Here is a 538,142-nt window from a genome sequence, read left to right on the forward strand (position 1 = left end):
TGGTGACAGCAACCTAATTTGCAGTCCTGGGGCTTAGGGGAAATTAGCCAGTCTTAATAGAGCTTGCCTTATGAGCTCAGACCAACTTGGTTGTAAGTCAATGCCACAGAAACCTTAACTGTCAAAATCGTGGAGTCATTGAACAGCAATGGTGATTTTGCATCTTTGATATCCAGATTATGCAAAAAATTCAGAATAAGAATCTTGCTAGTAACATTGCATCTAACATCTTTATAGAGCATTTTAAACTTGCAACTGCTATTTTCTTCTGTGAATTAGGAAGGAGGGAGGTTTTGGTGACACCACATTAATCAAAGTTAATTCTACTGTGGTCAGAGCTCAGTTGCCCACTCTCACAGGATATGAGGCAAATCATGTAGGTTTTTGTTTGTTTGTTTGTTTGTTTGTTTTTTGTTTTTGGTACAGGGGATCAAACTCAGGACCTTGTGCTTCCCAGGCAGGTGTGGTGCCACTGAGCTACAGTCCCGGCCCCTAGGTTTTGTTTTAGTATGAGGTTTTATCCTTATGTGTGAATGTGGCCTACCAGAGGATCTGAGCATTCCCTTGGAACAGTTTAAGGATACAAAATTATAAAGATAAGGAAGCTGCCCTTTCTGCCCAGGCCACCCTCCTGCAGTGCAATCCAGGGGGAATGATTGAAAAGTTTGTGCCCTCTCTCATCTTTCCTATAAAAGTGATAGCGGCTGTACCATATATTGCTTTTCCATATGCAAAAATATATAATTGAAGTGAACCAGTGGAAACACATAATTTTGGCATAAAAATAAATGTGTTCACACAAGATGTGCAAAGCATAAAGTCATGTTAAGGTCTGGGGTCCTGTTCCATTTCAAAGCACATGATTTGGCTGAGAGTCTGACCTGCTAAACAGCAAGAAACAATCCACTGCAGTTTATAACAAAGAGGTAAGCTGGTACAGTGCGTAAGGCTGTAAAAATCCAGAAGAACTAGAGAGCAAGGAGGCCTGGAAAAGTCAGGAAATCCAGAAAGGAGGGAACCCTTAAGGTGGGCCTTGAAAAGTGTATGGGAAAAGGAGAACGTTCAAGCTAAGCAGAATGAGAGCACTGTGGAACACACAGAGACATCAAGGCCCAGTGCATCTTTATCCCTGAGTATCATTAAGCAGCTTGGGTTTTCCCAGAGAAAGTGAGGGAGACGTTAACAAAACAAGCTCCTTAGGAGAAAAGGTGTTAACTGTTTATAAAGTTAAGAATAAGCTGACTTTGCCATGAAAGATAATTTGGCAAGTTCAGCCACCATTAACCATAGTCAATGTGGCTCAGACTGTGATTCAGAAATTATATTCCTTGGCAAATCAGCATCCACATATATTCAGAGAAAAAAATCCTTCTGATATTTTCACCTCATGATCAAAGTGGATTATGCTCAATTGACTTGGTTTATTATATAGTCAATTCTGTCATTAAGATGACCACAAAAGAAACTAGACATTGATAAATTCGTGATTTAAAGGTATGGCTTCTACGTAGCAGATATTTCGGTTCAAAGGACGCAAAAGTAATGAAAATGTAGAAGCATTACGTATTTTTAGGGGTTTACGTCTAGAGGCAGCTCTGATAAATGACAGACAATGGCTAACATAGTGGCCTAAGACACATCACTGTGGCAGAACTCCATGATTTCCATCAAGTTAATCCCCAGTTTTCCCTTTTAGGAAGTGGGATGACCAAAAGTTCTGGATCGTTCTAACACAGTGTGCCGGTTTAAAGAGATTGAGCCTCCTCATATATGGAGACAGCCTGATATTTCTGTCCCTCCCTCACCAAAAAGGTCTTTAAGGTGCTGGGCCCCAGAGAAGGAAGTCATTTGCCCTAGAACTGCATTGAGGGAGACAAGAGGAGTGTCTTAGGAAGAGTACGATGCCAGATAGTTCATCAAATCAAGTAGAAAAAAAGAGAGAAATCTCAATGTGTACAAATATCAGACAGGGTACCTCATCACAGATAGGTTCTACTATCCATGAGAAAATTAAGCAAGCCACAGAAGGAAGGTAAGGAATCTCCTTCCCTAAATATTAAGGATTTTTGAAACATTTGGTGCTGGGAATTGAACACAGATATGTAGGTGTTAGGCAAGTGCTCTACCACCAAGCTAACTCCCCAAACTCAGGAATTTTTAATGGAGTATTTACCTAGAAACAAATAGATGGAAATAATTATCCCTCTCTGCTTGGTGTGTACTAAACTTTTGCTCCCAACTGTCTTTCTATGAGATAAAAAATTTTTAAATCTTACTGGAAAAATGGAAATATCCAAAGTGATCAAGTAAAAACTTTACAATTGAGTGAAACTAGAAAGAAAAAGAAGAGTTTTAATGCATGTTGGGAATCTTGGTTGCAAACAACAAAGACTCTATCAGGTCACCTTGGAAAACTGGGAGATGTGCCAGGAGAATTTGTGCGGCCTGGGAGCAGATAGATATATTAGCCTCTCAGAGCAGGGGCAGCTCTGGGTCCGGCTGGTCCCCCATCTTGCCCTGTTGGGCCTCCTGAACCCACCCTCCTCTCTCCTGACCAGATTTTTGTTCCCTTATACTCAGCTTGCACATGGCCTTAAGGCCCCTCTGACCCCTCTCTAATAAAGACCCTTCCTTTTCAGCTCCCTCCTACTCACTAGTACATTTTTGCTGCACTTTAAATTCTCCAGAGTAAGATTAGGTTGTCCCAGTTCACCTGTTGGGGCCAAGTCACAAATATAGATCACTGTCCAGCCAATGCAACGGCTGCCCTTAGGTCAGTTGCCTGAAATGATCCAGTTCCTCAAAGCAGATTAGAGTGGCAAGTAAAATGGCGAGGTCCAGGCATTTCTCAGAGAGCTCTGATCGCTGCCTCTATTAAATTGCAATGATAACCAGTAAAAGTGTTCTTAAGCTATAGTTTAAGGGCATGTTTTATTATTTTATTCATGCAATCATTTATTCATTCTGGCCTATCTCCTATTACAGAAGATTTGAGGTGGCTTATAAATCCATATACATGGGAGGCAGGAGGACTGCTGTGAGTTTGAGGTTAGCCTGGGCTACATAGTGAGTTAAGGTCAGCCTGAACTACCTAGCAAGACATTGTCTCAAAACAAAAAAACAAAATTCCATATATAATATGTAAGGATCAAGTAGTTGGGAAAATATTAGCAAACAGACCAAAAAAAAAAAAAAAAAAAAAGGAGAGAAAAAAATCCAGAGGCAAAATTAACACCACATAGCACATTAACACTCAACCCTGGAAAATTGGAAAATTGCTTAAGGTGAGTGTTATGGTCTGAAGGTTTGTACCCCACCCCCAGTTCATATGGTGAAATCTTATTCCCAATACAATGGTACTGAGAAGTGGAGCCTTGAGGAGGTGATAGATCATGGGATTTACACCATTAAAAAAAGAGTCCTGAGGGAACTTGAGGACACAGCAAGAAGCTGCTGTCTGAAGGAGAGAGGGAGCCCTCACCAGACACTGAAACTATCAGCACCTTGTGTTTGGACTTCTCAGCTCTTGGGGCTTGTATCTAGATAACCCCCAAAGCCTCGCACTCATAGGTAGGGCTTTTCAGAGGTGGCTGGATCATGGGAATGTGAAGATAGATTAAGGGTGTGTGAAAACTAAATTAGTTCACTGATTGGTTTAGCATAGCTCTGGTTGTGAATAAGTCTTGTAGCCTGGATGGTATAAAAGTCCAGAAGGCTCACTGTTTGTGGCTTCCCTCCTGCTCTGCCATAGCCTGCTTCTCCTCAGCCCTGCCCCTCTGCCTTGGAGCTAGCCAGCTATGGACTGACACCTCTACAAACTGTGAGCCAAATAAATCTTTCCTCCTTTAACTTGTGAGTGCCAGGTATTTTGTCTCAGCAATGAGAACATAAGACAGCAGCCTCTACAATTGTGAGCAATAAGTTTATGTCGTTTATAAATTATCTAGTATAAACTACTTTCCTGTAGTAGTGGGGGTGGACTAAGACAGTAGGCCTTGAATTTGTCTCTAAATCTGAGACCCACCAAATTTAATGGCAAATGGCCACATACAGTGGAAAAGTCCTGGCAGAAAATGTCATTATAGTAGCACAGGTCACTACCCAAGCCTCTGAAAACCCATCCCTCCAAAGAGACAGATTTTCTTTTTATCTGTTGCGTTGTGGGCCACCTTGATAGGAAAGGAGACTAGATTATATCTCAAGGCTGCTTCCTGCCTTGATTTCACTAGGATGGCTGAGATTTTATTGACCAGGCTAGAAAACCAGTCATTAAGAAGGCAAGAATTTATGTAGCTAAAACCAACTTCCAACACAACTTCATTCCACGGAAGTCTTACCCCCAGTCCTCTCTAAAATTGGAGACATAGGATGGAAGTTGAAAAGACAGATCATAAATTTCTTATTTCTTTTTTATTTTGCATTGTAAGGCAAGAAGTACAAAGAAAGCTTGATTTTTTTCACTCAATTTTTGTTTTTGCTTTTTTGCCTGTAGCATTTCTGATATCCTAAGATCTTCTGAGGCTCTTTATTTACTTTTTGTTTTTTCTTGCTTTTGATGAAAGAGCAGCAAAAAGTCCTAGAAAGCTTGGTACTGGTGTGGGGTAATAGGGAGCTCTTCCTGAGAACAGCCAGTGTGCCACATGAGATGAGCTGCACTAGAAAATGAAATGGGACGTTGCTGCCCAGACTAGAACTGAGGATCATTCTATTAAAAGGACAGCCATCATTTAATATTCATGAGAAGCCGCCATGTTCTCAGTGCCATATAAAACATATATGTCCCATGGCTTTTGGAAAGAATGATGCTTGTTTGTGCAGGAACCAGTTACTACTGATATGTGATTTGATGATGCTGTACAAAGTGGTAGAAAGGATTCTTGGTGCTTTAACTTTTGCTCACTGAAAAGAATACAATGAGGCTTGCCAAGATGGTGATCCTGAAAACCATTTACACTATTCAATTAACAATAATTAAGGCACTCAGTGGGAAGCTCCTCAATGACTTGCTAAATAGCAAAAATTGGTACTTGGCATTCCCAGTGGATAAGAGAAAAGATAATAAGTACCCCAAATGTAAAGACAATCAAAATGAAACCAATTATGACCAAATTACATTACACAAATAGAAGCACAAGTTGAATCAAGAATATTTAAGTTTTTGACAAGAAATATTAAAAAGAGATATGATAACATTTTAGCCATTAATTGATCATCTAATCTAGTTTAGTTCCAGAAAGAAGCTGGTTAATAAACCTTTAAGTTTTACATAGGTTGATAAGGGACCACAGCCTATTAAAACAACCTCATATTTTTAGGAGCTAGTAAAGTCTAATTTTCTGTTAATACAGTTAATAATGAACCATAATTGATTCTATTGCCATTGGTCTTATTAAAAAGACAGCTAGTCATTTAGCCCATCTTTTCACAATCACATACTCAGAAAATATTAATGCTAATTTGATTTACTATATTTGACTTCGGTAATTTTAAACTATCCTCCACCAATTGTCTATAGCATTAAAAAATATTTTTATTTCTTTATAGTTTTTTTTTTTTTGGTGCCAGGGATTGAACTCAGATCCCTGTGCTTGCGAGGCAGGTGGTGGAATCTTTGTAGTTTTATTTCACTTTGTCTCTCACTCTCCCTGACTTCTCCATCAGTTTCTCCTCCCCCATATACTTCATATTGCAGTCAACTCTAAACTTAGAACAATTCCCCAGGGTCCAATGCAAGTGTAAGTCAAGTGTTCCCTGTACAGGAGTATACATACTTGTAATGCAGTCAGTCTAAAGCATAAACTTGCTAAATTTCACCTTATCCACCTTCCTCATTAGTGTGTGAGTATATGCATATCCATATTTCAAATGCACTAATGTTTATGTTTAAAGGTCTATTCCAGGCTAATTTCTGGCAAGAAAAAAACAATTAATGCATTTATCATTATTCATGCAATCACCAGTAAAAGTTCCCTTTCAAATCCTTTCGTTTATTCTTCTACATGTCCAAATCTCTGTCTGCTCCATTACGTTGTTTTTTTTTAAAGTTTTATAAATATGGTTTGAACAAAACCTTCATTTTTATTTAAAAAAGCTAAGTTCAATTAGTACTTTTATATGATAACGACTGCAAAAGGCCAGGGATTTAGCTCAGTGGTGCCGCGCCTACCTGGCAAGCACAAGGTGCTGAGTTCAATTCCCGGTACTGGGGGGCGGGGAGAGAAAGAGAGTGAAAACAACCTCAGAAAGACAAAGATCAAATGTAAATACATATATGTATGTGTATGGAGATATGTAAATATATATGTATACATATACAAGGCACACTTTTTTTCAAAAATGATCATACATTAATTTAATGGCTGCATAACAATGTGGATATGGTTCACTTCATTTGATTAAGCTTCTGTTCTTCAAGATTAGGCTCTATCCAGTTTGCTTGTACATACATCTCCGGATTGTACCCTTGGGCTGAGGTTCTGCAAGTCTCATGCTTAAGTCTTAAACACACACATACACAGTTTTCCCTTAAGAAAGGTGAGATCCTTTTGCATTGCCATGGACAATGTATAAAACTGTCAAATAACTACTCAGACCACTGTTTTTCTTGTCTAACAGATGAAAGAGATGTTTGGCTGACATTTGTATTTTTGTAAGGTGAAAATGCCTTTGTATGTTAACCATTCCTTCTTTTGTAAATTCCCAGGTTATTTTCTTTGCCCACTTTTACTGTATATAGTAACAATGTGCTTGTTATATATACACCATCACAAATGGTTTTCCAGGTCTGTATTTGTTTGCAGAGCTGAGCATGGTATACACACCTATAATCCCAGCATCTGGGAGGTTGAAGCAGGAGGATCATGAATTTGACTCCAGCCTGGACTACATAGTGAGATCTTGTTGTAAAAGAAACAGAACAAAGGAAAAAAATCCATTTAGAGTATTTTTGCTGGCCATTATTGCATGCTTTAAAAAGAAACATTAGAATTAATTTTGATAAATTTCAAAAAACAAATTCATTTGGGAGACTGAGAGTGTTTGGTCAATCTTTAATAACCATTTTTAATTGGCTATAATTTTCCATATGAGCTCTGGAAGATCTACATCTTTGCAAAGATCTATATCTTTGCAGTTTTTTCATTTACTGGAAAGCTCTAAGTTAGCTGTTGTGGGCTACTGCATTCAAGCCTGTGAAAAGCAAACAAAACAACTGTGCAAAGCAGAATGTGAGTGAACATCAGAGGACAGGCAAGTGGTAAGTTTCAAAACGCGGTTGTTGAGTGGGACTTGTGGGCAGATGTGTCTGTCGGTGAGCTGGTTGGTTTGCTTTGGTGGCATGACTGGTTTAACTTGAGGATTAGATTAATGTGCCACCTCCAATTACTTTCCTGTGTCTCCTCTAGGGCATATATCTATTCGGATCCAGTAATGGACTAGGTTTGGAGCAGAGTACTGACTCAGTTCTACTAACTCTGCCCATGGAGATAATTTCTCCACTCAAATAAAAGCAATGACCTGAGCTAACATACTTTACTAGGGAGAGCGTCTGCCGACCTCTAAGATTTCCATCAAAATTATAGTTTGCCAAGGTATAAGCTGACCGCATCCTTTATAGGCAGTGTGTAGATCAGCCAGCTGGCAAGCCCTGGCTACCACTCTCCCCAGGCAATCAGCCAATAACCTAGCACTCCGAGCAAGATTCATCTCACTGCAACACTTTCTTTATTTTTTGAGGAGGTAGCCACATTCTGTTAATTGGGAACTTTTGCAAAGACTTCTACGCCTTTTGAAGTACCTGCTCTCCTGTCAATTTCTAGTGAAAATGCATAGCCTTGTCACATGTGTTTTCAGTGAGAAATCTGTAAAATGACTGAAGTCGATTTTTTTCTTTCACTAGATGTAGCAGAAACGAGGCAGGGAAACTGTCAATCATTTCTAAGGATTACAATCTGAGATATAAAATTCCAGCTATTTGCTGATATGCCTGTGTACGGCCCGTCCCCCAGATATGATGCTATGCATTGAAACAGAGAGTTTAGGGTCCTTTGCTTAGGCATGATGATTTAGGGAAATAGCTCATCCAAATTGGCTGGGTGCCCTGTTTTCATATTATCCAGACAGAAGTCACTGAACCACAACTTCACTGCTTAGAAACAGGGATAAAAGAGTGGGGTGAAAAAGGGTGAATAGTGAGCCAGTTACCTGTGTTCAGTCATGAAGCATACTTTACACTCAAAGATAAACTGGTACATGTTAAATTATGCCAGAAGAAATGTCTGGAATGCCTAAAAATGTCTAAATTGTCAAGAGATCTGTTGACTGAACTCTGCTCATCCAAAGACCATAAGACTCTAGAGACAAAAGGTTCTTCACCTGTAGAAGATCGACCAGATAACTTCCAGTTCTAAAGCTCCATGTTCTGAAGACCTGGTTGAAGAGCCACAATGATCATTTCCATGCTTAAGTACTCCCTACTTCAAAAAATCCTTCTTCAAAAATTTCAATTTAGCCAGCATGTTGTGCACAATTGAAATCTTACTTACCCGGGAGGCTAAGGCAGGAAGATTCCAAGTACAAGGCCAACCTGGACAACTTAGTAAGATCTTGTCTCAAAATAAAATAAAAAGGGCTGGGGTGTAGCTCAGTGGCAGAGTACTTTCCTAGGATGCATGAGCCCTGACCAAAAAAAAAAAAAAGCCAGGTAAACAAAACTTCCAGCTCATTAAGCACTTACTGTCTGTTAGGCAACATACTTTGCTCACCAGAATGTGGCCTCTGTTGTAGCTGAAGAAGTTCACATTCTCAAAATGTGTGAATAGTCAGGGTACAAATATCTACTGGGTAAGGTTATTGAGACCCAAAGTGAAGTGGGGTTTGGAACACTAGACAGTCCTTTCTAGCTCCTTTGTTCAAAGACTTCAACTCTGATATCTGGATGGACACAGCACCCTGAGTTTCATAGAGAAATTGGCCTTTGATGATAACTTTGAATGAATGGTGAGATTTCCAAAGACAGAGATGAAATAGAGGAAATCCTAGGCAGAGAGAGCAGAATAAACAGAAATGTAAGCACAGGAACTTTAGACATTTAAGGAATTCCTGAACCAAAGCTCCTCCTAGAGACAACAAATCTGTCTGCAACCCAGATTAGGGTATTAATTTATCTATTTCATAAATATTCATTGAACACCTATTCTGCACAGAACACCATGCTTGTTGATACTGGCCACCCAAGAAAATAGCTCTATATTCTCATATGGATTTAAACTATCTATTTTAAATAAGAAAAAATATATGCACATTTTACATAAAATATGGAAGTCATAGAAGAGAGCAAAAAATTAAAAACATATTCCTTGTTTAAATGTATAGACTTTGAAGGTAATGTCTCACCCAGCACACAGGATGAAAGATATAAATTTGGATGTATACAGAAGCAGTCACTGATTAGCTCAAAGCAACATTTAAATTGATCTTTCCAGTGAAAAGGCATTAGAAAAAGCAATCTAAGGAACACCTGTTTAGACTCAGTAGAATCAACAATTAGGTTCTTCAGGGAATGAGGAATTTTCAGCAGCCTTCCCTCCACTAAGAGGCAATAGAGCTTCATATTTTTATTACTGTAATTGAGAACATTTAAGGGGGCCAGAGGAAAATATTCACACCCAGCTGTTAATTTCGAATAGGAGGCCACTCCCTTAAGTCACTCACTTAATTAGTGTAGGCTGGGGCTGGCGACCTCCTCAGGATTCTCTGCATGACATTCTTTCTCTTTAAGGAATCTGGGCCCTTGGACCATTTAGTAAAAGAAAAAAGATTCAGTCTCAACCACGTGACCCAAGAAGGAGCAGGTGATTTATCTCAGTGGCACAGAGGTGAGTGCTATGAGCTTTGGTCCCCACGTGGTCTTTAGTTGAGAGTGGTTAATGCTACCCATGGTGGCTTGGGCTGAAACCACTAAGGCTGGCAATGCTCATCTCCAGGGTGTTATCATACACAGAAACCCAGGTGAGAATGGAAGTGAGAAAGGCTGGCTTTACTCTTTGCTGCCCCCTCTCTGGATGCCTTTCTATATGCCAGATGCCACGCATGTTATGTATAAAATCTCATTGGTCCTTGAACCCAGTCTATGACCTTAGTAATAGTAAAATCCCCATTCGATAGACAGCTGAGTCACCATACAATAAATTTATCATCTCAATTAGGGCCTTTTTGAGAAATAAATGAGGTGCTGTTATTGTGACACTGGTCCGACTCTGGCAAGCCAGACCATGTGGTCACCTTACACAGATAAAGGCACTTGGGTGCAGGGTGCTTGCACAAGACCAAAGGAGTAGTGGAGCCAACATGCCCCACAATGCAGATGCAGACACACCCACAGCATGTTTCCACTGAACAGCTTTCATCTGTGCTTCATGCCTTTCTGTGCCTGTATTTCCATCTGTAAAATGGTGGTGGTGAGATCTATGTCATATAACTATGTGAGGATGAAATGGGGCAAAGTGCATATATTACAGGGAGGAGCTCAGAGTGGAAGTCATTGGATAAACCCCAGTTCCTGCCCCCAGCTTCGCTAGTACAAATCCTCCTCTCTGTGGGATGTCAGCACACCCTTCCCTTTGCTGGTATTCAGTCAGCTCATTCATGTAAGAATGGAGTTAAAGGGAAGCATTCCTTCCAACAAGCCTTCTTTCATCTCTGGTTCTGGTGTGTTCACTCACACACAGCAGGAGGTTTTAGATCTTTGAGAGAAATGGGTCCTTCTCCTTCTTTTGTACCTACTGATGTGGTCAGGGTTTGCAAGGGAAATAGATTTAATACAGGACACATAATTTATAGGATTATTCTATAAAAGTCATCCAAAAAGTCAAATCCAGAAGAGTGCAAGAGATCTAACCACACACTAACAACCCAAAGAATCCAGCGAAGGGCCTGGATCCCACAGCAATGTCCCACGCAAGTCCATGTGAAGGCCTTAAGTCCAAGCCAGTGTCCTCCATGAGTCCATCCAGTGGCCTAGAGCCCACGGCAGTGTCTCATTCTTGTCTGTATTGAGGATCTGCACCTGGAAGTCCCAAAGCCAGAGAGCCTGCACCAGCGGGGGTGAAGGATTTGTGCCACCAGGCTGAGGAATCTACATTGGAGCCATGAAGTGATGCTCACGGTAAAGATCAGAGCTCCCCTAAGGAGAACAGCAGTCATCCCCAGTGACAAGGAGGACTTGATCTCCTCCTCTGAGGAGAACAGCCAAGTTCACATAAGGAAAACCAAATGCAGTAAGCTTCTCCTAGAAAACCAACAGACCATGATCTTCCCCTCCAGATCTCTTTTTATGCCATTGGCAACAATCCTCAGGTGGGTCTCCCACACCCAAACCATGCTGATTCAGTTCAGCTGTACATTCCAAGCTGACTATTAGTTAATCCACCACACTTTCATTTTTCGTGCTTTATCCAGGAGATTGAAAATGGTGGCTGTGAGAAGGCTTTTCTTCTGCCCATTCTCTTCTTTCCTTTGACTTCTGCTTGCCCTGGAGCTCCTCATGGAGCTCTCTCCCCAATCTGGGGCAGAAATACCAGGGAGCAAGCTGGTCTGCTGGCCAAGGAATCCCCTTTGGGTTTGACCAAGTGGATATTTCTCCCCTGTAACTTCACGAGTATCATCGTGTCACTTCTTGGGATCATAAAATGTCTGTACAAGGCAAAAAAAAAAAAGGCATAAACTGCATTGCAAGGTCATTCCAGAATGGCAATGTAAGGACCATTTTTCTTAAGAATAAACATGGGAAGCGAATAGAGAATTAAATATCTAAATGAATCAAAGGCAGCAGGAAGTGAGCTTCTGGTGTGAAGTGGTTCTTTGTGCCTGTCACAGATCCTCACAGCAGCATGGCCTCCAGAATAACAAGGACACTGGGCATGCATTTTCCTTCTCTCCCTCTCTGCCTTCCTTATTTCAGAGGTATTCACTGAGCACCTACCATGTTATATCCATTAGAAATGGTGCTAGGTTCTGAGGGCTGGAATGAATCAAAACTAGCCAAAGTCCCTGTCTTCATGAGCTTCTACCGTAACAGTGAGAGAGGGCAGTCTAAACCATACCAACATGTGTCAGATCACAACTCTGAGTTGCGCCAGAAGTACTTGGTTGGGCAGCGTCTCTCTGAGGAAGCAATGAGACTCCAGCCCAGACGGGAAGGATGAGTTGGCAAGTTCCGGGCAGAGGAAGCAGCTTGTGCAAAAGCCCAAGGTGGAGGGAAGCTCCCCAAGTTTGAAGAACTGAAAGTCAGAGAGTCTGGAGCCCTGAGAACAGGGGAGAGGGCGCAAGGTGGTGCTGGAGAGGAAGGCTAGGCCAGGCCAAGCCTGGCCTTGTTCATCTGGTTAAGGACTTTCCCCAAAAGGGAAAAGTTGCCACAGGCAATGTTTTGCAAATCTTTCCAGCAGGAGGATGTTTTGCTCAAATTTGATTTAAAGATGATCACTCCAGGGCCTGGGATTTAGCTCAGTTGTTCCGCCACCTGCCTCACAAGTGCAAGGTTCCAAGTTTGATCCCTGGTAACAAACAAAAAAAGAAAAAGAAAAGATAATCACTCAGGAAAATGGATTCAAATGAGGCAAGAAAGGAATACAGGAGGTATACATTTATAATCTTAGCTACTTGGGAGGCTGAGGTAGGAGGATCACAAGTTTGAGGCCAGCCTGGGCAATTTATCATCTCAAAATGAAATATAAAGGGTTGTAGCTGTAGCTCAGTGTTCCCTGGGTTCCGTCCCCATCACTGCAGAAAGAAAGCATGACATTGATACAGTGAACCAAGTATTGATTCGTGAGCTTTGCACACATTATCCTATTTAATCCTCAACCAGCTCTGTGGACGGGGTGCTGTTGTCCTCCCTCCACAGGAGACTGAGACACAACAACGGAACAACGTTGGTTGGCTGGTAAGTGCTAGAACCAAGCTATGATGCCAGAATGTTTTGTCACCAATTCATAGATGTTCCTTTCTGCCCAAGGCAAGGCCACAAACTGTCGGGCTTACACCAGGGGGGTGGCCATGGACAGATCCAGGAGCTGTTAAATGAAAGAATTGACAAAACCCAGCTGAGTGGTGGAGGCATGAGAAGTCTGGGTTTCTGTGTGTGAGAGGGAGGTTTGAGGGAGGTAGGACCAGCTATGAGGTGCAGGACACCCAAGATGTGGGTGCTTCCTCACAGCGCTGGAGCTGGAGCTAGGAAGCATTCACCTCCTCTTCTTTCTCTCTCTCTCTCTTTTCTTTCTTTCTTTCTTTCTTTTGCAATGATGGGGATGAACCCATGCTCCATGCATGCTAGGAAAATGCTTGCACACTAAGCTATGCTTTTTCTTACTGGGAATTCCATGATATGTACTCTGCTTGGCTCACTGTAGTTCTCTCCCTTTAAAAACCAGATCCATGCCATTTTTATCCTGTTTTATGTGTTTATTCAAATTTTTATTTCACTTTCTTAGTTTCTAAAAGGTTTGCTTCCAGTCTGACTGCATTCCTAAAAATTCTGGCTGAAGATTGCTTGGATTCTCATGCTCACTGCACCCCAGCCCAATAGTCTGAGCAGATAACCATATAGTGTGGCTCTCAAATACTTCCTCTTCTTCCAACTAACATCCTTCATTCTGATACTGGTCAGCCTTGACCTTTGGAATGTATATATCACTTTACTTCTACAATGCACTTCAGGTATCTACACATGAAAATTTCTTAAGCAATACACAATGTACCTGTCTATAGCTGCTACTAAAAATAGTTACACTACACATTAAGTACCTGACTTATGAACATTTGAGTTGGTGTACTGTATATGACTCACTCTGTCTGCTTATTAACAATTCTGATTTACAAACAATTCTCCTGGAATGGAACTCAGGGGACTTACTGTATTTAAAAATAGTTATACTTAGGGCTGGGGATTTAGCTCAGTGGTGCCTCACCAAGTGCAAGGTCCTGAATTTGATCACCAGTACCAAAAAAGAAGTTATACTCTATTTTTGTTTCAAGATAAATATTTGGAAAGCTTGTTAAAGAACCATCTTCGAACAGATTTCTAGTTCAAACTACTAGATTACCAAGATCAATTTGGCAGGGTCATTTCTGACACACTCATAAAAAGGTGAACACCCACACAGTCATAGAAAGGAAGGTGAGAGCTGGGAGTGTGATTGAATGGGAAGGCACATGCTTAGCATGTGCAAGGCCCTGGGCTCAGTCTGTAGCACACTTGTACACACACACACACACACCCATAAGCCACGTGCTGTGGTACTTGCCTGAAGTCCCAGCTACCCAGGAGGCTGAGGCAAGAAAATCTCTTTAGTACAGAGGTTTGACACAGCCTGGGCAACAGAGTGAGATCTTGTCTCTAAAAATGATAAAAAAAGAATCCAGCACGCTAGGAGGCTGAGGCAGGATGGCAAGTTCAAGCCCAGCCTGGGCAACTTAGCAACTTAGCACTTTAGCAAGACCCCATCTCAAATTTAAAAAAGACAAAAAAAGGTTGAAAATGTCACTTCGTGTGAAGGCCCTGGGTTCAATGGCCAGTACCCACCCTTTAAAAAAAAAAAAAAGAAATAATAAGAGGACGATGAAGACATGCATTATTGCAAACTTTTAAAAAATTCTAAAATATATTAAGTATATTAGAAAAGTTATAACGTATTTAGTCAGAATTACAATTTTACCTTTGTTACCTTGGTTAAGATGCATTGTGAAATAGGAGTTGGTCATGCATTAATCAGTTCAGACAGTGGTTATGTGACATCTCCTATGTCCCCGGGACCACAGTGGATGGCACAGTGATGTTCCAGGAGGAGATATGCTCCATCTTCGATTTCAATCTTGTGGGGAAATCAGAACTGAAGAAGCAATTCATTAGGACAACAGGGTGCCATGGAAGCTGTGGGAGAAACGCCCATCTCCAGGATCAAGCCAGTGATTCTGAAGAAAGAGAGATTTAAGCTAATATGGGAAGGGTGGGGAGAAGCCATCCAGGAGAAGAAAAGATGAGGCACTTGCAGGCAGTGGGAGCAGTGTGTTCAAAGATGCAGATAAGCAAGAATATGAGCTACAGTATTGAAAAGCTGAAAGAAGCTCAGTAGGCTGGAGCTTAGGATGCAAAGGATTGTTGGTGAATAAGACCAGATCATGCAGGGCCTTGTAACCATGTTAAAGAACTTGGGATTTATACTGATGGTGGGAGAGCATTGAAAGGGGCAAGGAAGGCTGGAAGCAGAGCAATCAGTTCGGGAGCGGGAGTAAAGACACGGAGAAAATGCTAGCCAGAGCTAGTATAGTAGCTGCAGGATCAGGTTCATAAGGCAAAAGAGGGCAAGTGGCAGACAAGAGGACAACTCCCAAGTCTTTGGTTTGGCCAAGGAGGTGGATTACAGAGTCATCCACTGAGAGAGAGAGCACTGGGCAAACACACTTTTGCTTGGTAAGCTTGTGGGAAGCCCAAAGTAGATGATTAGCATACAGTAAGTTAGGGAGTCTCAATTGAAATATACACATGATAACTGAAGCTCTGGAAAGGAGTAGAAGAGAGAGCATCCAGCGATTTTAGTGACATGGAGGTCACTCATGATTTTGGAGAAGTATTTGGGAGATGGAGGGTGGAGATGAAACACAGATTGCAAAATAAGCCCAGGGAAAGGAGTGGGTAGTAGGTAGTAGGTGAAAGCAGGGTGAGGGCTAGGGGTGCAGTGCAGTGATAGGGCACTTGCCTAGCAGGCCTACAGCCCTGGGTTCCATCCTCAGTGCTGGGGAAGAAGTAACTACAAAGGGGAAAAATGTTAGGGGAAGCCGCTGGGCAGCCGAAGTGTCTTGGAGACACTGGTAGATTGAAATATAGATGATATAAATCCAAGAGGCAGGGAGAGGCTGAGGATTCAAAGAAAAGGCAAGGTCCTCAGGGAGGCTGGGAGTGGCATCCAGGGACCAAAGATGAAATGAGGGAAGGGTGGGCATTGTCCAAGTAGTAGTATAGGTCCTCTGCCAGAGTGAGTTCAAGACAATCCCAGTGAGGATGTTATTCTCTCTGTCTGTGGAAGGCAAGATAATCTGTTACGAATGAGGGGAAATAGGATAGGGATGCTGCTCAGTGGTAGGGTGAGGCCCTGGGTTTGATCCCTGGCACCTCAAAAACAAAAGAAAACAAGCACCTGCCTCACAAGCACAAGGTCCCGAGTTCGATCCCTGGTACCAAAAAAAACCAAAAACCAAAAACCAAAAAACCCCCCCCAAAACCCAAAAGAAAACAGCAATGAGGGGACAAGAGGGTAGAAAAACATTTTTTCAAGAATAATAGTACTTTTATAAAAAAGAAAGAAAGAAATGCATGCCTATGGCTTTGAAAAAAAAAAAAAAAAGTAGGGCCGGGGATGTAGCCCAGCGGTGCAGCACCTACCTGGAAAGTGTGAGGCCCTGAGTTCTATTCCCAGTACCAAAATAGAAAAGAAAGAAAGGAAGGAAGAAAGAAAGAACACAGTGTACACTCTACACTCCACTTCGGCAGCCTAGCCCTCCAGCTTTCTCTTGAAAACAACCGAAGTGGCCTATTTCTTGTGTCACCCTTCAGAGATATTCTGTGCCCTGCTCAGAACCACACTCATGCATGTAACATTGTGTCTGGGAGACAGGGTCACATTAGCACAAGTCAATCTACCCCATCATCAACCATCCTTCCTTTAACCAGTTCCTTGTACATACATCCTGGCTCACATTGTGAGTGTCAGTGTAGAGAAATTGTATAGTTCTGGAATTGCCCTCTAATGAGGTTGTATAAAATTATATCCTCCTTATATTGTGGGCAATTCGACTTATTAGTATATATTTTTATTTTAGCCAATCTGATTGGTGAAAAATGGAATCTCATTTTGCTTTGGATTGTTTTAATTGTGGGAAAGAGATCCACTTCAATATTAAAAATTAATTTGGTTTCCTGTCCATTTGTGTCCTTGTCTATTTTTCTATCCCTTTTATTTTATTTCAAGGCAGGGTCTCACTAAGTTACTCAGGCTGGCTTTGAACTTGTGATACTCCTGCCTCAGCCTTGGGAGCAGTTGGAATCACAGGTCTGGCTGGTCTTTCCTATTGATTTTGAAGCGTGGAAAAGGTTTGAAGGCAACTTGATAGAGAGAGGAAAAGCCAAAGAGGGGTGGGGCTCCAACAGCCACAGGCTCTGAAGGTGACCTCTCCTCCATGGAAGAGAGCTTAGCTGAGTTGTGTCCTTCCGCCCTGTGATTTCTTTCTTCAAAAGGTTTACAGTTTCATGAAGGCATTGCTGACCAACAGGCCCAGGGGATAGCTGGAAGGATGGAAACTCCCATTCTTTGTGTTCCCACTGTCAACCTGGGGTGGGGGCAGCAGCTTGTGGAGGAGCAGGTGGTTAAACAGAAGCAGTTGCTGGCAGTGAGTGAAGTTGCCTGAGTCCCTGTGTCAGCCTGAGCCCTGACACCTGACTGAGCTAGGGGAGGGATTTGGGGGCCGCCTTGCTGACCCTTTACTCATGAGCTCCAGTTCCCCTACTTAAACTAGACAGAGTGGCTTCCAGGGTGAACCACCCACCTAGTCTGCCACAGCCCATGCTTCCATCCTGTGATACCGTCCCCCTGGTGGGCACCTTCACACATAGACTGTCACTGCGGGACTCACCCTGCCAGCTGCTCGCCTTCACCAGAGGCCAGGAGGGTGATGGAGGCTGAGGATGCAGCGGGGGCCGAGGCGGCTCTGTCCTCAGTAGGTTTTGGCTCAAGTTCCATAGTCCCACACAGGAGACCCAGGGCCATCTCATGCCTCAGACTCCTCAATGGGAAATGAAGAAAGTACCTTTTCCCAGGACAGAACTTGAGCTTCCTGTCCCCCATGAAACCTCAAATAGATGAGAGTAGTTTTATCATAACGTGCAAACCATAACGCTAAAAATGACTTAAGAAATACACACATTGTAAGTATCTGCTTAGCCCCTTTCACATGCCAGGTACTGAACTAAAGGACTTTGTATCATTTGGTTCTTACAATAGCCCTTGAAGACAGTGACCATTATTATCTCCATTTCACCCATGTTATCGCCAGTGAGATGAGAGAAGTCAGGCTCAGGGCAGGGAAGTCACTTTCTCTAACTCAGCTGCTATGTGGCAAGGCAGACATGAGAACCCAGGACTGTCTGGTACTGCAATCTGTGCACTTTGCAGCACCTCAAGCACCCCTGTTTACTTCTACCTCACCGATGCAGGGGTGGCCAAGAGCCCCTTTCCATGCTTGCAAATCTCTGTGTTACTCAATGTTTTGCTGATTCCTCTTTCTGTGACAAAGAGACCTGCTCATGGATTTAAACCCATAATACTTAACACACATCATAAGTTACCCAAAACAGCCCCACCTTTCTTATTAGACAGGGACTTCCTGAATCCATGTGAGCTTCTCTTCTAGTGATCAGATGAAGGACTTTCAGTGGGTTGATGACTGCTTATCCTACTGAAATAATTATTACACAATTGAAATGATTATTAAAAGCACTAGAATCCTGGTGTTCAAAGACATTCAAATTAAAATGCATTCAGGATCCAAACTCTGATATTCTAGCATTTTCCAGCTAAATGTTCATAACCTTTGCTTTTCGATTCCACTTGAAAGATAATTTCTTGTCTTCATCTCCTACCGAACGCCCTCATTTGTGAGTGGAGGTTTGGCTTTAAGAGGTGCTTTGATGCAGGACCATAATTCAAATTCCGAAGGGTAGATTATTTTCTCTTTCAACCCTCTTGGTGGCAGAAGGCGCTAAACATGTCACTATGTAACCGCTGAAAAGGAAATCAAACACAAAGAAAAAAATAACAAAGCCACTAACTCATCACTTAAAAGGACAAACTATTCAGAGAAAATGGATGGTGAAAATTATTCTTTGAACTTTTTACTTCATAAAGTCTATTTTTGAGGTCTCATTGAAATTTTTAAAAGAGTTTTAACTTTTTGTGTTTAGGTTGATGCTGACCTCAACTTTCTGCCTTTCTTTACAATCCACACTATTATCTGTGATATTTATCAAGAGAGAGCCCTGTAGAAACGAGAACATTCCTACAGGTAAAAATTACTGGAGGAAGTTAAATCCTCACAAAAATCAGCAATTTTGTAAAACTGTTCCAATATCTGTTTTCCCTTGGACTGTAAAATCCAACTTCTAGAAAAATCTCAAAAACTTTCTTAAGCTACACTAGTGCAAGGCTTCTCAAATTCTGAAAATGCCCAAACCGTGCTTTGTCTCTCCCTCCGAGCCCTTATTCCCCTCAGGGCTCCTAGGTCTTCACGATGATTGTCTCAGGGAGATCAGGAAGAATAAAAGGTTTCTTTCACGGGGGTAGTAGAGCCGACCCCAATCATAATAATTTTTAGTTCCTAATAATGAAAAGTACAGCCAATTGAGATAGCCTAAAACTAATTACTGCTATACCGCATCTGCCTCACAAGCACAAGGTCCTGAGTTCGATCTCCGTTACCAAAAAGCAAAACAAAACAAAACTAATTACTGCTGAAACCAACACATATTTTTTCTCTATATAGTTGGAATCTACATACATTAATGTATGAATGGCAAGACATAGAGGAAGCTAAAGCTGACCTCGCCTTCCATGTTGGCTCAAGGGGCACAACTCTCGACCACCCCATCTTGTCAGTTCCCCATTGAGCAAGAGGACAATAGTGACTTCTCAAGTGGAGCTCCTGTGTCTGGGAAGCATACTCCCCAAAGCCAGAGTCGGGGGTGGGGAGTGTGTGGGCATATTTGCTTTTTGTTTTCCTTACAGGAGGTGGGTGCACAGGGACTAACCAGAAGGGGACAGGGGGAGAGGAAAATACGTTCCAAGTCAGAGACAAGCTGGGACATAATGTCTCAATGAATGTGAATTAAACTTCTCTGACTGCACCCATAGTAGCTAAAAATGTCACTCTAAGAGGAACATTCCAGTTTTGGAAGGCCAGTTTCTATGGTCACTGCTGAGCCCCTGGAGGCTCTCGGAGCTGCTCCCACAGCTCTCCTCCCTCCCAGGCTTTGCCCACTCGTGGGCAGCCCTGTCCTGTGAGGTTATGAAAGCCATGTCTCTAAGAAAAAAGGCATCACCTATTGGAGACAGGCCTATGTATGAATTTTGGCTCTCTCACTTACCGTACAAGCTGTGGGATAGTCAAATTGCTTAACTTCTCTGATTTTCAGTGCCAATTTTCCCCCAACTATTTTCCAGCTATATGATTTCATGTAACTAATTTATATATGCATCATATAAGTATATTCATTGGTAAAAATGACAATACCTCATTTACTTGTTTTTGTTTTGTTTCGTTGCTAGTGCCAGAGATTGAACCTAGGGGCTTATATGCATGGTAGGCAAGTGCTCTGACCCTGAGCTACATCCCCAGCCCCCACTTTTTGAAAATTTTGAGACAAGGTCTTTCCAAGTTGTCTCTGTTGACCTTGAACAAGCAATCCTCCTGCCTCAGCCTCCCAAGTAGCTAGAATTATAGACATTCATCACCACATCCTCATTTAGTCTTTTAAAGATTAAAGGAGCCAGTGGGTACACCCCTTGCACATAGTAATTGTTTAATAAATGTCCCTATTATTGTTATTAAATAACAAGTGCTCAGAACCTATGAAAAAGGTATAGTTAGATAAGGTATAAACAGTTACACTCATTAGTTTGAAAGCTGTAACTTATTATATTTTGACAAGTCTTCAACTGTTCAAGCTAAACATACAGATACACAAAACTATAACTTTATAACATATGCAACAAAGTAAAGCATCTTAAGCTATAAATTTAACTATGTATCACCCTATTTTTAGGTGACTGAAAAAGCAAGACACTTTCTCTAGTGAGGGTCAATTAAAAGAAAGCAGATTCATTAATTTTATTAAAAGTTTTATTCATTGAGAACAAAAGGAAACAAAACCTTAAATATGTACAACTTTTGGCAACAAGCATTATGCATTTTATTCATGTAATTACCCATCTTCAGTCACATTGTAAAAATTCCTTGGAATCAACAGACAGTGGCAGTTTTTGCAAAGCAGAGGGGACACTTTCACAAAAGCATCTCTGAGATTGACCTCTTTAACACCCCTCAGAAGAAATCTTAACATTTTTGTCCTTAATTGATTACCTCTTACAGGAAGTACCACTGCTTTTTTTTGAAGAAGGCTGACAGACAGTGTTTTACATCTGAGTGAAGCACAAACACCAACATCTCTTGACTTTGAAAATCTTTTATTCCAAAGCTTTGGCTGAATTCATCTGTTGCAGCAAATGACAATTACTTTTAGCAACTTCTCTAACTAACAATTGGCGTGTTTATTTTGGCAATGATTGTAAAGCTCCTTCTGATTTTCAAAACATTCAAATGTGAAAAGCAGGTGTCTTAGAATGGAGGAAACCTTGTTTTAATACTTTGCAGCAAACATTTAACCACAACCAGTATAGATTGGCTATCCGTAAAGGAATTGGATGTTGCAATTATAACTTTCTATTGAATTGATACATTGGGAGACAAGTTGTAATAGTGGCTGGAGATTTGAAGTGAGGGGTCTTGATATTTCTCCAATGTAAATATTACTTCAAGTAACATATCTTTCATAGAGTTAGTATCACTCTATGCTGAGCACTGTGCTATGCACATTAACTCTTTTAATCTTTTAAAACAATTCTATAAAATGGATAGTTTTATCTATTTTAAATTTTTTTGGAGGTTAAGAAAGTTTTACTACAAAAAAGGAGAATAATTCTTGGATTTCCAGGAAGAGTCCTGAACGATGGCCCCATTTTTATAGATAGAGAAATGAACTCTGAGATCATTGTTTCTAGCTAAATCATTTGTGTAAAAGATTGTGAATTTTAACCCAAGCCAACGCTTAGACTCTTTCAACTACACACAATAACTTTTTTCAGTTGTGCCATCTTAAGTATATTGAGTGTACCCAGAACACAAAAAAATGACTCCAAGGATCTGTTGGGGATGTCACAAACACACACACACACACACACACACACACACACATGCATACTCACACTCACAACTCATTAGGAAATTTCCTTTTGCTAAAGTTGTATAAAGCATAAAACCTCACTGATGTAGACTACTGGAAGAAAGGTGATACAGAATCAGTGGAAAGTATGAATTTCAAACTCACTTTACATAAAATAGGTTTTCCTACTGCCTTTTAAAATGGATTCCCACCCATTCTTCCGTTTCATGCTCATAACAGCCCCTCAAATTAGGAGAGCTGGCATTATCAGCCTAATTTTACTGGTAAGAAAAGTCAAGCCTGCAAAGTTAAATGCTTTGCCTATGGTCATAGAGCTATTTAGTGACAAACCCATACTACCCTACTCTGCAGGATGACCTAACAAATTCCTCCTGAATTACCAGATAATTATTGGGTAAGAATAATATGTATGCTTATATTAATTATTCATATATAAGGGATTGCCTGAAGTGTTCCAAGATGTATTTCAAGCATTCCCCTTATAATCTCATTTACATTATTCTTCTACATTACTTAGCCAGACAGGGCTTGGTAAATGAAGGAAAATTTGTGCCCAGATCCCAATCAAGTTATTATAAATTCCAAATTAATAGGGTCTAAATAAATAAGAGCTTATTATGGAGCTAAAAGCTGATAATGTTATTTGTTTCTGATATCTTTTTTCATTTGCTTCAGTCCCGGTTTGAGCATTTTATCTGCTGCATATTTTTTTCCAGTTTCCTCATTAGAGCAAAAGGGCCAGAGAGGCAGACAAGGAAATACTTGCATGTGAGTAAAATTAATAACTTGAAATTATAGAAAGGGGTAGAGAGGAATCTTTTTGGTAATTTATCATAATGTTTGGTAACAGCAATTTGCAGTAATGAAATAACTAATCTTTACTTCTCCTGGGTATGCATTGTATTTATCAGTTTGTGCTTTACTTACATTTTTTTTTATTACTCCATTTGTTAAATTATTTAAACTTACAAGCCAACCTCTAACTTATTAATGGTAAGGCAGGCTTCTGAAATGGGAGGAATGTAAATAATTATTGCATTTTTTATCCGTATTTTTAAGAGACAGAGCAAGATATCTCAAATGAGACGTCTCTGGGCTTCACAGGGACTAGGAAGCTTGAGACTATTCACCACCTAGGAGAGGGGATCCCGCTTGAACTACAAGGACTGTGAGGCCTCTTTATAAAATAAACTTAATATAAAAATCATCTAGGTGGAAATTCGGTTTTCCTGATGTTGAGTTTCCTCGTGCTTTTAAAAGTGTCCTAAGGGATCAAGATGAGTGAGAGAGAGGCCGGTGGCAGGAAAGGCCCAATGCTCTTGGAGATATTTCTTCCATGATTAAAAAATAATGATTTTTTTGTTTGCCAGGTGCAAGGAATAAACACTCTAGGATTCTCTCTGTTCTGTCGCCTTCCCTCTAATCTACAAACACACCACAAAGGCCTCTCTGTTCCTTCTTCCCTCGCTCCCATTTCTCATTCAGACGTCCTTCCTGTTTGGGGTTCTATTTCTTACTTCCATTTGGCTCTCTGCTTTCCTGTAAGGGCTTCTGAGTTTGTTTGTTTTCAGGTTTCTCACATTTTTCTATTTTCGAATTGTTTCTTTTTGCAAGAAAATCTCTGTCTCGCTCCTTTTTCATGTTGCTCCCTGTCTATTCTGTACCTGGCATCATTCATCGTCTGCGTTTCTATTTATTTCCCTTCTCCTAGCTCCTTTTTCTTTATCTCTGGCCCCTCATTTCCTCTCCTGGATTCTCTTGTTCCCATCTCGATGCCCTTTGACCAAACATCCTCTCTGCACCCTGCTTCAGGCGACTGAAGCAACGCTCCTCCCGGGCCTGGAGAGGAGGATGGGGCTGCGAGTGGCTGGCTAACAACTTCCCCATCACATGTGGGCCCCGTGTCCCAGCAAGGGAAGGAGGCCACACAAAGGGAAGGAAGGAGGAGGAAATAAAGGTGAGGAACCAGGGCGGCGACTGTGAAGCTGCTCTTTAATTACCACCCAGTCGGGCGTTTGTCTCAGAGACTGCACTGCAAGCTCGCGTTGAAAGCACTGAGCCACTGAGACCAGCCTGGCTGCAGCCTCGGCCCGGACTCCCTGGAATCCGAAGCGGCAGGGCAGTGACGGCAGAGCGTTTCCACTTGACCCCAAATCACTCTGCAGCTCCCCGGGGGAGGTGCCGGGGCCGCCTCCCCGTAAACATCCCGCTTCTCACCACTGGGCGGTGACCCGGCCTGGCCCTGGGCATTTTTTATTTTAAAAATATTTCCAGATATATTTATAAATAAATCAAGTCCTTTAGAATCACCTTCTTGCTACTCTGATTGTACTGCTGAAGAAAAATTCCTGACAGTCAACCCTGTGGACGTTTTGCTTTTCTCTGGGGGCAGGGGAGGCAGAATAATAAGTATTTAAAGGCCAGACGAACAAGAAACTATCAGAAAACAATTTTACCAGGCAGATTTTAGAAAAATGACCAAATAAATGGGCCTTTTGGTGCCCCCCCATACCTGGGGGTATTACGGGCCAGCAGCCTCTGAAGCATCCCGCAGTCACTATTTGAGGACAGCAGGGACCAAGGAACCTATCCTGTCACTTGGCCTGCTGCTCTGCTGAGGAAGAGTGATGACATAGATGACTCCATTTTTCCTTTTTCAGGCAGATGTGGGTTTGTTGATTTCGAAACCAAGTCGCAGAGGAAAGACCTAGTGGTTCCAACTCCTCAAAACAACCAGCCTGACCTTCTCACACGTATTCTATTTGGACAAAAGAAGTCCCTTTTTGGCAGGTGAGGTAAACAGGAGATGACCCCAAGTTGGCCGCACTGCTTTCTGGGCTCCTGCCTGACATCAGCTCCCTGGCTCCCACCTGGCCTACTCCTCAGACAGGTGCCGCCCTGGGCGCTGGGTCTCAAGACTGCCAAATGGTGAAGGACAACAGACTCCAGCCTCGGCTAGCCTTTGTCTGCCCCGCGCAAGTGAGGTTGAGGCGGGGCGGGGCGGGGCGGGGCGGGGCCCCAGGGGGGCAACCAGAGGTCCTTCCTGGGAAGGCAGCTTTTAGACCTGGGGGCCACCAAGCAGAGCTACTAGTGCGGGGACTTCTTGGTCCAGGAGCCTCTATTTTACCCACATGTGCAGATTTTTGCCTTTAATTCCTGGCTTCCAAGAGATAATGAAAGGAAGAGCTAAGAACTGACTCTGCACAATAGAACAATACACACACAGAGTTAGGAATCGATTATAGGCTCACAAATATACATATGAAAATTATGCTTGGGGGGGGTGTTCCAGTTTGTGTTAATTTTTCCTTCTAAGGAAGGCTTAAAATTTAAAAGAGAAACAAGAAACAGAAATAAAAAATAAGAACAACAACAATAAAAATCCTTGCCTAGGCTTGAGTGTTTCAGGTTGTGTGTGAAGCCTCGTGCCTCTGATTCCTCTCTCACTTAGTCTCTACACTGGAGACTTCCTCCAAGGTGGTCTGGCTCGGCTGTCTTTGTCTCCAGTTTGGTCTCGAGCAGCCTCGTACACAGTTCTATAGCTTTGGGACAGGATCCAGCAATGCCCAGCTTGGCAGGGCCCTCTCCTCTGCCCCGTCGCAGAGGGCGGGTTTGACTGGCTCTCTGCAATCCACAGGAAAGGAACTACCACAGTTCTGGTGTTCTCAGAAAAACCCACTGCCTCCATGGAGAAACCACATACCCCTGTTACTTATTTTGTCATACAAACATCCCATACTGGAATCAGCTGAGATTTCACTCTTCCTTTGCTTTTTGTGACTTCAGTGGATATATTCATTTCCTAGAGCTGTCGTAACAAAGTATCCCAAGCCGGGCTGTATCTGTTTAATAAATAGAAAGTATTGTCTCACAATTTCTCATGTAGAAGTGTGAAATCAGGGTGTGGTCAGAGCCTTGCTCGCTCTGAAGCCTTCAGTCTCCCTCTTTCTCACCTCGGAGACTCATCATTCCAATTCCCCACCTCTCCGTGTCTTCACCTTTGTGTGTCTGGCTCTGTGGCCACATTTCCTTTTTCATAAGCACACCAGTTATCCTGGATCAGGTCCACCCTAATGATCTCGTTTTAACTTGGTTAATTCTGCAAAGACCCCTATTTCCAGCAAAGGTCACATCTGAGGCACGAGGGTTAAGACTAAGATGTATTTGGGGCGGGCACAATTCAGGTAATAAGAGTGGTCAACTTTGTCATTTGAATATTTTTTTCAACTTTCAAGAAAGTCTAATCCTCCTTGTTTTCTGGGTCGGCATGTGAAGTAATAAGATTCAAACAAATGGCAAAGGAGAATTGCTCCATAGGATGAACACAGTTAACAGCTTGGACTTTAGATCTTCTTCCTCGCCACTTCCCCATGTGTGCACCTGCTCAGATGTCTTTCGGTTTCCCTCAGCAAAGTAGGAATCGGATTTGTACTTTAAACTGAAGTTTCTTGTTCCAAAGCTCTCCTCCAGCACTGGGACACATCCAAGAAGCCTTGTCTTACTGCCAGTGTCTCTCACCAGTAATAAAACACTTTGCTCTTTCATTCGTTTTTTCATTCATTCATTCATTGGCAGTGCTGAGCGCCAAATTATGGTACTGCACATCCTAGGCAAGCCCTCAATCACTGAGCTGTACCCCTTACTCTTTTTTTTGGTACTGGGAATCCAACTCAAGACCTTGCACTTGCAAGGCAGGCAGTGGAACCACTGAGCTAAATCCTGGCCCTACCCTTATTATTGATGGGGAGGGAGAGGTGCTGGGAAATATATCAGCACAGGTAATGTTGGTTGCCCAAGAGAAATCATACCTATTATTATATGGTCATAATATAAGACTTAAAGTGATATTGAAGTGTTTTCGAGGTCCTGAGATGAAAAGTAATTGAAAAGAGCAATTGTTGGGGTTGAGTAGTCACAGTGTCTTTTACATAATATTGGAGCATGTTAGGGTTAATGAACATCTTGGGTTCTCCTCATTTTCTAGGAAATATTCATAAGAAACCCACAATACAAGCCTTACTTACCCTCCAGGGCTTACATGTGGGTGAGCCACCTTTTCCCCGTAGCTCTCCTCCCCCTACCAGATTCTCGCAGCGGCCTCCAAGGTTGGGGAAATAGCTACCATGTGTGGGTGAGAAAAACAAGAGGATCCAAGAGTGGCGGGAGGAGTGGTCTTTGGAAACAGGCCTGAGCTCTGGCTGTGCTCCTTTTAGTTCAGCTGGCTGCCACCAGCCACTAAAATTCATTGATTTCATTTACAGGTTAGGCTAGTTTTGAGAGTCTTGTTTGAACATTCTGTTTTGGATTTTTTATTTCCAGTTTTTCTAGTTGGGTAAGAGTGAGGTAGATAAGTTGGATCCAAGGTGAGATTTCTCACCTATCCTACTCTGACTACAAAGGCTTCAATTCCCTGCAGGTGGGATTTAAAAGGGAAATAGGAGAGAGCAAGCTTAGAAGAGCTAGGTGAGAGACAGAGCCAAACCCATGCTTTTTCATGGAGCAGATTGAAAGCTTCATGCAGAAGGAGTGGGAGGGTCAGACAGTCCTTCTTTTTTCGCTTTTTCTTCCAGAAAGATAATGTTTGTCTCTTTGATAATTCACTACTGCTGCACAAAATTAAACAGTACAGAGAAAGTAGAAGTTTCTGCAATCTCAACGCATCATCTCTGTCTAGGGGACCACCACACTGATAGTTCAGGTCGATCTTTCCAGGCTTGTTTTGTTTTTCTATTTGTTTTCTGAGGTACAGGGAATTGAAGGAGACTCACTGCTCAGCTACATACCCAGCAATTTTCCTGCCTCCCAACTGACCTGGAACCTTCGATCTTCTTGCCTCAGCCTCCTCAGTAGCTGGGATCACAGGTATGCACCACTGTACCAGCTCCTTCCAGGCTTCTTACTACAAACACTGACTGTAGCTGTATTTCTATATAAATAGAATCATTAGCATAATGGAATGTCATTCTTTACCAGCTCATTGTCATGTTATACAATGGATTTTTTTTTAATGTTAAACCATGAAGAAGTAACCTACACTCAAAATAAAAAAGATGTGTTTTAAGCTGGACACGGTGCACACCTGCATTCTCAGTTATTATAGAGGCTGAGTATTTCAAATTAAGGGCACTCTGGGCAACTTAAAGAGACCTGATCTCAAAGTAAAATTAAAAAAGGCTGGGGATGTGCAGCACCTGTGGTTCAATCCTCAATACCAAAATAATTCATATTTTAAAATTAAAGCAATTTTTTTTTGCACAGAATCAAATCAAACAGAAAGGCATAAAAGGAAAAGTAAAAATTTCCATCCTTTACCCCTAATCCTTTCTCCAAAAGTAACCACTGCTGCAACAGTTTCTCATATATTCATCCAGAAAACATGATTCTTAATATCTCCATATATGTATGTATGCATGCATAACTTTTCTCTGCTTTGTATCTCACTTTGTGTAATGCATCTTGAGATTTTAAGGAGTCAGTATTTACAGATAGACATCATTCTTTTAAATAGATGTGTAGAATTCCTTTACATGACTACACCTTTATTTAATTAAACTGTTCTCTATTAATGGACATTTAAATTATTTTAAAATTTTGTGCTAGAACAGTGCTAGAGTCAATATCCTTTCATATATATCCAAGTCAGGATAAAACATTAATGTTTATTTCTCTGAATTTCCCTGGGCATGAGCATTTTATTCACTTATATTTTTACAAAAGTGTTTGCTGCTTTGACAGGTGACACCTTGCTTTTACCTTCATGTATTTAATTATTAAGGAATCTGTTTTATATGATAATTGCCTGTTCATGACTTTTTGACCTGGGTGTGTATTGCAATGCTTATCTTTTCTCATTGGTTTATAAGAGAAAGATTACATTCTTATGTGGAAACACATACAGAACCTGAGTGGTAGCTCTGAAGAGAGTTTTTAAAGCATTTTTCCCCTACATTTTCATAATTCTATAATGAACTCCAGAGGGACCAGGCTAAAAGTTTGCATTTGTCAAAGCAAAATCTCCTGGTGAAGAGTACAGTAGTCTTCTCTTATCCCTAATTTTGTTTTCCAGTTTCATTTAACTTTGGTCAGTGGAGGTCTGAAAATATTATGTAGAAAATTTCAGAAATAATTTGTAAGTTCCAAAGTGCACACCATTCTGAGTGGGGTAATGAAATCTCACACTATCCTGTTTTGTCCTGCCTAGGAATTGAATCATCCCTTCATCCAGTGTATCCACTCTGTATTTGGTACCCATCTGTTAGTCATTCAGCAGCTGTGTTAGACAGCTTTGCCTCACTGTGACAAAATACCGGAGATAAACAACTTAAAACAAAGAAAGATTTCTTTTGGCTTACTGTTTCTGAGGTTTCAGACCATGATCACTTGGCCCCATCACTTTCTAGGCCTGTGATGAAGTAGAACATCATGGTGTGGAGCATGCGATGTAGTGAACCTGCTCACTTCTTGCTGGCCAGGTAGGAGAGGGGAGGGGTCCAGGGACAGAAGGATCATGCCCCACCCCCCATGACATGTTTCCTCCAACTAGGCCCCACCTCCTAAAGTTTCCACCACCTCCCAACAGCCCACTAAGCTATGATCCATAAGTGGATGAATCCAGGCATAAAGTCAGAGTCTTCATGATTCAATTGCATACCAGAGGCTCCATCCTTGAACACTGCTGCACAGAGGACCCAGCCTCCAGCAGATGAGATTTGGGGGACACTGAAGATTCCAACTGTAATCGCTTCTCGGCCTTTTGGCTAAGATCAAGTGACGATTCCAACTGTAACAGTGCCCTTTCAGTTATCAGAACCACTGGCATGGCATGGCATGGTATGGTAGTGCTTGTGGTCCAGGGACCCTTATTTTACTCACTAATGGCCCACGGTGCAAAGGGAGTGATGCTGGCAATTTGAATGTTCCCAAGAGAGGCTGTAAGGTGCTTCCTTCAAAGGAAAAGGTGAAGGTTCTCAACTTTCTAAAGTTGCTAAAATCTTCAGTAAGTTCTTCTTAACGTCTTACTCTTTCTAGTTTATAAACTTGATCACAGACGTGTACGCATAGGGAAGAACATAGCGTACATGGTTGGTACTATCTGTGAATTTCAGGTATCCACAGGCACCTTTGAACATATCCTCCCGGGCTTCAGGGGATGAAAGTTGGAAAAAAGAAAGATGGGGGAAAAGAACAGCTCATTTTCCAGTGTTTCTTGCCATCTAAAGAACACTTTTAGGGAGACAGTAAATATACTAAGGAAAGCAATCATCCATTTAATGCCCAGTCCTTATAAGCAACTCTTTGCTATCTTCTTTGAACATATAAGTGAAAGTAATAGAAATTGGATCTTTTACATGACAGACTTTCACTCATTCAGACTGATTCCTCCTCATCCAAATTACTGTAGTTTTCTTACAGTGCTTAAAAACAAGCCCGCTTCCAGAGTCAGTGACATCACGACAATCATAACTGCACTCATTTTCTCCCTGAGACATTTTCCTACTGGATGAGTGGCCTCCTTGTTTAAATATGGAATTTACTGGTCATAAAGTGGATTTCATCCAGACACAAAACATGAAAAAATGAACTCATAGGAAATGACCCTTGCAATCCATACCACCCTCAAGGCTGAAAAGGATTTTCTATTTCATCAACTTTAGATGGGCCATAATAATAAAATATAAAACACCATACAAAGATTCAAATATCAGGAGAAGCATATCTCAGAGATCCTCCCAAGTCTTGTTTTCCTAACCTAACCCTTATCTGGGTGTGGTGCCACAGGCCTCTAATCCTACCAGCCTGGGGGGTTGAGGCAGGGTCGCAAGTTAGAGCCCAGCCTGAGCAATTTAGTGAGACCCTGTCTCAAAATAAATTTAAAAAATAAAAAATTTAACTCAATGTGACGATAACACCAGACAGGTACTTACTGAGAGACTGGAGGGACCAGTACTGTGAGAGGTGGCAGGTACACAAAGATGAGCAAGGTGTGGTCCTCACACTGCAGGGTTGGCAATCGAGGTGCAGAGAAGACGCAGCCCATACACGTCAACGTTGCACTGTGGGTGAGCAGAGGAGACAATCACAGTGTCCCACACACAGAGAGAAGGAACTAACTTTTGACTCAGTTGAGCTAACTCTTAGTTTAATTGAATATTTGAACTCTATGAAGAATCATTTTGTCCTCATGTTTGCTCACAGCTGGCTGCTTGCCTAACAGCCATCAACGCCCCTGCCCCTTCATCCCCGCTGGTGAACTCTTGCCTTTGTTTGAAGGCCATGTGTTCAGAAAGCAACTCTCCTTGACTCAGTGGGGCTGAACATGACACATGAATGGCCCAGAAGCCTTGGAGGTCATTACCCTGGCCTGGGGTACAGGTCCTGCCAATGAGGCCTGAGGGAGAGCTGTCTGGGAAGCATTAACAAAGGCTTTTCTTACAGGACAGAGGGACTCATGGGCAGAGACTGGGCATCATTGTATTGCATGAGATGTCTAGCACGACTGCAGACATTTCACAATGAGGAGGACCCGCTAAAGAGCACAGGGAGGTGTCTTGGGTTGGTTTTTTTCAGTGCTGGGAATTGAACCCAGGGTTTGTGCATGCCAGGCAAGCACTCTACCACTGAGCAACACGTCCAGCCCTGCAGAGAGCTTGGTGGTTCTGTCAGGCTGAGGCCGCTTGGGACTGTGAGGGACAAATAACCCTCGATCTCATCCTAACACTGTGTTAGTACACTTAATAGAGAAGATGGGGAGGAAGCAGAAGGGAGTCAAGAATTCACTTTTGGGGGAAATTGAGTCAAAATAGAAGGTTACAAGCAATCGGAGGTTTAGCTTGGTACAGAGAGAAGGCTATGGATGAATTCCATTCCTGTTTGCAAGTTCATGGAGGGTTTTACAGATGCCACAGTTACTCTCTGTGACTTCTGAAGATCTAAGTGAAAAAAGAAATGGAATTAAAGCAGGAAGAACTGTGGCTGGATTTAAGGGAGGACTGGCCTGAGGGTGAGAGTTTGTCCCTTTGGGAAGAACAGGAATGGACAAGCATGAGCCTTTGAAAGAGTTTATTATTCACTTACTGAAATGCAATGGGAATAAACAAACGACTACTTGAAGTTTTCAGTTTTATGCTAAACTGGAAAAGAGAGGCTGCTGAAATTTAGATGAGGAGTCAGCCACAGACCTTCAAAAGTACTCATTAGGCCACAAGTTTGATCTTTCTAAAGCTAGAAATACCTGTTTCAGCCCTATCAGGTCACAGTGTCACCCTGTCATGCAGTTTATAATTTATGTTGAACACACAACTTTATCAGAGCTTTGTGATTAGGCACATGCCAAGAACAAGGACATTGAATGAGAAATGTAGCCTCAGGGATGGTGGCTGGTTATTTTCGGGGTGCTTATTAGAAGGACTGATGCTAATCTGAATCCACTTTTCCATGGAGGAATGTGTGAATGAGTCCTGGATTTGGTCAGTCCTTCTGCCCATGTGAATACACTAAAATGTACACATTACGCAGCTCAGCAGGCATCCCGATAGGGACTTACTTCTGCTGGGCCCCCCAGTTCCTGGGTCCAAGACTTGGTCTAAAGAGCTACTTAAACAAATGGTATTACAGGTCAATTTACTAGCCGTGAAATATGGTGCTGGATCATAATTAACCTGAGACAATAACTACTGCCCTCACAACCAATTTTATATAAAAGCTATTGTTAGCTAGTCTTTTGCATTACTTCAGAAACTAATGTAAATACAATAAAAGATAGTAAAACTGGTGTAAAAGGTCCACTTTTCATTTGCTAGTGTACATACCACTTCATTTTGCTGAGATCGTAACTGAGGATTTCTTTTACTTCTAAAATTTATAAGATGGGTTTGTGTGTGTGTGTGGTACTGGGAATTGAGACCAGAGATGCTCTACCATGGAGCTACATCTGCAGTCCTCTTTATTTTTTATTTTTAGACAAAGTCTTGCTAAGTGCCAAGGCTGGACTTGAACTTTCCATCCTCCTGCCTCAGCTTCCTGAATAGCTGGGATTCTAGGCATGTGCCCCTGCACCTAGCTGTAAGACAAGTTTTAGAGTGCAGATTCTGCATATGGATTTGTAGCATTCTTTCACAAATCAACATATCCTTTTTCAGGTCATGAGAGGCTTTTACTGAAATAACAAGCATAGACACAGATGCTGGCAGCTGAGAAGTGCCCCCAGCTCCCTGCTCCTCTCCACAGATTCTCCAGCTCTTCTCCTCCTTTCTTCTTTCCTCTCAATTTCTTCCCACCCTGCCCAGTCCTCTGCAGCAGGAAGCACACACACCCTTCCCAACAGCACAGGGAGCCCAGAAAGCACCTCTGGGTCTGTAAAGACCTTCATGACATCGGAAGAGTCTGTCAGTGGGTGCTGGAGGAGCTCATCTGGGGCCACTGTGGTCCTCCGCTTCCCTTCCCACCTCCTGCCACCTGCCAATGCTTGCAGTATTAAGGAAGTCTATAAACTGAATTAATGCCAACCAGGCTGTGTTGTTTGGGTCCTAGCTCTTTCCCTCCAGCGCATGAAGTCAAAGCATGGAACAATCCATCAAACAGGCTGCTGGCACTGATATATTACTCAGTGTCATTACAAGGAACCAAATGTCCCTATACATAGTGATAAGGGACTTCTAAATGTCTGCACACAGAACACAGCAATAGGTAGCATTTGCCATCTGCACCAGAAACATTTCCTTTAAAAGGACCTAGGACACAGCAAAATCACTGCAGAGCTGAAGGTGCTCCACGTGGGGTGCACAGGACTGAGTACCTGCTTGTGGAGCAGCATCCTAAGGAGCACTTGCCTCATCAGACACCAGGAAGGTTAACGATATAACATCTAGAACCAGAAGTGCTGAGTGCTGAGCGTGCTATTAGCAGGTTGTAATTACCCTGATGCCGCAGCAAGAGCTCTTTTGTCCAGCTTCTGTAAGTCCACACATCTCTGAAAGAGAAAGGACATCAGGTGAGATGTGGCCTAGCAAGCCAAACACACCCCATCTGCAGGCACTGCTTTCCAGACTCTGCTTTTCAGCAGTGTTGGGAGCCACAAACAGGGCAAGGACAACAGCCACTACGGTGCTGCCACAAAACTATTTGAGGTTCTAGGTTTAGAGTGAGACTATTTGAGGTTCTGGGTTTAGGTCTGTAGTATCCTCAGGCAATGTCCGACTGCACAGTGGCAGAGGGGCCCTTCTCCAGCTGTGTGATCTGCAATGAAGGCACCACCTCCCTGAGCCTCCATTCTTTGCCTGGAAAATGGAGATAATAACCCCTATGTATCTCACACAATTCTGAGGCTCTGGGGCAAAAGAGCTGGAGAAATTGTCCACATTAATGTGAACTATTTGGTGCTACTCTATATACTCTTGTTTCTTATCTGACCACAACTGATGTTAAAAAATAAAAGGCTTCTGATTCTACTTGCAAGCTACCAATCATGGTCCATGGCAAAGTCTAGTGGAGTTTCCAGCAGGCTGAATTATGGATTAGGAGCATCAAAAAAAGATGTGGTTGTTGGCTCTGCATTTAGAGACCAGCTTATCCAATGCTCAGTGCTACAGTGTGTTGATCCACTAAGCCACATTATTCCATAGGAACAGTATTAGCTTTTATTTATGTAGCACTTGGAATTTTTAAATAACTTCTATACATACTATCCCATGGTACCATTTAGTGACTTTGTTTTGGTCTCTGTCCCCCCTAGATCATTCTTTTGGGATTTGCGCTTTCTCCTTGCTCTCTTTCAGCACTTTGCCCCTAGAAGAGGCCAAAACCATGGGGTTCCAGGAAGTAGCTGGATGGGGCCTCAGTGGGAGCAGTCATGGAGGAAATGAAGACAGTCTTGAGCCACTGAGCAGGTGGGTGGAGCAGACACAGATGACCCTGGTCACAAGGAGGTGAGTGTCTCTCCGTGACCCCTGCCAATGTGCAGCCTCAGGAAAGATTCTTGCTTTCCCAGAACCCTTGCTGAGGCTCACTGACAAACCAGCCCCTCAATAATCTTATTGTATGCTTTCAAAATAATTCTCAGTAATGCCTCAAGAATGTCTGAACTGCTCTGTGAACTCGCTGGTTTGCATATTTTTCAGCTTATTAGTGGGAACTCAGATGGACAAGGCCCATGACCTTGCTTTTCCGCAGACCTCTGGGCCAGGCACGAGGGCAGTCTCTCCTGTTAGTGAACTTCCAGTGGCCTCCTATTTTGCTCAGATTCTCCCTGGCACTGATGCCAGCCACTTAATTCCTCCACCCTCTGTGTAGCCAGTGTGAAGAAAGAAATAGCTTTGCTCTGAGCATAGGTTGTGCATTAGAGAATGCCACGAGATTCTGGGTCTGAATTTTCATGAAGCAAAATTCTGGAAAAAGAAGGCAGGATCAGGGACAGTGCTGCTCTCGATGACCCATGTGCCCAACCTCAGTGCTGCTGGGAAGGGAGCACTGGGCTTCTGGTTTCAGGATGACTGCTCACGACCCCGCTCTTGTACAGCTTGTCATTCATAAATCCCCGAGACATCACAGGCCCTGGCAGATGCCACACAGCCTGGCCTAATCCTTCCATGGAGATGCAAGGGAGGGAGGAAGTTAGGCTTTCATTAAAGATGAGATCTGCTACTGGAAAATGAAGGTGTTCAAATTGCTTTGAGTGGATGCAATGAAAAGTGTTCTCAAGTTTTTGGAAATGTACATACAGGAGACACTGTTATTGTGCAGCTAATTATGTAGAGTCATAAAGAGGATAAATAATCAAACTTTATACTATAGGACAAGGTGCTTCCCAATTCCTTCCCAACCCTGACTGCACATAGCTTTGAGTGTCAGGCACTTATGAAACAGTGTCACACTGAAAAATAAATTTGATAATAATTCCTGATTCTTTGTTTAAATCACCCAGTCATTTATAATTTACTCATTTTTTTAAAGAAAACTTTTCTAAAAGAAAAAATAAAACTAAAGAAACCTTTTCGGATTACTATTGAAGTTGAGTCTTTTCTCTGAAACCCCTTTCAGATCCATGTAGGATCTTATCAACTCTAAGTTTGTTGGCTTTCCTTTCATACTTTTCATCTCTTTGTCTCTCTATCATACCTTTTGAATAATTTCTTCCAGGTTATAGACTATGCCTAACCTGCTTTACCAATCCATTTGAGTTCTTATTTCAATTGTAACATTTTTATTTTTAGAAATTGTATTTGTTTTGCAAATTAGGAGATTATTACTTTTGGTCCTTTTTCTTTATATAATTTTAATCCCTTCTATTAATACTATTTTTGGCCAGTTAAATATACCTATTTTATGTGTGGTGAATAATTATATCTAATGTCCTTTTGGGTGTGATTCTTCTACTTTGTTTCCTGGGCATCCCCCATGGTGTCTTGAGTGCTTGTGCATTTTGTTGGTTTTGATGCTTAGGCCATATTCTTTTTTTTTTTTTTTTTTTTTTGGTACTGGGGATTAAACTCAGGACCTTTCATTTTCAAGGCAGGCACCTGAACCACTGAGCTAAATCCCCGGCCCTAGGCCACATTCTTTGGTGCTATTGTGGAAAGTTTCTGAGGGCTCATTTGATGTATTTCTCTCAGACAAGATCACATTTGTTGAAGCAACCAAAACTTGAAATCAGCTTAAACATTTTTTTTTTTAGCTTGAAGATTTTTTGGTCCTCACAGATAGTTATAAACTGGACCATAAAGCCCTGTGCAGGTTTTCTTATGGCTATGAATTCTCAGGGACATTCTTTACCCTTAAAACCACCTACCATAATGATCAGGATAAGCAAATTTCCTTGCTGTCTGTAGGTGGGCTTGTGTCTAGTTCACCCTTATCCTGAAGGGTTGCCCTTTGAGGTCCTACCTAGTGCTTTCCATGGGGCTCCCCTATTAAACTTCACTTCGGTTGGCCCTGAGCTTGGTCTCCTGTCTCCTTCATCTCATGCCATCATCAAAAGCTAAGATCAATGCCAGCAGGGTTCTACCCATTACTCCATAAAGAATGCTGCATTTACTCACCCTTCAAAATTCCTGCTGCCATATTGTTCACCTCTGATATCTTACACTCTCCTTCCAACTAACTCAGTGATGCATTTTATAATAATTTTTAGTTCTGATATTTTATTTAGTGTTGTCAGTTGTTTTCAATGGAGGAATGATCAGATTACCTAACTTGCCACACTGAAGCAAATAGGAGTCTATTGATTGTGCTGGGGATCAAACTCAGGGCCTTGCACAAACCTGACAAATATTCTATTACTGAGCGACACTCCCCAACCCTATTTATTGTAATTTTGTGTATTTCATATTTAAAAGAATAATAATTTTAAGAAAAACTCCTGGAAGAAAATAGAAGTCCAGTCTATTGATATGTTAAGTTAGGATGGTTCTTTACCCCAATTTTTCTATATTATAAATGGAAAAACTTTAAAGTTGATAATTATGTGTTAAATTAGGATGGTCAGATTATTGGTGAATGTTCTTTACCCTAATTTTTCTGTATTATACATGGAAAAATTATGAAGTTGATAGTTAATCAAATGAGTCTTTAGGGTCATATCTTAAATAACAGTGCATTTCCATAAATGGAACTGCCAAGTAATGCTTAACTTACTTCAATCAAGTGAATTTAGATTGAGAGTGCACCTTCCCCTTGAAAGAGACCCAAGAAGTGAGTAACACCAAGTACTATTAAATGTAGAAAACAGCTGTCTAACTTTAAGGTACGTAAGATGATCTTATCTAGAACTTGTTCTGGAAGAGCTGAATACTAACTTTCTCCCTAAAATACAGTAAGTAGGAGCTTGGGGATGTAGGATAGCTGAGACCTTGGGTTCAGTCCCAAGCAACACAAACGCAAAGTAACAAAATCTCAGTGATATTCCCAGGAAAAACATCTGAGGAAATTTAAATAACTTTAATATTTGTTCATTAAGCCCAGTGTGGTGATGGATGCCTGTAATCCCAAACTCAAGGAGGAGGAGGAGGCGGGAAGACTGCAAGTTCAAGCCCAGCAGCCTGGGCAATTTGTCAATTTAGCAAGACTCTGCCTAAACAAAGAAAGAAACGAAGAAACAAACCAACAAACAAATAAGGCTGGGGTGTAGCTTGGTACAAAGGCTCTGGTTCAATCCTCAGTACTGAAAAACTTTTGTTCATTAAGAATGCTTTAAGTCTCTTTTTAATCTCTTAAATATATAGAATGACTTTTTGTAAGTAAATAATTCAAGTTCATATCAGATTGAGGATAACATCTTAATTTCTTGAATATTTGTGTAAAAACTATAGGGTGTTTTATAGCCCTCAGTCATACGTCTCCTTGTCTCTATTCCACATTCATCAAAAAGAGACTATCAAACTTTCAAACTGTTGTTCATGGTATGGGTCAAAAATAGTATCTCATCGTACTTCTTTAGCTACTGCTTTATCCTTTTTAACAGCAGTGTAATATTTCTTTGCAGGATAGTAATATATTATTTTTATTTTAAAATTTCCCTATTCATGGTGTTTTATGTTCTTTCCATGTTTTTGTTCTTGTGAACAATGGTGCAATAAACTTTTTATATACATCTTTACAAAATTAAATTCAATATTTTGCTACAGTTAGTTACACTGCCTTAGAAAAATGCTACCCCTGTGTCCTGGTGTATTGACCAATGGTGCTACAAAGTCCAACTTTTGGATAAGCACAAAATCTTACTTTAGAGAAAATTTATTTTAAAAAATTCTAAATTCTTAGAATAAATTGTTAAAACTATTTTAGTTCATATTTTATAGTTTTACATTTTATTAGTAATAAAGTCTTACTGCTTGCTTTTATCTATATAGATAACTTGATTTTGGAAACAAATATGTAAACACAAAAGCCCAAACTTACAAAACAAATAAGTTAGGGAGTAACTATTTGCATTACAAAATAATTATTTGCTTTCCAAAATGGTACCAATTTAAATTTAAAAGACATTGACAATATTTAAAATACAGCCGGATTTGCAAAAATTCAACTTACAACATTTTCCAGAATATATCAAGCACACATAGTGAGATATATCCAGTTGGACTTGATTTTATGAGTCTGAGGAGGTCAATTTAATCTGCTGCTGTTTTTCTCCAAGAGGCATATTGTGCACAGCGTAAGGAATTGCAAACGATTAACATAACTGTAATTATGTGATTTTTCTGTCTAAAACTCTTGCTTTAAAAAAATCATTATTAAAATCTACTTCAAAAGTGGAAGGACTATCCATTTTCCTTCCCTTGCTTTTCAGGCTTCCCATGCATGCCAGCCAGCAGAGTGGCATATGGCACATAACATGCATAGTCAACCTCCCACCAGCATATTTGCAGAACCAACAGTACATATTGAACCAAGCCACACCTCATGTAAGAGACTTGTAATCATCCTTTACTCTTTGGAGTAGGAGAGTGGTGGTAGGTGGGGGTGGAGGAGGAAGACTTGATTGTTGGCAAGATAGCTGAAGGGAATGGAAATACAGCATTACCGAGGGTGTGGGGGGGGGTAGGGTGGCTTTCTTATTCATTGGCTCTAATTCCCTTGCTAGACACATGAAATGACAATGCTGTAGGGCTTAGAAAAATTGGGGCAACTGTGGGGCAGTGGGCGGCGGAGAATGTATTAATGACAGCCTGCCTCGGCCTTTGAGTGGCAGATAAAGCACACAGATACACACTCCTCACACTGTACCAGCCTGGTCCTGTCGAACAGAATTTCTCAGTCTTTTGTCCCAATCGCTCATCCTTTTTGAGCCCAATTCTAAATATGCAATATGCCATTTTAAAATACTTTCTTTTTTTTGTAAGAGGTATCTGTCCACCATAGGAGCTTGAAAGGAGAGTCTGGCGTTCGGCCAGCACGTTTGGGAATCCCTGCCTGCACTCTGACCATAATTAGCATGTTGCTTTCAGAATACTGTACTGGCCCAGGGAGAAGGCGGTGCAGACCAGGCCCCTTTGGCACTTCCCTTTTTCCTTTCCTCTCTCACCAGCCCTTACCCCCAGCTGCCTGCAGGATCAGGTCCTCTGAGCACCCTGGCTGCACCAGGGGCCTGTTTGGCACTTTCTGAGTGTATGGCCTCCTTCTAGAAAAGGATCAAACTATCTTGTTTTATGAGGTCAGTGGGAAATTAAAGTAATGAAGTGGGAAAAGGATGGGATCAAGCAACAGAAGACCTGGGTTTACTTTCAGCTGGGCCACTACTTAACCGTGTGACCTTGGGCAGGCAACTGAATCCAACTAGACCCAAGTTTTCTCACCAGATCAATGAGGGTTGAATAAAGTGATCCAGGGAGTGAAACCGAAATAAGTGACCAGTTTGGGGAAGGATTGTACATGTGTGTGTGGTGGCTATGTGCAGTATGGAAAGATAAATCCAAAGGAAGAATAGGTAAAAGCAACCACAGCATGCAGGCCCAAAAGTGAAAGCAAGCAGCTGGAATGCTGGGAGGTCCAGGAGAGAAAATCCTTTCCTACTGACACTGTATAGCAGATTACTCCAAAGCTTAGAGGTGTAAACCAAAAGCTAATTTGCTAATGTTTTTAGAAATGATTCTGTGGGCCAAGAACTCAAGAAGGACTTGGCTGCCACTTGGACACTGGGTTTCAATGAGGTTACAGGGAAATAAGGTTGGGGAGTGCCACCATCTGAAGCCTTGGATGGGCTGTGTGCCCAGAGTCCCTCCCCAGTCTGCCAGGGGAAGCAGGCTGTTGCTGCAAGGTCGGCAGGTGTGACCAGAAGGCCTGCCCAACAGGCAGGGGATTGGGCTCTTATGGAGTAGCTGGCCTCACCCGCAGCAAGTGTCCCAGGAGAGCCCCATGGCCTTCTCTGACCCAGCCTGAGGTCTTGAGGTGAGACTTCTACCCCTCTGAGTTGAGGTGTCCTTAGCCCATCCTGATCGCAACAGGGGATGGGGCCCTTATCTTGATGGGACGATCTTGGAGAAGGTTGGGGCCATGGTTTAAAAGTTCCCCAGGCACCTTCCAAGAGCACTCTGGTTTCCTCAGTATCTTTGAAATAAATGTCTTGATAATGTATATAATTTAATCAGCTCCTGAGACAAGAGGCTCCCTGAATAATCTGGTTTGCTGAGTCCTTAGGAGGTAAGTGTACTTAAAGAGTCACTGCATTTTCGAGTAAATTATATGGCTCCACACTGGAGATAACTTTAACCTCTGCAGCTGTTTGAAGTGAGTAAAGTTAGCTACATAATTCCTCAGTGCAGGGAAAAGGTAAAGAGCTGTAAAACAATCAGATAACCAGACTATGATTTCTAGGCTGATTTGAAAGCTTCAGAAATAGGCTTCTGTTGTTGGGAAGCTGACAGCACCGAAGTGCTGCAAAATATGGGGGAAAGAGACCCTGTTACCCGGAGTGCTTGGGGCCGGCAGTGCCCAGGGACAGCGTTCCACCAGCTCTCAGGTGTAGCTGTCACTGCTCGGGCCCTAATTGCTCAGGCCCGTGGTGGAACAAACACATTCCACGTGCTCTTCCTTGGGTCTCATTTCAGTGATTATTTCTTCCCATTTTATGCAGCAGCCATCACATGGATTTTAGTTTCTGGGGATTAAGCAGTTTCTGAAGGTTGTTATCACTCCCCTTCAGTGGAGCAGATCTTCAAACACCTTCCTGGATAATTACTGTGGCCCAGTGATTAGGGAATCACCACAGAATGATTTTAAACACACACACACACACACACACACTCAAGTGAGTCTCTTTGTGTTTGTTTTCCGTATTTCCAAAGCCCAGTGGTTCATGAGAGACAGTAGAAGGACAAAATAAGGAGACATATGGTAGTGCTTAAATCATTCCCCAAAAGGGAAAGTGTCCAATATTAAATTATTCAGTCTTTCTACTATTCTGAGGTAGAGAAGAGGCATTTCAACCAAGAAAATCATAGTGTACCCACAATGCCCAAAGGAGACTGAATTATATTATCAACATCCAAATACAGTCAGCAATATTTCACCAGAAAAGCTGCTTTGCAAAAATGAAACCTCTAATGTTTACACTGGGAAATACCTCCAGTCCTTCTCTACCATCTCCCCAGATCTCCCCCCCCACACACACACATGTACACACACACGCGCGCGTGTACACACACACGCGCGCGTGCACACACACACACACATCTTCCCAGAATCCTGTTTGTTTTGCTCACCTCTTTTCTCTTCATACATACACAGGTAATTCTGTACTGAGATGCTCACCATGTCTCCAAAAGGAAAAGCTACATAAAGTAGAATTACTTTAAAAAAAAATTCTAAAAACCTATAGTTTCATCTGATATAGGCCATGGAAAATGGCAGGAGAAAAGAGATCAACTAGACAATTTCTGGAGATCTCTTTTCCCCTAAATTGATAACTAGAGAAGCTAGTGGGGTCTGGGGTTCAACTTCTTCTTATTTATTTATTTATTTATTTATTTTTGGTACCACGGATCAAACTTGTGTCCTTGCATTTGCAAGGCAGGCGGTGGAACCACTGAGCTAAATCCTCGGCGTCTTCTTCTTATTTTTACTTGGTTAATGCAACTGTGCTTCAATCCACTCAACCCAGGCCTAGGCTTGTTATATAAAGGTGTCATAGAAAGAGAGAAATTTTGAGGAACATTTTTAATTCTAAAGATAGGCAATACATTCACATAATATAACACAAAAATATAAAAGTGTGTTGAGAAGCCTGTGCTCATCAATCCAATTCCCTCACTGCCCCTCTATAAGCGAATGTGTTGTTAGTTTCCTGTGCATCCCCCAGGTTTGTGCTGATCTAAGCAAACACATACATTCCTCTACCACTATTTTTGAAAAAGAATTTAGGAGTCAAGGATATGGTCTCACGTATCCTAGAGGAGGGTATGTGGGCAGAGAAAACACCTCGGCTTCTCAGTGGCTTGTAAGAGTAGATGTGATTTCTCAGTTACTTGAATAGGACGTTCACTGTTTTGATTTTGATTCCTTGGTTAAACCTATTCTTTGGGCCTCTTCATTCTTTAAACTTCCAAAATCTTTGTTGTCTATACAAGAAAAATGTTAGAAAATTTAGTCATTTTCTTTGTCTAACAGCAAAAACACATGTACCCCACTTGTCAGAAAAGAACAAAAAGCATACCAGCAGCGTGGTGTGGGCACCTGTTTTGGAGAGTGTCATCCCAGGTCCAAGTGTTCATGAACCTGTATGTTCTTACAGCCTGTGTGCTGGCCTTGGCTCACAGGGAGAAGACATTCCATCCATAGTCTTGTCTCTTGCTGTTTTTTATTTTATACCTACAAATAGAGAAAAAGTGGGCTGAGAAATATAGTTACGCATCACCGAAAGATGGAGGGGTTGAAAAATGCATTGGTAGACAGTTTTGTCCTTGTGCAGATACTGTAGAGGGAACTCACCCAAACTTAGATGGAATCACCAGTGACACGCCCAGGCTCTGTGCTGCATGTATATAGTATACAGGAGCCTAGGGCCATGTGGGACAAACCAGCACCAGCTTAAGCACAAGAAAAATAACATAATCAAGGATGTAGTGAACATGAGATGATATTGTTTTACAGTCAACTTTTTTCTTATACATAGGAGAATACTCTAAATAATGATGAAAGTATAATACAGTAAATATATAACCAGGAAACAAAGTTGTTTACTGTCACCATCAAATATTACACACTGTACATAATTATCTGTGCTGTACAAAAGTACAACTGGCAGCTCAGATATTTGTTTCCCCCAGCACTGCCATGAAGGAAATGTCATCGAAATGCATCGTACAATGAGTAATGGACTGTGCTAAAGTATTACAAGTGCTATGCTGAACGTCACCAGGGAATAAAAATTTTCCAGCACAATTATAATCTCATGGGACCACTGTCATACACATGTGTGGTCTCTCGTAGACTAGAACATCATTATGCACGGCATGACTGTTATTCTTCTGACAATGAGAACTCTCACATAGGCTAATTTTGTAGATTTCAGAAACTGCAGGAATGTGATGCAGGTAGACAATTGAAGCTGGGGACTGTGTGGGACTATGCCAGAACCCAAAAACAATGAAGTAATTTTAAAACTCATATTTCAAATACATTAAAACACAGTAACAATGCAATTTGTTGTCATTTTTTGGTGTAGTGTTCCATGCCAAATGAATAAAAGATGAATTAAATTGTAAATGACATATAGAATAAACTATTACATGAGTGCATATTGTAGCAATTGTTTTACATTGTAGTGCTTTCCTAAAGCATTATATGATAGGTGAGTTTGTAAAAATCAAATAAAATTTGATTAAATATTTAAAGAAATCCCTAAGGTAATTCATTTTTTAATATTATATTTTAACTACCTTTTTTATTAAAAAGGAAATACATTTCCTTGAATATTGTAAGATTTTTTTCTTTCTTCCTTTCCCTTTCTTCTCTCTCTCTCTTTTTCTCTTTTTGTGGAACGGGGATGGAACCCAGGGTCTCATGCATGCTAGGTAAGTGCTTTACCCACTGAGCTACATCCTCAGCCCTTTCATTTATTTTGAGACAGGGTCTCATTAAGTCACTAAATTGCCTGGGCTGGCCTGGAACTTTTGAACCTCCTGCCTCAGCCTCCAGAGAAGCTGAGATTATAGCGGGTGCCAATACACATCGCAAAATTTTAGTGGTACAAAAAGTATATAGTAGACACAATCTTCCCTACACCCATTCTAGCTTGTTAGGCTTGTTCTTCAGAGACAACTAATGTGCCACAGAAATTTCTGATTTTTCCTACAGATATATTCTGCATATTAAAATATGCCAATATCTTTATTTCAAAAACAGAAAAGGGAGCAGGTAGCAAACTCACCCTCTGCTTGGAGTCAATCCAAAGCAGTAGCATCTACATCCTTCTCTGACCCTTCCCTGTGCTGCCCAGTGTTGCACTGAAAGCAAGGTCAGTCTTGGGCTATTCAGCCCTTTCTGTGTGAGACTTTTCAGTGAAATGAATACAAATCCTTTGCAGAATAAAATACCTTCCAGTAATCTCTATTTACAAATTGCTTTTGTCATATCACTGAGTGCTGTCCAGCTCTCCCTTTCTGGCATCTGCCCTGTGACTCTTGGACATCTTGCCCTCCCAGAATCCGGGCCCCTCTGGCTGCATCACAGCTACAGCTCCCTAGGTTCACCTCTCTTGTTCCTCGTCAAGGGTGAGGCCTTGTGTTTCCCGATCTCCCCTGGTGTGGAAGCTGTTCAGACTCTTGCCCAGTACTGCAGTTGCTTCCAGCAGAAAGACAAATGCAGTCCCTGCTACTCCATCTCAGCCAGAAGCAGAAGTGCCATATTTTTTAAACACCAAAGTATTTCCTAAACTTGGATGTGTACAATCATTTGAGAAACTCATTTAAAAAACTCATCAAAAATAAAGATTCCTGGGCTCCCACCCAGAAATTCTGATTCAGCTGGTGTGCCTGGGAATCTGTATTTTTAATGAGAGCCTTAAGCAAAATTGATCCAGCCCTGCCACAGACTGACCTGTTATTTGGCTTAAAGGGTGATTATGTTTATTTGTCAGCTATTCTCAAGTGATACTACCATATGGGCATCTTGTTATCCAGATGAACAAAATAAAAATAAATGGTAGGAACAATTCCTTGCCAGACTTGGATTGTTGAGCTTTTGGAACTGTGTTTCCACCTCTGATAGGCAGAGGCTGGAGCTCTGCTGTAGACACAGCTCCGCTCAGCATGTGACTGCGCAGCTGCCACGTGCAGGTTGGGATGGGGCTGGAAGGTGCACATTTACTTGTCTGTAAAGAGAGGGCACACATCCCGGCAGCTTCAGCTTAGTTAAACTCATTTTTGAAAAATATTTTTGGCTCATGTGGTTTCATGCTTTTAGAGTTCCATTTTTAAGCACTGGGTCCATCCAAACCCACCAAGGCTGAGCTGCAGCATCCAAGGAAGATGCTGAATTTCACACAGATCTCTGCTGAGTCTGTAAAAATTTTGCAGATTTGTTGAAACTGCCTTGTTGAGAAACCAAAACAAAAATCACTAATCCCAGTGGCCATTTGTAGGGTCCTGTGGTTTTTATCCAAAACTATGGCAAAAGCAGTGGTCAGTCATGTGACTTACAAGCCTAAAGGTTTCATTTTGAAACCTGAAAGAAACCCACAAGCTTAGTCTTAAAATACACTCACTCCCAAGAGACAAACCAGAAAAAAAATGTTAAAAAAATCATCTGAGTTTTAGCCTTGGAAACACAGACTAAGGAAACTGGTCCAAACCAAATGTTGTCAGGGCTCACTACATTTTGAAGCCAAAGCTGAGTTTTATTCCACTGAGGTGACACTGTTTATTAACACTGTCTGTGGCACTCTGATTGCCTCGAAAATTTCAGGAGAAATGGAGGCCCTCTCTTGTTTGTGCTTTGAACAGAAGACTGCTGTCCAATGAAATGAGTACCAACAACATAAATGATGAGATTTTGTTTTACCATATCTTCCTTCCTGTAGGACATGTAGACAACACACCATGAAATAAATTACGCTTCCTATATTTTAAAATTAAATTTTACTTATTAAATGTCAGTTTCATTTACAACAATAACTCTTACACTGTAGGACATGTAAATATGATCTGGAGAATTTGTGGTATCTGCATATTCTTGTTTGTCATTATGTAACAAATTGCCCCAAAATGTAGGGGCTTTAAAGTAGCCCTTTTATTACATTTCTTGACTTTGTGGGTCAGATATTCTGGCAGGCCTCTGGTGAGTGATTCTTCTGCTCCATATGATTGACTGAGGTCACCCACTAGTATGCAGCTGGTGGCTGGTCCCATCTTGGTGGAATGAAGACACCTTTGCCTACATGCCTGGCAAATTGGAGGGGTGACTATGAAGCTGGCTCAGCTGGGCTTCCTTTAGGATCTCTCTACATTGCCTTGATGGCCCAAGGGTCTCAAGAGACCAAGACTAAGCCTGGAACTGGCTAGAGCATCATTCAGCAGTCAGAGCAGCTGTGAGCCAGTTTCAAGAGGCAGAGAAAGAGACCCCCACCTCTCGATGGGAGAGTGTCAAAAATTTGTGACCATCTTTCATTCACCACAAGGTAAACTCCAGAGTTCTACTCCCAGAAGTTCTAATTTACTAAGTGTGTGGTAGAGTCCACGATCTGCATTTTAGAAGACACCCAATAAGATTCTGGTGCAAGAGGGATTATAGCAGTCTTTGTAAAACAGTACTTTATAAAATGTGCTTTCAATCAGTCAGTCCTTCAATTACCCAACATTGACTGACTGTAACATGTCCCCAGAGTTATATCTGGTGCTGTGGAGCACAGAAGAAAGCATAAAGACCTCTGCCCTGGGGAGACAGCCTGGACACCAGGATCACCTTGTGGGGAGGGGCACAAGGGAAGGGCCAGTACAGCTGAGGCAACTAAGACAAGCACTTGAGGCTGAGCTACAGGAATCAGATCAAGACATATGCTGGCCTGAGTAGGTGGCCAGAATGAATTGCTGGAGGAAAGGGAAGTGAGTGGTCTCTTCAAATCTTCCCAAAGAAGTGGGGCTAGACACAAAGGAACAGGATGCATGGTAGACTCAGCACATTTCACAAAGTATAATCTTTTCTCCCAGGCTTTTGACAAGATCATCTCTCCTAGCATCTTAGTCAGCTTGGGCTGTCATAACAAAATACCATAGACTGGTGATTTAAATGGTAAATATTTGTTTTCTCATAGTTTTAGAGTTTGGAAAGTCCAAGGTCAGGGATACAGCAGGGTACAAGAGAGGGCCATCTCTAAAGAGGGGTGGGTACAACATGCCAAGTGGATCAGGTCTGGGTGCCTAAAGGTGTCTTATTGGGTTGGATAGAGGCATTCTCCCCACAGAAAGCAATCCTCCTTGTCCAGATCAGAGGTTGCTGTTAGTTGCCTTCAAATTTTAAAGCCAAATCTCAAGACTGAATACTTGGACCAGTTGCATTCAGTGATGGTCTCAGCAACCAGGCAGGAGCCTAGGCACAAACAAATGGAAGTTCAGGACTAAGCTGTTAGCCAGGAAACAGCCAGGCAAGGAGCCAGAGAGCAGATGGAGAGCAGGCTGAGCAGCTAGCCACGGCCCCAGTAAACAGGGTGATCAGTGGGTCAGAGGATGCTTGGCAGACAGACAGCAACCAGGAAGATGTTGATAGTCATGAGCAAGGCTTGGAGGACAGACCAGGAAGATAGGTCAGGATCCCAGCCCTTCTACAGGAACTGGATCAAGGAGGACAAAGCATCTCCTATGGTCTCACTGCCAGTAAGAAAGCCTCTGGCGCATTTCCTTTTGAGGCAAGAACAATCTCAGATCTGTCCAAGGCGTTTAGGTCCATCCTACAGACCGGAATGGGGGCAATACTGGACTTTCTGTGCCAGTTAGATGAAGGGACTGCTCTGAGTAGGTTCAGACCTGGCTTGGCAAGCTAGGTGCCTCCATGAGAAGAAAATGGCCCCTCCTGCAGGCAGATGCAGGATGTAACCCCACTCCCAAGCCTGGTGAGCAGAGTACAGATTGGATGCAGCCCCCTCCCCAGCCAGAGCCTTTGTGTAATGCACAAGTTCACATCTGCATGTGGTCACTGTGGAATGAAGGCTGGAATGAGGGCCAATTTTGGTCCTGAAACAATCTGGATACACTGGTCAGATCTTAGGATTTTAACTGTAAGTCAGGAATAATTTGAGTTTCTCTGAATTTCCTGCTCTTTCTCAGACACAGGGCCATAAGTGAGTCATCACCAGAGGGATATGAGACACTAGCACTAGGCTAATCTCTTAAACAGGGGCAAATGGGGGAGCCCCAGGGCACTGGTGCATGAGCTCTGAGGTGCCACTCAGCCCATCCAGTACTGGCTTGAGAGGAAGGCAAGCTGGAAAGGCTACTGAAAGGCACTGCTGCCAAAAATCTGATTCCAGTTGGATGGCAAGGCATTCACTACCAGAAAACAAAACCTTCTGCTGTGCTTATAAGATAGAGCACATACCATCTCACTACAGAGGTACCTCTGAGGATGCCAGGGCCTTTTCATTAGAAGCCAGTGGCATCCATAACCAATCACCTCAGCTCACTTCCTCAGGGGAGGTCCTTGCACCTGGCCAGCAAGCTTTTGTTTTGCCATTCAGACCAGCCCCTACCTCTACTTCCTAGTTTCCATCTATCATTTCCTTATCTGTTCATACCAGGGAACATGTTGGGGCTGGTAAGAAGCTCTGCTATTTTACTTATTTTTTATTTTTTGTACTGAGGATTGAACCCAGGGCCTTTAACTGAGCTACATCCCCACCCAGTTTTGTTTTTTTTTTTTTGGTACCGGGGATTGAACTCCAGTCCTTGCACTTGCGCAGCAGGCGGCAAAACCACTGAGCTAAATCCCTGGCCCATCCCCACCCAGTTTTTTAAAAAAATTTAAATTTTGAGAGAAGGCCTCACTACGTTGCCTAGGGTTGAACTTTTGATCTTCCTGCCCTAGCCTCCCAGGGTGCTGGGATTACAGGCATGTCCCCCCTCCATGAGTTCTTCATTATGCTTATCTTTTGTTCATTATTTTTTGCATGCTTGAGATGTGGCAGACACCTTACTGTGAGAATGCACAGGATTGCGATGTGGTCCCTTCCTCTCAAGGAGTCAGCAGTGAGCTAGAAGAGACAAAAGCATGAAGCAGCAGGAGTGGACAGTGGCTGTGTACCTGGTGCCCATTCCCTCCTTCTTCCTCTCCTACATGGAAGTCAACACACACACAGAGTCTGCTTTGGGAGTGGGGTCCAAAGACAATTTGGTCGATGGAGCCAGAAGCAGGATGAGTCAGAACCTGAGTTTAAGAGGAAAGAGATGGGGCTGTCCTGGAGCCCACACATTCCAGGACTGAGTGGCTGTCTCCAGGGTGGCACTGAGCCACATGATGTGCCAGACATGAGGAACCCAGGCCTGTGGTAAGACTGGACAGAAAGCCAGTGTGTGTCTGTGGATCATTCATTTCCCCTATTGTAAGATACAGAGTCCACCAAAAATATGTATACACACTTCAGGAAAAGAAAAAGAGTATGTTTCTTCAATAGATAGTGTTACCCTCATATGGAGGACCCTAGACGATGTCATATATCACAGAAAACCCACTACACTGCCGGGCCTTAGAGAAGAAATTGAAAATACGTGGTGGCCAGGGATTTAGCTCAATGGTTTTGCCGCCTGCTGCGCAAGCACAAGGACCCAAGTTCGATCCCCAGTACCAAAAAAAAAAAGAAAAGAAAAGAAAAGAAAAAATATACGTGCAGCAATCTCAATAACCAAGGTTACCCAAGTAGCAATTCCCCATGGTAAGGAATGTCTGGGAGCTCATGGCCACCACTTTGAGCACCTCTTGTAATTGTAGAGGCCAAAGGTAACTTGTACTAATCTCATGATGTCTCAATAAATTTAGTATCAAAATATTTATACAAATTTTTCTTTTCCTGAAGTGTGTATACACTTTTTTGGCAGACTCTGTATATTGTGTGAATATTCTACATATGTCCATCATATTAATAATAATAAATATAATTTATTTATTCTTACAAATCCACTCATTTATTTTATCAATGGACATGAGTTATTTTTAGCTTCTTAAAATTATGTTGCTTTGAGAAAGTGGTTTAATTTTTGTTACTGCAAACAATGCTGCTATCAATATTCTTACACAAGTCTTCTGATGCATGTATGAAGGGTCACCATTAGAGGAAAATACCTCATTGCTCTCTCCAAGAATGGTACAATCACATTTCTAGCCACAGTATGTGAGTGTCTGTTTGCTCCACATCCTCACTCATTCTTTTTTCATGATATTTCTGAATTAAAAAAAAAATCTAGTAATTTACATTTCATGCTTAATCTCATTAGTACCCAAATTTGAATTTTTTTTATTACTACCAAGATCAAGCATATTATAGAATGCTGGTCATTTATGTTTCTATTTCTGTGAAAGCTTGCTCAAGCTTTTGGTCCATTTTCATTTTGGGATAAATCATATTATTCAAACTTTCAGGACTTTGTCATATATTCTAGATAATAATCATTTGCCAGTTTTGTTTGTTTCAAATATCTTTCTCTATTTTGTGGTGTTTCTTTTCATGTTCCTTATAATGTTCCTTTTAAACATTTTTCATACAGGCATGTAACATTTTTATTATATTCATCCCCCTATTTCCCTCCCATACATCACCCTTTATAGAATCTCTAAATGAATAAAAATTTTTCATTTTCATTTGGACAGATTTATCAGTGTTTTCTTTATGGTTAGCATTTTTTGTCTTTTGGTAAGTCCCTCCTTACCTCAAAGTCATGAAGATATGTTCTTCCATTTTCTGCTTAAACTCTTAAAGTTTTGCTGTTTAATTTACTGGGAATTGGGTATGGTATGCGTTAAGGATCCATTTTATTTTTTTCTCTGTGGATAACCAATTGAACATGATTTACTGAATATCCTTCCTTGTACCTCTAGTGATTATAAAACTACCTCCACCTTATATTGTTTTCATATTTGTAGGTCGGTTTCTGGGTTTTCTGTTTTGTTTTTACTGTTAATTTGCTTAGTCCTATTTTAATACTGTCTTAATTACATAACTTATGAAAAAGTGTTGATATCTGGAAGTCCAGATTCTCTTGCCTTATTTTTCTTTACAAGAGCTATCCTTAGGTTGTGCTCTTCAATATACATTACATTCAAATTGTCAAGTTCTTTGAAAAACTCTGTTGGGATTTTTATTGATCAGTTGGAGAGAATTGATATTTTTATGATACTGCATTTTCCATACTTGTAAAACAGTATGCCTCCATTAATTATGCCATTTTAATGTTTTATTCATTCATATGTCTGACATTACCCCAAAGTGCAAAGTCCTTGCACTCATGGAACACACATTCTGGTAGGGAGAAAACACTAAACAAAATATATAAGTAAAATAGTAAATAGGTAAAATAAATAAATGAAAAAACAAATAAGTAAAAGGTGTAAAGGCAAAGAGGAAACCAGTTATATGCCTATCTAGGGAAAAGTATGTCAGGCAGAAGGATGAAAAGTGTGCATAGGCTCATTGAGGCCTATCTGAAAAACTTTGAGGAGTCCAGAGTTGAGAGAGGAGACAACAAAGGGAGGAGGTGTAGATTCAGTCATGGGGGAGACAAGGTCCCCATTCACATGGATCACAGCAAGGCCTCTGCTCGGCCTCGGAGTGATGGGTCCTGATTGTGTGCAACAGGACTTCACTGACTCCGGTGTTGAAAACTGATGATGGAGGCATGGGAGGGGGAAGAGGGGCCTTCTATGAGGCCCCTACAATAATCCAGATGAGACTGACAGTGGCTTGCACCAGAGTTGTAGCAATAGGGTGGTAAGAAGTGGTCAATGGAAAGCAGCACCAATAGGATTTTTTGACAAACTTGGTGTGAAGTGAGAAAGAAGGGAAAGGCTGCTTAGTCCAGGAGGTTCCTTGCCAACAGGAAGATGCTGCTGCTGTTCACCAAGATGGGAAGGATGAGGGAGGAAGAGGCTGCAGGGACAATGCCAGGAGCTCTGTACTGGAGATCAGGATGAAATTTCTATTAAATATCTCAAAGGTGATGTTCTACAGTCAGTGGATAGCTGGATAAAGACAGGTTCGGAAGCAAGACTCTCAATGAAGCTGAATATTTGGAAGTTATCTGCATTGTGTCATTCAGGAGCCTAACAGAAAGCAATGGAATATTCAAATTAGGAACATTTGAGGAGGGATTATTTACAAAAAGACTATTTTTAGAGATGGAAGGTACAGGAAAACACAAAAGCCTGTAGAATCCTGGAGTTCTGCCTTAAATATCAAAGTACAGGGAAAAAAACTATTAGTGAAACTTGGAAGCGGAAAATTCAGCGAAGAAGGAGGCCTTGGGAAGAATCATCATTGGTGAAGTGTTCTCTCGCAGAAGGAAACAAAAGCCCAATGTCACTCTTTTCTTTCAGTATCTTTACCCCCACTTATCACTGGACACAGTAAACGAGAAGCCAGAAGGTACACAAGCCTGTTGATAAAGCACACAGAATCCAAGTTCCTAAGTAGAAACCAGGTGGAGAAAAGTGGAGAATAACTCTGGAAGGAAAGAGAAGATACCTGGACCAAGCAGATAAGATGGTAGCTAGAGCCATGACTGGATGATGTGACACAGGAATGTATACAGAGAAAAGATCATCTAAGGTCCAGGACTATACTCTGAAACATTTTTGTTCCTAGAGGATGGACAGCTGAGGTAGAGTCAGCAAAGGAGACTATGAAGAAGCCACCAGAAAGAAACACCAGAGAGTGTGTGTCTGAGAGGTCACTGAAGAAATGGTTCTACACAGTGGTTGTTAAACACACCACCTGCTGTGGGTGAGACTAATAGGATGCAGCCTCTCCACTGACAAGGGAGGTAGCAAGTCACAGGTCACAGCTGACAGCAGTGAGAACAATGGTAGTGCAAAAGGGACTGTAGGTATGACAGAGGAGTTAAACAGTTGAGAATGGGCAAGACTTTCAAGGAATTTTGCTATAAATTATATATAAAGGGATGGAGGGAACTGTGTAGTCACTGAAAGGAAAAGTAGATATTGCATATTGTTATTGTTTTCAAGATCAGTACATGTTTGTGTACTGATAGGAATGGCTCAGTACTGTATAAAGGGAGGAAATGGATGAAGCAGGAGAGACAAATTGGTGGGCAATGTCCTGGAACAAGCAAGGAGGGAGAGTGCTGGTGCCAGCAGAGGGGGCTCAGTTGAGTTTGAGGGTTCATCTCCAAGAACAGGAGGGCTATAGGAGGATGTGTACAGGTGCTAATGGGTGGACAGATTTGTGGGGGATTTTCTTGATTGCTTTAATTATCTCAGTGTAATAGAAAGCAAGATCATCTGCTGATGGAAGAAATCCAGAAGAAATTGGTGATTGAGAAGGAAAGGAAAAAACATGAAACCCTCAACTAGCTCAACAATTTTTTTGCTTGGACGTTTTCTAAAATAATTATGAAAAATGACATCTACTCATATATTATAAGAGGACATCTAAACTTTTTCATTATAAATTTAAATCATTATAAAGGATGGACTTTCACTTAATTAACTGATTTGGGAAAAGAGTTTTGCTAAAGCAAAGTTATGAAATTTAAAAAAATTCTTTGGAGCTATTCATTAAAAAAATCACAAATGAGATTGGGGTTGTAGCTCAGTGGTAAAGTGTTTTCCTAGCATGTGCCAAGCCCTGGATTCTGTGTTGGATCACCACTACTCTCCCCCTAAATTTAGCTGACAACTTATTTAGTCCTGGTTTACTTTAAAAGCAAAGAACTGAAAACTGAGCTGCAATAGTTTATATATTACCCAATAATGAGTCATTCATTTTCTCAACATTTTGAGTTGTTTCTTTATCTGATTTCCTATGCATTGGGGCCATGATACATACTAAGATTCATAGCAGATGAGACACGTAACTTTTATTTTGGTCTTTTTTCATAAAGAAGAGGACAATTGTGAGAGGAGACTCCTGAATTCCAGAGATTCTCTGGCAATTTTGGGAAAGTGTATGTAACGTTTCTCCCTTAAAAGTAGCTTTGCCAACATGTCTCTTTGGAAGTCTTCATGTATTCATTTTTTAAAATTGTATTAAGAAGCCTAGCATGTACCAGGCCCTGGGTTCAATCCTCAGCACTGCCAAAAACAAAAACAAAACCAACCAACTACCACACCTACTTGCATTTGAGCTCCCATAGTAGTGCATGCCTGTAGTCTTGGTACTCAGGAGACTGTGGTGGGAGGATCCCTCAAGCCCAGGAGTTCAAGGCCAGCCTGGCTAAGGCAACATACTGAGGCAACATACTGTCAAAAAAAAAAAAAAAAAAACAGTAGTGAAAAACAGGGGACATAAAACTTAACAGTGTAACCATTTTTCCATTTTTAAGTATACAATTTAGTAACATTAAGACATTCACATTGTGGTGCAACCATTACTATCAGAACTTTTTCATTATCCCAAACTGAAACTCTGTACCTATTAAATAGTAACTTTCCATTTCTCCTTCCTCAGCTACTAACCAATACCTTTCTACTTTTGTCCCTATGAATTTGATTAGTTTTTAGTACCTCATGTAAATGGAATCACATAGTATTTGTACCTGGTGACTTGATTATTTCACTTAGCATAAAGTTCTCTAGGTTCATTAATGCTATAATATATGTATCAGAATTCTACTTTTATTTTAAAAAATGAACAAATTACACACACACATACGTGTACATACACACACAGTACATTTTGTTTATCCATTCATCTATTGGTAGACAGTTGAGTTTTTCCCAATTTTTGGCAATTGTGAATTAATGTTGCTCTGAGTATGGCTATACAAATATATCTTTAAATCCCCGCTTTTAATTTTTAAGGTATATACTGTACTAAGAAGTGAAATTGCTAGATCATATGATGATTCTATGTTCATGTACTCATTTGGAAGTCTCTGGTAAAAGGGAATGGGAACAAGAATAGACCAGAAAAATACAGTATAATTGCAGGGAATTAGTAGAGCTGAGTTGAGACTAGCAATCTTGAATTTAAAATAAAACCAGTCAACATGTTTGTGTTATTTTTTCCAGCTATATTCAGTTGTACAGGTGCAGGTATGGGTTAGAAGAAATGTTAGATATGATTTTGGTGTAGCTATGCTAGTGTATTAAACTAAAAAATGCAAATGAGTTGAGGATATGCGAATAATTCTGAGTGATTATAGTTACTGACTATGGATTACAAGCTGGGTAAGGACTTCAAATGCATTTTATAAATTTTTCTAAACTGGCCTGGCAAATACTTTGTTAATTTCTAGTTTCTTTATAAATGAAAATCTTCAGAAATATGTTTTCCAGTTGTTAGAATGTACAAATAAAATTGGTTTTGTAAATTAATTATATATGAAACAAGGCTAAAAATATCTCTTATTAATCTCAATGCTTTGTATATAAATCGTTTTGGGTTCTGTTCATATTCTCCATAAACATCATCAGTGATGTTTCTTGATTTTCAACTCTGATGCTTTTCTTTCTTTTTCATGTCTTGCCATGTTGGCTAATAACTTCAGTATAATGTTAAATATAAAAGTGGTGCTAAATGACTACTATCATCTGAAGACTCCTTCTAACATATTATCATTAATACAAATGTTAAGTCTGCATTTTTGGTAGGCACTCTATCAAGTAAAGGAAGTTTATAAAAGTTGGCTAAAAGATATTTCATAGTGCTCACTCAAGAATCTGTGTTGAGCAAATACTGATTATGTGCTTCAGTATTTACTCCTGATTAAATATTGAAGTTTTTCAAATGCATCTTCTGAACCTGCTGAGAATGTTGAGATGAGGTGTTACGGTTTGGATCTATACTGTCACCCAAAGGCTCATGTGTTGCAGCAATGTGCAGAGGTGGGTCTAGAGAGGGAACTGGATTGCGAGGACACTAACTTCATCAATAGGTTAATCTATGATGAGTTCACAGCTAAATGGGCTATTAGGAGGTGGGGCCTAGTTGGAGGAAGTAGCCCACTGGGGCATGCCTTTGAAGGCTCTCTCTCTCTCTCTCTCTCTCTCTCTCTCTCTCTCTCTGCTCTCTCTCTCTCTCCAGCTACCAGGAGGTGAACAGTTTTGTTCTGCCACACCCTTTCACTATAATGTATTTCTTACCACAGCCTCAGAAAACATGGGGTGAACGAACCATGGACAGAAACCTTGGAAATCATGAGCCAAAATAAACCTTTTCTTTTGTAAGTTCTGTATGTTAGGTATTTTTGTCACAGTGATAGAAAGCTGACTGACTATATGGTTTTTCTCTAATAATTGGTTAATGGGTAGGTTAAATTTATGAATTTTAAAAATATCAAAGGACTCATTCCTTATATATAGTAATCTCAACTTGGTCATGATATAATATATATTTTAATGTTACTAATAGTCATAACAGTCAGAGATATATGGAATGTATGTAAGGTTTACACCCAGCAGTAGCAGGACAAGGCTTCAAAGCCTAATCTATCTGATTGAAAACTTGTGCCCTTTCCATCAACCATTCTCCTTGAAGTCAGAGACCAAGTCTTTCTTACACATCTCAAACACCCCAGGGGAGTGGAATATTCATAGTGCACATTCAAGAATCCCTGTTGAACAAATACTGTATGCTTCAAGACCCTGGATTCTTTAAAACTTCCTTAGTTACAAAACAAAACAAAACAAAAACAAAAATGCCCAGCCTGGGCAACACTCTGTCTCAGAATATTTAAAATTTTTAAAATAGCTGGGAATGTAGCTTTTGAAAGCCCTAGGTTTGGTCATCAGTATTAAAACAGTGGTATTTTCTAAGCAGACACATTATAAACAGATTGGGAAGAATTCTCTCCACTTAGAGAAAGAAGCAACACATACAAAGACACATTTGAACATGGACAGACCAGAAGACCAGGTCCCCAAAGCTCGGTAAAGAGGAATCCTCTCTACGGCACAAGACCCTTGGACGGGGCCCTAGGCATGAACAAGGGTAGGAGATTGTACACAAAACTTTTGCCAAAATGGAATGAAGGAAACAACAGTCATAGCCAAAATAATATTTCATTGCAAGTAGAAAAACAGGGAGAAGAAACTACATTGTCACCTCTTATGAGAAAAGCAAAAATAAAGTTGTAGTTCATCCTTAATTTTCTACCTTGTGGGCAAAAATAAAAGGAAAATTACTTCTGGGCAATTCTGCACGTATTATAGAATAATGAGGTATCTTTGGCAGTTGAACAAGAAGCAGAACAACAAATGTTCTCTCCAGAAAAGGATAAGACAATCTTATTGTTCCCAGAAGTGAATCTTACAAAAAAATCAGAAGGACAGACAGTGAGATGCACCATCATGACCAATCACACAGCGTGAGAGGAGAGACAGAGCAACACTCGGGAGTTTAGCACTTAGGAGGCTGATCTGATCTACACACGACTCCCTCACTGCTGCCCCCAGGCCCTCTCTACTTGCAGCACCAAATCGAGTCATTTCACATTAGCTTTCTTTTCTCTCTCTCCCCCCACCCTCCGTCTGCAGCTGGTCATTGAACAATCCAACAAATTATCTCATGAAGCCAGGTTGATCCTAAACTCTCAAACACCATTAAACCAACTGACTTTCAAGGTTGGCTTCCAATTGCAGGTGTGGTCACTCTGTATTTCTGTGTTGGCAAAGTCCTATGGTGACCCCCAAGATCCTTTCCTCTCACCTTCTATAATCCCCTCCCTTTGAGTGTGAAAGGAACCTGGGAATATAATGAAGTACCATTTTCATAATTATGTCATATGGCAGAAGGGATTTACAGATGTAATTGAGAACCCTAATTAGTTGATTTTTTTTCTAATTAGTTGATTTTTAGTTAATCAAAAGGTAGATTATCCTGGATGGTCCTGACCTAATCAGGGGAGCCCTTACAAGAAGCAGAAATTTGAAGTTGGTGTTACAGAAGCAAGTAACCATGTGGTGAGTTGCTTATAGAGGAGGACATGTGCCAACAACCTGATGGCAGCTCCTGGAAACTGAGACTGATATCCAACCATGAGCTAGCAAGAGGCTGGAGAGTTTAGCTCAATGACCTCAATGAACTGAATTCTGCCAACAGCCACCAAGGTTGGGAGGAGTCCCAGTCTCAGATAAGACAGCAGCTCTGGATGACATCTTGCCTTCAGCTGGGTGAAACCCTGAGCAGAAGACCAGCTCACTCCTACCCAGGCTGGTGGTCCATAGAAATTGTGTGATAATAATGTTTTAAGCCACTAAGTTTGTGAAACTTTTTAAATGTAGCAAAAGAACACAGCTATCCTTCAGCTGTGAAGTTTGATGAATATCCCTAGTCTGAGGTTTTGAGATGTAGTGAAGACTTATTAGATAATATGGCAGAAGAAGCTAATGGACTTCTGTATAAGTTGGGGGAAAGAGTCTCATTTCAGTTGATGGAATGTAGCCAGGATTCATGCTGTTCACCAAGTAGTTCTGGTTCTTCCCCACTCTAGCCCTGCACTGTCTGATGTCTTAGTGTGGCCCTTGTTGGATAGAGAACGTGTATCATGCTGGTTAGTGCAGTGGAAGCAGAGAGCTCTCATCCCTTCTGCTATGGTGTAGAGCAATGTTCCTGATAGCCTGGTTCTTAGGGGAAAGGCACATACAGTGGGTCCCATCTTCTGACTTGTGATGGATCTCTACTGTGAGTAAAAAATAAATCTGTTATTTTAATGCACTACAGTTTTTATGGTTGTTGGCCTAACTTCAACCATGCTGATTTAAATGGGTGAATTACTGTGCCACACAACTCAAAAGCACAGCCAGAGCCACAGAAATGAGAAGGTAGGAGGACATACACCTTTCTTGTTTTTGTATATCTAAGTTATTTTCACTCATTGTAAAAAATAAACCAAACCCTCAAGCAAGTGCAAACAGAAGAGAAGAACATGAGAATGCCAACCATCACCCATCTACACTGAAAAGCATGACAATCCCAAGAGCCGCTAATGTCTCAGTTAGAACCAGAGGAGTGGTCGACTCAGTCTTCAGGAGAAAAGAGCAGGAAGCTGCTCACTGACAACTCTTCTCAGAACAAATGCTATTACTAGCCATTGGGATTTCCATACTCTCTTGCAAGACCCTAGAAAGGCAGAGTCTTCATCTCTCTCCTGAGAAAGATTGTGAGGGATCATTGAAAGGGAGTGTGTCTGCTCAGCAAAGACAGACAACACAACCAAGGGTTCTGATGAAAAACAAATATTATCATAGGAGAAAAGAGATGAGTAGTAAAGCCCTGATTTTAAAGGGGAGTGAAGAAGCACCAGGTTAAGAGGAAGATCATGTTAAGTGATCATTTGGATCAGTTTTAAGATCCTTTAAAAAAGCATTCAGATGGATTATGGGGTAAACACTAAACTTAGATCTTTAAAATGGAGGTTCTGGTAAAATGATCTTTGAGAAATTAACAGAACTTCCATTTTAGCAGGTTTGGATTTTGAAGATAAAAATAGCACTGGCTCTGTGAATGGTGGAAGACTTAGAGCAGTCATGTATAAATTAAGCTAACCCTAAGTATATCTTCCCAAAGTGTTATTCTGTTCAGACATGTCAATCCTGTATAGCCAAGGAGATGGACTGAGGAGGAAAAAAGTTCTTCTGACTCTAGCTTCTGGTAATTCTTGACCAATTATAATAGAACTTACTGAATTCTACTCAGAGATTAAAATTTGATCAACAAGATACATGACCAAGACCTAGCCCATGTTTCCTTATGGAACAATTTTCATTTTGAATATATTGGCTATTCTCGTGATAAGAGGAAATGGAATACTGAAGCAATGACTTAGTCATTTGGGCAATAAGCTTGTATTTACAATGAAAACATAAAGTAATTGTGACAAAATAGATTGTTAAATTGAACCACCTAAGGTAATTGCTTCAATTCCCTCACCCCACCTTTTTCTATAGATGTGTACTCACAGCCTTTAGGAATGGCAAGGACATTGTGCATGCCTGGGTGTTGTCCCAAGGGACATACTCCTAGTGACAGTCTAAACCATTCTAGTTTCAAAATAATATCCCATTATTCACGTACTCTTCTCACTCCAACGCTAGGAGACACAAGCAGCTTATGGTTTTTATGTGTAGGCTGTTTACTATATTTTTCAGGTTTTATCTTAAGTTTTTCCAGACTTGTGTGATTAAGTTATCTGGATGACAAGAACAAAGTACAGCATTCTTTAAAGGAATATCATTTTGCTCCCACAATCAGTAAACAGAGAGAGGTAACAACTTAGGATGTATTTTAATATAACTTACTGTGTCATATTTAACAAATTAATTATCAAAGAGATATTAAAAGTAGGCACATGATGACTTTCACGCACCACCAAAATTGTAAACAGAGATAGCTTGTGTTTTCTGAAAGAATCACTTCCCCTTAAGAACCAGTTATCCCCCTTGGTTTCTCAGCTTTTCTTCTAAATAGCAAAGCTGACGCTTTATTAGTTAATCAATAAGACATGATACAGAGTATGGTTATCATAAAATAATCATGCCCTGGAGCATTTTGAGTCATGAGCCACTTGCCTCTAATCAGATTGGGTTGAGATTACCTTTGGATAACCACACTCTTGGGAACTGTCTCATTTCTATTATCAGTACATTTTATAATAGGGAAAAATGTACATTTCTGCAGGGGGAAAATGAAGTTGGCAGTGTATACCTAGCAATCATTTCAGTTGAGCTGAGAAACATTCCTCTTTTGAACAAAGTCAAACTCGGCTTCGTCTATTCAGGCAATGTCATAGAAAAGAGGCACCGCACAGGCAGGGTGGGTAATATAATACAATGGAAACTGTATTTTACTTTGGTGCTACAAGCTTCAAATTATATGCAAACACTCAAAGAGAGCATTTGAAACTTGGCATGCATGTTTATAAAAGGCACACTTTGAATCTGGAGTGGGCTTAGGTGTCTAGGTTACAATACCAGATGATCTCCTGTGTAAAAATGGAACAAAGCCTTGTTCTAACTTCCTACAGAGAAAGATGTTCATTTCTGCTTCAATTATAATCCTAGGCACACTGGAGATTCCATGAAGAGCAATTTCCATCTCTTCCCCTTATCCTGACCAGCTAGAATTTTAATCAAATTACATATATTGAAAAGTTAAAGACAGAAAAACCTGGTGAGCCATGAAATATACTTTACAACAATGTATATAGCACTTTCCTGACTGGTTTAGAATGAGGGAAAAATCCATTTAAAATGTCAGATGAACACACTGCAGGCTGAAGAACTATAGGTTTTATTCTCAATTTTTCTTCACATAGCATTTATATACAGGAATTTTTAACATGAGATAAATTATAAAGAAAAAAGATTGTGAAATTACATGCACTAATTGTTCTGTGATGGAAGTAATATTCATAAACTAATAATGAAAGTAGGAGACAAGAAAGCTGAACAGTATTGTTGCCATATTGCTAGAACTAGATGCCCACTATGCTTTGTGTTATTCTTATTAACTACATAGCTCTCATAATAAAACAAATAAATTCAAGTTGGTTTTTTGGATAAGAGAGATAGGATAAAAGGAAACAGCCTAATTTTATTGATTTATCACATTAGAATTAAATTTAGCTTCTATATGGCAATATCATATTTGATTAATGATACCCCTTTCAGTGATGGTTATTTCAAGAGCCCCAGAATGTCTGTCTTGGGTCTAACAATTGCTTAGTCCTTCCTACTATTTCAGTGTCTCATAATTCTACTTGATCTTTGCAAAACTGGGCAGCTGGGCTCCTGGCTTGACAGAAATGAAATTTGCCCAGAAAGAAACCAAGTGAAGATTTGTACTGATCATTAAAAATTGAAATCACACAGCTAGATGGGAGAGCACATTTTTAATGATTCAGTGAGCAGAAAGGCTCCCTACCTCAGATTTCCCCTAAGCTGGGAGATTGCTCATGCATTGTGCTAAAAGTCTCATTTTTGGCTTGCCCAGAAGAGCCTTAAGACAGCTCCAGTGAAAACTGTGGGAATCACATTTCCCAGGTTGGAAGACATCAAGGTATCTACACCTGTGTAGGTAAAGCTGGGGTGAAAAGGGTGAGGGAAAGCACACTGTCTTGGAGAAGTAGTGAGGGACCTCGCTGGTCCTGCCCTTGACTAACTGGGGCTCTTAGAGGCCTCTTGCCACTATCTTAATATCCCTGCCCCACTCATTTCCAATGTCTCCCACTATAACATCACTACTCCACCAAATAGCATTTCCTAGGGCCGGGGATTTGGCTCAGTGGTGCAGCCGCCTGCCACGCAAGCCCAAGGTCCCGAGGTCCATCCCCACTACCAAAAAAAAGCCACTGCCTAGTCAAATGAGTTGTCCTTGCCAACGCCCTCCCTGACTGCTACCACATCTGTTTATCACCCTGTGCTTGAAATTCCTTCTTGGTTACATGATGTTCATTATTAGTTTCTCTCTTACATTCTGCTGATAGGTCTCTACTTTTCTAGGTCCTTTGGCTTTCCTAATATTAAATATGAGTGAGTGTCTTTTGCCTTTTGCATTCCTCTCTGGGTAAAATACACTCTCTTATAGCAACAACTGAGAGTCAGTTGTTGAAACCAGTCAAAACCAACTGTCAAAAGTCCATCTTTGACTTTTCACCTGTACCTAGGTTATTATTTTCACTAACACTTAAACCTGACAAATACTGAGCTGACTTACTGAGGTATGCAGAATCCTAAGGTGGCACCCTTTATCACCTCCCCCTGGTTTCTACACTTTTAAGTAATCCTCTTTCCTAAAATGTGAGCAAAACCTGTGACTTGCCTCTAAGCAACAGCAAAGGAAAAGGGATTCAGCAGACATAGCTATGGTCCCTCAGTGGCTGACTTTGAATTAATCAAAAGGAGACTCACCTGGGTGGGTCTGACCTACTTCGAGGAGTCCTTTGAAACTGGGTACAGGCCTTCCCTAAAAGAAGAGACTTGAAGCAAGAAAGACACTCTCCTATTGATCTTGAAGAAACAAATGAACATGTTGTGAACTGCATATGGAGAAGATAGCCCTGTAGGAGCTGAGGGCCACGGTCCTATAATTTCAAGGAACTGAGTTCTGCGAACAATCTCAATGGGCTTAGAAGACCCCAAGCTCCAGAGGAGAGCATCAGCGCTGGCTGATTCTTCCTTGCAGCTTGAGGGAGCCTGAGCAGTGGATGTAGCGTAGCTGGGCCTGGACTCCTGACCCACAGCATGAGTAGTTTTAACATGTGATGGTAATTTGTTTTGCAACAATAGAAGACTCACTCTTCCGACTTCTTTATTATTATCCAATTTGGGTCAATTTTTTTTTGGTACCAGGGATCGAATTCCAGTCCTTGTGCTTCTGCAGCAGGTGGCAAAACCACTGAGCTAAATCCCCGGCTCCCTGGGCTCAATGTTTTAAAGTTACCTATGGCTCATTCTCTTCTTCAGATATCAAGATTTGTCAATTATTTTCAACGAATATCTACTGATTTCAACTGTATTGCTCTGTTTTACTCAAATTCTTCATTTATTTAGCAAAGATGTGCAGAACGCTGTGTCCACTCTGGGTATGCAATGGTGAATGAGGTCAGAATAATTCCTGCCCTTGTGCAAAGTATAGTTTAGTAGATAAAATGAGCATTGAACATGTAATTATAAGGGGCTCTGAAAAAGTTCTGTAAGAGAGTCTAACCTTGTCTGCATGGAGGGGAGGCAATACCTCAAGCATGAGCTATTGTGCCAGTCTTCCAGCTTGTCTCCTTGTTTCTCATTCCTTCAGGCACAGAGTTGGGTTCATCTTTCCCAAATACACCTTTTAACCTGAGGAAATTTGCTCTATTTGAGGACTTTCAATGGCTCCCTGTTACCCCACAGACATAATAAGCAAAATAGTAATAAGTCTGTGTCACTTGTGCCTCCTATAAGGACCTGAAAAGTTAGAAGACTGGGCTGTAGCCACAGAAATAGTAGAAACAGGATTCAATTCCCTGTGAGCTAACTCTGGATTGAATTCTCTTTTTTACAACATTGCTACCTCTTTGAAATTGTAAAGTGTGTGTAAAATTTTTTTCTAATAATAAACAATTTGCAAATGTTATAGATAAAGTGTAGTCCCCAAAAGAAATGTATTTAACCCATTTTTGGCCTTTATCTCAGGAGCATTTTGATTAATCTACATGCTTAAAGCTAATGTAAGATAAACATTTGATTTATATATCTGATCTCACAAGCCTGTCACTAGGAGATGAAGGTAAATTTATATCTAAATTACAATAACTCTGAACCTCCACTGACAAAACAGAAATACAGCAGTAGTTCATGTCTGTTGATGCTCTACCCAGGTCCCTTTTGTAGGCCATACATTCACTACTATGGCTTGGATTTTAACAAGGGACATCTTTCCTTTTCTCCCAAAAATTGCACTGAGAAGCCCCTTTATTAGGATGCTGTTGTGACCTGCACACTTGGGAAAAACTGGCTGACATATGGAGTACAGAGGATCAACCTTTCTGCTGTGAGGTAGGACCAGTTCTGTGTGTAGTCTACTCTCTAGAGCTTGTGTGGGATCCAACAGAAGCTAAGCTCCTGCTGAGACCTCATTCTTGGCTGGCTTTCTTACATCTCCTATCCTGCTTCCCTCACACCCTTCTCCTCAGAACAGTCTTCCAATCAATCAGTTGAATAGGAATTTCCATCTTAGGCTCTGCTCTTCCCATGTGTAAACAATAAACATACTCAAAGATTCCCTCATTTGTTTGTATAAAACACTTAAAGGTCTTACATGAGCTTATTGCCAATCTGTTGGGCAGCCTCATGGGGCATCCACCACTTTTTCCTCTCCTATTCCAATGTCCATGCCATTGCCCTAGAATCTGATCAAATGAATCTACGGTGGTGTCTGCTGAAGGCTCCCATTTTTTAGCAACAATCCTGTCCATGCAAGGACGGTGTTTTTTGGATGTTCCTCAAGCTGCCAGTCTTCAGGATGCCACACTTGACAACCTGACTTCGGTGCAAAGTTTGAAACATGGTCCCTCCATTTTCTGGACACTTGGTCACATAGGTTTTGCAACATACTTAGGCCCAAAGTTTCTGGAGGTCTGCTTTCTGGACTTTATTTCTCTAATCTTGAGAAATCTAGCCTATTTCTAGGAACAAGTGGCTAAGCTGACATCAACCCTTTAAAATTTTCTTGCAGGGCCTGGGATTTAGCTCAGCGGTTCTGCTGTCTGCCTCGCAAGTGCAAGGTCCAGGGTTCGATCCCAGATACTCCCCCCCCCCAATTTCTTGCAGCCCACACCCCCAAGCCAAAATGTCCCTCCTGTTCCAGACCAAAAACCAAGAGGCTGCAGAATGCAACGGAGTGTGGGGAGGAAGTGCTGCCTATACCAGCATCTTCTGGCACTCAGTTCAGCCAGCCAGACTTTTGTTTTTTAATTTGGCTTTTATTTTAAGCCTGTATTTTAGCCTAAAACTATTTTGGATAGAGAACTTCCGTAAAGAAGAACAGATACAACCTGTTTTTGAGAAACTCTAATTTCATGAAAGTTATTTAAAAAAGCTTAGATACACATGAAGAAACTTTCAAAATATAATTCTTCTATAGGTTACAAAGTTTGTTTGATTTTAAACAAGGAACTTCTAGAATGAAATCCAAGGTGATATTCATTTCTCTTCCATAGAGATTTAAAGCTTACTGTGATACTTTATCTAATATTTTATTATAGCCATTTTCGAGCATATAGCAAGGTTTAAGAAATTTTGCAGCAAACATCTATATACCCATTAGACTCTATCATTAACATTGTACTATATTAGCTTTATCATGTACATGTATGTCTACCCATCCACTCATCAGTAATGGCTTTGTAATTATTTTTTAAAAAGACATCTTATACTTTGATCTAGAACCAAAAAATTCTATGTTTGGAAGTCCATGTGAATATAAATTTTATTGGGTATTATCCCTTCAACAATAAAAATATCAGAGGTATAATCTGTTATAGTCTTTAAAAACTACTCTTGACAGCATGCCCTGGGAAAGGGACCTTTAATTATCTTTAAAAAACATGTGAACCACCCAGAACTAGGGTTAGTACTGTTTTAATTGTGATGGGTAAAGCAGTCATGAATTAAATCACGTGGAAAACTAAGTAGAGTGCTAGGCAAAGGTTTAAGTAATATGTCTCTAAATACCTGGTCTGTTCAATCATCAATGTGGGGAGCTATTTTTCCTTAATTAGTAGATAAATATGTCTATTCATTAACACGTTAGCATAAAGTCAGAAACCCAACTTGTTATAATAGTGATGTACAAATTAGAACCATATATTTTAATGCAATGATTTACAAAGATCTCAATCACCTTCCTGATTGTTTGATCTAATCACTGAAAAAGTCTTGAGCTACAAACAATATACTACTCTACTCTGTGATGTTATTTTTGATAGGACACCAAGAAAGAAACTCACTGGTTCTTTGAAAGAATAAACCAAATTGACAAATCCTTAGCCAACCTTATCAGAAAAAGGAAAGAAAAGGCCCAAATCCATGCAATTAGGAATGAAAAGGATGAAATTACAATGGACCCAGCAGAAATCCAGAGGATCATCAATACCTACTTCCAGAACCTATACCCCAATAAGATGGAAAACACAGAAGAAATGGACAGATTCCTAGATAAGTATGAATTACCAAAGGTGAACGAGGAAGACCTAAAAATTCTAAACAACCCAATATCAATCAATAAAATTGAAAACATAATTAAAAACTTACCAACTAAGAAAAGCCCTGGCCCTGATGGCTTCACTGCTGAATTCTACAAGACATTTAGAGAACTATTGCCACTACTGCTTAAACTCCTCAATGAAATTGAAAGGGAAGCAGTACTCCCAAATTCATTCCTGGAAGCAAGCATCACCTTGATCCCAAAAGCAGACAAAGACCCAACTGAAAAAGAGAACAATAGGCCAATCTCACTAAAGAATATTGATGCAACAATCCTTAATAAGATACTGGCAAATAGAATGCAGAAGATCATCAAGAAGATCATACACCCTGATCAACTGGGATTCATCCCAGGGTTGCAGGGATGGTTCAACATACATAAATCAATAAACATAACACATTATAATATTAGAGCCAAGGACAAAAACCATATGATCATCTCAATAGATGCAGAAAAAGCATTTGCCAAACTCCAGCACGCATTTATGATAAAAACCCTACAAAAAATTGGAATAGATGGTCTCTACCTCAATCTGATAAAAGTCATCTATGAAAAACCAACAGTCAGTATCATACTAAATGGTCAAAAACTGAAATCCTTCACACTAAAATCACAAACAAGCCAAGGATGTCCACTGTCACCACTCCTGTTCAATATAGTCTTGGAAATATTACCCACAGCAATTAGAGAAGAGAAAGAAATAAAAGAAATAAAGATAGGAAATGAAGAAGTCAATTTGTCATTATCTGCAGATGACATGATACTCTATATTGAAGACCCTAAGAACTCCACCAAAAATCTTCTAGAATCAATAACCAAATTCAGTAAAGTAAGCGGATACAAGGTCAACACACAAAAATCAATAGCTTTCTTCTACATGAACAACAGACTCACTGAGAGAGAAATAGGACAATTTCTTTCACAATAGCATCCAAAAAACTGAAATACCTAGGAATCAACCTAACAAAAGAAATCAAAGACCTCTTCTCTGAAAACTATAGCACTCTAAAAAGAGAGAATGAAGATGATATCAGAAAATAGAAAGACATCCCTTGCTCCTGGGTAGAAAGGATCAACATAGTGAAAATGGCCATACTTCCAAAACAGTTATATAGATTCAATGCAATCCGAATTGAAATTCCACCAGCATACTTAGGACATTGAGAAAATAATCCAAAAATTCATTTGGAACGTGAAGAGACCTAGAATAGCAAAAGCAATTCTAGGCAACAGAGACATGGCAGGGGGTATCACAACCCCCAACTTGAAACTATACTACAAAACTACTATGATAAAAACAGCATGGTACTGGCCAAGAAACAGGCCTGAGGACCAGTGGAACATATTAGAAGATGCCGAAACAACTCCAGACACACTCAACCAACTAATCTTCCAGAAAGGAGCCAAACAGCCTCACTGGAGGAAAGATAGCCTCTTTAATAAATGGTGCTGGAAAAATTGGGTTTCAACTTGCCAAAGATTAAAATGAAACCTATATTTCTCACCCTGCACTAAACTAAAATTGAAATGGATTAAAGATCTAAATATTAAAACAGAAATGCTGAACCGGCTGGAACGGAGGTTAGGTAGAACTCTTGAAGACACTGGTGTAGGAAAAGATTTTATAAACAAAACCTCAGTTGCCCGTGAACTAGCACAAACAATCAACAAGTGGGATCGTTTCTTATTAAAAAGCTTCTGAGGCCAGGGATTCAGCTCAGTGGTTCTGCCGCCTGCCCTGCAAGCGCAAGGACCCAAGTTCAATCCCTGGTACCTAAATAAATAAATGAATAGCTTCTGCACAGCAAGAGAAACCACCAACAGCATGAAGGGACAATGTGGGAAAAAATCTTCACCTGCTGGTCCTCAGACAAAGGTCTACTATCTAGAATCTATAAAGAACTTTAAAAAAAAATCAGACCTCCCAAATTTAAAGACCCAATCTAAAAATGGGCATCTGAAATGAACAGACATTTCTCACACAAAGAAGTAGAAATAGAAAATAAACATATGAAAGAATGTTCAACATCACTGGTCACTGGAGAGATGCAAATGAAAACAATGCTGAGATTCCACCTCACCCCAGAAAGAATGGCTGCTATCATGAAATCAACGAATAAAAAATGCTGGCAGGGTTGTGGGGAAAGAGGAATCCTTCTCCACTGCTGGTGGGAGTGTAGACTGGTGCAACCACTGTGGAAATCAGTATGGAGATACCTCAAAGAACTAGGACTGGAAGTACCATTTGACCCAGCTATTCCCCTGCTGGGTATCTTCCCCCAAAGAATTAAAAGAATCATACCACAGGGATATATGTGTGCCCATGTTCATAGCAGCACAGTTTGTAATAGCTAAAACTTGGAAGCAGCCCAAATACCCATCAACTGGAGACTGGATAAAGAAGATGTGGTTTGGTTTTGTTTTTTATAAAATGGAGTACTACTCGGCCATAAAAAATGAGAAATTAGAGACATTTATAGCTAAATGGACACACATTGAGCTGATACTCTTAAGTGAAAATATATAGGACACGCATGTGTAAATACCAAATAGTTTCTCTAGTGTTAGAAACTGAAAGTGTAAATAAGGACTAAAAGGTATAATAGATAATGTGAAATAGGAAGAAAAGGGGCAAAGTTGAAGGGAAAGTGGGAAGGGTAGGGGAAAGGAAAGAAGGGAATGGAATTACTACAAGAAAATGAAAACATGGAAACAAAGTCTTTGTAAATAGGGAGGGATGGAGGGGTTGAAGGGAGGGCAGGGGAATGGGGAAAAATAAGAACCTAGAGAAATTACGTAAAGGTGCACATTTCCAATGATTAATGTCATTATATTGTATACCTAAAATGTACCTATAAAATTAATTAGAAAACAAGAAGAAAAGCAACACAGAAGTTTGAGCTAGCAGAAAGCAAACATTTTGTTTCACTCTTATAAAAGTGAAATTTGATCATGTTGATACATACACCTTATTTTTATCTTTTTAACAGATAGTTCATGAAGAGAAAGATTTGGATGATTTATTTATTGTCTGAAGTGTCCAGTTCCTTGAGAATACCGTAGGAGGATAGAGTGGTAATAAAAATCAAATCCCTGCTTGAAAACAGAGTAAATACTCAAACCCAAAAGCCATGGGCTACATTCACAATCAAACTTGGTGACAAGGTATCTCCATGAACTTCAGAAACAAGTAGGTGGGGACAATCCATCATGAGCCACAAGATCTGCCTAGAATAAGTATCTTTGTAGGGTGAAGCTGAGGAAAGTAACAGGGATCTGCCAGATGGAAGAACAGGAGATAGACCTCAAAATTGCCTATGCAAATTCACTGAAAGCAGAACAGGCCAACTGGAAGGCAGCAGCTGAACTTGGTAGGATTTTATCTACTCTCATAGTGGGCAAGTGCCAGGTGCACAGTACAGTCCACAGGGCTTAATTCTGTGACCTTTTAAAATGAACCACCAGGACTCCCTTCCAGCCCAGGGCCCCATGCTATAACAAAATGACCAACAGTGAATCAAATTTGAGAAAGACATGGACCATAGAAAGAAACCACAGAAAGAGATGTCCAGATAAAAGTGGGGGAAAAAACCCCAGGAAACATAGGAACTCAAGTCACCATATTATGTTAACATTACATAAAAACAAGAGAGGGCTCAGTGAAGTTAGACAAGTTATGCAAGTCAAGCCTCCTTCTAAAACTGAAGGAAAATTAATTTCATATTAAAATAAGCAACATAAAAGTACTGAAATCATACACTACTAGCTAATTGTTTCCAAAAAATGACATTAGGAACAGAGTAATATCATGAGTCAATGAGAGAATATCAGAAAGACATGCCCATCAAATAGATAGACCTTAGCTTACTGTTTCAGAATGGTCAAAAAGATGTTAAGAAAAGTAAACAGAATAACATAAATCAAAATTAGAGAAAGGAGATGATAGAACTCAATAAAGAATCAGAAATGAAAGGAAAAATCATTCTAGAGATGAGGGCTAAACTAGAAGGAACATAGAAAGATAAATAGAAAGTGAATGGGGAAGATATTTTAATAGAAAGGAAGAAAAAGTGTTTGAGAGGAGTCTCACCTTGAATTGGACATTGCCACAAAATAGTAGACACCAGAAGACAAACACACAGAAATCACTCGCTCTCTCTCTCTTTTTTTCTTTGCTATTGGTCTTTTTAAAAACTTTTGTTCATTTGGGTTCTTTACTGATTTTTTTTTTTTTTTTTTTGGTGAGTGTGAACATTATTTTTAGGCGCTTTTTTTTCCTGTTTTATTCTTGTTTTGTTTTCTCCTTCTTTCCTTCCCTCCTGTCTTCTTCACCAGTTTCCTGAGGCTTGGGTAATCTTCCTTTGTCCTTCAACCTTGCTTCTAATCTTTTTTTCTTCTCTAGTTTTACCTCTTCTCCCTTTTAAACTTTCTCCCCTTATAGTAAAATTGCTCTATTGAGTGAATATTTACAGTATATAATTTTCTAATTTGTCTTAGATTTTGTTATATAATTATAAATCTTATGCCTACAGTTAAGGGGCAAATTATTAGTTATCACAGTTTGTCATTTTCCAGTGTGTATTTGATGCCACTGCTATTAACGATTGTACTACTTTGGCCAAGATGACATAGCTGTTGTAAAAAACTGATATTCCTTGAATGCCAATAACTAGATTGTCTGGAGTTTATAAATAATTCTATAGCCTTGTACCAAAGAATTAGATGCTAGTCAAACAGGCTGTAACTTTTCATCCTAATAAACAGAAAAGACAGGATTCTGGGACAGACTCAAAGTTCAAAAGCCAGCTATACCTGGATGACATCTCTGAAAAGTAGTGATTTCTTTAAGAGATCTCAGTACTAGTAATAAAGCTACCTACTGTAAGCAATTCACAAGCCACTACACAGACAACAAATCCACAACAACAACAAAATAGAAAATGAGAAAACATGGAAGCAAGATACAACCCAACTTCTTCAACTCAGCCAAGGCAAATCCAGGAGTACTGAGGTGGAAGAAACCAAAAGCCACCCAGCTGAACTTTCTGAAATGGTAGTAGAAGAAGTAACAAAACAGATGAGAATCTCTTGACTAAACCAAAACAAATAATTACATAGGTAATTAAAGAGATGATGACCATAATGAAGAAAATGTTTAGTGAAACTAGAGTAAAGTACAGATTAAAAAATACAGCAGCTTAGAAAAAGACAGGGAAACCATAAGTGACCAACATATGATGCCATAAAACAGATTCAAACAGATATCTAGGAGATTAAAAACTCTATTGAAAGTATACTCAGCAGAATCAAACAACGTAAAGATAGAATATCTGATCTAGAAGACAAGGTTGTGGTTAATGATCATCAAGAGAAAGACTTTTGGGCCAGGGATTTAGCTCAGTGGTTCTGCTGCTTGCCTCACAAGCGGAAGGACCCAAGTTCGATCCCCAGTACCAAAAAAAAAAGAGAGAGAGAGAGAGAGACTTTTTAAATACAGCAAGGCATGATGAAAAATCAATCCAACAACTGCTAGATGATGCAAAGAAGAATAACTAAGATTGGTTGGAGTCAAAGAAAAAGCAGGAGACAGTGCAAATGACATGAAAAACATGTTCACAGAAGCAATGGCAGAAAACTTCCTAAGCATGAAAAAAGGATTTGACATAGAGATAAGTGAGGCATATAGAACTGCAATTAGCCACAATCAAAAAAATCTACAGCAAGGCATATAATAGTTAAGATTCCAGAAATTCAACACAAAAACAGAATATTAAAAGCTGTTAGAGAAAAGAACAAATCAGCTAGAAGGAAAACCCATCATAATCCAGCAGACTTATTAACACAAACCCAAAGTCAAGGAGAGCTTGGAGTAAAGTATTTCAAGCCTTAAAACAACCTTCAACCCAGATTTATGAACCTTGTAAAACTATCTTTCAAAATTGATGGAGAAATAAGATACTTCCATGACAAAGAACACTTGAAGAAATTCATGACCACCAAACCAACCCTCCAAAATGTTCTGAAGGGCATTCTAGAAAAAGATAAGGAAGACTACAGCTCCATGAACTCCAATAGAATTAATCCACCAGGCAAGGCAAACAATTAAACAGAGGGGAAAGAAAGAGAACCAAGAACAGGAAAATACAAGAAAAGGATAAGTCAATACATATAAGTTATAACCATCAGTGTTAATGGTCTCAATTCACCAATCAAAAGAAACAGAATGGCAGAATGGATCAAGAAGCAAGATCCAACAATATGGTGCATACAAGAAGCACACTGAACTCAAAAAGAAATTCATAAAAAAGTCAAAGAATGGAAAACAATACCCCATGTGACAAGAACCTGGAAAAAAGCAGGGATAGCTATTCTATTTGCAGACAAAGTGGATTTTGAGCCAAGACTGATCAAGAGAGACAAATAAGGTCACTACATCCTTGTTAAGGGAACAATCCAAGAGGAAGAGATAATAATCATAAATATATATGCACCAAATACCAACACACCCAACTACATAAAACAAATATTAACAGACCTAAAAAATAAGATAAGCACTAATACAATTGTAATGGAGGACCTCACTACCCCGTTGTCACAGATCAACTAGACAAAAAAAAAAAATTGACACAAAAATATCAGAACCAAACCAAACTTTTGAATAAATGGACTTAGATCTCTACAGAGTGTTTCACCCAATAATATAAGAATAAAAATTCTCAAGTGCACATGGGACATTCTCCAAAATAGATCGATCACATACTAGTTCATAAAACATGCTTAAGAAAATGCAAAGGAATTGAAATTATCCCATGCATATTATCAGACCATAGTGCAATGAAATTAAAAATCAATGGCAAAAGAAACCACAAGAAGTTCATAAACACATAGAAATTAAATAACACACTCCTGAACAACCAATGGGTCACAGATGAAATTAAAGAAGAAAAGGGACAGTTTCTACAGTTAAAAAATAACATATTGGAACTTATGGAATGCAAGGAAAGCAGTTCTATGAGGGAAATTTATAGCGGTGAACTCCCATATCAGAAAAACAGAGTGAGCTCAAATAAATAACCTAATGTTGAACCTCAACCTTCTAGAAAAAGAAGAGCAAGTCAAGCCCAAAGCTCATACAAGGGAGGAATTTATAAAGATCAGAGCTGAAATTAATGCAATGGAGATAAGAAAACAATGCAAAAAAATCAATGAATTGAACAATTGGTTCTTTGAAAGATTAAATAAAATAGACAAACCCTTAGCAAACTTACTAAAAAAAAAACAAAACGGAAAGAACAGACTCAAATCCATGAAATTAGGAAAGGGTGAAATCATAACAGATCCCGCAGAAATCCAGAATATCATCAATACCTACTTTGAGAACATGTATTCTAATAAGACGGAAAACACAGAAGAAATGGACAGATTCCTAGATAAATATGAATTACCAAAGCTGAATCAAGAAGATATAAAAATTCTAAACAATGCAATATCAATCAATTAAACTGAAGGTGTAATTAAAAACCTACCCAAGAAAGGCCCAGGTTCTAATGGATTCATTGCTGAATTCTAAAGGAAATTTAGAGAAGATCTAATGTCAATACTCCTCAAACCCTTTAATGAAATTTAAAGGGAAGCAATATTCCCAAGCTCAGTCCTGGAAGCAAGCATTACTCTGATACCAAAACCAGGGAAGGATTCAACCAAAAAAGAGAACTGCAGGCCAATCTCTCTAATGACCATAGATGCAAAAATCCTAAATAAGATACTGGCAAACAAAATGCAGCAAATGATCGAGAAGATTATATACCATGACCAAATAGCATTCATCCCAAGGATGCAACATATACATATCAATAAATACAATACACCATATTAAAAGAACCAATGAAAAAAACCACATCTTTTGTTATCTCAATAAACACAAAACAAACATATGACAAAGTACAACATTCATTCATGATAAAAACCTTACAGAAAATTGGAATAGATGGTCTTTATCTCAATCTGATAAAAGCCACCTATGACAAACCAACATCCAACATCATACTAAATGGTCAAAAACTGATAGCTTTCACTCTAAAATAAGGAACAAGACCTGGATATCTACTATCACCACTCTTATTAAATATAACGTTGGAAACATTAGCCAAAATAATTAGACAAGAGAAAGAAATAAAAGGAATAGGATAGAAAAGAAAGAAGTTAAATTATCATTACTTTCGGATGACATGATACTCTACATAGGAGACCCCAAAAACTCCACCAAAAGACATCTAGATTTAATAACCAAATTTAGAAGTGTAGTGGGATACAATGTCAAGACTCAGAAATCAATAGCATTCCTGTACACAAATAACAAACTCACTGATATAGAAATTAGTGAAATCACACCTTTCATAATAGCATCCAAAAAATGAAATACTTAAGAATCAATATAATGAAGAAAGTAAAAGACCTTTACATTGAAAATTACAGTACTCTGAAAAAGGAGATTGAAGGGGATATCAGAAAATGGAAAGATATCCCTTGTTCTTGGGTAGGAAGAACTGGTATAGTGAAAAAGGACGTATTTCCAAAATTGTTATACAGATTTAATGCAATCCTGATCAAATACTAATAGCATATGCCATGGAGTTAGAGAAAACAATCCTAAAATTCATTTGGAACCTGAAGAGACCTAGAAGAGCAAAAGCAGTTCTGAGCAACGAAGTTAAGGCAGGGGGAATCACAATCTCTCACTTGAAATTATACTTCAAATCTACCATGATAAAAACAGCACAATACTGGCAAAAACAAAAAATAAAAAACAAAACCAAAAAACAGATACAAGGATCAATGAAACAGATTGGAAGATGCACAAAAAACTCCAAACATACTAAGCCACCTTATCTTTGACAATGGGGCCAAATACCTTCACTGGAAGAAAAATACCCTCTTTACCAAATGGTGCTGGAAAAACTGGCTTTCCATATGCCAAAGAATAAAACTAGACCCATGTCTCTCATCATGCACTAAACTAAAATCAAACTAAATCAACCAAAATCAAAATGGATCAAAGATCTAAATGTTAATACAGAAACACTAAATCTGCTGGATTATAGAATAGGTAGAAATATTGAAGACATTTTGTTCATAGACTTTATGAACAAAATCCTGATTGCGCAGGACATATTACAAAGAATCAACAACTGGGATCTCATCTTATTAAAAAGCTTTTGCAGAGCAAAAGAAACCCTGAATAGAGTGAAGAGAGAACCCATAGAGTGGGAAAAAAATCATTGCCAACTTTCCCTCAGGCAAAGGACTAATACCTAGAATATATAAAGAATGCAAAATATCAGACCCCCTAAATTTAAAGACTCAGTCCAAAAAATGGGCATCTGAAATGAATGGACATTTGTCAGATGAAGAAGTAGAAATCGTAATTAAATACATGAAAACATTTTCGACATCATTGGTCATTCAAGCGATGCAAATTAAAACAACACTGAGATTCCATCTCACTCCAGAAAGAATAGCTGCTATCAAGAAATCAACCAATAACTAATGCTGGTGGGGTTGTGTTGGAAAAGAAATCCTTCTTCACTGTTGGTGGGAGTGTAGACTGGTGCAACCACTGTGGAAATTAATGCGGAGATTCCTCAAAAAACTAAAACTACAGGTTCTATTTGACCCAGTTATTCCCATTCTGGATATCTTCTTCACTTCATCTTAGCCCAAAGGCTGAGAAGCGATCTAGATATATTCTTGAAAGAATTAAAAGCAACCTACCACAGCGATATATGCATCCTCATGTTTATAGTAGCAGTTTGTAATAATTAAATATTGGAAACAGCCCAAATGCCCATCAACTGATAAATGGATGAAGATGTGGGTTTTATTTTTTTAATACAATGGAGTAGTACTCTGCCATAAAGATAAACAAGATATTTCTAGTAAATGGATGCACCTTGAGACCATACTCTTAAGTGAAATAAATCAGACACATATTTAAATATTGCATTGTTTCCCTGATGTGAGAAACTTAAAGGGTAAATAAGGACCAAAATATACAATAGATATTGTGATTCTTTTTTCTTTTCTTTTTTTTTTTTTGGTACCAGGGATTGAACTCAGGACATTGCGCTTGCGAGGCAGGTGGTGGCACCACTGAGCTGAATCCCCAGCCCTAGATATTGTGAAACAGGAAGAAAATGTTCAAATGGGAAGGGGAAAAAGGAAGCAGGGAGGGGGAAAAGAAGGAAGGAAAAGGGGGAAAAAAAGAGAATACAAGGAAAAAATAGAAACAACACTTTTGTAAATAAAGAGGGAAAGAGGAGTTGAAGGGAGGGGAGGAGAATGAAGAAAAAAAAGGAAAATCATCCATCAAAAGATGAATGGTAAAGAAAATGTGGTATTTACATACATTGGAGTACTACTCTGCCATAAAGAAGGACAAACTTGAATCATTTTTAGGTAAATGGATGCACCTCAAGACCATAATATTAAGTAAAATAAATTAGAGACATAACTTTCATTATTGCACTGTTTCTCTTATGTGAGAAATACAAAGGGTAAATAAGGAATGAAATGGAGGATAGATATCAGGAAGTAGGAAGTACATGATCATATGGGAAGGTGAACAAGTCAGGAGCAGGGGGGAAAGGAAGGAAGGGATTTTATAAAGAAAGAGAATGGACTGTTTCCAAGCTTTAGCTATTACAAACTGTGCCACTATAAACATAGGTGCAAGTGCCCATCAACTGGAAACTGGATAAAGAAGATGTGGGTTTTTTTATAAAATGGAGTACTACTCAGCCATAAAGAATGAGAAACTAGAGACATTTATAGCTAAATGGATGCATATTGAGGCCATACTCTTAAGTGAAATAAATAGGACACACATGTATAAATACTGAATAGTTTCTCTAGTGTGAGAAATTGAAAATGTAAATAAGGATTAAAATGATTAAAATGAATAATTGATAATTTGAAATAGGAAAAGTTCCAAAGGTGTAGGGGTGCTGGGAGGGGAAGGAGAAAGGGAAGAAGGGAAAGGAAAAATTATGAGAAAAAAAAAATGGAAACAAAATCTATGTAAATAGGGAAGGGTGGAGGGGGTGAAGGGTGCACAGGTAATGTGGGAAAGAATAAGAACTAAGATACATCATGTACAGGTACAAACACCCAATGATAAATGTAAACGTATTGTATTCCTAAAATGTACCAATAAAAGAATTGAAAAGAAAGAGAATGGAAGGGAAAAAAATGGAAACAAAGCTTTTGTAAATGGGAAGGGGAAGAAGGGTTGAAGAGTGAGGCAGGGAATGGGAAAGAAAAGAATTAAGATATATTATGTATAGGTACAAATCTCCTATGATGAACATGATCATTATGTATGGCAAATATGTACTAATTAAAATAATTGTAAAATGCTTTGGCATAAAAAAGAAAAAATATTTGAGAAAAAAATGACAAATACTGAAAATAAGCAAAGAAAATTCAAGATCTGGATAATAAAAGTTCTTGAAAAACAAAAACAAAGCAAGAAAATATTAAATAGTATAATTTAGGAAATACTTTCCTGAAATAAAGAATTATTTGAAACTACATTTAAAACAATAGTCTTTAAAGAAAAAGAAAAAATTATGTGGGCACCTAGCTCAAAAAAAAAACCAAACAACCCCATTACATAAGACATTTTGACAGCAATGCTTTATGGCAAGGGAAAATGGAGTAACATATTTGAAGCACTCAAGAAAACCAAATATGGGGCTTGTCAGTGATAGAGTGCTTTCCTAGAAAGAGTAAGGCCTTGTGTTCAATCCCTAGCACTGGAAAGAAAAAGATTCGCATTTAGTAAAATATTTCTTTACCTATAAACTATTATCAATATGTGAAACTGAAGGAATGCCATTCCTATGAGTATTTCTTCAGGAGCTTACTAGAGAATAAGCTTCAGACAACAAATTAACTCAGAGATATTTCCATAAGGATTAATAATGGGTGTTAAATATATAATTACTTGTAGAACTGAGACTAATGATTAAAAAGCAAGAATTATATGCTTTGACAATGTAGATCTGGTACAGCATAAAATGAGGGAAAATAGGGAAAGCATATGCAAAAACCAAAAACAAATTTGAACTTTTAGTAAAAATAATTGCTGGTGGTAATATTAGAATTGTTACTCTGAGATTACTGCTTGTGCAACTGGGATAAAACAAATGAATTATTACAGGATACTCTCACTCTTTGCATCTTTTCTCTTTTCTTTGTGGCACTAAGGATTGAACCCAGGGACTTCCCACTGAGGTACATCCCCATCCCTTTTTATTTCAAGACAGGGACTCATTAAGTTGCTCAGGTGGGACTCGAACTTGCGATCTTCCTTCCTCAGCTTTTCAAGTGCTGGGATTAGAGGTATATGTCACCATATCTCACTTCCTCGTGTATTGTTGAGAACCAAGATTCATGGTGCAGAAGAAAGGATATATGGACATAACATGGAAGAGGCTAAAGGAAAGCCCTATAGACATGAATCTGAATTGAACATAGCAATATGAATTCAAGAAATATTTTATCTTTAAATAAATATATGTATTTTTTCCCGCTTCCCCCAAAAGCCTAAAAACAATGACCAATCCCTCAGATTTTAGTCTTAAAATATCATTCCCCACTGAAGGAAACTAGAGTTTCTAGGAGAAATGGCTGACTCCAGGTCTGGGGCAGGAAACAGTTAAGATAAACTAGGAATATGTTGTCATATCAGAGTAAGTATACTAACAAAAGTTGCTAAGATTATGTCTAAGGGATTTAGGAGGCAATTTAAAAAGGCTCTCATTGTCCACATGGAACGTTTTGAACCTCAATAAAAAAAAAAGAATTACAATGGGTTGAAACTTACCAAATGTGTGTCAAGTCACTTGTCTATAATGATAATTTTTGAAAAATTATATACTTCAGAAGATGACAAAGAACCAATTCATCATCTGGAAAATGAATAGATTAAAGAAAAATGGAGGATTAATCTTGTTATAATCTTGTTTTACCTACATGAACTGTACTACTGAGTATCAAATTATAGACGAAATAAAAAGCATCTCTTGAAAAGTATTCCAGCTAATAAATAAAAAGAAATGACTGAAGTATTTCAGTATTTCATCATTTTTAAACCCCATGGATTAATACATCTAGACAATAATGACATTATAAAAGACAGATGGGCCAATCACCTGCCATCTTACTGAAGGGAGCTAACTTGGGTAGTATGGATGCAATTTGCAGGAAATGCAGAAGACAAAGGAGTACACTGAACTGAGCCACAAAGAAAATCTAGATTTATGGGAACACTACAAAGTTGTCTAGGTCCTTCAACAGATTAACTGTGCAGTAAGTTAAAAGACATATTGGGCCGGGGATTTAGCTCAGTGGTTTCGCTGCCTGCTACGCAAGCAAAAAAAAAAAAAAAAAAATACATTGAAAAACTGAGCAAGACTAAACTATCGAGTCTAAGAATGCACATCTGGGTAATAACACCATAAAGAAATAAGCAGTAGTTAATTCTGGGGGTATAGGAAGGTTAAAGGAGCACATGGTGGAGTTTCAGGGCTATTTCTTGACCTGGATGATAATTACAGGGGTATCTGCTTTATAATAATTCCATAACCTATGAGATGAAAGTACATTAGAGGTTGAGATTAGGATGAGTTTGTAATAAAAATAAATTGAGGATGAGGAAGAAGGGAAATGAAAGAAAACAAAATAAGTAGATGATAGACAGTATACTACTGTACTTTAGTAAATAGAAAGGCGGGATTGGGAATGTAGATGATGATAATGATGATAACAATGATTAGCATATACTGAGCATTAATCGTGAGTCAGGCACTGCTCAGTACTTTATCTCCATTATCTCATTTATCTGCCCTCAGGAATACCTGGTTATATAAGAACAACAAAATATTGGATACCTTTCAAAATTTAATTTTTTCAGTTTCCTTGTTTTGCATCTTTTTCAATAGAAGTGATCTTTAAAGAATAGTCCAATGTTTGTTTTACATGTTTAAAAAAATTTCCACATTTTATTCCCTTGAATATTTATGAACTAGGTGCAACAACCCAATTAAAAAAGGCAGAAGGTCTTTACTTTCATGGAGTTTACAGTTGAGTTGAACAGAATCAGTAAACAAGAAAAATGTCAGACAGTGCTAAGTGTTAAGAAGATAAATAATGTAGGTGACACAATAGACACCAGGTGACTATTTTCATTTGTTTGTGCAGGGAAGGATTCTTCAAGTAGTACACTCCAGCTCAGATTTTAACTATAAGGAGATAGCCATGCAAAAATATGGGGAAAGGACTATCTAGGTGCCATTATCTCTAAGTTTGACAAGGTTGAGGAACAGAGAGGCGGCCACTTAGTGGAAAGGGGCATCATATAGAGCTTAGTCGGGTAAGTAAGGAGTTTGGAAACCTAAGGAGAGCAGGTGAGTGCTAACTCCTCGCTTAGTAACTCTGGATGCTTTGTAGGAAGAATGAAGTGTTAGGAGGCAAGACAACAAGAAAACAGGAAACTATCACAGTGTCAAGTGAAAGCTGATAGCTTGGGCTGGGCAGTGGTAATGCAGATGGGGTGAACAGGAGGATGTGGCTTATAGGATGTATACACAAGACTTGCTGATACGTGGAGGAAGGGAACAGAGGAATAAGGGATGCTTACTAAATTTGGGGTTGAACCTTCCTAAGTACTGAGGGTAGAGAAAATTTTAGGTGGTGGTGGCAGCAGAGATGGTGGGGAAATAAGGAGTCTATTTTGGACTCTGTCCAGCTTGAAATGTGTCTTAAACTTTAGCTGGATATCTATCAAGCAGACCATTAGACATACAAATCTAGAGTTCTATAAAGGGGTGAGGGCTAGATTTGGGAGTCAAATAGTTGATATTTACATCCATCAGGATTAATGAGGTCTCCTGCCAGTCTGATTATATTTTAAAAAGAGAAATGGTTCTAAAACAGCCATTGGAAATGCACAAGTGAAGCAGATCCATCAGCAAAAAGGACTGCTGGGTGCTTGATAAGTGTGGTATCAGGAAACTTGTGACCCCTTTAAATTCATCTCAGCCCCAAATTTTATTCCAGTCACAGCTGCAATGCCAGGTCCCAACAGCTTTATGCAGGTGCAACTGGTCAGTGCCTGCCTCAGGAGAAACCAGGTACCTCCCGCTTCCTGCCCTCAGGCTTCTCTGACTCTGGGAGCAGCAATGTTCAGGAATCTACTGACACTTCTGCATAAGTTGGGAAGATAACACTGGGGCAAGCCCTGAGATATGAGGGATGAGATCATTAGATACATGCTTTATCACCTGGGAAGATAGTTTCTAAGTGTCATTTTATAAGATTCTTCAGAGTATCATGAATTAAGCACAGGTTGCCCCAGTCACCTGCAGCTGTGGCCAACTCCATAATACAACCTTGTGTTGGTTTTCTGTCCTTCTCTGTGATTGTGCACTTTGGTTCCCTGGAAGCTTTATCCAAATAAATCATCTGCACACAATTCTTTGTTTCAGGCTCTGCTTTTGAGGGAGAAACATTTCAAGAAAAGAGGATATAACTGTGTTGAATGTTGAATGCCAAGAGTTCCCAGGCCCATAGGACCTGGTTACGTGAGATTACTGGGGCCCCTGACAGAGGAGTTTCAGTGGAGTGACGGGGACAGAAGCTCCACCAGAGGAGGCTGGAGAGAACAGGAGATGAGAATGGAGGCAGAAAACTGAATGATCTTTCAAGGGTCCAAATTCCATGGACCCTTGACCCCTCAGCTAGTCTCCTTTTAAAAATATATCACATTTGCCAGAGATTGGGGAGAAAAAAATATAAGCCAATAGCTAGAATGCCATGTAGGGTGAATAAAAGGCTTTTTAAGGCCAAGGACCATGGGAATGATGAGTGTCCAGAAGAGAGGGAGAAACTCGTGCAAGCTGGGTGAGGATGGTCACATCTTGATTCTGTGTAGGGTTGGCTTTTGGTCAGCAGGGACCTTTCATTTACAGAATCTGAAGGAAGGCAGGATACAAACAGATATGAATGTAGGTAGGTTTGGTGATTTAGATGGCTGGAAAATAACAGAATTAATAATTGGTTGCTTCCATATTTTCATTTAATTATATTGTCAGGTCAAAGCTGAGTGAGGAACAGTACAAGGGACAGCAAGTTTGAGGAAAGAGGGGGAGTGAAATGATTTTGGAAATTAAGAATATAAACACATTGAACAGTGATTGCTAAGACTGTTAAGTGCCCATTTACTTACCTCAGTATAAAAATGGCTAATTTCAGTCCCATTTTGAGGGAGTGGCTTTTACATACAGGTAGTTTATTTCTAAAAACTCACTGTTACCAATTTGATGGAACTGGAAGGATTACAATGAAGAAGAGCAAGATAGGGAACTAGCCATTCAGATCAAAAGCAAAGTGGTAGTGAAGGCCAGATGAAGGATGCCTGCTCAGTGGAATATGGCCCAATGGGGAACACTTAATTTAAGTCATATAAATTGGCTCAGTGTTGTCACTGCACATCAAAAAACTGTTTCACTAGTGTGAGAAACTGATAGTGTAAACAAGGGTTAAAATGATTAAAATGAATAATTGATAATTTGAAATAGGAAAAAAGGTCCAAAGATGAAGGAGTGAAGGGAGGGGAAGGGGAAAGGAAAAGAGAAAAAGGAAAAACTATGAGAAAAGAAAAAAAAAACGGAAATGAAATCTATGTAAATAGGGAAGGGTGGAGGGGGTGAAGGGCCCACAGGTAACGGGGAAAAAAATAAGAACCAAGATATATCATGTACAGGTACAAACACCCAATGATAAATGTAAATGAATTGTGTACCTAAAATGTACCAATAAATGAACTAAAAAAAATTAAAACTGCTTGGGTTCGGCAGGTAGTTCAGTGGTAGAGCACATGCTTTGCATGAACAAGGTTCTGTGTGCAGTCCCTAAAAATAAATAAATAAAACACCAAACAAACAAAATCCTGCTGCAAATGCACAGATGCCTTTTTAGAGACAGAAATCGTACACTTAAGAATGTATGTGGTATGATCTAAAAGTATGGTGAATGTTTAAATTTTAAAAATATACCACAGAAAAAGACATATTACCATTAATCCTTCTCAAAATACTTCCTCTCGCTTTTAACATATTCATTCCATTTTTCCTGCCACTTTCTGAAGCAGTTCTGGAGGTTCTTTTTTTTTGAGTGTCTTTAGTTGCACTATTCTGGCTGACTCTCTGTCCTGAACTGATTAAAAATGTTTACCTTTCATGGTAATTTTGACTTTGGGAAAGAGCCACCAGTCACACAATGCCAGATACAGTGAATAAAGTAGGTGAGGACACACTATTTGACAGAAATTGTTGCAAACATTTGATCAATGGGGTGTGATCAATAAATACAGTGAATGTTTAATTTTAAAATTATTACAATAAAAGACATTGCCGTTAATTTCCCTCAAAATACTCCATCTTGCTTTGAACACACTTATCATTCCTGGCAATGTCTTTTACTGTAATAAGCTTTTTTTTTTTTTTAGTTGTTCACTATATTTTTTGATCACCTCATATATATTTTCCTCAACAATTTACTAAACAGTATGATACTATTTTCTCTACCAAAGACAAAATAAAAATTCTGAGTTTATTACAGAGGTAGAGGTAAGGCTTACTTAATAAATGTAAGCTTCCCAAACCACAATCAAACCACAACCACTAAGTTGCAAGATTTTTAAGTATAACACTGAGAAGTGACCGAATTGTTTCCCTAGTTACCCAATGAGGAGACAGAAATGAATAAACTAGATATAAATGCAACATCTAATGGGGTGGGAGTGTTCTAACTTTTTATGGCCATGAGATCTGCAATCCCTGTAACTCAAAATGTGGTCACTCAAAACATATAAACAAAAATGTTATAGGGCCTATCAAATCATTTGCTTATGGCACTGGCAAAATATGTTCTCCTTTCATTTATTTTGGCAGGAGCTGAATGTGGCTGGTTCACTGGCTATACCAAAACTCCCAAACTGGGGTTTTGTGTGTATGTTAACGCAAAAATATATACATGTCTTTGTATTTTACATAGACCTAGTAGATAACAAGTGTCCAGTAAATATCACAACGTTTTAAAACACGTGTGTACTTATTTATATAATACACTTGGTTCATTCTTTTAGCTAAATGATAACGCACTCTGCAGATACTCTGAAAAGCTGAGACAATCTTGTTCCTACCTCAATATGAAACCCAACTTCACTTTTTCTTTGGGCTTATTGTAGTATGTAACCACCAAGTAGTCTTTTTAAAATTTGTGTGTGTGTGTGTGTATCCATGTGTGGTATTGCAGATCAAATTCAGGGTCTTTGCACTGAGCTACATCCCTAGCTGTTTTAAAATTTTGAGGCAGGGTCTTACTAGGTTGCTAAATTGTCCGGGCTGGGCTTGAATTTGCAATCCTCCTACTTCTTGTCCCAGAGTTCTGGGATTACAGGCATGATCTACCATGACTGGCTTTAAAAAAAACTTTTAAATGGCTCTCTTTGACAATCATTGTAACTTCTTTTTGAAGCAACTGTAATAGGTACACCAGAGCGATTATTCTCATTTTAGAGTTGGTAAAACTAAAGAATAATCCCACCACTCTAGGAATCTGAGGCAGGTTGATAAACAGTTTGAGCCTAACCTGGGCAAATTCACAATTTAGGGAGACGCTGTCTCAAAAAAAGGATGGGGGAAGGGGTGCTGGGGATGTAGCTTAGTGCAAAGACCCTGGGTTCGATCCCCAGTACCATACAAACAAAAAACTCTAAAGAATATAAAGTTTTAATGTTCTCTCAAACTCAGATTTTATAGTTGTATAAATTTTTGTTTCACATTGGATACAAGAAGCAGGCAGCTCTGACCCATGCCTCACACTCACATCTAGGATGTGGAGAGTTGTATTTATCTGAGAGGCAAGATTGATATACAAGTAGAAGATAAAACATACTATTGATGGCTAATAGACTTAGTACCAAAAGTGAAGCCTAGGAAACCACTCATTCAGGCTGAACAAAAAGGGTTTTTCTACCAGAAGTGTAGAATAGGATTTGTTTTTGCAATTTTGCAAAAATCCTCATTGTTTCTAAAGTGTTTAACAATGTCACATCATTTGGACAATAATTTTCTAGTGTTTTGTTTATGTAGTTTTTCAATTAGTTTTATGGAGCTTTTCTCCTTAATGACAACAATATCTTAGCTGTCTTTTCAGTTCATGATTCCCAAATAAAAATTTAACCTCTTTTCAAAATTGTAGGACTATGCACTGTAGCCTTCAACTAATTTAAAAAAGAAAAGCTCTGTATATAAACACGTATACATTTCTCAGCTTTTTTAAAAAACTAAAAATGGCAAAGAAATTAGCTGAAAATCACCTAGTTGAGATAATATAACAATTAATGGGATAAGTTTTAGGCAAATTATCTTCAGGCATGAGTTTCTATTATTTTCTACTATGTTTCTTTTATTTTTAGTTATTTCTTATAACATCTTTAAAAATAACTTGTAATTTTTAGTTTTCCTAAGTTTACAAATTTTAAAGGGTCAAACAGCTTTAAAAACCACACAAAAAGCATGCTTATAATCCTAGCACTCTGAAGCTGTGGCAGGAGGATTGCTATGAGTTTGTGGCAAGCCTAGGCTACATAGTAAGTTCAAGCCCAGCCTGAACTACGTAGTGACACCTTTCCTCAAAACAAAACAAAACAAAACAAATAATATACTATGCAGTATATTTGCCAGTTTTTACAATGAGATCATGAAGGGCTAATCATAGGAGTAAAGAGTGAACTAGAAGTGGACTAGCTCTCACAGACTCTAAAGCCCACCTGAAATGTCCTCAGTCCTTTAGCAGATGATTCAAGATGATTCAATATTCCTTGTCCTCTTAGTAGTCTATAGGAATCATACTTAAATATTCCCTAGAGTAAGATGACCTCTTCTTAGATTTCAAATTATCCTACAAGATTTCATATGAAATGCATGCCATTTGATCAGAGACAAGTATATGACAACATGATTTTTTGGGGGGGTACTTGGGATCAAACTCAGGACCTTGTGCTTTCAAGGCAGGCAGCAGCACCACTGAGCTACATCCCTAGCCCATGACAACATGATTTTAAAAACATAGATAATATAAAGATAATGGAGTCATCAGATATAAACTTTAAAATAATTATTTTTACTGTCTTCAAAGAAATAATAGTCAAGAAGGAGAATTTTGGTAGAGAAGTGAAAGCTATAAAAAAGAACAGAAAAAAATACTAAAACTTTAAAAAAATAACATATCAAGATCTCCAGAAAAGTCCAAAAATAGATTAAACACAGTTGGAAGGAGAATTAATGAACTGAAAGTTATTTGGATAAAAACATCCTAAATGAAAAAAGAAAAAGAAGAATATTTTTCTGTAATTTTTATAGCGTTTTTAAAAAAAGACACAAGAGAATAAAGGAAGGAGACAGAAAACTGGGGAGAAGCAATATTTGACAAGGTAATGATTTAAGTTTTTCTAAAAATGATTAAATATACAAAGTTAGAGATTCAAGATACATGCAAATATGATAAGTGTGTGTGTGCACATGCATGCGTGTGTGTGCACATGCATGTGTGCACACACACACTCATGCAGGCCTAAACACATGGTAATATAACTACTAAACACCAAGGACAAAGAAAAAGAGAGAAAAACAGAAAAAAGGCACACTGCCTTTAAAGAAGCATAAATCTGAATCCAGAATTCTAGTCCCAGCAAAAACAATGCTAAACAATGCTTTAAAAATGTTGAATATGAACCTTCAGAGAATGACTAAGAACTAAAGGATGTTCAACAAGCAGAAGGAAAATTACTCCAGATGGAAATATAAAAAGGAACTTGGGGTGGGGGGAGAGAAGAGGGAGAGAAGATAAACACATGGGTAAAAGAAGTCAACAGTCATTTTGGAAAACAAGGGAAATAATGTTTTATAGAATTAAAACAGAAAATCAAAATACATGACAACAATAGTAAATAAGTAACAGGAGTAAAAAGGGGAATTTAAGTCTTTGAGTTGTCCTAAAAGAGATAAAAATACTAATTCACTGCTGGGCATAGTGGTGTTTGCCTATAACCCCAGCTACTTGGGAGACTGAGGCAGGAGAACCAGTGGAGCCCAGGAGCTCAAGACTGCAGGTTGGAGTTTTGAGACTTTTGTCTTAGAAAAGAAAAAAGAAAAAAAAAAAACCCAGACACAAAACCAAACACAACTGTAATTTACATTAGGCTTTATTACTTCAAGGATGCAAGTTATAATCTCTAGGATAGCTACAGTAAGAAGAATAATACATAGTAAAGTAAAAGGATTTTTAAAAATTGTTTCATATTTTATATAAAGTACAACATGCTATGTATAGTATTTTGGATTTACTCTTTTCAATTATGATAAAATTGCTAAGATTTACTCATTCATTATTTCTTTGGATTGCTACAAACTATCCCAGTTTATTTATCCACACTTCACTGATGAGTAGCTTTTGGGTTCCTTCCACATTTTTGCTGAACAGTGTTGCTAAGAATCCTCTCATACATGTCTCTCATTATCTATATTTAAAACTTTTTATTTTTACATAAAAAAGATTGCTGAGTTATAAAGTATATTTTTCTTCTGTGCAAGGTAATGACAAGACATTTAAAAATTTTAAATCCATCCAGAAACACATGAAATTTTCTGAATATATATTTTATCCATTATTTGGTATTATTAGCCTTTAAATTTTTACCAATGAAAATAGCTACATCATTGTGGCCTTGATTTGCATTTTACTGATCATCAGAGTTGAGCTGTTATGGCTTGACTATGTCCTCCAATGGTTCATGTTGCAGATGTGTGAGCCTCTGGGTAGTGATTTTGAGAGGTGATGGAACCTTTAAGAGATGAGGTCTAGTGGATGATTAGGTCACTGATCCCCTGGAAGGGATAAATGCAGTTCTCATGAGATTCTGCTTAGCTCCCATCAAAAGAATGTGTTGTTATAAAGAGTGATCCAGGGACAGGGGTATAGCTCAGCAGTGGAACACTTGCTTAGCATATGCAAGGCCCTGGGTTCAATCTCCAGCAGCACACGCAACAACAAGAACAACAACAAAGAGTGAGCCTGGCTCTAAATCTCACTAGCTTTCTGTCTCACCACAATCTGTTTCCCATGTGCTAACTCCATTGTGATGCCATTTACCCATGAGGACCTCACCAGACACTGAACAGATGGGGATGCCTGAACTTGGAATTTCAATCTCCAAAACTTAGCTAAATAAACCTTTTTTTCTTATAAAGTACACAGCCTTAGGTATTTTTACAGCAACAGGAAATAGACTAGGAAAATTTTTTTTATGTTCATTGGCTATGTGCAATTTCCTCCTCTGTGAAATATGCCATTTTCTCTTTCTTTTTTCTTATGCTGGAGGAAGCTGGGAAATAAACTCTGACCCTTGTTCATCCTGAGCACATACTTTACCACCAACCTATACTTCCAGCCCTGTAAAATAACCCTTCATGTCTCTTACCTATTTTTTCATTTGTGGTCTTTTTATTAATTTCTAGAGTTCATCATATATAGATATTGTCATTTATGTGTATTCTGAAAATCTCCTTCAAGTTTCTAATTTGTGTATCATTTGTTTAAAGTGTCTTTTGGACAAATAAAAGTTCTCAATAAGCCATGGTCAACTTTTTAGATTTCTCAGGTGTCAATGGTCTTCTTATATATTTGTTTAATTTTGGAGAAGCCTGAGGGACCAGAGTGGTGTGGGTGCAGGCAGGTCCCAGACAGGGCCCAGTCCCAACTCAGCAGCTTGGATCCATAGGCCCCAGCCAAAGGCCTGTCTAGAAAAGAGCTGCACAAGTGCATAAGCAACAGCAAGAGGCCTGCCCTGATACCATTGGTAAATGCGTGCAGACCCCAGCCAGAAGCCGACTCAGACACCAGCAACTGGGGTGCATAGCCCCCATCCAAAGGCCCTTCCAGACAACAGCTATGTAGGGGGGCAGGCCCCAGCCAGAGGCATGCCCAGATACTATCCCAAGTGTGAAGAGGCCCCATCCAGAACCCCGGCCAGACAATAGGGCAGTGCAGGGATCCAGAAGGCCCCATTTTGAACCCAGAAAATGGTGCAGTGGTGAGCAGTACAGAAAAGGCCACCTTGTGGCTTGTTGAGAAATGAAGACCACTGGGTGAGCAAAAAGTTGCCTCAACAAAGGCGTAGCAGGCTGCATCTGCTGAAATGAGAAGACATGTAAACAAATCTCAAAACCAGACTTTCAGATCATCTAAGGCAACCCCAAAGGGAAATGAGATAGAACAATCTGATACTCAACTACCTGGACTCCCTGAAATGAGAACAAAAGAGGATCTGGAAAAAATAAAATCAGGAGTCGGTCAATGCAGTCCAGCATGAGGTTAATCATTGCTTAGGAGGATGGGAGGGGAAAAAAAATCACATGAAAAACTACTAAAAGTGGCCGCCCCTTCAGCGCAGAGTAATGGAGGTCTTGAGCAGTGTGAGGGCCAGCCAGTGGCCCCACCCTTTAAGTGCAGAACAGTAGAGCTAAGTGAGTTCCAATGCAGTACCCCTGCTGCCTCTGGCCACTGGGCCAAGTTAGCATTTGGATCCATACCACAGAGGGGCAGTGGGTCAGAAAGGACATGGATATGAGTTCCTGAAGATAAAACAGAAGTGAACAAAAGAAAGAGGGCCTCTCTGTGGCTTCTAGATGAAAACTGAAGCCCATTGGAAAAGTGAAAAAAATCTCTGCAATAAAGGCACACCAGACCACCATAGTTGGTAAGTTGGAGGAATCACCACCTCCCATTGCAACCTGGACTATCTTCAGGGGAAGGGTAGCTGGAAACTGCAATAGAACCTTGCAGAGTTCAACCCAGCAGGAGGTCAGAGATCTCAACTTGGGCCTTGTAGGCAGAAATCAGCCTGAACCTCAGGGGACAGCTGCTGGCTTGCTGAGACTAATTGACTTACACTTGCACACTGCTGCCCATGTTGTCTACAGTGACAGTAGAGACAACACTGAAGGAGGCCCTTCATTTTTATTTTTTTAAATTTTATTTATTTTTATTTTATTTTTCAAAGTAATTTTTCTCTCATTTTTAATATTTTTTTCTAATTTTTATCTATCCTTTTCTTTTCAAAAGTTTTTCCTTTTCTTTCTCTTTCTCTATTGCTCACACCCTCCCACCTTGTTCTTCATTTCTCTGCCTTTTTATTGCTGTTCCTGCCCTAATTTGAATTTCTTTTTTTCTTCCTTTTTCTTTTCTTGTCTTTTTCCTACTCTCGATTGTCAGTTTTAAAACAAAAGTGAATACAGTTTCTAGCCTCCCTATTGTTGTTATGTTGTTCTGTTCTTGTGTTTGTTCTTTCATTCTGTCTTCTCCTCTTCTCTTCAACAGCTTCCTAGAGTTTGTGTGATCATCCTGTGCCCTCTGGCCTCACTTCTAACCTTTCCCTATCATAACTATCTATCCCTCCCTCCCCAACTCCTTCTAAGTCCCCATTCCAAAGGGTAAAGTTGCTATATTGAAGAGTTTCACTATAGACATATTTTGGGCTTGTCCTCGACTTTGATTTAATTCACAGGTTTAAAAGTGATAGATTAATAACTACCACTAATTGTCATTTTCTAAACAGTGCTTGATGCTATTGTTGTTGCTGATTGTATCACTTAGGCTTAGGTGTTGTGATTGATCTAATCAGTTGTCCCTTCTGGTATACTGAAAACGAGATAGCCTAAGTCATTAGAGACTCAAAACTTAAAGCCCAGATATCTCTGGAAGCCACTTCTGAGAAATAATCATTCCATAAAGTTCTAAATACAAGCAACAAAGATACTTACAATAAGCAATATTGAAGTATCAATCCAGGAATTGAACCAAAAATAGTACCAACACCAAAAACAGAAATGACAAGACAGCTAAGAAAGGCACAAAATCAGGCTACCAGCTCACCAAAGGCAAATTCTGGGGGAAATGAGGTGGTAAAGTCTGATAAGCAATTACCTGGACACCCTGCACTGATGGCACAGAAGTAACAAAACACATGAGTGAAGATGTAGAAAAATTGAAAACAATTTCCCAGATAACCACGGAGATGGTGAACAGAATGAAAGACATGATTAGAGACTCTAGAACAGAAACAGATAAAAAACAGATGAGCTCAGGGCCATGATGGAAACCATGATTGCCCAGCATAGGAAAGAATTGGAAACCATGAAAGCCCAACATAGGACAGAAATAGAATCCATGCAACAGATTCAAAAGATATCTAGGAGATTAAAAACTCTATTGAAAGCATTTGCAGCAGAATGAGTGATTGTGAAGACAGAATATCAGATATAGAAGACAGGATTGTAGTTAGTGACCATGAAAAGAGAGATCTCTTAAAAATAATAAGGGACCATAAGAAATTGGTCCAGCAGCTCCTAGATGATCCAAAGAAGAATAATATAAGACTGATAGGAATCATGAAAAATCATGAGACAGTACAAATGATGCAAAAAAAAAAAGTTCACAGAATTAATGACAGAAAACTTCCCAAACACAGCGAAAGAATTTGACATACAGATGAGTGAGGCATGTAGGACTCCAACTAGCCATGATCAAAAACAATCTACACCTAGATATATAATGATCAAGATCCCTGTAACCCAACAGAAGAACAAAATACAACAAGCAGTTAGAGAAAAGAAACAAATCGCATACAAAGGAAAGCCCACCAGAATCACAGCAGACTTTTCAACACAAACCCTGAAGTTCAGAAGAGGCTGAAGTGAGGTATTTCAAGCCCTAAAAGAAAACAATCTCCAACCTAGACTGACATATCCTGCAAAACTATCTTTGAAAATTGATGGAGAAATAAGATACTTCCACAACAAAGAACACCTGAGAAAACAAACCAGCACTCCAAACAATTCTAAACAATATCCTGGAAAAAGAAAATGAAAGTCACAACTCCATAAGGCCCAACAGAGCAAATCTACCAGGCAAGGCAAGAAATTACAGGGAGAGGGGGAAAATAAAAAATAAAAGAGCCAACAACAGGAAAATAACATGACAAGGATAAGCCAATACATATTAGTTATAACCATCAATGTTAATGGCCTCAACTCACCAATCAAAAGAAATAGTCTGGCAGAACGGATTAAGAAACAAAATCCAACAATATGCTGTATATAAGAAACCCACTTAGTTCACAAAGAAATTCACAGACTGAAAGTAAAAGGATGGAAAACAGTTCTCCATGAAATAGGAGCCCAGAAAAAAGCAGGGATAGCTATCTTATTTGCAGATAAAGTAGATTTCAAACCAAAACTAATTAAGAGAGACAAAGAAGGCCAAGGCCACTATGTCCTTGTAAAGGGAACAATCCAAGAGGAAGAGATGATAATCATAAATATATATGCACGAAATACAAATGACCCTAACTATACAAAACAAATATTAATGGACATGAAAAACCAAATGAGCACTAATACAATTACAGTGGGGGACCTCAATACCCCACTGTCAAAAACAGACAGACAGATCATCTACACAAAGAATCAACAATGAAATAATAGAAGTGAACAAATCTTTTGAAGAAATAGACTTAATAGATGTCTGCAGAGTGTTCCAGGCCACAAAATCAGAATATACATTCTTTTCAGCTGCACACAGGTCATTCTCCAAAATAGACCACATGCTAGCTCACAGAATATGTTTAAGTAAATGCAAAGGAACTGAAATTATCCCCTGTATATTATCATACCATAGTGCAATTAAACTGGAGATCAATAGCATAAGAAACCACAAAACCTGCACAAACACATGGAAATTGAATAACACTCTCCTGAACAACCAATGGGTCACAGAGGAAATTAAAGAAGAAATTAGACAGTTTCTACAAGTAAATGATAATGACAGGATAACATGCAGAAATCTAAGGGACACAACGAAAGCAGTTTTACGAGGGAAATTCATAGCAGTAAATGCCCATATCAGGAAAACAGAGCGAGATCAAATAAACAACCTAATGCTGAACCTTAAATTCTTAGAAAAAGAAGAGCAAGACAAACCCAAAGTTCATACAAGGGAGGAAATTATAAATATCAGAGCAGAAGTCAATGGAATGGAGACTAAGAGAATGATACAAAAAAATCAATGAATCAAACAACTGGTTTTTCAAAAGAATAAATAAAATCAATAAACCATTAGCCAAACTTATCCAAAAAGAAAAAGGAAAGAAAAGGCTCAAATTCATGCAATTAGGAATGAAAATGGTGAAGTCACAACAGATTCAGCAGAAATCCAGAGAATCATCAATACCTACTTCCAGAAACTGTACTCTTAATAAAATGGAAAACACAGAAGAAATGGAAAGATTCCTAGATACATACGAATTACTAAAGTTAAACAAATAAGATACAAAAAGTCTAAACACCCCAATTATAATCAGTGAATTGAAAATGTAATTAAAGTCCCACACAGCCATCCCAAGCTCCTAGGGCAGAGAAGCTCAGCCGATCCCAGCACCCGGAAGGAAGCTCCCTGCCTCTATCCCAGGCTCCTAGGGCAGAGAAGTTGAGCCGGTCCCAGAACCCGGAAGGAAGCTCCCCCGCTGCCATCCCAAGAGCCTAGGGCAGAGAAGGTGAGCCGCGTGGGTGCCAGAAGCACCCCCACACCCCGTGGAAATGAGAAGACACATAAACAAGCCTCAAAAACAGACTTCCAGATCACCTACAGCAACCCCAAAGGGAAACAAGATGGAAAACTCTGATACTCAACCACCTGGACTCTCTGAACTGGTAACAAAAGAGGATCTGGGAAAAATGAAATCAGAAATAATTACTCAGATAACAGCAAAGATTTTGCTCATGGTGCAAGACATGATTAATAAATCTAGAGAGGACACAGATTAAAAAAATAGAGGATCTGAGGAATATGATGGGATCCCAACATAGGAAACAAATGGAATCCATAAAACAGATGCAAACAGATTTCCAGGAGATTAAAAACTCCATCGAAAGTCTGCACAGCAGAATGAACCAATGTGAGGATAGAATTTCACATATAGAAGATAAGATTGCAATTAGTGAGGAGGAAAAGAAAAATTGCTTTAAAATTGTAAGGGAACATGAGAAATCAATCCAGCAGCTGCTAGACGATGCAAAGAAGAATAACATAAGACTGATTGGAGTCAATGAAGAAAGAGGAGAGAGTGCAGATGACATAAAAAACTGTTCACAGAAGTGATGGCAGAAAACTTCCCAAGCAGGGGAAAAGAACTTGACATACAGATAAGTGAAGCATATAGGACTCCAGCAAGCCTTAATCAAAAAAAATCTACACATAGGCATATAATAGTTAGGATTCCAGAAATCCAACAGAAGAATAACATTCTACAAGCAGTGAGAGAAAAGAAACAAATCACATACAAAGGAAAACCCATCAGAATCACAGCAGACTTCTCAATGCAAACCCTCAAGGCAAGAAGAACTTGGAGTGATGTATTTCAAGCCCTAAAGGAAAACAGACTCCAACCCAGATTGATGTACCCTGCAAAACTATCTTTCAAAATGGATGGAGAAATAAGATACTTTCATGACAAAGAGCACCTCAGGAACTTCATGAATACCAAACCAGCACTCCAAAAAATTTTAGACAATACCCTAGGAAAAGACAATGAGAATCACAACCCCAGGAAACCCAGCAGAATGAATCCATTGGGCGTGACAAATTAAACGCAAAGGGGGAGAAGCCAACAAAAAGAAAAAGTCATGACGAGGCTTTTAAAACTTTTAACTTGTTCTGTCTAATGAGTGTATAATTCAGTCTTGTTATTGTACTGATTAGTATTTTTCTGATTCTAGAGTTGCACACCTTTCCTTGTGCTATACTGGCTATTTATCATCTTATGTCTACATTTTAATTGGGTTGTCTGTTAATGAGCTCTAAGAATTCTTTATATATTCTGATCATAGGTTATATGCATTGTAAATATGGTCTGTTTAAGGACTACTTTTCATTTTAATGATGTCATTTAAAGTTCTAAATTTTGATGGAATCTCATTTATTTTTTTCTTTTATACACCTTGTTTTTCGTATCCTAGATAGTTCTTGCCTACCCTGAATTCATAAATATTTTCCCTTATAATTTTTTTGTAAAGTTTTACACTTTTAGGCTTTCTTATTTAGGTTCATAGATACCTTCAAGTTATTTTCATGTACGGAAAAAAAGGGTTGAGGTTAATTTTTTATATATGGATACCAGGTGCTCTAGTGCCATTTGCTGAAGACACTATCTCTTCCTCGGCTCTTGAATTGAGTTTATATTCTTTAAAATGCTGTTAAATAACTTTTCAAAACTCAGTGAACCATATATGTGTGGTTCTATTTCTAGATTCTCTGTTTTATTCAAATGATCTATATGTCTTTCCTTACACCAACACTGCCTTGATTACTGTAGCTTTAGAAGAAGTCTTAAAATTGGGTGCTAAACGTCTTCCAACACTGTTTTTGTTTTTGTTTTTGTTTTTTGGCTTTTCTGGGTCCTTTGTACTCCTACATAACTTTTAAATTTCAATATCCAGTTCTTCATTTATAGCAAAAATACACAGACCTGAATTTTTATATATATCTTGTGTTTTCTAATCCTGCTAAATTCAAATACAAGTTCTAGGGGCTCCTAGAGATTTCTTAGTATTTTCTCTGTAGATGGTCATTTCATCTACATATAAAGATTTTGCTCCTGCCGTGCCAATCCTATCCTAACTGTGTCATTTTATTGCCAGACTATTTTGGTGGGGCCTAAGTTTCAAAGTTTAATGGACAGATAAAGAGTAAGCATATCTGCCCTTATTCCCCACCTTAAGGAGAAAGCAGTGTATCTTCTCCATTCATACAAGGCATTCTCACTGGAAGTATGGATTACATGTCTTTAATTTGTTGAGAAGGTTCTCTTCTACTTCTAGTCTCCTGATAGCTTTTACCATGAACAGCTGTAGAATTTGGTCCAATACTTTTTCTCCAACTAGTAACAGGATCATATGGCCTTTTCCTTTCCTCTGTTAAAATGATGACTTTTAGGGGTGGATCTCCCAAAGCTGAACCAACACTGCCATCCCTATAACAAAACCACTTTCTACATCCTGCCAGATCTGACTTCTAATAGTTTGTTTTGTTAAACAAATTTCTATCTATGTTCATACTTTTTTCTTCTATTATCTTTATCCAATTTTAGGATTAGCACAATGTTGAGTTCCTAAAATGAGGGAAGAAGTGTTCCTTTTTTCTGCTTTGTTTGATATAATTTATCAGTTAAAATGTTTATGAGCCTGCTGTTGTCATATAGGTGGGTTTTCAAGCTAGGAATATACTTTCTTTAATAGATGCTATTCAAATTTTACATTTCCTCCAGACTTTCATTAATTTGTTTTCTAAATTTCTTCTTAGAAGTTGTCAAATTTATTTCAAAAAAGATTTTTGTAGTATGCTATTTCATTTTAAATTCTGTAAAATCTGTGGTAATGTCTCCTAGATCTTAATATTGTAATTTAAAAAATGTATAATTGATATTGTGTAACAGGAAGAAAAGGTCTAAAAGAGCAGGGGGATTGGGAGGGGTAGGGGAAGGGAAAAAAGAGAAAGGAAAAAATATGAGAAGAGGAAAAAAATGGAAACAAGGTCTTTGCAAATAGGGAAGGGTGGAGGGGGTGAAGGGAGGGCAAGGGAAGGGGAAAAAAAATAAGAACCAAGATACTCATGTAATGGTACAAGATCCCAATGATGAATGTAACTGTATTGTATACCTAAAATGTACCAATAAAGTTAATGGGAAAGAAAAAAAAAAGAAACTTAAAAAAAAAAAAGAAAGAAAATATAATTAAAACTTTACCAACAAAGAAAAGCCCAGGTCCTGATAGCTTCACTGTAGAATTCTACAAGACATTTAAAGAAGAACTATTTATATTATTATATACTGCTTAAACTTTTCAAAATTGAAATTGAAAGGGAAGCAATACCTCCAAATCAATTGCTGGAGGCAAGTGTTGCTTTGATTCCAAAACCAGGGACAGACCCAATCAAAAAAGAGAACTACAGGCCAATCTCCCTCATGAACATAAGATACAAAAATCCTCAATAAGGTATGGGCAAACAGAATACAGAGGGTTATCAAGAAGATCATAAACCCTGACCGAGTTGGATTTATCCCAGGGATGCGAGGATGGTTCAACATACATAAATCAATAAATATAATACACAATATTAACAGAGTCAAGGACAAAAACCATATGATCATCTCAGATGCAGAAAAAATTTGACAAAATCCAACACCCATTCATGATTAAAAACTCTGCAGAAAATTGTAATAGATGGTCTTTACCTCAAGCTAATAAAGGCTATCTATGGAAAACCAAGAGCCAATATCATACTAAATGGTAAAAAACTGAAAATTTTCATGCTAAAATCAGGAAGAAGATAAGGATGTCCACTATCACCACTCCTATTCAATAGAGTTTTGGAAACATTAGCTACTGCAATTGGAAAAGAGAAAGAAATAAAAGGAATAAAGATAGGGAAGGAAGAAGTTAAACTGTCATTATTTACCGATGATATGATACTTTGCATAGAGGACCCAAAAAACTTGGCCAAAAGACTTCTAGACTTGATTGACAGATTAGTAGAGTAGCTGGATTCAAGGTCAACACTTTAGAAACAATAGCCTTCTTGTACACAAATAACAGACTCACTGAGAGTGACATAAGGCAAACAACTCCTTTTACAATAGGATCCAAAAAAAATGAAATATCTAGGAATCGATCTAACAAAGGAAGCAAAAGACCTCTACACTGAAAATTACAGCACTCTGAAAATAGAGATCAAAGAAGATATAAGAAAATGGAAAGACATCCTTTGCTCCTGGGTAGGAAGAAACAACATCGTGAAAATGGCCATACTTTCAAAACTACTATACAGATTCAATGCAATCCTAATTGAAATCCCAACAATACATTTCACAGAACTACAGAAAACAATCCAAAAATTCATTTGGAACCAGAAGAGACCTAGAATAGCACAAAAAACTTGTAGGCAACAGACACATGACCGGGTATCACAACCCCCAACTTGAAACTATGCTACAAAGCCACTGTGATAAAAAACAGCATGGTACTGGCAAAGAAACAGACCTGAGGATCAGTGGAATAGATTAGAAGATGCAGAAACAACTCCAGACATACTCAGCCATCTCATCTTCGACAAAGGAGCCAACCATCTGCATTGGAAGATAGCCTCTTTAATAAACGGTGTTGGAAAAACTGGATTTCAACATGACAAATATTAAAACTAGACCCCAATCTTTAACCAACTATTAAACTAAAATCGAAGTGGATTAAAGATCTAAATATTAAAACAGAAACACTAAACTTTCTGGAAGATAAGTTAGGTAGAACTCTTGAAAACATTGGCATAGGAAAAGATTTTATGAACAAATCCTCAGGACCATGGGAACTAGCACAAAGAATCAACAATTGGGATCTCTTCTTATTAAAAAGCTTCTGCACTGCAAGAGAAACCACCAACAGAGCTAAGAGACAACCTACAATGTGGAAAAAAATTTTTACCAGCTGTTCCTCAGACAAAGGTCTACTATCTAGAATATATGAAGAACTCAAAAAAATCAGACCCCTCCAAATGTAAAGACCCAATTCAAAAATGGGCATCTGAAATGAACAGACATTTCTCAGACAAAGAAGTAAAAGCAGCAAATAAACATACGAAAAAATGTTCAACATCACTGGTCATTCAAGAGATGCAGATGAGAACAACAGTGAGATTCCACCTCATCCCAGAAAGACTGGATGCTATTGAGAAATCAACCAATAACAAATGTTGGCGGGGCTGTGGGGAAAAAGGAACCCTTCTCCATTGTTGGTGGAAGAGCAAGCACTGTGGAAATCAATATGGAGATACCTCAAAAAACTAGAATTAGAGGTACCATTTGACCCAGCTATCACTCTCCTGGGTGTCTTTCCAAAAGAATTAAAAGAATCATACCACAGTGATATATGCACACCCATGTTTATAGCAGCACAGTTTTTAATAGCTAAATCTTCAAAACAGCCCAAATGCCCATCAACTGAAGACTGGAATAAGAAGATGTGGGTTTTTTATAAAATGGAGTACTACTCAGCCATAAAGAATGAAAAGCTAGAGACATTTATAGCTAAATGGATCCACATTGAGGCCATATTCTTAAGTGAAATAAATAGGACACACATGTAAATATCAAATAGTTTCTCTGGGGTGAAAAACTAAAAGTGTAAATAAGGTTCAAATGGTATAACTGATAAGTGAAATAGGAAGTAAAAGTCTAAAAGAGAAAGGGAAATGGGAAGGGTAGGGGAAAGGAGAGAAGGGAAACTATATGAGAAAAGGAAAAATGGAAACAAAGTCTCTGTAAAGAGGGAAGGGTGGAGGGGGTGAAGGGAGGGCAGGGAAATGGGGAAAAAATAAAAACTAAGATACACCATGTAAAGGTACAAGATCCCAACGAGGAATGTAATTGTATTTTATACCTGAAATGTACCAATAAACTTAATGAAAGTTAAAAATAATCAGAAATAATTTCTCATATAACAACAGAGATTGTCTCCATAGTAAAAGACATGATTAATAAATCTAGAGCAGACACACAGAAAAATAGAGAAGCTGAGGAACACGATGGAATCCCAACATAGGAAACAAATGGAATCCATAAAAAAGATGCAAACAGAGATTAAAAACTCCATGGACAGTTTACCCAGCAGAATGAGCCAATGTGAGGACAGAATTTCAGATATAGAAGACAGGATTGTAAATAGTGTTCAGGAAAAGAAAAATTGCTTAAAAATAGTAAAGGACCACAGGAAATCAATCCAGTAGCTACTAGATGATGCAAAGAATAATAATATAGGCCTGATCAGAGTCAATGAAGAAACAGAAGAGAGTGCAAATGACATAAAAAGACAGTTCATAGACGTGATGGCAGAAAACTTCCCAAGCAGGGCAACAGAACTTGACATATAGATAAGGGATGCATATAGGATTCCAAACAGCCACAATAAAAAAAAATTAAATCTAGGCAAAAAATAGTTCAGATTCCAGAAATCCAACAGAAGAATAAAATTCTACAAGCACTTAGAGAAAAGAAACAGATCACATACAAAGGAAAGCCTATCAGAATCACAGAAGACTTCTCAACACAAACCCTCAAGCCAAGAAGAGCATGGACTGACATATTTCAAGCCCTAAAGGAAAACAACCTCCAACCCAGATTGATGTACCTGCAAAACTATCTTTCAATATAGATGGAGAAATAAGACACCTTCATGACAAAGAGCACCTAAGGAACTTCATGAGTAGCAAACCAGCACTCCAAAAAATTTTAAACAATACCCTAGGAAAAGACAATGAGAATCACAACCCCAGGATTCCCAACAGAATGAATCCATTGGGCATGACAAGAAATTAAAGCAAAGGGGGAGATTCCAACAAAAAGAAAAAGTCATGACAAGGATAAGTCAACACATGTCAGTTATAACCATCAATGTTAATGGTCTCAATTCACTAATCAAAAGAAACAGACTGGCAGAATGGGTCAAGAAGCAAGGTCGAACAATATGCTGCATACAAGAAACACACTAAATTCAAAAGGAAACTCATAGACTGAAAGTTAAAGGGTGGAAAACAATACTCCATGTGACAGGAACCCGAAAAAAACCAGGAGTAGCTATCCTCACAGACCATGACAAAACAATCCAAGAATTCATTTGGAAGAAGAAGACAAAAGCAAACGAAGCAAAAGCAATTCTACGCAACACAGACAAGGTAGGGGGTATCACAACCCCCAACTTGAAACTATACTACAAAGATTTTGTGATAAAAACAGCATGGTACTGGCAAAGAAACAGATCAGAGCACCAGTGGAACATATTAGAAGATGCAGAAACAACTCCAGAAGTGGCAGTAGTTCCTCTCTAAATGTCCTGTAGAATTTGGCAATGAAGCCATCAGGACCCAGGGTTTTCCTAGTTGATAAGTTTGAAATTACGTTTTCAATTTCATTGATTGATATTGAGTGTGTCTGTGAAGTATGCTGCTGGAATTTCAATTGGGATTGTATTGTATCTATATAGCTGTTTGGGATGTATGGCCATTTTTATTATGTTGATTCTTCCTACTCAGAATCAAGTGATGTCTTTTCATTTTCTGATATCATCTTCAGTCTCTCTTTTCAGAGTGTTATAGTTTTCAGAGAAGAGGTCTTTGATTTCGTTAGGTGATTCCTAGGTATTTCAGTTTTTTGGATGCTATTGTGAAAGGAACTGTTTGCCCTATTTCTCTCTCAGTGAGTCCACTGTTCGTGTAGAGGAAAGCTATTGATTTTTGTGTGTTGACCTTGTATCCAGCTACTTTACTTAATTTGGTTATTAAGTCTAGAAGACTTTTGGTGGAGTTCTTGGGGTCTTCTATATAGAGTATCATGTAATCTGCAAATAGTAACAATTTGGTTTCTTCATTTCCTATCTTTATTCCTTTTACTTCTTTCTCTTGTCTAATTGCCGTGGCTAATGTTTCCAAAACTATATCAAATAGGCATCATGGCAGTGGCATCCTTGTCTTGTTCGTGATTTTAGTGTGAAGGATTTCAGTTTTTGACCATTTAGTATGATACTGGCTGTTGGTTTTTCATAGATGGCTTTTATCAGATTGAGGTAGAGACTGCCTATTCCAATTTTTCATAGGGTTTTTATTGTGAATATGCTTTGGATTTTGTCAAATGCCTTTTCTGCATCTATTGAGATGATCATATGGTTTTTGTCCTTGGCTCTATTATTATAATGTATTATGTTTGTCGATTTATGTATGTTGAACCATCCCTGCATCCCTGGGATGAATTCCACTTGGTCAGTGTGTATGATATTTTTGATGATCTTCTGCATTCTGTTTGCCAGTATCTCATTAAGGATTGTTGTATCTATGTTCATTAGTGAGATTGGCCTATCATTCTTTTTTTCAGTTGGGTCTTTCTGTGCTTTGGGGATCAAGGTGATGCTTGCTTCCAGGAATGAATTTGGGACAATTGCTTCCCTTTCAATTTCATTAAAGAGTTTAAACAGAAGTGGCAGTAGTTCCTCTCTAAATGTCCTGTAGAATTCGGCAATGAAGCCATCAGGACCCAGGGTTTTCCTAGTTGATAAGTTTGAAATTATGTTTTCAATTTCATTGATTGATATTGAGTTGTTTAGAATTTTTAGGTCTTCTTCATTCCACTTTGGTGATTCCTAGGTATCTAGGAGTCTGTCCATTTCTTCTGTTTTTTCCATCTTATTGGCATGTAGGTTCTGGAAGTAGGTATTGATGATCCTCTGGATTTCTGCTGGGTCTGTTGTAATTTCACCCTTTTCATTCCTAATTGCATGGATTTGGGCCTTTTCTTTCCTTTTTCTGATAAGGTTGGCTAAGGGTTTGTCAATTTGTTTTATTCTTTTGAAGATCTAACTCTTGGCTTCATTGATTTTTTTGGTATCATTCTCTTAGTCTCCATTGCATTGATTTCTGCTCTGATCTTTATAATTTCCCACCTTGTGTGCGCTTTGGGTATGTCCTGCTCTTCTTTTTCTAGAAGCTTGCGGTTCAACATCAGGTTGTTTAACTGGGCTCGCTCTGTTTTCCTAATATGAGTATTCACTGCTATCAATTTCCCTTGTAAGACTGCTTTCATTGTGTCCCATAGATTCCATTATGTTGTATTGTCATCGTCATTTGATTGTAGGAACTCTCTGATTTCTTCTTTAATTTCCTCTATGACCCATTGGTCATTCAGAAGTGTGTTCTTCAGTTTCCATGTGTTTATGAAATTCTTGCAGTTTCTTTTGCTATTGATCTCCAATTTCATTGCACTATGGTCTGATAATATACAGGGGATAACTTCAATTCTTTTGCATTTACTTAAACATGTTCTATGAGCAAGTATGTGGTACATTTTGGAGAATGACCCATGTGCAGCTGAAAAGAATGTGTGTTCTGATTTTGTGGTGTAGAACACTAAACATCAGTGAAGTTCATTTGTTCAAGAGTTTGACTGTGTTCTAGTATTTTGTTTCTTACTTTTTGTCTAGTTGACCTATTTGTGACAGTGGGGTATTGAATTCCCCCACTAGTATTGTATTGGTGCTTATTTGATTTTTCCTGTCCATTAGTATTTGTTTTATATAGTTGGGTGCAGTAGTATTTGGTGCATATATATATTTATGATTGTCATCGCTTCCTCTTGGATTGTTCCCTTTACAAGGATGTAGTGTCCTTCTTTGTCTCTCTTAGTTGGTTTCAAATCCACTTGACATGTAAAGAGGATAGCTACTCTTGTTTTTTTCAGTTTCCTGTCATATGGCATATTGTTTTCCATCCTTAAACTTTCAGTCTATGAGTTTATTTTTGAATTAAGTGTGTTTCTTTTATGCAGCGTATTGTTCGGTCTTGCTTCTTGACCCATTCTGCCAATCTATTTCTTTTGATTAGTGAATTGAGACCATTAACATTGATGGTTACAACTGACATGTATTGACTTATCCTTGTCAAGACTTTTTCTTTTTGTTGGATTCTCCCCCTTTGCTTTAATTTCTTGTCATGCCCAATGGATTCATTCTGTTGGGAATCCTGGGGTTGTGATCCTCATTGTCTTTTCCTAGGATATTGTCTAAAATTTTTTGGAGTGCCAGTTTGGTATTCATGAAGTTCCTTAGGTGGTCTTTGCCATGAAAGTATCTTATTTCTCTATCAATTTTGAAAGACAAGTTTTGCAGGTACATCAATCTGGGTTGGAGGCTGTTTTCCTTTAGGGTTTGAAATATGTCAGTCCATGCTCTTCTTGGCTTGAGGGTTTGTGTTGAGAAGTCTTCTGTGATTCTGATAGGCTTTCCTTTGTATGTGATGTTTGTTTTTTTGTTTGTTTGTTTTTTCTAACTGCTTGTAGAATTTTGTCATTCTGTTAGGTTTCTAGAATCTTAACTATTATATGCCTATATGTAGATTTTTTTTTTTTTTGATCAAGGGTAGCTGGAGTCCTATATGCCTCAGTTATCTATTTGTCAAGTTCTTTTGCCCTGCTTGGGAAGTTTTCTGCCAGCTCTTCTGTGAACAGTCTTTTTATGTCTTTTGTACTCTCTTCTGTTTCATTGATTCTGATCAGTCTTATGTTATTCTTCTTTGCATCTTCTAGCAGTTGCTGTAGTGATTTCTCACCATCCCTTTGTATTTTAAAGAAATTTTTCTTTTCCTGGTCATTAATTGCAATCTTATCCTCTATATCTGAAATTCTGTCCTCATATTGATTCATTATGCTGTGTAAACTTTCAATGGAGTTTTTAATCTCCTGGAAATCTGTTTGCATATATTTTATGGATTCTATTTTTTTCCTATGTTGGGATTCCATCATGTTCCTCAGCTCCTCTATTTTTTATCTGTGTCTTCTCTAGATTTATTAATCATGTCTTGCACTATGGCACAATCTCTGCTGTCATCTGAGAAATTATTTCTGATTTCGTTTTTTCCAGGTCCTCTTTTGTAGCCAGTTCAGGGAGTCCATGTTGTTAAGTATCAGATTGTTCCATTTTGTTTCCCTCTGGGGTTGCTTTAGATGATCTCGAAGTCTGGTTTTGAGATGTGTTTGCACGTCTCCTTATTTCAGTGGGCCTCGGGGGGAGGGTGTGCTGCTTGTGCCCACGAGGCTCACCTCCTCAGCACTGTGGGCAGTGGTACAGTGGCCAGGAAGGGTCCTCCTCAGTGCTGGGGATAGCTCTGCTATGTGGTGCTGGGGGTGGTGGTATGGTGGCCTGGAAGGCTTACCTCCTCCTTGGTGCTGGGGGCGGTGGTATGGCGGCCTGGAAGGCTCATCTCCCTCTCGGCACTGGGGGCTGCTCTGCTTCTATGTCCTGGGGGTGGTGGTACAGTGGCCCAGAAGGCTCCTTCTCAGCACTCTCAAATTAGTTTTCTGATCAATTTCATCTTGCTGAAGAAATCCTTTGGGAGCCTCTGACCTGTTCTCTCCCCTACATGGTCTCTAGGTATTGCTGTCACATGAAGATCTTTTTTCTACACATACTGGAGACTTCCCTTGACTTTCTATGTCTTGGATCCTAGGTCTTCCTCTTTCTTGCCTTCCTTGTTTTGGCAGAGCATGTCTTCCTGTAGCTTCCTGAGAAAGGTGCAAGGAAGATAGATTTTTATATTTTAACCTCACAGCTTTGGATCAGCCTGGAATTGAATCCAAAGTGAGTTTTCTTCAGAAATTTCAAAGCCTTGTTTAGTTGTCCTAGAGCTTGTATGGTTACATGTCAAGGAATTTGTTGCTATTCTCATTCTAGATCCTATCACAAAACTCATTTCCCTATTTCTCTAGATATTATAGGTTTATCTCTTTGTCTGTAGTGCTTTCAAATGTCCTCTCATATGATACAATGTGGATCTATTTTTGACCACTGTGCTAGCTAAATATGCCTTTTACTTCAGAGACATCTTCTTGAATGACTTTACTTTCTTCTCCTCTATTTTCTCAGTCCCTTTTCTTCTGAAATACTTGTTATTTAGGTAGTAAATCTTCTGGGTTGGTTTTCTGGTTTTTCTTATCATTTCTCTACTACTTTTCATATATATTTCTTTCTTAGTTGCCTGCTAAATTTTAACTTCTGTATCTATCTTCTACTTTACCTCAGTCCCTTTCATAGTCACTATCATAGCACTATGTTCTTCTGTTAAGAAATAAGAGAACTTCTCTTATGTTCTTTGAACATACTAATTGCAGTTGGCATCTCCCTAATGCATGTTTCCTCCAGTCTGTTTGGGTCTCAGTAATACCAGAGGCTTTCTGTGCTCTTCTGATGAATACCTGGCTGTTTTTCTCAACCTCAAAACTGTCTACTATAAGGCATATTGGAAACTGCACATGTACATGTGGTCTGCTGACTGTGGCCTCCATTGTGGGGGAATCAGGCTGGGTCCATGCTTTGGGGATTTCCAATGTCAAGATGTTAGCTCGAGCACTTAGGAGTTCCTAATGTCAGGATCTTACTGGTTTTCTCTCCCACAGAGAAGGTTTCTATTTTTCTTCCAGGAGCACATTAACTTGACAGCTAGCAGCCTGGGAGCTGAGAGGGTAAGGGGCAGTTGCTGTGCAAAGTGGGAGAGGGACAAAAAAAATAGCTTAACCTACCTTAACCTCATCTTCACCCTTACTTTCCAGAGATATGTGGGTCTTGGTGGATTTTGTAATGTAAATTGAGTTTCCATTCAGCTTTCCTCACTGCCAGCTTTGGATTCTGCACTCTCCTGTCTGCTGTCAATATCCACATGCTTTGTAGCCTCCACAATTTTGAGGTGTTATCTTCTCTCCTATTCTTCATTTTGTTTTACTTTTATGTCCCTAACTTGAAATTCAAATTAAGCTCTTTAAAAGATTGTCAGATCAATTCAACAAGCATGTATTAAGCATCTATTATATGCCCAGTTCTCTGCCTCATCCCAACATTAATGGTTCTGTGGGCTTTTGGCTATTTTTAAAATGTTGAACAGGAATGACAGACATGTCTCAAGATTCTATTGTTCTCCTCCCAACCACGGGCTATTTTCTTCAACCCCAATGTCCTTTATTTATTATTTTATCCCCATGGTACCATTCTTTTTCTCATTTTCTATTAACTGAAAATATCTTTTCATTTTATATATAAAAGTACATAACCTACTTCTGAGTCTTTGTCTATTTTTATATAAGTATCTCTTTTGCCAATCTGAAATAGAGAGGTCTTTATACTTCAGCTAGTAAGGAAAATTATAATCAGTTTGTATTCAATCTAACGATGCATCATCCTCCCAGGTTGACTGAGCAGTGTGATGATCCTTCTTGTGTCACAGACCTGGAAATAGTGACTCAAAGTTATTGGTTATTATTTACTGGAGTCCACTATGTAGCAAGTGCTGTATTAGGAATTTTCATAGTACATGTTGCTTTCTGGAGGCAAGTGTCTGGATTCCAACTCCACCAGTTATTAGCTCTGACCTCAGATGAACTATTTCTTTGTGCTTGTTTCCTCGTCTGTAAAATGAGTAAGATAATGGCATCTACCTCAAATGACAGCTTTCTCTTCTGTAAGATGAAAATAATAATAGTATGCCTTCCAAAACACCATTTTGAATATCATATGATTTAATATAGGTCAAGTTCTTAGGATAGCACCTGGTGCACAGTAGGCATCCTGTCTTATCTATCTGCATTATTATATTATCATTATTTTTATCTCCATCCCACTTAAATTGTGAGTACATAGAGGTTCAAAGAAGTTATTTTACTGTGTCCATGGCTGGGCAGCTAGTTACTCAATATCAGAGGCAGAATGCAAACTCAGACAATTCTGATAACAGTATTTTCAGAGTGTCAATATAGCACATGTCTATGTAAAAATATACGATTTCTAAAGTCTTATTGATTAAATATCTACTAGTTGCCAATTATGCATGAATAACATGGAGTTTAAATTGAATAAAAGATACTAAGTTGGCAGAAACAGTTCTATAAATGGATGAGAAGAGAAAGAGGGGAGGGTGTCCACACAACAGTGCAGTCTGGCACAGGTGTCGTCTGCATGGGGTGAGGGCACAGATGGGGAATAGAGGGAAAAGGAGCAGTTGCAACAGAGCCAGGGAGGACACAGAGGACATTTATGCAGGCAAGGGGACAGGAGTGGCAAAGGAATACTAATTACCTACAGGGACATTCATCAAATAAAGTGCATGAGAGATAATGGGAGACAGGATTCCATTTTCAGCATTACAAATACAAAAAGGATGAAAACTGCAATAAATGTTTTTGGTATTAGATTGGAGTTGAGGGTTTGGTATGAACTATCTTTTTTTTGGTACCGGGGATCGAACTCGAGTCCTTGCACTTGCGCAGCAGGCAGCGAAACCACTGAGCTAAATCCCCAGCCCAAACTATCTATCTTTTTTAAAAATGGTAGTTTATAACTTTCCCAGAAAGAATTCCAAGCCAGATGACCTCAGGGCAAAGTTAGTGAAAAAAATAATAACAATTCTATTCAATTCTAAAAAAAAATTGAAGAGTAAATACTTTGCAATTCATTCTCTAAGGTCAATATTAGGATGATACCAAAAATCAGACAAAGATATAGAAACAAAGGAACAGAAGCCAATATTTCTCATGAATATAAGTATAAAATTCTAAATAAAAATTTACCTTATCAAATATAACAATATTTTAAAAGCATTCTACATTGGAACCAAGTGAAGTTTATCCCAGAAATCCAGTTGGCTTAGAAAATCAATCAATGGAATTCATCATGCTAACAAATGAAAAGAGAAAATCTTATGACATCTCAAAAAGATGCAGAAAAGGCCATTGCCAAAATCCAGTTGAGATTCTGCTCCACTCCATCCAGGGCAACCTCCGTTGAGAATCACTGTTTTGGAGGGAAGGCCCCAGACAACTGTCTATTTATCCTTGGAGATACTAAAAACTGGGACTTCACAGCCATTCTTTTTACATGCTGCTCAAGCATATATTCTAATTTTCACGAACTTTTACCCAAACATATCAGGCTATTACTTAACTCAGTGTTTTCCAAATTCTGTTCCTTGGAACACTAGGGATCCTTGGAACATAAGGTCCTTCTTGGAACTTCAAGATGCATAATAACATATGAAGGGTTGTAACTCCAGGGAAGAAACCATGTGCAAGATCTTTTTGTTTCAAGTGAATTTCAACCTTGTCAGGGAAAACTATCCTATTCTTGGTTCTCAAAGCATTTTATTTCCACTCATTCATCCATTTTGGATTACATATTTATAGTATGTATAGGAGCCTGGAAAATAGCATGGCAAGAGCAGTACGGCAAAACATCATAGAAGTATAGATGTCTCTGGCTCTGGTCTGACATCAGTATAATTTTCTTTAGACACCACTTTTATGATGATGAGACTCTTCTGCCAGAGTAACTTCTCCCTCCACCATGGAAACTGGCAACTTTTTAGAGATATTTTTCTAATTTTTTTCTTTTAACATCTTCTAAGATCATAAAAGAAATCTACAATGTTCACCCTAGATTAATAAAAACAAGTTGTCAAGAAAATTATTTTAAAACCATAGAGGACGCCAGTCAAAAAGAGACTCAGTTGATTACAGAAACACTTTAGAGGCTTCTCTCCATATACCAAGTGAAGGTCATGTGGTGAAAAGGAGATTTATTCTGGTGTTTGCTAACAATGTTTCTTTCTATAAGCATGGAAAACATATTAAATAGAATTGTGTCTTGTGATAGGTGAGTCTATAAAGAAGCTGAGCACTGGGTCATAAAGCTATTACAGAAAAACAAAATAAAGGGGAAATCTAGCAAAGCATTTTCCTTTTTTGTGTACAGGGCATTAGGGACTTAGGCTCTGTGCAAAACACTGCACATCTGAGAAGTGCATAGTTTAAATAAGGTAGTAATATATTTAAGAGTACCTTTTGAAAGTTACAATCCCCAAGGAAAATAAACCATAAGAATCTTTTCGCTGCAAAAAAGAATTCAAACACTTCTTACAATAAAAGCGCAAATAAACCGTGTGGCTAATATGATGAATTCACAAAAGGAGTGTTCTCCCCTAGCCTGATCCTACATAAATAATTCTTTAATTAAAGTGTCTTTTCCTCAACACTTGAAAGAGTTCTTGGATGAGTTGTAAAGTACTCATGTTAACTGCATTAGGCCCATGGTCATTTTGTGTAAACAGGAACAAGACAACTAACCCAGAATAGTGTGACAAACAATATCTTGATTCTTCCTGGGAAGCTAAGAACAAAGCCCATAAAAACAGGAAGACACTGACATCAATTTACCGTGATCTGGCCTTACCTGGCAAATCAGGCCACTCCTTAAAATACATATGTTGTGAAGTACACACAGCTCCATGAGAAATGATAAACTTTGCCTTAGTCTACAATCTGCCTTTCACGTTCAAACAAAAAGGTCAAGTTATCATTTACGTAAGCCTCATAAATATCCTAATGTTACCTCTTCCTAGGACGTGAAGAGAGGTGTAAGAAAAGTTGAGGAGAAAAGAGAGACTACCAATATACATCATCCAAACTATTAATTTCTATCTTTCAGGAAAGAGGCTTTCCAAACAGAACAAATTTTAACTTAAACTAAATCATTCCTGCTACTACTTTAAGACAAAGAAATAAAGTTTGCATATCTGGGAAATTATACCCATTTGTAAAAATAATTTTACTTAAAAGTATCAAAAAACAGCATTTTGTTGGGACTTAACAGCTGACAAACATCACCATGGTCACTGTGAAGTACAGAAAAGAAATGGAAGAGATAGCCCTCTAACAATTTTTCTGTTAATTGTAAAATTCCAGAAATAATACTAGAGATGGTATAGAAGTAAATGTGTATTTTATATTCTTGAGGAAACATACTTGTAGACATTAATTTTAAGTAAAGGTAAAATTTTGAACACTCTCCTTTTTATTTGCATGTATGGAAATGGCTATCTCTATGTCCACACAGCACCAGGCATCTTAGGATAACCAAAACAACAGCTGTTTTCCTCTTTAGACTACAGGCTCACTACATTTTCATTTAGAAAAGGACAGTTTCATTGACTTGTGTTATACTTTAATGTTATTAACACTGCCAAACAGAAACGCAATCCCTTGTGCAACAAGAGGTACCATAAGAATATTCATAGCATCATTACCTGTTGCAAACCTATTACAAACCTAGGGTTGAATGAATAAACACGTTGCAGTATATTTATATAACAGAATACTACATAGCAACCAAAATGAACAAACTGCTTTTATATTCAATATAGATAACCAGTGGCCATGTGTGGTGGCGCGTACCTGTAATACCAGCACTTGGGAGGCAGAGGCAGGATGATTTCTGTGAGTTTGAGGACAGCCTGGGCTACATAGTAAGTTCAAGAACATCTGGAATTACACAGTGAAACATAAAGTAGGGATTCCATTTAACTAAAGGTCCAAGACACAGAACACTAAACTATATGGATGTACTGTATATGGTGCACATACATGCATACTCAAGTGGTAAAACAGTAAAGAAAAGCAAAAAAAGATTACTTTAAAAAATTAGAGGTTTTCTTTTCTCATAATGTTTTCTTTCAAAAAAAATTAGAGCTTATTCAGGAAATAGGGGACATGCGTGGAGGGATGACTGGGATTGGGAAGAGATTCACAAGACTTCTGACACGTTGGTCAAACTTCTTGCTCCTCTCCTTTCCCCCTTTTTTTTTTCTTCCTCCTCCGTCTTCTCTTCCTCTTCGTAGCACGAGTGGCAGTTACAAGGGATATTTACTCTTACAACTGTACATATCATATGTTATCACTTTCTTGTATGTTATTCCTCTCAGTAAAACACCTTTAAAAACTTTAAGGTTACTATACTAAATATCTCATACCTATATACATTACATGTATAACATATGCACATACATATGTGTATAGCATGCATATGCACAAAATCAAATTGGCTTCCAAGAGAAATAAAGAACAGTGATTCTATGTTATACTTGTCTTGTTCTCCTCTTTGAGCATATATTAATTGCTCAAATACACTTAAAAATTAAGAGACAAAGTTTATGAGTGCATCAAAAGGACTATTCTGTGTCATGCATATTATTTGAGTCTCAAAGACATGTGGCATGTTGGCTGATGGTGGAATTGTATATACGTACAACCATTCTTTTTGTCTATTCCTATAACTGCTGATATAATAATGCAGAAGCAGTACTCAAGGCAAACTGGCTTCTGTTCTTACACCTGACACACAGAAGCAGCTCTGCTTTGATCTTATACCTAATGGCCTGCTTCTAAGTTTCCTGCTTCCACAGTATTGTTGATTTTAATTTTAGAAAGCCTGCTTATTGGAGGAAAAAAAAATGGAACTAACCAAGTCTGATTCTCTTACAAGTTTACCTGAGTTAAGCTTTATTCAACCTATTTTTTCTTCATGTTCCTGAATTCATTGGGTACTAGATTATCATATCACCAAATTTTCTACCTTCTATCTGTCCTGGATGAAATTTATAACAATATCTAATTACTGGCAATACAATATCCTTAAAACCTCTTTTGGCAATGATCCCAACCAATATAAATCTTGGTTAACAGGCTGACAATATCAAACTCTGATATTTACACCAGAAACTGAGTTGACCAACTGTCTATCTCTTTGCTCCTTTAGATTTTCTAAAGGAGCACAGAAAATCTGCACAGCAACTTTATTCTCCCTTCTGTGGTCACTGTTCTTCTCTAGCTCCTGGGCAAGTCAAAATTGACTTAACATTTTAAAATACCTGTACCTGATCTGTGCTCTTAGAAAGTTAAATTTTATTTTTTAATTTATACTATCAAATAATGTCCTAATACAAACAATGTACAGGTAAATACAGTTCACTCTTGATTATCCAAAGGTCTTACCAACAACGCAGATTATTCAAGCACACCAAAGCTTGACAAAATAACCAACAATACTACTTAAGTCATACGTTGTTAACACTCACTGTACTTAATCTAACATCCAGAAATAATTACTACTTGGCTCATGTAATCTTATGGCTGCCCTCACTTATAACAAAATTAAAAATTGACATAAAATATGTAACTTTTTCTATGGAGAATAAACAAATGTACTCCAAAACAAAAATGCAAACTTTCTATATTTAAAAAACGTTTTAACAAAAGTGGGGTTAAAGTAATACCATTTTATAAGTAACTGGCAAACCCAGCTTCTCCTTTTCTATGTCTGGTGTGCTTTCAACATACCACAGCTGTTAGTCTTGTCAATAGTGATTTATATAAAATCTTCATATTAAAAAAAGTGATTTTAGTTAGTAACAGAACATTTCAGAAAAGAATTTGAGAAAAGGGACAAGATGTGATATGTATATGTACAAATTCCCCAAAATGAATGTATTTAACATGTATCATATATATATATATAAAAGATTTTCAGTAAGATAGATGTGCATTCTTATTTGCTTCTACCCTGCTATGGTTTGAATATACTTTGTGTCCCCCTAAAGGTGCCTTTGTCCCCAGGGAAGAGCTTTGAGAAGATGGTAAAAACTTTAAGGGGCAGATCACAGAGGGTAGTTCTCAGAACCCTTGAGTTCTGGTGTGGTTGTTATAAAAAGGAGCAAGCTTGGCCTTTCCCATTCTCTCTGCTTCTGGTTCAAGATGTAATGCTGGCTCCCTCAGCACTCCTGCCATCGCTTTCCACACACTGCCAAGAGGTGATACAGCCCAGGGGCAGCCAAGGCACAGAGCCTGCACTGTGGCATGTGGACGTTCAGTCTCCAAAACTGTGAGCTAAAGAAGCCTTTTTCAACCATCCTATGTCAGGTAATTCATTTTAGTGAGGAAAAGCTAACACAACCTCTCAGCCCCCAACTATTACTTATAGAATAAAATCTGAGTAAAATCAGCCAAATCATGCATAGGTGCAAAAATGCAATTATGCATTTTTCCAACCAAACTTTCTCCCTGAAGGCTTTCCCTGACAAATACTATGAGGAATTAGATGTGCTCTTTTTCCACTCCTCAGTGATAGTGACCAGCAAGAAAGAATCAAAGTATGAACCTGATCTACTACAGATCTTGTGCATATCAGTATCAATGATTTTAAGGGAACACTAGATCAGAAATTAAATATAAATGGATTCTAAGTCAAATGTGGTTCAAAATTAGTGAAATACTTATTATAAGCTTACTTATTAATTCATTAAGGTCAAGATCACAACAGTTCAGACAATTACAACAATCCAGCAGCTCCAACTCTAATTTTATGTCCTTTATCTCTCTTAAGATACATATCACAGAATCATTAGTTTATTCGTTTACATTACTAATTTTAAATTTTTATGGTGATTTGCATACTTGAGTTCTAATACCGTTCTGAGAAACCATGTAAATTCACCACCTTTGAGTAAACAATTGGTGCTATATTTAGAATCATACTTCATTGTCTGGACAGCCAATGGTCGCTTACATAAAAAAGTAATACATTGTGTATACACAGAAAATAAAATTTTAAATACTTATCTTTGTTCAAATAGTGTTTAAGGAAGGCAAATTGATAATTATTTCACATATGACACCCCTACATTAGATATTTTAAAGCTGTGCTTGACTAACTCAAAGAGGGAATTCTGCAGCAATTGCCAAAGCATGAAAAAAAAAAATCATTCTGGTAGATCATAGCTTCATAAAACTGTGTAAGAAACTCTTGTTGTCTAAAATATGAGTAAAAAAATCTTATATATCAAACTTTTGCTATCAGAAAAAAGTATAAAAATAATAAAATTTTATAGCTATTTCTTTTATATCCATCTCTGGTCTTTGATGTTGTTTTTCAGCAATGGAATTCCCTCTCGTTCAGTGGTCTCTACTAGTCAAGGGGAGGAAGATGATAGAGAAGCTGGACAACCAGGAGCATCCCACCAAGGACAGGGCTGGGTAGTGAGGAAAACAAGCCCCAACTGTGCTCTTGCAATTGGGAAGCACCTGCCTTGCCCAGATCAGTAGTCTGCAAGCATGTCTGTACACAGGAGTCACCTGGGAGTTAAAACACTCCTGCTACCTGTTATCCAGTCCCAGAAATAGTGATAATCAGTCTGGAATATGGCCTGGGATTTGGAATGGTAGAGGCCCAGGTGATTCTAATGTGCATGCAAGTCTGGAACAGCAGATTTATATTGTTTCTACTTTTGACAAATTAGGTTCATATCAACTTTAGCATGCTTCCTATACCAGTTACATCCCATTCTTGGAAATCTAAGGAAGGACTGTTCTGGAATAGTCCCAAAAGTGTAAATCCATGAAGGTAAACCAAGATCCAAAAGCAAAATTACAACAAAATCAAATTATTTATCATCATCAAAAGGAGACTGACAGCAGGAATAAAGGCAGGAATAGACTCAATTTCACAGTTTCTTCATGACCAGAATAGCTAATGTGTGGATCTTTATTTTCAAAGCCATGTCATTCTAAACCAGACAGAAGAATTAGAGAATACTGACTACAACAAACTGGGTTTGTAAACCTAGTCCAGCTTCCCACCTCGTCAGATGGGGCAAGGCAGTGGCTGGAAGGAGGAATAAAGAGTTGGGTGCTATACATGAATAAACCTGTGGAGATGATACGTTCATTTATGTTCTTGTTGGCAGTAATGAAAATGACTTAGAGGCTGCCAAGTTGAATTACAGGTTTGATTTACTTAACAGATACAAGTAATGCGGACATCAGCATTTTTTTCTTACACCTGCCTCAAGGCTTGATGTTGAGATCTTGTAATCCTTTTTACAGTAAGATTCAGTTGTTTCCCTTTGACTCCTCCTCCTTTTGTGCTGGCTATGAGATATACAGACTGAAGGAGATAGAAAATAGTTTTAAAAGGCCACAGGTGTTATTTTCTCAAAAGCAAATAATGGGAGTAGTAGATGTCTTCTCCCCTTAGAAAAGAAAAGCCCCACCCACAATAGGTGAAAAGAATGAAACCGAGAAGCATACATTTCCATGTCAAGGATGCACAAGATAAACATGCAACTTTACTCTGACACATGGGGTTAACATGTCTTAGACTACAGTACTGTCCTGAATGTACTGCTTATTTGAAATTAAAACCAGATCATAACGAAGATAGGTGGATGTCACCACCTAAACCCCATCCCATCTCATAACATAATGTGATATCAGTTCAAAATTCTACCAATTGATAGATCAAAGGCTTTATTCACTTAAGTGGGGCAAAGGTGCCTAAAAGAGTGTACTGTGAGTGAATTGTATGCAGCCAGTGGACAAAAATAGTGAAGAACATCATCTGTGGTTCAACTTTAAAGGTTTCTTTGATTTTATGAAACAGCGTATGTTCTAAAAGCCAGTACAGCTCTTAAGATTTTTTTTTTCCCCCATTAAGTTTATTGGTACATTTTAGGTATAAAATACAGTTACAATCATTATTGGGATCTTGTACCATTACATGAGTATCTTGGTTCTTATTTTTTTTCCCCTTCCCTTGCCCACCCTTCACCCCCTCCACCCTTCCCTATTTGCAAAGACTTTGTTTCCATTTTTTTTCCTTTTCTCATATTTTTTCTTTTCCCTTCTTTCCTTTCCTCTACCCCTCCCACTTCCCCTGCTCCTTTAGACCTTTTCTTCCTGTTACACAATATCAATTATACATTTTTAAAATTACAATATCAAGATCTAGGAGACATTACCACAGATTTTTACAGAATTTAAAAGGATATAGAAAACATATCACAAAAACCTTTTTTGAAATAAATTTGACAACTTCTAAGAAGTACCTTGGAAGACAAATTAATGAAACTAACTCTGAGGAAATATAAAATTTGAATAGCACCTATTAAAGAAAGTATATTCCTAGCTTGAAAACCTACCTATATGACAACAGCAGGCTCATATACATTTTAACTGATAAATTATATCAAACAATTAAAGCAGAAAAAAGAAGGAACACTTCTCCCCTCATTTTAGGAACTCAACATTGTGCTAATCCTAAAACTGGATAAAGATAATAGAAGAAAAAAGTATGAACATAGATAGAAATTTGTTTAACAAAACAAACTATTAGAAGTCAGATCTGGCAGGATGTAGAAAGTGGTTTTGTTATAGGGATGGCAGTGTTGGTTCAGCATTGGAAGATCTACCCCCAAAAGTCACCATTTTAACAGAGGAAAAGAAAAAGCCATATGATCCTGTCACTAGTTGTTGAAAAAGTATTGGACTAAATTCTACAGCTGTTCATGGTAAAAGCTATCAGGAGACTAGAAGTAGAAGAGAACCTTCTCAACAGATTAAAGCTATGTAATCCATACTTCCAGTGAGAATGCCTTATATGAAGGGAGAAGATACACTGCTTTCTCCTTAAGGTGGGGAATAAGGGCAGATATGCTTACTCTTTATCTGTCCATTAAACTTTGAAAACTAGGCCCAACCAAAATAGTCTGGCAATAAAATGACACAGTTAGGATAGGATTGGCACGGCAGGAGCAAAATCTTTATATGTAGATGAAATGATCATCTACAGAGAAAATACTAAGAAATCTCTAGGAGCCCCTAGAACTTGTATTTGAATTTAGCAGGATTAGAAAACACAAGATATATATAAAAATTCAGGTCTGTATATACTTGCTATAAGTGAAGAATTGGATATTGAAATTTAAAAGTTATGTAGGAGTACAAAGGTCCGAGAAAAGGTAAAAAACAAAGCAAAACAAAAACAGTGTTGGAAGATGTTTAGTACCTAATTTTAAGACTTCTTCTAAAGCTACAGTAATCAAGGCAGTGTTGGTGTAAGGAAAGACATATAGATCATTTGAATAAAACAGAGAATCTAGAAATAGAACCACTCATATATGGTCCACTGAGTTTTGAAAGATTATTTAACGTTAGCATTTTATAGAATATAAACTCAATTCAAGAGCTGAGGAAGAGACAGTGTTTTCAGCAACGGCACTAGAACACCTGGTATCTATATATAAAAAATTAACCTCAACTCTTTTTTTCCATACATGAAAATAACTTGAAGGGATCTATGAACCTAAATATGAAAGCCTAAAAGTGTAAAACTTAAAGACGAAATTATAAGGGAAAATGTTTATGAATTCAAGTTAGGCAAGAACTACCTAGGATACAAAAAACAGGATGTATAAAAGAAAAAAATTAATAAATGAGATTCCATCAAAATTTAGAACTTTAAATGACATCATTAAAATGAAAAGTAGTCCTTAAACAGACCATATTTACAATGCATATAACCTATGATCAGAATATATAAAGAATTCTTAGAGCTCATTAACAGACAACCCAATTAAAATGTAGACATAAGATGATAAATAGCCAGTATAGCACAAGGAATGGTGTGCAACTCTAGAATCAGAAAAATACTAATCAGTACAATAACAAGACTGAATTATACACTCATTAGACAGAACAAGTTAAAAGTTTTAAAAGCCTCGTCATGACTTTTTCTTTTCGTTGGCTTCTCCCCCTTTGTGTTTAATTTGTCACGCCCAATGGATTCATTCTGCTGGGTTTCCTGGGGTTGTGATCCTCATTATCTTTTCCTAGGGTACTGTCTAAAATTTTTTGGAGTGCTGGTTTGGTATTCATGAAGTTGCTGAGGTGCTCTTTGTCATGAAAGTATCTTATTTCTCCATCCATTTTGAAAGATAGTTTTGCAGGGTACATCAATCTGGGTTGGAGGCTGTTTTCCTTTAGGGCTTGAAATATGTCATTCCAAGCTCTTCTTGCCTTGAGGGTTTGCATTGAGAAGTCTGCTGTGATTCTGATGGGCTTTCCTTTGTGTGTGATTTGTTTTTCTCTTACTGCTTGTAGAATTTTGTTCTTCTGTTGGATTTCTGGAATCCTAACTATTATATGCCTATGTGTAGATTTTTTTTGATTAAGGCTTGCTGGAGCCCTATATGCCTCACTTATCTGTATGTCAAGTTCTTTTCCCTTGCATGGGAAGTTTTCTGCCATCACTTCTGTGAACAGTTTTTTTATGTCATCTGCACTCTCTCCTCTTTCTTCATTGACTCCAATCAGTCTTATGTTATTCTTCTTTGCATCGTCTAGCAGCTGCTGGATTGATTTCTCATGTTCCCTTACAATTTTAAAGTAATGTTTCTTTTCCTGGTCACTAATTGCACTTGTATCTTTTATATCTGAAATTCTATCCTCACATTGGTTCATTCTGCTGTGCAGACTTTCGATGGAGTTTTTAATCTCCTGGAAATCTGTTTGCATCTGTTTTATGGATTCCATTTGTTTCCTATGTTGGGATTCCATCATGTTCCTCAGATCCTCTATTTTTTAAAATCTGTGTCCTCTCTAGATTTATTAATCATGTCTTGCACTATGAGCACAATCTTTGCTGTTATCTGAGTAATTATTTCTGATTTCAATTTTCCCAGATCCTCTTTTGTTGCCAGTTCAGAGAGTCCAGGTGGTTGAGTATCAAATTGTTCCATCTCGTTTCCCTTTGAGATTGCTGTAGGTGATCTGGAAGTCTGTTTTTGAGGCTTGTTTACATGTCTTCTCATTTCCACGGGGTGTGGGGGTGCTTCTCGCACCCACTTGGCTCAGCTCCTCTGCCCTAGGAGCATGGGATGGCGGCGGGGGAGCTTCCTTTTGGGTGCCTCTTAACATTTTCTAGTCCTATCAAAAGCCAACTACATATTATCTAAATACATGAAGAAAATCAGAAGCTATATTTTTAATTATTTCTAAATACTACATGAAAGCATCTGCAAAGATGTGCTCTTTCAGCAAGTCACATGGAAATTTTGTTATCATTTCAAGTGCTAATGGCAATTAGTTATTTATTCTGAGGCTTTAAACTTAAGTCAGAAACTGAACATTGTGTTTCTGTCTTCAGCTTCCCTCCTATTTGCTGCCAGTTACAGGCTTCTACCTATATAATCACAAAGCCAGAACCTGGGAGCCACGTGTTCTATCCTTACACATCCTGAACAGCACATCAATCTGCCCACTGACTCTTCACCTCCTCTGCCACCACTCTTAGTCGTGTCCTCATCTATCATGCCTAGAGTGCTGAAATAACTGCCTGGTTGGTTTCTGTATCCCTAATTTTGTGTACTTCCAACACTCCTTCTATCCTGCTGGAGGTTTTCTGTGCTCAATTGGTCAAGTAAGAACATCTGATCTCCTTGGTTGTTCTCTAACAACTATGTGCCTGAACTCTTGTTATTCCCTCACTTGAAATGCTTATTTCATTGTTTTTTCTCCTCAGGACCTGGGATTAAACCCAGGGCCTCACTCATGCTAGCCAAGTACTGTAGTGTTAAGCTACATCTCCAGCCCTTTTTAAAAATTTGAGACCATTGCCTTATGATGGACTCAGCCTCCCAAGTAACTAGGATTACAGGTGTAGTGGCTGACTAGCTTTTATATTTAGTTTAAGACTTGACATAGCATTGATTTTATCAGGTTGCCTTGGGGAAAGAGTTCCTTTTCTGTGCTCATATCACCTTGTAATTCTATTGGAGCTTTTGTCACATTTTTTAAAAAACATGTTGGTCTTTTCTCTTTAAGTATGAGTGCAGGGCAAGCTCCATGTCCTGTTCAGTGTTATACTATCTATATATAGCACTCAGAAAGGGCTTATCACATTGATCTTGTGCTAAATCTGTGATTCTTCATTGACAGTATCCACTGGAATTATCTAGAGAACTTTAAAAATATTGAGGTCCAGATCCCATACTAGACCAATTCAGGTCACTCATGTGATTAGTAGCAGAATTCATTTTCTGTCTACTGGCCTAAAGCCTTTCACAAATCCCCGATCTTTCATGAGGGCAGCTCATAGTTTGGCCACTGGCTTCTCAAAAAATTGAGCATTTCATAAAAACAAGGGTGAGCAAGATGGGAGTGAGTTTTCCTGTAAATTAATCTTGGAAATGATATCCCATCACCTTCACTATGCTCTGTTCATCAAAGGCACATATTTAGAACTAGTCCACACTTGCAGTGAGATAATACAAAGGCACAAATACCAGGAAGGAGGTATCACTGGGAATTGTCATGGAAGCAGCCTACCACAGATATTTAGTGGTACTAGGCTCAGAAACTACGGGACGTCTTAACATTAGAAACAGGCACATGAGTGTTTTCCTTATAAATCTGATGCAATAAGCTTTGATAGAGATGAACTGAAAATGTACTGCCAGGTGTTCTTACTACTAATAAATTAATGTTCTTGTTATCTAACTATACATGCACTGATTTAAGGCTGTTTAGACAGCATAATACAAAGACAAGTCAGTTTATAGCTTTCACATGGCCTATGAATTAGGTCAATGTGCTTTTCAAAGATTAAAAGTGATCTTCCTTCATTTCCCTAACATTTTCTTAGTTATAGATAGAAAATAGGCCAAACACTTTGACTCCACACAAAATTTGTTTTTAGAAAAGAACAGGTAGTAGTAAATTTGTTAAAAAATCGAGTTAAATAGGGAGGTTAACATACTATTATTAAATTGACAAAAGTAATCAATTATAAATTTACTTATTTTACAAATGAAAGCCAATATATTGGACAATACTGAATACTGATGTTAACAATGATAATTTAAGCCTTCCTCAAAGATCCTATCAATACAAAAGGATTCATTCATCTTTGGATTGCTTACCGTTACTAACATTGCAAGTTAAAATTGCTTAGCAATATTTAGCAAAATTATATAAAGTATTAAAGGGAAAATAAATGATAATAAAGGGACTTGACTTCAACTCTAGAAGCTTGATGTTGACAGCACATTACACAAAATCCAAAACTCTGAACTTCTATTCCATCTATAAAATATCTTCTAAAGATCAATTCATTTTTGGTGCAGAGAAAGAGCTCCAGCCTTCCATATTCAGAATACTGCCTTTGATTACCCTTTTCCATGGATCATTTCCTAAATATTTGTTCAAAAATATTTGTAGCTTGAAAAGCCTGATAGGATTTTTGAAAGAATGTGTTCATAATATAAGGTTATAAGAAGATTTATCTGAGACTAGTGTTTCAGGTACTTTGTGGAAGGGTAGAAATGACTAATGAACAATTTATTACACTTTGCTTTTAAAAGATTAAACAGCACCATTGGGGAAAAATCTGCCCTTTCAGCTGAGGTGGTAGCTCTTAGTGACATGATTATAATCACTAAGATCTGAAAGATAGTTATGATCCACTGTTACCCAATATAAACAATTCTATGTCAGATGCTGCTAGTTACAGTAGACATGAGACTGTTGAATTTTGTTGCCTGTAACAAGCCCCTGAGCCATCCACTGTTCATGGCCTACCCATGGTTATTTGGGGGTTTAGTATGAATTTATTAATTTTAACAGATGGCATTTTAGCTGCTAAACTGAGACAACTGGAAACAGACAAGTCACCTAAGAATTTTTAAAGTTTTCTTTCCACAGTAGAATGAGTTAGCAATTTTAAAATTACTGTGTATTTCAGCCTATGAACAAATATATTGAAGCTGCGAGCAGCCAGGTTTCTTTCTCTTGAGGGAGTTACAAATATGGCAAAAGGGAAGACGAGAAAGTTGTATGAAAGTAGAATTGAAGATATCAGTACAAATTTTAGTTAATAGATTGGTAAGTATAGGTATTTGTGTATGTATCTTTTTTTTTTCGGTACTGCGGATCGAACTCAGGACCTTGCACTTGTGAGGTAGGCAGCAGCACCACTGAGCTAAATCCCTGGCCCCGTGAATGTATCTTCAGCTGAGGATTACAAGGCAATGATACACTAGTAGCAATGAGCAACCCTGGCACTTAGGTCATGGTTTCTGAACACCATTTTTCATGGAAAGGAAAAAGGGTTCCTTAGAGAAATGGCTGATTCTTGGGCTGGGCAGAGAAAGCATAAGATGAGGCCGTAATTTCTTGTACCAGAAACTAAGATATGTCTCAAAGAATGATGAAGACACAAGGAAACAGACATCCTGGGCCTCCCACTGTTTAACTCTAGGACAATTAGAATATCAAAATGAATAACCATAACAAATTTTAATGTCTAAGAATCTGAGTCTCTTCTGTTATAAATGTAAAAACGAACATGGAAGGGAAAATGTTTCAGTAGAATGTCAACTAATAAATATTGCTGGAATAATGGAGTTAGAAAGTCACTCTCAAGTACTGTGAAAAGGAGAAGGTTCACATGTCCCATGGTCAAGTGTTCTGTCTATAAAAGCCCCACATGGCAACAGCTGTCTCAACTGAGATGCAATTCTCTGCTGTAGATGCCATCATCCTGCTCCAGAATCCTGGAGGCCTGTGTTGTGATTCTTCCACTGAACTTGCCCTGAATTCTGTACATCTTTCCCCTCCATGGGTGCTCTGGAGTCTGGGGTCATACGATCCAAGAATCAGGGCTGACTGCACTAAAGCCTGGAACTGTTGCAGAGCTCTTCTATTCTGGGCTCCAAAGCTGCCAGCCTTCCGTGTCACTTCACATGTGAGCTGGAGCATTACTCCTAGTTGTGGAATGCACTGCCTTCAGAACCAAAAGGGGGCTACCTATCTTTACACTCCCCTGAGCACTGGGCCTCTAAAAACTTTACTGCAGAGTCTGAATCTTTTACTATTTATCTAGCTTTATCTGATGTGCTTGTATCTTACCATAAACACAGAAGCCATCTTTTGCTCATTCTGTCTCATCAGTATGAGGATGCCAATAAAATGGATCAGTGTGGTAAGATATATTGAGATGGTTCAGATTTCATCATATTCTGATTGAGTTTATATAGCACTGTGTCAAATTTTAGTCTAAATGAATATGTTCTATGTGACGGTGGACTATTTCTGATTCTTTTTTCAAATCAAAATGGAAGAAAATAATTTGCCACATCAATGATTGCATTCTTTGTATCTGAAGCTTTAATCTGCTCTAGCATGAGTTCAGCACAAAGGCTGAGATAAGCGTTATTACTTGGTTAAGTCGGCAATAGTCTGTAGTCATTCTCCAGGTTCTAACCACTTTATGAGCCAGCTTGGTTAATTAAGGAGATAGGATTGGAACTACCCTTTCATCCCTCAGGTCTTAAATGGCGGCACTAATCTGTCTCCCCTCCAAGATACAATTTTGTGTCTGATTTATTATCTTGGCAGGAGCGAGAGGCATTTCAGTGTTCCATTTGGCTTTACCCACTATGATTGCTTTTAATCCAGAGACCCAAACACCCTTAAAATTCAACCCCAGGAGTACTCTTGTGGTTCCTGCCAGTACATATCAGCATGTCTCAATCAGGCCATGCTGGGATTTAGTCCTAGTTATTGGCTTGGCAGTGAGCACAGGAAATGGGCTATTTAGGAAGGAGGGAGAAAGCACTATTGCCTTGTGGCAAGAGGCTTCTTCATCTTACAGCACAGCAGACATGTTAATTAGACCAGAGGGTCCAACTGAGTAGGAGTATCCATCCAGATGATCCTACTCCATGCTCCTATGTTTCTCCTCCTTCACATTAACAGATATACTTGGGCTAAATATTCAATGTCCATTTGTTTCTAGAGTTGTGGTTTTTAACAATTAGCTCATAGGCCACAGTTCAACTGGATCTGTCGTTCCACTACAAATGATAAAGACCTTATAAAAGTTACCACAGAGCCTCTCATACTTAGCAATTAACTGGTTAACACTGTTTCTCCTTTGCATTCTGCAGCAAGTTAGGGGCAACCAGTCAACTCCTGGTCTTTGTGAACATTATTCCCCGATAGTCTTCAAATACTGTACCTGTATCATCACTCCATTTCCTTTCACTGGGACACTGTCTCAGGTCAACACTGGTGAAATTAAGCTGCAACCTATGTCAAGGACTATGAGTACCTCATCTACCAACACGGAAGCATTTCCTTGATCTGGCAGGTAATGAACTGTCTTGAGCAAATTTTATCACCCTAGAAGTATAGGATTAAACATACAAGATTTTTCTGAGTCATGGGGACACAGCCAGGAAAAACTGGTGGACTGTCACCTAACAATGCCAATCTGATCTCAAGTGTAAGAAGGAAGGAAGCTCTGTGGAAGTTTCCTAGACGGCCATGTAAAGGCCTGGCAAAACGAAGGGGGGTCTTTGAGCCTAAAGCCGGCTATCAGAGGAATCTTCCATGTCTTCTAGAAACAGGTCTGGATGGGTATCTCTGTCATGTTTAGTTACTGGGCTGTTAAGAGAACCAGTCTTGACACAAATACAGTGAGATTTCATAGAACAGTAGCTAGGGCCATTGGTCAACTAATCGTCCATTAGTTGGGGGAGGGGGTGTGGGGTGTCTCTGAAGTACATTCTTATAGTAGCCTCATCGGTCTAGAAGCAGCAGAGTGTGATTCAAATCAGTTTGGTTCCAGGATCCATACTTTGAACCAGTGTACTTTGAACCACTAACCACTAAGCTAGTTCTTAGAATTGCAGAGATCTGAAATAAAATGTCCTTTATCATGCTGAGGATGTATGTAGAGGGTAGGTCAGACTAGTAAGAGACATTAAGTTCCTCTAAGGAGTCTGTACTTCATTCTCAAGAAAATAAAGTGACAAAAGGAGGGACACATCACAGATTAATAAATATGAATATATTCCATATGAATTATATACATACATGAATAATTTATAGACCCATATGAGTTTCCTATGATATGAAAGAGTTCAGCAGATTTGAAGACAGATGCAACAAAAAGTGATTCCTGGACTGCATATATGGTAAGACAGTCAGAAAACATTGACAAAGCATTCATACTTTCTATAGTATAAAAATTTGAAAAAAAAGAAAGAAAAAAAAAGGATCCAGACAAATCTATTTTCCATCATACTCTATTCAATCTTATGGTGGTATAAGGCAATCAAAAATTCACTTAATTATTGCTATTTTCTTACTGGTATTTTCTCTCATTTTTATTCAAAGGCATTCTTTCCACTTAAGACTGTATATTAATATGCATTTATAGGCTGAATGAGGAACTTAGCCACTACTAAGAACATTAATTCCAGGAGAATCTGCGTAAGTTCCCAACAATCAATTTACAAATAAATTTTACAGATTACTACCTTGTTGTTAATAAAAGGAAGCAACATGTTTATTCATTAATTGGTTAGTGTTACAAGAAACAGGTATTAATATTATTATATATATATACAACTCTGGTACAGAAATCTTAAGTGAGTTCCTCGGTCAGTCCACTTGAGATCAAATATGAACCTAGGATATGATTAAATCAGATTCTTGTACATTTATGTTCATTAAAAGTACAAATCAACAACTGCAACAAATCATTAAAACCTAGAGATGAAAAAAACCTGGAGAACATTGGTCCATCTTTTTGTCTAAAAGCAAGTGCTATCCACTTGCTACAGAGTTGGAAAATTAGCTGATCAAGGTAAAATCTAAAAATTTAGTAGAACTCCAAATTCACAGCCTCCAAAAATTCATCACACTTACTGCTCTTACTATTTTTCATAAGGACATATGTGAATTAGAATGAAGTTTTTGAATTTCAGATTGTTTCACTTCCTAAGTCAGGATGCCTAAAAACATAAACTGTGAATTCAGCAAAAAGAATCTGGGACCAGGATATGTCTGTAAGTGATGGTTTAAGGAACTATATTTATAGCCTGGCACCAGTAAAGTTTTGTTCACTTTTTGAACTAGATTCCAAATATACACATTATATTCTGAGGGATATTAAGAAAACAGATTAGATTTTAGAATCAGACACTGGGATGCAGTTCCAAATGATTTCCTGTGTTCCCTAGTTCTGAATGAGAACTAATGTTTCTGGATGGTTAAAAGATTTTAAAATAAATTAGGATCAGTGGAAGAAATTTACTACCCAATAACCACTTTTAGAGTCAGAGGTTTCTGCAAAACTCTGTGTTTCTAATACTTTAATACTTTCACAAAGAACTTAAGAGTGTCTTCCTACATAGACAAAATACAAATGATATAGGATACCTGTTCTAGGAAAAATATATTTAAAAAGAAATTCAGGGGATGGAGGTATAGCTCAGCATAGCATGTATAAAACCTGTGTTCAAGCTTTAGGACTTAAAAAATAAAGCAGGTAAGCAAGTTAGCATGGATAGTAAACAAGCATTTCAAACTTGGCTCCTAGGCTTACTGACAGTCAATCAGAGTTAAAAGTAGGTTTTTAAAATTTTCTTAGCATCACATTCTAAAGTATCTTACATGGGACTTTATACATAGGGCATTGTATGACACAGAAGACAATATCCTTGATAATATCATATAGATACACAGTTTTAGGTCCATTACAACGTTAACTTCTAAAGCTTCAGAAGAATTTCTTAGATCATTTTAATCCCTCTACCTAAAGGGAATCTGTTTGCTGCAGCCCTATTTAAAACATTTTATCATGGAAAATAATATAGTACAGTACAGTGCATTCTGGAGATGAAGCACTGTAAACAGTTAAAAAAAAAAAAAGCAGACACCCAACTTGCAATACTATGTAGTTCTACAAGCTACTGAAAGCAGCAGTATATAACCACCTGTACTGACTGAGCTCAAAAAACACATGGAATTGGTTCTAAACTATATGGAAAAAGACTTGGGCAGCAAGGAATCATTAAGGAGAGGCACCTGCTGCCTTACCCCAAGTAGTTCTCCTGCAATCTGCAATGGGAATTAAAAGGCTGGTAAATATCTTTGAGTATCTAATCTACCTATACACTCATCCCATTTTCAAAGATCTCTATGTAGATCTCTAGTCTGGCTCACTCTTATCTTAAATCTTAGCACCTACAGTCTAGGACTAATTCCTTTTATTTTATCAATGAAGATGATGAATCACTACTTTCTTGAATCACTTCTCTCCTGTAAATAATTATACATACTTGGAAAGTAACTAGACTTCTTTCATTAAAAACCATGTTTATTTAAAAATTTCCCCTAACATCTCACTGAATTTTAGACCTTTTTTTCCTGGGAGATCTCTGATCACTTTCAAAATATCTTCCAACAATTTGTACTTTAAATATGAGCTTTGCAAATACCCAGGATCTAAATTATTTCATTTTTCAAACTTTAATAGTTTTACTCATAATGAACAATACACTAATGGAAGCCAATTATTTAAAACAATGGTCTACTTATTGAGATAACTGATCTCAATGTATATTCTAGTGGGAAAACAGTCAATAAGCCAGTAAACAAGATCTCAGATCAAAGTAAGTGGTGAGGAAAAAAAAAGTGGCGGGTAGGAAGCCCTTTTGAGCGCTTGACCTGAAACCTCTAGAAGGCAAGCAGGCTCACAAAGACATGAAAAGAATATCCCAAGCAATTTTAGGCCAGAGGTTTAACAAGTTATTCTGCTATATATTGATAAACGTTCCTTGTGAATTATGCAACTCTGCACTGTTCCCTACTGAATCTTGTTTCTATTTTGAAAATTCTTTTTTAAAAGCTTTTCATTACCCCCTTAATTACACATAAATGTAATGCATCCATTAATATACATAAATATAAAGCACATCTTCTAATTTAAACAAGTATTTCCTAGTAATATTAGCTAAAATAGTTTAGGTGTTTCTAACAAATACTACTAGTTAAAAAAAAATTGAGAAAATCTTTTATTGGATAGGCCTGAATGAGTTTTCTAGAAAACAATTTGGTAGATACTTCACAGTAAAACTGGCTGAAAGGCAGTGTGACCCTCTCAGAAGACAATGGGAATAGCAGGATGCACCACTGTAGTAGTAAAAGAGCCCAGCAGAAAAGCTGATAGGTCACATATGTGGAATGGAGACACAAACTAGCTAGCAAAGCTGGCAAACCTTCCTAGCAGACTAGCTCTTTGAGACATACTGCCACCACCTGGGCAATAGGCAATTTTGAAGTACAAAGGTATTTTAGTTATTTTCAGTTAACAATTATAGAGTCAAAAACATACTTTCATTTTATGAAATCAACATGTTTGCCAAATCTTTGAACATTAGAAGAGCAGGGAGTTTTCCTTAGAATTCTGAAGTACTTTTAAAGCCTCTAGCTCCCTATTGTAAAATGGGTCCAGCAATATCCTGTAAGGTGGTTTAGTCTTAGAATTAGTGATAACAGATGAGAAGCACTCAGTACAGTACCTGGTACATAGCAAGTACTCAATAAATTACTTTAAAGAATTTTTTTAAATGACCTTTCAAATACAGTGGACCTTTGACTTACGAAGTTGATCAGTTCCTGAGAGCTGGTTGTAACTCAAGTGGGTTGTAAGTCACTAAGGATGAGATCTGGATGTTTACCTGGTACATGCTATAGATAACAACAGGCAGATGAATCTTCCATTAACATATTTAACCCAAGTTGTTTGTGTGTCAGGCCAGTTGTAACTTGAGGATCCACTGTATCACTAAAACCTGATTACTTCTCAAAGTTACATAAATATGCTTATTAATAAATGTATCTGCATCATGTTTCAATGGAAGGAAAAAATTTCATGAACTAAAACTAAGGAAGAAATCAATTCCATCAAAATAAGTCAAAAATAGGAATAGTTACTGCAGGGAAAGAAGCACATGTACAGGCAAAAGAATTCTGTCTTCTAATCTAGAGTAAATAATTATATTATTACAACAGTAACTTATTCAGATTTCACTCATACACAATTTTAACATGAGTTAAAGAGGAATGTATTTGTATCTACAAACAGAAAAGAATTTTAAAACAAATGGTACAAGACTGCCAGGCTTTACCTTCTCAAGCAAAAAAACCTTAGAATTTGTAATGCTCCATTTATAAAATATAATTGCAATAGAGTACACTTGTGCTAATCAGGCCAGTGGCTTAATAGGCTACACAGAAATTACTCTTATGCAAAGTCAGAACCTACTTAGTTAACAATGTAAGGTTTAGTTAATTTGGTTAAATTTGCAAAAGATTTAAAAATAAAGCAGAATTTATTTTCTTGTCATTATAAATGGTATTCTGAAAGTCATTTCAGAGAATAAATAACAGGTTAAGGATCTTTTTGAATAAATAAGACTTTAAGAAAACCATCAATGATGTGCCTACTAAATATACTTTACTATAATGCTGTTTTTTGAAGTTTCAGTTGGACAAATGGTCCAATTCAGTCTACTTTAGATGTTTAAAGACGAAAAGATGCTAGGGAGGTCACTTAGCATGCTTTCTACACAGAAAAGAGGGAATAGGCTCCCAGAGATTTATCAGAGTACTGTATATAGAGATCAGTATTGAGACTCACAAGCTGAGACTCTTCAATATAGAACGGAGTCCACAGTATCATAACCAATCTTAACAACACCTTTTGTTAAGGTAATATAGACTGCAATAAGGAGCTCAGCCATGGCAACTCCTAAGCTACTGCTGGGCTTGCCACTTGACTGAAAAGGAGACCACGAAGACATGGTCTACTAGATTATAGCCAACGAGCTACAGAGAGATGTTCTCTTTTTACGCCTTTAATCAGAAATACAGCAGAGGAACTAACTACTAGGAGGTAGTACATGGGAGAGTATCCAAGATCAAAAGAAAAACCTACACACTGGCCTCTGGAGTGAGGGACATTAAAATAATAAAATTCTGACAACATCCTGGAGTCACCGTTTGGGGAACTTTTATCAGTTTATCCTAGCAAGCAGTTTTCAGCGACACAATCCAGTGACTGGGTCTGCTTTTTTTGACTACCATGGACATAGGCTAGATCTAAACTATCATCTGGATTTGCAAACAAGAATAAGAAAACAACTGCTGGTAATACAACATACAAACATTAACATATGTCCAACGATTCTTAGATTATCTGCCAAGGCCTGTTCCTTGGTAAACAATAGTTACTGTTGTTATACCTAGTTATACATGTTGCAACTTGCTCCTCAAAGAGAACATTCTATAGTCTTTCAGAATTAAAAACCTGCTTTATTTGGCACACAACAGTGAAGAGGTTTTGCAACATTTGTCAGAGGCTGTCAAACAGAGCAAGCAGTTCAGTGTAAGCAATCGCAAAATTTGAGCACCAACCAACTAGAACTAATCTTTTAGTTCCTGTAGAAGACATTATTCCCTCACCCTTTCTGTTTGTTGACTTTTGCATCCTTTTATTTGTGTAATGAAAAGAACAAGTATCTCTGTGGGAACTCTATGGCCTGCCAGTTTAATTATTTATCGAGTTTACTTTGGGCAAGTATCGACCATTCTTTTGTGAAATGAGTTAGACCCTTAAATCAAAAACAAACAACAAAAAACCGACACCCCCCCCCCCCGGGCAGCATTTCCCCCTAGTAATCAGGTTCAGCGGATTCACCCCGATTCTGCTGCTGCTTCGCCTCCCACGCAGGACGATTTAACTTATCCAACTACAAGAGACGTAGGACGTGGGTGTGAACCACAGTGAACTCCCCAGAGTCCTTCAGGAACCGTTCTGTGAGCCTCGCCCTGACTTCGGGTGGTACGCGGGTGCCACCTCCTTGCCGCGCCAACCCCAACCACCGACGCCCGGCTTCAGCGGGGTGCTTCCCTCGGACTGGGGCAAGGGCGGAGCTTCGAGCAGATTCGGCCGCAACGGGCCCCCTCGTCCACCCTTTAGCCCCACTGGAGGCACGGGCCTCCGACTCAAGCCCCGGACCCCGGCGCCGCTGCTCGCTCCGCGCGGCCTCACCTGCCGCTCCCCGGAGGTCTCCGCACCGCCCTCCCCGCGCCCCCACACCCCTGTCCAGAGCGTCGCGGACCCAGGGCCCACCCAGAGACAGCGCAGCCGGAAACTGGCCCCGTGACTTCCTCACGCCAGTCTCCTAGAGGGCCCGCTCGTGGGCGGGGCGCGAGGACAGCGACTTCCGCTTTCCTGCTTCCGGTGTGTGGTGAGTTGGGAGTGGGAGTCGGATCCTGTGGGCTGCGATGTCGGGGGGCTGCTGGTCGCTGCGCTTGGCCGAGGCGCAGTTGTGGCGGCCCGGTCCGCCTTTTCAGGGGCCCTTATTCTGGGAATCTTCCCTGGCCCGCGGCCACGAGGGCTGAGCCTGCCGGGACGAGGGACAGGGGCGAACGTGGCCTCTGCGCTCGCAGCTCTGTCTGGGGAAGGGAAGAAGAGTGAGCGAGGTGGGGTGGGTGGGGTGAGAAAGGGGGGAAGGATGAAGTGGCTGGCCGTCTAGGACCACTGGCGGCTGCTTTAGGCTCCTCGCGGGGCTGGTGGGTAGATGAGCACTGTGGAGCTTTTTGGGAGGAAGAGCAGTATTTATTCCCAAAAGTGTGGGAGGCACGGGGGTCTGGGTTCGAAGCAACGAAAGTGTGGAGTGTGGACTGTAATTATTTCTAGTAATGCTTAAAACAGCAAACCAGTTCCTGCGGTCCCGCTTTACTTTTTTGCAAAGTTGTTTTGCTTCTTTCTGAAACTTGTATTAGTTCTTACTGAGCTGGAGAAGAGTGATCGATCTCAGCGTTACCTGGTTCCAGCTGTGGGTGGGAGCTTTATGAAGTCGGGGGCTAGGATGTTTAACGTCTTAGGCATTTCGGTGAGTCTTCAGTTGAAAGCAGGGCATGCTTTTTAAAAAACTTTATTTTTTTATGTGAAGAAACGGAAAAGATGTTAAAAACTAGTGAGTTTTCTTGAGGTGATGGGATTGTAGATAATTTAAAATTTGTTTTGTTTATAAAGGACACGAATTTTATACTAGACAAACCTTCAAGGAGTAAAACCAAGTGTTTGATTTTGTAATGATATACCTAATCCAATAAATACATGAATGAATGTCAGGGTTTTTTAGGATAGGAAATTCAAGCTCTGCTGATGTATATGATGTGTAATATGTGAGCCACCATATCTTTTTATGTCAGGGAATTTGATAAATTTATTATCGAAATAAGTAATATAGAAAATACCTTTCAATAATTAATTATTTTCTTACAGGACGCTTGCAGTTCTGGTAAACTCAAGTTAGAAATAGGTATTAGAAGCTTGTAATAACCAATTTTACATGTCATTTATAGATTCCATATATTGAATTTAGAAATTTCCTTTTTAAAAATTTCTTAGTTATCCTCAAAGTTGTGAATTAATGGTCTTTTATCCTTTCCCACTCGTCCACTATGTAGAATTTGAACTTCTCAAGAGTGTTTTAGAACTAAAGAATAGGGGTCATCTGAAATTTATTGGCTCCCAGGACAAAGTTGGAGATTACTGCTCAAGCATAAGGTAAGTGATTTTTTTTTTTTTTGTAATCCCAGCTGAAATTTTAAGTGGTTGTATCTACACCCACTCCCTATCCAAGTATTCTTATTCTCTCTTTTGAATGGAGGCTGATACAAACATGAAAGGTAAGGAAGCCTTTCCAGCAAAATAGGAAATGTCACTCAAGTCCACACTATTCTTTTGCAAGACAGCCCTCCCACACCAACTCAAAAAAAAAAAAACATAACTCGTGGCACTTGTAATGGCTACTTCTTTTCATTTATTAAAATTATGTTTATTTCAGTACATGTCCTCAAAGCGGAAAGGGCATAAAGTAACACATCGCTTTTTGCTTATACCTCTTGGCATATAAATACAGATATCGTCATGAGTCCCTTTCCCTTCTCTTTCATTACTGGAAATAGCTACCTGTTTTCTCCCTTTTTCTGAGAGCATTTCTCATGTTCTGTGACTTGTCTTTTTACAACTTGAAATTTGATTTTTACTTTTGTTAATTAGTACTTAGTAATTATAAGGATATATCAACAAATGGCAAACAGGATTCAGCTGTTTCCTGAAATGAGTGTGTGTGGAATTCAAAGTTCTTGAAGTCTGTTGCTACAGTCTTGCATTTAGGAAGCCTGTGAGAAAGCATAGTCCTTATGATAGAGTCTAAATGGCTTTTACTTTTATCTTCTGTAAATTTACATTTTTTTAAGTGTCACTATTCTGTTTTCCTAGTTGAATTATTTTTTCCTTAGTGGAGATACTAGTCCTTATTAAAATGGTACTAATTAATATTTTTTAAAAAACCACTAATGAGTGATAATGGAATTCTGAGTTAACTGGTATATGATATAACTTTTTCATAATTTGATTAACCATATGATTTCCCTCCCTCTTCCCCCCTTCCCTATCCCAGTTTTCCTAAGACTGCTACAGAGATGTTTGATGTAAAGGCTTGGGCTGAATATGTTGTGGAATGGGCTGCAAAGGACCCATATGGTTTCCTTACGACAGTTATTTTGGCTCTTACTCCACTGTTCCTAGCAAGTGCCGTCCTGTCTTGGAAATTGGCCAAGATGATTGAAGCCCGGGAGAAGGAGCAAAAGAAGAAACAAAAACGTCAAGAAAATATTGCAAAAGCTAAACGACTGAAAAAAGATTGAAGGGATGAACAGGCTCTGCAAACAGAAAGAAGTCATTTGGAAAATTAGGCAGCTTTGGAAGGACCCCTGAGGTTTCTTTGGATTTCACGGAAGTTATTACTGTCCATACAGAAGAATCATTCTGGAATGTGACCTCAATACTGTACTAACTTTCAGGCCTGGGCACAGATGTTTGTTGGTGACCATTGGCAGTTATTATAAATTAGTATTTGATTATATTGGTTGAGTATCACTGATGCCTAACCCAGAATACTCCAAAATCCAAAACTTTATATGCACAGATGTGATGCCACAAGTGGACAATTCCCCAGCTGACCTCTCATGGGTCTTAGTCAAAATACAGATGCACTAAAAATGTATAAAATTTCTTCCAGCCTATATGAAACAAATGAATTTCCTAAAGATGTCTCATTATGTATATGCAAGTATTCCAAAATCTGAAAACATCTAAAACATTTCTGGTTCCAGGCATTTCAGAGAAGGAACATTCAACCTGTAGTACGAATTCTTTATCATTGACTTAGTAATTTGCCATTTTGTAGCTATGTTCTGAAATAAAAACATCCTGTGGAAACAAATGACTTTACATTATGAACTCTATTCAAACTGATTTAAAACAGGGACCTGTTCTCTACAAAGGATATTAAGAATGTTAAAGTCAGGCCGGGGATTTAGGTCAGTGGTTCTGCTGCTTGCCTTGTAAGTGCAAGGTCCTGAGTTTGCTCCCTGGTACCAAAAAAAAAGTTAAAGTCAAACTTGTCCTCCTTGAGGTGAAAGTTTGCTTGGGCTTAAAAGATACAGTATATTAATCACATCTTTTATCATTATTGCTTATTTCTTAGAATCATTCTGGCTTTTTCAAAGTGAAATAATATTAACAAGTACATCTATTCTGTATTTTTCTGATTTTAGCCTTTGAGACAGTAATTATCAAGACATTCTGCATTTTTAAAAATTTTTAAAAGAATTTTCTTATTTTGACTATGTACAGTACCACCTACTAGATATAATGATTTTTGTACCCAGAAACACTGCCACTGTCTTAGTGATGAGTTGTGGAGTAACACTATGATTTAAAACTTGCAGTAAAAATGCCAAACACTGCATTACCTTGGAAGCTGTTTTTGCTTGTGCTAAAACTGAAATAGTTAAAATATCACATAATTTGCTCATTATATAGGTAATGCTTTTGTTTTTATTCCATTTGTTTTATTTACGTGGTAATGATGTCCTGTACTTTTTGGTCAAACAGTTCGAGGTGAAAATTAAAACTTTTTTTTTTTTGGTACTGGGGATCGAACTCTGGTCCTTGGGCTTGCGCAGCAGGTGGCGAAACCACTGAGCTAAATCCCAGGCAACTAAAACATTTTTTTTTAAAGGAGCTCTTAAAGAGTTAACATTTAAGTCATACTTCATAAGTGGTAAAGGCCCAACATTTGGAAAAATTTGGTTGGGCATTGTAATTGCACAACAGGATAAATTATGTCAAAATAAGAATGTGCTACGGTTAGGTCCAGAACTAAAAGATCTTTCGATTAAGTAGTATAACCAGAACTTTTTACTATTAAACATGGCTTTTCTAAATGCATGGTCCAGTAATTTTATTTACTGCAGTATTTAATACCTTATTAATGTTTTCTGCACCTCTGATGATGAATTTTAAGTTACTGTGATTGTCCAACAGCTCTAATTTAAAAATGAAACTAGGTAGGAAATAAATTTGATACTTTTTTATAAGGAGGTCCTGAGTTTTTGTCTTTTTTGGGAGAGTAAGATGTGTAAATTAGACTTTTCAAAAGGTGGTGAATCTCAGTTGTAGCTAAACAATTCTAGAAGTTTGGGACAGTGTTTCAAACTTAAGAATTTAAGGCCTCTTGGGATGTTTACGGGTCAGTTTGAACAACAGTTTCTGCTATTATTGTTAGGTTCTGAGTTCTTACTTGATGGCAGTGCAGTCAACATACTGCAACTCTAGACACTGAAATAATGCAATTTTTAGTTACGAGTTATTCAGGTGATCTAGAATATGCTTTCATATTATTATTTAAATTAAAACTTGCTTATATAGAACTACTGGCCCCCATGGGTCTGCAGAGCTCATTTTAAGAAACTGGATTAAAATATATCAAATATATTTGAGTGTTTGTAGTCAAGCTATTCATGGAAAGAACTTATGTTTTGCTTTTCACATTTTAGAGTAAAAGTGTAGCAGAAGATAGTTATAATTTAGTTACTAAAGCAGAACCAATAAAAATTGGTTGTGATAATCTGAGTCTACAATTTGTGTTGTCTTAACACGTCCCAATTTTGTACTTTCTTGAAATAAGCTATTATCCAGCTTTTCTCAGCATTTTTTGAGCTTATACACATGAGATCAACAAAGTTTTACAATATTTGTATTTTTGTGTATGTTGGGGTATATAAAGTGCAGAATGCTGTGAGGTTTCGAATTCTTCAGAAAAATCCATCTTCTCACTGTAACACTGCAGTAATATTGTTGAAAGAATCCTGTTTATTATACAGAATACTTCTATCAAAAAAATGCCAACCTACTTAAGTATGCAGAAGTTCTAAGAACTAAATACAATTACATTTTATGGCTGGTTTTAGATTAAAAAAAGAAGCTATTCCAAGATCACTGTAACAAACATTTTCCAAAAAATAGAGGTTTGTGTGTAACATTTTGACCCATAGTGTCCATGTGAAACTTTAGCGTGACACTACTACCACATTGGATATGCTGTAAGGGCATTTTTTAAAAACTTACATTTTTTACAATGAGAAGCTAACTGAAAATAAGCTTAGGAAGCTGTGAGCTGGAAACCCAGTGCTGAAATAACAGTTCCTCGCCCCTTCCTTCCTTACACATGAAGTAAAGGAAAATGGCAAGGGGTACTTTACATCTACTCTAGTTCTCAATCAGGAAATCTGATCCTATTTAGGAATGATTGCTTTTATGTTTGCATTGGGTTATAGGGTCACTCTGACATATCTGGAATAAATAATAAGTTCTGCATTTCTCAAACATATTAAAAGAGTCCATGGTCTGATACTAAAATTTTTGGAAACAAGTGGAATTTACATCCAAGTTTCTTCCTGCAGCATTTTTTGGAGTCTTAATTTGATCACCATAGACTCCTTTATCCCCCCCTCCCCACAAAGAACATAAACACAGTTTGAAAAAGCCTGGTCTAAATAAATGCACGTTATATTTTAAAACAGTGTAGTTATTGAGATAGCATTTTAAAAAATTAATGTAGTTGTACTGATTCAAGGTTAATTACATCAAGAAATGACAAATCTATTAGTAAAAGTTGGAATTTAAAAAGATTACTTTCTCTGGTTTTGTTGGTTTTTCAGATGTCTAGGGCATAGCTAATTGGCTAGATTAAACCCAGAAGTCAGCAACATTTTTTGCACTTTAGAGTTTGTGTAATGGTAAGCCCATTATAGTAAAAATGAGAAGTGCGTTATGCATGAATGACAGAGGCAGAGAACTCCAGGAAGGATTTAGCTCAAGAAAGTATTTGAGGGTGTATGTGTCTTTCTTTTCTCCCCTCTTCCTCTCCCCCTCACCCTATACTCACTCCCTCCTCTTCCCCGCCTCTCCCCCTCTTCCCCGCCTCTCCCTCTCTTTTTGTGCTGCAGATTGAATCCAGGGCCCTTCAGAAGCTGGGCAGTGTTCTACCACTGAGCTACATCCTTAGCCATTGAGATTCTTTAATTAAGTTAACAGGAATATTTTTACTTTTAGACTAAAAATTTAAAAAAAAAATATGCTTGAAGTCTATCTTGAAAAAGACCTTTTCATAGTAAGAAACTTTAAATGTCCCAACATAGGGATTTTTCAGATGAAATATGTTGGAAAAGCTAATATTTAATATTTTAATTCTACTTAGCATGTGTCTGGCCTAAAAGCTAGATATTTTTTAAAAAGTTGTTTAGAAAGGCAAATCTTAATTAGGCTAAGATTATAGTTCAACCACTGAGCTAAATCCCTGGCCCCAAAACTTCTTGAGTACAAATTTTTTTTTGGTACCGGAGATCTAACTCGGGTCCTTGCGCTTGCACAGCGGGCGACGAAACCACTGAGCTAAATCCCCGGCCCCTATAGTTCATTTTTTATGCAGGACATTTAAGTCTGTTCCAACACCACCTAATAGCATCATTAGTCATCCTACATACACTGGTCTGGAGGAAAGGAGTATGGATGAATTATTACAAACTTCATTCCCACCTCGCAAAATCACTTTGATAGTACACACTCTACTACATGATGAGCCGATACCATCATCCTACTTTAACATAAAGCATGTTCCCACAAGGATTCTGGGCTGATTTTCTTTTGCTACTTATATAGAACAGGTATTTTAAAATGAAAACTAAAAATTAAAATTAATGTAAATCATGTCATGCTAATGCTTAAAAACAAACTACATGGGAAATATTTGCAGAAGATGTATATAGAATGCAATTAATAAGCTAATAGGAATTTGGCAGTAGAAACACTAATGTGTTAAAACAAATTTCCCTTGCAATCCAGGATTTAAGAATATCTTTCTCTCAATTCACAACTCAATTGTACTATAAATTACAGTCCATTTTATATTATTTATATTACTTAGTGACTAGTTCCTTTTTTGCCCCTATGGTAAAATGTAATATTACCTTCTATAACAAGGTAGCAAGATGAAATGTTTAACCTGGTATTAGCAGGACTGCTGGAACACTGGAATTATCACTTAGGGACTTTTTTTGGTCATGCAGTAAGTATGTTATGGTGATTTGATCATTCAATTGCTTGTTTAAGTATAAATACCTTATAAAACAACTGTTTTTCTGAAGTGTATTTTTTAGGAAATTATAATTTTTACCTGATATTAAGTAAAAATTCTAACCCACAAGTTTTAAGAATCCATTGTTAATACTTAATCTAAGGATTTCCTCATTTTATTCAGAGCAAAAAAACGTGGTGAATATTTATTCATTTAGTGAATACTGAACACCTACTGTACGTCAAAGACTATTGTATCCCAAACACACTATATTAAAATAAAATCAAAACCTTACTTGTGTACTCCAGGAAACTTATGAGTTCTTTACAAGAACTTTTGTGTACAATCAATGACATCTGTCCACATTTTTCTTCAGTATACAAACCAGAGTCCCAACTATCAGTGAAATTGCCTTCTACTTTGAGAACTCTTCCCTGTTTTCTTCTTCAAACTTTCATACTGATGGAACGCTCTAGTTCTTCCATTTCTCTCTCTTTATTGTCCTTTCAGATATTTCTGATGGATTGTGTCATAAATCTTAATTTGTGTCTTCAAACTTCAGCCACAGTTCTACCATATTAGCTGTTGTCCCATATTATCATCAAGGTCTTTATAGTTTCTTTTATTAGTGAAGTTTTCTTTGCATTGACATGTTTTATCCAAGCTAATGTTTTTGTTTTGTTTTGTTTTGTTTTGTTTTGAGACAGGGTCTCACTATGGAGTTCAGGTTGGCCTCAAACTTGTGATCTTCCTGGCTCAGTCTCCTGGGTGCTAGGATTACAGGTGTGCACCACCATGCCCAGCCCAAGCTTTTATATATATATTGATTAGTTCTCTGAGATCTCAACAATAGTTCTCCAGAAATAAAAATCTTATTTTTTCATTTATTTTGTATATGTCATTTGGGAGAGCTCACTGCCCTTATTCTACCAAGATGTATTTGTGGGTGGTTCCTAAAGGATCCAAAGGATCCTACATGTACTGAGCATTTACAACTCCATGACATTCCTCCAGGTAGTAAACCAAGGAGGGAGATGGTGATTACTAAATTAAGTGTAGGATTTAAGTCTAAAAGAATTTAGGCTTCTGTAGTTCATAATCTCATGTTTCTTATGCAAACTAAAATGAGCTCTTAAGCTTAATAGGAATACAGGGCTATTATAAGTTCAGTAACTATAACTCATTTTTAACATTTTATTTGTTAAAATAGTCCTATCTGTATAAGTGAAATGATTTTTACCATCGCACAATTCATTGATTGTGGCTCTTGCCATCTTGTGGCACCCAGGACCCTGGCTGGAAGGTTTTCCCAGTGCTGGTGGGTGTTGCTGAGGGTTCTTCTTTTCTGAAGTATGGAGCAGAGGCGTGCCCTTTAACTTGAATTTGCACTGGTGGAGGCAAGTGTCCCTCGTTGGCCTCTTTACTGAGGAACTTTTCTTCTTTGTAAAAATTTTTGCTTTTTATCTCCATTTCTTCTCTGTGCTTTTCATTCTTTAGTATTTCCTGCACATAGACAAACATGGAAAAATTATTAAATTTCTAATTTAAAAACCTAAAAACAAAGTTTTAAAAACAAGCCAATAAAAATAAAATGGTAGGGCCAGGTGTGGTGGTATGTGCCTGTAATCCCAGCACTCAGAAGGCTGAGGGAGGAGGAGCTCCACAAGCTCAAGGCCAGCCTGGGCTATACAGCGAGTTCCAGGACAGCCTGAACTGCCTAGCAAGACCCTGTTTCAACACACACACACACACACACACACACACACACACACACACACACGTGTATATACTTGATACTTGCTTTGGATTTAAATGTATAGATATGTGCACAAGTTTGAAAAAGCTATGATACATTACCATTAAAGTGTCCTTCATTTTATATTACAAAATAGAAAGGCATAAGGGACCACAGAATAGAAATATTTATTACCCAAAAGTAAAACAAACTATTTAACATGAGCAGAAGAGTGTAAGTTACTCTACCAAAGATTTTCTAAGCTTAACAGGTATTTTCTGCCTTAAAAGCCATCATCAGTGACTACTTTTCCACTGCACAGGAAGAGACATTGGAATGATCCTAGAAAGGGTCTCCCATGGGAACTAAAGCCTGAATGTTAAGGCCACCCTCTCCAGTGCCAGAGTTCACACACCCTACACAGGAGTTCCAGAGAGGAACTTTGCTGTTGGAAATGCTTCCTCAAATCACTGCAGCAACTGCTGTTCCTCAGGTTAGCTATTCTATCTAGAAAGAACTATACCAAAAATATAATAAATCTATTTTACTACTGAATTTTAATGAATATAAGATGGTCACATTTAAGAAGCATCATTATTATATGCACCACTAAAAAAAGACAAGCAGTTAAACTTTATACATATCTTTGATTTCAGTAATGTTAAAATTTGAAAAGATGTGCATGTTAAAATCATGTCCTTTATCTTTATCGAGACTTTGGTATTAATATTATTTTTCAATGAATGAAAAATTGCAGTGTTCTTTTTGCTTATCTGTATTTCCTGTCATTCCCTGAAGAAAAATGTGAAAAAATTAGAATGTTAATGTAACTTAGTACTTACAATATTGACAAAAGCAAGTTATCACATGATTTTTGAACTTCAACACTGTAAAAAAATGACACTTAAATAGCAACATCTGGGGCTGGGGATTTACCTCAGTGGTTCTGGCGCCTGCCTCGCAAGCACAAGTTCCCGAGTTCGATCCCTGGTTACCCCCCCAAAAAGCAATATCTTCCTATCTAAATGTATGATGCAACCTCTGTTTCTAAAGTGGATTTCAAACAGTACAGTCCTTTACAAAGGTAAGCATTGATATTTAAAATAACATAAAATAATAATTTGAAGTTAAAAGGAAAAAACTCTTGTGGTTATAGTGTTACAGACACTGAGTTTTAAATGTGAAGATCAGCCCATCTACTGAAATTTCCTCCTGAAATACATATTTCTTTCTTGGAATTTTTACAATTTTTAGAGCAATTCTCTATGAGTAGTTTATTTAATAACCACAGTAACTATAAGTCTAGGGGTAGTTGTTACAGATGAGGGTGAAAGTAGAGAAATCAGGCTTTGCCTTTCCTACATCATACAGAATTTTTCAACGAGGCCATTTTACACAAAGGAAATCCTTCATTATATTAATGGAAATAATGGAAGTAAACAAAAATACTTTTTTTGTATTTCCATAGACAAGTTTCTGGGTCTTTTTGGGAACATGATCCTTTTTTTTTGGTACTGGGGATTGAACTCAGGAGCTTGCGCTTGCAGGGCAGGCGGCGGAACCACTGAGCTAAATCCTAGGCCCCTGGAACATGATCTTTTGAGAAGAATGTTAAGGTTCAGGACCAGGTCAAATCTATACTAGTACCTGGTCTCAAGTACCAAAAAGCTACTCTGAAGTTGGTAAAGAGCTTGCTTGGTTTTAGGATAGTATCAGACACATCACCTGAAGCTGCACCAATGCCTACTTTATTTACTTCACCTCTGTTCACGCAGTCATACAGTTGATATACACTGATAACTTCAGAGTGAAAGGAAATAGAGCTTGGGGATGTGGCTCAGTGATAGAGCACTTGTCTGTCACACGCAAGGCCCTGGGTTCAATCCCTAGCACCTCAAAAAAGAAAAAGAAAAAAACAAGCAGAGATCTATTCTCTTGCCTTCATATATTTTTTAACATTAACTCTTCCAAGTCAGTCTCTTATAACAGCTATTTAGGCCAATGAAAAGCCAGTCTGAATAAGTTAATTATTTTGGCATGATGATGGATTAAACATTGCTGAGTTGAATAACATGGAGAGTATAATTTTTCCTAGAAAAATTATTTTACATTTTTAACTAATTGTTACCAGGCAGATCCCTGCTAACAACTTCCAGAAAAATTATACAGAATACAAATCTAGTTTTGTGAATACCTGGAATTTAAATTAAGAATTTAAGTAGGAATTTCAGACTCTTAAACTATCTCTTAAGAAAGTACTGTATTGTGGAAATTACCAATTTTTTTGTCCTGATATGATCATCAATTAACAGTATATTCCAGTGCATGTGTAGGGACAAACTAAAAGCAAGGTCTTTCTTCATAGTTTATATTTTAAAAACACATTCTTATTTATTATCTTACTTGCTATTTTTCTTCTTGTCAAATATTTTTCTCTATCTATAAAAAGATGATTCTGTGTTATTTTATCCCTTGCACTATGATTTACTTAACAAGTACCCCGACCATTTTTAATATTTCACTTCTTTACTTAAAAACTAACATTGTAATCAATCATCCATGTAGATAATTCTTAGACTCAGGATTCCAATCCCAAATCAACCTTTTTTCTAGCTGTGTGTCACCAAAGATGCCACGTCATGTTTTCAGTCTTAGTTTCATTATATGAAAAGGGAAATAAAGTTAATTCATTAATAGTTTTATATTTCTTAAGATTGCTGACTATGTGCTGCAAGATGATTATGCTTTTATAAAATTATGGCACCAAACGAAGTAACATTTTGCTCCATAGGTTGATAGATCTATATACATTACAGATTCTTGCATCTTCTAATGTAAGCCAAACATTACCATTGGTGTAATATATGAAAATATTAATCTTTTTATTTGTGACTGTGTATATATAAATATTAACACCTCAAATACTCATAACTATACTCTTAACATTGTTAGATCCTCTGAAACCTTCTCAATAGTGGTTAGGTACATGGGCTCTGAAGCCAGATGACTACTTATAAATCCCAGATTTTTTTTGGGGGGGGTACCAGGGATCAAACTTGGGACCTTGTGTTTGTGAGGCAGACAGCAGAACCACTGAACTAAATCCCCGGCCCTATAAATCCCAGTTTTGTCATTCACCAGCTGTGTGACCCAGGGAATGTTACTTAACCTCTCTATGTCTCAGTTTCCGGATGTGTAAAATGGAGATAACAACACTGTCTCAATGGGCATCTGTAAGTGTAAGTACAACAGAAGAAGCAATAGGTATATTTCAAAGTAGTAATTCATTATTCCATTCCATTAAAAAATAAGCATACCAAACTTCTACTCATTCTGCTTTGAAATGAGGAGAAGTGTCAATAAAATGTCATCTACTAGTTTTAGGCCAAGATGGAATAACCAGTATCAAACTAGTACTGCTTTCATAAAACAACTAGAGAACTGGGCAAAATGTATTAAACTTTTCAATGGGTACGGCAGGACTGTGATCCCTGAGAGGAAAGAAAAAAGATGGGATAAGCCCTAGGTCACCTCAGCTTTCTGTGTGGAGGTATATTATGGGCTGCTGCACAAGGTGGGGGAAACCAAGCAGAGGATGGGGGTCCCACGAACCTGAAGTAATAGAGATGGTTGTTTACAAAGGCTGAGGAAGATGAAATATGTTGGGTAGAATGCCAGAATACACCCAGAAAGTTCTAGAAATCTGCATTCAGGTCCACTTGAGTATTCTAGCTGAATATTAAGCTGTACATGTGTAAGGTGAGGTTACTTACACAAGGCCAGGAAGGACAACTTCTGGCTAAAGAATACTGGTGAGCTATAAGCTGAACAGCTCCTGGAGTTTGCACTGGACTAAGAGATGTTCAAGTTCTAGTCAGCCAGAGATCTCACTAAACACCAGGGGCATTCAGTATAAAGACCTCAGAAAGGTCATTCTGTAAGAGTAGGCTGGCATAAGAGAGTTCACTGTATACCTATGTTGTCCCCATATTGGAGCCACAAGCCTGATATTATTTAACTTCTTTAAAATAAAAATTAAAAATACAGTTTCTCTATTGTATTAGCCATATTTGAAGTATTTAACAGCCAACTATTGTAAAGCATAGAAACAACACTTTTCTATCGCTGTAGAAACTTCTACTGGACTGCACTGTCTTACATCCACCCTAACAAAAAATAAGCTTCCAAGTTTGAGTTGATTCACCTATCAATTAATGATCCTCTAGATCAAAACTCAATCAATACAGACCCAGAAATGACTGAAATGAGTGAATTAATAAATAAGAACTTTAACATAGCTACTATAAAAGTGTTCAAAGATCTAAAGGAAAAATGATCATAAAGAAGAAAGAAATGAAAATTATTGAAAAGAACCAAGTGGAACTTCAGAGGTGAAAAACGATTAATGGTGTGCTTAACAGCAGATTAGACACTGCAGAAGAAAAGAAGTGAATCTGAAAACAAGGCAACGGAAAATATACAAACTGAAGCAAGAGTTGTTTTTTTTTAAGCTTAAAAAGTGAACAGTTTCAGTGAGCTGTGGTACAATATCGAGTAGTCTAACATACAGGTGACTGGAGTCACAAAAGAATAAATAATAACTAAAAATATCCAAACAGGTAAAAATAAAAATCTGCATATATAAGAAGCTCAACAGACCCTAAACAGGATAATCTTAAAACCAAATTACATCAAAATCAAACTGATAAAAACTAATGATAAAGAGAAAATTTGAAAATAAAAAAACTCCACACAGAAAAACTACATATTTATGTAAATCAAAGATAAAAAATAGCACATAGTTCACATTAGAAACAGTGCAAACTATAAGACATTGGAATGACTTTAAAGTGCTTAAAGAAAAGAAACACTGCCAACTTAGAATCACATATCCAGTGAAAATATCCTTCAAAAATTAATGCATAGAAAAGAATATTTTCAGACAAACAAAAGCTGAATTTGTCACAAGCAAACCTGTGCTACAAGAAACATTAAAGAAGTACTTCAGTTCATGAAAAATGATACAGATGGCAACTTGACAATACTCAATAGAGCAGCACCGAAGATTATCAAAACAAAGGACATAATTGCAGAGAAACACACCAGTCTTTTGGGTACTCTGCTGTGTAATGGACGCCATAGAACTCCGCCCATCCACTCGAAGTTCCCTGAATACATAAGGGGCATGACACTATTGCCAAGGATTTTGAAGCTCACTGTCACTGTCTCCTCCCAAGAGGAGTTCTCAAGCTCTGCTAGCCTGGTTCAGGAACAACACAGCCTGAAAGGTAAGAGGTCAGTTATTTCTATATGCAACCTTCAAATGGATAGCAGTCTGCCTTGTTACCTCCCATCTAACAAATAGCTTCTTTTTACCAAAATGTCCATATGTAGACTTACATCACTGTCCTGTCTCCCCTGACTTGAGATTTCAAATAATATATCAACAGTGGTCCTTCTTATCCTTCTGAAGCTGACTGAGCCTCATGGAGTTGACAAAAAGTGATGTAGAAGATCATCCTCATTCTAGGAAAATCACATAAAGAGTCCCCTATAGTGAAGTATTGAAAGATATGATTCTCCGCTGATCTCATGGAAGAAGAGAAAGAAACCATAGTAACAAGGGAAAAAAGTATGAGCTGTATCAAAATCTTTGTCAAAACATTCGCTACATGTGTTTATGAATGGCTAGCGTTTCATAATTGTTTTCATTTCAATAGGCAGTACAGGTGTTCAGTTGGAGCCAATCAGTTTAGTTCTGAGTTATTTACAGAGCCTTGATACTGGAAACCAGACAGATTCATCAGTATGTACTGTTCAAATATATACATTTTCTATGTCAAAATTATAACATTAGTAATTACTGTGAAGGACTGAAAAGAGATTTTTTTTTAAAAGAAGTTCTGAATGCCTTCAACAAATTCATTACTTTTTTCATAACACAGACATGTTAATGGCTATTTATTATGTATTATTATGGATGGTATATAAAATGCCCCTCCAAAAGTCTCATTATGTAAGCCTTGATTGCTAATGGGCTTCTGGATAATGAGGTCTCTAACTTCATCAGTGGATCATAATTTGATGGCATTGTTGTGGGTGGTAATAGAAACTTAGGAGTTGGGGCCTACTTGGAGGAAGTAGGTCACTAGGGGTATGTGCCTTTCCAGAGTGTATCTTTTCTTGGGCTTTTTCTTTTTCTTTCTCTGCTTCCTCACTGCTATTAGGTGAACAGCTTTGCTCTACCAAGCCCTTCCACTATGATGTTCTCAGGCCCACAGCAATGGAACCAGCCTATCATGGACTGAAATCTCTGGAAGTGTGAGCCAAAATAAATCTTTCCTCCTTTAAGTTGTGGATGTCAGATACATTTTCCCAGCAACAGAAAGGTGACTGATACATTATTCAGTGATGTGAAGTACAGCCCTCAAAAGATTGTAGTTCAAGTCTTTTCCAATGCCATTACTTTTCTAAGACCCCTATGTAAATTTTTTTGGTAGATGTACAGTTGTTGCAAATTTCTATGTGTGGCAATGCCAAAAAGCTTTTAAAGTTTTTTTTTTTAATAAAAAGTTTCAAATGTGTAATCTAATATGCTGATTTACAGCTCACTCACAGACATCAGGCATAATATAATTAGCACAGTTATCCCACTCCTATCATATAGTCCCTTATGTGAATTCCTAGTACATCTGAATTTACCACAGTGGTAATGAATTCTGCTTTCATATGCAGTAATGGCTGTGGGAGATGTTAGACAACAGAAATGGATATTTAGACTATAAAAGGAAGTAAAATAAATGGCAGATTAGAAGTGTAGGTCTCTGCAATAATACACTGGAAGACAGAAAGGATAATAAAGCAATGCAAACTGGGTCTAGAAACTGCACTCCAAAATCTGAGTAAACGGTGAGAACTGACAACTTCTCATTGATAAAGCTATCATGACCAGATGAAAGTTCAGATTACTTCATGAATTCTGGGGAAAGGGAAGGGCTGAGAAAAGTTATCTTAAGAGTTTTCTATTTCAAGTAACCAAGTTGTTCTGTGACTCTGGGGTTAAATTGGACCAAACTTGTAGGAATGACCTACTGGAATTGAATACTTAGATGTAGGCCTAAGTATATATTTTAGGACATTATTCAGTAAACATTTTAGGAATATTATTCCTTATTACACATACACCTAGTAAACAAGCAAAATAAAAATTATGAAAATTATACATTATCATTATTATTAATTTATGTAAAATATCATTAATATTTTTATTTTGTGTGTTTGTGTAGGAGGGGTATATAAATAAAACTGAATAACTGTTTTCACGATGTCATGCAAGGTCCCAATTCTCTAATCAAATTTTTATTTTAAAAAGACTCAAATGCCCAGTGTAGTGGTACATCCCAGCACTTGAGAGGCTGAGACACAAAGATCATTATGATTTTGAGGCACAAAGATCATTATGATTTTGAGGCACAAAGATCATTATGATTTTGAGGCCAGCCTGGGCTACATAGTAAGTTCAAGGCAAGCCTGAACTACATAGCAAGATGTTGTTTCAAAAAAAACCCAAAACCAACCAACCAAATGAAAACATTCAACCTACCCAATTGAGAATGATCATGTCAAGGAGTGTTTCAGTAATGCTTTATATATACATGCATATGATGATGGTGTTGTGATATTCATGTTAGATATAAATTTCCATGATAATAGATTTCAAAATTATTACCTTTTAGTGCTGGGGATTGAACCCACGGTCTCATACATGCTAAGTACATGCTCACTATCACTAACCTATATTCCTAACCATATAGTTTTTATATTGATAGACAAAGAAATGGAATAAAACTAATAATGTTCAGCACTTTATTAGGGAATTTTAAAGATTACTTTGAAAGTGCTATGAATCTAGAGAAAAATTCAAACCTATAAGGCTGAATACATAAATAAAGATCATATTCTTATTCTTCTTTGATGTTTGGCTCCTCTGTAGTTTAGTAATTATAAACAGTCTCCATTTAGCTTCAAGTACTTGAGAATTCTAAGTATATCATATATAAGTATATTTGAACAAGTTCAAAACACATTATACTTCTCTATTTCGGTTTTGATTAAAATTTCTATAAAAGTAATAAAGAAGTAAAAAATAAAGTATAATAAAAATACCAGAAATCTAAATATGGTTTAAAATAAATTCAACAGTTTTTCATTGTTAGAAAGTTCACTATATAAAAAAGCAAGTAAAACTAAGGAGTTAGTTTTAGGCTAATATCACTGATCTTCTATGGGAACAAAAGTGTGGTTCATTTTATAAAATTCAAATTATATTACACATGAAAAATGGGAACCTGAATTTATAAAATGTTATAATTTAAAATAATATCTTTGATATATAGAAGCTAGATATATGCTTTCAAAATGCACATATGATAAAGATACAATGAAACTTTGTTCTTAGAGAAACAGATCGACTTTCTACAATAAATTTCTAAATGAATTCTCCCAAATCTGTAGTCTTACTTACCAGACAAATGCTAAATATAGGATAAGTTTGAGCTTGACGGTTCCATTAATTTCTTTCCATAATTTATACATTCTATTAAATAATTTTTATTTTCATGAATAGTTACCATTTAAAAGATTCATTATATACCAGCGACCAGCTGGCAGAAGGTGAGGACCTCAGCCTGCCACGTGGAGCCCCTCTCCATCCCACCCTCACCCCACCCCCAGCCACTAGCTTAGCCAGGCCGGTGGAGAAGGATCTTGGCCACCAGCAGCACCTGCCCTCACCCTTGCCTCTGGCCTCCTGGCTGTGCCTCGACCTGGTTCCACACTACAGAGGTACGGGGGCTCATAAAGGGCATTGTCCTGAGCTCCAGAAGATAGAGCAGAAATGAACAACAGAAAGAGGGCCTCTCTCAGGCTCCTTGATGAAAACTGAAGCCTACTGGAAAAGTGAAGAGAATCTCTGCAATAAAGGCACACCATTAGTTACTGGTTGATTTCTTGATAGCAGCCATTCTTTGTGGGGTGAGGTGGAATCTCAGTGTTGTTTTCATCTGCATCTCTCGAATGACCAGTGATGTTGAACATTTTTTCATATATTTATTTGCTGTTTTTACTTCTTTGTCTGAGAGATGTCTGTTCATATCGGATGCCCATTTTTGAACTGGGTGTTTGAATTTGGGGGATCTGATTTTTTTCAATTCTTTACATATTCTAGATGGTAGACCTTTGTCTGAGGTACAGCTGCTAAAAATTTCTTCCCATATTGTAGGTTGTCTCTTAGCTCTGTTGGTGGTTTCTCTTGCAGTGAAGAAGCTTTTTAATACGATGAGATCCCAACTGACGATTGTTTGTGTTAGCTCCCGTGCTACTGAAGATTTGTTCATAAAGTCTTTTCCTATGCCAATGTCATTGAGCGTTCTACCTAACTTATCTTCCAGCAAGTTTAGTGTTTCTGTCTTGATATTTAGCTCTTTAATCCACTTCGATCTTAGTTTAGCGAACGATGATTGGTATGGGTCTAGTTTTAATCTTTGGCAGGTTGAGATCAAGTTTTTCCAACACCATTTATTAAATAGGCTATCTTTCCTCCAATGAGGGTGGTTGGCTCCTTTGTCAAAGATGAGGTGGCTGAGTATGTCTGGAGTTGTTTCTGCATCTTCTAATCTATTCCATTGATCTTTGGGTCTGGTTCTTTGCCAGTACCATGCTTTTATCACAGTAGCCTTGTAGTATAGTTTCAAGTTGGGGATTGTGATACCTCCAGCCATGTCTCTGCTGCCTAGAATTGCTTTTGCTATTCTAGGTTTCTTCTGGTTCCAAATGAATTTTTGGATTGTTTTCTCTAGTTCTATGAAGTATACTGTTGGAATTTCAATCGGTATTGCATTAAATCTATATAGCAGTTTTGGAAATATGGCCATTTTCACTATATTGATTCTTTCTACCCAGGAACAAGGGATATCTTTCCATTTTCTTATATCCTCTTTGATCTCCTTCTTCAGAGTGCTGTAGTTTTCAGTGTAGAGGTCTTTTGCTTCCTTTGTTAGGTTGATTCCTAGATATTTCTTTTTTTTAGGTGCTATTGTAAAAGGAATTATTTCCCAAATTTCTCTCTCAGTGGGTCTGCTATTTGCATATAAGAAGGCTATTGTTTTTTGAGTGTTGACTTTATATCCAGCTACTCTACTGAATCTGTTATTTAGGTCTAGAAGACCTTTGACCGAGTTTTTTGGGTCTTCTATGTAAAGTATCATATCATCAGCAAATAATGACAGTTTAACTTCTTCCTTTCCTATCTTTATTCCTATAAAGTGTGGAGAGAAAGGAACCCTTCTCCATTGTTGGTGGGAGTGTAGACTGGTGCAACTACTGTGGAAATCAGTATGGAGATACCTCAAAGAACTAGAACAAGAGGTCCCATTTGACCCAGCTATTCCCCTGCTGGGTATCTTCCCAAAAGAATTAAAAGAATCATACCATAGCGATATATGTGCACCCATGTTTATAGCGGCACAGTTTATAATAGCAAAAGCTTAGAAACAGCCCAAGTGCCCATCAACTGGAAACTGGATAAAGAAGATGTGGTTTTTTTATAAAATGGAGTAGTTCTCAGCCATAAAGAATGAGAAACTAGAGTCATTTTATAGCTAAATGGATGCATACTGAGGCCATACTCTTAAGTGAAATAAATAGGACACACGTGTAAATACCGAATAGTTTCTCCAGTGTGAGAAACTGAAAGTTTAAATAAGGATGAAAACGATTAAAATGAGTAACTGATAATTTGAAATAGGAAAAGGTCCAAAGGTGTACGGGTGGCGGGAGGGGAAGGGGAAAGGGAAGAAGGGAAAGGAAAAATTATGAGAAAGAAAAAAAAATGGAAACAAAATCTATGTACGTGGGGAAGGGTGGTGGGGGTTAAGGGCGCATAAGTAATGGGGGAAAAAATAGGAACTAAGATACATCATGTTCAGGTACAAACATCCAATGATAAATGTAAATGTATTGTATACCGAAAATGTACTAATTAATATATAAATTAAAAAAAAAATTTAAGCAGAGAAGTTAAAGAAGAAATGGTAGTCAACCTACATAATAACATATTATTAAATCATTAAAATGCTTTAAAATAAATATGCTTAAAATAAATGCTTAATAAATGGTTAATAAATATGCTTAAAATAAATATGTAGAAATATTTATGATTCAAGATCATGATTTATATCATGATTCAAGATTCAAGCAAATAGTACCCACCACTAATATTTAGTAAATATTTCTATAAGCTAAATTCTGTGATAGATGAGTTACATGTATTTTTTAATTTTCACACCAGTACTATACGTAAGATACAAAGCTTTCCATTTTATGGATATGGATACTGAATCTGAGAGTTTAAGTAGCTTTTTCAGGGTTACATGTATAGCAAATGTCAGAGAAACTATCCAAATTCAGGTAAATCTGACACTAACAGCCCCCTCTTAACCATTTACATACTAAGATTCTAGATAGATTCTCCCCAACCTCCTCTATTAGGTAGACCCAAAGGCCATCTGATTTCCATGGTGTATCAAATATTTCCATTTATAATAACTGCTTGTTAATCATGTCACTTCCCATTAAAATGTGGGCTTCCTAAAGAGAGACATTGTGTGTACATATTGATAGTACTGTCTCAAAAATTGAGTATTTAATAGGAGTAATTACTTTTTGAATGATAAATGTCAAATGGGAAAATGAATAGGGATATATATTTTTTAGTCTTGTGGTTCACAGGCATAAGGAGAACCATATTAAATGAACTACTTTCTTGTGAGATAAAGGAAAGGCAAATGCACATTACTATCTTCATGACACTTTCCTCATGCTTCTGAATACAACACAAGATAGCAGGATCTGGTGTCACTAAGCAAACAGAGACTACTTGGGAGACTGCTGTATCTTACAGAACTAGGTTTAGGGCACAAAGTAAAAGTGATTCAATTATAACAAGAATGTCATAAATGTTCTCTCTATTGAAAGGGTGCTATCTCAACTAAGCCCTAAATCAACTAGCCAATGCCAGAGAGTAAGAGAAAAAAATTCTGGGCTAAAAAAAAATAGCACATGCAATTTTCCTGAGGTATGAAAGAATGTGATAAACTTGAGATAGTGAGGAAAGAGAACAAATGGGAAAAGATAAACAAGATTCTAAGAAGAAATGGTTTGCAAGGCCTCACAGAGTCATTACAGGACATTTAAAGGATTTTGGATTTGCTCATAAAGTGAATAAAAAGGCACTCAGTGGGTTTAAGTAGAGAATGGCTATATTTAGAATTGTTTTGGAGAAGAACACTCTATCCACCTGTGAGAAGTCTTGGAATTAGAATATCACTGTAGGAGTCTGGAGGATACAGCAATGGCCAAGGCACAAAGAGATGGTCCCATGTCCTGGGGCAAGAGAAAAATGGGATTTTTAGGACAAACAATTGCCAGGATTCAGTGGTTCATTGGACAGAGGTACTGAGGGCAATGGGGGAATTAAGAATGACACAATCCTCCTGATTCCTAGTTTTGCAGTAGTTGCTACTGAGTTACATTTTGAAACTCCCTTAGTCACTCTCTATTTCTCTATGAGTATTTATTCCAATACAATGAATGTTTAATTTTACCAACTTGATTTTCAATCAAAGCAACTCTATGGATTTCCACAACAACCTTTAATATTTATTGAATTCTAAATTCATGACAGCACTCCTCCAAGTTGTCTTATAAAAGCTCTTGGTCCCCATTTTACATATGAAAAGTCTGAGACAAAGAATTTAGTTAACTTTCTATGACGTTCATACACAATGAGTATTTAAAATAAAATAATACACTAAAATGTAAAAAAATAAAGGCACACCAGACCACCATACTTGGTAAGTTAGAGAGATCATCACCTCCCATCGGAACCTGGACTATCTTCATGGGAAGGGCAGGGGAACCTGCAGTAGAAACTTGCAGAGTTCAACCCTGAAGGAGGACAGGGAGCTCAACTTGGGACTTGAAGTCAGAAATCTGCCTGAATCTCACGGGTCTGCTGGCTTGCTGAGACTCATTGACTTGTATCTGCACACTGCTGCCCACGTTGTCTACTGTGACAGCAGAGACATACCCTGAAGGAGGCCCTTCATTTTTATTTTTTATTTGTTATTTTCAAAATTATTATTTTTTGCTCTTTTTAATTTTAATTTTTTTCCTACTCTTTGTAAATTTTTATTTTTCTCTTCTTTTTTTTTCTTTCTTTTCTCTTTTCTTTCCCTCTTTCTCTCACTTACTCTCTCACTGTCCCATATTGTTCTTCATCTCCCTTTTTGTTTCTGTTCTGGCCCTAATTCAGATTTTTCCTTTATTTCTCTTCCTTCTCTTTTTCCTTCTCTTGATTGTCATTAGTTTTAAAGGAAAGTAAATAGTTTCTAGCCTCCCTATTGCTGTTGTTCTGTCCTTGTCTTTGTTCTTTCACTCTGTCTTTTCCTCTTGTCTTTAGCAGTTTCTTAGAATTTGTGTGATCATCCTGTGTCCTCTGGCCTCACTGCTAACCTTCCCCTATCCTTCTATCTAACTATCCCTCACTCCCCAACTCCTTCTAACTCCCTATCCCTAAGGGTAAGGTTGCTATATGAAGACTTTATTCACTACAAACATGTTGGGTACTTCCTCGATTTTGATTAAATTCACACAGTTAAAGGCAAAAGATTAATAACTGCCACAAATAGTCATTTTCTAAGCTGTGCTTGATGCTATGGTGTTGCTTATTTTATCACTTGGGCTAAGATGTTCTGATTGATCTAATCAGTGGTCCTTCCTGGTATAATGAAAATGAGATAGCCTCAGAGTTATTAGAGACTCAAAACCTAAAGACTAGCTGTATCTGAAAGACACCTCTGAGTAGCAATCATTCCATAAGGGTTCTAAATACAAGCAACAAAGATACTTACAATAAGCAATTTTGAAGTATCAACCCAGGAATTAAACCAAGGACAGTACCAAAAACAAAAATAAGAAGACATTTAAGCAAGGCACAAACTCAGACTTCCACCCCACCAAAAGCAAATTCTGAGGGAGATGAGGTGGAAAAGTCTGATAATCAACCACCTGGATACCCTGAACTAATAGCACAGGAAGAAACAAAACAGATGAATGAGGCTCTAGAAAAATTCAAAAGAGAAATAATTTCCCAGATAACTACAGAGATAGTGAGCAGAGTGAAAGACCTGATTAGAGGCTCTAGAACGGAAACATAAAAAAATAGATGAGCTCAGAACCATGCTGGAAGCTATGAATGCCCAGCATAAGAAAGAAATGGAAACCATGATTGCCCAACATAAGAAATGGAATCCATGAAACAGATTCAAACAGATACCCAGCAGATTAAAAACCCTATGGAAAGTATACACAACAAACTGAGCCAATCTGAAGACAGAATATCAGATATAGAAGAGAGGATTGTGGTTAAGGACCATGAAAACAGAGATTTTTTAAAAAGAGTAAACAGAGGCTGGAGATTTAACTCAGTGGTTTCGCCGCCTGCTGTGCAAGCACAAGGACCCGAGTTCGATCCCTGGTACCAAAAAAGAAAAAAAAAATAGTAAACAGATCTCTTCAAAATAGTAAGGGACCATGAGAAATCAATCCAGCAGCTGGTAGATGATGCAAAGTATAACATAAGACTGATAGGAGTCCATGAAAAAACAGGAGAAAGTACAATTGACATAAAAAAAAAAACCTGTTCACAGAAGTAATAGTAGAAAACTTCCCAGACAGAGGAAAAGAATTGGACATACAGATAAGTGAGGCATATAGAACTCCAACTAGCCTTGATCAAAAAAAACTACCCCTAGACATATAATAGTCAAGATCCCAGAAACTCAACAGAAGAACAAAATCCTACAGGCACTTAGAGAAAAGAAGCAAATCACCTACAAAGGAAAGCCCATCAGAATCATGGCAGACTTCTCACCACAAACACTCAAGTCAAGGAGAGCCTGGAGTGAAGTATTTCAAGCCCTAAAAGAAAATAACTTCCAACTAGACTGCTGTACCCTGCAAAATTATCTTTCAAAATTGATGGGGAAATTAGATACATCCACAACAAAGAACACATGAGAAATTTCATGAACACCAAACCAGCACTCCAAACACTTCTAAACAATATCCTAGAAAAAGACAATGAAGGTCACAACTCCAGCAGGCCCAACAGAGCAAACCCACCAGGCAAGGAAACAAATTAAAGGGAAAAGGGTAAAAATAAAAAAATAAAAGAGCCAACAACAGCAAAACATCACGACAAGGATGAATCAATATCTATTAATTATAACTATCAATGTTAATGGCCTCATTTCACCAATCAAAAGAAACAGACTGACAGAATGGATTAAGAAGCAAAATCCAACAATATGCTATACACAAGAAAAACACCTAACTCAAAAAGAAATTCATAGACTGAAAGTAAAAGGATGGAAAAGAGTTCTCCATGCAACAGGAATCCAGAAAAAAGCAGGTAGCAATCTTATTTGCAGACAAAGTAGATTTCAAACCAAAACTAATTAAGAGAGACAAAGATGGTCACTACATCCTTGTGAAGAGAACAATCCAAGAGGAAGAGGTGACAATCATAAATATATATGCACCAAATACGAATGCCCCCAACTATACAAAATAAATATTAATGGAGATGAAAAACCAAATAAGCACTAATACAATTGTAGTGGGGGACTTCAATACCCCACTATCACAAATAGGCAGATCATCTAGACAAAAAATTAATAGCAAAATTCTAGAACTGAACCAAGCTATTGAACAAATGGACTTAATGGATGTTTACAGAGTGTTCCACCCCACAAAATCAGAATACACATTCTTTTAAGCTGCACATGAGTCATTCTCCAAAATAGACCACATGCTAGCTCACAGGACATGTCTAAGTAAATGCAAAAGAAATGAATTTACCCCCTGTATATTATCAGACCATAGTGCAATAATATTGGAGGTCAATAACATAAGAAACCGCAAAACTCCCACAAACACATGGAAATTGAATAACACCCTCCTGAACAACCGATGGGTCCCAGAGGAAATTAAAGAAGAAATTAGACAGTTTCTACAAGTAAATGGTAATGTCAGTACAATATACAGGAATTTGTGGGACACAATGAAAGCAGTTCTATGAGGGAAATTCATAGCAGTGAATGCCTATATTAGGAAAACAGAGAGAACGCAGATAAATAACCTAATGCAGAACCTCAAGCTCCTAGAAAAAGAAGAACATAACAAACCCAAAGCTCATAGAAGAAAGGAAATTATAAAGATCAGAGCAGAAATCAATGCAATGGAGACTAAGAGAACAATACAAAAAATCAATGAATCAAAGAGTTGGTTTTTTGAAACAATAAATAAAATCGATAAACGTTTAGCCAACCTTATCAAAAAAAGGAAAGAAAATGCTCAAATCCATGCAATTAAGAATGAAAAAGGTGAAGTCACAACAGACCCAGCAGAAATCCAGAGGATCATCAATACCTACTTTGAGAACCTGTACTCTAATAAAATGGAAAACACAGAAGAAATGGAAAAATTCCTAGGTACATAGGAATTGCCAAAGTTAAATGAAGAAGATATAGAAATTTTAAACACCCCAATAACAATGAGTGTAATTGAAAATGTAATAAAAAATTTACCAACAAAGAAAAGCCCATGTCCTGATGGCTTCACTGCTGAATTCTACAAGACATTTAAAGAAGAACAATCGCTATTACTCTTTAAACTCATCAAGGAAATTGAAAGGGAAGCAAGGCTCCCAAATTCATTCCTGGAAGCAAGTGCTACTTTTGATTCCAAAACCAGGGAAAGACCCAACCAAAAAAGAGAACTTCAGGCCAATCTCCCTAATGAACACAGATGCAAAAATCCTCAACAAGATACTGGCAAACAGAATACAGAGGATCGTCAAGAAGATCATAAACCCCGACCAAGTCAGATTTATCCCAGGGATGCAAGGATGGTTCAACATAGGCAAATCAATAAATGTAATAGACTATATTGATAGAGCCAAGGAAAAAAACGATATGATCCTCTCAATAGATGCAGAAAAAGCATCTGACAATATCCAACACGCATTCATGATGAAAACCCTACAGAAAATTGGAATAGATGGTCTTTACCTCAAGCTAATAAAGGCTATCTATGAAAAACCAACAGCCAACATCATAGTAAATGGCCCCAAACTGAAAACTTTCATGCTAAAATCAGGAAGAAGAAAAGGATGCCCACTATCACCACTCCTGTTCAACAGAATTCTGGAAACGGCCACTGCAATTGGACAAGAGAAAGAAATAAAAGGAATAAATATAGGGAAGGAAGAAGTTAAACTGTCATTATTTGCTGACAATATGATACTTTACATAGAAGACCCAAAAAACTCGGCCAAAAGACTTCTAGACTTAATTGACAGATTCAGTAGAGTACCTGGATGCATGGTCAACACTTAAGAAACAATAGCCTTCTTGTACACAAATAACAGACTCATTGAGAGAGAAATTAGGCAAACAATTCCTTTTACAATAGTATCCAAAAAAAAAATGAAATATCTAGGAATCAATCTAACGAAGGAAGCAAAATACCTGTACACTAAAAACTACAGGACTCTGAAAATAGAGATCAAAGAGCATATAAGAAAATGGAAAGACATGCTTTGTTCCTGGGTAGGAAGAACCAATATAGTGAAAATGGCCATATTTCCAAAACTGCTATATAGATTTAATGCAATGCTGAGTGAAATTCCAACAATATACTTCACAGAACTAGAGAAAACAATCCAAAAATTGATTTGGAACCAAAAGAGACCTAGAATAGGAAAAGCAATTCTAGGCAACAACGACATGGCAGGAGGTATCACAATCCCCAACTTGAAACTGTACTACAAAGCTAATGTGATAAAACAGCATGGTACTGGCAAAGAAAAAGACCCGAGGATCAGTGGAATAAATTAGAAGATGCAGAAACAACTCCAGACGTACTCAGCCACCTCATCTTTAACAAAGGAGCCAACTACCCTCACTGGAGGAAAGATAGCCTATTTAATAAATGGTGTTGGAAAAACTGGATTTCAACCTGCCAAAGATTAAAACTAGACCCATATCATCTATCAGCATGCACCAAACTAAGATAAAAATTGATTAAAGATCTAAATATTAAAACGGAAATACTAAACTTGCTGGAAAACAAGTTAGGTAGAACTCTTGAAGACATTGGCATAGGAAAAGACTTTATGAACAAAACCTCAGAAACACGGTATCTAGCACAAAGAATCAACTACTGGGATCTCATCTTATTTAAAAACTTCTGCACTGCAAGAGTAACCACCAACAGAGCGAAGAGACAACCTACAATATCGGAAAAAAATTTTAGTAGCTGTACCTCAGACAAAGGACTACTATGTAGAATATACAAAGAACTGAAAAAAATCAGACCCCCCAAATTCAAAGACCCATTTCAAAAATAGGCATCTGAAATGAACAGATATTTCTTAGAGAAACAAGTAAAAGCAGCAAATAAACACATGAAAAAATGTTCAACATCACTGGTCATTCGAGAGATGCAGATGAAAACAACACTGAGATTCCACCTCACCCCAGAAAGAATGGTTGCTATCAAGAAATCAACCACTAACAAATGTTGGTGGGGATGTGGGGAGAAAGGAACCCTTCTCCATTGTTGGTGTGAGTGCAGGCTGGTGCAATTATTGTGGAAATCAGTATGGAGATACCTCAAGGAACTAGAACTAGACATCCCATTTGATCCAGCTATTCCCTTGCTGGGTATCTTCCCAAAAGAATTAAAAGAATCATACCACAGTGATATATGTGCACCCATGTTTATAGTGACACAGTTTATAATAGCGAAAGCTTGGAAACAGCCCAAGTGCCCATCAACTGGAAACTGGATAAAGATGTGGTTTTTTAATAAAATGGGAGTACAACTCATCCATAAAGAATGAGAAACTAGAGACATTTACAGCTAAATGGATGCATATTGAGGCCATACTTTTTTTTTTCTTAAATTCTTTTATTGGTACATTTTAGGTATACAACACAACTACATTTCTCATTGGGAACTTGTACCTTTACATGATGCATCTTGGTTCTTATTTTTTCCCCATTCCTAGCCCTCCCTTCACCCCCTCCACCCTTCCCTATTGACAAAGACTTTATTTCCATTTTTTCCATTTCTCAGCATTTTTCCTTTCCCTTCTTTCCTTTCCCCTGCCCCTCCCACTACCCCTACCCCTTTGGACCTTTTCTTCCTATTTTGCATTATCGATTATTCATTCTAATCATTGGTACATTTTAGGTATACAATATAATGACATTCATCATTGGAAATTGGCACCTTTACATAATTTCTCTTGTTCTTATTTTTCACCCTTGCCCAGCCCTCCCTTCAACCCCTCCAGTCCTCCCTATTTACAAAGATTTTGTTCCTATTTTTCCATTTTCTCATATTAATTTCATTCCCTTCTTTCCTTTCCCCTACCTCTCCCACTTCCTTCCCCTTTGCCCCTTTTCTTCCTATTTCACATTACCTACTATACATTTTAGTCCTTATTTACACTTTCAGTTTCTCACACCAGAGAAACTATTCGGTATTTATACATGTGTGTCCTATTTATTTCACTTAAGAGTATCACCTCAATGTGCATCCACTTAGCTATAAATATCTCTAATTTCTCATTGTTTATACCTGAGTTGTACTCCATTTTATAAAAAAACATACAAACCACATCTTCTTTATCCAGTCTCCAGTTGATGGGCATTTGGGCTGTTTCCAAGTTTTAGCTATCACAAACTGTGCTGCTATGAACATGGGTGCACATATATCACTGTGGTATGATTCTTGTAATTCTTTGGGGAAGATCCCCAGCAGTGGAATAGCGGGGTCAAATGGGATTTCCAGTCCTAGTTCTTTGAGGTATCTCCATACTGATTTCCATAGTGGTTGCAACAGTCTACACTCCCACTAGCAGTGGAGCAGGGTTCCTCTTTCCCCACAGCCCCACCAGCATTTGTTATTGGTTGATTTTATGACAGCAGCCATTCTTTCTGGAGTGAGGTGGAATCTCAGCATTGTTTTCATTTGCATCTCTTGAAAGACCAGTGATGTTGAACATTTTTTCATGTATTTATTTGCTATTTCTACTTCTTTGTCAGAAATGTCTGTTCATTTCAGATGCCCATTTTTGGATTGGGTCCTTAAATTTGGGAGATCTGATCTTTTTAAGTTCTTTATAGATTCGAGATAGTAGACCTTTGTCTGAGGAAAAGCAGGTGAAGATTTTTTCCCACATTGTGGGTTGTCTCTTCACACTGCTGCTGGTTTCTCTTGATGTGCAGAAGCTTTTTCAAAAGAAGAGATCCCATTTGTTGATTGTTTGTGCTAATTCATGGGCAACTGAGGTTTTGTTCATAAAATCTTTTCCTACACCAATGTCTTCAAGAGTTCTCTAACTAACCTCTGTTCCAACTGGGTCAGCATTTCTATTTTAATATTCAGATCTTCAATCCATTTGGATTTTAGTTTAGTGTATGGTGAGAGATAAAGGTCTAGTTTTAATCTTTGGCAAATTGAAACCCAATTTTTCCAGCACCACTTATTAAAGAGGCTATCTTTCCTCCAATGAGGGTGTTTGCTCCTTTATCGAACATGAGATGGCTGAGTGTGTCTGGCGGTGTTTCTGCATCTTCTAATCTGTTCCACTGGTCCTCAAGTCTGTTTCTTTGCCAGTACCATGCTGTTTTTATCACAGTAGCTTTGTAGTATAGTTGCAGGTTGGGGACTGTGATACCTCCTGCCATGTCTCTATTACCTAGAATTGCTTTTGCTATTCTGGGTCTCTTCTTGTTCCAAATGAATTTTTCGATTGTTTTCTCAAGGTCCGTGAAGTATGCTGCTGGGATCTCAATTGGAATTGCATTGAATCTATGCAGCAGTTTTGGAAGTATGAGGCCATACTCTTAAGTGAAATAAATAGGACATGTGTAAATACCGAATCGTTTCTCTAGTGTGAGAAACTGAAAGTGTAAGTAAATAAGGATTAAAATGATTAAAAGGAGTGATTGATAATTTGAAATAGGAAGAAAAGGTCTAAAGGGGTAGGGAAAGTGGGAGGGAAAGGGGAAAGGAAAGAAGGGAAAGGAAACAGTATAAGAAAAGGAAAAAAGGGAAACAAAGTCTTTGTAAATATGGAAGGGTGGAGGGTGTGAATGGAACAGAGGGAATGGGAAAAAAAATAAGAACCAAGATATATCACACACAGGTACAAGTACCCGATGATAAATATATACCTAATGTATTGTATACCTAAAATATACCAATAAAAGTATTTAAGAGAAAAAAATATTAAAAAATATTATATTGCCTTTGAGTCAGTTAAATTTTTTTGAAGAATACAAAACGATTTAATAAATAGGAAATTTGGCATGAAGTATGATTCTAAACTCCATACTATAGATATTCAGAGAAATGTGACCATTTAACAGTTTATATAAGAATAAACCTTATGGCCCCCAAACCTTACCATTAAATTATAAGGGGAATTTGATGTTCTAAAATGTTGTAAGTTGAATTCAATTAAATTCTGGGTTTTTTTTTTTGAGGGGTGCTGGGTATCAAACCCAGGGCCTCATGCATGCAAGGTTCACATTAGCACTAAGCTATACCCACTGTCCCCAGATATTCTTTTTTTACAGTCAATTTTGTAACACAGTAAGAAACTCAGGCAGAGCAACTGCTACAGTAATTTCTAATCTTGAAAATATTGCCAATTTGTTTAATTAAACTACATTTTCTAGTTCTATAAGTTAAACTGCCAGGATGAAATAGTAAGTTATTAAATCATCTTTTTCAGTGTAGAGAAGAGAAAAAAGGGGGGAATTACATAGATCCCCAAAGGGTATTTTTGTGTGCAAACTCAGGGCAGGGCCTGATAGATTAGTAATCAAAAATGGATTTAACCTGGCCCAGATGGGAGGGTAAATCCAAAGGGTAAATAATTGCCAGTGCTTAAACTAGTATGCTAGCATTGGGTTGCTAAGAAATCCATTAGAATGAAACAACAGCCCAGTGAGTTATGCTTTAGCAGATGATACTCCTGCTAAGTGTTCTTGCCAATCACTAGTGTGCGTCTGCCAAGTCAATGTCACATTTACTTTATTCACATTCAAATCTATTGCAAACATCCTTTGATCAATTACAATAATGAAAATGTATACTGAATTTTGTTGTTTTGACATAATTCTTGAACTTTCTGCCTGCATTTTTTCCAAAACATTTCTAATTGCAAGAAGTTGATCTCAATAGTTCTTGTTATTTGAGGGGACAATTGTAAGGTTTGTTTATATTCTTTGGTGGCTAGAAATTTCTGGCATTGAGTTTTTTTCCTTTGAACTTGAGCCAGATTATTAAATCTCTAAATGTCACTAAAATGAACTAATCACACAGCTCAAGTCATTAGTTTTGCAGGTGGTATTTCCTTTAATAAAATGAACTTACACATATAGGAAAAAAGGACCTCTGAGCATAAGGACACAATTACTTAATTCAGAAAGAAATTTAGCAGTTAAACATTAATAAAAAATAATTAGAGTCACTTAACTTTTAATTGAACTACCCTGGTGGGAGACAATGAAAACCTTGCTCCCTTATGTGAGAAAAGGAAAGACCAGTGAAAAGGCAGTGTCAGATCTCCATGGCTTTTGGGGCTTGGCCTCTGAGAGAAGGAAAGAAATGGCAGCAGCAAGAGCCTTGGTAGAAAGAGAAGGCTCCATCAGTGAGTTATTGCTGACATTTATTGAGCTGTTTGTGTCAACTAGTAGGGAGAAAAGAGTTCTTTCCTAGGTTGAGAGGGAAGAAGAAGGTTTGGGAAAGAAGAAGAGAGATACAGTTAGGGGAGCTGCAGTTCAGGCTTTAGAGAGCCTGCCCAAGAGAATCAAAATGTCATGGCTGGAGATGACATTCCTCAGGACCTGATGCAGGGACAACAAGGGCTGTTACCCTCATTCATTCATGCATTTTATTCTTTTATTCATTCAATAAATACATACTAAGCATCTACATTTCAAGGCTTCTGTTCTTGAGGGACAAAGAGGAGGATAAGCAAAGGAGATAACGTGCTATAATGTAGACTTAGGAAGGAGTCAAGATAGGGAAAAGCTGGATAAGCACCAGTGACTATCATGTAGCTAATGCATGAGTTCTTTCTATATTATCATTCATTTATTTATTGGTTCATTCATATATTCACTGAAAGGCCCCATGTGCCAGAGATAGCACTACAAAACACAACTTTTAGCCTGTGCTCAAGGAAGTCATAATTTACATGTGAGGTCCAGGGATTTAGCTCAGTGGTTCCACTGCCTGTCTTGCAAGCGCAAGGACCAGAGTTTGATCCCTGGTACCAAAAAAAAAAAAAACATGTGAGAGAGATAAAAAAGTAACTACATTATAATAGGATAAGACCTGTGATAATATTAAGCAAAAGATATTATGAAAATACAGAAGAAAAGCCATGGTTTTGATTATTATCCACAGAGTGGGGATTAGAGGCTAGACATGACTTCCTATAAGGAGGTGATGCTTGATTCCTACATAACCTACAGGAATTAAGCAAAGAATAAGAAGACAGAGGGTATTCTAGGAAGATGTAAGCATGAATTCAGAGCTGGAGGACAGGGCAGCACAATAAATTCAGGACACTATGAGTGGTTCATGTAGTAGGCAGGGGTCAGAATGTATTGACTTTTATAATGCAATCTTAGAATATTCAGATTTTATCCTGAAAGCAACAGTGAAATGTTTTGTTCAGTGAAATAACAGTAAGACTTCTACATAAAACACAGAATGTGAATTTCAGATAAAGAATAACTGCATAGTATTTGTGTTCTAAATATTGCATGGGACATACACTTAAAATTAATGATTTAAATTTTGAAATTAAAATTTAATGGGGGCACTGTATTTCTATTTGCTCAATCTGACAATCATAAATAGGGGACTTAAAATGTTTGTACTTTATTTTTAAAAAGATTAATCTGGCAACTGTAGAAAATGGATTAGAAGGAGGCAGGACTAGAATAGAGACATCAGACAAGAGGTTACTACAGAAATGCAAGTAGAAATCATGAGGACAGAAACCACAGCAGTGATAGGGAGATGGAGAGGAAAAGACAGAACATTAAGATTTTCAAAAGAAGAAAGGTCTTGGTCACCAAGCATGTGGAGGTAAAGGAGACCAGGATGGGCCCCATTTCTATGAATGATAACAGAAAGAGAGAAAAAGAGGAGGAGGTCCATTTTAAACACACCAAATTTGAGATAACTGTAAAATATCCAAGTACTTATATCAAACTGATAGCTCCTTCTTCTTGACCCAATCTCTGAACACTTGAGTACTCAAGAAGTGCTTTTTAGACTCAATTCTAGGCCCTCTTCTTTTTCTATGCTCTCTCCTTGAGTAATTGTTTCTATTCTACAAGTTTAAACACTGTTTCCATTTGCAGAAGAATCACAAATTCATACTTTCAGGCCTGACTAATCCCTAAGCTTCAGAGTAAAAAATGCAAGTATTGAATTGATTAGACTAGGGAGGCTAACAGACATTTTCATTAAATATGACCAAACACCATTGAGGCTCAGAAGCCTAGTTTAAGTTTACACAATTCACTTATAGTTGAAACTGGTTTCTGCCAGCTTCTATACTACTCATTGCTCTCTTGTACAGTTTTCAGCAAGCCACACATGTGGCTCAGCATACAGCTGGGCCCAGTGTAGTGTTACCTGACTCCAGTTTTCCTTTGGCCCCTAGTAGCTTTGCTCTGTTTCAATTAGGCCTCACCTCCCTTTCCTCACATGCTAAGACACAGATATACTTGAAGGCAATGCTCCACTTCACTAACATAGCCAAGGGCCTTCCAGCTAACTGGCAGCCCTAAAAGTTAATTATCGTACTGTCAAGAGTAATCTCTTTGACGTACCAATTGCACATGATTTGGGGAAGAGAAAAAGAAGGGGTAGGAGCAGGAGGAAAGAGAAGAGAATGAATGGCAGGTGAAGAAGGGAGAAAGAGGAGGAGGAAGGGAAAGAGTACTGTGACCAGACAGCTTGAAGTTGCCCATAGCTTTAGCTTGTGCCTTAGCTGCAGAGCTGCCTTGGTAATGGGTTCCCAGGGCAGCCCACATCCAGTGCCTCAGCGAGGCAGGCAGAATATAAAGGCCTGGCCACTTCAACCAGATGTAAAAGGACTGTGATGGGCAGAACTTGCTCCAGAGATCTCCACTGAGTTGGCTGAAGCTTTGCTGGGCTGCATCATAGTTTGATGTTGTCCTTGGTCCACTGCTGTTTATTCTTCCTTTCACAAGGGTTCCTAATAAATATCTGCTACCACAATTCCATCTCATATCTGCTTCTGAGGAATCTAATCTAGACAAGGCCACAGTTGACGAATTGCTGCCTACTTCTTCAATCTCATTCCACGTCACTTTCCCCTTTGCTTATTATACTCTAGCCTCACGGGCTTCTGCTCTTCAAACATACTACACTTCACTTGGCCCCTTTCTGCTCTCTGCCCAAAAGGCTTTCCTTCCAGTTCTTCACATAGCTACATGAACCTCATGCTGAAGGGAAGACCAAGAACTTAAAAGACAGCTTCTTTGTTTAAGCTATCTAAACATTTATTTTGTTCCAAAGTCAAAACGCTAACTAGGTATAGTCAAAGAAGTCTAGCTTCCATTCTGTGCTTCCACTTGGTGTCCTCCCTCCTATGATTTTTATTAATTTTGCTGATTTTCTCATTGTTTCTTTTATAAAATGAGCAAGTATATGTCTGTCTATCTGCACCTTTACCCAAAAGGTACTATCAATTGTTTTTCATCCTACTTTTATCACTCAATATTATGACATGAAGATCATTTCATAGCAGTGTATCTTTGGAATTCCTTTTTAGACTCCTGGGATTTCACTGTGTGGTTATGGTTTGGCTTATTATAAGATACCAAATTGTATATTTTTGCAAGATAATTTTGAGAAGATTTCTAGAAGTTGAATTGCTAAGGCAGAGAGTGAATGCAAATACTTTTTGCAGGTCACAAGGAAATGGGTTTCTGCCTACCCTTTCCATCTCTCTTCCTATCTGACCCTCATAGTCAGTGCCTGGAACAATGCTTATGGCATGATAGGTATACAATATATATTTATTAAATGAATGAATTGGGCTCTGCAGTTTCACTTTACTCACTTCTGAGCAGATTAACTTTGAATGTTGGAACTGTATTATAAATCAAAATCTAAATAGCTAGTAATCAAGGACAAATCATATTCATCATTAATAAAACAAACTCTGATTCAAAATTAATTAAAGGCCTCCTCATAATGTTGAAAATGCATTAAGATCTTGAAAATTGAGAAAAGATAAGTACACATTCATTTATGCTCTTGGGAATTTATGTTAGTTATTTTTAAATCAATGTGGTAAAAATGACTCAATGAAATACTTTTGAAAATTAGGAAAAAAATTACTCCTCATCCTCTTTTTTCTTTTTATATCCTTCACTTATCAGTAAGCATTTACTGTAAAATGTATCACCAACCAAATAGAGATTTTCTAACTGAGCAAGATGTTAAGAAAGTTTAATGATCAACCTACATTTTTGGACCCAAAACACCTTTTCATAGAAAGTGTTGTATTGATGATTATGTTCTCTGCCTAGTATACAGTAAGCAATTTACCTACAGTGTAGCACATCTGCAGTAAGAAATACAAATGTGACAGGCAGTACCTATGATTAAAGGTTGAAAACAGGTTTCTGAAATTTTAGAGCGACTACTGGTGGTTTTTTCTGAAAAGAGGCAGGGGTACTGTTGAAAGGCAGGTGGGAAAGTAACTCCCAGTCACTTAACTCAGGACTCTAATGTTATTCTCTCCAAGACAGGGCAAGGAGTTCCCTTGGGCTTGGAGAAGGTAATAGTAAGAAGACAGGTTAGACCAAAGGGTGGGACAGCGGTAGAACGTTAGAGAAAGTGATCCTGTTGCTAATTACAAGTATAACGGTCAGATGAACAACTATGACAGCAATAACAATAACATCCCTTTAACAATGTGACTAGCACTGTCAGGCAGTTGGGGCTACCCGTAGTAACTACATGGGAGGGGAGGGGAGCTCCCTGAAGAACAGCAGCTGATGAAACCAACTGAAATGATATTGTGGGAAGGAGGAAAGGTAAACGGAGGAACCATTTAACCTCTCTTCTCCTAAGAGAACTGACTATGCTAGAATATTAATTAGGGTTACAGAGTGAGTTCTAAAGGCCAGACAATCAAGTGTAAGCTCAGATGGGTGTCAGTGTTAGCTTAGAAGCCAAGCTTCCTTTAGGATCCTGCCAGGAGAAAAAAAGGTTTAGGGATGATGGAGACAAGATGAGCAAAGAAGTCAGATGAGAATTTTCATGGGATTTGGGAGAGGGCATCAAAACAGTCACCAGAAAATAAGAACAAAGGAAAAGGGGAAACAAAGGCAAATAAAGAACTCACCAGGACACTAATCCTTCAACATCACTGAGCACTTGCTCTGAGCCAGGCATTGTTAGATCCTACAGATGCAGTTAGGATCAAATCATAGTCTTTGCTCTAATGCATCTTAAATTTTAATAGGAAGAGCCAAATTATTACCACACAGATGAATAACACAGATAGTGAATATAAGTAAACAGGTGACTTGTTGCCTGTTGTTTCTCTATCTTTCCTATTTCATTAGGCTGCCCTTTTTGTCAGCTAAGAAACAGGAAAACTGAAATGGCATGGGAGTATTTGCAAAGGGATAAACAACCTTTCTGGAGCGCCAGAATTTTTTTCCCCTCAAAATGAAAATCTTCTTCCTCTACATAAGTAATATATTTAAAAATATGGCTGGGGATTTAGTTCAGTGGTTCCGCTGGCTGCCCTGAAAGTGCAAGGACCCAAGTTCGATGCCTGGTACCAAAAAAAAAAACCCCCACAAAAACAACAACAACAAAAAACACAGAGGCCAGAAAAATAGCAGAGTAGAGACTGGTAGCAAAATATAGCTTCTCTAGGACCTGGAATCAAGACACTTGGAAAAAACTTGGAGAAGAGAAAAAAAGAAGTAGGCTCTGAGAACTGGAAAAACGATGATAGGAAAGCTGGAAACTGCAGAAAAGCTGGAGAAATGGAGCATAATACAGAGAAAACCATGAAGCAGAAGACTAGGGCATGGCGAAACTGGCTGGGGAAGTAGGCATGACCTGTTAATTACAAAAATCCCAGAAGGGATTGGGTCTGAAAGTGCTGGCTTTAAGTCTAGCAGACTGCTTGAACCCATACCTTGGTGCTTATATCCAGCAGAGAACTCAGTCTGTTTGCTTTCCCCATCTACAAATGTGGGCAGGGATACAACTCAACATGAATGGCTGCCATAGCATGGAGTGTATAGAGAGACGTCTGAAACAGGGAGGTTGGGTAGAGGGGTGGTGTACCTCACAAACCCACAGGCCATAAAGCTAGGCAGAGAAAGCTATGACTTGCTGTGCACAGAGAAACACAGCAACTGGATCTGCAGAGTGACTACAAGCCTGGGATGGAAATCACTGACTGACCACACCCAAGGGGAAAGGCAGGGCAGGACCCAGCATTCACACACAAAAACATGAGCATGGAAACAAAACAGGACTTGGCAGTGACTCACAAGCCCTCCTTGACACCTAATGGATTCCAATACTGGTATGGAAAGATATCACTAATTCTGAAACACGGAGGAATGTTTTTGGGACTCATTTTTTGTTCCTTCATTATTTTTTTGAAGGTTTTGGGTTTTTTCTTTTTTCTCTTTATTTTACTATCTGTTTTCTTATTCTTTTTCAGGTTAATTCTTTTCTGTTAATTTTATATAATTCTATTAATTTTCTTTTACTCCTTAATAGGATCCTTTATATGAGTTTTCTCTCATCTTTTCTTTTTCAAAGTTCATTCTCCCATTCCACATCCATTCCATCTTTACTAAAATTACTATTAAGATTTATTAATCTTTGAATATTTAGCTAACTATGCTGTAATTGTTGAAATCTTTTCTATTGTTAATGGTGATATTGTTAATGGTTTCTATTGTTAATGGTTTCTATTGTTAATGTTGTAGCATTTAAAGATATTTACTCATGAGCCCATCACTTCCCAAAAGCCTCACTTATGAGTGTATGAGGTTTTGAGGGGTATCTAAATATAAGCAATAATATGGGTATTCACAACTTTAAATTTCCCTCTTAGGATTGTTTTCATTGTGCCCCACAGGTTCTGGTATGTTGCACTGGCATTATCATTTGATTCTAGGAACTGTCTCATTTCTTCCTTGATTTCTTCTGGGACCCACTGATTATTCAAGAGTGTATTATTTAATTTCTATGTGTTTGCATAATTTCAGTTTTATTTTGCCTCTGATTTCTAGTGTCATTGCACTGTGGTCTAATAATATGCATGGGACAATTTTGATTCTTTCCATTTACTTATGCATGCTTTATGGGCAAGCATGTGGTCTGTTTTGAATGTGCTGCTGAAAAGAATATATACTCTGTTGTTCTTGGGTGGAATGCTCCATAGACATATATTAAATCCATTTTTTCAAAGGTGTTGTTCAACTCTCACATTTCTTTGTTGATTTTTTTCTGCTCGATCTGGCTATTTGTGATTGTGTAGTATTAAGTTCCCTTACTATAACTGTATTGATGTTTCTCTGATCTTTTATGTCCAGTAGTGTTTGTTTTACAAAGTTGGATGTGCTGGTGTTTCATGCATATAAATTTATAATTGTTATCTTCTCTTGTTGAGCTGTTCTTCTATAGTGACAATGTTATCAACTACGGGGACAATTAAAGGTTCAGGCTCCTTTACACAGCCTTCAAAGTCTCTCTCCTGTATAATTTTAGGTTATACTTTCTTGCAGGCAGATTTCAGTGTCCTTAGGGAGATGCTGGCCCAGGATTTCTCATTTCAACAGAAGGAAGGATGTTGTAATGTTTCTTTCAGAACTCTTTAAGGCTTTACTGTATCTGAGACCATCTGGAAGCACTTCAGGAACATTTCCTTGGTGTACAGTTCCTTAAAGTTAGCTATAACCTGCTGGCCCCTAGGCTGCAATAGAGGACTTGCATTAGGTAGAAGGAACTCAACTGAGAGCTACGGGAATTCTTCAGCCAATTCTTCTTCCAAATCTTGTGGGTAAGCAGATGCATTGTCCATTACAAAGAGAGCCTTGAGTGATAAATCTTTGTCCTCTAGATATTTCTTAACAGTAGGACAGAAAGCCTCCCTGATCCACTCAAGAAAAAGAACTCTCATTACCTGGGCTTTTGTGTTAGATCTTCACATGATCCTTAGCCTTTCTGCATGACTTTATGTTTTCTGAACACTGCAAGGGATCTCAGAATGGTAAACAAAGAGAGGTTTTATCTTGAGGTCACCACTGGCATTGGCACATAGCAATAAAGTTTGCCTATCCTTCATAGGCTTGTGGTCTGGCATTTTCTTTTCTTCCTGGGTAAATTATGTTCTCCTATGCATTTTCCAGAAAAGGCCAGTTTCATCACAGTTGAAAACCTGATGAGAGCAAAAGCCATTCCTGTGTGTCATTGTTTCAAAGTGATGTATGTAATTTTCAGCAGCCCTTTTGTCAGCACTGGCTGCTTCACATGCCTAGTTATGCTATGGACCCCAGTTCTTGCTTTAAAATTGTGAAACTACCCTTTACTGGCATGAAATGTTTCACCATTATTACTTGTTGATGGACTATCCTTTACAAGATCTGCATTTATAGCCCTACCTTTTTCACAAATTATAGACTCAGGCTATAACCTGCCACCTGCCTTTTGTTGGATATAATGTGTCACATTAATAATAGACTTTCTACCTTGTCTGACACTGTTGACTGTGACTTACTAATTTGAGTAACATCTTAGTAGCTCTAGCTTCCTTATACAAGTCTTTTGCCTGTAAAATTGTTGAGATGGTGGATTTCAAAGTGCTGTACATAGTAGCAAGATCAGTCACAAATACCACTCTCATATTTCTCTGCAATTTCCATCTTTTCAATGGTGATTGCTTTCCTTCCCTTCAATTCCTTCCTTAGCTTCTTTTCTAGCTGTTTTGGAGCCATTTTGATAGTGGTAATCATAGTGATTATACAAAGCACAGACTGAAATCATGTCCACAAACATGCACACCTGGGCCCAGACTGACACTTATGCAAACTTACATACACTTTTCTGGCATCTTGAGCCTTTGTCTACAACCGGCCAAGTGGCTGGTGTTTGGGTTGTAACTGAAGACTTTACTCATAAATTAAAATTAAAATCCTAGTTATAACCCAAGTTGTTCATATGTGAGGCTGGCCATAACTCAAGGGTCCACTGTACTGCTTTAGGGTGCAGGCAGAATACAAGAGTTGTAGTTTCAGGAAGGCTTCCACTCAGACTTTAGAAGAAGGCCTGGGAGACCAGGAAGTGTGCCCTTGAGAGGGCAATGTGTGAAGTTGAAAGTGTAGTGGAGTCCATGGGTGTACCACCCCAAATGTGCCTGATCTCATCTGAAAGTGTGGTGGAAACCCCAGAAGGTTAGAGAAATCAGGAATGTGAATTATCTGAGGAAAGATGCAAGGAGTGAGCAAAGCCAGCCCAAAAGAAAGGCCGAAAGGGCTACAACTACCAGCAGTGCTGTAGGGACAAGGCCACCACCCAAGCCCTTGAGAGTTCATATCTCACACAGATTGCTCTGGATGCTCAACATGGAACTATGAGACCTAATGTTTAACCTGGTCCCATTCCTTTCTACCCTATTTCTACCTTTCGAAATGGGAATATTTATCTTGTGCCATTGTATGCTGGAAGTGTTTTAATTTTCTTTTCATTTATACAGGGGCTTGCAGCTTAGAGTTTGCCTTAAATCTCAGAGGAGGACTGGACTTAGACTTTTGAGCAATGCTAAAACTGTGAGGACTTTTGCAACTTGTACAGATGGACTAAATGCATTTTGCATAAAGGGCTGTGCATGAGTCTTTAAGGCCTCAGTGGTGGATTATGGCTTATCTCTAGATGTCCCCTCAAAGCCTCATGTACTCATAGGTGGGGCTATGGGAAGTGACTGGATCTTGGGTATGTAATACTGGATCATAAACGTGTGATACTGGAATGGTCTACTGGTTGGTTTAGCATAGTTCTCAGTGTGGATGATGAACTTATTGAGGAAAGAAGACTCACCCTCAATGTGAGTAGAACCAATCAATAGGCTTATTATAGTCTGGATGAAATAAAAAGGGAAAGAAGAAGGAAGTCTCACTGCTTCCTGCCTGCCATAACACACACTGTTTCTCCTGCCACGCCCCTCTGCCATGCCACCCTGTGTTGGAGCCAGCTGACTACGGACTGAAATCTCTACATACTTTCCTACTTTAACTTCTGGGTGTCAGGTATTTTGTCCCAGCAAAAAGAAAGTAACTAAAAAACATCCCATATTACACTAACAGAGTGAGCCCAAATAAATAACTTAATGATGCACCTCAAGGTCCTAGAAAAAGAAATCTACTTCCAAACTTAGTATAGGAATAACCTTATAAATATCAGAGGAGAAATTAATGAAACTGAGACTAAGAAATCAATACAAAGAATTATGGAATCATAGAGCTGGTTCTTTCAAAGAATAAAGAAAACAGACAAATCCTTAGCCAATGTTACCAAAGAAGGAAAAAAAAAGATGCACATCAATGTAATAAATTAAAAAAGTGAAATCAAAAAATATACTGCTGGTTATTAGAAACTACTTTGAAAATCGGTACTCTAATGAACAGGAGAATCCAGAAGAAGTGGATAGATTCCTAGACACATATGAATTGCCAAAATTGAACAAAGATGCTGTGCGGGCTGTATGGTATCTGGATCCACGCTACGGAGGCACCAGGAACCCATAAAGGCCACGGTTATGAGTTCCAGAAGATAAAGTAGAAGTGAACAACAGAGAGAGGGCCTCTCTGAGGCTCCTCAATGAAAACTGAAGGCCACTGGGAAAGTGAAGAAAGTCTCTGCAATAAAGGGACACTGGACCACCCTGGTTGACAAGGTGGTGGATCAGTACCTCCCACTGGACCCCGGACTCACTTCGAGGGAAGGGCAGCTGGAACCTGCAGTAGAACCTTATGGAGTTCAATCCTGCAAGAGGTCAGGGACCTCAACTTGGGCCTTGCAGCCAGAAATCAGCCTGAATCACTGTGGATTACAACTGGCTTGCTGAGACTAATTGACTTAGATCTGCACATTGCTGCCCACAATGTCTACAATGATAGCAGAGATATACCCTGAAGGAGGCCCTTTAAAAAAAATTATGTATATATTTCTTTTCTTTTCTCTCTCTTTCCCTTCTAGTTTGGCATTTCTCTCCCTCTTTGTTCCTGTTCCTGTCCTATTTCGGACTGTTTTTCTCTCTCCTTCTCTTGATTGTCATTATTCTTATAGAAAGCTGAATACAGATTCTAGCTTCCCTGCTTTAGTTTGTTCTGTTCTTGTCTTTGTTCCTTCACTCTGTCTTTGCCTCATCTTCAACAGTTTCCCAAAATTTGTGTGATCTTCCTGTGTTGCCTAGGCTCACTTCTAACCTCTTACTTCCCTTCTATGTCTCTATCCCTTCCTCCCCAACTTCTTCTAAATCTTCATCCCGAAGTGTAAATTTGCTACATTGAAGGGTTTATTGGCTACGAACATATTTGGGGCTGGTCCTCGATTTTGATCTAGTTCATGAGGTTAAAGGTGATAGATTAATGGTTACCACAAATTGTTGTTTTCTAAGTTGTGTTTGATCTTATCCTTGATGTTTATTATATCATTTGGGCTAAAGTGTCATAATTAATCTAATCAGTTGTCCTCCTTTGTATACTGAAAACGAGATTGCCTAAGAGTCATTAGAAACTCAAAGTCTAAAGACCAGCTATACCTGGAAGACACCTCTGAGAAGCAATCATTCCATAAGGGTTCTAAATACAAGCAATAAAGATACTCACAATAAGCAATATTGACATATCAGCCCAGAAATTAAACCAAAAACAGCACCAACAACAAAAATAGAAATGACAAAGACACAGAAACAAGGTACAAACCCAGACTTCAGGCTCACCACAGGCAAATTCTGGGGGCAAGGAAGTGGAAAGATCTGATAATCAACTACCTAGACACACTGAACTGATAGCACGGGAAGTAACAAAACAGATGAACAAGGCTCTAGAAAAATTCAAAACAGAAATAATTTCCCAGATAACTACAGAGATAGTGAGCAAAATAAAAGACATGATTAGAGTCTCTAGAACAGAAACAGATTTAAAAAAACCTCAGATGAACTCAGGATCATGATGGAAGCCATGAATGCCCAGCATAGGAAAGAAATGAAAACCATGAATGATCAACATAGGAGAGAAATGAAATCCATGAAACAGATTCAAACAGATAGCCAGGACATTAAAAACTACATTGAAAGTATTCACAGCAGAATGAGCCAATGTGAAGACAGAATATCAGATACAGAAGACAGGATTGACCATGAAAAGAGAGATTTCTTAAAAATAGTAAGAGACCTTGAGAAATCTATCCAGCAGCTGCTAGATGATGCAAAGAAGAATAACATAAGACAGATAGGAGTCCACGAAAAGGCAGGAGAAAGTACAAATGATGTAAAAAAACTGTTCACAGAAGTCATGGCAGAAAGTGTCCCAAGCAAAGGAAAAGAATTTGACATACACATAAGTGAGGCATATAGGACTCCAACTAGCCATGGTCAAAAATAATCTACACCTAGACATATAACAGTCAAGATCCCAGAAACCCAACAGGAGATCAAAATCCTACAAGCAGTTAAGAGAAAAGAAATAAATCGCATACAAAGGAAAGCCCATCAGAATCACAGCACAATTTTCAAAACAAAACTTCAAGTCAAGGAGAGCCTGGAGCAAAGTATTTAAAGCCCCAAAAGAAAATAAGCTCTAACCTAGATTGTTGTACCCTGCAAAATTATCTTTCAAAATCCATGGGGAAATAAAACATTTCCACAACAAAGAATAAGAAACTTCATGAATACCAAACCAGCACTCCAAACAATTCTAAACAATATCCTAGAAAAAGACAATGAGCTTCACAACTCCATGAGGCCCAACAGAGCGAAGCCATCAGGCAAGGCAAGAAATTAAAGGAAAAGGGGGAAAACATAAAACAAAGAGCCAACAACAGGAAAATATCATGACAAGGATAAGTCAATGCATTTCAATTATAACCATCAATGTTAATGGCCTCAATTTACCAATCAAAAGAAATAGATTGGCAGAATAGATTAAGAAGCAAAATGTAACAATATGCTATATACAAGAAACACATTTAATTCAAAAAGAAATTCATAGACTGAAAGTAAAAGGGTGGAAAACAGCTCTCCATGCCATAGGAACCCAGAAAAAAGCAGAGGTAGCTATCTTATTTGTAGACAAAGCAGATTACAAACCAAAACTAATTAAGAGAGACAAAAAATATCATTACATCCTTATAAAGAGAACAACCCAAGAGGAAGAGATGGCAATCATAAATATATATGCACCAAATACTAGTGCACCCAACTATATAAAACAAATATTAATAAACAAGAAAAATCAAATAAGGACTTACATAATAGTAGTGGGGGACAGACCTCAATACCCCACTGCCACAAACAGACAGATCATCTACAAAGAAAATCAACAATGAAATACTAGAACTGAACCAAAATTTTGAACAAATGGACTTAATAGATGTCTACAGAATGTTCCACCCCACAAAATCTGAATACACATTCTTTTTGGCTGCACATGGGTCATTCTCCAAAACAGACCACATGCTAGCTCATAGAATATGTTTAAGTAAATGCAAAGGAATTGAAATTATCCCCTATATTTTATCATACCATAGTGCAATTAAACTGGAGATCAATAGCATAAGAAACTGCAAGAACTTCACAAACACATGGAAATTGAATAACACTCTCCTGAACAACCAATAGGTCATAAAGGAAATTAAAGAAGAAATTAGACAGTTTCTACAATTAAATGTTATTGCCAATACAACATACAGGAACCTATGGGACACAATGAAATCAATTCTACGAGGGAAATTCATAGTAGTGAATACTCACATTAGGAAAACAGAGCGAGCTCTAATAAACAACCTAATGCTGAACCTCAAGCTCCTAGAAAAAGAAGAGTAAGAGAAACCCAAAGCTTGTACAAGGGAAGAAATTATAAAGATCAGAGTAGAAATCAATGCAATAGAGACTAAGAGAATGATACAAAAAAATCAAAAATCAAAGAGTTGGTTCTTTGAAATAATAGATAAAATCAATAAATCCTTAGGCAATCTTATCAAAAAAAGGAAAGAAAAGGCTCAAATCCATGCAATTAGGAAAGACAAAGGTAAAATCACAACATATCCAGCAGAAATCAAGAGGATCATCAATACCTACTTCCAGAACCTGTACTCCAAGAAATGGAGAATATATAAGAAACTGACAGATTCCTAGATACATATGAATTACCAAAGTTAAAACAAGAATATATAAAACTCTAAATAGCCCAATTTCAATCAGTGAAATTGAAAACATAATTAAAAATTTACCAACAAAGAAAAGCCCAGGTCCTGATTGCTTTCACTTCTCAATTCTACAAGAAATTTAGGGAAGAGCTAATCCCACTACTTCTTAAACTGTTTAATGAAATTGAAAGGGAAGCAATACTCCCAATATTCCTGGAAGCAAGCATTACTTTGATTCTGAAAGCAGAGAAAGACCCAACCAAAAAAGAGAACTACAGGCCAATCTCCCTAATGAACATAGATGTAAAAATCCTCAATAAGATACTGGCAAACAAGGGCTGGGGATTTAGCTCAGTGGTTCTGCTGCCTGCCTTCCAAGTGCAAGGTCCCGAATTTGAACCCCGCCCCCCCGCCTCCCCCACAAGAAAAAGATACTGGCAAACAGAATACAGAGGATCAATAAGAAGATCATACACCCTGACCAAGTGGGATTCATCCCAGGGATGCAGGGATGGTTCAACATACACAAATCAATAAATGTAATATGGTATGTTAACAGACTCGCGGCCAAAAACCATCCGATCATCTCAACAGATGCAGAAAATGTGTTCCACAAAATCCAACACCCATTCATTATAAAAACCCTACAGAAAATTGGAATAGAGGGTCTTTATCTCAAGCTAATAAACGCTATCTATGAAAAACCAACAGCCAACATCCTACTAAATGGTCAAAAACTGAAAACCTTCACGCTAAAATCAGGAAAAAGACAAGGGTGCCCACTATCACCACTTCTGTTAAACATAGTTATGGAAACATTAGCCACAGCAATTACACAAAAGAAAGAAATAAAAGAAATACAGATAGGAAACTAATAAGTTAAACTGTCATTATTTGCTGATGACATGATACCCTACATAGAAGAATCAAAAAACTCTGCTAAAAACCTTCTAGACTTAATTGACAGATTCATTAGAGTACCTGGATACAAGGTCAACACTCAGAAATCAATAGCCTTTTTGTACACAAATAATAGACTCACTGAGAGAGAAATTGGGGAAATAATTCATTTCACAATAGCATCCAAAAAAATGAAATATCTAAGAATCAATCTAACAAAGGAAGTAAAAGAAGTTTACCTTGAGAACTAGCAATCGGCCGAGAGCGGCGCAGGGCTTTGGCTCAGCAGGCCGGGCCTGGCCGGAGGCCTCGGGACTCGGCTGTGGCACGCTGCCTGAGCGTCGGCGTGTTCCATGGGCAGCAGCCAGGGCCGCGATGACCGACTACAGCGAGGAGCAGGGAAAGGAACTGGAGGTTCTGGAGTCTATCTACCCCGACTCCTTCACAGTATCATCAGAAAATCCACCCAGCTTCACCGTCACTGTGACATCTGAGGCTGCAGAAAATGATGAAACTGTCCAGACTACCCTCAAGTTTACATACAGTGAAAAATACCCAGATGAAACGCCTCTCTATGAAATATTTTCCCAGGAAAACCTAGAAGATAATGATGCCATAGGCATTTTAAAATTATTAGCATTACAGGCTGAGGAAAATCTTGGTGTGGTCATGATCTTTACTCTAGTGACAGCAGTGCAAGAAAAATTAAATGAGATAGTAGATCAGATAAAAACAAGAGAGGAAGAAAAGAAACTAAAAGAAAAAGAAGCAGAAGAAGCAGAGAAGCAATTATTCCATGGCACTCCTGTTACAATTGAGAATTTCTTATGTTGGAAAGCCAAGTTTGATGCAGAACTCTTGGAAATTAAAAAGAAACAGATAAAAGAAGAAGAGCAAGCAGGAAAAAATAAATTAAGTGGCAAACAGCTGTCTGAAACTGATTATAATCTTGACACATCTGATATCCAGTTTTTGGAGGATGCTGGAAATAATGTGGAAGTAGATGAGTCTTTGTTCCAGGAACTGGATGATTTGGAGCTGGAGGATGTTGAGGATGACCCAGACTACAACCCTGCTGGCCCAGGGAGTGACTCAGAGGACTGATGCACCATCTCTGGAGAGCTCCACAGCATCTGTGGCTGTGCTGAGAGGCTTTTAATTTTCCTTTCTTTTTTTTTCTAATAAAAAATAACTCTCAGGAGAATATTCTTCTGTTAACTTTCACCACTGAACTTAATAAACTGACCATAAAACTTCAAAAAAAAAAAAAAGACATCTACCTTGAAAACTAAAGCACTCTGAAAAAAGAGATCGAAGAGGATATCAGAAAATGGAAAGGCATCCCTTGTTCCTGGGTAGGAAGAACCAATATAATAAAAATCACCATACTTCCAAAACTGCTATATACATTCAATGCAATCCTGATTGAAATCCCAACAGTATTTTTGACAGAACTAGAGAAAACAATCCAAAAATTCATTTGGAAACAAAAGAGACCCAGAGTAGCAAAAGCAATTCTCAGCAACAAATACATGACAGGGGGTATCACAATCCCCAACATGAAACTATATTACAAAGCCACTGTGATAAAAAACAGCATAGTACTAGCAAAGAAACAGACCCATGGATCAGTGGAATAGATTAGAAGAACAACTCCAGACATACTCAGCTACCTCATCTTTGACAAACGAGCCAAACACTCTCACTGGAGGAAAGGTAGCCTCTTTAATAAATGGTGCTGGAAAAACTGGATTTCAACCTGCCACAGATTAAAACTAGACCCTTATCTTTCACCATGCACTCAAGTAAAATTGAAGTGGATCAAAGATCTAAATATTAAAACAGAAACACTAAACTTGCTGGAAGAAAGATTAGGTAGAACTCTTGACATTGGCATAGGAAAAGACTTTATGAACAAAACCTCAGTTGCATGGGAACTAGCACAGAGAATCAATAAGTGGGATCTCATCCTATTAAAAGGCTTATGCACTGCAAGAGAAACCACCAACAGAGCTAAAAGACAACCTACAATGTGGGAAAAATGTTTTACCAGCTATTCCTCAAACAAGGGACTATTATCTAGAATATATAAGGAACTTAAAAAAATCAGACCCTCCAAATTTAAAGACCCAGTTCAAAAATGGGCACCTGAAATGAACAGATATTTCTCAGACAAAGAAAATAAAAGCATCCAATAAACATATGAAAAAATGTTCAGTATCACTGATCATTCGAAAGATGCAGATGAAAACAACGCTGAGATTCCACCTCACCTCAGAAAGAATGGCTGCTATCAAGAAATCAGACAATAACAAATGCTTGCGGGGCTGTGGGGAAAGAGGAACACTGTTCCACTGATGGTGGGGGTGTACACTGGTACAACCACTGCGGAAATCAGTATGGAGATACCTCAAAGAACTAGGACTGGAAGTTTCATTTGACCCAGCTATTCCCCTGCTGGGTATCTTACCCAAAGAATCAAAAGAATCGTACCATGGTGATATATGTGCACCCATGTTTATAGTGGCACAGTTTGTAAGCTAACATTTGGAAATAGCCCAAGTGCCCATCAACTCGAGACTGGATAAAGAAGATGTGATTTTTTTTTTATAAAATGGAGTACTACTCAGCCATAAAGAATGAGAAACTAGAGTCATTTATAGCTAAATGGATGCACACTGAGGCCATACTCTTAAGTGAAATTAACAGGACACACATTTAAATACGAAACAGTTTTTCTGGTGTGAGAAAGTGAAAGTGTAAATAAGGATCAAAATATATAATGGATAATGTGAAACAGGAAGAATAGTCTAAAGGGGAAGGGGAAGTAGGAGGAGTAGGGGAAAGGCAAAAAGGGCAAGGAAAAAATATGAGAAAAGGAAAAAATGGAAAAAAAGTCTTTGTAAATAGGGAGGGCTGGAAGGGTTGAAGGGAGGGCAGGGGAATGGGGAAAAAATAAGAACCAACATGTACCATGTAAAGGTACAAATTCCCTATGATGACTGTCATATTGTATAAAATCATATTGTATATGATGAATGTCATATTGTATAAAATGTACCAATAAAATTAATGAAAAAAATTCAGCTAAGAAGACATGAAAACCCCAAATAATCCAATAACAAGAAATGAAATTAAACCAGTAACAACAATAACAACAACAACCACCACCACAACAACGACAACAAGTTTATCAACCAAGAAAAGTCCAGGACCCAATGGATTCTACAAGAACTTCAGGGTACAGCTAAGACCAATACTCCTCAAACTGTTTAATGAAATAAAAAGGAAAGGAGTTCTCCAAAAGTAATTCTTGGAAGCTACCATTACCCTGATTTCAAAATGAGACAAGAACCCAACTGAAAAAGAGAACTAAAGGCTAATCTCTTTAATAAACATAGACACAAAAATCCTCAACAAGATACTGGCAAACAGAAAGTAATGGATCATCAAAAAGATTATACATCATGACCTTCATCCCAGAGATGCAAGGTTGGTTCAACATACACAAGTCAATAAATGAAATATATCACATAAACAGTAGGAAGGAGAAAAAACAAGTGATCATATTAAGAAATGCAGAAAAAGCCACTGACAAAATCCAATATTAATTCATGCTAAAACCTGTAAAAATAGGTATATCTTTTATTGCCATCTGATAAACCCATTTATGACAAACCTACTGCCAACATCATATTAAACGAGGAAAAGTTGAAAAGTTTCCCTCTAAAATCATGAACAAGACGTCTACTATCACCACTCCTGTTTATTATAGCACTGAAAGCATTATTCACATTGTTTCTATTGTGTGAGAAACAAAATGGGTAAATAAGGACCAAGATGGATGATAGATACTGGGAAGTAGGAAGAAAATGTTCAAATAGGAACGGGAACAAGAGAGATGGAGGGGGAGGGGGAGGGAAGGGAGGGAATAGAGATAAGAAAAAAAAATAATGGAAGGGAAACAATAGAAACAAAATTTTATAAAGGGAAAGGGGAAGGATTGAAGGGAAGAGAGAGGAATGAGAAAAAAGAATTAAGATATAATATGTACAGGTACAAATTCCCTATGATGGATGTGATCATTATGTATGTTAAAAATGTACCAATAAAATCAAATTTTAAAAAAAGATTAAAAAGTATGAAATACACTTGTAAAAATGCTCACTCTTTCATGTTCAAAGAAATGTAAATTAAATTATACTTATAAAAAAAGAAAATGTGCTACATATAAACACTGAAGTACTAATCACCCATAGAAGGATAAATTTGTAGGAGAATGGATGTATCTTGAAATCATAATGTTAAGTGAAATAAATCAGACACACAAGCATGAACATCACATGGTTTCTCTTACATGAGAAGCCCAATATAAAATAAATTAAAGAGGAAAATAAAAGATAGATAATAGGAAACAGGGAGACAGAACTTTTGTAAAAGGGAAGGGGATCAAGAGGACAGAGGTGGAATAAAGGGAGGGGAATGGGATAAAAAAAAGAATTAAGATGAGTTACATACATGTACCAACTCTCCCGATGAATTTAACCATTATATGTTGCAAATACACACTAATAAAAACATATAAGACAAATGTAGAAATTTAATTCATGAGAAATGCAATAAACATATATCTCTCATACTTTTATATCCATTTTTAAAAAGTCTGGAGTACATCATTATAAATTTCCCCTATATATACATTGACATTCATAATCTAAACATAATACATCTCAAAAAACAAAAAGAAGGAAGAAAATGAAAACAAAGCTTTTGTACATAGGAAAAAAGGGGCAAGATGTACCATGCACAGGTGCAAATTCCCTATGATGAGTGTTATCATTATGTATGCCTAAAATGTACCAATACATTTTGTGCTATAAGAATATATATATTTATAAATATTAAATGAAAGTTTATGAAACAGTAGTCATTGTATATGATCGTTATATTCACTTAATATTTTTCAGAATCTTTTTGTGTCAATATATTGATGCACATTATCCTTCTTAATGACTACACAGTAATTAATAATCCATTATAGAGGAATAAATTTTATTCACCAATCCTCTATAGATGAACATCTAGAATGCTTCATATTTCATAATACTACTATATTTCTGCATAAAATTTTTATGAATTTACCATTCATTCACTAGGTTACCTTTTACAAATGGGAACTGCTACAATAAGTTTTTCATTGGGAAAATTATCATCTAAAGAGTTAACAACACCCTTACTGGTACTTACATACTTTACTATATGGTGAGCAGTGATACCTGTTTCTCCACAACTTTGTCAATACTAAAAAAAAAGAGTCCCTATTTGCCTAATAATTTAAAATTCCCCACCCTCATCTTTGGCTTACTTTTTAACTTTGTCTAGGGGTTTGATTTTAATTACACAAAAATAGAAATATCTTGTGCTGTCAAATTTGTTAATCTTTTCATCATGGTATTGGCTTTGGTGCCATATCACTTACCCTTCATCTTGAGTGTTCCTTTTCATCCTTCACTTCTCTGCCTAAATATCACCTCCACAGAGTGACTTTTCTAAACTTTGTCCCTTATTAAGAAGTTTGTGCCTGTTACTTTCTTAGAATCTTTGCTTTTTCCTTTTTTTTTTTTGGTACCGGGGAATGAACTTGGGACCTTGTGCTTGCCAGGCAGGCAGCGGAACCACTGAGCTAAATCCCCGGCCCTACAGCAGTTCATTTCTAACCATCCGTTTTCAGTATGTATTACTTGTCTGTCTTTCCCACTACAGTATAAGCCCCATGAAACAACCATGTTACCCAGGCCAACTTTATATTAGCTCTATACATCAACCTCTAGAACAGAGCAGCTACTCATAAGTTATTTGCTGAACAAAATTTAGTTCCTCCCTTACTAGGGTCTACTTCTTTTCTCTTGATCATTATTTCTTCTAATAAGTAACGAGATAATAAAGGCAGTTGAAGTAGTCCTTCTTAAAAAAAAAAGAAGAGATAAATCTCACTCAAAAAGAAAAAGTAAAAAGAAAAAAAGTGATGTTAGACTTGTCAAAAAATCTCAGGCTGGGTGTGAGTGAATACTATCATATGCAACCAAGTCAGGCAAGCTATATATGGTCTTTAAGGAAATTCCTCTGGTTCAGCACTTGTAATGTTGCTTTCATGATATGCAAGATATGTCTAAGATCTATATTACAAGAATTTTGATGTTTTCAAAATCTGTTAGTTCACTTTTAAAAATGAATACACAAACAAGATAAAAGGAAGAATTTTGTGATGTCAGAGCACCCAAAAAGTTAGGAACTTGAAATAATTCCTATAGATATCCTGTAATTTTGATTAATTGCTTATTTCAAGGAAAGTAACATTTGCTTCAGGTATTAAAGTATAAGCTTCAGCAACAGCATTAGTCACTTCCTTGAATATTCATTCATAAGGACTCACATTGAAGGTTAGGATACCATGTTTTGCCACTTGCTAGGTCAAAGAGTTTATTTCAAAGATATGAAGGTTGATTTCTGTTTCATTTTGGCAAAAAGCTCTGATTTCCAGGATAGATGGATAGTTTTGAAAATAATTCTTTAGAATATCTCTTTTTGATAATAGTAAGGCATTTTGTAAAGGTGGTAGACATGAGGAAAGCTTTTACCTGGACATTTTTTTGAAAAATGGTAAGATCAGAAAGACTTTTTAACATGGTTAGACTGAACAAAACCTGGGTTGTATTTTCATAATGTAGGCTACCAGTATTTACATTTTACAATCAGTTACTGGTAAATATTTTACTTTTTTTTTTTTTTTTTAAGATGGGGGCCTCACTATGTTGCCTAGGTTAGCTTGAACTCCTGGACTCGAGTATCCTTTTCTTAGGTGAATGCATGCAATGTAGTAACTATCACTGAGCACATCACTGAACTATTGCTTGCAAATATTCTGCAATACATGAGTGAATTTTATTAATAAGTATTACTCTAGTGTGATAACATGTCCTTGCTTTAAAACATTATTGCATTTAGGAGACAATGCTGTATAAATTAGAAAAAATAGCCACTCAATTATGAAAATATGGAAATCAATTTGCAGAAAATCTTATTAGTGAAGATAATTTCAACAAACACAAATAAATGAAATGTCTTTATGATAAACTTCCATGTAATATAGTGATCATCAATAATGCAATTAGACTGAGGCAGACAATTACTGAGCTTTATAGTGTTTAGTCCTCACTAAAATACACCTTTTTCCTGTCTGAAAGAGAGACTATCAAAACAGATGATTATAGAAAAGCTAGAAACAGTTTGAAAGAAGACAGGATGTGTTAAAACAATTTTATTTTCTTTCTTAACATTTTTACCTTATATTCAATTCTCCAAGTCAGAAAATATTTACTAGTATTATTAGTGCATATAAAGAATTTCATATATTAAAGATGAAAAGCAATATATTTTTTAACCCAAATGTTTTTCATTCTTTGAGTATAAGTGAAAGAAAAATATATAATTTTAATAGAAAATAAACAAATAGATTATGGTATTTATTTCAAACAAAGATCCCTTCTATACCTTCCATTAAAAGTGGATCTTTCCTTTGGTACTAATGTACTGTTTTTTAGTAAAATCAATTTTCTCATCAGATTATGATATGATTGCATACAAAGGACTGGGGGCACACTTAATATAGAATGAGCTGTACTACCATTTTATAATATGCAAGTTATTTATTGTCATGGTAGTCATGCTTTAAAAGCTATGTAAGATTACCTAGGTAATTAAAAGCAGAAGTTCTGATCCATAACAAATGAAAATAGTCATTTCTAATTTTAAGTATATGAGTGTCATACCCAACCAAGCTCATCTTCTATATGGGGGAATGAGTTTGAGCACTTTATCAGACAGTCTGAGAGTCTCTACTTCTACTCTGTCAAGAGAGACAGCTTAAAACATATCTTTTATTCCATTTAAAAAAATTTTTATGGAACCCATTTGGTTAAATATTAAGACTATATTACTGATGACTATTACTGATGATTAAGTCTATATTACTATATTACTGATGCATTTTGAATCTAATAGGACTTTAGAAAATTATTACTTTTAAAATAAAAAATTCAGGCATATAGCCTCAAAGTTAAATGATGTAGCAAGATTTAAAGTTGAAAAAATAACATTTCTCCACACACATGCCCAACTATCTACTTTCCCTTCCAGAGGCAGCTACTGTATTCTTCTGTAGATGCTACTAGAACCACAATTTCATGTTTTCTTTGCTACAATAATGATTAAGTGCACCCAAATTTCACCATGTGAGGATTTTAGATAATGAAAAATTAGTCTACTCTCCAAATGTATACATTGTATCAGTCATATATAGAGCATAAGAAGAAAGTTGACAATATTCAGTGATGAAAGTCACAGAGCATCAGAGGGAGTTTAGGAGTTTGAATGGTGATAATCATAGTTTATAACACATCAAAAAAAGTCTGCCTATTACTTTCTAGTATTGTGGCTAAGTATGGAATATGTGAATCTATTTACCAAGAATTTTTGTTTAAAAAAATCTCAAAGAGTGTGAAAGAGAAAGTAGAAATAGACACATAGAAACAAAACGAAGAAAGTTTAAAATGAAAAATACCATGAAGCTAAAGGAGCACTAAGAAAACACTGATGAGTGGATATATCCTGACCTGAGTTGTGCAGGACACAGCTACAGAGTATTTCAAATATGGTAGGGTGACTGAGGAGCTAGATTTTAAATTTTATTTCAATTTTACTTAATTTACATTAATTCAAGTCAGAATAGCCACATGTGGCTAGTGGCTACTCTACTGAAAAATGATCATGATAGGAAATATTACTATGTTATGAAAATCTTAAGATAAAGAATTAATAAGACAAAACAATGATATAACTGCTCCCATCATAAGGGAGAAATATGTCCAAAACAATTTTTTCATAATCTTAAATAGAAACCTTTATAAGTTGGAAAAACCCATTCAAAAGTGTAGCCATAAAAACTAAGTATGTAAAGGATAAAATAACAGTATCATGAAGCTAAAACAAGAAAGGAAAAATTATGAAGCTAATGCAAGAAACAAAGAGAAAAAATTAATTTATATAACAGAAAAAGTGTCAATTATCTGATAAAATAGCACAGTAGCACTTTATAAATATTTGTTGAGCCAAAATGAGATAGATATTATGGTTGCCTCTTCCTCACCAAGTCGTTCGCACAATCTGTTAGATCCCTTACTAGAAGAAGAGCACCACTGAGCTAGCATTCTAATTTTCTAAAACTTAATTTTTCTGATAAAAGACAAATACAGCCTTTATATAACAAATTCATAAAACACATAATAGCATAAAGAAAAAAAAATCAACTCACCATCCAAATGATCACTATAAATTTGTACTGTATTTATGTTTCCTTCCATTTTTTTATACATACACAGACCTCCTTACTTTAAGAATAGCTTAAAATGTGAAAGTCAAGATCATAGGCATATAATTTTCTTTTTAAAATTCATTCTCACATAATGTGTTTGTAAAGGTTAAACACATAAACATGATATCAACCTGGAAACAGGCTAACCCCACTTGCTGATTAGATTCACATTTACACCTTCACTGCTAATTGCAAGAACTTGTTTGAAGTAAGGTCTCTAGGGGTTAATTAGCTAGCAGCATTTATCAATAAGAGATAATGTATTTATATTTTACAATATGTGCTAATTTATAGGTCTTTCATCTCTCAATAAGAATATAAAGTCCAGCAAATTTTTTTCATATCAATAGTTATATTCATCTCACTTAAATTCAGAAATAATTATGGGTTAGGGGTATAGCCCAGTGGTAGAGCAAATGTTTAGCATGTAAGAGGTCCTGGGTTTGACCCCAGTACTGTAACATCAAATAAATACAATTTATTGCAAGACAGAGGTACAAATAAAACAACAATTAATGTGCTAATTGTTGGTCCCCAATTGTAAAGTATGTTAATGATGAAAAGAAAATCTGAATAAAAGAATGATTCACGTTAACATGGAACAAAGGTTAGTACAGTACCTAAAGGATTAATCACATTCGTGAGTAGAAATTGTTTTACTCTACTGACCAGGATTTCAAGACTTGAAATTCTTGGGCATTCAAGACTCACTGGCCTTGAAAACACAAAATATAAACAAAGGTTAATTATCATCTGTGATGGACTTTATATGTCAGTTTGGCTAGGCAGTGGTATCCAGGAACTCAATTACACACTTACAAGGAAAGAAAATCACTGCTCCTGCAGGCAGTAAACTGCAGGTATACTTGTAGGGTAAGCCATGCTTGTTCCTAAAGAATTAACCTCACGGTTTCTCAAGTACCTGGACAAATAATGAATGACACCCCATATTTTCATTCTACTAAGATGATTTTGGCCACAAAACTTTCAAACATATCTGACACACAAACACAATTTCAGTAATATTACTAAGGAACATATCATTTTGTACTAACAGAGGCAAGGTGCACACAGATTACAAAATGAGTTGGTCCACTGAATTTAATTACCTGATACTGACCATTTGCATTTTGTGTTCATGTCTACTAAATGCAATTTTGGTTTTTATATAGCTGATGTTAAATAAGTGATCCCAGAGAAAAGGAACATGATACTGGAAAGAGTGGAACATGGACGGAAACCCAAAATAAAGGTGTGCTCTGAAGGTGATCCCTGCTGTGGGGACTGGGATCTTTCGAGGAGGAATGTTTAATATACTTATACTGTCTGACTGTGCTTGAACTGTTTGCTCAAGGGACAGAAAGGGAGCTTTCACCCATTAGCTCCTAAGCATTACTGGTCAAGGGCTACCTGTATGTTAACTCTCTCACATCCCATGCTACGGTGTCAGAGGAGAGGGCATACTCAGTCTGGCTCTTGTGGGATTACACTTGTGAGCAGCTCGATGCTGCAGCAAGGCTGTGGTACAAGGTGGAAGGGGAGGATGTGAGGCAGGGTGCAGGGAGGATGTGAGGCAGGGTGCAGGAAGCATCCCGTACAGGGCTCCTATAAGATTGTTTCTTTTTCTCCTGGGATTGGGAATTAAAACTAATCTTGAACTATAGAAAAAGTAGCTATATTTTTAAAAATTCAAATATGGTACATTTTTAAAATTCAAATATATTAAACTGTTCTATCATGATGAGAAAACAGAATCAGCACTTAGGCCATAACAATGGGAAGACAAAGATATAAAAGAAAATTACACAAATTCTGCAAAGCAAACACTCAAAGTTCTAGAGTGTTGCTGTCCAAAGTAGATTAACATGTCCCTGCTGGCTTGACCATGGGTGGTACATGTATGACTGCTCCACTGGGCAGTTTGAATGACCTAACTGGGCTGTGCCATGACACCTCCTGGGACAGTCATGTGTGTACTACTCGTGGTCTGGCAGTGAGACACACGAATTATGGCTCCATAAAAATGATAGTTTGAATGTGGAGCTCAGAATTGTATCTGTACTTCATATCAAATCAAGATTTTTACAGATTTTACTAACTAATAAAATAACAGCAGATATCACTTATTAAGCACTTATTTTGAATTAGGGACTGGCTAAGCACTATTTTTTTGTTTTGTTTTGTTTTGTTTTTTGGTTCTAGGGTTTGAATCTAGGGCCTCGCACATGCTAGACAAGTATCCTACCATTGAGCTACACCTACTCTTTTTATTTTAAGACAAGGTTTTGCTAAGTTACCCAGGATGGCCTCAAAGTTATGATACTCCTGTCAGCCTCCCGAGTGGCTGGGATTAAGCTGTGTGACAGCATGCTCAGCTTCGGGAAGCACTTTTAAAAAATATTTTTTATTAGTACATGTTTGCAGTACATGGTGATTACATTCCTCGTGGGAAGGTGGCAATGTGTGTAACATATCCTAATTCTTTTTTCATCCTCTTCTCTTTTCCTTCAACTCTCCTCCATCTCTTCTTTGCATCTGCAAAAGGCCTATCTCCCTATTCCTATTTTCATTTTGTTCTTTGTTTATATTTGGAGTTTCTCATATAAAAGAAACCATGTGATATTTAAGCTTGTATGTCTGATTTATTTCACTTAACAGTATGGTCTCAAAGTGTATCCATTTTCCTACAAATAACTCAAGTTTGTTCTTTATGGCAGTGTAGTGCTCCAAACCTGTCAGTTCAGTTCAGTAGGTTAAAAAACTATTCTGAGGATGAGTAATTTTTAAACTTTTGAACTGTGGGCTTTAGTGAGTGTATCAGTCAGGGTTTTCCAGATAAAATGGTGGAAGAGACAGAGGGAAGAGTTAATGTTGCAGGTTGAGTCTAAAAGTAATCTGCAGGTTGAATTCTGCCTTCCTCAAGTGCTATCAGGGCTTCTTCCTTTAAAGGTTTAAACACATGTGCAACAAATATATACATGTAACAGTAAATATTCTTAGGATATTGTTATTTTTCAGTAGTACTAGGGATTAAGCCCAGGGAGCACTGAACTACATCCCTAGCCCTAGGTTTTTTTTTTTGTTTTCTTCGTTTTTTTTGAGATGGGATCTCCTTATGTTGCCCAAGTTGGTCTTAAACTTGTGATCCTCCTGCCTCAGCATCTCGAGTACTTGGGATTATGGGCATATGCCACTGTGCCATGTTCTTAGCAAGTTTTTGTAGGAAGATATTTTCTGTTATGTGTTTTTTTTTCAACTTCATTAAAAAGAGATAAAATACCTATAACCCACTAATTTGATTTTACAACCCACTACCATATCACATTGATAAAAAAATCCTGCCCTCAATAGATAATACATCTATTTACTCATGTTTTATAAGGTTGGCAAAGAAATGCATCACAACAACACCTGAATCTAGTATTTAAAAAGGAAATAAGTGTGTTTGAAAATATGAACATATGTATATCAGAATATATAAAATATCAAGTTTCTTATCACTATAGGAACAACATACTTAGCAAATGGATATAGCATTTTATGACCATTGTGATAAAAATTTGAGAAAAAAATCAAGCATTCCTAAATTGGGTGTGGTAGCACACAACTGTTATGCTAGTACTAGGGAGGCTGAGGCAGAAGGATTTTGAGGCTTTTCTACGTAGTAAGTTCAATGCCAGCCTGGCTTACATAATGAGACCCTATCTCAAAAAGCCAAACCAAACTAATCAACCAAACATCAGCAACAGCAACAGCAACAACAAACAGACATGCCTAAATATATAATAAAATCTGAGACAATCAACTATGGCTTCGTATCCTACAGAGTATGTCACCAATATAAATGAATAAGATTTTCTTAAACAACATTATTTTCCCCATTAAAAAATTAAATTGCAATAGCACTCATTTTTTTAAAACTTAGATTGTATAAAATCATTACTTCTCCAGCATGCAGAGCAAATGAGAAAAAACAGAAGATGTTTGGTGAGATAACTGAGAAAAGCACAGATTCAAAACTCTAACCTCATGGTGACTACCTTAAGGGTTTTTACTGTGGATCTAAACCTGTTTTAAAACCTGAGACTTGTCTTAGCAAGTGATGATATGATTCAGAAGGTTAACTGCAGTATTCAGAACTAATTATGTGAATATATATATATATATATATATATATATATATATTTTTTTTTTTTTTTTGGTACCAGGGATAGAACTCGGGACCTTGTGCTTGCGAGGCAGGTGGTAGAACCACTGAGCTAAATCCCCGGCCCAATTCTGTATATTTTTTAATAAGCATCGAAAAAGTTTTGGTTAATCTTAACCTGAACATTAATAAATCTAAAAATAATGAATAATAGCACCTTATTTATATACAAGTTTTAAAAAGCTTATATTCTGAACCTTAAAAGTCAGATAAAGGTCAAAATTGAGGGGGGAAAGTGCTAGAAATAAACCAAGCTCAACCACAGATCTCAGCTTTGCATAGATATACATAAGAAGCAACTCTTTAAGACTAAGAAAAGTGCAGGTGCGATCCTTGGAATCTGACATACTATTTCTTAGTAAAACCCACCTAAAACCAGTTTTTTGAAAACTAAAACAATTTTTAACAAACTAGCATAAACAACACTTACATAATTGATAAATTCCTACATTAGGCAAAATAGCTTATTGGTTAAGAATATACTCTGAGGAGCTCAAAACATTAAAATGATTCAATTTCATTTCTTACCACCTTTTTTCTAAAGAAGTTTGATAAATTTTATTATATTCTTATAATTTTCACAGAGCTAGAGGTGAATATTGAGGAAGATACACAGAAAAAAAGACACCTCTAAATGTTAGTTATGTGTGAAGCACTTCTTTTTATTCATTTTGACAGTTAAGTGAAAAGAGAACACAAAAGTGTAAGTACATCACAGTTACAATTATGTACTAATATATGCATGAGTAAATTAACTTATTACAATTAAGAGCCATAGGATTTGGGGTAATTTATTTTTATTTTATCATATCCACCCCACCCCCCATCGAACTCAGGACCTTGCGCTTGCCAGGCAGACACGGCACCACTGAACTACACCCCTAGTCTCTGGAGTAATTTAATAAAATAAAGGAAAAAGTCAAGTGAGATCATAGTACTAACCAAGACAGACAGTTATAAAAGGGCTCAATAGTTAAACTGGTAGCTGTACCCGCTAGCCACGTCTGGTTAGAAACAATCCCCACCTCTGCCTGAGCCAAGACACATGTGCATGAGTCAGGTATGAGGGAGCTCAACTGACAGGCATTACACTGACCAGGAGGGGGCTTCCTTTGAGGGTAATGGTAAAACCCTTTCAGCCATGTTTTATTTGTTTGTTTGTTTCTCTCTTGGGGAGGTGGAAATGCCAGTAGGTAAATAAACAACGGGATGTTGAACAAGCTCAAGATATACTCTAACCCTGGAAGTAAAAGATCCCAGAATAATGATCACAGAACATAAGATGAACTTGTGTAAACCTGAAATAAAATCTGGTTTCTGAGGGTAATATGCGAATATATTTTCTTTGCAACTTGAAAATATCAGACTATTTCAGTTTTGGAAAGGGGGAAAAATGATACTAAAAACAGAATATAAATATAATTCAACAGTGTTATGTCAAATATATCTAGGTCAAGGTAGCACAGGCAAAAAAAAGCCTACAAAGAAATTATGCTAGTTATTAAGTATATACTAGGTGCTTCGTGATAAGTAATTGAATGAATAATAAATCCATTTAAGGATTTTAAAAGGAATTCCAAAAATTAAGCCACACTGATTTGTTTTTTATGCATATTGCTAGGATAATTCCTTAAGTGCTTTGGTATTTTCAGATTTCACATATCTCTTTTTTCAATTTTTCAGAATATCTTATTTTTATAACAGGGCCCTAACACGTTCTCTTAAAATACATGATTCAGGGTTTTACTGTATACTTTTAAAACTATAATAATTTCATGTATAGAAATAAATACAGCTAATACGTGCCTGTGTATTCACCATCCAACTTAAACTCTACAGACAGGATCAAAGCCCTCTGTGATCCCCTCCTCCAACAATCTCCTTCCTCAGAGGTTAACAACTGCCCTAAATTTCATATCTATCTTCTCATACATTTTCAATGCTTTTACTCTATAAAAAATATCAGCAGTGGTTTTCTTAATTCTTGCACTCGTATCTCCTAAGACTTTTAAAAAACTGTACCACCTTGTACATTTCAGCTGACACAAATAATGGTAAAGGATGCATTTCTAGCTTATTGTATATTGAATGCATGCTCTTAATTTTTTTGTCAAAGCCTTGGAGCTGCAGTTTAGCTTATTCATTTTACAGAAAATATAACCATATAATGTAATCAGCAGAGCTAGTCCTCATTGTCAAACCCAATCAGCCAAATCTGACTTAGTCTGTCAGAAAAGTCTTAGTTTTAAAATTCAAATAAATGTGTTATCATGCATCCCCATGACAACTTTCTCACTTGTGAATTTTAATTTTAAGATAATAAATGGATAGCTAGCTAGGCAGGTGGACAAAGAAGCTCTAAGTCAGTGATGGCAAACCTTTAAGAGCTTTTAATGATAACAAACAAGTCAGCTGTGGCACCTGTGCCATAGGTTTGCCACGGCTGCTGTAAGTCATGGATTCTTGCCATGAATTTGTGGCCTAGATGAAATCATGTGTTGCCCCCGCCAATCATTTTTACTGAAGCTTTCTCTGCTTTGCTCTCTAGGGACTCTCCCTCAGGTGAGATTCACTTTCCAATCACTTCCTTGGTGACCTAGAGATTTTAAAAATTCAAGGCAAGGGGCCATTGTAACATTTAGTATAGATAAGGGGGTAAGGTTTTCTTTTGAAAGATGGGAGAGTGATGATTTTGAAAGAAGTCAGAAATGAAAACTGGCAGATGAGAAAGAGTTCTCAGGCAGATCATTTTTTGGAAAGGGTGCATATGGAAAGAAAGAACATAGAAATTAATTTTAAAAAGCTATTCATACCCATATATTCCATAGGAAGTCTTTGTGTAGCCAGTGACATAGGTACCCTCTTTGAAAACCACTAATCAGTGGCAGGATTGGCAAACTAGAATCCATCTGCTCACTGTTTCCGTAAAATTTTACTGGACATGGCCACACTCATTTATATACTACCTATAACTGCTTTCATGCCACAACAGCAGAGCTGACTAGCTACTACAGAGATCATTCTGCTCACAAAGCCTAAAATAGTTGCTATCAGGTGTTCTGTAAAAAAATTTGCCGCCCCTCACATATAGTACTGTTCATGCCTTTAAAACTTCTTTTTTCAATCAAAATTATACATTCACATAGTTCATAGGGCTAAATCACTCAAAAAGACTTGTTGAAGCCAGACATGGTGGCACACGCCTGTAATCCTAGCACTCGGAGGCTGAGGCAGGAGGAGCACTGTGAGATCAAGGCTAGTCTGGGCTACATAGTGAGAAGCTATTACCAAAAAAAAAAACAAACGAAAAAGAAAAACGTATAAAAACTTGTTATAAAAAATAGTATCTCCACTCTTTTACATGATGTTTCATTGTTTACTCTCAGTGCTGGGGATCAAACCCAGGACCTCGCACATTTTAGGCAAGCTCTCTACTACTGAGCTACATTCTCAACCCTTACTTAATGCTTATGGTTATAGTGTAGGCCAAACCAAAAAGCCAAAACAGTGTCCTGAAGTTATAAAGTAAGCTCTGCTTTTAAACATTCCATAATATTTAAATAATATTCTTATATTATTCTTTCATTTTTCAGTTCTAAGCCATGTATTTTAACTTCTCATTGTTGGAAATGAGGGCTTTGTCTCACTTTTCCTTTCCATGTACTTACTTACAAGTCCACCTGATATATTTTGATGTATTAGGGTACTCTATTTCATGATTTTGGAAAAAGAATTGCTCATGGATCCTCCTTACTCATATTACTGATATGGTTGCCCTCATATTCTAGTATACTTAGCCTAAGTTATAATTTTCTTTCTTGATCTTACTCCTCCCTTTTTCTTTGTTTACTCCTTTAGTAACTTCCAGAAAGTTTCTAAAAGATAAATCTATGGGAATTTGCTCCTCTAAAAAAGTTTATTCCATAAAGTTTATTCCATCTCAAACTTAGATGGTATCTTTGGGTACAGAATTCTAGGCTGGCACTCACTACTCATTCAAATGTTGAAGGAACTCATTGTCTAGCTTCTGGTGTCGCTAGTCCTCTAGTTTTCTTTCCTGTTTTCCATTTGTCTTTCTGCACTACTTTATAAGAAACTGCTTCAATACAAAGTGTAACACTTCCATTAAATATTTCATTTCTATTATACTTCTTTTTCCAAGAACTTTTTATTTGTTGAATATTCCTTCGCTCATGTAGTATTATGTGCTTGTTTCATGATTGCAAAACCTTCTCTTACCTCTGAAGAGAGTAATGAGCTTAAGTTTTTAAGTAGTTTTATTTGAGTTACCTTTGCCTGGTTATACGTGTAAATTTCTGTTTTTACACTCTCCTCCAATGTTGGATATTTCTAGATAAATCTGGAAGCTCTGGTGCCATAGATGAGACTTGTCAACTCAATTTCATTGTACAGTAATTTAATTGTGCCCTCTTCTTGGCTGGTCAGAATCCCCAAGAGAAGTATCTTCTAATACCCTGCCTGGAGCATAAGGGTCTTTATTCCTGGATCTTAGTAAGGAAAAAATAAATCTAGAGGTCTCATTTTCAGTATGCACGTTTTCATTTAATACCTTTATTTTCAGAATGGTGCTTCCTCCCTCAAATTTGTCAGGAAAACAGTCTGAACTGTTTTCTCTTTCCCAAGTATAAACATGCAGTTTTCAACTGGATAGAGAAAAAGAAATTGCCTGGTTGTACACTACCACAAGGGAATTTAACAGCATCTTTTTTTTCTCAAATTTAACACTGATATAAGGCTATCATTTAATACACGATTTATGTTCAAATTCCATCAATTACCTCAAGTTTTTTACCCACTCTGGAATCACGTTACATTTAGCTGTTATATTTATCAATCTTTCTTAGTTGTTCATGACACTGATATAACTGGTCTTGAGTTTTATGAAATGTCCTGCAATTTAGATTTTCTGGTTGTTTTCTCATGATTACATAAGGATTATGCATTTTTGGAAGAACACTATATTATTCTCAGTTCCTTGAACAAGGAGGAACACATAATGTCAGGCTTATTCTACTTGGTAAAACTTTTGAACATTTTGAGGTGATAGCCACTAGATTTTTTTTTTTTTACTAGAAAGGTCCTTTTATCCTCCTTTGTAACTAATAACTAAAATATAAGGAGATACTTTGAGACTGTGTAAACAGGCTACTACCCAAAAAGAATATGAACTTATGGCTTGAGTGCACATTGATGATTTTTCCTGGAATCAATTATTGCTTTGGTAGTAAAAGAAATGTTGATTTTCCAATTCTTACTATTTCACATTTACTGGTTGAAATCTAATTGGCCTTAAACAAATTTTAAACCATGCCATGGTTTATAATATCAGCTCAACTCCATTTTCAAAGTTTCCTGGCACTATCAGTTACTGAGCATTCTGGGGTTCTGTGCTTCAAATTGGGTTATTTCAGGACTGCTTCATTGCAGACTAGGGTTCATTATGCTCACTTCTGCTACAGTTCTTACTGTCTGTCTATCTTCCAAAACATGGTTAGGCTTTGTCTCAATATTCTTTGACCTTGTGGGTTTCTGTCTTTAAAAATATACTGTTATTTTCATTACATTTGAAAAAGTAAACTCATGTGTTTTATCCACCATCTTTACTTGAATGCCCACTGTTTTTTCCCTGCTTTCAAACTTTATAGAAATGATACACTGTGTGAAATCTTTTGGAATTTGCTTTTTGCTCAATATCATGTTTCTGAAATTTATCTATGCTGATACACACAGCTCTAGTTCATTTTTTAAGGAATGATGTAATATCTCAGTGTTATATATAATGATGTTATATCCTGTGCTGAAATTTTAAAAAAATCAGTTTCCACTACATTCCTAAAAATAATATAGTTAAGATTTGGGTTGGGAATAGGTGATCTATTTTTCGAGAAGAACATAACTTCCATCTTTGCAATTTAAGTCAATAGGAAAGTAAGATTATATATTCAGAATGTCAGTCCCAAGACATTTCAATTATGTAACTTATAAAATGAGCCTAATAATACCAAGCACAGAGAACTCAATGTCAGTTACTTGGAGATAACACTGAAATGAGTCTCAGGAATTCAAAAATAAGATTCCTCTCCGAATGTTAACTGTAAGACTGACACATTATAGGTCAGAGAAAAGAAATGAAAAGAGTAAAACAAAAGAATAACTACGGGGTCAGCAACTGGGTAGAATTTGCCTTATAATTCATTAAATGTTTCATTTTAATTTGGTTATTTGTATACATTTTTGAAGTTGTTTTTTTTTTTTGCTTAGTATGGTATATCCAGGATCTGCGACTGGAGAATTTAGAAGTGACAGCAGTAGAACGGGGTTTGGTGATGGTAAGAACTAAGATGATATTTTAATAGAAATAGCTGTTCACTTGAGGCAGGGACGCTAGTGTGGATGAAGAACTGACCAGCTAAGACTTGGGAAGACACTGAAGGGAGAAGACTATAAGCCAGGTTCTAATTTCTACCATCAGTGTGGGAAAGTGGCCTGGATGTTGACAAAGATAAAAATGATGACCAGGTACAGAGAAATACACTTGGATCACAAAGCTCCTCCAATTCTTTAGGCTCACCAAATGGAAGGATATTTTGGTAGTACCTAGGAAAAGCAAGAAGTTGACCCTATCTTCTGTAGGGAGTTGGAAAGCGAGCACAACTCCAGGCCTTGTCCACAGTGACCAACCTCTTCCCACCTGGCTTCACCTCCCAACGTCACACCCATGATCCATTCACCTCCCCAAAGTCCCACCTATCAGTGCATGAGGCCTTGGGGGAACTTCTACATATAAACCGTAACAGTGCCAAGGAAAGTTTCTAAAAATATTAATGATGAATGGCAATTTGCTGATAAAGAAATAGAAATTGCTGATATCTAATAAAGAGAGTCAGGAGGAAAGAAAAGGTGTGTGTGTGTGTGTGTGTGTGTGTGTGTGTACATGTATGTGTACTAGGGAGAATAGAGAGAAGAAAAAGAACATTGTGATTAATAGTTTGATAAAAAGGAGGCAACATGAGAGGGCTCCTTCTGGATAATCAAGAATGATGAGAATAAGTGTCACGGATGAGGAATGACTTGGTCTCGTTGTTCTGACTGGAGCTTGTTTGAAGTGCAAGAATTACCTAAATTTTACAGGAGTGGTTCATAGTTCTGGGGTACAGAAAGTACCTCTCCCTCTGGGAATAATAACTTTTATTATGGCAAAGAGAAGAGGGAATTAGAAAGGCTTCTCTATCCGTATGACTGCTGTAAACCATTGGAGATATGTCTGAATCTTTGATTGCAATTAAAAAAAATTATTCCAAAGATTATTGATGGTGAAAAGAAGGGTCTGAAAAAAGGAGCCGAAGGCAGAAGCAACATACAAAGCTAGAAATGGGCCAAAAGACGTGCTCACTCAGACTGCCCAAAGGATCACTGCTGAAGTCAGTGTAAGAGGAATGGAACAAGCAATGACAGAACTGTCAGGTAAATGGGTCACCACTCTCAACAGGGAGGCCGAGTGCTAGAGCCCATTTATGTTGTCACCAGATTTAGAGTTGTGAGGAAATAGGGAAGCGAGGCCCTAGATAGTACAAAGTACAAAGGGAGTAAACTTGGAGATTTTCATTTTATGAAGTACATTTATTTCTTACAAAATAACTTTAGAACACATTATGCTATTGTTTTAAACTAAAAATTATGAAATAATCATGTTTTTGAAGCACATGTACCATAGCATTTTATTCTACATCAAAGCAGTAAGTTTTAAATAAAAATTAAACTTAACTATTAATTACTGACTACTACATACTACTTGCTAATTGTGTATTTTTAAGGTTCTTTAGATATGTGCTAGAGTTAAATATATAAAATTAAGGGTAATATAAGGACATGTTTGGATAAAACCAAGATTCTGAGTTTCTCAAACTTTTGAACCAAATATTGGTAACAGAAAAATGAACTCCATGGACCCAGAAGAAATAACTGGATGTGAGCTATAGCAAGTCTAAATTTTCTAAAAAGTATATTTTATATTTTAAAAATTTTATTATTTCACAATAATTTATAGGAATTTTGTTATATTCCATAAAATAGCCATTTATTTTATCAAACAATTTTATTGTATTATTAGTATATTAATACTTTATTATTAAATATTTAAAATTATTTTCTATGAACTACAATTTACACCTTGTTAAAGATGCACCATATTTTTTCCTTGAGGCTTCAAGTATCTTTTGGAGTACAAACTCTCAATTGACAAGTACAGTATTACAAACACAGGCTACTTGAATGCCTTCGTTTTGTATTCTTACCTCCATGGTAGGTGGAGTATTTCTTTTTCTTCTCATCCAAGCTAGAAAGAAAAATAATACTTAAGTGTTGGTTCTCTGTAGTTTATGTAAACACTGCATTCACTTATGCATAAAAATATTTTTTAGCACCTACTAACATTATTTTACATACTAGAGATGCAGAAGGGATTGAACAGGTCAAGGTCCCTCCTCTATAGCAGCACGTGCACTACTGAAGGGCGTTCAGAAGATAGCACAGAAACTTAACCTATCAAGTGGTGGTTGGTGTCATGAAGAAATACAACAGTGGAGGAAAGACAAGCAGGGGGTAATTTCATATCTTTAAATTCACAGCTCATAATCACCTGAATTCAATTTAGTACATTTATAGCATATAGGCCAAATGACAATATAGCAAACTTCAAGGTATTAAAAAATTACATTATTCTGGAAGTTTAAATTAGTTATTGTTCAATTTAGCAAGGAAAGGACATAGAAAAAGTTTTTATTACAAAGATTTCTCTTCTCCAGCAAGCAGCTACCTCCCATGCTTGAAGCATCATCAGGCTTTAGCTCTAACACTTGGAAGACAGCTGCAGAGATAGCGCAGCACATTTGTGAGTGCATGTTGGGTACTGGGCACTATGCTCAATGCTTCAGAGAAAAAAGAAAGGAGGAGAGAGCTGCCTCTGGGGAAGTTGTCAAAACCACATGGAAGACACAGCAGAGCATAGTGCTTAGGAGAATAAGTTCTAGAGCCAGATTTTCTGGGTTCAAATTCCAACTCCATCACTTACATGTGGTGTCATCTGGGACAATTTACTTAATTTTCTAAGCATTAGATTCCCTATTTGTCAAATGAAAACTGTAATAGTATTACAGTACACTAAACTATACACACATACACACACACACACACACACACACACACACTTACCCCAACCCAGTACAAAGTAAACATAAAAGAGTCAAGCAAAGGGCAGTAATATCTGCTTGGCATATCAGGATATAAGAAAATATACTGTAGGGAATATGGTGTTTAGAAAGTAGAAAACCACAGTTTTATTATTCTATTTGACTAAATCTTCATTATAAAATTTGAAGTATGCTTATTGTACACAGGAATTAAATAACTTTCCCAAGTTTATAAAATAAATAGTAACGGTGGGATTTGAATCCAGATCTGATCCTGTCTCTGGCTCTAAAAACCATCCATGCTCTACTGAGCAGTCTTTTGGACTTTAGTGAGAAACATGCAAAGAACAGTAATCAGGAGAGAAACAGGTAAGACCTTAATTATACGTCACAAAATAAGAATTATGGATCTTACTTTACAGATTGGGAAACTAAAGCTCAGTCAGATTAAGTAACTTGCCTATGCATCTAATTAGTAGCAGACTGGAAACTAAACCCTGGTTGAAATGGCTGTAAAAACTTGAGCTCTGTCCATTTACCAGCCAACTTTATTTCAGATCAGCCTTACTAGCTTGCCTTTTATCATCTAAGTACTAAGGGCAGTGAGACCTATCCTTGTAAAAGTCCAGCACTGAGTAGTTGAGGGTGTAGAAGCAGCAACATTTAACTGTCGGTCTGTGATCATTTCCTTCCGTTTTCTTGCACTGATCACATATATGTATCTCCAATATAGTTCCAATGTTTTCCATTCTGTTTCTGAACTTCCATCCCTGATGTTCTTTCCTGAATTCTCTTTCGCTCTTATTTGGCCCATTTCTACCAAAACTTGTATAGATTTTATATTCCCTGTTAGACTGTAAGGTTGTCATGGGCAGGATATATCCACAGGACATCTATTTTTCTATCACCTAAAAGCCTTGAAAGACTGGGTTCTTAATATAGTCCTTGAATAAATACTTCTACTATAAAAATATTCATTGTAATAGGATTCTGACCTTTATTAGAAAATTCAGCATACCATGCAGTTGAGGAAATAAGTGATTTATAAAATTTTTCAATTGTTTCTTTATAGTTAAAATAAGTTACTTCCCTATACTTGTGGATTTTTTTTCTAGGAAAGAAGCTTCATTAAAATAATTCAATATGAGTAACATACTTATAAAAGATTTTAAGCAATAAATCCTCAATTTTATTTTTGATTAGAAAGTTAATTCAGAACAATAAACAGCTAGTACAGGGCTCAGTGAACTTTAGCCTGTAAACCAAATTCAGCCCATTGCTTGTTTTTACATATTTAAATGACTGAAAAAAGAAATCTATAGTACAATTTTCATAACACATGACACATGAAAATTGTACAGAATTCAAAATTGCAGTGTCTTTAAATAAGGTTTCATTGAAACACAGTCATACTCATTTGTATCTATGGCTGCTATGTGCTACAACAGCAGTGCTGAGCAGTTGTAACAGACGAGTAATGCAAAAAGCCTAAAATGCTTACTACCATCTGGTCCTTACAAGAAAAAGTTTGGGCTGAAGATGTGACTCAGTGCTGGAGTGCTTCCCTAGCATGTCCAAGTTCCTGAGTTTAGTCCCTAGCAACACACACACATACACACACACACACACACACACACAGAGCCTTATGCTAGGGCTATCATTAAGTATAATGCCTTTATCAACAATCATGTATCCTGATGAAAAAAACCTTTCATATTGTCTAAAATAAGTCATTATGAATGAATACATTGTTACGGTTTATGTCTAAACATTCTCCCCAAAGTCTCACGCAGTCATAGGTGGGGCTTTTCAGAGGTGGCTGGATCTGGAGTGTGTGATGCTGGGATCAAGGGTGTGTGATTACTAAATCACTCCACTGATTGGTTTGATATAGTTCTGGTTAGGATTGAAAGTACCTTATCCTGGGTGTGAGGGCTTTCCACCCTAATGGTGGGTAGGCTGGATAAGATAAAAAGAACAGAAAGAGGGTTGCTGCTTTTTGCTTACTGCCTTGCTGTTTTCTGCCTTCTGCCTGCCATGAACTGTTTCTTCTCCATGAGGTCTCTCTGCCATGCTACCCTGCCTTGCAGCCAGTCAACTATGAACTAAAACCTCTACAAACTGTGAGCTAAATAAACCTTCCTTCCTTTAACTTTGGGTACTGGATATTTTGTCTCAATGAGAAAAGTAACTAAGACATACACTTTTATAGTCTATAAACAAACACCAGTGGGTATAATAAGATCAGATGAAAAAGTGTAATGACATAATGTGCACTGTCATCATGAAAAGAAACCCTCAAAATAACAATATGTCTTATATGTGAGTTTATAATACAGCTTTTACAGTTCTCTTGGAATGTTAGGAAAAGAAAAATGCTTTAATTGAACCAAATCATTAAAAAAATTCCAAGTATGTAAAAATGTTGGGGAAACTCGGATATGTGTTTTCTAAAGTTTACATGTTTTAAGTTTATAAAATTCATTCATAAATGTAAGACGGTAATAGAACTCAAGTGCTGGTTGTATCAAATAACACCTGGTCTATTCACTGTCAAGGGAAATTATTCTCTAAGGAAAGATATAAGGGCTTCCTTTAGTTTCATTTTAAAGGATCATGTAAAGGATCTTTAGTTATATAGATATATAAATGCAACTGCTGAAATAAATGTGTTTATGATTCCACAATAACCACACTTTTAAGATATCTTGAAATGATAGTTGGTCCCACTACTGTTTGTCATGTAACCATTAAATGTTAAAGCTGGAAATCTTAAAAATGATCACTCATTTATATAATCAGACCCACTTTCCCAACTTCTATAAGCAACATAGGAAATGTCCTGCTAAAGGCTGGCAAAGGTTAGGTGAAAGATAGAATAGAAGAAGGGATTACTATTAAATCATTATTTTTAAACCTCAAAACAATCTGAAAGAGAACCTCTATCCAATTATAAACTATATACTGATTTTGCCACTGCTAATTATATCAAGCTAGATTTTATACCAGTCCTCATTATAATATAGTATAATTATTTGAAGAGAATTTAGCAAAATAACTGGACAGTTTATGCCTTAAGATCCTAATATTCTTTCACCAATACTTATTTGCATTCTCATCAGTATGCATGAGATTTTCATTGAACTTTAATACTCCTATTGGAACATGACAATATATAATGAGTGTAAAGTGAGCATGCAAATTAAAACTCTCATTAATCACTAAGAGAGACTGGAAGAAGCAGGCAGAAAAATACTTCAAGAAGCATACATTCTTCAAATCTCCACAGGTACTAAAAATATCCAGTACACTTATAAACACTGCCAACAGGCTATGGTTAAATGATATTCATCACCAGATTCAGTAGGTGAGTATTCAGAACCAAAAGTCATCAACAGAGATATTACATTAGAAATACCTGTCATTTACTTAAGGATGAGACTATTTAAAAGATGACCTTTGCCAGTTCTGAGTTTTCTTCATAAGAAATGATGAATTTTTAAAAATCTATATTTTCAACTGTAAAAAATTCTTCAAATGATATATTATGAAATGAGCCATTTTCTGATTACTGGTGTTTTTTTGGGGGGTGTGTCTCAGGGCTTGGACCCATGGCCTCTCCACTAAGCTACATCCCCACCCCTTTTTAATATTTTAAGGCTGGATTTCACTAAGTTTCCCAGGCTGGGCTCAAACTTGCCATTTTCCTGCCTCAGTCTCCCAGAGTGCTGAGATTACAGGCATGTACCACCATGCCCAGCTGGTTACTTCCCTATAAGTATATATTAAGGATGTTATTAGTTTAAGTTGGCATATAAAGTTACAAATTTTAGGATGCTCATACTTGTTAGTATTTTTCTTAATCAAATTTATAGATATGTTATATTACAAAACAGTAAAGGTAGTCTTAAGTGTACAATTTCACAAAATCTGACTAATACGTATTCCCTATGACCAGCATCACACTCAGTACAGAGAACATTTTCTTTACCCACCTCCCCCCAAAAAAGTTCCCTGGTGTCTGTTTACATGCACTCACCTCACCCTATCCAAGCCAAGCCCCCAGGCAACAAGGGATATACTTCTGTCATTGTGGCTCAGTTTCGTTTTCTCTATTTGTAAAGGAATCTTTGGCAGTATGTATTTTTTTAACATCTGCCTTATTTCATGCATCAGAATGTCCTTGAGGTTCATCCATGTTACTGTGTATAGAAGAGTCTCTTAAGGTAGACTCCACACCTTCTGCTTACTGATATGCATGCTATATGATCCCTTCCTACTGAGGGCAAGACCTTGACTTAGTGCTAACTATGAAGACATGGCACAGGTGATGGGACATATGTGATTACATGATTATGTTTAAAAAAAAAAAAGACTACAGCACCCATCTTGTGACAGACTTTTGCTCCCTTACTGGTTATTAAAAAAAAAAAAAGCAATCATGTTGAGAAACTCCATAAGGCAAGAAGAGATTGTGGTAACCGTTAGGATTCAGGGTGGCCTTGAGACAACATCCAGTGAAAAACTGAAGCTCGCAGTCCTACAACTGTAAGGAACTGAATGCAGTCAACAACCACCCAAGTGAGAAGGTGGATCTTTGCCTTGTTAAGCCACCAGATGAAAACTCAACCCTGGCTGACACCTTGATCACAGTCTCACAAGATCTTATGTAGAGAACCCATCTAAGCTGTGCCTTTGCTCCTAACTCACAGAAATTGAATGATAATGTGTTGTTTCAAGCTGCTAATTTTGTGGTAAAATTGACAAACAAAAGTAAAAAAATACATACAATAAGCTTATCAGCAGTTCCTTTTCAATGCACTGAAGTATGACATTCACTTATCTATTCAGTAATTAGATGAATATTTGGGTAGTTTTCAATTTTGGGTTATTAGGAATAAAACTGCTATGAAGGATTTGGGTACAAGTATTTTGGGTGGACTTATGTCTTTATGTTCTGGGGAAATAGCTAACAGAATTTCTAGGTTATAGAATAACTGAAATTTATGAAAATTTAAGGTACTTTATATTGGTGAAGTATCTATTCAAATCTTTTGCCCATTCTTAAATTCTGACCTTTCTCAGCAGCAAACTAAATAAAATGGATTTATATTAAGTTAAAGCCTTCAATCTTATTTTTTCCAAAAAAGGTTATAGGTATATTTTATACACTGATATAAATCAACGTAGAACAATATTTTTAAAAGCCTGGAATATTTTGATTAGTGATACAATGAATCTATAGATCAATCTGATGAGAACATTGTTTAAATATTGACTCTTCAGATCTGTGAAAATTATGTCTTTTATTTAAGTGTTCTTTAATTTTCTCTGCAATGTGTTTTATTTTTTCAATGTTTAGATCTAGATATAGTTTTGTATATTTATCCTTACGTAGTTCACATTTTTAAGCATATTTTAATACTATAAATTAAAACTATGGTTAGCAATTATTTGGTATTAAAATGTAGATATTCAACTGACTTTACTGTATTGATTGCCTTAATAACCTGAAAATGTACCACTTATGGGCCAGGAATGTAGCTCAGTGGTGCCTGCCTTCCTCGCAAGTGCAAGGTCTGAAGTTCAAACTCCAGTACTGCAAATAACAAAAACAACAAAGAAAATGTACTATCTACTAATTTTTGTTATTCATTTAGTTATTCACTCATTAATTTTGTACACTGGAGACAGTGTACATTATATGTAATCATGTCATCTGTGAATACAGTCTTCTTTGTCTTTTTGAATTTGTTTATTTTTTTTATTTCCTATTATATTACCTAGGATTTTTCAAAATTATATGAAATAAAAAAGTGACTTGTTTTTTGTCTAGTTCTCAATCTTAGGGGGAAAGCATTCTCTCTTTAATCATTAACTGTGAGTTTAACTATAACTTTTTCTTTCTTAATACTCATAACCAGGTTGAGGAACTTCTTTTTCATCTCAAGTCTGAGGAATTTTTAGTCATAAATGTGTTGACTTTTGTCAAATGTTTTCCTATACCAACTGAAATTAACAATGTTTTTTTCTTTTAATATGCTCAATATAAACTGGATTTTCAAATGCCAAACCAAACTTGATTTCTGCTCAAGCAGTAGCTGGCCTCCCTAGGACCATAGCTGCAGCATACTGAATGCCTAGATGATTGAACTTGAGCGTGGGATGGAGAGGGCTTAGTCAGACCTGAGTGAGCAGGGCATCTTGGGGCTCTTTTCTCAAAGCAAAGTCTTTCAAGGCAGTTTAAACTTTTATACCCTTGAACCTGATATGGGTAGGGTCTGACCAATTCTTGAGATGCCCTCTAAGCATGTTTCCTATTATTCTGGTAAAAGTATAAGGCTTCTTTGTATTGGCAATTATCTTTTCAGGAACTACACATTCTTGGCTCCAGTTTTACACTTAAGCACTTATTTTCTGGCCAAACTGTTAGGTTTTTCAAATCTTTCTGCTCTGTAAACAAACTAATTGAGTTAAACAGGACAATACAAGACATGAAGGATCACTTTGGTAAAAAATTAGAAGTATGAGATGAAAACAAGCAGAAATACATGATATGGAAAATATGGGTAGCAGACTTGACCAATGTGAGAATAGAGTGTCGGAAATAGAAGACAAGGTAGATATAGTAGATCATAAACTCAATATCAAAATGACAAGACACCATGTAAGATGGATCTAACACCTACTAGTTAACTCAAAACAACAAGCCCCCCAAACAACCTTAGAATTATAGAAATAAAGAAAAAAGTAGAACACAATAGGTACAAAAATTTTATTCACTGAAATCATAGTAGAAAAAACTTCAAATCTAGGGAAAAAATTCATTTACACACAAGAAATACATATAACCCAAACAGCCAAAACCAGGAAAAAAACCTCTCCCCTACATGTCATAATAAAAATTCTAGTAATTCAACAAAAGGAGAAAATACTATAAAAAAGCTGTAAGAGAAAAATAGCAAGTAACTTATAAAAGCAAACCTTTGGAATAACTAGATTTCTCAGCACAAACCTTAAATGCCAGGAGAATCTGTAATGAATTTTTTCAAGACTTAAAACAAAATGACTATCAATCCAAACTTTTATAACCTGCAAAAATAGCCAACACCAGATAGGAAACAGCTACAGAGGGGGAAAGCAAACTGGAAGATTGGCAGAAGATTCCTATAAAAAAGGAGCTTCCTCAACTTGATGAAAGGCATCTATGAGAAAAACCTACAGAAAACATAATATTTAAAGGTTAAAGATAGAATCCTTTCTCACTATGATCAGGAACAACACAAGAATTTGCACTCATTTCTTTATTTCATAGTGTAACGGAGGTTCTGGCCAATGCAAATAGACAAAGGGAAAAATGGCACCTAGGTTGGAAAGAATAAAAAATGTCTTCATTCACAGACAATATAATCTTCTGTGTAAAAAATCTGATTAAACTAACAAACAACTATGAACGAATTAAGTAAAGCCTTAGGCTATAAGACCAATATCCAAAAATGTACTGCATATTTATATAAAAACAACAATAAGAAATATGAAATTAAAAAGTCAATATCCTGAGTTTGATCCCCAGTACCAAAAAAAAAGTCAATATCAATTATAATAGCATTAAGAGTGTAAAATGTTTAGGAATAAATCTAACAAAAGATGTGTAATATATGTACAGCAAAAACTAAAAACTTTGCTAAGAGAATTAAAAGCCTAGAAAAATAAAGAAACATGTAACGTTCAGGAGTCTGAAGATTCTTATTAAATTGTCAATTATTTACAAAGCACAATTAAAATTCTAGGATGGATTTTGTAGAAACTAACAAGCTGATTCTAAAATTCGTATGGAAATGCAAAAAAACCTAGAATCATCAAAACAATTTCAAAAAAGAATTCAATGTTGGGAAACTAAGTTATTGTTATCAAGACTTAAAAAGTTGTAGTTATAAAGGAACTGAGGCCCTCAGTTAAACAGTCAGAGGGATCCTGAAGCCAAGCAACAGCTAACTGAGTGAGCTTGGAAGTATATCTCCTGTGGCCAGATAACAGCCACACAACTGAACTTGAAAGTGCATCATGCCTGAGCAGAGGCTTGCGATGATTACACATACAAATTTTTGAGAGATTCAGGAACAAGACAAGGATGTCCATTATCACCACTTTTGTTCAAAATAGTTCTTGAAACACTAGCTATAGCAATTATACAAGAGAAAGAAATAAAAGGGATGTGGATAGGGAAGGAAGAAGTTAAATTATCATTATTTGCAAATGACATGATCCTTTACAAAGAAGACGCCAAAAACTCTGTCAAAAGACCCCTAGAACTAATAATCAAATTCAGTTATGTAGCAGGATATAAAGTCAATACTCAAAAATCAATAGTATACCAACAACAAACTTACTCAGAGGGAATTTAGGGAAACAATACCTTTAATAATAGCATCAAGAAAAATGAAATTCAGTAAAACCTTGGTTTGTGAGAATAATTTGTTCTGTTCATAATCCAAAAGCACTTATATATCAAATTGTATATCAAAGTGGGGGGGGAGAATAATTTGTGCTTATGTGACATTTGGCATGATGTACTACTTGTACTGTATGACATTGCTCTTTTCTCAAGTTAAAATTTCTTAGAAATGCTTGGTCATCTTGTGGAATACTTGAAGACCAAGTAACTTGCAATCCAAGGTTTGACTATACTTAGGAATTAAACTAACCAAGGAAGTGGAAGATCTCTTCAACAAAAACTACAGTACTCTGAAAAAGGCGATTGAAGGGGATATCAGAAAATGGAAAGATATCCTCTGTTCCTGGATAGGCAGAACCAATATAGTTAAAATGGCTATGCTTCCAAAATTTTTATATAGATTTAATGCACCCCCAATAAAGATACCAATAACATTTCTTACAGAACCAGAGAAAAGTAATCCTAAAATTCATATGGAACTAGAAGAGACCTAGAATACCAAAAGCAATTCTGAGCAACAAGGGCAAGGCAGGGGACATCACAATCCCGGACCTGAAGTTATAATACAAAGCTACAGTCATAAAAACAGCATGGTACTGGCAAAAAAGCAGACTTGTGGATCAATGGAACAGAATAGAAGATACAGAAACAACTCCAGCCACACTCAGTTACATGATTTTTGACAAAAGGTCAAATCTCTTAGCTGGAGGAAAGGTAGACTCTTTAACAAATGGTGCTGGAAAAATTGGCTATCCACATGCCAACAACTGAACTTAAATCTGAATCTCTCACCATACACTAAACTAAAATATACATAAATCAAAGATCTAAACATTAGAGCAGAAACAATCTGCTGGAAGACAAAATATGTAAAACTCTCAAAATGGGTATAAGCAATAAAACCCCAGTTGTGCAAGAAATAATACCAATAATCAACACATGGGATCACATTAAATTAAAAAGTTTTTTGTGCAGCAAAAAAAAAAAAACACCAACAAAGTGAAGAGACAACCTAAAGAATGAGAAAAAAAATTTGCCAGCTACTCCTCAAAGAACTAACATCTGGAATATGTAAGAGCTCAAAATATTATATAGCCCCCAAATTAAAAAAACCAATAAAATAGTCATCTGAAATGAATAGACTTATCAGAAAAAGAAATACAACTAGCCAATAAATACATGAAAAATGTTCAACATCACCAGCCATTAGGGAAATGCAAATTAAAATAATATTAAGACTCCATCTCACCCTAGTAAGAATGGCTACCATCAAGAAATCAACAAACAACAAATGCTGACAAAGCTGTCTGAAGAAAAGAACACTGTAGAAGACTACTCTGTTAGTGGGAGTGTAAACTGATACAACCTCTATGGAAATAAGTATGGAAATTCCTAAAAAAATTAAAAATAAAAACCTCCTTTGATCCAGATAGTCCCTTTCGCGTATCTTCCCCAAAATGTTTAAAACGTCATATCTCAGTGATGTATGTGTACTCATGTTTCTAGCAGCATAATTTATAATAGCTAAATCCTATATGCCCATCAACAGATGAAAGGATAAAGAAAATGTGGTATTTATACACAATGGAGTATTAGTCTGCCATTAAGAAAGATAAATTTGAGGCATTTGTAGAAAAATGAAGGTACTTTGAGACCATAATGTTCAGCAAAGTAAATCAGACACATAAGCTTGAACATTGTATAGCTTCCCTTATATAAAAAAGTTAATAGGAGAAAAGACAGAGAGTAAAAAGAATAAAGTTATCCTATTCCAAGTATGTTTTCTGCTGTCAGTTTCTGGTTTCACTCCAAAATGGTGTGAAAGTTCACTTCATGGGCCAGGGATTTAGCTCAGTAGCACCGTGCCTGCCTCGCAAGTGCATGGTCCTGAGTTTGATCCTTGGTATGGGGGAGGGGGGAGTTCACTTCATAAGATTTCCATTTCTTTTTTTTTTTGGTACTGTGGATTGAACTCAGGACCTTGCGCTTGGAAGGCAGGCAACAGCACCACTGAGCTAAATCCCCGGCCCAAGATTTCCACTTCTTTGGCTATGTTAAGGTCTTTAATGTTGCTGTAAGTGTGGTCTAGTTTGAATTTTTTAAATTCTCAGAAAAAAAAAACCAGGGTTAAAGAAAATCATATTTATATATTGACTTTATATTCATAAATCTTGCTGAATGCTCTAATTACTTATCATTTATTAATTTACTTGGTTTTGTTATGTCAACATTCAAATAATCTAATGGCAGTTGGTTTTTTCTCTCAGTGTTCTAACCTGTTATTTCTTTTTCTTATTTTATTTTGTTGACCAGAACTTCCAAAAAATGGAATGGTACTTGTAGCATGCATCTTCGTTTCATTCTGAATTTCTTTTTTTTCTTTTTGGTACCGGGGATCGAACTCCGGTCCTTGCGCTTGCGAGGCAGGCGGCGAAACCACTGAGCTAAATCCCCAGCCCTCATTTCTGAATTTCTGATGTTACACATTTCAGTAGCTTTCTTACTGAAAATTTTGTTAAAGGTGGTGTCTATTCATAACTTGCAAAGCTCCGTATTTTAAAACATTACCAATAAATACTGAATTTAATAAAAAGAATTAGATACAATTTTTTGAGAGATTCTATATAAGAACTATATACATATGTTATAGATTAAAGTTAATAATTTCAATGAAACTTCATAAGATTATTCAGTACGTAGTACTATACTATATTCTACAAATAAGTCCAAGAGTTTTCTATATTTTTGGAAACAATTGCTCTGGTCTACTATTCCATATCTTTCTTCTTAATATAGACTATTTTCAGCAAGTCAGCAAAGTCCTCACAATATCACTTCCTTAGATACAGTACTTAAGTTTCAAGTGGATTCACTCAACAGATAAGTGACTGAATTTATACTTATATTATAAAAAATGTTGAAAATATGATGAGCAAGGTAAGGACTTTATCTTAAAGAATCTTTAAATCCAGGGAGAGGAGGGTAGAAAAGTAAACAGGGAATCCTCTATACTGTGTATGATGGGGGAGGCACAAAGTGAGTGGGGAAAAAACCCCAAAAGAACACCCAATCTAGCACTAGGGTAGTGGGTGGGGGGTCAGAAAAGACTTCCAAAAAGAGTCAATGTCTACTCCAAAACTTGGAGGATTAGTAGGACTTAGCCAACTTATCAAGGAGGTAGGCAATACAATATAATGTTAAAAGGGCTGGAGGTGTAGCTTTCTGGCATGGAATTTGCCTAGTATGCACAAAGCCATAGGTTCAGCCTCCAGCACTGAAGAAAAAAATAAACATTTTGAAGACAGATATTATGGATTCAAATATTGGCTCTAGCTGCGTTTATACTTATGAAGTTTTAAAATCACTCTCAAATCACTGTGCTTCATTAGAAAAAAAATCAGGAGGGGAATTGCAGGCATTCTCACCACTATATCTACCTGCATCTATGCCCATGTACTGGGTTTTTCTGATAACACTGTAACAGGCACAACTATGGAAGGAGCAAGTTACAGAGGAAAATGAAATTAGTTTGGGCATGGTAAGTGTGAAGTGCTTATTCAACATTCAGATAAAGATGTTAAATTGTGAGCCAAGAATTTGATGGAAATGTCTGAGTTGTAGATAAAATTTGGGAGTTTCAAGGAAATAAATGGTATACAAAGCCATGAGACTGGTTGAAATGACAAAGGGGATGAGAATAAGTAGAAATTGAGTAATTTAAAAACTGACTCCAGGAGTCATTTTCCTCTGTAACTTGCTCCTTTCATAGTTGTGCCTATTAGTTATTGGCAACTTCATTTTTTCCAGTTGAGGCCATAAAGCTTATGTTATTACTGACTACTTTCATTCTCTCACATTCCACATTCAATTTGTCAGTAAATCCAGTTGTCTTTACTTTTACAAGAGATCCAGAATGCAACTACATCTTTCCATTCCTAGTGCTACTCTGGTCCAAGTCATAGTTGTTCTCTGCCTAAATTATTACAAAAGTCTCCTGTTTCCAAGTTTTGACTATGTCACCTTCAGCCACTTCGCAAGATAGCAGCCACAGGGACGCTGTTAAATATAACTTAGCATATGTCTAATTCTTTTCAAAACTCTCCAATGGCTTCTAATCTTACTCAGAGTATTAGCCAGAGTCTCTATAATGGCTTACAATGGCCCAAAAGATTGCACATCCTGTGAACTTTCTAAATGCATTCCTATTATTTTTTCTCTGGCTTTATCCCTGTCACATTAATTTCCTTGCTGTCCCATAACTACCTAAGAATTAGTATAGTTTCTGTTTCAGGGCTTTCATCTCTGTTCCAGAAATACTCCTCTGCTAGTTATCTGCATGGCCAGATCTTTCTTCTGTCTTTATTCAAAAGTCACTGTCTCAGCAAGGCCTTTTCTGAACATTATTTAAAACTGCAGAATCCTCCCATATCCTCCCTATTCTCCAACCCAGAATGTGAGCTCATGAATGCAGAGGTCCCCAGCAGACCCTTGTTAAATAAATGCATGAAAAGGCAGGTTGTTTAATCCACAGTGTAAGAGAATATGAGTCATATGGGTACCTGTGTTTTGGTATTAATAACTGATAAATGACAATTTGTATTCAGCTGGACCAGAAAATACTTCAGATTCATTTGGTGTTGACATCTTTAAAATTTTTTTCTCTCTCCTTCCCTGTTTACAGTATTGCATGTGTTTAATATTAATTTACTTTTTCATAATGTTCTTATTTTTATATTTAATTGATGTGTAATATTGTTAAATTTCTTTTTCATTTCAGTGTTTGGTTGATATACTTAAGAATATGCCCCATGGGATAGTTATGCTGAATTACTAGATCAGGATAGAGTCATAAAAAGCATTAAAACTTCATTCTAATTCTCTGAATGTTTCAAAGGCTAAAAAATGAGTCATTACCTATTTGTTTATTTATAACTTAATTTATTTGTATAAACACTTTTAATTCTATATTATTATTGGAAAAATGACAAAATAAGCTCATTATAAGAAGGAGCAAGCATTATTTGAAAATTCCAATTGTAGCTTATGACACTGGAAAGTCTGTTAAAATAGGAAAGCTCAATTATTCCTCCTAGGGGTTGCCAATTTATATTTTGCTTTTCTTAGAAAAAAATCCCCGTTACATATGATATTTATGCTCTTTTTTCATAGTTCTAGTATTTTCATAGCTAACAAGCAGAAATGGCAAAGATACTTTCACTCACTTGCTTATGTAAAAGTTAACACAATGTCCATAGCGATTGCATATAAGGTACCATGTTATGCTCACCAAGAAGCACGGATCCACAGGTATGTAGCTGTATAACCCAGGCAACTTATCAACTTATCTAACTTTTCTCAACCTTAGATGTTCTATTAAATGTGTATGATTACAGTGTCTACCATAAAGGTTGTTGCGATGATTGAACAAAGTAATGATTGTAAAGCAATGGCATAATACCTGGTGTTCTTGGTAAGTATTAAGTGATATTTAAGATAGGTATGGGTATTTTTGTTAAGAATATTTTAATAACAAAGGCAAACTTAAGCTACAGTTCATTTGTTCAATGAATTATTTATTGAGAACTTATGTGCCTTACTATGTGTTTGCTAGGCACTATACTAAGAAAGGTTAAACAAAAAAGGGAAATTCATAACTAGGATGTGAGATGCCACTTAGAACTCAGACTTACTGTTGAATTTCACTGAGAAAAATTAAATTGAGAACTAGAAGGCTGCTGGAAACCTTAGAAATATTCTGTCTCTCTATGTATTCCAATTTGCAAACTGGTTTCAGTTTTCCTCTCTGTAGATCTGCTTTTTCTGAAGAAAATTTTGATTGTGGGTTGAAGATGGCTATTCATAAACTACCAAATATACATACATGTTACTGTTCCAACCACAAAGAAAGACAAAAGATCTTTCATCTTAATTTCTAAATCTTAATATAGGGATCAACTCTTCATCCTTGTATAAACAGGAAGTCAACTAACAGACACATTGTAAGTTAAACAAATATTCCAAATGGTATGTACAGCAAGTATTGTCCAAAATTGACAAAAAGTAAAACTAAGATTGAAAAGCATAGCAGTTTCTCAAGTGTGTGGGGCAGTAGTGAGTGCCAGAGACAAAATTTAAATCAGTGCAAGGTCAGTCCATGAGAATGTGTGCCTCTTTATATTCTGCATCCTAAGAGGTTTACTTGCTTCATTGTAGTCCCAGCTCTGCTAAACGCTTTGTCATTCTTTTTGCTATACATGTGATCTTAGTTACTTTTCTTGTGGCTGAGATAAAATACCCAAGACCCAAAGTTAAAGGAGGAAAAATTTATTTTGGGTCACACTTTGTAGAGGTTTTAGTTCATAATCTGCTGGCTCCAAGGCAGGGTGGCATGGCAGAGTGGCATCACAGAGGAGAAACTGTCCATGGCAGGCAGAAGGCAGCAAGAGCAGACAAGCAGAAAGCGGCAAGCAGCAATCATAGCAGCCCTCTTTCTGTCCCTTATATTTTATCCAGGCTACCTGTCCTTAGGGCGGGTAGCACTCACACTCAGATTAGGGTACCCTTAATCTTCGCATCCTGCTGTGAATCAATCCCAGCATCACATCCTTAATCCCAGTATCACACACTCTAGATCCAGCCAACTCCAAAAAGCTCCACATATGACTGCATGAGGTTTTGGGGGGCATCTAGACATAAGCTATAAAAGTTCACTTAATAAAATTTGTCACCTTCACAGATTTCAGCAAAATTAGATGTTAAAAAAGTTTGATGGAGTCACACTGTAAGTTTTTGCAAAGAGAAGTATGTTATTATATATATGCTCACTAATTTTATGTATCATTAAACAATTTACACCCTAGAACATTCTACTAAAATCAGAAACTTACCTTCCCATTCTACTGGGATATCACCTACTTCATAGTCTATTTCATTTTTCTTTGGTGCTTCTATAATCCTTTTCTCTCGAATAGATTGTCCTATAAGAGAAAAGTAATTAATGCATTTTTAAATGAATCTATGACATAGTAGTCATTACAAGCAATACCTTCTTCTTTTTTTTAACAGCACTAACAGTTTATTTGAAAAGTGTGGGGTGAAGGGGTGAGGAAAAAACTGGCTCTGCAGAGTGAACATGGGCCAAACAAGAGAGAAAAGAATTAAAAAGAGCAAAAATAAAAGTACATCCTTGGTCTGGGAGACGCAGTGTGGGCTACTGTGAGGAGTCACGATAGCAGCTCCTCATGGTGTCCAGTAGTCTTTATGCTATTCACATCTCATGGGAGCTCAAGAAAAGTTCCACACAGGGGTCCTGAGAATTATTTGGTGCTGTCCTGGTGATATAGGGGGAATAGATGCGATTCTCAAACTTGCTAGATATCCAAAATGCAAGTTCACGTTCTCTAAAATCAAAGAATGAATTCTAGGAACAATGAAGATTAAGAGTAGGAAAAATTTATTGAGAGAAAGATAGCTTTTGTCTAAGAGACAGAAGGGGGACTGGAAAGTGGGTCACCCCAATACCTTCTTTTTTGATGACCCACACCCTTTCATAATGATAAAATAAATTAGGAAAAACAACAGATTCTAGGTAGAGTTCTGAAAAATTGCCTCTTGTAACAAAAATACACAAAACTCTTAAATTGTCTATCATAGTATGAGAGATTAATTTTGGTAGGATAAATCTACATTCTATGTAAAGAAAAAGAGGAATCAAAGAATGCTGGAGGGCACAAATGACTAACAAAACATTTTAGTAATCAATAGTGTTCAACTCCTTCAAGCTCATGAGCCTATATATTAGAGGTGCCAACAGCTGCTGTGACTGCCTAAGGGAATCAATATTCATGGCTCTTACCAAGTATGTGATAGACCATGAGACCTTGCTGCTACCCTGTACCTACTATACATTGGAAAACCCAAGGGAACCAATCCATGGGTTGATTCTGCAGCCCATCTGAGTCATTAACTCTAAAGGGAATATAAAGAAACAGGGACAAAAACTGATGAACCTTAGATGTGGTGCTTCAGATGAGAAGTCAAGATCTCGGTAGAATGGCAACATATATGAATAGAAAAGTATCAAATAATAGTGTAAATTTCTCAAAAATAAAATGTTGATTACTACCCATTTTAAGTTTATAGAAGACATAAAAGTATTTATTTTCTTCTGTTTTCAGAAAGTCTTCATTATATCCTTCAAAGTGTCTTTCTTAAAATGGTGGCTTCAAAATATTTGTCTGTCATTCAATCTTTGACCTGGGGAAACTAGGTAGGTTTTCTGCTTCCAAGTAGTTATCGTAAATACTTGTGTACTTCAGGGGGTATGAACCGAGACAGAAAAGACATTTGTGAATAATGACAAAGGGAGCAGCATGGCTTAACAGCAATTAAATCACTTAGGGAGAGAAATCTGGGCCTTACAAATACTCCTTTCTCTTACCACTCCTATGCCAACCTTATACTATGCTATATAGACTGTGTGACATTTCTCTCACAGCAGAGGGTCCATACATATACTGGTATTTTCACTAGAATGCTATTTATATTCATATATAAAATATATCATAACAAGTGTTATTACTAAGTATGTTTATAATATCAATTTCCCAAAATATTTGAGTCAGTCAAAATATCTGTTTTCATATACAGTAGTTCTTACTTAAATAGAAAGATATAAGTATGTCCTTTTATCAATAATAGTTAAAGAAAGAAAAACAATCATCTAAAATACATAATGGTAGTAAATAGAATTCTGATAGTGCTTGTGTGGTCTGTAAACTTTTAAGTGTACCTCAATAAAGTTTAGCATATGAAGAGAAGACAGAGAAATGTATAGTTCCTAGGAGCACCATACTAAAGGAGACAGGTATATCTGTGAAATAAAAATTAACATTTCCATTTTTAGGTCTATAAATTACCTTAAAAGCACTCCCAAGAATTTTAAAAATTAAAAGTAATGGCTATTTGTGTATAAATGGCAAGGCAGGAAGAATAATTCATGAGCTAGCTTAATTTCTTGATAATCACTGAGTAAATATTTGTTTATAAAATTGGTGACATAAAAGATGTACTTTTAAGAAGTACACATCTTGGAGATCATCATGGCCAGTTGGACGGTAGCAGTGAGGGACAGACTGTGATAAGTTCATGGAGGAAAGCAGGTACACTGAGGCAGGCACAACAAAGAAAACCAGATTTGGCAAAGTAATCAGGAGAAACTCACTGGACCAAAACCCAGCACCAGGGGGTTCAAAAGGAAGCCAGAGGGTTTCTGTACTGAAGCATCCCTGGCACCCCAGATACGGCATACTTGCCATCTTAGGACAGGACTGGGGTCCCTGAGGGAGGGAGTCAGCATTTCAGAGGCTGCCAGGCCAATGGACTAAGATCCCAAGCACTCTCTCTACCAGGCAAAGAAACACAGTCGGTGAGATATCGTACTTACAAACCAGGGCATCACAGAAAGTAAAAGCTAGAGAGTAGTATATGAGAGGATACTGGCAGGCCCTTGGGAATTTGAAAACAACCAGCCACTCCAATTAGAGATGAGAATATGAGTAATGAGTAAACTGCAGCCCTGAGGCCTCACAAGCAAGCAGTGTCTGGGAGTGGCAAGACTCTGGGGAAAAAAAGAGGCCAGACCTACTCAGAAATAATTATGTGCCTATTCCTTCCCCGTATACTGAAAGCCTTGTGCTTACGAAACATCCTGTGTGTTTTCCATGGCTGCTGGCAGGCACCCACAAAAAACAAAAACAAAACAAAAAACCAACATTCCCTGCCAGGAACTGCTGAAAGAAGGGAGCTCTGGGGCTTTACCGAATTCATGAATTAGAGTGATCTTTTGGGGAAAGGGATCAAAAAAAAGGATCACGGTCTGAGAGGCAGACAGTGGCACCTAGGTCAGAGGGCATCCAGGGATGCACTAAGCAGGCTCCTGAAGGGAAAACACAGAAGCGACCTTAACATTTACCCAGCAGTGGGAGGTTGCAGAACAGAGAAAAAAGCTGTTTACCACACACACAGCCCTGCTTACAGCCAGGGGGCAGACCCAGAGAGCCATCCTGCTCGTGGGCAGACATTTAAGCAAACCACAGAGATCTGCTTTTATTTTTTCCTTCCCTTTCTTTTTTCTTTTCCCTTTCCCACTCTTTTTTCTTCTTTTTCTCTTTCTTATTCCCTTGTTTTCCCTTCCCTTCCTTCTTTTCTTCCTTTCACTTGGCATATGACTTGTCTATATATGTGCAAAGGAGAGTAAGAACCAGTGTTTGAAATTAAACAGTATCTTTCGTGGGCATGTAAGGGTAACTTTCATCAAAACTATGCATAGAGGATCCAAGTATGAATTACCAACAAATTAACAGGCTCCAACATACTCACAACTTCTCTCAGTCTGTAATTTCACTTTTTTCCCCCTACATCCCTCCTCTTGCTCCAACAAAAACTTTTAAACTCCCTCAACACTATCCCATTACTCAAGCTATAAAAGTAGCTCAGAGTCTTATCTAGTGTCAGTATTCCACCTATTGATATTTCTCTTCTCTCACTTTCCCCCTCCCTCCATATCCATCTGTTAGTGGCAGTATCAGTACAGAATGTGAGTGGCACTGATAAAATGGTAAAATTGTTAAAGCAAATGTTAATATTTGTGACATATACAGTTCGATCTGTTGACATTCTTAGAACCAGCAGGCACTTTCTCTTTAAAACAGTGACCAGGTCCAATCTGATGCATGTGATTCAGAGATATCTTCAAAACAAAAAAGAAGAAATGGATTCAATAGCTGCTAGATAACACAAAGAAGACTAAGGTAAGATAAACCAGAATTAGGGAAAAATCAAAAGACATCACAAATAGCATAAAAATACATTTACAAAAATCATAGCAGAAAACTTTCCAAGTATGGGGAAAGAATTCACATACAGATAAGCAAGTTATATAGACCACAAATAGCCATGATCAGAAAAGAACATCATAGGCAATATCCCAGGAGTCCAAAAAAAAGACAGAACATTAAAGCTATTAAAGAAAACCAATAAAACACTTATGAAGGTAAATGCATTAGAATTATAAAGGTAAATCCACAGCAAGCTTCTCAACACAAATGTAAAGGCCAGCAGAACTTGGAGTGAAATATTACAAACCCTAAAAGAAAACTTTTAACCTAGACTAATATATCCAGCAAAACGTCTTGCAAGATTGATGGAGAAAAAAGTACTTTTTATGACAAAGAACACCTTAAGAAAATCTTGACCACCAAACTAGCACTACAAAAAATTCTCAAAAATATCCTAGACAGAGATAATGAAGCCAATAATAATAAAAAGTATAATGGAACAAAAAACACCAAGCAGGGTGAGCAGTTACATAAAATGGAAAAATAAAGGAATCAGCAACACAAACACACACACACACACACACACACACACACACACAAAAATGCAATCAGAGGAATCAGTTAATACCTTTCAGGAATAACTCTCAATGTATGGGCTGGGGATTTAGCTCAGTGGTTTCGCTGCCTGCTGACCCGAGTTTGATCCCCGGTACCAAAAAAACCAAAAAACCCCCCAAAAAACCACCTCTCAATGTAAATGGTCTTAACTTCTCAGTCAAAAGACAGATGGGCAGACTAGATAAAAAACAAAACCAAACAGTGTGCTAAATACAAGAGACACATTTAAACCACAAAGAAATTCACAGCTAAAACTTTGATGACAAACAATATTCCTTGCAATATGACTTCAAAGCAAACAGGAATAGCTATCCTATTTTCTGACTAGTGAACCTTAAGCCAAAACTGATCTGGAGAAACAAAGACAACTACATACTGATTAAAGGAACAAATCAACATGAAGAGGTAGCAACTTTAAATACATATGCACCAAGTACCAGTGTACCAAATACCAACTTCATAAAAAAACCACTACTAGGCATAACAGATCAGATAACCATCAGCACAATTATACTGGGGGACCTCAACACTCCAATTTCACAAATAAATCAACTAAACAAAAACTCAACAAAGAAATATCAGAGCTGAACCACACCTTCAAAAAATGCATTTAATAGATTTCTACAGTCTTCTTTCTATCAAAAAACAACAGAATATACATTCTTCTCAATCTCACACAAAATCTTCTCCAAAATAGACCACATATTATCCCATAAAACTTGCTTAAATAAATTCAAAAGAATCAAAATTATTCCATGAATACTATCAAATCATAGCACACTGAAACTAGAAATCAATCAAAAAAGAATCTGCAGAAATTTTACAAACACTGAGATAATAAATAACATATTCCTGTATACTCAATGGGTCACAGAAGAAATCAAAAAAGAAATTAAATAATTTATCGAATCAAACAATAATGCTAGTACAATATACCTGAATCTGTAGGACACAATAAAAGGGCTTCTAAGAAGGAAGCTTATTGCTGTGAGTGCCCACATTAGAAAAGCAGAGTGAACTCAAATAACCTAGTGATGTACCTCAAAGTCCTAGAAATACAATAAACAGTATAAACCCAAACCTAATACAAGCAAGTAAATCATAAGTAGTATTTATAGTCTCTGTTGAGTCATGGAAGTAGTCATTACACAGTGATCTTTGTTTAGTGTGAAGATATTTTCAGTGCTGCTTGATTTTTTAAAAAGTGGGTCACAAGTTCATATTTCTTTTTTGTTGTCGTTGTTGTTTTTTGGGTTTTTTTGGTACCAGGGATCCAACTCTGGTCCTTGCGCTTGCACAGCAGGCAGCCAAAACCACTGAACTAAATCCCCAGTCCACAAGTTCATATTTCTTGATTTGGTATTTAGTTTAAAAATCATACTAAATTAACCAATAACAAATGAGATGCTTTTTGAAGAACAAACTATTCCTTACTCACTTTTATGCCAAAATAAATTTTCAAGTTCATGGCTTTATTAAATTAACTTTTGTCTTTTTAAATGTTTATATCTTATTTTGGTTCTTTTATTTCTTCTAATAAGACAATTGAAATATTAGACTGAAAAGCCTTTTCCTGTTCTCTGTTTTGGAGAATCCAGGAAAGTATCAATACAGGCATTTTTCCCATCTAATTTACGCCATTCTCATACCACAGACTAAAGAGTGAAATAATATCTAGTGTAGCTTATTGCTCATCAGTTATCTTGTCAGCTGCCCTGAAAAAAATCTTTTTCATGGATTTGCAAATCATTTTATACTTCATTGTATAATTTCTGAGAGTTTTGATCTCCTTTTATGGTAAAGTATGCCCCTCCCTGATGCTGGTATTATTAGAGATGTTGGCCATTTACCCTTACAAAGATTCTTTGGAATGGAGAATGATCATTTTCAGTATCTTTGAGTTTTTAAAAATTCTGTTTTATAAGTATATCTTATTTTCTCATGATTCTATACAATTTTTCAAAATACGAATAGAAGCTGAGCTTATGACCCTACACATTTTTACTAGTTTCATTGGATTTATCACATAGATTGGGAAGGCAAGCTAAAGATGCTAAAATAGAATGCTCTTTATAGTTTGAATGATTTCAGAGTTGAACACTAGTACAGTATTTAACTCGCTGCTGACTTTCTTAAACTGTGGCAACTAAAGGTATCCTCATCTAGAATTAACTAGTGAAATATTCGTCACTCTTACTGCAGATTCATTTGCTATCATAACTGTTAAGTTCTTGTGCCTTTGTTTTTAGTGAAACTGGTTCTATCTATGCGCTCACAGAAAATTCCAGTGTCATTTTGGATAACTAACCTAACTAGTCAAGTTAACCAAAAAAATCCATGGCAGGGGAGAAGGGTTCCTTTTTTAAGCAAAATGCGATTCAATTATTAACCAAGTTAAATTATTTTGATTTCAAAAGAAGTTTTGTTTCTGATGAGCACTGAATAAATGTGTGTAGTTTTCTGTACCAGATTTTGACCTGGTTTTCAAGCACTATAATGTGGGATGGATAGTTAGAAACAATAATATGTTAATGTTTCTATTTAATCTTTTCAGAACTGAATCGTATCTCCTTTTATCAATTTTTTCCTGTGTCATGATGTTTGCTAGCATTTAGTACTGTGTTGGTCCAGATATGGTTTTATATGCTCATTTTTATTTATTTCTCGTACCTTGCAGCATGCTCTATACATTCAGTCCTTAAGGGGTTTATTTTACAAACTGTGTACTTGTAAGGTGTATTAGCAATAAGACAAAAGATTGAGCAAGTTTATACCATAATTTTGTAGAAAAAAAGAATCTGCTCAGTATCCATATTCCATCCATGAATAACCTGAAATATGGGCAGTTTTAAGAAATAAGTAAAAAAGAAATGAAAAGAAAAAAGTAAATCATAATCACAGTGGAAATTAATAACATTGAGATTAAAAAACACAAAGAATCAATGAATCAAAGAGTTGATTCTACAAAATAATAAACAAAATAAATCCTTGGCCAAACTTACCAAAAGAAGGAAAGAAAAGACCCATAATGCAATTAGAAATGAAACAGCAAAATCAGAAAGACACAGATGAAATCCAGAGATCCATTAGTAACTACTACAAAAAATTGTACTCCAACAAATCAAAGAATCTAGAATAAATGGACAGATTCCTAGACAATATGAATTACCAAAGTGAACCAAGAAGACATAAAAATCCTGACTAATCCAACAGCAGGCAATAAGATTGAGGTAGCAATAAAAAAAAAAAAATCTACCAGCTAACAAAGGCCTGATGGATTTACCCCCACTAAATTCTACAAGAACTTCAGGAAAGATACAATGCCAATACTTCCCAAGTTCTTTAATAAAATTGAAAGGGCAGGAGTACTTCCAAACTTATTCTAGAATGCCACCATTACCCTGACTCCAAAATCAGACAAGAACCCAACTAAAAAAGACCAATCTCTTTAATGAACATAGACACAAAAACCTCAGCAAGATACTGCCAAACAGAATGCAACAAATCATCAAAAAGACCACTCCATCCCAGGGATGCAAGAATGGTTCAACATCCATAAATCAATAAATGTAAGGGCCAGGGATTTAGCTCAGTGGTTTCGCCGCCTACTGCACAAGCACAAGGATCAGAGTTCGATCCCTGGTACCAAAAATAAACAAACAAACAAACAAACAAATAAACATAATACATCACATAAACAGAGGCAAAATCACAAGATCTTTGACAAAATTCAACATCCATTCATGATAAAAACTCTGAATAGGTACAGAAGGGCCTTATCTCAATCTGATAAACCTATTTATGATAAACCTACTCCCAACAACCCATTAAACAGAGAAGAAAATGAAAGCTTTTAATAAATGAATCAGGAACAAGAGCAAAGATGTCTACTATCACTACTCTTGTTCAATATAGTACTCGAAACTTTAGCCAGTTATAAACAGTGAAAGGGAAGATGGTAAAGAAAATTTTAGGGAGAGCAATTCATATAAAGCACACAATAAAACTTTATGTTGGTTAATAACTAATAAAATTGAATGGCATAAATTTTACCTTTGTTCTCTACTTCAGTTCACTGATTAAAAGATATGCTAACAAATTATGATTTTACCTAAAGGTAAGCTATATGAGTATGAAAGGGACAGGCTAGTCCCATTTTGTTTTGCAAGTTTGCAAAAAAGATTATTCATCTTGCTATTTTTATCCACTTACTTTTTACTGACATTCAAAAAGATAAAGACTACAGTCTTTATAGCAAGTTCTGCAACACTGTAACATTACTGTAAGATGGGGAATCTTTGAAATATAGATGGCAACTGCCTCTATGGAAGGGGGCACTGGCAATGCAAAGCACAATTTTTACTGAAAGAAAAATAAAAAACTTAAAACATTCTATATTCTTATGACTAGAAGTGCACAAAATTTCCAAAACACAAAAATTGGAAATATGTTTTGATTAAAATATGTCATATACATGTATTGAATTACCATAATGTACCCTATAAAGCTGTACATGTTTAAAAAATTAAAAATTCTTTATTTTTAATAATAAATAAATGAAGCTTAATACTTTTTCCTACTCTTGCTCCCTTTTATAAGCTTTAAGGATTCAGAGATATGCAATTTAGTCTAATTTACCAACATATCATAATTTTATGCTAATGTGGATTATTAATCGATGTTTATGTGACACATTTAAGAGATGAGCAGGATTATATTTACTGAGCAACAATTATGTATATCATTATAATAGGTGCTAATTTACTTTAATTCTCACAACAATCTTCACTGTTATAATTGAGGGAAATGATGCTCAATGAAAATTTTATGGGCAAGGAATGGTGTATTTTATGTCTAATTTTCATATAGACTTTTAAGAAGTGTGCTAATATAATCCCTCTCTATGCTACAAAAAAATCCACAAGTAGTCAGGTTCATAATACCTCCTCCTTTATTTTTTACTTCCTTTATCCAACCCACTTTAAAATCACTTTGTATATACTTTCCATGTCTTCCCTTTGCTTTGCACCACAAAACAACTTACTCTTCTGGGACAACAGTAGTGTCTATTGGCTAGCAAAAGGATTGGAAAAATCAAAATCTGAGCATTTGCTTCCTTATCCTTCAGAAAAAATAATGCATAATTTCGGATCTTTTTTGCTTCTGCTTTGGATTTCAGCAGACTCAAGCCGAGTTGAAAATTTTTTTTCTCATATTTATTTTTTCTCCTTTTAAAAATGGGGAGAGTTACTGCATCTCTAGTTTTATTGTTAATCAATACATTTTGCTAGTGTGCAATTCTGTAAGTTATAGATTAAATGAGATTTGTAAATTACTCCAGAAACTGAAGTACAATTTACAACATAATTCCTATGATAAAATATGTTGAATTTAAATAATCTGCTTACATGCAACTTTTGGAATTCAACAAATTTGTAGGTAAGAAACTTGCCATACTATTAACATATATGAAAATACTGGGTCTTTGGGCATAGTACTCAAGGTAAAAAGAAACAAGAATGCTGAAACACAGCAACACTATATTTTTTCTTGCTACAGGGTTGATGCACATTTGCCTTGTCCTGTGGAATTCAGATCTTAAAATACACATAGCAAAACACTCAAATATTTGCTGACAATAAGGTTGAGTTTCATTGCTATTCTGCAATGATTCTTTAAAGTAATACCAAGGATAGAACAGGGATCAGTTCCCATTATTTAACTTTTATCTCTACGATGAACACTACCAAGATTATTTCTACAACTCTACCCACTCAATGAAGTCCAATATGAACTTATTTAAATCAATGCTCTACTTAGATATCTCTACACTTTTGTAACACAAAGTTCTAGTATTTTATTACAATATTGCTCTTAGCACCTAGGCTCTAAAGTTGTCCTATCTTTATTGGCAAGGCCTTTAAGTTCCCATTTGTGAAAATTTTGCATTAAAGCAAGAAAAATATGTAAGACACCTCAAGCCAACTGGTCAATACGAAGTTGCTTTTGTTGCTGGTAGAAATCAATTAGTAAGGGGTAGAAACTCCTTCTTAAACCCTGGTTTGAGTTTGATTTCTTATAGGTAGGGGAAGAATGCCATAGTCCCATCTATACCATAACCGTAAGTATTCTTACCTAACAAGATAGACCCAATTCAATGACACTGATTCCACAGTTTAATGACATTTGTCTGTGGACTAATGCTGATGTCAAAAAGCCAGTTGTAGAGCCTTCCTCCCATCAGCTCTTATTGCCTTACAAGTAACCTGGTTGGAACTATTCTATGGGCTTCTTGGGACTAAGAAATCTAGGGTCTGGCTTGTGTGATCAGATGTTAAGACACACACTTTTCCTAGGTTTAAATTGCTTTCCCTTTCAAATCGCTCAAATCTTTTTTTTTTGGTAGCAGGGATCGAACTTGGGACCTTGTGCTTGCGAGGCAGGCGGCAGAACCACTGAGCTAAATCCCTGGCCCTATTTTGACAGTTATTACCATTTTACCAATTTCCTAACTAAAAAAATCACTTTTTAAAAATAATATGAATATACTTAACTATTGTAGTACTCTTGAAATTAACCAGGTGACATGTCAAAATTTATTATTTACCATGGCTTAAAGTTTTTTAATTTAAAAAAGTTCATTTGGTTTTTTTTCCCTACTGTTCTCCTCTGCCCAACAATGCAAACTTTCAACAAAATATATTTTCTTTCAATGTTCCTCTGATTTATTCCTTTTATTTTATATTTAGTCCATACCTTCATCCAAGCCACTTTTTTTTTTTTTGGTACCAGGGATCGAACTCAGGACCTTTCGCTTGCAAGGCAGGTGGCAGCGTCACTGAGCTAAATCCCCAGCACCATCCAAGCCACTCGTTTCACGCCTATATTAATTTTTAGGTTTTCACTTAACCATGCTGTATTCTGATATCTATTATTTATTGTTCAGAAATTCTTTCTTTAGGGGCTCACTCACTATTCAATTACACATAATCCTGCCTTGTCCATGGGGTTTAGGTGGGACTATCACCCCTTCACCTAGAGGTAGGAATGTAAACAAAGTTTGCCAGAGTATTTCAGCCCTTTAGCTACAAAACAACTATTTTAGGGATAACACACAATTACTGTTGGCAGATCAGAAGTTTCCTAGAACTTTTGCTGCAGCTTCCAGAAAGACAATTCCTCAACTTCTATGATTATGAGATATGAAGACCACATAGACCTTGAACTGCTGTGATCATTATTCAATGATGTGGAAAAAAGCTATTTATGAATGAAAGCATTGCAGAGCCATGTCAGGGTCTGAGAATATATCCCGGTGACACTGAGCACTTGAATCTAGTTCAATTTCTGTTGTTATATTTGCTACAAAACATTGTATTATTTAGGGTCAACTAAGCTGCAGTAACAAATAGACTCTAAAAACTAAGTAGCTTAAATAATAAGAAATGTAGTCATTCTTCTGTGACCATATCTGGATGGATGTTAAGGTAAGCCATGCAGCTCTTTCCACTAGTCATTCAAGGAACCAGGATGATGGTTTATTCAACAGGGTTTTCCTGAGCATTGCTATTTCATTCTGCTGGGGGGCGGGGAGGATCACTGAGAAGCACATTATGAAGATTTTTATGGGCCCACCCAGGAAGTGATTCACAACACTCCTACTTATAATGCACTGGAGAAAATTTAGGCATACAACCACACAATTTCAAAGGAAGCTGGTAAATGTAATCTAATTGTGTCCACAAGGAGAAAGTAGGTCTTGGTAGAAATCTAGTGTTCTCTGCCACAAATATATTCCTAGATATAAGAAGCTGAACATTAGACCATATCATATTGGCCACCAGAAAAACTATTTATATTGAATTAAAAACTTAGTAGGATACTATTATTCATAATTGAGGGCTACCATATGACAAATCTAGCTGAGTATGATGATGTATGACTGTAACCACAGCTACTTGGGAGGCTGAGGCAGAAGTATCACAAGTTCAAGGCTAGCCTGGGCAACTTAGCAAGACCCTGGTGCAAAATAGAAAAGGCTGGGGCTGTAGTTCAGGTGTAGAGCACTTATGTAGAATGTATGAGGTCCTGGGGTTCAAGCTCCAGTACTGGGGGGTGGGGGTGGGGGAAAGTCTAGAAAAAACCCTTATCAAATCTATCCAAGAATATAAAAACCATGGGAGAGTCACATCAGATATCACTACTATAGATAGCAAAAAATAATCATCATTTTTCTATTATAGGTCTATAAAAGATTAATTACACTGACTCAGTGTTACTGAGGATGTAGGAAATGTAACAAGTTCTTAGACTGTATGAAATATAAATTAACCAGTATTTTTGACCAACTATTTTCTTTTCAGGACTAACTACCAAGAAGATCAGGAATGAGGTCAGAGGTATCTCTAGTGGGGTAATTATATGAATTTCTGTTCCTTCTCTACAGGTAGATTTTTTTTAATGTACTGTTTTTACAATAAAAGCAAAATGAGGCTACTTTTATTTCTGGAAAACGAAACTAGTTATATTCCTTCAAACAGTTGTTTAGATGACTGATCCATAGATAGTCTAAAGGTTTTCCCTTTTTGAGTTGGGTGCTGCTAAGCTCAGAGCCACATTTGGGTCTGCTCTTGGAAAATGTGCAGGTAATTAGAGTTGATTTTAGAGCTTCATATCTGACTGTTTTTGCCATCCTGATTTTACTTTTTTCTTTCAATGTAATTTTTGCCTCTATCTTTGAGTCCTCAATCTCATGTCTCTTCTTGAAGACACAGGTTTTGGTTTTTGTTTTATTTCGATGTTGGGGACTGAACCAGGGCCTTACACATGCTAAATGTAATAACAGTTTTATTGTACCACAATTCTATTACTCTTCCTACCCAAGACTCAAACTTCTGTAATGTGTATATTTTTTATATAGCAAAAATCTAAATTATTCACCTTAGTGTTTGTATACACATTGAATGCTGAGGTCAAACACTGTGCTATTATATATGGGAGAAAAGAGAAAGAAGGCTCAAGTTGCTTATACTCTGAGTCAATGATTCCAGTATTTTTTCCACTATGACTCATATGTGATCACCTATTGGCCTCAGATTCCTGGAGGCATACCAAGGTATATGCTATGTACAACTGTCAACACAATAGTAATAAATTTGTCACTTTGGCTATTATTGTTCTGGGACATACTGGTGGTCTCAGGGGTCAGATAGTTAAGAACAGATTGACTACAAAATGACAGATAAGTGTAAGAGAGAAAATGCCGTATGCTTATGGTACCAGACAGGAAAAAATAAGTGACCTTCAGCTGCAGAGTAAAGACAAAGGGAAAACTTTCTGTAAGAGATAACTACCAAATAAAGAATTAGACTGCCAAAGGAGAATGAAAATTAAGATGGCAGATTTTACATGAGAAAGATAGTGAGAATATTTTTGGAGGCTTGAATATACACTACTTTGTATCATATGTGATACTTTCTGTGTTACTAGAAAAATCAGCTAATCCATAGGATAGGATTTTTTAGATAAATGAAGCCAACTCCTTTGAAAAGTAAATATTCCCAATCTGACCATTTTAATGATTTTAAAAATAATTTTAGGGTTTAAAAAAATCTTTAGTAAACTACATACCTTTCATGTTCTTACTTTCTCTTTGGATCTCATCTAATTATTAACAAAGCATGGTGGATACTCGACCATAAATAAGTCTTAATGAGATTGGCTTTGGGGGTAGCAATGCTGGGTATTGAACCTAGAGCTCTGCACAGGCTAGGCAAGTACTCCACTGCTGAGCAATATCCCCATCTCTTCAGAGACAAATTTCTCTAAATTTTGCAGGCTAGTTTCAAAGTTGCAAAAAGTTGTAATCCTCTTGATTTAGGCTTCAAAGTAGCTGGAATTCCAAGCATGCACCACCTTATCTGGCTCAAGTCATTTCTTAAAGCTTTTAAAAATCAAAAGATGGAAATGTATTTCAGTCATTTATTCAACAACATCATGCATTAGGTTAAAAAATGTCCTCATAAAATTTTGTGTAGCTAGATAGAGATGACAGTTGCACAACAACATAAATGTACTGAATGCCACCATATGGTACACTTTAAAAGTTAATTTTATGTTGTCTGAATTTTACCTCAGAAGCTGAGGACAAGTACTAAAAGTATAAAGAGTTATGGCTGATCATGGCTAGGGACAAAGCAGTGAAACCTCATATAACTGCTGCAGGAAGAGTGTTTAAGAGTTAACAGAGTGACAAATCATGTACACTGATATACCTCATCACCACCACCAATGACTAAAATTAAACATAAAAGGCAACAAGTACCTACAGGAGTTCTGCCCCTCCTCCCTATGCCCAGCACCTCCCTCCCTCAAAAGACCTGCAGGTTTGAGAAGCAATGGACACCAGGAGGCACCAGGAACTTCCTGCCCTGTAACTCATATGTTAATGGGCTGCTGTACCTGGCTTCACTTGGGCTCACGGATGCTTTGCATGTGGGTTGGAAAGTGGATTTCAAATCTGTAACACTGATCCACTCAAAGAAAAAGAGAAACAAGAATTTTTGGGGGGAGTTGGCCATGTGGAAATGTTATTTTGCTGCAACTAGTCAGCTTTAGCTGGAGGCGGAAAAAGCTGAAATGTCCTCCCAACAAAGAGATGATCTGAGATAACCTGAAGAACACACAGAGGTCAAGGCAGTCAAGTTACAGTGTGATAGAATTGGTGGTTGTTTTGGACTCCATGATTAAGGTGTTCACATTCACACACAATCCTCACCAGCTGCTCATCCTCGAAACCTGCTATAAACCCAAAGGCCTTTGTGTCCCGTGTTCCAATAGTAACAATTTCTCCTGGCCTTCTCAGGCACTCAGAGGCCACGTGCAGCTTGAGGACCTGGCCAATACCTAGAAGACATTTCTGCTCACAAAGGTGGCCTGAGCTGCATCACTCTCAACCTGCAGGGAACAAGAATTGCAACCGCCTCTGAAAAGGAGACCCTTATAAGAATTTAGTACTTCAGGGCTGGAGATTTAGCTCAGTGGCACCAAGCCTGCCTCGCAAGCACAAAGTCCTGTGTTCAATCTCCAGTACCAAAAATCAATCAATCAATCAATCAATCAATAAAAGAATTTGGTACTTCATCAGAGCATTTAATCTAAGAGCTACAAAGGCGATCTCAAACAGCTAAAAACAGCTAATATCTACTGCATCAACTTCAATGAGGATGCTTCCCTCATCTGTGTGTCCGGCGACCATGGGACAGTGCACATTTTCACAGCCGAGAATCCAAAAAGTGGTAAGCAGTCTAGTTTCAAGTTAGCCAGTTTCCTTCTAAAATATTTCGGTTCCAAATGGAGTTTCTCAAAATTTCAGGTTCCCTCAAGCACTCCATACATTTGTGCTTTTGGGGCAGAACTGAATGCAGTCGCTGAGATCTGTGCTGACAGCAGCCACTACAAGTTCCTGTTCAACTCCAAGGTAGAGTGCATCCAGGACTTGTATACACAGTTCCTGGAGATACCCGATGTCAAGCTGTGACTTTAACCTGTGAGTGCCATGAGTGGCCCCACTACCCAGTGCCCTGCAGACTCCTTGGGCTGGTGTGGGTGCCCAGGGGGCCCTGGAGAGAAAAGGGTTGAGAGACTGTTCAAGATTTTGATCTCAAAGCCATCCATGGCTGTCTGCCTCCTTGAGAAAGGCTCCTGTTTCCCATATTAAAGAAAATAATCATCAAGGCACTAAAGACACTCAGTGGCTCACACAGCTCGTGCCTACCTGCTGGGCCACTACCTTTTGGTTCAAACTTAGTGGCTCTACTGCATCCTAACATAAACAGACGCTCCTCATAAATCTAGGAACTGTACTGGGAAAAGGATGGACACAGTGAAGTTTGTTTCTACGATAGATCCCATTGTTTTCACTGAGCCTACAGATGGGAGTGAGCAGGTGCATCCTGGCATTGCATAACCCAGGCCAATTCCTTAGCGTAAGAATACCAGCAGCCTGCACCAGAGGACACCTTGAGATCCCAACCCTGTAGGAGCCATTAAAACGACACAAATACCAAAAGCCTCAATAAGTAGATAGTCCCATCCTCAAGTTCCAGGAGAGAGGGACAGCTGAGGCTCACAGTTGGATTTGGGTTAAAAGAGTTTGCCCATTATGTGTAGGGAATAATGTAAAGCATAGACTTTAAAAATTAGTTAAAGAAGACATTGTTACTTAAAGGACTTCTCTATAGAGCTGGGCATGATGTATCCTCTGGGCCTCTATGGTATGGGAGGAAATGTCTTAGCCATTGCTCCATCCCTTTCTCACTGTCTCCGCAACATTTATTAAGTAGTGAGTAAGGGTGGGTGAAATACATCCAGATCATAATTTTATAATGCAAAAATTTACTTTTTTATTACTTCAGCTGGCTGTGTGTCACAGTTGTTGCGTGGGGGGAATACAGGAAGCAACCTTCACCTTTGCCCACTTGGTTGATGTATGTACATGTGATAAATTATTAATGTGTGAGTTTTACCCACCTTATGATCTGTGTTACATTTCTGTGCATTTATAATTTGTTTTATTAAATGTTTTGTTTTGATTTTTTTTGTAGGATTAGCCCAATTCAGTACAATGTCACATGAAAATTCACTTTTCCAACTTTGGAGGAGGTTAAAAGTGATTCATCAGGTGATTCAGTTACCAATGATGATGTAAATCATATAAGCCAAAGAAGCTGTGACAGTGAGACGGAGCAAGAAATGACAAAGGAGTAGAGAATGAAGACCTTGACTCAGATGAGAAAGAAAACAATAATGTAAACAAATATTTGACTAGTTGAAATGCTATAAAATGGACATGTATACCTGAACAATGTTCAAACCAATGCTCAAACTTGATCAGGAAATGTTATTAGGTTCTTGCCATGGATTAAACCTATTAGACAGCACTGACAACACTTCGATTCAATGTTGGAAATTTTTTGTAATGGACAATATGCTACAAAATGCTGTGAAATGCACTAATAATGAAATACAAGTAAAATGTTCTCTATGCAATAGAGAAATACATCTCACTATCTGAACTAAAAGCGTTCACAGGTCTATTATATATAGCAGGACTTTTTCATTCAAATCGTCAGACTTTAAAGGATTTCTGGAGAAGTGATGGATGTTGCACTGAGATTTTTAAAGCAAAAATGACACTCAAGAGATTTTGTTTCCTTCAAAATTGCCTACATTTTGATGGCAAAAACACCAACCAAGAAAGAAAAAAAAATCCAACAATTTGGCTGCTATTTGCTCATTTTTTGAAAGCTTTGTTTCAATCTGTCAAGCAATTCATATACCAACTGAAGACATGGCAATTGATGAACAACTTGCATCATTTTGTGGTGGTTGTAGCTTTTGGCAATATATGCCAAATAAACCTTCCAAATATGGTATAAAATGTATGCCTTGGTAGATGCAAAAACATTTTACACCTTGAATTTAGAAATTGATCCTGGAACTCAGCACCAGGTCTTTATTTGTGCAGTAATAAAACGTATGACATTGTGAACAGACTTGTTGAACCTATTTCAAAAAGTTACTGAAATGTCACATTTGACAGTTGGTTCAGTAGTTACTCACTGATGTTACATTTGCTAAAAAAACACCAGTTTGGACCAGCACAGGAACTATTCACCAGAATAGTTTCACAGAGAGTCCCCCAAATGTTGCAAATTCACAAAAGAGAAATGTATAGTATAATCTTTGGATTTCCTAAAGATATTACATTGGTCTCATATATGGTAAAAGAAAAAAAGTAGTATTGATAATGTCAATGTTACACCATGATGGTAAGATTGATAGTGAATCCTCAACACAAGTGAAGCCAGAAATGATTACATTTTACAACAAAACAAAAGGCAGAGTAGATGTTGTTGATGAGCTATATAGCAACTATGATGTCTCTCAAAACACAAAGATTTGGCCAATGGTTGCATTTTACTCCATCCTAAACATGTCAGGCATAAATAGTGTCATAGTTTACACAGAAAATAACAAACACAACATATCATGGAGAGATTTTCTTACAGAACTGGGATTAGAATTGACAAAAGATCAATTACAACAGAGGAAGAACAATACGTATCTGCCCAAAGAACTCTGCAAAAGAATTCTGCAGAAGACCGATGAACAGACAGGTAAAATATCACATGAACCTCCTAACAAAATAGTAAGACCAGCAATGTGTCAAGTGTGTCCTACGAAAAAGGACAGGAAAACATGTGCTATCACTGTAAGTAACACTTATGTATAGAACATACTGTTTTTATATGTGAAGATTGCTTTAGGTATCATAATTGAAGATTATTTTTGTTGTAGAGTTTTATTTTCATCTTAGTTCATATAGAAATTTATGTTGTTACTTTTTGGATTTTGTAAAAGAACAATGTGAAAATGTTGATGTTTATTATAAACACTAAAATAAATATTTCATTTATAAATATTTCATTTATAAAATAATAATTTAATATTTTATTTTATTTTCTTAAAATATTTAATAGTATAATAAAATTCATAAAATTAAAATAAATAATTGATAGAAATACACTTAAAAATAGATATGGGTGTTAAACACTCACCTTACACTCCTTGTCATAAAACTTAACCTTACTCATGCCGGGGTAGCTGCACACTAATATTTTGGGAATGAAAAGCACATATCATTTTTAAACATTATATTTTTTTAATAACTAAAATAGGTTATGGGCTTCACATTGTCAGTGTTCCTTGAGGTATCTATTTAATTTTCTTAAATCCCTTGAAAGAATTTTAACTTCATGGTTTTGATTTTAGGCTGTAAACATTTACAATGTGCATTGCAGTAGGCTCTCAGTCCTGCCATTTTCTTGCTGTTATGTAATCAACCAACTTTGTATATAAGGTTCACTAACTTTGGTGTCAAGAATACATGTTGCTTTTATGTGTATTTAATCATGAAATTTAATTTTGCACTTATTTGGACTGTTTATTTTAAAGAAAAGTGACTAATTTTGTTGTTTACAAAACAACAAGCTTTCTAGGCTCCTCTGATTTGGCAAATTCCTCAATTTATGAGGCCTACAGAAATGAATGAACTCCAGAGACAAAGGGAGTTTCAGAGTCAAATCTATTCATCTTGGATGCTTCATCTTGTGTGTATCCTTTCCATCACTTGTTGGCTATTTTTAAAGAGAATCAAAGCTGAAATAACTATGGCCAAGTTAATTCGTAGTTGTTCATGAAACTATACTCGTCCTTATGGTCTATTCTACTCTCAAGGTGATACAGCAAAACTTGCTCTGAGATCTGAAAGCATTCACAATGGTCCTAAGTGTAGGGAATATAGGGACAGGCTTTCTATAGGTTGTGAGGCTAAAGGGATTGTGGGCCTTTGCCTCGAAAGCCCAACTATGACAAGAGAAGGAATGTGGACTTTTCCCTTGAGATTACAGAAAGCCACAGACAAATTAAAAAGTAAGGGAGTAAGAGATTCAGTGATGTAGTGGGTGGTAATGTTGACAATGAATGAGAATAGACAGGATTGGAAAACAAGACTATTGTAAACTGTAATAATCAAGTGAGAAATTTAAAAGATAAAATGGTTAAAATTGGGATCAACTGGATAAAGGGTTTGAGACATGGTAATAGGTGCTTCTCTTACATTATTCTATTTGATCCCTACTTTGAAGTTTAAATAGTGATCACCTGGATAGAGGCTTTAAGCTATGGTAATAGGTCCTTTTCTTAAGTTATTTCTTTTAATACTTACCTTTGAGTTTAAATAGTATTATTTTGATTTTATAGATAAGAAAATGGAAGCTTGGGTAAACTTAGGTCCATGTCTCACAATTAGTTGAAGGGAAACTGGAATTTTGATATTAGCCTATATGACTCAAGCCTGTGCAAACACATTTTCTACTACCCTGTGGTGTCAACCAATGTGCAACCAGAACAGTGAAACTGTTTTATACACAAAAATACAAGTTTGATTATACAAAGTAATTCTTGTCAATAGCAGTTTTAGCTTTGACAGAGGATAAAATCCATGTTTTACTCCTTAAATAGCTTTTTCGTGGGGCCAGGTATTTAGCTCAGTGGTTCTGCTGCCTGACCCGCAAGCGCAAGGACCAGAGTTCAATCCCTGGTACCAAAAAAAAAAAAATAGCTTTTTCATACTTGATGAGACTTAAAATTATATGGACTAAAAACAACTTCAACCCAGAAATAATTCTTTTAAACTTTTTCTTAATAAGATAACTCCTTGTACCAAGCAAGATTCGGCTAATATTACTATGTCCTCATGTAACCATTTGTAACATTTTAAATAAAAGGTTACATGAATATGTTGACTCAAGTAGTATATAATTAGAGGTTATAATCCACTCATGTATTGGATCTTTAAATTGCCAAATTAAAATTCTCTCAACATTTTACAAAGAATACAAATTTCTGAATGAATCTAAAATATTTAATTTTAGTTACTAATATATTTTTGGGGGTTTTTTTCTTTGGTACCGGAGATCGAACTCGGTACCTTGCACTTGCGAGGCAGATGGTGGAACCACTGAGCTAAATCCTTGGGCCTAATATATGTTGATTTTTGAAAATTAACTTGGGCTCCAAAAGAGAGATGATGAGAATGGATAGTTTCACTTTGCATATTTGTGTCAAACCACTTAAGGCACAACCGCAAAGCCTGAAACTGGACTCCATTGTAAATGGTCTGCCACCACTCCTCTCTCAAATTACTTAGAACTCTGGAGTTCATATGGTTTCAAAGATGGCAATTTACCCTGTCTGACTGCCTCCATCACGAGACATATAACATCTCAATGACAGAGAGGCATGACAGTTCTTCCCTAAATTGTCTTCAAGAAAAAAACTCAAGAAAGGTTACAAGAGGAACTCTTATTTGAGTGTCTGGACTAAGACTAACTTTGCTGAGATTGGGAAATGAGGTCATTAGACCAGGTGTTATGTCTTGAAAAAATAGGAGGTAGTTGGCTTTTGACAATACCAACTTCTCATTGCAAATCTTCCAACATTTTCATGACCCCTATTCACAGGCAAATTCATTTATCCAACAAGAATCTTAATATTATGACTCTTGTCTTGTTGTTCATTTCATATGAAACAAAAAACATGCTTAAAAATAGTTCCAGGTATTCTGAGTTAAGAGCAGCTGTATTTTTCATTCAATATCCTTTAAACCTGAGTAAACACTAATTCTAGAGTCTAAAAATAATTTCAACACAAAGTTATTTGGCAAGAAATGATATGACTATACGCTTTTTCTTGATTTAAGACATACAAACAAGCAAACATAAAACAATCTAAATATAATTTCAAAACTCTCCAAATTATAAAGAGAAGAAACAGCCAAGGAAATGAATTTTTAAACTCAGTTCCAGTACATATTAGAACTTGAAAAAATATTAGCTACTGGATCTTATTCAGAGAAACACTTAAATATGTGCTACGGAAGAGAAATGGATTCATTCATCAGAAATAAGGTAGTTTTGAAGGAGGAAATGTGAAAAGAAACAAGTCTATCTTGGGTTTTTTCATTTCATGTTTTAGAATTGCTTTGAAAGTAAATTTTCTTTGTTCTTTTAGTCCATCAGTCATGAATTAAGGACTACCAAATTATTGATAAATGTTTAAAAAGACTTTCCTTTCACCATAGGACAGTATCTACTCTTACAGAGATGACATTTAAGTTAAATATAGTCATACAGGAAACACCAAAACACTCTTTTACTTTTATTGACCTTAATATCTCAGATACCCTAGTTGTATGATAATATCCTAGGAATGGTTGAATTAATTGTTTTTCTTTGTGGGCTCTGTGGCAGATTGTAATCCTGTCTTACAAAGAAGATTCTTTTTGTAGTTTAAACAACATGAAATATCAGAAAGAAGAAAATGGTTTTTCCAGAACTATAGTCTAGGGCCAGTGTGCACCCAGAGCAAACAATCATGGGCTGGTTCAGAAATCATTCAGGTCAACTCACCTCAAATGTCCTGAAAATGTCTACAAATAGCTAAGATCACCTTGGAATACCTGGACATCAGTAAGAGGAAATAAACTTTCAAATGAACTTTTTATTTTTAACTGCATAGGGAATTAGTTAAGAGCAAAGACTCTGGACAAAGACAATCTAAAAGTATTATTTAACTTTTCTATGCTCCAGTTGCCTTGAAATTTATAAAATAAGAATAGTAAGACAAAAATATGATCATAGGACATTACTACATGTAAAGTACTATAAACGGTGCAGACTTAGTGAGCATTACACACATTAGCTTTGTATTATTAATTAGTATTAACGCTCTCTCTAGAGTGGGAGAGTAGCAGGACCAGAAGTCAGGTTTTGACTTGATTGTGTAAGATAAGTTTAAGATCGAGCATTTCTATTGCTGAAAGGAGTAGTGGCCAAGAGGAAGTCCTGTTGCTCTTAAGTTCAGCTGTCTTAGTGTCCTGTATAGCAGGCATTCTGTTGCCTGTAAAGCTCTAGTGACTTCAGAATAAAAAGTTCCAGAAAAGTTGGTAGAGACAAAAGGTCAGAGGAGAAATAAATGTGTGTGTGTGTTGGGGGGGGGCAGACATGAACTAGGTCTGAGCATTTAAGGCAGCCTGTTACCTTCCCAAGCATGTGGGCTGTGAGGGTGTCCTTCCTTATCTGGGATGCAATTACAGCACAAAATAGAGTAGAGAAGATTATCACATAGCCCATCTTTGATCCACATTTCATGGGTAATTCCCCAGGCATGCTAGAGCTATGTTTACTTCATCTTTAGTTTTATGAAATACTCAGTTCCAATGTCATCTTGAATTTGAAAAATTCTGTATCCTTCACAAAACACTCATCCAAATTACTAACTTTTCCTCATCCCTAGATATGCTGTCACTATCTAATAAGCCCTCCCCCCAAAAGAGATGTTATGATATATAAGAAAATACAGGGGCCGGGGATTTAGCTCAGTGGTTCCAGTGCCTGCCTCGCAAGCGCAAGGTCCCAAGTTCGATCCCTGGTACCAAAAACAGAAAAAAGAAAATACATAGCAAAATGAATACTAGAGACTATGGCTAAATAGTAACTGTAAGAGACACATACAACCTACCTAGATGAAAATATGAAGAAATAGAAAATCTACTCCAATAAAGAATAAGGAGACTGATTAGTAATAAAAAGTCCCTTGTCAAAGAAAAGCTCCAGAACTTATAGCTTCACTGCTAAATTTTACCAAACATTTGAAGAACTAATACTCATCTTTCTGAAACTCTTTTAAAAAATTTAAGAGCAAAGAAAACTTTTAAGCTCATTTTACAATGCCAACATTACGCTGGTACTATGGGCCTCTACTGACTGAGCTATCCGGGCTCCCTTTACGCTGGTACCAGAAACAAAGACATGAGAAGAACAGAACGTTATAAGCCAAATCTACGATGAATATAGATGCAAAAATCCTTTTAAAATACTAGCAAACCAAATCCAACATATTAAAAGCATCATTCACCATGATCAAATGAGATTTATCTCTGGGGTGCAAAAATGATTCAACATATGCAAATCAGTAAATCTGATACACTGCATGAACAGAGTGAAGAGCAGAAATCACATGATCATCATAACAGGTGAAGAGAGGGCATTCAACAATTAACTTATTTTCATGAAGAAAAAAAAACTGCACAAATTATAGAAGGAAGGAACCTAAACATAATGAAGGCAATGTGCCTTAGTCCATTTTCAGTTGCTATAGAAGAATACTGAAGATTGGGTTATTTATAAAGAACAGAGGTTGACTTTGGCTTATAATTCAGGAGGCTGGAGAGTTCAAGAGAATGGTGCCAAAATCTGGTGAAAGCTTTCTTGCTGTATCATAACATGGAACAGGGCATCACACAAAAAGAGAAAGTAAATATACTAGCTTGGGTCTCTCCTTGTATTAGTCACTTTCCCATTTCTGGGAAAGGATACCCAACACCTGCAACTTAAATGTGGAGAGATTTATGTGCTCATAGTTTTCAGCAGAGGCAGTCCATGGTTGGGTGGGTCCAGTGTAAACAAAACAGCATGGTGAGAGAGCATGGCAAAGAGAATCTGCTCATACCAAGGTAGCCAGGAAGTAGAGAGAGAAAGGAGAAGCTGGGGACAAGAATAAGTCCTTACAGGTCACTCCCACAGTGACACACCTTTTCTAACCAGGCCTCATCACTTAACAGCACATGAAGGTACTGAATTCATCAATGGATGAATCCAGTGATGATTATGGCACCTCCATAACCCAATCACCTACCAAAAGGCCCATCTCTGAACACATGAGATTTTTCAGGGATTTTACATTTAAACCACAAAACTTCTCCTCTTCTTATAAGGCTACTAATGCTAACAAGGGACCCCATCTTCACAATCTCACCTAACCCTAGTTATCTCCCTAAGGTTCCACTTCTAAATATTACGCCACACAAACGTGGGGATAAACTCTTCAAAATATGAGCTTCTGAGGGGACACATTCAAATGACAGGAGGTCCTCTGCCCATTTTTATATCAAGTTATTTGTTTCCTTCCTATAAAATTCCTTATATAGGGCCAGGGATTTAGCTCAGTGGTTAGGCCACCTGCCTCGCAAGCTCAAGGACCTGAGTTTGATCCCCAGTACCAAAAAAAAAAAAAAAAAAGTTCCTTATATAATTTAGAAGACTGATCCCTTATCAGATGTGTAATGAGTTTTATATATAATGAGTTAGGATAAAAATGTCCCCCAAAGGGCCATATATTAAAGGCCTGGTGCCTAGCTCATGTCACTATGGGAAATGGTAGAATCTTTAAGAGGTGGAGACTTCAACAAATATATGAAAAAATGTTCAACATATTAGGCCATTAGGGAAATGCAAATCAAAACTACACTGAGATTCCATCTTACTCTGGTCAGAATAGTTAACATCAAAAAATAAAAAAAATTTTAAAAACGAAAGCAGGCAAGAATGTGGGGAAAAAGGAACTCTACTATATATCATTGGTAGGAATATAAACTAGTACAACTGCTATAGAAATAATCATGGGATTCCTCAAAAAACTAAAACTAAAAATATCATTTGATCCAGCTAAGCTACCGCCGGGTATATTCTCAAAAATAATTAAAGATAACAAATCATATTGATACATAGATACACGTTTATAGTGTCACAATTAGAAATAGCTTAAATGCCTGTCAACAGATGAATGGATAAAGAAAATATGGCATATATACATAATGGAATAGTATTCAGTCACGAAGAATAAAATCATGTCATGGACAGGAAAAATGGATGAACTAGACCACCGTGTTAAATCAAATAAGCTAGATTCTGTTAGGAATCATATATTTTCTATTATATAAGAAACCAATAAATAAATGAATGAATGAATAAATAAATAAATAAAATAAAGAGAAAATGATAGGAAACTAGAAGGTAGACCTTTGGAGATGAGGAAGACGATCAGGGAGAGGGGTAAGAAAGGGAGGTAAGAGGTAATGGAATTGAAAAAGATCAAGATGATAAATGCATATACTAATTTCCCAAAACAAACCTCACCAATCTGTATTAGTAACATGCACTAAGGGGGAAAATAAAGAGGTAGGCCTAGTGGAAGGAAGGTCATTGAAGGAATACCCTTGATGTGGATTTTGACATCCCAGCCCGTCTTCTGCTTTCCAGCCACCATGAGGTGAACCGCTTTGTTTTAACCCATGTTCCCTACCACAGGCCCAAGCAGAACAGAGCCAACTGACCATGAATTGAAACCTCTGAAACCATGAGCTAAAATAAACCGTTTCCACCTGTAAATTGTTATGTCAGTTATTTTGTCATGCTAATGCAGAGTTGGCTAACATGATTTACAAACATTTGCTTCCATACTGTAGGCTATATCTTTACTCTGTTAACTGTTTCCTTTGCTATATAGTAGTGTTAAGTTTGACAAAATCCCATCCATCTATAGTATTTGTTTTCGTCACCTATGCTTTTAGTATAATATCCAAGAAATCACTGCCAAGACCAGGAATGTTTTTCCTGTTTTCTTCCAGGAGTTTTATAGTTTCGGGATTTATGCTTAGCTTTATGCTTAGATTCAATTTCAGTGGATTGTTGTATGTGTTATAAGGGCTTAATTTCATTATTGTACAAAGGGATATACCATTTTCCCAGCACCATTTACTGACTAGACTATCCTTTCCCCTTTGCATGTTCTTGGCATTTTTGTTGAAAATGAATTGACTGTAAGTGTATGGACTTATTTCTTTGTTCTCTATTCTTTTCTATTGGTCTCTGTGTCTATTTTTAAAGCCAGAACCATGCTGTTTTAATTATTATAACTTTGTAGTTAGCTTTAAAATCATATAGAACACAATGCCTCTTGCCTTAATCTCTTTGCTAAAGACTGCTATGGCTACTCAGAGGTGGGTTTTTCTTTTTTTGGTACCATATGAATTTTTTATAAAAGTTTTTTTGTTTTGTTTGTTTTGTTTTTTCAAGACAGGGTCAAGGCTGTCCTTGAATTTACTACGTAGTAAGGCTGGCCTCGAACTCCTGGTGATTCTTCAGCCTCAGCCTCCCAAGTGTTGGCATTATAGGGATTCAATACCAAACTCAGCTGTATTTTTTTTCCATAAAAATGTCATCATGATATTGATAGGGATTGCACTAAGTCTCTAGACTCTTTTGTCAGTCTGAGTGCTTTAACAATATTAATTCTTCTAAAATAGGTATAGAAGGACCTTATCTAAAATCTGATAAAAGCTACTTATGACAAATCTACTGCTAACAGCATATTAAGTGGGCAAAAGCTGAAAGCTTTCCCTGTAGAATAAGGAACAAGACAAGGATGTGCACTATTACCACTCTTGTTCAATATAATATTCAAAACATTAACAAGAGTAATTAGGCAAGAGAAATAAAAGCGATATGTATAGTAAGAAAGGATTCAAATTATTGTTTGCACAACACTTTGATCTTCTACATAGAAGACCAAAAAATCTACCAAAAGAATTTATAACCACATGCAGTTTTCTAACAGGATACAAAATCCACACACAAAAATCAATAGTGTTCCTCTGAACCAATAATGAACTCACTAAGTCATTAGGTAAATAATACCACAAACAAAAGAATCAAGAAAAATTAAATACTTAAGAAATAGCATAACTAAGGACACAATGAAACTACAGCCCTCTGAAAAAAGGTAATCAAAGAAGACATCAGAAAATAGAAAGGTATCCCCTGTTCCCAGAGAGGCAAAACCAATATTGTTAAAATGGCCATAATTTCAAAACTGATAAAGGATTTAATGCAATCCTAATCAAAATTCTGACAGAATTCTTCACAGAACTGGAGAAAACAATCATAAAACTCATATGGAAGCAAAAGAAACCTACAATAGCCAAAGCAATCCTGGGTAACAAGAACACAGGAGGAGGCATCACAATCATGGACATGTAAGTTACATTATAAAGCTATACTAATAAAAAACAGCATGATACAGACACAAAAAGAGACATGAGGACGAATGGAACAGAATAGCAGATGCAGAAACAACTGCAAGCACATTGAACTATTTCATCTTTGACAAAGGGGCCAAAAATGTACACTGAAGGAAAGACAGCCTCTTTAATAAATGGTACTGTGGTGTAATGGGGAAACTTGGCAATTTACACACAGAAGATTGAATCTAGGCCTGTCTCTTGCTCCATGTACTAAGCTAAAATCAAAATGGATCACAGAACTAAATGTTAAAACAGAAACACTTAACCTGCTGAAAGAAAAAAATAGGTAAAACTCTTACATAGCCATAGACAAGGACTTTCTGATTGCATAAGAAATAATACTGTACCAAGAATGAACAAATGGGATCATATCAAATTTTTAAATATTATTTTATTGGTACATTTTAGGTATACAGTATGACATTCATCATTGGAAATTTTCACCTTTACATAATCTCTCTTCATTCTTATTTTTCTCCCTTCCCTGGCCCTCCCTTCAACCTCTCCATCCATCCCTATTTACAAAGACTTTACTTCCATTTCTTCATTTTCTCATATTACTTCCATTGTCTTTTCTTTCCTCTACCCCTCCCACTTCCACTTCCCCTTTGCCCCTTTGCCCCTTTTCTTCCTATTCCACATTATCTAGTATACCTTTTAGTGCTTATTTGCATTTTCAGTTTCTCATACTAGAGAAAATATTCGGTATTTACACATGTATGTCCCATTTATTTCACTTAGGAGTATCACCTCAATGTGCATCGATTTAGATATAAATGTCTCTAGTTTCTCATAATTTCTGGCTGAGTAGTACAACATTTTATAAAAAAACCACATTTTCTCCAGGTGATGGGCAATTGGGCTGCTTCCAAGTTATAGCTATTACAAATTGTGCTGCTATGAACATAGGTACACATATATCACTGTGGTATACTTTTAATTGTATGGGGAAGATATCGAGCAGGGGAATAGCTGGGTCAAATGGGACTTCCAGTCCTAGCTCTTTGAGGTATCTCCATACTGATTTCCACAGTGGTTGCACCAGTCTACACTCCCACCAGCAGCAGATCAGGGTTTCTCTTTCCCCACAGCCTTGCCAGTGATTGTTATTGGTTGATATCACGATAGCAGCCATCCTTTCTGGGGTGAAGTGGAATCTCAGCTTTGTTTTCATTTGTATCTCTCAAGGGACCGTGTTTTTTTATATGTTTATTTGTTATTTCTACTTCTTTGAGAAATACCTGTTCATTTCAGATGCCCATTTTCGGATTGGGTCTTTAAATTTGAGAGGACTGATTTTTTAAAGTTCTTTCTAGATTTTAGATAGTAGACCTTTGTGCGAGGAACACCAGGTGAAGATTTTTTCCCACATTGTGGGGTGTCCTTTCACACTGCTGGTGGTTTCACTTGCTGTGCAGAAGCTTTTTAATAAGAAGAGATCCCACTTGTTGATTCTTTGTGCCAGTTCATGAGCAACTGAGGTTCTGTTCATAAAATCTTTTCTTACGCCAATGTCTTCAAGAGCTTTACCTAACCCCTGTCCCAGCCGATTCAGCATTTCTCTTTTAATATTTAGATCTTTAATCCATTTGGATTTTAGTTTACTGCATGGTGAGATATATAGGTTTAGTTTTAATCTTTGACAAGTTGAAACAGAATTTTTCCAGCACCATTTATTAAAGAGGCTATCTTTCCTCCAGTGAGAGTGTTTGGCTCCTTCATCGAAGATGAGATGGCTGAGTGTGTCTGGTGTTGTTTCTGCATCTTCTAATCTGTTCCCCTGGTCCTCAGGTCTGTTTCTTTGACAGTACCATGCTGTTTTTATCACAGTAGCTTTGTACTATACTTTCAAGTTGGGGATTGTGATACCCCCTGCCATGTCTCTGTTACCTAGAATTGCTTTTGCTATTCTGGGTCTCTTCTTGCTCCAAATGAATTTTTGGATTGTTTTCTCTAGGTCTGTTAAGTATGCTGCTTGGATTTTAATTGGGATTGCATTGAATCTATAGAGCAGTTTTGGAAGTATGGCCATTTTCACTATGTTGATCTTTCCTACCCAGGAGCAGGGGATGTCTGTCCATTTTCTGATATCATCTTCAATCTCTCTTTTCAGAGTGCTATAGTTTTAAGAGAACAGGTCTTTGATTACTTTTGTTAGGTTGATTCCTAGGTATTTCAGTTTTTGGATGCTACTGTGAAAGGAATTGTTGGGCCTATTTCTGTCTCAGTCAGTCTGTTGTTCATGTAGAGGAAAGCTATTGATTTTTATGTGTTGATCTTCTATCCAGCTACTCCACTGAATTTGGTTATTAAGTCTAGAAGACTTTTGGTGGAGTTCTTGGGGTCTTCTATATACAGTATCATGTCATCTGCAAATAATGACAATTTGACTTCTTCATTTCCTATCTTTATTCCTTTTATTTCTTTCTCTTGTCTAATTCCTGGGGCTAATGTTTCCAAGACTATATTGCACAGCAGTGGTGATAGTGGACATCCTTGTCTTGTTCCTGATTTAGTGTGAAGGATTTCAGTTTTTCACCATTTAGTATGATACTAGTTGTTGGTTTTTCATAGATGACTTTTATCAGTTTGAGGTAGAGACCATCTATTCCAATTTTTTGTAGGGATTTTTTTTATCATAAATGCATGTTGGATTTTGTCAAATGCTTTTTCTGCGTCTATGGAGATAAGCATATGGTTTTTGTCCTTGGCTTTATTGATATAGTGTATTACATTGATTGATTTGTGTATGTTGAACCATCCCTGCATCCCTGGAATAAATCTCACTTGATCAGGGTGTATGATCTTCTTGATGATCTTCTGCATTCTGTTTGCCATTATCTTATTAAGGAATTTTTGCATCTATATTCATTAGTGAGATTGGCTGTAGTTCTCTTTTTTGGTTGGGTCTTTCTCTCCTTTGGGGAACAAGGTGATGCTTGCTTCCAGGAATGAATTTGGGAGTACTGCTTCCCTTCCAATTTCATTGAAGAGTTTAAACAGTAGTGGCAGCAGTTCCTCTCTAAATGTCTTGTAGAATTCAGTGGTGAAGCCATCAGGGCCCAGGCTTTTCTTAGTTGATAAGTTTGTAATTACGTTTTCAATTTCATTGGTTGATATTGGGTTGTTCAGAATTTTTAGGTTTTCTTCGTTCAACTTTGGTAATTCATATATATCTAGGAATCTGTCCATTTCTTCTGTGTTTTCCATCTTATTGGCGTACAGGTTTTGGAAGTAGGTATTGATGATCCTCTAGATTTCTGCTGGTTCTGTTGTAATTGCACCCTTTTCATTCCTAATTGCATGGATTTGGGCCTTTTCTTTCCTTTTTCTGATAAGGTTGACTAAGAGTTTGTCAATTTTGTTGATTCTTTCGAAGAACCAACTCTTGGCTTCATTGATTTTTTGTATCGTTCTCTTAGTCTCCATTGCATTGATTTCTCCTCTGATCTTTATAATTTCCTCCCTTGTATGAGCTTTGGGGTTGTCCTGCTCTTCTTCTTCTAGAAGCTTGAGGTTTAGCATCAGGTTGTTTAGTTGGGCTTGCTCTGTTTTCCTAATATGTGTATTCACTGCTATGAATTTCCCTCGTAAGACTCCTTTCATTGTGTCCCATAGAGTCCAATATGTTGTATTGTCATTGTCATTTGATTGAAGGAACTGTCTGATTTCTTCTTTCATTTCCTCTGTGACCCATTGGTTATTCAGAAGTGTGTTAATTTCCACGTGTTTATGAACTTTTTCCAGTTTTTTTTGCTGTGGATCTCCAATTTCATCACACTATAATCTGATAATACACGGGATAACTTCAATTCCTTTGCACTTACTTAAACATGTTCTATGTGTGAGTATGTGGTCTATTTTGGAGAATGATCCATGTGCAGGTGAGAAGGATACGTATTCTGATTTTGTGGGGTGGAAGACTCTGTAAACATCTATTAAGTTCATTTGTTCAAGAGTTCGATTGAGTTCTAGTATTTCATTACTTACTTTTTGTCTAGTTGATCTATTTGTGACAGTGGGGTGTTGAGGTCCCCCACTATAATTGTATTAGTGCATATATGACTTTACATGTCCATTAGTATTTGTTTTATATAGTAAGGCACACTAGTGTTTGGTGAATAGATATTTATGATTGTCATCTCTTCCTCTTGGATTCTTCCCTTTACAAGGATGTAGTGTACTACTTCATCTCTCTTAACCAGTTTTGGTTTGAAATCTACTTGATCTGCAAAGAGGATAGCTACTCCTGCTTTTTATTCAGGTTCCTGTTGCATGCAGTATTGTTTTCCACCCTTTAACTTTTAGTCTGTGAGTTTCATTTTTAATTGTGTTTCTTGTATGCAGCATATTGTTGGATCTTGCTTCTTGACCCATTCTGCCAGTCTATTTCTTTTGATTGGTGAATTGAGACCATTAATGTTGATGGTTATAACTGAAACATATTGACTTATCACTGTCATGACTTTTTCTTTTTGTTGGGGGAGCCCTTTACATTTAATTTCTTGTCATGCCAGATGGGTTCATTCTGCTTTGCTTCCCGGGGTTGCGATCCTCAATGTCTGTTCCTAGGATATTGTGTAAAATTTTTTGGAGTGCTGGTTTGGTATTCGTGAAGTTCCTAAGGTGCTCTTTGTCATGAAAGTATCTTATTTCTCCATCCATTTTGAAAGCTAGTTTTGCAGGGTACATCAATGTGGGTTGGAGGCTGTTTTCTTTTAGGGCTTAGAATATGTCACTCCAAGGTCTTCTTGCCTTGATGGTTTGTGTTGAGAAGTCTGCTGTGATTCTGATGGGCTTTCCTTTGTATGTGATTGGTTTCTTTTCTCTGACTGCTTGGAGAACTTTGTTCTTCTTTGGGGTTTCTGGAATCTTAACAATTCTATGCCTATGTGTAGATTTTTTTTGATCAAGGCTATTTGGAGTCCTATATTCATCACTTATCTGTATGTCAAGTTCTTTTCCCCTACTTGGGAAGTTTTCTGCCATTACTTCTCTGCTGAGTTTTTTATGTCATCTCCACTCTCTCCTGTTTCTTCATTGACTCCAATCAGTCTTATGTTATTCTTCTTTGCATCGTCTAGCAGCTGCTGGATAGATTTCTTGTAGTCCCTTACAATTCTGAAGCGATTTTTCTTTTCCTGGTCATTAATTGCAATCTTATTTTCTATATCTGAAATTCTGTCCTCACATTCACTCATTCTGCTGTGTAGACTTTCAGTGGAGTTTTTCATCTCCTAGAAATCTATTTGCATCTGTTTTATGGATTCCATTTGTTTCCTATGTTGGGATTCCATCATGTTCCTCAGCTCCTCTCTAGGTTAATTAATCATGTCTTGCACTACGAGCACAATTTCTCCTGTTATCTGAGAAATTCTTTCTGATTTCATTTTTTCCAGATCCCCTTTTGTTGCCAGTTCAGTGGTCCAGGTGGTTGAGTATCAGGGTGTTCCATCTCATTTCCCTATGGGGTTGCTGTAGGTGATCTGGAAGTCTGCTTTTGAGGTCTATTTACGTATTTTCTCATTTCGACTGGGGGAGCAGGGGAGGTGCTGTTGGCATCCGCGCGGCTCACCTCCTCTGAGCTGGGAGAGGTGGGACAGGGGCTGGGAGCAATGGTAGGGATGGTGGCTCAGAAGCCCATTCCTCTGGGCCAGGAGCAGCGGGACAGAAGGTGGCCCAAAGGCCCTTTCCTCTAGGCTGGGAGCGGCGGGAGGGATGGTGTCTGGGCAGCCCCTTCCTCTGGACCAGGAGCAATGGGAAGGCAGCTCAGAAGCCCCTACTTCTGGGCTGGGAGCAGCAGGATGGATGGTGGCCCCGAAGCCCCTTCTTCTGGGCCAGGAGTGGTGGGACAGAAGGCGGCCCAAAATCCCTTTCCTCTGGGCCCAGGAGTAGTGGGATGGATGGCCTGGGCTTTTCTTATTTAGTAAGTTTTTAATTACATTTTCAATTTCATCGATTGATATTGGATTGTTTAAAATTTTTAGGTCTTCTTCATTCAACTTTGGTTATTCATATATATCTAGGAATCTGTCCATTTCTGTCTTTTCCATCTTATTGGCGTGTAGGTTCTCAAAGTAGGTATTGGTGATCCTCTGGATTTCTGCTGGGTCCATTGTATTTTCACCCTTTCATTCCTACTTCCATGGATTTGGGCCTTTTCTTTCCTTTTTCCAATAAGTTTGGCTAAGCGTTTGTCAATTTTGTTTATTCTTTGGAATAAACAACTCTTGGCTTCATTTTTTGTATCATTCTCTTAGTCTCCATGGAATTGTTTTCTGCTCTGATCTTTATAATTTCCTCCCTAGTATGAGCTTTGGGTTTGTTGTGCTCTTCTTTCTCTAGAATCTTGAGGTGCAGCATCAGGTTGTTTAGTTGGGCTTGCTCTGTTTTCCTAACATGAGTATTCACTGCTATGAATTTCCCTCGTAAGACTGCTTTCATTGTGTCCCATAGATTCCACTATGTTGTACTGTCATTGTCATTTAACTGTAGGAACTGTCCAATTTCTTCTTTAATTTCCTATGTGACCCATTGGTTATTCAGAAGTGTGTCGTTCAATTTCCATGTGTTTATGAAATTTTTGCAGTTTCTTTTGCTAATGATCTCCAATTTCATCACACTATGGTCTGATAATATACAGGGGATAATTTCAATTCCTTTGTACTCAAACATGTTCTATGAGCGAGTATGTGGTCTATTTTGGAGAATGAACCATGTGCAGCTGAAAAGAATGTGTATTCTGATATTGCGGGGTAGAACACTCTGTAAACATCTGTTAAGTTCATTTGTTCAAGAGTTCGATTGAGTTCTAGTATTTCAGTACTTATTTTTTGTCTAGTTGATCTATTTGTTACAGTGGGGTATTGACGTCCCCCACTACTTTTGTATTTGTGCATATATGATTTTTCATGTCTGTTAGTATTTGTTTTATATAGTTGGGTTACTAGTGTTTGGTACATAGATGTAGAGGGAAGAATCTGTTGGATTGTTCCCTTTACAAGGATGTAGTGTCCTTCTTTGTCTTTCTTAATCAGTGTTGGTTTGAAATCCACTTGATCTGCAAGGAGGATAGCTACTCCTGCTTTTTTTCAGGTTCCCGTCGCATGGCATGTTGTTTTCTACCCTTTAACTTTCAGTCTATGAGTTTATTTTTGAATGAAATGTGTTTCCCATATGCAGCATATTGTTGGATCTTGCTTCTTGACCCATTCTGCCGTCTATTTCTTTTGATTTGTGAATCGAGACCATTAACATTGATGGTTATAACTGATACATATTGATTTATCATTGTCGTGCCTTTTTCTTTTTGCTGGATTCTCCCCCTTTACATTTAATTTCTTGTCATGCCGAATCGATTCATTCTGCTATGCTTCCTGGGGTTTTGATCCTCATTGTCTTTTCCTAGGATATTATCTAAACTTTTTTGGAGTGCTGGTTTGGTTTCCTCAGGTGCTCTTTGTCATGAAAGTATCTCATTTCTCCATCAATTTTGAAAGATCGTTTTGCAGGGTATACCAATCTGCTTTGGAAGCTGTTTTCCTTTAGGGCTTGGAATATGTCACTCCAACCTCTTCTTGCCTTGAGGGTTTTTGCATTGAGAAGTCTGCTGTGATTCTGATGGGCTTTCCTTTGTATGTGATTGGTTTCTTTTCTCAAACTGCTTGTAGAACTTTGTTTTTCTGTTGGGTTTCTGGAACCTTAACAATTATATGCCTATGTGTAGATTTTTCTTGATCAGGGCTAGTTGAGGTCCTATATTCATCACTTACATGTATGTCAAGTTCTTTGCCCCTCCTTGGGAAGTTTTCTGCCATCACTCCTGTAAACAGGTTTTTTATGTCATCTGCACTCTCTTCTGTTTCTTTGTTGACTCCAATCAGTCTTATGTTATTCTTCTTTGCATTGTTCAGCAGCTGCTGGATTGATTTCTTGTGGTCCCTTACCTGAAGCGATTTTTCTTTTCCTGGTCACTAATTGCAATCTTATCTTCTATATCTGAAATTCTATTCTCACATTGGCTCATTGTGCTGTGTAGACTTTCAATGGAGTTTTTAGTCTCCTGGAAATCTGTTTGCATCTGTGTTATGGATTCCATTTGTTTCCTATGTTGGGATTCCATCATGTTTCTGAGCTCCTCTCTAGATTTATCAATCATGTCTTGCACTATGGGGCAATCTCTGCCGTTATCTGAGAAATTCTTTCTGATTTCATTTTTTCCAGATCCCCTTTTGTTGCCAATTCAGGGACTCCAGGTGGTTGAGTATCAGAGTGTTCCATCTCATTTCCCTTTGGGGTTGCTGTAGGTGATCTGGAAGTCTGGTTTTCGGACTTGTTTATGTGTCTTCTCATTTCGACGGTGGGGGCAGGCAGCAGAGGGGGGTGTGCGCTGCTGGCACCCCCGCAGCTCATCTCTCTGCTCTGGGAGCAGTGGTATGGTGGCCCCGAAGCCCATTCCTCTGTGCTGGGAGCAGTGGTATGGCGGCCCGGAAGACCCTACCTCTGCCAGATCATATCAAATTTTAAAAGCTTCTACAGAGCAAAGGAAACAATCAACAGAGTGAAAAGACAACCTACACAATGGGAAAACATTTTTGCCAGTTATTCTTCCAACAGAGAACTAATATCCAGAATATATTAAGAACTCAAAAAAATTAGACCCCGACCCCCAGGAAAAACTCAATCAAAAAATTGAGCAACTGAAATTAATAGAAGCTTCTCAGAAGAAATACATGAAAAAAATGTTGACCATCACTGTTCACTCAAGAAATGCAAATTAAAACAACACTGAGATTCCGTCTTACTTCAGAAAGAATGGATATAATAAGGAAATCAGATAATAACAAATGCCGAAGAGGCTGTAGGGAATGTCAATTAGTACAACCACTATAGAAATGCCTCAAAAAAACAAAAAAAAAATCCAGCTATGTACCTTCTAGGTATCTTCCTAAAAGAATTAAAGACATCATATTGCAGTGATACATGCGTACCCATGTTTATAGCATTACAACTAATAACAGCTAAATCTTGGAAGTGGTCTATATGTCATCACTAGATGAACTGATAAAAAAATGTGCTATTTCTACACAACGAAGTACTGCTCTGTCATAAAGAATAAACTTGAGTCATGTGTAGGAAAATAGATGCACCTTCAGACCATAACACTAAGTGAAATAAATCAGATACACAAACTTAAATATCATATAATTTCTTTATATGAGAAACCAAAAAATAAAGAGCAACATGGAAGATAATAGGAAGTAGAGAGATAGATCTTTCTCAAATGGGAAGGGGATCAACAGATGGAGAGAGGGGAGGAAAAGTGGAGGAAAAGGGGATGAAAAAGGAATTGAGATATATTATGTACATGTACCAACCACATTATGCACTGCAAATGTACATGTACCAATAAAAAGATAAATCAATACAAAGAAATAAGCTAGCGCAGTTGCTCTGTCTCATTATGTGATACTCTTCATCTTGTGATGCAGCAAGAAGATGCTTAATGAGATGCCAGTATTTTTTTCACTTGCCAGCCTTCAGCACCATGAGCTAAATGAATCTCTATTCTTTATAAATTTCTTGGTCTCAGGTATTTTGTTATTGCAATAGAAGATGGACTAAGATAGTACTTGAATAAACATTTCTCCAACACATGGCAAAAATTATATGGAAAAATGATCAGTATTACTAGGGATCTTATACCTATTAAAATAGCTAACATTAAAAAGACAAAAAAGGGCTGGGGATGTAGCTCAGTGCCAGAGCACTTGTCTAGCATGTGCTAGACCCTGGGTTTAATCCTTAGTTCCTCAACAAAACAAAAATAAACAGGCAAAATAAGTGTTGGTAAGGAAGTATAAAAAGAAAAACCCTGGTATACTGTTAATGGGAAAACATATTTGTATAGCTACTATGGAAAGCAGTAGGTTCCTGAAAAAATCAAAAATAGAAATTGAACAACCAGATAATCCAGTAATCCCATTACTGGGTATATAGCCAATGGAAATGGAATCAGTATGGTGAAAAGTGCAGCCAAGATACGAAACAAACTATCAATGATGAATAAAGAAAGTGTGGTATATGTACACAGTAGTATTCAGTCATAAAAAAAGATGAAATACTATCATTTGTAACAACTTAGATGAATCTAGAAGACACTGTGATAAGTGAAAGAAGCTAACACAGAATACTTATTATATATTATTATACATTATCGTGCATAGTTAATAATATATTCTATATCTGAAAATTGCTAAAGTAGATTTTAAGTGTCCTTGCCACCAAAAATAAGATGAAGTTATACATATGTTAAACTTTTTGATGTAGCAATTCTACAGGTACATTTACCAAAACATCATATTGTACACTGTAGATATATGTGATTTTTACTTCTCAATTAAAATATATTTTTAAAGAAAGTACTATAATGGGTCAAACATATCTGCAAAACAGTTTATGGGGCTAGAGTAAGCCTTTATATTCTTGAACTGTCTCATTTCAAGTGTAATATTTGAGAAATGAAGTAAAATGAGTATTTTTTTTTTTTAAATCTTGGACTGAGAAAGGTCTTTTTACACATGACAGGAAACAGAATTCTTAAACAATGTTATATACTCTGTTTTAGAAAAGTAAAAATAAAATTTTGAGAAGCAAATTAATAAATTAAATAAAAACACTAAGCAAGAAATTAAAAACATTTACATGAAAATGAAAGTCAAAGGGTTAACTTACTCTAAAGATGCACAGCTTCACTAATTAAAGAAATACAGATTAGGTAGACATGCTCAACATAGTTGGATAAAATATAGGCAGTAGTATAAACAGAGAAAAAGAAGTAATAATATTGTGCTAAAGTTCCCATCCACATTAAAGGTTCCTTTCCACTTCTTATGGCAAGAAAGACAGACTTCTAGCAAATGAGGCATGTGCTGAAGTAATATGTCACACTCATACTCCAAACCTTTAATTGCTGTTGAAAAGATCTTCCAGAGCTCTCTTCCCCTACCAATGTATCTAATTCTCTATATATGGTAGTTATGACATTATGGAATCTCTCCATCAGCCTGATTCTCTGCATGAAGGTAACCCTACCTCTACTCCTAACCTGGAGTGAGTGAGAAGGAAATGGCCAGTATATTACTACCTATCCTAGCTAATTAAATATACCACAAATTGCAAGTAGGTTATTTCAGAAGGTTGGAAAAGGATAGTGGAGGACTGTTGGTACTTAAAATGGTTCTATTTTCATATTATTTTTCTAATTCAGAAAAAAGGATAAAATATAAAAATAACATGCAGGTATCCAAAGTAACCATTGTTCCAGATTTGCCCTCCTACTTTTGGGAAAATATTGCTTATTTAGGTTAAAACATATGTCGAAGGGGCTGGGGATTTAGCTCAGTGGTTCCACCGCCTGCCTCGCAAGTGCAAGGTCCCAAGTTCGATCCCTGATACCAAAAAAAAAATGTCTAAAAGAATAGCCCATCAGTAAGGCAATCTCCTTTTTATAAATGGCTTCTGGTAGGGCCACATTAGATTTATCGCCAAAATTCAGGTCACAAAGATAAAAATGCACTGGAATGGGGTACATAGGATAATGTTAAATGATCAAAAAGAAAAGCCATATGTTTCACTATGTAAGTAAGTAGCTTGATAAGATAAATGAGTTCACATTTTTTAAAAATAAAAAATAGCTGGCGATCAAAATTACTATCCTGTGAAGTAAACAGCTCTACAATAATCCTTCTAGTGTTATCAAAGATAAAGATAATCTCACCTTATTTCTATTAATTTGATTTTTCTTGACAGAATAATAGTGAAATTAAACCTACAAGGACTCCACAACAATATTTTAAGGGCTGCTTAGAAAGGATGTAGGAGAATAAAGGGTAAAGTTCCAGGAGAAATCCTCCCCTTCTTCCAATAAACCCCTCATTTCAGCTAAAAGAGCTACATTTTAAAGGTTTTTTTGCACTACTAATGCCATTTCTTTTTCTGAACAAATACTGGAACTCAAAGAAAATCTCTCATTTAAAATCATAATTGTGGAAGCATGCAATGTCAACTATTAAAGCCTAGGAAAAGTTTCAATAAAGTGTTTGTTTTTTGAATACTAAGTGGTTACAAGCTAGGAAAGGACCCTAATCACTGCAAAGCAGACAGCATTGCAAAAGGTCAATCAGGTACACTACACGAGACATAAATTTCATCCAAGCTCCTATTCTCAGTGGAATGACATTGCCTATAGAGCCAATCTTATTTAATGTGGGAGCTTATCCAACTACTTCTCCATAATAGCGAGTCTGTAAATTTGATAGCCTAATTCCTCTGCTTTAGAGGTAGAGCCAGAGGCCTCCTATAGAAGTAAGCCAGAGTTGAACTAAACAACAAATATTGGGAAGATAGATTTGGGTAACTGGTGATGTTTGCTGGAAGGTTCTGTTTTTCAGACAGGAAGGGGTTATATAGGAAACATTTCAACAAGTTCTCAATAACAGACAGATCCTACTATAGAAAGATAGCCTTGTAGAGCAGATTAGAAAATCTTGTGGAATAAAACTGCATGATTGTTATGCTTCCTTACATAGAGACCTATTTAGAATATATCCAGTTCATCAATGACAGAGCATCAGTTCAACAGCTGTTAACTGTCAGTAGTTGGACAAAATCATCCCAAAAGCTAATACAATTGTAAAACTAGGGCTGGGGATTTAGCTCAGTTGTTCCATCACGTACCTTGCAAGCACAAGGACCCAAGTTCGATCCCCAGTTAACAACAACAACAAAAAATTATAAAACTAGCCACCATTACTAGTTACACCAAGCTAGATCACTCAGTTTCATGCTAGGTTTTTTTATGAAGCATACTGTGTAATACAACGGAGAACAACCAGAGGAAAGTAACCAAAATAATATAAAATTTAGAAATTACATTAAAAGAAAAGTTGGAAGAACCAGTTAATCTAATGCTTGGAAGACTTTGGAGAGAGAACATAATCATACCATGATTCAAAGACATAGCACACAGAATCCTTTTATGAAATAAAGATGGTATTTATGATGTAACCACTGTACATGTTCAGAAGGTTGTAACTTTTTTTAAACATCTTTGTTAGCTTTAATGACATGTAGTGTGATGACATATATAAGATGCATTATATATTTTCATGACTAATTCTATTAATCCACAATTATTATAAACAGTTCACTTATCAGAGAAGTTTTATGTTAACAGTAATACTGAGCAGAAAATACATGGGAGATATATATATATATATACACACACACACCCGCTGTCCCATAATCCCCTCTCCCATTTATCAACATCCCCTTACAAAGTGGAGATTTACAATGATACATCATTAGCACCCAGAGTTGATAGTTTAGTTTATATTGGGGGTTCACTCCTGTGGCTTTGCATTCTGTTTGTTTGGAAAATTTTATAATGACATGATCTCACCATTACAGTACCAGAAGAGGTACTTTTGTGGCCAACCAACACCAAAGCTGCAGAACTATTTAAGTCTTTGAATGATTACATTCAGGAACCATGAATTGGTCATTCTGAGTTGGTATATACAAAGATGGAAGAGCTGCCATGAATGGATGGCCTTCTCATTTAAGAACCTGGGTCAAAGAGGTCACTTCTGAATGTGTATCTATACACTGTGTCACTCATAGAGAAATGCTGGCTAGCCAAAAATACGTCACTTGAACTTAACATTCTGCAGGATGTGATTAAAATTATCAACCATATTTAAGTACATGCCCTTAAGTCCCATCTGTTCCTCTGTAAGAAGATGGACATAGACCACTCATCTCCTATACACAGAAGTGAGACAGCTTTCTAAAATAAGATTGCCAGCTAGAATTTTAAAGTTATGAGACCTATTCTAGAAATTCCTTTCAGAAAAATAGTTCTGAAATAGCACATTTCCATGATGCAGAAATAGGTCATAAAATTGCTTGTGTGACACATTCAACCTGCTCAATGAATTCAATCTGTCATTTCAGAGGAGAAGGACAACTGTGTTCAAGTTGGCAAATAAAGTGGCTGCACTCAAACCCTGGAATTATGGGGACAATGTGTGAATTTTTGACATGTTTCAAACATTAGCCAAGATTTTGAAAGAGACTGAGTGCGTGATCACCTATCTCAGCTTTCAAAAGAGTTTGAGGATAACTTCCCAACCACAAAAGACCCCTGAACTGGGAAGGAATGAATCCACAACCCGTCTGAATAAAGCAGATGAATCAACTTTGTCCATGCTAGAAGAGGATGAATTGGTCATGGGCTGGGAATTTAGCTCAGTGGTTTCGCCGCCTACTGTGCAAGTGCAAGGACCCAAGTTTGATCCACAGTACCAAAAAAAAAAAAAAAAAAAGAGGATGAATTGGTCAAGATGGCAAACGTTGGTGGCCTTAAAAGTATGTTTGAGGGCCAAGGATTTAGCTCAGTGGTTCCACCGCCTGCTTTGCAAGCGCAAGGTCCTAAATTCGATCTCTGGCACCAAAAAAGAAACAAACAAACAAACAAAAAACAGTACGTTTGAGAGAACTTCAAATCTTCATTTATTCTGAATAAAAGTCAAAGGAAAGTATCCCGAGACTGGCACAATAGCACTCAAAAGCCATCCATTTCCAACATCTTATCTTTGTGAAGTAGGGTTTTCTGCAGTGACAGCAACCAAAATGAGATTATGGAGTAAACTGGACATAAGCAAAACACTTTGGATATCACTGTCTCCCATCACCCCAAGATGGGACTGTCTAGTTGCAGGAAAACAAGCTCAAGGCGCCCACTGATTTTGCATTATGGTGAGTTATTTCCTTATTTCATTCTATATTACACTATAAATAACCAGATAAAGGGCACAGTAAATCTAAAACTCCTACCTCTGCTCATGGAATAACTGTATTCCAGAAAACCAGTCTTGGTGCCAAAAAGGTTGGGGACTATTCATGTATAGCACTCAAGGCCAACCCTCCATGAGCCACTCAGACACACCCAGGAGTGTCACTTACTAATCTCCTAGGTGTTTCTTAATCCAATGAAGTTGACATATCAGGATTAATGGTCACATCTATGTTTCTCCTGACAACAACTGATTCTTTTTATGTCTCAGTGATTTTGTCTTTCTCAAAATGTCATACAAGTGGAATCATATGATTTAGTTTATAAAGGACCTAAAGATTTAAACAAAAGTTAAATAATACTGTATGGCTGAAACAGTGCTACTGCATTAATTTAAGTACTTAGAATAATAGTTAAAAGTCCAAAAGTAGAAATGTATTCTAAAAAAGACCCCAGCATATTAATGACAAATCTATGTGGTCATACATGGACTTCTGAGTTTATTACAGATAACTTTACCCATATCATTCACTCATATATGTCAGAGAAATTGTCAGGCTTCAAGAAGGATACCTGGTTTGCCCATGGCTACCACAGGGATTTTTATTTTTATTCATGGCATGTGAGAGTATTAATGGAAAATAGAAAGAAAATAATTATTAAAGGGCCCTTCAAATCTTCACTTTCCTATAGAAAACATGGTGAATGAATGTCTGAAAAGAATGCCAACTAACAACTGAAAACAATGACTTTTTTCCTTTATTAATTTAAGTGTCTGCCCATACATATAGAAAGATTGAACAATTACAAGAGATGTTTATTCACTCAGTTGGATAAACTAAATTCTGATTATAATTCATAATTTATTATATTTTGTAACTTAGAAATTCCAAGTGTTAAGTCTGCCAAGTTTCAAATTTGTCATTCTTTTATTCCAGTACTGGTCCATTTCCTGTATGAAGTTAAACAATATCTCTTACCTACACTCTAAGAAAAATAAGAATTTAATATAACAGTGGAAATCTTTGTATATTAAAGTTCATGAAAAAAAAACCTGACACAAGTGAAAACATATAGTCACCTCAAACAGGAATTAGTGTCTCTGTTGGTAATATTTCAACTGAAGGATAAGAAATATTCAAAATAACATTTTAAAAACTTCTTCAAGTTAAAGGAAGATAAAAAATAATACTAGTGAAGTGTTCACACTGGAACACAAAAATATTATTTAATAATTTTCATTCATAGAAATGTAGACTATCATTTACAAATATAATTCTTTAAGATTAAAAAATAAATTTTTATTTCCATGTAGATGTTACTTTTGAATAATAGATGTTCATAAAATACCATGTTACTTTTTTTGTTGTTGTTGTTGTTGTTAAATTCTTTTATTGGTACATTTTAGGTATACAACACAATTACATTTCTCATTGGGAATTGTAACTTTACATAATGCTTCTTGGTTCTTATTTTTCCCCATTCCTAGCCCTCCCTTCACCCCCTCCACCCTTCCCTATTTACGAAGACTTTATTTCCATTTTTTCCATTTCTCAGTACTTTTCCTTTCCCTTCTTTCCTTTCTCCTGCCCCTCCCACTACCCCTACCCCTACCCCTTTGGACCTTTTCTTCCTATTTTGCATTATCGATTATTCATTCTAATCATTGGTACATTTTAGGTATACAATATAATGACATTCATCATTGGAAATTGGCACCTTTACATAATCTCTCTTGGTTCTTATTTTTCACCCTTGCCCAGCCCTCCCTTCAACCTCTCCATTCCTCCCTATTTACAAAGATTTTGTTCCTATTTTTCCATTTTCTCATATTAATCCCATTCCCTTCTAGCCTTTCCCCTAGCCCTCCTACTTCCTTCCCCTTTGCCCCTTTTCTTCCTATTTCACATTATCTATTATACATTTAGTCCTTATTTACACTTTCAGTTTCTCACACCAGAGAAACTATTTGGTATTTATACACGTGTCCTATTTATTTCACTTAAGAGTATCACCTCAATGTGCATCCACTTAGCTATAAATGTCTCTAATTTCTCATTTTTTATGGCTGAGTAGTACTCCATTTTATTAAAAACCCATATTTTCTTTATCCAGTCTCCAGTTGATGGGCATTTGGGCTGTTTCCAAGTTTTAGCTATCACAAACTGTGCTGCTATGAACATGGGTGCACATATATCACCGTGGTATGATTCTTTTAATTCTCTGGGGAAGATCCCCAGCAGTGGAATAGCAGGGTCAAATGGGACTTCCAGTCCTAGTTCTTTGAGGTATCTCCATACTGATTTCCACAGTGGTTGCACCAGTCTACACTCCCACCAGCAGTGGAGCAGGGTTCCTCTTTCCCCACAGACCCGCCAGCATTTAATACCATGTTACTTTAAATTATATTTTAAGTCTTTTTACTGAACTTTTAATTACATGATTTAATATTTTTACTAAAATGTTAATCTTTATAAATGATCTATACTTTGGAGAGAATTTTGATAGTTTAGCAGTTATTTTTAGTTGTGCTCTATAACATAGTAGAATTGAGACAAATTCAGTATTTTCTGGAAAATTCAGATTGAAAGACCTTTAGGGATTTAATTTACTTTAAATTCCACTTTGGATCTTATCGTTCATAAAAATGAGATCTCAAAGTGAGAATAATAACATATCTTTGCTACCTACAGAATCTCATGCCTGGCAATTATCTACAACTTTTTCCATATAGAATATCCTATAGTTATTTATACTCCAGTCTTCCTCAAGCATGCAGATTTAATAAACATTTACATATTTGTTTATGAAAAATGCATCTGGGAATCTTAAAAAATAAGAATGCCTACACAGTTATATAGTAATAAAAAGGGAATTTTGAGTTATATGCTCACTCTACAGAACAAGCATGACATGGTTCAGGGACTTCACAGCTTCAGGAATGGGACAAATATGTAAAACTAAGCAGGAAAATAAAAGTTTATGGAGAATGTTCAAGAATACTGACAAAGTTACAACAAGAACTAATAATTGGGTGGCTTAACATAATAGAAATAGTTTCAGTTATTGAGGACAGAAGTCCAAAATGAAGGTGAAAACGGGGCCATGCTCTCTGTGAAGGTGGTAGATAAGAATCCGTCTTTGCCTTTTCTAGTGGCTTCCTAACTTTTGTAGGTATTCCTTGGCTTGTAGCTACATCACGTCAATCTCTGCCTCCTTCTTCACATGGCCTTCTTCTATATGAATATCTCTGTGTCTCTTCTCCTCTTTTTTCTTTAAAATTAGTTTGTTTGCAGTAAATGATAGTTACATTTGTTTTGGGGAACTGGTATATATATGTGTCATTTCTTGATCATTTTTGATCCCTTTATCCCCCTTCCTACTCTTCCCTTCACCCCTTCCCTTTCTACAAGTGGTATATTCTCCCTAAATTTTCTTTTTTTGCTGGGCATCTAGATTGTTTCCAAAGCCCTTCTTATAAGGGTTCACCCTAATTCACTGCAATCTTAACTATGCCTCCAAAGGAATCTTTGCAGTCAAATAAAGTCACCTCTTGAGGTTTCAAGCAGACTTGAATTTGCTGTTGTGGGGGGGCACTACTGAGCCTACTATAATGACCAGGTATGAGGGGAGAAAGCAAAAAGTACTTTTCAGATTGTATAAACTAAGCAAGTCCCTTAGCAACTTTTAAGAAGTTCTTCAAGTATCTAGTTAGGGTTTTTACACATCTTCAACAAGGATCAGAGATAATTTAGTAGAATTCCTCAGAGTTCCAAAGAGTTGATCTATATTAGTGGTTCTTCAAAGTTTAGCCCATGGACTATTAAATATAACAAAACAAACAAGGGATAGTTGTTCTATCCATTCCTGCTTGTCCAGCAAACCTCATAAGAATTAAGGGAAAAACTGGTTTTCTCTTTGATGAGACATCAATGAAATGCTGTAGTTTTTATTCAACATGATTATTAATTCCAGAAAGAACAGAAATACTGTACAGAAGAAATTATTAAAACAAAAGACTGGCTATCTTAGCACCCGGGGTAGTCTTAGACATGGGTGGTCCCCTAAATCAGCTGGACAGTAAATGATCTAAACTAATTGGCAAAGCAAGAGTCCATACTATCATACTATTTACTAAATAATATTTCTGTGGTAGAAAAATTATAAAATTACTAAGAATCACTCTGAAATCTGGCCTTAACTATTTTTTTAGATGGCAAAAATGTTCACTTGAGCTTTGGGGTTGAAAAAAAGATGTAATAACTTTCACAATTTCCTGCTGTTTTTGAAAAGAACTATTATCTATTTTTTGTTCTTTATAAAATGTCTGATAGATGTGCTTTTTTCAAATACATGAGTCTTTAGAATGTAAATTCTATAATATGCTTGGTTCAAATATGGTTGTTTCCTATCTCTTTTTTCAATAGTAGCTTAAATAATGCAAGTACAAATGCCACTTCCTTAAATAACTGATGGGTCCTCAGCACTCTGGCATGTGGTAACTTTGTCCCTAAGCCTTTTTTTTGTCCTGTCAGCTGTGAGAAACAGTTTTCTACCAATTACTGTCACAATATGAATAAATTCAAAACTGAAAATATAAGCACTGAATATTTTCAGCAAATTTATCCCAAAACTACAATAAAATAGGGATTTAGCATTTAAACAAGGAATTTAGCAAATAATAAGGAAGAAGCGTCACATTATACTTAATCTTCCATAAATGAAAACAAGAAGATAAAAAAGCATTCATGCAAGGAAAAATATGGGCAAATGACAGTAAGCATAGGATATGAAACAAAAAATGTTACAGCTGCAAAGAGAGTATCAATTAAGAAATATGACCTTAATAACATTAAGAGCTTAACAACAAAAAAAGCTTCTACTCTTTTTGAATGATTATATGACTTAATAACAAATAACTTTAAAAAGATTTACTTAGCATTCAACTCTTTATTTCCAGTTCCTTTTTTTTTTTTGGCACCGAGGATCCAACTTGGGACCTTGAGCTTGCAAGGCAGGCAGCAGAACCACTGAGCTAAATCTCTAGATCTCCAGTTCCTTTTAATACATGACACTAAATAATATGCAAATAACTGATCCCTAAACTGATTTTGGTTTGATAGGTGTTAAAAAACATGCTATAAAAATTAGCAATGTTTGTACATTATTGCCTTTTAAAATATTCAAAATAAACAAGATACAATTGGCTTTTACTCTAAACTGGTCTGTACCGAAGTCCTTTGGGGTAGGAAGTAGACAGATGATAACAGATCTGTGATAAGCTGGAACTGATAAATGCACAGTTGGATCTGGGTATGTACACATCAATGGTGGATCAACCTTGTTTGATCAGAACACTGTTCTTCTAGTCTCTGAATCACAATCAATTTTGACAGCAGGGTGATGATGCAGAAATATTTCCAGGACATACTCTTTTAAAACCATTTTCAGAATAGGCATTATGTTGCTTTTTATATACTCTTATTCAATCTTCTCAAATGCCTTTTAAAAACCTTTTTTTCTTGATGATCAATATATATTATAGACTGCACTTTAACAAACACACAGAGCTGGAAAATTGGGGCCTGAAAGTCAGTTGGTATCACCACTGACCTCTACCTGTCTGTGTGCCTCTGTGTCTCCTTCCCTTTGAATATCACCTATATTCTATCACCAAATCATTATGACATTCTTTCCTAATTCCTTCAAAAGTCTACATTCTTATAGCTCCACTAAGACTCTTCACTTTAAACTGCACTATGTGCCTGTATAACTATAACAATGGCTTCCTAAATGACCATCTGCATTCCAATCCATCTTGTGAGAATAATCTCCTTAAAATGCCACTTTAATCATACCATAACTCCCTCAAAACCATTCAAAGGCTTCTATAGAAGCATTTCTCAAAACACTTTTTATAGAATACCAGAGTTTCATAAGATCTTAACATGTTTCAGTTTTAAAAGAGGGTGAAGGGAAATAGGACAGATTCTGTTGCCAAGTGGCTAACAGAAAAAGTAGTTTCTTTACAAGATTTTCCAGAGCTTTTAGTAAGCCAAATACACATTACTTATATCCAAGAGTGAAAAATATGCCTTTTACAAATTCATTTCATTACAGACCCCTTTTACCACGACACTTTGTAAAAGCACAAACTCTTGAGTTTGTTTTTTATGACTCTCAAGTCTATTTTCAAGCTATTTCTAAACTCATCTCTTACAAATCCTGTGTGAATTTCCACTTTCAACTAGACCCTAACTCACTGTAGTCTGAGCAAGCTTTATATACATATATGGTGTTGTCTTCTTTCCTTTCTATAAAAACCTGTCAATTTTCCACAATCAAATTCTGTTTTCTTCACAAAATCTTTCTTAACAATTCAAGTGCATGCTAATCTTTTCCTCTTCTGAACAACAACACTTACACTTCATCTAATGCATCTTGCGGCATTCAAATCTTATGGAGATTTATTTGTGAATCTAGTTTTTGTTGGTGGTCTCTTCTCCTTTACTAGACAGCAAAATCCCTGAAGAAAAAAGCATACCAAGCATACCTTCCTATATGCCTAATATTTCTACAGTTTGCAAATAACAGGACTTTGAAGACATGTACCAAATAGATGGGGAAAAATTATTATGGTATGCTATTTGCCCCAACAGATCCAGTCTCTTAATTTTCTGCCTCCTGTCCAGAAAACTAACCTTTATGGATTATGTCAACAGATTCCCCGCTCTCTGGCTTCCAGTGAAATTCACCTAATAGGGAATATCAACCGGAAACTGGAGGAAAGGAGGAAAAATGAGGTCAGAAAATTTATTTTGCTAGTTTCCTTCCTAAATGAGCTGGCTACTTCCCTTGGCTTGAGGTCACAGAAATCACTTCTCACCCTTTCAGCCTCAGAAATGGTAAAGACATCCTGCTGTTAGCCTTCCAGTACTTAGGGTTTCCTACAACCTGTGGTTTCCCTCCTAGACCCTGTGCACACCTTTGAATAGTCCCTTTATTAAACTACCCTCAAATGACAAAATTTGAATGTGCCATCAATTTCTTGCCTGAATTATGTTAACATAGATAAGATGTTAACATAAATCACTTGGCTATTTTAAAAGATAGTTATTGGTCTCATAATACTAAGACTAGGCAACAGATTTGTTTTGAGAATCTAAAACTAAACACAAGCAATGACTGGATTACGAACCACTTGAGGGCACAAATCATGGCTTATTCATCTTTGTATTTAGTATTATGCATAGAAAATTTCCCTGCACATGGTTGGCAATAAACATGCACCAAACTTACTAGTCTACTGCAGAGAAAATGCTCATCATCTAGGCATAAGCTCCTCTATATTTCCTAACCTCTCCAGTAGTTAGGTGAGGGTCAAATTTTGGGTTCTGAAGGGCCGGGATTTAGCTCAGTGGCACCGCACCTGCCTTTCAAGCACAAGGGCCTGAGTTCAATCCCATTAAAAAAAAAAAAAAAGTGGATTCTGACCAGGAAATATGGATGGAAGTGATGCCTCTTTCAGGCCTGCTAGTAACACTACCCCAAGTGAGCCCTAATTCTCCTCTTCCTTTTCCTGTCTTTTCCTAAGTGATGTTAATACAGTATAAGATGAATGAGAGGGGTTTTTTTGGGGGTTTTTTTTGGTACTGGGGATCAAACTCGGGTCCTTGCGCTTGCGCAGCAGGCGGTGAAACCACTGAGCTAAATCCCTGGCCCAAGAGGTTTCTGATTTAAAAAATAAACATTTGTGTTAAGATGCTGAGTTTTATGGATTTTTATTTACCTAATACAGAGTTCATGTATCCTCAATTTATAACAATCTTGAATTTTAAGGGGTAAAAATGATTTTAACTTCTATTTAAATATTATACTTTCTCATGTTTCCAGATAAAGGCTAATCATATGCTACGTATTACAATGAATGAAAAATGTATATATTAGCAATAATTTATTATTGACAGACAAATGAGAAAAAACCCTAAAAATACTGTTTTTATTTGCTTACCAGTAGGTAAACCTCAAGATGATCATACAATGAAGCAAGCATGTCCTGTGGAGTTCTATATCCAGACTGAGACCCCAGGCACAGGCACCCCTCTTGTTCCTCTTGGTGTAGCAGGGGACAGAGGGATAGAAGGTGGTTGAACAAATAAGATGTACAGGGCAGTATTTCCAGAAGTTTGGACCAGACTTAGATGCACTAGGAATTTTTTTAGGCGTTAGCCTCCTCTTGCCTATGTTTTCTTTCTATTCAGTTTAAATGTGCTTTTCCTCAAAAAATAAGAGGAAAAGAAAGGAACAAAGTTATCTTGTGCTTTGTCATCATTAAAAACACAGTATCATCTGAAAGAGTGAGGTAACCTTTTAAAATTTTGATGTTTCCTAATGTTTGAGCTCTTTGTTGATATTTAATACTTATATTTAAACAGCAGAATATTGCCAAAGGAGAATATATTTGTTATCTACATATATTTACCTATCTTATAAAATCCATCTATCTTATAAAATCCAAATATATAAAACTAAAGATAAAAATGTAAAATCCAGATATATACATATACATGAATTCCCACGTAAAAGTACACAGCCATTTTGTGTCTTTTGAGAGTTTTTTAAATCTTGTGCCTTTCCGAAATTTAGTCTTTCTGGCATTATGTTTTACTGATTTGAGCAAATGTGCTTGGCTTTATGTTGCTTTCCTAGTTGAACATCTGTTTTGTTAAGAGCTGTTTTTAAATGCTTAATTAATCTATATTTATAATGTATTTTAAAAATACATGGTGTGTTTAATGATTATGTAGGAGCATATCAGGCCCCCTGTCTTGCTGCTAACATATTTCCATGACCACAGTTACAGACTATTTTTTTTTTGGTACTGGGGATCGAACTTGGGTCCTTGAGCTTGCGCAGCAGGCAGCAAAACCGCTGAGCTAAATCCCCAGCCCCAATTACAGACTTTTTTGTGTACTTTCCTTTTAAAAAACTAGAACACTCCCTTTAGGCAATTTTCCATTTCCTCTTCATCAGGATCATTAACACCTACACAGCCAAGTTTTTTTTCTTTCTTCTTTTTGATCTTCCTATTCCTCTTTATGTTAAAAATACTTCACTATTCTTTCTGAAGAGCTTCCTGAAGGCTCTTCTTTTAACGTTTAGGTTAGAATACACATCTCCCTTATCTTCCTTAGCTATAATAAACTCTAAAGTTATATACTGATTTCTCTGGTTTCTACTTTACCAATCAGTTGTCTTCCTAATGAGCAGAATTAAGCCTCAAGTAACAGATGTTTAAGGAGACGAGAGAGAGTACACTTAAGGTAAAGAATGATGGTAACTACAGAACAAACAAATGTTTGGTAGAGTAGGTTAAAGGACTATTAATGTTTTATATTATGTAAATGGCTTGGCCTTTTGCTATAAGAGATTCCCTCAGTCATCTCAGCAAATAAAAGCAATCTTAAAATAGATGATTACTAGCAATAAAAAAGGGAAGAGAAAAACAAAAGTACATAATTATTAAATTATCTGGAAATCATATAACATCTCTTACTGTACATTTAGATTTATTATACTTTTAATAAATGGGTAAAAATTTGGCATTTTTTAAATGATAGGAAGACAGCTAAGACAAAAAATAGAGACAATAATCAGAAAACAAAATCGATGGTTTTACATATAAAAGATCTAAATTAAGTAGCTAATATCTCAAAAAATAAAATGGTTCCAAGAGCCAAGGTTTGTTGTTGATAGCAGTTTTGGAAGAGTTTTACTCAAAGTCTCAGTTACCAAACCAGACAATGAATCTCTAACAATGAGCAGCAGAGTAGTATATACTCTCATCACAATAACATGGTTAGGACAAGTAAGCTAGTAAAGGGGAAAATGGAATTGGGAAAGCAAAGCAGAACTGGCTCCTCTATCTAATGCAACACCAGGCTTCATTTGAAGACCTGATAAGGTTTTCTCCTTGTCATATTCATTCTGCCTCTACTCTCAAAACTATCAGAAGTGCCTAGGATTAACCAATATGCTTCCCTGGCTACCTATCAAAGACAGTATGACATAGTCCCTAAAATTCCTATAATAAGCCATATTATTAAATCCAAGTCCAAAGACATTCATATTCAGAGTAAAAACCTAACCTAAAAACTGGCTCTTTGCTATCATGGAGATTGAATAATCTTTGAGAATCACTATTTAATGACATGACACTATTTAATGACATGATCTCTGTTAATCAGGGCTTAATCAGGATCACAGTTTTGCTTTTCTCTGGAGTCCACATGCTAATGCATATTACTTCCACTGTCACCCAGTTTTCTGCTGGGTCACCACAGTTCGCAATTCTCCTAAAGAATAAAGATAGTCACCAACCAAAATACATCAGTTCCACCTATAAACATAACCTTTTGGAATGGGTGATTGTGAAAAGATTGGGCTAGCTGATGGTAAAGGGACATTTCAAAATGAAGATTCTAAAATGAAGAGACTGGTACTTTGTTTACACTTGAAATCTAAAACAGACATGTACTTTTATCTGGCTGCAACAAACAGCTTGGCAGATGACAAACAGCTCCTCACCTTGGCTGACCTCTGTTCATTGGTGCATATCACATACTGGAGTGAAGACACTTGCAAGGCAGAATGCTCTAAGTGTCAACAATAATAGTTCAAAAACTTTCAGAGCTCATGCCTAGAATGTGTATTCAATTTCAAAGATAGGAACGAAAATGCATAGTAGCTAGAAACAATCTGACAAATAAAATAACTATGTTCTGGTCATAGTAATGTGTGACTTAAAATGAATGCTTTCTTAAAACCTAAAAGGAAATAGTGTCAAAAAAAGAATACAATTAACGTTTCAGTCAAAAACTTTAAAATATAGTGAATGCTTGCTTATTTGCACTGACAAAGAAAAATCAGTGGCACAGACAGTTCAACATTTCCTGACAATTGAACAATCTTGTACATTTGGTTATTATTTGTTTGGTTTCATTTTTATTTTATTATTTATTCATTTATTTATTTTTGGTATCGGGGATTGAACTCAGGTCCTTGCGCTTGCGCAGCAGGCGGCAAAATCACTAAGCTAAATCCCCGGCCCTGTTTGGTTTTATTTTTAAAGAGTATCTCTTTAGAACAGTCTTAGGTTCACAGTCAAATTGAGAAAGTACAGAAATTTCCCATATATTGTCTTGTTCCCACATCTGCACAGCTCCTCCCACTATCAATGTTCTCTATCAGATAACAATAGGTTTTGAAGTATTTCCCCAAATATTTCCCTACCATGTTGCAGGCTTTGTGTTATTTAGGCATTGGGCATCAGAGTGAATAAAAACATATACTTAAACACGTAATATACAGTTCAGTAACAGCACAGAATTCCCTAACGCTGCAGAGTGTAATCTTAAAGTGCCCACAAACTGAGCACCAGGAAGATATTATACATGGATTAAAAACATTCAGAGATAATACGCAAAATATAGCCAGATATGGTGGTACATGCCTGTAATCCCAGCACTCAAGAGGCTGAAGCAGGAGGATTGCCATGAGCCTAAGGCCAGCCTGGGATATACAGTGAGTTCAAGGCCAGCCTGAACTACATAGCAAGACCCTGTCTCAAAAAAAACAAAAGAAAAGAAAAACTACAAAACATAAAGTTATCTAGTGCCAGTAAGGCCACAGGGAAAAGAACACTCACGTACATTTCTGGTGAGAATGGTAATTGTGAAGGCCTTTTTAGAAAGTGTTCTGGTAATATTTATTAATAAAACCACAAGTATTATTTGCCACAGCAATTCAATTTCTGGGAATTGATTCTAAGAAGTAAAAGATGAGTAAGAATGTATATATTTGTATAGGATATTTATGGAGTATTTTTATTTTATTTTTTAATACGAATTTTATTTTTTCCCTTCCCCTCCTCAACCCCCTCCCCTGCCTATGTACAAAAGTTTTGTTTCCATTTTTCCCTTCTATTTTCACTTTTCTTCTTATCCTTCCCTTCTCCCTCCCTCCTCACTTGTTCCCCTTCCTATTTGAACACTTTCTTCTCATTTCCCAACAACCATTATACATTTCAGTCTTTATTTCTATTTTTGGTTTCTCACACCAGAGAAACAGTAGAGTATTTAAACATGTGTGTCTGATTTATTTCACATAACGAGTCTGGTCTCCAGGTCTGTCCATTTAGCTATAAATGTCTGAAGCTCATCCTTCTTTATGGTAGAGTAGTACTTCATTGTATTTAAAAAAACTGCATCTTCTTTATCCAGTCATCAGTTGATGGGCATTTGAGCTGTTTCCAAGATTTAGCTATTACCAACTGTGCTGTTATAAACATGGAATGTGCATATATAGCTGTGGTATGATGCTTTTAATTCTTTTGGGAAGATACCAAGAAGAGGTATAGCTGGGTCAAATGAAACCTCTAGTTTTAGTTCTTTGAGAAATCTCCACACTGATTTCCACAGTGGTTGCACCAGTCTACACTCCCACCAACAGTGAAGAAGGATTCCTTTCACGCCACAGCCCCTCCAGCATTTGTTATTGGTTGATTTCTTGATAGCAGACATTTTTTCTGGGATGAGGTATAATCTCAGCATTGTTTTAATTTGCATTTCATGAATGACCAGTGATGCTGAACACTTTTTCATATATTTACTTGTTTTACCCAAAGTCACGTAGGATCCTGGTGTGGAACTTGTTGCATGCTTCCAGGAGAGCTTCTTCATGCTGGCTGGCCCAAATGCAATCTTCAGTCTTCTTAAGAGACTGGTAACCTGCCTTGATTTGCGCTGCTGTCAGCTTTCCTGCAGGCCCAATCGCAGTTCAGACTCCAAACTAGGGTTCCATCCTATAAGCTACACTTACATCCCTGCTCCACAGAGGCTCTCACCTTTCAACTTCACCAATAGTCACCCCCATCCACCCACACACACAATACTGCTTTTTACCCCAAATCCTGCTTTTTTTCATTCAATACTATCAGCAAGCTTTAAAACATGATATGATGAAATAACCATTAAAGGAACTAAGAAACACAAAGAGAGAATGTAGAACAGAATCTGAAGTCCTACCACATGGGGCCTTCTTGGTGTCATATTTCATTTCAATCATCATCTCCTCCATGGTCTGGACATTACAGATCAACTTTATCAGCTCCTGGACCCAAAGATCTAGCTGTGACTCTGGTTTCAAGGGGGATTTAAGGGAGTCCTCTTGTTTTCATTCTCATCTTGATTTAGCATGACATCGTAGACATCATCTCCTTTGCAATACACATGAGTCTTTCCAACCGTGACTGTACATTCTGGGCCCAGAGGAGCTTCGCCCTTTAACAGCAATGACTTCACTGGTTCTTGTGTGTCTTCTGTCCTGCCCTTATCAGCCTTTCCTCCAGCCACAGGCTCCTTTTTCACTCTGTCTCTGGCATTTTCGAGTTTTCTTGGCAGGGGGTAAGTCTTCTGTAGCTGTAGTGCCATTATTATCTCTCTTGGTTTCATTTAATACTGCAGAAGCTCCAAACCCCAGCCTTAAGTCCCCAAGAATGCACTGCGAACCCAGCTTCCCACAGCCGCTCCTCGCCTGCCATCTCACCACCACGGAGTTCAAATGCTGACCTACGGAGTATTTTTAGTAGTTAAAAACCTCCAAACAACTCAAATGTCCATCAATATAGTAATCAATGGTTAAATAAACTGCAATATATCATATTTTAGAAATATATACAGCTATTAAAAGGATATATTATTTCTATATCTTTTGACCTAAGTGATATTCATGATTTACTGATGAGTATGAAAAGTGACAGGAAAGATAAAGTGAATAATTCCATTACTATAAAAAATAATATACCCTTCAAAAAAATCTTCTTTGTGTATATTTCATTATGAATATATAAGTAGTATGAGCATGGAAAAGCTATGGGATCTGCAGAAGCATCATTTCAGATTACACTATCGAGGGTGACAAGAGGATGGGGACAAGTGTGAAAGACACACAGACCAAAACTGTGGTAAGGAGAACATTCATATATAAAGTAAAAGAAAATATTTGGAATTCTATAGTACAATCACTCTCTCACTTCACTCAGGCTTCTTTTCAAATGTCACATCCTGAGAGAGATCCTCCTGGAACTTCTCATCTAGTTGCCACACTTCCATTTTTTCCTATGCTAGCCCCGTACCTTGCTTTACAGTTTTTCATATTTCTACTTGACGTTGTACTACATATTCATTTATTTATTGTCTGCCTCCCTCACTAACCCCGATTCTAAAACAGTCTCTAATACACAGAAAAGAATCAATAAATAACGATGAATTATATCTCATGTATAAAAACTAAAAATAGACATAGTCAGGCAAAACAAGCTAACATTGCAAATTAAGATACTGAAATGACTGGATGATGAAATTGACAATAACTTAAAAGGTGACTTTTAATAAGCAATAAGTTAAATTAGTTAAGCTTATATGTTTTAGGATGTTGAACTTAGTAAATCTTCAAATGGATAGGCAAGGAGGGAGAGGCAAAAAAGAAAGAGAAAGATGTCTAGATTGAACAAATAACCCAAAATATGTATGCTTGAGTAATGCTGTGAAGAAGAAGACAAGAGAAGATAGTTTTTCCAACACTTGAAAACTTTATGTGTTGAACACAGTGGTATATCGTTAGCAAAATAATTTTGCTTTGGCTTGTAAGCTAATGCACATGAAACAAAAATATATTTAACTGGAAGATTTTGGTATCAACACATAGAGAGCAAAACAACAGAAAGTGACACTGAAAAAATAAGCATTCAGAGACTCAGCAGAATAGTCATATTCATGTTATTTAACCTGGAAACTCTTATTCAACACCTATAGCACATTCTGAAATTAAAAAAAAAAAAGCCTACGTGTATGTTTCAGGGATAGGTATCAGAACTAATACTGTTTTCTCAAATTAGGATACTTTATATAAAAATTAGATATTCTCAAATATAACTACATATAACAAAACCACTGGAATCAGTTTCTATGTTCTTGAACTTGCAATTTAGTATGCTAAAAAATAAAGACCAGTAACAATGTATATATTTTCTATGTAATCTACTTAGATTACAATTTTTCTCCGTAAGAATAATATTTTTATTTATAGTTGCACAAATTCTAATTTTCAAATAATGCTATCTGAGGGCATGCTGTTACATCTAAGGCACACACTGTCTACAGAAACAAAGAACTCTGCAGGAACAATGAACACATCTCCAAGTCCTTTAGTTTGCTATAATCCATGAATATTTTAAAACTGTGTATAATATAAAATCTCTACAAGAAATACATCAAACAAAAGAAATAATTTTTGTCCATTTTACTTTAAAGAAACACTTTAAAATGAGAGTGGAATAATTGTGATGAAAAGGAAACTTGTTATCTATGACTGTTATTTGAATATCCAGTAATTTTTTTAATATTTTAAAATAATGAATTAGTATTCTAAAAAAAGTAAATTATAGGCTACTTGCAAGAACATGAAATGATTATTTCAATCCCTTAAAAAAGCTTATATTTTTTCCTATAATACTCATTTTCTATCTTAAAAGGGTATTAAGAAAATGCTCTATACAATAGAACCACATACAATAGAACAATAAAACTTCAAGAACTATCTTATTTTCCCATTCAAATACTAAAGATAAATTAACTGATTTTAAGTACACACTAGATTTTTCTACAGACGACTAAACACATATTTAGATATCAAATAAAGACATATTTAGTTAAAATCAATTAAACTGAGAAGTTCTTCGCTTCTGGCTGTCCGTATTTCTTTTTAATCCTGGTCAGTGTAAACCCTTATTACCAGTAATTTGTGACTATAACACTGAGAAAAAATGCTGGCCTCACGATTTTTGTCATTTCTCCCCCCTCTTCTCCTGCAGGCTGCTATTGTTGATGGCCTTTATGGAAATATAAATTCAATCAGCAGCTGCAAATTTCATGAGACGTCCATCTTCATGCTGAATTTCTAACTGAGTGTCAAAACAATCTGTGGATTTCTCCCTGATGAAACACACATTGAATTGTAAATTTCTGCAATTTCCTCATGTTTGAATTTCAGCTGCAGCAAAATAGTGCTAGCCCAGATATGCTGCATACTTGGCTGAAATAAGTAATTTTCTCTTCTTATTCTATACTACCATTATTTTTTTTCTTTCCTACCATTGAAAGAGTTAAATTTTTAAAAAAGTCACAACACAAAACATTTCCTTCCCAAATTGGATAATTAAATTTGTTATAGTAGTGTAAGAAAATGAAGACTATAAAACCCATTGATATATTGGATATGTTTTTAAAAGAAATTTTTTTCTTAAGGGATTTACTTATTCTATATAGTCATCTTTATTAAGACTACTGTATTCGGTGGTGAATAATGCAATTAATCTGATTAAATTAATATTTTCCATATATAATGTTCAGACAGTACATAAATGAAGTCACAAAATTATGACTTGTAACTTTAGACACATTTTTATTTAATATTGCCAAGAGAACAATATTAAAACAATAATTAAAACAGTTAGAATATGTATTCTTCCTAATATATACTTATGACTGTGTAATATTTCACCAAAGAGTCATTTTCAACAAAATAGCTAAACAGAATTGCTTTTAAATAACACACTATTATAGAAGCTATGCTGTTTTACAACTAAATGAGCAAAAATATATATTTTAAAAAGATATCTTAAGAAACTCGTTAGGTAACTTGTACTCCCAAAAAGCAACTTCTTGCTTTTATAAACACCTTTCATTAAAGTTACTAACAAAATAATTCATAGCCCTATTTAGAGATTCAACAAGACATTGCAGTAAGCAAAATTTATAGATCATCTATAAAACAAGTAATGAAATGACAATTACTCATTCATTCAACAAACATTTACTAGACCATCTCCTGTGTGTCAGGTAATGTTTACCAGGCCATGAGGATACAGAGATATGCAGAACACAGTACTTGATCTCAGAAAGGGCAGTTGAAAGACTGTCCTCCCAAAATTGTTAGTAAAAATATAGTGAAATAAATGCTACAAACTGATAAAAATTTAGGAGCGCACAGAAGAGAGGGAAACTTCTCTCAGGGAGCAGTCACAGAAAGCTTTCAAAAAGAGACAGTTCCTAAGGATGTACAGGAGTTAGCCAGGAAAGAAGCAGATGGAGAGGCATTCCAGGCAGGAGGGAATACAATTAAACACAAAGAAGCATGAAACAGCACAGCACCTGTAGGAAACTATTAGTAACTGGAGGTAGAGAATAGGGCTGATATGTGGGGTGGCAGAAAAAGTAGGCTGGAGTAGTTAAATATTTATTTAAACATTTATTTTTTAAATAATAAAATATTTATTCAAACATTATCCAGAAGGCAGTGGGCAAGGATTTAAAGCAGGAATATAATAACAGTGAATGCTAGCTCTCAAAAAGATATAAAAGCTATAGCATAATGATTAAGAATATAGACCTCTGGAGCCATACTTGGTTCAAATTCAGTTCTGCCATGTGCCAGCTACTGTATGTGATTTTGGGCAAGTTAGTTTCTTTACATCTCAGATAGTTCATCAGTGAAACAGTGGTAATAATCCAGGGATACCATGAGAATTAAAGATGATGATGATGATAATGATGATTTTATTTGGTAAGGTCTACAGGTCTAACATATATGAGTCCTAAGATGAATAATTAATTAAAATTACCTGAAACACTCTCGCATATATTAAGCATTTCATTTATTTTCACTTAAAAATTTTGCTGAATCCCTATGTACCAGAGCCATGTACCAAAAAGTTTATTAAATAAACCCTACCATGAGAAGATAAAGCCTAAAATAAGCTCAGATTACATATTTTTTTAAGAACTATTCATACAGAGAATAAACCAATAATTCTTGAAATATCAGGACAGTAAGAGTCAATCAAATTTAATTAATGTTAAAAACACTGAAAATTCTTAAAACGTAACCGTCCAAGCTGATGTATAGAGGTATCTCTCCTGGATAAGCATATAGAAATGCTGGATAAAAAAGCATTTTAAAAAGTTATATGCTGCTGAAAATTTTAAAAGAGAAAAATTTCTCAAGCATTGGAAATACACATCAAAGCCAGAGAGACCTAAGCTTGATCAGAGACAATCCATTGAATTTCAGATCAAACTTTAGGCTCTAAAGACTAAAGAGCTTGGAATTACAACTTTTTAAAATAGCTTGCCAAAAGAGAAAATTTACCTTTAGCTGGTGTGAGAAAGAGGAAGTATTGAGCATGTGCATAAAGCTCACAATATCAAAGAGCTGTGATACCCATAAAAATCTAACTGCAAGAAGCTTGGCTCAGGAGCTATGAGAAGGAACAAAATAGTCACTAGTCTGAGACCTTTAATGAAGAGAGGAACAAGGAAGTCACTAACAAGAAATCAAAAACTTTAGAGAAGTGTATTTATGTAAGGGTTTCATGTTTACACAATTGCATGATGTGAACATCATAAATTTTTAAAAATAACACAAAGCCTAGCTGGATCATTGAAATACTTTAAGATCTAAAACTTATAAAAAATAAAAAGCCCTATAGAGACAGACATTCAAATACTACACTGGATTTCCAAAGGAAAAATAATTCTTACTAAAGATGAGCTCATGATAGATAAGGTAGATATAGATGGATCCAGATATCTATTGTATCTTGAAGAAACCACCAGGAGGAAAAAGTTTTAGCTGATACAACAGACAAACTAGCTGCCAACTACTACAAATAGAATACGTAATAAGTAGCATGCAGACTATTCTTTTTTTTTTTTTTGGTACCAGGGATTGAACTTGGGACCTTGGGCTTGCGAGGCAGGTGGCGGAACCACTGAGCTAAATCCTAGGCCCAAGACTATTCTTGATCTGTGATTGTTTGACTACAAGTTTTCAACTTTATGACAGTGTGAAAGCGTACCCATAACACTATTCTGCATTTGACTTTATTGAATTCAATAAATTTTACGAGATATTTAACACTTTATGATAAAATGGGCTTTGTGCTAGATGATTTTGTCCAATTGTAAGCTAATGTAACTGTCCTAAGCTCATTTAAAATAAGCTAGCTAAGCTATGATGTTTGGTAGGTTAAGTGAATTAAGTGTATTTTCAACTTATGACATTTTCAATTTATAATGGGTTTATGGGGATATAACTTCATGGTACACCAAGAAACATCTGCAATCTGAATGTGACTAAAACAACAAGAATATTTAGAATGATTTTAAAAATGAGTGAGAAAAGCCACAATAAAAACTAAAATATTTTTCAAAGAACCAATGAGGAGAATTCAGTAATAATTATTGAAGGAAAGATCTGTTAAAGAAAACAACACAAAAAAGGAAAGTGGAATTCAAGCATAAATTATGAGAAAAGATACTGGTAAACAGGTTGGAAAACTACTACTAATAATATATTAGTATCTTATATTAGTAATAATAGTATTAGTAAAACTTGGAAGTTATGATTAACTTTGTGTCAACTTAGTAGGCAACAATGCCCAGATACCAAATATTATTCTGAATTTTTCTGTAAAGATATTTTTTTAACCTTAATACTGACATTTAAATTAGTGAACTTTTAGTAAAGCAGATTGTCCTGGTAATGTGGGTGGCCCTCATCCAATCAGGTCAAGGTCATTTTAAACAAAGACTGAGAGACCGCTCCTGAATAAGAAGGAATTCCACCAGCAGAGGGCCTTTGGAATGCCAATTGACCCTCTTTCTCTAGCCTACTGCCCTACTCTGCAGATTTTGTACTCACTAAACCTCCACAAATATATAGGCCAATGCCTTAAAATAAATCTATCTCACTGTTGATTCTGTTCCTCCAGAGAACTCTGAGTAATACAGATTTTTAATAATGCACTTAATAGATTTTTGCAAAGGATTTTACTTAGTGAGAAAACACGGAAAAACTTACTGGAAAATAAAACAGTTTTGAAGATATACATACCTAACAACATAGTCTCAAAATATAAAAGCAAAAATTGACAGAATTATAAGTAGAAATTATACTAATATTGAATCAAATTGGGAAATCTTAATGCACCACTCTGATAATATACTAAAGAAAAAAATTATTAAAGACTTGCAAGATTTTGATAAATAACAAGTTTGATTTTGTAAACATGATCTTACAGAGAACTACACATGTGCAACTAGATTTCTTTTCAACTACATATGGTAACCTAATAAAAACCATACAGTAGGCTACAAAGGCAGTCTCAAAAAATACCAAAGCTAATACATATGTCACACAAACAAACTCTGATCATAGTGGTCATACCAGACAGAATCATAGCCTCTTAAAGATTTCCCTACATTAGTCCCTGTAACCTTTGAATGTCATCTTCTATAGCAAAACGAACTTTAAGGATGTGACTAAATAAAGAGCCTCAACACTGGGATATCATACATTACTTGAGTGGATCCAATCACAAGAATCCTAAGAGGAAGCTAGAAGGGTTAGGATCAGAGAAAGAGGACAGACAAGAGTTTTAAGAGTCACTTTTTTTTTTCATTAAGTTTATTGGTACATTTTAGGTATACAATATGATGACATTCATCATTGGGAATTTGTACCTGTACATGATACATCTTGGTTCTTAGTTTTTTCCCCATTCCCCTCCCCTCCTTTCAACCCCTCCACCCCTCTCTATTTACAAAGACTTTGTTTCTGTTTTTACCTTTTCTTATATGTATTCCTTTCCCTTCTTTCCTTTCCCCTACCCGCCCCACTTTCCCTTCCCCTTTGGACCTTTTCTTCCTATTTCACATTATCTATTATACATTGTGATCCTTATTTATACTTTGTTTCTCACACCAGAGAAACTATTCAGTATTTACACATGTGCATTCTATTTATTTCACTTAAAAGCATGGCCTCAATGTGCATCCATTTCACTATAAATGTCTCTAGTTTCTCATTCTTTATGACTTAGTAGTACTCCATTTTATAAAAAACCCACATCTTTGACAATGGGGGCATGAGGCAAAAGGTAGCCTCTAGAAGGTAGACACAGTCTTCCTAGATACTGAAGAACATAACTTTGTCAACACTCTTAGCCCAGAGAGGCTGATTTTGACTCCAGAACTGTAAGATAATTAACTTATGTTTTTGTTGTTTTGTTTTGTTTCCGGTACCAGGGATCAAATTCAGGACCTTGTGTTTGCCAGGCAGGTGCAGTGCCACTGAGCTAAATCCTGGGCCCAACTTGCATTGTTTTAAGCTGCTAAAACTGTAGTCATTTGCTATAAGGGCAAAAGAAACTAACACTATGCCCCAAAGTTACAAATGAGAAATTAGTAATAGCACCAAACCAAAGTTCCTAGTACATTTGGAAACTTAAAAAGCAAAACAAAACCAACAAATTTTACAGTCAAAATAATTTATGGATTAAAGAAGAACTCACAAGAAAAATTTTAACATAATAAAACTTATCAGACAAGCAAATATAATGCATCAAAGATTAAGGGATGGACCTAAATTATTATTTATAGGAAAGTGTTATCTTGGAAAACAAAAAGGATGAAAATCGCTGATCTAAAATTTAATTCAAGAAATTTGAGCTGGGCGTGGTAGTGCAAGCCTGTAATCCCAGTACTCAGGAGGCTGAGGCAGGAGAACTGCCCTGAGTTCCAGGCCAGCCTGCATGACATAGCAAGGCCCTCTCAAAAGCAAACAAAAAGACATCAGAAAAATGATACCAGTGGGGGTTGATGGAGAAAGAAATAAAGAAAGTAGAATATATGAAATAATACAAGGAGAAAGATATTTAATGAAATAGAAAATAAACATTGAAACCAAAAGTTGGTTTGTTGAAAACAAAATTCATTGGGCTGGACAAATTTATTATCAATTGGCCAAGTTTTAAAAGAAAAGGTATGAATAAGTAATGTTAGGAATTTTAAAAATACATGTGAAAGCATAAAGGAATACTACAAATAATTTTGGTGCAAGCAAACTTGAAAACTTAAATTGTAGTTTCCTATAATATATAAATAATCAAGAAAGATCAAAGAAGAATTGGAAATCCTAAACAGAACCTGCAATTAATTTAAAAAATTGCATTTGTAGTAAAAAAAAAAAAATCTTCCTGTAAAAAATACTACTAAGTCTAAAAAGTCTACTAATAAAATTTTTAGGACACATAGGAACAACTAACCCCTGCCATCTGTTCTAAAGAATAAAAAAAAAGAAAAACCATCTCAGTTCTTTTAAGAGGCTAGCATAACTTGATATCAAATTTGGAAGAGGCAGTAGTGGAGAAGAAATAATATATGTAAAAACCACTTATTAAAAAAATCAGGGTTGGTATGGAGCTCAGTAGTACAGTACGTGCCAAGTATGTATGAGGACCTGGATTCAATCCTCAGTATTGTACAACAAAAAAGGAAAGAGGAAGGGAGAGAGAGGGAAGAAAAGAAAATGGAGAGGAGGGGAAGAGACCTGATATTTTCCTTGCAATCTAGAAGGCTCAGCTGGCTGTTAAAGATAAAAAAAGGTTGTATTTTATCCAGCACTACTAAATTTTTTCAGGAGGGTTTTTAAAGTTTTAAAATCTGTCTTGTTGTTGGAAATAGTAGTCTTTCTAAGAGACTTTAAACTTTATGATTTACTGAAGTGTATTACTGGGGGGTGGGGGGGCCCTAGAGGTTGAACCCAGATCCTTTGCACTGAGCTAAATCCTCAGCCCTTTGGGTTTCAACTTGTGATTCCAGGTTCCCAGAATGCTGGAATTACAGGTGTGCACCACCATTATACCTAGTTGTATATTTCATTGTAAAAGAATATTTATTAATACTTTATTTGTGAAGAAAGAAAATAGTTACAGCTTATTGTAAACACTCCAGGGAAAAGAAAAGGGCAGAAAATAAAGAGTAAGGTAGGAAAATAGAGAAATAAGGTAAGGAAACAAGGTATGGGGAGAAAAAGGAAAAGACAGAATAGTAGCTAACAATTACATAGCATTTACCAAATGCTAGATAGTCTTCAAAACAGTAACATATTTACTTACTGATCTCCCAAATAACATTGGTATTGTTATTATGCCCATTATATGGATAAAGAAACAAATTACAATCAGTCCACTTTTCTTTGTGGGATAAGTTACTCAGTAGACTCAGAATCAACACTGAAAATGAATTTCAGCTGGAAATGTAGCTTGTGGTGGAGCATGTTCTTTGCATAGCATGCATAAGACCCTGGGTTCAATTCCCAGCACCCCTCCCATACATATATGTATACACATGAAAAGAAATATTTTGATCAATCATCTTTCTATGTTAATGTTATTATAGTATCTTTAATTTAAAGATGAAGAACTGCAGGCTTTTATTTTTGTTTTGTTTTGTTTTGTTTTTGGTACCAGGGATTGAACTCGGGACCTTGCGTCCCAGGCCCATAAATATTTGTTTGTTTGTTTGGCATGGGCGATCGAACTCAGGACCTTGTGTTTGCGAGGCAGGTGCTGGAACCACTGAGCTAAATCCCCGGCCCATACTGCAGGCTTTTAAAGCAAATAATTATCCATGCAAAGTAACACAGCCTAAAAATGACACTCAGTACAAGAAACCAAGGCTTAAGACTTTTTTGTGCACTTATATTTTATTTGAGTAAAACTTTCTTAATGATGAATTAAAAAGTTCCTCACAGTATTTTGCTCATAGTAGTCTAATAACATCCAAAAGTTGTGTAACACTTTCAAACCTGATAGATGAACAGTACAAAATTTGCTAAACTTTCTTTTATATTTTAATTTGTCCCAAGTAAATGTCTCCAAGGATTCAATTACACAGTGATTCCATTGCTAATGATTGGTACAACTAAGGGAAATTTCAAAAATGCAGGTTCTTAAGAAATCTATAAACCTTTGGAAATAGAATTTCTGGGATACAATTCAGTTCTGTTGTCACCATTTATAAAGTTCCCATTACTGTGATCAGTTCACTTAGAGAATTTTTAATATAGAAGCTGTGAGGGATTTAAAATTTAAGAGAGTAGGGCCAGGGATTTAGCTTAGTGGTTCCACTGCCTGCCTTGCAGGCACAAGGTCCTGAGTTCGATCTCCAGTTCCACCTCCCAAAAAAAAGAGATTTAAAAGAATAGATAGCAGTTAAATGTAAGTTCATTGGGAAGTAATGAATTTTGAATACTTACAACCTTTGTTTCATATTATAATATTTAATTTATATAGAATAAATGGAAAATTTAATTTCAAGTTTATATAATTGAATTTTTAATAATGTCTGTTCTTAAAAGCCATTTTGCAAAATTCCTGAAAGTTTAACAATTAACTCTTGCTAACTGGCATGCTGGCTCCAATGTATACCACCGAAAAACCTATAAATACTATTTTGTTTTTTTGGAAATTTCACGTACAATCCATCACTTATCTATTTTAGTCTAAAAAATAACACCAAAGTTATTTGATTTTGCAAAAGTCAATTCACAAAAAGTTTCCAGTATGCCCAAAGAAAACTCAAATTACTACTCTATTTGATATATTTTTAGTTCAAAGTTTCTACAAAGATATTTTCTTTATATTAAGGACTCTCATGCTCAACTCTCTGAGTCTGACCTGTTTGTTTTGCTCCAATATACACTGTTCTCAACATAACGTTAGCATGAATGTATACTATTCCAAAATAATCTTATTAAGACTAATCAATTTTTATGGAACCTACTACCTATTGTCAGCTATTTTATACATATTCCTATGTCATTAAAGAAGGAATTAAAAAAGCATGAGCTAAAAATAGAGAAAAAATATAAATGATTTGAGAAAAATATAAATGTTGAGTTCCAAAACAAAGAAAAGAAAGTACTTTCTTTGGAATAGTCCTAATCTTACCAAGAGTGACCAGGCCCTTAGGATACAGACGGTCCATGTATGGCAAGAATGTAGTGAGAGGTACAGGCTACATATGAACAAGAAACCTAACAATCCTTTAAAAAAAAATGCCACTAACATCCAATGCCACTCTATCTTTTCAACACAGCACTGGCTCCTAAACTCAAGCTCCCTTATTATAATACAGATTCATAAGCCAGGTTCATACCTAAAACTGTATGCTTCGATCATGTTAGGTGACATTCATATGATTAAAAAACAAAGTAGCACTATATCTAAGATATAGTTTCTTTATCCTTTCATCTATTAATGGACATATAGGCTGCTTCTAAGATTTAGCTATTAATGCTATTTAGTAACATTTTAAACAATTAAAAATAGTTAAGTCAGATACGCATATATTGTTTTAGTCATTCAGGCAAATTTTCTTGTTGAATGGATAAAGAAAATGCGGTACTTATACATAACAGAGTGTTACTCTGCATATAAGAAAATAAATGCACTTTGAGACCATAATGTTATGTGAAATAAATCACACACACAAGCTTAAATATCATATGGTTTCTCTTATGAGAAACCCCAAATATAAATAGTGAAGTAAAAGACAGATAATAGGAAATAGGGAGATAAAAATTTGCAAATGGGAAGGGGACCAAGAGATGGAGGGAGGGGTAGGGGAAGGGAACAGGATTGAAAAAGAGTTGAGATGTGTTATGTACATGTACCACCTCCCCATGAGGAATATAATCATGTACTACAAACGAACTAATAAAAGTTAGAAAAAGTTACTAAATATTATATCCAGCTTTTGTATTTCTGTGTTTGAGTCATGGAAACATAATCATTGTTTAAAAATGTCTGTGTCTTCTCTCAGAGATCTTTCCACACCTAAAAGAATGGTCAGAATGAACAGCATGGTACTGGCAAAGAAACAGACCCAAGGATCAGTAGAATAGTTTAGAAGATACAGAAACAACTCCAGACATACTCAGCCAACTCATCTTTGACAAAGGAGCCAACCATCCTCACTGGAGGAAAGATAGCCTCTTTAATAAATGGTGCTGGAAAAACTGGATTTCAAACTGGCAAAGATTAAAACTAGACCCCAATCTTTCACCATGAACTAAACCAAAACTGAAGTGGATAAAGATCGAAAAATTAAAACAGAAACACTATCTTCCATTTACTGGAAGATAAGTTAGGTAGAATTCTTGAAGACACTGGCATAGGAAAAAACTTTATGAACAAATCCTCAGTAGCACGGGAACTAGCACAAAGAATCAACAACTGCGATCTCATCTTACTAAAAAGCTTCTGCACTGCAAAAGAAACCACCAACAGAGCTAAGAGACAACCTACAAGGTCGGAAAAAATTTTTACCAGCAGTTCCTCACACAAAGGTCTACTATCTAGAATATATAAAGAACTAAAAAAAAAAAATCAGACCCGCACCAAATACAAAGACCCAATTCAAAAATGGGCCTGTGAAATGAATAGACATTTCTCAGACAAAGAAGTAAAAGCAGCAAATAGACATATGAAAAAATGTTCAACACCTCTGGTCATTCCAGAGATGCAGACGAAGACAACACTGAGATTCCGCCTCACCCTAAAAAGAATGGCTGCTATCAAGAAATCAACCAATAACAAATGTTGGCAGGGCTGTGGGGACAAAGGGACTCTTTCTTCATTGTTGGTGGTGCAACCACGGTAGAAATCAATATGGAGATACTCAAATAACTAGGATCAGAGGTCCCATTTGACCAGCTATTCCTCTGCTGGGTATCTTCCTAAAAGAATTAAAAGAATCATTTCACAGTGATATATGTGCACCCCTGTTTATAGCTGCACAGTTTGTAATAGCTAAAGCTTGGAAACAGCCCAAATACACATCAACTGGAGACTGGATAAAGATGTAGTTTTTCTAGAAAATGGAGTACTACTCATCCATAAAGAACGAGAAACTAAAGACATTTATAGCTAAGTGGATGCACATTGAGGTCATACTCTTAAGTGAAATAAATAGGACACACGTGTAAATACTGAATACTTTCTCTGGTGTGAAAAACTAAAAGGGTAAATAAGGATCAAAATGTATAATTGATACTGTGAAATAGGAAGAAAAGGTCTAGAGGGGTAGGGGAAGTGGGAGGGTAGGGGAAAGGAAAGAAGGGAAAAGAAAAAATATGAGAAAAGGAAAAATATGGAAACAAAGTCTTTGTAAATAGGGAAGGGTGGAGGGGTGAAGTCAGAGCAGGAGAATGGGGAAAAAGTAAGAATCAAGATACATCATGTAAAGGTACAAGATCCCAATGATGAATGTAACTGTATTGTACACTTAAAATGTACCGATAAACTTAATGGGGGGGGGGGGAAGCGATGACACAAAACTAGTCCAGAAAGAATGTGTGGCTGCCACCACCAACCATTAGATCTTCCACTCTGCATCTTTTATCCCACTGTCACTAAAGAATGGATGATAGCACCAGCCTGAATACTCTGCTGCCCTCACCTACTTCACCCCAAATCCCTACTTCACTATATCCAGGGAGAATTCTCTATGGACCTATTTATTTTTATCCCTAACTCATGAATTCAAAAGAAGGCCAAACAGTTACCTCACTGGCTGAATTCAGATTACACATTCACATCCTAACTACTAGGTAAGCTGGAGAAGTGAGTATATGGCTCATCCACTATGGGAGGAGCACTCTACCTTCTAGTAAGACTAAGACTCACAAGGGACAAAATTATCCAAACATAGGAAGGCTCACATGAAGAACAGCTATATCAAAAAGAAAAAACAGGGCCTGGGGATTTAGCTCAGTGGTTCAGCTGCCTGCCTTGCAAGTGCAAGGACCCAAGTTTGATCCCAGGTACCAAAAAAACAAAAGTAAAAATATACAATAAGGTACGTAAATAACACTACCTTAAATAAGATAGTTGCTTATTTTTCTCTTATACAAATAATTATGGAAGAAAAAAGTCCTGGATTTAAAGGTAGTGGATCCTCATAAGAGATTCAGATTCCTTCTCTCTTGTTGTTCTACTGTGCTTGAAAGTGCCATCTCATGACACAGGATGGCTACTCACCTGCCAGCCTGCACACTCACATTTTAGCTACAAAATGTAGAGGAAAGTATTGCAGATAGGTAACTTAATTAGATATCTTGTAGGCAGTTAGGGCCAGCCCAGGAGGAGCCAACACGGAGGACAATCAAGACACATTCACTGAAGGCCAGAATTGTAAAAGGAAAGAAACTACAGACCTTTGTGCTTCCCGTGGGGATAAATAGCAGTGATTGATATTCTAAATAGGTATCAACAACCTGAGTGGGGGGTGAAGGTCTTAACCCAGCCTCTTGAGGAAATATCCCTGACCCTCACCCTTACTGAAAATTCTTGTATGCTTGCTATGTGACTTGCTCCCCCATTTGACCCCCATTTAATCAATATTACTTGGGTGACCGCACTTGTAATCTTATTGGTTGGTCATGGTTTTGTCCCACCTCATGTCCACCTTGTAAATTTCCATTGGGTCTTACAGTTTTGTCCCACTTTGTACCCGCCTCACCACATGGCTTTGCTGTATAAAACGTCTATGAAAAGTGGAGTGAGCGGGGCAACCCACTTTCCAGTCCCCCTTCTGCCTCTCTTAGGCAGAAGCTTTCTTTCTCCCAATAAATTTTTTCCTACTCTTAACCTCTGTTGTTCCTAAAATTCATTCTTCAATTTTAGAAAACACAAACTCGGATTTCAGATATCTAATAGGTTTGGGAGTTACTTCTCTTCCCCCTATATCAAAAGGACAAAGAAGAGAAGCCCCTTTCTCTTTAAGGATATATTTCACAAGTCACAGTCAACTTATATCTCATTGCACAAGGCCACACTTAGCAGTAGGGAAAAGGAATTTTGTTATTCACTATGTGGCAATTTTACAGCTAAATATAGGAACTCATTATTACTAAGAAAGAAAGGTTGAACATATAATGGGAAGAAAATAGCATCAACCACGGCAAGCCAATAATGAAAAGCAAACACTACAATAAGATATGCAGTAACAATAAAAAAAAAAAAACTATGCAGACACATAGCACAGGATCTAGCCATGCCTAGAAAGTAAGGAATGCCTCCCTGAAGAAGGAATGTTTAAATGGAGGTAAAAGATGAGTAATTTGCTGCACGGAAGGGTTGAAAGAAGACAGGAAAAAAGAAGAGGAAGGCCACTAATGGTAAGAGGAATACATACATAGAAAAATATATATATATGGATTTGAAGAGTCAGGTGGGATGAAACCTAGAGAGCAAGGGAAAGCCTGGAATAAGGTAATATTCACCAGGTAGGCAGGGACCCAATCCTGAGTCATAGCTCTTAAATTCATCAGCTTGAATTTAATCTTAAGGATGATATGAAGTCACTGAATTAAAGCAATACAGACATAATCTGATTTGAAATTTAGAAATCTCACCAAAAGCTGAGTGAAGCCTGATTAGAGGAGAAAAGGGCTGGAGATTAAAAAAGAAATCAAGTAAGATGCTGTTGTAGGTCAGGAGAAAAGTGACAAAGGCCTATACTAGGACAGAGGTACTGAGGATACAGAGCAGTGATGGCAAACCTTTTAGAGCTTTCAGTGATACAAACTACCCACTGTGGCATGCGTGCCATTGGTTTGCCACCACTCATGGAGTAATGGAAAGATTTCAAAGGGAGTGAGAACACATATTTAAAACGGTAGTCCCAGTGACAGAAGGTATGCTGAAAGACAGAGTCAAGTCTGATTCTCAGGTCTTTAATTTTGATGTGCAGTTAGGGAGTGGACACAATTTACCAAGACAGAGAACATTAGAGGAGAAGAGGAGACTTTTGTTTTAAATACCTGATTGTAAGCAGCTGTCTGTAGCATGTGGAATCAGAAAAACAGGGGGAATGGATCTAATGCTTTTGTGCAATCAGCACTGAAGCCATACGAGCAAATTCTACAGGTTGAAAATGTACATTAGGAAATAGCTGAGAACAGAGTTTAAGTTAACCTAATCACTTAAGAGTTGGGAAAAGAAAAACTAAGAGCCATTTATCTTCTCCAAGATTCTCTTATAGTATGAGTAGGTTGGGGCCTAGAAATTTTGAAACTTAAGCACACTAACCAATTGTGATATAACGGGTCTAGAGTTTTCTGGTTATCATTATTATAAATCTGTGAATCTCTCTGGGGAGAAAAAAAAATCAAAAGATTCCATGTTTGAATTAATTTTGGTTTGTTTGTTTGTTTTTTTGGTACCGGGGATCGAACTCGGGACCTTCCACTTTCAAGGCAAGTGGCAGAACCACTGAGCTAAATCCCCAGCCCTAATTTTGGAAATATTACATTCTTTATTCTAACAGTCTCCTATTTTTCTTTCTTGGAGATTCCCAGCATACAAGAGCAAGTTAAAAGCTCTAAAAAGTTCTGTATTTTGTTAGGTAATCTATTTAATTCTATTGAACAAACTGTTCCCCAAGCTTATTTGGCTTCAGAATACTTTTATTTTACAACACCTAAAATTTAACTGAAAACACTGGAGGAGACTTCAAACAAAATATAAGGAAGCACTGTAAGCCATGGTGATAATAGATATAGATTAGTAGTAAAGATGACAGTAAAAGTTGTGCATGCTCCTAGAAATGATAATGTACAATGACACAAATGGCAAGAATAAAGTACAATAGGAAACACACTTAAGGAGATAAATAATGAAAAGAGGAAGAAGCAATAAGAGAGACAAGAAAGGCAGTTCATAAAAGCTTTGAATCCTACAAACATATCTCATCTTTTAAGCCCCTATTCTTTACCCGCAGAGTTTAATATGATCTGCCACTGAGGATGAGACAATGGTAGAAAGAAATGAACAGAAGCTTTGGAAGGAGAAGGACCTATGTTATCATCCTGATTCTGTCATATACTAGCTAATCGACCAGCTAATATAACCTTAAATAGTTGATGAAAATAATGATGAATGTGGTGGTAAGAATACTGACTACAATTTATTGATCATTTACTACATACCAAGCACTTTACATGCTCATTTACTATGCATAATGCTTCAAGATAGGTGGAATTACCATTAATTTATGAACAATTAAATGGAAGCTCACTGGGTTCAAACAATTTTTAAGACTTAAAGAAGCGATTTGAACATCAAGAAAGTAAGGTGTGAATGGGCTATTGTGAAGGCTGTAAAGTTTCATACAAATTTTAGGTCCCTTTAAATAAGAATATGTATAAATACCTTTGTTACCTATATGGATTTGCTCTTTAATCTTTCTTACAAGACTGATCTTACTATTACCAATTATCAAGGTTTATGAAATGTGAATATCAGTTTCTTAAATACTATAAATTATCGGTCTTTTTTTTTAACTGTATTGTTTCAAAAGCAGAGACCATATTAGCAGCATTTTTGGAAGCTCTGGTGAGTCAAATGCCTTGACCAAAGTGACCACTGAATTTAAGTAAACAGAGGCTCAAGTTTCTATTACAATATTAACTAACTTGATGGTAATACCTATACTTCAGCATATTCTCTATGCACATCCCCTAAGAATAATATGTGTTAAATATACCTTCCTAGTTAAAAGAATACGTGTCCATGTCTTACTGAAGAGGAAGTATACTTTATAGCCATATAGAATAGTATTTCAGTGCATAGAATAAGCCTGACCTAGATGCCTGACTGGATTACTATCTCAAAAAAGCTTTAATTTCTTTTTTGAATCTTTGATCTGAAAAAGCCTCTGTCTCTCTTCATGACTAAAGGATCTTAATCACTCAGACCCTAGGTATTCTTCCTCAGACACAATGTTATTCCACTGTACGAGTGCCAGTTACCATGATAGGTGCTGAGGATACAAAAATGACTATGGTATTAAATCTCTTCAAGAAGCACTTAGTCTAGTAAGGAAGATAATAGCACTATCAGGGTACTAGCAAATATAAATTGTATTTTGTATTCTTAGCTTCCCAGGTTAGACAAAATGGTAACATGGTATAACTCATTATCCATGTCCATTTTGGATATCACATTTTACAAAACAAACAAGACAAAAAGACTATTTTAAAAAAATTTTAAAGGCCAAAAGAGAAGTCAGCTAATGTTAATCTCCTTCCTTAGTTTTTCAATAGCTTTCAAATACATTTAAAATAAAAATCAAACTCCTTATCATAATCAATGAGCCTTACTTGAGTTGGCGTAAGAAAGCGTATGATCTTATTTCATATCACTCTTCTCTTTGTTCATTAGGGTCCAACTGCAAGTTTTCTTTCTGTTCAAGGAACAGAAAATCTTTGCTGCTTTAGGGCTTTTTCTGATCATTCAATCAAAAGCAAAATCCACATGTCCCTTTCCCTATTTTTTTCTCACATATTTCAATTCATTACTTCACAGCATTTGTCACTATTCGATACTAAATAGTTTATATATTTGTTTATTATCTTCTAAAATGTTTATTATCTTCTAAAATGAAAATGAGATCTTATGTACCTTTTACATTTCATTTACCAAGGATCATCGCACTTAGCATAAAACCTAACATATAGTACTCAACACATTATCTGTGAATGAATCACAGAATCACTGAATGATTGACATAGGACTCACACCCAGCTCTGATTGGTTGGAAATCCTAGAATCTATCTACTATATCATATTATTTATAAGGACAGGGTTGGATCTAACTTGTTTTTGTTATCTTCCACATCCACCTAGCACACTGCTTTGTGAAATATAGACTATCAATATATACTTACTGAATAAAATAATATTTTATATTTCATACTTTAAATTCTTAGGCACTAGGATAATGTAAAAATAATGCGCGTAAGCACCTACAAGGACAAAACCAAGTCACAACATTCCCTCTCTTTAAACTACTTCCCCACCCCACTTTTCCCTTTTCCCATTTAAAATATTCCTACTTTGCATTCAAACACTGCAGTTTAGGCAGACTCAGTGACTCACCCCTGTAATCCTGAGAGAATTAGAAGCAGGGAGATAACAAGATTAAGGCCCACCTGGGGAATTTAGTGAGATTCGTCTCTAAAGAAAAAAAATGTTAAGAAAGCGGGGCCAGGATATAGCTCAGTAGTAGTGCTGCTGGGTTTGATTCCCAGTACTGCCAAACAAACAAGCAAACAAACAAATATCTTGTTTTTGCTTTTAAGGCTTCCCAAGTAGTGGAAGAAACAGACATACAACTTCTGAATTCTTACAGCAAAAATATGAACAATAATCTGCATAATGCTTGCCCCTCCCTCTCTTCCTTCATTTATTTCTCCCTCCTACTATCTTTCCCTTCCTCTCTTCCTTCCCTTTTTTTTAGGTAAGATTAAAGAGAAAAGCTAAAAAATATTTTAAAACATAAACATCTATAGTCTTGAGATTAGAATAAATTATACTTCTTTAAGTAGTGACTATGTCTTAAGTGCTAACTAGCAACATTTCTGCCAAATGAACTGTCCAAAACGATAGACTGACAAATTAAAACATCCCCAATAAGGATGAGACATCCATTAACACTTTAACTCAAGAATTTCGTAGCTCTTAATAGCACATTTCTTTAGCACTCTCCATAAAATATACAAATATTTCATGTTATCACAGCAAAATAAATGTCTAAAACAACCCTAGAATCCTTCAGTTTTAATGTTCAATACTCTCGAGTGCTCATGCATTCTTTCATTTGATACTCCAATGGATTTCATAACTATAACTTTTGAAATACTCCATTTATTAAGTGGCTAACAACTGGTTATTGTGAGGCCTGAGTGACTCCATTTTAAAATTTGGCCCCATCTTAGAGTAAGGTGGCCTGGACATAAACTCTAGTTCCAAGAAAAACCACAAGATGTACTTTGGCCACCTGCCTGTGATAATGTTCAGCAGTCCCCTAGCAACTAGCCTAGCAACAGCTAATCAGCAGTTACCCCAATACCCCAGTATCCCAGATGTTCTTTTCAATGACTTGAGCAGCCTTTTGCAGTTCAACGCGCAAGGCACAGCCAATCAGGTTTAAACTTTCAAAACTTGCTAAATGCTAGCCAATCGTGTGATTTGCATGTGATTTGAAACCGCGGGCCTTTTTGAAAACCCCGCGCCTTGCTGTAACCTCTATAAAAACCCCTGGTGTTTTAGAGTTGGGGCTCTCAATCCTGACCCGCTGCGTCGGTGTCGGATGAGAGTCCCTGCTCGAGCTTGAATAAATGACCCTCGTGTGTTTGCATCGAAATCGGCTCCTAGGTGGTCTTTGGGGACCTCGCGATCTGGGCACAACAGTTATCCATTATATCAGACTTTTGTACCACAAGAAAACATTAACTTGAGTTATAAACTTACCTTTTCTACTGGGTAGCAAAATTTTTAATTATAATACAGACTCTAATTCATGGATTTGATTCCTTGGAAACCATGTTTGTTATAGGAAGGCACTGAAACTTAGGAAGATAAAAGGGATATCTATAAGCCGATAGAATTGGAAAACAGAAAATTAAAACAATAAGGACACAAAACAGTATGCACAGCCATGTAGGATAAGAAGAACAGGTACAAACAACCAAATATATTTCAAAGGTCTTCGAAAGCACAAATATTTTACAGAATAGAAAAGTAAATAGTGGTCATTGTTATAATACAAACCATTATATAATCTCTTTGAGAACGCAAGAAAGAGTACAGATGTCAAAGATGTTTATTTGAAGTGTAGACATTTCAAAGATACTCTGCTATCCAGGGTAATGGTTTTTTGTTTTGGGGGGGGGGTTTGGTACTGGAGATCGAACTCAGGTCCCTCCGCTTGCAAGGCAGGTGGGGGAACCACTGAGCTAAATCCCTGGCGAGGGTAATTGTTTTCTAGTATTCAACATATCTGATTTTATCCTACTGTTTGTATTGTTACGAATATTGTTCATAGGAGACTGTTACAAAAAGTAATGGCTTTATTCTGCTCGTTCTGCTCCGATGTCATAACCCTTCAATTAGTAGATAGGATCATGTTTTCTTCACTGCACTTAAAAATTTTACCTGGCTCATTAATTGGTAAATTTAAATTGGAACATTAATAGTATGAAAAAGAATATTTCTGCCATTTCAGCAACAAAACTTATGAGACAATATTCTTAGGTCTCTTTTTTAGTTATAAGAAAAAACTTTAGAGGCAGTATATTCCAAAGGCCTTCTTAGCCAGTTTTGTAAAGTACGGACTGATTAATAGAAATCATCCTGTAACTGAACCTTCCAACTGGAGAGAATCTGGGCATTCAATGGAATGCCAAATAATACTGGCAGACATTTACTCTTATAGAAAGAGAATGCTACGTTTGCACTGTTCTGTTAATAGCATGCTAACAAGTACATGTCCTGTAGGGTTACTAGTGGAAAGAAAAAATATATATAATAAAAGCAGTGAATAGTGGACAGCCATTCATGCTCCATTGGTCTACAGTTGCTAGAGAAGGGGGAAAAAAGTCCTCTAATCTTACACAGCTATAAAAAAAGAATCCTCTCTTGTTAAAGCTCAAGAGAATCTGAAGAGGGAATAAAAGAAAAAAAAACTCAGACAGATTATGCTGTCAATTTTAGTTGTCATAATGTGCTTCAGAGATAAAACATTCCTCTGAATGGCAATTGAACAGATGGAAATTTTCATTTTTGGTTAACTGGATGGAAGAATTGGACCAGTACCTAAAATGACATTGAAAGGAAGCTCAAACCCCCTCCCACAAGAAGGAAACAGATGCATCACTCCAGATACAAAATAAATTATTGAACAGTGCATATATTATATTGGCATCATTGTATCCAACTGTACATCTGCACAATGTTTTAGTCTCCTGGTGAGAGAACAGACATTTCTGAAAGGGAAAATAGGCAACTATTGAAGTGAATCAGATAAGTATACCATTTGGGTAAGAAGAGCCAAAGCAATACTTCACTGAATTTGAAGTTATTCATGCTGAGAGGAAAAGGGAACTATAAATTATACTGATTCCAATGCCCTTGAACTTATACATTGATTTAAATTTGGTAGGTTTTGAAATATAAAACCACATTTTCAGGATTTTCATAATCTTAAATCAGAATGAATATGAAAATATATGACTGCTTAAGACCCTAAAGGAGTTATGACTGAATACTCTCCCTGCTTGATCTGACAGATAAAGGAATGATATATTACACTAAAACTATATTCCTTATCTTAAGCAAGGATTAGGGACAGCTCAGAATAAGTAACTAAAAGACCTACTTGGTCACTTAAAGTTAACAAACGATCCTATAAGTTATGAACTAAGGAAATGGAGCTGAGATGAACATCTTTCAACTCTACGTTCCATTTCCACATTTGGACAACACTATCCTTCCTGGCTGGTCTGTTCTCACTTCTTCCCTTCCAGCTCCTGTGCACTGCCCAGTTGATCCACACAGGCAGCTCCTACCACCTACATGTTCACTCCCTCTTCCTATTAGTTTTTTCGACTCCCAAATCTTTTCCTAGTCCAGCTGAAAAGGTAAGGACACCAGTTTTGGAGGCCAGATGAAACAAGCAAGGTTTGTCATTTATTTTGTTTTTAAAGTATAAGCTCATTGAGTACTGGGCCAACAACATTCCTGTGTTATAAAAGGTAACCTTATAAGAAGACACTCTGACCAGTGGATGTAGATGATCCCCGAGATGCCAATGACTGAGGTTAGTGCCTAAAAGAAAAAGGCACAAAAGGAAAACTGTGTCCAATATAAAAAATATTTTATAGTTAAATAATAGGAAATCTGATTTCTTTTTATTTATTAAGTCAATCATCATACTGCCATAAGCTTTTACCAAATATCTGAAGTGACAGAATATTTTCTCATACACAACTTCCAACAAAACTGTATTTACTAAGGATTCACTACCCTGAAGACTAACTGAATTATGTCACACAAGACTATGAGAACAGCAGAGTAACAAAAATATGTTCAGTACAACCCTACAAAATATTAATAAAGAGAAGATAGTGCATGGGCACAATGAGATACAAGTCTGTATAATTTGGCACAGTCTTCAAATGATATTCCCTTTTAGAAATAAAAGTTCCACAGGGAAGTCATTCTCTGCATTCTTCCAATCATTTTTAAACACAGGCAAATAAGAAATAGGAAAAAAGCTCACTGAAGATATAGGAAAGCAAATATAACCTAAAAGTAAATGTATAAGGAGGCTGGGTCCATCTGGACTTATTAGATACAAAAAAGCCTTGAGAGGAATAGCTGGGGATGTAGGATGGGAGAAATAGTTAGAAGGTAATTGGGAATGGTGAACTCAAGTTGGCTCCCTTCCTGGGGTATTTCTGCCAAGGAAGGAGGATAAGAATAGAACCTTCAGGAATAGCATCATGTGGTGGCTGGATGCCCAAAGAGAGTCTGTTGCTAGAAAAAGGCCATGGTATGATATGGTAATGATCCACAGAAGAATAAGAAAAGGAAATGGACCTGAAATCATATTTTGTCCTTCTGACTCATCCCAAAGCTCACCCTCTTAAACTCCCACTCTATGATTTCTATCACCCCCTCCTTTAACTTTTATCTCTGTCATCCTGAAATAAATGATACATTAATATGAGTGGACATCTCATTAATATTTCACAAAATACGCTATGTACTCCAGGTGCTTCATTTCTAATGATCACTGGTCATGGGACTAACAAGGGAGGCTGATGGCTGACCCAACGAGGAGTCAGGTGACAATTTCCATGCCATAGGACAAGAGGGTATGTAGGAGTCCAAGGTCTTATTAATGAGGGCAGAAGAAGGGCAGAAAAGGCTAACTTGAAGGAAGTGAGTTTTCACTCGAGGTTAAGTTCAACTCTTAACTTTATTTTCTTATTATTAAAGATAGATATCTATGATTCTTATTTTGATATCTGTATGTTTTTGTATCAATTCTGTAAGTTCGAGTAAATCAGAGAAGAAACTGGATTTACCTTTCTAAGAGTAATGTCTCAAATGGGAAACAGAAAAGCTGAAGTGCTATTAATGAAGCCAAATGTGGTAAATGGTTAAACATTAAATCTATTCATTTCCCACTGAAAAGGAGCACTAGAGACAAAAGTTCTTCTCCTTCCATTACTCATCTTTTTTTTAGGTGGGGAACAGATGATTAGCACATTTTTAATACTGACAAATTATACACTGTTATGCATTGATCCTTCTACACCATGAAGACTTTATTGTATTCCTTAGCAATCAACTATAACTGTTTTAATTTTTCTCTATCATATTGTCTTCTAACACTTTTTATTCTGCTTGTCAAAAAATATTGTGTGAATTCTAAACAAAAAAGAAACTTCTATCTGGAATTCTAAACACTGTTAGCTTTTCTGATTTGTAAATGATAAAAACCAAAAACAAGAGACAGTCACACAATAAAGCAAAATACAATATGACACCTAATTTTTAAGAACTTTCTCTAAATAATTCCAGAAAGATGTCAGACTCAAACTTACTCAACATTTTTCAAAATACACTGCATTTGAAGACATTAATATTGATAGCATTATCCCTATGTACTATTATAACTAATTATCCTTTCTGAAAAATAAAGGTGAAATTCATGTAACAAAATTTACTACTTTACAGTACACAATTCAGTGGTATTTAGTACACTCACAATGTTTGCAATCACTCCATTTTGTTCCAAAATACTTTCATCATCTCAAAAGAAAACTGTAACCATTAAGTAGTCACTTTATGCTCCTTCCTGCCTATCCCCAGAAATATGCTTTCTGTCCAAATGGATTTGGAATCCTGGATATTTTTTAATAAATAGAAACATACAAAATGTGACTCCTTATGTTTTGCTCCTTTCACTCAGCATATGTTAACAGGTTCACCCACTTTGCACACATATAAATCAGTACTTCATTCCTTTTAGTTTGAGTTATATTCGTTTGTGTGTGTGTGTGTGTGTGTATGAGAGAGAGAGAGAGAGAGAGAGAGAGAGAGATATGTCAATGGATAGTTTGGGTTATTTCTATCTGTGGCTACTGTGATGAGGGCACTTATACATGCATTTGCTTGAGTACTAATTTCTGTTAGATATACATCTAAGAATGGGATTGCTGATTCATGCGGTAATTCTTTTTAACTTTTTGAGGAACAACTGAACTTTTCCACAGCAGGTGTACTATTGTACATTCCCACCAGTAATGTATGAGAATTTTAATATTTCCATATCCTTGCCAACACTTTTACATAATGGGTGTGAAGTGGCAACATACTGTCATTTTGATTCACATTTCTCCAATGACTAGTGATTTTGAGCATCCTTTCATGCACTTGTTAGTTGAAATGCTTTCTCAATAGCAACTATAACTGTAACCTGAGTTAAACCTTCAGTAGGGATGGTACTTTGAGCTGGCACTGATTTTAAGCAGCCTCTTCCTGGAACTGTCATGAACATCTAAGTTTCTTAGATTCTCACATATTTATGTGGGGCATTCTTCATCTACACAATGAGGCAACACTATTAACTTTTCTTTTTATCCAGCTCATATCCCTCTGAGGAGAAGGGCGATGTTATAAGTAAAAGGTGATGAGGAAAAAGGCACACATTTCTATTTTCAGAAGACCTATCCCACTTTAAGCAATATCCCACAAACTTGAGCCAACTAAGAAGCCACATAATTATAGACACTAGCAATCATTACTAGTAACTCATACCCACTAAATATTTAGCTCATATAATATAAAGTCTCATCTTTTTACGCCTTTGTTGCAAAGATTTTATTGTAAGTTGTGTGAACACTCGGTGTGCTTGGTACAAATGTCACTCGTGTTCACTAGAATTATGAATTTAGGAACTATTACATGGACACAGACAAATAAAAAGAAACAAAGGGATGTAATACTACTTTATGCTGTTTCCAAAGATCCTTTCTGAAACTACTTGTAAGACAAAATTTTTTTTTTTTTTTGGTACCAGGGATTGAACCTGGGTCCTACTGTTTGTGAGGCAGGTGGCGGAACAACTGAGCTAAATCCCTGGCCCTGTAAGACTAATTTTTAAAGATAACTTTAAAGAAGAAAAGTCATAGGGGCAATCTGTTCCAAATTTGTGGGCAAACATGGAAAAGTTCAAGAACCAAACATTTTTCCCATAAGAAATAATGAGAAACCAAATAATTGGTTCTGAGGCCAAAAATTACTTATAAATTCATTTTTCCAGGACTTTAACAAATTTCATAATAATTTCTTTAACTCTACAATGGTTTTCACAGTTTTCCTCTTAGCTTTACTGGTGGTATCATTAACTTTCTTTGGAGTCATGGTTAGAATATATTACTCAAGGCACAAAAAATAAAACACAATGACGAATGTTTGTTTTATTTTGTTTTTGTGGTACCAGGGATTGAACTCAGGACCTTGTGCTTGCCAGGCAGGTGCGGTGCCACTGAGCTAAATCCCTGGCCCTTGACAAATGTTTTAATGCACTAACACAAGCACTATGTTGTCAGGCAAGAGCACCTCTTAGACTGAAGTGTCACCCCTTTGTCACATGGCGTGACTCTCAGCCCATACTGGTTTTTCTCAAGTTAGATTTTTGGTTGACTATCAAGCAAAGTTACAAACACCAAGCAGATCTTTTTCAAACTCTGCTATTCAAGTAGTGGAAAATTCAAGCTTGGAGCCACTCGACAGACGAGGTATCATTTCATTTGTTTTTATCCTTATATTATGAAAAGTATAGGAAATGACTATTTTTTTCTTTTTAAGTTTATTCTCACTAATCACCTACTAGCTAAAAATCGTAACTCAGCCATCCCTGTTCTACCAAGCCCATACATTTCACCTGTTCTCAACACTGAACACCATTAATGGATTTATTTACAACTCATAATGACATTAAAAGGGAGGCTGAAGGTCATAATTTTTATAGTGTGGTATGACTGTGAAAATATTCATCATGTATACTTTTAGGTGGGAGAGAAGGAGCCTATTTGCTGCCAAAGATGCCATTAGAATTAGATATTGCTTGAACTTTACTCATGAGACATTAAAGGTGCTTCTTTCCCCACATTAGCCAGAAGTAGAATACTTAAAAGCAGAGGAATAGTTATCCAACTAGAAATTGTCTCTTGCAAATACTACTCTAATACACCATCACTAGGAACAAGGAGAATATTTCGATGCATAAGTTCTACCCCAGAATGTCCTGGGATCAGGTAATCCTATATTAGAGTTCTTGTGAGTTCAGAGGGAATCTTTTGGGAAGCTGTACATTAAAAAAAAAAAATCTATCAAGTGATTAAATAAGACAGCTATTGCATACATGTACCAACTCCACAAAAGGAATGTAAATATTATGTACTAGAAAGATGGTGTAATAAAAAATATGGAAACAAAAAATAATTTTTAAAAAAGGTGAGGAGGATCATGGGAGAGAAAATTTGATTTATTACACTACTCTGTTTTAGGAGATATGCTGCTTAGCACATCTTCTTTTCTTAGCTGACAAATAGGAGACCTTGACTGGGAAGGTCAACATGAAGGAAGTGGGGTGAAGTAGGAGGTGTGTTCTGTACATGCACCAACTCCTCAAGAGGAATGTAATCATTATGTACTGCAAATATGAACTAACAAAAATCGAGAAAAAAATTAAAAATAGTAAAATACAACATTAAATGTGTTGGCCCTAAATCTAACCCAGACACCTTTTATTGAAACTCCTGCATTTTAATTTTTTTTGTTTAACTATATTCTGCTCTCCAAAAATGAAGAGACACATTTTGGTGCCACTTGTTAGCTGAAAGGTAAATTAACTACTTGATTGACAGTAATTTAGTAGGACGTATGGCAGACAGCCAGAGAACCAAAATTTAGGATATGGCCTTCTCCAAAATATTAATATCTCATTCACAGGTAGCTACTGTATATATTTTAGTGGTTTTGTTTCTATATAAGCATGAAAATAAATAAAAAGGGAGAGAATCTAAGTAAAATAAAAATAAGAATAGAAAAGGAGATCTTGAAAAAATTTTATGTGTTAATGGATATAAAATGAAGGCCCTTAAAACAATTCAAAAAAATTAATACTGTATTGAATGTAAATATCTGTACTTAATTCCTTTAGTTTCTAATTAAAATCTAATGTCAAGGGTGGCGGTATAGCTCGATGGCAAAGGTGAAGCCCTGGGTTTGAGCATTAGGGAATATTGAAAATTTTTTTTAAAAACTAATGTCAGATCAAAAGATTATCAAGACTTATCTTCCACAGTTTATGAATCAAAGGTACGTTAAATAAGAACTAAATTAAAAATTTTAACTCCGATGTTAGCAGTCTTATCATACCTAATTTCAACTAGACAAACTATTACATAGGTCACTTGATTCTGTCTTTGAACTATTTCCCCTTCTTCCACCTTAATTGTTTTTATAGTATTTCTAATATTTAAGTTACTTTTTTATTTGAATATCCTAAGGAAAAGATTTCAACAAAGTCATAAACAGTTATAAGAAGAATATTACACATCAGTATAAGACAGATTAATGAGATACAAAAGTGACTGACTGGAAACAATATTGCAAATATCAAGCCTTTGTCTTGATAAACATATGCCATAATTAAAAGACAGTATTTCCGTTATTACTGATGGTATGTGTAAGCTTGCTGTTTTTATTGTTTTTTGAACTAGCCATAAAAGGCTTTAACTTAAAAGAAAAAGACAAAAATTATAAATGTTGCAGACAGTTGTGTACATAGGAAATATAATAATGGCACTAAAGAAAGTTTCGATTGGTGTAAAAGAAAAATAAATATTTTATGGTATGCACTAATAAAAACTACAAAATCACTTTAAACTTTTAATTTTCAATTTTTGTTCAACTATACTTGGAAAATACATCCTTAGTCTTAGAAGCTTTAGTCAATCACAGTCATTCCAGACCTGTTGCCTTCTCTATAAATGAATTAAAGTACCCATTCAAAAGGTCCTGTCTTGGTAATTCATACCTGTCAGGAAATAACAGTGTTTCACAGTTACATACACATACATGCACAGGGGCATACATGGTTAACAATTTAAATGACTCAAAGGATTTTCTTTTCCAAGCTGATTATGTGATTTGTTTTTAAATGTTTTTTAAAATTTCCAGTTGGCATTCAATAATTGTATATATTTATGAGTTATGGTGTGACATTTCAATGCATGTATATAATGTGTAATCAGATCATGGCAATTAGTATATCCATCCCCTCAAACATTTATCATATCTTTGTGCTGCGAACATTCAAAATCCTTTCTACCAGCTACTCTGAAATATAGTTAATTGTTGTCAATCAGTTATCTGATTATCCTAGGTCATGAAGATGTAATGTCACAAGTACAATGATTGCCAGTGCATATAGTTATGTAGTAAACTAGCTTCTTGGTCAGATTAAAAACATATTCAGGTAAGAAATAGTTTTTAATATAAATTATCCTACATTTCATTGTAAAACTACAAATGCAAAATCTCATGTTGAAAATTAAATAAAGTAAATGAAACTAAGATTTGAGGGAGGGGTGTATATCTGTGTGACAGTTATAAAGGAAAAATAAACAGTATTCTTAAAAATGGGTCTGGTGACGAGTGTGCTTGTCTTATCAGCAACCACTTGTCTCTGGTACAGATGGCCGAGTCGTCCAGAGAGGACTCGAGGGAGACAGTACTTCAGAAAATACATGTGAAATGAATGCCCACTAATGATATGTCCCAAATATTATTTGTATTCTGTTATTTCATAATTGATGTCATTTTTTAAATTACAAGAGAAATTCTGTTTAATAAAGGTACATTTCTTGCATCTGCATAAATTTTACCATAGATGTGAAGTACTTTGCATATGTTTTAGCTTTGATAAAAGATGGTTATCTAAAAATATACATAAAATTTAAATATCCTACCTTTACAATAAATACCTACTCACTGGCTCATATTACTTTTGCTCTTCAATGACACCTTATACTAATCTCCACTGTTTGTGAGAAAGTATTTTTAATCTTTAAAATGCCTGTAATTTTATTATAATGTTAAACTTATTTTATGATTATGATCAAAGTACATAGCATCAAATTACAAACTAGATGCTGGTATCTAAAGAAAAATAATTTGTGAAAATGACATTTCTAAAAAATAAAATCTATTAATTAAAATACAGATATATACATACACTTCTAGTATATACCTGGCATGTAGAAGATGTTTGATAACTATTTATTAAGGAAACAAATGTGATAGAAGCTGGTCCTAATTTTGATGGACTCTTCATTTCTTTTATACCATCAGTCTCCCTAAATATCACATAGATACATAACAACCTATCTGATTATTTGAAAAATAAATTGCTGGGAGCGTTCACTAAATGTAGGTTCATTTCAAACGCAGAAATGGAAAGCTCTTGAGGAAATCTTGAGAAGAAAAAGAAAATCAAATGTTAGAGGTAAATTGATGAAGAAATCTTTTAAGCTGAAAGTGAAACCATCTCAAGGTTTTTATATCTTCAAAGGGACTACTTTTCTCTTTATTCCTCTGCTTCACAGAGAAGGCAGCAGAAACATTCCTCCAATTTAACAAATGCTAATAAACATCTACTATATGTTAAGCACCACTGTACATGCTAAGAATAGAAAGACTAGAATACATGAATGTGAGCTTAGAAGAGTTTTAATTTTGAGTTGCCAGGGATGAAGAAAATTTTCTCATGTATGTATTGACCATTTGTACTCCTGCATCCAATAAGTATCTGTTCATTTCAGATAACCACTTTATTGACCAGGTCTTTAAATCTGGGGTGACTGATTTTTTTTTAGTTCTTTATATATTCAATATATTAGTCCTCTGTCTGAGCAGTAGCTGACAAAAATGTTTTCCCATTCTGTAGATTGTCCCTTCACTCTAGTCATTTCTGTGGAAACTTAGTAGTCTCTTTTTCTGGGCAGAAGCTTTTAATTTGATATGATCACATTTGTTGATTTTTGATATTATTTCTTGTGCAACTGATGTTTTGTTCAGAAAGTCCTTGCCTATGATTATGTCTTCAAGAGTTTCACCTATTTTGTCTCCCAGCAGATTGTTTCTGTTTTAATATTTAGATCCTTATTTTAGTTTAGTGCATGGTAAAAGATATGATATAGGTTCAACGTCTGGCATGTAGACAGCCAGTTTTCCCAGCATCATTTGGCTATCTTTCCTCCAGTGAAAGTATTTGGCATCTTGTCAAAGACAGGCCCCTGGATTTGTTTCTGCACCCTCTATTCTGTTCCACTGACCCACAACCTGTTTGTTTGTTTTCCAATACCATGCTGTTTTAACCACTGTAGCTTTGTAGTATAACTTAAAGTCAGGGATTGTGATGCCTCTTGCCTTGCCCTTGTTGCCCAAAATTGCTTTTGCTATTCTAGGTCTCTTCTGGATCCATATGAATTTTAGGATTGTTTTCTCTAGCTCTGTGAGAAATGCTACTGCTATTTTAACAATGCTGCATAACAGTTTTAGAAGTATGGCCATTTTGACTATATTGGTTCTGCCTATCCAGGAAAGAGGGATATCTTTCCATTTTCTGATATCCTCTTTGATCTCCTTTTTCAGAATACTGTAGTTTTCATTGTAGAGGTCTTTTCCTTCCTTAGTTGGGTTAATTCTTAAGTATTTCATGGAATATCTCTATTTAGATGTCTCACAGATGTTTCAAATATAAACTACCACTGAAAATTTGATCTTATACCTCTCTAATCCTGTTCTTCCTTCTTCATTTTAGTTGATACAATTCTATTCTTGCAATTGCTTAAGTAAAAAATCCTTAAGAGTCTATGAGCTAGTATGTGGTCTGTTTTGGAGAATGACCCATGTACAGCTGAGAAGAATGTGTATTCTGATTTTGTGGGGTGGATCACTCTGTAAACATCTATTAAATCCATTTGTTCAAGAGTCTGGTTGAGTTCTAGTATTTTTTTTGTCTAGTTGACCTATCTATTTGTGATAGTGGAGTATTGAGGTCTCCCACTACTATTGTATTAGTGCTTATTTGATTTTTCATGTCCATTAATATCTGTTTTATGTAGTTGGGTGCACCAGAATTTGCTGCATATATATTTATGATTGTCATTTCTTCCTCTTGGATTGTTCCCTTTACAAAGATTTAGTGACCTTCTTTGTCTCTCTTAATTAGCCTTGGTTTGAAATCCACTTTGACAGCAAATAGGATAGCCTGCTTTTTTTCAGGTTTCTGTCACATGCAGTATTGTTTTCCACCCCTTGACTTTCAATCTATGAATTTCTTTTTGAATTGTTTCTTGTATGCAGCATATTGTTTGATCTTGCTTCTTGATCCATTCTGCCAGTCTATTTCTTTTGGTTGGTGAATTGAGACCATTAACATTGATGGTTATAACTGATAATGTATTGATTTATCCTTGTCACAATCTTTTTCTGTTGTTGGACTCCCTCCCCCACATTTAATTTCTTGTCTTGCCTGATGGATTCATTTTGTTGGGTTTCATGGAGTTGTGAACCTCATTGTCTTTTCCTAGGATGTTATCTAAAACTTTTTGTTGGACTGCTGGTTTGGTATTCATGAAGTTCCTCAGGTGCTCGCTGTAGTGAAAGTATCTTATTTCTCCATCAATTTTGAAAGAGTTTTGCAGGATACATCAATCTGGATTGAAGGTTGTTTTCTTTTAGGGCTTGAAATATTTCACTCCAGGCTCTCCTTGACTTGAGGGTTCATGTCGAGAAGTCTGCTGTGATTCTGATGGGCTTTCCTTTGTGATTTGTTTCTTTCCTCTGCTTTTAATATTCTGTTCTTGTGTTGGATTTCTGGAATCTTTACTATTATATGCCTAGGTGTAGTTTTTTTTTTTTTTTTTTATCCTGGCTAGTTGGAGTTCTATATGTCTCACTTATTTTTATGTCAAATTCTTTTTCCCTGTTTGGGAAGTTTTCTGCGATTACTTCTGTGAAAAGTTTATTTATGTCTTTTGTGCTATCTCCTACTCCTTCACTGATTCCAATCAATCTTAAATGATTATTTTTTGCATCACCTAGTGGCTCTTGGATTGATTTCTCATGGTCTCTTGTCTTGAGAAATCTTTCTTTTCATGTTCACTAACCACCATCCTGGTCTTCTCTCTCTGAAATTCTGTTCTCACATTCATTTATTCTGCTGTGGAAACTTTCAATGGAATTTTTAATTTCTTGGGTATCTGCTTAGATATGTTTTACATTTTCCAATTCTTTCCTGTGTTGGGTATTCATGGATTCTATCATTTTCCTCAGCTCTTCTATTTTTTAATCTGTATCTGCTCTAGAGCTATTAATCGTATCTTTCATTATGGTCACCATGTCTGTTGTTGTCTGAGAGATTATTTCTGCTTTCATTTTTTCCAGGTCCTCTTTCATTACCTCCCTTATTACCAGTTCAGGGAGTCCAGGTGGTTGGCTTCAGATTCCAAAAAGAATGGCTGCTATCAAGAAATCAACCAATAACAAATGCTGGCAGGGCCGTGGGGAAAAAAGAAAGCTTCTTCACTGTTGGTGGGAATGTAGACTGGTGCAACTGCTGTGGAAATCAGTGTGAAGATTCCTCAAAGAACTAGGATTAAGGGTCCCATTTGACCCAGGAATTCCTCTGCTCGGTATCTTCCCAAAAGAATTAAAAGCATCATACCACAGCGATATATGTGGTCTCATGTTTATAGTAGCAAAGTCTGTAATAGCTAAATCTTAGAAACAGCCCAAATGCCCATCAACTGGTGTCTGGACTTTTTTTTTTTTTTTGTATATAAAATGGAGTACTACTCAGCCATAAAGAATGAGAAACTAAAGACATTTATAGCTAAATGGATGCACACTGAGGCCATACTCTTAAGTGAAATAAATAGGATACACACGTGTAAATACCAAATAGTTTCTCTAGTGTGGGAGACTATGAGTATAAATGAGGACCAAAATGTATAATATATAATGTAAAATAGGAAGAAAAGGTCCAAAAGGGAAGGGGAAGTAGGGAGTGGCGGTGGAGGAAAGAAAAATATATAAGAAAAGAAGGAAAAAATGGAAACAAAGTTTTTGTACATAAGGAGGAGTGGAGAGGTGGAAGGGAAGGAAGGGGAATAGGGAAAAAAGAACCAAGGGATATCATGTACAGGTACAAATTCCCAGTGATGAATGTGATCATAATGTATACTTAAAATGTACCAATAAACTTAATAGAAAAAAAATACTCAGAGTCTCCTTTAAATCTCCTTATACTTACCTCCAACTTCAAAATAAAAATAGGAAACCTAGATAATGGTGTCCACATAAGTTGGAATCTCCCAACAAAACACCATCCAAAAAATAAATTATACACACACATACAAGAAAAACTAATAAAATTCATCCCCTCAATGTAATTAGAAAACTACCTTCAAGTATCTGCAAATAAAAAAATAGATAAGAATGCTAGTAAGCTCTTGTTCATGCAAAAAGGCTTTATAAAAAAATAAGGACATCCCAAGAAAAATTTTAAAATTTCCCAGAAAAGAAAAGAATGCTAGCCTCAGGCTAAAGGATGATCTAAACTCACCACCAGGAAAAAGTCCTCTTTTGTGAAAAGTATTGAAAAGGAATACTGGAAAACCAGAGCACTTGGTAAAAGGAAGGCACTTAAAAGTATGTATGATTTGAGATGACAGACTTTGGAATGCTGAGTTCTAGTGGAGGGAAGGTATAAGAGAAAGGGTATCCATAGGACAATGGGTGATGAATATAAAAAAGCAATGCTTGAGGAAAAACGAAAAGGAATTATGCAAGAAAAATCAGTCAACATGTAATCCCAGCACCCATCACATAAAAAAGGCCACCTCTTAAGAAATCATACCTCACTATATTGACAGAAAAGTACATACTCAAACTAGAAAACATACAAATCACCCCAAATCATAAGATGAGTAAGTCAAAACAGGCTATATCAAGAAAAAACTGCTTTAATAATAATAAAAAAATTCAACCTCATCTAATGAACCACTTCCCAAAAAGACATGCAGTAGAAGAAAATCAACAAAATATTCCAAAGTGAGTTAATTATTCTCAAACAAACATTTTGAGATATGAAAATCCACCCTGAATCACAAAGTAAAAAAGGAAGAGACCAAAACAAAGCAGAAAGCAAGAAAGAGTTGACTGAATTCAAGAAAGCAAGCAAGAAAATTACCTTGCAAATGAATATAAAATTATTAGGTATCTGACGCCTAGCAGATTTCAAGGAAAATTTATTTATTAAGAGACACTTGAGGGGTGGGGATTTAGCTCAATGGTTCCGCCGCCTGCCTTGCAAGTGCAAGGTCCTGAGTTCGATCCCTGGTACCAAAAAAAAAAAAAAAAAAAAAAAGAGAGAGAGACACTTGAGCCAGGCATGGTGGTACACATCTGTAATCCCAGCCCTTAGGAGGCTGAGGCAGGATCACCACAAGTTCAAGGCCAGCCTGGACTTACATATGGAGTTCAAGGACAGTGAGACCCTGCCTCAAAAAACAAACAAAAAAAAAACCAGAGAGAGAGACTTAAGAAAGGGTCACAAAGAAATAGAAAAGAAGCAAAGAAGAAAGAACATACATATGTATGTAAGAAAAAATATGAAACAATGGAACTAATGTATAAAGCTATAATCCAAGAAAACTTTCTGGAAACAAAAGACGACATGTATCCACATACTGGAAAATTTTACCATATTCCTGGAGAAAATGACTTAGGATGATCATTTCTAAGACATACTCTACTAAAATTAAGATTTCAAAGAAAATTGTGCAAGGCCTCCAAAAAATATTATATAACAATGAGAAATGAAAGTATTATGGTTTCAACTTTCTCAACAATATACAAAGAAAAACAACAGTAAGCTTCTTTTAAAAAAACTAAAGGGGAAAAATAAGTATGAGTATAAGAAAATAATTTTATGTATAGTCATCAAAATTCAAGGAAACAGACATGCATTAACTCAGGAAATTGTATACTTGGATCCCTACTTGAAGGGAAAAGGCACTAATGGGGGGAAAATAAAGGGAAGCTATGCAAGAAAAGAGAACAAAACAAAACAAAAAACCAGCCACGCACACACAGCAGAATCTACTAGAAAAAGAATTTTGTTCAATAATTGCATGACTGGGGAAACTCCAGCAAAAAGATCAATGATAATCATTTAATATATTTAATTAAAAATCTTAGTTGAAAACTTAAGTGGAGAACAGAGTTAAAGACAATCCAGACATATGTCATATACACTGTAAAAAAAAAAGTAAAAATGCAACTAAATATTAGAAGTAAAAAGAAAAGAGGAAAGTGGGTAAGGTCACTGGTTATTTTACAATAGGTGAAAGTTAAAGCCTACCATTAAAAATTGACAAATGAAATAGTAAAATAAGAAAATAGCAAATAAGGGTATTTAAAAAGGCATAAATACAGAAGTACATACAAAACCACAAATCTTCAATACTGCGGGAAACTTTAAAATACAGTAAACATTAGGATGTATATATCCTAGGAATAGCTTCATCTACAGAAGATGAACAAGTAAAGGAGGAAAAGAAGGGGGAACAAGAGAGAGAACAGGAGGAAGAGGAAGAGGAAGCAGCTGCCACTTCTACTGGCTGTGGTGGCAAAGGCCTATAATCCCAGTACTCTGGGAGGCCAAGGGAGAACTGACCCTGGCCTTTGCAATATAGTGACTGAGACACTGTCTCAAAATATAAATAAATAAATAAATAAATAAGGATTGAGGATGTAGATCAATACAAAGGCCCTGACTTCAATCAATTGGGAAAAGGGAGAGGGAGAGAGAGAGAGGGAGGTAGGGTGGTAGGGAGGGAGAGAGAGGGAGGGAGAGAAAGGGAGAGAGAGAGAGAGGGAGAGAGAGAGAGAGAGGGAGGGAGAGAGAGAGAGAGGGAGAGAAAGAGAGGGAGAGAGAGAGGGAGAGAAAGAGGGAGAGAAAGAGGGAGAGAGAGAGGGAGAGAGAGAGAGGGAGAGGGAGAGAGAGATGCTCCTAAAATGAGATTCAACTATATCTTGTATATAGAGACACACCTACACCAAAGTGCTTCAGAAGGACTAAAAAGAAAAGTGTGAGTAATGGTATATCAGGCAAACAATAAGAAATCAAAGGCTGTGATTCTGATATCAAAATAGAATTTAAATAAAGAGCATTGAATATTCATAAAATGATACATTTTAGGCTAAAACCACAATTCACAATAAAGATATACTGTAATAGATTATAAATACACATCCAACAAATAACAAAACAACTCTTTAATAAAGCAAACAGATGTTAGCAAAGCACAGATGAAAAACCATTAATAAAAGAAATTATATACTTTTCTCAATAAAGACAAATTACGTGAAAAAAATAAAGATATAGAAAAACCAAATTACATAATTAACATGGTAGATCTTATACACTGAACTTTAGAGTATCCCATGATTAGAGAGAACACATTTTTTCCAAAGGCACATAAAACAAGTCACAAAAATTAATCACATATTAGATTTTTTTAAATATTAAGTTAGACTTACACTGACTAAATATTTTTTTTAAAAAGACCAAATGATATCCTACCTACCAGAAACTCACTTCGCCAAGAGACACATACAGAATGAAAGTGAAAAGATGGAAAAAGATGTATGTTACAAACAGAAACAGAAAGCAAGCAAGAGTAGCTATCCTTGCATCAGGTAAAATAGATTTTAAATCAAAATCTGTAAAAGGAGACAAAGAATGTCACTATATAACAATAAAAGGATCAATTAAACAAGAAAAAATAACAATTGTAAATACATATGCTTGTAAGAAGTACCCAATTATATGAAGTAAACAGTAGATCTAGAAAGAGAAAGAGATTACAATACTTGGGGGCTTTCAACACCCCTTTTTCATCAATAGACAGAGCATCTAGCAAAAGTCAACAAAGAAATATTGGAGTTAAACCATACAATGGAGCAAAGGAAACTAACAGACAATTACAGAATATTTCATCAACAAAAGCAGAATATATGCTCTTATCAGCATATGAAATAGTTTCCACGATAAACCACAAAACATTTTCAACATGTTAAGTAGAAATTAACATACTCTTGAAAAACCAATGGTTAAATGAAGAAATCAAAAAGGAAATTAAAAAATTTCTCAAAGCAAATGAAAATGGAAACACAACATCTTATACTCTAAGGGATACAACAAAGCAGTACTAAGAAGGAAATATATAGCAATAAGCATAGATGGATAGATAAATATAGAGAAAATATAAATGGATAGACAGATATAGAGAAGATATAAATCTTTATAAAGATTTCAAGTAAACAATATAAAATACAACTCAGAGAACCAGAAAAGCAAGAACAAACCAAACCCCAAATTAGTAAAAGGGAAGAAACAGAAAAAAGCATGTAAAAATAAAAGAAAAACAGACTCAAAAAAATGAAAAGATCAAAGATTTGGTTTTTTGAAAGGGTAAATAAAATTGATAAACCTTTAGCTATATTAATCAACAAAAAAGAGAAAAGATCCCCAAACACATAAATCAGAGGATACCAGAATCATTATGGACTATTAAGAACAACTATTTCTCAATAAATTGGAAAATCCAGAAGAAAATGATAAATTTCTGGATACATATGATTTACCAAAATTGACCACGAGGACATAGAAAAGCTGAAAAGACCAATAATGAGCAGAGACTGATTTAAGACAGTCTCTCAACAAAGAAAAGCCCAGGACTGGGTGACTTCATTGCTTAATTTTACCAGACCATCAAAGAAGAATTAACACCAAATCTCAAACTATTCAAAAATTAAACAGGAGGGAATCTTTCTAAACTAATTCTACAATGCCAATATTACCCTGATACCAAAACCAAACAAGGACACAACAAAAAAAGAAATGTACAGATTAATATTCCTGAAGAAACAGAGGCAAAATTTCTCATCAAAAGACTGGCAAGCAGAATCCAACAGCGTATCAAAAAGATTGTACACCAAGATCAAATAGGATTTATCCCAGGGATACAAATATAATATATACAGATCAATAAGCACAGTAAATCAAACCAACAGAATGAAGGATAAAAGTCATAAGATTATCTCAGTAGACGCAAAAAAAGTTTTCAATAAAATTCAAAATTGGTTCCTGGTAACAGAAATCCTCAAAAATAAAGTACAAAAAAAACACACCTCAACGCAATAAAGATTCTCTATGATCAGCCCATAGACAACATCATGCTCAATGAGGAAAAGTGATAAATTTCAGATTTATTTCTTATATTTCTAAAGGCTGAAAAGTCCAAGGTCAAGGAGCTCAAATTTGGCAAGGCCCCTCTTACTCAGTCAAACCACAGTGGAATGTGTAAGGAAAAGACAGTACATATGTCCACAAGAGAATAACAAAAAGGGGGAGGGGGAGAGAGTTAGAAATCACATCCTTAAGACTTTCTATAATAGGCATCAGTCTATTCGCAAGGGCAGAACTCTTATGATATCAGTACACTTTTGGTCCCACCTGCCAACACTTTTGTGTTGGAGAATAAGTTTCCAACACATTTCGGGGAAGAACACATTCAACCTACAGCATGACATTTTTAAAAATCAACTCAAAATGGATTAAAGAATTAAATGTAAGACCTGAATACATAAAACTCTTAAAATAGAGGGAAAGTTTTTGGCTTTAGCAACTATTTCTTGGATATGACCAAAAAAAAGCACAGGCAACAAAAGCAAAAATGGATAAGTGTAATTATATTACCTTAAAAAGCTTCTTTTCACTGCCTGCTGAGCAAGCACAAGGACCCAAGTTCAATCCCCAGTACCAAAAAAAAAAAAAAGCTTCTGCACAGTAATGGAAACAACATTGAACATATACAACCTACAAAAAGGAAAAAATATTTGGAAAAAAATGTGTTCAAACCTTCATCTCATAAGGAATTAAGACAAAAAATACACAAGGAATTCAAACAATTCAATAGCAAGAAAAATTAATCCAATTTAAAACTAGGCAAATCACCTGAACAGACATTTCTCAAAAGATTTATAGACAGCCAACAGGTACTTGAAAAGGTACTCAAAATTAGTAATCATCAAGGAAATGCAAATTAAAACCAAAATGCAGTATCACCTCACACCAACTGGCTATTATCTAAAAGAGAAAAGATAACAAATATTATCTAGGATAGGAAGGAATGAGGATCATTGTTTATTGTTGGTGGGAGTATAAAGTAGTACAGCCTGTTAATTAAAAATTGACTTAGCACATAATCCAGAACCACACTACTAGTATATCCAAAGGTAATGAAATATGTGAAAGAGTTACTTGCTGCTATGATTTGGATTAGTACCCCCCGCCAAAGGTCCACACATGGAAGCGTGGTCCCTGGGGTGGCAGGACTGGGAGATGCTATGGACCTATAAGAGGTGGGGCATAGCAGGAGTCCTGTAGGTCACTAGCGTATGTCCTTGAAAGGGACTATAGAACCCTGTGGGTGTTCTCTCTCTTGCTTTCTGCCTTGAGATGTGAGCACTTGCTCTGACACACCCACTCGCCATGATGTGCTGCACTAAGAGAGGCATAAATTAATGCAGTCAACCAATCATGGATTTGATGACTGACAGCTTGGATCTAGATGTCCCCATAAAGGCTCACACAGTCATAGGTGGAGCTTTCTGGAGGTGACTGGATCTAGGTTGTGTGATACTGGAATTAAGGGTGTGGGGTAACTAAATTGGTTTAGCATTGTTCTGGGTATGGGTAATAGGAGTCCCCACCCTGGGTATAGCCCAATCAATAGGCTTGTAGCTTGGATGGAATACAAAAGGACAGAAAGGAGGCTGCTGTTGCTTGCTGCTTCCCTGCCTTCTGCCTGCCACACCATGAACTGTTTCTGCTGTGATGCCCTTCTGCCATGCCATTCTACCTTGGAGCCAGCTGATTATGGACTGAAATCTCTATATAGTGTGAGCTGAAATAAACCTTTCCTCATTCAACTTGTGGGTGTTGGGCATTTTTGTCTCAGTAACAAGAAAAGTAACTAAGACAATGTCCTATGAACCACAAACCAAAATAAACCTCTCTGTACTTCCTAGGTAGCTTGTGTCAGTTACTTTGTTGTACTACCACAGAGCTAACTTATTACAACCCACGCCCATATTTACTGCAGTGTTATTCACATAACATTGTATTAAGTATCCATTAACAGATTTTGGGCCAGGGGTGTAGCTCAATGGCACCATACCTGCCTGGCAAGCACAAGGTCCTGAGTTCAATTCCTGGCACCAAAATTTTAAAGAAACAGATGTTGAATAAATGAAATATAGAATGTACATGCAATGGAATACTATTCACCCTTAACAAAGAAGAAAATTCTGTCATCTATGACATGAACAAACCTGGAAGACTTCAAGTTAAGTGTAAAAAATGGGCCAGGCAAAAAGGACAAATACTGAATGATCTCATTTATCTGTAGAATACAAAAATGAACTCATAAACTCACAAAAGAATGTTGATAACTAGGGACTAGTATGAGTATGTTTGGGGATGGAGGTACTGAGGAGATGTTAGCTAAGGGATACAAACATCCTTTGTCAGGATAGATAGATTTTGAGAGTTTCATTATGCAACATGGTGACCACAGTTAACAACAATGTATTGTACACTTGAAAACTGCTAAGAGAGATTTGAAGTACAAAAAAGGTAATTATGGGGCCGGGGATTTAGCTCAGTGGTTTCGCCACCTGCTGCACAAGCACAAGGACCCTAGTTTGATCTCCGGTACCAAAAAAATCAAAAAAGATAATTATGTGAGGTAATGTATGTTAACTTGATTTAGCCATTCCTACCACATATCAAAACTACAAAATAAATATATGCAAGTTTTATTTCTTAATAAATTTTTTAAATTGAAAAAGATGAACCAAGTATGGTTAAACAGTAACAATGTATCTAGAGGAATGATGTGAGAATTCTTTGAACTATTCTTATAACTTTCTGTAAGTCTAAAATTATGTTAAAATAAAGACTCAAAACAACACCAAAAAGTGAAGCCTTTTGGATGATCTTCTTTAATCTCAAACCCCAACCCCTATAATCTATTTCAATAAAAAACTAAAAGAATCGATTAAAGGAAATCATTAATCAAATTGTCATTCCTCTTCCCAACATCCTCCAATAACTCCCATTTTATTCAGAGTTAAAGCTGCTTTATCTGCCAATTTCTGAATGGTAAGCTCTTATTCTAGATATTTACTTGACTTCCTTCAAGTCTTTGTTCCAATATTACCTCTCAATAAAGCTATCAAAACCATTTCATTTAAAATCTCAACCCTGCTGGGTGTGGTGGCACACACCTGTAATCCCAGCACTAGGGAGGCTGAGGCAGGAGATCACTGTGAATTCGAGGCTAGCCTGGGCTACATAGTGAGTTCAAGGCCAACCTGAACTACATAGTGAGACCCTGTCTCATAATAAAATAAAATCTCAACTCATTTCCTATCCCCAACATTTCTGATCCCTTGACTCTGATCTACTTTATTTTCTTTTGGCATTTACCACACTGTAACAAATGTAATTTACTTATTTTTTATGTATGATTGTTAGCATATGACTCCCTTTACTATAAAGTAAGCTCAGTGATGGCATAGATTTTTGAGTATTCTAATTTTTTTATATACAGTGGACCCTCAAGTTATGACTGGCTTGATATTCGAACGACTTAGGTTAATTAGGTTAATGGAAGACTCATTTGCCTCTTGTTATCTATAGATGTACCCAGGTAAACATCCAGATCTCAGTTGTACTGACTTAGTTACAACCAGCTCTCAGGAACTGATTGAGTTCATAAGTCAAAGGTCCATTGTATTTCCTATATATAAGAATAGTTCCTGGCATAAGACAGGTATAAAACAAATATCAGTCAAAAGGATGAACAAGTTTTGCTGAATACCTGCTACATTCCTGACACCAAGAGACACGGACTTACTTATACAATGACTGATAATCCAATTTAGACATAAAGTACAAAATATAACACTTAGGGAATAGTAAATTCTGGATGGAAGATAAAATAAGTAGGTTGACTATATTATCAAAAGTCCTTCTAGTAGGGGAAGGCAAGTTGCAGAGGTAGTTAAATCCAAAAGCTCTTCACTGACAATGTATTAACAGTGGAACTGACATTTCTAGCATATGTAGGAAATCAATAGTCAACATAAATAAAAATACTATGTTACTTATAATGTTAGTCCAGTCCACATTTGAATCTTAGCTCAATCTGCCAGTCCCCACCCACTCTTTAAGGAAATCTTTTTGTTGATATGCCAGTCTCTCCATTTCTAGTGCTTATAAATATGGCATAAGATAAATGCAAAGTGAAATTGCAAACTTGCAAAAGATAGTTTCATAAAGTGTATGAAAGAGATATAGAATCACAAGAAAATTATTAATTTCTACTTGAGACACTGGCCAAGATCAGCCAATGAGGATCCAAACATGAAAGATGATTCAAAGGGTAATGAATAGAGTATCAATTGAAGATTGCTAAAAAATCCCCAGAAAAATTTGATGATGTTCTCACATTTTACAAAAAGGATAATTCTTAATCTCATTGAAAGATATAAATATGAAATGAAGGATGTTATATTGTACTGTCATAATTTTATAAGATCTGTATAAAAAAATCAACTTATTCACACACAAAAAAGATAACTGTGAAATGATAGATGTTAACTGGCATAATACTTATTCTACAATGTACACACTTATCAGAAAATCACATTGAATGCATGTACTATCAATAAGCACCATAATAACTCTCTATATATATGACACTTTATTCTTAATCAAGTCACTCAAAAAAGTCCCTTTTAAGAGGTTCCTTGAGGAGCAGAGAGTGAAGAGGGAAAGAGAGATATGATTTTCAGAGCAAATCCCTAGAGGGAGGCGCTAAACTAATGTTTATTTAACAAGAATTATATTTTTAATAAACAAAACAGAAAATGCTAGTGGGGGGGCTTAATTGGACTAGCCGGGAAAAGGTGCAATTTCTCATTTGGACCACAAGATGGAGGCACCGGTCAACTGGAAAGCAACAGAGGTAAAAGCAAATAGCCTCTTTAGTTAAAATTAGAAAAACCAATTTTAAAAAAAATCATATATATATTCCCATATAATTTTGCAAAATTGGAAATTTATTCTAACGATCGAATAGAGTGACATATGGCATAGAGTTCTGAAGCCACTTTCTCTACAAAACCCCATTCAATTGTGAACTCTGAAAAGCAACTGTATCAACTTTTGTAACTCTTAGAAAGTAACATATTTAGAAAGCTTTCAAATAGAACCAAAAATGAATTGCTGAGCTGAATAGTGTTTTGTATTCTTTTATCTTGGTTTGGTTTTTTGTTTTGTTTTGTTGGCAACACTGGGGATTGAACCCAGAACCTCTGCGCTGTCCTACATCTCCAGACCTTTTACATTATTTTTAAATTTGAGGCAGGGTCTCACTTAGTCACTAAGTTGCCTGGTTGGACTCAAATTTGTGATCCTTCTGTCTCTGTTTGAGTAGTTATTTGAAAAGTGAAAGGTAAAAGGAAAATAATAGTTCAGTCGTGCATGGTACCATACACCTATAATTGCAGAACTGGGAGGCTGAAGCAGGAAAATCACATTTGAACCCACCCTGAGCAACTTAACAAGGGAAATAGTGGGTTTTTTTCCCCTTCACCAAAATACAAATAAGTATTTAAGTACATGCACACATTTACACAAAAACTTAGGGAATTTAGTAAGCAACAGAAAAAAAAAAAGAAAAATACAACTAAGAAATGAAATTTTACAATGATCAGAAAATTAGAAATCTAACCCTGAAAGAGAACCCTGAAACAACTTTTACAGAAACTTTATGTATCATTTTATATTCAAAAAAGTGTTTTAAAGTAAGTTCAACTTCTTGCAGACATCACTAAATATAAAATGTTTAAGCTAAAATAATAAAGCACTTTAAGATAGTCTATCAATTTGATGATATCCAGGGTGATGACTACACTATGTGATCTTTAACAAACTCAGCACAAGATGTTACTATTTAAAATATTAGATGTATGACTTAATTTTTTGTCAATTTTTCAAAGTATAATTGACACATATTAGTAATCATTACTGATTAGAAAAATCCACATTGTTTGGGAGAAAGGAAAGGGGAATGGGAAGTAAAGAGGATCAAGATGAGATATGTGTATGTACCAATTCCCCGCAATGAGCATTTGTCATGTATTGCAAACACGTACTCATTAAAAATTGTTTTAAAGTCAGTAGTTTACAAAACAGTAGTGCAGAGCTTATATGGGGAAAAAATGACACCCAATTATTTCAGAAAAATGATTACTCATTCAAATCAGTTCAAAGAAAAAAATATAGAGGAAAGAAGGGAAAAGAAAAAATATGAGAAAAGGAAAAAAATGGAAACAAAGTCTTTGTAGATAGGGAAGGGTGGAGGGGCGGGGGGGAAGCCAGAGGAATGGGGAAAAAATAAGAACCAAGATACATCATGTAAAGGTACAAGTTCCCAATGATAAATGTAACTGTATTATATACCTAAAATGTGCCAATAAACAATGAAAAAAATATATATAAAATAAATGATCAGCCTATAATTTCTGATACAATGCTGCCACCTGGTGGAAAAATGAAATGTCTCCATTACGCCCAAATGTTACAGTTGGCTTCAAAAAGAGCTGTATCATGATCTTCCAGTTATCTATAAAAACAAAACACTTAATTTATTATTCCAACCAGGTGAATTATTTCTGATTCATTAAACTATTTTTGAGTACTAATTCATTATAATTTTATGTACATTTAAATATCAAATGCAAAGTTTGAAGTAATATATTCTGTAGCAATGCAGCTTTACAGTTATATTAGAGTGGACGATACAGGTTTTGAATGATTAAAAAATGATCTGTTCATCCTGAAAGAAAACAATAAGTGTGTATCTCCAGTAGAAGTTTGATGATGGCAATAAAACTAAATTTAGAAGGACAATGACTAAGGCAAGTTCAAACCTGATCCACACCTGATGAGTTACAACACCATGCAAAGATACTCTTAATTCTAATAAGAACAATTTAGTCCCTAAAGAATAATTTGAGTCAATTATCAAAGTACACTTGATACGTTCTAAAATTTTATAAAACTACTTAATCATTTCCTATGGTTTTAAAAAATATTTCATTTAGTTTTTGTTCTTACAATTCTAGGTCCATAAATATCTCAATTCATTGAACATTGAGCTGCTTTTTCAAAACCTACTTTATACCCAAGTACATGTATACTATACTGTATACCCAAGCACATTTAACTATTCAGAAACTAAACAATAACCATGTTTAAAATGAGAAAAATAATCCCTAGCTGCACGGTTCTTGTAATGAAATAACTGGTACTTAATGAATGGTGACTATCATTAAATTAAGCATTACTAAAAAGACTGGAAGTTGAGTATGAATTGAAAGGAAAATGTGTTTCTAATTTATATACAAATTAAATGTATAAACTTCAGATTAAAATAGCCATTGAGTCATGTTTAGCTCCTTTATCTCCTTGAATCCTATTGAATGTATCAAAGAATATCAAAGGGGAAGGGTTATAGCTATGCTAGAAAACTGACAGGAGTTCCATATCAACAAGTCTGAAACCAGGGCCAACAGATCTGAAATACATAGAACAAATATGCTTTACTTACATTAATGCTCAATAAATATTCATCACATGAGAAAAGTAATGAATGCTACAGAATGAGATGAAAAGCAAACTCAACAGGGCTGCCTGGTCTATGAATCAGTACAATCTATATGGAAACAATCTACATGAGTTTTTAAAAAGTCCTGAGAAAACCCCAAGTTTAGAGCTAAGAACAAACATCAAATGGTAAAGGTCAAGTCCAAGTAATCTGGAGATGCCACGAGTGCATAGGAAGTCGTGATTATCATTAATGTGAACAGCTTGTAAGAGTCACACACAAACTAAAGCTGAGCATTATGAAAAGTAATAGACTAGATGCAATTCACAATAAGCTACATTCAATTATTTTTAGTTTTTTTTAACATTATTTTTCTTTCCAATCCCATCATTACAGTCCAATCGTGATATTATTACAGTCAAGATCATGATAAATATAGCAAGGCTGGCACATTATAGTGTGTGCATTTTAATTCCCTTCCTCCCTTCTCTAGATCATCTTCCTCATGGCCTCCAAAGTCATTTCTCTAATACCTCTAATCATGTTTCAAGCCTTTCTTTGTTGAAGTTTTCAATGGCTACCTACTATTTTACAGAATTAAGTATAAACTTCAAGCTTACAGTATTCAAGACTGGATAATCTCACCTTGTCTATTCCCTCACTAAGTTTTCTCTTGTTCTTCCATGTAGGGACTACATCCAATCTTTTGGCATTTCCTATCCTCCTTTAGCCTTAACCAAGAATACTCTTCTATCACTCTTTCTGAAGTCCTAGTTATTTCTCAGGGTGCTGTTCAAATGTCATCTATCTCCCTAAATTCTCTCGTTGCATTAAACACAGAGCACCCTCCTCTTTTTCTAGCATAGCTCTAACAGGCTGAAAACTGCTTTTTCTGTAAAGCTGAAGATCTATCCTTTGATCCAAATTAGGTTAAGTCTCATCCTTTTCCATACAACAATTTTTCAAATACTTAAGATCCTCCCAAACCTTCTCTTCACAGGGCAAATTTCCTCAATAGTCCCAACTAATAATTACAGATACAATTTACAGAAATTTCCATCATCAAAACTTCCCTATCTGGACACTGAGTTTTCAACCATCTCTCTTAAAAGTGTGGTGTGCAGAACCAAACACAATAGCCTGAGCCAGTGTTTTTGCAAGTTTTGTACAATATTCATCCTTCCTCAAATTTGAGCATTCACAATATGCACCTGCAGATTAACAGCTCAAAAAGTTTTTCAGTTAAAATAAACTTGTTCGTTTTAACTGGGTGGGTGCAACTGTTGAATCAATGTGAGAAAAGAGGAGGTGAAAATGATAAAACAAGATTCAAGACAGGAGAGGAAATATCAGAGCAGGAGTAGTTTCCACTCAATTTTTTCTATAAACTTATTTCTGCACTAAAATGTCTATCAATTTTTAAAAGTTGAAAGTTAAAAAGTTACCCAATATAATTCATTTTCCCGGTGACAGCGAACATTTCAAAATTTTCTGCGATACAAACAGCCCACTGTGACACAAATGCACTATAGTCATCTTTATAGATTAAAAAATCAAGAAAGAAAGCACTTGCCAAATTTCACAATTTGTGAAAAAAGCTTTCAGCAAACTAGGAATAATAATAAGAAGCACTCAAAGACTAACAGCTTTTGTTATGGTTTAGATCTAAAATAACTCCCGAAGTTCTCGTGTATTAAGGTGATTGGATCACAGGGCCACTATGCTTAGTGGATTCCTCCATTCATGAGTTCAGTAGCTGAATGTGCTATAGAGAGCGGGGGGGGGGGGGGCTGGTAAAAAATGGTGGATTACTGGGACACTGACTTGGAAGAGTGTATGCACACCTGGCTCTTTCCTTCTTATTCTGCTTCTTGGCTGGCAAGGGATGTGCTTTCTCCCGCCTAGGCCCTTCCACCATACCATTTCTGCCTTGAAACTGTCCATAGATTGACTCTACTGAAACTATGAGCCAAAATAAACCTCTCCTTCATTCACCAGATGAATGGATAAAGAAAATAAATATTTATACATGATGGAGTACTACTCTATCATAAAAAAGGAATGTGCTTGAGTCATGTGTAGGAAAATGGATGCACCTAGAAGCTATAATGCTACATGAAATAAACACATAAGCTGAAATATCATATGGTTTATCTTATATGAGAAACTTGAAATATAAATTAATTAAAGACCAAAATAAAATATAGATAATAAGACACAGGGAAATAGATCTTTTGCAAAAGGGAAAGGGACCAAAATATGGAGGTTTGGGGCAGAGGAGGGGATGAAAAAAAGAATTACGCCTTGCTATGTACACGTATCAACTCCCCATGACAAATGTAATTATTATGTAATGCAAATACATACTAATAAAATAAAAATTTAAAAAGAAAATTCCTCCTTTAAGTGTTGGGTATTGTGTCCACCAAAGAGAAAGTAACCAAGACAGCCTTCTTCCTAAAGTCCTGGTCCACACACAGCCCTACTGCACTCTTCCACACTGGACTCTGTGGGTAGCCATTCCTCTCCAGCATGTTATTATTTGATTTCTTGAAGATGACCATTCTTTCTGGGGGTCCAACCACCTCTGCTTACACGAAATGGGAGGTTCCAGCATTTTGGTGCAGGACCAAGTTCTCCCAAAATGGGGCACAGTATTATTAATGACCCCTCAGCAAACTACACATTGGCACCACAAGAAATTATAGCATTAAATACAAACTGAATATTTTGAAATCTGAGGACCAATAAAGCACCAGATTTGTCTACAGGAAAGAGATGTATAATTACAGTATGAACACTAAAATAAACTAAATATTGTCCTACTATTCATCTACACTAAAATATCAACTAAATGGAACAATTGTACCTCTACTAATAATAGCACAGCATTATTCAAGAGCAATAGTGTAATTATTTATCTAGAGATTCATAAAGCTTGGTAGTTATTCTAGTAAAAGTGGAGGGAGTAGAAAATGAAAAAAAGCAAGATCTGAAAAGTTAATTGATGGGATATGAGATGGAGGAAAGAGTATGACAGGCGGTCCTATTAAGGAGGAAAAGCAAATTAATAATGATAGAGAATAGTCACTGGAAATAAGAAGAAAAATACAAACAGCAAAAACAAGAGATAAAAGGAAAAGGACAAAAAAGTTAGAAAAAGAGAACATTAAAAAACAAATTATAAATGAAAAGAAGAAAGTGGGAGGAAAAACCCCAAGCCCTGAAAAAAGGAAAAATAAAAATACAAAATAGGAAAAACAAGAATTGAGTCAAAGAAAACATTACTGTGTCATTGAATGAGTGGTTTCTTTTCACGATCAATAGTTCTGGGATTCAGCCAGACATGATTTTCTGTGCCTAACTTTAGGGCCTATTGGTGTTTGAGTGCTCGCTCCCCTTGCACTGGAGGACTGTCTGCTTGTTCCTCCCCAGACTACCAAGGCATGTCCTTCCTCCTGTTGGTAGATGGAGAGAGTGATCAGCTCTTTTCTCTGATGTTTGTAGACTACAAGGTCAGATTTCACATAGGCAGTTGGACATTATGTTCACAACCATGGGTCGTAGTTTTTCCTTCTCATCCCAGGTGAGACTCTGGTCCATTGTTAAGTCTCTGCCTGTGCTGCCCCATGTTGTGATCCTGTTGGGGTGGTTCACCACTACCCCATCACAGAATGGCCTTCTCATGTGGGAAAGGTGCTACTCCTCCTGTACGAGTCTGCTCTATCATATTGAGAGAGAGGATGTGAGGCACTGCTTTGTGTCAGTTCTCTCATCAACATGGTTATACTGATTGAATAGGCGCTTCAGAAAACAAAAAGACTACATGGTGAATGGTTATAGCTTCCTTGCATCTAAAAAATGCAAACTAACCAATGGGATACAAAGTACATGGGCTGATTGGGATAGGAGAACAGAAAGTGATTACAAGTGGCCACAAGGAAAGTTACAAATTCTGTATGTTTGCATTCATATCACCATTGGGATGATGGTTTCTAGGCTTTACAAAGACTATCTGCTATGCAGTCACCACATGCTGTCCTGCCTCACTCTACTATGTTTTCCCGAAAATAAGACCTAACCAGAAAAAAAATGACAACCCCATCGTTGCTTTACCTGCCATTACAGAATAGTCATTGAGCAAGAGAGTAGTGAGATATAATCTTCTGCACAACACTGACCATCACCATGGTAACGCTCAGCTAGGGCTAGTTCAGTTAGGTCATTCCAGTTAGGGCTTACTTTCAGGGAAACATAGTATGTCACTATACTGAATACTACACTTTGGTATTAAGTTCTTTAGCTAAGAATGAATAATTAAATCATTTGCATGTACCTCAAGGTACAACCTGCTATGGAGCCACCACAACCACCCCAGAAGTTACAAACATTCATATCTCTTAAGGAAAACTGCTGTGGAAATTTCTAGAAAGTCTCAGCACTATCTAATTAAATGGAAATGAAGATATAATCAATCCGAGAAAGAAAAGCATCTTAAAATTCACAGCTTTCTAAGTGTAAATCCCCAACACTGCATCTTCAGAGAAAATGCCTCCTTAAATGAAAAAAACCCCTCAGCATTGTGGCCACCATACACAAAGTATCAATGCACACATGTTGCTCTAAAAGTGAAGATGTCACCAGTGCCTAGCATCACCAAAAGTTTTCCCAGTTTTGCTGTTCATAAATAGCACACTGAATCAAGCAAGGTGGTACATGACTGTAATCCTAGCACTCTGAGCAGCTGAAGCAAGAAGATCCCAAGGTGGAGTCCAATCTGACCAATCTGTGACCTAGGGAGATCCTTAGTGGGTATCTGAAAAAATACAGTCTGAGGCTACGTAGTTCATTGCAGAGATGCAGGGTACAAACCCCAGTAATGTAAAAGTAAAAAACTAGTAGATAGATGACAGATAGATAAAAAGATTCATAGCTACTTTGAAATAATAAAATAAGTAAATAGCCACTGATTTATTTAGCATGAAGGAAAAGATGGACATAGCATTTTCTTATCAGAGGGGGGTCTCCAGTTGTGGAATCCCAAGACATGACCTCACTTCCTTGGCAACATGTCCAAACAGAACTTGGAACCCTTGTTAACAGGCATCACATTCTAGTAACAGCCATCTCCTGAGCTCACTTGGCCGGAGACTGTCAATAGGGAATATGCTGAGCTGCTTCCTCACTTCTCAGGGCCGCAGTCTCAGGACTCCAGGCATGGAGAGTATATGGGAAAGACTGAGAAGATGGTTGACTCCATCCAGATGACAAGCCACAATGCAGGAGCCACCCAACTGTCACAGACACCCCAGGGAAGGTCTCCCCAAGACTGACCATGACTGACAAAGAAAAACCAAAGTATCCATGTGAAGTCTCCTTAAGCCCAAACACCAAGGGCACCAAAAAGGAAAAGATCTGAGGACAAGTCTCACCAGGCCCAGAAACTCCTAGTAGCTCCAGGCAGGTCTCCCCAGAGCCAGGTAGAAAAGTCAAGGACCTCTTCCAAGGTGGAAGAATGAAGTCAAAGCCACCAGGTCCCAAGAAACACTGAGAAGCCTAGTATATATATATCCACAGTGGTCCAACCACTACTGTAAATTACTTGGCAGGGAGCTATGCTGACGTTTGGCCAGTGTGGTCAGTGCAGGCAGTCAGGCCATCCTTGCTCATCGAGCCCTTCATGCCAGTTTTCTTAGGCAGCCAACCCTTCTACGGTCTCTTTTTCCTGAGCACCTCCACAACCCACATCTCTACCCAACAAGCCCTGATTATGGGAAGAGATATTATGACATGTTTTGAGACTTCCATCTCCTTTGTAGGCCTTTGTGATGAAGTTCAAGACATGTGGCTTTTTGACAATAAACACTTTTTCACCACAAAATGGGTAATGAGGAAGAAGATCATTGTATTATATCACCTCAGTTGGAGTTAGAAGAAGTTTTTACGCTTTCTGAGGTAAACAAGGATTCTGAACTCTTAATTCACGTACTGCCTTGTGTACTATAACATCCTAAAATGCCCTGTCCAGGAGGGCACCTACTAAATCCATCTACTGCAGAGGTGCACACCTCTGGAGAAAGCTTCATTGTGCAAATGGCCATACTTTTCAAGCCAAATGTTTCAGCAGGCGTGCTCTTTGCGCCATGTGCACAGACCATACAGGAGGGACTTGGATGCCAGGTATAAGCGTATCAACTGTAAACTCTTGGTTCATAAGAAGAGCCACAAACTTGTCACAATTGAATGTGGGCAGCATCCTTTGCCACCAGAACCCATGATGCCAACAGGTCAATCATCCAAGGATTCAGATCCTGCATAGGCAGTAATACCATGAAATCCTTCAAGTCATGACAGTTTGGAACAAGTTGTTGAAGACAAGGAGGTAGTGAACACCAGGGAAAGTGGCAAAGCTTCATCCTATTTAAGGTCTTTAGGACTTCAACTTATTCCGGGTGATAGGGAGAGGAAGTTATGCAAAAGTATTGTTGGTTCAATTAAAAGAAAAAACAGATTGTATTTATGCAATGAAAGTTATAAAAAAAAGAGCTTATCAACATTGATTGGGTACAGACAGAGAAGCATATTTTGGAGCAGGCATCTATTCATCCTTTTCTTGTTGGACTATACTCTTTCTTTCAGACAGAAAGCAGACTGATTTTTTTTCTACACTATGTAATGGAGATCTAATGCTTCAAATGCAGCAACAAAGGATACTTCCCAAACAACACGCCAGGTTTTACTCTGCAGAAATCAGTTCAGCATTTATCTTCATGAGCAAGGGATATTTTATAGAAACTTGAAATTGGAAAATCTATTACTGGACTCAGAAGGGCACATTAAACTCACTATTGTATGTGTAAGGAAGGACTACAGCTAGGAGATATGACCAGCACCTTCTATGGTACTCCTAATTACCTTGCTCCAGAAATTACAAGAAAAGAAGACTATGATTTCATTGTGGACTAGTAGACTCCTGGAGTGATGATGTTTGAGATGATGGTCAGAGAGTCTCCATTTCATATTGTTGAGAGCTCTGATAACTCTGATCAAAACTCAATTGATTATCTCTTGGAAGTTATCTTAGAAAGAAAAATTCACATACCACATTGTCTATCTGTAGAAGCTGCAAGTGTCCTGGAGAGTTTTCTTTTCTGAACAAGGACCCAAAGGAACAATTGGGTTGTCATCCTCAAACAGGATTTGCTGATATTCAGGAGCATCCATTCTTTCAAAATACTGATTGGGTCCTGATGAAGCAAAGGCAGGTGGTGCCTCCTCCCTTTAAACTAAGTATTTCTGGAGAATTCAGTTTGGATAACTTTGATCCTCAGTTTACTAATGAACCTGTCCAGCTCACTCCAAATGATAAGGACACTGTGAAGAAGACTGATGGAGTTTGCAGGTTTTGTTAATACCAATCGTCTTTCGATGTATGAAGAAGAATGGGCCTGATCCTCATTTTTCAACTATGCATTCTGCTTATGTTGGCATTAATTCATGGAAAAACTTGTTATCAGTCTGAATTCAATTAACCATTTCATAATTGTTTGGAAGCTAATTTTAATTTTTTTGTAGTTATATTTAGATGTAATACTTGATTTGTATAGTCTATGATAGAGAATACTAAATTGTTTTTTGTTGATAGAGTTGCTGTTTATGATTTGACTTAAATAATGATGAGGCAATTGCTTGTTAACCAAACTCGTAAGCACATTCCATTTGTTGAGTGGAGATAGAATGTAAAATATTTTTCTTTTTATTTATGATACAGGAAAACAATTTGCCTTTTAAGTAAAATGCCTTAACTATGCTTGTTTCTCTCCAAACCACATCCTGTACTTTTGGGCCCCAGTTTATATAGCATTCAGGGAAATCCAAATAACAATAACAATTTTTAATAAATCTACAGAAAACAATATATTATAGTTCTATTTCATTTAGTTTAGTAGGATAACACATGAAATACACAGTAGAATTCATTACAGGGGCAGAGTTCTTCAAACTATTTTTATTAAAATTAGTGGTTAGCAAGTCATTATTTAAAGACTTGCCAGATATAGCATTCCTCTGTTTTAGTGCCATTTTTTATGCAAAGGACTTTCAAAAGTAACCGTCATCATCTGAATAAGTTACTATGGTACAATCTTAATAAAGTTTAATTTTAGGTAAGCTACCTAGTTTTAAATTTAGAATTATTTAAAATTTGTAGGCATTTAATAAATTATCTTTTTCTGGATGCCTCATTTCATTAGAAATATAACTTTTCCAAGCTTATAGTCATATATTATCTTTTCTTCAAATAATTAAGTTTGAAAGTAAAGAAAACATCAAAGGAAAATGTTTATATACATTCACATGTTATTTTGAGAGGTGTATATTTCTCTTAATGCCTGGAACTTGTTTTAAAACAAAAAGCAGTATTCACAACATAAACTTATAGAGAATTCTGCCATACTTTGTTGCTCTTTCCCACAGGGCATTTTAGAATGTAGAATAGTCACAGAGGGAGTCTGTTTAAAATATTTATTACTGACACACATTAGAATTCTTTTGGGCCTTTGGACCTTATTTTGAGAAACACTTTCTTCAAATTATTCTTTTGTCCTCTGATTAAATAGTAGAAAGTGTATTCATGGTATAATATTTTAAGATGGCATAAGCAAGAATTTACAACCTTATGAACATTTTTTGAACAAATTTTCAATGAGTTGACTTTGTTAGATATCGTCCTTATTCCCTCAACAAAATCTTATCAGTGTTCTACCAATGATATACAAATGATGAGCATTTTTCTTTGATGAGGTTTTAACTTTTATTCAGGGTAGTTTTTTGTTTTTAAATTTTTTTTTTTTGGTATCAGGATTGAACTCGGGTCCTTGCGCTTATGCAGCAGGCAGTGAAACCACTGAGCTAAATCCCCGGCCTTAAAATTTTTAAGTAATAAGATTTACTGTGGGGCTGGGGATTTAGCTCAGTAGTTCCACTGACTGCCTTGAAGGTGCAAGGTCCTGAGTTTGATCCTCGGTAACAAAAAGAAAAAAATTTACTGTGTATATTTTATGCAGAATTGGATTACAAATACGTTTTTAACTGTGTTCTAATTTTGTTCAGTCTTTAAGTGTCATGCCAGTTCTTTTCATACTATACAGAAGTTCTCTCAAAATACTCACCAAGGGAATAAGACAGTTTATAGTCAGAATGGTTGGCATTTTGGTGTTCTAGGAAATAATTTATTTTGCATAAGCCTATGGTCAAATCATTTTATACATATGCAGCCTGAATTACATTTCAAGAACCTTGTGCGGTGCCGGTACATTCACTTTATAAATTTGTTTTGTTTTTATTTTGGTCATGTAGAATACTGCCTTGGTTATCATAATGTAATCCCTATTTCTGTACCTTCTTTTTCATGTTAAAAACCTTTAAATAAAACATTTAATACCCACACAAAAAAAAATCAAAATTGTCTTTATCAGTAGTTGACATAATTACCTGCACAGAATGTCCAAGTCTGCAAAAGGCCACCTCATTAGTAAGTAAAGCAGGTTACAGGATATATTATCAATATTTTAAAAATCAATTACATGGGAGGCTGAGGCAAGAGGATCCCAAGTGTGAGGTCAGCCTGGGCAACAGCGAGAACCTGTTGGAAGAAAGGAAGGAAGGAAGGAAAACAGGAAGGGAGAGAAAAAGGAATGGGATGAAAATAGTATCATTTTGGTAGTTTCTTAAAAAGTAAAACATCCAGCTACAAGTTGACCCAGCCATGCTATGTCTAGATATTTAATCAAGAGAAATGAAAGTATGTCTATATAAAGACATATACATGGATGTTGATAATTTCTTTGTAATAGCCCAAGTAAGTAATGGTACTATTTTACATTCCCATCAGCAATGCCTGAGAGTTTCAGTTGTTCCATATCCTCATCCACACTTGGTATGGTCACTCATCTTTAATGTTAGCCATCTTGGCCATTGCATAGGGTTATCTCATTGTTTTCTTTAGTGTTATTTTTGTTATTTGTAAGTCATTTTTTAAATTTTATTTTCAAATAAAATACAGTAAAACTGACTTTTAAAGTTTGGTAATGATCCAAATATCTATGAACAGGTATATGGAAAAACAAAATATCTATACACTGGAATATCAACAATAAAAATATCAGAATAAACTTTGGTCTACTCAAACACATGGATAAATCTCAAAATGACTATGCAGGATGAGTTGAGAGAGGGGCAAAGGCATATTATATACTTTCATTTAAATAAAATTCCAGAAAATGCAAACTAATAATAGTGTCAGAAATCAGATTAGTGGTTGCCTGGGGACAGAAATCAGCATATTCCCTGCACCAATAGTTTAAAAGCTCATTAGAGAAACAAGTCTTAAATACTAAAATAAGTTGTAGAAAAAGGCCACGCAAAACACATTTGAAAAAAATCACAATACAGTTTCTGTATGAAGGAAACAGATGGAACACAATTTTGGAAAGATCTCAGTGCTTTTCGAGATTACTGGTATGACAAAATCACTAACTTTCGAGTAAGATATTGAGATACGAGGAGGACAATTCGTCCGTCAGCCCTCAGCTTCTTAGGTGTAAGAACTAAGATTCTTACCCAACTACTTTCTTCATTCAAAGCCTGAGATCTGCATCGCGGTGATGGAACAACATAGAAGGCGGCTACCTGGTGTGATTTAAAGGTCAAAAACATCTCTTAACTCCCCCCAACAACCTGTTTCACTAATTGGCACGAACCTTGAACAGGAATACCTCGATTAGAGCCATGTTCCTTACCCTGTGGTGTCGGGGAATGCAATTTCCTAGCAAAGGAAACGGGGAGGATCAGAAGCGATCGGTGTGCATGGTACTTGTGACAGATTTTGGTTTTGAGGTGGTGAAGGAACCGTGGGGTTACAGCGCCGGAGCCACGTGCCAGTGAAGAAGGTAAACACTAAGAAATAAGCAGAGGAGCTAAAGATACACCTTTTCAACGACACCACTCAGCCCTGACCACAAGCAGGACACAGGCCCACGGAAGCCACTTTCTCGCCCCTCTCGAGCGCCTCTCTGGTAAAAGATCTCCAAGTCTTCCCCGGCTACATCGCCTAAGGTCCACCATTAAGCCCCCGCCTGGGGTAGGAAGGGCGGACTCAGCTTGCACCGGCCGCCCGAGCGCTCCAGGAAGGGCAAGAACGCGGACACTCGCGGCCGGCGCCGGGCCAGAACTGTCCCAGGAAAGCGACAGAGCCAGGCCGGCCTGGACTCCGAGTCCAGAGTGAAGGGGGCGGGTGGAGCAGACGAACTGGGGATCTGCCCTCCGTGACACCCTAGGAGGGGTCGCACGGTGCGTCGGTGGGCGAGACGCTCTCACTTTACTTCATTTACTAATCACGCAACCGCTGCCCCCGCTCTCATCTCACCTCTCCAGTTCGTGTACTGCGGGATATAGTAGTATTTGTTCCCAAGGTGGTCTGTGCCTACGTGCTCCTTCACCTCCTTCGACAGCATTCTGTACAAGGCGCGGAACAAACCCTGAGACCAACCCATGCTGGCCCCTCGGTTTCCAGCGTGAGTCGTAGTTCAGCCGCTGCAGTTCGAGGAGGGACTCTCCAGCCGCCGACTCTGTCCACCGCGAACAGCCCGCCTACATCCTCGCGCCTACCAAGTAATGGCACTTCCTATTGGTCACATCGAATAACGCTTGGCCAATAGGAGACTCTGTTGTTACAGTCCCGCCTCCACAGCTGTCATGGCTGCGGCCAGTGATCAAGAAGGTGTAAGGAAAAGCGATGCTGGGCTTTTTGTCCGCGCGACAAGCAGGTTTGGAGGACCCTCGTCGCTTCCGGAGAGCAGAGTCCACACGGAGGTAAAGAAATCTCTTCCTGTAGCAGGCTAATTAGAATCTAGAACAATTGCTAGAGCATAGAGTTGAGGCCGGGGGCCATTGGCAGGAAATGAAGCTAAAGTAGGGAGAAGCTGGATGAAGAGCCTAAGAGTAAGGTACAACTATTGGTTTTTGCCTTCTCCTTAGACAATAAATTAGAACCAAGTTAGATAATTTGCAATTGACCAGGAGAGAGTTGATGGAAGCCTAAGGTAGGGAGGTGACAGATGGGATAAAGAAAATGAAAAGATTTGAAAAATGTCTAAGAAATAAAAACAGCCATGGAAATTGATTAGAAGCGTGAATGATGAAAAAGGAAGAATCAGTAGTAATTCCTAGATAAGTGCCTTCGATAGGAAGTTGAATTGGGGGTACATATTCTGGGATAAGAATTTCCAAAGGGGAAGCAAGTTTTAGCTTTAATTTTGATCGTACTGATTTTGAGGAACTTGTGAAGATAACTCATTTGGAGAGTGGAAGACATAAAGTAGTTGCATGTATGAATTCTATGCTCAGGGGAAATTTCGATTTTTTTCAGAGTAAGATACATGAAGTCATGAAGAGGAGATAAGATCACCCTCGCATATCAGTAAGAGTAAGAGAAGTAGTTCAATACCAAACATCTGAGAAATTTGAATAGTTAAAGTTAGGCCGAAGAAGCTAGGGATGTAGCTCAAAGGTAGAGTGTTTGCCTACCTTAAGCAAAGGCCTAGGTTGGAGCTGGGGCACTGGGAGAGGGATATTAGGCAGAAGAAGAACCTGCAGGTGACTGACATCAGTAACCTGAAAGGTAGAAGGAAAACCAGGGAGATGAGGTGTCATGGGTGCTGAGAGAAGCCAGTGTTTGCAACAGGAATTATCAAGTGTATCAGATTCTGCCCTGTAACGTCTTCTTTGCTCTCAGTAGTTCTCTATCCCATTACTCTGCTTTACTTTATTTCATGCAATATATTACTATTAAAATTGTATTATATATTTTCTTATGACTGTATTATATTCTTGGCCCGTCAGAAAAAAAGAGATCTAAATGTTATATGAATGACATACATTCAATAAATATGAAGAATTAAGTAAGAACTGGGCCAGGGATTTAGCTCAGTTCTGGCGCCTGCCTCGCAAGTGCAAGGTCCCAAGTTCTATCCCTGGTACCAAAAAAAAAAAAAGAATTAAGTAAGAACTAAAAGTTTACATTGCATGTAAATGGCACAATAATCACTAATGGCTTTGGAAAGAGCGAAGTCAGAGGAATGATGAGAATAAAAATAAGATTATAGTAAGATGAAGAATAACAGAGTAAAGGAAGTGGAGACTTCTAACATTAATGACTTCTTCAAGAAATTTAAATTGATAGGGAGAAAAACAAAGAGTACATTTTACTTATTGACAAACTGATGGATATGAGTCATTCTAATATCCCAAAGGAAGAACTAAACTATGTATTAGTTATCAATATCTGGGTAAATAAGTAGCACAATTTAGGCAGTTTAAGTCAGTTGAGAGATTTATAGTTTCACAGGCTCAAAATGTCAGTAATCTGTATGTCTCCTAACTGGGTCCTCTTTCTGGCTCAGTGTGTCTTACAAGGGTACCATCAAGATATTGGATGGGATTGTCGTCAGCTCAAGACTTGACTGGGGGAACATCCACTTCCAAGCTTACTAAAGTCATTGTAAACAGATTTAGTTCTTCAGCATCCTTTGTCTGGAGGTATTCCTCTGTTTCTTGCCACATGGACTTCTCCATCAGGCAGAGCACAGCAAGACAGCTGGCTTTCATCAAAGCAAATGAATACAAGATAGAAGCCAAACTCTTCGTAACCTAATCTCAGAAATGACATTTCATCACTTTTGTCATATTCTACTCATCAGAAGTGAGTCAGTAGGTCTGGCTCACACTTAAGGAGAGAAAACTACTTAAGGTCATGAATACCAGGAGTTAGAGACCATTGGAAGCCATTTTCTAAGCTCCTTATCACAACTGAGAAAAACAATACATTATCTTAATAGATAATAATCATTTAGTGGTTTTCAACAAGCAACTATGTATGTAACGTTTTGCGTACTAAAATGTTTTATTATCTTTATATATAATGTAACTTCCTTAGGATGATAAATACGTCCAAAATATTAGTATAGTTTTAATAAACAACTTAACATTACATCTTTTTTTTTAAACCAGTTTGGTTTTTAAACCTGATTGGCACTGCAACTGCTACTGATCTCTCCCTAATCCCAGTTATTGTAGAGATGACAGTAATTTTTTTTCAACTCAGTCATCTATTAGTTACAGCACACACACATTCAGATTTTTATTTCATTGACTGTAAGAACTCAAGCAAAATTTATATGTATCAAAATTTGTCTCTCTCCTCTGATAATATGACTTGTTCACACCAAGTAGTTCTGAAATTCTTTCATTATGATCAGCAAAGTAAATGGTGAAAAACAAATGAACTTGCCTATTGCTTCATCTTTAGTTTTAGTGAAAAGAGCTTTTCTTTAAAAAAGCAACATTACTTTTTTTCTGTAGTATTAATACCAGTAATAATTTATAACGTTATAATATTTATAATATCAGTAATCATTTAAATACATGAGCCACTGAGTATCTTAAAAATTGGGACTTATAATTCTAAAAGGACCTTGCACAGAGGAAGTAACTAAGTATAGGTCTTTGTCAAAATTCTCTGACCTAAACCTCTTACTTCATTAAAAGAAATAAAAACAATGAGAGATCTCTTAACCAAATCACTAGGTTAACCCATAACCAATATTATTTAGTACTTCTCTATAAAACATTCCCAAGGTAAAACTTAACATTTATGACCAAACATATGCCGTAGTGATCTCATGAACATTTCTTTCACCAATTGTTTTGTGGGTTATGAAAAGTCAGTATTTATCCCGAATCCCATTAATGCCATTTTCACTTATTATTGTTATTAATTTTCATGTGAGCTGATGAAATATAAATACAAAGACTGTTATTCTTACAAAAATGAGAGTACTTATGAAATATTCAATCCAAACAAATGGCTTCAAACACAATGCTTATTTAATGAGGTATGGCTAAGATGATTATTATAAAAGATGGGAAGAAATTATAAAAATATAAAACTTTGTCAGAATTTTGTGCTCACCTGGAATATTTGGAAAAAATATTCATGTCAGAGTTCCATTCTCAGAGATTCTAATTTAGGTTAGTTGACATATTCAAAATATTGTTTGAATATAATCATTTTTATCTGACCTCTGTGCCAAGCATAATTATTTAGAAGTTTTTCCAAGTTCCATGTGTCAATTCCTTTCCATTGCTGAGGAGCATTCCACTATATGGATATACAGTTTGCATATACATTTGATGATGGACATTTGAGTTTATAGTTTTTGGCTATTACATTTAAAGCTGTTATTAAGATTCATGCACCAGTCTTTGTATGGACATATGCTTTTATTTATCATAGGTTAATACCTGAAAGGGTAGAACACTAAGTATATGTTTCATTTTTTAAGAACTACTAACTTTCCAAAAGCATTTTATACTCCCACAGGCAGGGATGAGTGTGTCAGTTGTTTGTTCCATGCCTTTTTCCCCCTTTTCTGCTTTCTTGTCTGTTATTTGAACATTATTTAGTACTCTATTTTAATTGGCCTTGTGATTTTGACTATATCTCAATATATACATATATATTTATATAAGAATATATTTAGTAGGTGCTGTACCAATCACAAAATACAACCTTAACTTTTCATTTGTCTGCTTAGAATCTTTATTTTACTGCTTCATTTGCCATGTAGAAACTTTGTCACCCTTTACTTCCCTGCCTGGATATTATTGTCTTATATATTTACATACATTATAGGCAATGTTACAATTTTTCTTTTCAATCATCAAACATTTTAAGAGGAAGAACAGTCTATTACATTTACCATTTCTGTTGCTTTCTTTGCTTTCTCTTCATTCCTGATGTCCCACGTTTCCTTCTTACATCATTTCCCTTTTGTCTAGAGAACATTGGTCATCAGTTCTTTTAGAGTAGATCTCATGGTTTCATGTTTTCTGAAAAGGTATCTGAAGTTATTCTAAATTTTTTTTTGTCTATAGATAATTTCACATTTTCCTCTGACATTTTCAAATATTGTCTTTAGTTTTCAGCAGTTTGATTATAATGTATCTGGACATGGATTTATCTGAGTCTATCCTTTTTTTTTTTTTTGGTACTGGGGATCAAAACTCGGGTCTTTGCGCTTGCGTAGCAGGCGGTGAAACCACTGAGCTAAATCCCCGGCCCCTATCTGAGTTTATCCTTCTTAGGATTAGTTCTACTTTTTCAATTTGCGACTTTATGTCTTTCACAGCTTGAGAAATTATTAGCCATTTTTTCCAATATTTTCGTGGTGCCAAATTTTTTCTCCTCTCCTTCTGGAACTCCAGTGTCATAAATGTTAGTTTTTTGTAATTATTCCTCTGGTCTCTCAAGCACAGTTCTCTTCCTCCCCCAATCTTTGTTTTTTCTTTTGTTGTTAGAGTGTGTAAATTTAGTATCTCTTCAAGTTTGTCTGTCACCTCCAATCTACACTGAGTTGATTAAATTAGAATGATTTTATGTTGAAAAGTTCTAAAATTTCCATCTAGTTATTTTTTTATTTCTTCATTCCTTGCTAAGACTTTCCATTTTAACATTTGTTGCAAGTGTGTTCACAATCTCTTGCTCATGCATTTTATAATGCTGTCTTGAAGTCTTTGTTAGATAATACCAAATCCTCTGTCAGATCAGCTTTTGGCGTCTATTGGTTGTCCTTTCCTGTGCAAGTTGAAATAAATTTATGGGTTTTTTCATATGCAGAGTAATTTTGGATTGCATTCTAGACATTTTGATTACTCTTCTATGAAACTCTGGGTCTTGTTTCAATCTTAGGAAAAATAGTAGTATTTTTGTTTTAACAGGTGATTGGCAAGATTGGGGTCCGCATGCCTATATATATATATATGTTCAGTTTTTAAAGCCTTTTCAAATCTGTCCAGGTGTGTGCCACTCAGACTGTGACCTGAGTGGTGGTGGTTAATTCTTTTTTCAAAATTTTTGTATGATATTCAGGATAAAATCCATACATGGTCTACTCAGGAATGAGTCCAGAAGGCTATAGAAAATTTCATGGGATCATTGTCCTGAGCTCTTTCGTCTCTGTGCTTTCCCAGATATTTCCAAATTCTCTAGGACTGCCTGTTTTGGTTGTCTAGTCAGAAGGTTACCCTATTCTGCCATACATTTCCATTTGTTTGGCTCCAGGTTCAGCTCAGAAGTGAAAAGACAGATAAGAAGCAATGGATTTCAGTCCTACCCTCTTGGGATCAAAGCTCTGATAAAGAGATAAAATGATTTTATTTAAATATGCTTAATTGTTGAATTAAACAATTCTAATTCTACCTATTTAAGAAAATGCAGTTTTTAAAAATCCTGTAATTTAAGCTTTCTCCACTAGGTGTCCTCAGTTAATTTAATTAAATTGAAAAGTTTTAGTCTAAATATCTTTTTTAAAACTTAATAAATGCTTTAAATAAAATTTAAGATAATACTTCAGGTGAAAAAGTATGCATATAACTTAATATCTTTAAAGTTGTATAGTCCTTACAAATCTATAAATACCTGTAAATGTGTAGTAGAAATTTTAAGCATTACCTATGATTTTCATACTATATGCTATCCTGGTAAAGAATTTATTCATGTTAAATTATTTTCTTATTGCCAAACTTTATCTTTGTTTTCTCTCTTTTAATTTTAAAAGGGTTTTGGGACTGGAATTAAACAAAGACAGAGATGTTGAAAGAATCCACAGTAGTGGAGTTAACACCCTTGACATTGAACCTGTTGAAAGGAGATAGTAAGTTTTTTAAACTTAATTACCTTTTTTCTGAGATGCAGTAAAATCTTTTTTCAGATTAATTATGAAGATGTTTCATAAAAAGTAAATTATAGCTTTTTTAAACTCATAATTTCAATTAAACAGAATATCAAAACTACAAAATGTTGCCAAATGTATTCATTGTTAAATCAACAAATATTGAACTTGTTTAGATGCAGAGGGGTTGTAAGGGCTTTTTAGGTGCTATTTTTAAAATGGTTGCTACTTTCATGGTGTCCAATGGGAAAATATATAAGAAGCAAAAGTGTTTCTTTGAGAGTTAAGTTTGAAGAATATCAAAAGCAATATTGCATATACTTTTATTCCTTTCAATCTCTTTCCCTCCACACCAGCTGAAGTAGTTTGAAAAATGCAAATCTGAACATATTTCCTTACTATGACTCATGACACCACATTACTCTTACAAGAAAGTTCATGAGGTAGGGTGTAGCTCAGTGGTACAGCACATGCTTAGCATAAACAAGGCCTACGCTCAAATTCTAGTACCAAAAAAGAAAGTTCAAAACTCTTCACATGTCTATAGCTAGACATTGTATAAGAGTAACTAAGTCTGTCAGGTTATGATATGTTTAACATTTTCTCAGGATTTTTATTTTATAATGAGCTATTATTATTTACATTGTCAGGATAGCTTTAATAAACTTTCATTTTTTACTTCCAGCTTCTACTGTGGTCTCACTTAATAGTACAGAAGGAAAATGCAGTGAACAAAATTCTCACGTTAGCATGCAATTAAATATAAAAGAAGACTGGCAATAATTCTTTTTTTTTCCTGACTTTTCAAGGCTCAATTTAATTTAACATGTATTCAAGGACAGCTGCGGGGCACTCACTTATAAAACATATGCAGACATGAGGAACAAGGGATAACTGATTTCTCTTGGCCTTGTGTTCTGGTGGGAAAGGTAGTCAATACTTCTACCTTAGCCAGCCCCCTTGGACCTGGTAATCACTTGTAGTTGATTGAGACAGTGAAAAATGTGAGTAATTACAGATTATATCTGTATGCAATATGTTTGAGAAATATAGGCTGAGCAGCGTTTTCATAGAGCGTTACAGAGAAAAGTCTATAAAGACTTGCTGCAGTGGTTTCCCCTATGATTACATGGTAAAAATCTACCACTATTTATTTTATTGTTTGCTAATCCTTGTATTTTGCATTTTAAAGAAATAAAGAAGAAAGTGTATCTTTAATAGAAAATTAAATATCGATCTTCTTTCCCTTAGGAAAAATCACTGTATATGTAACTTGCTTAAAACATCTGTTAATGTTTACCGTCTACCATGAGTGTTGAAGTGATATCACTAAAAATATTATGTACTGCACACATGTACCAGAAAAGGAAGTGGATCAAGAGATGGGTGGAGGAGGGAGGGATGGGAAAGGAGATGAAAAAAGGTGCTAGGATGTGCTGTGTACACGTACAAACTCCACACAAGGAATGTGAACATTATGTACTACGGACATGTACTAACAAATCAAAAATTTTTACAAAACCAGGATAACACTTATTGCTGGTCTTGGTGGCCTGTAATCATAGTTCCTAAGGAGGCTGAGACTAGAGGATCATGAGTTCAAGCCCAGTCCAGCAACACTTCATCTCAGAAAAAAGAGAAGGGGATGGGGAACAAGGTGGGGAAAATGTATTCCCTAAGTTGTGATATGTTAAGAAAACTATCTAAAAGTTACATTTTTGTAGGTTCAACGGCAGAAAGTACATTTTCATAATAACTCTTAAGTTTGAGTTTCCATTTACATTTTCTAAATTCTTCTAAATCAATTCACTCATCTTTAATCCAAGTTTTCTTGTCTATATAAAAACATAAAGCTAGCTGGGGTGTAGAGGCTCATCCCTGTAATCCCATCTTGAGTTTGTGTCCAATTTGGGCAAATAGACCATCTTAAAGTAAAAAATTTAAAAGAACTACGTTATGTAGCTCAGGTCTAGAGCGCTTGCCTTAGTGTACAAGAGCCTCTGGGTTCAAAGCCCAATACCACACACACACACACACACACACACACACACACACACACAAAAGCTTAAAGCCATATCTATTACCATGGTCACTCAGTTGGCAGAATATTAACCTCACAGTTAAATAATATTAATGCCATCAGATACTTCAAATAGCAAGTCAGTTAATTTCAATAATGCTTTCATTTTTTTCATTTACTTAATAGAATCAAAGGAAAACTTTTGGTATCCATTCTAATAAAAGTACAACGTCTGACATTGTGAATACCATTTAAATTCAGTTAACCAGTTCAACTTTAAAATTGTCTGTATTGCAATAATAATACATTCATAGTACCCTGATTTTTAAACAAATAAACAAAACAGTATTTTACAAAGTTAAATTGTGAAGCAGAATTTTTGGAATCGGCTGGGGTACACATTATGGTACCTATCACCTGAGTCCAAATATTTTATGAGTCCAAATGAAAGTTCTAATTGTTGAAATTTATATATATCTTTCTATATATGCCATTAGACTGACTGAACCACATTTTTTTATAAAGCTAATGTTGAACATTTTTTAAAAACTAAGCATGGCACTATTTGCTCTTTTTCTGCTTCCCATAATGTGTCATCTTTAAGAGACTACTTTTTCTCCTTTCCTCTTCTCTCCTCTCCTCTCTTCTTTTAGTACTCCTGGGGCTCTTAACCTAAGGCCTTAATACATGCTAGACAAATGCTCTGCTACTTAGCTACACCCCTAGCTCCAGGAACTACTTTTAAATTAACTAGTTGTTCTATAAATTGATGTCAGATTTTTCTTAAACTTCTCAGTAAGTCAGTATGTTCTGGCAGTTCGTGAACTATAGCTACAACAAGATGAGGAGCTTGTATCAGAATATAAACTTACTGTATCACAGTTACTTGCTTTATTTTTTTTTTGTATTAAATTCTTTTATTGGTACATTGTAGGTATACAACACAATTACATTTCTCATTGGGAATTGTACCTTTACATAATGCATCTTGATTCTTATTTTTTCCCCATTCCTAGCCCTCCCTTCACCCCCTCCACCCTTCCCTATTCACAAAGACTTTATTTCCATTTTTTCCATTTTTCATCATTTTTTCCTTTTCCTTCTTTCCTTTCCCCTGCCCCTCCCACTACCCCTACCCCTTTGGACCTTTTCTTCCTATTTTACATTATCGATTATTCATTCTAATCATTGGTATACAACATAATGACATTCATCATTGGAAATTTGCACCTTTACATAGTCTCTCTTGGTTCTTATTTTTCACCCTTGACCAGGCCTCCCTTCAAGCCCTCTAGTCCTCCGTATTTACAAAGATTTTGTTCCTATTTTTCCATTTTCTCATATTAATCCCATTCCCTTCTATCCTTTCGCCTAGCCCTCCCACTTCCTTCCCCTTTGCCCCTTTTCTTCCTATTTCACATTACCTATTATACATTTAGTCCTTATTTACACTTTGTTTCTCACACCAGAGAAACTATTCTGTATTTACACATGTGTGTCCTATTTATTTCACTTAAGAGTATTCCCTCAATGTGCATCCACTTAGCTCTAAATGTCTCTAATTTCTCATTTTTGATGGCTGAGTAGTACTCCATTTTATTAAAAAACCACATTTTCTTGATCCAGTCTCCAGTTGATGGGCATTTGGGCTGTTTCCAAGTTTTAGCTATTGCAAACTGTGCTGCTATGAACATGGGCACACATATATCACTGTGGTATGATTCTTTGAATTCTCTGGGGAAGATCCCCAGCAGTGGAATAGCGGGATCAAATGGGATTTCCAGTCCTAGTTCTTTGAGATATCTCCATACTGATTTCCACAGTGGTTGCACCAGTCTACACTCCCACCAGCAGTGGAGCAGGGTTCCTCTTTCCCCACAGCCCCACCAGCATTTGTTATTGGTTGATTTCATGATAGCAGCCATTCTTTCTGGAGTGAAGTGGAATCTCAGCGTTGTTTTCATTTGCATCTCTCGAATGACCAGTGATCTTGAGCATTTTTTCATGTATTTATTTGCTATTTCTACTTCTTTGTCTGAGAAATGTCTGTTCATTTCAGATGCCCATTTTAGGATTGGGTCTTTAAATTTGGGAGGTCTGATCTTTTTAAGTTCTTTATACATTCAAGATAGTAGACCTTTGTCTGAGGAAGAGCAGGTGAAGATTTTTTCCCACATTGTGGGTTGTCTCTTCACACTGCTGGTGGTTTCTCTTGCTGTGCAGAAGCTTTTTAATAAGAAGAGATCCCATTTGTTGATTGTTTGTGCTAGTTCACGGGCAACTGAGGTCTTGTTCATAAAATCTTTTCCTACACCGATGTCTTCAAGGGTTCTACCTAACCTCTGTTCCAACTGGTTCAGAGTTTCTATTTTAATATTTAGATCTTTAATCCATTTTGATTTTAGTTTAGTGCACGGTGAGAGATATAGGTCTAGTTTGAATCTTTGGCAAGTTGAAGCCCAATTTTTCCAGCACCATTTATTAAAGAGGCTATCTTTCCTCCAGTGAGGGTATTGGGCTCCTTTGTCGAAGATGAGATGGCTGATTGTGTCTGGCATTGTTTCTGCATCTTCTAATCTGTTCCACTGGTCCTCAGGTCTGTTTCTTTGCCAGTACCATACTGTTTGTATCACAGTAGCTTTGTAGTAGAGTTGCAGGTTGGGGATTTTGATACCCCCTGCCATGCCTCTGTTACCTAGAATTGCTTTTGCTATTCTGGGTCTCTTCTTGCTCCAAATGAATTTTTGGATTGTTTTCTCGAGGTCTATGAAGTATGCTGCTGGGATCTCAATTGGAATTGCATTAAATCTATATAACAGTTTTGGAAGTATGGCCATTTTCACTAGATTAATCCTTCCTACCCAGGAGCAGGGGATCTCTGTCCATTTTCTGATATCATCTTCAATCTCTCTTTTCAGAGTGCCATAGTTTTCAGAGAAGAGGTCTTTGATTTCTTTCATTAGGATGATTCCTAGGTATTTCAGTTTTTTGGATGCTATTGTGAAAGGAATTATTTGTTCTATTTCTCTCTCAGTGAGTCTGTTCATGTAGAGGAAAGCTATTGATTTTTGTGTGTTGATCTTGTAACCAGCTACTTGACTGAATTTGGTTATTAAGTCTAGAAGACTTTTGGTGGAGTTCTTGGGGTCTTCTATATAGAGTATCATGTCATCTGCAAATAATGACAATTTGACTTCTTCATTTCCTATCTTTATTCCTTTTATTTCTTTCTCTTGCATAATTGCCGTGGTTAATGTTTCCAAAACTATACTGAACAAGAGTGATGATAGTGGACATCCTTGTCTTGTTCCTGATTTTAGCGTGAAGGATTTCAGTTTTTGACCATTTAGTATGATATTGGCTATTGGCTTTTCATAGATGGCTTTTATCAGCTTGAGGTAGAGACCATCTATTCCAATTTTTTGTAGGACTTTTATCATAAATGCATGTTGGATTTTGTCAAATGCTTTTTCTGAGTCTATAGAGATAATCATATGATTTTTGTCCTTGACTCTATTGATATAGTGTATTACATTGATTGATTTGTGTATGTTGAACCATCCCTGCATCCCTGGGATGAATCCCGCTTGATCAGGGTGTATAATCTTCTTGATGGTCTTCTGCATTCTATTTGCCAGTATTTTATTAAGGATTTGTGCATCTATGTTCATTAGTGAGATTGGCCTATCGTTCTCTTTTTCAGTTGGGTCTTTCTCTGCTTTGGGGATCAAGGTGGTGCTTGCTTCCAGGAATGAATTTGGGAGTATTGCTTCCCTTTCAATTTCATTGAAGAGTTTAAACAGTAGTGGCAGCAGTTCCTCTCTAAATGTCTTATAGAATTCAGCAGTGAAGCCATCAGGGCTTGGGCTTTTCTTAGTTGATAAGTTTTTTATTACATTTTCAATTTCATTGGTTGATATTGGGTTGTTCAGAATTTTTAGGTCTTATTCATTCAACTTTGGTAATTCGTATGCATCTAGGAATCTGTCCATTTCTTCTGTGTTGTCCATCTTATTGGCTTATAGGTTCTGGAAGTAGGTATTGATGATCCTTTGGATTTCTGCTGGGTCTGTTGTCATTTCACCCTTTTCATTCCTAATTGCATGGATTTGGGCCTTTTCTTTCCTTTTTCTGACAAGGTTGGCTAAAGGTTTGTCAATTTTGTTGATTCTTTCAAAGAACCAACTCCTGGCTTCATTGATTTTTTTGTATCATTCTCTTAGTCTCCATTGCATTGATTTCTCCTCTGATCTTTATAATTTCCTCCCTTATGTGAGCTTTGGGGTTGTCCTGCTCTTCTTTTCCTAGAAGCTTGAGGTTCAGCATCAGGTTGTTTAATTGGGCTCATTCTGTTTTCCTAATATGCGTATTCACTGCTATGAATTTCCCTCATAAGACAGCTTTCATTGTGTCCCATAGATTCCAATATGTTGTATTGTCATTTTCATTTAATTGAAGGAACTGTCTGATTTTTTCTTTGATTTCCTCTGTGACCCATTGGTTAGTCAGAAGTGTGTTGTTCAATTTCCACATGTTTATGAAATTTTTCCAGTTTCTTTTGCTATGGATCTCCAATTTCATCACAGTATGGTCTGATAATGTACTGGGGACAACTTCAGTTCCTTTGGACTTACTTAAACATGTTCTATGTGTGAGTATGTGGTCTATTTTGGAGAATGACCCATGTGCAGCTGAGAAGAGTGTGTATTCTGATTTTGTGGGGTGGAAGACTCTGTAAACATCTGTTAAGTTCATTTGTTCAAGAGTTCGATTGAGTTCTAGTATTTCATTACTTATTTTTAGTCTAGTTGATCTATCTATTTGTGACAGTGGGGTGTTGAGGTCCCCCACTACGAATGTATTAGCGCATATATGACTTTTCATGTCTGTTAGTATTTGTTTTATATAGTTGGGTGCACTAGTGTTTGGTGCATAGATATTTCTGATTGTCATCTCTTCCTCTTGGATTGTTCCCTTCAAGAGGATGTAGTGTCCTTCTTCATCTCTCTTAATCAGTGTTGGTTTGAAATCTACTTGATCTGCCAAGAGGATAGCTACTCCTGCTTTTTTTCGGGTTCCCGTTCCATGGAGTATTGTTTTCCACCCTTTAACTTTCAGTCTATGAGTTTCCTTTTGAATTAAGTGTGTTTCTTGTATGCAGCATATTGTTGGATCTTGCTTCTTGACCCATTCTGCCAGTCTATTTCTTTTGATTGGTGAATTGAGACCATTAACGTTGATGGTTATAACTGAAACATATTGACTTGTCATTGCCATGACTTTTTCTTTTTGTTGGGTTCTCCCCCTTTCCATTTAATTTCTTGTCATGCCAGATGGGTTCATTCTGCTTTGCTTCCTGGGGTTGTGATCCTCAATGTGTATTCCTAGGATATTGTGTAAAATTCTTTGGAGTGCTGGTTTGGTATTCACGAAGTTCCTATGGTGTTCTTTGTCATGAAAGTATCTTATTTCTCCATCCATTTTGAAAGCTAGTTTTACAGGGTACATCAATCTGGGTTGGAGGCTGTTTTCTTTTAGGGCTTGGAATATGTCACTCCAAGCTCTTCTTGCCTTGATGATTTGTGTTGAGAAGTCTGCTGTGATTCTGATGGGCTTTCCTTTGTATGTGATTTGTTTCTTTTCTCTGACTGCTTGGAGAACTTTGTTCTTCTTTGGGGTTTCTGGAATCTTAACACTTATATGCCTATGTGTAGATTTTTTTTTGATCAAGGATATTTGGAGTCCTATGTGCCTCACTTATCTGTATGTCAAGCTGTTTTCCCCTGCTTGGGAAGTTTTCTGGCATTATTTCTGTGAAGAGGTTTTTTATGTCATCTCCACTCTCTCCTATTTCTTCATTGAGCCCAATCAGTCTTATATTATTCTTCTTTGCATCATCTAACAGCTGCTGGATTGATTTCTCATGTTCCCTTCTAATTTTGAAGCAATTTTTCTTTTCTGGTCACTAATTGCAATCTTATCTTCTATATCTGAAATTCTGTCCTCACATTGGCTCATTCTGCTGTGTAGACTTTCAGTGGAGTTTTTCATGTCCTGGAAATCTATTTGCATCTGTTTTATGGATTCCATTTGTTTTTTATGTTGGGATTCCATCATGTTCCTGAGCTCCTCTCTAGATTTATTAATCATGTCTTGCACTAGGAGCACAATTTCTCCTGTTATCTGAGAAATTATTTCTGATTTTATTTTTTCCAGGTCCCCTTTTGTTGCCAGTTCAGTGGGTCCAGGTGGTTGAGTATGAGAGTGTTCCATCTCATTTCCCTTTGGGGTTGCTGTAGGTGATCTGGAAGTCTGGTTTTGAGACTTATTTAACATGTTTTCTCATTTCGACTGGGGCAGGGGGCTGTTAGCACCTGCACGGATTACCTCCTCTGAGCTGTGTGAGGTGGGCCGGGGCCGGGAGCATGGGTAGGGATGGTGACCCAAAAGCCCTTTCCTGTGGGCTGGGAGCAGCCAGAGGGATGGTGGCTGGGAAACCCCTTCCTCTGGACCAGGAGCAGTGGGATGGTGGCTCAGAAGCCCCTTCCTCTGGGCCAGGAGCAGCACGACAGAAGGTGGCCCAAAAGCCCTTTCCTCTGGGCTGGGAACAGCAGGAGGGATGGTGACCGGGAAGCCCCTTCCTCTGGACCAGGAGCAGTGGGATGATGGCTCAGAAGCCCCTACCTCTGGGCCGGGAACAGTGGGACTCAGTACCTTGGTCTGGTGGTCTGGTGTCCTCTGCGTCTTTGTAGTGTGGAGTCAGGCGGCTGCCTGTCTGCAGCGGGGTGATTCGGTGTCTTCCATGTGACTCAGGACCTCGTTAGGGCGTGCACAGACCTGCCTGTCTGCAGCAGGCTGATTCGGCGTGTTCTGTGCGACTCAGGACCTCGGTAGGGCATGGGCAGACCTGTCTGTCTACAGCAGGATGATTAGGCGTCTTCCGCGTGACTCAGGACCTTGGTAGGGCGTGCACAGACCTGCCTGTCTGCAGTGGGCTGATTCGGCGTGTGTTCCGCGTGACTGGGGACCTCGGTAAGGTCCACAGTTACTTGCTTTAAAGGAGCTAAGTTTGCTTTTTAGAATTGTTGTTGGTTTGCTTGTTTTTTATTTATTTATTTGTTTGTTTATTTATTTTGGTACCAGTGATCGAACTCAGGACCTTGTGCTTGCAAGGAGGCGGTGTTTGCTTGTTTTTAGCAAGGCATTTTCAATGAAATCCATGTTTGTTTCAGCGAGGGACTCATTAAATTAGCATTGCTTTATGTTTATTTTTGTTCAAAATCAGATGAGAATCTTTTGATCAACATATTCAGTGATAAGAGTGCCAGAAAATAACAATATCAGTATAGTTCTTTTTAAACGGCAAAATAAAGGAAACATAATACAACCAGGATGATGAACTATCCCCACAAACCACAAAATAGGAATAAGTGGGAACAAACCTAACTACAAGATCTGTATAGTATCCGCATTTATTCTGGGGCATCTGTTATATCCGTTAAAATACAAAATAATCAGCATGTTGGTTGTAAGCCTTAGCAAGCCAGTGTGATTACAGCAGCTGAAATTGGGAAATGATGCCAGACTACAATCACAGATAAGTTGAAGGGTTTCACAGAAGGACCAAAAGGAAGTACCACAGTCTGGGTCCTATAATCTCTCCAAATAGTGAACGGGTCAAAGGTCCCCTCCTGATCACAGTCCTACTCTGAGGAGAAGCTTCTTGGAATAGAATCCAGGTTGAGCAGTACAGGAATAATAAACAGAAACAAAAGAAGAAGATACTCCCCCCAGAAAAAATTAAGGGGGAGGTAAACAGCAGTAGGAAATCTCTGAAAGTAAGCTCTGATATTTTGAACATCTTACCAAAAGAAAAAAGGCTTTAAAGAACAGAATGCTCTAAAGATATGAAGTTTAAACATTATTCTAAACCAAACATCCATTCTAAAGTTTAGGAAAATTGATTTTACTAAAAATGTGCAAAAGAATAGGATTAGGGCCGGGGATTTAGCTCAGTGGTTCTGGGGGCCTGCCTCGAAAGCTCAAGGTCCCGAGGTTGATCCCCTGTACCAAAAAAAAAGTAAAAAGAAAAAGTATAGGATTAAGGTCAATGTCCATACAAAATTATTATAAGAGGAAAGCCAAACAAAACAAAACAAAATACACCACTACAGACAATGCAAGGAAGGTGTGTCTACAAAACAGGTGAGACTGCTAACCTAATATTTTAAAACTAGCCAAGAGTTATTTTACAAGATACAATTTATTTTACAAGATATAGAATTATATGTAAGATTTAGAAAAACTCAGAAGTGAGGTGAACAAAGTCAAGAAAACATTAGACCTAAAAAAGCATTTCAGAAGTGAAGATTACAGCATAAAGAACACAAGCAGGGCTGGGGATTTAGCTCAGTGGTTCTGCTGCCTGCTGTGCAAATGCAAGGACCTGAGTTCAATCCCCAGTACAAAAAAAAAATGATATGGGCTGGGGATTTAGCCCAGTGGTTCCGTCACCTGCCTCGCAAGCACAAGGACCCGAGTTCGATCCCCGGTACCAAAAAAAAAAAAAAAGAACACAAGCAAATAAACACAAGAGGAAATGCCTTAGAATTTAGAGCAGGGTGTGCTGATGTATGCCTATAGTCCCAGTGCTCCAGGGAGGCTTAGGCAAGAGGACCACAGCAAGTGCAAGGCCATCCTGAACTGAGTTACATAGTGAGACACTGCTTCAAAAAACAAACAAACAAAAAATAAAAAGTAGAAAAGGGGATAATTTTTAAAATTAAAAAGTAATGAAGACAAGAAAATAATTTACAAGGTAGTTATAATGTAAAATTTAGCCAAGGAGAGTATGTCTGAGTTTGCAGAAAAGAAAATCAAAGCAAGAGAGCAAAGTAAATATTAAAACTGTAATTAAAGAAAGCTTTTTAAACTTATAAATAGGATATGAAACTATATATAAAGGAGAAAGTCATATTATCACCAGACTTCGAATTTTTTTTTCCCCATTAAGTTTATTGGTACATTTTAGGTATAAAATACAGTTACATACATCATTTGGATCTTGTACCTTTACATGTTGTATCTTGGTTATTTTTTCCCCATTCCCCTGCCCTCGCTTCACCCCCTCCACCCTTCCCTATTTGCAAAGACTTTGTTTCCATCTTTTTCCTTTTCTCATATTTTTTCTTTTCCCTTTTTACCTTTCCCCTACCCCTCCCATTTACCCTGCTCCTTTAGACCTTTACTTCCTATTACACAATATCAATTATACATTTTTAGAATTACAATATCAAGATCTAGGAGACATTACCACAGATTTCACAGAATTTAAAAGGATATAGAAAAAGTATTACAAAAATCTTTTTTGAAATCAATTTGACAACTTCTAAGAAGTACCTTGGAAGAGAAATTAATGAAACTAACTCAAGGAAATATAAAATATGAATAACACCTATTAAAGAAAGTATATTCCTAGCTTGAAAACCTACCTATATGACAACAACAGGCTCATATACATTTTAATTGATAAATTATATCAAACATTTAGAGCAGAAAAAAAAAGGAACACTTCTCCCCTCATTTTAGGAAATCAACATTGTGCTAATCCTAAAACTGGATAAAGATAATAGAAGAAAAAAGTATGAACATAGATAGAAATTTGTTTAACAAAACAATTAGAAGTCAGATCTGGCAGTATGTAGAAAGTGGTTTTATTATAGGGATGGCAGTGTTGGTTCAGCATTGGAAGATCCACCCCCAAAAGTCATCATTTTAACAGAGGAAAATAAAAAGCCATATGATCCTGTCAGTAGTTGGAGAAAAAGTATTGGATTAAATTCTACAGCTGTTCCTGGTAAAAGCTATCAGGAGACTAGAAGTAAAACAGAACCTTCTCAACAGATTAAAGACATGTAATCCATACTTCCAGCAAAAATGCCTTATATGAGTGGAGAAGATACAGTCTTTTCTCCCTAAGGTGGGGAACAAGGGCAGATATGCCCACTCTTCATCTGTCCATTAAACTTTGAAACATAGGCCTAAACCAAAATAGTCTGGCAATAAAATGACACAATTAGGATAGGATTGGCAAGGTAGGAGCAAAATCTTTATATGTAGATGAAATGATCATCTACAGAGAAAATACTAAAATCTCTAGGAGCCCCTAGAACTTGTATTTGAATTTAGCAGGATTAGAAAACACCAGGTATATATAAAAATTCAGGTCTATATATACTTGCTATAAATGAAGAATTGGATATTGAAATTTAAAAGTTGTGTATGAGTACAAAGGACCTAGAAAAGCAATAAGAAAAAAAAAAACAGTGTTGGAAGATGTTTAATACCTAATTTTAAGACTTCCTCTAAAGCTACAGTAATCAAGGCAGTGTTGGTATAAGGAAAGACATATAGATCATTGGAATAAAACAGAGAATCTAGAAATAGAATCACACATATATGGTCCATTGAGTTTTGAAAGATTATTTAACATTAACAGTTTATAGAATATAAACTCAATTCAAGAGCCGAGGAAAAGATAGTGTTTTCAGCAAACGCCACTAGAACCCCTGGTATCCGTATATAAAAAACCTCAACCCTTTATTTCCATACATAAAAATAACTTGAAAGGATCTATGAACCTAAATATGAAAGCCTAAAACTATGAAACTTTAAGAAGAAATTATAAGGGAAAATATTTATGAATTTAGTGTAGGCAAGAACTTCCTAGGATACAAAAAACATGACGTATAAAAGAAAAAAATTGAAAAATGAGATTCCATCAAAATTTAAGACTTTAAATGACATCGTTAAGAAAATGAAAAGTAGTCCTTGAGCAGACCATATTTATAATGCATATAACCTATGACCAGAACATATAAAGAACTCTTACAGCTCATTAATAGACAACCCAATTAAAAAGTAGACACAAGAAGATGATAAATAGCCAGTACAGCACAAGGAAAGGTGTGCAACACTAGAATCAGAAAAATACTAATCAGTACAATGACAAGATTGAATTATACACTCATTAGGGAGATGAAGTTAAAAGTTTTAAAAGCCTTGTTATGACTTTTTCTTTTTGTTGGATTCTCTCCCTTTGCGTTTAATTTGTCACACCCAATGGATTCATTCTGCTGGGTTTCCTGGGGTTGTGATCCTCATTGTTATTTCCTAGGATATTGTCTAAAATATTTTGGAGTGCCAGTTTGGTATTCATGAAGTTCCTTAGGTGGTCTTTGCCATGAAAGTATCTTATTTCTCCATCAATTTTGACAGATAGTTTTGCAGGGTACATCAATCTGGGTTGGAGGCTGTTTTCCTTTAGGGCTTGAAATACATCACTCCAAGCTCTTCTTGCCTTGAGGGTTTGCATTGAGAAGTCTCCTGTGATTCTGATGGGCTTTCCTTTGTATGTGATGTTTCTTTTCTCTCACTGCTTGCAGAATTTTGTTCTTCTGTTGGGTTTCTGGAATCCTAACTATTATATGCCTATGTGTAGATTTTTTTTTGATCAAGGCTAGTTGGAGTCCTGTATGTCTCACTTATCTGTATGTCAAGTTCTTTTCCCCTCCTTGGGAAGTTTTCTGCCATCACTTCTGTGAACAGTTTTTTTATGTCATCTCCACTCTCTCCAGTTTCTTCGTTGACTCCAATCAGTCTTATGTTATTCTTCTTTGCATCAGCTGCTGGATTGATTTCTCATGTTCCCTTACAATTTTGAAGCAATGTTTCTTTTCCTGGTCACTAATAGCAGTCTTATCTTGTATATCTGAAATTCTGTCCTTACATTGGCTCATTTTGCTGTGGAAACTTGAAATGGAGTTTTTAATCTCTTAGAAATCTGTTGTATCTGTTTAATGGATTCCATTTGTTTCCTATGTTGGGATTCCAACATGTTCTTCAGCTCCTCTATTTTTGTATCTGTGTCCTCTCTAGATGTATTAATCATGTCTTGCACTATGGGCACAATCTCAGCTTTATGTGAGAAATTATTTCTGATTTCAATTTTTCCAGATCCTCTTTGGTTGCCAGTTCAGGGAGTCCAGGTGGTTGAGTATCAGATTGTTCCATCTCCTTTCCCTTTGGGGTTGCTGTAGGTGATCTGAAAGTCTGTTTTTGAGACTTGTTTATGTGTCTTCTCATTTCCACACTGGTGTGGGGGAGGGTGCTGCTGATGCCCACGTAGCTCACCTCCTCTGCCCTAAGATTGGTGGAATGGCACCGGGGGAGCCTCCTTCTGGGCGCTTGACTTTGAAATTTTTTAATCTGTGATGCTCAAGGAATCAAGGAGTTTATATCTAGCTAAACCAATTTTCAAGTTCAAAAAGCCAGAGAAATTTTCTATAAGAAGAATACAGGGAGTATTGTTCTCATGAGCAGTCTACCAAAGATGAACTCAGATAACCAGAAGGGCTAGACAGACAGCAACAACATTACCAAATAGCAGTACTTTATACAATATATAAATTTGTAGGTGTAACTATTCATTTCAACTCACATTAAATTAAGACCATTTTAAATTACAACACATGAATTCAGTCATTAGAGTCTATACTGGCAATCGCAGGACAAATAATCTTGTTTCTACAACAAATAAATTGTAACAAAAGGGGAAAATGGAGGAAGAGGGAATCAAAAATGAATGTAGAGTGGTATTTGCAATTAAAGCAAGGCTAGTATTCATGGGTATATTCTTTAATGATATCTACTATTCATAGGTATACTCTTGAGTGACGATAGTGATGTGTCTACTCTTTTTTTATTTTTGCATTTCAATAATTTTATTGAGAGTTATATCTCTTAGTACCAAACATAAAGGTAGTTGGTTAAGTTACCTCTGCCAACTCAAAATTAATACTGATATTTTCAAAATATTGAAATATATCAGCCTTATGGTAAAACTGAAAGTATCCACAAAACATGGTGTACAAAAAGTTAAAGGTAGAGTATACTGTGGTTCTTTGGTTTATTTTTCAATGCTTAGTTATCTGTAACATGATGTCAAAATTGGTTACATCCATTCTGGATAGACTCAGGCTTCAGGCTGCACTAACTGTTTACAACACTAACAATATATGTATGTTTCCTTATATTGATTGGCTCATATGACACAAGAGCCTGAGCTTGATCCCTGATACCAAAATAACTAAAAAACAAAATACTGCACCAGGGATTTAGCTCAGTGGTTTTGCTGCCTGCTGCACAAGTGCAAGGACCCGAGTTTGATATCTGGTACCCAAAAAACCCCAAAAAACAAAAGATAAATTATGAACCCTTAGAACATCACAACTAGATTAGTATGATGTTCTCCATCTTTGGAAAACTGCCTAATTAATATAATGCTGCAGTAAGATTGTTTAGATTTGAATTCATCTGTAAAACTAAAGACGTAAATGTGAAACAAGCCTGAAAGAGTGAACTGTGAATCTTCATTTCTAACATTAATTTACTTTCTATACTGGATCAATATATTATATTTAGGTGATTTGGAAAATGGTAACCTACTTAATTTAAATGTTAAATTTTAAATTATGAGGTTTACATTAAAATCAACATTTCACACATGCACTTTTTAAAGGCATAATGAGATTATATTCTAGATAATATAGTGGTTTCTTGGCACCCATAAGTCAAGTCATAGATAGTTCAGAGATGAGAATGTTACTGATATATGGGAATTACATTTACATTCAAAAACATTTTGTATTATGCCAAAATGCAGACCTACTAAGTTTGGCATATTCACTGAGCTATCTTTAATGTTTCCTCTGAAAAACAGGTAACATTTGTATCAATGATAAAAATTTCTATACAGAATCTACTTCCTCAGTCTTATCTAGTTCCATTTAAAAAAAATATTTTCTATTATATTACATAGTTAAATCAAAATCAGTTACCACTCTGAAAACTTGCTTTACCCTAAGTTCTGGCTAGGTAAATGAAATTGCTGAGATGTGTCAACTCTTGAATGATGAACTATGAACTGTACAAAACAGTAGTGATTACTATAAAAGTCATGATAATAAGTTACTATGAGGAGAGAGAGAAGGAATTCTGATCGGGAGAGATCCCCTTATTTGGACCTTTATGAAAAATCTTTTGATGGTACTCCTAAATTTATATTTTGCATAATAATGGAATAAAATTCAGAATGTTTAAGATTTTACAATCTTTAAATCTGATCCAAAAGAAACATAATACAGAGAACTTGCTTGAAAAGTTTTATCTTTAAAACGAACTGCCAAAGAAAGTTACTCTGAAAGGAAATAAAAATAAAAACAGAAACAAAATATTTAATCTGAAATACTTGCACATTTTAATATATAAAAGAAAAATCAAGAATAGTCTCCATTTTGCAGAATTATCTTTAAACTTATTTTATCCTGCACCACCTATTGTTATTTTCTAAATGGGAAATTATAGCCTTTGGGAAAGTTAATTAAAGGTGGCAACAATTTCAGATTCAAAGATGATTTCAGGCAATTTGATGAAAAAAACCTAAAATCATTGAAAAACACATAGTTTAAGAGAATAAAAATATACAAGTAATGAAGTCTTAGAGATGGATACAGATTAAAAAAACTGATTGGGCCACAGATTTAGCTTAGTGGTGCCGATGCCAGCCTTGCAAGCACAAGGCCCTGAGTTCAATCCCCAGTACCAAAAAAATAAAAATAAAAACTTGATTAAAGTATGTCGAGTCCCAATAATAATATTGTACAAGTTCAATCAATGTAAAAGCTTTTTGTTTTGTGTATATGCTTATGTGTTACTTTTACTTTTTGAAATTGTTTTACAAATCTTTGAAATAGAATAGTTTTATAGGTTCTACCAATAGATAGACAAGTTCTAGAGTAAAGAAATGTTGCCTGGCCTGGCATGATAGTATACACCTGTAATCACAGCACTCAGGAGGCTGAGGCAGGAGGAGTTCAGTGAGTTTGAGACCAGCCTGGGCTATATAGTGAGTTTAAGGCCAGTCTGAACTACATAACAAGACCCCGGCTCAAAAAAAAAAAAGTTTAAGAAATGTTTCCTTTTTCTTCCAAAAAATTATATCATTTACTTTTAGCACCTCTTTTACTCTCCAAAGTAAGGCTCTGAGAGGTCTGGCCCCTGTTGACCTCTTATCTCTCTCCACTCTCCCATACTTCTTCAGTGATGTGTTCCTTCTTTCAGTTTCTAGAATGAACCTGGATTGTTATGTTCATACACCAGTCTGGTTAACATCAATTCTTCCTCAGGCTCCAGTTTAAATATTATAATCAAGGAAATTAACCTTGAATCCCCAAACTAGAATAAAAGTAAGTTAGTCACAGTGATCTCAAGTATAACTAACAATTTGTGTGTTTATGTGTATTACTTGTCTTTCGTACTAGATTGTAAACTCTAGACAGGAACAATGCCTCTCTTGTTCACAACTCTATTAGAGTGACATACATATGGATAGGTGATCAGTTGAAGCTCAAAAAATGGAATGAATATATTCTAAGAGAAAGAAGGAAGGTATTTAGAAGGAACGTGGTACTTTATCATATCGGCTTTGTGATTTAGGTGAAAAGGCCCTCCTTTTCTACAAATGTTGAAATGTTTAGACCTGTGATATAAGGTGCCCAGGGTTAAATAGCTACTATTACTAATAGCTGGTCTCTGATTCCATTTTTATTTAGCACAATTATTACTAAGATTTAAAATAACTTTGTAATTTCTTACTTGCTTAAGTAAAAACTATCATTTGGCATTTTATTTCTACCATCTTTTCTTTTTGGAATCATGAAGGTAAACTTAAATGTTCACTTTGATTGAATTTTTCTATACTATAAAATTTTTAGGCTCATTTTAAAATTTTTTAAATTTTTTATTAGTACATGTTTAAGGTACATAATGATTACATTTATTGTGGGAAGTTGGTAACATGTACATAATACATCTGAATTCTTTTCTTGTCCTCTACCCCTCCTATCTCTCCCTGCTGCTTCTATCATTTGGTCCCCTTCCCATTTGCAAAAGCTCTATTTTGCGTTTTGCTCTTTCGATTCTTTTTAAAATTCCCTTTCCCTCCCCTCTCTCCCCCACTCCATCTTGTGCTCCCTTTCTCATTTGAAAACAAAGATGAAGTCTTATTCTATAAATATTAAGAAATCTTAGCTTACTGAAGTTTATTATAGTGCATGTTAGTGAGAATTAACTCTGTATTTATGATTGTAATACATTTGGATGTTTGCAGATTAACTTTCCATAATATATATCATCATAAATAAATGAAGTAATAAAATGATAAACTGTGAACTTTCTTATTATCAGCATGTTATCAGGTGGTTCAGATGGTGTGATTGTACTTTATGACCTTGAGAACTCCAGCAGACAACCTTATTACACATGTAAAGCAGTGTGCTCCGTTGGCAGGTGTGTATTGAAAAATGTAATTCATAAATTTGCAAACAGTTGAGTATTTTTGCATATAATGCAAAACATGAAAATGGCAGTTATCTGAATGGCTCAAGAAATTATTCAAATGATGTATTTATATTGATATCCCTTGGTACTTTCTTGAAAATAACTGAAATTCAAGTGTAGAATTTATTTTTAAAGTCATGTGGCTTCCCCAAAATAATCTTTGTATCAACTTTCAAAAGAAGTTTTAAGGCTTTTGATTATGTCTTTTGTTCTGTATCCAAAGAGCGTGCCTTAATAACTAGTTTTTAGTATCAGTTAAAATAAGGTTCATTTATGAGTCTTTCAGCTAGTTATAAACACAAATTAGGTTTTCCAAGTGATATTAATAGAAAAAAACAACTCAGAGCTAGATGTAATAAATGTATAGGCAATCTCTCACCCCCCTACACACGTCTTTACTTATTCAAGATGCTTAACTTTAAAAGAAAACAAAACTGTTGTCTCAACTTCTCTATTTAATGGTTTACCAGTCTCTTTTGTGACCTTGTGGTAGTTTTTCCATACTGATAGTTAATTCTTTCTCATCACCTGAATGTGTTCAACTATTGAGTATACATTTTCATGAATGGAGAATAAATGCTAAGGAAAGCATTCAAGTAAAGAAATTTTATAAACGTTAACATCAACAACCACTCTATTAAAGCTGCTCCTAAAGCACTAGAATTCGCACTTCAGTCTGTAGATATCTGCAGAGAGAGTTACAAGTGACTCTTAGCTCTGGCAGTTCTCGTTGGAAATACAGATTTGGAAAAATTGTTAGTCTCTCTAAGCTTCAGGTTAGTTTGTTTTAGAGATAATTTTACTTGCCTTGTCATTCTTTTTAAGAACAAATAAAACAATTTCATAACAAAATAATAAGCGAATAACAATAGTTAATGTAATGATATCATTATCTTCAAGGTAGAATAGAAAACACAGACCAAAAAGACTCTTTCAAAGAAGAAACAGATAACAGAAAACTTTTGCCTTGTCATTTTTAAAAGGCTTCTGTGATAAATATTTTTACAAGCATGTTGGAAACTATAAAATCACTATGTAAATGAAGAACAATATTAGTTATAGAAAGCTTATTGTAGAATAAAATATCACCTTAAATACTCTGGAAGTTGGTTTGTAATACACTTAGGCCATTTACATTCCCTCCCCAGCCTTTTACGCATAGAATCTGAATTTTAAAGTATAAGACAATTAGGTTAATTTGATTCATTTTTTACCTTATCTTAGCTAACATTCTAGTATTGACTTTAATATGTTATATAGAAAAATAGTATTTTCAAATATTCTACATCTCGTGAGAGAATGTGATCTGCTTTTTTGGTATGTAACATAAGTAAAAATGCTTGGTGTGGCCACTCTTGTTTTACTGACTATGACTTTAAATTTGAAAATGGGCATATAGTGAGCATCTTTACCAAGTGAGTTAAAATGACATATTCAATCAGTAGAATTTACAATCTAATTTTTAAAAATAATTTTAATAAAATTGTTATTTGGTTAATGTGGCTTAGACTTTTTGGATATTTATTGTTGATATACTTAATATTATTTGTTTTTCAGCAATAAAAAGAGTTTTCTACCAAAATTATTAAATGTGAATGAGATTAACATCCTACTTAGTAAGAGAATAATGTTATATTGGTCCTACTTTAAACTTTAATTTTAAAATATAAATGAGCTTTTATTTATGATCACTACATTAAAGCTTGGTTTTATTTAAAAGTGTTATCACTGTAAGAAAATCTCTATAGAAGTCAAGATTCTCAAGAGCCAATAAAAATCGATTCTATTTATTTTAAGCAGAAATTTATTGGAAAGATATTTAGTATCTCACATAACTGTCAAGAAGATGTGAGAATCAAACTTAGAAAACAAACAGAAAAGAAGTTACACTGCAAGAACAACTAAGTTTGGGTTTTGCTGCATGTCAGTAATACAGACTCAACTCCCTAGCCATGAATAATGGCTGGCTCTCCTTGGGATTTCATTATGACCTAAAAACTCAGAGTCTTACATATATCCTTCTCCTTGGTCCAAAAAAGGAGGAAAAGAAAGTGTCTGGAGTCCCTTTCTTTCCAAGAGGCAGGGGTTTGCTTTTCAACAAAAAAGGGGGGATTCCCACCAAATAGGAGTTTGAATGCGTAGCAGCTGAGAAAAAATGGCACATGTCTACTGCTATCCACCCATTTGGCTGTTCAACATCCCTATATATCTTTCTTGTCATATACCTCATCTTTTTTTAAAAAAGCTCCAGCCTAACCTACACAAATGTCCACTATACAAAAAATAAAAAATTATTCATCCTTCTCTACAAAGGATGATGATCCTGAGTCTATTTAATTACCACATCCAGCTCAAAATAAAGCCTGTTGTTCCACTATTTTCACAGGAATTTGTGTCAGTATCATGCAATCTATGGACAGTTATCTATACAGTTAACCTATATAAAATAGTGGCGGTAACTGAGGAAAAATGGGAAGTTAGTTAAAATATGTAAGTATATACATAGCAGAAGAAGAAAGGATATATGGGTAGGCAATATATTTTTGTAGCCGTCTTAAAGCCTGAGCTGGCATTTAAGACTTTGCTTCACATTCTTGTTCCTTCAGTTAACACCACAAGTGTTCAGGATTCTTTACCTACTATTGTGATGCAGACCTTTGTAAGGAACCAGGACAGGGACATTGCCGAAACCTCTGCCATGGGTCCTGGCCTCCTATAAGCCACCACAGCACAAGGCGAATTAAAGAACAGACAGGAAAAAAGACAGAGAGAAGCTGAGTCTTGGGGGATGATCAGTGCTGCTGATGGCAGCAAAGACAAAGGCCCCCAAGCGCATCCAGTGTTTATTGAATACATGCATGGGAAGGAATAGGGAGCAGGGTGTGCTTTGAAGGCAACTAGTGAAATACTGCTGAACACCTGGCATGATGGCACCAGGCAGGGCGTTAGGGAGTAAGCACTGTTTATTTTGATTGGATAGAACAAACCAGTACGGCGTGCAATTAGCAAGCCACCCACTGGGTCAGTGAGAAGCCCTAATTCGGGGGAAAGGATTTTAATTGGGGTCACGCTGACCTCAGCTGCACGTAACTCAGCAGGGTCCTGCCACTTCACAGACCAGGGCCTACATGTCTGTGGCAGCCATTGAGGGAAGAGCTATACTCAAGCAGTCCGCCATCTGACATGCCCATTGGAGTCATGTAGAGCTTCGGTCTGACTCCTGATATAAAACAATGTAGCTGAATTATGGAAAGCAAGAAGCAGGTGCTACTTGTAGCCCACTAGTATTGGGCAGGGATGTCTGCTACAGAGCTTCACCCTTGAAAATCAAAACCCATTATGGTTCTGTCTACATAGGAGTATAGTATCCTATTAATTTTTTTAATTTTATGTAAAAGGAGCCAGTAATATAAGAACCATATACCCATTACCCAACCTCACCAACTATCAGTCATAAGTAATCTTTTTTCTTCTCTACCCATACAAGTTTATTCTCAATATTATTTTGAAATAAATCCCAGATAGCATATTATTTCATCCAAAATTATTTGTTTGTATCTCTAAAACAAAAAGGATTTTTATAAACATAACCACAGTACCACTGTCTCACATACACAAAAATTACTGACATTAAATATCCAAGCAGTTGTCAGATTTTTCTCATTGTCTCGTAAGTATCTTTTAAAAGCTCATTTGTTTGAATTAAGATTTAATAGCATGACACATGTACAGTATCGATTACTGGTTCAAAGCATGTACTGTATCCTTTAGAACAGCACAACCCCTGGTGTGGTAATATAGCTCATGTCATAATGTATTCGTCAACAGATCATACTTCTGTGGTGATGGGACTAGTGAATCTCATGGACATCCACCAAGTGCGTTCTTCTGTTATAGTATAAGTTTCCTAATAACAAGTGGTATTGTGTGGGACACCACGGAAGTGGGTGAGACTTTCAACAATTTTAAGAATGGGAGTGCTAATAGAAAGATACTTAAGAAAAACAAATCCAAAACTAAAAGAGGAATCCAATAAAGACAAACTCCTGCTACCTGCACAACAGAATAAGTCCAGTGTAGCTGGCTGATGCCTTCAGGCTATACATAATAGAAAAATGGGAAGTCTCCCACATGGTGAGCCTTAGGAAGGGGCCTAACCACCGCATAATGCTATAGGAGCCTAAATCTGGAGATGTCTGGACATTCTCCCTGTCTCCTGGACAGCTTGGACATAAGAATGTGATTTAGGTGTGACAAATCATATTATACTGAAACTGCTACTTGTTCTTAATATAGTACCAGTTTTGAATCTCACATAAATCAATTATCTTTAAATTGTGATTGCTGTTTTGTAGAAACCATCCTGATGTTCACAAATACAGTGTGGAGACTGTTCAGTGGTATCCTCATGACACAGGCATGTTTACATCAAGCTCATTTGATAAAACTCTGAAAGTATGGGATACAAATACATTACAAGTAAGTACATTAAAACCTTTCCAGTTTGCTTGGTAGAATGAAGGGGGAATTTCATTCTAGACCATTTTAGTATGATTATTTGCCAAAATGTGAAACTAGTGTAGTAGTTAAGGAGAGATAGACTGTTGCTAATGTCCAAACCTCTCTATATCTCAGTTTTCTCAACTACAAAAGGGGCACCAACAATGGCATCTTACTAAAGAGTTGTGAGGATTAAATAAGCTGATATATGTAAAGTACCCAAAACATGACTAGCATATGGTAAATACTCAAGAACTGATAGCTATTATACTAGTTGAAAACTACTGTGGGCTATTGATTTAAGGAAGAACATTGGACTTAGCCACTATTGATCTGAAAACTTAAAGTAAAGTAGAGAGTGCATAATAGTTTCTATGATATGTGGTTAAATTTAACTTGCCAGTGCTAATCTTTTCCCTGAGCTCTACTCTCATGTTTCTCTACTTGTCTACAGAATCTTTTTACTTAAATATAGTGTCGTTCCTTCAAGCGTGACATGTTTCAAACTGAATGTCTTTCCCACTTCCACTTAGTCATGAAATCTTGGCAAATCTTCCTTCCAACTCTCTCATACTTCTCTTTTCTATTTCCCTCACCATCGCTGCATCAAGATTACTAACTGGTTTCCCTGCCTTACTTTTTTTCTCAACCTGTTTTCACAGTAAGTTTTTTTCCAGAATTAATCTTATTATACAGTGAATTTTATCATGTCTATATCTGCCATGATCAGATACCCAGATACCTGTAGGGAAGACAATGGGGAATAAAAGAAAGAGACCAATACAATATTCAAGGTACAAGAGGGACAGGGAGGAGTCTGCCTTTAGTGGACAGGCTAGACAAACTCCAAGGTGGACCTGCTTTTATTATTCAGCAAGAAGCACAGGGAAGGGGGTAGTGTACTTTTCCAGGAACAGAGACTGCAGTAAGACTAGGGTAGTAAAATAGAGAACAAGTTTAGAAACTCAAAGGGAATAACTTAAAGTCCTTCCCCATACCTAGATTCCTGCATTTTGTATTGTCCTCAGCAGTTGCTATTTGCCTCAAGAGCCCTGTGGTTACTTTCCCACACAGCCAGGAAGTCTGTAGCCTTTTGCATATTTGTCTGCTCCTGAGGCAAGTCAACCCAGGCCTGAGAATGCGGAGCCTGTGGCCTGGCCCCCACCAATTTATACATATCGTGCCTGGTCCTCAACATATACCCAAACCCTCTCCTGATTCCTACTATCTAAACCCAGCCTCAATTCTGATTTCTCCATAATTTCACCCCCTACTCCATGAACGGTAGCTTCTACCTGTTTTCAAAACAGCTGTATTCATCTCCTTTTACATCACATCTTGATTATGTTGTGTTTCCTCCTTCTGGTCTCTTTATGCACCTTTTCCCTTCTCTTAAGTTCACATCTTTTTATTTTACAACTACATTGAACCAGGAATCAGAACACTAGAGTTCTAATTCCATTCTACTGCTTATTTGATGTTACTTTACATAAGGTTAATAAGCAAAAAGGTCTCTTCAGCTATACCATTCAAGTATCAGACTACATGTTACCTAAGGTCTCTCCATATAATCAGTGATTGTAGCTTCTGGAGTTCATGTTAATGACTCTTTTAATTTTATGGCACTGTTTTCTACATCCCACACATTACTGTTTTATATCATTTCCAACCTGAATGTCTTACCTCTTTCTTGCCCAAGGAAAGGACTGTATTTTATACCCTACTAAATCAAATGCTGTGTGGAAATGCTGTATAAATACCTTAAGTAAGGATAACTAATGATTTAAGTAACTACATATTCATAACTAATAAATACTTTAAGGATAACTAATAACCTAAAGAAGCACATATTAATAACTAATAAAAACTTTAAGGATAATCAATGATTTAGAAACCCCATATTAATAACTAATAAAATTGTATAGACATGATTCTAGTCTGAATATCAAAAAGTGCTATGTAAATCAATATGGATTGAGTATGGTTCTAATAACTGCAGCTAAATAGATGTTCTAATTTTTTGACCTTGGTATATTAAAAAAGAATACATCATTGATCATTTTGGATTTATTTTTGTAATGACTGACCTTAAGAGTTGGAGATTATCCTGAATTATCCTGGTGGGCTGAGTATAAGGACAAGTGTCTTAAAAAGTGGAAGAGGGAAGCAGAGGAGGAGGGTTAGTGAATATGGAAGAATGGTCAGAGAAATGTAAAAGTGTTGACTTTGAAGATGAATGAAGAGACCCCACACCAAGAATGTAAGTGGCCTCTTCAAGTTAGACAAGGAAAAGGAAAGTATCCTTTCCTGGAATCTCCAGAAAGGAATGCAGCTTTGTCAACACCTTGATTACAGCCCAGTGAGATCTGAATGAGACTTTAAGACTACAGAGCAGTAAAATAATAAATATATGTTGTTGCAGATTACTGAGTTTGTGGTAAGTCCTTATCTCAGCAATAGAAAACTATGACAGAATTTTACAAAGGTACCAAATAAACTTTATGTTAGCTCAGTCCCTGACTGAATTGAGAAGCTCTGACTCTCTCCTACCTGACAGATAGACTGACTCCTCAGTAGGGAAGATAACATCATGTAGAACTTCTGGTACTCAGTCAGAAACTACTGATAGAGACAGACTGACATCTCCAGACCAAGATATCTTTATCAGTTAATTATTCTAAACATTTAAAAGAGAAATAGTACCAGTACTGTACAGAAGACTTTTAAGAGGATAGAGGAGGAAAAAAACACTTGCACTCATTTTATGAAGCCAGCACATATCCTTGAGTACAACAATTTCAAAAATATTACAGAAAAAATTACAGGCTGATATGACTTAGAGATACTAAAATGCTAAACAAACTACTTATAAATAGAATCTAGCAACATACAAGAGGAATAATGTCACAGTTACATGGTATTTATTTTAGGAAAGAAGGTTGCTTTCACATCTAGAAGCCAATTAACATAACATCGTATTACTACAATGGAGGAAAAAACCTACATGGTCATCTAAATACATACAAAACTTTGCTGTTTTGTTTTGGTCTTAAGACTCCTTTATTTTCTAAGTATTTTTATTAGTATATGTTTGCAATACATGTGTAATTTTTATTAGTACAATGTTTACATTCATTGTGTGGAGTTGTTACATGTACATGTTGTTACATATTAATTTCTTTTTTCATCCCTTTCCTTCCCCTTCTTCCCCTTCCTTCTATCTCTTGATCCCCTTCCCACTTGAGAAAGATTTATCTCCCTACTTCCTCTTATCTGTCTTTTATTTTGCTCCTTATTTATAGTTTTTCATGTAAGAGAAACCATTTAAGCTTGTGTGTCTAATTTATTACACTAAGCATTATGGTCTCAAAGTACATCGACTTTTCTGCAAATGACTCAAGTTTATCATTCTTTGTGGCAGAGTAGTACTCCATTCCGTGTAATTATCACATTTTCTTGTGCTGCTGTAAACATGGGTATGCGTGCTGTCACTATAATGTGATGTCTTTCCCTCTTTTGGGAAGATACCTATAAAGGGAATAGCTGGATCAAATGGAATTTCTAGTTATTTTTTGAGGAAACTGCATACTGATTTCCATAATGTTGTACTAGTTTACATTCCCACTAACCATGTAGAAGGGTTCATTTTTCCCCACAACTTTGCCAGAATTTGTTACTATTTGATTTCTTGATAATGGCAATTCTTTCTGAGGTAAGATGGACTCTTAGTTTTGTTTTAATGTGCATTTTTCTAATGGCCAATGATGTTGAGCCTTTCTTCATGTATTTATTGTCCATTTGTACTTCGTCTATGAAGTACCTGTTTATTTCATTTACCCATTTTCATTTGGGTCTTTGATGGGGGGGCTACTTTTTTTCTTTATAAATTCTGGATATTAGTCCTCTACCTGAGGAATAGTTGGCAAATTTTTTCCCCATTCTGTAGGTTGTCTTTTCACTCTGTTGGTTGTTTCTTTTACTATGGAAAAGCTTTTAAGTTGATATGATACCATTTTTCAATTCTTGGTACTATTTCCTGTGCAACTGGGGTTCTGTCCTATGACTTCAAGAGTTTTACCTAGTTTATCTCCTGGGAAGTTAAGTGTTTCCATTTCAACGTTCAGTTCTTTGATATGTTTTGATTTTAGCTTACTATGTGGTGAGAAATACGAGTCTAGATTCAATCTTCTGCATGTGGATAGCCAGTATTCCCAAAACCATTTATTAAAGAGGCTATCTTTCCTCTAGTCTGTTTTTTGGCCCCTTTGTCAAAGATCAAATAGTTGACTGTGCTTGGGTTTGTTCATGCATCCTCTTCTGTTCCATTGACCCTCATGTCTGTTTTTGTGCCAGTATCATGTTGTTTTTATCAATGTAATGTAACTTTAGGTCCAGGATTGTGATGCTTCCATCTTTGCTCTTGTTACCCAGGATTGCTTTTGGTCTTCTAGGTCTCTTCTGCTTCCATATGAATTTTAGGATTATTTTCTCCAGTTCTGTGAAGAATGCTGTTGGCATTTTGATTGGGATTGTGATAAATCTGTATATCAGTTTTAGAAGTTTGACTATATTGGTTCCAGGAACAGGGATATCTTTCCATTTTCTGATGTCTTCTTCAATTTCCTTTTCCAGCCTACTGTAGTTCTCATTGTAGAGCTCTGTTAACTTCATTTTAATTTTTCTTGGTGCTATTGTGAGTGGTGGGTTTTTTTCTATATTTTTCTCAGGGGATTCATTATTACAGAAACTGTTGATTTTTGTATCCTGATATATTACTAAATTCAGTTATTAATTCTAAGAGTCTTTTGGTGAAATTTTGGGGGGAGGTCTTCTATACAGAGGGTCATGTTGTCATCTGCAAATAATAATTTGACTTCTTTCCTATATATACCACTTATTTTTTATTTTTTATTAAACTTTATTTTTTTATTAGTACATTATTTGTTGTACATATTAATCACATTAATCATGGGGAATTTGTACCTGTACATAATATATCTTAATTCTTATTTTCTTTAACATTACCCTCCCCCTCTTTTCAGCCCTTCTTCTCCCATATGCAAAAGTTTTTCCATTTTTTTCCTTCCATTCTTTTTTGGGGGGAGTTTTTTTGCTTTTCTTTTTTTGCCTTTTCCCTTTCTTCCCTTTCCCCTCCCTCTTCCCATGTTGCTCTTCCCATTTGAACATGTTCGTCCTACTTTTCAATATCTATACTTTTTTTTTTTTTGGTACCGGGGATCAAACTCAGGACCTTGTGCTTGCAAGGCAGGCGCGGTGCCACTGAGCTAAATCTCCAGGCCCACAATATCTATCCTCCATTATGCTCCTTATTTATCCTTTGGGTTTCTCACACAAGACAAACAATGCATTATTTAAATTTGTGTGTCCAATTTATTTCACTTAAGATTATGGTCTCATTAGGACTGGGGATTTAGCTCAGTGGTTTCACCACCTGCTGCTCAAGCACAAGGACCTGAGTTCGATTCCCGGTACAAAAAAAAAAAGATTATGGTCTCAGTGAACATCCATTTTCCTACAAATGACTCATTTATTCTTCTTTATGGCAGAGTAGTACTCCACTGTATATAAATACCACATTTTCTTTATTCATCTTTTGATGGCCATATGGGCTGTTTCCAAGATGTAGCTATTATAAATTGTGTGCTATAAACATGGGTATGCATATGTCATTGTGCTTTTAACTCTTTTGGGAAGATATCCAGAAGAGAAACACCTGAATCAAATGGAACCTCTAGCTTTGGTTTTTTGAGGAATCTCCATACTGATTTCTATTGTGGTTATACGAGTTTACACTCACACCAGCAATGGAGAAGGGTTGTTTTTTCCCCACAGCCCTGCCAACATTTGTTATTGGTTGATTTCTTGATGATAGCCATACTTTTTGGAGTGAGATGGAATCTCAGTGTTGTTTTATTTTGCATTTCTCCAATAGCCAGTGATATTGAGCATTTTTTCATATATATATTTGCTGTTTGTACTTCTTCACCTGAGAAGTGTCTATTCATTTCGGATGCCCCATTTTGGACTGGGTCTTTAAATTTGGGGGGTCTGATTTTTTTTAGTTCCTTATATAGTCTAGATGTTAGACCTTTGAGGGGTACCTGATAAAAAATTTTTCCCATAGTATGAGTTCTCTTCAGTCTATTGGTGGTTTCTTTTGCTGTAGAAAAGCTTTTTTATTTGGTGTGATCTCAGTTGTTGATTCTTTGTGATAGTTCCTGTGCAATAAGGGTTTTTTTCATAAAGTTTTTGCCTACACCTTTGTCTTTGAGAGTTTTACCTATTCCGTCTTCCGGCAGATTAAGTGTTTCTGTTTTTATATTTAGAACTTTGATCCATTTTCATTTTAGTTTAGTGCATGGTAAGAGATATGGTTCTAGGTTTAATCTTCAGCCTGTAAAAAGCCAGTTTTCCAGCACCATTTATTAAAGAGGCTCTCTTTCTTCTAGTGAAGGAGTTTGGCACCTTTGTGAAAGATAAGTGGTTCAGTGTGCTTGGAGTTGTTTCTGCATCTTCTGTTCTGTTCCACTTATCTTCAGGTTTGTTTTTTTTCCCAGTACCATGTTATTATTTTTTTTTAATCATGGTAGCTTTGTGGTATAATTTCAAATTGGGGATTGTGATGCCCCCTGCCTTGCCCTTGCTGCCCAGAATTGCTTTTGCTATTCTAGGTCTCTTCTGGTTCCATATGAATTTTAGGATTGTGTTTTCTAGTTCTGGAAGGTATGCTATTGGTATTTTGATTGGGATTGCATTAAATTTGTATAACAATTTTTGAAAGTATGGCCATTTTCACTATATTGGTTCTGTCTATCCAAGAACATGGGATGTGTTTTCATTTTCTAATATCCTCTTTAATCTCCTTTTTTGAAGTACTGTAGTTTTCAATGTAAAGGTCTTTCACTTCCTTCATTAGATTAATTCCTAGGTAATCTTGATGCTATTGTGAAAGGTATTATTTCCCTAATTGCTCTCTTGGTGAGTTTGTTATTCATGTACAGGAATGCTATTGATTTTGGAGTGTTGACTTTGTATCCGTCTATGCTACCAAATTTGGTTATTAATTTTAGGGGCATTTTGGTGGATTTTGGGGGTGTACTATGTAGAGTATCATGTCATCAGAAAAATAATAATTTAACTTTTTCCTTTCCTATTAGTATTCCTTTTATTTGTTTCTCTTGTCTAATTTCTTTGTCTAATGTTTCCAGACCTTTGTTTAACAGGAGTTGTGATAGTGGGCATCCTTGTCTTGTTCCTGAATTTAGAGTGCAAGCTTTCAGTTTTTGACCATTTAGTATGATTATGGCTGTTGGTTTGTCATAGATGGCTTTTATCAGATTGAGATAAAGACCTTCTATTCCAGTTGTCTGTTGGGTTTTTATCTGAATGGGTGTTGGACTTTGTCAAATGCTTTTTTCTGCATCTATTGCGATGATCATGTGGTTTTTGTCCTTGGTTCTGTTAATATAGTGTATTACATTTATTGATTTGCATATGTTGAACCATCCCTGCATGCCTGGGATAAATCCTACTTGGTCATGGTGTATAATCTTCTTGAGGACTTGCTGCATTCTGTTTGCCAGAATATTATTGAGGTTTTTTGCATCTATGTTCATTAAGGAGATTGGCCCATTGTACTCTTTTTTGATTGAATCCTTCTCTGACTTTGGTATCAGGATAATGCTTGCTTCCAGGAATGATTTTGGGAGTATTTCTTTCCTTTCAATTCATTAAAGAGTTTCAGTAGTCGTGGCATTAGATCGTCTCTAAAGTTCTTATAGAATTCAGCTGTGAATCCGTCAGGACCTGGGCTTTTCTTTCTTAGTAGTTTTTTAATTACTTCAATTGTTTGACTGATTTTAGGTTATTTAAAAGTTTTATATCTCCTGATTCAACTTTAGTAATTCATATGTATCTAGGAATCTGTCTATTTGTTCTGAGTTTTCCATCTTATTAGAGTATAGGACAGGTTGATTTGTTGCTGCTTACCACTCCACCATCTTCCCAGAAGTCATTTCTTTTTCTTGTGAATTCTTCTTGCTAATGTTTTGAGTACTGTGTTGAACAAGAGTGGTGATAGTGGACATCCTTGTCTTGTTTCTGATTTTTAGAGAGAAAGCTTTCAGTTTTTCCCTGTTTAATATGATATTGGCCATAGATTGGTCATAAATGGCTTTTGTCAGATCGAGATAAGGTCCTGCTATACCTATTTTCTTCTGTTTTTATCATGAAATGATGTTGGATTTTGTCAAAAGCTTCTTCTGCATCTCTGCATTGAGATGATCATGTGATTTTTATTTTTGCTTTTGTTTATTTGATGTATTACATTTATTGACTTGCATATGTTGGACTATCCCTGCATCCCTCAGATGAAGCCTACATGATCATGATGTATTACCATTTTGATGATTCATAGCATTCAGTATCTTATTGAGGCTTTTTGCATCTATATTCATTAAAGAGTTTAGTTAGATCTTTTTTAGTTAGATCTCTGTCTGGTTTTAGAATCAGGGTAATGCTAGCTTCCAGGAATGACTTTGTGAGTATTCCTTCCCTTTCAATTTCGTTAAAGATCTTGAGGAGCATTAATGTTATATCTTCCCAATAATTTTCCAGAATTCAACAGTGAACACAGACCTGGGCTTTTCTTGGTAGGTTTTTTTTTTTGTTACTGTTTTAATTTCATTGCCTGTTACTGGACTAGTTAGGGTTTTTAAGTCTTCTTGGTTCAGTTTTGGTAATTCATGTGTATCTAGGAATCCATTTCTTTTGTATTCTGCACTTTATTGGTGTACATGTTTGCAAAATAGTTGTTAACAATCTTTTATTTTGGCAGTGTCTTTTGATTTTACTTCTTCATTTCTAATTACATTGATTTGGGTCTTTTCTCTCCTTTTTTTAGTTAGATTGGCTAAGGGTTTTGCTATTTTGTTTATTCTTTCAAAGAGCCAAGTCTTCAATTCATTAATTCATTGTATTCTTTAATCTCACTTTTATTGATTTCTGCTCTGATCTTTATAACTTCCTTCCTTGTACTAGCTTTTGATTTAGATTGTTCTTGTTTTTCCAGGACCTTGAGGTGCTTCATTACATTATTTATTTGTGCTTGCTCTGTTTTTGTGATGTGGGCATTCAAAGGTATAAACTTTTCTCTTCAGACTGCTTTCATTTTGTCCCATAAGTTCTGGTATGTTGTACATGAATTGTCATTTAGTTCTAGAAGCTGTTTTATTTCTTCCTTGATTTCTTGTATAATTCATTGTTTATTTAAAAGAATTTATTTAAACTATTTAGTTTCCATGCATTTGTATAATTTCTGGGTTTCTTTTTTGTTGTTGTTGATTTCTAATTTCATTGCATTATGATCTATAATATGCATGGAATAATTTCATTTCTTTTACATTTACTTGAGCATGCTTTAATCACTAGTATGTGGTGTATTTTGGAGAAGTTCTATGTGCTGCTGAAAAGAATGTGTATTCTATTCTTGTTGGGTGGAACACTGTAGATATCTATTAACTCCATTTGTTTGAAGGTTTTGTTCAACTCTGATATTTCTTTGTCCTATTTTGGTCTAGTTGATTTATTTGTGAAATTGAAATATTGACTTTCCCCACTATAATTGTGTTTATGTTTATCCTGGTCTTTTATGTTCAGTAGTGCTTGTTGTTTTTTTTTGTATTAAATTCTTTTATTGGTACATTGTAGGTATACAACACAATTACATTTCTCATTGGGAACTGTACCTTTACATAATGCATCTTGGTTCTTATTTTTTCCCCATTCCTAGCCCTCCCTTCACCCCCTCCACCCTTCCCTATTTACAAAGACTTTATTTCCATTTTTTCCATTTTTCATCATTTTTCCTTTCCCTTCTTTCCTTTCCCCTGCCCCTACCACTACCCCTACCCCTTTGGACCTTTTCTTCCTATTTTGCATTATCGATTATTCATTCTAATCATTGGTACATTTTAGGTATACAATATAATGACATTCATCATTGGAAATTTGCACCTTTACATAGTCTCTCTTGGTTCTTATTTTTCACCCTTGTCCAGCCCTCCCTTCAACCCCTCCAGTCCTCCCTATTTACAAAGATTTTGTTCCTATTTTTCCATTTTCTCATATTAATCCCATTCCCTTCTAGCCTTTCCCCTATTTATAGCTAAGTGGATGCACATTGAGGCGATACTCTTAAGTGAAATAAATAGGATACACATGTGTAAATACCGAATAGTTTCTCTGGTGTGAGAAACTGAAAGTGTAAATAAGGACTAAATGTATAATAGGTAATGTGAAATAGGAAGAAAAGGGGCAAAGGGGAAGGAAGTGGGAGGGCTAGTAGTGCTTGTTTTATAAAGTTGAGGGAGTCATTGTTTGGTGTGTGTATATGTTGATTGTTATCTCTTCCTATTGAATTATTCCCTTAACCAATGTAGTAGCCTTCTTTGCCTTTTTTGATTAGTTTTGGCTTGTAGTCCACTTTGTTTGAATATAAGTAGCTATACCTGCTTTTGGGGGGGGGGTGCCGTTTCATAGAACACTGTTATCCATCCTTTGATTTTTAGTTTATGAGTTTATTTTTGGGTTAAATGTTTTTTTGTGTGCAGCATACTGTTGGATTTTGTTTCTTGATCCATTTTATCAGTCTGTGTCTCTTAATTAGGGAATTGAGAGCATTCATCCTGATAGGTATTGACTTATTCCTTATTTTCCTGTTGCTGATTCCCTACCTGGCATATTCATATGTAACCCTACCTGGCATATTCATTTTATTAGACCTTTGTCATTGTTAGCTTCATTGACTCTTTCCAAGATGTCGTTCAGAAGTTTGTGGAATACTGGTTTGCTGGTTATGAATTTGTTTAGATGCTCTTTGTCAGGCATATATCTTATTTTTCCATCAATTTTGAAAGATACTTTTGCGGGTCATATCAGCCTGGGTTGGAAATTGTTTTCTTTTAGGGCTTGAAGTACTTTACTCCAAGCTCATCTGACCTTTAAGGTTTATGTTGAGAAGTCTACTGTACTTCTAATGGGGTTATCACTGTATAAGTGATTTTTTGCTAGTCTCTAAATGCTTTTAAGATTTTTTTCTTGTGTTGGACTTCTGCGACTGATATGTGGTGGGGAGGTTTTCTGCTGATGATGGCTATTTGGGGTTCTATATTCCGTACTTATCTGTATTTTAAATTCTTTCCCCTATTTGTAAAGTTTTCTGCTATTATTTCAGTAAACAGGTTTTTTATGCTATTTGTGCTGTCTTCTAATTTTTCACTAATTTCAATTAATCTTAGTCTTCTTTGCATCATTTAGGAGCTACTGGATTCATTTCTCATGTTTTCTTGTTTTTAAGGTGCCTCTCATTAATTAGTCACCAACATTAACCCTGTCCTTTAGTTCTGACACTCTGTCCTCACATTCATCACTTCTGTTGCCCATACTTTCAATACACTTTTTCATCTCATCAATTTCTACGTGGACCTTTTTATGGAATCTAATTCTTTTCTATGCTGGTCATTCATGTTTTCTTAGCTCTGCTAGCTTTTTATTAGTGTCTTCTGAAGACTCATTGATCATTTTGTTTATTTGGCTCAGTATCTGTTTACTTATACAATAAGTCCCCAGCTTACAGACATTCAAATTTTGAACTTTCACAAATAGGAACAGACCTCATGTTACAAACATTCATAAATGCAAGCAAATCTCAGAAGTAACTCACATGTCTTCTGGACATTGTCATAGTTGTGTTGCCATGTGCTTATTGTAAAAGTAAAACTAGTTTATTTACAGTGTTTTTGTGTGTGTTTGGTTTTTTTAATGCTTTAAATTGTATATTTGTGTCAAAGGTGTGTAAGACTCACTTTGTTGACTTAAACAAATCTAATTTACAAACATTCTGCAGGAATGGAACTCATTCATAAGTTGGGGCTCTTATTGTGTCTTCTGTGAGATTGCCAAATACCTTCTTGATCTGTTTTGTGATCTCTCCTAATATCACTTCAAATAATTTGGGTTTGTGGCTTTTTATTTCATCTCCTTCAATGCCTCGTGGATCAGCTTTGGATTTGGAAATTTGGGGAGGCATTTTTTTGGTTTGTCTTCTCATGTTTCTATTTTTTCTTTGTTTGGTTTTGTATTGAACCATGCAGGTTGAATTGTAGTGAAAAGCTTTATTTCTAGTACAGAGACGTCTTTAGTTGTTTTGACAGCTTTCATTGTGTCCCATGAGTTATAGTATGTTGTACATGAATTGTCATTTAGTTTTAGAGACTTTTTTTTCTTCCTTAATTTCAGTGTTTTCTTCTGGGTGTGGCTAATAAGCCTTTGCCTCTCTCCTATGATCCAGGCACCTCCATTTACCTCGGATGGGAGATTACAGCATATTTGGTCTAGTACCCAGTTCTCCAGAAATGGGCCACAGTATTGTTAATGACCCTGAGGCAGTCCAGATATTTGCATCCCAAACAACCAGTTAATGCCAATAGCTGTGTCACCTTGGCTATACTAATAAAATCAGCATCAATTATGGCATTAAATAAAAACTGAGTATTGACAAACTCTAAAGGCTAATAATGTACCATAGAAAATAATCACAATTATAGTATGAACAGTAAGACAAACCAAATATAAACTTACTATTGACCTACATTAAACATCTACTAAATGGAACAACTTCACCTCTACTAAAAATAGAACAGTATTCAACAACAATAGTGTAAAGGTGGTGCCACTGCTCCCAACTCAAAGGAAGGGGCTTCTGGGTCACCGTTGCACTGCTCCCAGCCCAGAGGAAGGGGCTTCTGGGCCGCTGTCCCACTGCTTCCAGCGCAGAGGAGGTGAGCTGCAGGGCGCCAACAGCACCCCCACCCTGACCCTGGTCAAAATGAGAAGACACGTAAACAAGTCTCAAAAGCAGACTTCCAGATCACCTACAGCAACCCCAAAGGGAAAGGAGATGGAACATTCTGATACTCAACCACCTGGACTCCCTGAACTGGCAACAAAAGAGGATCTGGGAAAAATGAAATCAGAAATAATTTTGCACATAAAGCAGAGATTGTGCCCATAGTGCAAGACATGATTAATAAATCTAGAGAGGACACAGATACAAAAATAGAGGAGCTGAGGAACATGTTGGAATCCCAACATAGGAAACAAATGGAATCCATTAAACAGACACAAACAGATTTCCAAGAGATCAAAAACTCCATTGCAAGTTTCCACAGCAGAATGAGCCAATGTGAGGACAGAATTTCGGATATAGAAGATAAGATTGCAGTTCGTGACCAGGAAAAGAAAAATTGCTTCAGAATTGTAAGGGACCATGAGAAATCAATCCAGCAGCTGCTAGACGATGGAAAGAAGAATAACATAAGACTGATTGGAGTCAACGAAGAAACAGGAGAGAGTGCAGATGGCATAAAAAAACTGTTCACAGAAATAATGGGAGAAAACGTCCCAAGCACGGGAAAGAACTTGAAATACATACAGATAAGTGACGCATATAGGACTCCGACTAGCCTTGACCAAAAAAAATCTACACATAGCCATATAATAGTTAAGATTCCAGAAACTCAACAGAAGAACAAAGTTCTACAATCAGTTAGAGAAAAGAAAACAATCACATAGAAAGGAAAGCCCATCAGAATCACAGCAGACTTCTCAACTCAAACCCACAAGGCAAGAAAAGCTTGGAGTGACATTCCAAGCTCTAAAGGAAAACAACCTCCAACCCAGATTGATATACCCTGCAAAACTATCTTTCAAAATTGATGGAGAAATAAGACACTTTCATGAGAAAGGGCACCTTAGGAACTTCGTGAATACCAAACCAGCACTCCAAAGAATTTTACACAATAGCCTAGGAATAGACAACAAGAATCACAGCCCTAGGAAGCACAGCAGAATGAATCCATCGGGCACGAGCGTGACTAGAAATTAAATGTAAAGAGGGAGAATCCAACAAAAAGAAAAAGTCATGACAATGATAAGTCAATATGTACCAGTTATAACCATCAATGTTAATGGTCTCAACTCACCAATCAAAAGAAATAGACTGGCAGAATGGGTCAAGAAGCAAAATCCAACAATATGATGCATACAAGAAACACACTTAATTCAAAAGGAAACTCATAGATTGAAAGTTAAAGGGTGGAAAACAATATGCCATGCGACGGGAACCCAAAAAAAAGCAAGAGTAGCTATCCTCTTTGCAGATCAAGTGGATTTCAAACCAACACTGATTAAGAGAGGCGAAGAAGGACACTACGTCCTTGTAAAGGGATCAATCCAACAGGAAGAGATGACAAATCATAAATATCTATGCACCACACACTAGTGTGCCCAACTATATAAAACAAATACTAATGGACATGAAAAGTCATATATGCACTAATACAATAGTAGTGGGGGACCTCAATACCCCACTGTCACAAATAGATAGATCAACTAGACAAAAAATAAGTAATGAAATACTAGAACTCAGTTGAACTCTTGAACAAATGAACTTAACAGATGTTTACAGAGTATTCCATCCCACAAAATAAGAATACACATTCTTTTCAGCTGCACATGGGTTGTTCTCCAAAATAGACCACATACACACTCATAGAACTTATTTAAGTAAGTGCAAAGGAATTGCAATTATCCCCTGTATATTATCAGACCATAGTGCGATGATATTGGAGATCAATAGCAAAAGAAACTCCAAAAATTTCATAAACACATGGAAATTGAACAACACACTTCTGAATAACCAATGGGTTATAGAGGAAATTAAAGAAGAAATCAGACAGTTCCTTCAACTTAATGACAATGACAATACAACATATCAGAATCTGTGGGACACAATGAAAGCAGTCTTACGAGGGAAATGCATAGCAGTGAATACAAATATTAGAAAAACAAAACGAGCCCAATTAAACAACCTGCTGCTGAACCTCAAGATTCTAGAGAAAGAAGAGCAGGACAAACCCAATGCTCATACAAGGTAGGAAATTATAAAGATCAGAGCAGAAATCAATTCAATGGAGACTTAAGAGAAGGATACAAAAAAATCAATGAAGCCAAGAGTTGATTCTTTGAAAGAATAAACAAAATTGACAAACCCTTGGCCAACCGTATAAGAAAAAGGAAAGAAAAGGCCTGAATCCATGCATGTAATTAGGAATGAAAGGAGTGAAATTACAATGGACCCAGCAGAAATCCAGAGGATCATCAATACCTATTTCCTGAACCTATATGCCAATAAGATGGAAAATACAGAAGAAATGGACAAATTCCTAGATACATATGAAATACCAAAGTTGAATGAAGAAGACCTAAAAATTCTAAACAACCCAATATCAACCAATGAAATTGAAAACATAATTAAAAACTTATCAACTAAGGAAAGCCTGGGCCCTGATGGCTTCACTGCTGAATTCTACAAGACATTTAGAGAGGAACTACTGCCACTGCTCTTTAAACTCTTCAATGAAATTGAAAGGGAAGCAATACTCCCAAATTCATTCCTGGAAGCAAGCACCACCTTGATCCCCTAAGCAGAGAAAGACCCAACTGAAAAAGAGAACTATAGGCCAATCTCACTAATGAACATAGATGCAAAAATCCTTAATAAAATACTGGCAAATAGAATGCAGAAGACCATCAAGAAGATTATACACCCTGATCAAGCGGGATTCATCCCAGGGATGCAGGGATGGTTTAACATATGTAAATCAATCAATGTAATACACTATATCAATAGAGCCAAGGACAAAAACCATATGATTATTTCCATAGATGCAGAAAAAGCATTTGACAAAATCCAACATGCATTTAGGATAAAAAGCCTACAAAAAATTAGAATATATGGTCTCTACCTTAATCTGATAAAAGCCATCTATGAAAAACCAACAGCCAATATCATACTAAATGGTCAAAAACTGAAATCCTTCACACTCAAATCAGGAACAAGACAAGGATGTCCACTATCACCACTCTTGTTCAGTATAGTTTTGGAAACATTAACCACGGCAATTATGCAAGAGAAAGAAATAAAAGGAATAAAGATAGGTAATGAAGAAGTCAAATTGTCATTATTTGCAGATGACATGATACTCTATATAGAAGACCCCAAGAATGCCACCAAAAGTCTTCTAGACTTAATAACCAAGTTCAGTCAAGTAGCTGGTTACAAGGTCAACACACAAAAATCAATAGCTTTCCTCTACATGAGTAACAGACTCACTGAGACAGAAATAGGGCAAACAATTCCTTTCACAATAGCATCCAAAAAACTGAAATACCTAGGAATCAACCTAACAAAAGAAATCAACGACCTTTTCCCTGAAAACTATGGCACTCTGAAAAGAGAGATTGAAGATGATATCAGAAAATGGACAGACATCCCCTGCTCCTGAGTAGGAAGGATTAATATAGTGAAAATGGCCATACTTCCAAAACTGCTACATAGATTCAATGCAATCCCAGTTGAAATCTCAGCAGCATACTTCACAGACCTTGAGAAAACAATCCAAAAATTCATTTGGAACAGGAAGAGACCCAGAATAGCAAAAGCAATTCCAGGTAACAGAGTCATGGCAGGTGGTATCACAATCCCCAACTTGAAACTATACTACAAAGCTACTGTGATAAAAACAGCATGGTACTGGCAAAGAAACAGACCTGAGGACCAGTGGAACAGATTAGAAGATGCAGAAAGAATGCCAGACACACTCAGCCATCTTATCTTCGATAAAGGAGCCAAACACCCTCACTGAAGGAAAGATGGCCTCTTTAATAAATGGTGCTGGAAAAATTGGGCTTCAACTTGCCAAAGATTAAAACTAGACCTATATTTCTCACCATGCAGTAAACTAAAATCAAAATGGATTAAAGATCTAAATATTAAAATAGAAACTCTGAACCAGTTGGAACTGAGGTTAGGTAGAACCCTGGAAGACATCAGTGTAGGAAAAGATTTTATGAGCAAAACCTCACTTGCCCGTGAACTAGCACAAACAATCAACAAATGGGATCTCTTCTTATTAAAAAGCTTCTGCACAGCAAGAGAAACCACCAGGAATGTGAAGAGACAACCCACAATGTGGGAAAAAATCTTCACCTGCTTTTCCTCAGACAAAAGCCTACTAATTCGAATCTATAAAGAACTTGAAAAGATCAGACCTCCCAAATTTAAAGACCCAATCCAAAAATGGGCATCTGAAATGAACAGACATTTCTCAGACAAACAAGTAGAAATAGCAAATAAACATATGAAAAAATGTTCAACATCACTGGTCATTCGAGAGATGCAAATGAAAACAATGCTGAGATTCCACCTCACTCCAGAAAGAATGGCTGCTATCATGAAATCAACCAATAACAAATGCTGGTGGGGCTGTGGGGAAAGAGGAACCCTGCTCCACTGCTGGTGGGAGTGTAGACTGGTGCAACCTCTGTGGAAATCAGTATGGAGATATCTCAAAGAACTAGGACTGGAAGTCCCATTTGACCCTGCTATTCCCCTGCTGAGTATCTTCCCCAAAGAATTCAAAGAATCATACCACAGTGATATATGTGCACCCATGTTCATAGCAGCACAATTTGTAATAGCTAAAGCTTGGAAGCAGCCCAAATGCCCATCAACTGGAGACTGGATCAAGAAAATGTGGTTTTTTAATAAAATGGAGTACTACTCAGTCATAAAGAATGAGAAACTAGAGACATTTATAGCTAACTGAATGCACATTGAGGCGATATTCTTAAGTGAAAGAAATGGGACACGTGTAAATATGAAATAGTTTCTGTAGTGTGAGAAACTGAAAGTGTAAATAAGGACTAAATGGTATAATAGATAATGTGAAATAGGAAGAAAAGGGGCAAAGGGGAAGGGGAAGTGGGAGGGGTAGGGTAAAGGAAAGATGGGACTGGAATTAACATGAGAAAATGAAAAAATGGAAACAAAGTCTTCGTAAATAGGAAGGGATGGAGTGGTTGAAGGGAATGCAGGGGCAGAGGGAAAAATAAGAACCAAGAGAGATTATGTAAAGGTGCAAATTTCCTATGATGAATGTCATTATATTGTATACCCAAAATGTACCAATTAAATTAAAGAAAAAAACAATAGTGTAAAGTTAACTAGCTATCTAGAGCTTCATAAGCTCAATAGTTATGCTATTAAAAGTAGAGGTAGGGCCATTCATGATTTTTAAAATTTTTAACTAGTGTATGAGAAATAAAGGAAGAATTCCTTAATTTGATAAATAATATATTTCAGAACATAACTAAAGCAAATATTATTTCTGGTGGTAAAATATTAAAAGCTTTTCTATTTAGTTATCCCTATTATTTCCCCTGTTTGACATTGTACTGGAATCACTAGCATGCACGTGACAGTTGAAGAGTCCATACAAGGAAAATCTGAAGGAAGACCAAGGTAAATAGAACAGAAAAAGAAGTACAAATCTGAAAAAAAAAAAAAAAAAAATGAGTAATCAAGGAGAGTAAGAATAAAATGGAGAGTGTATGAGCATTTGAAGCCAGGTAAAGAAAGTAAGAACAATGGTGTAGTCAGCTGTGCTAAATGTTTCTGGCAAACTACATAGGCAAGATTATGACAAAGTTACCACAATAATGAGAGATTAAGTAATGAATAAGTAATGAAAATAAAATTGATTGAAAAACACATGGGAAATAAGGAATAAAAATAGCCTAAATTTGAATGTGAAGAAAAGAAAAGATTAAGGCAAATGTAAGGTAAAAGGTCTTCTGATTTATCTTGGGGAGATGAGTGCTGTTAAGATGAAAGAGACTTGAACTTGGAAATGAGGCAGGAGAGAAGTTATAGGTACCCCGGAGATAATCTGAGATTTCTGACAGTGTTGAAGGGGATTAACTTTTGAAATGGGGAGGGATCATTTCTTTTCCATGCTAACTGAAATGAAGAAGGAAAGAAGGGCTAGCAGAAGCAAATGTTTTTGTAGTTTTGTTGCTAAGACAGAATTCTGATTGGGTTGCACCAAGTTTCTCTTTGGACTAAAATATCAGATCACTTGTTGTGACTGTGTAAGGATATTTGTGGAGAATGGAGAAAATTTGAAATAGCTGCAGAATATTGCAGAGAATACTGTACTACTAAAATAGTGAAAAGTACGACTGGCCATCTTTACTGAAAGCCCAGTTGAGATGAATGGTCTTTTATAGTAACATCCGTCTGCGACTATAAGTTTTTCTTCCCCTGTGTAGAAAAGGAATTGGCCAAGTATTGGATGTGCAGAAACCTTAATAATCTCAATCTCTCTCTCTCTCTCTCTCTCTCTCTCTCTCTCTCTCTCTCTCTCTGTAAATAAAGTCACTAGAACACATACATGTTCACTAGTTGTCTATAGTTACCTTAATGATAAACAGCAAAGATAAATGTTTGGTCCTCAACCCGTAACATTTTTACTGTTTCACTCTTTATGCAAAATGTTTGCAAACCCTTACATAGGTCAATGTGGATATAGGTGCAGAAAAGGCAGGCATTTGTGGAGTCATTCGTGGTGGAGGTCTTCCTTGACAAATAGAAAGATGATGGCAAAGATACTGGCCTGTTGAACTTGGAATTCAGGCCAGAGAGGAAAAGACAGAAGGAACTGATATGGGTTTTTGGCTTACTCCATTGTCTTGACAGTAATTAGGGAGAGAAGTCAAAATGATAAGATTGTTGTTGTCATAGATAACTGAAATACAAGATTTCAAAGCTAGAAACAGTTCTAGGTGAGGACACACTGTCTTGGTCCTTGTAGCTGAGATTATAGGGAAATGAGAGGCAGGTTGCTGGCTGCATCATCTATGTTGAGGCTGAAATCCCCTAGAGTGAAGTTGAGAAGACAGTGAGCCAGGTGGTTGTCTTTTCTTAATTTCAAGGATGTACTGTGTTTAAGTCAAATAAATTGCTAACCGTCAATTTTTAAATTGCTAAAAATATGGGGAAAAGAAAGTTTGTTGCTTTGGTTTTATCATTAGAACTTAACTTTCTAAATGTTTTTGATTATCAGACTGCAGATGTATTTAATTTTGAGGAAACAGTTTATAGCCATCATATGTCTCCAGTTGCCACCAAGCACTGTTTAGTAGCAGGTTTGTACATGCATTCTTTTTTTTGTCTTTGAACATGTCAAAAACTTTCTCTTTTTTACATTTAATTAGCTGAATTGAAGATCAAAACTTTTTTTATAAAGAATGACATTATTTATATTTAGTTCAACAAATGTTTGCAAGTCAGGCACTTTGCTAATGGCTAGGATTAAAAGATAAAGCATATTTCTGTTCCCTAAGGAGTTACCTTTAAATCACTAAATTTCCAAAATTTTTCCCAAACAAAATTTGGAAATGTTTCCAATTTGATGCAATAAAACAAGAAAATTATTTCTATCCCTAAGATTGTGATTGAAAAGCTCTTGCAACAAAAATTATTTCTCATGAGAAATAAGCAGTGTTTTTCTGCTATCGTGTCTGCTTACTGTGATCGCATTATTTCTGTGGCTATGCATCAATCTCTTAACAGGGGTCAGCTGCTTTATCTGTTAAGAATTAGTTAACTTGTCTTGGAGGTCCATTCAGTCTGTGTCCAGATTTTTTGTGACTCTATTACTGTACTTAAAACTAGAAGTGTATCATTAACTTGGAAATCTAAGCTATTAAAATAAAATGATTTAAGGTGATAAAATGTCATAGAACTATAATACATATTTAATTTCCCATATAAATACCCTGGTTTTGACATTATAGCATGGACCCTTGACTTACAAACTTGATCTGTTCCAAGAGCTGGTTGTAACCAAGTCAGAACAGCTGAGATCTGGATGTTTACCTGGGTACACGCTATAGATAACAAGAGGCAGATGAATCTTCCATTAACCTAATTAACCTAAGTTGTTCATATGTCAGGCCAGTCGCCCCTTGAGGGTTCAGTGTACTTCATTTACCTAATATAGGATCATTAGGAGAACTCAAGTGAAGGTTCCCTGGACCTCTCTCTACTAGCTTTGTAACTTCTTGCAAATCTCTATTTCAAAATTTTTAAAAATGCAATAATAGACTTCTCTTCCTACTAAAGTGTAATTTCAATTAAAATAATTTTGGGGGGGGTACTGGGGATCCAACTCAGGACCTTGCACTTGTGAGCCAGGCACAGTGCCACTGAGCCAAATCCCCAGCCCAAAATAATTTTTCTAGTTGTAAGCATTAATGACTATTTAAAATGTATTTTTTGGCATATAGTTTTTTATTTCTGAGTGCATGCAGTGAAATGTCATGATTTCTAAGTGGTATGTTTGTTTCCTTTTGCTGATGACTAAAATTGTATTAAACCACTTTTTTGGTTTTGTTTTTTCAGTTGGTACTAGAGGACCCAAAGTACAACTTTGTGACTTAAAATCTGGATCCTGTTCGCACATTCTACAGGGTATTTTTTTTAATTGAAACAACTACTACTTTGAGTAAACCAATCAATAGAAAGAATCATTACTAACAATGTATTCTTTGTAAGTGACATGACTAATGTATTTTGTGCTAGTTGTTAAAAGTCAACAGGGAAAGAAAGATTCTTCTGTGCATTATTCTTACAAAATTGGACTATTGAGGGGACATTTATATGAACAATGGCTGTAGGGGAAGTTCAAAAGAAATGAAAAATAGATCTAACTCAAAACCTTGTTTTATCTCAACCTTTAAAAGAACAAACTACTACGGAAACTTATATCAGTACATTTGGCCCTAAACATTGTTTAATATTGTTCTGATGTTCTTAATATTTAAGTGCATTTTTTTCTCAGTATAAATATTTCAGAAAACAATGTTGAAATTCTTTGGAAAAGATATGCTAATTTAAATTATTTTTGCTACCTTTTATTCAGTATTAAATCATTTAATTCTGAACAATGAAAACATTAAATATAATTCAGAAATACACATTATTATTCATCTCTATGAAACGTAAATTATCAAGAAAACTTGGTGAGATGGATACTATTTTTAATATTATTATGAATTTCTATTGGTATAATCTAGGTAGATAAAAATTCCTGATTTGAATATTTTGGTTAGGTAAAGCTGAATTAAAATGTTGAAATCATTTATCCTATGAACTTGCCACCTGTACTTTCTAGAAAAAGAAATTACTATATACAAATGGTTTTTTATAATCAACAATTCTTTTTTCTGTTATAACCTTATGAAAAATTGGAAAATATTTTTATTTCTTTAAGCTGTTTATTTTATATGTTATTCCAATGAGTTTATATTATAGAAACATAGGCTAACATCTAAATTGTTCAAAAAGCACTCACTTGACCTTTCCAAACAAAACCAGTCCTCATATACCATGTGGTAAAAATATCCCCACAGACTTCACATTAGGATTTGAAAAGAAATTATTATAAACATGACAAAAATGATGAACATATCTAATCACTTTATACTTTCTTCATAACTAGGAAATGTTTCTGAAACTTTTATCTTTTGATTTTTCAAGTGTTTTATTGAGAATTTTCACACAGTTGTATTTGCAGGTCACAAACAAGAAATATTGGCAGTTTCCTGGTCACCACGATATGATCATATCTTGGCAACTGCCAGGTAAAATGTAGCTTATTTGGTTTTTAAATTAATACTAGTAATTAATAAACATTTTAAAAGACTACATTTTAAACATGCATATTAATTCATATCATCAAAAGAAATCTTCACATTATAATCCTAATACTATCCATCTTAAAGATTTTCACCTTTAGAATAATAAGAAAACATGAGACTATGTAATAATGCAAATCAACTAGGACTACTAGTAAGTCATTGTGTTATGTCAATTTTGGACACAAAGGATAGCACTGTGTTGATTTTAAAAGTTATTTTTCTATTCCTTTTCTTTAAACCAGAATTATTTTGAATCTGATAGAAAATATTCATCTATTCATTGATTTCAATTTATTGATATTTACTGGCTGCTTACCTTGTGCCAACCTTTGTACTAGAGTCACAGAGATAACCAAACTTTGGGAAGCTACCAATTTAATGAGGGAAAAATCAGTGATGAGAGGGCATCCTGAAAAATACATTTTTGGTAGGTGTAATATAGGAAAGGAAAGAAGTATCAAAGTTTGGGGAAATTGTTTGTTGGAGGGAAGTGTATTGCATATTTATTTGCAGAGAAGAAAGTACCAGTAGAGAAAAATAGGTGAAGATAAGAAATAGAGGGAATGATTGATGCTGTATCCCACCAAATAGACAGGAGGGGAGAGGTATTTAGGTCTAGACAGAGGGTTGACACTGAGTTGACACAGGAAGGGTACTGTGAGACTAAATAAAAGGAGGAAAGGGTAGGATTGAATCCAGTTAATTTTGTTGCTTTGTCAGAGAAGTTCAAGAAATGCAAACTTGATGACCTCAGTTGTTTTTTAATTGAGTAAGACTTGATACTGTCCGTGGAAATATGGAAGTGAAGATGCAATTTTAGGGGAAGGTAATAAAGATCTACAATAACAGATTGAACCAGAGAAGAAGCTGAGTAGGGACACATAGGATTGCTGGAGAGTTGTGCTCAATTGAATATGTAAACTGCAGCTCTACTAAGCCACAGAAAACAAAACATCAGATTACATAGACATAACAATTTTCAATTTAAGGAGACTATGTAATACCTATGCCTAAAAATTGTTGAAGTCATGAGTATAAGGAAAGAAATAAATCACAAAACAGCCTGTAGAAGGGACCTAATGAGACAAAAATATGCATGTCAGAGTAAGAAAATTAAAAAACAAGAAACAGGAAGTAATAGCCAAAGATTGTGGTATAATTTTGTGTGTGTGTGCTGGAGATTGAATCCAGGGATTCATACACTTTTACCATGCACTCCACCACTGAGCTGCATCCCCAATTGCTATTTTAAGATAAGCATTTTAATAAAGATTTGTGTCTGGATTTTTTTAAGGTGCCACCCCTCCTCACAGGTTAGACCCCAAAAGCTTCTGTTAATAGTTTGCAGAATGTGATGTTGAAACATGATTTCTGAAGTAGTAAGGTCTAGAATCTAGCAATAAAAAGGTTGGCTAGAGAGGTATGAAGGTGAGGAGCTAGGTGGTGGTTGTGGGTTCATGCTTGGGTGGATTTATATTATACTTTGTGCTTCACTTGGTTTTCCCTAGATCAGAGGGGAGCTGAGAGGCATTCACTTCTTAGAATTCCTTCAGGAATTTGAATCAGGACTAAAATGGACCTAGTAACCAATATTAACAGTTGGATATGTCCAAATCTAAGCTGTTTCAGAAGAGGTTTAAATTCTCACTCTTCCCATTGTAGACATTTTCTTCAGCCAAAAACAAAAGAAAACCAACCCGAGAATGGGACATATTAGCTTTCTGCTGACTATTCCCATTGCTAGCTTTGATGGTGGTCTGTAAAAAGAATCATGATTATAGCAGTGAATAAGCTGTGTGTGTGTGTAATGAAAAATGGGCTCATAAAATGTAATATAAAGCCCTCTCATTAAAATAACATGAAAAACTCAATGAGTTAGAATACTGTAGAGGTCTTTGTAAAGACATGATACCATGACTTGAACTGATTAAGGGCATATGGACTTTCTGGGCATTGTTTTCTTTAGGAATAGCTTAGAAATTGATGTGTGATCATGGATTTATTTGCCTTTCTTTTTGCTTACTTGAAAGCAGATGAACATAAATGTATAATTTCTAGTAGACATTAAATGTAGTTCTGATTTAACTGGCAAAGAATGACTTGAGTACAAGAAACTGAATGAAAATATATTATCTTCATTTGCACCTTGCTTGGTTTTTTTATATGAAAAGTTAAAATACCAAGCTCATGCCAAAGAGATTTTTTTTTTAATTTGGCAGTGCTGGGGATTGAACTCAGGGCTTCTTGTATGATAAGTTTTCCCACTGAGCTATATCCCCAACCCAAAAAGATTATTAAAGTGAAATTAGTTAACTGATTGTCTAAACAGCATTTGAATAATAACAATAGAAATGATATAGTAACAAATTTGCCAGAACCTTTGGGGAAAAGATGCTCATGTAATTAAAAACAACATAAAGAGCAACACAATTTTGTCCTTGTGATTTAAAAACAAAAGGTTATCATTCCTTCATGTTTTTTCACACTTTTATGCAGTTGTTGAGTGTTGAATATTTGCTGAAAAGGCAAAATAAAACAACCCAATTGTATGAATACAGTGGTGCTAATATAATGGAATCTCTGTGTGCCATAATATTAGAAGAGTGGGTGAGGGGTACAATTGCTATCCTAGCAACATATTGACAGTGTAACATTTATTTCTTCTCAGTGCTGACAGTAGAGTAAAATTATGGGATGTGAGGAGAGCATCAGGATGTTTGATTACTCTTGATCAAAATAATGGAGAAAAGTCACAAGCTGCTGAATCAGGTAATGAAGATTATATAAATATGATACACAACAATGATAGTATTTTTATGTTGAGGTTTTTAAATTGAAGCCAAACAGTAAACATATATTTCAATCCCCAGTACTGGCAAAAAAAAAAAAAGAAAAAGAATCTATACCTCTCATTACCTTGTAAGGGCCAGGGATATAGTTCAGTGGTACCGTGCCTGCCTGACAAACACAAGGTCCTGAGATAGATCCCTGGTTCTGCAATAATAATAAGAAGAAGAAGAAGTGTATATTGACAAATTATGAACGTTAGGGATTTTTTAAGGCATGTTTTAGTCACTTTCCTGTCACTGATACAAAATACTTGACACATACCACTGAAAGGAGAAGAGGTTTATTTTGGCTCACAGTTTCAGTGGCTACAGTCCATGCCTAGGTGGCTACAAGGGATAAATGGCATGGCAGAAAGCAGTTCACCATATAGAAGCCAGAAAGCAGAGCTACAAGGCAAGATCCCTAGATGAAAATACACCCTCCCAAGTCACACCCCTAGTGACCCACCCCTTCTGGCCAGGTTCTACCTCTGAACGTGAGACTTATGGAGGATATTTTAGATCTAAACCCTAACAGGCATATAGCATGAATTACTTTAACTAAATTCTGCTGTGTTTCTCCAAGATACAAGTAACAGGTGAAGAAAGGAGAAGGAGTGGGGGGTGAAGGGGATGTAAAAAGTATAAGATATGTTATGTATAATGAATGTAATCATTTTGTACTGCAAACATATACTAATAAAGATAAATTTTTTAAAAAGTATAGCAGTTTCTTTTGCCTCCAAATTTTCAAAGAGAAACTTTTCTGGATTAACTTGCTTTACTGATTTTTTCCCCCAGTGAGGTTAACCATACAAATTCAATGCCAAATAGGAAGCCCCAATAAATTACAGAAATAGTTAACAGTATTGCCATTGTGTCAGCATAAAAATGGCAATTCATGAGTGAGCTGCAATCCTTGTAACAATGTGTCTCAATTACATTTTATAATAGAATTTAATTCCTGAGTAGAAAATTTCACTTAGATCTAATTGCGGACTAGAAATATATTAGGATGAGCTACATAAAACATGATTTTTTTTGAAGTTCTTTTTAAATTAATCAGGCTATTAGGAATTATGCTTTCTCAAGATTTCTCACTTTGAAAGGAATATAAATTTTGATCGAAGGTGGAACGGTTTTCCTTTTTCTGCTAAACTCTTCAGCGATGGAAAACACTAGTATTATTAATTTGTAATAGTTCATGTAGAAATGGAAAGAATTTATAAGGGATAAAAGATGTTTAAAGTTTTAGTGTTAAGTTATGCATTTAATTGAATTTGATAGCACAGCTTACTTGCTGAAAAATTGTATTTGGCAAGGTCTTTTCCTGTTGGTTTTCCTGTTTTCTTCCATTTTTATGATTCTGATTTATATAGTTTCTCAAATTCAAATAATCTGAAAGTTTGGTTAATTTAAAATATAACCATCTTGTACTTTTAAATAACTTAATAAGTTAGTTGTCCCCTAATAAATTAATATATCATTTAGCATTAAATATTTGCTGAATATAGGGAAAGATAAACTGAACTGTATTTTTCTTTGCAGCAAACACTGCTCATAATGGGAAAGTTAATGGCTTATGTTTTACAAGCGATGGGCTTCACCTCCTAACTGTTGGTACAGATAATCGAATGAGGCTCTGGAATAGTTCCAGTGGAGAAAATACACTAGTAAGAGATTTTCGTGTACTTTTTTGGACATATAGTAAAAAAAGGATCTGTGACATGTTTCTCTGTGGATTTAACTCCATTTATTGCCTTTAAATCATAGCTGTTTTCTTAAAAATACCTATTTTCTCACTAGGTCAGAACAACCCACCCCAGCTACATTCCTTCCACTTAGTGGAGAAGCATTGTTTACTGTGGCACTGATCCTAATGGTAGCATGCCATATTGCTCAGGTATTTGGGGAAAGAATAAAAAATGAAGAACTATTGATATAAATAAAAGTTACAAAGTTAATTCTATAGTATAAATGACTTATAAACAAAACCACAAATGAATATTAGATTAGCAAAATATAGCATTTTATTTAATACTGAAATAAGCCTATTTTAAAATTGTTAGCTTTTTGTTTTTATTTATTTATTTGCAGTGCTGGGGATTGAACCCAGGGCCTCAAGCACTCTGGGCAAGCACTCTACTACTGAGCTACACCTTCAGTCCCAAAGTGCTAGACTCTCTCAGTGGCAGATAATTTCTAGTTACTTATTTATGTGTGTTATAGTCCTTACCAGGTATACATATGGTTTAGCAACTTTCTGAATAAGCTAACAAAAGTTTATAATTTGATGATAAAAATAGCTATTATTTATTGAAAGCTTACATGAAGATACAATACTGATAATAATTACCATATAATATATATTCTAGAACATACCTTGTCAACACTGTGGTGGTAATTTCTGTTATAATACTCATTTTACACAAGAGGAAAACAAGATGTAAAATGCTTATGTAACTTGCCTAAGTTTATACAACTAGAAAGCAACAGAGTTTGATCCTAGATTCCATCCTTACTGCAACATTGATTATACCCAGACTCCCTTAAAGTGTGTTTGTAGGTATTAATATTAATCATATTCCCTTCTCTATTCATCCTTTGTAGCCAGTAACTCTCTTTAAAATATCCTAGGTCTCACTTTGATTTTTAATACTAATACAAAATTGTTTATATCTGCGTTATTTCAGAGTTTTGTGATCCTGCATACTTTTTTTCCTATGTTAGGGATGGAATCCATGGACTCACACCTGTTAGACAGATGCTCCACCACTGAGCTATGCCCTCAGTGGACACAACCCTCAACATCATCTTTTTGAGACCACTCTCTATTATGTCTCCGGCTACAAACCCAGGCATTGTGACACATAGTTTAGTGTCTTTCATTCATTATATTGTACCATACCCCTGAAGGGGTCACATGGTCCACCTCCCCTCATTTTTTAAAGTAAATGTTTATTGAGTACTTACTTATTTTCCGGAAGCATGACATAGCTGTGGACAAAACACAGAAAAGGCTTATTCTCAGGAATCTTCTCTTCCAAGGAGAGGATAAAAGGCATCAATTAATCAGTAGATGAATAGAAAGATAAATTATGTTAGATAGGATGAGCCCTATGAAGATAAGCAAAGCAAAGAAAGGAGCATAGCAAACACTGGGAAGTTGGAGTTGCTATGTTTCATAGGGTAGTCAGGGTAGGCCTCACTGAGAAAGTGACCAAAAAAATGAGGACTCATCAGTTATTTGGGAGGGAGTGCATTCTAGGTAGAGGAAGGGAAAAGTACAGATTAGTGGTACCATGCATGGGATACCCAAGGAACAGGTGGGAGGCTCTTGCATTGGAATAGAGAGAGTAACAGGGTATAAAGAACAGAAAGAACAGGCTGCCAGAGCACATAGGCCCTGAAGCCCTGTGTAAAGGCTTAAGCATTTCTCTGGGTAAGATGGAAAACCACTAAAGACATTGGAGTGGAAAAATAGCCCTGCATGTGTCAAGGTTTAATATAATAAATATAAATAAACAGTACTGAATATATATAAATTTTTAACAGGGTTTTGTTCCCTTTTTTTTTTTGCCTTCTTAAGGGTAAAACATGCCCTAAGGGTTTTTGCCAGTAAGTCCATAGCTCAAATAGTATATTTAAAATGGATAATACAGTTTTCAATGAACTTGATCAAAGTAAAAGCCATTCATGCTGTGGTAGCCCGGAAACCTACCTACAAAAGACAGTTAGAGGAAAGATTGAGGCAATGCCCAAAAATGATTACTCTGAGAGGAAACATGCTATCTTTACATTTTTAAAGAGTTGTCAGAACAAGAAACAAATTCTAGTCCTGCCGAATTCCAGTTCCCCTTTAGTAATTGAGGATTTTAATCAATGTTTAGACTTTTCATGCCCTTATTTGTAAATTGGGACTATTGTGTACCAAGGAAGTAATTATAACAGTGAAATAGAAGTATGCCAAAAGTAGTATTGTACCTGCTAATTGTAAGGCATATATCACAAATGGTAAACTATTTTTATAGTATATTTTGCCTTATTAGCAGTACCTTTATTAGTTTGAAAACAGGTAGTAAGAACCTACTTCTAGTATATGTATAATCCTAAATTGTATACAAATACTATTAGTCTATATATTAAATTTAGTAAAGCTTAATTCTTTATGTTTTGGATAAAAAATGAAATAGAAACTTTCATATTTTCTCTCACATCTTATCTTAATGGATCATGTTGCAAATTCTCTGTGGTTTGTGAGCTACACTCTGGAGACCATTGCTGTAAGAGTATATAACAAGTACCGGCCAGGAAAGTTCAGAAAGTACCAGCTTTTAGTACAAGAAAAGAAAAAATAGTCACAGTAGGCCTTCTGATTTTACTGTTTTAGTTACTTGCACTATCATCTTGTGAGTGATAAAGTCCCGAAACTGGGAGCCTATTATTCATGCCTGTCATTTATGAAGCTATTAAAACAAGCACAAATCTTACTAATTCCTCGTTTTTTTCATGTCTGGCTTTCCGGCCTCACAGCTGGGTTCACCTCTCTATTTACTTACTCTACTATCCTTCTAACTATCCTAAATGTGTCTCCCCGTGGAACTCATTGATTCCTCTATGGTTTCAGATCACTAAAACTGAATGCTTTTGCCTGTTGTATAACAGGCCTTCATAAATTGTGCCTTCTACCTCACCAGCTTTATTCCCTGCCCCTCTTCCATGTGTCCCTGTCTTAGCCATACTGAACTCCAAGGAGGTCTTTAACTATACCATGCTCCCTTGTTCTTTCATTCTGCTGCACGGACTGCTGCCTTTGCTTTAAAATACTCTTCTCAGCTTTCAAGATTCATCTCAGGCACAACCTCTCGTTAACTCTTCTAATCTAGCTAAGATGCTCGCAGAACACCCTGTACTTAACCTATATAATGTAATCTAGATTCAAATTGATTTCCATCATTTTACTATCTAAGAGACCTTGATCAAATTGCTTAGCCTTTCTGAATGTTATGCTGCCTATCTAATAGTATTGATTTGAGGAAACACAGTATTACATTATCTGGTACAGCAAATGTTGATATTCAATAAATATTATCTGGAAAAGGTTATTATTATGCTGATACCTATTTGACAATAAAATAAATTGCCTTGTGATGGAATCTGTGTCGCTTTAGGTTTTTACCTAGTGATTTAAATGTACATCTTTCTGAGGCAACAAAAGAGACTATGAGATAGTGAGTTGGATTTGTCATTATTCTATACCAAATCTAAAAAAAATCTTCATTGCCTATCAAAAACTTTTCAAAGCTTGACTTAAATACCACGTTTAAGGCATCATGGCCAAAAGTAGTCTGCTCTTTAGGCTACTTTTACATACCCACCAGTAGTGTATAAGAGTTCTATTTTCTCTGCATCGTGTGTGTGTGTGTGTGTGTGTGTGTGTGTGTGTGTGTGTTTGATAATAGCCATTCTGGTCTGGTTGGGGTAAAATGGAATCTCAGTGTGGCTTTTTGGTTTTTTTTTTAATTCATTAAGTTTATTGGCACATACATATATGATACAATATGATGACATTCATCATTAGGAATTTGTACCTGTACGTGGTATATCTTTTTCCCCATTCCCCTGCCCTCCTGTCAACCCCTCTGCCCCTCCCTATTTACAAAGACTGTTGTTTCCTTTTCTTATATTTTTTCCATTCCCTTTTTTTGTCCCCTACCTGCTCTACTTCCCTTCCCCCCTTCCCCTTTGGACCTTTTCTTCCTATTTCACATTATCTATTATACATTTTGGTCCTCATTTACACTTTCAGTTTCTCACACCAGAGAAACTTCAGTATTTACACATGTGTGTCCTATTTATTTCACTTAAGAGTATCACCTCAAGATGCATCCATTTTCAATGTGGTTTTGATTTCCATTCTGAAAGCTGAAGATAGTGAGCATTTTTTCACTTTTTTGGGGGGTGCTATTTGTCTTTTAGAGAAGTGTCTGTTGATATTGTTTGCTCATTTTGATTGAATTACCCATTCTTTTGATATTAAGATTTTTGAATTCTCTATATATTCTGGATACCACCCTCTGTCAGATGAACATCTGGCAGAGATTTTCTCCTACTCTACAAATTATCTGTTTACTCTGTTGATTGTTTTCTTTGCTGTGCAAAAGCTTTTTAATTTGATATAATCCCATTTATCAATCCTTGCTTTTATTTCCTGGGCTACTGGAATCCTATTTAGAAAATCATTGCCTTTTCCAATATCTTTTAAAGTTTCACCAGTGTTTTCCTGTAATAGTTTCAAAGTTTGGGGATTTCTATCAAGGTTTTTTTGTCCATTTTGAATTGATTTTTTTATCAGGTGAGAGTTACGGGTGCAGTTTTGGTCTTTTATGTGTGGGTGTCCAGTTTTTCCATCACCACTGTTAAAGATGCTGTCTTTCCTCTTACATAAATTTTTGGCACCTTTGTCAAGAATCAGATGGCTGTAGATGTGTGAGTTTATTTCTGGGTCCTAAATTATATTACATCAGTCTATGTGTCTGCTTTTATGCCAGTGCCAGCACAGGCTACTTTTTATGGTGAGCATTTATATTTATAAAATGGTGACATATTAAGCACTTAGTAAATGGTAGAGCTCTTCCTTTCTTAATCTTTTATTTGAACTTCATTTGAGTCCACAGGTGATTTGATCATGGTAGTGATTTGGAAAGATTAATATGACATTAAATGACAGGATGAATTGGAGAAGGAAAGCCTTAAGGTTAAAGTTAGTAAGCTAGTTCTGTATTTAAACCTGTTCAACACATTCCATGTGCATTTGGGAAGGAATAGTATAGTGGATAGAATATAATTTTGCAGATAGATGATAAACAAATGTGAATAAGGCCATAACAGTCTAGCAGTTTATAATTTTTCCAGCAGGAACAGAGGATTGCTAGTTCAGAAGTATTTTGTGCTTTGTCTCCATTCCCTCCATATCATTCTACAAATTATTATACATGTAGAATCAACAAATACAAGTGAGGGAATGCTAAATTTTAAAATGTGTAGGAATTAATAAATTTGAAGACTTAATGACTATATCCCAGGTGCTCTCAGATGCATTATTTCACTTGCTTTTTCACAATAACTCTATGATAAGTAACATTATTTCCATTTAACAAATTAGGAGAATGAGACTCAAAGGTAAAATCATTACTTATACTGGACCATAGTAGCTATATCACTGCTACTATGGAGTACTTAAATGCTTGCACTCATTTCTGTTAAATGTTAAAGGGTAGGTAAGCCAAGTACAATATCCACAGTTTATCACATATATCCATTTGGGCCTCAATGTTTCTATTTGTATATATGCCCACACATACTTCCACCCAACCTTTAAAAAAGAGAGAAAGGCAAACACCATTTAAAGTCTAATATTAGCCACAGAGGAAAATTTTGGTGATCTACATAGCCATAATTCCCAAATGATTAATTATTGGTTTTAATTATCAGCAAGAAGTAAACCTGTCAATTTCTTTAATTCAAAACTTCTCAGACTTTGATACACATACAGATTGCCTGGGGATTTTGTAAAAATAAATACTCTCCTTCAGTAATATTGGGGAGAGGCCTGGAAGTCTGCATGTCTGACTGCTCTGGCGATGCTTGTCATCTGAGTTTACAGACTTCCCGTTTTATGTACAAATGCAGAATTTTAATTTTATCACATTTACATAATTATTTACATAAATTTGAAATTATAGTACACATACTCTATGTTCTGTGCTTTTTTTATACTTAGCCTTTATCCTTATTTCCTGCAAAGTTTTCATATGATTTCTATGAAACATAAAGTTAATGTAACATGAGGAACACAGATCCATTCTCAGTTGCTTTGCCTTTATAATAGATAATGCTACCTTTGTAGAGCATTTCTCAGGGCATATTACTTTATGCTGTTTAATTATTTCCTGAAGACGAGCTTTGGGGAACAATTACTAAGTCTAGGGATAAGATCCCCTTTGTGGTTCAATGAGTAGTGTTGCAAGATAACAAAGAGTTCTTGAGATGGGCCATGGTAATGATTGCACAACAGTGTGAATGTTCCAACTGCCACTGAACTATACTCCTAAAAATGGTTAAGATGGAAAATTTTATGGTTTTTTGCCACAATTAAATTTTTTAATGAAAAGAGTAAGAGGTTATTTATAAGGCACTCCCTCCCACAAAAGAATATCTTTGCGTTTGTTGCATAATAAATGGGAAATAGCTAAAATACAATGCTACAAACATGTTTACCTCACTTTTGCCAATATTGAACATCTTATGTTTATTAAAATTTTGTCAAACCAGGGATCGAGGCTTAGTGATAGAGTACCTACTTGGTTTCAGTTCCCAGCACCCCTTAAAAGAATTTTTCTGCCAGTCTAAAATGATTCTTTAAGATTGCCTTAGTTTACATTTTTATTTCTTTTTTTTTTTTTTGGTTCCGGGGATTGAACTCGGATCCTTGCGCCTCAGCAGGCGGCAAAACCACTGAGCTAAATCCCTGGCCCAACATTTTTATTTCTTTTAAGATTAACATATGAACATTTGTCCTTGTGGTTTTCCCACTGTATTTCCTCTTATATGAAATGCACACTCATGTCATTGGCCCTTGTTTGTGTTAAGATATTGAACATTTTGTTTAAATTTAATTCCCTTTCTATAGAAGATTATAATATTTGAAGAAAGTGTTTCTTTCAGTCTGTCTTTTTAATCTAGATTTAAGAAATTAGTAATTTTATTATTTTAATCCCATAGGTAAACTATGGAAAAGTTTGTAACAACAGTAAAAAAGGATTGAAATTCACTGTTTCCTGTGGCTGCAGTTCAGAATTTGTTTTTGTCCCATATGGTAGCACCATTGCTGTTTATACAGTTTACTCAGGAGAACAGATAACTATGCTTAAGGGACATTATAAAAGTGTTGACTGCTGTGTATTTCAGTCAAATTTCCAGGTAAGAATGATACTTAAGGGGATTTAAAATGTTTAAGTAGCTAGCTTGCTAGATTGGTTGTGTATAAAAGAGTAAATTTTCATTTCACTCTGCAGGGTTATATTTCTAATGCATATTTAACTGAAATTTATTTAACAGAGAATGCTATAGCCTTGATTTTAGGTAACATAAGATGTCTGTATGACTCAAGAAAATACTGTACAACTGGGATAAATTTTCTGTCTTTTGTGTATGGGCTCCATTTAGCCATTGAAAATCTCTGATGAAATGAAATATTTTCTTGGAGTCTCTTGGGTAAAAAAATTAAATATCAATATTTAATCTCAATGTAGTATATCGTAGTTTATGTATATGTGGATATGTCTGGGATTTTATTTCTTCCCTTTTTCTGCCAGTGGCTGATAAAAGTATGACACTGTATTAATGCAACTCATGCATTCCTGTGGCTTTTGTTTGTTTAATATTTTCATATTACTAATAGAACAGGCACTTTTTATAATAATTTCTTATTTTTTACTGGTACATGTTTGTAGTATATAATGGTTACGCTCATCATGGGGAGTTGGTATATATACATGACATTTCTTAATTCCTTTTTTAACCCCCTCCTCCCCACCCCCTACATCTCTTGGACCCCTTCTGCTGTGTGTGTGTGTGTGTGTGTGTGTGTGTGTGTGTGTGTAAGTATATATATTATTTTATACATGTTTGTAGTACATGATAATCACATCCTAGTAAGTACTTGGTGCATGTACACAGCACTTCATGACACCCTCCCCTTTTCATCTCATTTCCCTCTCCCCTCTCTGTCTCTTAGTTTTGGAACAGGTTTGGTTTTGTTGGTTTTTTTTGGAAGAACATTTGCACATATTACCTCGTGTACTCCTTTAAGTGAGTCTAATATAGCAAGATAGTTGTTATTTCCTCTGTTTTGTAGGTAAGGAGGATGAAGTTTATGAAAGTTAGATACTGACAGAGTGAAAATTATGGATTATTAGAGCTTTACTAGGGACTTTATCACCTGGGGAAACTCCTGTTCACTCATTCATTAATATCAGTTACCTAATTTGTGCGAGACACTGTGCTATAAGATATATAGGCCCGATTTTTTAGCCAGTATATAATAGCATGACAATATTATTAAAATATTCAGTTACTTAAGTATCCTACTGACTCCTAAGTAACTATTGCACCGATCTTCCCCAAGTGACCTCCAGCCCCAGCCCCTTTCCTGAAATTCTAGTATCTCTTCTGATTAGTCAGTGTCCTGGTGTACTAGTTGTTAAATATTTTTAGTGTTGTTTCTGAGAAAGGAACACTAAAGCTCAGGAGAGGTTATATGACTTGCCCCAAACCTACAATAGTTATTGACAAAACATGATTCTATATTCAAAGAAATTCTTAGGATACTATCCCTCCCTTAAAGATACACCCAAAAATTTAACCAAGATATCCTGGCTAAAATTATTGCTCTCTACTAAATCAGAGCTTCCTTGTATCTGTCCCTAAAATGGACTAAAAATCTGGCAAGATATTGATTCCTCTCTGTCCTTGGAATAGCTGGGACAGCCCGAAACCAGGGGCCACTTGCCTCCTGTGAAATATCATTTCTGTATGTGCTATGAACTCAAAGAGTTCACTACATCAGAAAGCTCCAGTTCTTATTTAACATACTATGATTCTGAAAATAATTATAAATCTCAAAAGTAAGACAGTAGTACTTTTGCATCCATTTAGTAAAAGAATACCTTTGCAAGTTACATATTGTACAAAATTCACTCTCAAAATAAAATTATAGTAATTCCATCATAAATATAAAAATCTGATATGAAAATGATAGTAATAGATTATAACCTTTTGACTTAAATAGAAATCAGTGAAACTATGCTGGTATAAATAAATTAATTAATGAGTTAAAAATTTGTTGAGGAACTGGATACTTATATAGCCTCAGACTACTACCATATAAAATAGCTACAAAGATTAATTTTACCTTGAAGAACCCTGGCGTATATTACCTTAACCAAATGATTAATGTCCCATTCATGAGACATCACTCTATCATTGCTTGAAAGCTCACATCATCCAGTTTTAATCATGAAGAAACATGAGATAAGCCAAATTTGAAGGACATTTACTAAATAACTAGTGTGTATTTTTAAAATTGCCAAGGACAAGAAAGTCAAAGAGACCAAAGAACTGTTCCCAAATGAAAACATGAGGAAGGATAACTATAATACTACATGTGATTTTTAACTGGACCCATTTGCTATAAAGGACATTATTTGAACCATTGGGTAAATCTTGAATGAGGTTTAAGAATTAGATGGTAGTGGCTAGATGTTATGGTGCACACCTATTAATCTCAGCTACTAGAGAGGCTAAACAGGAGAATCATAAGTTCTTAGCCAACCTGAGCAATTTAGTGAATAAAATCTCAGAAAAAAAAATTTTAAAGAGCCAGAGATGTTACTCAATGGTAGAGTGCTTGTTGCTTGCCTAGAACGTACAAGACCCTGGGTTCAACTCCCAGTAGCACAAAGCAAGCGAAAGAAAGAAAGAGAGAGAGAAGAAGGGAGAGAGTAGTAATATATCAATAGGAATCTGATTTTTTTGTTTGTTTTGAGACAGGGTCTCAAGGCTGAGCTTGAACTGACTGTGTACCCCAGGCTGGCCAATCCTCCTGCCTCAGCCTCTTGAGTGCTGGAATTATAGGTGTGTGCCACCGCCCTGGGGTTGATTTTATTTCATATATGAATCTGTCCTTGTTTGCAAGTAACATACAGTGACATAATCAAGGGCAGTAGGACTTCATGTTACTACTTGCTTTTGGTTCTGAAGAATAAAAAATGTCTTTGTACTCTGCTTGTAACTTAAATTTTGAGACTTTTTTTTTAAAGTCTACTTCCCCATATGAACTCCTACATCTATCTCCAAAACTTCAAGGTTCAATTCAAACCCCTCCAAGTGTTCGTTGTTAACCGTCCTAACTTAAGTGCTGCCTCTTCCAAGCTCTTTCCTGAACATCTGAGGAATATCAGCTGTCTCTACTCAGTGTGTCAGTACTTATAAATTGCTAGATAAACTTATTAACCAGATTGTCTTGGATATATATCTTACCTTCACAGGAAAACTAAATTGCTCAGGAACACTAAACATCTGAACATATCTTTGCATTATTCACAATTAGTGTAACCATATATCCTAGATTTTTTGTTTTATTTTGGAAATTTGATAAATATTTAATTTTATACATCTGTCCTATAAAAAAACTTCATAATCTTTTTCTTTACCCAAAACCTTCACTGAAGTAAAAAATACTAATTATAGTCTGTTTCAAATAGTTTTTGAGATATACAATAATAAAAATGAATAATTGCTTTCTAAAGTAGGCAAGAATGCCTATTAAAAATGTTTGTGTAGAAATACAGAAATGTATTTTTGAGAGGAAGAAAAGCCACTTAGTCATCTAGGGTTTTATAATCACAACTTTTGAGTATGTGTGTGTGTGTGTGTGTGTGTGTGTGTGTTACAGGGGATTTAACCCAGGGCTTTTGCACTCAGTACATCCCCAGTCTTTTTAATTCATTTTGTGTTTTGAGACATAGACTCACTGAGTTAACAAGGCTGTCCTCAAACATTCCATCCTGCTGCCTAAGGCTCCCGAGTTTCTGGGATTACAGCCATGTACCCTCATGCCTGGCCACTTAACATTTTGTTGCCCTTTTAGCCCTTTCTCTCTTTTAGCCTTTTATTATTATCAACCTACTGTTTCATATCTTGTTTTCCCTTTTAACATTTTGAGTATTTTGTTTATAACCTGTTCTTTTCACTTGAGATTCTAAGTATTTCCAAAGTCATTAAATGTTCTTCAAAAGCAGTTTTAATGGCTACATAATATTCCATAATGTGAATACAGTGTTAATTTATGAATAATCATTTCTCTATTCTTTGACAATTGTTTCATTTTATATGATAAATTTAATATGGGTAATATAAAATTTGAATTTTGTGTGTGATTTTGGCATAACTTCTTAGGAATGTGTATAAAAATTTGGCTATACACTGAGATTCTATTCTTGAAAAAGTTATAGTAATTTATACCCTCTGTATGTGAGAGTGTCTATTTTAACCACCTCATAAGAATGTTTTCAATAATAGTCGATATAATGTTTCTTCAGTTTTGCTGGAAAGGGAGATGAGCATTGTTCAGCCAAGAGCAAACAGCATGTCTGTATGAAAGACATGGCAGAGTGTGCCTGAGCCCACACTTCCTTTTGTAAAGGAAACTCAGCCAGTAGAGTATGAGTCTTTGCTGTCTTGTGCTGAATAGCAGCCAGTTAGTTAGGCAGCAGCAAGCTAAATAAAACTGTTTATTAAGTTTTAGCTGTTTTGGAGGAAACAGGACTTCTTGTTTGAAGTTTGTCTCTAAACCTCCCTTATTGACAGAAATGCAGTCTTTATTCTATCTCCCCCCAACACACCTTTCTCTATTCTGACATTTGAACTATATGGATACACCGCTTGGTAAAACTGCTAGGATATTAAACATTTTTGTAAAATTTTCACACCATTAGTAAGCAAAGCTCTTACTATACCTTTAAAAACTAGGAAAATAAAAAACTTTCAGCCCACTTTTTTAGGCAGTAGAAATAGAATTAATCTAATTAATTTAACCTAAGAATCATTTAAAAAATTGATATAGTTCATTTGAGATTGCTACCAACTTTAAACTGATCCACAATATCACTTTTGCTTTCTGTGTTATAGGAACTTTATAGCGGTAGCAGAGACTGTAATATTCTTGCCTGGGTACCATCCTTATATGAACCACTTCCTGAGGAAGATGAGGTAAATATTATTTGTGCAAATGGTACAATAACTTCTAAATCAGAAGGAATAAATTTTATTTATATGGGAGAGACTTTTAAAGCATGTCTTGCTGTTTCCTGAGTGTAAAAATAATTTGTTGCAGCACATTTGGAAAAACTAGGAAAATATCAAAAGAATATAGAATTTCTCAAGTTAAATTAATAAGCAAATTTTTATTTACTTCACCTTTGTTTTTTCCTAGCATATTTTTTATCGTAGTTAGTATCATGGTTGGACACAAAAATTGATATCTTACTTTTCTTACTGACATTGTACAATAAACCTTCTGTCATTAATAACTATTTACAAACATTTTTAATGATACGGTGCTCTGTCATTTATGTATTACAACTGAAATATTAGTTTGTTTCTGTTATTATAAACAAAGTATCTCTTCGTAAATTGTGCATATTTCTGATTTTTTTGATTGATTCCTAGAAGTGAAATTATCTCTTGAGTTATCATGTGTGACATTTTTGAGCCCTTTCACTCACATTGTAAAATTTTACCAACTTATACTTATTGTAGCACTAACAGTATCTATCTGAGAGCATAAATCAGTATAAATATGACAGTGTGAATAAAGAGCAGTGGGTAAAGAAAAAATGAAAAAGACATGATCTCTAGGCTTAGGTATTAGCCTATTAAAAAACAAATGTATGCCAAGCAGTAGTAACAGATTATCTGAAGGTGTATATCTCTACCAAGGATTATTCTACTAAGCACTATTAATCATCCCCATACATCTAAATTTCTAGGATATAAAAAGTATAATGTCTAAAGCAATGTTTATATAATTTTCAAGTCAGAAGTACAAATATTGTAGTTAGAAACACTTTAAGATAATCTTAACCCAAGTCATAGTAAAAACAAAACATCTTAAAAGGATGTGGAAGAAAGTTCTTGATAAAACAAATTGGATGTGGTAAAAACATTTTTCACATATTTAGTTCCTTTATGTAAATAGGACTATGTCAAAAAACACATGAAATAAAATTTGTGTGGTAGTTGATAGTATCTAACAGCTCTTGACAAAATATATTTTATACCTTAATTTGCAGCTCCTATGGCTTATTACAGTGAAAAGCCTGAGAATTATTTTCTTTTGACCCTGGTCCAAATGAAAGAGAGAAAAAAACATGTGTTGATAAATCTGAAGGCAGTTGGCCAAATACTATATGAGTGTGTCCAAATTTTGTCACAAGTATGATTTGCTTTATTATGGCTTGATTAGTTTTAGCATACAGCTGATTTTGATGACTGAATATTCTTCAGTAGAAAGTTTAATATGGTCAAATAGTTTAGCTTAGCCATTTATTTTGCATTATTACTTAATTATGTATACTGCTTTTTGGTAATTACTATATATATTAAATCAAAGACATAGCACTGTGAGTCATTTTAAGAAGTATAATAATCATTTACCAAATAAAAATAATAAAAATACATGCAAAGTAAATTTACTGTGGCTTATATAGAGAAAAGAATATTATGAGAAAACAAAATTCCTTATCATGAAGATAATTTGTGAGTCATGGTTTGTTTCCTTGTTATGTAATTGTATTGATAGTTTGAACTCTCCATCTAAAAGAACTTTTATATGAGAAAGTAAGAAAAACAAGTAGAAAGTAAAATAGAGATATACAAAAACAAATGAGCTTGATAATTTAAGTCTTAGCACTATAAAGCCTTTTCTTTTAAAATACACTATTCATATGCTTTAACTTTAAGAAAGCAGTCATTCTAGTACTAATATAAAGTAGTACATGCTAAGGTTTTTTTCATAAAACCTTAGTTTGAAAGATTCTTATGAATATAGGTAGAATATGTATGTGATCATGATGCACATCTCAGTAGTGAAGTCTGTCTGCCCAAGAACCTATTCTTTACGTGTATGTTTATAGTTTCACTCATATTGAAAAATATTTTAATCTCAACTGTCAAATAAATAACTACTGCAGTTTCCCAGGGAAGCAACGTAGCATGGTACAAATAAAACATACACATACACGTACATAAACCTGGGTTTGAATCCTGGTTCTGCCATTTATTACCCAGCTCTGCCAATATTACCCTAGGACAAATTTATAGTATTTCCACATATCAGAACAGTTAAAGCAAAATTGTTTGTAGGTTCCCTTTCAAATTTACCTTCCCCCTCAACCAAGATATAATCCCTTAGGAGGAGGAATTTAATTCTAAGGAAACTGAGCAATATTAGATGATAGGAGCGAGTTTTGTGGTCTTTAAGCATATGTCTCATTATTTCATTTTCAGGCTGTTTTATAATATCCTGAGGGTTCTGCCTTTTTCTCCTACCACTTTCTAAGTGGTCATGCTCAAGTCCAGCTTGTCTGTAACTCGTAATCACTTGTTGCCTGCCTGTGACTTGCAGGGAAAGTACAGTTTAAATATGATTTCTCATCAAGAATCTTACTTTAGTTTGAGTCACACAATGTATACCTGTTTTACTTACCACTGGGGTAGATGTATAGTCACCTGCTGACACAGAAAACTGAAACTTTCCAAAAATGACCAGTCAGAAATTTGAAAGTTACCAAGATATATCTCTGCCTGACAGATGTTCATTTTGGTTTCAATCCTCCATTTAGACCTGGACTAGGTTCCCTCTAAACTCATGCTTTTTCATTCCCCCCTAACATTCACAACTGTCTGTCAGTACAACAAGCAACCTAGTGAGGTAGAAATGAGTAATTTCATGCAGAGACTGGCTCTCTACTAGGAGGACACGTAGAGAAAACCAAAGTAGTAGAAGGTAGTTAAACTTTCCACGGGGGTCTCTAACAGTAATATGTGTATTAAATCTATTTACAACATTTTTACTGTAGCTTTTAACCACGAATGTGATATTTTTGTGATTGTTTTAGCAACAAAATATATTTATAATACTGTAATGTATTCATATCTTTGTTTTACTACTATAAATAGTAATATATATATATAAAGGCATTATAATTTTTATTTATTTGTGTTTCTTTGCTCACCTTACCAACCATAATTTATAATGAAATATAATTTTATTTTTCTATTGAGTCTTCAAATGAAACAAAAAGCTTAGTAGCTTATATATTGGGATTCCATAGTGAAATTAGGAGGCCTGCCCTTTCTGTGACCTGTTCAGGGACATTTTTGGTAGATAATCTAAGGCAGAATTAAAACCCTCTAAAGATAGTAGAGGAGAATCACCTAACCCAAACTCTCACTAAATAACCTAACTTAGTAGTTAAGTTCTCAACTCAAAAAGACAGGAAATTCAGAGTACATTCAGATGAAAATAATAATAATAAGTGAATAGACTTGAATATACTATTCTTACATATAAGTGGACTACTGCTAGTTACCTGGGGTTTGACCATAGTTTTGTATCTGGACATTTGGGAGCAGATATATGAAATTTTGGTTGTACACCTAAATGACAACAGCCAACATTAGATTTAGTAATGTACTCTATTTAACTCTATAAAGAATGACTACATTAATATATTGTTTTCCATATTCCCTAGCTGACACTCAGGAAATTTACTGGGAATATGAACTTTAACACTCCCTTTTTATTGAATTAGAAGATTCTGAGTCTTCATGTTCATCAAAAGGAAAATGAACATGCTCAGATGCACAGTAGGGGTTCCCCTTAACATATAATATTTCTATAAGTTATAAAGGCAATACATCTAACATAATTTAAGAATAGTTTTGGAACTGATACATTATTGGACTTTGGATCTGAACAAACTGACAAATGTACAAGCTGCAAAATAAGAAGCAAATTTAACTCATACACCCAGATACCTTTAAATAATGCCATTATGTTTAAGCCCTTTTAGTCCTTGCCAAAGAATAAGAAGGTAGCCATTCAGGTTTCCCAAACGAATTGATTTGATAATTCACAGATAAGTTACCTGCTATAGGGTAGTTGCTGATTACCTCTATTAGTTATGGCTCTAAGTTGTGAGTACTGTGATACTTTCTTATTTTTTAAATAAACACTATCCAGTGCATGTTATACTTCGGAGAAATCTCCCCGGAAAGCCTATGTCCTAATTACAAACTTCTTACCATTTCTGATGAGTTTCTGAAACATTTTGCCAACCTTATAAAAATAAGCAAAGAAACCTCATGATTTAATAATCCCCTTTACTTTTTTGGTGTAGAAATATTACTCAGCTTAACACCTATTTCTCACATATCAGTATTTGTTTATTTGTACAAGTCAAGTTCATCCAACAGTGAAAAGTTGCTGCGATTAAGTTATATAATTAGTTGCCCAGTGAGACTACAGACCTAGAGCCCCGTCTTTTTTGTTTTTGGTACCGGAGATCGAACTCGGGACCTTGTGCTTGTGAGGCAGGCGGCAGAACCACTGAGCTAAATCCCTGGCCCCCTAGACCCCAGTCTTAACCCCATGATGTCAATGTTCCTCCTTCTCCAGCTAATTCCAGAAAGTTACAGAAACACCCTGAGCAACAGCAGCATGGTATGTATGTATGTATGTATGTATGTATATATTTGTGAGGTGAATACTTTGAAACAAACACAAGTTATTTGGATAAAGTCTGGTATATCTGTTTCAAGTGAAGTTACACTGTCTTCTCTATGTATTTAGGGAGTATTTCTTACAATATCTAATGGCTATTCATAATGGCATATTCCATAACTATTATGAGCCTAAAATTATAAAGTGGAAAAATAAGATCTTCCTTTTTCTTTTTCTTTTAAGACTAAAACCAAGTCACGGTTAAATCCAGCTTTTGAAGATGCCTGGAGCAGCAGTGATGAGGAAGGATGACTGTCAGCCTTGAGGACCTTTGTGTCTCTAACAATGAAACTTTTTAAACAGCACTGTTCGTGTGGAGGGTTTTTTAACTGTTTCTTCTATTCCTAAAAATTAAATTAGTCTTGAATTTGGGTGATATTTTTCATTGAGGTTTTAAAATGAGGTTAATATTTGTATGAAATCCTAAACAGACCTCTAGGCATCTATTTAATCAAAACTGGTCCCATTGATCCTGCCATCGCCAGGCAGCCCCCATTGCTACAGTGTGAGAACAGAAGTTGTTGTGTCTCAGCTAGGGTCTTGAGCTAATCACATGAATGTAAAACACAGTCTGAGAGGATCACCAGGTGGAGGTTATCGGCACCCACTTTCTCCAACTGGCTGTACCATCGACCTGCTTATTTCCACCTCCAAGGATGATTTTATGAAGGATTACCACATAAAACAATGATAGTTGAAAAAGTAGCATTGAAATTATGTGTCCTTTTTAATTTCCTTATTACATTTCTTTTTCTCGATTTTTATTTTTTATTAGTACATGCTTGTAGTACATAATGATCACATTCCGTATGGGGAGTTGGTATATATACTGTATGTAACACATCTTAATTACCCCCATCTCTTGGTCCCCTTACCATTTGCAAAAGACCTCCCTACTTCCTTTCTGTATCTTTCCTTCTTATTCATGTATTCACATTTTATAATGATTTCCTTTAGCTGACCATCATGTACCTGCATGTTGAACAGTTTTGGGCTCAATGTCTTCTACAATCCAAACAGTATACTGTGGGGAGGTCTTTAATTTATGGACAGTCCCGTGTTTGCTTCATTTTAACATCAGAGAGCAGTCTGTGTACTCATGCTTGAACTCTCTTTCTGTGAAACTTTTTAAGATATAACCAAGTCCTGCCTCATTCATCCAAGCAGAAAATGTCTGGCATAAACATGAATGTCATCATAAAATTTCTTTTGTATTCTCTTCTTGTGTCAATCCATGAGTGATTTTTTTGAAGCTAATCCCCACTTCTCATGATCCTGGGAATTGAACCCAGGATACGCTAGGCAAGGACTCTTCCACTGAACTGTTTGATTTTGGGAAGTTATCCTGAGTTAGTTCTTCATTTATAGAAAGGTAATAAAGTACACCTTACAAGGGGCCAAGGATTTACCTCACTGGCACCGCACCTGCCTTGGAAGTGCAAGACCCTGAGTTCGATCCCCGGTACCAGAAAAAAAAAATACACCTGATAAAGTTGTAAGAATAAGTTTTGTCCTGTAAAAATCACTTAGACCTCTTACTTAAAATCTCAATATTACTAGCTGGTGAGTGCCTATCAAAATTCAATCAGATTTTACCTCAAAGGCATGATCTATGTATCTAATTCACCTTTCTCTCCTTTCTAGAATGTGTGTTCTATGAGCGCAAAAAATTTGTCTACTTTGTTTATTGTTCTAGGACCTAGAATTTTGTTTGGCAAATAGTTGATGCAAAAAAAAAAATGTTCAATTAACAGTGAAAAACACCACTACCAAGTCCTTAACTGGGTAAAAATAACTATTCTACTTACAAATTATAAAGTTCTTAATTGACTGCTATTTTTGTAATTTATTGTGTATGAAATTGTTATTAAATATTAGTTGAGAAGTGTTTGTAGGTAAATGGATGCAACTTGGGAACATAATGTTAAGTGAAATAAGTCAGATACACAAACTTAAATATTGCATAGTTTCTTTTATATGAGAAGCTCAAAAAAATATACAAATAGCAAAACAGAAGACAGATAAATAAGAAATAGGGAGAAGTTTAAATAATTCTCCAAATTACCTATTCCATTGTTTCAAAAATACTTCAATATATATGGTAATTTATTTCATTTATACTGCTAGTTTCTCTTAATTCATTGGAAAGTTTTGTGTTATTCTTTTTTTTTTTTTTTTGGTACCAGGGATTGAACTCGGGACCTTGCGCTTGTGAGACAGACGGCAGAACCACTGAGCTAAATCCCTGGCCCAAGTTTTGTATTATTATCTGTTTGTTTCTTCTTTGTTAGGTCTTTTTTTCTATGTTTTGTACTTTGAGTAGCTACTTTTCAGATAATGATATGCAGTGTAGTAACTATTGTTATTCTTTTACTATATTGTCGTGGGATTTTATTTTTTCATAAAATAAAAAAAAATTTGCCAACATAAAAAAAATAGACTAGACCAAAAATAAATGAATAAATGAATAAATAAATAAATAAAAGTAGATAATCTGGGTGATTACAATAATCTTATAATCTTTCTTCTCACAAAATAGCATCAGATCCTTTTCTCAAAGTTCCTATTGGCCTGTACACTCAACATAGATCCTCACTGACACTTTCTAGTGGACTCTATGGGGCTTATTAATTATACCTATAGACAGGTTATACTGGGGCTCTTGCCTTGTAAATCTCAATATTCAAACAAGAATAGGGGAACATTGTGAAACTTTAGTTCAGATTTCTTTATGGTGTCCTCTTCCCAGCCCATTGCCACATGATAATATGGTTGGACTACATTTATCCATTGCACTTGGCTGTAAAGTCCTGGGCTTTCTTCTCTTGTATTTCTCCATATGGAAAAATGACAGATATTTCCAGAAATTTTACACTTCAGTTCACTGATTATTTTTCTGCCCAGAAAGAGTATGGGAAAAATAAAATGAGAGCTCACAGTCTCAAATGTTCACTAAAGACAGAAAGACATAGTACATGAATGAAGGGACAAGGTTAGCAAGAATCATAAAAGAATAACAATAATATTCTTAATTTTTATTCTGCTGTGATACAAGCATGCAATATAATAAATATGTGATATTAGGGGTTACATTTTCTGATATAAAATTCAAATACTCAAAAATAAAAATATTTTGTTGTGTTTTTCTTCTATAATTCATTATTTTTATCTTCAACTGGAGAAATGTGAAATTATTCTCCTGTACCACCTGGGATAAATATTAATTTCATTCAAATAATGTAAAAGTTTTTCACAGATTCCTCACTAAAAGAAAGTTAGGTCACTGGGACATGCCTTTGAATGGAGTATAAAAATTACAGTCCCTTCCTCTTTGCTTCCCAGTTGCCATGAGATGAGCAACTTCATCCACCACGTGCTCCCACCATGATCTACAGTAACACTATAGGATCAAGCAACCATGCACTGAAACCTCTGAAACTGAGCCACAATTAACCTTCCCTTTTTAAGCTGATTGTCTCGGGGGGTTTTTTTTGTCACAGATCAATTCTTAGCCCTGCAAAACATAATCATCATTTAAATTTTTTGAAAATGACTTCTGCATATGAAAGTAGGCCATATCTTTCCTGGCTGAGTTTCCCAGTGGTACGGTTTGATTAGGAATTAGATGAGCAAAATAATTGAGTCATTTGTGTAACTAGTTGTGAACACACATGCAGAAAAACAGTATATTTAATGTCAGCCAAAGGACCAATCTTTGACTAAATCTTCACTAATAAGTTCAGTTCACACTTGCTTTAGGTAACACAAACCAGTATTTTAACAACCATTCACACATACACACACAAAATCCTTCAGTCTCAGACCACATCTGTTGTGTGGATAATATAAGTACAGAAAGCATTGATAGATTTCCTTTAGATCAAACCACGGTAGCACCCCTATTTCATAGTATGAATTACCACATTCGTGACATATTCTTTTTTCAATGAAATGAAATGAAAAAAGGGCTGAAATTAAGCGAGATAGGGAAGGCTACAGTGCGGGGAGTACCAGAGGGTCTGTTGTGTACATTTGAGTTCAAGATATATATTAGGCATCCTTGTGAAGAGGCCCAATTTGGAGTTCAAGAAAAAGAAATATGCTGGAGATACACATTTGAGAATCATGATGATCATGTAGAAGGCATTTAAGCCCTGTCTTACTCAGTTCACCTAAAGAATGTAGATAGATGAGAGAAGACAATCAAGGACTAAACCTTGGGGCTCCCCAACATGAAGAGGTCAGGAGATGAGGGGAAACTGCTGAAGAGACGGAGCAGGAATCTCCAGGAAAAATAGGAGAAAGTACAGGTAAATATGGTATCTTAGAGGTCACGTGAAAACAGTAATTCATGAAGACAGTAGTTAATTTGTCAAATAATGTCAGTAGGGTGGTTAAGATGAGACTAAGATATGATCATTGGATCCTGCTTCCAACAAATACATCTACCTGGTCCTAGTACTGGAACAGGAACATGACTCTTGAAAATATGTTTCTCTGCCAGAGCCAATTTGAATTAGGAGTTTCTATTTAGTGTTCCTTTGGCACACTGTGCTTATCTAAATATAGCATTTAATTACTCAAGGAAATTTTATTATTATTTGCAAGGTACTACTGTGAATTGACAATTTTTTTAAAAAAATCACAAGTTCTATCACAAGGAGCTTTCATTTAATAGAGGTCTCAAGGAACTTTCATTTTCATTCAGGTATGGAGGGGGACAGACAGCAATATTTTTAAAAGTTTCAATAGTATGGTGATAAGCGCTATATAGAAAAAAAATGCAGGGAAGGTGAATAGGGAATGTGAGAAGTTTCAGTACTATGTAATATCCTCAGAAAAATCTTCTCTGAGCAAAGACTGGGAGGATGCAAGAGAGCATGCCATGTAGGTATCCAAGAAGTAGACACATTCTGGGTGGACAGACAAGCACAGAAGTTCTGAGGCAAAGCATGTCTGTCATGTTCAGGAAATAGCAAGGAAATATGTGCAGCTATATTAGAATACACAGAAAGGAAAGAATTTAATAAATAAGGACTAGAGACAGGTAGCAAGTGGCAAAGGGTCTTTGCAAAGACTTGGTACATTTTCTGAAACAAATGGAAAGCTTGAAGAGTTCTGAGCAGAAGAATATGAGATCTCTCTAGTCACCGCTTTGATATAGACTCTAAGGGTTGGCGTGGGGGGGTAATAGCTTAAGCAGGCAGCCAGGTTAAGAGGCTATTGCAGAAATTCAGATGAAGTTAAGAAAACTAGTCCATTAGCCAGGTGTGGTGGTACACATCTGTAATCTCTGCACTCTTGAAGGCTGAGGCAGGAGGAGTGAAAATTCCAGCCTGAGTATTTGATGATTTAGTGAGACCCCGCCTCTAAATAAAAAATAAAGAAAAAGTGAGGATGTAGCTCAGTGTGAAGCTCAGCTTGGTGTTAAGTCCCTAGTACCATATACACATAGACACACACACACACAAACACATACACACACACACATGAGTGCATGCAAATACAGGAAAGAAAGAAAGTAGACTAGTCTATTAAAAAGAAATCCAAAGAAGTTGCCAGGACTAACTAACTAGTAAATACCAAAGGGAGACCAAAGAAAATGCTAACATTTTCTGCTTTCTGCTATCGTATTATATTAGCTGAGGTTGGCTCACTGTTGTAACAGATGAACTAAAAACCCAGAGTCTTCATTTAATATGATTTTGTTTATAATTCATTTAAGATCTGTCTTAGTTTTTTGTTGCTGAGAGCAATATCTGACACATAATTTAAAGGAGGAGAGGTTTATTTTGGCTCACAGTTTGTAGAGGTTTTAGTCTATAATCAGCTAGCATACCAGAGAATTGCTCACTGCATGGCAGGCAGGAAGCAGAGAGAGATTAAGGAAGGAGAAAGGAGATTTTTTTTTTTGGGTACCAGGGATCAAACTTGGGACCTTGCGCTTGCACGGCAGGCGGCAGAACCACTGAGCTAAATCCTCAGCCCGAGAAAGGAGATATTTTTAGGCCATACCCCCAGGTTTTATCTCTGACCTCCTCTGACCAAGTTTTATCTCTTAAAATCACATTTAGCTATAAACTCATCAGTGGGCTAATCCACTGATGAATATTACACCTCTATGATCTAATCACCTCCCAAAAGCTCCACTTAAAAACACCTGAAGATTTGGGTGAAGATTTTGATATCAACCACAACATTTTGCCCCTAGCCCCCAAAGAATCAAGTGCATTCTCTTATGAAAAATGTAGTCTGTCTCTGAGAGTTGTCAAAGTTCCAACCTGAAAAGTCTTAAGTCTAAAGTCTCTGAAATTTATGGTAAACTCTTAGCTGTGAGCCCCTGTAAAAATCAAAAGAAAGTTAAACACTGCCAACATATAATGGTACAGGGTAAACAATTTTATTTTAAAAGGGATAAATAAGGCAGTTGAAAGGAATGAGATCAAAAGAAGACTGAAATCTAACAGAACAAACATTAATTCCCATAGTTTTATGTTGAGCACCCTTGGTAAATTGTGGTGAGATGTGAACTCTAAAGGGTTTGGGTGCCTCACCCCTATGGCACTGTAGGTGGTTGTAATCCTCATGGCCTCTCTCTTGGGATGGCTTTGCTCACTCCTTGCTTTTCTCAGTCATTTTATATTCTCGGCTTTCTTCTTTTTAACATCCTGGGGTTTCCTCTGCACTTTTAGCTTCACCCCACAACTTTATGCACTGCCTTATCAGAGGTGCACTGGCTGGCCTCCCGGAACTTCTTTTGAAACCTGGGGTGGAAGCCACCCTGACTTCACAACTCTTTTATTTTGCATGCACCTAAAACCAGCACCATGAGAATTATGCCAAAGTCTCCCGCTAGCTGGAGCAGTAGTGAGCCCTTTTTCATTCTGTTGTTGGTTGCAGAGTCCTCCAAGTACCTGGATGGTGAAGCACTGTAAACTGAATACTGAGGAATTAATTTTCTAGGCGGTACTTTTTTAAAAATAGAATGCCCTGGGGCTGTCTCCTCAAAGCAAAATCTTTTACCTTTGCAATCTTGAGCCTGGAAAGGGTGGGGACTTGCTGGTTTTTCACATTTCCTCAAGGCATTTTTCAAATTGCCTTGTTCTAAAGGTTTTGGCTTTTATTAAAATGCTAACCTTATTAGCAGCCAAGCTCTCCTTTGGTTTAGCTTTGTGGGCCTTAACTTTACTAGAGTTTTTCTTCTGGCCAAACTCAAAACTTTTTAAATCATTTGGCTGGAATGTTTGCTCTTAATTCTCAGTGTAAACCTGGCTAAATGCTCCCAACAGCCTGAATGTTTGGCTGTCTTGAAATTTTTTGCCCTAGATTAACTAGTCCACTACCCTTAATCTCAGTCTCCTGAAAGTGTCAAGTCATGAGCAAAATATTGACAAAATTTCCACCAAAGTATAACACACATGACCTAGACTCCAAGGCAGTCCTTGTTCCCAACTGAAATCCCCTGAGGCTGGCCTTCATTGGCTGCATTTTTATCAGCATTTTGGTCTTCTGAGCTCTAACCAAAATCTCCCATCAAGCTTGGCTTACACCATTTTAGAGGTACTTCTCCAGCTGGCATTTGCAAACCTTTCCAAACTCCTCTCACAAAACAGTTCCAAAGGCTTCTGAACTACATGGTCAGGTAGTTTCTCAGAGATGACCCTACTCCTGGTACCAAAATCTGTTTTGCTTTCTCATTGTTAAGACACAATATCCAATACCTAAAAGGTTTATTTTGGCTTAGAATTTGTAGAGGTTTTTGTCTATAGTCAGCTAGCTCCAAGGCAGGGCAGGATGGGAGAGGGGCATGGCAGAGGAGAAACAGTTTATGGCATGGCAGCCAGGAAACAGGGAGTGATTAAGGGAGGAGGAAAGGAAATATATTTTTTAGGCCATGGCCTCAGTGAGCTACCTCCTCTGACCACGTTTTAGCTCCCAATATTACATTTAGCTATAAACTCATTAGTGGGCTAATCCACTGATGAGTATTATTGCCTCTATGATCCAATCATCTCCCAACCCAACCCCCCACCCCCACTCCCGTGCATGAGATCTAGGGGGCTATCTGGATGTAACAAGACCCTTCTCTTCCAATACTAATTGAGAATTTAGGATCCCTTTCATCTTGTGGCTCTACCACATTCAACATTCCTTCAGGTTAACTAAAGAAAAAGGACTTAACGAAGTGTGTGAGTAAGCCAGGCCTGGAAGTGTCAAGCAATACTTTGCTCAAATTCCACTGGCCAGAACTCACTCATATGACTTGTAAACTGTAAGGAAGGCTGACAAACATATTCCACCTGTAAGAGAACAAGGAAACAGATCTCATGGTCTTCTACAACTATGAGTGGGCATGCTCTTCACTTCTAGCCATGTTTGTCACCAAAATATTCTGGATTCCCTTTGTTCAATGTACCAAGAACTAATTCCTTTACAGATTCTAAATTATAAAGAGCTGGTTATTTATACACTCATCATCACTGTTTTTCTTTAATTGCCATAAATCTTTCCTTAAGCCTTCTGAACAGGCCTAATATTTCCTCATCCTAATGTAGAAGAAAGAGGCTGAAACAAATGAACTGTAACTGAATAACTAACAAATTTTGCTTTTGGGGATTACAAGTCACAACTTTTCCACCCTCATTTACTTTGCTTTACCTGCACAGTTGCCTTATTATTTAGAAATACAGAACTCATTTTAAGTGCATTAAAATCTTTATGCAAATCAAGAACAACCAGAGATGAAAGATAGCACCTTTTAAATTACATCTGTTTTCAGCTCTTGATCTGTGCTAAAGAAAAAGAAACATGGATAATATAAAACAATTTGTAATTCCTTTCTCTGGGTATGTATATGTTCATATCCACTAATACAATTCTTCAAGGTGGCCTCCTTTGTCGTGTATGCCAAATGATCTGTACAAACTGATTAACTAAGTACAAATTAAACTCATAGGATAAGTAATTTTGAAAATATACCTTAAACTACAAAATAAAAACATTCCAATAACAGTTTAAAATGCACATTTTAATCTAAGGCTACATTTATTGTACAAGTAAAGATAATTTGACTAACTTGATGTTCTTGTTCACAGCCAAAAGTCATACATTTTGTTTAATAAACATAACCCCGGTACTTATTTCTGCTTTTTTATCAACTTTCAGTACAGCTGCAGTGCTATGCTTGAATGTGTCCCCATTAATTCATACGTTGAAAGCTAATCAGCAAAGTGATAATAACAGAAGGTGGAACCTTTGGGATTTGATTAGATCATGAATCCCACAGAGAGCTACCTTGGCCCTTCAACCATGTGAAGATGTGGCTGGATTCCTATTGAAAGAGCCCAAAAATATGTATTTTTAAACATCTATCCTCAGTGATTATTAAAACCAATCAGTATGGAACCAACCCAAACACTAAGCTAGTACAGATGAAACTCTTCTAAAATAATAGTGTCTATTTGCTAGAATGTTGGGTAAATCTGTGACATACATTGACCATCAGTAAACAGTAATTTTACATAAGACTTTAGAGTAACATATAAAACTTACTGTACTATACAGTGAAAAAAATTTGAGTAACGTATGGTGCAAATAATATAGCGTATGGTAATAAATTCCAAAATATTATGAGAGCAAAATAATGTCTTAAACTGTAAATATTTTATGTCTTCTTAATCATTTGTTGTATTCTTTGTGTCAATTAAAACATGAAAATACAGTTTTTCTTGAAGGCACATTATTTAACCATTCAATAAAATACAAATTATGGTAATAGTTCTCTTTATTTGAAAGACACTTTATCATGAAATGTACCACATGAGGATTTTAATTAAAAATTATATTAGATTTAGCCCTCACAGGCCTTTGCGATATCAAGATAAACTGATTGAATAAATTTTCAGATAATATAGCACTTAAAAGTATACATATATAATTTTTATAATGTTTGAAGTCAGATGAGGGTTAATCTCATCTTCATGTGTCAATCCTTTATAGCTGAATGCCATTTTAAACATTTTCAAATGTTGGGATTTATGGGAAGATAATTACAATATTGATTGTTATAATAATTTAGAGCATGTTCTTATCTCATATCTCACTTCTATCCTGTCTTGAAGACACAAATTTTTTTGTTGTTTGTTTACCGGGGATCGAACTCAGGACCTTGCATTTGCGAGGCAGGCGCAGAGCCACTAAGTTAAATCCCAGGTCCCATTGAAGACACAAATTTCACACACATCTTGGGTAGAGGAAAAGAAGCATGAACGAAAAGAAAACAATTTGTCTGAAATTGATAGTTTTCATTTTCAATGCTTAAAAATGAAACTAAAGCCATTAAACTTGGAAGCCTACATACACATGAAGGCAAAGGAACAAGATGAGGGGATAGTTGATTGTCGAGTTCTCATTTACTTAAAGTACATCAATGCCTTGGTTCACTAATGCTTCTGTTTGCAAACAAAAGCTTTAGACAAAATTTTGCATCCTTTAGCAAACGCCAGATTGGGTGGCAAACATGACCACAGCCATCATGCCCACACAATCACAAACACAGCCATCTTCCCCAAAATTGTAAAACAAATTAAGTTCATAAACCGAGGTACCACTATACCTCTCATATTCTAATCATGTTCTTCCTCCACATGGGAAGTTGTTTTAAAGCATTTAAATAAGCTTAAACAAGTCCCTCCCACAACTTTCCTAAGTTTTTTTTTTACCATCTACACACTCACTTAGCATCAACTGCTTTTATTCTAGGTACCAAGCATGCAAAGAGACATTAGACAAAAATCTCTGCCCTTGTGAGTTCATAATTTAACTGAATAAACAATGATAAATATCAGAAAACATAGTTACATGTAAAATGTTTCTCAAAAGTGCAGCTCTCTCAACATATATATCTATATCTACCTATATTTATATCTATCTATATATATATTTATGTTTGTGTTTAAAGTACAGATTCCTTGGCTCACTCTTTAAACCTACTAAATTAGCATCTCTGGAAATATGCATACATTTTAACAACATCCCAAAGATGATGACTCTAAGTTTGAGAATCACTGCTAAAAATTAAATCTGTATGAGACTGACATAGAACAAAGAGCTGCCAGTAAGGATTCAGTCTCCTCTCAACTAATGAAAAGTATCATAAAAAAAATAAAATGGAGCCTGGTATAGCAGTCCATGCCTGTATCTCAGCACTCTGAGAGGCTGAAGCAGTAGAAGAGTAACTTAGTGACCTAGCGAGACCCTGTCTCAAAATTTTTAAAAGCTGTGGGGATGTAGCTCAGTGGGTAGACCTTGGTTTCCATCTCAAGTACCACAAACAAACAGAAAAAGAAAAAATGGTAATTGTTCATGAAGGTTATCGCTGTCTCAAAAGACAATCAAAAAGACTGAGCAGATAATTACTAAAAGGGTTTAATAAACATAATGAATATATAATCATTGCACAAAATTAATAATATTTTATATTTACACATAGAAAATGTAAGTTAAAATACATATATAATTTATAATAGCCACAATAACTATAAGGTTCCTAGGAGTGTGTCTAATAAATTATGTGAAAGACAGAGAAAGTCAAAACCTTCTTAAAAGACAAAATTTATAAATAGAGAAATAATGTTTATGGATGGGTTGCCTCAATATTGTAGAGATGGCAAATTATCCCCAACTAACTTTAATGCAATTCAAATCAGAATCCTACATTAGCATTCCATTGGGAAAAAAGTTGATTTTATGTATTTAAGTTTATTTTTATTAATACATCTTAATGATACAACATGGGTTTCATTGTGACATTTTTTACACTTGTACACAATACAGTTTAATCATATCTACCCCCTCAGCCTCTGCCATCCTTCCCATCAACTCCCCTTGATCCTCTTTCTCTTCTATAACATGTTGTGTTCCTCTGCCCCAGATTCTACATGTGAGAGAAAACATGTAATAGTTGTCTTCCCAAGTTTGGCTTATTTCATTTAACATAATGTCCTCCAGTTGCATATATTTTCCTGAAAATGGCATGATTTCATTCTTCTTTATGATTGAATAATTACTCCATTGTGCACACATATATCACATTTTCCTCATTCACTCATTCATTGATAGGCACCTAGGCTGATCACGTGACTTGGCTATTATGAATAGTGCAGCCATAAACATAGTTGTGTGAATACCTCTATCATTTGCTGACTTTGATTTCTCTGGGTATATACAGAAGAGTGATGTGGCTTGATCATATGGCAGTTCTAATTTTAATTTTTGAGAAACTGCCACACTGGTTTCCATAGTAGCTGTACTAATTTGCATTCCTACCAATGGTGTAGAAAGGTTCCTTTCCCTCTGCAATCTTGCCAGCACTTATTATTTTTTGTATTCTTTTTTTTGGTTCTGGAGATTGAATTCAGGTCCTTGCGCTTGCGAGGCAGGCGGCGGCACCACTGAGCTAAATCCCTGGCCCTGTTTTTTGTATTCTTGATGACAGCCATTCTGACTGGGGTGAGATGGAATCTTGATGTAATTTTGATTTGCTTTCACCAATAGCTAATGATGCTGAACTTTTTAATACAATTATTAGCCATTTGTATTTCTTTTGAGAAGTACGTATTCAATTGATTTCTCTGCTTATTGATTGAGTTACTTTTCTTTTGGATATGTCCATATATATGTTATTAATCCTCTTTCTGAAAAATAGCTGGCAAGTATTTTCTCCCATGTTATACACTGTCTCTTCACTATTGATAGGATCCTTTGCTGAGCAAAAGTTTGTTGACTTGATGCATTCCCATTTGTCAATTTTTATTTTTATTTTCTTAGCTATTAGAGTCTTATTCAGGAAATTATTGCCTATTCTAATGTCTTGAAGTATTTCTTTGATGTTTTCCTCTAGTGGTTTCAAGTTTCAGGTACAGGGATCTAGTTTCAAGCTTAATTTTCTACATGTGGATATCCATTTTTACCAGCACCATTTCTTAAAGAATTTACCTTTTCTTCAGCATGTTCTGGAGCCTTTGTTAAGAATCAAATGGCCATCGTATAGCGGGTTTATTTCTGGGTTCTCTATTCAATTCCATTGGTTATCTGTCTCTTTTTGTGCCACACCATGTTGTTTTTGTTACAATGGCTCTCTAGTATATTTTAAAATTTGGTTTTGTTATGTCTCCAGCATTGCTCTTCTTGTTCAGGATTGCTCTGGCTATTCAGGGTCTTTTGTGCTTCCATATGAATTATAAGATTTTTTTCTAGTTTTGTGAAGAATGATAATGGTATTTTGATGACCATTGAATTGAATCTATAGCTTGCTTTAAAATATACACAGAAGAATAAAAAAGAATGGAAATCCAAGGCAAAAAATATTGAGAGTGGAATGGTATCAAGAGCCTAGACACAGAACCACATATTTGAGGGATCTTAAAAACGGGGGTGGGGGCTGATACCTGCAACTGATATCACAGCAAAGGGCTCATTCTCCTAATATGTATACTAAAGTCTCTCCAAAATTGATGGGCAAAAAGCTACAACCTAATAGAAAAATAGAGGGTAAAAACAGTCTATCAAAATGGAAATAGAAATGACTTTAAAGCGTGTAAGAAAGATGCTCAATCTCACTTTGTGATAAACACAAATGGAAGTTATTGCAGCAATCTGTATTTCATTTATTAAACTGAAAAACATCCAAATATCTGATATCACAATATATTGGTAAGGCTATGGGGGAAAATGATACTTTCAGACAGTGTTGGCAGGAGTGTAAATTAATGTAACCCTAGATGGAAGGCAATTTTGGCAACAGGTATCAGAATTACAAATATCCTTACCCATGAACCAGCAGTTCCATCTTTAGGAATTTATCTAGTGCGTGCGAAGTTATTCCTTATAACACTGTTTAACTCTGGTTAATAACATGAATGGTAGAGCCTAATAGCCTAGTTTTAGATCCCAATGCTAACGCGTACTCAAATTATGGCCACAAGTAGATCACTAAATCTCCCCATGCCTCAATTTCTTCATCTAAAAAGTGGGAGTAATAATATTTACTTCTGTGGGTTGGTGGCAGGATTAAATGAATGAATAAACAGTACTTACAACAGTAGCTAGCCCTAGTATGAAGGTCTTAGCTATTGTTTTTAACGCCAAAAGCCTACAAACAACTATATGTTTATTATTTGGAGCCTGGTTGAAATATTATGGTGGACTCATAGAATATAGATGTAAAAGATGAATACATACAGTTTTTATGGCAGTACCTCCAAGATATTTTTACAAAAGCAAAGCATACAGCAACGTGTAGCCTATTATATGCATTAAAAAGGACAGAGACAAGCAGAATATTTTTCTGTTGTCTTTTATAGGCAGTACAAAAAAATCTCTGTATGGGTACCAGAAAGGCATGGATGACACAAAGGCAGGAGAGAGATTTTTAACTATAGACATTTTATGTATGAAAGGCACATATATATATTACCTGTTTCAAAACAATAATAATTTAAAAAGAATTAGGATGCATTAAAGATATGAATGGAATAAGAAAAAAAGCCATATATTTTAGAAAACGAAAAACAGCACAGTTATGACATTAGAAAAAGGAAACATTTCTCATGTGAGAAACAAAAACACAAAGCATAGAAAAACACTGATGGCTTTACTTTGTGCAGTACTGGGAGGTGAATTACATTATTTAAAATTTCATAGCAATTATCCTCATAAAATTAAAATATTTTTAATTTTTAAGAAATTTTTTGAGCAAAAGACTCATTATATTGCCCATCCAAGTCTCAAATTCTCAAGCTCAAGTAATCTTGGTGGCTCAGCCTCCCGAGTAGCTGTGACTACAGACACATGCCACCAGGCCTATCTCATAAAAGTAAAATATAAACCCCAGGTTGGACAAAGGTATTGCAAAATATGACTGAAATGTTAGCATAAATCAATAAGAAAAACAACTGTAAAAATAAACAAATGATATGAAAAAAGAATTCAAAGGTGACACCTCTATAGCTAAAAAAGTCTCACAGTGCCAGATCCAGTGTATGAAGTAGATGAAGACATACTATAATGTTCTTATGTGACAGAAATTACAGTAAACTGTTGATCAATAAGGGGTGATCAAAGAAAAATAAACAAATAACAAACAACAAAATGAACAAATATATATATCCATGCATATAGTCTGAAAACACTAAATGTTGGCAAGGATTTAGAGGAGTAATTATTGTATGTATATTGTAGTGAAAGTGTAAATTGGTATTATTTAGGAAAGTAAGGCAGTCAGTGCTATGGACTGAATGTTAATGTCCTTCCCAAATTCATGTATGAATCCCCGTCCCCAAATGTGATGATATTTGGATGTTGGCCTTTTAGGAAGTAATTAAGTTTAGATGAACTCATGAGCATAAGGACACTCCCCACCCCCACCCCCACCATATATACACTCATAAGAAGAGGAAGGAAAAACCATGAGAGCACACATTGAGAAAAGGGCCCTAACTAGAACCCAGTCATATACATGCACCCAGTCCTTGGACTTCCAGCCTCCAGAACTGTAAGAAAATATGTTTTTTAAGCCACCCAGTATGGTATTTCGTTATAGCAGACTGAGCTAAGACAAGGTTCTCAATCACAAGCCATAGAAACTAACTCTGGCTTTTTTAAACAGAAAAGGAACTTACAAAAAGTATGAAGAAGATTACAGAATCTCCACAAAGTCTGGGCAACAGCTCTGTAAAAGTAGGAGCAAAGAGTCTATGCTGACAAACCAGAGCTAACTTTATGCCACTGAACCAGACAGAGGAGCCAGCTCCCTCACTGGCAGACACAGCTCCTTTGTGTCACTAGTTTCAACTTCAGAATCCTGTGTGGGGACAATAAGTAGGTGATATCTGCTTGGGCAAGTCTCAGTCATGACTGTGTTCTCCAGTGGCCCAAAGGGCTGGCAAAGTAAATGCTGTGCATATGCAGCTAGCTTCTTTCATGGGAGGTAAACTTGGTCACTCACTGTTTCATACATGAGAATGTCTTCAAATATAGGAAGAAGGGTGGCCAGGGATTTAGCGCAGTGGTTCTGCCACCCCAGGGCAAGGCCCGGAGTTCAATCTCCAGGATAAAAAAAAACATATATATATGAAGAAGGTGCAGATACACGGCAGCCAGAAAATAACACATACCCTCGAGAAAGAACAATATATTTCATGAAGAGCATTTGTAAGTACAAATCCTAGAAATTTTTGTCTGCATGGATACAAGAAAATATTTATTTCTATATTTATTGTCTCAAAAAAGAAAACATTTGGAAATGACCCTTTTCTATTCATTAGGGAGCAATAGGATAAATGGTTTAGTTGTACAATATAATGCTATATATAATTGAATGAAAAAGAACTACATGTATCAAGATGAATAATCTTAAAAACTGAAGAATAAACTTACATAAGAATACATTAAGTATAATACTAGTTACATAAAATGGAACCATATACAAAATTAGAGTGCAAATTCAGATCGATATATATGTAATGAAAGTATAAAAACATACATGGAAATGACACATAGCTACTTCAGGATACTTTTGAGGGAATAAAAGAGATTAGAGCAGGTTGGAGCTTAAGCTATCATATGTCTTAAAAAATAAGCCAAATTTGGAACAATATTAATATTTGAGTAGACATTAGATAATGTCATTCTTTTACCCAGATGCCCTTGGAGGCATTATTAACCTTAAAAGGTCACTGGTACCAACTTTTTGTGTCTCTCAAAGGCATCACTACAACAGTTGTCTTTCTCCCATCACCATAAGGTTTTCTTTCTCTAATAATTTTTTTCCAAAATATAATAAACCTATTATAAATGTCATATTGTTAAAAAAAAAAACAAAAAAAAACCTCTCTAGACCTTATTTCCTCCTTCTGCCATTACCTCATTTCTTTGCTCCTTTTTACCACAAGAATTCTTGAAAAATTTGCCTAAGCTTCTGGTCTTCAATTTCTCTCCTACTCCTTCCATTTCTCCAAAAGTGCTCAAACCAAAACCCAAGATCAATCAATGAGTTCCATATTGTTAAATCAATGATCACTTTCTAAACCTCAGCTTTTTTGTTGTTTTTGTTTTTTCCGGTACTAGCGATCAAACTCAGGACCTTGCCCTTGCAGGACAGGTGCGGTGCCAATGAGCAGTAAATTCCCAGCCCTTCTGATACTCAATTTTTGACATAGTTGCTAAGTAATTAGCTCCTACACCTTTAAACATTTTTTCTCTTGCTGTGATAAGAGTCTGAATTACTGTTCAGTAAATAGAACTGCTGATTTTCTTCACTATGGGATGAATGTTTCCCTACTATTTTGACACTGGATGTGGCTATGTGACATACTTAAGCCTATGTAGTATTAGCCAACATGATGTGAGGCCTTCAACCTGCTCATGGGCTTTGGATTGGCTTTTGCATCTCAGTGATCATAAAAAAGATCTCCAAACTAGCTGGGCTCCAGGAGAAACACACATTGAAGATTTAACCTCAACCCTCAACATAGAGCTGAGCTACTCAGTTAGGCACAGCCTAGGACAGCTGAATGAAACCAACCCACACACCTGTGGGCATGAAAACAAATAAATGGCCAAAAGCTATTGAGATGTAAAGTGAAGATATAAGGCATTATTGCTGCAATACCTAACACACCTGCCTTCCAGAACACATCCCTCCCCCACTGTTCCTCATTCCCCTGACCATTTATGACCTGAAGTCTTCCAGGACCAATTTTCAGATCTCTTCTCTTTTCTTACTCTTGGTGCCCTTAGACACTTTCATATCTTTAAATACGATCTATAAGCCTAGGCCTTTCTTGAACTCCAGAGTGATAAAACAAACTGCCTACTTGACATGCCCATTTGGATATCTAATAGGAATCTCAAATTAAATATTTCCCAAACTACTCCTACACCTTTCCAGATTTTCTCCCCACAGTCTTCCTCTTATTAAGTGGTCAGTTTCACCTTACCTTAGTGTAAGACAAATGTCCTGGTGTCGTTCTTGACTTAAAGAACAAAAAAAACCCCTCTCACCTCCCACCACATCTTTGAGAAACTCCCTTGATACCTTCAGAGTGTCTTTAAAATCTGGCCCTTTCATTACTACCAACCTAGTGCAAGCCACCTTATCTTTCATCTGGATTGTGTAAGAGCCTCCTAATATCTTCTTGCTTCAGCTCTTAGTCTCATCACCCCATACTCTGTGCTCAAAACATGTTGCCTGAATACTTCCTTTCCAATGTCAGCCATATGGTGTCAGTTCTTTACTCAAACTGCTTCTAAAGGTTTTGACCTTGTTTATTGTTACTATCCCTACTCACTCCAGTTCAACCACTCTGACCTTCCTGCTATTTTATTAATTTTAACATTCCAGCCAGGCTTGTTCTCATTGACTGCTGTTGCCATTGATTGAGAGTGGTTACCTGGAGACATGGCTGGCCACCGCATCACTTTAAAATCTCCACTCAAATAGCCCCTTTCTTTGAGGCCTTTTCTAATCTCTGTACCACTGCATCTCCAAAAGACCCTCTAGTCTCTCCCCTTTTTTCTTCTCCCTCCCTTGTACATATTTTAGTTATTTATTCATAATTCCATTAATTGTAATCCCCAACTAGAATGAATGTACAGTCCCTGAGAACAGGGAATATATTTTTGTTTTGCCATCTGTTGAATCTTCAGGTCAATCTGGTAGCATGCAGTGGCATTCAAATATTCCTTTAAAAATGAATCTATTTGACCTTCTGTGTATTTGAAATTTCATATAGATATACCAACAGACTCAGAGGTAACTGTCATTAAGCAATCATTTCTAATTCCCAAAAGATTTTCCAATCTACTAAATAATCTGTTTATTTTTGTTTGTTTGTTTGTTTGTTTTGGTACCGGAGATGAAACTCAGGATTTTGCCCTTACAAGGCAGGTGCAGGTGCCACTGAGCTAAATCCCAGGCCTATAATCTGTTTATAATATGCAAGAAACTTGATCTAAAATGGAGAAATCTTCAGTTTCTTTGACTCCAAGATTCTCTTAAGTTTGAGCTTTCATGTTTTTGGTTTTCTTCTCAATGGCATAAGTGGGTTTTACATAAAGCATTAAAACCTCCTGCTCAATGTACTAGGATAAAGCCACAGCAAGATAACTTATTCATGCTTCTGGCCCACTGATTGTTCTTCTCTCCACCTGGACTCCCCAGTTGTCTTGACCTTTAGCCTGATTCCATGTTAAGTACTCACAGCACAAGAACACAATCCACATTTGTGAGATGCCTGGGTCAGAAATGCAACTTCCCAGGCTATTACTGGGGGGAGGAGGTTCTAGAAGTCAGTCTGATTCTAGCGCCTGGTTTTGCCTTGTAAGCATGCCCCTTGTCTTGACGCTACGCTTCCAAATTGTAACAGCAGCAAATATCAGACCCAAGGCTCAGGCCTAACACTGATCCCCCAGTCCGCCTCCCAGTCTGCCTCCCAGCCCAAGAGAAGATAAGGAGAAATGAGTGTGTTAGACTTCGTTCCCCTCAACAACTGCGTTTGCTGTTGATGATAACAGGAAAATGGTCCATTAATATTATATACAATCTGCTCGTCATTGCTCTAAAAGTCTGTTCCCCAAATATCTGCAACATTTCATCAATTTCTTAATAATCCCTCAGGACAGTGCTGCTCTAAATCGAGATCGTTCCCTGAGGACGTCCTTGGGTCGGTGCAGCCTCGGTTTCAGACGTGAACCAACTCCCCGAATTGTCTTTCGGGAGCAGGACTCCCCTTTTCTCTTCTCCGCTTCCCAGCTTCCCCACAGCCGGTGTTCCTCTTTTCATTTTCCTAGAACCCATTCCCAACTGAGTTATGCCGGACCACCGTTCTCATTCTATTTAAAGGAAATCTTTAAGAGGACCCGCAGAGAAAGCATTTGTGCTCAGAAAGAAACTTAAGGAGGAGGACGGCCGCCCTAGCCGGCCGCCCGAGCGCGCTGGGGCGCGGGGCCCGGCGCGGGCGCGCGCTCGGCTCCGCCCCCCGCTCCCCGGCCCGCACCTGGGGCGCCGGCGGCGGGCACCTGGCGGAAGAGGCTGCGGGCGGGCGAACCGGGGACGGCGCCGCCCTGCGTGACGCGGCGGGGTGGGCGATCCCGCAGGTGGCACCCGCTCCCCGCCCGCGCCCTTTCACAGTCTGGTCGGCGGTGCGGGCGGCAGGCGCCGCTGTGAGAGCTCCGCTCCCGGCGCGGTGAGTGCAGGCGCGGGACCCGCGGGCCGGGCCGGGCCGGTTCGAACTTTGTGCAGTGGGGAGAGGCGGGGCGGGAGCCGAGCGCAGGGGCCCCAGACAGTCCGGCCAGGCCCGCTCGGACTTGGGGGCTCCGCGGGAGTCCGGGGCCCACACCCTGCTCCCAGTGTTCCCACCGCGTCAGCATCCCACTGGGGAGGTCGCGGCCCGCGCTACGCAGGGGTCGGGGCAGCGGGGCCGGGGAAGGAGGCGGAGGCGGGACAGGGGCGGAGGACCTGGCGACCTTGGCCGCGGGTCGCCCTGCGCCGGGGACCTGGCCTCGCCTGCCGCCCAAGGCGTCCCGAGCCCCTCTTTCCGCAGCCCTCCTCCCCTGGGCGCTTTTGTGTTCTCGCGATCGGGGTGAACTGGGGCGCTGTCGCTTTGGCTCCCGGAGCAGCATCTTAGCCCGGTGGCTGCCGCTGGCCTGGGAGGGAGGACGAGTACAGAGCTGTGGAACAGGTCGTTCCAGAGATGGAAGACGGAAGCCTTTCATTTTATCTCCAAGGTGTCGCTCGTTGGGAAATGGGCCCTTCTGTCATCAGCCAGCGCTGATTCAAACTTACCGGATGCGCAGGGAGCGCTCAGTGAGCTCCCGAGGGAACTGGGGACAGGAAGGACCTGCGCTCTACCCGGCCCAGCTCCCTGTGAGGGTAGGCGAAGCGTCCCGATGCGTCGGAAAATAGTGTTAGCACCCGAGTTCCTCCCTATGGGTTTTTACCCGCTCTTGCTGAGACAGACTCTCAGCTTTTTCACTTAACCCTACCCCCTTTTTCCCACTCTGTCTTTATTGCTTAAGCGCCCTTGTCCTCGATACTTTGTGTCAGTCACTGCCTTCTTACTGCACTTTGCTCATTAATTGCCTACAGAAATTGGTTTGCCCAAGGTCACCGAGAACTAAATAAAATCCATCCCTATACTATGGCAGACATTTGTCAAGTTCTTATGTGCTAGGCAGGGCACTGATCTAAGTGCGTTAACGAGGTAAGTTTTCGACAATCCTGTGAAGAAGGTAATATTATTCTCATTTTACCAATGAGGAAACTAAGGCATAGAAGGCCCACACCTGACACACCAGTAGGGATTTCAGCTTGAGCATCAGGCTCTTGGGCAGAAGCTGTTGTTTTCTGCGCGAAACCCCCTCACCTGGAGTTCTTTTCTGGGTCCTTACTTTCCTGAAGCGCTGGTACTGTTGTGAGCATCATAGACCAGGCTCTTGACCTTTGGTCCCCTTTCTTCCTTCTTGTGTACTTTTCTACTAGGTAGTTTCTCTCTGGTGACCCAGCACAAGGACTTGTGCACACTAAACGTGCACCCTTTTCCTGAGCACCATCCCCAACCCTCTCTTTTTTAAAAACATAGGTTTATGGGATTTTGCTACTTCACTCACCTTTACTTTTGTGGCTTAAGAGTCAGTGCTTCTCACGTGTCTTCTTCAGTTTTGTTATAACATCTCAGTGAACATTATGATACTCCAATTGAATTTGGTTTCTCCCCATAGTTCCTGTACAGGATTATTGCTCAGGGGTCTCACCATTATCCTAGTCACCAAGATGCGGAACTTAGCTGTTGTGTCTCATGCTACCCCTTCCTAAACATGAAATCTCTTTTTTTTCAACTTTTATGTGGTCACGTCTAGCCTTCATCAATCTCAGCCCCCACTAGATATGATAGTTGGATGAAGCTGCAGTCAGGACAAATAGGAATCATTTCACAAAACCTGTGTAAGGTGTTATGGGCCTGAATTACACTTGAGAGGCATTGCTAATCCTCTTTCCATGAAGATTCCCTCTTCCTCACCTCACTGATCACTTACTGTATACCAGTTTCTACTGTTGATTATCTTCTTTTGAAAATGCTTTCCACATAAAGGTCATTAAGAACTTAGGACATTACATCTTCAGGTGTTATACCTAATAGTTAACAAATATTTGTAAAATGTGATGTGACACAATTAAGGTAGCAGAGATGGAGAAGGTTTCGTGATGTTGGAAATGAAGCCAGATGTTAGAGAATGTTAAGGAGTTTGCATTAGTAGACACAGGAGCTTGTAGACAGTGTCCATGAAGGGGGAAAGGCCTGTGCCCACTGCACTGCTACAGCTAGTACTCAGTTATCCTGACTAAACATTGTCTGTAGAGGTATAATGAAGTAGAACCAAGTCAGTGGGCAACTATGAATCTTATCTTAAAATCTTAACAAAAAAGAAACTAGTATTTTTTAAAAGCACCTTCTTATTGATAAAATAGTACACACATAAAATGCATAAACCACAAACGAACATGTTAACACTGGATATAGTTAGCACTTTTGTTCTGTGGTAGATATTATAGTTGAATGAGGTTTCAGTCAGGCCAAATAGGAATCTTTTCACAAAACCTGTGTAAGGTATTGTGGGCCTGAACTCAGCTTGAGAGGCATTGCCCAGAAAGAATTGGCTATTCATACGAAGGTTTGAGGTGAAGAGTAAAGAAAACTGGAAGGCAGCACTAAAATGGTAAGCCTGGGGAGACAAGAAGAGAGTTCCAGTCCATTAAACCTAATTCCACCACAATGACTATTTTGCTTTTGTTTTTGCCTCTCTTTTCTGTGCATGTTTTTCACATCATACTTCGTACACAGTTTTCATGTTCTTAGTTTTCCATATAAAATAAACACTTTTCATCTTAAATAATTTTGAACACTTACTGTTTGTGTAATAGTCCAGTGATTATAATGTGCTTTACTTAACACTCCATTGTTGGATAGTCTAGCAACACATTATAAACTAAATAATAGTTTTTGCAAACATATCATTTTGTAAATTGGGGATTAATTCCATAAGATAATGTTAGTCAGCTTTCTGCCCCTTGACAGTGTACCTAGAATAAACTACTCAAAGGAGGAAAGATTTATTTTGGCTCACAGTTTCAGAGGTTTTAGTCCATAGTTGACCAGTTCCATTGCTTTTAGGCCTGTGGCAAGGCAGAAACATCATGGTGGAAGGGTATAGCAGAGGAAAGCTGCTCACCTTGTGGTGACTAAGAAATAAAAGGGTAAAAGAGGCAAAGAGAAAAGGGGCCAGGGACAAAATATACCCTTCAAAGGCACTGTCTCTAGTGACCTACTTCCTTCAGCTGGGCTCTGCTTTTTAATAGCCCATACAGCTCTGAACTCATCAATAGATTAATCTGTTGGTGAGGTTAACACCCTCGTGATCCAGTCACTTCTCTAAGCTCCATCTCTGAACATTGCTGCATTGAGGATAAAGCCCTCGATATATGACTCTCTGGAGGATACTTCATAGGTAAACCATAACAGAGAGTGTTCCAGAAGTGGAATTATTTTGTCAACAACTGTGGTCTATTTTATGGTGTTCAGTACACACAGATTCCTGAAATAAATGTAAAACAAAAAACAAAACAGTAGGATAGATACATTACACCTACCTTCTCTAAGAAGCAACAACAGTTTAATTCAATATGAACAGTAGGGTTGCTATAACAATATACCACAAAACAGGTCACTTAAAACAACAGAAATGTATTGTCTCACAGCTCTGAAGGCTAGGGTCTAAAATCAGCAATTTTAGGATAGGGAAGAATGTTATTTATCAAATAGTTTTGGAGCCATTGTAAATATGGTAGCATGTCAAACTGAGAAGTGATAGGAATTTAAACAGTACCTATCATACAGGATAGAAAGAAACATACCATAAGCATAGTATTTAGACAAAAATATATCTTATATGTGCTTTTGTGATTCATCCAGTTGTGACTATTCATAAGTTACGGAAAATTTGGAAACCAATACAAACTGGACAGTTTATAAGATTAGTCTTCTAAAAAATTAAAATTTTCAATTATTACTGATAATTGATTTAGATATATTAAAAGCACATATTAGTATGTAAAATTATTCTTTTTGTAAATGACAGAAATAGGCATACCATCTTACATATTTTTTGATTATAGTATTAATCAAATAAAATAATTTTCCCATATAATTTCTAAGATTTCCAGGTTAAAGTCAAATCAGTCAGCTGGGAGAAGCAGTCACTCAGGCCATAACCACCAGCAGCACAGTTTTTTTTATTTTTAAAAAAATTTTATTGGTACATTTTATAGGTACATTTTAGGTATACAATTCGTTTACATTTATCATTGGGTGTTTGTACCTGTACATGATGTATCTTGGTTCTTATTTTTTTCCCCATTAACTGTGAGCCCTTCACCCCCTCCACCCTTCCCTACTTACATAGATTTCATTTCCATTTTTTTTTCTTTTCTCATAGTTTTTCCTTTACCTCTTTTCCTTTCCCCTTCCCCTCCTTTCACTCCTTCGTCTTTGGACCTTTTTTCCTATTTCAAATTATCAATTATTCATTTTAATCATTTTAACCTTTGTTTACACTATCAGTTTTTCACACTAGAGAAACTATTTGGTATTTACACATGTATGTCCTATTTATTTCACTTAAGAGTGTGGCCTCAATATGCATCCATTTAGCTATAAGTGACTCTAGTTTTTCATTCTTTATGGCTGAGTAATACTCCATTTTATTAAAAAAAACACATTTTCTTTATCCAGTTTCCAGTTGATGGGCACTTGGGCTGCTTCCAAGCTTTAGCTATTACAAACTGAGCAGCACAGTTTTTAAATCTAGTATGAGGCACAGAGCCAATCTTACACAGTTGAATGTTGTCAATTTGCACGTGGTTCATCTTAATAATATAATCCCCTTAACTCTAACAAGTTGGCCTAACATGACTACACTCTTCATTTCCCCACGAAGCAGATGAGCTGGACCCAGGCCTGATGACACTGATTCCTAGAGGCCTGTTCCCTACTCCAGTTGCTGGGTAATTGGCCCAACAACAGGATGTTGTATTTGTTGCAAACCTATTGATGCCAGGTACACTTGTTGCAATAGATAATTTAAACAAGTGTAAACTTATGAAACCTAAGTGCAAAAGGACAGAGTATTATGTGAAAAGGAAGTTGAATTCTTTGGAAAATTTCCATGAAAGTGAGCCACTGAAACTATAAAAGATCAGAAAGAAAATCATAAAAAGTGGAAAGAAAATAACCTGAACTTGCCTCAAGAATTTGTTTCATTGTTTTGTTTTTATATTTTTGATCAGCTTAGAAAACTAAAACTGGAAATTGTAGAAAATAAAGTCTGGATATAAATTATACTGGAAAAATACTGGTGAGAAGCATTTTCTAGAGGGAAGTCTTGTATATGCTTTTAAAAATGAGGAAATTAAAACATACTTGTACACTTTAAGTAAATAAAATGTCTATAGTATATGTCTAACTTTGATATTTCACTATCAATTTTTTTTGATTAACCAGAACCAGTCAAAATTGCTATTAGTCTGACTACAGTTGGTTATGCTATATTGTAATAGGTAGTCAGAGCCATTGTGTCTAGAGTTACTACAGTGAGAAAGACAAAGAAAAACTTTGCCACAGTCCATATAGATTTTCTTTGCTTTGCTCAGAAAACCATCGTAATGATACACAATCAACTCATACTTCTTACTTTAAATTGGACTTTTGGCTTCTATACGATGTTTAAATTCATTTTAATAATGTGAACCAATATGTGGAACTTAGAGCTGGTTCCTGCCTGCTTTAACTAGCTTACATAAAAATTAAAATAAAAAATACATACTATGGCATTATCCAGAGTTTATTAAACTTGATAAAACATTTTAGTGCTGTTAATTAAGCTGACAAATTGACTTGGACAAGATATACTTATTCTAGTTCCAAATAGTAATTATGGAAGCATAGTCATTCATTTCTAAAGCATTAATTTGTTAATAAGAAAAGATCAAACTTATAAAATGAGGAAAATAAAAGTATATGTTATAATAATTTTATTGAGCACGGGCTACATACCAGGTACTATGCTAGGTTCTGTATATGCCTTATCTCATTTATTCTTCATAAAACCCTTGAGGGTTCCTATGAGGAACATGATATTGCTGCCATTTTATAAGTAAGGAAATGTGGGGTTGAGTCTCACTGAGGCATGCCTGAGAGTTATCCTACCCAAGGGTCTAACAAGTGAAACCTTTGCTGGCACATGAACATGTATTATCATTTTTTAAAGAAATGTTAGAGTGTTTTGAGGTTTGAGGGAATTTAGAAAGGAACTTAGAGGTCATTTAGGCCAACTTTTGTGTGTGGGGGGGCTGGTAATAATCCAGCGGCCTCCACAGTGAGCTACATTGCTAGCATTTTTTTTTTTAATTTTGATTCTGAGTCTTGCTAAGTCCTTAAGTTGCCCAGGCTGACCTGGAATTTGCAATCCGCCTGCCTCAGCCTCCCAGAGTGCTGGGACTGTAGGCATGTGCCATACACCCAGCTAGGCCAACCTCTTTTATAGGTGAGAACACGGAGAGCCAGCAAGGCAAAGTAATTCTGGTCAAGATCACAAGCCTCATTAGCACTGAGGGACTAGAAATAAGTTCTCACAAAGAGACCAGATGTTTTTCTAACTTATGGTCATTTTCTGTCATTAGCTTTAACTCCATGGATGACTTTACATTGCCTTTTTGAAGCTCCAGAGTTGCCCCACTTTCTCCTTGTCTCCCAAGTATCAATGGTAATTACACCTAAGACTTTACTGTAGCATATGGATGGGGAAGGACTATGCTTCCTCCAGGTTACAGGTAGGAAAACTGAAGCTAAGGCAATGCAGTGATGTACCTTGTCCTGATGCTGATGTTATCAAACATTTTCCTGAATCATGACTGAAAGTGTTACAGAAGAAATTCATTATTTTAGGGCCGGGGATTTAGCTAGTGGTTCTGCCACCTGCCTCACAAGCGCAAGGTCCTGAGTTTGATCCCCGGTACAAAAAAAAAAGAAAATACATTATTTTAGCAAAGAAGATTAAATTGTTCAGCCCAAGCCATGGCCTTTCTCTTCTTCTAACAGTCGTCTTCTTGTCCTTGTTCTCTTGTTTTAGTGCCCATTTCAATCCTCTTCTGGTGACTGCTTGTGTATTTTACATAAGTACTGTTTGTGAGGTCAGGTAGGGGTGAGGTTAATGGACAGTTAGTGCTCAGTGCTTTGCTGTATAACCCCTGAAAACATCTGTCAGCCCCCATCCTTTGCTTTTTCTCATTTCCTCAGTAGCCAGAGCACTGGTGGGTTGCTAGCCTGCTCCTTCATCTCAGGCAGGTGTGTGTTGCTGCTTAGTTCTTACTGTTTTGTGTGCTCTTAATTCAGTTTTAGAGTCAGAAAGTGAGAGGTCCTAGAAATTGATTTTTCTCAAAGTCACCTGTGTGGTGTGTGACAGACCTGGGTGTAGAGTATAGGCATTCTGCCTATGCATCCTGCTACTTAGTGATATGTGGCTTTAGAGTCAGTTTTCTCATCTTTTTTTTTTTCACTTAATTCAAAGGTTTAATTCATATAATGAAAATTCTTACACTGCACATATACATAATTCTAGGACTGAGAAAATTGATGCTGAAAACAGTGATTGATGACAACACCTAATTTGGCCTTCAATTTCTTAGAAATAATGATTAGAGTACCATATCTAATAATTGCTCAGCCAGGGATTTAGCTCAGTGGTTCCGCCACCTGCCTAACTTAACCAGGAAATAAAAGTATTTCATGTCATGTCAGTTTCTGGTATCATAATATGTTATTATATTTCAGTATATATTGAAATATGTATTTAGTCCAAAATCAAAAGAGAATATATTGTCAAGTTTGAATTTGTCAATGTTATGCTTTTCTCTATATACTTAATTGAAAATAAATCATACAATATAATCCTATTATATAACGAAAACTCTGTATTTATATTTTTGTAAAAAATATTATTAAAATGGGGTTAAAATAAACTTCACAAAACAAGGATCAATAATACGTATCTAAAACATATATTTTATGTGAACTCTGTTCTTTTTATGTGCCATTGAAAAATTTCTTAAATGACCTAAAAATAACTGAGTGGCTTAGAGTATAATAATAAAGAGGATTGACATGACAAAAATGTTGAAAAATGCTGGTTCAAGCTAGTGTTTCTCAAGAGTAAATACATAAATCCCTTTCCAGTGGAAGAAATATTTCTAAGGTCTCAAATTAACTACTTAAATTATCTGTTATGTATATATATTTTTTTAAAATTAAATTCTTTTATTGGAACATTGTAGGTATAAACACAATTACATTTCTCATTGGGAATTGTACCTTTACATAATGCATCTTGGTTCTTATTTTTTCCCCATTCCTAGCCCTCCCTTCACCCCCTCCACCCTTCCCTATTTACAAAGACTTTATTTCCATTTTTTTCCATTTCTCATCATTTTTCCTTTCCCTTCTTTCCTTTCCCCTGCCCCTCCCACTACCCCTACCCCTTTGGACCTTTTCTTCCTATTTTACATTTTCGATTATTCATTCTAATCATTGGTACATTTTAGGTATACAATATAATGACATTCATCATTGGAAATTTGCACCTTTACATAGTCTCTCTTGGTTCTTATTTTTCACCCTTGCCCAGCCCTCCCTTCAACCCCTCCATTCCTCCCTATTTACAAAGATTTTGTTCCTATTTTTCCATTTTCTCATATTAATCCCATTCCCTTCTATCCTTTCCACTAGCTCTCCCACTTCCTTCCCCTTTGCCCCTTTTCTTCCTATTTCACATTACCTATTATACATTTAGTCCTTATTTACACTTTCAGTTTCTCACACCAGAGAAACTATTCGTAATTTATTCATGTGTATCCTATTTATTTCACTTAAGAGTATTGCCTCAATGTGCATCCACTTAGCTATAAATGTCTCTAATTTCTCATTTTTTATGGCTGAGTAGTACTCCATTTTATAAAAAAACCCACATTTTCTTTATCCAGTCTCCAGTTGATGGGCATTTGGGCTGTTTCCAAGTTTTAGCTATTACAAATTGTGCTGCTATGAACATGGGTGCACATATATCACTGTGGTATGATTCTTTTAATTCTTTGGGGAAGATCCCCAGCAGTGGAATAGCGAGGTCAAATGGGACTTCCAGTCCTAGTTCTTTGAGGTATCTCCATACTGATTTCCACAGTGGTTGCATCAGTCTACACTCCCACCAGCAGTGGAGCAGGGTTCCTCTTTCCCCACAGTCCCGCCAGCATTTGTTATTGGTTGATTTCATGATAGCAGCCATTCTTTCTGGAGTGAGGTGGAATCTCAACATTGTTTGCATTTGCATCTCTCAAATGACCAGTGATGTTGAACATTTTTTCATGTATTTATTTGCTATTTCTAATTCTTTGTATGAGAAATGTCTGTTCATTTCAGATGCCCATTTTCGGATTGGGTCTTTAAATTTGGGAAGTCTGATCTTTTTAAGTTCTTTATAGATTCGAGATAGTAGACCTTTGTCTGAGGAAGAGCAGGTGAAGATTTTTTCCCACATTGTGGGTTGTCTCTTCACACTGCTGGTGGTTTCTCTTGCTGTTCAGAAGCCTTTTAATAAGAAGAGATCCCACTTGTTGATTGTTTGTGCTAGATCACGGGCAGCTGAGGTTTTGTTCATAAAATCTTTTCCTGCACTGATGTCTTCAAGGGTTCTACCTAACCTCTGTTCCAACTGGTTCAGAGTTTCTATTTTAATATTTAGATCTTTAATCCATTTTGATTTTAGTTTAGTGCATGGTGAGAGATACAGGTCTAGTTTGAATCTTTGGCAAGTTGAAGCCCAATTTTTCCAGCACCATTTATTAAAGAGGCTATCTTTCCTCCAGTGAGAGTGTTTGGCTCCTTTATCGAAGATGAGATGGCTGAGTGTGTCTGGTGTTGTTTCTGCATCTTCTAATCTGTTCCCCTGGTCCTCAAGTCTGTTTCTTTGCCAGTACCATGCTGTTTTTATCACAGTAGCTTTGTAGTATAGTTGCAGGTTGGGGATTGTGATACCCCCTGCCATGTCTCTGTTACCTAGAATTGCTTTTGCTATTCTGGGTCTCTTCTTGTTCCAAATGAATTTTTGGATTGTTTTCTCAAGTTCTGTGAAGTATGCTGCTGGGATCTCAATTGGAATTGCATTAAATCTATATAGCAGTTTTGGAAGTATGGCCATTTTCACTCTATTAATCCTTCCTACCCAGGAGCAGGGGATGTCTGTCCATTTTCTGATATCATCTTCAATCTCTCTTTTCAGAGTGCTATAGTTTACAGAGAAGAGGTCTTTGATTTCTTTCGTTAGGTTGATTCCTAGGTATTTCAGTTTTTTGGATGCTATTGTGAAAGGAATTATTTGCTCTATTTCTCTCTCAGTGAGTCTGTCATTGGTGTAGAGGAAAGCTATTGATTTTTGTATGTTAACCTTGTAACCAGCTACTTGACTGAATTTGGTTATTAAGTCTAGAAGGCTTTTGGTGGCGTTCTTGGGGTCTTCTATATAGAGTATCATGTCATCTGCAAATAATGACAATTTGACTTCTTCATTTCCTATCTTTATTCCTTTTATTTCTTTCTCTTGTCTAATTGCCATGGCTAATGTTTCCAGAAGTATATTGAACAAGAGTGGTGATAGTGGACATCCTTGTCTTGTTCCTGATTTGAGTGTGAAGGATTTCAGTTTTTGACTATTTAGTATGATATTGGCTGTTGGTTTTTCATAGATGGCTTCTATCAGTTTGAGGTAGAGACCATCTATTCCAACTTTTTGTAGGGTTTTTATCATAAATGCATGTTGGATTTTGTCAAATGCTTTTTCTGAGTCTGTAGAGATAATCATATGGTTTTTGTCCTTGGGTCTATTGATTTAGTGTATTACATTGATTGATTTGTGTACGTTGAACCATCCCTGCAACCCTGGGATGAATCCCACTTGATCAGGGTGTATGATCTTCTTGATGGTCTTCTGCATTCTATTTGCCAGTATTTTATTAAGGATTTTTGCATCTATGTTCATTAGTGAGATTGGCCTATAGTTCTCTTTTTCAGTTGGGTCTTTCTCTCCTTTGGGGATCAAGGTGATGCTTGCTTCCAGGAATGAATTTGGGAGTGTTGCTTCCCTTTCAATTTCATTGAAGAGTTTAAACAGTAGTGGCAGCAGTTCCTCTCTAAATGTCTTGTAGAATTCAGCAGTGAAGCCATCAGGGCTTGGGCTTTTCTTAGTTGATAAGTTTTTAATTACATTTTCAATTTCATTGGTTGATATTGGGTTGTTCAGAGTTTTTAGGTCTTCTTCGTTCAACTTTGGTAATTCATATGTATCTAGGAATCTGTCCATTTCTTCTGTGTTGTCCATCTTATTGATGTATAGGTTCTGGAAGTAGGTATTGATGATCCTCTGTATTTCTGCTGGGTGTGTTGTCATTTCACCCCTTTCATTCCTAATTGCATGGATTTGGGCCTTTTCTTTCCTTTTTCTGATAAGCTTGACTAAAGGTTTGTCCATTTTGTTGATTCTTTCGAAGAACCAACTCTTGGCTTCATTGATTTTTTTGTATTGTTCTCTTAGTCTCCATTGCATTGATTTCTCCTCTGATCTTTATAATTTCCTCCCTTATATGAGCTTTGGGGTTGTCCTGCTCTTCTTTTTCTAGAAGCTTGAGGTTCAGCATCAGGTTGTTTAATTGGGCTCATTCTGTTTTCCTAATATGCGTATTCACTGCTATGAATTTCCCTCGTAAGACTGCTTTCATTGTGTCCCACAGATTCCAATATGTTGTATTGTCATTGTCATTTAATTGAAGGAACTGTCTGATTTCTTCTTTAATTTCCTCTGTGACCCATTGGTTATTCAGAAGTATGTTGTTCCGTTTCCACGTGTTTATGACATTTTTTGAGTTTCTTTTGGTATGGATCTCCAATTTCATTGCACTATGGTCTGATAATGTACAGGGGATAACTTCAATTCCTTTGCACTTACTTAAACATGTTCTATATGTGAGTATGTGGTCTATTTTGGAGAATGACCCATGTGCAGCTGAGAAGAATGTGTATTCTGATTTTGTGGGGTGGAAGACTCTGTAAACATCTGTTAAGTTCATTTGTTCAAGAGTTCGATTGAGTTTTAGTATTTCATTACTTACTTTTTGTCTAGTTGATCTATTTGTGACAGTGGGGTGTTGAGGTCCCCCACTACAATTGTATTAGTGCATATATGACTTTTCATGTCTGTTAGTATTTGTTTTGTATAGTTGGGTGCACTAGTGTTTGGTGCATAGATATTTATGATTGTCATCTCTTCCTCTTGGATTCTTCCCTTTACAAGGATGTAGTGTCCTTTTTCATCTCCCTGGATCAGTGTTGGTTTGAAATCTACTTGATCTGCAAAGAGAATAGCCACTCCTGCTTTTTTTCAGGTTCCTGTTGCATGGAGTATTGTTTTCCACCCTTTAACTTTCAGTCTATGAGTTTCCTTTTGAATTAAGTGTGTTTCTTGTATGCAGCATATTGTTGGATTTTGCTTCTTGACCCATTCTGCCAGTCTATTTCTTTTGATTTCTGAATTGAGACCATTAAAATTGATGGTTATAACTGAAACGTATTGCCTTGTCATTGCCATGACTTTTTCTTTTTGTTGGGTTCTCCCCCTTTCCATTTAATTTCTTGTCATGCCAGATGGGTTCATTCTGCTTTGCTTCCTGGGGTTGTGATCCTCAATGTCTGTTCCTAGGATATTGTGTAAAATTCTTTGGAGTGCTGGTTTGGTATTCACGAAGTTCCTAAGGTGCTCTTTGTCATGAAAGTATCTTATTTCTCCATCAGTTTTGAAAGATAGTTTTGCAGGGTACATCAATCTGGGTTGGAGGCTGTTTTCTTTTAGGGCTTGGAATATGTCACTCCAAGCTCTTCTTGCCTTGATGGTTTGTGTTGAGAAGTCTGCTGTGATTCTGATGGGCTTTCCTTTGTATGTGATTGGTTTCTTTTCTCTGACTGCTTGGAGAACTTTGTTCTTCTGTTGAGTTTCTGGAATCTTAACAATTCTATGCCTATGTGTAGATTTATTTTGATCAAGGCTATTTGGAGTCCTATATGCCTCACTTATCTGTATGTCAAGCTCTTTTCCCCTGCTTGGGAAGTTTTCTGCCATTATTTCTGTGAAGAGATTTTGTATGTCATCTGCACTCTCTCCTGTTTCTTCATTGACTCCAGTCAGTCTTGTGTTATTCTTCTTTGCATCATCTAGCAGCTGCTGGATTATTTTCTCATGTTCCCTTATAATTTTGAAGCAGTTTTTCTTTTCCTGGTCACTAATTGCAATCTTATCTTCTAATCTGAAATTCTGTCCTCACATTGGCTCATTCTGCTGTGTAGACTTTCAATGGAGTTTTTCATGTCCTGGAAATCTATTTGCATCTGTTTTATGGATTCCATTTGTTTTTTATGTTGGGATTCCATCATGTTCCTGAGCTCCTCTCTAGATTTATTAATCATGTCTTGCACTAGGAGCACAATTTCTCCTGTTATCTGAGAAATTATTTCTGACTTCATTTTTTGCAGATCCCCTTTTGTTGCCAGTTCAGTGGGTCCAGGTGGTTGAGTATCAGAGTGTTCCATCTCATTTCCCTTTGGGGTTGCTGTAGGTGATCTGGAAGTCTGGTTTTGAGACTTATTTATGTGTTTTCTCATTTCGACTGGGGCGGGGGGCTGTTAGCACCTGCAGGGAGTACCTCCTCTGAGCTGGGAGAGGTGGGACAGGGGCCGGGAGCATGGGTAGGGATGGTGACCCAAAAGCCCTTTCCTGTGGGCTGGGAGCAGCGGGAGGGATGGTGACCAGGAAGCCCCTTCCTCTTGTCCAGCAGCAGTGGGATGGCGGCTCAGAAGCCCCTACCTCTGGGCTGGGAGCAGCGGGACCCAGTACCTTGGTCTGGTGTCCTCTGCGTCTTTGTAGTGTGGAACCAGGTGGCTGCCTGTCTGTAGCGGGGCGATTCGGCGTCTTCCGTGTGACTCAGGACCTCGGTAGGGTGTGCACAGACCTGCCTGTCTGCAGCGGACTGATTCAGCGTGTTCTGTGCTACCTTTTCTCATCTTTAGAAAAAAGTGTTGGGGGGAGATATAGTTTCTCTCCTTATGAAATAAGACTGTAAAATTTGCATATTGTCATATGTAGTTCACATTCTTTTTTTCCAAAAAAGACTTGAAATGCTCACAATAAATATATTAAGATTCAAGCATTGGGAGGGTGGGAATCTAGGTAACATTGCTGTGATGAATGGAACACTGAATTTTAATTGTTAGCCTGGAGCTCAGATTGAAAAAATGACTACAACTGTAATGATTTTTTTTTGTTTTCCCTTAAAGAACACAGTAAAAGAATTTTATTAAATAGACCCATAAAGAAGTTGCAGATACTCTTCAAATTAGTATTTTTTTTTTCTTTTGGTATTACTGGGGATTGAACCTAAGTCCTTATGCATGGTAGCTCTCCTAGAGAGCTACATTCCCAACTATTTTTAAGATTTTATTTTGAGAAGAGGTCACAGTAAGATACTCAGGCTGACTTTCAACTTGTGATTCTCTTACCTCAGCCCCATGAGTAGCTGGGGTTAAAGGCATGCACCACCATGCCTGAATTGCTTCAAAGTGTCCAAGGCTAGATTCTCTCAGTAATGTACAATAACAACTCTAGCACTAGGTAGAGAGGAGCTTCTTAATGTGAGGTTGGTCTGTGGGTAGACTCCAGAAGGTCCATAAATTCCCCAAAACATCAAGTTTGAGTATTCATGTCTTCTCTGAGAAGATGTCTCAAAGTGCTGTAGTCTCAAGGTTTAAAAGCTAATGATTTAAGAAAGGCTTGTGGACCAGGGATTTAGCTCAGTGGTTCTACCTCCTGCCTCGAAAGCACAAGTTCCCAAGTTCAATATCCAGTACCAAAAAAAAGAAATGATATATATATCATATATGAAATGATATATATAAAATGGTTAATATAATTTAATTTCCTATGAATGTATAAAAGGATTAGCTCTAATGCAAATGTTGAAAGTAGGCATATATTTACATGAATCAGTTGTGTAGACTTTAGGCACAGATAGTACAGATAAACACTAGCAAAAAAAGATGCAGTTTCCTGTATCCATGGTAGTTTTCTGGTGTCCTGCTTCTGTAGGGACAAAGGGCCCTCCCTCCCTCCTTTTCTTCTTTTCTTGGCAGTACTGTGAATTGAATCCAGGGCCTTCTCACTCAGCTATATCCCTAACCCTTAAATTTTTATTTTGAGCCCCAGTCTTGGTAAGTACCCGAGTTGCCCAGCTTGGGCTTGAACTTACTTCCTGCTTAAGTCTCTCAGAGTACTAGAATTACAGGCATGCATCACGACACCTGGCTAGGTTTCTACTTTTTAATGTTAAATTAGTGTCACTTGCTACATGCAAAACACTGGAGATATAAAAATCTGAAGTGATCTTTTCTCACTTCTTTCTTTATCTCATGCCTACATCCAAAATAGCAGTAATCATGTCAGCCTATGCCCACAAAATATATCCTGAATCTGTCTGCTTCAGCAAGCTCCTAATCCTGTCTTCCTGTAATCAATTATTTACTATGAAACCAAGTTAACCCATTTATGCCAAAGGTAGATTTTTTTTTGAATTTTTGCATGAAATTTATACATGTTGACTAGAAAAACTCAAAGAATAAGAATTTGAAAAGAAAATTTTTTATTGTGTTCCCTTGTTATGTGTCATTTCAACAATGGAACATGCATAAATGGATTAACTTTTAAAGGTTAACCCTATAAATGAGATCATAGGACTGCTGTGTTAAATGCCTCTGGTGGAAGTTTCAGTTTTGCAAGTAGAGTTCTAAAGATGGCTACTAGTGGTGGTTGTGCAAAAATACGAATATTTAATACCACTGAACTGTCTTCCAAAAACAATGGTGATGATCAATTTTAAGTGATGTGTCTTTTGTTATAATTTTAAAAATTGAAAAATAATCATACTACAAAATAAGATGACAGTCCTCTAATGGTTCCCTCTTACACCTTGAATAAAACCTGGGCTCCTCAATGAGGCTGGAAGATCCCATGTCCATTTCTGAATCCCCAGTGTCACTCCCCTTGTCCTCCCCATTCTGTCTTTTGCCGTTGTCTCCCTGAAAACCACTCAGCTGCCACATCCTATCCCATGGCTTAGCTCTCTCTGATACTCTTTATTGCTATAGTCCTCTGCCTTTATCACATTACACTGCCATGTTTCATTTTCCTCACAACTTTCACCACTATTACTCTTAATTCTGTATATACTTTGCTTACTTACATGTCTCGCACATGAATGTAAACTCCATGAGAACAGGGATCTTGCAGTATCCCTAGTGACCAAAGGGTGTTGGTGCATAATAGGTGTCAGTAGCTGTTGAATAAATGAATGTGGACATGGTCGCTTCCCCAAAGGATCTTAAAGTTTCTGATACTCATGAGCCTTGAGTTGTGTTTGTGAACAGAGACCTGAAGATCCTCTCACCCAGGACTCACATAAAGAAGAGGCAACTAGTCTTGCTCAAAATAAAATGATGTGAGTGGAAAAGGAAGGGAGAATGAGATTGGCAGAGAGTCAGAAACAAATTAACCATTTCCTCCTATTTAAGAACAGAGAGAAAATTTTCCTTTTTTCAGCCTCCCTACTTATCTTCAGGTAAAACAAGAGAAAACAAACAAAAAAATAGCTCATGTCAGTAACCAGATAAGAACCCTGCCTGAGCCACGCTTAAAATGAAAATAGAGTAAGATATCATTTATCACATTTCCAGAATTGCCTGGCTCCTCTGGAGCGTGGCTCTTAGAGGTCCCCTTATGGGCACTCAATTGCATGAGCCAGTAGGGCTGCCTTGCCAAACTGAGACCTGAACCTTACCAGCCTTTTTTAGTAATTCCAGAATTATCTCTGCCATGCCTTTCCCCAATGATAGTTGCAATTCACTCTGCTCCCCACTGCTAACCTACAGGTAGTTTTGTGGACCAAATAATCATACTACTATGGTTTTTGTATTCATGTTTTAAAAATATTTTCATAGTAAATATAAATAAAATATCAGTTATAATATAGACAGGTTTTCTGTGCTTGTCATAAAAATCATTTCTATGTAATCACTAAATTATTTTCTGACTGTAATAATATACTCTGATTTCAGAAATATAGAAAACTTGTAACAGAAAAAACCAAAAAATACACAGAAACTTGTAACAAAAAGAAAGCTTATCACCCATTATCTTACCAACTAGAAGTAACAATTTGCAAATGTTTTGGAGGATTGCTTTTTCTTGAGGCAATAAAACTGAGAGATAATTTGGATGAAGAACAAGAACCAGTATGCTTTTTAAAAACGTATAACATAAGCGTATTCATTATGGAAATTTTATTTGGTCTTAAAAAAAACTTCATTATGGAAATTTCCAAACATTTATAGAATTAGAATGCTATAATGAGCTGGACATACCCATCCCCCAGACTCATGGTCACTTGTTTTATCTGCAAATGTTTCAGTAAAACTAATGGACCAGAAATTAAGGACTTAAAACAGTACAATACCATTATCATACTTAAAAAGTTAAAAATGATCCTTGAGTGTTACCACATATCCAATGAATGTGAAAAAAATTTTGAATAAACATCAATCAGGTTATGAATGAAAGGGCACAGTAGTGTACAAATTCTTGGTTAATGAGGTGATATGCAATCTACTTAACAAATTACAAGAAAAAATGAAAAGCAATAGAAATTTAGCTATGCTTATCTCATAGATAACTATAAATCCTTTATTAGGCAATCTACAGTTTATATTTTAATAACTTTTCTATTTCCTTATTCCGAGTGTTTACATTTAAAATGCAGTGTCTACCTGTTCTGCATCATTTTTTTTTAAGTCTTAGATATTTTGGGGATTAGTATGGGGAAGAAGTGTGAACTAGGTATGTAAAAGTCAGCAGTTTGCCATATTCCCATAAGGTCCCATACTGTGATACATTTAATACATTTTTCTGAAATTGTAAATAGTTTTTCTGGAGTAGACTAAAAGTAAGGTAACATTAACCATATGTTTCCTTAAATTAAGAAAGCAGAGCTAACCTGTTTATTCTTAGGTTTTCAGTAGTGGAAATAATTTTTATGCTGTTAAAGGTAATGTTAAAGATAATGTGAGGAAAAACATGCAAAATCCTCAAAGACTCCAAATAATTTATTCCTATTCCAATTATTATGAAGATATAATAAAAAGCAAGAAATGTCTGTCTAAAAGACTTAATTATCAGGAATTAGAGTGAAAGGTGAAGGTAGAGAGTAAAAGGTGTCACATTAATGTACCCCGCAATCAGGAATTTCATCTTGATCCAAGACTCCATTAAAGATTGCTAGAGGATTCTGAAAAGAGAAAGAACTGGTCAGAGGTGCTTCAAGCTGGAGGCTTCAGTAACTTTCAGTGTTGGCTACATAATAGAATCATCTAGGAACTTTAAAATATCTCCCTCCTTAGGCTGCCCAGGCCAGTTAAATCTGAAATTTTGGGTTAAGACCCAAGAATCAGCATTTCTTCATACTCTTTGGGTGACTCAAATGTGGAAACAAGATTGAGAACTACTATTTTAAACTTGTGCATGAAGGATTTTCATTTCCCATTCCCTTCAAAAGCTATCCTATTTTTCACTACTCTCTAAGTGAAAACTCCTTGCCTATTTTCATTTTGTAACCCTCAGCAATTGATCTCACCTCCTGCTTTTCTAGATAGATTGAAGCTTTCCTTGGTGAATCCTCTTAACTTTTTAGCTCCCTTTAGTGAACTGTGCATTTAATTAGGGCCTAGATTGTGCCAGGCATTGGTGAACAGGACAAATACAGTGCACGCATCTCTGGAGCTTACCATTTAGTGGTGCATGCGAGCAGGTCAGTTAGCAATTACAGCATATTGTAAGTGTGAGAGAAATTACAAAAAGGACCCTAACTCACACTGGAGCCCTGCTCCCTTACTAACTCATCTGTGTCACATCCCATTTTCCCTTTTCACTTCTCAGAGGAGGAGGCCTCCTCCTGCCCCATTGGAGAAAAAGGCCACCTTTTAAGGCTTACTTTCATCTTCTCTTGTTTACCTTGACCTTCATTGGTTGTTCCTCCTTGTTTCTTTTCCTCACTATAAAAATATTCAAGGTATAACTCGCCTTAAGAATAATAGAGCTAGGGCCCAGGATTTAGCTCAGTGGTTCTGCCACCTGCCTAGCAAGTGCAAGAGGTGATATTCTCCAGGGGCCTGTCCTTAGACTACTATTTTCCCCCTTCATCCTTTATTGTGGTTTTATTTATTTATTTCCTTAAATTCTTTTATTGGTACATTTTAGGTATACAATATGTTTACATTTATCATTGGGTGCTTGTATCTGTACATGATGTATCTTGATTCTTATTTTTTCCCTTTTACCTGTGCACCCTTCACCCCCTCCACCCATCCTTATTTATGTAGACTTTGTTTCCATTTTTTTTCTTTTCTCATAATTTTTCCTTTCCCTTCTTTCCTTTCCCCTTCCCCTCCTTTCCCCTACCCCTTTGGACCTTTTCTTCCTATTTCAAATTATCAATTATTTGTTTTAATCATTATTTACACTTTCAGTTTCTCACACTAGAGATACTATTTGGTATTTACACATGTGTGTCCTATTTATTTTGTTCCAGAAATCTCGGAAAGAAATACACGGAGACACAGAATTCGGGTAAAATAATAAAAAGTTCTACTTGCAGGTGGGTGAGACTGTGGGTGGTCTCTCTAAAGGGAGACCTGAGACCCCAGAGAGCACCGACCTTTAAAGAATGAAAAGGAGACAGTCTGGGGGACGAACAGCAGTTTATTCCTCTGACAGTCACAAAGGAAAGAAGTAAGGCTTTTATACATGTAGGAAAGCAGCTTAGTTATTCTGGCTATTGTCTTTCTGATTTTAACCTCTGGTGACAACAAGTGACTTTAAGTGACTCATAAAAGCTACAGACGAATTTACAAGTCCCCCGTTTCTGTTCACCAATCCCGTACATCAAAGAGCACACTGCAGCCCTCTTCTTATCAGATGGTATCAAGAAAGCAGGGCGACTTCAGCAGAAATCAAGCCCACTGGCCCACCGCAGACATCACAGATGTACATAGTAAATCGTATCTCACCACCCGTAGAGTCATTGGGTGGTGGTCCTCTGATCCCAGACAATGGTTGTTAAGAAAACTAGGAAAACCTATTTTTCTCCCATAAAACTTTTACAACATCCCTTAAAGTTTCCTGGAATTCTTTTAACAAACAGACTTGTGGAATTTCCCAGAAACGACTTCTTAATTTTCTCAGTTAACAAACTTCTTGTGATCAATTTTTACAATTAGATAACTAAATTCTACAATTTCCCACATGGGACTGCCAAAAACCCATCTGGTTAGTATCTGCGCACCCCTTTGTTCAGCATTTCCCTTTTTTTTTTCGGTACTGGGTATCGAACTCGGATCCTTGCACTCACCAGGCAGGTGGCAGAACCACCGAGCTAAATCCCCAGCCTAGCATTTCCCTTTTTATATCCATTTTCGGCAGTATCTCATCCCTAGTGGTCTTTGATGTGTAAATACAATTCCAGTTCCTATTTACAAGTCACAGACACAAGATAGGCACATATATATTGTAGGTTCACCCAGCCATGGCAACTTTATTAGGTTAATGAAGTTATTGGTTAAAGAGTCAGATTACCATCACCTTAAACAAGGAGAGCTACAGGAAATGCAAATCTTAAAGGAACACATTACTTATTTTGCTTCTACAACTACCTTAATATTCAATCTAAGTTATCTAAAACTTTTCCCTATCAATTTCACTTAACAGTAGGACCTCAATATACATCCATTTAGCTATAAATGTCTCTTTATGTCTGAGTAGTACTCCATTTTATAAAAAAAACACATCTTCTTTATCCACTTTCCAGTTGATGGGCACTTCGGCTGTTTCCAAGCTTTAGCTATTACAAACTGTGACGCTATAAACATGGGTGCACATATATCACTGTGGTATGATTCTTTTAATTTTGGGGGGAAGATACTCAGCAGGGGAATAGCCTTAGTTCTTTGAGGTATCTCCATACTGATTTCCACAGTGGTTGCACCAGTCTGCACTCCCAACAACAGTGGGGAAGGGTTCCTTTCTCCCCACAACCCCACCAGCATTTGTTATTGGTTGATTTCTTGACAGCAGCCACTCTTTCTGGGGTGAGGTGGAATCTCAGTGTTGTTTTCATGTGCATCTCTCGAATGACCTATGATGTTGAACATTTTTTCATATGCTTATTTGCTGCTTTTACTTGTTTGTTTGAGAAATGCCTGTTTGTTTCAGATGCCCATTTTTGAATTGGTTCTTTAAATTTGGGAGGTCTGATTTTTTTCAGTTCTTTATATATTCTAGATAGTAGTCCTTTGTCTGAGGTACAGCTGCTAAAATTTTTTTCCCACATTGTAGGTTGTCTCTTAGCTCTATTAGTGGTTTCTCTTGCAGTGCAGAAGCTTTTTAATAAGATGAGGTCCCAATTGTTGATTCTTTCTGCTAGTTCCCGCACTGCTGAGGTTTTATTTATAAAGTCCTTTCCTATGCCAGTGTCTTCAAAGTTCTACCTAACTTATCTTCCAGCAAGTTTAGTGTTTCTGTCTTAATATTTAGATCTTTAATCCACTTTGATTTTAGTTTAGTGGTTGGTGAAAGATAGGGGTCTAGTTTTAATCTTTGGCAGGTTGAAATCTAGTTTTTCCAGCACCATTTATTAAAGAGGCTCTCTTTCCTCCAGTGAGGATGGTTGGCTCCTTTGTCAAAGATGAGGTAGCTGAGTATGTCTGGATTTTTTTCTGTATCTTCTAGTCTATTCCACTGATCCTCAGGTCTGTTTCTTTGACAGTAGTACCATGCTGTTTTTTGTTTTTTAATCACAGTGGCTTTGTAGTATAGTTTCAAGTTGGGGATTGTGTTACCCCCAGCTATGTCTCTGTTGCTTAGAATTGCTTTAGCTATTCTTGGTCTCTTATGGTTCCAAATGAATTTTTGGATTGTTTTCTCTAGTTCTGTGAAGTATATTGTTGGAATTTGAATTGGCATTGCATTGAATCTATATAGTAGTTTTGGAAGTATGGCCATTTTCAATATATTGGTTCTTCCTACCCAGGAGCAAGGGATGTCTTTCCATTTTCTTGTATCCTCTTCCATCTCTTTTTTCAGAGTGCTGTAGTTTTCAGTGTAGAGGTCTTTTGCTTCCTTTGTTAGATTGATTCCTAGATATTTCATTTTTTTGGATGCTATTGTAAAAGGAATTGTTTCCCTAATGTCTCTCTCAGTGAGCCTGTTATTTGTGTATAAGAAGGCTATTGTCTTTTGAGTGTTGACCTTGTATCCAGCTGCTCTACTGAATCTGTCAATTAAGTCTAGAAGTCTTTTGGAGTTTTTTGGGTCTTCTATGTAAAGTATCATATCATCAGCAAATAATGACAGTTTAACTTCTTTCTTCCCTATCTTCATTCCTTTTATTTCTTTCTCTTGTGTAATTGCTGTGGCTAATGTTTCCAGAACAATATTTGAACAGGAGTGGTGATAGTGGGCATCCTTGTCTTGCTCCTGATTTTAGCATGAAAGTTTTCAGGTTTTGACCATTTAGTATGATGTTGGTTGTTGGTTTTTTGTAAATAGCCTTAATCAGGTTGAGATAAAGACCTTCTATTCCAAATTTCTATAGGGTTTTTATCATGAATGGGTGTTGGATTTTGTCAAATGCCTTTTCTGCATCTATTGAGATGATCATAGGGCTTTTGTTCTTAACTCTGTTAATATAGTGTATTACATTTATTGATTTATGTAGGTTGAACCATCCTTTTATCCCTGGGATAAATCTGACTTGGTCAGGGTGTATGATCTTCTTGATGACCCTCTGTATTCTGTTTGCCAATAACTTATTGAGGATTTTTGCATCTGTGTTCATTAGGGAGATTTGCTTGTAGTTCTCTTTTTTGGTTGTGTCTTTCCCTGGTTTTGGAATCAAAGTAACAGTTGCTTCCAGGAATGAATTTGGAAGCATTGCTTCCCTTTCAGTTTCCTTGATGAGTTTAAAGAGTAATGGTGATAGTTCTTTAAATGTCTTGTAGAATTCAGCAGTGAAGGCATTAGGACCTGGGCTTTTCTTTGTTGGTAAATTTTTTATTACATTTTCAATTTCACTCATTGTTATTGGGATGTTTAGAATTTCTATATCTTCTTCATTTAACTTTGGCAATTCGTATGTATCTAGGAATGTGTCCATTTCTTCTGTGTTTTCCATTTTATTAGAGTACAGCTTCTTGAATTAGGAATTGTTGATCCTCTGGATTTCTGTTGGATCTGTTGTGACTTCCCCTTTATCATTCTTAATTGCATGGATTTGAGCCTTTTCTTTCCTTTTTTGATAAGGTTGGCTAAAGGTTTATCGCTAGGTTTATTACTCTTTAAAAACACCAACTCTTTGATTCATTGATTTTTTTGTATCGTTCTCTTAGTCCATTGCATTGATTTGTGCCCTGATCTTTATAATTTCCTCTCTTGTATGAGCTTTAAGTTTGTTATGCTCTTCTTTTTCTAGGAGCTTGAGCTTCTGTATTAGTTTATTTATTTGAGTTCTCTGTTTTCCTAATATGGGCATTTACTGCTGTGAATTTCCTGTGTAGAACTGCTTTCATTGTGTCCCATAGATTCCTGTATGTTGTACTGGTATTATCATTTACTTGTAGAAACTGTCTAATTTCTTCTTTAACTTCCTCTGTGACCCATTGGTTGTTCAGGAGGGTGTTATTCAATTTCCATGTGTTTGCGGGGGTTTTGTAGTTTCTTATGTTATTGATCTCCAATTTTATTGCACTGTGGTCTGATAATATACAGGGGGTAAGTTCAGTTCTTTTACATTTACTTAGGCATGTCCTGTGAGCTAGCATGTGGTCTACTTTGGAGAATGACCTGTGTGCAGCCGAAAAGAATGTGTATTCTGATTTTGTGGGGTGGAACACTCTGTAAACTCTATTAAGTCCATTTGTTCAGTAGCTTGGTTCAGTTCTAGAATTTTGTTGTTAATTTTTTGTCTAGATGATCTGTCTATTTGTGATAGTGGGGTATTGAGGTCCCCCACTACAATTGTATTAGTGCTTATTTGATTTTTCATCTCCATTAATATTTGTTTTGTATAGTTGAGGGCATTCATATTTGGTGCATATATATTTAGGATTGTCATCTTTTCCTCTAAGATTGTTCCCTTCACAAGGATGTAGTGACCATCTTGTCTCTCTTAATTAATTTTGGTTTGAAATCTACTTTGTCTGCAAATAAGATTGCTACCCCTGCTTTTTTCTGGGTTCCTGTCATGTGAACAACTGGCTTCCATCCTTTTACTTTCAGTCTGTGAATTTCCTTTTGAGTTAGGTGTGTTTCTTGTATAAAGCATATTGTTGGATTTTGCTTCTTAATCCGTTCTGCCAGTTTGTTTCTTTTGATTGGTGAGTTGAGGCCCTTAACATTGATAGTTATAATTGATAGATGTTGACTCATCCTTGTCGTGATGTTTTGCTGTTGTTGGCTCTTTTATTTTTTTATTTTTCCCCTTTTCCCTTTAATTTGTTGCCTTGCCTGGTGGGTTCGCTCTGTTGGGCCTGCTGGAGTTGTGACCTTCATTGCCTTTTTCTAGGATATTGCTTAGAATTATTTGAAGTGCTGGTTTGGTGTTCATGAAATTTCTTAGGTGTTCTTTGTCGTGGAAGTATCTAATTTCCCTATCAATTTTGAAAGATAATTTTGCAGGATACAACAGTCTAGGTTGGAAGTTATTTTCTTTTAGGGCTTGAAATACTTCACTTCAGGCTCTCCTTGACTTGAGGGTTTGTGTTGAGAAGTTTGCTGTGATTCTGATGGGCTTTCCTTTGTAGGTGATTTGTTTCTTTTCTCTAACTGCTTGTAGGATTTTGTTCTTCTGTTGAGTTTCTGGGATCTTGACTATTATATGTCTAGGTGTAGATTTTTTTTTTGTTTGTGTCTAGTTGGAGTTCTATATGCTTCACTTATCTGTATGTCCAATTCTGTTTCTCTGTCTGGTAAGTTTCCTCCTCTTCTGTGAACAGTTTTTTTATGTCAGTTGTACTTACTCCTGTTTTTTTGTGGACTATCAGGCATATGTTATTCTTCTTTTCATCATGTAGCAGTGCTGGATTGATTTTTCATGATTCCTTACTTTTTTAACGCAATCTCTGTTTTTGTGGTCCTTAACCACAGTCCTTTACTCTATATCTGATATTCTAGCTTCAGATTCCCTTAATCTGCTGTGCATACTTTCAATGGAGTTTTTAATCCTCCTGTATTATCTGTTTGAAGGATTCCATTTCTTTATGTTGGGTGATCATGGTTTCCATTTCTTTCTTATGCTAGGCATTCATGGCTTCCAGCATGTTTCTGAACTCATCTATTTTTTTTTTTGTCTGTTTCTGTTCTAGAGCCTCTAATGTCTTTCAGTTTGCTCACCATCTCTGTAGTTATCTGAGAGAGTATTTCTGCTTTGAATTTTTCTAGAGCCTCATTCATCTGTTTTGTTACTTCCTGTGCTATCAGTCCAGGGTGTCCAGGTGGTTGATTATCACACTTTTCCACCTCATTTCCCCCAGAATTTGCCTTTTGTGGGGTGGAAGTCTGAGTTTGTGCCTTGCTTAAATGTCTTCTCATTTTTGTTTTTGGTACTGTCCTTGGTTTAGTTCCTGGGTTGATACTTTGAAGTTGCTTATTGTTAAGTGTCTTTGTTGGTGTGTTTAGAACCCTTATGGAATGATTGCTTGTCAGAGGTGTCTTCCAGATATAGCAGGTCTTTAGGTTTTGAGTCTCTAATGGCTCTGAGGCTATCTCATTTTCATTATACCAGGAAGGACAACTGATTAGATCAATCACAACACCTTAGCCCAAGTGATACAATCAGCAACACAGTAGCATCAAGTACCTCTTAGAAAATGACAGTTTGTGGCAGTTATTAATCTATCACCTTTAACTGTGTGAATTAAATCAAAATCAAGGACCAATCCAACATATGTTTGTAGTGAGTAAACTCTTCAATATAGCAACCTTACCCTTAGGGATTGGGAGTTAGAAGGAGTTGAGTAGGGAGGGATAGGTAGGTAGAAGGATAGGGGAAGGTTAGCAGTGAGGCCAGAGAACACAGGTGAGAGAAGAAAAAAGAGAAGAATAGAAAAATAAAGAAGAAATCCAAATTAGTGCCAGAACAGGAACTCAAAGGGAGATGAAGAACAATGTAGGGGGCAGGGGGGAGAGGAGAAAATAAATAAAAAAGAGAAAAATAAGAATTTGAAAAGAATAGAAAAACAAAAAGTTAAAAATAAGAGCAAAAAATAGTAATAATTTTTAAAATAACAAATAAAAGTTAAAAATGAAGGGCCTCCTTCAGGGTATGTCTCTGCTGTCACAATGGACAATGTGGGGAGCCGTGTGCAGATATAAGTCAATGAATCTCAGCAAGCCAGTTGCAGACCTGTGAGATTCAGGCAGATTTCTGGCTGCAAGTCCCAAGTTGAACTCCCTATCCTCCTGCAGGGTTGAACTCTGCAAGAGTCTACTGGAGGTTTATTGTGGTTTTAATCTCTATCTATATGTATAACTTTCCAAAATCTCTGTCTTCAGCCTTGAGTTTCTCCTTCATTTGCCTGCTAAACATCTCCTTAGATGTCCCATAGGTCTTTCACAGTGGCATGTACAAATCCGTCCTGTTCCTTCCTCATATTCCTTATCTCAGCTGGTGTCAGTACCATGAACTTAGTCATTCAGACCAAACCAGAAACTTCAATCTTGTTATCCTATCCTAACCTAATTAATTACCAATCCCTTCTGTATTGCCTCATACATATTTTTCCACTTTGAGTCTAAACCACTATAATTCTCCAAACAGTTTTTGCCCTTTTGAGGCCTTTAATCTTTGCTGATTGGGATGATTGCAATTAAATCCCCATTAATTTCCCTGCTGCTGGGCTCACCCTTCCCATTCATTCTTCACCTAGCCAACTTGCTGATCACTAATGCTGTAGACTCCATACTGAGTGTGTTGTTGTGGAGTAAGAATGGGGTTGGTTGTCAGTATGGTAGGACTCTGGTGAACTTCTTTGTTGAACTCTTACGTATTTAGCTCCTGCTCAATATTTCACCTTTGAAAGGTTCACATTGCCTGCATGAGATTTTTCACAAACTTCATTTTTACCCCTTCCTCAGTGAATGTGCCCATCCCACTACCCTAAAGTATATGTTTCCTGCTATTATTAAGAAATAGTTCAGATTTAATTTCTTCCACAAAGCCTTCTTAATATTCACATCCTTACCCATATACTAACTGATATTTATTGAACGCATATGTTGCCTAGACAGTAATCAACATTCCCAAAAGGAATAAGATATGAACACATTTGAAGGCATCAGAATGGTGTTTCTCTATAGCTGGAACAATTCAGATTTTTATTTGCATTTGTTCTATCATGGACCAGTAAGTGGTTCTGTTGCACATGATGAATATGCAGGTTGCACCACCTCTGACTCACCACCAAATGCAACAACACCTGAACTAATCTGTACCTTGTTCAGCAAGAATTGCATAGTTTCATGTCACAGCATTCTCAAATTTTTGTAAACATTTTGTAAATGATGATACTGTACTTGGTTTGTAGACTTGGCTTGTACTGCACAAGTAATAAACCATTTGTATGTCAGCACCAGTTTGCAGACCACCTCTGAGAATCACTACCCTCAAGGGTTTGCTGAAGATGCCATGGCAGAAGAGGGGTCTAAATCAAGGGCTCAGAAGAGACTACACACTTTACCTGAATGATTTGGCTCAAAGGGAAATTGAAAGTTTACTAGAGATGGGCATAATCTTAAAAAGTACATTGTGCTTATAATCCCAGTACTCAAGAGGCTGAGGCAGGAGGCTTGCAAGTTCAAGGCCAACCTGGGCTACATAGTAAGTTCAAGACCAGCCTGAACCGCATAGTGAGACCCTGTCTCAAAAAAGAAACAAACAAAAACCCCTCACAGAAGTGAGTTATGCTTACCAGCCAAGTACCCAAAGCTTCTTGTTCACCAGGACAGATCAGAGCATAGACAGAGAAGGGCCATCTGGGACACCTAAGACTGAGGACAGAAGGAACCTAGTGGAGGCGATGACAAGTCAGAAGATGAGGTTAGAGAGGAAGATGGGGTTGAGTTTATTCATTCAATGAATATTTTTTGAGAATCAGCTGTGTTCCAGATCCTAGGCCCTGAGATTACAAGTCAGGCAGAGAAAGTTTTTGCTCTAACAGAGCTCAGAAGGGTGCTAACATAACCAAAGGGGTTAGGCTTTTGACTGTGGGCAGTTATTGGAGAATATTGAGGTGGGGCACAGCATGATTGATCTTATCTTTGGCAAGATCACTTTGGTGGCATTTTGAAAATGGATGGCTGATGAGTCTGGAGAGTTAGTTGAGAGGCCAGTGCAGGTAGATGATATGGGTCAGGAGGTAAAGTTCAGAGATTGGAGCAGGAAGTGGGGAATAGAGAAAATAAAGGACTTTTTAGAGAAATACCATTATAGTGTCATAAACCACACAATATGGAGAAGTCATTGGAGTTTGCAGTTTATGATTTGTGATAGTTAGTGGTCCAGTTCATTGGGAGAGTGCATATTATTTTGTTTGTGTTTTTGTAGTATCAGGGATCTAACTCAAGACCTTGTACTTTTGAGGCAAGCCCAGTGCCACTGAGCTAAATCCCCGGCCCTGGAGAGTGCATATTATAGGGGGAAGGGATTAGAAATGGAAGACATCAAGAGTCTGAGGCTATCACACCAGTTAGGTGCCTCCTTTCTGACCTTTTTAGTGGTTTGTGCTAACCTCTGTCATAGAATTATTCAGTGGGCTTCTGTGCTTGTGAGCTTCATGAGAATGTGTGCCCACTTTGGTATTGCAAACACTCCTCACAAGACCTGTCACACAGAACAGGCTCAACAAATGGTTCTTAAACTAAACAGAAAGATAATGTATAGTTTTCAATTGCAGCACATACTTAATGAATTAAAACAACACAGTCCAGGTTGGCATGGCTGGTTTCTCCACTCTGTTTTACAAGGCCCAAATGAAGGATTGGCCAGTTGGCTTTTATTAGGTGGCTCTGAGAGGAAACCATTTGCAAGCCTAACTCAGGTTATGGGCAGAAGTGAGTTCTGTGGTTGCAAGGCTGAGGTCCTTGTTTCCTTCTTGGCTGTCAGATAAATGTCACCCTTAGTTCCTAGGGTCCTCTTTCCAGCCCTTGAATGTGGGCCCGTACATCTCAGCATCAGCAGTAGTGCACTGAATCCTCATGTTTTCAATTTTTCTGCTTCCTTCTTCTTGCAGCCAGAAACAGTTCTTGGTTATTTTTGTTTTTTTGTTTTTGTTTTATATGGTCCTGGGGATGGAACCCAGTGCCTCATACGTAGTAGGCAAGTGGTCTACATCTTAGCCCAGTTGTTTATAAGCACTTATGTGATTTCACTGGACCCACCAGGATAAATAAAGCAGGATAATAGCTATTTTAAGGGCCCACCATGATAAAGCAGGATAATAGCTATTTTAAGGGCTGTAACCTTAATTACTCCCATTGGTTCTGGTTTACCATGTAGCGTAGTGAATAGATCATGGCCATAATTTTAGGGTGACATTACTTTATCTAGCACAACAGTAATTATCTACCAACTTAAAGGGATTATGATCTTGGTTCTTAAACATGTATATATTTCAGCATCCTTTATTTGTGCAGCGAAGCACAAAGAGACAAGAATTCTCCAGTGTCAGAAAGGAATAGGAGCAGAGGTAGATTACAGCCCTTCAACTTCCACTCTTTCTTCTAACCATCTGTCCATTTGTCCATGGCATTCATCTATCCATCCATCTATCCCATCCACTCCACCAGTCTTACTTATTCATAAACATTCAAGCACCAGCTTCAAGAGTCTGTGCTAGGTTGGGAAATGAAGAAGAGTGAGCTACAAGGATAAATAATACCTAATTTCTTTCAGCTCATTTTCATTTCAATAAACTGAGGTCTACATCAAATTTTCTTAAATCCATGCTATCAGCTGGCGAGTTTGGCTTGTGCTGACCTTTTCTGCTGAGTAATCTGTTTATAGTAATCTGTAGCTTCAATCCCTATACCAATTGTTCAGTAGATGTGTATAATTATATAATAACTGCTTATTTCATTCCCTTCTATGTATAGCTATAAAATTTAGGAACCATTAATAAATATATACTGTTTTAACTTTCACTTTATTCAAATATGTAATTGATGCTATCAATTATTAATTACTCTTCCCAGAGATATTCTGTGCATATACAAGAAAGTCATTGTCTTATGCCTGGTATTAAGAGTCTATTTTAGTGATTGTTCCACAGCAGCATAGATAAAGCTGCATTTATTCATTCCTTTTTATAGTATGATAATCTATGATATAAATATATAATTTAATAAATCTCATATTGGTGGACATTTGGGTTGTTTCTACTACCTTTCCTAGTAAAAGATTGTGATAGTAAAAAAATCTTATGTGTATACCCTTCACACAAGTATAAATGCACATAGAGACCATCTATTTTATAGTAAATACAGTATGGCTAAATTTCTCCCACAGAGGTTATTTTTATTCACAATCCCACTAGCAATGTATAAGAGTGTCTGAAAGTGTTTCTACACTTCCACTGAGAAAGTGTATTGCAAAACTTGATGGAATTGGCCAACCTGATATGTAAACATGGTATTTCAATTTAAATTTGCATTTAAGTAATGTCAAACATCTTTTTTTATACAGTATATCTCAGAGCTATTTGTATTTCTGTTTTGTAAACTGTTGCTATCTTTTGTCCATTTCTCTATTGAGTTTTGCTTTTTAATTTGTTCATAGTCTTTAATATTAGAGAAAGTAGCCTTTTGGAATATTAGGTGTATATATTTTCCAGCTTGATCTTTTAACTGTGTGTACTTAGGCTTTTGACATGGACAAACATTTGACTTTAGTGGGTCCTATTTAGTTAATTTTTGTATCTATTAACTTCTTTGTTTTGTGTCACAGTTGGAAAAGCCTTCCTCATTCCAATATTATAAAGTACTTGTCTCAGGTTTTTCCATGTACTTTTTAAAAACTTTTTGTTTTGAAATAATTATAGATTCACAGAAAGTTGTAATTTTAGTTCAGAGAAATCCTTTACCCTTTACTCACTTTTCCCCAAACACCAGGTATGTTTATAATTTTAGATTTTTACATTTAAATTTTTGATCCATCTGAAATGTATTTTGGTATAAGTTGAGCTATGGATTCCAATTTATTTTTTCCAGTTGGTTGTCTATTAGTCCTAACATTTATTAAATAATCAATATTTCCCTCAGTAAACTTATGTGTATGTGTATAAATCATGTGCCAAACCCTGCATATACTGGAGAATTTCTTAAATATTTAAAGTAGCACAGCTGGGACAGAAGGTGGCATGGCATTGTTCATGTATATTTTCTTAGTGTGGCCTTGTTTCAAAATCCCGTAACAGTGTAATGTGGCCTGTTTTTCTAGGATTGACTTTATAGGGTTGTGGGGTGTGCAGGAAACAGGTGAATAAATATTTATTCCCTGCCCTTCAGGAGTTCATCTTAGCTTATTGATCCCAATCTATTAAAGCTGTCCCTTTAGACTATGCAGTGCTTAGGGTTAACCACAAAATTAACCCTCACAAACCCTGCTAGGGACACTTATCCCCATTTTGTAAATAGGAAATATAGACTAAAAAGATTAAAGTTGTCCAGATCTCTAGTCACAGAACAAGTTGGCAGAGCTCAGACTCAGGTTCTGGTCTTGTGGCCAGTATTGTCCCACACCATTCCAGGACATGCCTCAGATCTACCCTCGATGTCCTTTTCCTCTATTGACCTAAGATAATAATGACCATAATATGTGGGCTACAACATAACTCCACTGTTCTCTCTCTGCCTTATCAAACTTAAAATAAACTTTACCATGTGTATTTAAGGTTTACAACATGATGTCCATTTTAAGTTATATGATTCTAGATTTTTTTTAATCTTGCTAGTATTTTCCATAGCTTTATGTTTCTATATAGGAGAGAGGGAACCAAAGCATTTAAAGAATGACAACTATTTTCATGTGGATTATTTAGAGGGGAAATCTTGCTAGAAATTCATTAATCCAATTAAAATCACATTTGTCAGGGGAGGTCATGTAGGGTGATTGTTATATAATAGTTGTCTTGATTTCAGCTCTTTACATTCACTTGTTACGTGGTTAAAGACCACCACTTAAAATTCCATAGAGCTTTGAATTAGGTTATCAGTTTATGCACTATGTAGGGTCCTCTTACAGTTTCCTAACTTTTGGGTGCACAGTAGTTCATGTGATTTTTTTCATAGTTCACATACCATACAATCTGTTCATTCAAAGTATATAATTCTCAGTGAGTTTTAGTATGTTCATCAACTTGTACAACCATTGTTACAGTCAACTTTAGAACATGTTCATAACCCCATTAAGAAACCCAGTAACAATTAGCAGTCATTCTTCCCTCTATTGTCACCCTCCAAACCCGAGTTTAGGTAACTATCAGTCTTCTTTCTATCTCTGTGGAGTTCCCTGTTCTACACATTTTGTATAAGTAAAAGTATACGTGATCTTTTGTGACTTAGTTTTTATTTAGCATAATGTTGCATGGTCCATTCAGGTTACCTCATAAATAGATACTTCTTTTTATTGCTGAATAATATTTCATTGTATGGGTGTACCACATTACATTTATTGGCTCATTAGTTGATAAACATTCAGATTTTTCCACCCAACATCCACCCCATGCTGGGGATGGAACCCAGGGAACACTGAGCTACATCCCTACTCTCTTTATTTTTTATATTTTTATTTTGAGAGAGAGTCTTGCTAAGTTGCTCAGGCTCCCAGGCTGATCTTGAGTTTGTGATGTTCCAACTGCAGCCTTCTGAGTAGCTGAGATTATGGGGATGTCCCACAAATGCCAGGTTATTTCCACTTTTTGACTATCGTGAATAACGTTACTATGAACAGTCATATACAAGTTTGTTTGGACTTATGTTTTCAATTTTCTTAGGTGTGTACCTAAGAGTAGAATTGCTAGATTATATGGTGATTGTATGTTTAACTTTTTGAAAAACTGCCAAATAGCTTTCCACAGTGGCTGCATCATTTTACAATCCCACCAACATGATTAAATGTTCCATTTTCCCCATGTCCATGCCAACACTTGATATCTGTTCTTTTAATTAGAACCATTCTACTGTGTGTAAAGTATCTGGCCCACTTTTGAATCTTCACCACAAGGCCAACATAATATCAATAAATTGACCAAGTATGTTTCACCACCTTGTTGTTCTCACCACCCTCCATAGTAGGAAGCTGAATGTTATAGTAGATGAGCATATCCTGGAGTCCTGTTGAACTTTGAACACCTACTCTGAGACTTACTGGAGCAAGTTACTTAATGTCTTTGAACTTCAGTTTCTTTATCTTACAATAATAATAGAAAGACAATAATACCTCTTTTATAGGCTTGCTACAAAATTCATTGTCTGAATGGAAAACCTAGCACATTACCTGACCAAAGCCTTTATTACATGGGCACTGTTGTTATTCTCTTGGATAACTTGGGGGTCAACTCACTGTACTCCCTCCAAGGCCTCAGGAATCAGGCAACAGACTTTAACAGAGGTGCCTAGTTATACACCTGTAGTATGTTAAGTCGAGTCCCTTTCCTTCTTCAGGAAAATTCCCTGCAAATCTTCTCACAGGATCTTTTAACACTTCTTTCATATTGAGCAAGATAACTACTCAGGCTGGATGGCAAAATGGTGTCATCTACATCTTCCTTATGAGCTTCTGCTTAAGCTTTAACTGATAAATTTCAGACGTGGTTGCTGCCTGTAACTCATTATTAAAGTGATATTCTTTTTAGAAGCATTCATTTTTTAAAACTTTAATCAAGACAGCTTTTTAAGCTTCTGCACAGCAAGAGAAACCACCAGCAGTGTGAAGAGACAATCCACAATGTGGGAAAAAATCTTCACCTGCTTTTCCTCAGACGAAAGTCTACTATCTTGAATCTATAAAGAACTTAAAAAGATCAGACCTCCCCAAGTTAAAGACCCAATCCAAAAATGGGCATCTGAAATGAACAGACATTTCTCACACAAAGAAGTAGAAATAGCAAATAAATTCATGAAAAAAGGTTCAACATCACTGGTCATTTGAGAGATGCTAATGAAAACAACGCTGAGATTCCACCTCACTCCAGAAAGAATGGCTGCTATCATGAAATCAACCAATAACAAATGCTGGCGGGGCTGTGGGGAAAGAGGAACCCTGCTCCACTACTGGTAGGAGTGTAGACTAGTGCAAGCACTGTGGAAATCAGTATGGAGATACCTCAAAGAGCTAGGACTGGAAGTCCCATTTGACCCCGCTATTCCACTGCTGGGGATCTTCCCCAAAGAATTAAAAAAATCATACCACAGTGATATATGTGCGCCCATGTTCATAGCAACACAGTTTGTGATAGCTAAAACTTGGAAACAGCCCAAATGCCCATCAACTGGGGACTGGATAAAGAAAATGTGGTTTTTTAATAAAATGGAGTACTACTCAGCCATAAAAAATGAGAAATTAGAGACATTTATAGTTAAGTGGATGCACATTGAGGTGATACTCTTAAGTGAAATAAATAGGATACACATGTGTGAATACCGAATAGTTTCTCTGGTGTGAGAAACTGAAAGTGTAAATAAGGACTAAAATGTATAATAGGCAATGTGAAATAGGAGGAAAAGGGGCAAAGGGGAAGGAAGTGGGAGGGCTAGAAGAAAGGATAGAAGGGAATGGGATTAATAAGAGAAAATGGAAAAATAGGAACAAAATCTTTGTAAATAGGAATGGAGGAGTTGAAGGGAGGGCTGGGCAATGGTGAAAAATAACCAAGAGAGACTATGTAAAGGTGCAAATTTCCAATGATGAATGTCATTATATTGTATACCTAAAATGTACCAATGATTAGAATGAATAATCGAAAATGTAAAATAGGAAGAAAAGGTCCAAAGGGGTAGGGGTAGTGGGAGGGGCAGGGGAAAGGAAAGAAGGGAAAGGAAAAATGATGAGAAATGGAAAAAATGGAAATAAAGTCTTTGTAAATAGGGAAGGGTGGAGGGGGTGAAGGGAGGGCTAGGAATGGGGAAAAAATAAGAACCAAGATGCATCATGTAAAGGTACAAGTTCCCAATGAGAAATGTAATTGTGTTGTATACCTAAAATGTACCAATGAAAGAATTTAACAACAACAACAACAACAAAAAAGACAGCTTTTTAATTGCACAAATTCCTGATATTGAAGATTCCAGTTAGGCACAGGGTGATGTGGGCCATTGAGAAATGACCTTCTGACCTTGGTCAAAGAATTTGCTTAGGTGAGCTTGTTCTTGTTGTCACCTTGCCTTTGAACCTCTTGGATAATTTATGAAAGCAGAGGAACTGCTTTCATCTGAGCCACGCAGTGGCAATGTTCCCATGTCAAGAAGTGTTTGTTTTTACAAATCTCATACATAGTGTGCACAAAGGTCCCTTTAGTATTTTGTTTTACTTGTTTGTGCATTTTCATAGTTTCATGATCGTTTCAGTGTTTTTATCTGAGAGTTAAGTCTTTCTGAGAATAGACCGTGACATACTTTCCCTTAAGGACCTTCATTGTTCAGCTCCAGTCTACCTGTCTTGTTTTATTTTGCTTGTCCTCTTTGCAAATCCTTGTGTACTACAACCACACCAGTGATGGTTTAACAAGTGCCTTCTGAAGTTCCAAGCCCTCTGTTAACAGAAGAAAACAAAATGTGATAGGAACAAAAACAAACAGTGGAGGACTTTTGGACTTGAGAGAGAGAGAGAGAGAAGGGAACAGGTGACTTAAGGGGGAAACTGTTTTAACAATAGAAATATTTGGGAGTGATGGGAAGTAAATTGGAATGGGGAGAGGGAGGTCAGTTAATGGAACTGAGAACTTGGGACTTGATATGATGTATAATAGAGAGTTATTGTAGGTTCTTGAGATGGGACAAAAAGATAATCAAAGTGTTATTTGAGATGATTGTTTTTCCTGGTTATAAGATTAACCCTGATAACAGTTTTAAGAGAAAGAATAGATGCAGGAGTTATCCAGGCCCAGCATCAGTAACATAGGTATGAAGTGAGGTTATGGTTGTTAGCAGTGAGTATGAAAGGGAAAGCTTTCATCTGAGAAATGTGTAGCAATGCTCAGTTTGGAGGCTGAAAAGCACAGTAAAAAATGATTCCAATACTTTGGGCCAGAAGAACCGCCAAGGCATTAATACCTGGTGATGGTGGATAAAGAGGTAAGTGTTTGAAGGTATAAGTTGGACAAGATGAGTTATTAGGGGTTTAGTAGATTTCTTGTGGCAATGGGATGTCCAAATTCTAATGTTTACTGGCAGTTGGAAATAATGGACTCAGGCATGAGAGCAGGTTCCAGTTTTGAATGTAGGTTTGGGAGTCATTACCATAGTATTTGGAGTCAGTAGATAAAGAAAAAGAAAGGAATTGAGATTGATACCCCTCTTTCCCCAGTGCTAGGATAGGAAGAAAACCTGCGGAAACAGCTCAGTAGCCCCTGTGGTGGGGGTAGGGGAGTAGGAAGGCAAGGTCAGTGAAATAGAGCACAGGGTAGATAAGAACTGAGGAAAAGCCCTTGGGCTTAGGAAGAGGGAGGTTCCTAACCTTGTGTACAGCTCCAGGGAGAAAGAATCCAGTGAGAGGATTATCAGAGGTAAGTCACCTTCCTTCCGGCAGTCCTTAGAGATGCTAGCTTTGGCTGAGAACCCTTCTGTGCTAAATCACAGATCTAATGAAGAACAAGCACCTTCCCTATTTCACTATCATATGCATGTTCTCTATTTTTCCTATTTAAATTTTACAGCTTGTCTGCTCCAGGTTGGGGGGGACGGTCCTTGTTATTATTGTTACTAATTTAACAACATAGGTCGTATATCCATTTGAATTTTTTCCTATCCCAATACATGTTTTCTGATGAAAATTAAATATATATCAAACAATAAATTTTACTGTCTAACAGACATATCAGCAAGGACTCCTTATGTTACTTTGTACTCTGTCCCTTCCCCTCAAAAATAATATTATTTATATTTCTCCATTTTGTTTTTTTGTCTAGGACTTAACCTTAGATTACTAGTGAGAATAGGGAAATAGAGAAGCATTCTCAGTTATAAGAGAAAAAGAAAGAAAGAAAGGAGAACTGGAATGAAAGGAAGGGTAGGAATGCATTAGTGACTGGGGTAAAGAATTTTATAGAGTTAATAAAAAGAGCTATTCCCCTGCTGGGTATCTTCCCAAAAGAATTAAAAGAATCATACCACAGTGATATGTGCCTACCCATGTTCACAGAAGCACAGTTTGTAATAGCTAAAACTTGGAAGCAGCCCAAATGCCCATCAAATGGAGAATGGATAAGAGAAGATAATGGTTTTTCTATAAAATGGAGTACCACTCAGCCATAAAGAATGTGAAACTAGAGACATTTATAGCTAAAGGGATGCACATTGAAGCCATACTCTTAAGTGAAATAAATAGGACACACGTGTAAATACCAAATAGTTTCTCTTGTATGAAAAACTAAAAGTGTAAATAAGGTTCAAAATGTATAATTGATATTGTGAAATAGGAAGAGAAGGTCTAAAGGAGTAGGGAAAGTGAGAGGGGTAGGGGAAAGGAAAGAAGGAAAAAGAAAAAATATGAGAAAAAGGAAAAAATGGAAACAAAGTCTTTGTAAATAGGGAAGGGTGGAGGGGGTGAAGTGAGGGCAGGGGAATGGGGTAAAAAATAAGAACCAAGATACATCATGTAAAGGTACAAGATCCCAATGTTGAATGTCATTATATTGTATACCTAAAATGTACCAATAAACTTAATGGAAAAAAAAGAGCTTGAATTGTTATCTTAAAAACCATAGCTCAGCAAAGAGCCCCATGAATGATATTTACATGAGAGATAAAATATCACACCTAACATAAGCATGAGTCAGGGTTATATTTCTACATTTTATTTGGAGGAATTGCAAATTCTATTATTCACATCACAAATTTTAAGAAATCTAATAAATAATACCTCTGTCTTAGGTGGGAAAACTAAATAAGTAAAAACTTTTATAGTTTTAAATGGTGTGATTTAGTATTAGGGCTTCATTCACAATGATTGATTACCTGAGATGATAAACTCTACCAGAAAGAAGCTCCAGATGACAAAGGATTAGTGTTTCTATCCTTTAGCTATGTGAATTTCAGACCCTTGGGAATTCCTTAGGTGATAATTATCTCTGTGGTAAGCTATTTTTAAAAGATGCTGTTAAGCCTTAATTACTCTAGAGACTTTGTAATTCATTTATACCAATTTTTCATGGCTTTTAGCTTATTTTTATAATCTTTAGATATAATTTGGATTTATGTTTAGTCAAATTAGTAATAAACAGAAAACAAAGGGTGAGAGAAAAGATTTTAGGTGCACTTAACTAATTATGAATTCAGCAGACTCAGCATTGCTGTGTCTTTCTTTTTACTAGTCCGAAACAAAAACACACAGAATTGCCAGGAAATTTGTAATAGCAATAGCAAGGAATATATTTCTGCTTAGTGTCATCTGTAGCAATACAGAATTTCAGGTATAAGAATATCTGTTTTGCCGGGGATTTAGCTCAGTGGTTTCGATGCCTGCTGCGCAAGCACAAGGACCCGAGTTTGAGAGAGAGAGGGAGGGAGGGAGGGAGGGAGGGAGAGAGGAGGGCGGGGGGAGGGAGGAAGGAAGGAAAGAATATCTGTTTGTATTCTAGCAAGTAAACCTCAAAGTTGAAGTTACACTGGGAAATGAAGACCAAGGCAAGGCAAGGCTTGCTGGTCTTTGTGTGAGTCACATGGGCCCCATATTCTGATTTTTAATTCTTGACATGCGTGCACACACACAGAGACACTCACTCACACACTCACGTGCTCTACTTTGTTTTCCTTCCAACTGTGAGGATTTGGGCAAATCATCATAACTAAATGAATAAAATGTAACTAATCTTATTCCTAAAGGTTAAAAGGGGCACAATTAACTTTAATGAAAACACATTCTTCAAGTTTTTTAGAATCAAATCTCATTAAAATCTTTTGAGAAGGTCGAGTATAGTCTAATAAACAGCAAGAACACAAATGGAATATCATTAAATAACAGAAAGTTGAGAAATTGACCTTGTCATATTAATTAGCTACAGGTAAAATCCCTTATTTAACATTCCAACTTAAATTTGAAGCCAAGAAAATTGGGCCTTCCTGCTATTAAGTAGAGCAAATAATTATCAGCTATCATAATTTCTTTTATTTTTTCATTGATTTACTGATTGAATGATTGAAAACCATTAATATTTATTCCTTGACTAACCTCTCCTAGGTCAGTACTGTAGAAGATACAAATTTGGCCTGGGGATTTAGCTCAGTGGTTCCGGCGCCTGCCTCAAAAGTGCAAGGTCCCAAGTTCAATCCCCGGTACCAAAAAACAAACATACAAACAGAAGATACAAATTTACATAAGACACTTTTTCCACTCTAGACCATAAGACCATAGAAAATTTTTAGTTTAGGTAAGAGATGTCCACAAATGAAGTGCATTATATAGAGATCCGTGCAGGACTAAGAACCAAAATATTTGACACATGTGTGGCATGGATATCTAACTGGTAGATCAGATGCCAGCCCTGAAAAGTCTGGCTTGGCTGTCCCAGTACACAAGAATGGAATATCAGTGCTGGGTGCATATAATTGTGTTATAGGATTCCTATTTGTATAACTTAGTAATTGATTCATTTCAGTAATCACATATAGAAAACAGGTCAATCTACTCTGGGACAGAACAATGTTTCTAATGTCATGAATTATCTGTAGAAGGTCTAAGCAGTTTAGATAAGCAGAAAAAAGCTAAGTTCTAGGTTTAGAAAAACTGATATGAAAAGCCTTAAATGAATAGGGCTGGAAAAGTAGCTCAGTGATAGAGCCCTTGCCAAGTTTGCACAAAGCTATAGGTTCAGTTCCCAATACTGCAAAAGATGAATGAATGAATGTATTCCCTTCCACTTCAGTATGGGATTTCATTATCAGGACCCTCACCTGGTGATATGGGGAAAGAAGGTGTGTTTTAAGTTTTAATGTACAGCTGGGAGAGGATCTTAGGGGTACTCCCCCCATATTTACCTTTGTAAGAAATTTTAAATTTCATTTTGTTAAGTACCTAAAACAGTCACTTAAAGATTCGTGTTAAGCTTTGTCTTAAAAACAAAACAAAAACAAAATCATAGTGCACTGTTTCCCAAAATGTGGTTGAAGTTCCACCTGAATGAGGTTGCTTAAAGAGGAGGCACTGGAAATGTGCCTTTTATCAGATGTCTCAGGAAAGTTGGATATACACTAAGTTTCAGCATTACCCTCTTATTCTAATTACTATTATTTTCTTCCTACTCTCTAGCCAATATGACTTGGAATTTAATAAACTAACTTTTATTTGGTTTAGGAAGTTAGGTAATTGTGCATTTATAACTTTTTTTTGAGCAAAATGAAGTTAGGGTAAACACATTTAATCAATATTTGACCAACTGTATTATTAATCAGCCACCCAGTCTTGTTTCTGTTGGTCCTACCATCCAGTAAGAACAACTGCAAAACAACAATAATTTACTGATTATCAAGCCACTATTCAGTATTTTTGGTACTTGAAAGAGATGTAGAAAAGAGGGTTGTTTTATCTTCATTTCAAGGGGAAAAGATATACGTATCTAGCAACAAGAAAGTTGAATAATGTAATATATTAATAGGGAATTAAGATTTAAGTGAGAATATAAAGTTAAATAAAAATAAAAAGGGCAGGGGTGGGTGATAAAGTACTTCCTTAGCATATACAAGGATTTAGGTTCTATGCCTATTGACAAACATATGTATATATGTACATATATTTATTTTAAATACATAAAATAAAAACTGAAATAGGAATTAAAAAATGGTCTGTAGTTGGAACATTTTTTATGGCGTTAAAGCCTTGGTGAATAGTTGTATTGGTGGATTTAGGACAGAATAAAATCCCTTGGTATCAGATATACAAAATAAAGTTATCTTGAAGTGCTAAGAAACGTGGTCTTATCCCTTCTGTTTTACTCTGTGTCTGTTTCTCAAAACCCGAATTCCAGCTAAATGTATTTACCTACATTGTGGGCTAAATCAGACGGTATTTGTGGCCTGTCTAGAAAATGAAATGCCTGTTATACTTTTGTTTCAGTAAAATACTTTGAATTTACAAACAACTGAAATACAAATGTTCTTTAAAAACCCAGAAAATTATAAGTTTAGTGCAGATGTTGAAATAAACTGTCTTTTATCTAGCTGTTTTGCCTTTGTGGCCAGGGAAACTTCAGTTGGGGGTATGGTTCCTTTATTTTTCTACTTTGTTCTGACTTCCTGTGAAATCAGAGCTCTTGTTTTAGGCATATATGTATATTTTCATGCAGTTTCAGTTTCTCTTTTTCCTCCACTACCTTTTCCTAGTCCTACAAATGTATTCAAGATGTTTTCATCCTTGAAGTAATTCTTTTACTGTATTATCTTTATGTCTCTTTCCTCTTATAAAGAAGTATCTTGGGTAACAGGCAGTGTAAAATGGAAAAGAGCCCAGAAGTTGATTGAGCTGAGTGTTGAGTCTAAATCCTTCAGAACTTTGAACATGGGCTGGGAGCATAGCTTAGTGAGAGAGCACTTGCCTAGCATGTGGAAGGCCCTGTGTTTGAAACCCAGTACCACAAAGCAAAGAAATAAATACTTCAGTCATCATATCTGGCCAATTTCTAGGAGATCCTCTAACTCAAACCTTCTTCTGGGATATATTTATAGATTTTGTTCCTTAGTATCTGCAGGTGATTAAATCTTATTGTTTCTGAGTATTATCCATTGAGTGGATATGCCACCGTTTATGTATTGATTTATCAATTGAACATTTGAGTTGTTTTTACCTTTGAGTAAGTATGAATAAAATCACTATAAAAATTTACATACAGACTTGTGTGAATATAATATTCATCTTTGTGGAGTTAATACCTAGGAGTGAGATTTCTGGGTACTATGCTGAAGTGTACAAAATTCTGAAAGGGATTTTATTGATGAGTTTGAGGAGAATTAACATCTTAACAATATGGAATTATTATCCATCAACATGATACAACTTTATATTTATTTAAATCTTCTTTGATTTCCTTGATTTTTTTTTCTGCTGGGATGCACAACATTTTTTCCTTTATTCATTCAGTTCAGCCAGGATTTGTCTTGGTATGGTTATGCATCAAATTTTCTTGCAATCTAGTTTTCTCAGTCTATCTAAAGTGTGTGGGAATTTATAATATGCATTTGAATATTGCTTCTCTTTCTTTTATTGAATTCTTTCCTTTGGAAATATCAGTTATCTTTATGTTCGGTCACTTTTGTCCTCCATAGTAGCTTTTTTTCTATTGTTTTATCCTTTGTCATTTTTATTGGACTGTTTGAAACTTTCTTCTATACTACAAGATAACTGTTTAACTATGAATAAGCTGTTTCTAATTTATTTTTAGTGCAATAACGGTACTATTGTACCAATAATGGTACAATAATGGTACTTAGATGCTCAGTTTGTTTCATTAGTTCTACATTCTCTCATTCCAAATTTTTTTTAAATGATTTTATTCATGTTTTTCTAAAAAGTTAATTTTATTGGTGCATTTTAGGTATACAATATAATGCCATTCATCATAGGAAATTTGCACCTTTACATAATCTCTCTTGGTTCTTATTTTTCCCCCTTCCCCTGCCCTCCCTTCAACCCCTCCATCCCTTCCTATTTACAAAGACTTTGTTTTCATTTTTTCATATTAACTCCATTCCCTTCTTTCCTTTCCCCTACCCCTCCCATTTGCCCTTCCTCTTTGTCCCTTTTCTTCCTATTTTACATTATCTATTATACCTTTTAGTCCTTATTTACACTTTCAGTTTCTCACACTAGAGAAACTATTTGGTATCTACACGTGTCCTATTTATTTCACTTAAGAGTATAGCCTCAATGTGCATCCATTTAGCTATAAATGTCTCCAGTTTCTCGTTCTTTATGGCTGAGTAGTATTCCATTTTATAGAAAAACCACATTTTCTTTATCCAGTCTCCAGTTGATGGGCCATTGGACTACTTCCAAGTTTTAGCTATACAAATTGTGCTGCTATGAACATGGGTGCACATATATCACTGTGGTATGATTCTTTTAATTCTTTGGGGAAGACCCCCAGCTGGGGAATAGCGGGGTCAAATGGGATTTCCAGTCCTAGTTCTTTGAGGTATCTCCATACTGATTTCCATAGTGGTTGGACCAGTCTACCCTCCCACCAGCAGTGGAGCAGGGTTCCTCTTTCCCCACAGCCCCACCAGCTTTGTTATTGGTGGATTTCATGATAGCTGCCATTCTTTCTGAGGTGAGGTGGAATCTCAGCATTGTTTTTATTTGCATCTCTCTAATGGCCAGTGATGTTGAATATTTTTTTCATATGTTTATTTGCTATTTCTACTTCTTTGTCTGAGAAATGTCTGTTCATTTCAGGTGTCCATTTTCGGATTGGGTCTTTAAATTTGGGAGGTCTGATTTTTTAAGTTCTTTATAGATTCTGGATAGTAGACCTTTGTGTGAAGAACAGCCCGCGAAGATTTTTTTTCACATTGTGGGTTGTCTCTTCACACTGTTGGTGGTTTCTCTTACTGTGCAGAAGCTTTTTCATAAAAAGAGATCCCACTTGTTGATTGTTTGTGCTAGTTCACGGGCACCTGAGGTTTTGTCCGTAAAATCTTTTCCTACACCAGTGTCTTCAAGAGTTCTACCTAACCTCTGTTCCAGATGCTTCAATGTTTCTGTTTTAATATTTAGATCTTTAATCCATTTTGATTTTAGTTTAGTGCATGTTGAGAGATATAGGTCTAGTTTTAATCTTTGGCAAGTTGAAACCCATTTTTTCTAGCACCATTTATTAAAGAGGCTATCTTTCCTCCAGTGAGGGCGTTTGGCCCCTTTCTGGAAGATGAGGTGGCTGAGTGTGTCTGGAGTTGTTTCTGCATCTTCTAATCTGTTCCACTGGTCCTCAGGTCTGTTTCTTTGCCAGTACCATGATGTTTTATCACAGTAGCTTTGTAGTATAGATTCAGGTTGGAGGTTGTGATAAGCCCCTGTCATGTCTCTATTGCCTAGAATTGCTTTTGCTATTTTGGGTCTCTTCTTGTTCCAAATGAATTTTTGGATTTTTTTCTCAAGTTCTGTGAAGTATGCTGCTGGAATTTCATTTGGGATTGCATTGAATCTATATAGCAGTTTTGGAAGTATGGCCATTTTCACCATGTTGATTCTTCGTACCCAGGAGCAAGGGATGTCTTTCCATTTTCTGAAATCATCTTCAATCTCTCTTTTCAGAGTGCTGTAGTTTTCAGAAAAGAGGTCTTTGATTTCTTTTGTTAGGTTGATTCCTAGGTATTTCAGTTTTTTGGATGCTATTGTCAAAGAAATTGTTTGCCCTATTTCTCTCTCAGTGAGTCTGTTGTTCATGTAGTGGAAAGCTATTGATTTTTGTGTGTTGACCTTGTATCCAGCTACTCTACTAAATTTGGTTATTAAGTCTAGAAGACTTTTGATGGCACTCTTGGGGTCTTCTATGTAGAGTATCATGTCATCTGCAAATAATGACAATTTGACTTCTTCATTTCCTATCTTTATTCCTTTTATTTCTTTCTCTTGTCTAATTGCTGTGGGTAATATTTCCAAAACTATATTGAACAAGAGTGGTGATAGTGGACATCCTTGTCTTCCTGAATTTAGTGTGAAGGATTTCAGTTTTTGACCATTAATATGTTATTGGCTGTTGGTTTTTCATAGATAGCTTTTATCAGTTTGAGGTAGAGACCATCTATTCCAATTTTTTCTGGGATTTTTTTCATAAATGAGTGTTGGATTTTGTCAAATGCTTTTTCTGCATCTATTGAGATGATCATATGGCCTTGTCCTTGGCTGTATTGATATAGTATATTACATTGATTGATTTTCATATGTTAAACCATCCCTGCATCCCTGGGATGAATCCCACTTGGTTAGAGTATATGATCTTCTTGATGATCTTCTGCATTCTGTTTGACAGTATCTTATTAAGAATTTTTGCATCTATGTTCATTAGTGAGATTGGCCTGTTGTTCTCTTTTTTGGTTGGGTCTTTCTCTGCTTTCGGGATCAAAGTGATGCTTGCTTCCAGGAATGAATTTGGGAGTATTGCTTCCCTTTCAATTTCATTGAAGAGTTTAAAGAGTAGTGGCAGTATTTCCTCTCTAAATGTCTTGTAGAATTCAGCAGTGAAGCTATCAGGACCTGAGCTTTTCTTAGTTGGTAAGTTTTCAGTTATGTTTTCAGTTTCATTGGTTGATGTTGGATTGTTTAGAATTTTTAGGTCTTCTTCATTCAACTTTGGTAATTCATATGTATCTAGGAATCTGTCCATTTCTTCTGCGTTTTCCATCTTATTGGCGTATAGGTTCTGGAAGTAGGTATTGATGATCCTCTGGATTTCTGCTGAGTCTGTTGTCATTTCACCCTTTTCATTCCTAATTGCATGGATTTGGGCCTTTTCTTTCCTTTTTCTGACAAGGTTGGCTAAAGGTTTGTCAATTTTGTTGATTCTTTCGAAGAACCAACTCTTGGCTTCATTGATTTTTTGTATCATTCTCTTAGTCTCCATTGCATTGATTTCTCCTCTGATCTTTATAATTTCCTCCCTTGTATGAGCTTTGGGGTTGTCCTGCTCTTCTTTTTCTAGAAGCTTGAGGTTCAGCATCAGGTTATTTAATTGGGCTTGTTCTGTTTTCCTAATATGCGTATTCACTGCTATGAATTTTCCTCGTAAGACTTCTTTCATTGTGTCTCATAGATTCCGATATGTTGTATTGTCATTGTCATTTAATTGAAGGAATTGTCTGATTTCTTCTTTAATTTCCTCTGTGACCCATTGGTTATTCAGAAGTATGTTGTTCAATTTCCACATGTTTATGAATTTTTTCGAGTTTCTTTTGCTATGGGTCTCCAATTTCATTGCACTATGGTCTGATAATATACAGGGGATAACTTCAATTCCTTTGCACTTACTTAAGCATGTTCTATGTGTGAGTATGTGGTCCATTTTGGAGAATGACCCATGTGCAGCTGAGAAGAATGTGTATTCTGATTTTGTGGGGTGGAAGACTCTGTAAACATCTGTTAAGTTCATTTGTTCAAGAGTTCGATTGAGTTTTAGTATTTCATTACTTACTTTTTGTCTAGTTGATGTATCTATTTGTGACAGTAGGGTGTTGCAGTCCCCCACTGCAATTGTATTAGTGCATATATGACTTTTCATGTCCATTAGTATTTGTTTTATATAGTTGGGTGCACTAGCGTTTGATACATAGATATTTATGATTGTCATCTCTTCCTGTTGGATTGTTCCCTTTACAAGGATGTAGTGTCCTTCTTCATCTCTCTTAATCAGTGTTGGTTTGAAATCTACTTGATCTGCCAAGAGGATAGCTACTTCTGCTTTTTTTCGGGTTTGTCTCGCATGGAGTATTGTTTTCCACCCTTTAACTTTCAGTCTATGAGTTTCCTTTTGAATTAAGTGTGTTTCTTGTATGCAGCATATTGTTGGATTTTGCTTCTTGACCCATTCTGCCAGTCTGTTTCTTTTGATTGGTGAATTGAGACCATTAACGTTGATGGTTATAACTGAAACATATTGACTTATCATTGCCATGACTTTTTCTTTTTGTTGGGTTCTCCCCCTTTCCATTTAATTTCTTGTCATGCCAGATGGGTTCATTCTGCTTTGCTTCCTGGGGTTGTGATCCTCAATGTCTGTTCCTAGGATATTGTGTAAAATTCTTTGGAGTGCTGGTTTGGTATTCACGACGTTCCTAAGGTGCTCTTTGTCATGAAAGTATCTTATTTCTCCATCCATTTTGAGAGATAGTTTTGCAGGGTACATCAATCTGTGTTTGAGGCTGTTTTCTTTTAAGGCTTAGAATATGTCATTCCAAGCTCTTCTTGGCTTGATGGTTTGTGTTGAGAAGTCTGCTGTGATTCTAATGGGCTTTCCTTTGTATGTGATTTATTTCTTTTCTCTGACTGCTTGGAGAACTTTGTTCTTCTGTTGAGTTTCTGGAATCTTAACAATTCTATGCCTATGTGTAGATTTTTTTTGATCAAGGCTATTTGGAGTCCTATATGCCTCACTTATCTGTATGTCAAGCTGTTTTCCCCTGCTTGGGAAGTTTTTTGGCATTATTTCTGTGAAGAGATTTTGTATGTCATCTGCACTCTCTCCTCTTTCTTCATTGAGCCCAATCAGTCTTATGTTATTCTTCTTTGCATTGTCTAGCAGCTGCTGGATTGATTTCTCGTGTTCCCCTATAATTTTGAAACAAATTTCCTTTTCCTGGTCACTAATTGCAATCTTATCTTCTATATCTGAAATTCTGTCTTCACATTGGCTCATTCTGCTGTGTAGACTTTCAATGGAGTTTTTCATGTCCTGGAAATCTATTTGCATCTGTTTTATGGATTCCATTTGTTTCCTATATTGGGATTCCATCATGTTCCTCAGCTCCTCTCTAGATATATTAATCATGTTTTGCACTAGGAGCACAATTTCTCCTGTTATCTGAGAAATTATTTCTGATTTCATTTTTCCAGATCCCTTTTTGTTGCTCGTTCAGTGGGTCCAGGTGGTTGAGTATGAGAGTGTTCCATCTCATTTCCCTTTGGGGTTGCTGTAGGTGATCTGGAAGTCTGGTTTTGAGACTTATTTACGTGTTTTCTCATTTCAGCTGGGCGGGTGGGGGGGTGCTGTTGGCATCCGTGCAGCTCACCTCTTCTGAGCTGGGAGAGGTTGGCCAGGGACCGGGAGCAGTGGTAGGGTTTGTGGCCTGAAAGCACCTTCCTCTGGGCCAGGAGCGGCAGAATGTTTGGTGGCCAGAAATCCTCTTCCTCTGGACCAGGAGCAGTGGGATGGTGCCTCAGAAGCCCCTACCTCTGGGCTGGGAATGGCGGGACAGAGGGCAGCCCAAAAGCCCTTTCCTCTGGGCTGGGAGCGGCGGAAGGGATGGTGGTCAGTCACTCCCTTCCTCTGGACCAGGAGCAGTGGTACGGCGGCTCAGAAACCCCTACCTCTGGGCAGGAATTCTTTAAATGCTGAGAACTTGATTAGCTCCAGTCCAGTGGTCTGGTGGTCTGGTGTCCTGTGTGTCTTTGTAGTGTGGAACCAGGTGGCTGTCTGCAGTGGGCTGATTCGGTGATTTCTGCACGACTGGCGACCTGGGGACCACGTCTGCAGACCTGCCTGTCTGCAGTGGCTTCTTTGTCTCTCTTAATCAGTGCTGGTTTGAAATCCTGTTGATCTGCAAAGAGGATAGCTACTCCTGCTTTTTTGGGGGTTCCTGTTGCATGGAGCATTGTTTTCCACCCTGTAACTTTCAGTCTATGAGTTTCTTTTTGAATTGTGTTTCTTGTGTGCGGCATATTTTTGCATCATGTTTCTTGACCCATTCTGCCAGTCTGTATCTTTTGATTGGTGAATTGAGACCATTAACATTGATGGTTATAACTGATACATATTGACTTATCATTGTCATGACTTTTTCTTTTTGTTGGATTCTCCCCTTTTGCATTTAATTTCTTGTCGGGCCCAATGAATTCACTCTGATGGGCTTCCTGTGGTTGTGATCCTCATTGTCTTTTCCTAGGATATTGTCTAAAAATTTTGGAGTGCTGGTTTGGTATTCGTGAAGTTCCTAAGGTGCTCATTGTCATGAAAGTATCTTATTTCTCCATCAATTTTGAAATATAGTTTTGTAGGTTACATCAGTCTGGGTTGGACACTGTTTTCCTTTAGGGCTTGAAATGCATCACTCCAAGCTCTTTTTGCCTTGAGAGTTTGTGTTGAGAAGTCTGCTGTGATTCTGATGGGCTTTCCTTTGTACGTGACTTGTTTCTTTTCTCTTAATTGCTTTTAGAATTTTGTTCTTCTTTGGGGTTTCTGGGATCTTAACTATTATATGCCTATGTGTAGTTTTTTTTTTTTTAATCAAGGCTAGTTGGAGTCCTATATGCCTCTCTTATCTGTATGTCAAGTTCTTTTCCCCTGCTTGGGAAGTTTTCTGCCATCACTTGGGTGAATACTTTTTTATGTCATCTGCACTCTCTCATGTTTCTTCATTGACTCTGATCAGTCTTATGTTATTCTTTGCATCATCTACCAGCTGCTGGATTGATTTCTCGTGGTCCCTTACTATTTTATTTTATTTTATTTTTCAGTACCAGTTATTGAACTTAAGACCTTGCACTTGTCAGGCCAGTGGTGGAACCACTGAGCTAAATCCCTGGCCCAAGATCCCTTACTATTTTGAAACAATTTTCCTGGTCACTAATTGCAATTTTTATCTTCTGCATCTGAAATTCTGTCCTCATGTTGGTTCATTCTGCTGTGTAAACTTTCAATGAAGTTTTTAATATCCTTGAAATCTGTTTTCATCTGTTTTATGCATTGCATTTGTTTCCTATGTTGAGATTCCATCATGTTCCTCAGCTCCTCTATTTCTCTTTTTTCTTCAACCAACAGCCTTTATTTTTTGGCCCATAGCCATCCCTTCCTAAAACCACAGAGTCTTAAATCGAGTTTGGTCATTTAACCAAAGTTTCTGAAAAAGAACAAATGGAAAATAACATTGAATTCACAGACATCAATTGGGTCCTCAGGTACCAGTCCACATCTTTGTCCTGCTGTTGTCCCGGTCAGGTGACCAAAGGGCACAATCTTCAGTCTCTTTTTTACCACATCTCCTCAACCATTAGTGAGCTCTGACTTCTTGGAGATTCTAGAAAGTTTTACAGGGCTGTGGTGATGCTTCCAGTACTCATATTTCTTCTATATTTGTCCATGTTCACTTCTCCAGTACACTGGAAGCTTTGCAGAAAGTTGCAGCTTTCAAAACACCAGTAGTCCAGCGCTATCACACAGAACTTTCTCTCTTGGTACCTTCAACCTGGTCATGGAATCTCTGCAGACTGACTAGCCTCATCTTGCCTCAGAGAGGTGGGAGGAAAACAGCATCCATTCAAGTTGACATCTTTGGCTTGCAGGAAGTGAGGGTGAAGTGAAAGGAGGTTATTGTTTGGAAGGAGAGTCCCCTTCCATAAGAACATCAGGAATCTGGCCCTCTGGTGTCCTTTCTCTCCTTGGGAATCTGTGGCCCAGTAGGACCTTCTTTTTTTTGACCACTAGAACCTTCTGGAGGCTTACCAGGTCTCAGTCTTTTCAGGACTAAAAGCTGATCTAAGGCTGTGTGCTTCTGTGTCTTTTATAACACTGTTCTATAATATGACATGACATTATCGTTAAGCAAGTGAATGCAACAATTGGCTTTTTCTCTGGGTGGGTCTTCTCTACAAATATTTGTAGCTTTGTCCTTTTTTTTTTATTATTTAGGATTTCCTTTATTTCAGAGGGAGAGTCTTGCTGCACTGATTGTTGATATTCTCCTTCCTCTTCAGAAAGCTCCTCAGCTGCAATTTTCTGAAGTTGCTGAAGTTCCTATGTAGACAGTTCCTTTGAGTGTTCCTCCACCAGTTCCTTAACATCACCACTGTCTACCTGCAAGACTGTGGACTTTGCTATAGCAGCCCTTTTATCAGCACTGGCTGCTGATAAAATGTCTAGTCATGCTAAGAACCCCAGTTCTCACTTTAAAATTTTGAAACCACACCCTATTGGCACAAAATGTTTCACCATTATTATGCTTTGATGGATTATCCTTTACGAGATCGGCATTTATAGCCCTAGCTTTTTCACAAATTATAGATTCAGATAGGATATAACCTGTCATCAGCCTTTCATTTATCCACTCTAATAACAGCCTTTCTACCTGGTCTAATACTGTTGATCGAGACTTACTAATCTGAGTAACTCCTTTAGCTACACTAGCTTCTGTATACAAATCTTTTCTCTGTAAGATTGTTGAGATGGTGGATTTCGATGTGTTGTACATATTAGCGAGATTGGTAACACAAATGCCATTCTCATATTTCTCCACAATTTCCTTCTTCTTTTCAATTGTGATTGCTTTCCTGACCTTCACTTCCTTCCTTAGCTTCTTTTCTAGCTTTTTTGGGGGCCATTCTGATAGCAGTAATCGAAGCAATTATATAAAGCCCTGACTGAAATCATGTCCACAAACACCACATCTGGACTCAGACTGGCACTTACATAAAGTTTTCTGGCATCGAGTCTTTGTTTACAACCACACAAGCAGCTGGCACTCAGGAAGAAACTCAAGATGTTGGTCATTAAGTTAAAATTAAATTCTGGTGGTAACCCAAGTTTCTCTTATGTGAGGCTGGTCATAACTCGAGGGTCCACTGTGAGTAGAGCCAGGTGCTGTGGCACACACCTGTAATCCCACCTCTCAGGAAGCTGAGGCAGGAAGACAGCCTTGAGTTCAAAGCAGCCCTGGACTAAACGCGGATCCTGAGGCAGCAGCTGCAGTGGCAATGCCCCACTCCCAAGTCTCCTCTTTTTTTTTAATCTGTGTCCTCTCTAGATTTTTTAATCATGTCTTGCACTATGGGTGCAACCTCTGCTGTTATCTGAGAGATTATTTCTGATTTCATTTTTTCCAGATCCTCTTTTGTTGTCAGTTCAGGGAGTCCAGGTGGTTATCAGATTGTTACAACATGTTTCCCTTTGGGGTTGCTTTAGGTCTGGTTTTGATACTTGTTTACGTGTCTTGTCATTTCAGGGGTTGGGTATGCTGCTGGCAATTGCGCAGCTCACCTCCTCGGTACTGAGGGTGGTGGAATGGCAGCACAGAAGGCTCCTCCTCATCACTGGGGGCTGCTCTCTATTAATTCATGTTTTAAACTTGGAGCACTTGTAGAAAATTTTTCTTTTGTTGCTTTGGTTACATTTTCTTCTTTTTGGGGTCATTACATACCTTTCTTGGGTTTTTTTCCCCCCATAATTTATTTGTAAGGTTTTCCATTAATTTTTTTTTAACTCTATAAGTATTTGGGCATCTTTGATTGGGCCATCCTCTTGCTCTAATTTATTATGGATACCTTCTTTTCCCTTTCTCACAGTAATTCTGAGCCGAATTTGTTTTTCTCACTGAGTTGCACTTTGAGGGCTAACAATTTCAGTTTATACTCATTTTTTTCTGTATCTCAGGGAAGTATAATGCACATAAATTTCAGAGTTAGAGTCTTATTCTAATTGATGATGAAATTATTTTCTTTCTAGTATCTAGCATCATGAATTATAATTTAATAAACTGATTTTTTGTTTGGTTGAGGGAATTAGACGATTTTGTAAATGGAATATTTAGTTGAGTGTTAGGGAGGTGGATTTAGGGTAGAATGATATTCCTGGGTACAAAATATACTGAAATAAGGTTATCTTGGTGATCTACAAAAGGTGATTATGGAGGATGAAGGAAAGAAGAGTTCAGCAAAGTAAGATTGTACTTGAATATTATCATACCTATTCATAGACGTAACCCCCCCCCCCAGCCCCCAATCAAACCCAGGGCTTTGTTCATGCCAGGCAACTGATCAGCCAGTGAGCCGCACCTTCAGCTCAGGAATATAATATTATTAATTATTAATATGTAATATAATAATATTATTATTAATATTTTAAAAATCAGTTCTTCATTTTTAAGAGATGAGGTTTCACTATGTTGCCCAGGCTGGCTTCAAACTCCTGAGTTCAATGACCCTTCTGCCTCAGTTTCTGGAGTAGCTGGGACTGCAGGCAGGCAGTACCATCCTTGGTGGTTCTCATTTTAAAAGTATTGTTAAATATCAAAGGCAGGACTCATTCTACCTCACGGTGTGTATCCCATTGCCAAGGGACACCTGAAAGGGATCTTTACCTATTCACCAGTCAAGTGTGGAGCTTGACTAATCTTGTCAGAGTCTATCTTGTTATTCCTTTCCCATTCCTAAAAGGAAAAGGAATAGTATTATTCGTCCATTTGTTCTCTTCAGATTTGCAGATACTTTTAAGAATTCTCAGGCTCTTTTATATCATCAGTACAGTAGGGAAGAGGCCATACTGGGTTAGGAACCGTGCCATACTGTGGATACCTTCTGCTCCAGAGTCTGACTTGGGCCTCAATATTTTGAGATTAAGAACATCTGTACATGGCTTTTTCCTAATTTGTTTGCTTCTGTGGAATATTTTAAGCTATCGCCAGACAGCTTTATCTTCCTGAGGTTTCTGAGTGTTACTTCCTTGTGTTTTTCTCTGACTTCTCTGTTTCCTAAATGTTAGCATTCACTGAGTTGCTGCCTTTTGCTGTGTCTTTCCTATGTTATTTCTCAGAGATTTACATCGCTCCCATGTTAATCATTACCTCTCTTTATGGTTAACCATGACCTAACCCTGGCCTCTGATTCTGGAATTTTCTCAAGTTGAATGAACATTTTCACTTGGTATATTGGTTTGCTAGGGCTGCTGTAACAAAGTTCCACAGACTGGGTAGCCAGAACAACAGAAGTATATTGTTCACAAGTTGGGCATGGTGGTGCATGTCTGTAATCCCAGTTACTCAAGAGGCTGAGGCAGGACAATCTCAAATTCAAAATAGTGAGACCTTATCTCCCTCCCAAAAAAAGAATTCTGAAATCAAGAGGCTAGTAGGGCATGTTCCTTCTGAGAATTGTGAGGAAAGGATCTGTTCCAGGTCTCTTGTCTTTTATATATTTGTCTTCATGTTCATATTACTTTCTTCTGCACACATGTCTGTCCAGATTTTTCCTCTTATAAAGACACAGTTGTGTTGGATTAGGATCCACCCTAATGACTTCATTTTTAACTTGATTCTATAAAGACCCTCTCTCCCAATGAGTTCCCATTCTGAGGTACTGGAGGTTAGGATTTCAATATATGAATTTTAGTGGGACAGAGTTCCATCTATAACACTTGGCTATGCACTCATGCTGCAAATATTCTTTGCTACATGTCAGGGACTAGTCTAGGTCCTGGCAATATAGATATATGAGGCTCAGTATCTTCCTTCTTGTTAAGTACAAAAGATAGGGATTAATAAGCAGGCGTTTGCACTACTATGCAATATGTGCTCTCATGAATAAGAGAATATTACAAGGACACTTCAGTGCAACACCTGTCCCTGACCTGGCTAAGGGATGGCATGTCAGGGGAAATGATGCTTATACAGTACCTTTCCTAATAGAATGCAATCACCCATAATTACTTGCACTGCTTCTGCACCACACCCTCAGTTACCCAACCCTGGACCCCACCACCTAGTTAATCTTTCCACACCACCACTTACATTAAGTGAGCATCACAACTGAAATATGTCTGTCTCATTGCTTAGACTCAGTCGGAATTAGTTTGATGGGCCATGCACAGATGTTTTTTCCAGAGGCATCTAATTCTTCATCAGTTCCTCTATTAAGGGAAACCGAGGCAGTAAAAATTGAGTTGAAATAATGGTATAGAAAAGAATGGAAGGAATGGTAAAGATACTTGTTTTGAGGTCCTGCTTGACATTAAATTAAAACATTATCTTTAAAATTGAAAGATAAGCCTGAGACTGTTCAAGTGAGTGTATTAATATTTACTCAATTGTCATTGTTATTAAGGGGGCGGGAAATATCCATTTTATTTAAATAGGCTGTGTACCAGGCAAAACAATGTAAATTTATGGAAATAATATAATGACAATTACAAATGGTAGTCCAAACTGTGTTCTCTGTGTTTATAGAAATACAGTGTGTTATCAGTATCAAAGAGAGTGTGGCATGTGATTATTCTAAATACTAAATATATAAGCATTACCAGAAAGTTTTATATGATGCTCCAGAGCATGCTTGGCTTATTAGACATGCCTAACTTATTAATCAGACTTTATTTAGACAAAAATCAAGACTTGTTTATCCTGAGCACATGAAGGATAGAGAGCACCTGGATGGCTCAGGCTGTCAGGGCTCCAATTTGTACTTGAAAGGGCACTTGTGGAGGATGTTTCTCCAAGTCTCAGTTGCAGCCAACATAGTTTCTCAAACCCATGCTCCTCCTTCCTTGTGGGCTACCACCCTTTCCTGTTTCAGGGTTCTCCTTCCTCCCTGAGGTCATGTGCTTCTCCGTGGGACTTGGGAGAGGCTGTGGGGATAAATACGACACAGATTAACAAAGAAGCTTTTTTCAATGCTTCCTTTAGATGTTGCCATGCAACGTGTTTCTGGCAAAGGGCATTTAGGGGCCTTCTGGGAGCAAGGAGAAGTATTTTACAGCTCTTGAAAAGAGACACAAAGAAAATTCCTTTCACTGCTCTGTAGGAATGTACATGAGAATGTGTGATGTCTGGATTGGCTGCTGCTTTCTTTTTCCATTAAAATGACAAATCAGGGTCAGGGATTTAGCTCAGTGGTTCTGCCACCTGCCTTGTAGGCGCAAGAACCTGAGTTCGATCTCTGGTACCATACAAAACAAAACAGAACAAAAAACCCCTGACAAATCAGAAGTCTCCCACCTGAGATATGCCTTACATTTGGACTTCTTGTTCTGTGAGACAAGACATCCATCCCCTTACTGGTTAAGTCATTTTGAGCTGGGTATTTTGAGCTGGCAGATGGTGCACATTCGTGGATTCAGTAACATTATCATTTAAAAAGCAGAAAATGGGGCCGGGAATTTAGCTCAGTGGTTCTGCCGCCTGCCTTGCAAGTGCAAGGACCCAAGTTCGATCTCTGGTACCAAAAAATAAGAAAAATAAAAAGCAGAAAGTTAGGTGTTTAATATCTATGTCATTTGACTTAGCTAGTTTTGTTTGCCTAAATAACAAGTCAGTGTACTAAGATACAGTAAGTGTTTTCTCTCACACAGATGCTTGAGAACTTCAAGCTTATTTCACACCCCAAATAAGAAGTTGTCCTACGTATGTATGTATGCTAATTCAGACATGTGCTCCCAGATTTCACATCTCTTTCAGGTTCTTCTGATTCATCAGTTTAATCTTTTTCAGTATCAGTCACACCTTCTCTTCCTGTTCTTCTTGATCGAGATGTCTTACCATCTTTTGGTGACCTTCATTAATTGAGTACTTTATCATATATTTCATTCCTATTTCTTTTTTTTATTCTTATTTCATGTGTTGTGAGTATTGTCCTAAGAATGATTTATGTAGTATTAAAAAGAGGTTGCCAACCTAGCCCATAATCTTAATTTCCCCAAACACTAACAATCCAAATCCCTCTCCCTCTCCCTGCCCGCCTCCATTCTAATTTTCAGTCGGGTCCCAGAACCACTGACATTAAGAGATACAGAATACAGAAAAACTGTACATAATCTCTTGTATTTCCCTGGTATCTTTGCTAATGTCTCTTCTTTCTCATTTTATTTGAGTCTCTTTTTCCATAGTCTAGGTAAAGATTTTGTCAATTTTATCTTTTCATAAAACCAACTCTTCTGTTTTTCTAGTATATTTCATATATTGTTGTGATCAGTGTTATTTCCTTCCTTCTGTTAACTTTGGATTTAGTTTCTTTTCTTTTTCCGGTTCCTTAATGTATAATGTTAGATTTTTAATTTCAGATATTTCTGCCTTTCTAGTGTAGGCTTTTATTACTATAAACTTCCTTCTTAAAACTGCTATATTCTGTAAGTTTTATAAGTTGTGTTTCTATGTTTGTCTCAAGATACTTTCAAATTTCCCTTCTGATTTCTTCTTTGTCCTATTTATATTTGTCCTGTGTATTTTCCAGTTTTCTTCCTATTACTGATTTTTAAATTCATACCAGTGTGGTTGGAAAGATAGTCAATATGATTTTAGACTTCTTAAATTTCTTAACACTTGTTTTGTGGCCTCCTATATGATCTCTACTGGAGACTGTTCTATGTGTACATGAAAAGAACAAATATCCTGCTGCTGTTAGCTAGAATGCTGTATATATGTCTGATAAGTCCATTTGGTGTAAAATGTACTTGAAGTTATGTGTTTTCATATTTTTTGTCTGGATCCATTGTTGAAAGTGGGATATTGTAGTCCAACCCTATTATTGTATTGTAGTCTCTCTCTTCAGACCTGTTAATATTTGCCCTATATAGTTAGGTGCTCTGATATTAAGTGCATATACATTTATAATCATTACATCCTCTTTATGAATTGACTCATTTGTCTTATCTCTTTGATAACTTATAACATAATGTCTATTTTGTCTAATGTAAGGACATAATTTTTATTTCTTAGGGTGGTAGAAATCTACTACTTATCTAATCTGTGAACACCTTCTCCCTGTGCCCCATAAGTTACAGGAAACTTACGTAGTATCAGCATAATTGGAAGGAGAAGCCTTTTAGTCCTCCACGTTCTCTGACTACATTGCTATTCCCTGAATGCCCAGGGTCTCATTAGATCTTTGGGTGCTTGTCCCTGCACATGTCTGAAGAGATAGGTTGTAGTTATCTGTATGATTCCTTCATTTTCTTTTCTTTTTTTTTTTTTTGATTCCTTCATTTTCTACAGTTTCCTGAAATACTTTCATGCCTGTTGAGGGTGCCCAGAAGCCTTTCTGCTGTCCTTCTCTCCACTGAAGTGAAAACAAAACAAAACAACTCTCTATGGCTGTCCAGAGCCTTATCAGCCACCTATGCCAGATACCCCCAGGACACAGGGCCCGTAGTCCCTGTCATCCTACCTTGTGCCTGCTCAGGGCTTATTGTCCCTCTCTCTGGGGTCTACACCAATTGGTTTCCCTCTAATTTTCCCCACATCAAGCCTAAAACATGTGTTTCTGTTTTAGGAGGCATGAAACCTCTTGTTTTTTTTCCGATACCTGGGATTAAACTCAGGACCTTGAGCTTGCCAGGCAGGCGCCAGCACCACTGACCTAAATCCCCAATGAAACCTCTTGTTTTTGCCCTGAATTCTTCTATATGGCTAAGTGCATAAACTTTTGTAATTTAAAATCTTTCTGTTTCTTTGCCTTCTGCTATTCTGTTTGATTCCCAAGACAGTGTGCACAGCCAGTCTGTTAGAAATAGCAAAAAGAAGAGAAGGTAATAAAAGAAATTCAAAGAGAAATGTAAGTTAGTATGAAACATCAAAACAAAACACAAACTCCTGTGTGGTAGGTGTAATGGATCTGTATCCTTGCTTCTATAATGTGCGTGTATGTTATATATTTATATATAATTGCAGCACACAAATGTGCGCATATATAGTAATTGTTAACAAACTTGAAAATATGTCCCTTGAAATCATTTTTCTAGATTCACTTGCTGTAAATTGGAATTTGTAATGGATTAAAAAGACAAGAGTTAAATTATTTTGCTGACATGTGTACATATTTAAATGTGTTACCTCTAAAATAGGTACCTCAGGCTACTCTATATTTATTCCACTAATATTGCCATGCCCTTAATATTTCTGGATTTGTTCCTTTGGAATTATTCTCATTTTATAAAACACAAAGTAAAAAATGTTAGTAGTAAATTATTTTATCACTAAACCAAGCTCCATTCCTCCTGTTGCCACCCCACTGGTAAATGTATGGCTCAACTTGATCCATTTGTCTTCAAAAACATTCTTTTCTTAAACTTTTAAAAATTAGTACATTGGGCCAGGGATTTAGCTCAGTAGTTTCGCCGCCTGCTGCGCAAGTGCAAGGACCCAAGTTCAATCCCTGGTACCAAAAAAAAAAAAAAGAATTAGTACATGTTTGTAGTACATATGTTTATGGGGAACTGGTACATGTACATGGCACATCGTAATTCCTTGTTTTCATCCTCTTGCCCTTCCCTCCCTACCCCCTCTATCCATTTCTAGATCCCCTTCATTTTTTTTCTACATGTTTGCAGTACGTAATATCTTCATTCCTTTTGTGGAGTTGGTACAGGTTCATAATACATCTTAGTTCCTTTTTTCATCCCCTTTCCCTCCTTTCCCTCCTTTTCTTGATCCCCTTCTGATTTGACAAAGATCTATCTCCCTATTTCCTATCATCTGTCTTTTATTTTGCTCTTTCTTTATACTTTGGGTTTTTCGTGTAAAAGAAACCATGCAATATTTAAGCTTGTGTGTCTGATTCTTAGACACATTAACATTATGATCACTTAACATTCTGATCTCAAGGTGCATCCATTTTCCTACAAGTGACTCAAGTTTATTTTTCTATGGTGGAGTAGTACTCCATTGTGTGTAAATACCACCATTTCTTTATCCAGTCATCTGTTGATGGACATATAGGATGCTTCCAAGATTTACTAATTATGAACTGTGCTGCTATACGCATGGATATGCATGTATCACTGTAGTGTGATATCTTGAACTTGTTCAAAAGGATACCTAGAAGGGAAATAGCTGGCTCAAATGGAATTTTTAGTTTCAGTTAGTTTAGGAATTTCTGTATTGATTTCCATAGTGGTCCTAGTGGTTTACATGAACTTGATTTTTATAAACAATAGACAAAGATTTTCTTCCCATAAAGTCATTTAACTGAAATTCTAAAAACCTCTGAAATTAGTTTATAAAGAAAAGCTGAAAAATTGTCTTGAATAACAGCATCACTGGATAAGTGTACAATTGCTAAAGTGATTATTCTGAGGCAAACTACTTCTATTTGGATGAATACATATTGCTAGATTTCTTTAAACAGTGGCTCACAATTTGGAACACTTTTGCCGTCCAGAGGTTTGGCAATTTTGGGAGACATTTTTGGTTGTCTCAGTGGGTGAGGATGAATTCTTGGCATCTGGTAAATAGAAGTCAGCACTGGTTCCAAACATCATACAATGTTCAGGTCAGATCTGCACAAATAAGAATCATCTGACTCAAAATGTCAGTACTGTGAAGATGGAGAAATCCTGCTTTGAACAAATTATTACTTTTTTAATTCACATTTTAATATGCTTTAAAGTTTCTGATTTTACTAAATTATTGGGAAGGAATGAATTCAAACACCAAGAGTTTTGTCTAGCACTCAAGACCTCTTTGAGATTTTGTTTCTGCCTAAATGGTGGGGGTAGGGTGGGAGGGGAGGCCCAGTTCCAGCTAGAAACAGATGGAGAGTGGTACTGGGAAGCACACAGATTAATACCTAGGTTGAATTTTACCTAGCAGTCTTGGGATTTTTACCTCAGAGAGATTTTCTTCCCTAACAATAAGGACTAAGATTCCGCCTGACTTCTAATTTTCCAGAGACTGTAAGACCTTTACCGGGGAATAGGGAAGGTTCTTCCCATCACCTCCCAGCCCCACCCCTTACCTCGTCCTGGCTCTGCTGGTCTCCTAGTCCCTTTTTCGGAAGCCATCGTTGATTGCCTTTTCTGTTGTCCTCCATACTGCTCTTGGTCTCTGTCTCAACAACACTTTCTGCATTTCTTTGTGATTTTCATTTGTCTCTTCACTTGCCAATGCTGTACTGTTTTAATTATTGAAGATTTATAACGTCTTTGAATATGTAATAGTTTCTCCTCACTGGTCATCTTTCAGAGAAGACTGCTTTTTCAAGTTATTTTTGTCAGCTTATCCAGATAAACTAAGCAGCTTCTACGTGGCTCTTGTGGGTTGTTCTGGTTTTTTGTTTGTTTGTTTGTTTGTTTTCCTGCCTCTATTCCACTTGCACATAGAAGGACTTAGTGGGCCTGACGATGAGCTCCAAGTCTAGGAGCGGTATACCTTCTCTGAAGTTTGTGTATCTTCTAGGCTTTCTTCTTTTGGGTTTTTACTTCAGCATTGCTGTGGTAGGTGTAGTCCATTCCTGATCTGTTTTTTTTTTTTTTTGGTACTGGGGATCGAACTCGGGACCTTCCGCTTGTGAAGCGGGCAGCAGAACCTCTGAGCTAAATCCCCGGCCCCCTGACCTGTTTTTGACATTAAAGGGAGACACTCCCAAAAAAGTTCTTAGACTCATTTACTCCTTTTATATCTTGTATATAGAATGTCAGACTCTTTCAGGAAGTTAGCAGTGTCCCTAGAAGGATAAAGAATATGAAATGTTTGCAACAGTATCCATTTTTAATATGGTACACTAATGTGTTTACCTTTAGTAGAAGTTTGTTGCTCTACCAGTTTTTCCTATTAAATTTTTAGCATTTTAAATACTGTATTACTAAAAGCTTATCTTTATTTGCATTTATAGATCGTAAACTCCTTTCTGGTTTGTTTTTCTGAAGAATCCATTAGAAGAGCCTATAAATCTGGTGGAAAATGGCCTTCAGTGATCTTACATCGAGGACTGTGTATTTTTACGATAATTGGATCAAAGATGCTGGTGAGTGACTAAATTTCTTTTTTTTTCATTAAGTTTATTGGTACATTTCAGATATACAGTATAGTTACATTCATCATTGGGATCTTGTACCTTTACATGACATATCTTGGTTCTTATTTTTTCCCCATTCCCCTGCCCTCCCTTCACCCCCTCCACCCCTCCCTATTTACAAAGACTTTGTTTACATTTTTTCCTTTTCTCATATTTTTTCTTTTCCCTTCTTTTCTTTCCTCTACCCTCCCACTTTCCCTACTTCTTTACACCATTTCTTCCTATTTCACAATATCAATTATACATTTTGATCCTTATTTACACTTTTAGTTTTTCCCACCAGAGAAACTATTCGGTATTTACACATGTGTGTCCTATTTATTTCACTTAAGAGTATTACCTCAAGGTGCATCCACTAAGCTATGAATGTCTCTAGTTTTTCATTCTTTATGGCTGAGTAGTACTCCATTTTATAGAAAAACCACATCTTTATCCATTCTCCAGTTGATGGGCATTTGGGCTGTTTCCAAGTTTTAGCTATTGCAAACTGTGCTGCTAAAAACATGAGTGTGCTTATATCACTGTGGTATGATTCTTTTAATTCTTTTGGTAAGATACCCAGCAGAGGAATAGCTGGGTCAAATGGGACTTCTAATCCTAGTTGTTTGAGGTATCTCCATACTGATTTCCACAGTGGTTGCACCAGTCTGTACTCCCACCAACAATGAAGAAGGGTTCCTTTCTCCCCACAACCCCACCAGCATTTGTTATTGGTTGATTTCTTGATAGCAGCCATTCTTACCCAGTTCTGAGTTAGAATCTCAGCATTGTTTTCATCTGCATCTTTTGAATGACCAGTGATGTTGAACATTTTTTCATATGTTTATTTGCTGCTTTTACTTCTTTGTCTGAGAAATGTCTCTTCATTTCAGATGCCCATTTTTGAATTGGGTCTTTATATTTGGGGGGGGGTCTGATTTTTTTGACTTCTTTATATATTCTAGATAGTAGACCTTTGTCTGAGGAACAGCTGGTAAAAACTTTTTCCCACATTGTAGGTTGTCTCTTAGCTCTATTAGTGGTTTCTCTTACAGTGCAGAAGCTTTTTAATAAGATGAGATCCCAGTTGTTGATTCTTTCTGCTAGTTCCCATGCTACTGAGGTTTTGTTCATAAAGATTTTTCCTGTGCCAATGTCTTCAAGAGTTCTACCTAATTTATCTTCCAGCAGAGTTTAGTGTTTCTGTTTAAATATTTAGATCTTTAATCCACTTCGATTTTAGTTTAGAGGTTGGTGAAAGATAGGGGTCTAGTTTTAATCTTTGGCAAGTTGAAATCCAGTTTTTCCAACACCATTTATTATATATGAAGAGGCCATCTTTCCTCCAGTGAGGATGGTTGGCTCCTTTGTAAAACATGAGGTGGCTGAGTATATCTGGAGTTTTTTCTGTATCTTCTAGTCTATTCCACTGATCCTCAGGTCTGTTTCTTTGACAGTACCATCCTGTTTTTTTATCACAGTGGCTTTGTAGTATAGTTTCAAGTTGGGGATTGTGATATCCCCTGCCATGTCTCTGTTGCCTAGAATTGCTTTGGCTGTTCTAGGTCTTCTGGTTCCAAATGAATTTTTGGATTGTTTTCTCTAATTCTGTGAAATACACTGTTGGGATTTCAATCAGAATTGCATTGAATCTGTGTAGCAGCTTTGGAAGTATGACCATTTTCACTGTATTGGTTCTTCCTACCCAGGAACAAGGGATGTCTTTCCATTTTCTTATATCCTCTTCAATCTCTTTTTTCAGAGTGTTGTAGTTCTCAATGTAGCGGTCTTTTGCTTCCTTTGTTAGACTGATTCCTAGATATTTCATTTTTTTGGATGCTATTGTGAAAGGGATTGTTTCCCTAAATTCTCTCTCAGTGAGACTGTTATTTGTGTACAAGAAGGCTGTTGATTTTTGAGCGTTTACCTTGTATCCAGCTGCTCTACTGAATCTGTCAATTAAGTCTAGAAGTCTTTTGGCAAAGTTTTTTGTGTCTTCAATATAGAGTATCCTATCGTCAGCAAATAATGACAGTTTAACTTCTTTCTTTCCTATCTTCATTCCTTTTATTTCTTTCTCTTGTGTAATTGCTGTGGCTAATGTTTCCAAACTGTATTGAACAGAAGTGGTGATAGTGGACATCCTTGTCTTGTTCCTGATTTTAGCGTGAAGGTTTTCAGTTTTTGACCATTTAGTATGATGTTGGCTGTTGGTTTTTCATAGGTAGCCTTTATCAAGTTGAGATAAAGACACTCTATTACAATTTTCTGCAGGGTTTTTATCATGAATGGGTGTTGGATTTTATCGAATGCTTTTTCTGCATCTATTGAGATGATCATATAGTTTTTGTCCTTGACTCTCTTAATATAGTGTATTACATTTATTGATTTATGTATGTTGAACCATAAATCGGGATAAATCCGACTTGGTCGGGGTGTATGATCTTCTTGATGACCCTCTGTATTCTGTTTGCCAGTATCTTATTGAGGATTTTTGCATCTATGTTCATTAGGGAGATTTGCCTGTAGTTCTCTTTTTTGGTTGTATCTTTCCCTGGTTTTGGAATCAAAGTAACACTTGCTTCCTGGAATGAATCTGGGAGTATTGCGTCCCTTTCAATTTCATTGAAAAGTTTAAAGAGTAATGGTGACAGTTCTTCTTTAAATGTCTTGTAGAATTCAGCAGTGAAGCCATCAGGATCTTGGCTTTTCTTTGTTGGTAAATTTTTAATTACATTTTCCGTTTCACTGATTGTAATTGGGATATTTGGAATTTTATATCTTCTTTTAACTTTGGTAATTCATATGTATCTAGAAATCTGTCCATTTCTTTTGTGTTTTCCATTTTATTAGAGTATAGCTTCTCGAAGTAGGTATTGAAGATCCTCTGGATTTCTGTTGGATCTCTTGTGACTTCCCCTTTTTCATTCTTAATTGCATGGATTTGTGCCTTTTCTTTCCTTTTTTTGATAAGGTTGGCTAAAGGTTTATCAATTTTATTGTGACTAAATTTCTTAATCAAGGCTCATCTTTCCTCTTTATGTCAAATTCCCACCTTAAGGAGATTTCAGAAACAGAATGAGAGACCTTGTAACTTCACATTCCCTTATTACTAGTGACCAAGGAGGAAGTGCCATGGGTTTCAGTACAGATGCATACATAGATAGTCTACACAGATGCTCATTATAATGTTTATATAATGAAAATAGCCTAATATGCGGGAAGGAAACTGGTTAGTAAGTGATGGAACATTCCAACTTAGTAATCATTAAAAGTGATTTTACAGGGACAGTGGTCTTTGGTTTGATTTTGTCTTAATGCTCCTAAGGGAAATTAGGGTTACTGCCAACCCTAGTTTTGTCCATGGTGACTTTTAAATGGGAGAGCTGCAGCCCCCAGAGGGATATCAGAAAGAGCAGAGAGTGTTTTTTTGAACACCCCTGAGTGATTCTAAGATGTCACCTTTCTTGCCTTGCCCATTCATTAAAAAATCATTGTTTTGGGGCAGGGTATTTAGCTCAGTGGTTCGGTCCAGAGTTTGATTCCTGGCACCAAAAACAACAACAACAACAACAACAACAACAAATCATTGTTTTAGAAGAACATTTAATGCTATAGCAAGAAGTTTAAAATATATTAAAGGAAAGCAAGTTATAAAGCATTATATGTATTTCTTTTGTGGAGGTTAGTTATTTCTGAGTAGTAGAATTAGGCTTTTTTGTTTTGAATGTGTATGTGTATTTGTTTTGCTTTGTTTTGGCTTTGTGGTTTTTTTTCCGCTTGGTACCAGGGATCGAACTCAGGACCTTGCACTTGCCAGGCAGGCATGACACCACTGAGCTGCATCCCCGGCCCTGGTTTGTTGTTGTTTTGTCTAGGTCCTAGTGTTTGAACCCAGAGCCCTGTGCATGCTAAGCACGTGTTCTATCGTTGAGCTGTACTTTCAGTAATTTTACTTACTTATCTATGACAGTCTGTATTTTCTTAAGCCACAGCCAGTGTGTTACTTTTATAACTGTTAAGAATGTTTTAAATGTAAAACAAAGGTAAAAAAAAAATTTAAATAGGGAATCAGAGCATTTTTAGAGCTTACATGGACCTTAGATATCATTGAAACTAATACCTTGCTTTATAGTTGAAGAAACTTACACTCAGAAATGTGACCTTTCCAAGGTCATGGTTAGTGGATGGAAGAAAAGACTAGAACCTAATGTTTTCTTGTTATGATGAGTATTCTGGTATTTAACATATATTTTTGAGTTACACGTACTCACCACTATCTTGATTGTTTCTCACACATCAACCAGAAATCTCATGTCCACCAAATTCGGGAGGAAAAATGCCACCTCTTGGCATCTAACACAGTTAAATTATGTTCCAGCTGTTTACAGTGCTTTATGCAAAGACACGTTGTTTCAAGGTTGACATCCTTCTTGGGAGACTGCTAAAGACCAATTCTATTTCACTTAGATAGGTCCCCATAGTTTTGCCCTTGAGAATTGCCAAGGATATTTTAGCATCCCATAAATAAGCTTTACTGGTAGGGATAGAAAGTGACTATTTCCATAGTACCTTATTTTTTTCCCTGAGTCATAATAATACAGAGACTATATAGATATCTGACGTCATCTTTCTCTAAAGGTTTACAGTAGTCTTCATAAATTCAGTATTTAATTTACATACTCATGTTTTAATTGCTTAATTCAAATATTGATGTTTACAAAGTAAAGATATATCTTGCACACTGAACTCTTAACTATTTGAACATGGGAGCCAAGCAGATTTGGGTAGTTTTAAAAATAGAGCTATTCAGAAGAATAGAGCCCTTGTAATCCATATCTTGCTATTCACTGTCTCAAACGCAAGAACACAAGCAAGTTAGGCAATCAGTGTCCTCACTGAAGAGCCAAATAGACTTAGATGGTGGTGATTATTAGCATTGTCCTAGAAGTACAAAATGTTGTAATAGGAAATACTTCAGAATTTCACTTCCACTTGTAACCATAGATCAACTTTTTATTAGGAATGCTTTAATTGGAAAGCTGAGTAATACTAAATCAGAGATAGGAATGACAAGATGGTTAGGATAAAAGAGTCGTGGCAACTACTACAAACAATGCAATGAAGATGTGCCACAGAGAGGCATTAAGAAAGTGGGAACACATGTCTGAGGTTATGCTAACTTTAATCTTGGAAGAGGAAAGAGGGCATAGGGATGTATAATGAGAAGACCTACATTTGAAGTCCAGCACTACTATAGAATAGGTGATCTTGAGACTCACAGACTCAGTTTCTTTGTTAGTGAAACAAAATGAGAATAATATACCAGCTACTAGATAATATGCAGAAAATGCTCTGTTAATTTAGAAAGTATCCCAATACAAATGATAGTGGCAATTGTCACAGATGATAGAGGGTTTCATCTTTAAATACTTTTAATATAGGATATCACTTTAAAAATTGTTTTCTTTACATTTTTAAATTTCATGATCTAGCAGAGTTAAGAGGGTTTTATGTTGAGATTTACAACTTTATGAAAACCCAGCCAGGTGTAATAGGAGAGTGTCTTTCTTCTACTTAGTGTGGTATTGATCTCTGAGAGTCATCAGTAATTTTTCCTGGACCTCTTAGTTCAGTTTTATTTTGCTTTTCCTGAGAAGATCTAAACCCATGATCAAGGGCCAAGAATTTCAAGTGTATTCCTGGCTTTGGCCCTAATCTTACATAGCCTTGGGAAAGCTTGCTGCTATTCATTGATTTTCTGATTGCTGGAGAAGTGGGAGGCATGCATAGTTTATCTTGTGGAAAATTCCCAACTATAAACATTTAAAAGTAGCTTAATTAATACTTAAGATATGAGAGGATTTATTATGATTCTTAGATACGAAATGCCAGATTTTGAAATAATGCTATAGTGGCATTTTTGGCTATGGAGAAGTGAAAAGGGTTTTAATGATTAAAAGCGTTAAAAAAGAAAGAAACAAGCTGTGGTATGTATAAGTAAGTGTTCCTCAAGATGATTGTAAACTGCATGAACTGCAGACATGTAATAATAATTTAAAAAGCAATTCTCTTTGGTATTTGGGCAGTAATAGTAAGTTTCCAGGCTTGGTTGTGATCCTTCTTTGCAAGAAAATGGAACATACCATTTTGAACTTTTAATGCTTCAAAAGGTACTTGCAGCACATGTTTCCTTTCCTTCCAGCTTCTTCATTTTGTTGATGCTTGGAATCTTAAAGGGTATACTTTTTGATTTAGTACATGCTACTTAAGAGAACACTGTCATATTAGTAGTTGATGGAAAAGCTCATTAATATTCTATATGTATATTCAGCATTGTGCTTTCTCTGTCCTCTCTCTGGGGAACTCCTAGAAAAGAAGTATTAAGCTAATGATAAATCAGAATTTTGGTAATCTCAGGGGTGCAGACTGTCCATCTGCCTTCTCATCTTCTGCTTTCGTCTTGGCTCCATTTAGATACTTAAACTAATTCTGATGCCAAATGGAAGATACATAAAACTCTCATTAGCCTTTTGTCTCTGGGGAAAACAGAGAGCATTCACCTCTGAACTAATGCAACTTGTGGGATCAGAAAATGAGTACAAGTTAACTTTCAGTGTCATGGAGAAGTCCACTCTGTAATCCCCATATCAAGTCATTGTCCACAACTGACCCATAGGCAGCTCATGGAGAGAAGTCTGCTACTTCACGTGGAAGTAGACACTCTTTTCAGAGAGGCATAACTGCTGCAGAGAGAGAAGGCAGGAAAAGTGAACAACAGCCCCCGTCTCGAACATCATGCTAAAGCTTTGAATTTTACTTGCTCAGTGAGGCAGAGCTAATATGGTAGATTGGCTCAAGAGGCAGGGGAAAAGTCCCTAAAAGACCACAGCAGAGCACCTAGTGAGGATTCCAGCAGCCCCGAGTATAGGTGAAGAGAACTTGGTCACACACCAAAGCCCTGGTTCTTAACTCTTAACAGTTCATCAGGTCATCTCAGCAGCTTGAAACAAAAATTGTGTTGATAAATTATGATTTTATTTATGGGGTACAAAGTGATGTTTTGATGGATGTATACATTGTGGAATTATTAAATCAAGCTAATTGACATACCTGCCATTTCAAATTCTTACCTTTTTTCTGATGAGAACATTTAAAATTTGCATTGCTGGCAGTCTTATACAATACACTGTTAACTATAGTTACCATGTCATGCAGTAAATCTCAAAAAACAAATTTCTTCTAACTGAAATTTAGTGTCTTTTGACCAATTTGTCCTCCTTTCCACTCTCCCCTCAGCTTTTGCAACCACCTTTACACTTCTTCAGTGAGTTCTAATGTTTTAGATTTTTGCATATAAGTGAGATCATACGATATCTTTCTGTGCCTGGCTTATTTCATTTAGCATAATATTGTCATAATGTCTTCCCTGTTTATCCATTTGGTTGCAAATGACAGGAATCCCCCACCCCCCATAATGGGTATTGAGCCCACTGCCTCAAGCATGTAAGGCAAGCACTCTACCACTGAGGTATAACCCTTCCCCTTTTAAATATTATTCTGAGATAGACTCCTGCTAAGTTACCCTGGCTGGCCTTACACTTGTGATCCTCCTGTCTCAGCCTCCTGAGTAGCTGGGTTTACAGACACATACCACCACCACTACACATGCATTTTCTTTATTCATCTGCTGATGGACACCTAAGTTCACTCCATGTTTTGGCTATTGTAAAGAATGCTGCGATGAACATGAGAAAACAGATATCTCTTTAATGTACTGATTTTATTTTCTAGAAGTGGGATTTCTGGACCGTATGGTAGTTCTGTGGAACATCTGTACATTTTTCCATAATGGCTGTACTAATTTATATTTCCACCACAATTGTACAAGGGTTCCTTTCTCTTCTCATCTTCTCCAGAACTTATTATTTTTCATCCTTTTGATAAAAGCCATTTCACAAGTATGAGGTGATGTTTCATTATAGCTTTAATTTGCATTTCCCTAGTGATTAGTGATGTTGAGCATTTTTAATATGTCTGTTGGCCATTTTCTATGTCTTCTTTTGAGAAATATCTATTCAAGTCCTTTGTGCATTTTTTCCTGCAGATTTTTAAAAAATTTACATGCTGATACCACTCCCTAGGATTCTGATTCAGTGGGAACAGGGTCACTTTTTGCCTCTTGACTTTTACGTATTCTGGATGTGATTCTGCTGTGCTAGCAGGGTTGAGATGTACTGTAATAACAGTAGCAGGCTTGCTCAAGCTCACCGAGCACTTAAGCTCTTTGCATATAATTCATTTAATCCTCTCTGAGATACGTGTTGTTTTATGCCCAGTCCACAGATGAGGAAATGAAGTGCAGTACAGAGAAATAAAGTCAGTTGCTGAAGGTCACATATAAGCCAGAGTGAGAGCCAGGATCACAACATAGGCCTTCTAGCTCCAGAGTTTTGCTGAAATAGGATTTATTTTAAAAGCTAGGTATTGTGTTTTATTATTTGAAAATAACATTCAATTAATATTAACCAGCCTTTCTCATAATAATATTTTTATTTGTAGATCTTAAAAGTCACTCACAGGATCTTAAGAAAAGGTGTGTGCTGAAAATGTTAAATTACAGGAAAAAAATGACTTGTTTTAAAATTAATATTTTCTGCTTCCTGATCCAGCCTAGCATGCTTTTCCTGGCTTGTTTACTTTTTGCTACTATCAGAGAAAGAACAGAAGGATGATATTTGATTTCCCTCCCCACTGAGTCTATGAAAGAATAAAATAAATTTCTAATTAAGGAATCTCTGACACTTAAAAAACCCCTATTTTTAAACCATATATAAGAAGATTATTAATAACAGAAACATTTTATATTGCTTATAAAGGATGCAAAGGTGGTGATGTTGACACCCTTGTAGAGGCCTTCTTTTGGTATCAGTTTCATTACTCCTTATCTCATAAAAAATAAAAAATAAACATAGTATAGTTTATGTACTTAAGGTTTGTGTTATGCACTGATAGAAGAAATTCATCAAAGATTGATCAGTTCTAATTCTATGCTTTGGTCGCCAGTTCTGTGACAACTTTTATTTACAAAGACCCTTTGATACCTAAGTCCGTAGCAAGAGTTTCTTATGGCCATTTTAATTGTATATGGCAAGCAGATATCTTAGAAAACTTGCCATTGTAAGGAAAGAAAAGAATACTAATAAAAGAATGAATGTTTTCAGATCTATTCCCAGATAGCTGATTTTAAAGCTTTTCCAGGTTTAAAACTGTGACAAATGTTAATATGAAAAAGTACTTTGAAATTTTAGAACTTTATTTTTTAAGAGTGTCTGTCAGTAAACTTTTGTTGAATTTCCATTTTGCAAATAGTACTTTATTAAAATGTTTTTTTCTAAGAGCATTAATGAGTTCTTTTTGTTAAATATAATGGAATTCTTCGCTACACATTTTTTTCCTCTGCTACATTTGATTCTTGGACTCCTTCTAAAAGTTCACTCTTCCCTTGGCTTCAGGTTGTCTCATTGTTGTGGTTTTGTGGTTTTCCTTCTACTTCTCAGATATCTTCCTTCTCATATATCTTCATTGTTTTTTTTTTTTCTACTTCTCTCATGCATGTTGGATCCTAAGATTCTGACTTTAGCACTTACTCTCCTTACACTACCTGCTTTTCCTAAGTCTGGCTCCTTATTTTTCTTTTCATCATTAATGTGTTAACCACCCTCAAACCTCCCACATCTGGCCCAGATCTTGTTCCTAATTCCAGGCCCATATGTCCAGCTGCCTATGGAAGTCTCCATATGAATATTGTACAGGAACCTTAAATGTGAAGTGTCCCAAAACATAAGCAGTCTCTACTTGACCAGTCTTGTACTTATTCTTTATTCCCAGTCTAAGTGATGGTGTATTAATCTAAAAAATTGGAGTGTGTTTTTTAACTTTGACCTATGTTTCATTCCCCATGTTGAACTAATCAACATAATTTTATTTTTCTTACTCCTTACTATATCTCAAAATAAATGCTTCTTTTCCCCTTTCCTATCACTACCTAATGTTTAATTTTTAAATTTATTTTAGCAGCTGTCTATATTTTTCTAACTGTGCTGCATAGACCATTCATTCTATAAAATGTTAACATGTTTCTGTCAACTTGAACCAGCAGTGGTCCATGCATTGACTGTCCGGGTGGCTTGTGCCACTGGTAGTACAAATGGAGCTAATTACTTTTATGGGTCTTTTTACTAATAAAATTAATGAAAAGCCACCCAGTGGGTTAGTCATGCATGTACTACCAGCATGTACAAGCCACCGGCAGTGAGACATATGAATCATGTCCCCGTCATAAACATGTTAAATGACATTCTGCAGAAACATCAGGATTCCATGGTCAAATAAATTGGGAGAAGACCACATACCACCATTCCCATCTTGTCAATTCACAACGAACATGAAGCACTAACAAATTTTGCAACAGGCAGTCTGTTTGTCTAACCCAGCCTTCCAGTGTTTATCCCCATTTTTTTGTGGTGAATCTTTAAATATCTCACATCCTTTGCATAGTTTAAGATATGCCTGTGTAGGATACAAGGAAAAGAACCAACTTTCTCCTTAAAGTCAGTTTTCCTACCAATACCTGTCGAATAAACTCTCCTTTCCCCACTTGTTTATTTGCCTCCCTTAATCAGATACTTAATGCTCAAATAAACTGAAATCTATTTCAGAGCTGACTGTTGACTGTTGGGGTTGTATTATATGAGACTGGAGCATCTGTTCATATTTTTGAGGGAGGCCCACCTGAATGCAGAAATGAATCTTTACTAGCTAAAGCCAGGCATATTGACCTGTCAAATATGAGCTTTCCAGCACTAAAAGAGACCAAGAGCATCAGCAGCTATAGAATTCTACTGAAGAGATTTTGTGTGGGAAGACAGACATGTAGGAGGGTTCCGTGTGTTGGTAACTGGCTTCATCATTAGCAGTCTAAATGAGCAAGTGCTGTACGCTCTTCTTTTCCAATTAATAAGAGGGATAATTTTTAGCATCCTGAGACTGATGCACCAGGAAACTTGTCCATAATTATTTTCCTTCAAAATACTCTGTAAGGCCATTGAATAAAATTACACCTGAAGAACTTCAAAGTAAGATGTGTTATGTTCATGTACGAAGTCCCCACAATGATTGTAGTCATGTATTGCAAACATGTACTAATAAAAATGTAAAACATTTTTCATCTTAAGTTGCAATTTTTAATTGATCCAGCTGTATGCTTCTGTCTGGAACTGCCAGGGACTGGATGTGCTTCTGTTTACAGAGTTATGAGGCCAGTGCAATTATTTTTTCCCAAAATATCATGCTAGTTCACATTTTGGATGCCTAGAACCCATACTTTAAGTACTTGAATGATGCTAAGGTGCCTTTTATTTCTGTGATTTTGTGATACAGTATATGTGGAAGTGTCATTTTCTTAAGGAAAGAAGCAAGATTAGAAATCCAATGCAAGAATATTTTTATATATAAAAGAATGGATGGATGGAAATTTTTGATGTTCATAGTGGTTATAGATAGATGATAGACCACTGCTGGGTGTCTTCTCCTACAGATCTACTTTGCATCCTGTGCTGGACCCGAGAATGTACATCCCTGGGCTAACTTGCTCCCCTTCTCACTGGTTCCTGGTTTTTTTTTCAGTGGAGAGCCTTAGGAGATTGAAGAAAGGGAAGGGGTTGGCATTGAGGTATCTATTCTTCTGGCTCCTTATTTGCAGAATTATCCTGGGCTGCCTGAATCCCTCAGCTAACAGTCTCAGCTCATCTTAGTCCATTCAGGTTGCTATAACAAATTACCATAGACTGAGTGACTTGTAAACTACAGAAATGTATTTCTTATAATTTATTTCTTACAGTTCTGGAGGCTGGAAGTCCAGATGAGGGTGCCTGCATGGTCAGATTTTGATGAGGCCTCTCTTCCAGGTTGCTGTCTGTTTCATTGCATCCTCACATGGCAGAAGAGGGCAGGAATGTTTCCTCGGGTCCATTTTTATAATGGCATTAGTCTCATTCAAGAGGCTTTCAGCCTCCTAAAAGCCCTTCTCCTAGTTCCATCACCCTGGGGGTTACAGTTTCAACATAAGGGTTTTGGGAGGAAACAGGCATTCAGTTCATACCACAGTTCTTTTCCAGAAGGTTTTTTTTCTACATGACTCTCCTTCCAAGTTCTAGTACCTACTACCCTTGTCCTTTGAGACAAAAAGGACAGCAGCCGCACTCTTTCTAGTCCAGAAGTGGTTCACTATCTCTGGTGATTTACAGTCACCCTTCCAAAAGATACTAGTCATTCTTTTTAAAGATAACTAGTGATCATTGTCCATATTGACCACTGTCAATCCTAGAATCTGGGCGTGCCCCCCCCCCCCCCCCCGCCAAGCAGTGTTGCTTGCTGTCAGTTGCTTTTTGACTAAGTGGGTGTACACTTACATATTATTTTTCTCTTAGATCCAAGAGTTGAAGATTGGCTCCTCATGTCCTCACCTCTGCCACAGTCCATCATCTTGGGACTCTATGTTTATTTTGTCATGTCTCTGGGACCAAGGCTCATGGAGAATCGAAAGCCCTTTGAACTCAAGAAAGCGATGATAACGTACAATTTTTTAATAGTACTCTTTTCTGTGTATATGTGTTATGAGGCAAGTGTCTTCAGTATTTTTAATGGGAGAATGTTGCCTGAGTCTTTCTGTTTGTGTCATTATGTTTTTAGTTATTATTATAGAATAACTTTTTGAGAAGGAATTCTGAGCTCACTGAGAAGACATTTAACAACCACAACAAAGTTATGTCTAGACAAAAAACTCCTTAGAGGATATCAGCATATTTCACAGGTAGTGAGGAAAATTAACATCCTGTCTAGGAACTTGCACATAGTTATCTTTTTTTATTATTTTTATTTTTGGTACCAGGGATTGAACTTGTGCTTGCCAGGGAGGCACGATGCCACTGAGCTAAATCCCAGGCCCCACATAGTTATCTTTAATGGATGACTGACTAAACACATAAATGTTAGTTTTGGCACTCACACTTGGAGAAATTGCATAACTCAAAATGACATAACTTGTCTGTGGAGGGCAGCACTTGAATGCAGGTACACCTGACATCAGAGTTCATGCTGTCTCTTTCCCGAGCTGTCATCATCATGGTGAGAACTCTTGGTTTCTGTGTACTCTGATGAGCTATACAACAGTGGACTGGCTTCAGTTGGGTTGGGCTTTGAGGAGAAAGAGACCATACACTCACACAAAGCAGTAGGCGAGGGAGCCTGTTCCTTGTCCTTAAGGGAAATGGGGATCTTTCAGGACCCAAAAGCAGAATCACAATTCACTCATTTACCCTCTGCTATTAATGTCTCAGTCACCATCACACCTCTACCTCTCAGGGATTCTTTGCTTCTTTTCTGACTCTGGCTGTCTTCCCCCTCCTCTTTATTTTACTTACTATCAGAGTTTGTGCTTAGTCATAACTTTGGCTCAGGATGACCCACTGCGGTTCCCGTGCCTCTCTTGTCAACCAGGCCTCTCCACATGTATCCATCAAACCCTATTCCAACTGAAAATTTACCTGATCACATCTATTCATTAAATCTACTCTGGCTTTATTTCTCACAAGCTTTCCCTAAGTCTGGACTCACTCTGCTATTTGTTCTACTTTATTTCTAAAATTAACTCACAGGCCACTCTACTGTTCTTTCTAGAGTATGAGCAACTGAACAGAAAAGAGCTCTAGAATTGGGAAGAAAGAAAATATAGGTTCTTGACGTGTTTTTGGAGATAGAATGTCACATATTAGATAATGTTAAGAACACACTTGAAAGCCAGGAGACCAGGACTAAGACCAGGACACTGCCATAGCTACCTTATCAGTACAATGAGGAATTTTACTTTGTCTGTTTACTTAGTGACTAAGTCCTGATTCTGTTACTAATTGCTTGATTTTGAGCAAGTCACTTAACTACTCTAGGCCTCATTTTTTTTACTGTATAAGGCCAAGTTTGAACCAGATTGTCTCTCAGCTTCCAGAATGTTCTGGTATTCTTATGTTCTGTGTCTGATTGTATCATTGGATGTCCATATGTATATATATTTCTTAGGCTTAGAAAGATTCCAACTATACCAGTCAGTTTTGATTCCTCTTTTATCCATTACTCTGTAAAAGAAGGTTTGACAAATCTGAACTTAACAAGTTCACCAGGAATACTTGTCACATATATGCCAGTTTCAGGGTTTATTACCTTCCAAACAAAAATTACTTGGACTTTTGGGGGTTATTTTTTTTTCTGTCCTGAAATATAGACATGTATGTCGAAAGTGTGATAGACTATTGGAAGGAACTTAATATCAGGGAAAACATTACATTCTACTTGGTTTAAACAAATATTTTTAAAGCCGGGCAGTGTTCCATGTGCAGATGACATCCAAAAACATGGTTCACTGTACAGTTAACACTTCCACTAGAGTGTTCTGCCAAGTAAGAACAAGGTGAAAGAGAAACACGTAGACTAAACTAACTCACATGCTTTCTAGTGATTATTTGATTGTGCTAGGTACTTGGCACTGGGCAGACACTCAGAAAGGGAGACCAGGAAAGACCCTACAGAAGGCCAGGTCATAGGACTTCTGCTCAGTACAGCCCTTGTTTGAGTTAAGGTGGGTGGAAAATTAATCACCACAGTTTGAATAAGTAGCCTTGGCTTAGAATATTTCATCATTCAAAGTGAGTCTGAGCACAAGAGAAATGACAGTGCTTACAGACAGCAGGATCTTGTGGAACAGAATTTAGTATTTCTTTTTGTCACATTCTCTGTTCCTTTGGGAACATCTTTTGACTTGTTTTTGTGGGATAAATGTATATCTTACACTTCTCTGCATCTTAATTTTCAGTATTTCCTAACTTACCAAGTTAACTGTGTGATTACATTGTCTTCTAATTCAAAGTAGGAGCTGTGTCAGTATTGCATTCTACGTAAAGTATAGTGTGTTTTTAAATACCAAAGTTTATAGTGTTGTTTCTTTTTTTTCCACCATTAAAATGTCATCCTGATAGAACTTTATAAGTTCTTTCTTTAGAACTTAGACAAGTTTGTCTTAATAAGTTGTCAAGTTTTAGTTTTAGCTTCAATAGTAATAAAAATAATTAAAATCTGCTTCAATGACAAAAAATGATATAACCATTATACTGAGAAATAAAAGACTTTTCAGGGAAGATGCTGGGACGTGTGAAACAGGAAATTAGAGAAGAGAATCATCTTCTCAGCACCCTAAATTAAGCCAACCATTTAATATTTGCAATCTCTAAAATTAAAGCTCTCTTTTCATTTCAGGCACCAATTTTTATTTTTTGTTTTTGTAAAAATAAAATCAGACTGAAAGAATGTATATATTTTTCAAAAACAAATGTCAATATAATCTTTGAATTACAATTCGGACTTAGCAACAACAGGCTTTTCTTCTAACCACCATTCTAAGGTCACTTCGTGGGTGTGTTGGAATTAAGGCCTACCAGATTAAATTCCTACTGTTCAAATATTTTCCTCTTGTTTTGTGAATCCAAAGCACAACTAGTATCTGAGTCTGGTGTATGATCAATCTTGATTTTGAATGAGGAAAGAGTAACAGAGCCATGGGCTAACACTACACATCTCACCCACCAGCCAAGGACAGGAAAAGCCCCCACTACCTTAGCTACCTTATCAGTACATTGAGAATTTTACTTTATTTAGTGACTAATTAGGAAGACTTGAATTGGGCAAAAAAGGCTGATTCAGAGCCCTTTAAAAGTATTCAAACACATAAACTCACATATATACATATATATATATATATATATATATATATATATATATATATATACACACACACCAGTGTTTGCTGTTTAAGCCAAATACTCTCAGGGATTTTTTTTTTCATTTTGTTACAGTAATCATCCCAAGAAATGATCGATTTAGTTAGAACACAGTTCATATAAATGATATGTGAGTTTATGGATTTATAAATTCTTGGAATCAAGCTTTCCCATCAAGTGTGTTTTCAGTGTGTCATTGTGCCAGCCGCCTTTCTCTTTGTACTGACTGCTTACCCAGCTGATAGTATAATGAAGCTACAGTCTAAACTACCTTTGTTGTATCTGTGAGCAAATGCTCCTTCTTTAATATGCACGTACTGTTTTCCAGTTTGTGATGTCTGGCTGGGGGACAGGTTATTCATTTGGATGTGATATTGTTGACTATTCACAGTCACCCAGAGCTCTGAGGGTAAGTTTCTCTTTGGAAAAACTTGTCATTCAAAATCTATGTTGAAACTTTTTGCACTCTGTTTACAGTATTGGATATGAACTCAGAATGAAGATGAGTAAATGACTCATCAAGTTGTATATGTAGTGGGGTTAATAAATGTTACAAGAATCAATAGGCTTGTAGTTTCCTGAAATGAAAATCAGTGCTTTTCTTTTTTTTCATTTTGTGGATTTAAAAGTAAGATAATGTGGAGTTCTTGAAAAACTGAAAAACAGGATTACCATAAGATCTAGCAATTTCTAAGGGAATCAAAAGCAAGGACTCAGATATTTTACACTCAGGATCTTAGCAGCATTATTTATAATAGCCAAAAGGTAGAAGCACTTCGAGTGTCTGTGGATTGGTAAATGAATAAATAAAATGTGGGGTACATATATATATATATATATGTATGTTATAAAATATATCTGTATCTGTGTGGTATATATGTGTGTGTGTGTTATAAAATATATCTGTATCTATCTCTGTAGAGAGGGAGAGAAGGGGAGATTAAATATTATTCAGCCTTTAAAAAGAAGGAAATTGTTATGCTACAACGTGAATCTTAAAATAATGCTAACAGAAATAATACAGTCAGAAAAGGGCAAATACCACATGAATTGGCTTATATACCTAGAGTAATCAAATGTATAAAGACAAAAAGTAGAATGATGGGTAGAGCTAGAGGGGAGGAGGAATGCAAAGTTATTTTTGAACAGATACAAAGTTTTAATTATTCAAGATAAAAGAGTTCCTTTGACAGATGGTAGTGATGATTGCATAACAATGTGACTATAATTAATGCCATTGAACTGTACATCAAAAAGTAGTCAAGATGAGTGTGGGGGATTTAGCTCAGTGGTTCCGCCCCCTGCCTTGGAAGCGCAAGGACCTGAATTCGATCCCTGGTACCGAAAAAAAATTAGTCAAGATGGTAAATTTTATGTTACACATTTTACCAAAACTCTTAAAAAGTAAACTTTTCTTGTGTTAAAAAATAGAATGAAATAATTTTGAGTCTATCTGTCTTTCTCTAGATGGTACACACCTGCTGGCTTTATTACTTCTCCAAATTTATTGAGCTGTTAGACACTGTAAGTATGTGGTCACCATATTCGGTAATTGTTTGATGTTTCAGTGAAAGCAATAAACTGCTACAATTCTGTTCTCTGATAACTGGATATCAGCCCTCAAGCAAACCTACTATTATCTCTTTTGCTTTTTATTGTAAGTAATTTTAAAGAGTAGAATAAGCTTATTTTCTAGTATTTCTCAAACTCCAAAAGGTAGGTTTTTTTTTTATAGTTACCACCTGATTAAGGTAAGCATAGAACTATCACATAAAATAGAAAAGTGTAAATCTTGCTGTAGAAGATGACAGTTGTTTTGTGAAGCAAGTTCAAGGAACAAAGATCAGAGGCTATCTTAGCTTTGGTTCTTAGGCCAAAACACTGTGTCATCAATATTCTTTTAAGGTGATAAATGCTTCAAAATTCATAAACTTATGCTAGGAAGTGAAGTTACCCCCACGTTATTGTAATTTTAGCTGCCTTTCTGAAATCTACGCTTACTGGGCCCTGGCTCTTCCTACTTCAGATCTTGGCGAGGACCAACTTTGGACGGATGACTGGGTCCTGGGAGAAGCAAGCATTAAGGCTTAGTCTGTGTTGAGAGGAGAAAGCCATGAACCTTTGTTTCCAGAGCATCTTAGGAGAGCTGGGTATTTATTATATGGCTGTGGCAAATAGATGTTAGTTATTTGGAGCTAGTATTGGTCTGAGACTGACAAATGCATTCTTTCTTTGGGTTATACATCACCACATTTCTTGTAGGAAATCTCAACATGCTTCACCTTCTCAGTTGACTAATCACATAATGTTAGAATAGGAAGGGACTTCGGTGAACACAGTCCAGTGGTTCTCAAACCTTAGCATGCATTGGAGTCACTTGGCGGGCTTATTAAACCACAGATACCTGGACCCACACCCCTGGCACTTCTGATTTAATAGGTCTTGGGTGGGGCTCATGAATTTTCATTTCTAATAAGTTCTTAGGTAATGTTAATGCTGTTTGTTCAGGAACCACACTTTGAGAGCTCCCCCACAATGGCTGAACCAACACTGCCATCCCTACAATAAAACCACTTACTACATACTGCCAGATCTGACTTCTAATAGTTTGTTTTGTTAAACAAATTTTTATTTATGTTCATACTTTTCTCTTCTATTATCTTTATCCAGTTTCAGTATTAGCACAGTATTGATTTCCTAAAATGAGGGGAGACACGTTCCTTCTTTTTTCTGCTTTAAATGTTTGATATAATTTAAAAGTTAAAATGTATATGAGCCTGCTGTTGTCATATAGGTAGGTTTTCAAGCTAGAAATATACTTTCTTTAATAGGTGCTATTCAAATTTTATATTTCTTCCAGAGTCAGTCTCATTAGGTAATTCACAGAAGTCAGGTACTTCATAGAAGTTGTCAAATTTATTTCAAAAAAGATTTTTGTAATATGCTTTCTATATCCTTTTAAATTCTGTAAAATCTGTGGTAATGTCCTCTAAATCTTGATATTGTAATTTTTAAACAATGTATAATTGATATTGTGTAATAGGAAGAAAAGGTCCAAAGGAGCAGGGGAAGTGGGAGGGGTAGGGAGGGGAAAGGAAAGAAGGGAAAAGAAAAAATATGAGAAAAAAAAATGGAAACAAAGTCTTTGCAAATAGGGAAGGGGTGGAGGGGGTGAAGGGAGGGCAGGGGAAGGGGAAAAAATAAAAACTAAGATACATCATGTGAAGTTACAAGATCCCAATGATGAATGTAACTGTATTTCATACCTAAAATGTACCAATAAACTTAATGGAAAAAAAGAGAGAGAGAGCTCCCCTGCTGATAGTCTAGTGTCTCTCTGTGTAGTGGAAATAATGGTATTGGGAACAAAGCAAGCACATGTGGGCTCCACTTCCAGTGATTTGGTATCAAATGATCTGGAGTAAAGACCAGGAATGATTATTTTTTTAAAAATTTCTTGGATATTGTAATATGGAATAGGAGCAGAGAACCATTGAGACAAACCAGAGCTCTCCGAGGACTTGCCACTGACTGGGACTAGGGGGTGGTTCACTGTTGCCCCAGGCTATGTTCTTCCTTGTGCTTAAGCAAACGTATTTTGGCCTCATTGACTGCTTTGCATGTTGTCAGTTCCAGCTTCCATAAGAACACTGTTGCTGCCTCTTTGTCCTTTCCTGAACTACATTTCTCAAATACTCCATCACAATAATACTTTTCTTTGTGTTGTGCTGTTTTAGTCCTGAATTTAAAAGTCAAACTTTAGCACTGGTATTCTGAATTTTGCTTGGGAATTTTTAAATATCCCCATCCCCCCAGTTCTACTTTTGTTTTATTTATAGGGTTTCTATAAACCACAGGGTATGTTCAATATGAGTGGTCCTTTTATTGCCCTGCTCATTTTTCTTACACAGCTTTGCTTTCTTTTCCATCGTAGTTTCCAAATGAACACCTCAAAAAGTTTTCTCTTCCTGCTTTAATAAAAAAGTGCTAATGTTTTGATGTGTTGCAAGTTGTTCTTGACTTACCTGATTCCTTATCCAAATTGATAGGGTGTAGTAAAAAGCATTGTAGAATAAAATAATTTAGTTCTAAAAATTAAAGTCTTCCTCTTTCCCATACACTTCAAAATTCATTATTTTTTATATTTTAAAAAATTTAACCATTACTATTTCTTTCAGTAATTTTTTGTCAAACTCCACTTTATATTTTTGATTTTTAAATCTTCATACAATTTCTTTTCACTTTCTTATTGGCTCTCTCCTGATTAGTTATAATACCTGTGTTCTTTTATACTTGTTAGCTTTTGAGCTGCCCCTTGGAGAATCAGCTACTTTTGTAAGTAAGCATTCTGTAAAGCAATGCTCTTAAAGTAAATTATAGTACAGGGTAGTTTGCTCTTTGCCAGTATTTTTGTAATGCTCAGTAAGTTGTTGCATGATTTTTATAAACTTGATTTTCTTTACATTATTTCAGATCTTTTTTGTTCTGCGTAAGAAGAATAGCCAAGTGACTTTCCTTCATGTCTTCCATCATACCATCATGCCATGGACCTGGTGGTTTGGAGTCAAATTTGCCCCAGGTAGCCAAGGGAAAGTTGGGATCATATAATATAACCAATCACATTTTATAAGAACATTTTTAAAAATCAAAGAATTACTTTGGTCAAACTTCTGACTTCAAATTATTACCTAAAACATAATCATTGAACTATCCACACACCCCACCTCCCATACATACAACTTTTGGGCACAGGATTCTATACATATTCTTTAGTTTTGTTTGGAGTTTTCCTTGTACTGTAGAGCTCCAGTAAGTGTCTTTAAGTAAATAATAAACTAATAAATAAAATGGTAAAAACTTTGGCTTTATAGGAGTCTGTTTAGATAATATTTCTTTATATGTTACCAGGAAGTTGGAATGTTTTATCTCAAGTTCCATGTCTTACTTGCTTTCAAGTTCCTAAGAATTCACACCCTATCTTAGTCCATTTTATATTGCCAGGACAAAACACCTAAGAATGGTTGGTTTATAAAGACGTGAGATTTATTTGCAAATGGCATTAGGCTAAAGAGAGGTCTCATGCAATAGAGAAAGTCAGAGACTGGGGAGGCTCCTGATCTGCTCTTGTGTAACATCTCATTATCCAGGAGACTAATCCACTTCTGTGAGAACCAATCCACCACTCCAGGAAGCCAGCATTAATCTTTTCACGGGGATGGTCTTGACTCAGTCACTTTCCTCTTACAGGCCCCTCCACCTTTCAGTACCATTACATAAGTATCCAAAAGATGTGTCAGATGGTGCTGATCCCAACTTTGTAAAGCATTCTACCATAGTAAAAGATAAAAAGTTTTGCTAGTATTTTTTAGATCAAAGATAGTTTAAATAAAGAGTTTAACAAGCAGCCTCTTTTGTATATTTCATTCTGGTTTTATGCTTCCAAACATGTAGAATTGAAGAAAACAGGCAGTAATTTTGTCTTACCTATCTCATCACGATGTTTTAAGTAAGTGATATCCTTAAGGTCATATTCTTATCATTGCAAACTTTGGTTGGAAAATTTATTCTAGTTTCTTAAATTTAAAAAAATCTTCAGGTAACCCTGTAGTCCATATGAGACAGTGCTTTAACATTTTTATGAACAGCTTACCTTGATTAGCATTCTGGTTTTGCTAGACTTAAAGAAAAGAGGAGCCATAATTGAGGAACTCTTGTTTGAGTTTTAGATGCTGTAGACATGGGATGAAAGGAGGGGTGGAATCTGCGTGCAGCAGAGCATGAGAGGATATGAAGAAGACAATGGCGAGTAGGAGATGTCAGAGTATAGGACTGAGAAATCTTAGGCATAAGGCTGTCCTTAACTAGGGCATGCAGACATTGGATTTTCTAGTGTGTAAAGCATCTTCTTGCCCCAAATTGGTATTTATCTGTTGAGGCATTTTTTTAAAAAAGTAAATGTTGAGGCCAAGGATTTAGCTCAGTGGTGCTGCTGCTTGCCTCGCAGGCACAAGGTCCCAAGTTCGATCCCCGGTACCAAAAATAAAAATAAAGTAAATGTTGCACCTTTTTCTTACAATATGTACTAATGTCAAAATTTAACTCATAGTCTTAGCTGTGTCTATTTTACAAATCCAGGAGAGCTAGGATACTTAATTTTCTTAATTTTATTTATCATTACTTTCTTGTTTTTGTTCTCGCTCACATACATATTGTGCCTCTCAGTTATTCCTAAGTGATGTATATATTGACACCTTATTTGAATTGGTGAAAAACCTAGTAGAAGGATTATGGTTTCTTGTGTGTATATAATTATGAAAATGATATTGACAGGCATATTTAGTTCTTCTCCATTAAGCTGTTTGACTCTTAATTATCAGAAAGGATGACTTTTATTTTTAAAGAATGCTAGTAAAGATGATTTTACATGCTTTTTTTCTTGTCTTTATTCCCTAAACAATACCTAAGAACAATTATTTACATAGCATTTACATTGCTTAGTATTATAAATAAGCTAGAGGTGATTAAAAGTATATGGGATGATGTAAGTTATATGCAAACACTATGCCATTTTATATAAGGGACTTTGAACATCCAGCATTTGGTATCCTCGGGGAGTCCTGGAACTAATTTCCTATGGATATTGGGGAACAACTGTATGTATTAAAACACTGAAAAAAGAAAGAGAAATAAAAATAGAATAAAAGATTGAATACAATATTCCAAAGTAATACATGGGTGATTTGAAGATATTGAAACAGTGTTCCTCTTCCCTTCTTTATCCTTCTCTTTACTTTCCAGGTTTTTTTTTTTTTGTATTGAATAGTTCTATAATGGGAAACAAATTTTATTTAACAATGGAGTTTTTTTTTTTACTTCTGTGTTTGAGTGCATTGATAATCTAGCTTCCATTTCAAGAACAAAAAAATGCTTTCAATAAAGAAAATGTAAACATGATATACCTAATTTTGAAATGTTATCATGTTTATGGTCATTTTGTGATAGATTCCTTCTCCACACCCTAATTTCTCTTCTTTAGAAAACGTACAAGGTCGAAATGTTTTCCTGTCTCTCCTGTGCTTCTCACAATGCCATTCCTGCTCGGTGTTATGTTGAACTCTCTAAACATTCCCGGTGGCAAATTCTAAGCATTCAGTGGCAAATACACCAGAAGGAGCTTTTCCCACAAGTGTTATTCAGCACTGCTTTTCATTCCTAGAATGAGGCTGTTCCGTTTAAGTTCTTCTTTTCAAAAATTTAAATATAGCTGATCCCTATCTAGTGTTTAATTTCCTGTTTGTGTCTTGTAGCCCCCTCTGGGATAATAGCAATCCAACTTTTTTTTTAATTTGATGAAAATATTTCTGTGACTGGTTTTTATATTAATTGTATATAAAACCTCTTTGAGAGATATGTAGAATTATGGTAATTACCCAGGTGATTCCTTTATTTTTTCCAAACCAAAGGAGTAAAATGTGATGCCATTAATTGTAATTCATTCAGTTTGCTTTTCAGACCCATTATTGTAAAGAAAGCACACTTAGAAAATACTTCATTAGAAAAGCCTTCAAAAAAAAAGAAAGTAAAAGAAAAGCCTTCCAAAGAGTAAAATAAAAAGTAATACCAATTAAAATGTTACTTGTGAAAAAACTTATTAAAATAACACCAGAAAAGAATCCTAGAGAAAATAAGTTAATTTTCTGTGATAGTTTATTTTAGTCAGTAACTTTACTAAATACTTTCAGTTACATTAAGTATGTTTTTAAATTCATATCACAAGATCCTTGTATTAGGGTGTTTAGGATACTCTTCTACTAAATATGGGAGACATGTCTTAGTGAGAAAGGCTGTGACATACTTTATTATAAAGGCTGAAATAGATTTCCTGTTTACGTATTACCATGAGACATAAATGGACTTGACAGGTATTTGGCTTACCCTTGTGAAGCAGCTTGATTCCTAAACTATGAGAAGTAGACAATGACTATATATTAAAATTAACATATAAATTTTTAAAAAATAAAATTAACCTAGAAAAGGTGTTTTCACAACACTATAATTTACTTACTCAAGTTTCTCTTGGGAAACAAGATTAATCCAACTATAAAATAAAAGCTGAGAGGTGTTAATAAGCTTCATTAATTCAGTTCCTTCCTAAATTTGTTATATTTAAGGGATTAGCTAAAAATTTGATGTACTCTACTCTGAAGTAGAAAGTTTATGAAGCATTACATAAATGAGAATTTGGGGAAATATTTACTTAAAAGTAACTATTTAATGGCAGGCATGGTGGCACACTCTGATAATCCCAGTGCAAGAGAGGCTGAGGCTGGAGGATTTCTGTGAGTTTAAGGCCAGCCTGTGCTACAAAGTGAGACCCTGTCTCAAAAAAAAAAAGACCTATTTAAAATAAATTATTTGGAGGGAGTACTTTAGCAGTGGTAGTATCTAGAAGTACTAAGTATTACTGCAATTTCAAATTATTAAAAAGTAATTTCTGTGTAACAGTTTTATGACATTTTCCCTTAGAAGACTATATTGGAAATGATAAATTTATATTTTCCTTTAAACTTTCTATAATTTATAGTGTTTATGAATTCAGTGCTTCCTCTACCATAATCTAAATATGTGAGGTTCTGCTTCATTTTCAGAATCAAAAATTCTGAAATTAAGAAAATAAAGTATTTTGGAGAAATTTTAAAATTCTAGGTCAACAGCATGAAGCTGACACAGATTGTACATAAAAAAGGCAGATTTCTACTGGTGTGGTGGTATGTACCTGTAGTTCCAGCAGCTACCTGGGAGACTGAGGTGGGAATATCATTTGAGTCCAGCATAAACAACATAGCAAGACTTTGGGGAGAGAGAGAGAGAGAAGAAAGGAAGGAAGGAAAGGGAAGGGAAGGGAAAAAAGAAAAAGAGGGAAGAAGGGAAAGGAGGAAGGACAGATTCTTCGAGACTGTGCCCCTTTGGAAAGAGATCTTCAGGAAAAATTTCTGGGAGGCCCCCATCAACGTCATCCAAACACCTTTTACTCATTACTGTTACTGGTAAAGACAATTGAAATGGTCTTTCTGGCATTCTCAAGTATTCTTTGCTTCTTAAATGAAGATGGTGAAATTAGAAGAGGAAATCCAACATAGGAAGACATAATCAAATAGGTGCATTAACTAGGTTGGTTTCACAGTTAATAGATGTTTATTTTGGAAAAATAGTAATTGATAAAAGCACATTTAATGTAGCTTACTAATGAGAAAGCCAGTGGTTTTACTGCCAAATTTTTATGGCATTAAAAATATTTAATACACATTACTGAGAGTGGGAAAAAATGAATTTCATGCCACACAGTGAAATGTACAAAAGCAGTCTTTGCAGCTTTATTTATAATAGCTTACATTGGAAACAATTCAGATGTCTTTCAACCGGAGAATGAAAAAAATACTGATATACTCATATGCTATAATACTACACAGAAGTAAAAGACAAATTATTAGCATACATGTACCAACATGCATGAGTCTTAAAAACATTTTGTTGATTGAAAGAAGACAGGCACAAATGAGTACACTGTATACTTCCATTTAAAGTTTAATAACAGCCAAAATTAACAATTGATGACAGAAATTAGAATAAAAGTTATCTTAGGAGGGGCACATAAGAATTCTAGGAATGCTTTATATCTGAATCTTAGTGGTGGTTGCATACATGAATATATGTGAAAAATATTAAGTTGTACATTTAAGATTAATGCACTTTATATATGTTAATCTTCACTAAAATTCTTTTGATTATTATTAAGCAATATATCATATTTAAGAAGTATCTCAATTTAGTTTGTTAAAGTAAACCTAGATCATAAGGCTATCTTAATGGTAAGACATAGCTAATAAACATGCTAATTTATTTTCTAAAATTTGGATCTTATTTTTAACTAAATATATTATCCATTTCCTCTAGATTGATGGCTGTTTAGCAGAATTGATGTTTTATATATGTTTTTATTTCTTCCTACTAAAATTCATGAAATATGATTATACTGAAATTTCAGTTCAGACAAAAAATGTATCTGACTTTAAGGAACAATGGCCTCATGATATAATGTTTATTTCCAGGTGGTTTGGGAACATTCCATGCCTTTGTGAACACAGCTGTGCATGTAGTGATGTATACATACTATGGGCTGTGTGCAATGGGACCAGCCTACCAGAAGTATTTGTGGTGGAAAAAACATTTGACATCTTTGCAGCTTGTGAGTAATTAATTTTCTTTAAAACCAGGCATGAAAGTAGAGTTATTTGTTTTCACTGTGAATTAGAAAACTAGCTAAAGAATAAAGTTTATAAAATATAGAGGTAGTATCCTTTCTATGTTGTTTGAACTTTGTCAGGAACTGCATTGAGAACAAAGCATATTTGGTAACTTAAGAGACTCAAAAAGTAAGTCAGACTAGGGTGGCTTCCTGGTAGAGTCCTTGATATATTCTCTAGATAGATAGATAGATAGATAGATAGATAGATAGATAGATAGATATTTTACTTAGAAATTATCATCTATGTGATGAAAATAATCTCAAAGTTGTGATGACCAACAGGCATAGCACTAAGTTAGAAGGTAGAAATTCTGGCCTGGGGATGTAGCTCAGTGTTAAGAGTCCTTGGCTTGCATGCATGATGCCCAGCACTACCCAAGAGAAAACAAAAAAAGGAAAAGAAGTTAGAAATTTCATCTTCTAGTTCTAAATTACCTTAATAAATTCATTTTTCTTCCAGTAAGTAAAAAGGATTGCAATGATGAAAGGTGTAAAATGGTATATGAACATATATGTATTGAAGAATGTGACTACTGCTTTCAAGTAAAAAAAAGTTTAAAAGAGCAAGAGCAGAACCACTCAGTTTAATTCTAATATATAGGCAGCATGTAAGATTTTTAAGAATAGTTGTAGGGATGAGATGCTGATTTGCTTTTAATTTTATTGTTTTATTAAAAGGAGAATTCTGTTATCCCCATATTTCCAGATTTGTAGTTTATAATAAACAGGGTTCATATTCTGCCAGTGAGACCAAGGAAAAAGTATGACTTTAGGTATAGATATCTTGTTAGGATTAATATTTATTAAAAATCCTATAACTTGTTAAAAGAAATATGGTGCATTCATGTAAGATATTCTCCCAGGTGAGAGACTGATGTTTTAATCTGTAAAGATCAAAAATCAAGTGAGAGTATTGTCCTTGAAGTTATTTAATGTCTGAAATTGGCAGCAATCTAGATGAACAACCATAAGAAAATGATGAAATAAGTTATTTTAAATCAGGCTGTGGAATACTGTAAGGTCATAAAATTATTCATTACTACTTTTAAAATATTGAAACATCAGAAATATTTAAAAATATGTCTGTGCTCATTGCAGATAAATTAGAAAACCTAATTAGACAAAGAGAAGGAGAATAAAGATGTGGGGTAGGGATGTAGTGCAGTCGTAGCATGCTGTCTAGCTTGTTGCCTAGCTTGTAGGAGGCATGAAGCCCTGGGTTCAATCCTTAATACTGCAGAGACATAGAACAATATCCATCATCTTAGGATAATAATGCTGAAAGGTTTTATTTTGTTCTGTCAGTTTTTCTCTCTTATGTATGTGTGCATATAACCTTTATGTGATTTGACTTATACTGCATATACAATTTGTATTAGTCTTTTTTTTCTACTTAACATATTCAAGTATTGTGAAAAGTTGTAACAGTGTAAAAATTCTTATGTAGAAAAGGATATACATTGTTCATTAATATTCTAAATATGTCAGTCAGCCACAAATACACACACATATACAGGATGTTGAGAACATTGCTTACCCTTTCTAAAGTTTTGTCTCTTTTTCTCTAAAATTAAAGGAATAAGGGTAGCTACTGTGCAGGAATATGATACAAGTTCATTAAGATAACACCAGGATGCGCTGGGGTTGTGGCTCGGTGGTCAAGTGCTTGCCCAGCATATACAATGTCCTGCTTTGCTCCCCAGTACCCAACCCCCCTCAGTAAAGCAAAAGATAATGCAAGCAAAGTTGATGATAACAATAAAATGGAATAAAAGAAACCCTGTGAAAATCTTAGCCATAGTTATAACTGCATGGATTGTGGGTAATTTTTATTTATTTCTTTATAGATTTTTACTTTTCTATAATTTCCCTACATGTATTGCCTTTTAATGGGGGTGGGGCTATCCAAAATACCTGAATCTTAGCATAGAAAATGGATGTGTTAGGACTGTGTGCAGACAGATTTTGAGCAGCCCTAGGAGGACAGACAGTGCTGTTTCACTCCTTCCTGGCCCTCTCTCTGCTTGGCAGCTATGATTGTTTTTATCTATGATGAGGAGGACATGAAGCAGATACGAGGAGCCAGGGATCCTTTGGCTCCTGTAAAATAATAAAGGCTCTAATTTAAATGTTTCTATTTTCTAAAAATTAACCTATTTGTTCTAACAGCAGGACTGAATACTTGAAATCTAAACCATCCTGGAAACTTGGGCTACAGGTAGTGGTCCTACATAGATTTCATCACTGTCAAGGACGCAAGTCAGCCACTGCCAAAGGCAACCTGCCCTGTGGTTCTCTAAGTAGTAAGATGGTTGTACATTGCATGCTCCAAGAGCATTTAAATAGGATCCCTTGGAGCAGGGCAGTTTTCTGGAAATAAATAGAGGTTCCAAACTCCTGTCTGGATTTTTGACACTGTATCATCTATTTTCACTCCTAAGAGGCTAGATTCAAAGATGAACTTCCAACAGTAGCTTAGATACAGGTGAGGAGTATATGAACATAGGTAGGCAAAGAATTGTTAGCTCTTAGAGCAGGGGGTTTAGCTTGTTGGTAGAGCACTTGGCTAGCATGCACAGGGCCCCAGGTTTGATCCTCAGCTCTGCAAAAAATAAGAATAAATGTATAAAAACTCTTCATGTCTGAATAATATTACTCTTTCATTTTTTAGATCCAGTTTGTTATTGTCACCATCCACATGGGCCATATCTTTCTCATGGAGGATTGCAAGTACCAGTATCCAGTCTTTATGTACATTATTATGTCATATGGGTGCATTTTTCTGCTCCTTTTTCTTCATTTTTGGTACTGTGCTTACACCAAGGGTCAGAGGCCACCAAAAACTATAAAAAATGGAAACTATAAAAACAAACAGTACTAAAATACAGTACAACATGAATCTACGATTGAGACTGATACCTTGTCTTCCTTGACAATCAAGAGATATTTACCTATGCAATGCATTTTGTATATTTTTTCAAAATCAAGACCTTGTCTTTTTATGATAAATTATTGGGATTTCTGATATTTAAGAGTTCAAAGCTTCCAAACAAGTCTTCTGATAAAAGCCTAGAGCAGCCAGAATTTTCTCAGCTGCTTTTAAATCTAACTGAAAGCTTTTGTTTAATATATTTTGATACAATAAAAGGAGGATGTGAAGCAACACAGTACTCTTCAAAGACATCCAGTAGAGATGAAAAATATTAGCTATTTTGATCACGAACAGAGATCCGCAGAGTACGCTAGATTCCTTCTGCCAGGTTGGTAAACTTCTGACTGTGACTCTGATTCTGTCACTTGTTGACTGCATTCAGAAGATGTTGTATTTACTCTGGAGTTCAGTTACTATTCTGAAGTGCTAACACGGGTAAACATTAATTGAATTTTTAATAAGTTGTGATTTGAAATCACTAATGATAAATTTTAATGGATCTTTTGAACAGCTTCCATCAATTTTGCTGGTAAAGCTTTCTCACGACGCTTTTGTTATACAGACTGTTTCAAGGTAGCAGTGCTTTCTCTTACTTACACGGTTACACTTGACATTAAGGTGAAGTTAACATTAGTTTGGAAACAAGCTGATTCTTTTGATGGGCCACTATCGTTTTACAAATAACTTTTATATATCTGCACCCAGGTGAATGTATCAATGAAACTGTGTAGTTAGTGGAAAGATATGATTTGTTGTATTATGTCACTTTCTTATGTTATCATGGTTTAGAGGATTATCTCATTTAAATATTGGTTACATACTTAAATGTTTATATTATTAGCATACTGTAGGTACTTTTAAATCACAAATAATTTTAGGCCACTCATTATACTGTTTCCAGACAGGGTTTGAGTAGCTTATCGTGCAGCGGAGGCAGGTGGTAGCATAGAGAGTATCTAGGAGAATATTTGGTCTATAAGTAAGGGCTCTTCTACTTTGAGAAACTGACAGACTGCATTATAGTATCATATATATCTAGTATTATAAATACACTGCATGTGAAAGTATTTTCCAGAATTGTGAATTGGTCTAGTTTTTCAGACCTTTTATAAACCATATAATGAATGGCTAAAATTCATTTACCATAGGTTTTTGTTTTTCCTTTAAAATTGTGACTCCTAGATTTATCTTGTTCTCATATTTTCTTGTTGGAAAACCAAAACTACCAATCAGTAGAGTTTTGTCCAAGAAATAGCTACATTTGGATATTTGTGGATCTTTCCTTATTGTTTTTTCTCATTATACTCAATTTTGAAGGACTGTTTGTGTGTGAAAGACTTTAAACAATTGGTACTTATGGCCCAGATTATTGTGTAACATACAGTAGTACTTATTATACAACAAAGACTGCATTTTCACTGATTGTACATCTCTAGTTCTGTCTTCCTTCTAGTCCATTTTTGTATAACATAGCCTGCATCTTCACATTTACCAAATTTATAAGGCCATTAAGTGACTGTTAGTGATTTCATTGCTATATTATGAAAAGATGAGGACTGATAAATGGGGGAATTTCCTATTTTTACAAAATAAAGAACAGGAGAATAGCTAAAAGACATAGCTGCTTTAGTTTATTTCAGTGTGAAGGTCTCAGGGTTGCTTCATTGTTTTCCTGTTTTAGCTCCTGGTACCCAGCCTGCGCTAAAATGAGAAGGTGTGGTAGGTGCTGTTATACATATGTATAGTTCCCAAAGACCTAAGTAGGGTAAAGGTCAAATGGAAACAAAAGTAAGAAATAAAACAGGAGAGTTTATTTTGTTCTGACTCACATTGTATAATCTCACCTAACCTCCCTGTTTGACTTGTGCATTGTGATACAGCTCAGTGGTAGAACAGTTTCCTGTTATGAGTGAGGGGCTATGTTAGATCCCCAGCCCTGCAAAGAAAGAAGGGAGGGAGGAAAGAAGGGAGGGGGGAAAGACAGAGAGGGAGGAGTTTGACTTGTCTATGAACCAACAGGAATATGTAGTGAAACCACATTCTAAATTCTAGGAATAAAAGTGGGGAGGTAGAGTGTTTACATGAAAACAGATCACAACTGGCAGAGGTACTCTCCATGTAATCATCAGTAGATCAAAATGAATGTCACTAGATATGGAATTTGTGTGGGTGATGTTTTGTTCAAAGGGTTCTGGGTGGTCAAACAGAATTTCTCTCTGTGTTCCATTCCACTTTCCAGGACTTTATTGACTTTGGGTTTGCTTACTTAACAAGCAAAAAGCCAAGCTATAAAATCTAGTTTATTACTTAAAGTTCTGTGAATCCTTGAGGACCTATGTCTGTATTGTAAATAAATGCAATACAAATTTTTAAATATCTAATAGAAGCTGTCACTTTATAATCTTTTTTCTTTACGGAGAATTCTTGAGTATACTACATTGTTTCATAATTATAAAATTACAAGATTATATTCCCTCAGTTATCCCTTATTTCTGTTAACATTTTAAAAACTGAATAATTCTAGGGAAATTGTCAAAGTTTGGGTTTGTTCTCTGTGTATTATAATAAATTTGTGGTATTACATATATATGTGTGTATGTGTGTGTCATTTTGGAATCTTGCCACTTATGTTTATGTGAGTAGGGGATTTTTCATCTGAATACTCACTGAACTAAAGAATATTACACGTTTGTTGTATACTTGCTATGTTCAGACCACTGTGCTGGAGAGGCCTAGAACATAATTGAGACCCCTTGGAGCTTACAGGCTAGCAGATAAAATTATGCTACAGACTAGTATGTGATTGGTACCTGAGGAGTCAAAGTTCTGCCTTGTAGCAACCAGGGAAGGCTCTACAAAGAACTTTGAATTTGATTCGTATCCTTAATGTATACAGAATTTCAAAACGAGTAGTAGACTAGTAGGTGAAGAATCTTAAATAAAAATAAATGACAGATATAAAAAGAATAATTTTTTCATCCCTAACTGAAATAATCACGCTAGGTAATGACTGTCTGTGTTTGCTAAAATAATGAAGTTGGTAGGGAAGTCTATAATGGATGACTTATGCTGGCATAACCTAAACCCACTGATAAATCTCAATGTCATTAAAAGTGGGACAATTCGTTATTGTATGCCTCTTAGGACAAGGTATGATAAAACAGTGAATGTTTAAAGTTTAAAAAATATTTATTATATTAAAAGATATTTTACCATTAATCTCCCTCAAAATAATGCCCCTTGCTTCAAACACACTTATCCCATTGTTCTTTCCACTTTCTGAAGCAGGTCTGGAAGTCCTCTTTTGTGAGAGTCTTTAGTTGCACAGTTGTGGCACCCTCAATGTCTTGAATCAAGTCAAAATGTTTACCTTTCATGGTCATTTTGACTTTGAAGAAGAGCTAGAAGTTGCATGGTACCAGGTATGGTAGATGAGGACACATACAATGTTTTTACAAGCCTGCTTCTGTTATCAGCACTTGCAGTCACCACATTTTTTATCACACCTCATAAAAACAGTTATGAAAGAACTACCAGAACTGCTTCCAGAAAGTTGCAAAAATAATGGGATAAGTATGTTTGAAATGAGAAAGCAAAATGTGAAGGGAATTAATGACCGTGTGTCTTTTACTGTAATAATTTTTGAGTTTTGGTTTTTTTTGGTTTGGTTTTATTGTTTTGTTTCTGTTGTTCTTTTGAGACAGGGTCTCACTATGTAGTTTAGTCTGATTTTGAACTTACTGTGTATCCCAGGCTGGCCTTGGGCTCATGGCAATCCTCCTGCCTCAGCCTCCTGAGTGCTGGGATTACAAGTGTGTGCCACTACACCCAGCTACTGAAATATTTTTTAAAAATTTAAACACTCACCACATAGTTTGATCACAACTCATATGCTATAATACTATGAAAATTTCTTGCAAAACATCTTTTAAAACTTGAATCTAGTCAATCCTCCATATTTAAACTACCAGTTTCAAGAAATACAGTGGGTAGAGGAAGATGTTAAAAGACATCAAGCGAATACAATCAGCCAAACCTAGAATATAGGAAATTCTGTAGGACAATTTCATCAACAAAACATAGTATGTAAAAAAAAAGAAAAGATGGGTGTGTAACACAGTGATAGAACACTTGCCTGGAATGCACAAGGCTTTGAGTTCAATACTTAGCACTGGAAAAAACAAAGGAGGGGACTGGGCTTATAGTTTAATGGTAGAGCACCTGGTTAGCTTGAGTAAGGCCCTGTATTTGATCCTTAGCACCTCCAAAGAATAAATTTTTTAAAAAGTAAAGACACAGAAAGTTGGCATAATTAGTATATGGAATTTTAGTATACTCTTTAATCTACTTTGAATATATCTGAAAATTTCCAGCTTTTAAAAAGCATTGTGTATATTATAAATTTTATGTATTATATAAAATTATATAACATGTTATTTTTAAATAGGTACCCCAGGTTGGTCTTTAACTCAAAGTTCTCCTCCCTTAGCCTCCCAAGTGCTGGAATTAGAAGTGTCCACCACCATGCCTGGCAAAGATGTTATTTTTGATTCCAAGTAGAAATCAAACTGACAGAATTATGCTACAATGTTAGTGAATTGGGAACTGGAATCAAAAGGGTTTGCTGTCCTTAGAATGTTCTAAAATGTCAAGGTAGTTGCTTGTATTTAAGTGTGATGAAATAAGAATTTATTATTTTACCCCCTCAAAAAACCCTAACAGAATTGATGTGATTATTTATCAGTGACCAGCCAGCCACTTGCTCCATCTAAGTGTTGTGAGAAGCTTTAAAATGACCTTGTTGTGATCCCTGCCGTTAAGAAGTTTACTGGATTTTTAGAAAAAGAGAAGCCACCATTGAAGTTTAATAGAAACTAAGGCAGTCCCTCTCAAGAGAGTGCCAGCATTTAGACCTTCTTAGCTGACATGGGAAAGAAAAATATGTGTGTGTACTACTCTCTGTATACACATCTCTAGAAATATATCTGTGTAACTGTCTGTATCTATATTAAGATAAACATGAGTTCATACTGATGTCTCCAACTCCAATCCATTGCCACATGGATCTCCCTAGCCTTTCCCCCTTGTTGTCTGACTCGAACAGTGAGATACCTGGTTCCCAACAGCTGCCATATAGTTATTTAATTGTTCATTTCTAATATATGCATGTTGTATAGTAAATTTTTAATTAATCCATACCTCATTGTATCAACGAGAGTTCCTTTTGTCAGTCATCTTAGAGATGCAACCCTTTCCAAAGGTGTTTAGGTCGGCACCTTCTCTCTTTCTCAATGATGTTATTTCATACATTTGTAATATAATTCAACTCTCTACATTCTATCCTGGGAGCCTCTCACCTCCTTGATCATGATGGTGAACCTTTTAGAACTTTCAATGATACAAATAGCCCACTGCAGCGTATGTGCCACAGGTTTGCCACCACTGTCCTAGATCATTACAAATTTTTTTTTTGGTACTGGGGATCGAACTCGGGTCCTTGCGCTTGCACAGCAGGTGGCAAAACCACTGAGCTAAATCCCCAGCAAAAACATTTTTTATACATTATTATTGACTCTGTGCTACAGGGCTCTTTGAGTTTTGATAAATGCATGATGTAGTATATCTAATGTTAAAGTATCTTACAGAATAGTTTCACTGACCTAAAGAACCCCTGTGCTTCACTGAGTTCAACCCATCTCTACCCTGAACACCTGGCATGATCTATTCTCTCTAGTTTTACCTTTTCCAGAATTTCATGTAAATGAAGTCATACAATATGTGACATTTTTAGATTTGATATTTACTTTCACTTAGAAATACACATTTTCAATTCTTCCATGTCTTTGTGTGGTTTGATTGCTTGTTTTGTTTGCTTGTTTGGCAGAATAGTGTCCCATTGTATGAATGTACCATAATTTATCCATTCACCTATTAAAAGATACTTAGGCTGTTTCCAGTTTGGAGGATTATGAATAAAGCTATTAACATTCATGTACTGTTTTTTTGTGTGGGCAGTCTTCAAATCAGGTGGTAAACAACTAGGCACACAGTTGCTGGATTGTATAGAAAGACAGTATAACTTTGTAGGAAACTGCTTCAAAATGCCTATACTGTTTTGCATTACCACCAACAATCCACAAAAGTTTCTGTTCCTCCACATTCTTGCCAAAATTTGGTGCAACAGTTTTCCTCAAATTCTTTATCCACAGTTTCATTCCTCATGGTTTCAGTTGCCCAAGGTCAACAGTGGTTGGAAAATATTACATGAAAAACTTCGGGAATAAATAATTTGTATATTTTCAATTGCATGCACTCTGAGCAGCATGGTGAAATCTCATGTCATCCTACCTATGATGTGAGTCACCCTTGTGTCCAGCGTACCCTCACTGTATATGCTACCCCTTCACAATTACCAGATTGATTATTGCAATATTGAAGTGGCTGTTTTAAAGCGACTCTTATTTTACTTAATGCTCCAAAGCACAAGAATGGTGCTGCACAGGAGGTACCAGGGCATAAAGCATGAAGGGACAGTTTAACTCTGGTTTAACTCTGATACTATGTGACCACACTGCAGGGCAAATAGGAAAAAGCAGTATACGCAGGGTTCAACACTTATCTGTGGTTTCAGGCATCCACTGAGGGTCTTGGAAACTATTCCCCCTAAACTACTATATTATCAGATTTTTAAATTTTAGCTATTCTAATAGGTATATGGTGTTATTTCACTGTTTCAGTTTGTGTTTTCCTTATGACAAATACTAGTGAATGAACTAGAGCTTTTATTCCTCACATGGGATACCTTTTGTTTGTCAACCTTTGAAAATTTTACTCACTCTCCAGACTTTGTCAAGGCTTTCTTCTCTGTGAAATCTTTACAAATCTTACTAGCCCTCAGCAACACCTTCCTTTTTTGTTTCCATTGAAGTGCAGTGGAGTTACATCATACCTAGGCCTAACTTACTCAAATTCAAGTACTGATCCAGTTTCTTCCTATGCTTATGAAATCCAAAAAGCCCTGAAGATTGCACAGTTACTTGGTGGACAAACCTGACTTTGCCACTGAAAGGCTATTTATTAATTCATGTGAGTTGAATATTCATATATTTCATTGCAGAAAAATGAATGTGTTTGATTATGGACTGCTGCCCAAATCTCTATAATGATGTTAAGTCTGCCATATGTATGTACCAGATATTTCCCTCCGAACCATCCTATATAATATTTAGTACTCCTCAGAGCAGTGAGAGTATTTTAACTTTCTAGGAGAAGCTAAGGAGCGGCATCTGAAGAGAATGAGCGTTATGAGGGGGAACTCCCCCCTTCCCTTTGACAGCCTCAAAGGGTGGCCCTACCCCAAGCATGGGACCAGACAGGAAGCCTGGTGAATTAGTCATCTTCACATTACTGTAATAAAATACCTGGGGTAATTAACTTACAAAGAGGAAAGGTTTATTTTGACTAATGGTTCTGTGGATTTCTATCTAAGATCTGGAGCCCTCTACTTTGGGCCTCTGGCAAAGGGTAGCACATCATGGTGTGGTGGAGCAAACCATTTCCTTCTGAAGTCAGGAAGTGGAGAGACCAAGAGAGGGGAATCCCCCAATCTCCTTTAAAGACAAGCATACCCCCCACCATGACCTGAGGAGCTCCCATTTCTGAAAAGGCCCATAGCACCTCTCAATACCCTGCCACCCTAGGGAATAAGCCTTTAACATGTTGAGTTTGGGGCACCACTCATTTAAATCATAGCACCTGGAAAGGATTTCTGGGCCTTGAGGTTGTTCCCAGTGCAGAAAGGAGTTGTGAGTGGAGGCAGTCTGTAGGTCTCAAGGGTCTCTCTAAGGCCAAATGACAAAAATCATGCCATCCCTCCCACCTTCCAGTGCCTTGAGGAAATATGGAAAGGGCTGAGGGTGTATTTTTTTCTTTTAAATAGGGCCAAACCAGTTGAAGGCACAGGTTTAGAAATTAAGGTGAAAAAAGAAAATAAAGGAAATTCTATTCCTTGGAGTGGTAAGTTTGCGTACTATGAATAGTGAAGTAATAATGAAGGCCATAGTTTTGGATCAAACTCTGACACTAGGCCCCAACAGACCAGGCTAAAAATCAAAATGGAGTCATTCATGCTAAAATTTCACCTCACCTAGCTAAAACTAACCGTTCGTCTGAACTAAGAAATCAAGATTAGAGAGAAAACATCCAAATCTTCCAAACAAGCCAGTTTCAACTGGCATGATAATGAAGTTCCCTTTGTCTTAATCCTTACAAAAGAAAAGTAAGAAATAATCTGTTAACCAGTTATTTTTCTGTTGTTCTCTCTGTCCCAGAATGACAAGTACCTTTGAAATAACCAATTTGCTTTTTGTTCTTTTGCTTCTGCTGTCTTCACCCTTTCTCTCTATAAAACAAACCTCTTCTCAAGACCATCAAAACACATGTTCTGCTTTAGGGAGTGAAGGATTGCCTGATTCTACACTAGAAAATAAAGCCAATTAAGATCTTTAAACTGAATTGTATTCTTGTCCTTTAACAGACCATACTTGAGATATATATGCAAAATTATGTTCATCCTCACAGGGAGGTTGGCCTTATTGTCTCATTTTATTGAACTGAACTACTCTGTAGTACCACATTGTGGAAGTCTTTAAATTGGGACTCAAGCCAAGGACATCTGATTCAGGGCCCAGGGCCTTCTCTCCTAGTTCCTGTTCATTGTCAGCACTGTGCTGTCAGGTGGGCTAATTGGTTGCATTGTGGTACTTATCCAGGTATTTCCCCACCTGTGTATGGTATCACTCTCCTGCTTGTTTCCTCAAGAAATGAATCAAGACAAATGCTTCCCACAGCTCTCATACCCATTATAAGAGTAATCACAGTTGCCAAGAGAAAAGCTTTAAGACTGATTTTGAGAATATGAATTGTTTCATACCCACAGGTAAAGTAGCTTAGCTTCAGAATTCATGTAATGCACATTCCCTTTGTCATTGTTTACTACTCTACCTAGAGAGTTCTTTTGCATAAAACTGAGTGTGTTTTATCCAAGTACATTTGGTTCACTCAAGCAATGAGTTCAGTTAAAGGAGCAGCATCCAGTCTCTTGTCCCTGGCCAGAGGCGGGAAGGCCAGTGGGCCTTAGCACCTGTGATGGTGGTGGTAGGATGTAGCTGTGTTTTACCTCCAGCAGCCTCCTTCCCCACTTTCAACAGCTGTATCCCCTTCTTTCTGGGCTACTAATGACTACCATGCTCCAAGTATGCAGACTCTTCTGACTACAGAACAACACATAAATCTCCAAACTAAATCTAATACTACTTTTAGAGTTTCTGTGATCCATAATAACAATGATATTTTTGTCTAAAAGTCTTGTCTTTCCTTTTTTGTCTTTTCTTCAGTACTCGGAATCAAACCCAAGGGCACTATATCACTGAGCTACATCTCCAGCCCTTTTTGTTTTTTATTGTGAGACAGGGTCTCACTAAGTTTTCCAGGTTAGCCTTGTACCTGCCATCCTCCTGTCTCAGTTATTTAATAGGCTTTCACACTTGCACATTGTGAAACTTCTACTTCAATTAATTTTATCATTGCCTAATTCATTGTTGAATGGTTATATAATTTTTATTCTATTTTAGAATGAAAAAATGGAAGGGAATATAATACTTGGTAGTAAATCCAGTATTTCTCTTCTTTTAATCTATACCTCAAGAAGCAGATTGTCCAATTGCTACAGAAATTGTTACTGTCAACCATTTTATTGTTTAAATCATTTGTGTGTTTAATCCAATTCACATTGTCCAGTTCTAATTCTTTAAAACTAATGTTTGTTTAACACTGTTTAGTAGAAATCTATACAATGTAGCTTTTTAACCTTTCCTTTGTCAAGCTGAAATAAACAATATCCACTTTTCTTCCACTGAAAAAGAAAAGGAAACTTTAGATATATTGTTATGAAATGAACAATGTAAATACACTTAAGTACTTCTAGTCACTTTGCTATGAATTTTTTAACAGCCATGTCTCAAACACACATAAAGATTGTAAGATTGAAGAATAGAAGCTTCCAGTGTAAAACTCAGTAACATCAGACTACTCCAGATACGTCTTTTGCTAACATTGATTTTTATCTAATGTGTCCTTGTAGGGTATATGTTTTTGTGGCTGTACAGTCCAGCTGGCAAATGTTGACACTGTTATAATTAAAGATATTATGAACTAATAAAGAAAAAAACCCGGATTATGTAGATAACTTTTATTCTGATACATGAAATAAGACACAAAATAGTGTGTTACTGTAGCTCATGAAGAATGGAATTCTTCAATATTATGAGAGGTACATTTCAACTCCTGCCCCCTATTTAGGTGATGATTGAATGACATACTGATCCTTCCCAGTCTCTCCTTTTCTTATTTTCTGCAATTGAAAACAAAAGTTCTTAGAATAAGACACAAAATGTGGTTTATGTATTTAAAGAGCAAAACAAGGTTCTAAGCATCTGCATAATTAGGGAATACTTCAAGGAGAAGAATGCTAAGACAGGCCCAGATGCTTCTGTTGTGAAGAGGCCATATGTTTTAACACTATTTACAAAGTGAAACTCTCAATGCTTGATTGTAACTTCTCATGTACTGCAGAAAACAAAGAATTCCATTCTAGTGTATACAGTCTATAGATTAGCATGAAGAAGTGGCTTCAATATTTCCCCTGTGGGAGTACTTTTCTCCTAATTCTTCCCTTAAAAATAGTATTTTTCCATTCTAATTTAAAAGATAATACAGGCAAAAGGAGAAAATGTGGAATAAGAAAAGAACAAAGATGAAAAAGGAAAAATCTATATTCCTTCTATCCAAAGATATCCACTGTGAACACTGTTGCTTTAGTGAACTAGTGTCAAAATAATTATGCACAATAACCTCAAAATCTCCATAGTTTACAACAGTGAATATTTTTCTACTTGAGCAACAGGACTGGATTAGGTCCATTTTATGTGACCGATGAGGGCTGCAGTTGAAGAAAAGACAACAGTTTTCCAGTGAAATGATGTAATGGGCATTTGAGCTGGGCTAGAGAAGAGTGGGCGGGGCTATACATGAAATAATTGGGTTTTCTCTATTTTTTATTAGTACATGTTTGAAGTACATAATTAGATTTATCATGGGGAGTTGGTAACATGTACATAACATGGCTTCATTCCTTCTTCACCCCCTATCTCTTGGCTCCCTTTCCCATTTTCAGAAGCTCTATCTCCCTATTTTCTATTGTCTGTCTTTTCTTTTGCTCTTTATTTATATTTCTGGGTTTCTCATATAAGAGAAACCAGGTGATATTTAAACTTAGGTGTCTGATTTATTTCACTTAGCATTTTTTAAATTTTAATTTTCATTAGTACATGTTTGTAGTATATACTGACTGCATTTGTTGTAGGGAATTTGTACATGTATATAATACATCTTAATTCTTTTTCTGTCCCCTTCAACTCTGATCCCTCCCTATCTTTCTCCCCTTCATTTGAAAAATCTCTACTTCCATTTTTCATTGATTCTTTTTCTAATCCCTTTCCCTTTCCTTTGTTCCTCCTTCCCTCCATCTCTTCTTGCCCCTACCATTCAAAAAAGATCTCCCTACTTCCTATTATCAATCCTTTATTTTGTTCTTTACTTATATTTTGGGCTTCTCATATAAGAAACCATGCAAAGTTTAGACTTGTGCATCTGATTTATTTCACTTAACATTATGGTCTCAAGGTGCATCCACTTGCCTACGAATTCTCAAATTTATTCTTCTTTATGGTAGACTTGTACTTTATTGGGTATAAAAACAGTCTTTATCAATTCATCTGTGGTTTTCCAATATTTAGATTTTATAAATTGTGCTGCTATAAACATGAGTATGAATGTATCACTCTAATATGATATCTTTAACATTTACAGGAAGATATCTAGAAGGGGAATTAGCTGGGTCAAATGCAATTTCTAGTTTTAGCTTTTAGAGGAATCTCCATAGTGGTTGTGCTAGTTTACATCTACACCAACCATGTAGAAAGGTTCCTTTCTCCCTGCAGCCTCACCAGCATTTATTATTATTCATTTCTTTATGATAGCCATTCCTCCTGGAGTAAGATGATATTTCAGTGTTATTTTGATTTGCATTTCTCTAATGGCAAGTGATGTTGAACATTTTTAATGTATTTATTGCCAATGGTAATTCTTCTGAGAAGTGTCTGTTCATTTCAGTTGCCCATTTTTTGATTGGGTCTTTTATGTGAAGGGGTATAATTTTTTTTTTTTGGAGTTCTTTATATATTCTAGATGTTAGTCTGTCTGAGGAATAGCTGGCAAACTGTTTCCTCATTTTGTAGGTTACCTCTTTGTTATGTTTGTTGTTTCCTTTGATGTGCAGATTTTTAATTTGTTATGATCCCATTTATTGATTCTTGATATTATTTCTTCTGCCACTGGGGTTCCATTTAGAAAGTCCTTACCTATGTCTACCTCTTCAAGAGTTTTCCCCATTTTATCTTCCAGCATTTATTTCTGTTTTAATATTTAGATCTTTGATCCATTTTGATGTTAGTTTAGGACATACGGGCTTAAACTCAATCCTCTGCATGTGGATACCCAATTTTCTGAGCACCATTTATTAAAGGGGCTATCTTTCCTCCTGTGTATGTTTTTGGCCCCTTTGTCAAAGATCAAGTAGTTGAATGTTTCTGGATTTCCACTTCCTCTGTTCTGTTCCATTGATCCACATACCTGTTTTTGTGCCAGTATAATGCTGTTTTTATCACTGTAGCTTTGTAATATAACTTCAAAACAGGGATCGTGATGCCTCCTGCTTTGCCATTGTTACTCAGGATTGCTTTTCCTATTTTGGGTCTCTTCTGGTCCCATATGAAATTTTCAATTGTTTCCTCTAGAACTATAAGGAATGTTGTTGGTATTTTGATTGGGATTCCATTAGTCTATGAATCAGTTTTGGAAGTATAGCCATTTTGACTATATTGGTTCTGCCTATCCAGGAACATGGGATATCCTTCCATTTTCTGATGTACTTTTCTATCTCCTTTTTCAGAGTAATGTCATTTTCATTGTAGAGGTCTTTCACTTCCTTGGTTAGGTTAATTTCTAAGTATTTAATTTTTCTTAATCTACTATGAATGGTATTGTTTCTCTAATTTCTTTTTCAGTGAGTTCATTATTAGTGTATAGCAATGCTATTGATTTTTGTGTGTTGATTTTATATCCTACTACATTGCTGAATTTGATTATATTTTGGGAGGCTTTTACTGGAATTTTCTGGGGTCTTGTAAGCAGAGGATCATATCATCTGCAAATAAAGATAATTGACTTCTTCCTTCCCTATATATTTTATTTGTTTCTCTTGCCTAATTGCTCTGGCTAATGTTTCAGGGACTGTGTCAAACAGGAGTGGTGATAGTGGACATCTTTGTCTCATTCCTGATTTTAGAGGGAAAGCTTTCAGTTTTGCCTCATTTAACATGATGTTGCCAGTAGGTGTCCTAAACGGTTTTTATCAGATTGAGATAGGATCCTTCTACACATATTTTCAGGATTGTAATTATAAATGAATTTAGATTTTGTCAAAGGCTTTTTTCTGCATCTATTGAAATGATCATTTGATTTTTGTCCTTGATTCTGCTTATGCGATGAATTACATTTATTGATTTGTGTATGTTGAACAGTCCTTGCTTGCATGAGATGAAGCCCACTTGGTCATGGTGTATGATCTTTTCGATGATTTGTTGCATTCTGTTTGCTGCTATTGTGTTGAGGGTTTTTCCATCTAACATCATTAGAGAGATTAGCCTGTAGTTCTCTTTTTTGGTTGGATCCTTGTCTAATTTTGGATAATGCTAGCTTGCAGGAATGATTCCAGGAGTATTCCTTCCCTTTCAGTTTCATTGAAGAGTTTGAGCAGTATTGGTATTAGAACTTCCTTGGAGTTCTTGTAGAATTAGGCAATGTAGCCCAGGTCTTGTGTTTTTCTTAGTTGGTAGCTTTCTTTATTTATTTATTTTACTATTTCTTCAATTTCATTGCCTGTTATTGGATTATTCAGTATTTTTTTTTCTTTTTTTGGTACCAGGGATCAAACTCAAGACCTGATGCTTGCGAGGCAGGCACAGTGCCACTGAGCTAAATCCCCAATCGGTTATTCAGGATTTTTAAGTCTTCTTAGTTCAGTTTTGGTAATTCACATGTATCTAGGAATCTTTCCACTTCTTGTGAGTTCTCCAGTTTATTGGTGTAGAGGTTTGTGAAGTCGTTGGTAATGATATTCTGGATTTGGGCAGTGTCCATTGTGATACTACCTTTTTCATTTCTAATTGCATTAATTCATATCTTTTCTTTTTTTTGATAAAATTGGCTAAGGGTGTGGCAAATTTGTTCATTCTTTCAAAGAACCGGGTCTTTGATTCATTGATTCTTTCTATTGTTTTTCAGTCTCCACTTCATTGATTTCTGCTCTGACCTTTATAATTCACTTCCTTGTACTAGCTCTGGATTTGGATTGTTCTTGTTTCTCTAGGACTTTGAGGTGCATCATTAATTTATTTATTTGGGCTTGCTCTGTTTTTCTTATGAGAGAATTTGTAGCTATAGAGTTCCCTTTTATGACTGCTTTCACTGTGTCCCATAGTTTTGGTACTGTCATTATTTTTGTTTTTAGTTTTTATTAGTACATGTCTCCAGTATATAATGATTACATTCCATCTGTGGAGTTGATACTTGTACATAATTGATCTTTCTTCTTTTTTCATCCCCCTCCCCTTCCTTTCCTTCCCAGCATTTCTCTCTTTTTCAATTGGTACATTTTAGATGTACATAGTGATCATATTCATCATAGGGTATTTGTACATGTACATAATATATTTTGGTTCTTCCCCCCTCAGTTCCCTCCCCTCCCTGCAACCCCTCTTCCACTCCTTATTTACAGAAGCTTTGTTTCCAGTTTTTATTTTTATTTTTTTCCTTTTCCTTTCCTTCTTTTCGCTCCTCCCCTCCCATGTTCCTCTTCCCATTTGAACATTTTCTTCCCATTTCCCAATATCTAATATACATTTTGGTCCTTACTTATACTCTCAGTTTCTCACACCAGAGAAGCAATATTTAAACACATGTATCCTATTTATTTCACTTAAGATTATGGTCTCAAGGAGCATTCATTTTTGTACAAATGGCTCAAGTTTATCCTTTTTTATAGCAAAGTTATAATCCATTGTATAGAAATACATCATCTTTGTTCATTTACCAGTTGATGTACATTTGGGCTGCTTTCAAGATTTAGCTACTACAAATTATGCTGCTATAAACATGGGTGTGAATATAATGCCGTGGTATGATGCTTTTAATTCTTTCAGGAAGATACCAAGAGGGGGAATAGCTGGGTCAAATGGAACTTCTAGTTTTAGTTTTTGAGGAATCTCCACACTGATTTCCACACTGGCTGCACAAGTCTACACTCCCACCAACAGTGGAGAAGTGTTCCTTTTTCCCCACAGCCCCGGCAGCATTTGTTATTGGTTGATTTCTTGATAATAACCATTCTTTCTGGAGTGAGATGGAATCTCAGCGTTGTTTTAATTTGCATCTTTCGAATGACCAGTGATGTTGAACAGTTTTTCATATATTTATTTGCCATTTGTACTTCTTCATCTGAGAAGTGTTTATTCATTTCAGATGTCCATATTTGGATTGAGTCTTTACATTTGGGGGGAACTGATTTTTTTGAGTTCTTTATATATTCTAGATGTTAGTCCTTTGTCTGAGGTACAACTGGCAAAAATTTTGTTCCACTCTGTGGGTTGTCTCTTCATTCTGTTGGTGGTTTCTTTTGCTGTGCAGAAGCTTTTTAATAAGATGAGTCCCAGTTGTTGATTCTTTGTGATATTTCTTGTGTGATCGGGGTTTTGTTCATAAAGTCTTTGTATATCCTATCTTTCCAGATTTAGTGTTTCTGTTTTAATATTTAGATCTTTGATCTGTTTTGATTTTAGTTTAGTGCATGATGAGAGACATGGGTCTAGGCACGTGGAAAGCCAGTTTTAATTTTGGCACGTGGAGAGCCAGTTTTTCAGCACCATTTATTAAAGAGGCTTTCTTCCAGTAAAGAGGCTATCTTTTGTTGCCAGTACGATGTTGTTTTGTTGCCAGTACGATGCTGTTCTTATCATAGTAGCATTGTAGTACAATTTCAAGTTAGGGATTGTGATACTTCCTGCCCTGCCCTTACTGCCCAGAATTGCTTTCACTATTCTAGGTCTCTTCTAGTTTCAAATGAATTTTAGGATTATTTTCTCTAATTCTGTGAGGTACGCTGTTTGTATTTTGATTGGGATTGCATTAAATCTGTATAGCAATTTTGGAAGTATGGCCATTTTCACTGTATTGGTTCTTCCTACCCAAAAACAAGGGATATCTTTTCATTTTCTGAAATCTTCTTCAATCTCTTTTCAGAATACTGTAATTTTCAGTGCAAAGGTCTACATCATTCATTAGATTAATTCTTAAGTATTTCATTTTTTGGGGTGCTATTATGAAAGGTGTGGTTCCTTAATTTCTCTCTCAGTGAGATTGTTATTTGTGTACAGGAATGTTATTAATTTTTGAGTGTTGATTGTGTATCCAGCTACGCTGCTGAACTTCATTGTTGAATCTAGAAGTCTTTCGTTGGAATTTTTGGGGTCTTCTATGTAGAGTATCATATCATTTGCAAATGTTGATAATTTAATTTCTTCCCTTCTTATCCTTATTCCTTTTATTTCTTTCTTTTCTCTAATTGCTCTGGCTAATGTTTCCAGAACTATATTGAATAGGAGTGGTGATAGTGGGCATCCTTGTCTTGTTCCTGATTTTATTTATTTATTTATTGGTTTGTTTGTTTATTTATTTATTTGGTACTGGGGATTGAACTCAGGTCCTTGCGCTTGTACAGCAGGCGGCGAAACCACTGAGCTAAATCCACTGCCCTTGTTCCTGATTTTAGCGTGAAAGTTTTCAGTCTTTGACCATTTAGTATGATACTGGCTGTTGGTTTTTCATAGATAGCCTTTATCAAGTTGAGATAAAGACCCTCTATTCCAATTTTCTGCAGGGTTTTTTATCATGAACAGGTGATGAACTCTGTCAAATGCTTTTTCTGCATGTATTGAGATGATTATGTGGGTTTTGTCTTTGGTTCTGTTAATTTGGTGTATTACTTATATTGATTTGTATCATCCCTGAATCCCTGGGATGAATCCTACTTGGTCATGGTGTATAATCTTCTTGATGATTTGCTGCATTCTGTTTGCCATTATCATCAATTTTATTTATTTATTTATTTTTTTGGTACAAGGGATTGAACTCGGGACCTTGTGCTTTCAAGGCACCGGAACCACCAAGCTAAATCCCCGGCCTGTTTGCTTGTATCTTATTGAGGACTTTTGTGTCTATGTTCATTAGGGAAATTTGCCTGTAGTTCTACTTTTTGTTTGGATCCTTCTCTGGTTTTGATATCAGGGTAATACTTATTTTCAACAATGACTTTGGGAGTATTTCTTATCTTTCAATTTCATTAAAGAGTTTGAGGAGTAGTGGCATTAGGTCTGCTCTAAATTTCTTATAGAAACCAGCAGTGAATCCATCAGGATCTGGACTTTTCTTTGTTGGTAGGTTTTTAATTACCTCTTCAATGTCATTGACTGATATTGGGTTGTTTAGAATTTTTATACCTTTTTGCTTCAGCCTTGGTAATTTATATGTATGTAGGAATCTGTCCATTTCTTCTGTATTTTCCATCTTATTTGAAAACAGTTTCTGAAAGTAGGTATTGATGATCATCTGGATTTCTGCAGGATCTGTTGTGACTTCACCTTTTTCTTTTTCTTTTTTTTTTTTGTGGTACTGGGGATTGAACTCAGGACCTTGTGCTTGTGAGGCAGGCATGGTTCCACAGAGCTAAATCCCCATCCCCACCTTTTTCATTCTTTTTTCCCCCCACCTTTTTCATTCTTAATTGCATGGATTTGAGTCTTTTCTTTCCTCTTTTTGATAAGGTTGGCTATGGGCTTTTCAATTTTATATAATCTTCCAAGAACCAACTCTTAAATTCATTAATTCTTTATATTATTTTCTTAGTCTCAATTCATTACTTTCCATTCTGATCTTTACAATTTCCTTCCACATAGAAATTTTGGTCTTGACTTGCTCTTTTCTCAAGAAGCTTGAGGTTCAACATGAGGTTGTTTATTTGAGCTCACTTTGTTTTTTTAATGTAGGAATTCACCACTATAAATTTCCCTCATAGGACTGTTTTCCTTGCATCCCATATGTTCTGTTATGTTATACTGGTATTATCATTTCATTGTAGAAACTAATTTCTTCTTTAATTTTGTCTATGATCCATTGGTTGTTTAAGAGGCTGTTATTTAATTTCCATGTGATTTATATAGTTTTTGTGGTTTCTTTTGTCATTGATTTCCCATTTTATTGCCCTATGGTCTGATAGTATGCATGAGATAATTTCCATTCCACTGCATTTACTTAATCATGTTCTATGAGCTAGTATGTGGTCTCTTTTGGAGAATATCCTGTGCACAGCTGAGAAGAATGTGTATTCTGTTATAGGGAGACACTCTGTAAACATCTACTAAGTCCATTTGTTCAAATCTTTAGTTCCATTCTGATATTTCTTTCTTGATTTTTTGTCCAGTTGATCAAACTCAAGACCTTGCACTTGCCAGGCAGATGTGGTGCCGCTGAGCTACATCCCTGGCCTAGTTTATGAATTTCTTTTAGTGTTTGTTTGTAGTATATTATTGGATCTTGTTTCTTGATCTATCTGCCAGTCTGTTTCTTTGGTGAATTGAGACCATTTACATTGATGGTTATAACTAATATATATATATATATATATATATATATATATATATACACACACACACTTATCCTTGACGTATAATTTTCCTGTTGTTGATTCCCTTTCTTTCCCCTCTGTTTAATTGCTTACCTTTCCCGGTGGATTCATTCTATTGGGGTTCATGAAGTTATAGTCTTTTTTATCTCTTCCTAGAGAATCCTTCAGTATATTTTTGAGTGCTGGTTTGGTGGTCATGAATTTCTTCAGTTCTTTTTCATGGAAGTATCTTATTTCTCCATCAATTTTGAAAGATGGATTTGTGGGGTACAGCAATCTGGGGTGGAGGTTGTTTTCTTTTAGGGGTTGAAATACTTCACTCCTTGAGGGTTTGTGTTAAGTCTGCTATGATTCTGATGGACTCTTCCTGATAGGTGATTTGTTTCTTTTCTCTGCTTTTTTTTTTTTTCTAACTGCTTTTAATATTCTGTTCTTGAGTTGAATTTCTGGAATCTTGGCTATTATATCCCTTTGTGTAGTTTTAAAATTTTTTTTATCATGGCTAATTAGAGTTCTGTATGTCTCACTTAATCTCCATGTCAAATTCTTTTTCCATGCTTGGAAAGTTTTCTTCCATTACTTCTGTGAACAGGTTTTTTAATATTTGTTCTATCTCCTGTTTTTTCATTGACTCTGATCAATCTTATGTTATTCTTTGCATCATCTAGCAGCTTTGGGAAACTTGTGAAAAAAAAACAGAGGGGAAAGAAAGAAGAAATAACAGAAACAGGGATAGAATAAAAGGACTGCAACAACAATAACAAAACTAGAAACAATGTTCACACTCATAAAAACCAGAACAAACAATCAAGGAAAACATGCAAAGAAAAGACAAAAAATGTCCACGTCAGGTTATGTCCCTGCTGTCACTGGTAGACAAAGTGGTCAGACAGAGCCCAGATCTATGTTGGTTGATCCCATTAAGTCTGCAGTAGAATTATAGTGGTATGGTGGATAATCCCAGCAAATCTGGGCTTTCAACACCATAGAAATTCAGGCTGTTTCTGGTTTTTGGCTGGATGAGTCTGAGACTTGAGTTGTTCAGCCCTCAGCATTCTGGGTGCCTCTTGCCATCTTGAGCTCTGCTCCCTGATGGGTATCTCCCACAGCTGTACCTCATACTAACACTGGGAGCTGCTAGATGGAGCCAGCCTGTGGCTGGTCTGAATACTGGGTTCTGCTGGCTCCTTTCCAAAATGGTGACCAGCCAATTGCCTTCTCCTGGGGACACCTGAACTGGAATCACTCGCCACCCACTGCACCCCACAGTATCCACTGTTCCACTCCACTGGTGCATTTCTCCATGGAGGCCTCTGGAGTCACTTGTAATCACTGTGCCACTGTAGGTTTGAGTCGCCTCTCTCAAGCCATGTGCTGATATTCAGCAAGAAGGCACTGTTTGCCACCAGCTCTCCTACATTGAAGTCTCTCTCTTCACTTTCCCCATGGGCCCCAATTCTCACTTAAGATGATTGCTGGGTTCTGGGGACCCACTTTTCTTCTTCTTCCCTTCCCATATTGCTATATTCCAGCATCTGAACTCCATATTTTAGAGAGGCTGATTTCCTGCTGCTCACAACTCCACCATCTTTCTTGAAGTCCTATTTGTTTGTTTTCAGTGCTACAGCTTGTAAAATGATTATAATGGGTAGTTGTGTGGCTAGTATGGAGCCCCCTTTAGTTAATGTCTACTTTTTAGGCACTGCACTAGAATTTTTTTTTTTCTCTAATTATATCCCAATGTGAAGAAGTCACCCTCTGTGTAAAGCTCCACACTTTTGTTTTTAGGTTACACCAGCATTGGGCTTTTCTTGGCACTGTTGGCCCATCTGTTGTTTCTCCCTAAAGCAGCAACCCTTCCAGGCGGGCTTACCTCCTCTCCAGGGTGTTGGCCTCTTGTTCCATCAGGTCAGTTGTTTGCTAGTCATTTGTGTGGCCCTGTACTGAGGGGAACCAAGGTGTAGAGCCTGTCAGGAGTTGAAAGTCTGGGCCGGGGAATTTAGCTCAGTGGTTCCGCCTCCTGCCGTGCAAGCACAAGGACCCGAGTTCGATCTCTGGTACCAAAAAAAAAAGAAAAAAAACAAATTCTTTGCCTTCATGAGCATAAGAAATAGAAAGTTTGCGGCACACTGTGGGTAGTATTAGGGAGAGTTGAATCAGCAGGGTCATACCTCATACAGGATGGGTGGGGTCCTCTAGTTCACTTAACATTATGGTCTCAAGGTGTA

The 538,142-nt window shown here is 36.6% G+C and overlaps 4 protein-coding genes, 1 long non-coding RNA gene and 2 pseudogenes across 19 annotated transcripts; 5 read left to right on the plus strand and 2 right to left on the minus strand.

Annotated features, from left to right (window-relative positions):
• Positions 1-42,158: 42,158 nt before the first annotated feature.
• LOC106010925 (uncharacterized) lies at positions 42,159-55,112 on the minus strand. The gene is made up of 3 exons (XR_001184614.3): positions 54,824-55,112; positions 43,206-43,360; positions 42,159-43,110 (listed from the first exon to the last, which is right to left on the minus strand). It is a non-coding gene; the product is annotated as an uncharacterized LOC106010925 (long non-coding RNA).
• A 79,417-nt stretch (positions 55,113-134,529) lies between these two features.
• Ndufaf2 (NADH:ubiquinone oxidoreductase complex assembly factor 2) lies at positions 134,530-333,049 on the minus strand. The gene is made up of 4 exons (XM_004862893.3): positions 332,816-333,049; positions 217,706-217,795; positions 201,470-201,510; positions 134,530-141,719 (listed from the first exon to the last, which is right to left on the minus strand). The coding sequence occupies exons 1-4, from the start codon at positions 332,940-332,942 to the stop codon at positions 141,468-141,470; spliced, it is 510 nt and encodes a 169-aa protein (XP_004862950.1). The 5' UTR covers positions 332,943-333,049; the 3' UTR covers positions 134,530-141,467.
• On the plus strand, positions 135,217-137,181 carry Smim15 (small integral membrane protein 15). Its single transcript, XM_087189584.1, has one exon. It carries the CDS (start codon positions 135,217-135,219, stop codon positions 135,439-135,441), a length of 225 nt encoding a protein of 74 aa, XP_087045710.1. The 3' UTR covers positions 135,442-137,181.
• LOC147824445 (RWD domain-containing protein 1 pseudogene) lies at positions 179,893-180,639 on the plus strand (annotated as a pseudogene).
• On the plus strand, positions 232,565-233,813 carry LOC106010919 (WD repeat domain phosphoinositide-interacting protein 3 pseudogene; annotated as a pseudogene).
• Positions 333,050-333,064: 15 nt separating the features above from the next.
• Positions 333,065-407,299, plus strand: Ercc8 (ERCC excision repair 8, CSA ubiquitin ligase complex subunit). 12 transcript variants are annotated; one of them, XM_087189577.1, is made up of 13 exons: positions 333,117-333,261; positions 333,818-333,874; positions 339,066-339,161; positions 357,505-357,606; positions 362,013-362,136; positions 382,206-382,287; positions 383,546-383,614; positions 384,708-384,786; positions 387,512-387,612; positions 389,220-389,344; positions 396,456-396,653; positions 401,424-401,504; positions 406,264-407,299. In XM_087189577.1, the coding sequence occupies exons 4-13, from the start codon at positions 357,506-357,508 to the stop codon at positions 406,330-406,332; spliced, it is 1,029 nt and encodes a 342-aa protein (XP_087045703.1). In that variant the 5' UTR covers positions 333,117-333,261; positions 333,818-333,874; positions 339,066-339,161; position 357,505; the 3' UTR covers positions 406,333-407,299. The 12 variants fall into 12 exon arrangements, with proteins under 12 accessions (XP_004862951.1, XP_004862952.1, XP_004862954.1 ...); XM_087189578.1 differs by having other exon boundaries at positions 333,118-333,261; positions 333,818-333,868; XM_004862894.3 differs by lacking the exon at positions 333,818-333,874 and having other exon boundaries at positions 333,065-333,261.
• Positions 407,300-426,128: 18,829 nt separating this feature from the next.
• Positions 426,129-519,583, plus strand: Elovl7 (ELOVL fatty acid elongase 7). Of its 4 annotated transcripts, XM_021242942.2 has the most exons (9): positions 426,270-426,326; positions 426,868-427,012; positions 487,712-487,843; positions 500,365-500,555; positions 504,089-504,169; positions 505,228-505,284; positions 508,234-508,339; positions 513,870-514,006; positions 516,738-519,583. In XM_021242942.2, the coding sequence occupies exons 3-9, from the start codon at positions 487,780-487,782 to the stop codon at positions 516,945-516,947; spliced, it is 846 nt and encodes a 281-aa protein (XP_021098601.1). In that variant the 5' UTR covers positions 426,270-426,326; positions 426,868-427,012; positions 487,712-487,779; the 3' UTR covers positions 516,948-519,583. The 4 variants fall into 4 exon arrangements, with proteins under 4 accessions (XP_004862955.1, XP_021098602.1, XP_087045711.1 ...); XM_004862898.4 differs by lacking the exon at positions 426,868-427,012 and having other exon boundaries at positions 426,129-426,326; XM_087189585.1 differs by lacking the exon at positions 426,868-427,012 and having other exon boundaries at positions 426,265-426,326; positions 487,746-487,843.
• Positions 519,584-538,142: the final 18,559 nt, after the last annotated feature.

This window comes from Heterocephalus glaber, unplaced genomic scaffold (assembly GCF_053883595.1).
Source record: "Heterocephalus glaber isolate CG9 unplaced genomic scaffold, H.glaber_assembly_v1.0 deba00001543, whole genome shotgun sequence".
Taxonomy (NCBI): Eukaryota; Metazoa; Chordata; class Mammalia; order Rodentia; family Bathyergidae; genus Heterocephalus; species Heterocephalus glaber.

Coding starts and splice junctions, on each gene's coding strand:
- Smim15 (XM_087189584.1), top strand. CDS start 135,217: ATGTTTGATGTAAAGGCTTGGGCTGAATATGTTGTGGAATGGGCTGCA.
- Ndufaf2 (XM_004862893.3), bottom strand. CDS start 332,942: ATGGGTTGGTCTCAGGGTTTGTTCCGCGCCTTGTACAGAATGCTGTCG. Junction 217,796..332,815: donor GCAGTACACGAACTGGAGAG/GTGAGATGAGAG, acceptor TTTCTCTTATAG/GACAATCTATTCGAGAGAAA. Junction 201,511..217,705: donor TATCCCAGTAGAATGGGAAG/GTAAGTTTCTGA, acceptor TTTTCTTTCTAG/CTTGGATGAGAAGAAAAAGA.
- Ercc8 (XM_004862894.3), top strand. CDS start 333,185: ATGCTGGGCTTTTTGTCCGCGCGACAAGCAGGTTTGGAGGACCCTCGT. Junction 339,162..357,504: donor GAACCTGTTGAAAGGAGATA/GTAAGTTTTTTA, acceptor TCTTATTATCAG/CATGTTATCAGGTGGTTCAG. Junction 384,787..387,511: donor CATATCTTGGCAACTGCCAG/GTAAAATGTAGC, acceptor ATTTCTTCTCAG/TGCTGACAGTAGAGTAAAAT.
- Elovl7 (XM_004862898.4), top strand. CDS start 487,780: ATGGCCTTCAGTGATCTTACATCGAGGACTGTGTATTTTTACGATAAT. Junction 504,170..505,227: donor AGTCACCCAGAGCTCTGAGG/GTAAGTTTCTCT, acceptor GTCTTTCTCTAG/ATGGTACACACCTGCTGGCT. Junction 508,340..513,869: donor TGGAGTCAAATTTGCCCCAG/GTAGCCAAGGGA, acceptor GTTTATTTCCAG/GTGGTTTGGGAACATTCCAT.